The 533949-nt window shown below is 48.5% G+C and overlaps 7 protein-coding genes, 3 long non-coding RNA genes, 2 other non-coding genes and 2 pseudogenes across 21 annotated transcripts; 9 read left to right on the top strand and 5 right to left on the bottom strand.

The window, feature by feature from the left end:
- Nucleotides 1-16716: 16716 nt before the first annotated feature.
- Nucleotides 16717-64035, bottom strand: DPP9 (dipeptidyl peptidase 9). Of its 3 annotated transcripts, XM_077121076.1 has the most exons (22): nt 63890-64035; nt 62991-63043; nt 61149-61237; nt 56632-56885; nt 49602-49714; nt 47291-47464; nt 47039-47207; nt 46013-46126; nt 43685-43813; nt 42686-42747; nt 41318-41418; nt 39057-39234; nt 38603-38765; nt 33699-33778; nt 27905-28057; nt 27193-27328; nt 24730-24875; nt 23605-23751; nt 21666-21818; nt 20916-21058; nt 19648-19759; nt 16717-17874 (listed from the first exon to the last, which is right to left on the bottom strand). In XM_077121076.1, exons 3-22 carry the CDS (start codon nt 61202-61204, stop codon nt 17782-17784), a joined length of 2676 nt encoding a protein of 891 aa, XP_076977191.1. In that variant the 5' UTR covers nt 61205-61237; nt 62991-63043; nt 63890-64035; the 3' UTR covers nt 16717-17781. The 3 variants fall into 3 exon arrangements, with proteins under 3 accessions (XP_076977191.1, XP_076977192.1, XP_076977193.1); XM_077121077.1 differs by lacking the exons at nt 16717-17874; nt 19648-19759 and adding an exon at nt 21403-21537 and having other exon boundaries at nt 20949-21058; XM_077121078.1 differs by lacking the exons at nt 16717-17874; nt 19648-19759 and adding an exon at nt 21403-21534 and having other exon boundaries at nt 20949-21058.
- A 251-nt stretch (nt 64036-64286) lies between these two features.
- TRNAG-UCC (transfer RNA glycine (anticodon UCC)) lies at nt 64287-64358 on the top strand. The gene has a single exon. It is a non-coding gene; the product is annotated as a tRNA-Gly (tRNA).
- Nucleotides 64359-64503: 145 nt separating this feature from the next.
- Nucleotides 64504-64576, bottom strand: TRNAV-CAC (transfer RNA valine (anticodon CAC)). Its single transcript has one exon. It is a non-coding gene; the product is annotated as a tRNA-Val (tRNA).
- An 8681-nt stretch (nt 64577-73257) lies between these two features.
- On the top strand, nt 73258-75626 carry LOC143649603 (U2 small nuclear ribonucleoprotein B''-like; annotated as a pseudogene).
- A 28240-nt stretch (nt 75627-103866) lies between these two features.
- On the top strand, nt 103867-115794 carry LOC143649602 (uncharacterized). The gene is made up of 4 exons (XR_013159132.1): nt 103867-103937; nt 114677-114884; nt 114974-115066; nt 115338-115794. It is a non-coding gene; the product is annotated as an uncharacterized LOC143649602 (long non-coding RNA).
- Nucleotides 115795-150261: 34467 nt separating this feature from the next.
- FEM1A (fem-1 homolog A) lies at nt 150262-154236 on the top strand. Its single transcript, XM_077121075.1, has one exon. It carries the CDS (start codon nt 150636-150638, stop codon nt 152643-152645), a length of 2010 nt encoding a protein of 669 aa, XP_076977190.1. The 5' UTR covers nt 150262-150635; the 3' UTR covers nt 152646-154236.
- A 10771-nt stretch (nt 154237-165007) lies between these two features.
- Nucleotides 165008-187817, bottom strand: TICAM1 (TIR domain containing adaptor molecule 1). Its single transcript, XM_077119535.1, has 2 exons — nt 187713-187817; nt 165008-167569 (listed from the first exon to the last, which is right to left on the bottom strand). The coding sequence occupies exon 2, from the start codon at nt 167451-167453 to the stop codon at nt 165375-165377; it is 2079 nt and encodes a 692-aa protein (XP_076975650.1). The 5' UTR covers nt 167454-167569; nt 187713-187817; the 3' UTR covers nt 165008-165374.
- A 10478-nt stretch (nt 187818-198295) lies between these two features.
- Nucleotides 198296-230520, bottom strand: PLIN3 (perilipin 3). Of its 3 annotated transcripts, XM_077121074.1 has the most exons (9): nt 230370-230519; nt 226619-226713; nt 219184-219382; nt 218858-218940; nt 213606-213891; nt 202620-202819; nt 201829-201954; nt 198801-199057; nt 198296-198480 (listed from the first exon to the last, which is right to left on the bottom strand). In XM_077121074.1, the coding sequence occupies exons 2-9, from the start codon at nt 226682-226684 to the stop codon at nt 198456-198458; spliced, it is 1242 nt and encodes a 413-aa protein (XP_076977189.1). In that variant the 5' UTR covers nt 226685-226713; nt 230370-230519; the 3' UTR covers nt 198296-198455. The 3 variants fall into 3 exon arrangements, with proteins under 3 accessions (XP_076977189.1, XP_076977188.1, XP_076977186.1); XM_077121073.1 differs by having other exon boundaries at nt 198296-199054; nt 230370-230520; XM_077121071.1 differs by having other exon boundaries at nt 198296-199057; nt 230370-230517.
- Nucleotides 229765-242502, top strand: LOC143650361 (uncharacterized). Its single transcript, XR_013159536.1, has 3 exons — nt 229765-230011; nt 237376-237429; nt 240700-242502. It is a non-coding gene; the product is annotated as an uncharacterized LOC143650361 (long non-coding RNA).
- A 3218-nt stretch (nt 242503-245720) lies between these two features.
- Nucleotides 245721-257715, bottom strand: ARRDC5 (arrestin domain containing 5). Its single transcript, XM_077121070.1, has 3 exons — nt 257369-257715; nt 255486-255691; nt 245721-246294 (listed from the first exon to the last, which is right to left on the bottom strand). Exons 1-3 carry the CDS (start codon nt 257619-257621, stop codon nt 245749-245751), a joined length of 1005 nt encoding a protein of 334 aa, XP_076977185.1. The 5' UTR covers nt 257622-257715; the 3' UTR covers nt 245721-245748.
- Nucleotides 257716-257728: 13 nt separating this feature from the next.
- Nucleotides 257729-258423, top strand: LOC143650359 (uncharacterized). Of its 2 annotated transcripts, none has more exons than XR_013159534.1 (3): nt 257729-257768; nt 257868-257978; nt 258231-258423. It is a non-coding gene; the product is annotated as an uncharacterized LOC143650359 (long non-coding RNA). The 2 variants fall into 2 exon arrangements; XR_013159535.1 differs by having other exon boundaries at nt 257868-258120.
- A 2515-nt stretch (nt 258424-260938) lies between these two features.
- UHRF1 (ubiquitin like with PHD and ring finger domains 1) lies at nt 260939-310174 on the top strand. 5 transcript variants are annotated; one of them, XM_077121069.1, is made up of 17 exons: nt 260939-260961; nt 262257-262418; nt 271404-271664; nt 273289-273449; nt 274830-275045; nt 297811-297911; nt 298011-298197; nt 299585-299708; nt 299803-299910; nt 301091-301195; nt 301459-301565; nt 303037-303199; nt 303419-303556; nt 305174-305309; nt 305390-305547; nt 307333-307431; nt 309687-310174. In XM_077121069.1, the coding sequence occupies exons 2-17, from the start codon at nt 262266-262268 to the stop codon at nt 309831-309833; spliced, it is 2364 nt and encodes a 787-aa protein (XP_076977184.1). In that variant the 5' UTR covers nt 260939-260961; nt 262257-262265; the 3' UTR covers nt 309834-310174. The 5 variants fall into 5 exon arrangements, with proteins under 5 accessions (XP_076977184.1, XP_076977180.1, XP_076977181.1 ...); XM_077121065.1 differs by lacking the exon at nt 260939-260961 and adding an exon at nt 261320-261413; XM_077121066.1 differs by lacking the exon at nt 260939-260961 and adding an exon at nt 261490-261627.
- A 6074-nt stretch (nt 310175-316248) lies between these two features.
- KDM4B (lysine demethylase 4B) lies at nt 316249-489132 on the top strand. The gene is given in 23 exon segments (XM_077121063.1): nt 316249-316322; nt 376646-376809; nt 384642-384817; nt 385705-385819; nt 388528-388721; nt 411792-411841; nt 416218-416321; nt 421244-421381; nt 447129-447325; nt 452770-452871; nt 453156-453331; nt 461566-462008; nt 462271-462391; nt 465401-465579; nt 468268-468493; nt 470741-470817; nt 470983-471038; nt 471242-471350; nt 476608-476893; nt 476896-477065; nt 477502-477621; nt 482465-482557; nt 483175-489132. Coding segments are annotated over 22 exon segments (3504 nt in total). The 5' UTR covers nt 316249-316322; nt 376646-376668; the 3' UTR covers nt 483406-489132.
- A 5927-nt stretch (nt 489133-495059) lies between these two features.
- On the top strand, nt 495060-498018 carry LOC143649158 (zinc finger protein ZXDC pseudogene; annotated as a pseudogene).
- Nucleotides 498019-533949: the final 35931 nt, after the last annotated feature.

Genomic DNA, 533949 nt, shown 5'->3' with positions numbered 1-533949 from the left:
TGATGAAGTTCAGAGTTTCTCTGTCAAGTGAGAAGGCAAATGGGGAACACAGGGTTTCTCTCGCGGCTGAAAGGGCACGTGGCGAACACAGCATTATCTGCTAGCTTTCTCTCCTGGCTTCCTGTTTCATGAAACTCCTTGGGAGGCATTTTCCTTCTTCATCTCCTTCTTCATCTCTCTGCTTCTTGTGGCTGTGTAGTTCTGTTCTGTTCTGAAATCTCCAGTTTTCTCTCTTGTTATTCTCTTTTATATGATTCCAGTAAACTAATCAAGACCCACCTGAAGAAGTGGAGACACGCCTCCACCTAATCCAGTTTAACAACCACTCTTGATTGAGTCCTATCTCCATAGAGATGATCTAATTACAGTTTCAAACATACAGTACTGAATAGGAATTGAAAGAAACAGCTGGCTTCACAAAATGGGATTAGGATTACCACATGGTTTTTCTAGGGTACGTACATCCTTTCAAACCGACACCGTAGTCATACGATCATTATCAGAGATCAAGCCAGTTGGCTTACAGTTCAGCAATTTCAGATATTTCCTTCTGGCTATTGATACTAGGAAGTAAAAAGAAATATATATATAAGGATTCAGTAGTCATAATTGTTAATTCCTAACTTCTCAGAACAGTGGACCCAGAAGACACCACGTTATTCCAGTGATTAAAGTCATGTCAGTACTAAGGAAGTGACAGCTTCATGGGATTCTTGCAAAAAATGCATAACTTCAGTCTAATTGTGAACAACTATCAGACAAACCCAAATGGCAGGACATTCCACAAAATAAAAGAGCAGGACTCTTCAAAAGTCATGAAGACAAGGACTGAGAAACCATCATAGATTGAAAAGATAAGAAAACTAAATGGACGTGGTCTCTCCGACTGGATGCCAGATCCAGAAAAGGATATTAATGGGAGAGCTGGTGAAGCCTTTATAAGGTCTGTAGATCAGTTAATAGGATTGTGTTGATGTTAATTTTCTCAGTTCACTAGCTGGATTTGGACTATGGTTCCAGAAGGTGTGAATATTAGGGGAAGCTGGGTGAAAGGTGTTGGGGACTTGGCTATTTCTACCATTTTTCTGTGAGTCTAAAATTATTAAAAAGAAAAAAGGTAAGAAGAAATGAATTCCTACTTCAAGGAAGGATTAAATGAGAGAATGAGAGAATGCAGCATTGGCCCAAGAAAAGATCCCTAAATCCTAGCTATGACTGCCTCTAGACCTCAGATTGTTGTAGTTTCCTAGCTGCGAAAACAGATCCCATACAATGGGATGGTTTAAACAGCAGGGATTTATTGGCTCATGGTTTTGTGGCTAGGAGAAGTCCAAGATCGAGGTATCAGCATGGTGATGCTTTCTCCCCAAGGACTGTGGCAATCCTTGGTCCTTGGCTTTTCCATCATGTGGTGATACACATGGTTACATCTTCTTTCTCTTCCAGTCCCATTGACTTGCAGCTCTTGGCTACTCCCCACAACTTCTTTCTCCATCTGACTTTCACTCTATTTATAAAGTTCTCCAATAATCTGGATTAAAATCGGTGCTGCTTTAAAAGATCATGTACCCTAGAAAAGCCATGTTTTAATCCCAATCAACCTTGTGGGAGCAACCGTTTAGCTTAATCCCTATTCAATACTGTAGGTTGGAAACTTGATTTGGTTATCTCCACAGAGATGTGACTCACTCAGATGTGGGGATGAACTTTTGAATAGGGGGAGATGTGAGTCTTGATTGCATTTCTGGAATCATTTAAAAGAGGAAGCGTTTTGGAGAAAGTTTGAGAATGACGAGAGCAGAAGAGACGCAAGAACTACAGAGTCCACCAGCCAGCGACCTCCAGAGATGAAGGAGAATGCCCCTGGAGGAGCTTCATGAAGCAAGAGGCCTGGAGAGGAAGACAGCAGATGTCACCATGTTCGCCATGTGCCTTTCCAGTAGAGAGAGAAACCCTGAACCTCATCGGCCTTCTTGAACGGAGATATCTTTCCCTGGATGCCTTAATTTGGACATTTTTATAGACTTGCTTTAATTGGGACATTTTCTCAGCCTTAGAACTGTAAGCTAGCAACTTATTAAGTTCCCCTTTCTAAAAGCCATCCCGTTTCTGGTATAGTGCATTCTGGCAGCTAGCAAACTAGAACAAAGTCCAACCTGATTCAGTGGGGCCCACTCAGTAACATCTTGAAGAGATCTTGCTTTCAGTAGGTCCACATCCATCAGAATGCAAACCAAGACCAAGAACATGCCCGAAGTGGGGAACACAGTTCATTCCACATCAGACAATGATGATCTCAATTAAGAAATCCCAGCTTTCATCACAGCAGCATCCACAATAGCCAAAAGGTGGAAACAACCTGTTCTGGTTTGCTAGCTGCCAGAATGCAACACACCGGAGACAGATTGGCTTTTAATAAAAGGGGATTTATTTTGTTGGTTCTTCAGAGGAAAGGCAGCTAACTTTCCACTGAGGTTCTTTCTTATGTGGAAGGCACAGGATGGTCTCTGCTGGTCTTCTCTCTAGGCCCCTGGGTTCCAACAACTTTCCCCGGGGTGACTTCTTTCTCCATCTCCAAAGGCCTGGGCTGAGCTGCAAGTGCTGAGATGAGGAATGCCGAGCTGCTTAGCTATGCTACGTTGATCTCTCATTTAAGCACCAGCCAATTAAGTCAAATGTCACTCATTGCAGCAGACACGCCTCCTAGCCGACTGCAGATGTAATTAGCAACAGATGAGGTTCACGTACCATTGGCTTATGTCTGCAGCAACAAGACTAGGTATGCTCACCTGGCCAAGTTGACAACTGAATCTAACAAACACACAACCCATATGTCCATTAGCAGATGAATGGGTAAATGGAATGTGGTGTGTGTGTATATATATGTATATATGATGTATATTATATATGTATATATAATGCATATTATATATAATGGAATATATATTTTGTGTAATGGCATATTTTCATCCTTAAGCAGGAATGAACTGCTGAGACATGCTACAACATAGATGAACCCTAAAGATATCATGTTGAGTGAAATAAATCAGACACAAAGTGACAGCTATTGTTTCATTCCACTTATATGAAATAGCTAGAATATGCAAATGTGAAGAGACTGAAAGTAGAATACAGGTTACCAGGGCTGGGGAGAGAGGGAAATGGGGAGTTAATGCATAATGGGTGTTAGGTTTCTGTTTGGGATGATAGGAAAGTTCCGGTAATGGATGGTGGTAAAGTGTAATGAACGTGGTGAATGTGATAAAATCCCACTGAATGACATGTTTAGGAGCAGTTGAGATGGAAACAGTATATGTCATATATATATATCCAAAATTAAAAAAAAAAAAAGCAAGTCTTTACCTATAGATTTTTTTAAAATCACAAATTGCTCCAAGTTTCAAGACAGCACAGATTGGCCTCATGTCAAGGCTTAAGCTGGTTTTCCTAAAGTCTGACTAGGAAGCGAGAGAATGTCTTAGGAAACAAACTCCTAAACTGAGCTGTATGGCACCCTGAGAACTCAAATCACCCTGCATGCCCCACTGGGCCTCCCACCCACCTGGACGGTTACAGCCCACATTGACTCTTCTTGGCAACTGAAGCCCATCCTAAATTGGGATACCTGCCAGTATTAAGAAATTTCTTCCTTCTTATGCCTGCTTACTCTGGACCCAACAGACAAAAGTTGGCTCCAGAAATTAGAGGCTTGCCACTCTCTTCCTTGGCTGCTTTTGCCAGGCTATTCAACCTGGCCCCATCGATGTGTCTCTCCTTCTCTCTTCCAACATGTTTGACCTTCAACCTGTCAGCAGGAAGAACTCCATGAGTGTGGGCCAGGCTTCTGTGACTTAACAAGGTATTCCAAGTATGAGTGGTTTGAGTTTTATTTGGCTTCTTTTTTTTTCAGAGAGACTTTGTCTTTTGTTTTTCCCTTTTGCCTAAAAAAAAAAAAAAAAATCACACCAAAGGAATTAAAAGAAAATAGACCATCATTCAAAAGATGCTTCTTTCTAACTCACCGCCCTCCCCCTGTCTACGTGGGACATGACTCCCAGGGGTGTGGACCTTCCTGGCAACATGGGACAGAGATCCTAGAATGAGCTGAGACTCAGCACCAAGAGATTGAGAAAAACCCTAGAATGAGCTGAGACTCAGCATCAAGGGATTGAGAAAATGTTCTCGACCAAAAGGGGGAAGAGTGAAATGAGACCAAGTGTCAATGGCTGAGAGATTCCAAACAGAGTCGAGAGGTTATCCTGGAGGTTCTTCTTATGCGTTAAGTAGATATCACCTTGTTGTTCAAGATGTAGTGGAGAGGCTGAAGGGAACTGCCTGAAAATGTAGAGCTGTGTTCCAGTAGCCATGTTTCTTGAAGATGATTGTTTAATGATAGAGCTTTCACCATGTGACTGTGTGATTGTGAAAACCTTGTGTCTGATGCTCCTTTTATCTACCTTATCAACAGACAAGTAGAACATAAGGAATAAAAATAAATAATAGGGGGAACAAATGCTAAAATAAATTTAGTTGGAAATGCTAGTGATCAATGAAAGGGAGGGATAAGGGATATGGTATGTATAATTTTTTTTCTGTTTTCATTTTATTTCTTTTTTTGAATAGATGCACATGTTCCAAGAAATGATCATGATGATGAATATGAAACTATGTGATGCTATTGTGAATTACTGACTATATATGTAGAACAGAATGATCAGAAGTTAAGAATGTTTGTGTTTGTTTGGTGTTTTTTTGTAATTAAAAAAAAAAGATGCTGCTTTCTAATCATGACATGCAATCTGACAACCCTAAAGGAAATGATTTGATAACACAGACTGTCACAGGCTCCTACCCTTTAGACAAGATACCGTAGATGGGGTGCGGGTTGGATGTGGAAGCCAAAGGGTGGCGTGAAGGAGTTTGGGGGTATGTGTGCAATGATGGAACACCTATATATCTTCATTGTGGTTATAGGAACTTATTACAGGGGATAAAATGGGATAGAATTATACACACACACAGACGAACGCATGCATGTTAAAAGTGGTTTTATCCGAAGAAGATCTGGAATCTACTCACTTGTGGCGTACCTATGTCAATTTCCAGGTTTCGACAATGGACTGTAGTTTTGTAAGATGCTAACGCTGGGGAACCCGAGAGAAGGCTACATGAGCCTTTTTGTCTATTTTTGTAATCTTCTTTGTGTCCATAAAATAACCTAAACATGTTTGACAGGCACACGACAAACCAGGATCACACCTGCAGCCGATTTGTCAGTGGGCTCGTGTCTCTATTGTATGCGTGCTTTCACATTAAGGAAGAGAGGAAAACTCCCAATAGACAAATTATTAAGAAAATGAACAGGTTCCTCCAACTGGTGGAAGAAAACAGTGGCAGAGAAGACAAAAGGCACATGTGGCAGCCTCGGATGAAATGCTTCAATCGGCCAACTCTAAAGGAGAACCTCTTCCACTGGACATTGATTGGTCTTTTTGCAGTTGTCTATTGTCCATCCATTTCCCTACCTGTTGGCACCCCAGTTTCTCTTAGAGGAATTCCCACTTGCAGCCTTGGTAGGAGGGTGATTCCCATTGGCCCGTTCCACTAAAACCCCCCTCCCCAGCCCTGCCTGGTTGTCAGGGGGGCAGGAATGAGGCTGGAACTTTCCGCCAATGGATGCTATCTTTTTTTTTTTTTTTACAATGTGCATAGCATTCTTTTTTTTTTTTATTAACGGAAAGAAAAAAAAAAAGAAATTACCACAACATTTAGAAATCATACCGTTCTACATATGCACTCAGTAATTCTTAACATCATCACATAGATGCATGATCATCGTTTCTTAGTACATTTGCATCGGTTTAGAGGAACTAGCAACACAACATAAAAAGGTATAAAATGTTAATATAAAGAAAAGAAATAAAAGTAGTAATAATAGTAAAAAACAACAACAACAAACAAACAAACAAACAAGCAAACAAAAACAAAAAAAACCCTATAGCTCAGATGCAGCTTCATTCAGTGTTTTAACATGATTACTTTACAATTAGGTATTATTGTGCTGTCCATTTTTGAGTTTTTGTATCTAGTCCTGTTGCACAGTCTGTATCCCTTCAGCTTCAATTACCCATTGTCTTACCCTGTTTCTAACTCCTGCTGAACTCTGTTACCAATGACATATTTCAAGTTTATTCTCGAATGTCCGTTCACATCAGTGGGACCATACAGTATTTGTCCTTTAGTTTTTGGCTGGATTCACTCAGCATAATATTCTCTAGGTCCATCCATGTTATTACATGCTTCATAAGTTTATCTTGTCTTAAAGCTGCATAATATTCCATCGTATGTATATACCACAGTTTGTTTAGCCATTCTTCTGTTGATGGACATTTTGGCTGTTTCCATCTCTTTGCAATTGTAAATAACGCTGCTATAAACATTGGTGTGCAAATGTCCGTTTGTGTCTTTGCCCTTAAGTCCTTTGAGTAGATACCTAGCAATGGTATTGCTGGGTCGTATGGCAATTCTATATTCAGCTTTTTGAGGAACCGCCAAACTGCCTTCCACAGTGGTTGCACCCTTTGACATTCCCACCAACAGTGGATAAGTGTGCCTCTTTCTCTGCATCCTCTCCAGCACTTGTCATTTTCTGTTTTGTTGATAATAGCCATTCTGGTGGGTGTGAGATGATATCTCATTGTGGTTTTGATTTGCATTTCTCTAATGGCCAGGGACATTGAGCATCTCTTCATGTGCCTCTTGGCCATCCGTATTTCTTCTTCTGGTAGGTGTCTGTTTAAGTCTTTTTCCCATTTTGTAATTGGGTTGGCTGTCTTTTTGTTGTTGAGTTGAACAATCTCCTTATAAATTCTGGATACTAGACCTTTATCTGATATGTCGTTTCCAAATATTGACTCCCATTGTGTAGGCTGTCTTTCTACTTTCTTGATGAAGTTCTTTGATGCACAAAAGTGTTTAATTTTGAGGAGCTCCCATTTATTTATTTCTTTCTTCAGTGCTCTTGCTTTAGGTTTAAGGTCCATAAAACCGCCACCAGTTGTAAGATTCGTAAGATATCTCCCTACATTTTCCTCTAACTGTTTTATGGTCTTAGACCTAATGTTTAGATCTTTGATCCATTTTGAGTTAATTTTTGTATAAGGTGTGAGATACGGGTCTTCTTTCATTCTTTTACTTATGGATATCCAGTTCTCTAGGCACCATTTATTGAAGAGACTGTTCTGTCCCAGGTGAGTTGGCTTGACTGCCTTATCAAAGATCAAATGTCCATAGATGAGAGGGTCTATATCTGAGCACTCTATTTGATTCCATTGGTCGATATATCTATCTTTATGCCAATACCATGCTGTTTTGACCACTGTGGCTTCATAATATGCCTTAAAGTCCAGCATCGCTAGACCTCCAGCTTCGTTTTTTTCCCTCAAGATGTTTTTAGCAATTCGGGGCAACCTGCCCTTCCAGATAAATTTGCTTATTGGTTTTTCTAATTCTGAAAAATAAGTTGTTGGGATTTTGATTGGTATTGCATTGAATCTGTAGATGAGTTTAGGTAGGATTGACATCTTAATTATATTTAGTCTTCCAATCCATGAACACGGTATGCCCTTCCATCTATTTAGGTCTTCTGTGATTTCTTTTAGCAGTTTTTTGTAGTTTTCTTTATATAGGTTTTTTGTCTCTTTGGTTAAATTTATTCCTAGGTATTTTATTCTTTTAGTTGCGATTGTAAATGGGATTCGTTTCTTGATTTCCGCCTCAGTTTGTTCATTACTAGTGTATAGAAAAGCTACAGATTTTTGAATGTTGATCTTGTAGCCTGCTACTTTGCTGTACTCATTTATTAGCTCTAGTAATTTTGTTGTGGATTTTTCTGGGTTTTCTACGTATAGTATCATATCGTCTGCAAACAGTGATAGTTTTACTTCTTCCTTTCCAATTTTGATGCCTTGTATTTCTTTTTCTTGCCTAATTGCTCTGGCTAGAACTTCCAACACAATGTTGAATAATAGTGGTGATAGTGGACATCCTTGTCTTGTTCCTGATCTTAGGGGGAAAGTTTTCAATTTTTCCCCATTGAGGATGATATTAGCTGTGGGTTTTTCATATATTCCCTCTATCATTTTAAGAAAGTTCCCTTGTATTCCTCTCTTTTGAAGTGTTTTCAGCAGGAAAGGATGTTGAATCTTGTCAAATGCCTTCTCTGCATCAATTGAGATGATCATGTGATTTTTCTGCTTTGATTTGTTGATATGGTGTATTACATTAATTGATTTTCTTATGTTGAACCATCCTTGCATACCTGGGATGAATCCTACTTGGTCATGATGTATAATTCTTTTAATGTGTTGTTGGATACGATTTGCTAGAATTTTATTGAGGATTTTTGCATCTATATTCATTAGAGAGTATAGTTTTCTTTTTTTGTAATATCTTTGCCTGGTTTTGGTAAGAGGGTGTTGTTGGCTTCGTAAAATGAATTAGGTAGTTTTCCCTCCACTTTGATTTTTTTGAAGAGTTTGAGGAGAGTTGGTACTAATTCTTTCTGGAATGTTTGATAGAATTCAGATGTGAAGCCGTCTGGTCCTGGACTTTTCTTTTTAGGAAGCTTTTGAATGACTAATTCAATTTCTTTACTTGTGATTGGTTTGTTGAAGTCATCTATTCTTCTTGAGTCAAAGTTGGTTGTTCATGTCTTTCCAGGAACCCGTCCATTTCATCTAAATTGTTGTATTTATTAGCGTAAAGTTGTTCATAGTGTCCTGTTATTACCTCCTTTATTTCTGTGAGGTCAGTAGTTATGTCTTCTCTTCCATTTCTGATCTTATTTATTTGCATCCTCTCTCTTCTTCTTTTTGTCAATCTTGCTAAGGGCCCATCAATCTTATTGATTTTCTCATAGAACCAACTTCTGGTCTTATTGATTTTCTCTATTGTTTTCATGTTTTCAATTTCATTTATTTCTGCTCTAATCTTTGTTATTTCTTTCCTTTTGTTTGCTTTGGGATTAGTTTGCTGTTCTTTCTCCAGTTCTTCCAAGTGGACAGTTAATTCCTGCATTTTTGCCTTTTCTTCTTTTCCGATATAGGCATTTAGGGCAATAAATTTCCCTCTTAGCACTGCCTTTGCTGCGTCCCATAAGTTTTGATATATTGTGCTTTCATTTTCATTTGCCTCGAGGTATTTACTAATTTCTCTTGCAATTTTTTCTTTGACCCAGTCGTTGTTTAAGAGTGTGTTGTTGAGCCTCCATGTATTTGTGAATTTTCTGGCACTCCGCCTATTATTGATTTCCAACTTCATTCCTTTATGATCTGAGAAAGTGTTGTGTATGATTTCAATCTTTTTAAATTTGTTAAGACTTGCTTTGTGACCCAGCATATGGTCTATCTTTGAGAATGATCCATGAGCACTTGAGAAAAAGGTGTATCCTGCTGTCGTGGGATGTAATGTCCTATAAATGTCTGTTAAGTCTAGCTCATTTATAGTAATATTCATATTCTCTATTTCTTTATTGATCCTCTGTCTAGATGTTCTTTCCATTGATGAGAGTGGTGAATTGAAGTCTCCAACTATTGTGGTATATGTGTCTATTTCCCTTTTCAGTGTTTGCAGTGTATTCCTCATGTATTTTGGGGCATTCTGGTTCGGTGTGTAAATATTTATGATTGTTATGTCTTCTTGTTTAATTGTTCCTTTTATTAGTAGATAGTGTCCTTCTTTGTCTCTTTTAACTGTTTTACATTTGAAGTCTAATTTGTTGGATATTAGTATAGCTACTCCTGCTCTTTTCTGGTTGTTATTTGCATGAAATATCTTTTCCCAACCTCTCACTTTCAACCTATATTTATCTTTGGGTCTAAGATGTGTTTCCTGTAGACAGCATATAGAAGGATCCTGTTTTTTAATCCATTCTGCCAGTCTATGTCTTTTGATTGGGGAATTCAGTCCATTAACATTTAGAGTTATTACTGTTTGGATAATATTTTCCTCTACCATTTTGCCTTTTGTATTATATATATCATATCTGACTTTCCTTCTTTCTACACTTTTCTCCATGCCTCTCTCTTCTGTCTTTTTGTATCTGACTCTAGTGCTTCCTTTAGTATTTCTTGCAGAGCTGGTCTCTTGGTCACAAATTCTCTCAGTGACTTTTTGTCTGAGAATGTTTTAATTTCTCCCTCATTTTTGAAGGACAATTTTGCTGGATATAGGAGTCTTGGCTGGCAGTTTTTCTCTTTTAGTAACTTAAATATATCATCCCACTGTCTTCTAGCTTCCATGGTTTCTGCTGAGAAATTTACACATAGTCTTATTGGGTTTCCCTTGTATGTGATGGATTGCTTCTCTCTCGCTGCTTTCAAGATCCTCTCTTTCTCTTTGACCTCTGACATTCTAACTAGTAAGTGTCTTGGGGAACACCTATTTGTGTCTAATCTCTTTGGGGTGCGCTGCACTTCTTGGATCTGTAATTTTAGGTCTTTCATAAGAGTTGGGAAATTTTCAGTGATAATTTCTTCCATTAGTTTTTCTCCTCCTTTTCCCTTCTCTTCTCCTTCTGGGACACCCACTACACGTATATTTGTACGGTTCACATTGTCTTTGAGTTCCCTGATACCTTGTTCAAATTTTTCCATTCTTTTCCGGATAGTTTCTGTTTCTTTTTGGAATTCAGATGTTTCATCCTCCAAATCACTAATTCTATCTTCTGTCTCTTTAAATCTGTCATTGTAGGTATCCATTGTTTTTTCCATCTTTTCTACTTTATCTTTCACTTCCATAAGTTCTGTGATTTGTTTTTTCAGTTTTTCTATTTCTTCTTTATGTTCAGCCCATGTCTTCTTCATGTCCTCCCTCAATTTATCAATTTCGTTTTTGAAGAGGTTTTCCATTTCTGTTTGTATATTCAGCATTAGTTGTTTCAGCTCCTGTATCTCATTTGAACTATTGGTTTGTTCGTTTGACTGGGCCATATGTTCAATTTTCTAAGCGTGATCCGTTATCTTCTGCTGGAGTCTGGGCATTTAGTCAGATTCCCCTGGGTGTTCGACCCCACAGGTTGAAAGATTTTTCTGTGCAATCTCTGGGTTCTGTTTTTCTTATCCTGCCCAGTAGGTGGCGCTCGTGGCACACGTTTGTCTACGGGATCCACCAGTGAAAGTTGCTGTGGGTCCTTTAACTCTGGAAAATTCTCGCCGTAGGGGAGGTTCAGCAGCCGAAGCGTCTTGGAAGAGTGCCAGCCGGCCTGGGGTTCCGAATGCGGGGAGGGTCGCCGGCCGCCGCATCACGGGAGAGCGTCCGGCCGAATTAGCTAGTCGGCCTGGGGCGCCAAGCGTGGCGGGAGGGCGCCAGCTGTCGCAGCCTGGGAGAGTGCACTGTTCCCAGCCGGACGGGGGAGTCACGTGTTTGGAAGGGATCCCCTGGTCACTGTTCTCCGCAGTCTGGGGATTTCCGACCCAACTCTCTCAGTTGGTCCGGGGGGCCTCGCGTGGTGGGGGCACCAGCCGCCGCGGCCTAAGGGGACCGCCTGTCCAATTCTACCAGCTGGCCTGGGAAGGTGGAAGGGAGGGACTCCGGTCACTTGCCGTTCCACCCAGGAAAGCCCGTGCCCCTTGGTGATCTCACCGGAGCTGGTTCTCCCAGATAGTCAGCTGTTCCAGGATGGGGTATGCCGTCCCTTTGATTTCCCTCGTGGCTCCGGGAGCTGCTCTGTATTATCTCCACTCCCCCAGTAGCTGTTCTGGAGGAGGAAAGGTGAGGGTGGCAAGGCTGTCGATGCTGGTGGCGGAGGGGCCGGCGGACAAAAGAGGGGAGAGGAGGGCGGGCGGGTCCACTGCTGGGCGCGCGGCGGGCCGGCGGACAAAAGAGAGCGATGGATGCTATCTTGTGGCAAATTGAATGTCAGCTGAGTGAGGCAGGGAGAGAAGAATTTGCTGCCTGGTTCAGCTGCCAAGCTTCCTGGGGAAGCCCCAGAACTCTCTTTCCCATGGGTATCCTGAAATATCTGACCCTATTACCCAGAGCCAAATTCCGTGGCTTGCCAATTCTGATCGGCCTTCACTCCAAGACATTCTTCTAATTCCCAACAGGCTGACTTAAAACATTCATTTTGAAGACCAATTTGGGTTTGTTAGATGCAGGGCTTAAGTATTTTATTCAGCCAATATAAGAATCACTTTTGTATAATTAGTGAGGCATCCATTCTTGTTCTGATTCAGCCACTTTGAAAATCTGCCTTGGACATGGCCTTGGGACCCTGGCTGGGCTTCCTTACTAGTACGACATATTGAGATCTGCAACATATATTGATATGCAGTGTATGACCAGGGACTAATTTCCTTCATATATAAAGAGCATCTACAAATCAATATGACCAATAGGTCAAAAGTAAGGTGAGCAAAGAATATGGACAAGTGATTAAAAGAAACTAGGTGTCTTCTAAAACTTGGAAATATACTGTGATGGTTAGGTTCTGGTGTCAACTTGGCCAAATGCTTATGTCCAGTTGTCTTGTCAGGCAAGCACTGGCCTGACAATTGCTGTAAGGACATTTCAAGGCCCGTTGATCAAATCATCAGTCAGTTGATTGCATCTGTGGCTGATTACATCTGCAATCAACTAAGGCATGTCTCCCACAACTAATAATTCAATCAAGCTGGAGGCTTTTAAGGAAGAAGACTCTTTCATTGCTTCTTCAGCCAGAGAGCCTCTCCTGTGAAGTTTGTTCAGACCCTCATCAGAGCCTCCAGCTTCACAGCCTGTCCTGTGGATTTTGGACTCTTCCATTCCCATGGTTGCATGAGACACCTTTATACATCTTATATGTACAGATCTCTCCTGCTGGTTCTGTTTCTCTAGAGAATGCTAACACAGATACTTAACCTCACACGTAAGAGAAATGTGGGTTCAAATTATGGGGAGATGCCACATTTCACCCATAAGGTTGGCAAAGATAAAAAATGTCTGGTAGCACGCACTATATGGTGAAGCAATGGAGAGACAGGCACACTTCTCCCCTCTAGGTGGGTTTTCTGCAATGGGCCCTACTTTCTGGAGGCCATTTTGGCAGTAATCAAAACTGAGAGTGAATAGAAGAATCAAAATCTATGAATCTATAAACTAAACATACCTAAAGCACAAGGCTATTTATTGCAGCATCATTTATAACAAATGTTGGCCAAAATCTGGCCAGCTGCCTGGCCTTATAAATAAAGCTTTATTGGCACACAGCTGCACTCCTTCATTTGCATATTATCTGTGGCTGCTCTTGTGCTGTGAGGACAGAGCTGAGTAGGTGCCACAGACCACCCAGCTCACAAAACCTAAAATATTTACTGTCTGGACCTTTAAAGAAAATGTTTGCTGACCCCTAATTTATACCAACAAAAAGTCCAAAGTCACCTACGTGTCCATTGACAGGGGACTGGTGAATGAAGCTAAGGTAAATTTACACAGGGGAATAGAATGCAGGTATTAAAAATAAATTAAGACTAGAGCAGTAATGGGGTACAATTACCAAATGCACTTCTTGGAAAATCAAGGTACAGATGACTATATATAGGTATCCATCCACCTGTGTGTGTATATATCTGTTCCTGAAAGGATGAGCAAAAGCCTGGAGTGGAGGTAGGTTACCTCTGCTGAGGGAGAGCGTTTTCCCCTCTACTGTCTATCCTTTTGTACATCCTTTTGTTCTTTTTGAACTATCCTTTGGTATCTTTTTCTTTTTTTAGTGTTAGAATTTTTTAAACTTTTTTTTACTTTAAGCAAACAAACAATACACTTAAAACCACCAAAAATGGATATCTTAGTTGGCTTAACCCTAAGCATATTTAAATAAAATATCCATATAAACATCATAAACCCTGTGTTTGCACAGTAAGTTTCATAAGCCGATTTACAACTAAGGCAACAGGGGAAAAATCTGCATATTCAGATAGCAAAGTTCTTAAATTCTAAGTATTAAGAACCAACTTAAATACCATTTGATCAGCTGTCAAAGCTGTGAATGTTCTCAGAATAGCAAGTAGAAAGTTCTTACAAATATCTGCATTGCTATAGTATTGATCTATGTTACTAAACGTTTTCCTTATTTCAGGAAAATATGATGCTTTTGTATCTTTTTTTTTTTTTTTACGTGGGCAGGCACCAGGAATCAAACCTGGGTCCTCTGGCATGGCAGGCGAGCATTCTTGCCTGCTGAGCCACCATGGCCCTGTATCTTTTTTATATACTCTTTTTTTTAGTTAAAAAAAATAAGAAGGGTGGGCCACAGTGGCTCAGCAGGCAAGAATGCTCGCCTGCCATGCCAGAGGACCCGGGTTTGATTCCTGGTGCCTGCCCACGAAAAAATAATAATAATAATAATAAGAAGAAGAAGAAAACAGGGGCCTAGATTATAAACTCTTATAGCAGTCACATTTAGTCCAGAGCGGTAATTGTTATTTCTGGGTTTTGAGAGGCAGTTTTATATATGTATAATCTTGTATTTAGAGATAAGAATGAAGCCGAGCAGGTCGGGATTAAGGTAATTCAGAATACAGGGGTAAGGAAGACATTATATTTTAGAAGCTTATCTACTCTTTGAGACCAAAGGAAGAAAGGTTTATTTTGTCCAGAACCTAAATTTTCTGTAGCACATAATCTAACTCAACGTGTCTAGACAGATAATTTAAACAATCCAAACACAGAGAACCCAGAATAAGAGTGAGAGCTGTTAAGCTTGTACAGCTTAATGTAATGCCTGGAGACATCCCAGAGTATACTAAGCAGATAATAAAGAAGTATTGGCAAAGTCCCTTGAGGGATGGGAGAAAAAATATGGAACTATTAAACTTTACCACCAGGGAAACCCCTGAAGTATCAAATATTTGACTCCTGTGTCAAACATTTAGAACATCCAAATCAATAGGCCAAGCCCTTAATCCTGAGGCTTGCTCTTGTGAAATGTATTATGTAGTGAAGAAGCTTAGTCTACTTATAGTTATGCCTAAGAGTTACTTCTGGAGGACCTCTTTTGTTGCTCAGATGTGGCCTCTCTCTCTATAAGCCCAACTCTGCAAGTGAAACATTGCCCTCCCCCCTACGTGGGACATGACATTAAGGGGTGAAAGTCTCCCTGGTGGCATGGGAGATGACTCCCAGGGATGAGCCCATCCCTGACACTATGGGATCAAATCAACAATGCCATCCTGACCAAAAGGGGGAAAAGAAGAGTAACAAATAAAGTATCAGCATCTGAGAGAGTTCAAATAGAGTCCAGAGGCTACTTTGGAGGGCACTCTTAGGCAAGCTTCATTTAGACATTGGTATCTATCATAGCTGCCAAACCCCAACCAAAACCATTCCTGCCAATTCTAAAGAACACCTAGGGTATTATTTATATATGAAGGTTCCAGGCACTAGGGTAACTTTCCAGAAACCTACAACTTCCAGAAGGGTCTCTGGATCAAGTCTGAAATGCAGAGGGGCCAGCCTCTCCAGAATAGTTCCATCGCCCTACCCTATATTATCAACAGCCACTTCCAACATGAAAAGGTTAGAATGAACATAGCCCAAATACCCCTAAAGAGTGGGAGAAAGGTCAAAGGTGATGGTGGATTTATACAGAGAAGGTAGGGTTTAACAAATGAGTATGACTGCTGAATCATTATGTTGATATTTCTTTTAGTCTCCAGTATCTTACAGCAGCTAGAAGTAAAAACCTAAAATTGTAGAATTGTAACCAATACCAAACTCTGAAATCTGTTCTACAACTAATTGTTGTGATGTGCTTTGAAATTTATTGCTTTTTTGTATGTATGTTATTTTGCACAAAAAAAGAAAAAAAGGCGATTGTGATGATAAAAAAAATATTTATTCCTTCTAGCCTCCTATATTCTGGAGCAGCTAGAAAGAAAAATCTGAGAGGATGGTATGGTAGCCCATGACAAACTTGTAACTATATTGAAGAGTACTTTGAAAACTGTTGTTTTCTATCTTTGCTTTGAATGTTATGTTACACAATAAAAAAAGTCGATTGTGATGATAAATGCACAGCTGTATGATGAAAAACATTAACGCAATCATGCACTGCATTAAAGACTAAAGAAATCAAAATCTTAAAAAACAAAACGAAACAAAAAAATCTGAAAAACAAAACAAAGCATGCTTTCCCAAGGACCGAGAGAGCAAATGGCACAGGAGTTTCGTCCACCCCCGCTGGTAGAGACGCAGGACTGCAGGTAAGCATTGGCTGTGCAGTTGTTAGTTGCCCCTGTTGCCCAGCTGGCTGGGGCAGATCAGCAGGAAGAGGGGTGTGCCTAGTCCTGCCCCCCTCCGCCCACAGCCGGCATCTTGCCAGGGAAGCTCGTGGTGTTGCTCTGGGGAAGCCCTGGGCCCCTAAATGACACCCCCCTTGGCCCACCTGCAGTAGCGCTGAGGGCCCTGGGGTGTCAGTCTAAGGGACATCTCCCTGCAGGGCCAGGGTGGCCCCACCCAGCGCCAGGGGCCTCGGCCAGCGCCAGGGGCCTCGGCCACCCCCCCCAAGGCCCCCTCCCACTCAGCGGACCCGGGACCAGCCCCAAGGAGCTCAGGCAGGGGTGAGCGTTTCCATCTGGAATTGTTTAATGAGTCTACTTCTTACACGCATAATTATAAAAGAATAAGAATTGACAAAAATATTTTCTTTCCATAATATGCAGAGGTGGTTTGTTTCTGTTTTTTTTTTTTCTTTTCTTTTTTTTTTTTAATTGCCCCGGCCCTGGCAGAACCCTTGGCGGGGAGGGGAGGAGAGGGGCAGCAGGACCCTGAGGTGGGGGGGTGGTGGGGGTGCTTCCAACTCTCAGCCTCAGAACCCCACTTTGTAGGGGCTGGGCTGGGGAGGGGGCAGGTAGCCACTGACCAGCAGAGAACTGAAGCTTGGTGGGTTTCAGTGCCAGCCCGAGGGTACAGAGCGGCAGGGGTGACATCCTTGTGGATGTCACCTCGAGACATCCTTGCAGCCTCCCAGGAGCCCCCAGCATGGCCCAGACCCCCCCCAGGCAGGCTTCAGGGGCAGCGGGGCTCACCAGGGGCTAGGTTGAACCCCAGTGCTTGGCAGCAGGCCCCCACTCTGGATTTCGGCATCCCTTGCTTTTTGTCTTTTAAATAGTTATGAAAAAATGTGCCCCCCACCAAATTAAAAAAAAAAAAAAAAAGGAAAAAACCACAAAGAAGAGGTGGGGGGAGGCAATGGCATGCTTCTGGCTGGGGCTGGCGGCTGTCCGGGCGGTGTCGGGAGCCCCAAGGCAGAGGATGCTGCAGCTGGCTGGGGGCCAGGAGGACAGCACTGGGGGGGGCGAGAGGGGCCTGTCTAGTTCCCCCCAAATCTCTTCCAGCCCTGGTGGCCCCGGCCCTGAATTCTCTGAGGCCCAGTGGGGCTCCGATCCCCTCTTCCCATAGAAGTCACCAGTAGACAGGGGACAGGAGGGAACGGGCTGGGGAGATGCCTGGTGGAAATGGGCCGCCACCTCTCCATCCTGGTGCTGAAGTGGCAGCAGGCGAAAAACCAGGAGCATTACAAAAATAATCAAAGGCATTCAGTTGGCAGAGGTGAGCGGCTCCTGGCAGGGAAGAGGGGTGGGTTTCCAGCGTGGGGGGCGGGAGGACACGCGGCACCAGGGTCTCAGGGACCACCCGGTCTCTCCCGCCAGCTTCCCCTGGTGGCGGTGGCGGTGGCGCCACTTGTGCTCTGAACGTGAAGGCTCTGGGCGGGCGGGCTGCGGCTGGGCCCCGAGGCCGGGCTCAGAGGTTCTCCTGTAGAAAGTGCAGCAGTGTGATCTCGTAGTGCTCGCCGGACTCGGGACAGCGGATGCTGTGTCTCTCGTTGGGGTAGATCTGGGTGGAGAGAGAAGGCAGCACTAGAGGCACCGAGGGACCCTGCCCCATCGCATGCCCAAACCTTAGGGTTCCTTCTCTCCTTCGGGCTTAGAACATCCCTGCCACCCCATCAGGAGGTATGCCCCGACACCCTCCTCCTGGGGGGCGGTGAGAAGGAAGGAGTCCACACTCCGAGGGGACCAACCTTGGTCTGAATCCCACTTCTGCCACCAACTTGCTGCGTGACTCGGGGCCACTGACAACCTCTGACAGCAGCCCCCATGTTGCAAATGGGGTTCAGTAAGATACCATTTATAGCGTGCTGAGCACTCATATCCGTGAGACTAAAACAACGGTACTGCCTGTTTCCCACCACCTCTGCTAAGGCCAGCTGTCCTTCCAAAGGGTGTGTCAGGCCCATCTCGGCACCGGGAGAAGAGGCTTCATGCCTCACGGACATTTGCTGCCCTCATCCAGAGCCGGCCGTCTGCAGCACATGCCAGGCTCCCAGCCTCCAGAATGGCCTCCTTTCAGCCTTGTGAAGTTTTCTAGGCTACTTTCCTTGCTTTGGGGAACAGGGACATGCTGGTGTCAAGGGCCACGTCCACGGACCCACCCAGTCCCCTGAGACCCGGCCAGGCTGCCACCCACCAGGTGGACAGTGACAGGACACATGCCTCTCCTCTGACATTGCACGAGGTCTCCTGAGGTCCCCCAACAGCTCTCCACTATCTCCTGGGGGGCTGGGGGACAGGTGTGAAACCTGCTCCAGCCACATCCAAAGAGGCCTGTGTCATGCTGGAGTCAGAGGTGGCAGGGTCAGGCTGTCTCTTCCTTGCCTGTTCCTGCCAGTGAGATGGGCTTCTGGACCATCCCTCTCTCCAGGCCCGCGGCCACCACCCAGCCCATCACCCTGAGACACACCCCCACCCCACCCCTGCCATGGCTGATTCTTTTACAGACAGGGAAGTGAGGCCCGCCCACAGCCACAGGGAGTGGCTTGGAGTGAAGGAGTTGGAGCTGAAGGGGGCTGGCAAGTGGAGCGAGCTCTGGAGGCGACATGGCCGGGGGTGGGGGGGAGGTATGTGACAGCTGCCAAGTGGGTCCCACTCAAGTTCTTCACCCCCTCAAGGGAACTCCTCCTCCCACCTGCCCCATCCAGGCAGCACCACTGGGCCTGCCCAACTACTCAAAGGCTGGATCCCAGCCTAGCCCTGTCCCTCCTGCTCCGTGACCCTTGGTTTCCCCTTCTGCTAAAGGCAACTCGGTGCTCCCCTGAGGACAGCTGAGCATTTGGATGCAACAATGAATAAACAGACCCGTTCTGTAGCCAGAGCACCCCCCACCCCAATTAAGGCACCGCCCCTCACCACCTAGGCCCCGCCCCCTCATTGCTGCTTGCCCCAGCCAACCTAGCCTGGGCCCTGAGTTTCCCTCTCCCATGCCTTCCCTCTGCCTGGCATCATCCATCCGGCTCCCCTGAGTCTAATTCCATCTTTAGGTGTCTGTCTCACATGGCCTCCTCTGGGAATTCTTCTCTGACCCCTATTAGGGGCTCTCAGCACCCTGTGCCCTTCCATCAAGGCAAACTTCTCGGTCTAAGACGTGCCTTGTGCTGGTCCCATTACGGTGGGAATGTCTGCTCCGCCCGCCGGACGGGGAGCAGGGGCTGGGCCTGCACCACGCGCCACAGAGATCCTGGCGCTGAGGGTAGTGTGGGGTGAAGGACTGCTCACCCTATGTGTTGAATAAAGGACCCATTAGGGCTCCAGAGGCATCCGGCACACCCACCTGGAGTTGGTAAGGTTTTCCTGCTCGAATCAGCTGGGAGACAAGGAAGTTGGTGTGGAAAAAGTGCACGTTTTCATCCAGGAAGCCATGGAGGATGAGCAGGCGGTTGGGCCTGGAAGACAGGGTGGGGGCAGGGGTCTGAGGCCAGGAGTCCCTGGGCAGGGACGGGATATGGTGCTTGGGTGGGTGCCTGCCTGCCTGCCTGCCTGCCACCTTCTCCTGCCCTGAATCCATGGTGCAGGGCTCGGCCTGCCGCCCCAGTTCTCAGGGGCTCGGCATGTCCTCCCTGCCCCAGCAGGGCAGTGAGGGCAGAAGAAATGGCTCGGCAGTGGACAAAGGCAGGGCCCTGGCGCAGAGGCCTGGGGCCCGGGTGGCAGGCCCCGGGGACTCTGCTGCCATGAAAGGAGGGAGGGGTGTGTAGGCGTGGGTGCCTGGGTGCCTGCCTAGGGAACGGTGCCCAAGCTACAGGGAACCTTCTAGAATGGCACTGTGACGAAGGGAATGTTTCAGATCTGAATTGTACAATGTCATCACCCGCCACATGTGGCTCTTGAGCACTTGAAACGGGCCAGAAAGCGGCCGAGGAGCTGCATTTCCTCTTTTGGTTCATTTTAATTAAATGAATGTAAATGGCCAGTAATTCCTGAATTGGACCCGGCAGGTCTTGACTGGAAGTGTTCAACCCCTAGGGAGAACCTCGGAGGAGCCTGGATGGCAGTCCAGGCCAAAGAAAGCAGAATGCTTGGGAGGGGGAGCAGGCCATATTTTAAATACTTTTAGTGATTCCAGTGCGTAGCCTGGGTAGAGAGGGGTGAAAATAAAGTAGGTGGAGGGACGCCAGAAACCAGCAACATTTCCTTTCAACCAGAGAAAGCACTGAACACAAAAGGCAGGAAATGGGACATCTGAGCTTGGATAGCCCAGGTGCTGGGAACGTGTCAGGACCCAGGACACTGAGCCTGCTCGGGTTCAGGACACCAGACGGAAGAGGCCTGCCTTGTGCTCTTCCGGGGCTGACTCGTGAAAAGTGCTTTAGGGAGTGAGGGAGGCCTGCCTGTGATACAAGCGGCAACTGGTTATTTGCCTGTTTGTTGGGGCAAAGAGGGGCCTCCTGGGCCCGCAGGCTGGTGGGAGGGGGGCTGTGGGGCCCACAGAGGGGGAGGCAAGGAGGCAGGGTCCACCCGGGTCAGGGGAGCTCAGTATGGGTGGAGGGGGGTGGGTCGCGGAGGGGCAACTGAGGTAGGCCTGAGGGTCTGGGGGAGCCTTACTCGTTGGGAAGCTTCTCCACATGCAGGGCCACCGAGCCTGCCTCGTAGCCATGCTGGTTGTTCTCAGGGACATCCATGTAGCGTTCAGTGTACCCCGTGTCGTAGGCCATCCAGACTGTGACTGGGGCGCCCGCAATGGCCACCTGAGGATGCAGAGACAGGGCAGAGAGAGAGAAAGAGAGAGAGAGAGATGCATCAGGTCCTGGGAGCTGGCGCTTGGCCGGCCGACCCGGGGCCTCCCCTGAAGATTGGGGACCATCATGCACGTGGAGGGGTGGTGGGGGGTCCCTCAGAGCCTGTCTCCCAGAGGGTGGTGCTGCCTGAGGACAGGGGAGCTGCACGAGCGCCTACGGCCCGCCGCTGCCGGGCCCTTCCTGGCCCCCTGCCTCCTCCTCCTCCTCTTCGCAGTCGCCGCCCCGTGGGGCCCTTGGACAGTGCCGGCCAGCCGGGGGCCCCTCCCCCGACGCCTCTTCACACCATGCCCCACCTCTGCCCATCCGAGGCGGGGGTCCCGGGCTCAGCCTCCCACCGAGAGCTGCTGGCGGGGTTTTGTGCAGCTGGACGCAGTCCTGGGATCAGTAGTGGCGGGCAATGAGAAGGGGGGCTGGTCCCCGCGGGGCTGCTGCGGGGAGAAACAGCCACGTGGCAAGGCTCCTGCCGAGGTGCCTCCCCCAGGGGGACGGGCTCCGAGTGGCATGGGGAGCCGGACGGATGGGCAGGGGCGGGGCTGGGGCCCAGGGCAGGACCCACCTTGAACACCTGGGGCTTGTGGATCAGCCCCATCAGTGAGAGGAAGCCCCCGTAGGACCAGCCATGAATGGCAACGCGGCTCAAGTCGATGAAGCCGTACTTCTCGGCCACAAACTGTAAACCCTCCACCTGGTCCTCGATCTCCACCTGGCCCTGGGAGACAAGGTCGGCACCTGTCAGTGGCCTTCTTCCCTTCCCTGGCCCTGGTCCTGCTGCTCTTGCAGGGAGTCTTCTCCCTCTTCCATCAAAAGCAGTTCTCTGGAAGCTCCCCGTCTGGCTCTCCTGCTTTCTGGGGAGGTGTGGAGCCTGGCACTTGCTGAGGCTCAATAAACAGCTGGCACCATCTCCACTATCATCACCACCACCATCATCACCACCATCGTCATCACCACCACCACGGCTATCGTCACCATCATCACCTCCATCACAGCCATCATCACCACCTCCATCACCATCACAACCATTATCACCACCTCCTTCACCATCATCACCATCATCCCCATCATCACCTCCATCACCACCACCATCATGACCATCATCACCATCTCTACCATCATCACCTTGATCACCATCATGACCAACATCACCTCCATCACTACCACCATCACGACCATCACCACCACCTCCACCACCACCACCATCACGACCATCATCACCTCCATCACCACCACCATCAGACCATTTCACCACCTCCACCATCACCCCCTCCATCACCATCACGACCATCATCACCACCTCTATCACCATCATGACCAACATCACCTCCATCACCACCACCATCACGACCATCATCACCACCTCCACCACCACCACTATCACAACCATCATCACCTCCTCCATCACGACCATCATCACCACCTCCACCACCACCACCATCATGACCATCATCACCTCCTCCTCCATCATCACCTCTATCACCTCTATCACGACCACCATCACGACCATTTCACCACCTCCACCATCACCACCTCCATCACCATCACAACCATTTCACCACCTCCACCATCATCACCTCCATCACCATCAAGACCATTATCACCACCTCCACCATCATCACCATCACGACCATCATCACCTCCATCTTCATCATCGCCTCCATTATCATCATCACCATCACAACCATCATCACCACCTCCATCTTCATCACTGCCTCCATTATCATCATCATCACCATCACGACCATTATCACCACCTCCAGCATCATCACCAACATTACTACTTCCTACACCACCATTATCACCAGTACCACCACCATTATCACCTCCATCATCACCACCATCACCAACGCCACCAATACTGTCATCCAACCATCATCAGTCACCACCATTGTCATCACCATCACCACCCTCATCACTGATATCATCTTCATCACTGCCATCATTGTCACCACTATCATGCCACTATCACCACCTCCATCACCACCATCACCATCGCAACCTCCGCCACCACCATCACCACGGTCACCACTTCCATTACTACCATCATCACTGTCATCGTCTCCATCACCTCATCGTCACTATCACACTTCTATCTCCACAATGGTTATCACCACCATCATCATTCACTACTACTTATTGGCCATGTATCTCTGCTCTCCCCCCAGCCTTGGGCTCTTATCCCCTTCAAGGTTTCCTGTCAACCTTGCTGGCACTGGAGAATCTGGATGAGTCTCAGTGACAACTTCTCCCTCTCCCTGTGCTCCAGGGCCAGGGGGGATGTAGATATGCTGCCCCACGGGCACAGCCCAGAGCTAAGCAGCAACGTGGGATGTCTCTCCTGGTTTCCAAAAGGCTACCCACATACACCTGTGGTATCCTAGCCAGGACTGTACCTCCGAGGGTGGTATTCCCAGAGCCACTTGTGAACCCCAAGCCCACCTAACCCAGGGCTCCTTTCACAACACAGGAAGGGGACAGACGCAACTCGGAAGTGAAGTTACCATTTGATTTTTCAGGGCCCCTTCGAATCGAAGGCCCCGCTGACATGAGCCCCTGCCGTCAATCACCACCACAGCATAGCCCAGAGATGCCAGTGTGTTGAGCCGCAAGTACTTGATGCCTTTGAAGGAGTTATTCACAAGCTGCACCTGAGGAGGGAAGACATGCTGGGAGAGGTGGGGTACTGAGTGCAATCCATCTCCTCTCCAGCAGACTCCAGGCAGGATGGGCAGAGGGCGACCTCTGGCCTGATTAAAGCATCCGGATTTCATCGTTAGGGCTATGGATGGCCCAGATGGGTTCTGGGATCAGGGGGAGTGAACTCTACTGGGGCCCTCTGCTTGGGAGAAAGGCCCAGCTCAGGCTCCCTCTTCCTCATTCTCCCTCTTTTGTACCATTCCGTTCTCTTTAAAAAGGAAAAAAAAAAAGAGCACCAAACTCTGGTGGGGTGGGAGGCCAGGGGTGGTGGGCAGTTGTTTACTCTGAGCAGCCAGACTTCTCCCAGGGTCTTCCCTTTGGCCTGACATTGGGCCCGGATCATTCTCTGCATGTGGGGATGCTCTGAGCATTGTGGACTGTGTGGCAACATTCCAACCCCCACTCACTCACTTGAAGCCAGCAGCACTACCTCCCCTCCCTCCAAGTGGTCACAGCCAGAAGTGTCTCCAGACACTGCCCCATATCCCCTGGGGGCAGAATCCCCAGTAGTTGAGAACCACTGCCTTAGAAGGAGTCCATCTGCCAATCCGCTGGCCTGGCCTGCTCCTTCTAGGAGGATGCGGCCCAAGGCCCCATCTGCCCCTTTAGCTGGTGAACAAGGTCCTGGCCCTGGCTGGGAGCTGGCTGGAAGGGAGTGAGTGTTGGTCACTGCTGGGGTTGGGACATGTAACACAGATGGACCCATGGGAGTCAGGGAGTCTTTACAGAGAGACGAAGGAGTGGGTAGGCAGGAAAGGGTGGGATGTGTGCCAAGGCACGCAACCAAGGGGCCCTGAGACTCTCAGATGCTCGGACATGGAGGGTGGCGGAGTGGGGTGGGGTGCTGGGTGGCAGGCAGGGTCCAAGTCTAGTGTGTGTGGGGGTGGGGGGGTGGGGAGGGCGGGCTGAGAAGCAGGGCCGGCACCCACCTGGGGGCCTCCGTAGACAAAGAGGACCGTGGGGTGCTTCTTTCCTGGCTGCACAGCATGCGGCTTGTAGATCATGCCATAGAGCTGCACGTCGGACCGCGTGTGGAAGTGGAAGATTTCTGGGGGCACGTAGTCAGGGGGGCAGCCTGCAGGGGAAGACAGAGCACTGTAGACCCACAGGCCAGACAGGGCTGAGGTGGGCCGCGGTGGGGGGACATGTCGACTGATGCCTGCACTCTGCTGCCTCGCCCCAAGCCTTGGGGGGTTTTGGGGATGGACTTGTGCCCCCGACAAAAGACGTGCTCAAGTCCTAACCACAGGCCCGGTGGGTGGGGACCCGCTGGAGAAGAGGATCTTGGAAGATGCCTTGATCTGGTAAGGTGTGGGCATGCTGGAGAAAAGGGCCATTAGAGATCCTGTGTGGATGAGGCCATTGGGGCGGACCCTGGTCTGAAAGACTTATGAAGAGAGGAAATCTGGGCATAGCCAGAAGTCAAAAGCCAGACAAGGAAAAAGAGAGAGGGAACACGCACCTCGGGGCAGGGGGACAGGGATGCCGCCAGGGACCCCCAAGACCGCAGCAACCCAGGGCCAGTATCAGGAGCCCCTGATGCCACGCTTCTGGCCTCACAAACTGTGAGGCAAGAAATTTCCTGCTGGTTAAGCCGACCAATGTGGGGTACTTGCAAACTGAGGCAAGGGTCAACAGGAAGCTCCCATCTTATACCCATCTGTTATGTAAACTATTGGAAAATTGGAAGCATTTTCCAATAGTTTACATAACAGATTCCTTGGGCCAGAAATGATTCAGGAGAGGAACAAACTCAGACCTCAGTCCAGCGTGGGAACTTGCCCGGGTGGACGCGGGTGAAGACACAGGCGGGTCCCACAGCTGGCCTTTCGAGCACAGACTTTCCCGGTGAGCAAGCAGTGACCCCCCTCAACCTCTCTTCAGTCTTTCTGGGAACCCTGAGAAGGACTCATTTTGGCCTGAAGCAGCACCCTAACATGTGTTGATGCCCTACAGAGATGGTGACGCCTACTGGGACTTAATGAATAGTTCATCTTTCATTTTCTCACTGCTGTCACTGATTTTTATGGCTACCTGTATCTTTGCAGAGTAACGATGGATTTCCGTCACAACAGTGGGGCAGTATTTCTTTAAGGTGAGTTTACTTAGGTCAATAGTGCCGATTTAAAAGAAAGGGGACGACAGGAAAACAGGTCAGAGCTCAGCAAACATTCTCTGTAGAGGGCCGGATGGTAAATATTTTTGGTTTTACGGGCAGAGGGTCAGTGGAACAACTACCCCATGTGCAGGCAGCCATGGCAACCTGTCACTGACTAGCGGTGGCTGGATTTGCTGACTCTGCTTTAGGGGTCCTCAAACAGGGCTCAGGTTGGGGGTTTCCAGAATACTGCAAAGGACCATGCTCTGGGCTATGGAGCCCCAGGCCCTCCTCCCTGCAAACCCAACACATGGCGTCAGGACACTGCTTTATGGGGGACCCCGGCTAGGCCCTTCCCTGCCTCACCCTCGCTCACCCCATCTGTAAAATTAGGGCACCAATTCCCGGTGGCCTCACTGGTGAGGTCAGGAGGGACGCAGCCACCGGACAGGGGAGACAACATTTTATCTCTTTCTCTTCCCACAGGTAATGGGACGTTAAAATGCCTTCTAGCCCACCACACACCCCGTGAATGCCAGACATTCCTATTGTCCAGCACTGTCTGGAAATCCAGGGGTGGTCAGGAAAGGCGACCCCATCTACTGAGTGATTCCCAGGTGCCAGACGCAGTGCTAAGTGCCTACTTTCCATTCTGCACACTCCTGCTGTACCATGTCACTGATAAGCAAACACCGAAGGGCGAGGAACTGCTGGGTCCAAGCTCCCATAGCCTCTCATGGAGCCAGAGTTCAAACCTGGGGTCACCTGGGCAGAACCCTGCCCCCCTCTTTGCCAAAACAAGCTGATGCCTCCCGTTGCCCTGAGGCCCTGCTCATGACGCCTGTGCTCTTTCCACAAGCAGAGGCTTTGGGACACAGGCCAGGTTCTCCGGGAGATGGCAGTCTCAGGGCCCAAAGATGCCTGAGCCCTGGGGTACTTGCCGGCCTGCCCTGCCAGTGGGCACTGGTGTCCCCATCTCTGTAGCTACCTCCCTTTTAGGAGCCACTCTCCCCAGCAGCTGGAGAGCTTTCTGAAGGCATGGACTGTGTCTGCACGTGACTCTTGCTCCCATTGCTGTCCTCTGCTGGGCAGTTGCGCCTGAGCTGTGATCTGCCCTGCATGGTCCAGCCCTCTCCTGAAGCTCACGACTCAGACTCCCGGGAGTGGGTGAGACCCCGAGACGGTCAGGCCAGTGGTGAGGCTGCAGGATGAGCTCTCAGGGGCTCCTAGGAGGAGCTGAAGGGGGGGCGGGCTCAGCAAAGGGCACCCAGGACGGTCCCAGGCAGTCACTCACTGGCCGCCTCCATCATGCTGGCCCAGAAGCGGGGCTGTTTGTGCAGGGGGTCATCGTCAGGGCCGCTCAGCTTGTAGACGTGGACGCAGGGCGGTGTGCTCACACTGCTGTAGTGGCTGACGAACATGTCGAAGTTCTGTGGGGAGCAGCAGGGGGCACTGAGCACCGTGGGGGGCCAGGTGGCTCGCCCCCTCCACTGGCAACGGGGAGGAATCCACCTCCACCCCCCACCCCTGCACACTCTCCCACCATCTGCGAATCCTCATCAACCACTTGCTATGTTTCTCTGTGCTCATGCACTGAAACCACAGAATGTGACTCACACGAGGGGTACCATGACCATCGGCCCTACTTTGCAAATAAGGAAACTGAGGCTGGGAGAAGGCTGTTCGTTCCCTGGCCACAAGTGACTGCTGGAGCCAGAGCCTGAGTCTTGGATGCTGATCTTTCACCCATTCTACCAGTTCCACAGCCAGGCAGCTGCTACCCAGCACAGGCCCCTTTCCCCACTCGCCTGCGGGTCTAGAACCCATGCCCCAGAGACCGAGGGCCGGGCCCACAGCGCACGAAGAGGCAGCACTGGGCAGCTGGCCAGGCTCCAGGTAGTCTTGCTGCTGACCCTGAGGTCTCGTGGACATGTGCTCCCTCCCCTCCCCTCGCTGGGAGGGTAGGACAGCCCACTGCCGTGCAGCTGCGGGAGCTAGGGGCCCACCTGGCTCATGGAGCAGCTGTGGGAGAAGCCGGGCGTGGTGAGGCGCACGATCTCCCCGGCAGCTGCGTAGCTGACCACGTAGAGGTGGTGCTCCAGGGGCGTGTCCTTGGTGCCCTGGAAGTACACCAGCTTCGTCTCCTCATTCACCCAGATCTGCAAGAAGAACGGGCACCCCTTGTCACATTCCCAGACTTGGCTCCCGGCGCCACGTGCACTTCCCTGGCCATATGCAGAGCAGGAGTGCTCCTGGGGTCGGGGCAGTGAGGCCCCCCTTCTCTGAGACCGTCTCCCTCCCTGCCCCTACCCCAGGATGGGCCCAAGGGGCTTCCTGGCACAGTGAGGGGCCCTGTCTGAAGGATGTGAAGGGCAGGAGGGGCCGTTTCTCCCCCACGTGGCTCCAACTGACTGGAGAACTGTCTCTGAGGGAGGTGCTGGTTTGACCCCATGGCTAAAGGCAGACCCTGAGTTGGCCGCGCTGACCCCAGGGCTCGGGAGGGGTTTGGATCCAAAATGCCCACCCAGCAACTCCCGCAGTGCCTGAGTCGGAGGGACGTGTGATGCCCGATGGCCCCATGGGGGTCAGTCCATCCTCTGACCCAGGCTCTCAGGGGTTAATAGGTAACTTGCCCTGCCCCCTTTTTTTCTGGGGGACCCACTTAAGCCCTGGTGTGGCTCTCGGGTGACACCATCAGGAGCAGCAGGAAGAGTTCCTTGTGCTGGGGGTGGCCCAGGACCTGCCAATAGGTGATCGCTTTTCCTCAGTGTGTGCTAGGAGAGCTGTGCCTGGTGGTCTGCCCGGGAAGTAACTGAGGGGAGAGGAGTCCTCAGGATCAAGGACTGTGTGGAAGGGAGGGCTCTGCCCAGCGCCCAGGGCCGAGGGGCCAGGTGGGAGCAGCTGGAGATCTGGGAAGTCCCTGCACAGTACGAGGGAACCGAGGGCAAGGGCAAGGCAGCCTGCTGGGGGAGCAGGGCGGGGTGCAACTCAGGAAGGACAGATGGACAGGCAGGAGGGCACAGTATGACTGCGACCCTCCTTGCAAGGGCAGAGGCTCTAACCTGGGCTGTGACTCTTCCTGAGCCCCCCTGGCATCCCCGAGAACTTGCCGGTAATGACACACTGGCAGGTGTGCCGAAGGGGATGGCTGGCAGGGGCAGGAGCAGCAGAGAGCCCCAGGGCAGGGGGTGCAGAGAAGGCACGAGCACCCCTTCTGACTTTAGTCCGAGAGGGCTGTTGTTGGCAACCAGCAGGACACCTCACCTGTAGCTCGGGAATTCTTTCTCGGAATCTTTGCCTGGCAAAGCCCAGCCACCACCATGGCCTCAACCCTGAGACCCAGCCTGCATTCTGCATCGCAACTGTTCCCCAAGAACGGGGGAGTGGGGGATGAGTGCAGTTTTGCTAGTCAAACCACAAGAAACAAGCACTGAGCCCTCACCTTCAGACTCACCCCTATGAAACTTATTCCTGCAAAAGAGAAGCTAAAACTTTCCAGAATCCTACAACCTCCGGATAGGTCCCTGGACCAGATAAGCCCTAAAACCTAGAGGGTCCAGCCACTCTAGAACATCAGACATTTCCATCCCCCTACCCCATATTAGTGACAGACTCTTCCAACATGAAAAAGTTAGAATGGCCATAGCCCAAACACCCCTAAAGAGAGGGATGGAAAGATCAAAGGTGATGGTGGAGTTTTACAGAGAAGATAGGATTTAACAAATGAATATGAATGTCAAATCATTAAATTGATAACTCTTTTGGTTTCCAGTATCTTAGAGAAGCTAGAAGTAAAAACCTAAAATTGTGGAATTGTAACCCATGTCAAACTCTGAAACCTGTTCTACAACTAATTGTGATACATGTTTTGAAATTTATTGTTTTTTGTATATATGTTACTTTTCACAAAAAAGAAAAAAGTCGATTGTGATGATAAAAAATATTCAAGCCCTCTAGCTTCCTATATTCTGGAGCAGCTAGAAGAAAAATCTGAGAGGATCGTATGGTAGCCCATGACAAACTCTGGGATCTGTCCTGTAACTGCTTTATGAAGAGTACTTTGAAATCTATTGCTTTTTACTTTCTTTGCTTTGTACATATGTTATACTATAAAATAAAAAAGTATATATATAAAAAAAGAGAGTGAGAGAGAGAGAGAGAAGCTAAGCCTACCCATTACATATGATTATGCCTAAGAATCACTGCCCCCCAGAAAACCTCTTTTGTTGCTCAGATGTGGCCTCTCTAAGTCAACTTCAGCAGGTGAACTCACTGTCTTTCCCCTTACATGGGACATGACTCCCTTATGTGGGACAGGATTCCAAGGACAAGCTGGGACCTGGCATCATGGGACTGAGAAAGCCTTCTTGACCAAAAGGGGGAAGAGAGAAATGAGATAAAATAAAGTTTCAGTGGCTGAGAGATTTCAAACAGAGTAAAAGTTATCCTGAAGTTATTCTTTTGCATTTTATAGATATCGGTGCATTGGGGGGGCTAGAGGGAAGTACCTGAAACTGTTGAACTGTGTTCCAATAGCCTTGGTTCTTGAAGATGGCTGTGAAACTACAGAGCTTTAAAATGTGACCATGTGATTGTGTGATTGTGAAAACTTTGTGTTTGATGCTTCCTTTATCCAGGGTATGGACAGATGAGTAAAAAAAATAAGAATAATAAATAATGGGGGTGGGTTAAGGGGTAAAAAATAATTGGGTAGACATAATAGTGGTCAATGAGAGAGGAGGTTAAGGGGTATGGGATGTATGCGCTTTTTCTTTTTTCTTTTTATTTCTTTTTCTGGAGTGATGCAAATGTTCTAAAAATGATCATGATGGTGAATACAAAACTATGTGATGATACTGTGAGCCACTGATGTGTATACTTTGGATGGACTGCATGCTGCATGAAGATATTTCAATTTAAAAAAAAAAAAGACATGCAAACACCTACACCCACAAAGGGGCAAAGATTCTTGGGGAAAGGGCGAGGAGACGAGCTCGTGTGCAGCCACCTTCCAGAACCAACTTTTCGGGGCCAATTGGCAATATGCGGGCAAAACACTTCTAAAAGGAAGTACCCTTTGTCCAGCTAACTAAGCTCCTGGGAATTTCTCTGAGGAAGTCATCCAAGAGGCACCCAAACTGCACAAGCAAAGACTCTCAGAGCATTCCATTATACTTCAGAATGGTAACTTAAATGTCCAAAAATAGGGGTTGGTTACATAATGGCGGCACAATTCTCTGTGGCTGTATAAACTGTATCTTCAAAGCAACCCACAAACCCCTAAAATAAAGCAGCACTGTTTTCCTGTGAGCTGTGTCAAGAGGAAGGAAGATTCACAGCAGACACCTCCATGGAGGGGAAGAGGTTGCTGAGCGTGGGGGAGGCCAGCTTTAGTCTTACCCAGAACAATTCCTTTTGCAGCACACACCCTGAAGTTTCATTGTTACCAGACTTTCTAAATGGAGGTTTTCTAGAAATAGCGGATGTCACTGGCAGCTCCATGTGGTTATGTGCTGGTTCTGTCCTAACCAAGAGGAGCGAGAGGCCCCTCCCAGCTCCTTCCAGGCAGGGACCCTCCAGAGCCTCGGGGCCTTCCTGGGAACACCCCAAAAGGCAGGGGTGGGGTAGGGCTGGGGACGGGAGCTTACACCCCAGTGAGGTCTGGCTCAAAGGTGAACGGGATTGCATGGCCCTGGAGGGGACATTCGAGCCCACCCTTTCTCATTTTTGATTTTTAAAATTAAAGACATACAAATGGTGAAACATTCAAACAATAGAGGAACCAGTTATGCCGGGGTTCGTGGGCAGCCTGGACCCAAGGCTGACAGAGTGCCCAGGCTCTCACCTGGGGGTGACTCTGTTCCCCAGGGGCCACAGGCAGTGGCTAGGAACAGTGGGGAGGGGAGCTCCTGGCAGCGGGTTGGGGGAGCCCAGAGAGGCTGCTCAATGCCTCCCAGCCCACCTCCAGCCAGCAAGGATGACCCACTGGTGTGTTGTCAAGAAAACTGAGGCTGAGATGCCCTGATAGAAAGAGGAAGGGCCAGAGCTCTCTGACGCCCCCTCCTGGCAGAGGAGGAAATGCAGTAACAGCTGCCCTGTGAGAGAGGCACAGGGCGGGGCCGAGGGCCCAGGGGTGACGCTGAGGCCCAGACGCAGACACCCCAGAAGGGCCATCCTGAAAGGTTTCTGTCAACGACCTCCTGGCTGCCCCACCTCGCACCCTGAGACATGAAGAGGGGATTTTACTGAAGTGGGAACGTGCTGTGCAGTTTTACGTGCCTCCTTCCTAGCAGCGTGCGGTGAAGCCTTTTGGAGTTAACGGACAGCACGGTTCTACATCACCAGTATTCAGCGACCAGCACTCACTCGAGCGCTGTTTTCTCCCACTGAGAACAACCCTGTGATGCACACTTGTGTACAATATCCAGAAAACACTGCGGTGAACCTGCAGGGCCTGCCTAGAACGGGGGGTGCCGGGCCACGGGAGAAGCACACGGACATCATAACATACGCTGCCTGGGCACTCAGAAAGGCTTAGCCACGCTGCCCCAGCCATGCTGATGGGGTGCCCAGCTCCACTTCTTTTGCCAACTCTGGGCAGGGGGTTCCGTTGGCTCCCCCACCTCAAGACTATAAAAACATTCACCGAGCTCTCTTCTTGCTTGTACAGTTTCATTCTTTATAGCTGAACCTATCTATGAACCAGCAGGATCCATTTTGGCATGCGGCAGGGAGCTGGGAGGTTTGCTCTTAGGGTCGCTCCCTGAACTGTGGACTCTAGAGAAGTGGACTGTGATGAAGACCCTTTGGTGGAGGCAAAGGCTGGGCACATTATGTAGATGCTCTGGGGGTGAGAGGACAGTAGGCCTCTCGACTCCGCAGCTGCGTCTCTTGTTCGAGAACCTCCTGTGGGCTGGGGGCTGGGGGCCTGGAGGTGGGCTGGGTGGGAAGCTGCGTGAACGGCCCCACAAACTTTTGTGTTGGGGGAGAGGATGCTACCAGTGGCAGGAGGGCTCCCTGGATGTCCCAAGGGTTCTTGGAAAGGCAGGGGCCTTGACCTCCATGGGTAAAAGCAGGGGCCAACCAACGGGTGCTCAGAGCAGCCCCTTCTCCATGGGCCTAGGCTGTGGTTTCCAGCCAGATGGAAACCACAGCTCCCTGGGGCCCTGGGTGTGCACCTCAGGGGAGAGCAGGGGAGGGGGCACAGCAGCAGGAGAGGAGCAGCCAGGAGGGGAGAGAAGCCACAGGCACATAGGGTTTGGATTGGAGTAGGAGGGTGTGTGCGAGCAGGAGTGTGTGCAGGTGTGAGTGTGTGAATGTGGGTGCCGATGTGTGTGTGTGAGTGTGAGCATGTACATGTGTGTAAGGGTTGCCATTGCACGTGCATATAATAACATATGAGTGTGCATGGGAGCACAAGGATATATATGAGCATGTGTGCATGTGAGGGTGTGTCAGTGTGTGAGACTGCGCACGGGTAAGAGCAACTGTGTAAATGTCTCTGAGTATGAGCATGCGTGTATGTGTGTGCACACACGATGGTGTCAGTGTGCATATGTGTGTAAAAGTATAATTTGTGTGCACAGGTGAGCGTATGCGTGCATGTGAGTACGCATGGGGGTGGGTCAACGTGTCGTGAGATCATGCATGTGTGTGTTAGTGCAAATGTGACTGAGTGCGTGAGCATCTGTGCACACATGTGATGGTGTATCTGCATGTATGAGTATATGAGCATGGGCATGTGTGAGCGAGCGTGCGCGCGCGTGCAGGGGCAGTGGGGGTGCCAGGAGACTCTGGTACCTTGGAGCCGTGCCTTGCCAAAACCTCCCATTCACCGCTGGTCAGAGCGATCTCCTCCTTAATGGGGCATTTAAATTCATCTGGAAGTAAGGAAAGGAAAAGAGGTGAAGGGGAAACTCGGGACTGTGCTGTGTGGACCCAGGGGCTCTGAGGCCAAATTCCATCCGGGCTAACGCCGGGATATTGAGCCACCCCGATGGCCAGTGCAGATGCCCACGTGGCCAGGCAGGTAATAGGAGGGAGGGCGGCAGGGTCCAGAATACGAGACTGTGGGACCCAGCCACGCTAGGTGGCCATGGAATGGCTCAAGGGGCTGCAGAGGTGGTTCGGGTCGTGGGACGGTGGGCCCAGTGTTTTCCAAGAAAAACCAGGGATCTGGATTTTTAATGCAATTTCCCAGTTTTAGAACTCTGCGTGTCTGCGTGGCACATGGCCAGGAAACCAGCACTGCTGAACTCTGGCCCTGCAATCTCGGGACGCACTGGGGTTTTGGAAAATCGGAAAAACAAGCTTTGATGAAACCCTTTGGTCGGAGGCAAAAGCTCAGTGGCATTTTCACCTTCCTTGGAGATTTCGCCGGGGAAATAATACAGGACATCTGCTGCCCCAGATTGGGAGTTTTTAAGACAGTTTATGGATGGTGGCTACATTTTCTCTTGCATCCTTTCGGGTCTAAAGCCAACTACCCGAAACACAGGGACAAATTTCCTGGGCAATAATCAAACAGGATGGGTAGACAGGAACTTCTCCAGGTGTAGGGAAGTCACCGTGGTACAAGGTGTGGCCTTGGGTGGAAGAGGTGCCCCTGGTCCCTACAGCCACAGCTTGCCCTGGCTTCCCTCTCTGGGTCAAGAGCCTACACAAAAGGCAGGGAGAGGGCCAACTCGGAGCTCTTTAAAACTATGCCAGCCGCCTGCCAGGCCCCTGGAGGCAGAGGTGTGGGAGGGGGAATTGATGACAACACAGCTGGAGCTGGCGCTCACGGACTAGCCTGCCCTCCACTGGGTCCCTAGGCCTGAGGCCGGCCTGTCCCCCTAGGTTCTCCTGCCTCCCCTAGGCCACTGCTCAGTCCTCTGGCCTCCAAATCAGCTCCGACCTCCTTGCTCCCCCTTCCCAGAGCCTCCTAGAGCTCCCTCTGGATCCAGATGGGAGCTCGTGCCCAGAGGGATCTGCCGAGCACACCTCCCGGCCCTTTCTTGTGCAACTCTTCTCCAGTGAGAAAGCCCCATTTTATCTCAACACTTCCCTGTGCCAGGGCGTGACTGTCCCTCACTCCTCTACCCCACCCATCTTCCAGGCTCCACCTAAATATGACCACTTCTGGAAGCTTCCAGAAGCTTCCTGACCTGTCTCCTGTTTCCACAGCTACCTGCGGCCTCACCTTCTCCTCTGTTTAATCACCGTCTGCTGAGTGCAGGGACCTCCATCGTGGAGTGAGTGCGAGGGGCAGGGCTGGACCAGGCGTGGAGAACGCACAGCCCTGGCAGGTGGCTCTGGGGGCATAAGCCAGCCTGCGGGGCACATGAAGCCCTGGGAAGTCCTGGAAAACCTGCGCTCCGGCTAAAGTGCAGCTGCTGCACGTGCCAGTTGGTGACCACCAGGCAAACACAAGCCTGGGGCTGTCAGGCCGACCCGTGTTCCAAACAGAGGCAGAATTGAGGATTTTAAAGAGAAATTTCCCTGAGTTAGGCAGGGACAGCTAACTTCAACAGACGGACAAACTGAAAATACCCAAAGCCAATGAGTCAAACAAAGCCTGCCTGTGAGATGGGCTCTGCCAGCGAGGAGCAGCTGCCAGGGAACCTGAGCAGCTAAGACAACGCCCTAGCCAGTGGGCTCACCTTTGTCCCCTCAGCTGCTGTGACACAGCTTGTTTCCTGAAACTCTTTCTCCTTGGCTCCCAGCCTCTGGCCACCACCCTCCCTGGGGGGACTGTGGTTCCCCTCAGTCTCATGGGTGCCCCCGTCACAGAGGGCGATCCAGCCAGCCCATTCATGACCCTGGGCAGACCTGCTCTAACCCTGGAGGCATCCCACTTGGCTCTCAGACCACATCTCTTCTCTCTCCAGCTCTCCAACCTCACTCCCGAGGCTGAGATGCCCCCTGTCTGCCAGTAACGCCCATGTTCTCTGCCAGTGTACTCTGCGCTCTTCTGAGTTCAACAACCTGCCCATGTGACGTTTCCACCACCCAGCATCTCAACTCAGACGTGTCCAAAACCAAACACTGGATCTTTCTCTCCCAAACCTGTCTCTCCAAGAGTCTTACCATTTTGCATCAGATCTCTGGAAACTTTTGGGGCAGCCCTGCCTCTTATCTCTCTCGGACCCCACTTCTAAGCCACCAGCAAATCATGTCAGCTCTGCTGTGGGCATACCCAGAGCCTGACACACGTCTCCTGCCATCACCCCAGCGGCCATCCCTCTCCTTACCTCTCTGTCTACGCTCCATGTGGCTGCCAGAGAATTCATTTTAAATCCTTCCCACCTCCTTCGTGGTGAAAGCCCATGTCCTTCCCACAGCCCACAGCCCACAGGGTCCTGTGTGACTACCCCTGTGGCCTCCTTGCCCTCCCAGCTCCAGCAAAACCAGGCCTGGCCCTGCTGCAGGGCCTTTGCACAGGTTATTCCTTTGACTGGCTCGCCCTTTCCCTAGACACCTGTGTGGCTCCTTCCATCACTGTGCCCAGGTGTCTGCTCACCAGCATCTCATCCTGACAGCGTTCCCCTCACCCCATCTAGAAAGAAGGACCCTCCCTCTCATACCCCTCAGCCGGCTTGCTCATCACCCGCAATGATCATTGCTGTTTTGGGCTTATTTTCTGTCTCCTTCACTAGAATGTCCCTCAAGGACAGGAATGCTTTCTTTTTTTTTTCTATACTTCTATCTCCAGCACCTAGAACAGGGGTTGGCAACTTCTTCTAGAAAGGGTTAGGCTATAAGTATTTTTAGCTTTGTGGGCTAGACTGGCTCTGTCCTGACTACTCCACTCTGCTGTTATACACAAAAGCCACCACAGACAATACATAAATGGACATGCACATGGCCACGTACCAACACAACTTTTACAAAAATAGGAGGTGAGAATTCTGCCACTGAGCCACCGTCGCACCGCCCATTGGAGCTGAAGGAATACAGACTGTGCAATGGGACTGATTGAAAAAATTCAGAAATGGATAGCATAATACTACCTAACTGTCATATGAATTATAGAGGGAAGAGAGCTGGGGGCACAAATGAAGCCAGAAGAAAAGATAGAAGATAAAGACTGAGATGGTATAATCTAGGAATATCTGAAGTGTACAATGATAGTGACTAAATGTACAAATTAAAAATGTTTTTGCATGAGGAAGAACAAAGGAATGTCAATATTGCAGGGTGTTGAAAATAGATAGTAATCCATATTTTAAAACCTTAACTTATGTGTGAAACTAAAGCAAAAACTGTTTATTTTGTACAAAATTTATATTTTGACTAGTACATCTCCTAATATAACTTACATGGACAGTTTAATTGAACACCATAACCACATGGACTCTTGAGTAGGGCATGAGATTTTGTAGGTTTGTCCAGAGTGATGCTCTGATAAATCCCAGAGTGATTTGAACAGTGAATAAAAAAAGTATTTGCAAAGTCCCCTTGGGGAAATGGTGAGAAAGGGGGAAAATTCAAATTCCGCATTTGCAGAAGGCCTGATATTTCCGCAAGCAGTGGGGACAAACAAATCAATAGGCTGAGCCCCCTCAATCTTGGGGTCTGTTCATATGAAACTTATCCCTGCAAAGGATAGGCTAAGTCTACTTAAAATAAGGCCTAAGAGTCACCCCCAGAGAACTTCTTTTGTTGCTCAGATACAGCCTCTTTCTAAGCCAACACAGCAAGCAAACTCACCACTCTCCCCCTATCTACGTGGGACATGACTCCCAGGGGTGTGGACCTTCCTAGCAATGTGGGACAGAAATCCTAGAATGAGCTGAGACTCAGCATCAAGGGATTGAGAAAACCTTCTCGACCAAAAGGGGGAAGAGTGAAATGAGACAAAATAAAGTGTCAGTGGCTGAGAGATTTCAAATAGAGTCGAGAGGTTATCCTGGAGGTTATTCTTATGCATTATACAGACATCCCCTTTATAGTTTAAGGTGTTTTAGAGAGTCTAGAGGAAAGTGCCTGAAACTGTAGAGCTGTTTTCCAGTAGCCATGTTTCTTTAAGATGACCGTACCATGATAATAGTTTTTGCAAAGTGACCATGTTGACTGTGAAAACCTTGTTCTGATGCTCCTTTTGTCTACGGTATGGACAGATGAGTAAAAAATATGGATTAAAATTAAATAAATAATAGGGGGAACAAATGTTAAAATAAATTGGGTAGAGGGAAATACTAGTGGTCAATGAGAGGGAGGGGTAAGGAGTATGGCATGTATGAGTTTTTTTCTTTTTTTCTTTTTATTTCTTTTCCTGGAGTGACATAAATGTTCTGAGAAATGATCGTGGTGATGAGTACACAACTATGTGATGACATTGTGAGCCACTGATTGTATACCGAGTATGGAATGTTCATTTGTTAAGAATGTTCATGGTGTATGTTGATTGGTTTTATTAATAAAAATAGATGTTAAAAAAAAAAACAAAAAAAGGAGGTGGCCCGGATTTGGCCCTGGGACCATAGTTTGCTGACCCCTGACCTACAAAAGGGCCTGGCACATAGTGGGCATTTGATAAATACTGTTGATGGGATAAATGCGTCATCAGCCATTTACAGCCCCTACCAGGTTATGATTGCTAGCAAGCAAGGCTGGTTTCTTACTCCTTGGTGCCCCCTCGCCCATGGGTGTGCCTGGTAGGGGTGGGCTGGAGCAGTGAATAAAAACGGTCCCCAGGACAACAAACGACTAACTGTCCTCACCCTCTCCGGGGCTGAAGGGCTCCGCCCAGTCATAGTCGCTCTGCTTCAGAACTGCGGTGACCCTGTACAGGTGGCAGAAGCCCGTCTTGCACTCGTTGGCTCGGAGGAAGCAGAGCTCCTCTTCTCCCTCTGATTGGGGGAAGGGATAGAAGATGTCATGAACCTGGGCAAGGTAGAAGAGAGAACACACGTCAGAAGGTGGGGGGGCCCCATACCACCAGGCTGTGCCCTGTCGAGGAAGATGGGGGGTCCTCAGCTAGGCGGGCACAGACGGAGGCCAGAGGCCAGCCCCTGTGGGCTGCCCTCACCCAGGCCAGCGGCTCTCAGCTCTCAGCCTGCATCTCCGCCCAGGGGCCCCTAGGCCTGCTGCGGGCCTGCTGCCCAGTGGGGAATCTGGGGGTGGGGTAGGAGATGTGGGGGGCAGGGGGGTTGGCTCAGACCCTCCCGCCCTTACATTGATCCACACGTCGGTGGCCTCCTCATACACCACGTGCGGCTGCGTGCTCCTGGGGACAGCTCTGGCAAAGGCCACCCGCTGCTCCTCACTCTCGGTGGCCGGGATGAACAGGGCTGGGGGCAGGAGGACGAGCTGGAGCCGCTGCTGAGGCCGGTCCAAGAACATGGCCCAGGCACTGAAAGGGAGAGGTGGGGAGGAGGCTGGCCCCCTGCGTGCCCTCAGCACCCACCCCCAGGGCAGCACCTTTTTCTCCAAACCTACTCGGAGTCAGAACTGGTCTTTTTTATTTCCGGACTCTGCCTACACTTGACTGAGTAAGCTGCCAAGGGCCACAGGATGGTTTACCTGACTCTGATCTGAGTATTCTGCAAATGTTATCCACTGCTGATCTTACTGCTGCATTTCACAAATGTCTTAATTTCTGCCACATCCTTGGCCTCCAGGGCTACCGTTAATTTCAAATTTTTTGTTTAATGGGCAATACTTTTAGCTTTATTTTAAAAGGAAATGTAGCACAAAGGGAGAGCCAGCACCTCAACATAAAGAGAGCATGTTGGCTACCGAAGCCATCGAGCCAGAAACCTGGGCTCTCTCTGTTAAAAACGGAGGCCAGCAAGGGGCTGGAGCAGCAGTGGGCAACCTCTATCAAGGGTGGTGGTGTCTCTAGCAACTACTCACTTGTGTTTCTGTAGCATGAAAACCATCACAGATAATTTGTAAGTGGCTGTGAGCCAATAAAAAATTTACTTATGGGTGCTGAAATGTGAATTTCATATCATTTTCAAGTGCAATGAAATATAACCCTTCTCTTGATTCCCCCTTGTCCCCCATCCCAATCATTTAAAATTTGTAAAAACCACCCTCAGCTTGTGGGCCATCCAAAAGCAGGAAGCACTGGGGAAATGCAAAGCAAACCCACAATGAGATACCATGTCACACCCATTAGTACAGTGATTACCGGAAATAAAACTAAAATAAGTGTCAGCTAGGACACAGAGAACTAGGAACTCCTGCACATTGCTGACGGGGATGTAAAATGGTACAGCCACTGTGGAAAACAGTTGGGGAGTTCTGCAGAAAGTTAAACATACAACTATATGTTTATATAAACATATAACATATGACTTGGCAATTCCTAGGTATATACCCAAAAGAACTGAGAGCAGGGACTCAGGCAGATGTTTGAATGCCATCATTCATCACAATATTATTTATAATAGCCAAAAGGTGGAAGCAACCCAAGTGCCCATCAAAAGATGAATGGAGGGTGGGCCACGGTGGCTCAGCAGGCAAGAATGTTTGCCTGTCATGCCAGAGGACACGGGTTCGATTCCCGGTGCCTGCCCATGTTCAAAAAAAAAAAAAAAGAATGGATAATGGAATATTATGCAGCCGTCAAAATGAATGAGGGTCTGATACATGCTGTAACATGGATAAACTTGGATGACATCACATTGAGTGAAAGAATACAGATACAAGAGGAAAAATAAAAGGAAAAAACATAGATGAAACGTTTAGAACAGGTAAATTCACATAGATAGGATGTAGATTAGAGGTTACCAGGGGCTAGGGTGGGGGCAAGGAACAGGGAATTATTGATAAATGGGTAGACAGTTTCTAACCAGGTTGACTGAAGTGTTTTGCTCACAGAAGTGGGTGAAAGCAGCACAACCTTCTGAATGTAATTAACGAAACTGAATTGAACACATCAAAGTGGTTAAAATGGGAAATTTTATGTTGTATTTATGTCATAATAAAAATTTTAAGATCAGAAGCAAGCAGGCAGTGGCTGGATTTAGCCCACAGACGACTGTATGGGCTCTGGTTCAGATGGGTATTAATGAGGTTTTTCTCCTTGACACAAGCCGAGGGGCTGGAAAGTGACGGAGAAGGGGATGCCTTTATCTTGTGAGTCAGTGCTTCTTACAATGGGGAGCCTGGTGTCACTTGAAATTGCTCTCTGGATGTTTGCACACCAGTTTGCAAAATACTGTCAAAACTCCAGTGGGACCAAAACCAGGACTTCAAAAAAATCTATTTGTTGTACTCTGGCTGCAGCTTGGAAGAAAACTTCGGAAACAAGGGGAGGCCATTTCTACTTGGGCTGACACCAGCCTTGGCACTGGTACCACGAAGAGAAAATATCCGAACAAACGAACGGCAGGGAAGGCAGGAAGGCAGGGAGGTGGTGGTGGGGCTGTCCGGGTCTGAGGGCCCCACTGTGAAAGAGTCGGGTCGCCCCGAACAGAAACACTTACTATTTGCCATCCCGGGTCCACCCGGCCCTGGCGATGTACTCCACCTTCGGGAACAGTGAGCTGAAAGGCTGCACCAGCTCCTTCTCGCACGCTGAGACGATCTAAAGCAAAACCAGACCTGGGTCACACTGCCGTCTGCAAAGACAGCTATGCAATAGGGGCAAGACCCGGCCTCGAGCCTCCGTGGAGACGACGTGACGACACGAGGGGCCCAAAGGAAGACACGGAGGAAGGGCGTCACGGAGTCTGACGTGTGCCTGCATCAATACCAGCGTGTGCCCTAGCTGCCCGGTTCGTGACCCCGCAAGTCTGAGAGGCGGAGGAACTACCTAAAATACTACAATGGACACATCTACATGGGGCTCGGCAGAGCCAGGAAGGTGAGATAGTCACTGATGGTGGATCTGTGTACAATCTGCCAGAATGTTCTGGAAAGAGTGAAGGGGGTGGTGGTGTGCCGTGCCTAAAACAAAACTGCAAATGAACCCGAGATCTCCCCCTCTGACGTGCGGTCTTCCCACACCTACGAGGACATGTGTGGGATCTGTGTAGTTCCCCGGTGTGACCTGGCCAAACTTGGTGAGATCCTAAGTTTTGTGAGAGGGGCAGTTTCTCGATAACTAGCACTAAGCCAGGAGACAGGGCACAGGGGAGAGGAGGAGCCCACAAAGCCACGGCTCTGACAGCCATGCTGAGGAGGGCAGGGCCTGAGCGGGACCTCTGAGCGGGACCCCTGCCCGGGGCTCGCTTCGGGAGGGATGCCTTGAGCTTTGGCGCCGTGATGCCTTTGCTGCCTGTCACCTCCTCCGGGCTGGGAGGACCTGAGCAGCGGTTCACGAGGTGGACGGGGCCCCTGGGCTGGGCGCTGTTTGACCACCGTCAGATCACGTGAGGTGACAGAAGAGAGCCACGACTGCTGAAGGGTCCAGGAAAATGCCACATGGGGACCTGCCCAAGATGCTGCAGCAGGGTAATTTCCCTGCTCCGGGGGCTGCTGGGCTGGGGCCTGGGTTGCTCTGTGGAGCCCTCTGTTCCGGAAGCTCAGACCTGCCAATGCCACCCTCCTGAGGAAGCCAGGAAACACCCCGCTGCTTCTACCCTGGTGGGGGGCTGCAGCTTGAGGCACTTCGTTTCTTGCTCGTACCTCAGTACCACTCTAGGGGGCAGATATGGTGGCGGCCAGCCCAGAGCCCAGGTCTTCAAGAAGAACCTGTGATGCTTGGATCGCTGGGCCTCACGACCGACCTGCCCTGGAAAGGACAGAACTGCCTGCTGACCCCACCTAAGTGTCTACTCAAATCCTGGAGCACACCCAGGGCCCAACCCCTTCATCCTGTAGCTTCTCTGGGATGCGCTGGGCCCTCTTACCTTGCCCTGACTGTCCGTCTGAAATTCAGCCAGTTTCAAGGCAATCTTGGGATTCTTGCTACCTAGAAAAAGGGAAAGTGTGGTGAGGGCCTCCCAGGGCTGGTCTGGCCTGGGGCTGGGGCTGGTCTGGCCTGGGGCCAAGACTGTAGGTGTCGCCCATGGAAAGACAACAGCATCAGCGGAAGTGGGGAGCGGGTGTCCAAAGGTCTGTCTGTAGGCCAGCTGCCCTCTCTGGCATGAGCAGGAAGTCTGTCAGGTAGTTTTGGACTTTGGAGCTTATTTCTGACATTAACAGGACAGATGCTGTGCCGGGGTGGGGAAGGGAGGTCGTGGGGCACAGACACGGGGAAGACACAGCCCCTGCCCTCGGAGGGCCAGATGCTGACCGCAGACACAATCAGAGCACTTAGCCGTGCTAAGAGGCGGCCCCTGTCCCAAGCCAGGTGAGGGCTCGAGTGGGCTGGGTGGGGACGGCCGGACAACCGTTTCCCAGGGGTTTGACTTGCATGCACCATGGGCCTGTTCAGTTCCCCGGGGTTCAGCAGATGACAGCCCGGGTCGAATCCCACCTGCCTCCTTCACCTATAACAGTTCTCATGCTCAGAAGGGTTTTTACCTTTTTAAATGGCTTACAAAGAAAATCAAAAGAAAAATGCAATTACGCTGCTTTGGAAAAATTCTGTGCAATTCTAACGTCCACGCCCTTGCTTGGGTTTTGTTGGCCTGTGGCCCGGCCAGGCATTCACGTATTGGTGGTGGCTGCTTTCGTGCTGCAACGGTTGGATCGGGAAGCTGGGACAGAGACTGGTCTGCAAAGCTGAGAACAGGTGCTCTCTGGCCCTGTACAGGGGCAGTTTGCTGACTCACATGAGGAGGGTCAGCGAGCAGGGAGAAGGAGGGGTCTCGGGGGTGTGTTATAAACTTAAGAAGGAAAGGAACCTTCCAGGGGTTCACGACCACACCCCAAGGCCCCTGGACCCCTGGCCTGGGCTGACCCACCTGTCCGGGGATAACGATACGAGTCCGTCTTCCTCTCCTCTAGGACTGGAGACGGGACGTGAATGACCTCCACCTCGGACTCGTCCACCTCCTCGTACAGGATCCGCAGTGTCTTCAGGCCTTCGGAACCTTGGGGACGGGGTGGGGGGAGCCACTGAGCCCACGCAGGGGACCACTGGGGACACAGGGCAGCCACTAAAGCTGGAAGCCAGCCTCTGTCAAACGCTAGGCCTTGGCGGGGGGCACAGGGGCCTGTGCTCTGTTGTGTAAGTAACATGGTAACAAGAACGGCGCAATTCCCAGCACCAGATGGCTCGGCTGGTGGCTACAGGATCCAAGGAGAAGGACTGCGTGGAAATCATGCAGGCCAGTGGCTGAGAAACGAGCTGGCAGACAGCAAGGAAGTCATAGCCCTCCCTTCCTCATTGTGCCCTTTCCTTCCTCTACCTCAGTTGCTGAGAAGGCCAGGCCCACCCTTCCCACACCCTCCAGTACACTGCCCCACAGGCTGACCAGCGGGTGTCTGGGAGGAAGTGGCCGCACACTAAAGCAGCCTGCGGGTAGGACCTTGTGTGCCTACGCCACAGATGGCAGGCCAGGGTGGGGAGCCTGCACAACGGGCCTGAGATCCTGCCGCTTGGAAGGAGCGGTGCAGGCATTCTAGCTCAGCTCTATGACTGGACATAAAGGATTCTGCAGCCCTTAGGGTTTGTCCTCCAGGAAGGCTCTTCTCGGGCAGCCGGGGTCTGAGAACAGGGCTGTGCCCCCTGCAAACTGGCACGGAGGCGGCCCGTGGTATACGTTCCAGGGGAGGGTTTAACAGAAGTGGTGAGCACCTGGCCGCCACAGCATTCAGGCAACATGGTCAAAGGCTTTGGGGCCACTTACACACCAGAGGCCAGAGTTGGGGCCTTGGGTGGCATCCAAGGCCAGGGTTCTCACCCGGGGGTAGTTCTGCCCCGGGGACACTGGGCATAGTCTGGAGATACCTGTGGGTGTCAGAGGGAGGGGGGTGTGCCTGGTCTCCCTCCAGCAGGCAGAGACCAGGGACACTGCTGCTCATCACCCAATAAGGCACACCCCACCCGAGAATGACCAAGACCCCTGTGCCAGGAATGCGGAGATGCGGAGACCCTGCCCTGGGCCCCGCCTCGTTTTACAAAGCAGGAAACTGAGGAAAGAAGGGAGAGGAGGCTGCCTGATGGGGCTGGGGTCTCTGCTGGGGCAGCCCACCTGCTCTCCTAAGAGCTGCAGGAAGGCAACGGCACCAATTCGTTGGCAACCTCCTGGGTATGGAAGTGGCCCTGCCTTTCCACTTATGGGAGAAATAAAAGCTTATCTTCTCCAATCAGTTTCAGTGAAAGGCAAGTTGATCTAAAGGCAAATAGTGGAGCAGGGACGAGGGGGCACACCTGGTCTGGGTTGCTATGGTCTCTCTTCAGAAATCCAGACATGCTAATGCCACGGAGCCCGTCCACTGGCAGCAGAGACTTGGCCCTGACCCCGCCCCCCGCAGGGGAGCCCTGGCCCGGAAGTGTGGAAACCCCGAGGTCACACCAGGCCATCCCGGCAGAGGTGCCTCCTGGGCAATGACTCCCCTGTGCTTACAAGGCTGACTCTGGTCGCCTGCATATGGAGGGAATCAGACACCCCCTTCCTATGCGGACAGAACCAGGGAGATGGGAAGGACCCGCTGGTCTCACTTATTTCAGAACAGGCTGGCTATAACCTTTAAGTTTCAAGATGCAGGTAACTTCAATTCAGGTCTCCTATAGTGGGGAATCTTCTCCGCAGCAGGGTTTCTCGGCCTCAGCTCTACTGACACAGGGGCTGGAGAATTCTCTGGGACAGGGGCTATCCCGGGCATTGTAGGGTATTGAGCAGCATCCTTGGGCTCCACCCGTGAGATGCCAGGGGCACTTTCCCCCACCCAGCTGTGATGATCAAAAACTTCTCCGGACAATGCCAAACATGCCCCCCCCACTCCCCCCGCCCCAGAGGCCAGGTGCCCCAGGTGAGAACCGCTGACACACTACCAGACGTCACCACAATATGCAAAGATGCTCATTATAGGATTGTTTATAACACCTAAGCAAAACCTAAACTCAATATTGGAAACAACCAGTGCTGGGAGTCGTGGAACTAGTTAAATAAATGAAGGTCCGTCCGTGCCACAGGGGTGTCAACAATCGTCAGAGCTCTCTACGGGCTGATGGTAAAAGATGTAGGTCCATTTTAAGTGAAAAAAGCAAACAGCAGAAAAACATGAGAGGGCGACTGAAAAGACATGGGCGCAGAAGCGTTTCTGGAAAATGCGGAAGCCCCTACCTTCCCAGGAGGCTGTGGGACACCACCAGTAACCAGTGAACCGGTCGAATTCCTCCTGGATGACAAAGGTGGCTACACCGGCAGACTTGGGGTCCTCTAGGACGTTGGACAAACCTGGAGAGAGAGGAAAGATGGGCAGTGCTCTAACCGGGGCAGAAGCCGGGAGCTCTGTGGGAGAGCACAGAAGAGATGGAGGAGTCCCGAGGCTCCTTTACAGCAGGGCCTCTCCACTCCTGCCCCGTTGGGTGTTTGGGGCCAGAACGCCCCTGGGGGTGGGGGTACGTCCTTGCACCATCAGAGGTTGAGCAGCACCTGTGGTGTCCACTCCATTCGATGCCAGTAACACCCACCCCTAGCTGCGGCAACCAAAAACGTCTCTGGATTTTGCAAGGTATTCCCTGGACGCACCCAACTGAGCACTGGTGCTGACAGACGGGGCTGGGGCTAGGGAGCCGGAGTGGGGAGACAGGGGTCTATGACCCAATGGTTGACATCCAAAGGAGGATGAGGCCATCATGGGCGGGCAAGAGTGGGCAGGAAATGATGAATATGCAACTATGTGATGATATTAAGAATTACTGATTGTACATGTAGAATGGAATGATTTCTAAATGTTTTGTTAATTTTTTTTAATTAATAAAAAAAAAAGAGTGGGCAGGAGACCCCAGAGAGCAGATGTGATTGGAAGGTGGCAGGGCGGAGGCAAAGAGGCAGCAGGGAGGGTGTGTGGTCAGTGGAGGGGCCTGATGAGCAGGCGGCAGAAGGAGGGCCAGATCATGCAGAGGAAAACGCCACGCCAGGCAGGGAAAGCCACTGCCACCCTAAGAGGGCACCAGAGGTCTGCGCATGGAGGCGTGGCATGGGGAGAGCAGGGCCAGGAAGACTCCTGGCAATGGGGGGCTAGACGCTGGATTGGTGGCTCCGGCAAAACCCACCACACCAGGGCGGGGGTTGGAGGCGCAGGTCCCGGTCCCTCCGTCCCTCCCAGCCACGGAGGGACCCGTGGTGCCCTCTGCCAGCCCTCACCTCTGTGGCAGAAAGTCAGCCGTCTCTCCTCACCCGTCTCCAGGCTGGCCACCCACAGGTCATTGTTATTGATGAAGGAGAAGAAGGCCGGGTCAGCAGGGCAGATTTTGGGGTCCATCCGAGGGCCTGAACACTGGGTCTTGATTTCCAGCGGCTTCATGGGGGACACCTGAGGACACGGGCCTAGCTCAGGGAGAAAGCCCCGGGCACCGCCCCTGCCCGCCCCCACTCCCGGTTGGGGCTCCAGCGCACCATGAACCCGTTCTTGCCGCCGTCGCGGCAATGGAAGAGGCTGTTGCTGGCCTGGAAGAGGAAGAGGCCACTCTCGCTGTGGAAGTCATAGGAGGTGATGCCGAAGACGCCCAGGCGCTTGCGCTCCCGCAGGAGCTCCTCCTCCCGCGAGTAGACCCCGTGGTGCGGCGTGGCCTGGGGACACACGGGTGTCGGCGGTTACAGGGCCCTGCTCGTCCCCCCTCCCCCAGCCTGGGGATTCTTGGGGGGCTCTGACTCTGGTCCACAGCAGAGGGAGCTGCTGAGGGGCAGGGCCATCCTGAGCTGGGCCAGGAAGCTGGCGGGGCGGGGGGGAGAGTTCCCTGCACCTGGAGGCCCTGGGGTGCTGTGATAATGGCTGGATCGGCCATCCAAGGATGGTGGGCAACAAGGGTGCCAGGGCCCGCACAGAGGCTGCCTTCACCCCCTCCCTCCCCTGGGCTTTCCTGTGGCCCAAGCAGCGGACAAATCAAAGTCTTTCCCTAAGGCCAACACTGGTCCTGGGGCAGGAGTCTTCTGTCCCCCAGCAAAAGAAACACGGCTGGAGCCTTCTTCCCTGGTCCCAACGTGAATCCTCAGCCCAGCCACCTGCCCTGCCAGGCCACCCCCTCCCACACACTACCCCTTCCCGCCAGGAGCAGTCATTCCAGACCCAGGAGCAGTCATTCCAGACCCAGACAGCGGGCTGCCAAACACTCCTGATCCCTGCACAGGTTGGGGAGGGGGGAGCGGGTGCAAACCCGAGGGGGGCCAGGGAGGTAGATTACTGGGTTTGCATATGGCTTGTCAGAGCAGAACTCGGAACCTGGGTGAAGGCCCCAAGAAGTGCTGCCAAGAAGAAAGACACTTGAAAAGAACTGAGCCATTACAGAAGCGGATCTTCTCATTCACAGTAAGTATACGTGGAAGCACGAAGGGTTCAAGGAGCACGACGCCTACAAACTACTCTTATGTGTTCAGAAAAAGATGGAGAGGCAGAGATGGGTGGATGGAAGGCAGGAAGGATGGATGGACAGATGTACAGACAGATGGATAGAGATGACGGATGAATGGATGGAGGGACAGGATGGCAGAAAGACAAAATTGTAAAAGGCAAATGGGACAAAATGTTAAAATCGGTGGATCTGGGTATCTGGGTGGGTGAGTTGGGATGTTAGAGTACTCCCTACGGGTTTCGGGTTAGTTTTGCAGTTGTCCTCTGAGTTGAAATGATTTTTACATAAAAAGTTTAAGGAAAAAAAAAAGCGGCACCAAAACTAAAAGTCCACCCACACTGTGATGAAAGTTACTGGCTTTCATCACAGTGTGATGAAAGGGACAGGCGAGGGCAAGAATCAGAGTTACCGGATTGGCCTGGAGAAATTCCGTGCCCCTTGTGACTCTGACACTGTTAAATTACTTTTACAACCAAAATATGCCCATTTTTACAAAGGACACTATTGGTGTATATGAAAAACAACGAAAAGACGGTAAGCTTTATGACAATGTTAAATCTCCTTTGATAACTACACTTAAGGTGGTTACACAAATGAGTATCTTTGTTCTGAGGAAATGTACAGGGCAGCTATTATGTGTTCAAGGAGCATGACACAAACAACCTATACTCAGAGTTCAGAAAGTATAGGTGAATAGACAGATAAATGATTGATAGACCTACAGACAGATAAGAGAGACAAAATGATACAGCAAATGTAGTAAAATGTTAAAAGCTGGTAGAAATGAGTATCTGGGGAGGGAATACGGTGGTGTTCTCTGTATGGGTTTTGTATTATTTTGCAACTGTCCTGTAAGTTTGAAATTATTTTAAAATAAAAGGTTTACAAAAAAATATACAACTAATCTGATGGCAAATGCTCTCTAACCTTCCCCCTGCCCCAGTATCTGCTCTCCAGGAGAGAGCAAGCTTTGGATGACATTAATTATTAGCCAGTCTCCATAAAAGGGCCTTAACTCAAGTTAATTCCAAATCTTTAGCAATGCATTTCAAAGGAACAGATGCTTTTGATAAGAGTTCCTATCAGAAACCTAAACTCTGCAGCTTGAGCGCAAATGGGAGGGAGGAGGGGGCATGACTGTGGCCCAGGAACCCCGAGCTCTAGCCTTCTCTCTGCTCTGCGGCCCCTCAAGGGCCACATCCTAAGGGACGTCGCGTACAGCCTGACCAAGAGGCCCCGGGCCTAACCTGCCTTGTTCACAGCAGCAGGGCCCCGGCCAAGGCTTCTGAATGGAGTGAAACCCCAGTGGGAGCCCACGGGGTACAGCTCACAGGCCTGCCTGGACTGGCATGGCTCACCTGAAAATGATCCAGCATCTGCTTCCATGACAGGAGCAGCAGAGCCTCTTTCCGAACCTTCTTGGGAATCTCAGAGTAGAGGAGAGAATTCTCACGGCTACCATAAGGCATCCCTATGGAGAGAACAGAGAAACCCAGCACAGCTCATGAGGGGCCTCGCCCAGGATAGGGAGAGGGTGTCGGGCGGCAGCTGGGTCCGCGGCCCCGGCTCCCCGGCAGTTTGGCTGAGCTGGTTCTCCCCATCTCATCGTTCCCCAAGTTACTGGTGACACATCCCTTTCCAGCCCGGTTTCCGACCCTGGGTTTAAATACACCAGCAACGGGGTTTTTCACCTCTGGGCTACTTGTGCTATAGACCAGGCCCTACAATACTGAAGAAATATCACAGATGAGAACAGAAAAAGAGCAGTGGGTGATAGCCAACTCAGGTAAAGAGCAGTTCTTGAATGTTCTTCTCTACTCGATGCTTTTGCAAAGGGCATGAAGGTAATTTAGGACTAGGGCAGGGGCAAAAGTGATGAAAAGGGACTGTGAAATACGCATCTGATCCAGGATTTCTCAATCTTGACAGGGCTGAGACTTGGGGCCAGATCATTCTCTGGCAGGGGCTGTCCTGGGCAATGGACAGGGTTAAGCCGTCTCCCTGGCCTCCACCCACTCAATGCCAGCAGCACCCTGCCCCCAATCATGATAACCAAGTCTCCAGACACTGCCAAGTGTCTGGGGGTGGGGGTGGGGCAGAATCACCTGAGAACCACTGACTTAATCTAACCCTACCTATGACAGTGATAATAGGATCTACACAGTCAGGACCTTCAATATATTAAATTATCACCACATTTCAACAGGAGGTTGCACAAGTTCCCACATTCTTATAGCTCTGAATTTGGGATCGGTCCTACGACCAAATGTGCAGTCATTTTTATTTCTTGGTGGCCAAAATGACGGTGTATTTTACCAACAATGCCCGACTTGGATCTGGGGGATGAATGCATTGTGGTTATTAATAAAGCGTCTGCAGAACTGGGATGATTCTCTCTGCACAACAAGGTGGGAGACCAAGGAAGTGCTTCCAGGCTGGAACCGCACTGTAGCTTGCATGCCGATGTGCGATCTGAAGGTGAGGCTGGCCAATGATGGTTTACTGAGAACACAATTCTCTCTTCCCTCTTGATCCTATTTCCATCCTAAGTTTCTCAAGGAGGGAGGCTCAGTGCGGTGCTGTTATCTTTTCAAGACCTCCTCACACACAATGGCAGAACAGGGTGGCCCCAAGCCCGGGATGAAGAGATGAACAATGTCTGTCTGTTCATATTCTTTTTATAGGTCGCTTCTTCTCAGAGCAAGTGGCCTGGGTTTTCCATTTTTAATAAAGCTTTGGTTGTGACGCATCATTAGCAAAAGAGAACAGATTGGAAGAAATACACTAAGTTAACAGGTTTCCTTTTAAGAAGGGCTTAAGAAAAACGTGGAGTAAATTTAGAGTGGTGCAAGTGGGAAGGGATAATTTCATTTGCCTTGTCTTCATACTCGCTGATCCCTTCTTCTGCCTGTTCAAATCTGCTATTGAATTCATCTAATGGGTTTTTCATTTCAATTATTGTACTTTGCAGCTCCAAAATTTCTGTTTGGTTCCCTTTCTTTTTTCACACGGGCAGGCACCAGGAATTGAACCCAGGTCTCCAGAATGGCAGGCGGCAATTCTGCCTGCTGAGCTACCGTCGTACTGCCCTTGGTTCCTTTTTATTATTTATATCTCTTCATTTTGTTCAGACGTTTTCCTAATTCCTTTTAGTTCTTTGTATACAGATTTCTTCAGCTCACGTCACATATTTGAGACAGCTGATTTAAAGTCTTTGACTAACAGTTCTAATGTATGAGCTTCCTCAGGGATGGTTTCTAGTAAATTCTTTTTTTCTAGTGAATGGGCCATACTTTCCTGTGTCTTTGACATTTTTTGTTGCAAGCTGGACATTCTGAGTATTATGCTGTAAAAACTCTGGAAATCTAGTTCTCCCACATCTCTGAAATTGCTATTTGCTGCTGCTGTTATTCAGGGTGGGAGCTGTCAGTCTGTGACTTTTCTAAACTATTTTTGCCCCCATCCAGGGAATGGAAAGAGAAAAGAGAAAAGTAGAAATAGGTGTCGCTCTGAAGGGCTCTGTTCTAGTTTGCTAACTGCTGGAATGAACACACCAGAGACGGACTGGCTTTTTAAAAAAGGGGGATTTATTTTGTTAGTTCTTCAGAAGAAAGGCAGCTAACTTTCCACTGAAGTTCTTTCTTACGTGGGAAGGCACAGGATGGTCTCTGCTGGCCTTCTCTCCAGGCCTCTGGTTTCCAACAACTTTCTGGGGGTGACTTCTTTCTGCATCTCCAAAGGCCTGGGCTGAACTGTGGGTGCTAAGATGAGGAATGTCGAGGTGCCTGGGCTGTGCTACATTGCACTCTCTCATTTAAGCACCAGCCAATTAAGTCAAACATCCTTCATTGCAGCAGGCACGCCTCCTAACCGACTGCAGATGTAATCAGCAACAGATGGGGTTCACGTACCATTGGCTCATGTCCGCAGCAACAGAACTAGGTGCACTCACCTGGCCAAGTGACACCTGAATCTCACTACCACAGGCTGCTATGCCACTTCTGCCTGACATGGGTGGCCACCTCAGAGCCAAACCCCAGCGATCGGGAGGAGCTGGTCAAAAGCAGCAGTCAGCAGCCAGACCACACACGTCTTGCTTTTGGAGGCTTAGGTCCTTACAGCCCACCCTGGGCCCAGCAGGCTGCAGCAGGAGCCCGAGCTGTGGTCTCCACGGCTGCCTGCCCTCCAGCTGGGGGCTGGGGACTCAAAGCTGCTGCACAAAGGTGTGATTCACTGATAGTTAATGGCCTTTTCCTCGTGCTCTTCCTGTATGCTGCACAGTGTTCCACCAGACTCCACAGTTTTTAAACAGTTGATTCAGGCAGTTACTATCTTTCAATAGCTGGTTTTGGTGGAGGGACCGATTCCTGCAGCTTCTACTCCATCATCTTCCCATAATCCTCCTCACATGGTGTTTTTTTGGGCAGTGATGAAAATCTTCTAAGACAGAGTATGGTGATGGCTATATAATACTAAAATCTAATATATGAAAGACACTGCTGAGTGAGTTTCTGGGATATGAATTATATCTCAAAAAGAAAGAAGCAGACGGCAACGTGGAAGGCTGAGAGGGAGCAGGCGGTAGTTGTGCTGTCTTCTCTGGGACTGCCCCTGTCCACAGGGACTCCCTGGAAAAGCCAGCATGTCCCAAACAGGAAGTCAAAGGAGCAGCCTTGCCAGGGACGCTGGAGCCATCTTCCCTGTCATGCGGACTGATAAGCGATCACACCTGCTGGCGTGGCCGGCACTCCCTGGATGAGTGGTGCTGACAGTGAGGATGACAGGGGCGCGGCGGGGCGGAGACGCCGAGGGCAGCAATGAATCCTGCCCTCGCGGTTGTGCCCCTGCCTCACCAGGGCTGCCGCGCCCCTGCTTTAGGGAAACGTGGACCCAGCCTCCAGCACGCACGCATGTACACACACACACACACACACAGCTGTGGCCTGTGACCCAGCCACAAAAGCGGCTGGTGACTCAGGCCTGAGCAAACACTGTTTTTAATCACTGTACACTGCAACCCAGGCTGGGTTAGAACGTCCCCTGGAGCTTGGGCAGGATGCAGGCAGGGAAGAGTCTTTGCTTTCCTTTCTGAGGGCCTCCTCGAACTGCCAGGGGACTCAGGAGAGGCCTGTGGAGGGAGAGGGCAGGATACAGTGCAGGGGAGAGGTAGATGGAGGGAGTTTCCTGGCATTTTGGTGGATAGGTGCCAACACTTCCCCTTCTTCGCCCGATTCAGTCTGCATCAGGTTCCTTCACTCACACTGTGGAGCTAGCCCAGGAATTAGCTCACCATGCCTCCTACGGCACATGACCCTCCAACCAAGGAGGCAGGTTCCTGGAACAAGCAGCTGGGGCCCTGGAGGGAAGAGGGGACAGTCGCATCCTTGGAGCAGCAGGCTGGGTGGTCCTCAGAACTCCCCTTCAGTTCCACTGGCAAATGCCCAGTAGGTGCCAGCATCACCCTGCAGATCCAAAGGCTACCAATACGTGTTGTAAATCCTCAGGGACTGTGGTGAGGCCTCCCCCAGAACTTGGGTGTGAAATGGCACCAGGACCATCCCTGGGGTGTTGAGTGACACAGACTGGATCGATTCAAGGGACTAATGTCACCCCGAAAGAGACAGAATGGCTGGTGGGCTGGGCTCTGGAGAGGTTTCAGGCTCTCTACTCATCCGCACCCACGGTCCCTGACCCCTTCTCCCTGGGGTACGCCCTCAGCAGCCTGCTATGCACCTCAAGGACATACACACGGGCCACAGATATCTGGACGAGGAGCAGACATCTACCCAATGTGGAGCCAATCCAATTCCGTCTCCTAGACACAGAGAGCTGATTTGTTGCTGTCAGTGGCTGGAACCCAAGACATATCCCTCTGGAGCTGTAGGGCGGTGGAGGAAGGCAGGCACACAGTGTGGACGAGGAGAGGTGAGAATGCATGCAGCGCAGCTGCCCGAGTTTGCTTCCAGGTTCCCAGGGGCTACTTCAGGAGGTCCGGCTGGACTTCCAGCTCTCGGGCTCCAGAGAACCCCTCTATATTGTTACTTTGAGGTGCCCTTTGTGGTAGGCCCAGGTTCCTTTCAGCAACATTGCCACCAGCTGATAATGGCCTTTTCCTATATGCAATGCCAGGTACTTTGCTCTGGAATCTGTGAATCTGTTACCTTATGTGGCAAAACAGAACCTTGCAGAGGGGATGAGGTTAAGGGTCTCAAGAAGGAGGGGGTATCTGGAATATCTAGGAGGACCCTAAATGCCACCACAATGGTCCTTATGGGAGGGAGGCAGGGGTCAATTTGATGCAGACAGAAGAGGCGGCAGCAACACGGCCACAGAGGGATGCGCCACCAGCCAAGGACTGCAAGCTGCTACTGAAGCTGGAAGAGGCAAAGAAGAGATTCTTCCCTAGAGCCCCCAGAGGGATCATGGACGCCTCAACACCCTGACTTTGGCCCAGTGAAACTGATTTCTGGCCTCAGAACTGTGAGAGAAATGCCTGTTTTTCCTAAGCGGTCCTGGGTGTGGTAATTTGTCAGGGCAGCCACAGGACTCACAGAAGCACCCTGCCTGGAACTGCAACTTGTGAGCACGTGGCCTGAGACAATGTGTCAGGAGAAGGGGGCTGGGCAGCCGCAGAGCCTTGGAAGCAGAGAGAGGAGGCAGGTCAACCAATCACTGGTGAGGAGGCTTGGCAGCCAGACAGGGACACTTCTAGGCCTGACAAGCCAAGCGCTCTCTTGGGCACGTAAAACTGGAAGTCTTTCCAGTACTGATTTCTTTGAGGGCAGAACTGGCAGACATTTTCCATAAAGGGCCAGAGAGGAAACGTTTTTGGCTTTGTGGGTCAGACGGCCCCCTTCACAACCCAAAAGCAGCTGTACACAACACAGGAAGCAGATGGGCATGACTGCGCTCCGGCAAAGCTTCATTTCTGAAACCAGACAGCCACCATTTCTGGGCCCCTGTTCTAGACCATTCCTCTTTCTATCTCTGGGCTTGCCGTCAGGCTGTCTGACATCCACACAGGTCTGTGTTGTGAGGAGCATGTGTGGCTCCCGTGAGCAGAGGACGGTCTCCTGGCATCTGTGGGTACGTTTACTGCAGGGACCAGCCATGAGTGACAGACCCAGGATGATCATGGCAGAGGACAGCTTTTACTCATTCAAAGACTGAGGGCTTCCTGAGTGTAGGCTTTACTCCAATAGCCTTTTAGACAAGCATCCTGGCCTGGAGATCATTTCTAGTGCTGCCCCTTCTGCTTTGGCAGCATCCTCACCCAGAAGGCCTCAGAGGACTCTGGGTAATACCTAGATGCATTTTTTTTTTTTTATGTGCGTGGTCCGGGAACTGAACTCGGGTCTCCTGCATGGAAGGTGAGCATTCTACCACTGAACCACCTGTGCACCCGAGGCATTTTTTAACTGTTACAACTTTGAGGGGGATGGACAGACAGGGGCTGCTACTGGCACCAAGTGGGCAGTGGCCAGGGATGCTGCTCAGTGTCCTACAAAGCCAGGACAGACCCGGCCACAAAGAATGATCCAGCCTGCATGTCAAGTGTTCAGAGGCTGCAAATCCTTGCCTGGGGTCCATGACCTTGGCTGCTTTCAAAGGAATGTCCCTGGCTGACTCCTGCAGGGGGCTGCTCCTTCCTGCTCGGGTAGGCCTTCGGGCAGAGGTCACCACCGAGTCACCTGCCAGGTAGTGACTGTCAGCCTGCTCGGAGCAGGGCGCTGGTCCAGCTGCCAAGGGTGTGAAAGTGACTGATCTGACCCATGACCCAAAGCAATTGCAGTCCAACAGAGACACTAGCCCATTATACAGAAAGTGCCATTTGCAAGGTGCACAGACGGAGGAGGCAAGGAACAAATCATCCTAGCATCTGGAGCGGGGACAGCAGGCATGTAACATGCCACCCTCAGTGGTGAGCCCATGGCAGGTGCAGTGGTGCAGACAAGGCTCCTTTCCTCGAGCTTCTGGATCTTTCCAACCCATTGCTCCAAGGCGAGCCACTACCAGAGTTACTGAGAGCTCCCACCCTTAACCCTGAAGCCCAGGTCTCTTTTTCACAAATCCCACCCCGCTGGGACCAGGTGGCTTGGAAGTGACTCAGTGACTGGCCTGGAGACAAGCTCAGGGACTAGATTCACGGGACCGGCCTGGACCACAGGACCAACTGTAACTCCGACAGGGCAAAGTTGCAAAGCTAATCCTCACACCTGTCCCCCTCGGGGAACCCTTCCTGCCTCCTTCAAGCTTGCCCCAGATCATCCTTGTCAACAGGGAAGTGGCCTGGCTTTGCTCAGGATGGACCCTCTGACGTTCTGGAGCAGCTGCCCAGCAGACAGCCTGTCTTGGGAACAGCGCCCAGCCAGGGGAACCCCGGCTCACCCAGGTAGTAGAGGCGGTGGGAGTGGGGGCCGGACTCGTCCGTCTTCTGCACGAACTGGAAGTCGTGGGGGGCCTTGTTGACGATCAGGCCTGAGTACTTGCGGCTACCATGGATGATGCTGCGCAGCCCGTCCCATGAGCGCTTCTGCACCTGGAAGCGGGGGGCCGGGTCCTCCATGTCGACCGCATTGCTCCGGTCGGGTGCTGGGCTTGCACTGGCCATCCTGGTCGCCCCCTCGGAATTCAGCGGGAAGCTGCAAGAAGGGACAAGTGGGAAGAAGGTGAGCCGGGAGAGGCGTGTCTGTGTCGCACGTGGAAGCTGCCCCTCCGTCGGACACTTGACATCTTTCGGATACGTGCCAAACCCGTCAACTGCCGGGCTCCCTGGCTCCGTCCCCTAAATATCTCTAAACTCTCTCAGCTTCCCTCCAACCCCACTGACCCTCCAGAGTCTGAGTCACTGTCACCTCTCTCCTGAATGCCTTCCATCACCCCCTAAGTGGAATTCCCATACCTACCGCAAATCTGCACCCCATCACTTAAAACTTGCCTCAGTTTTCCACGGCGACTTGGACAGAACCAAAGGCCTCATCGCCAGCTGCAAGGCTTGTCCAACCCCCTGGATCACTGGACCCTACGCGTGCTCACGATCATGCAGGGCAAACTCCTGTCCACCCCGGGGCTTTTGTGCCTGCTGTCCCTGCCGCCTGGAACGCACTTTTCCTTCTCTTTGCTTCAATAACTCCTAAGCGGAGCTCGGCTTAAATCAAGGTTAGTTTCCCAAAAGCTTCCATAACCATCTATACTGAAGTCGGCCTCTCTACTCACCTGGCATGTGCCTCCCAGTTCTCCCTTCCTTCGGGCGATCTGCCACAATGGGTCCTCACTTAATGCCTGCCCCCAGCCCCCAGCTATGTCCCCCGGACCTCACAGGGCCTCTGACATACTGGACAGCAGGCCACAAGCAGCTGCAGAGTGAACCCCTCGCCCTGGGCCTGCCAGGAGACATGCGTGCTCACGGAACAAAGGCCGGGGCAGGAGGGGAGGGATTAGAACCCAGGCCTTGTGTCTGTGCCGTTGGCTGGCTGCTGAGCAGGGAGACACTGTGGTGATTCAGTGAAGGAGCGCCGAGCCACAGGGACTCAACAAGTCAGGGCAAGAAGAGGAAGAGACACTCGACCCCTGGCCCTTCCCACTCCCTCCCCCAGCGTGAAGCAGCAGCCGCTACTGCTGGGCTGTCCCCCGCTCTTCCCCAACCGCATCGCTTAGCACACTTCTTGACTATTCTGGACTGGCCAGGTAAATATTTGTTCTAAGGAAATCTAAATATGGCCCCGGTGACCCGATTCCGGAAGAGCACCAGTGGCCAAGCAGGCGAAGAAGTTAGGGAAGCAAAGGTAAGCTGGGATATGGGTACAAGGATAGTCTACCATGCAGGAGTCCCTAGGTTCAATTCCCAGCCCATGCACTTCCCCAAAATAACAACAACAAAACAACGTTAAAAAAAAAATTTCAACAAATGGTGCTGCAATCACAGGATAGTCACATGGGAAAAAGAATGAAATGTGACCCCCACCAAACAGCATACAAACCTCTATGGACACTGAATGATGGAAGCCACAGGCTGTTCTTGGCCCTGGGCTTAGACTTCATGTTCCCTGGGATTAATGGCTTTGCTCACAGAAGTCCAAGCTCACTCGCAAGAAGTAGGATTTAACTACTTGTCCACCCACGGAACAGGACAGCATGGAGGCCATGGGTTCTAAAGTCATGGACAGCAGAACCGGGCTACCCAATCTCCAAAAGACTCTGCCCCTTGTGGACAAGGAACCCCCATAAGGCAGCCCCCACAGGACAAGGGACACAGGCCTACTTCAAGAGGCAAGGGGAAAAGGAGACCCCAGAACACAGCTACGTGCCTTTAAAACAAATCGGACTCAAGCGAGCATCGTGTGCCTTGGACCTTGTGGTGACCCATGAGGTCTGAACACCCCAGGTATAGGTGGGGAGACCGAGGCTGAGTGGCAGAAGGGCTCATCCCCAGGCAGAGCCTCCCACTGAGACCTCTAGGATGAGCCAGGGAAAGACGACCCCAGGACAACAGCTGGGCCCACTGAGTGGCCGCACTGGGGAAGAAGCCCTGGTGGAGCCCCAGAGCACATCCCCCGCTGCCCTCCTGACACCTGTGTCCCACCAGAGGGCCCCAGAAGGTCATGGAACATTTCAGGCGGGGAAAGTGAGGCCTGCCCAGCAGGACCCATCAAAGACCCAGGCCAGGGAACATCAGAGCTTCCGGGGCTCCAGCTATCAAAAGAGACCAAGTCCAGGGAGGAAAAGTGACAGGCTAAGGGCCCCCCACAGACTACATGGCCTGCGGCAGAGCCAAGGTTTGACCCCCCGGGGTGGTGAGGAGCCACAGATGGTGCTAAAGAGAAGGCCAAGCCCAGCAGCGGCTGAGTGATCAGGAACCCACAGGACCTGAAGCACTGCTGGCAACAAGCCCAGAAAACCCAGCCGAGCTCACTCCTGGGAGCTGCCAAACCTCCCCCTCCTGGAAACTTCAGCACCCCAATTCAAACCCTGCTTGCAATAGGGGGAAACAACAACATTATTCCCCAAACTCCCCAATGGGACATCACAAGCAAAAACCTGGGAGGGTCCCTGACAACACCAGTAGCCTCTTTCACAAGCAAATGACCATGAACTTATCTTGCCTCTGATCGCCACAGATAGCCCAAGGAGCAAAAATGCAATCCAGGAGGTGAGAAATGAAGTGAAACATCAGGAGATCCTTCTCGATGTGATCAGACCTCCAAGCCAGCTGGGCTAAGCTCGGTGAGGCTTCCTGGCCCAGGCTCCCGGCTGCCCTCCCACCCAGAAGCAGAGTCTTGCCCGCCGGGGCTGGGAAGAGGGGCAGGTGACTGAGACGTGGCTCTCAAGGAGCGAGTCGACGATGAGCCGTTTCCCAACCCAGCGCCAATGCCAGGCTGGGAGTTCCCTGTCCAAGTTTACACAGCTGGGGAAATGCAAGCAGATTCCAAGCCCCTTGACTCAAGTCCACCCTCACTCTTCTGACATGGGGGAGGAGGCCTTCGAAGCCCGTGGTGTCCCTGACAAACAGCCCCACATCTCTCCTTAAGGCTAGCTTGGGACTCTGGGACCTCTGTCAGGCGCCTCACGAGTGGGGACCCTCACCTTCCCCTGAACAACCATCAAGAGATCCCAGCCAGGGCAGGCCACGGTGGCTTAGCAGGCAATGCTCGTCTGCAATGCCAGAGGACCAGGGTTCGACTCCCGGTGCCTGCCCATGTAAAAAAAAAAAAGAGATCCCAGCCGGGTTTGCAGGGAGGGAAGCAGAGGGGGACCAAGAGTGTGCCGTGGATTCTGAGTATTGACTGTGACTCTGAGAGTACAGTCCAACCACAGAGCAACGATAAGGAAGGAAGGAAGGTGGACACTCGGCGGATGCCCAGCACGCACTGGGCCAGGGCGCCCACCACTCTGCGGAGGAAGCAAATACCTCAAAGTAGCCCGGGGCGGCTGGTCCGGATAGGGCCCTGGGGCTGAGTCCCGGCTAGCGGGGTTCCCCAGGGAAACAGCAGCACCCCGCCTGGCCCTGGTACCCACCTGGACCTTTACATTGAGTCAGCTCACGGCCTGTGCCCACACAGCACCTTGCGCAGAGGTGAGACTGTGCTCACCTCCGGCAGCAGCCCACCTGACATGTTTACACATGGGACACTGAGACCCAGGAGACCACCTCTTTTCAGACCGGGCATCTGGGAACCGCTGAACTTCATACCACCCCTGTTTCTCAGAACTTCTCTTCAATCCCCTTCTTACCTCCCCCAGCTCTTGTTTTCTCACAGAGCAAACGACCCAGAGTATGAGGGCACTGATACTGAGCTAAGTCTGTCCAGTTCAGGAACAGCAGTGGTCTTCTCCTCCCAAGCCAGGCCTGGCCATCTGGGTTGATAAGAGTTTTGCATTGCATTACATTTGGGGGGCTATGAGATCAGCCCCATTTGGGAGAATGGAAAACAGGCTCAGAGAGGTTGAATGGCCTCGCTGATGTCCCACAGCAAAGTCTGCTAGATCCCAAAACCCATGTCCTGGCTGCTAGGCCAGGGCTCTCTGCCCCCAGGGGACACAGAGTCATGTCTGGAGACATCTTGGTTGTCACCAATGGACACAACTGTCAAGGCTCAGGGCAGGGGGGAGGAGATGCAATGGGCATCTACAGGGCGGAGGCCTGGGACACGGCTCAACACCTTCCAATGCACAGGGGGACTCCCACTGCATAGAACGTTCCAGCCCCAAATGGTCCTCGTGCTGAGGTGAGACCCTGCACAGGGCTGTGCTGCTGCTTCATGCAAAACAGCCAGAAGGGAGCGAGGGGGACTGCAGTGAGGGGGCAGAGAAGGTGCTCCCCCAAGATTGAAGACTCTGCTGGAAACGCAGGAACCTTTGCGGCATTGCCCCAAATCAGAGCTCTGGTTCCGAGGCGTGCTTCTTACCTTCTCCAACTTCCTGTGTTCTTGTTGTCCAGGCGTAACTTCTTAACTTTCCGCATTAACCACTCGGCTGGCTTCGAGAGGGTGGGAGCCTGCAGTGAGATGAGAGACTGCGTGGCCACAACTCTCTGGGGCCAGGAGCACGCACTCTAAGCCATGGGGGTGCCCCGATGCCAAGGGCCTTCTGACGAAGCAGATGGTTCAGGCCCTGCCCTGAAATGTGAGAGGGTGCAGGGCATTTGCCAAAAACTGGCATCTTTTCCTCCAGACGGCTCTCCCAAGGTGAAAAGGCCCTGAGCCGACAGGAGTTTCAAATGACTCCAGGGATGCCATGTGCAGGGTTCTTGCCAGAAGCAGAATCATCCCCAATTCCTCACCATAGCCAGGTCCCTGACAGCCTTCCTGACCTGACCTCCGACCCTCTACCCTTGACCACTGACCTCCGGTCACAATGGCCTCTCCCTTCCACATGCCAGCATATCCCACCTCAGAGCCTGGGCATCTATCAGTCTCTTTCATTGCTTTTGGTATCATTTGTGCCTTCCTATCCTTTGGGTCCCCAAATCACATTTTCCAAGGTCTTCCCTGGATACCTAACCCACAGACACTACCTCGCCACTCCCATCCCAATACCCCATTGCTCCAGGACTGGAGTTCCCCATCGGGGGCGATTCTGCACCACCCCCCCACCCCCACCATGGGATATTGGGCAGTGTCTGGAGACATTTTTGGTTCTCATGACTGGGGGGGGGGGGGGGGTGCTCCCAGCATTGAGTGGGGGGAGCCCAGGGAGGCTGCATAACCCCTTCCATTGCCCAGTACAGCGCCACTCCAGAGAATTACCTGGCCCCAAAAGTCAATGTACCAAGGGAGAGAAACTCTGCATTAATTAATTGGGACAAAAACTGAATTCTATTCCTAGTTCACACTATACACCAGAGTAGGTGTCTGATAGGTTAGAAAATATAAATTAGGGCAATCCCCCAGCTTCTGGTCCTCTTTGCCCTACCCCCTACTCAGTTAGTACATTTAAACATGTGAAGCTTTCTAGAACGTCAGTAGCTAGGATGATTATGGGATGTAGCGCCTCTTATGGGGGAAGGGAGGGTCAGTGGACTCCCCTAACCCAGAGGCTCTCAATCAGAAGCAATTCTGCCATACAGGAGACTGCAGAGTTGTCTGGAGACATTTTTGATCATTACAATAGGGGAAGGGGGGAGCTCCTGGCATCTGATAGGTAGAGCCCAGGGACTCTGCTCAACACCCTCCAGTGCCCAGGATGGCCCCCACCCCAGAGAATAATCTGGTCCCAAGTGCCATCGGCTCCGAGGCAGAGAGATCCTACTCCCTGTGAGTGAGCATTCCATGCTGGAACGTCAGCCCCATGGGAGCAGGGCTGGCATCTGTCCTGTCCCCGCTGAATTCCCTGAGCCCAGAATTATGCCTGGCACACAGGAAGTGCTCACTAAACCTTCTGGGTGGAATGAATGAGTCAACGTCCTCCCTTGCACGCAATCTAAAGCCATAGGGACCGTGGCTTAGTTGACAGCCAACCACCTTCTCGACAAGCCAGATCCCGTGACAGGGCAGCTGTCCAGGTGCTTAAAGACAAAGCAGCACACTTCTGGCCACAGGACAGAAATCATGATGGAAGAGGGGAGGCAAAATGTAACCATGAAGTAGCACTCCAGCAAGCGACAGAAAGCTGCAGCCACTGCAATGGGCAGCACCTCCAGAGCCATAGAAAAGCATTTTCTGTTGGGTTCTCTGTCCCAGGGCAGGCAAATGAATCCCACCAGCCCACATCCCAGCCTTTTTAGGCTGCCCAACACCAGCTCAACTGACCTTCTAAATGGTCCAAGTAGCTTCCATTTCAGCTGTAGGAGTGAGACACCGACCTTGATGGAATAAAAGTGTTGTTAACACAGTGCTTGGAGGAACTGACTAACCAACGGCTCTCTTTCCACTTGGGAGTGGCAAACTGTCAGACCTAATTCTCTCTCCCTGGACACACCACAGCTAACACCTCACAGCCCTGCAGTGCAGTCCTTACAAGTCTGAGCTGCACACTGGAAAAAAACCTTTCCACGAGACCGGAATCCCCCAGGATCCAAGCAGGAACTATGGGGGGGGAGGGAGGGATGACCACAGCCCCCACCTCTGGGACTTTACTCCTAGCTCCTTAAAAGCATGTTTCTTATTGGGCCGGAGGCAAGCAACTTCCTCACAGCTGGCCTGTGACAGGGGAGGGGTCCTGGGTGATCAAAGGGAAAAGGCCACTGGTGAGGGTTCAGCTGCACCACTCAGGGCGGGCCTAAGCCTGGGTGGGAAAAAGATGGGCGTCTGGACAGGCCTGGGAAAGGGAAGCTGAGAGTTGGGGCTGGACCTTACAGGAAAGGTTACTAATCACAGAGATGGCCTCTGCTCTCACACATCGTGTATGTGGCTGAACGGAGAGAGGGGCAGGTGGGGCCCTCAGGCAGCAGAGAAAGGGGAGGCGGTCACCGGCTTTAGCTGGAAGAGGGTCAATCCTCCAACGGGCCAAAGCAAGGTAGGTGGCTGGCAGCCTGGCTTGAGCAGCAACGGGATAGGGTGGGGATCGGGGTCGAGCTGGGGTGAGGAGAGGCTGAGAAGTGGCCAAGGACGGGAGGCCGAGCCCTGGGGGCTGGAAGGCTTAGGGGACCGGTCAATGGCGGGTCCTGGGTGGGAGCCCAAGTGGGACGGGGTGGGCGGGCGCTGCTCACCAACGCGCGGGGCGGCGACCGGGCTGGGCAGGGCGTCCGGGGCCGGTGGCGCCTCAGGCTCGCGGCTCCATGCCCCGGACTGCGGCCCCGGAAGTGGCGGGCGCGGGGGACAGCGGCGGCAGCGGACACTGGGGACCCAGCGGCTCCGGCCCCTTTGACCCGGAAGTCGACCTACCGAGGAGGCGGCCTGGGATTGGCCACCGCTCGGGCGGCACCAAAGCACCCGCGGTGCTGGGGGTGGTGGGGGACTCGAGCCGGCCCTCGCCAGCAGCGTGGAACATCCCACGAGATGCGTCTTCCGGTGCGGGAGGGAGACACCCCCACGCAACTTGGTATAACCTGGTCGAACCAGTGACACTCCTAGGAAAGTAGACAGGCAAGCTATCACTGTCGTGGAGCGTTGGTGGTATAGTGGTTAGCATAGCTGCCTTCCAAGCAGTTGACCCGGGTTCGATTCCCGGCCAACGCAAGAAAGGGACTTATTTTGCAGCAGCTCGCTGAAACTATTATTCCAAATAAAAGCATGAAGCAGAATTCATCTGCAAGTTTTTTCTGAAACAATTTTGAAGTGGGAAGTAAGTTAGGGGTGGAAGGTAAGACTGAAAACTGACAGTTGTTTCCGCCCGGGATCGAACCGGGGACCTTTCGCGTGTGAGGCGAACGTGATAACCGCTACACCACAGAAACCTACGCATGTCGGCATTTTTTGATGCTCTTGTAGAAAGAAAAACATGTTTCACTTGCTTACTTTGTAGTCTGTGATATAAATAGTATTGCTGGCGATCATTCCAGCTCATTTCCATCCTTCCTGAATGCCCAGAAGGAAAATGAACAAGAAAAGATCCGATAAACACACCCACCTTTGTTACTTTATCATCAATAACTCTCTATCTAAACAGCTCAAGACAAAAATTTGCCCAGCAACCCACGCTTAATCAAGCCATTGGTTCAGTTCTTAGAGAGAAGCTACGTTTAAGAGTCCCTTAAGTCTGTTTCTATATGTTTTCCATTTTGCTTCATTCCAAACCACTTTCCAAGAGAACTTTCTAAAAAAAGATTTTTATGTATTTTTTGCACATGAGGTGCAAGAAAATCGGAAAGGGAAAAAAAAGTCAGAAAAATAGAAAGAAGAGAATTTCAATGGCTTTTCGTCTCATCACCGGGAGATACTTTGTTAGCATTTAGAACCAGTCAGTTTCTCTTTAAAGACAGTAGAAGGAGAGGGGGGCAGGAGAGGAGAAAGAAAGTAGGAGGAATGAAAGGGTCAAACTGCTTTGGTGATGGACTGGGTTTGCAACATAAATAAGACGTCAGCAGCAGCAGTGATCCTTCCAGATGACGAAATGTATGGGGAAGTGGACAATTTGTGACTTACTGAGTTAGAGGTGCCTTTGAGACAAAAAAAAAAAAAAATCAAGTCCTGGCCATAGAGGGGTCAGAATTGTTGAAAGACAGTTGCTTGTCATTACTTGGGGTAGTTATGCAAACCCTGAGTTGGTGAATACTGAACACTTGCTCCCAGGGAGAAATACAGGGATACTTCCTGCAAGCCTCACCATGGAACGATCTAGAAGCAACTTTGCTTTATGTGGATTACTGTTTAAAGCTACTTTATATATTTAGCTTCCTCCTTAAATTTTCAAACAGTGGTTCCCCCGGCAGATCCTTGTTTCACCAGCCTTTGAGAGGCTGCTGCGTTGTAACACCATCTGGAAACAGTATCATCACCTTCTGAACATTTAGAGCAGCATTTAAACAAAGTCTCTGAACATATAAGTAAGCAAATTTAATCATAAATCACAGGGGGCCAGGTTATGGGAGCGCATTAAATAAGGTGTGGATGCATTCACGCTGAACTCACACCCAGTGGCACCAACACTCACATCCAACGGAAGCTCCTCTAACACACTCATTTTCTCTCCAAGGACCATCGGAGCCCTCTCACACTTATGAACACTAGACAGCACTTTGGCACAACTCTGGGGGACCATTTTAAACAGCAAAACCAGCCACAAAAAGCACAGAAATGCAAAAATAAGAGCATGGCACTCAGATTGCACAAAGGGCACTCGCCGACAGCCTGAGAACTGGGACAGAAAGGCAGGGCATAGCCTGATTCAACCTCAAATGGGAACGAGGTCATTGTGTGACTCAATTTTTTTTTGCACTTCTGTTCGCATCCACGAATGACCACGAATCTGTGAATCATGTGGACCGACAGTGCAAATATAAATCATCAGAGACCATGGTTGAACCTCTGGGGGGAAGATGAGATTGCCCGAGGAGGAGTGCAGAGTGTGAGACAAGAAGCGATTCGTAAAAGAAAACAAAACCTGAGCCTTAAAGAGCACCAAGGTAGAAGGATGCGTCTGCAAAGTAGAAAGAGAACTGGACACAGAGAGATAGGAGGAGGACCCGGAGAATGTCTTCTTAAAGACAGGAGAAGGGAAGGGGTCAGCAGGGCCAAGGACTGCTGAGAAGTTGGTAAAATAATTGAAAACTTACCAGTTTCAGTTAGGTTTGGAAAAAATGGCAGCCACTGGTAACAGCTGTGAGCATTTTTTATTTGCTTTGTTTTTTAATTTATTTTATTTATTAAGCGTACCAACATACAGACACAAACATTCTTACCATATGACCATTCCATTCTACATATATAAACAGTAATTCACAATATCATCACATAGTTGTATATTCATCATCATGATCATTTCTTAGAACATTTGCATCAATTCAGAAAAAGCAATAAAAAGAAAACAGAAAAAATTCATACATACAAGACCCCTTACCCCTCCCTTTCATTGATCAATAGCGTTTCAATCTACTAAATTTATTTTAACATTTGTTCCCCCTATTATTTATTTATTTTTAATCCATATGTTTTACGCATCTGTCCATAACGTAGATAAAAGGAGCATCAGACAGCTCTGTCATTATACAATCATCTTCAAGAAACATGGCTACTGGAACACAGCTCTACATTTTCAGGCAGTTCCCTCCAGCCTCTCCATTACATCTTGACTAACAAGGTGATATCTATTTAATGCATAAGAATAACCTCCAGGATAACCTCTCAACTCTGTTTGGAATCTCTCAGCCATTGACACTTTATTTTGTCTCATTTCTCTCTTCCCCCTTTTGGTTGAGAAGGTTTTCTGTGAGCGTTGTTTTGGAGGAACAACTAGAGCAGAAAAAAGGTTCAGAGAAGGTTGAAGCAATGAAGGGATTCACCTTGGAGAGAGGGAGGCAGAGCCATTGCGTAAAGAACTGCAATTAATTAACTGATTCCCTCTTACTGGACATTTAAGTTACTCCAGTTCTTCACTGTCTGTACAGAGCTGCTCTGGACAGCAATGTTGCTACATTTAGGACACAGTGTTGCCCTATTTGTCTGCTTCTCTTAACAACAAGACTCCTTGAACAAGTGCTCTCCATCCTTGGTCTTGAATTCCCCTTCCCTCAGTCTCTCTTGAGTTAGGGTGACCGTGCCCTAGGGTTTGGCTGGGACAGCCCAGCATATGCTCCCTTTTGTGCTCCCTCTTGCACTCACTACCTCAGTCCCGTATCCTCCCCAGCCCCCTGCCTGTGTCTGACCCGGGCTGGTTTTTTCTTCCCCCTGGGAGTACCGTCTTCACTTGGAACCCCACTTCCCAGCTTCCCTCCCTCCTCCCTGGTGACCCCTCCTTAGCCTCCCTCTTCTCTCTGTTGTCAGAGAAGCTGGGTTCTCGGATCTCATCGCTCCTCCACCCACACCCCTCCAGATGGCCTCATCCATTCTTGGGCTTTCAACCCCATCTTGTGCAATGTTGACACCCATGAACCTGTCTTCCCTATCTCAGCACCCACAAACTCAGGGCCAATCGGTTCTTTCAATGGCTTATTAGTCATGGAAGCAACCCCCTTTGTAGATTTTTATACTTTTTCCCCCTCTGTCTCCCCCACTGTGCTGTGAGATTCACAAGGACAGGATTTTTTCCTTCCTATTATTTGTTTACTTGTGGTTGTTTTTAATACATTTTGCTCATCCCAGTGTCTCTAGGGGCTCAGTAGACATTAGCTGAGATTGTGAACAAGAAGGGGAGAAAATGCTTGGAGAGGGAGAGGTATGTGTGGTCTTCCTGGTGGAGGAGGAGAATCTGGGAGGACTTGTCACCTTCCTCTGTGAGCCCTGTCAAAGCCTTTAAAGCTCACTTATGGGGAAGAGAGGTCTGGTCCCCCCACTCCTTTAAAATGGTCTCTTGGACCTCTCAAACCCACACGGGTTTGTGACAGTGCTGTGTAACATCCAGCAAGTCGCTTTCCCTCTCTGAGCCTGTTTTGTCATCCTGGGGTTGGGAAGATGTTTGCAGAGAGGGTGGGGATTGGAGGATGGTGCGGGGGGGGGCAGTTGGGTGTTGGGGTAGGAGTTACCACCTCGGAGAGCTGCCTGGGCCCTAAGGGACCATAAGACCATTTTACCATTAGGTGTCAGCAGGAGCACAGCTGGGCATCACCAGCTGCCCCCAAAGCCCCAAGCTCCCTTTCCCCCTCCCCATCAGCTCCTCTCTGGGCCCTAAGCCTCAGCCCTAACGTCAGACCACGCCCCTCCCTCCATACATCTCTGTGTTTGCAGAGGTGCCCCTGCCCCAAACAGGCCTTCTCAGTGGGCAGGGCTGGTGGACCTGGGTCTAGCCATTCCAGGAACCTCCAGCAAGGATACGAGGAAGAAAGAGGAAAAGGGAAGAAAAGTGCAAAATCACATAGGGATCCCAGTCTGGGAAAATTTTCTTGCAAATACTGGCTGCGTCAGATCCCTTTTTATGTCCGAGAATAACATGCATGGAATAAAGGGACTAGGTGCCAGACATCTAAGGAAATGTCACATTTGGAACTCATTTACTCTCCCCCCCCCCAACCTCGTTGCTATGCCATCCCCCTTTTACGGGGCAGTAGACCAGGCACAGAGAAGTTTAGCGGCTTGCCCAAGGCCACACAGCTTCTAAGTAGCGAAAAGAGGATTTGAACCCAGGAGGTTTGACTCCAAAATTTATGCTCTTAAACTGTGAAACTAAACTGCCATCTATGAAGATAAAATTCAAGGTAATACTGTTGGGTAAATGCACAGACTATCCCTGCAAATAATTTATGAAATGGGAAGCAGGGTGGTTAGTGGTGGCCTTTGGATGGGGACCTGGGGTCCGGGAGGGATTTTGCACTCATACAGGTGTGTGCATGTGTGGTAAAATCTATGAAATATACACTTAGCCATTTTAAGCATATTTTTCTTAAACTTTTTATTTTGAAATCCTTTCAAATGTGCAGGACAGTTGCAAAAATAATGCAAATTCCATACAGAGAACTCTGGCAGAGCTCCCACCCAGATACCCAGATCCACCAATTTAAATGTTTTGTTACATTTGCTATATTATTCTATCTGTCCATCCATCCATCCATCCTTCTATGTACCTGTTTTGTAAATCTTTAAGAGTAGCTTGCGTACATCATGCTGCATAAATTCATAATACTTCCAGGCACATTTCCTAAGAACAAGGAAATGAATTTATGTAACCACCTGGAGTGCAGTTATCAAGTTCAAGAAATTTAACATTGATCTAAAGCTTACAGTCTATATTCCGATTTTTTCATGTGAGCCAATAATATTCCTTCAGCCTTTCCTCTTTCACTATTTAAATCCAGTACAGGATCATGTTTTGCATTTCATTGTCATTGTCTCTTTAGTTGCTTTTTCATTTTAACCATTTTTAAGTGTAGAATTCATCAGCATTAATTACATTTACAAAGTTGTGCAACCAGAATCTCTATACTTCTTAAGCAATAAGCGCCCCCTTTCCCCTCACCCTCGTCACCTCTAAACTCCAATCTGCTTTCTATCTCTATGAATTTGCCCTTTCTATATATTTCACGTTAAGGAAATCTCTGAGCATCATGTCTTCAAGGCTCACCCATGCTGTCACGTATATTAGGACGTCGCTTTTTTTCCCCTCTTTTTCGCATGGCCAGGCACTGGGAATCGAACCCCTGTCTCTGGCTTGACAGGCAAGAACTCTGCCACTGAGCCACCATGGTCTCACTTCTTTTTTTATGGCTGAATAACATCCCATTGCATGGATGGACCACATTTTGTTTATCCATTATCCGCTGATGGACACTTGGCTTGTTTCCACCTTCTGGCTATTGTGGATTTACTCATATACTTTTTTTTTTTTTAACATTTGTTCCCCCTATTATTTATTTTTATTCCATATGTTCCACTCATCTGTTGACAAGGTAGATAAAAGGAGCATCAGACACAAGGTTTTCACAATCACACAGTCACATTGTGAAAGCTATATCATTATCCAATCATCATCAAGAAACATGGCTACTGGAACACAGCTCTACATTTTCAGGCAGTTCCCTCCAGCCTCTCCATTACATCTTGAATAACAAGGTGATATCTACTTAATGCGTAAGAATAACCTCCAGGATAACCTTTCGACTCTGTTTGGAATCTCTCAGTCATTGACACTTTGTCTCATTTCACTCTTCTCCCTTTCGGTCGAGAAGGTTTTCTCAATCCCGTGATGCTGGGTCTCAGCTCATTCTAAGATTTCTGTCTCACGTTGCCAGGAAGGTCCACACCCCTGGGAGTCATGTCCCACCTAGACAGGGGGAGGGTGGTGAGTTTGCTTGTTGTGTTGGCTGGAGGATTTGCTTATATGCTTTTATACAAGTCGAACTTTTCATCTATTTCAAACGTGCACATAAATATGTGGGGCAATAGATTTGTTGCTTTCATACTAAAACCTCTTTTCTTTTTTTTTTTTTTTGTATTTTTTTTTATTAATTAAAAAAAGAATTAACAAAACAATTAGAAATCATTCCAATCTACATGTACAATCAGTAATTCTTAATAACATCACATAGTTGCATATTCATCATTTCTTAGTACATTTGCATCGATTTAGAAAAAGAAATAAAAAGACAACAGAATAAGAATTAAAACAATAATAGAAAGAAAAAAAAAACAAAAACAAAAAACCTATACCTCACATGCAGCTTCATTCAGTGTTTTAACATAATTGCATTACAATTGGGTAGTATTGTGCTGTCCATTTCTGAGTTTTTATATCCAGTCCCGTTGTACAGTCTGTATCCCTTCATCTCCAATTATCCCTTCTTTTTTTTTTTTTTTAATTAACGGAAAAAAAGAAATTAACCCAACATTTAGAGATCATACCATTCTACACATGCAATCATTAATTCTTAACATCATCACATAGATGCATGATCATCATTTCTTAGTACATTTGCATTGGTTTAGAAGAACTAGCAACATAACCGAAAAAGATATAGAATGTTAATATAGAGAAAAAAATAAAAGTAATAATAGTAAAATCAAAACAAAACAAAACAAAACAAAACAAAAACCTATAGCTCAGATGCAGCTTCATTCAGTGTTTTAACATGATTACTTTACAATTAGGTATTATTGTGCTGTCCATTTTTGAGTTTTTGTATCTAGTCCTGTTGCACAGTCTGTATCCCTTCAGCTTCAATTACCCATTGTCTTACCCTGTTTAAAACCTCTTTTCTTCTACAACTGGTTTAAATAAAGAATGGCACCTTGTTTATGGTGGAATCCGGAGCATAAAAATTAGCATGCTTGGACTTGGGATCAACAAATACCTTCTTGGCCAAAAAGGGGGAAAAGAAGTGAGGTGAAATAAGGCGTCAGTGACTGAGAGATCAAATGGAGTCAAGAGGCTATTCTGGAGGCTGCTGTTATGCAAGCTTCTTGCATAAGAAAAATCTGAGATAGTTTCATTGTGGCCGTGAAAAATTCTGGGGTCTGTTCAGTAACTACTTCTTGACTTGGGCTTTGAAAAATATTCCTTCTTTCTTTCTTTTTTTTGTACATATGTTATATTTTATAATAAAAAATGTTTTTTTAAAAAATAAGCATGCTTGGGAAATCGCTAGGAGAAAAAGATATAAGAAACTCTCGAGGAGGGGGGGGGTCGTGGTGGCTCAGCAGGCAGAGTTCTCACCTGCCATGCGGGAAACTCAGGTTCGATTTCCAGTGCCTGCCCATGCAAAGAAAAAAACAACAAAAAAACAAAACAAGTGTGGGCAACGGTGGCTCAGCCGCTAAGAATGCTTGCCTGCCATGCCCGAGGACCCGGGTTCGATTCCCGGTGCCTGCCCATGTTAAAAAAAAAAAACTGGCAAGGATAGTAATGATGGGTGAGTGAGAGCCCTGTTGAATATTGTACCCCCTTTTGTATTGAATTTTGATGAACCAGATGTTCATTTTATAATTAAAGCTCATTAAAAATTACAAGAATAGATAGCGTTTGTTTCAAACCATTTTAAAACGGTAAGTCATTTCTTATGTAATTGACATCCTCCATGAACTGTAATGACATATTATCAATTAAAAATGAATTAATCATGCAGGAGACACAGGTTTGATTCCCGGACCATGCACCCCCCCCAAAAAAAAATAATGAATTAAGAAAATCATGATAATCAACACAGAAAAGGTGCCAGGTATTGATCCGGCTGATTAATCCCTACCTTATAATAACTCTCAGATGTTGGGACTCTCATTATGCCCATTTTACAGGTGGACAAACTGAGACTCAGAGAGTTTAGCTTGTTCTAGGAGCCATGCACTGGGGAGAAAAGGAGAGAGAGGGAGGGAGGAAGAGAAAGAGAGAGAGCAAGGACTTTCATAAACAATCTCACTTACCAGCCCCCTGCAAAAGTGCTGTTGCAACTAAGAGGAATTCTTGCTACTGACAAGTCCTTTTTTTTTTAAATGACTTGTTCCCTCAGTGTCATAACCACAGGAAACATATCTATCCTCAAGTTCACAACGGCAATTCTTTGATTGATTAGCCTCGGAGGTTCACGGAAGCTGGCAACTCCCCCATTCCACTGAATCTTTGCCATTGTCATTGATTTATCAAATGATCCTTTTTTTGTCTGCAGCCCACACTGGCACCACCTCCTACCAGCACCACGACTCGTGCCATTTGGAGCCCCTAAATTCTGCCACCTACAATCCTAACACGAGCTAACATTTATTACAGAACTCCTGAGCACTGGGTAAGCTTATAACACATCTCTACCTCCCAGACACCCATTTTACAGATGGGGAGATTGGGGCCCAGAGAGGTGAAGTCGCACATTCGGCCAGGGGGAGGGGGTGTGCAGGGGTGATTTTAACCCTGGCAGTCTGATTCCAGAGGGCACATCCCACTCTTTCCACAGTCAATGGAGTGCCTATAAATACAGAAATGGCCTTCCCTACCAAAACATGATGACAGGGCCTGCACGAGACTGCGCAGGCCTCAGGTTATTGGGACAAGTTAAACAAAAACATGGATATCAGACCCAATCATACAATTTATATCAACACCATGAATGACAAAATTAAAAAAGAAGAATTGGTGGAGCTTAGGCTGAACGTTATTGAGTCCCGATTTTCTTACCAATAAATGGGCCAATGCAACAACAACAAAAAGAATTGAAGGGATCCCTGTATGCGCTGTTTCTCAGGTTGGCCATATGGTAAATAGCGTAGCTTTAAAGATTATGAACTTGAGGGGGTAGGCCTTCATTATATTTGAGGAACTGGGTTCGTGCACAAATGCCTTGAGCCAGTTACAAGGATTTCCATGCTATGGAAAACCAATGTGAATCCAGCACGCAAAAACACATTGATATAATATCTACAAAGGATAGTTCAAGCCTACTTAAAATTAGGCTTAAGAGTCACCCCCAAGAGAGCCTCTTTTGTTGCTTAGATGTGGCCCCTCTCTCCAGCCAACACAACAAGCAATCTCACCACCCTCCCCCTGTCTACGTGGGACATGACTCCCAGGGGTGTGGACCTTCCTGGCAACGTGGGACAGAAATCCTAGAATGAGCTGAGACTTAGCATCAAGGGATTGAGAAAACCTTCTCGACCGAAAAGGGGAAGAGTAAAATGAGACAAAGTGTCCATGGCTGAGAGATTCCAAACAGAGTCGAGAGGTTATCCTGGAGGTTATTCTTACGCATTAAGTAGATATCACCTTGTTATTCAAGATATAGTGGAGAGGCTGGAGGGAACTGCCTGAAAATGTAGAGCTGTGTTCCAGTAGCCATGTTTCTTGAAGATGATTATATAATGATATAGCTTTCACAATGTGACTATGTGATTGTGAAAACCTTGTGTCTGATGTTCCTTTCACCTACCTTGTCAACAGATGAGTAGAACATACGGAATAAAAATAAATAACAGGGGGAACAAATGTTAAAATAAATTTAGTTTGAAATGGTAGTGATCAGTGAAAGCGAGGGGTAAGGGGTATGGTATGTATAAATTTTTTTCCTGTTGTCTTTTTATTTCTTTTTCTGAATAGATGCAAATGTTCCAAGAAATGATCACGATGATGAACATGCAACTATGTGATGACATTGTGAATTACTGATTATATATGTAGAACAGAATGATCAAAATAGGAATGTTTGCAGCTGCTTTGTGTCTTTTGGTATTTAAAAAAATAAACAAATAAAAAAACCCCACACTGATATAATATCTAAAATGCGTGGCACGTTCACTGACAAGGAAAAGAAAAAAGCGCCCCCTCCAAAAAAAAACCTGGTCTGGGAACAGAAAATTCAACCATAACACCAAATCTTCACATTCCTGATGATCCTCCAAACTATATTTTATTCCTTAATAACCCACCAGAAGAGACAAACGAGATGATGTTATCCATGCTATTTCATCACTTCCCTGATTTTAAGGGAGCTCGTTTGGTACTTGGAAGACATGACATTGCTTTGGTTGAATTTGAAAACGATAGGCAGGTTGATGCTGCCAGAGATGCGTTACAAGGATTTACAATCACACCATGACAAACCCTGGGACCTGTCCTGTAACTGCCTGTTGAAGAGTGCTTTGAAAACTATTGCTTTTTTCTTTCTTTGCTTTGTATATTTGTTATACTATACAATAAAAAAGCTTTTAAGAAATGATGAATGGAAAGACTGGTACTGAAAGAAACATCTGAAAGGAAGATCTAAATATAAATAAATTTCTTTGAAAATTTTACTAGATCTTCTAAGAAACTAATGAAAAAGTTGAGGCTATATTTAGTACGATCTTTCAAGTAATGCTGGTCAAAGTCCAGAAAGGAAAACAATTATTCAAGCACGATGTCTTTAGTTTTCCACGAAACCTAAGTGTCCAAGTCAGCAGAAGAAAGTTCTAGACCTTCGGAAGTGTGACTAATGCTCTAATAAAAATGATAAATCGTATAAAATAAATAGATTAATTAGTTAATTAATTGAGTCATACCTGAAGTATATATTGACTTTTTGTTTCTTTGACAGTACCCAGATTGAGCATATATAACTCACCCTGAGAGATCAAATAGTTAATCAAGATAATGGTAGCTTAACTAAGCGGCTGGCAGTGAAGATAGAGAGACTGGATGGATCTGAGTGCAATTTGGGAAGGTACATTGACAAGATTCAGTGACGAATTGACCAGGGCGTCAGACTCACCGATAACCCTAAACTCCAGATTTGCACATCTGAATGAATGAAAACAAACAAAAATCACACCATCCGATGCCATGAAGATCACCTACACCAAGAAATAACATCGGGACAGTCTTCTTTGAAAGGCTCGTGGTATTTCTAACGTTTGTTTTGATAACGTTTTGGTCCGGCCATTTTTAATAGTTAAGGACAGGACACAGTGAAAGCAAAATATTTGTGAAGCACTGGGAAATAATCCAGTCTTTCTTTAGCCTTGATGAGCTGTGGAATACCAAAGCCTTAATTTTATACAATAAACTTTCATTTGTATTAAAAAAAAAAAAGTTGATGACCACGTGGCTTCCTCCCCGCCCCCAGCTCCAAATCGTGGCGTCCCAAGGATTGCAGATACATCTCAGAAGGTACAGGAGGGGACCATTGAAGGGGAGGTGCATGAACAAAGCGAGACACACACACACACACACACACACACACACACACCTTTTGCTCTGCACCTCCGACACCTCAAGGCCACTTCCAATTGTTCATGGATATTCTTAGCACTTTGCAACCAAACCACCACCTATCCTGAAGGCTAAACGTGGGAAGAGATGGGCCCTCTGAGGGGGGAAGTGAAGGAAGAAAGTGAGGCCTCTCTACTTACCCCACACCCCTACATCTCTTCCCCACACACAGAACCTGCTGGAATTTCCCCAGCACTGGGTTTTTCTCTCTCAGTCTCTCTTGGGTGGTGTGGTAAGGGCGCCTTTGCTGTGTGACCTTGGGCAGGTGGCTGTCCCTCTCGGAACTTCTACTTCCTCATCTGTAAAAGAGGAATAATAACATTAGTACTATGTCATAGGGGGTATTGAGAGGATTTTAAAGGGTATGTGTGTGGAATGCACACCAATATTCATAGCGGCATGATTGACAACAGCCAAAAGGTGGAAACAAGTGTCCATTGACAGATGAATGCATGAACGAAATGTGGTCCATTCAGGCAGTGGGATATTATTCAGTCACAAAGAGGAATGAAGTTCTAATACATGCGAAAACATGGATGAACCTTGAAATTCTTATGCTATGTGAAATAAACCAGACACTAAATGGACAAATACAAATATTAAATGATTCCATTTATATGCAATGTCCAAAATAGGTAAATTCATAGGGACAGAAAGCAGATTGAAGGTTGTTTAGTTTGCTAAATGCTGCCAGAATGCAATATGCTAGAAATGGAGCAGCTTTTAAAAAAGGAATTCCTCTCTAAGCATCTATGGGCCATCACTTAGCCCTTCCAGGACACAACTCTGCATGCTGGCTTGCTTAGCATCTCATGGGAAGGCACATGGTGACATCTGCTGGGCTCTGTATCTCCAAACATCTGTGTCCAGGCATTTGCTCTCTGTCGGCATTCCAAGCATCTCCAAATATCTGCGTCTCTGTCGGCTCTGAGACTCTCTCCAAAATGTTCCTACTTTTAAAGGACTCCAGTAAACTAATCAAGACCCACCTTGAATGGGTGGGGTCACATCTGCATCTACAATCGGGTGTGCCACATCTCCATGGAGACAATCTAATCAAAGTTTCCACCCCTCAATGTTGAATTAGGATCAAAAGAAACATGGTTACCCCTACAAGATTGGATCAGGAAAAAGGATATGGCTTTTCTGGAGTACATAACAGCTTCAAACTAGCACAGAGTTTGTCAGAGGCTGGAGAATCAGGGTAGGTAGAGAATGGGGAAGCATTGTCTCTGTTCTCTTTTCTGTTTGGAGTGATGAGAAAGTTTGGTTCATGGATGATGGTGACAATGGCAAGACACCGAATGTAATTGATGCCATTGGATTGTACACTTAAAAACAACAGTTAAAATGGCCAATTTCACGTTACATTAATGTTACTCAATTTTTTTAATGGAAGTGAAAAAAAAAAAGGAATGGGGCTAATTCCAGGGCGTTTTCACTCATAACAGGAATTTTATGACAACTGTTGGTTTGGCTGTGAGGTCTCTCCAGTAGGGACCTGTTCTAGTCTGCTAGCTGCCGGAATACAACACACCAGAGACGGATTGGCTTTTAATAAAAGGAATTTATTTTGTTAGTTCTTCAGAGGAAAGGCAGCTAACTTTCCACTGAGGTTCTTTCTTACGTGGGAAGGCTCAGGATGATCTCTGCTGGCCTTCTCTCCAGGCCCCTGGGTTCCGACAACTTACTTTCCCTGGGGTGATTCCTTTCTGCATCTCCAAAGGCCTGGGCTGAGCTGCGAGTGCTGAGACGAGGAATGCCGAGCTGCTTGGGCTGTGCTACGTTGAGCTCTCTCATTTAAGCACCAGCCAATTAAGTCAAACATCATTCATTGCAGCAGGCACGCCTCCTAGCCGACTGCAGATGTAATCAGCAACAAATGAGGTTCACATACCATTGGCTCATGTTCACAACAACAGAACTAGGTGGCTTCACCTGGCCAAGTTGACAACTAAATCTAACTACCAGAAGGGATCTGAGATGGTGGGATGGTAGCCCATGACAAACTCTGGGATCTGTTCTGTAACTACTTGTTGAAGTGTGCTTTGAAAAATGATTGCTTTTTTCTTTCTTTGCTTTGTGTATGTAAAATATGTTATATTTTACAATGAAAAACTTTTTCAAAGTGATGGGACCAAACAATGAAGGTTTGTCTGCTTTATTTTGTGCACAGTATTTCTCAATTGAAAATAAAAGAAGGTAAAGTCGAAGGTCTCTCTGGCTGCTGTGTGGAAAAAAGGGGTCACAAGGAGGAAGCAGGAACAGGTGACACTCAAATCCGATGTCCCTGCCTTGCTGTGCTACTCTGAGCCACCATCCTTAGCTCAGCCCAGGATAGAGAAGGTCTCAGCGGCCACAATGCCCAGGCTTCTGGAGCTGCAGAGCCTCTTTGATGAGAATTGAATAATGTCGATGTCTTATCACTTTGACCTTAATGAGGAGGCTTTGAAGAACTTCACCCTATACTTTCTTCATCGAGTTCCCAAGGAGAGGGAGCCTGCTGAGAAACTTATGGAGCTGCAGAACTAACAATGTGGCATATCTTCCTTCCTGCAGGAAACCGAGAAGCCAGGATGCAATGACCGGGAAAGTGGGCTGAATGCAACAGGGTGAGCCTGACACTTAGAAAAAAAGGCTGAATCTGGCACTACTAGAATGGCACAAAGTGGCCACTGGCAGAAATGCCCCCCGCTTGTTTGACGTCATTATCTGAATGAGCAGGTGAGGTCCACCAATTTTTGGGTGCCCAAGACAAGGACCCTGGAATCTAGCTTGGAAGAGTGTCTCTTTGACAAGCACCCTTAGAAAACAGCTATGACAGAAGCTCAGCATTAGGCTGGCTTCCAGGGTCACCGTGGGGCACTGTATGTAAAAGTGTATACCTTTACCCTTTCTAGATGTTGCTTCGACATCCACCAAGTGGTAGCATTCCTTCAAATTAAATAATTTTCTACCCAATTCCCCACCCTCCCGAAACACCGTGAGATACCACTTCACACCCTCTAGGATGGCTATAATTTTTTTAAGAAGGAAAATAACAAGTGTGGGTGAGGATGTGGAGAAATAAGAACTCTCGGACATTGCTGATGGGAATGAAAAATGGTGCAGCCGCTGTGGCAAAACAGCTTGGTGGCTCCTCAGAAAGTTAAACATGAAATTACTATATGACCTAGAAACCCCACTTCTAGGTGTATACCCAAAGAATTTAAAGCAAGGACTTGGATAAATACCTATACACCAATTGTTTTAGTTTGTTAAAGCTGCCAGAAATGCAATCTACCAGACATGGGTTGACTTTTATAAAGGGAATTTATTAACTTACAAGTTTATCATTCTAGGGTTATAAAAATGTCCAAACTAAGGCGTCCAGATACAGATACCTTGACTCAAGAAAGCGCCGATGATGTTCGGAGTTTCTCTGACATCTGGGAAGGCACGTGGCTGGCATCTGCTGGTCCTTTGGCTTCTGATTTCAAACGGCTTCCCCGGGGGTGTTTTCTTTCTACATCTCCAAATGTCTCTCTCTGTTGGCTCTGAGCTTTTTCCCAAATGGTTCCCTCTTAAAGGACTCCAGTAAGTGGATTAAGACCCACCTTGAATGTGTGGAGATAAACCTCCATGGACACCATTTAATGAAAAAGATCCCACCTTACAATAAATCTGTCCCAACAAGATTGGATTAGGAAAAGGAGCATGGATCTTCTGGGGTACACAACAGCCTCAAAATAGCACACTGATTTGCATCGTAGCATTATTCACAACTGCCAAAAGGTGAAAGCAACCCAAGTGCCCCTCAACAGAGAAATGGAGAAACAAAATGTCGTCCATCAATATACAATGGGATGTTATTCAGTGGTAGAAAGGAATGCAGTTGTAATACATGTTGCAATATGGATGAGACTTGAAGACATATGGGTGCAGAATTTCTGCTTGAGGTGATGGAAAGGTTTTGGTAATGGATGGTGGTGACAGTCATATCATGAATGGAATTAACACCACTGATTGTGTACTTAGAAATAGCCAAAAATATTCTGTTGTTGTTACTGTTACTGGTTTTTTTTTTTAATTGATCATCTGTCAGAGGAAAACTCGATCACATTTTTTATGCCAAAAATTAACAAAAGAGGTAAGTCAGGAAAACCATCGCTGCAGAGGTGGGACTGAAATTTTGCAACTGGAGCAACTGGCCATTTTTTTCTTTGCAGTTGAAGTTTCACATTCTGAAAGAGAAGGTGACAGCTCTTGGTCTCATCCTTATAGAAATTCTATTGCCCTGTTGTCCGTGAATTTCAGTGATCACAACAGCAGCTGGGCTGTTTTTGTTTTGTTTTCTCAATTTTTATTTTGAAGTAATTTCAAACTTACAGAACAGTTGCAAAAATGATACAAACCCCATACCAAGCGTTCTAGTTTGCTAGCTGCCGGAATGCAATATACCAGAAAAGAAATGGCTTTTTAAAAAGGGAAATTTAATGAGTTGCTAGTTTACAGTTCTAAGGCTGAGATAATGTCCCAATTAAAGCAAGTCTATAGAAATGTCCAATCAAAGGTATCCAGGGAAAGATACCCTGGTTCAAGAAGGCTGATGAAGTTCAGGGTTTCTCTCTCATCCGAGAGAAACACAGTTATGGTTTCTCTCTCAACTGGAAGGGCACATGGTGAACATGGCGTCATATGCTAGCTTTCTCCCCTGGCTTCCTGTTTTATGAAGCTCCCCAGGAGGCATCTTCCTTCTTCATCTCCATAGCGCTGGCTGATGGACTCTGCTTCGTTGTGCTGCAGCATTCTCTTACTCTCTCTGAATCTCTCATTCTCCAAAATGTGTCCTCTTTTATAGGACTCCAGTAAACTTATCAAGACCCACCCAAATGGGTGGAGACATATCGTCACCTAATCCAGTTTAACAACCACTCTTGATTAAATCACACCTCCAGGGAGATGATCTGATTATAGTTTCTAACATACATTATTGAATAGGGATTATTCTACCTTTATGAAATGGGATTTTGATTAAAACATGGCTTTTCTCGGGTCCATACATCCTTTCAAACCAGCACACCAAGAAACTCAACATAGCCCCACCGATGTACCCTTCCCCCCATAGCCAGATTCACCAGTTTTAACATTTTGAGCGCTGGATTTTAAATACTACTCGGAAGGGGCTAAACTGGCTTTGGGAACTTTTTCTCTTGCTCCTGCTGAAGGGATCTGAAAAACTCTCCAAAAATGGGTTGCTTTTAAGGGTGAAAATTAAAATAATAATAATAATAATAAAACAAGGCACAGAGCAGCGTGTAGGTAGCCTTATGTTTTAGGTAACCAGGAAAAGGGTAAGGATACGTCTTCCTAATAATGAAAGAAAAAGTGCTTACCTTTGGGGGAGTTTGAAGGATTGGAATTGAGCAAATGGAGACATTGCTGAGTCTTTTATGTCTCCTTATCTCTCTCTCTCTCCCTCTCTCTCTCTCTCTCTCTCTCTCTCTCTCTCTCTCTCTCTCTCTCTCTCCATAGCTATCTAGCTATCTGTCAGTTTTAATTGTGGCATAATATACATCACATAAAAATCATTTCACCCATTTTTAAGTGGACAGCTCTTTGACATTAAGTATATTGACAAGAGTGGGGAACTTGCACCACAACCAATTTCCAGACGATTTCCATCGTTGCAAACCTAAAAGTCGTACTCATTTAGCAAAAATTCCCCATTCCCCCGCCCCTTCCACCCTTGGTAACCGCTATTCTGCTTTCTGTCTGTATGGATTTGCTTATTGTAAGTATTTTGCAAAAGAGAAATCAAACCGTTTCTGTCCTTTTGTGTCTGGCTTATTTCACTCAAAATGCTGGCTTCCGGGACGTTTTAATATTTTGTATTTATATATAATTTTATATTATACTTACTTAAATTATGCTTTTATATAATTCTCTCTATATAAATACACGCACACACACCAGGGGGCCCTTTCTTATCTTCTCGTTCTTGTGTTGCTTCTCTACATAAGCCAAACACACAGAAAATGACGACATAGAAGCAAAGGGAAAGAAAAGTCACACGGTCCCTTTTTATTTCAGTCCTTTCTTGCCCATCGCTGAGCTAAGAGCAGAGGGTGTTGGTAGAAGCTACTCAAAGCCAGAAGTAGAATAAAAACAAAAGCGTTTGTTTTGTGCGGCATTTCGGCTGTTCCAGTAAGAACTAAATCCATCTGGAATAAAGGAGCTACGAAATTACGAATGGTGCAGTTTTGGCGATTCTGCAAACAGATGCTATGCTCTCACCTTGGTTTTTCGAGCCGGCATTGCCAAATATAGAGATGGATGGTAAAATTCGTGCTAATAATGTAAACTTTTCCTCATTCTTTATTTAGAGCAACGTTGAAGAGCAAACAGAGGGACAGCACGAGAAATTGCGAGAGAGTTTTGCAGAGGCAAGGGAAAAAAGCAGCATATTTTGGCACATTTTCCTGTTCCCTGAACTAGGGACCCCACGTTTTCATTTGTGCATTGTATCTGGTTCCAGGTTTAGGGTTGGAGAACTTTCTCTGTGAGACTTTTTTGCAAAAAGAGAGTAATCTCTAGAACTTGATTGTCTCACTAGCCAGCAGTCAGTGTCCATATCCTTCTATATTTCTTAGGGTCAATTGCGGGAATCTCCAAATAATAACTAAACAGTAATGACCCCCATTCCTTGAGAACCTACTATATGCCAGGTCCCCTACCAACCGCCTTACGTGTGTGCTGTTCTTTTGTCCAGACCACTTTATTAAGATGCTCCCATGCTATAAAGTTCATCCGCTTAAAGTGTATCATTCAGTGTTTTTTTAGTATATTCGAAGAGCTCTGCAAACATCACCATTATCTAAGTTTCGAACATTTCCATCATCCCCCAAAGAAGCTGGTACCCATTAGCAGCCCGTCTTCATGCTCCCCTGTTCCCAGCCAAATAACCACTGATAACGCTCTCTGTGGCCTCTGCTCAGGACATTTCATATCAATGGAATCATATAATATGTGTCCTTTTGTGTCTGGCTTCTTTTACCTGGCACATTGTCTTCAGGGTTTGTTCATATTGCAGCATGTATCAGAGCTTCATTCCTCTTCGTGGGAGAATAATATTCAATCACGTACATATGCCACAGTTTGTGTGTCCATTCATCAATTGACGGACATTTGGGTTGTCGGCTTATTATGAAAAATGCTGCTATGAATGTTTGTTTACAAGTTTTCGTTTGGCCGTACGTTTTCTTTCCTCTCGGTAGACATCTACCTATGAGTAAAATTGCGGCATCATGGAAAATCTATTTAACTTTTTCCGGAAACTGCCAAACTGCTTTTCCTCGGCAACTGCACCATTTTATATTTCCTCCAGCAGTGTAGCAGGGTTCCAGCCGCTCTCCGTCTTCACTGACCTGTCTGTTTTCATCTAACCTTCCTAATGGGTGAGAACTGGCATCTCCTTCTGTGGTTTTGATTTGTCTTTGTCTGATGGCAAATGGTGTAAACCATCTTTTCCTGTGCTTATTGGCCGTGTGTCTATCTTCTTTGCAGAAATGTCTATTCGAACCTTTGCTTTTAAATTCTTGGTTCTCTTAATTGTTCCTTTAGCCCTTTTAATGTTCACGAACCCCCTTCCAGAGGAAGGACTCTTACTCACCCTTTTCAAAAGAAGAAACTGAGGTTCAGAGAGGGGGGAATGCCTTGCCCAAGATCATAGAACAAGAAAAAGTTGCAACCAACACTGAAAGGCAGGTCAGTCTGACCCTAGAGATCTAGAAGGAACACCCTCCGTTCAGCCTCCGTGGGGCTCAGGTGAAGTTCCGATGCTCCTGAGAAGGGACGGAGGGGCCTCGATGCCAGGCCACACAAAGGGCAGGCTCTCGAGGGTCCTTGAGCAAAATGAAAAGCCAGCTGCGCGGAGTCCAGGAGAGACCAAGGCTCATCTTCAATCCGGGTCTCTCCCCAGATCCGCCACCCCCCTCCCCCACCCAGTTCACACCCCTGCTGGGTCCACACCGGCAGACGTACTGGGGAAGGTGCACACGCAAACACCCTGGAACACACACGCACACCCCCAGGCAAACACAGACACACGTGCTAAACTTCTGCCTCTCAGAAGGCACCCACCCCCCACCCCCTGCCTCCTCCTTGTTCAGCGCCCTCACCAGACATGTGTGTGTGTGTGTGTGTGTGTGTGTGTGTGCATATGACAGAAAGTCCCAAGTAAATGACGGCCACTGCGGTGGGACAGAGAAATGGAGAGACAGCCAAACACAAGCAGGCACAGAGTGATAGAGGGGGCCGGAAGGCTTGGTCTGTCCTAGGGCAACTTCTCAAAACAGACCCATGAGATAAGCATGCTGTGACTGCATTTTCCAGAAGAGAAGGTTGAGGCTCTGTGAAGCCAAGGGGCACCCAGTTATCCGGGGGTGCAGCTGAGATCCCGTTGGGCAACTGGGGTGAAGGTCTGGAGATCTCGGGGCTCCCCATGTGTTTTACCAAAGGGTGGGGGTGGGGGCTCCTGTGTCTCCGTTTCCCAGCTGCTCAAACAGGTGACATGCAATGGGATGACCTGAACACTGGGGCGTCATTGGCTCATGGTTCTGAGGCTAGGAGAAGTCCAAACTGGAAGTGACAGCAGGGATCTGCTTTGTTTCCCAAGACTGGTTGTCTGGGGGCAGCTGCCGGAGAACCTCGGTGCTTGGCTTTTCCATCACGTGGCGATGCACATAGCAGCCTCTTCCCCTTTCTCTTCTGGATTCCGTTGAACATCCGGCTTCTGGCTGCTTCCCATGGCTTCTCTTTTTTGGGGGGGTCCAGTTTCCTTTGCTTCTAAGCGCTTCAGCCATATTGCTGAGGGTGTTAAAATCCAGCCATTAACTAAAACATCTTCAGAGTCCTATTTACAAATGGGTGCACATGCCAAGGGACCCGGGGATGGGACCTGAACGTGCCTTTTTTGGGGATGTGTGTGATTCAAACCCCCCCCCAATGCTGGATGGGTGGGGGGAGTCTCTTGGAGGAAAGGAATGAAGGGAGCCCCCTCTCTCTGGCTAGTTCAATAAGCTTGGCCCACTCTCTCTCTCTCTCTTTCTCTTTGGCTATTTAAGTGGTTTCCTATTAAAATCCAGACTACCAGCTCCTCTAGAAAAAAAAAAGATCGGATTTCGTTTTCCTGCCCAGTAACACCCGGCCTCAAGCCAGGACTGGTGAGGGTGCAAACGGGGTGGCGTGTGCTGTGCACAACTGTGTGTGTGTCCATTTATGCGCATGCCCGCATGTCTGCAAATCTGTGTGTGTGCATTGCGCCCAGTGGACGTGGGTGTGATGGGGGCATTTTCATCATAGGAAGCTGTAGCTAGCACCCACGCCTTATCACAGGTGCATTTGCAACCTGTAAGTTGTTTTTGGTAACTGTGGGCGAGAGCGTTTATCCATTTCGAGGACGCGTGTGCTTTTTGATTCTCTGCAACCGTGTGCGGTGCGTGAAGCACGGTTTGCTAGCAGGCTGTGTTTGTGTGATTGCTGACCCTGAGTGGTAACGGGGATATGCCAGTGGGGGGAGGGGGCTGGCCTGTTTCCGGGGTGCCCCCCCAAACTGGGTGCATTTCCCAGGACAATCGGAGGCCTGATGAGCTCCCCAAATGAAGATGCTTTCTCTCCCACCCTTGCCTTCCCTTCCCTTCTCCTCCCTCCCCATTTCCTTCTGTCTCCCCCCTTCACTTCCTTCTTCTTTCTCCCATCCTCCTCCTCTCCCCCATTTCTCTGCCCCTGTCCCTGCACAGTCTAGGGAAGGCAGATGCAGCGTGGGAGAAGTGGCCGCGGGCAGCCATCAGCGCCAATAGGCTTAAGTGGCCCATTTCCTGGGCCCCCTCAGAAGAGGCTATTAGGTCTGCACCCCCGCCCCTGCCCTGGCGTCCTGGTAACCACGCGCGCGTGTGTGTGTGTGTGTGTGTGTGTCTGTGTGTGTGTGTCTGTGTGTGTGTGTGTGTATGTGGTACCCTCAGACTCACTGGCTGCATTTCCTCCTGTTTGCACTTAAAGATGATGGGTCAGGGAGCCTGGAGTTGGGGGTGTGCAGGGGAGACAGTGGGCCAGAGCAGACAGAAAACAGAAGGAGGGTTGCATAGAGACAGAAAGGTGAAGGCAGGGTGAAAGAGAAAGACAGAGAGACAAAGAGAGCCAGAGTTGCAGAGAAAGACAGAAACAGTGACACGGGGCAACAGAGTCAGAGAGGTAAAAGGGGACAGAGGGATAGAGGCAGAAATGAGGAGAGACAGAAAACCAGGCAAGGAGGGAAATCAGACAGAAGGGATGTTTAAAAGATAGAGTTAATCAGAGGAAGGCAGGCAGGAAAAGAATGGGGCGCACACAGATGCACTGAGACAGGAGCCAGGAGGTACCTGAAAAAGAAAAGGAGAAAGCAGGGGGAAGGGTGAGACAGACAGAAAGAGACACACACAGTGGGAGAGAGGATGGGGAGAGCAAAATAGAGAAGGGAGAGAGAGACAGAAAGACAGAGAGATGCATAGACAGAAATAGAAATCAGAGACAGAGAGAAAGAGAGAGGCACAGAGAAAGAGAAAAAAACAGTAGAGTCAGGAAGAGACTGTGATAGAGAACAGAAGGAGGTAGGGGGAAGAGACAGTGACAAAGAAAGGAAAAGAGAAAGGAAAGAGAGAGAGAGAGAAACAGAGAGTCAGAGAGAGACACACATATATAAATAAACAGACACAGAGACAGAAACAAGAGACAGAGAAAGAGGGAGGGAAAAGAGACAGAGAAAGAGAGAGAGAAACACAAAGTCAGAAAAAGAGACAGAGACAGACGGAAGACAGAGTACAGACAAACACAAATCAGAGGCAGAGACAGCAGGAAAAGAAAAGGCGAGGGAGAGAGAGAGAGAAACAGAGAGACGCAGAAAGAAAGCAAGAGAAAAAGATACTCCGAGAGAAAGACAGGGAAATCGAGAGAGAGAAAGAAAAGGAGACGGAGAGGATTAAAAAAAAAAAAAAAAAAAAGCAAGCAGGCAACTATAAACAGAGAAAGAGTTCACGGCTGGCGTACAGAAATGTGCCAACAGACCTCAAGGTGAGATGGAGAGTGCGCGAGAGAAAAGACACAACCGAGGGACTGAAAGATGAGGGGATTTTCCCCAGGAAGTGGGGTGGCAGAGGGGATCCAATTCCAGACGTGGGCTCCCTGGCTTCCCAGACTCTCTGGAGGGCAGTTTGGCAATAAAATCAGCAGTGACTTAGTATCGTGTTCCTGCTCTGTCCAGACACTTGCTAAGCTCTTCCTGCCCTTTATTTTATTTTTTTTTCTGGCACCAGAGTTTAGAACTTTTAATTTGTCCCAAAGTCATTGAAGCAAAATGCCCCTTACTTTAACTTCTTTCTCTAACTTAATGCATCAAACTTCTCCTGTGTGCCAGGGCAGCGAACAACTTTAGAAACTTCCTGCCCTGGCAGAGCTGACAGCAGGGAAGAAGGAACAGGAATTCCATGCATAGCTTGCAAATAATCACCGACAGCGGGTACAGTTGTTCAGCCAGGGAGCTCAAAATCATCCCCATCCTCAAAACGTGACACATGGAGTTACCATAGCACTCAACAATTCCGCTCCTAGGACTGTGCCCAAGAGAAAGGAAAACACACATCCACACAAAGATTTGTACATGAGTGTTTGTTTGGCATGATTCACCATAACCCCAAAGTGGAAACCGCCCAAATATCCATCAACAGTTGAATAGATAAACAAACACTGGTCTATCCATGCAACGGAATAGTATATTATTCAGTCATAAAAAGGAAAGAAGTTTTGGGTGGGCCATGGTGGCTCAGCAGGCAGAGTTCTCAACTGCCATGCCAGAGACCTGGGTTCGATTCCTGGTGCCTGCCCATGTGAAAAAAAAGGAATGAAATCCTGATACATGTGACAATGTGCATTAACCTTGAAAATGTGCTGCTGAGTGAAAGAAAGCAGACACAAAAGACCATGTACTGGGTGATTCCACAAACATGAAATGTCTAGAATAGGCAAATCCATAGAGATAGAAAGCAGATTACTGGTTGCCCAGGGGCTGGGAGAAGATAGGGGATGGGGATGGGCTGCTAATGGGTGTGAATGATGAAATATTCTCCAATTGATACTGATGATGGTTGCAGAGCTGTGGATATACTAAAAATACACTTTGACCCACCAGAATGGCCATTATCAACAAAACAGAAAATGACAAGTGCTGGAGAGGATGTGGAGAAAGAGGCACACTTATCCACTGTTGGTGGGAATGTCAAATGGTGCAACCACTGTGGAAGGCAGTTTGGCGGTTCCTCAAAAAACTGAATATAGAATTGCCATACGACCCAGCAATACCATTGCTAGGTATCTACTCAAAGGACTTAAGGGCAAAGACACAAACGGACATTTGCACACCAATGTTTATAGCAGCGTTATTTACAATTGCAAAGAGATGGAAACAGCCAAAATGTCCATCAACAGATGAGTGGCTAAACAAACTGTGGTATATACATACGATGGAATATTATGCAGCTTTAAGACAGAATAAACTTATGAAGCATGTAATAACATGGATGGACCTAGAGAACATTGTGCTGAGTGAGTCTAGCCAAAAACTAAAGGACAAATACTGTATGGTCCCACTGATGTGAACCGACATTAGAGAATAAATTTGGAATATGTCCTTGGTAACAGAGACCATCAGGAGGTAGAAATAGGGTAAGATAATGGGTAATTGGAGCTGAAGGGATACAGACTGTGCAACAGGACTAGATACAAAAACTCAGAAATGGACAGCACAATACTACCTAATTGTAATGTAATTATGTTAAAACACTGAATGAAGCTGCATCTGAGGTATAGTGTTTTTTTTAATTTTTAATTTTTATTTTTTTCTCTATATTATCGTTTTATTTCTTTTTCTGTTGTCTTTCTATTTCTTTTTCTAAATCGATGCAAATGTACTAAGAAATGATGAATATGCATCTATGTGATGATATTAAGAATTACTGATTGTATATGTAGAATGGAATGATTTCTAAATGCTGTGTTAGTTAATTTTTTTAATTAATAAAAAAAATACACTTTGAAGAGGTGAAAAGGTATGGTATGTGACTTATGTCTCATTAGAGCTGCTGTTTCTGTTTTAAGCATCCCCAGAGTCAAGTTGGAACTCATGAGAGTTTTCCAGACACCAGGTCCTCCAGCAGCCCCTGCAATGAGGGTTTTGGGGAAGGTCTTCCATGGGGGAGCCAGGACCCCCCACCCCACCCCGGGAGGGGAGTGGGGCAGCGAGGAAGCATTCTCTGTGGGCAGAACGTGCCTCAGTGTTCTTTCCCGAGAGGCAAGGAAGTGGGGGATATTTAGCCACCCATTCTCATGTCTCCCTGGTTAAGAGTCACGCTTGGCCATTAACTCCACCACCTGACCTGAGTACCTTCAAGTGGCAAAATGCAAGAAACCATAGATACGCAGGGAAACCAACAGCAGGAGGTATCTGTGGTGGGATGGAGGATATAAGTACAGTACCAACAGTGCCAAAAAAATATATTAGAGACTTGGGAATCACAAGGCTTTTCCTTCAAAGTCTATTCATAAAAATAAATTGATTAATTAATAAATAGAATGCTTGCTTTTCATGCAGGAGACCTGGGTTTGATTCCCGGACCATGCACCCTACCCCACCCCGAAAAAAAACTATCTGTGTGCTAAAATCAGTGGGCAAAGTTATGTTGGAAATGGGAAAACTACAGAAATCATTGTCTCTAGCAAAATCCACAGATGGATGCTGAAATTGGTGGGCTAGAGCCTAAAACCTAGTGTTCAATAAAGATTCGTTGAATGAATTAATGAACCGAGAGTGCAAAACTTCCCAGAGCACATGTACAATTGTAAAAAAAGAGAAAGTCCTTTATCTTTGTAACTGCAGACCATCCGAAGCAAACTCGTCTACCTCTGAAAATAGAAAATTTATCACCATCCCCCATCGGCTATTTTGAACTCTTAATGAATTTTAAGAGAAAGAAACTCTTCTGTAAATCTATCCAGACTCATTTTGGGAATCTGTTCGTGTTTCATTTTCAGTAGAAATGGAGAAAACTGGTCCAAATTTGCCTTAATAATATTAATAGACAGCAGGGAACAACAACAGAAAAAACTCAGCTGGCAAAGATTCAAGGAGAAACAAGATAGCCACAGTGTTTCAATGTCTTTCCCCCAAGATACATATTAGTTACAAAGAGAAAAGTAGTTACTTTCCAGTGGAGCTACCAGGATTGTGCCAGGTGACCAAACAATCAAAGTCAAGTCCATTGGAGATGAAACATATTGATATTGTGTGCCTTATGAAATTATGCTCTGAGAATGACACAGCACCATCTCCAATTATGATGCACAATCTCCATCTAATTATGCATAAACATCACACAAACCTACAATAAGGGTCATTCTACAAAACACCTGACCAGTTGTGGCAGATTGATTTATGTTCCTCAGAGAAAAATATATTCTTAATTTTAATCCCATGCCGTATATGTGAACCCATTGCAAATAGGATCTTCTGAAGATGCCATTTTTTTTTTTTTAGTTAAGGTGTGGCTTCACCTTAAAAAAAGAAATATACATCCAGTCAAGCCTTGATGAGTTATTGGTTATAAGACATATCTGACTTTCAGAGATGTTAAAAAAAATGCACAGCTCAGCATCAATGAAATATGGTTTTATTACCTCCATTTTACACCCTCGTTGTGGGCTGGCAGGGAGACGAAACCCATTAGATGAAGGACTGGGGGGAAGGGCAGCTATCCTGCTGATCCCGCAACTAGCCAGATGGAAAGTCTTTCCAGGATGGAAGGGGACACATCAAGTGAGAGAAGGGAATAGCGGTAGGCTCAAAAATGACAAGGCTGTATTGGAGCTGTATATAACACCCCCAACTCCTAATTAGCCATTGGTTAAATCATTGGAAACCAAATATTTCCAGTTCTTCTCTGTGATGTGTGCTAGAACTTCACTTTCCTGACCCTGATGAAATCAGATGAGGCTGTGTGATTTGCTTTGGTCAATTACATATGAGCTGCAGTGACATGTGATCTTCCCAGGTGGAAGCTTTAATATCTAGGGCACAAGTTGCTACATTTTTTCTTACCCTTGGCTACAGCGGCCACCAAAGTTTGAGATGATGGTTGTTCCATCAGCCAGGATCCTAGATGAGCACACGTAGAGGCCTCAGCCAACCAACCCCCATGGAGGGGTAACACAAAGAACAACTACATCTTGGGGTTTTGAACCACTGAGATGTGGGGAATGTTTATTACTGCAGCATAACCTTAGCTTTCTCTGATTGATGCAAACTTGGATGCTAAAATCTCATTGCTTCCAGCACAGACACTAGCAAAGATTCTGCATTACCTGTCTGATACATTATGCCAAAACTGAAGATACCTCTACATCTGGGGCAATATGGATAATTTTGCATCCTAAGACCCCTGGCAACGTCAACCACTGTCTGCTCTTCATCCAGAAATTCAAAGACAGATTTGAAGGCTGATTTGAAGATGACTTTGAAAAAGTCATCATCAATCATCCACCACTGTGTCCCCTACATGTCTGTACATTGTTACCAGAAAGGAATTCTCTGACCCCCACATACTGCCATGAATACTGTCGCCTTTGAAAGTGGACACAACATCACATTCCTGTTTTTCTCTCCAGTCTTTCTCTGACATTTGAAGACTCTGCCCTTGACTGATCTTGCTGGATGACTCATTTTTGATTGCTGTTCTATTTGCAATCCTGCACACAGAGAAATTTTCTCCCATTCCCTCCCACACCTTTCTCCTCTCTGCCCTCACCATGGCCACCAGCAGGAAAAGATTCTCATCTGCCATTAGTGTGTACAATCCTGGGCAAGTCCTTCTGCCTCTTCTGAACTCAGTTTACCTCACTGGGGTTCATAAAAGTTTTTCTGAAGGCTATTCTGGCTCAGCTATTCCACATGGGGCCCAGCATTATTGCTTTCTGCTTTGTTTGAGCTGGGAACCTGGCCTCAGAGAATGCTTTTCCTTATACTGCATGAAAATCCATCCATGCAGACTTCACCTTCTCTAACCACATCGGTTAGGATGCTTTGGGTCACACATGACAGAAAGCCTGTCTTGAACAGGTTCAACTGGTCAACAGCAACAAAAAATGTGGGTGCCGTTGTTCATATGAAACTTAACCCCACAAAGGATAGGTCAAGCCTACTTAAAATTAGGTCTAAGAGTCACCCCCAAGAGAACCTCTTTGGTTGCTCAGATGTGACCTCTCTCTCCAGCCAACACAATAAGCAAACTCACCACCCTCCCCCTGTCTACGTGGGACATGACTCCCAGGGGTGTGGACCTTCCTGGCAACATGGGACAGAGATCCTAGAATGAGCTGAGACCCAGCATCAAGGAATTGAGAAAACCTTCTCGACCAAAAGGGGGAAGACTGAAATGAGACAAAGTATCAATGGCTGTGAGATTCCAAACAGAGTGGAGAGGTTATCCTGGAGGTTATTCTTACACATGAAGTAGATATCACCTTGTTATTCAAGACGTAAGGGAGAGGCTGGAGGGAACTGCCTGAAAATGTAGAGCTGTGTTCCAGTAGCCATGTTTCTTGAGGATGATTGAATAATGATACAGCTGTCACAATGTGTCTGTGTGATTGTGAAAACCTTGTATCTGATGCCCCTTTTGTCTGCCTTGTCAACAGACGAGTAGAACATGTGGACTGAGGGTGAATGGTCGGGGGAAGAAATGTCGGAGTGAATTTGGTTTGAGGTGCTGGTGGTTGGTGGAGGGAGGGGTGGGGGGGTGTGGTGTGTGTGGATTTTTTTTTTTCTGTTTTCATTTTGTTTCTTTTTCTGAGTGGATGCAAATGTTCCAAGAAATGATCATGATGATGAATACGCAACTATGTGATGATATTGCGAGTTACTGATTATATATGTCGAACGGAATGATCAAAATAGGAATGTTTGCGTTTGTTTGGTGTTTTTGGTATTTAAAAAAAATTAAATTAAAAAGTTAAAAAAAAAATTTTTTTTTAATGTGGCTGCCCGTGCCCTGCCTTTCAATGCTCAGGTCCTCTGCTGACATCACCATCACCATTGCACCTGCTCAGAACTACAGCACGGATGTGGCAGAAAGGCTGCCTGCGTCTCGGATGTTGCACGACTGAATCCTGTTAAAAGAACTGAGTTCACATCCAGAACTTAGCTGCAAGAGATTCTGGGAACTATCCTTTCTAGCCTTCTAGTCGGATCAGTACAGCCAAATGTGGTGGAAGGAATAGATGCCAGACAGATCATCCCCTATACTCCTCTCCCAACCTCTGGTAAACTCCTTCTCAGGTCTAGTTAGCTAGAGTAGTTTGATTTCTATTGCTTGAAACAAAGGACCCTGATGGATCATGCCAAGCATTTGATCAATTCACCTGATGATTAGGCAGAGATTTGCAGACACTGACCGGTCTTTCGAACTTGCTTGCAGTAATTTGTTTCTAAGGATGACTACAGGAATTTCTCCCAGCCTTATTCTCATATACCGTTTCCCTCATCCAGAGATGGAGTAGACTTCTCTTCCCTTGAACATGGCCTGGCCACCTGGCTTGCTTTGACAAATAGATGGCATTTGTGCTTTCTGGGATCAAGGCTCAAGAAGCCTTGTAGCTTTTGGTTCTGCCTACTTTGGAAGTGAGCCACTATGCAAAGAAGCTTAGGTTAGACTGCTGAATGGCAAGGCAGCATGTAGAGTGAAGGGGGTTCCTGCCTTCCAATTAGCCCACCAAGGCTCCAGATATGTGGGTCCAGCCATCTTGGGCCTTTGGGTCCAGCCAAGTCATCAGTTTGATGCAGCTGCGTAAATGAGCCCAAGCAAAACTAGCAGAACCACCCAGCCAACCCATAGAATGGTGACAAAAAACCCATAGGGTGTTTTGTCACGCAGTAATAGATAGCTGATACATACTGACCACTTGAGAGCATGCCACTAGATGGGCCAGTGAATCAAATGCACCTTTTAAGCATATAGGCAAGGATTCAATAGAAGCAGCAGATGCTAAAACAGTTGGATTTGTTGCCTAATTTTGTTGAGCTGTTTACTCAGTCGGCTATTGGGATCCCTTGACTCTGGGTATGTTTGTGATGCTTTTAACCAGTAGAGTCTGGTAGAAGTGAAGCTTTGTGACTGCTGAGATTAATCCGTAAGAGGTCAGCAGCTACCTCCTCCCTGGAACACTAGATTTTAGCGCACTAAGACACTCTGTAAGAAGTCTGACTACACTGAGGCCACCATGCCACAAGGAGGCTTAAGCCGCATGAGGAACCTAGAGGAACGTGCTCTGATTGGTAGCCCTTGCTTAGCCTAGCCTTTAAGTCTTCCCAGCAGCAGCCCCAGAGAGACAAAGCATCTCCTTTGCACCCGTCCCAAATTTCTGACTCACTGAGTCCATGCTCCTAATGAATAGTTATTGTCTTATATGACTAAGATTGGGGTCATTTGTTACACCGCAATAGCAATAACTGACGTCTCAATATATTCAAGGACTAGCAAGGAATCTCGAGTGTCTGGAGTAGCATGAGGGATGGGGAGAGCAGGAGAAGACTTAGATTTGGGATGCAGATAAATGTAGGGGAAAGCGAGGAGTGTAGGACAAAGCTCCCTGCCCGCTGGCCTCCCCATTTCAGGGACGGCCCACCAGGCTTGGTGTTAATCCCTGGGCATACAGTAGGTGCCCAACAAAGACTTGTTGAAGGAATGCATGGTCTGTCCCTAAATGTGGTGCATCTGGACATCTCTTTGGGGACGTCTCAGACAAATGTCCTTGTCATTATCGCTACTGGCACCTTGCAACCCTGCCCCTAACCTCCTGCCAGGTCCTGACTCATCCCTCCCCTTCTCATCTATTCTCCCCATTTCTGGTTATGTTTTGGCCTCTTCTGCTTCTCTCTGGAGATAGTTTCCTCTTTACCGCCTGATATCTTCCATTCTCTCCCTATGTCTCTGTCTTTCTGGGTATTCCATCTTGACTGTCTCTCTCCCTTCCTGAATCATTCTTCCTACATGTCTCTGCAACTTTCCTTGGCACTGGATCGCTCCCCTCCCCCACATCCCTTTAAGCCTGGGACCCTGGAGTGTGAGTTTGGGGAGCACCCCCACCCCCACCCCCACCCCCTGTGGCGGCAGGTGGTCAGACAACCTGACACCCCCTGGGGATTAGCTGCTCTGCCCCTCACTCCCCCAGCCGCCCCAAGGGATTTGGTGCTGCTGATTCTTCCACTCTACCTTGATTAAATTTCCTCACGCTCACTTGTGAAGTCCCACGCGTTGGCTGAGGGGGCTGGCTCTTGTGTTCCATTCTGTGCATCCCCAGACCCCTCCCGGATCACCCAACCGGCACATGCATTATAACAAGGGCAGACCCCGCCCCCACTCCCGGATGCACGTCTGAGCTGCACAGCCCACACCCCCACTCAGACCTCCCAACATACACACAGACCCCCAGTTTCCATTACCTGGCAAATTGGGGGTCATCCATCCATGTTCCCAGTTAAAATCTTCTAAAAGATCATTTTGTGGGGAGGGGGATCGCTTAGATATTTTTTCCATTGTGTCCTGCTTGTTTTGAGGAGATAACCATGTTTGAAACTCATGGGATTTTTTTGCCCTCATGCCCAGAATTTTAAAAAAAATCTTTTATTTTTGAAATAATTATAGATTCAACAGGAAGTTGCAAAAATAGTACAGACAGTACTGCCCTTTATGCAGCTTCCCCCAGTAGTAACACCTCCCCCAACTACAAGATGTTGTCCAAACCAGGTAATCAGTGTGGGACACTGCTGCTAATCAGACTGGAGGCCCCTGTTTCCAGGTTGTTACTTTATGCCCTCTCTCTTTCACAAACATGCAAGTATGTGTATGCATGCACACGAACCTCACACGCATGCATACAGGGTTACACCCCTGCATGCAAGCACTCACACAGCACTGCACACACACACACACACACACAGATACAAGCAGACCGAAGCAACTTCACAAATGTGCACACACGGTCACACGTGCGCACAGCCAATCTCATAAGGACACGCCCAGACACACGTGCGGCCCGTCACATGTTCACATGCAGCTGCGAACACTTCTGTACAAGGGCACAGGCATTCCATGTTCCCCAGACACTAACACACCCACACCCTTGCACGCCTGCACGCTCAAAGTTGCATGCACATTTCATGTCCACGCAGCCCTAAGAACCTACCCCTATGTGGGCACACAACTGCTCACATGGACCCAAATGCGTGTTTGACACGTGCACCTTCACTCATATAGATGTGCAATCGCACCTTCCAATGTATTTCTCCTTCTCCCCACCTCTTCTATAAGGAGAGCAAAAAGCACCCACACACACATGTGCACACACACACACACGTGCACACACATGCACACGTGCACACACGCACACGCGCACACTCTCTGCCTTGCCCATACAGTCACCTGTGCTGGAAAAATCCACGCAGCAAATTATTATGAATGTCATCACCACCCCCCGTCCCCCAAGTGGTGCCGGTCATCGTGATCTCCGGAGGACGTCGCTGCATTTGCCAGTTTCTCTCCCTCTCTCCCTCTGAGTGCTTGAAGAAAGCATTTGCCGCTCTGGTTTTAAGTTTTCTCTGGCATTGGATTTAATGAGCATAAGAAAAGCATTCAAAGCTCTAGAAGGAGGGAGAAACGAGGCTGTACACGCCAAGGCCTGCAACTGTAACCTTTCAGATTCCTCCAAGGCAGAGACCTTAGTGGCAGGAGGACGTGGTGGGGGAGGGGGGCTCAGGGGTAACTCATCAGCCCCCCCCACACACACACACACAAAGCAGGCGAGCTGGCCAGGAAGACAGACTGCCCTCTCGGCAGCACCTGTGATATCCAATGTTCTCACCCCAGCCCAGCCTCTCACCCACTTCTGATCTGACCTCACAGCCCCTCTAGCCACCCCCCATCAAGGCATACAAAGCCAAACTTGTGATCCTTCCCCTTTGAGCCTGGCCTCATCCAGCCTCCCCAGCACCCATCCTGCTCTCCAAACCCCACCGCTAAACCAACTGCTTAGTCCCAGCCCACACTGCTGCTCCCAGAACCAGCAGCCTCCAACGCATCTCCAGGACTGGCATCCCTCACTCAGCTGTGATCCAGGCCAGCCTGGCTGCAGCCTCAGGACCTTTGCACATGCTAAGCCTGCTTCCAGGAATACACTTTCCTCTCTGCGTCCCTTGGTTGTACCAATTCAGCCAATTCAGCCTTCAGTCTTTTCTCTTCACGTCCTTCTTTAATCTACAAAAATTTCATTTTCAAATTGATAATGCCATTATCAATGCCTTGCAGTTATAGGCAGCAAATTTTTAATTAAAAGATATTTTTCAGATGAGCACATTTGCTGATATGCCCATCGTGCCTTCAACAACCTATCTTAAGGAAATAAATGTGCATGTGGGCAAAGATTTAGCTCCACAGAGCTCTGTCGCAAATTTGTTTTAGCCCTAAACTGTAAACAACATAAATATCAAACAATGGGGCCTTTGTTACTCAAACCACGGGACAGCTGTATAACGTAGAAGGGAATTTCCAGGCTCAAAAGATGTTTCCCATCTATTGAATGCAATGACATGTTGAATGATTCCATTTTTGTAAATGTAAGGATTATGTGGACACAGAAACATTGGGGAAAAGTCACTTAAAAATGTTAATGGTGATTCCCTGTGCATGCAGATGGTCACGGGTGATTTTCGTTTTCTTTGTTGTTTTCCTCTAGTTTTCAGTGACCTGTGGGGAACAAGTACTGACGTAATAGGAAAGAGCCAATGAATAAAAATCTTTTGGAGACGTGGGATGACTGTAGCAGCAAATGGCTATGTGTTCAGATGATTCACAGCTCAGAGCCTTTTCCATTAGTGTCGGTGTTAATCAGGGTTTCTCCACCTTAGCATGATTGACATTTTGGGTGGAATGATTCTTTGTCACGGGGGTGGGGGAGGGGTGGGAAGGGGGGCGGGGTGTTTATTGTCGTGTGCATTGTAGAATCAGCCTCTCTGGTCTCTACCCACCAGATATTAGTAGCACCCCCCTCTCCCAGGTATGACAATAAAAAAATGTCTCCAGATATGGCCAAATGTCCCTTGGGGAGCACAATCCCCCTGGTTAAGACCACAGCCACTGCAACCCCACAGGACACCCACCCACCCAGACTCCCTCTGTTCCTTGGGTTCCTGAACTACTTGTCACAGGTGAGCTGGGAAACGGGTTCTTTAATACCTGCCACAGGTGTGCTGGGAAAATGATCCCTGAACTACCTGCCACAGGTAAGCTGGGAAAAGGGTCCTGAAATACCTGCCACAGATGAGCCGGGAAACAGGTCCCTGAACTGCCTGCCACAGGTGAGCTGGGAAACTTTAAGGGACATGAGTAGCAGAGGGATTATCTGGCTCAGTCTTCATTTGCAAGACCCCATCTCCCAAGGCCCCTCACCTGCCTGGAGCCTTGCAGCAGCTGCCCGGAGCTGAAACCTGAGTCCCTGTTCTCACGGCCAGCGACAGAGGCTGGAGGCAGGGGTGGACAGAGTCCCAGAGACACTGCGGGCAAGCTAGGAGCTGGACTCTGGAGGCCAAGGGGGTGGTCTGAATGCGCCTGTGGTCATCTTACACTTATGGAACCAGAGACCTGGTCCTTCAAAGTTGCGAAGGACGACGGTATTAGACTCCCTGGCGTTGATCAAACATTAGTCACAGAAACATGGAGGTTTGATCTCCAAATGGGGGGGCTGCATGAATCACTGTCATGCCTGCAAGTCCTGTTTCCTAGATTAGTGGTTCTTACCTGGGAGCGGTTTTAGCCCTCCTGGGGACATTCGGCTATGTCTGGAGATATCCGTGCTTGTCACAGCTTAGAAGATGCACCTGTCATCTGCTGGGTACTCAACATCCGAGAATCACAGGACAGCCCCCACCCCATCCTCAAAGGAAAATCCATCCCCAGATGTCAATCATGCTGAGGTTGGAAATCCTGAACTAGATTCACAAAACAAAATTGTCAGCACTGACTTTATTTTTTGTGCATTTAGTGCTTACCATTCTCTCCACGTGTTGTCCCACTGATGTCTCGCAATTCTCTTAAGGGGTAAAGAATGTGAGATGAACGAACTGAGACCGAGAGAGGGTCACACCGTGAGCGAGTGGTGGACCTGAGATGCACAGCCTCTGACGACTAAGGCTGAACTGCAGATCACAAAGCATCAATGAATCCCTTCCCTGAGATGGTTTTAATTTATGGCTAGGAAGGCGGGAGAGGAATCCCTTGTCCTATTCATCGCTATAACCCCAGCACCTGGTATACAGTAGGTGCTCAATAAATGTTTGTTGAATGAATGAAAGAAATGAGAGAGTCTTAGGATATTAATTATAAGGAAGCAATCAGACAGACCCAAATCAAAAAAAAAAAAACCTATAAAACAACTGGCCTGGTATATATACAATGGAATAATATACATATGATGGAATATCATGCAGCAGTAAGATGAAATGACATCCTGAAGCACATGATAAGATGGATGAGCCTTGAAGACATAATGCTGAGCGAAATAAGCCAGACACAAAAGAAGAGATACTGTATGACTCCGCTTTTTGATCACGGTAAAGGTGAAATCAGTGGCTTATAATACAGAATATAGGGGACCTAGAAATACACGGAAGCTAGAGATAAGTGAACTGTTAGGTAATGAGGTTGAACTTAAATGTAAGGAAATAGAAGTGAAGGCGGTTCATTAGTGGGTCTATAAGTAATATTACCATACTGAAGGTGATCCATGTGTCCCACTGACTCACACTACAAACATAAATAAGTCCTTGCATGAAAAAGGAAAAAAAGCCACAACTGACCTGTTCTCAAATGTCATGGAAGACACAGAAAGTCTGAGAACTGTTCAGACATGAATGATGAAAGCAACCTGTGAGCCTGATCAGAGCCCAGTCTGGAAAAGAAAAGAGATCTGAAGGGCACTGTCGGGACAGCTGGCAAAATCTGAATATGGATTGTATATTGGATAGTGACATGGAATCAATGCTAAATTTCATGCATGTAATCACTGTACACTGACTATGTAAGAGAACAGCCTTGCTCTTAGAAGGGAACTTGTTTAACTGGTTCAGTAACGATAACGAAATAAAAAGCTTAAAGACAATAGATGGAAGGCTACTTAGCAATAAAAAGGAACAAACTTGTGATACATATAACTAGGGGGAATCTCAAGGGTTTATTTTGAAATAATTTCAAACATACAGCAGAGTTGCAAAATCATACAAAATCCACACAGAGAACTCCAACATACTGTTCCCCAGATACCCAGATCCACCAACTTTTAGAAAAAAAGTAGTGGTTGCTAGTTGCTAAAGGGGAAGCACGGGCAGGAGGTAGAGCTACAAAAGGGCCTTGGGGACTCTTGTGGAGACAGAAATGTTCTGTATCTAGACCGTAACAATGTCATTTTCCTGGTTATGATATTGCACTCTAGTTTTGCAAGATGTTATCACTGGGAGAACCTGGGAAAAGGGTACATGGGCTCTCTTTCTTATTTTTTACAACTGCTTGTAAATGTAGGAATTATTTCAAAATCGAAAGCTACTAGTACAGTCATCACAGTGTTCTCTCACCCACCACAACAAAGCCACCACCCAAATGCAAAATGTTCATAATGGGGGTGGGTGTACAGGAACTCTGTATTTCCTGCTTGATCTTTCTGCAAACAGACAACTTCTCTAATTTTTTAAAAAAGAAAGGAAAATAGAAAGCTTGCAAGATGTTTAAGGACAAATACATAATAGTAATGAAAAATTTGGGGGGTGCTTACTATGTCTGAAGCACCGTATTAAGCAGTTTAGACATATTAAAGAAAAAATTCATTCTCACAGCAACCTGTCAGGTGGGTTCTGTAGCCAGGTCCCTTTTACAGAGAAATAAAAAGTGAGTTTCCAAGACAAAAACAGAATCGTTTGATCAGAGGGAAAGCATATCAGAATCTCTTATAAATGCCTGATCACGGTAATAAGTCATAAAGGTATTTGTTATCTGATCACTGTCACTCTTGAGTATTGACTTTCTGATATCTGGCACTGTTAATTATTCCTTTTTTTAACTTTTATGTTGAAAGACTTTCAAACCTTCAGGACAGTTAGAAAAACAATACAAACCCCATAGAGAGAGAACTCCAACATACCTCTCCCTCCCCCAGAAAACCAGAAACAGACCTTTTCAACATTTTGCCACATTTGCCATATATTCTATCTATCTCTCCATCTATCTGTCTGTCCGTCTATTTATCGGTTCACTTCCTGGACATCTGAGTGAAGATTGCATACATCATGCTCCTTGAACACTTAATACTGCTAAGTGCATCTCCTAAGAACAAGAATATTCACTTATGTAACCACCTTAAGTGCAGTTATCCAGCTCAAGTGATTGAACACTGCTATAAACCTGACAGTCTATATTCCAGTTTTTTTTTTCTGAACATCCCCATAATGCCTCTTTTGATGTTTTCTCCTCCCTTATTAGATCCCATCCAGGATCACATATTGCATTGAATTATCATTGTCTCTTTGGTTGCTTCTATGTTAGCTCTTTCCATCTTCGCTTTATTCTGAAGGGGCAGATGCTCTTTAACAGCCTGTTTTACAGATGAACAAACTGAGGCATGCCCTTTGACCTGAGGGCCATAGGGAGCCATGGACGGTGTTATAGCAGGAGAGGAACATGGTCAGCTTTGCATTTCATCTGGATATGAGGCTCGGCTCATCCCACCTCATCCCTTTGCCTGGGTTCCTGGGTCACCACCATCAGAGGATTGGGAGAGCTTGAGGGCTGACAGGACTCCGATTTACCACTGGAGAACACCACCTTCTACTGTGCTTGGTCTTAGGCAGCCTGTCAATACACTTGCCCTGCCCGGACATGGGGCAGGCTCATGACACTGAGCCAAAGGCGGCATTTCCACAGGACCCTGCTACCCTAGTGGGGAGAGGAGAAGAAGGGAAAACGCCTTTCTGGGAGTCCACCACCAGCTCCCCCAAGGGCACAGTCATTGGCTTCTTCTCCCCACACTCCCAGGATCTTTCTGGGTCCTGCCCAAGTCATATTTTCAGCTGACCCTTTGAGCCTGTGAACAGGCCAAACTTTCCACTCAGGCTCTCTCATGTGGCTTCTGTAGCTGACAACCACAGTACTTGAACTGGGATTCTACTCCAATGAGCCTGTACATTTTAGTTTTTCTCTTGAAAATTATGGGGCTTTTCACCCCATCACCCTCTGGGCTTTCTCCGCCCTTCACCAGCCCTGACTCTATCCTCTTCCCCAAATATTTGGTGTGAATCTGTGGCTCCCATTCCACGGCCATCAGAATCCTCCCCCCCACTCCCCGCACCTGATACAAAATGCACCCAACTCTGCTCCTTTGCACCTGTATCAGCTTCTAGGACAACTGGAAAAACCACACATCCGGACAGACTGGAATCTCCACCAAGCCAGAAAGAACTTGTGGGAGCCCCTCTCAGTCTCTCTGGGAGTTTGCTGTCAATCTGACCTCCAAATACAAGCTGGCTCCCACCTCCTTTGCTCTTTGTTCTCTGCCCCAATTACAATTCCACCAAATTATCACATGGTGGGCTCCTTCTTACCCTTCAAGTCTCAGCCTCAATGTCACTACCTTCTTCAGAAAATCTTTCCTTGACCACCCCCAAAACCCAAGTATTTCCCCCTCTCCTAAGTCACTCACTCTTGACTGCACCAGAACTGACTCGTTTCCAATGAATACAATACAGCAAGAGTGATGGGACATCACCTCCATGTTTAGATTACAAAAGACTGTGATTTCCATCTTGCCGGCAGATTCGATTGTCTCCTTGCCACGAGGCTGGAAGGCTTGTGTGGCAAAGAACTGAGAGTGGCGTCCGGCCAACAGCCAGTGTTGAACTGAGTGTGGCTGGAAGCAGATCCTTCCCTGATCAATTCCTCAGGGGAGACCTCAGCCATGGCCAAAATCTTGATTGCAATCTGGGAATGAATCTGAAGCAGAGAACCCAGCTAATCCACACCTGGATTCCCGACCCAGGGAAACAGTGAGACGATCCATATTGCTGATTGAAGCTGCTAAGTTCTGGGGTAATTTGTCACACAGCAACAAATAACAAATATGCTATTGCTATGATTAGAGGAAGTGTTATAAAGTGAGTAAGTATGTAGGTTTAGCAGACATTCTTGGAGGGTGGGGTCCCTACCTCCCAGCTGGGTGCTTGGCCCACTCTGAGCCTCAGTTTCTTCATCTGTAAAATGGGAATCATAACAGTATCAAGAGGATGAAACACAAGGTCAAGTACTCAGTCCAGGCCCTGAGAGTTGGTACTGGACAGGCAAAGGGTCAGTTGTGATGAAGGAGGATGATTTGGAGGGGGGAAGGGGTGCTGAGCCTTCCCACCCCTGGTCACAGAAGCTGAGCATCCTGGAGTTTCCTCCACTGACTGTTTGTTAGTGCAAGATCTGTCTGTGTCCCATCTGTCCTTTAGCAATCCCCCCTGTGCAACCCCGGGAGACCCTGACGGGTGGCCTGTCTGCCTTTGCAGATTGTTGCGTGGGGAGGAAGTGGGGAGGGCCGCAGGCCTCGAGTGGGTGGAGGGCTGGGCGGCCCGGGCCTGAAAGGAGCTGGGGGAGGGATGCAGCGCCCGCCCCGCTCCCCCGCTCCCCCTCTCCCCCCTCCCTGCCTCCCCGCTGAGTCCCGAGACCCTCAGCGCAGCCACTTCTCCCTGGCACTTGGCGGAGACCACGCGCGCGGCGGCCGTTGCCGGGGCAACGCCGGGATGCCCAGCAACAAGTCCGCGGCGCGGGTCACGTGCCTGGCGTGGACCAATCCGAGGGCCCGCCCGAAAACAGGTCAGCCTGGGCCAAAGTCCGCCTCCCTCCTCCCTCCCTCCTCCTCCCCCCTCCCTCTCTGGGAGCTCGGAGCTAATTACCGTAATTGCGGTGGGAGAGCTCCCGGGTGCGCGGGAGCAGGGGCAGGGGGCTGGGCAGGCTTCGCGGGGCTGAGCCGGGAGGTCAGGAAAGTAGGACCCTCTCTCTCCCAGCAGCCTCGCCGCGGCCTCCACTCTCTCCATCAAAGCGCTCATTAAATGCCTACTGTATGCACCCCCAGAATGGGGACAGGGTGGAACTGCTTACTGTGGGGGTGAGGAACCCTAGACTCCAGCTTGGGTAAATCTGGTTTAGGAGGTGCAGGGAACATGTGTTTAACTCCTGCTGTGTTGGATTAAGCTCCCCATTCCACTGGATCTAAATTTCCTCTTGTAACCCTTGAAGGGGTGGTGTATAAAATGCCTTGGGCAGACACGGTTCATATCCCAGCTCTGTCATTGACCTCTGTGCCTCTCTAGGTGAGATCCTTAACTTGTCTGAGCCCAATTCCTCATCAGTTTAAAAAAAAAAACAAAACAGCAAAACAGGAAGAACCTAATATTTATTTCTGGGACCCATGAAGTCTTTACTCAGAGAATGTATGTGAAGTATACAGTAAGCACCCAATAAGCAACAGCTAACCATCATCATAGCCCCAGCTCACAGCTCTGAGAGCTTCATGTGCCACACAATGCCTCTGAAGCTCAGTTTTTTTCCACAGATAGAAAGAAGTTGTTGGTTAAGGGGGTCAGGTAGAATTGGCTGCTGTTCGGCCTTGTTTCTTTGCATGGAGTTTTCTTAAAATAAGCCCAAGTTGGGGGGATTTTATGAGAAAGGCCCCTGCAGTCATGTGAGTTGTTCTTTCCTGGACAGGCTGATCTTGTCCATCCCTTCCAGTTCTTTGCTTTGTTAATCAACAAACTTTAATTGAGCACCTACTGTGTTCCAGGTCCCCAGCCTCGCTGGGGAGAACCCAGGCTCCAGGGCCACCTAAACCATGACCCATCTGACCTTCTTTCCATTTCTCGAGTGGGTTCCCACCTCTGGGCCTTTGCACTGGCTGTTCCCTCTGCCTGGAAGGCTCCTCCATCCCCACCGCACCCCCCATTTGCACATGACTGGGTCTTTCTCACCCCACCTGTTTTACACAAATGTCACATCACAGCTTGGCTCAACCACCAGGGCTGTCAAGATTTCTGTTCCTATGTCTCCCCCCACCCCCACCAGGAAGGGCAGTTGAAGAGGGAAGGCTGTACTTGGAATTTTTAGAATACATGGTGCTGAGGTTCTTTGGAAAGCTGAGAAAGGAGGACATGGCCTTCCAGGGCTATCGAGGAAACCAAGTCTGCAGGGAGGTCCTGGGGCTCATCTTCTCTCGTGCATCAGAGCTTCCTTCCTTAACTCGGCAGCTCCAGAGCCTGGAGGCTGGTCCTACCCAGGGCACGCCGAGCATGGCTAAGAGTAAAACTCTGGCTCCAAAACAGCAGCTCCCCCACTTCTTGCTGTGTGAACTTGGTCAAGTGACTCAACCTCTCTGTGCCTGCTTCCCCCCTCTGGGAAATGGGGATAATGTCACCAAGCTTGGGAAATTAGTGGGAGGATGAGATGAAGGAGAGAGAACTGGCAACTAGTAGGTGTTCATTAATTAGCAGGTGGCATTTATATTTAAACAGAAAGGGGGGTTATTAGAAGGCTCTTGTGAAGGCCACAGAACCAACAACAAAGCTAGAACATTTATTTTGGAAACAGACAGGAGAGAAATGCCACTGGGGAGAGCAGCAGCATTGGGGTGTGGAGGGAAGTTCTGCTACCCTCTTTCCTGGTGACCATGAGTCCTTCCCTTTCCCTCTTCATCTTTCAAACAGGAAGTAACCTCCACGCTGTGTGTGTGTGTGTGTGTGTGTGTGTGTGTGTGTGATTTGAGCAGATAAACTGGGAAGGTCCTAGAAGGTTCTGGAAGGCTTGGATCTGGTACCCACAGCATCATCCACAAGTATTTATCAGAGTCCAATGTTTGTGGAACATCATGCTGGGTGCTATAGAGTTGCAAGGAAATCTGTTAAAGGTAGGAAAGCCCTCTGGGCCTCTTACTTGCTGTGTGAGCTAGTATAAGTTGATTTCCCTCTCTGGGCTTCAGAGGCTCTGTAAAAGGAAGATCTCTTTGCAGATCCCTGCTCCTTGCTCCCTGGGTGTCCTGGGGGAAATGTCACCACCTTCCTGAGCCTCCATCTCCTCATCCGAAAAATGGGGTTCAGTAATTGTGCAGCAGGGGTGCTTAAAAAAATGAGATCATTCATTCATTCAATAACTCTTCAATGGGCATTCCAATCATCTATCACACTCGTTGTCATCTGTCAGCACCAACATCAGCAGCAGCCATGAAACCTTGTGCAAAATAGATGCTCATTAAATACTAACTCAGATTATCACCATCATCTCAAGACTTCCATTGCAAGGCTCTCTCCTCTCCCTTTGGGTCTGAAGGATTAGGGTGCCTGGCGTTTGGGGCAATTCCCATTCAGGGGGCGGGGGACCGAGTCCTTCATTAGGGATTCTCCAGTGGCCTCCACTGGAGAGGGCAACCTGTGGGTGGTCCTGTTTGCCTGCTCTGCCCCTTCTGGGTAAATGCTTCCAGTAATCTCCCCCAGCCTGGGTTTGAGGGTCAGGTTTCGGGGCCCCAAGCAGATGTTATCCAGAATAGCCCTGTTTCCTTAATCCTCAGGGCTCGGAAACCTGTCCTTAGAGGAAAGAACAACAGGCCTGCTGAGGCCGCCATCTGTGCAGTCTCGATTAGTAAATGCTCGTGAGGACAGCAGGAGAGAGGTCTCTATAGTAACGACTGAGGAAGGGGCTGTGTGAGTGTGTGTGTGTGTGAGTGAGTGTGTGTGTGTGTACCAGGCATGGGACAGAGAGGGCACATTGCCTGAGACCCTTATTCCCAGATTTTTTTTTACCCTGCACTGATGGGTTGTTGATTAATACTCTCGCTGGCTTATTTTCCCTGGAGATAATTAGCTACTGTTCCTACCTGGAGACTGACAGGGACGTTTTCTAAAGAGAATCATTCACTTATGCCCACCTGGGACCTGTCTTTCCCCTGGGACACAGGCAAATGTGGCAGATACTGGCGATCCAGAGGGAGAAAGAAATTGATTAAAGGAACCCCTCTATGCAACTGAAGTTCCCCAACCAGACAACAAGGGCAGAGCCCAAACAGTGAGGGTCTGGTACACAGTCAGTGATTAATAAACGCCAGCTATGACTATTCCTGAGTAGGGAGTGGAGTCGCTGAGCCTCCTAAGGAGCCAGTGTTTGTAAGAGCCAGTCACCATCTCTGTTCAGATGAGCCAGTCAGACTCAAAGCCAGACAAGAACTCTACAGCCAAGAAGAATTGAGTCCAAAGGAGCCAAGTCCAAACACTCCTCCTGGCCTTTGCACATGCTGTTCTCCCTGCCAGGAACATGTGCCCTGGTGACTTCACCTTGCTCAATCCTCCTCATCGTTTGGTCTCAGTTGAGATGGCACCTCCTATGGGAAGCCTTCCCTGATTTACCCTTCCTTTGCCCAGGTCACCTCTGGATTCTCATAGTGGCCTGTGGTTCCTGTTTCATACCTTTGTCACTCCAAGATATAATTGCCCGGGAGCAATTGCAACTGAACTTTTATCAAAGATTATGTCTTATGATCCTAAAAGAATTCTTAAGTTGAAAAAGAGCAAGACTTACAAAGTGTGTATAGAATGCTACCTTATATATTTTTAAAGGGGGGAGAAGATGCTACACACTTAGGAGATGGTTTTTTAAAAAACGGACAATACCAAGTGCTGACAAGGATATGGCACAATGGAGCTCTAATCCTCTGCTTGTGGGAATGCAAAATGGTGCAGCCACTTTGGGGAAGTGTTGGACATTATAAAACTATAAAGTTAAGACCACATGTACCATTTGACTGGGCTACCCCACTCTGAGGTATTTACCCTAGAGAAACGAAAATGTTTAGTTCACACACAGACCTGTACGTGAATATTTATAACAGCTTTCTTTATAATTTGGAAGTTAGCCAGTGCCCTGAACTGGAGAATGGTTAAACAAACTGTTGATCAGTCATATAATTGAATACTTTTCAGCAATAAAAAAAAATTAACTCCTTATGCACTCAACAGGGTGGATGAGTCTCACAGGTAATATGCTAAGTGAAAGGAACCAAATACGAAAGACCCCCCACTCCATGATTCCATTTATATAACATTCTGGAAAGGTCAAAAACTATAGGGATAAGGAACATATCAGTAGTTATCAAGGATTAGAGGGATTGGGGAAGAGGAGAGATGAAAAAAAAGACCCAAGGGAACTCTTTTCTGGGGCTGGGGTGGCACTGTTCTGTCTTAATTATAGTGATAGACACTTGATTATATGACCCCTAAATTATACTCGGTATACCTGACTCTACAACAAATATTTAAGAAATGATAAAAAGGTGGGGTGGAGGGGGGCAGTGCATGAGCTTAAATACGCAGTTAATACCTCCAGAAGGGGACAGAGAAAGGAGGGGATAATTAGCAAGGGGCTGAGACCTTAAAGTTGGCAGATTGCAGTCCCCATTCCACTTCCAATACCCGCCACTTCCTGTGGCCCCTTCCCCTTTCTGGGTCTCTGCTGCCAGATCTGTAAACTGGTACTGCCAGATCTGCTCTGCAGCCTAGAAGATTTGGCAGGAGAACCCAAACATCCGGAGCGTGGAGGAGGCTTTCTCTGCTCTCTGTGAGGTACGAAGAAAGAACCCCGGAGGGAGGCAGCGTGGGGGCAGCAGTGAGGGGTACGAATGTGGGAAGTTCAAATCCCAGCTCTGCCCCTTGCTTTCCGGGTTGCCTTGAGCAAGCTTTGTAGCTTCTCTATGCCTCAGTTTCCTCAACTGCAAAATGGAGACAGGAATGGTAGATTTTTTTCTTGACGTTGCCTGGAGGCTTTAGTAAGACTGAGCATTTAAAGTGGTTCCCACAGAGCTTGGCAAAAACGAAAGCTCAATGAGGAAGAGAAGGAAAAGTGGGCAGGTTTTCCTGTATGGACTCAGGAACTGCCCTCGGACCCTGAACTAATTAATGGGACACTGCCACCTCTGATTTTATCTCCAGTTCCCTCCACCTTAGCACATCTCCAATGCACCCATTCTCTCCTCTCCCTGCAAGACCTTTCCATGAACTGTTCCTTCCACCCAACACTCACCCCCTAAATATTCCTATTGCATGCCTCATTCTCCAGGTCTCATCTCAAATGACCTCAAACCAAGGAGCCCCCTAAAGCAGATGTCCCCCTAACCAGCTAGTTACAATCTACCCACATGTGTGAGCTACTGCCTTTTTTTTTTTTTTGCAAAAAAAATTTTTATAGGCATACGTCCATGCCCGTTCATTTACGTACACTCTAAGTTTGTCTTTGAATCTACAAGGGTAGAGTTCAGGAGCTGCGTCAGAGACTGTTGGCCAGCAAACCTGGAAAGGTTTACTCTCTAACCTTTTTCAGAAAAAGTTGACCCACCCCTGTTCTACCACAACTCTCTAGGCTTTATTTTCTCCCCAGCAGTCATCATGAAGTGATCTCGTTCATGTGTTTGTTTACTTGTTTAGTGAGTCTTCTGTGCTAAACAGAAAGCAAAAGCCACATCGAGTTGGTTCCCTTCTGTCTTCCCAGGGCCTGGCACGTGGCAAGCATTGAAAAAAAAATGTTGTGGAATGAATGAATTTATAAATACAGGCACAGTGAGTAGCATGAGGCTGTCCGTGTCCTCCAAGAACATTGGAGTGGGAAAGGGCTTCAGAATCATCTAAACACATTCTTACTGTGAAAAGGGGGGCCAGATGCTGTGTATACAAATGGAAGTGCAGGGGCCATTGTTCACTCACTCCCACACACTTTCACACACACGTGTGCACACTGTCATAGAAGATACAGAATGTGTCAAATCTCAGGGTTGTAGGGAGAGTCCAGGGCTGTAGGAGTCCTTTTATACTACAAAATCCTCCTCTCCACAGAAGAGAGGGGAAGCACAGGACAGCTAAATACAATGCATGGTTCTGAATGGGATCCAGAATTGGGAAAAAAGTGCTATAAAGCATAGCACTGATACACTTGTTGAAACTAGCATGCGGACTGTGGATCTGACAGAAGAGGTCTCACAGTTTTAACTCTTTGATTGCACTCATTGGATGACAGTTACATAGGAGAAAGTTCTTGAACTTGGGGGACGCATGCTGAATATTTAGGAATAAAGGAAGCAGTGTATATGCAACTTATTCTTTTTTTCCCCAACTTTTTATTTTGAACATTTAAAAACCTCAACTTACCTTGGGGGAATGGTGAGAAAGGGGAAAATTCAATTTCCCCAAGTGGAGAATTCTTGATATTCTCACAAGCAGGGGAGATAACCAAAGCAATAGGCTAAGCCCCCAGTCTTGGGGGTTGTTCATATGAAACTTAATCCTGCAAAGGATTGGCCAAGACTACTTAAAATTAGGCCTAAGAGTCACCCCCAAGAGAACCTCTCTTGTTGCTCAGATGTGGCCTCTCTCTCCAGCCAACACAACAAGCAAACTCACCACCCTCCCCCTGTCTACATGGGACATGACTCTCAGGGGTGTGGGCCTTCCTGGCAACATGGCACAGAAATCCTAGAATGAGCTGAGACTCAGCATCAAAGGATTGAGAAAACCTTTTCGACCAAAAGGGGGAAGAGAGAAATGAGACAAAATAAAATGTCAATGGCTGAGAGATTCCAGAGTTGAGAGGTTATCCTGGAGGTTATTCTTACGCATTAAGTAGATATCACCTTTTTAGTTAAGGCGAAATAGAGAGGCTGGAGGGAACTGCCTGAAAATGTAGAGCTGTGTTCTAGTAGCCATGTTTTTTTTAAGATGATTGTATAATGATATAGCTTTCACAATGTGACTGTGTGATTGTGAAAACCTTGTGTCTGATGCTTCTTTTATCTACTTTATGGACAGATGAATAAAACATAAGGATTAAAAATAAATAAATAATAGAGGGAACAAATGTTAAAATGAATTTAGTAGATTGAAATTCTAGTGATCAATGAAAGGGGCGGGTAAAAGGTAGAGCATGTATGGATTTTTTTCTGTTTTCTTTTTATTTTTTTTTCTGAATTGATGCAAATGTTCTAAGAAATGATCATGATGATGAATATACAGCTATGTGATGATGAAAAGAATGTTCATATTGTATGTTGACTGGCTTTATTAATAAAAATTTTAAAAATTAAAAATTAAAAGAAAAGAAAGTTGGTTAAATAAAGTAATCCCAACTTAAAAAAAAAACCTCAACTTATTCTTAAATGATTGGGAGAAAGAGAAAGGTAGACAGAGACAGAGAGACAGATATATGTAGAATGAAACAAAGATTTGCTTACATGGCAAATGTTAATGATGAGTGGATGACACTACATAAAGTTGGCATGGTAGTTCATTGCTATTGTCTTGCTTCTTTTATGTTTAAAAAACATTTTAAGAGTTTTTTTTAATGAAGGGTGCAAACAAACACACAAACAACTTCCAGGCAGCATTTCTGTGTCTTCCTGTTCTCCCTGACAAAGCCTGCTCCCTCTTTGGAACCACGAAGCTAGAGCTGGCCTCAAAGTGAGAGACAAACTGGAGGAGTCAAAAGCAAAAAAATGTTTATTTGGTACAAAATTTATATTTTGACTAGTGCATTTCCTAATATAACTTATGTAGACAGCTTGATTGAACACCATAAGTACATGGAACCTTGAGTAGGACACTAGATTTTGTTGGTTTGTCCAGAGTGATGCCCCAATAAATCCCAGAGTGATTTGAACAGTGAATAAAAAAGTATTTGCAAAGTCCCTTTTGGGGAATGATGAGAAAGGGGGAAAATTCAACTGCCCCAAGTTGAATTCTTGATATTCTCACAAGCAGTGTGGACAACCAAAGCTATAGGCTGAGCCCCCAGTCTTGAGGTTTGTTCATATGAAACTTAACCCCACAAAGGATAGGTCAAGCCTACTTAAAATTAGGCCTAAGAGTCACCCCCAAGAGAATCTCACTCGTTGCTCAGATGTGGCCTCTCTCTTCAGCCAACACAACAAGCAAACTCACCACCCTCCCCTGTCTACGTGGGACATGACTCCCAGGGGTGTGGACCTTCCTGGCAACGTGGGACAGAAATCCTGGAATGAGCTGGACTCAGCATCAGGGGATTGAGAAAACCCCTAGAATGAGCTGAGACTCAGCATCAAGGAATTGAGAAAACCTTCTCGACCAAGAGGAGGAAGAGTGAAATGAGACAAAGTGTCAATGGCTGAGAGATTCCAAACAGAGTCGAGAGGTTATCATGGACGTTATTCTTATGCATTAAGTAGATATCACCTTGTTATCCAAGATGTAATGGAGAGGCTGGAGGGAACTGCCTGGAGGTGTGTTCCAGTAGCCATGTTTCTTGAAGACGAATGTATAATGTTATAGCTTTCACAATGTGACTGTGTGATTGTGAAAACCTTGTGTCTGATGCTCCTTTTACCTACCTTATCAACAGATGAGTAGAACATATGGAATAAAAATAAATAATAGGGGGAACAAATGTAAAAATAAATTTAGTTTGAAATGCTAGCGATCAATGAAAAGGAGGGGTAAGGGGTACTGTATATATGAATTTTTTCTGTTTTCTTTTTATTTCTTTTTCTGAATAGATGCAAATGTTCCAAAAAAATGATCATGATGATGAATATGCAACTACGTGATGATATTGTGAATTACTGATTATATATGTAGAATGGAATGATCAAAAGTTAAGAATGTTTGTGTTTGGTGTTTTTTGGTATTTAAAAAATTAATTAATTAAAAAAGAAAAAAGATGGAGGAGTCAATCAGAAGAGTGATTCGGATGAGTTCGCTCCAGGGACACACTTGACAGTGAATCTGTGGAGCACATGCTTTGTGTACTATGCATGTGTGTGACTATGTCCAACTACTATCCACAGGTTGGACTCAACTTTTCCCTTGTTAATGAAGTCAATCCTCGTGCCCTGGTTTGATTCTGTTATATATCCCAGAAAAGCTATGTTCTTTTCCTAATCCAATCTTTTCCTAATTATTTAGGGTAGATACCTTTGATTAGATTGTTTCCATGGAGACACGACCTGCCCAATTGTGAGCGGGACCTTTTGATTAGGTGGTCTCCATGGAGCTGTGTCTCCACCCATTCAAGGTGAGTCTTAATCTTCTTACTGGAGTCCTTTAAGAGGGAACCATTTTGGAGAAGCATCAAAGCCGACATAGACAGAGACCTTTGGAGATGCAGACAGAAAATGCCCCGGGGAAACTGTTTGAAACCAGAAGCCTAAGGACCAACAGATACCAGCCATGTGCCTTCTCAGCTGAGAAAGTTGTTCCAGATACCATCAGCCTTTTTTGAATCAAGGTCTCTTTCTCTGGATGCCTTGATTGGACATTTTTATGGTCTTAAAACTATGAACTTGTAACTAAATAAATTCCCTTAGTAAAAGCTGACCCATTTCTACTATATTGCATTCTGGCAGCATTAGCAAACTAAAACACTTTGATTTGAGCAGTTTTGTTCACAAACTCAGGCTGCCTTACTTGGATGTCCTGACTCTGTGGAAAAGCTGCAAGGGAACTCACTTGTGAGCTCCAATGCCGTGAAATGAGCAGCCCCATCAGAAAACTATCAGACAGGGAAAGGCGCAAGCTAAAACATAAATCCCTGTATTGTCAAACATACCACAGTTGAATATACTTATTTTTTCATGTCCTCACCCTCCCTAAAGGCAAGATTGATTACTCAATTCATGGACAGGTCCTCAGTGCCTAATACTATAAAAGTTTGTCAAGAAAATGAATGTAAGGAATGTTCTCAGGAAATAATAATAGTTACATTATTGGAAAACTTACCATAACCAGACCTTACTTCTAGTGTCATGCTAGGCTGCGGTGGAAAAATTTAAAAATCAGTAATGCTGATATGTCTTTATTTTTTATTTTGGTTCATCGTGGATTTGGGGCATTAATTTTGGTCTCTTAAAATATTGCAGTAAAATATTATTTTTCTGGCTTACTGAGTTTTGTGTGTGTGTGCCCCCTTATAATTTTTGTGTGTACCTGATGCGAGTGTTTCGCTTGTCTCACTGTAAACCCAATCCGGACTATTTCCATCGTGTCATTAACTCCTCATCAACGATGCTCTGAGAAGATACTACTGGTATCTCCATTGCACAGTTGAGGAAACCGAGACATGAGAAGTTTCCCGAATTCCCGCAGCCGGGAGGAGGAAAACCTGGATTTGAACCCAGGTCTGCTTCTTTTTGTTTTGTTTTGTTTCACTTTGGCTCAAAATCGGTCCAGTAAAGCACGACGAGAAACTGAGTTGTGAATTGGGCTTTGAGCTCCATCTCTGCCTGAAGTCTCTTCCCAGGCTTCAATTTCCGTGGACCTCCGTTTCCTACCTGGAACTGGATTTAAATATTCTAGAGGTTCCCGGTTTCCCAGCACAGCTTTTTCTCCCCTGGCCCAGAGATAGTGCACACCGGAGGATGGGGATAAGCAGGTCCTAGCCGGGACCATGAGTGCACTGAGAGTTCAGAGAGCAAGGACGGGGTTTGGACTGGTGGGGGGCCCCGGGAACCGCAGTGAGTGACCCCTCTCTCTTCTGAAACCCCCTAACCCCATTTTGGGCAGATGCCAGACTTTTATTATGAAGCCGAGGCCACAACCTATGAGGTAATCTTTGGAGCTGCATTCCGAGGCGGAGTCCCATTGGCCTGTTGGCGAAGCCCCTCCTAGGGTTCCCAGCGCCCCGCCTTCCACGAAGCCCATTAAAGCGCGCGTCCTCGCCTCGGCAGCCACCAGGCACCTGCGTCTCCCCACACCACTGGAAGCAGGTGAGGTACGCAGGGGAAGGGCCGCAGTCGCGAGGGGTGGGGGGGATGGGTGGTCGGAAGGACCCGGGATCCCGAGGATGGGGCTGATTTGCAGGTCAACGCATGAGCATTTTCCCGTAGAGGGACAGAGACTGCGAAGTTTGGTGGTTTGGAAAGCCGAGACCCGATCGGGCTGTCTTCCTGGGAGGTGAGTTCTGGGGTCGTGCCACTGAGGAGGGATCAAGTATACGTTGGAAATGAGCCCTCTCCGTGTCTCCCCACTTGCAATTCTGAAGCGCCCCGGGACGAGGATCAGGGGAGAGGAAAGAAATGATTCTTGGTTTCCCCAAGAGTCAGAGGAGCAGAGAACGGAATGGGGGATGGGGAGGGACGGGGTGGGGGCGCGGGGAAGAGGGAGGCAAGTCAAGTTCCCTTCAGCACCGAGGCTGCGGACAGTGAGATATTGCGATTAATTTCAGAATCGAGGCCTCGGACAGCTCCTCACGGGGCCCGGAAGGCGTCCACGCTCTGTTTCAGCACCGCAGCTCGGGACAGCTCCGGAAACCGATTTCGTTTCAGCACCACGAGGCCGGACAGCTCCCCTGGTCCGCAAGAGCACCTGAACGCTGATTTGGGGGCAGGGGGCGGCTTGGGGTGGGGAAGAGGGTGTCACGGGGTTCCTGACGCGTCTGGAGACCTACCCCGCATTTGATGGAGATTTTGACGAATTGTTTTCCAGATAAGCAGACAAGATGAAACTGACAGATATAAATAAGTCCGTAATACCTTTAGGTCCGTAATTCCCCGCGGGTAAGATGGCTAGTTGGTAAACTGTGGGGGGAAGGGGTGCCCGCCAAGATGACATTTTGCGCCTTTTCCAGACTCCTCTGAGAAGTACAGTGCCAAGCATTCTGCCTACATTATATCATGCCACCTTCAACCCTAGAACATGTGTGTTCTTATGACCAGGTGACAACTGAGGAAACTGAGGTCCAGAAAGAGAAAGGGAAATCACTGGCCCAAGGGCAATGATATTTCTGACATTCCTGGGTGGGGGTTGAAACCTTGGAGATCAGCCTGCTCAGGTGAGGGGGATGGGTTGGGCCGGGGATCTCTGACATGGAGGAAAGTGTGGCAATGAAAACCGAACCAGTTGTGGTCTAGTGCTGTGTGGAAGACTAGTGATTTTGTTGTTCTAATGTACTATGACAACAAATCACAGCCGGCCTCACAGCGTGGACTCCTGTCGACACGCACCTCAAAAAGGAAAAGCCAGTGTGGGGGGATGGGGGGTCCAAGAGCAATCACTTCCACGCATTGGGTGGGCTGGCCATCTCCACTGGACGAGGGTATGGACAGGGAGGAAATAAAGCAGGTGCATGGACATACAGCCATGCACCAAATATGATGTTGGCCATATCACGCATCACTTGTATGACCCCATAGGACTGGAGATACAAAATCTCCAACTCTAAAGCCAAGGGTCTTAACCAACGGAACCTGGAGCCCCCCCTAAATAAGGGTTCTGAGGGGACTGTACAATAAAAAGTCCAAGAAACGATTCCTCACTCCCAACCAGTTCCATGGACTGGTCACAGGTCAAGTGTGCACTTGTGCCTGGCAAGTAAGCTGTGCCCTAATTGAGGCTCACACCAATTCTCTGTGAGAAGTTTTCTTTCATGAAGGGGAACTTTTCCTTATTGCCTCATCTTCCCTCCCTCGCAATATCAAGTCTGTTATATATTCTCATAGACCAGGGGTGTTTCCCTCTGGCATTTAGGCAATTTTTTATATGTTATCTCTACCTGTCTGGCTCCTCTGTTACACCGAGTTCCATGAGGGCACTATCTGAATATGTATTTTCAGTGCTGTGTCTGCAATGACAGTCCAGGGCCTGGCACACAGCAGGCACTCAACAGATGTTTGTTGAATCAATAAAGTCACCAAATAATAAACCAATACATAAATTAAAAAGTTGATGGTTTCACACACATGAAGACCCCTTTTCTCCTTGGTCTCCCCCACAGATACACCTTAGGGTGGTGGTTGCTGCAAGTGTCTATTGGGGAGTATAATTAAATTTGTGGATATTCAATGGCCAACCAGCCACCTAATAGCCCCCAGGAGAAAAACAGACTTGTTTAATTAACAATTACAAGGCATTGATTCCTCATTAGCTCTGGCAATCCTGGTCTCCCTCCTCAGGCTCATTTCAAGACAAATGGAATCTTCCTCTCTGCTGGGAGTACTGCCTCAATGGGTCCATTAACAAGCAGAGACACTTAAATACCAGAAGCACTTCATGAACAGGTTGGGGAGAGAGAAGTTCAACATCTGGGTGAAGGCTAATTGTGGGAGATTTTCTGGTGTGTTTAGAACCATCCTCTGGGAATGAGAGAATGTTCAGAAAAGAAAAGGCAGCCAGACATTGCCTCTGGGACTCCAATTTGTAAGAGCAGGTTCTGCCCTAGGATTTCTACAAATGTCTCTCCCTGAGTGTCCCTCAAGCACCCTGATTCAATAGTGTCAAGTTGACACCCAATCCACCCAACCCTGTCTTGCCCCTCCCCCCATGAACCCACCAACCTGGGAACCCCATGACATTCCAGGGACCCTTCCCTCCTCAACCAATGTATAGTCTCTGAGGCAAGTCATTTGGTTCAAACCCATTGCCCGCATCAATACCAGATTGCATTTGTGTTCTGCCCTGCAAGCAGCTTCTCCACCCCCACCCCACGCAAGTTCATTCCACATGCAGTCAGAGAGGTCTTTCTATAAAACAAACCTGAACACGCCTCTCCCTTGCCTTCACTCCCCATCCCCAGCAAACACACACAAAGCTGCACATTGCCTGGATGATAAAATTCAAATATGTTCACACAACCTACGTGATCTTCCCTTCCCTGCTGAGAGTTATTTCCTATCATTTTCCCGCCAGCTACACTCCACCACTAACCCAGCCAAGGCCACCTATTGCTTTGATTTTCCAACTTTAGTGTGAGGATGATTACTCCCAGAAAGTCATAGAGAATACAGATTCCCAGGGCCCTCCCAGTTTCAATAGGTCAGAAAGGAACAGGATGAGGCATCTCCATTTTGACAAGTTTTCCCACTGACTCTTATACAAAGGACGCTTCCTTTAATTAAAAATCAACCACCCACCTTTTTTATTTCTCTCAAAGACCCCTGTGCAGGGGATTCAGCTCATCACGCCAGTTTCATTCTTTGGACCACACATGCCCAGCTCAGTGCTGCCACCCAATAAATATTCAGTTGAAATGTAAATGCTTGCATTTGAGTCACTTTCATCAGACATGGAAACATGTAAATATGAGACATCATCCTCAGAAGGTAAATGGGCACAGCAACCAGTTAAGCATTTCTTCCTGGCCACCTCCAAGGGCCCAGCTTGCAGCTGCTCAAGGGTTGCAGAAACTGAAAAGGAGATCCATTCTTACTCTCTTAATCCTTGCTGCTCTGGTTGATTAACTGGATAGAGGAATCAATTAAATCTTATTTCCTGCTGGTGTCTTGTTGGGGTAGATGAGCTATGTTCCCTTCTACCCCAAGACAATTAATAGGATTTTCTTTTCAAAAACCTGTGCTCACTGGGACAATACAGCTGGATTGAATGTGAAGACCCCCCAATATCTCAACCTTGACCCAAATGAATTCAAGGGGAAATCCTTAAACCAAGAGCATTTCCCCCATAATACTGGCTTATGGCACTCAGTTTCTGATTTCAGGTTTGTGCAAAAGGATAAGATGAAGAAAAACATGGAGGAAGAGATGACAGAGAAAATAAAAGTCTATCCTTTAAGTATGTGATTGAGGTTTCATCAGTCTATTTGTAAAGACAATAAGCCAGTGCACTCTACTAGACTTTTATGATCTGAATCATCTGTACCCAGGATGTATTAAACTGAATGCACCTGGTGTAATCTCATAGGTAAATGGGTGCCTTCTCCTCAATCTTCCAGACCACAAGTATCTTATGCAGACATCTCCTTAGATCCAACTCTAGAAACCTCTTCTTCCCTTGCTCCCCCAGAATGTGTTGGGTACCCAGAACTGATGATATAGCCAACTGAGCTATCTTATTACATTTGCTCAGTGTCAAGTTATCTTAATTTTGGACTCTATGAAAGCAGAGTCTGAGACTAGGACCGGGGTGTGTGTCATTTATGTGGAACTGGATCCCAGAAAGCAGGAGTGAGGGAAACAGAAGAACGAGGACAGTAATGAAAGAAAGACAATATACAGAAATATAATCTACTTTCTCCCTTTGACCCAGAAATCCCATGTCTAGACTTATGTACAAGAGAAATGAGTTCCTATGTACACAAACAGATTTTTATAACAGCACCTATAACAATTTTAGTCATAATTGTCAAAAAAAAACTTGCTGAGCAAAAGAAGCTGGATACAAAGAGTACATACTATTATTATGAGTCCTTTAATGATATTCAAAAGAGGCAAAACTAATTGGGTGACTGAAGTCAGAACTGGGTGTGTCAGGAATGGGAGACGGGAGGAATCACGTGGGTGGGGAACTGTCCGAGGTTCTGAACTGTGGTCTGTCTCGGTTAAAGTGGTAGCTATATGGGTGTATATTCTTGTCAAAACTCATTGATTTGTACACTTAAGGTCTATGCACTTTACTATGTGAAAAGCACAATTCGATTTTTTAAGTTAAAAAATTAAACACAGGGGGTGGATGTGCAAGTGTGGTTCAGTGGTAGAATTCTTGCCTGGATTCGATTCCTGGTCTGTGCACTTCCCAAAAAACAAACAAAGAAGTAAAATAAACAAACAAAAATTCAACAAGTGATTCTGCAATAATGGGATGCTCACATAGAAACGTAATGAAACGTGACCCAGTCATACAGCATACACACAAAAAATGTAAATGCAGGTGTGTTCCGCCACTGGTTTGGTGTTCCATGATGGTGGTGGCTGACCTCCTTCTATATTATTGCTTTCCCACTCATACCTCATCAAATCACCCATGTGATCCAATATGGCGCACCAAATATTGGAATATAGTCTTTGCTTTGGGAGGGCTGATGAGCTTAACTAAAAATTGAGAGTTCTGGATCTATGAGAGAGAATGAAGGAGCTGCTATTACTGGCAATTAGCAATCTCTGTTACAGATACATCACAAAACAGTTGGAAATACATTGCTCACATTTTCCAAACCAGTTTCCACATGAGACTCCCTGTCAGTCTGTATCTCCAGAACCAATATTTCAAAGTAGAGTTGTAAGGTTCTGAAGAGGGAAAACATATGAATGGGCAACAAGGCAGACCTGGTGGGCAGAACTACTTATCCAAGACCCCAAAGCTATGGCAGCTGCCTCAAGATCCTGGAGAGATAGACAAGGACAGAAAGCATGAAGCAGAGAATCTAGTCCATAAAGAATGAAACCTAGTTCCAAAGGCTAAATGTATCTGTGGGAAGGTGAAATGACAAGTTATCCACTTAGGTAACATTATAGTAATGAGATATCTCAGAAGTTCATAGGGAGCATAAAAAAATCTTGTCCTTGATCAGCTACAAGGGTTGAAATTAGCCTAGAATATGCTTCAGTAAAAAATAAAAAGTTTTCAATGGCTTAAAACCAATAGTTTACTTTGTGATCTTCCTACATGCCCATGCCCACAGTGGGTTAGCAGGGGCTCTGCTCATTTTTGTCACTCAGGGTCCCAGGTGGATGGGCAACCACTATGTTGAATGTTGCTGAGAGGAGAACTTGGAAGTTCTATTGGCAATTAGCACCTCAATCCACAAGTGCCGTGTGCTACTTGCCTCACGACTCTTTGGCCAGAGCTGATCACATGACCCCATCTAGCCACGTGGAGTTTGGGTTGCGTGATCCCACCATGTGCCCAGAAAGGAAGGAGCTGGAAATACTTGGTGACAAACAGTAAAGATTGCCACAATAATGCTTATTGTGCCCATGCACATTACCCTGTAATGTATCATTTTCCGTATCTTATGGATGAGTCCATGGGAGCGAGTCTTCTTTCTTAAGGACGAACGGGTCTCCCATTAGGAAAACTGGCTCCAAAGTCATATAGGTGATATACAGACAGACATCTACAAATTCTAACCCTGTGGCATCCCTCCTGGGTTAACCTTGCCTTGGAAAGAGAGAAATCACCTTCTAATATTGCCAGAATTTTGCCACCTATGACTCTTCACAGCTGGACAGCTCAAGTCAAGCCATGTCCTTACTCACTGGTAGGACATAGGATGCAAATTCCAATTCTTCCCTATAAAACTTATCCCTGCCAAGGATAGGCTATGCCTGATTAAAATTATGCCTAAGAGTCACCCCCAGAGAATCTCTGTTTGTTACTCAGATGTGGCCTCTTTCTAAGCCAACACGGCAAGTGAACTCACTGCCCTCCCCATCCCCTCTATGTGGGACATGACTCCCAGGGATGTAACCCCCCCCAACCCCCGGCAACGTGGAACAGAAATCCTGGGATAAGCTGGAACTTGGCATCAAGGGATCGAGAAAATCTTCTTGGCCAAAAGGGGGAAGAGAGAAATAAGACAAAATAAAGTTTCAGTGGCTGAGAGATTTCAGAGTCAAGAGGTTATCCTGGAGGTTATTCTTGCACATTATGTAGATATCCCCTTTTTAGTTTAAGGTGTTTTAAAGTGGTTAGAGGGAAATACCTGAAACTGTAGAACTGTGTTGCAGTAGCCATGTTTCTTGAGGATGATTGTATAACAATATAGCTATTACAATGTAACTGTGTGATTGTGAAAACTTTGTGTCTCATGCTCCTTTTATCTATGGTATGGACAAATGAGTAAAAATATGAATAAAAAATAAACAAATAATAGGGGGAACAAAGGGTAAAATAAATTGAGTAAATTGAAATACTAGTGGTCAATGAAAGGGAGTGGTGAGGGGTATCGCTATATATGAGTTTTTTCTCTTTACTTTTTTTTCTGAAGAGATGCAGGTCTTCAAAAAAATGATCATGGTGATGAATACACAACTATGTGATGATATTGTGAGCCATTGATTGCATCCCATGTATAGAACGTTTGCATGTCAAGAATGTACATTTGTTTGGTTTGTACAATACAAATATATGTATATTTAATTCCAATTGTTCTCACATATTTGGGAGTCAAATAACTTTGTTTAATTTTTAAACAAAATAACTTTGTTAAGAATTGAGAGCTGGAAATATGGTGCTTTACTATGAGTTTACCAGCCAATATTAACTGAATACTTGGCCTATGCAAGATGTTGACTCTTTCTTCATTTGTTTTCTCTTTTTCAATTGAGATAAAATTCTCATAACAAAAGTTTCTGTTTTAATCATTTTTTTACATGGGCAGGCACCGGGAATCGAACCTGGGTCCTCTGGCATGGCAGGCAAGCATCCTTGCCTGCTGAGCCACCGTGGCCCACCTGGTTTTAATCATTTTTAAAGTGACAATTCAGTGGCCTTTAGTACATTCACAATGTTATGGAACTGTCTAGCTCTATCTAGTTCCAGAACTTTCTCATCACCCCAAAAGGAAACCCATACCTATTAGCAACACTCCTCAATCCTCTACTCCTTGGAAACTACCAGTCTGTCTTCTGTCTCTACGAATTTGCTTATTCTGGATATTTCATATCCTGCTGTAATAGGTTAGATACTATTAAACCTATTACAGAAAAGAAAACTGAGGCCTAGAGAGGTAAAGCAAATTACCCAAGGTCACACAGCTGTTGGGGGGCGGGGATGGCAAAGCCAGGATTTAAATGCTGGCAATATGCAGCCAGAATCCGTGTGTTTAACTGCTTCCCTCCCCTTCTGTCATAGCTGTGTACTCAGACATGCTGTGTTGATGACGTCTTGCCCTGCCATTTTCACGAGTTATCTGCCCAAATATGGAGGAAATCAGGGGCTTTGGGCTTGCTGTGGTTACACAGCGAGTCATCTACAGCTGGGGCTGAGGCTCGACTTCCAGCTCGAGGGGCCGGGCTCTTCATCTGAGGGGTGGTGAGGGTGTCAGCCCAAGTCCCAGCTTTGGAAACCCTGCGTGTCCTCTCCAGTGCCTGCCTGGCTCCCAGGGTATGTTCTGGTGGATTGTACTTTGAGGGGGTGGGATAAGGTAGGAAAACAGAACTTCAGTGCTGCATCCTTGAGGTCAGATCCAGTGTTTTGTCTTCTTCTCAGCTCTAATGCTGGTTCCCTCCTAGCGAGGGTACAGATCCGCCAAGAGAGCGTCAATTACACCCTGTCCCTTAATGGGTCCTTCAAAAGACAGCGGCTTGGGTTTCCATGACAACAGGCAGGCAGCATCAGAAGGAGATGGCTGAGAGGCCTCCCCCAATCCAAACCTGGCTCTAGATTCTGTCCCCCTCTGTCCCCGCCATTCCTGTCCCTGGGAACCTAGCCCTTGCCCAGCCCAGCCCTGACCCACATCCTCGGACACACCCAACTCTCCCTTCTCTTTGCCTGCCTGATTCCAAGCTACTGAAGTGAGGAAGGGATGGACAGACACGTGCTGGAAACCCCTTCAAAGCCAGGCAAAGGACACAGGGCACAGGGCACATGGATTGGGTGTCCCATGAACGTCCACCCTTCCACCCCGAGCTCTCCCAGTCATGTGTTTAGCCAGCAGAGGGAGGGGAGAGAGGTTCATACCTCTTGACATGCATAGGAGATGGAAGTTGCTGTTTTTTTTAAATCAGGACTGGACTGGGCTAATTTTTTTTTTTTTTAGTGCTAGACTATTTTTTTTTTTGAGCATTTTATAGTTTACAGAGAAATTGAGCAGGAAATACAGAGAGTTTCCACATATTCCCTAATCCATCTCTCCCCCTTCCCAATTTCCTCGGTTAGTTACAGCTTGCATTAGTGTGGTACATTTGTTGCAGTTGATGAAACAATATTGAAACGCTAATATTAACTGAAGTCCACAGTTCACGTGAGGGGCTCACTCCTTTTGTTGTACGGTTCTACGGGTTTTGACAAATGCATAATTTCATGTGTCCAACCCTGCCCTACAAATATCTTTTGCCCCAATTTTTCACATCTCTTTCCCTTCCCCCAGCTCCCGATAACCAGTAATCTTTTTACTGCCTTTATACTTATGCTTTTCCAGAATGTCATAGAGCTGGAATCCTACCATACACAGCCTTTTCAGACTGGCTTCTTTTAGGTAGCAAGGTGAATGCGAGGTTCTTTTCATGGCTTAATAACTCATTTCTTTTTTTTAAATTAATTTCTAACCTTTTTTATTGTATAGTATAACAAATACACAAAGCAAAAAAATTAAAAAGCAATCGTTTTCAAAGCACTCTTCAACAAATGGTTACAGGACAGATCCCAGAGTGTGTCATGGGCTACCATACAATCCTCTCATATTTTTCCTTCTAGTTGCTCCAGTATATAGGAGGCTAGAGGGCTCAAATACTTTTTTTTATCATCACAATCAACTTTTTTTCCTTCTTCTTTTTGTGAAAAATATCATATATACAAAAAAGCTTTATTTCAAAGCACAGCACCACAATTAGTTGTAGAACATATTTCAGACTTTGACATGGGTTACAATTTCACAATTTTAGGTTTTTACTTCTAGCTGCTCTAAAATACTGGAGACTAAAAGAGATATCAATTTAATGATTCAGCATTCATATTCATTTGTTAAATCCTATCTTCTATGTATAACTCCACCATTATCTTTGATCTTCCCACACCTCTCTTTAGGGTTGTTTGGGCTACAGCAATTCTAACTTTTTCATGTTGGAAGGGGCTGTCAGTAATATGGGGTAGGGAGATGGAACTAGCTGATGTTCTGGAGAGGCTGAGCCCTCTAGGTTTCAGGACTTATCTGCTCCAGGGACCCATCTGGAGATTGCAGGTTTCTGAAAAGTTACACTAGTGCCTGGAACCCTTGTGGAATCTTATATATTGCCCTGGGTGTTCTTTAGGATTGGCTGGAATGGTCCTGGTTGGGTGTTGGTAGGTTATGATAGGTAGCAAAGTCTACCTGAAGCTTGCATAAGAGCAACCTCCAGAGTAGCCTCTCGACTCTATTTGAACTCTCTCTGCCACTGATACTTTAATAATTATACTTCTTTTCCCCATTTTGGTCAGGATGTAGTTGTTGATCTCACGGTGCCAGGTCTGGATTCATCCCTGGGAGTCATCTCCCATGTCGCCAGGGAGACTTTCACCCCTGGATGTCATGTCCCATGTAAGCAGGAAAGCAATGATTTCACTTGCAGAGTTGGGCTTAGAGAGAGTAAGGCCACATCTGAGCAACAGCAGAGGTCCTCCAGAAGTAACTCTTAGGCATGCCTACAGGTAGGCTAAGCTTCTCCTCTACCAACATAAGCTTCACAAGAGTAAGCCTCATGCTCAAGGGCATGGACTATAGATTTGGGTGTCCCTAAAGTTTGATACAGTATCAGGGGATTCCCTGATGGTAAGGTTTAAAAGTTCCATAGTCTTTCTCCCTCCCTCAGTGGACTTTGCCAATACTTTTTGATTATCTGCTTAATATACTCTAGGATGTTTCCTGGCATCACAACAATCTATACAGGATTAAAGGACCTCTTTCTTATTCTGTGCTTCCTGTGTTTCAATTGTTCAAAAGAGCTATACAGATAGGTTGAACTAGATTATGCACTACAGATAATTTCAGTTCCAGATCAAATAAACCTTTCTTCTATTGGTCTCAAAGATCATGTGTGGCTCTAAAATATAAACACTGTCTTCCTTACCCTTATATTCTAAATTACTTTAACCCCAATCTGTTCAGCTTCGTTCTTATCTCTAAATATCAGGTTATAGATATAAAACAGCCTCTTAAAATCCAGAAATAATAATCACCACTCCGAACTTAATGTGTCTGCTCTAAAAGCTTAATAGAGGCCCCTGTTTTCTTATAAGCATTTTCTGAAGGTGATCATACCATTATTGTTCTTTTGTCTCTGGCTTATTTTGTCTCACCAAATGTCCCACGGGTTCATTCACATCGTCGCATGCTTCACGACTTCGTTCATTTTTGTAGCAGCACAACCTTCGTTCATAAGTATACACCATCGTTCACCAATCTACTTCTCCGTAATAACTCATTTCTTTTTAATGCTGAATAATATTTCATTATACAGAGGTACCACAGTTCGTTATTCATTTACCAATGGGAGGGCATTTGCCAAGCTTTGGAAATTTTGAGTAAAGCTGCTATAAATATTCATGTGCAGGTTTTTGTGTGGCATTTAAAAAATATTTTTATAGATGACTCTTCACATAGATACATTCCATACATGGTGTACAATCCATGGCTTACGATATCATCACATAGTTGTGTATTCATCACCATGATCATTTTTTAGAACATTTGCATCACTCCGGTAAAAGAAATAAAAAGAAAAAACTCATACATCCCATACCCCTTACCCTCCTTCTCATTGACCACTAGTATTTCCATCGACCCAATTTATTTTACTCCTTATACCCCTTATTTATTTATTTATTTTACTCATCTTTTTGTCCATACTGATAAAAGGAGCATCAGACACAAGGTTTTCACAAGCACACAGTCACATTATGAAAGCTTTACCATTATACAATCATCTTCAAGAAACAAGGCTACTGGAACACAGCTCTACAGTTTCAGGTACTTCCCTCCAGCCACTCCAATATTGTGTGGCATTTTTAAACTCCTCTGTGTAAATACCTAGGAGCGTGTTTGCTGGATTATATGGTGAGGCTATGCTGAGCTTGGTAAGAATCTGACTGTCTTCTGGGCTAGCTTTTTAACTGATGGTGACAGGCAAGTTTGACATTTGTTCCTAATACCAGAAAAATGAGAACTGGATGGGAATAGCTGGAGAAAAATAAATCTTTATTTTGTCTTATCTGGCTCAGACTCAGTGACAAACAAGCTGCCAAGGAAAGAGTGTATGGAAAGTTTGCAAATGTTTCTGGCTTCCAGGGAAAAACAGCTATACAGAATATTATTTGGGGAATGGAAAGAATTGTAATCTGGAATGTGAATTAGATGATAGTTCTTACTGAAGTTAAATGTTTTAAAATGTTTTGATTTTGATCATTGTACAATAAAAGAATGTCCATGTGTGATTGTGAAAACCTTGTGTCTGATGCTCCTTTTATCTACCTTATCAACAGACGAGTAAAACATATGGAATAAAGATGAATAATAGGGGGAACAAATGTTAAAATAAATTTAGATTGAAATGCTGGTGATCAGAGAGGGGGAGGGGGGAGGGGTATGGTATGCATGAATTTTTTTCTGTTGTCTTTTTTATTTCTTTTTCTGAATAGATGCAAATGTTCCAAGAAATGATCATGATGATGAATATGCAAGTATGTGATGATATTGTGAATTACTGATTATATATGTAGAATGGAATGATCAAAATAGGAATGTTTGCGTTTATTTGGTATTTTTTGGTATTTAAATAAATAAAATTAAATTAAAATTTAAAAAAGTGTTTGCCGTTGGTGTTTTTTTGGTATTTAAAAAAATTTTTTAATTTAAAAAAAAAGAATGTCCATGTTCTTGAGAAATTCCTACTGAAGTAAAAAAAAAAAATGCCCTTATACCTGTACCATAGACAGAAATGAACTAAAAATGGATCAGAAACCTAAATGCAAAAGCTAAAACTTTACAACTTCTAGAAGAAAGCATAGAAGAAAATCTTCTGTGGCAAATATTTCTTATAAATAACACTAAAAATACCAACCATTGAAAAAAAAATGGATAAAGTGGGTTTCATCAAAATTGAGGATTTCTACTCTTAGGAAATTGCAACCTGGGAGAAGATAGTTGCAAATCTCATCTGTGATAAAGGACTTGTATAAAGAATATATAAAAAAACTGTAGGAATGTAACGTTAAGAAAGCAAATTTAATGGGCGGGCCATGGTGGCTCAGCAGGCAGGAATGCTTGCCGGCGATGCCAGAGGACCCGGGTTCAATTCCCGGTGCCTGCCCTTGTTAAAAAAAAAAAGAAGAAAAAAAGAAAAAAAAAAGAAAGCAAATAACACATTCTTTAATGAGCAAAAGAATTCAACGTGAGCTTCACCAAAGAAGGTATCCAAAAAAGAAGCCCATTAGATATGCTCAGCATCATGGTATCAGGGAAATGAAAACGAATACCATAATGTGATACCCACACAGTTCTTAAAACGTCTAAAATTTCAAAAAGATTGCTTTCTCCGCCGGCCCGCCATGCGGCGCCCACGCCCCGCAGCAGCCGACCCGCCTGCCCTCCTTCTCCCCCCTCTTCCCCCTCCTGCTCTGGTGGCTCTCCAACCACCACGGTGCCCTCTTCCGCCTTCACCGGCTCCTCCGCCACCAGCCTCGACAGCCTTGCCGCCCTCACCTTTCCTCCTCCAGAACAGCTACTGGGGGAGTGGAGACAATACAGAGCAGCTCCCGGAGCCACGACGGAGATCAAAGGGACAGCGTACCCCATCCTGGAACGGCTGACTGTCTGGGAGAACCAGCTCCGGTGAGAACACCGAGGGACGCGGGCTTTCCTGGGCAGGACAGCAAGCGGCCCGAGTCCCTCCCTTCCTCCTTCCCAGGCCAGCTGCCAGAACTGGGCAGGCGGTCCCCTCAGGCCGTGGCGGCTGGCGTCCCCACCACGCGAGGCCCCCCGGACAAACTGAAAGAGTTGGGTCAGAAATCCCCAGACTGCGGAGAATGGTGACCAGGGGGTCCCTTCCAAACATGTGACTCCCCGGTCCGCCTGGGAACAGTGCACTCTCCCGGGCTGCGACAGCTGGCGCCCTTCCACCACGCTTGGCGCCCTGGGCCGACTAGGAAATTTGGTCGGGCGCTCTCACGTGCTGCGGCGGCCGGTGACCCTCCCCGCGTTCAGATCCACGGGCCGGCTGGCACTCTTTCAAGACGCTTCGGCTGCCAAACCTCCCCTAAGGCGAGAGTTTTCCAGAGTTAAAGGATCCACAGCAACTTTTATTGGTGGATCCCGTAGACAAACGTGTGCCACGAGCGCCACCTACTGGGCAGGATAAGAAAAACAGAACCCAGAGATTTCACAGAAAAATCTTACAACCTGTGGGGTCCAACACTCAGGGAAATCTGACTAAATGCCCAGACGCCAGCAGAAGATAATGGATCACGCTCAGAAAATTGAAAATATGGCCCAGTCAAAGGAACAAACCAATAGTACAAATGAGATACAGGAGCTGAAACAACTAATGCTGAATATACGAACAGAAATGGAAAACCTCTTCAAAAACGAAATCGATAAATTGAGGGAGGACATGAAGAAGACATGGGCTGAACATAAAGAAGAAATAGAAAAACTGAAAAAGCAAATCACAGAGCTTATGGAAGTGAAGGATAAAGTAGAAAAGATGGAAAAAACAATGGATACCTACAATGATAGATTTAAGAGACAGAAGATAGAATTAGTGATTTGGAGGATATGACATCTGAATTTCAAAAAGAAACAGAAACTATCCAGAAAAGAATGGAAAAATTCGAACAGGGTATCAGGGAACTCAAGGACAATATGAACCGCACAAATATACGTGTAGTGGGTGTCCCAGAAGGAGAAGAGAAGGGAAAAGGAGGAGAAAAACTAATGGAAGAAATTATCACTGAAAATTTCCCAACTCTTATGAAAGACCTAAAATTACAGATCCAAGAAGTGCAGCGCACCCCAAAGAGATTAGACACAAATAGGCGTTCCCCAAGACACTTACTAGTTAGAATGTCAGAGGTCAAAGAGAAAGAGAGGATCTTGAAAGCAGCGAGAGAGAAGCAATCCATCACATACAAGGGAAACCCAATAAGACTATGTGTAGATTTCTCAGCAGAAACCATGGAAGCTAGAAGACAGTGGGATGATATATTTAAGTTACTAAAAGAGAAAAACTGCCAACCAAGACTCCTATATCCAGCAAAATTGTCCTTCAAAAATGAGGGAGAAATTAAAACATTCTCAGACAAAAAGTCACTGAGAGAATTTGTGACCAAGAGACCAGCTCTGCAAGAAATACTAAAGGGAGCACTAGAGTCAGATACAAAAAGACAGAAGAGAGAGATATGGAGAAGAGTGTAGAAAGAAGGAAAGTCAGATATGATATATATAATACAAAAGACAAAATGGTAGAGGAAAATATTATCCAAACAGTAATAACTCTAAATGTTAATGGACTGAATTCCCCAATCAAAAGACACAGACTGGCAGAATGGATTAAAAAACAGGATCCTTCTATATGCTGTCTACAGGAAACACATCTTAGACCCAAAGATAAATATAGGTTGAAAGTGAAAGGTTGGGAAAAGATATTTCATGCAAATAACAACCAGAAAAGAGCAGGAGTAGCTATACTAATATCCAACAAATTAGACTTCAAATGTAAAACAGTTAAAAGAGACAAAGAAGGACACTATCTACTAATAAAAGGAACAATTAAACAAGAAGACATAACAATCATAAATATTTATGCACCGAACCAGAATGCCCCAAAATACGTGAGGAATACACTGCAAACACTGAAAAGGGAAATAGACACATATACCATAATAGTTGGAGACTTCAATTCACCACTCTCATCAATGGACAGAACATCTAGACAGAGGATCAATAAAGAAATAGAGAATCTGAATATTACTATAAATGAGCTAGACTTAACAGACATCTATAGGACATTACATCCCACAACAGCAGGATACACCTTTTTTTCAAGTGCTCATGGATCATTCTCAAAGATAGACCATATGCTGGGTCACAAAGCAAGTCTTAACAAATTTAAAAAGATTGAAATCATACACAACACTTTCTCAGATCATAAAGGAATGAAGTTGGAAATCAATAATAGGCGGAGTGCCAGAAAATTCACAAATATATGGAGGCTCAACAACACACTCTTAAACAACAAGTGGGTCAAAGAAGAAATTGCAAGAGAAATTAGTAAATACCTAGAGGCGAATGAAAATGAAAACACAACATATCAAAACTTATGGGACGCAGCAAAGGCAGAGCTAAGAGGGAAATTTATTGCCCTAAATGCCTTTATCAGAAAAGAAGAAAAGGCAAAAATGCAGGAATTAACTGTCCACTTGGAAGAACTGGAGAAAGAACAGCAAACTAATCCCAAAGCAAACAAAAGGAAAGAAATAACAAAGATTAGAGCAGAAATAAATGAAATTGAAAACATGAAAACAATAGAGAAAATCAATAAGACCAGAAGTTGGTTCTATGAGAAAATCAATAAGATTGATGGGCCCTTATCAAGATTGACAAAAAGAAGAAGAGAGAGGATGCAAATAAATAAGATCAGAAATGGAAGAGGAGACATAACTACTGACCTCACAGAAATAAAGGAGGTAATAACAGGATACTATGAACAACTTTACGCTAATAAATACAACAATTTAGATGAAATGGACAGGTTCCTGGAAAGACATGAACAACCAACTTTGACTCAAGAAGAAATAGATGACCTCAACAACCCAATCACAAGTAAAGAGATTGAATTAGTCATTCAAAAGCTCCCTAAAAAGAAAAGTCCAGGACCAGACGGCTTCACATGTGAATTCTATCAAACATTCCAGAAGGAATTAGTACCAACTCTCCTCAAACTCTTCAAAATAATCGAAGTGGAGGGAAAACTACCTAATTCATTCTATGAAACCAACATCACCCTCATACCAAAACCAGGCAAAGATATTACAAAAAAAGAAAACTACAGACCAATCTCTCTAATGAATATAGATGCAAAAATCTTCAATAAAATTCTAGCAAATCGTATCCAACAACACATTAAAAGAATTATACATCATGACCAAGTAGGATTCATCCCAGGTATGCAAGGATGGTTCAACATAAGAAAATCAATTAATGTAATACACCACATCAACAAATCAAAGCAGAAAAATCACATGATCATCTCAATTGATGCAGAGAAGGCATTTGACAAGATTCAACATCCTTTCCTGTTGAAAACACTTCAAAAGATAGGAATACAAGGGAACTTCCTTAAAATGATAGAGGGAATATATGAAAAACCCACAGCTAATATCATCCTCAATGGGGAAAAATTGAAAACTTTCCCCCTAAGATCAGGAACAAGACAAGGATGTCCACTATCACCACTATTATTCAACATCGTGTTGGAGGTTCTAGCCAGAGCAATTAGACAAGAAAAAGAAATATAAGGCATCAAAATTGGAAAGGAAGAAGTAAAACTATCACTGTTTGCAGACGATATGATACTATACGTCGAAAATCCGGAAAAATCCACAACAAAACTACTAGAGCTAATAAATGAGTACAGCAAAGTAGCAGGTTACAAGATCAACATTCAAAAATCTGTAGCATTTCTATACACTAGTAATGAACAAGCTGAGGGGGAAATCAAGAAACGAATCCCATTTACAATTGCAACTAAAAGAATAAAATACCTAGGAATAAATTTAACCAAAGAGACAAAAAACCTATATAAAGAAAACTACAAAAAACTCTAAAAGAAATCACAGAAGACCTAAATAGATGGAAGGGCATACCGTGTTCATGGATTGGAAGACTAAATATAATTAAGATGTCAATCCTACCTAAACTGATCTACAGATTCAATACTATACCAATCAAAATCCCAACAACTTATTTTTCAGAAATAGAAAAACCAATAAGCAAATTTATCTGGAAGGGCAGGGTACCCCGAATTGCTAAAAACATCTTGAGGAAAAAAAACGAAACTGGAGGTCTCGCGATGCCGGACTTTAAGGCATATTATGAAGCCACAGTGGTCAAAACAGCATGGTATTGGCATAAAGATAGATATATCGACCAATGGAATCGAATAGAGTGCTCAGATATAGACCCTCTCATCTATGGACATTTGATCTTTGATAAGGCAGTCAAGCCAACTCACCTGGGACAGAACAGTCTCTTCAATAAATGGTGCCTAGAGAACTGGATATCCATATGCAAAAGAATGAAAGAAGACCCACATCTCACACCTTATACAAAAGTTAACTCAAAATGGATCAAAGATCTAAACATTAGGTCTAAGACCATAAAACAGTTAGAGGAAAATGTAGGGAGATATCTTATGAATCTTACAACTGGAGGTGGTTTTATGGACCTTAAACCTAAAGCAAGAGCACTGAAGAAATAAATAAATAAATGGGAGCTCCTCAAAATTAAACACTTTTGTGCATCAAAGAACTTCATCAAGAAAGTAGAAAGACAGCCTACACAATGGGAGATAATATTTGGAAATGACATATCAGATAAAGGTCTAGTATCCAGAATATATAAAGAGATTGTTCAACTCAACAACAAAAAGACAGCCAACCCAATTACAAAATGGGAAAAAGACTTGAACAGACACCTACCAGAAGAGGAAATACAGATGGCCAAGAAGCACATGAAGAAATGCTCAATGTCCCTGGCCATTAGAGAAATGCAAATCAAAACCACAATGAGATATCATCTCACACCCACCAGAATGGCCATTATCAACAAAACAGAAAATGACAAGTGCTGGAGAGGATGCGGAGAAAGAGGCACACTTATCCACTGTTGGTGGGAATGTCAAAGGGTGCAACCACTGTGGAAGGCAGTTTGGCGGTTCCTCAAAAAGCTGAATATAGAATTGCCATACGACCCAGCAATACCATTGCTAGGTATCTACTCAAAGGACTTAAGGGCAAAGACACAAACGGACATTTGCACACCAATGTTTATAGCAGCATTATTTACAATTGCAAAGAGATGGAAACAGCCAAAATGTCCATCAACAGAAGAATGGCTAAATAAACTGTGGTATATACATACGATGGAATATTATGCAGCTTTAAGACAAGATAAACTTATGAAGCATGTAATAACATGGATGGACCTAGAGAATATTATGCTGAGTGAGTCCAGCCAAAAACTAAAGAACAAGTACTGTATGGTCCCACTGATGTGAACGGACATTCGAGAATAAACTTGAAATATGTCATTGATAACAGAGTCCAGCAGGAGTTAGAAACAGGGTAAGATAATGGGTAATTGGAGCGGAAGGGATACAGACTGTGCAACAGGACTAGATACAAAAACTCAAAAATGGACAGCACAATAATACCTAATTGTAAAGTAATCATGTTAAAACACTGAATGAAGCTGCATCTGAGCTATAGGGTTTTTTGTTGTTGTTTTTTACTATTATTACTACTTTTATTTCTTTTCTCTATATTAACATTTTATATCTTTTTCTGTTGTGTTGCTAGTTCCTCTAAACCAATGCAAATGTACTAAGAAACGATGATCATGCATCTATGTGATGATGTTAAGAATTACTGAGTGCATATGTAGAACGGTATGATTTCTAAATGTTGTGTTAATTTCTTTTTTTTTTCTTTTTTTCTTTCTTTCCGTTAATAAAAAATAAATTTAAAAAAATTTCAAAAAGATTGACCGTGTCAAGGGTTGGAGAGGATGGGAAGAAATTGGAGCTCTGATGAACTGCTGGTGAGAAGGTAAAATGGTGCAACCACTTCTTAAATGGTAAAACACGCACACCTGCCAGGTGAACCAGCCATTCCACTCCTAAGTATTTACCTAAGAGAAATGAAAGCAAATGCCCGTACAAAGACTGGCATGGGGATGTTCAGATCCGCTTTATGTGGCACAGGTAAAATCTGGATATAACTCACATTTCCATCAACCGGAGAATGCATCTGTGCGATGGAATTCTACTCAGCAATGAAAAGGGATGAAGTATCACTGCATATACGATGATAGGGATCAGTCCCATAAAAATGATTCTGCATGAAAACAGCCAGACCCAAAGTACGGACTGTGCGATTTCAATTATGTAAAATTCTAGAAAATGCTAAGGAATCTATAGTGAGGGAAAGCGGTTCTGTGATTGCCTGGGGGCAGTAGGTCACCTGGCTGTTGGGAAGGAGGAAACTTTGGGAGATGGCTTTTGTTCATTATTTATATTGCACTGAGGGTTTCATGGGTGTCTAAAAGATGTCAAAACTTATCAAACTCACTGCAAATGCGTATAGTTTATTGTATATCGATTACACCTCAAGAAAGCTGGGTTTTTTTTATTATCACAGTCATTAAAAAGTTTCTGTCTTGCTTATGGACATAAGAAGGCATACAGCCTTCTATTCAATAAGATTTTTGTTACTGGTTAAAGGAGGATCACCTCTTAAGGCTCTCAACAACAACAAAAAGGAAAAGAGAAACAAAGAAATTGTCATTGGCTGCCACCATGGCAAAACATTTCTAGTTGAGCAAGCAGTGAGTAGAGGTTCTCCATTCAGCTCTACCATGGAATGCAGTCTGTCTCTCCCTCCGAACTTCACATCTGGGGTGTCTTTACATTTCAGACTTGTGAAATAAAAAAGAAAGATACATCACTGTAGATAATTGAGAAACTAGTATGGATAATATCCCTTTTTAGACTTAGCAATGTCTTCTCTTGAGGGAATAATTAAGAGGAATTTATTGAAACATATTTTTACAGCCTTTTAAAAACTTTTTTTAAATCGTGATTAAATATACATAACATAATCATTTTAACCATTTTTAAGTGAAAATTCTATGACATTAAGTACAATAACAATATTCTGTAACTTTTACCACAATCTATTCCCAGAAGATTTTCATGATCCCAAATAGAGAGTAATTCCCCATCCACCCCTCCCCCCACCCCTGGCAACCACTGTTCTGCCTTCTGTCTCTATGTATTTACTTATTGGAAGTATTTCATATAAGAGAAAGCATACCACTTTTGTCCTTTTGCATCTGGCTTATTTCACTCAACATAATGTCTTCAAGTTTCCTCCATGTTGTAGCATGGGCCAGCACTTAATTTTGAAATATACTTTTGATTGTGGGTTGTTTCGGTTTCCTAAAGCTGCCAGAATGCAATATACCAGAAAAGCGTTGACTTTTACAACGAGGATTTATTCGTTTGCAGATTTATAGTTCTAAGGCCATGAAAATGTCCCAAGTAAGGCATCAACAGAGTGATACCTTCTCTGAAGAAAGGCTGCTGGCATCCAGGTTTCCCCTGTTAGATGCAAGGCACACGGCTGGCATCTGCTGAGCCTTTGCTCCTGGGTTTTGTTGCTTTCAGCTCCTGGTTTCAGTGGCTGTTTCAGCTTCCACAAGTCCTCTCTTAGCATTTATGGAGCTTTACTCTCTTTTCAGGAGCTTTTTCTCCACGCCGTCTGCAAACTTCTCTGGGTGTTTCCCTCTGAACTTTCTGGGTGTTTTCTGTCTTTCGTCCTCATAAAAGACTTCAGGAAGGGATTAAGACCTACCTTGATTTGGGTGAGTCACATCTTAATTGAAACAACCTAATCAAAAGGTCCCACCCACAGTAGGTCTGCACCCACAGGAATGGATTAAAGGACATGGCCTCAAGCCCTTGATCTTGAAGCTTGCTCTTGTGAAACGTATGTATGTAGCAGAGAAGCTTAGTTGACCTACATGTATGCCTAAGAGTTACTTCTGGAGGACCTCTTTCGTTGCTCAGATGTGGCCTCTCTTCCTCTAAGCCCAACTCTGCAAGTGAAATCATTGCCCTCCCCTCTACAGGGAACATGACATCCGGGGGTGAGGTCTCCCTGGCAGCATGGGAGATGACTCCCAGGGATGAGTCTGGCCCTGGCACTGTGGGATCAACAATGCCATCCTGACAGAAAGGAGGAAAAGAAGTGTAACAAATAAGGTATCAGCGGCTGAGAGAGTTCAGATAGAGTTGCGAGACTACTCTGGAGGTCACTCTCATGCAAGCTTCAGTTAGACATTGCTACCTATCATAGCTTGCCAAACCCCAACCAAAACCATTCCTGCCAATCCTAAAGAATGTCTAGAGCATCTTATAAGATTCTATAAAGGTTCCACACACTAGCGTAACTTTCCAAAATCTACAACCTCCAACTGGGTCCCTGGACCAGATAAGTCCTGAAATGCAGCGGGCCCAGCCTCTCCAGAACAACTAGTTCCGTCCCCCTACCCCATATTATCAACAGCCCCTTCCAACATGAAAAAACTAGAATGAGCATAGCCCAAATACCCCTAAAGAATGGGGAAAAGATCAAAGGTGATGGTGGAGTTATGCAGGGAAGGTCGGGTTTTAAAAACGAATATGAGTGCTGACTCATTATACTGATATTTCTTTTAATCTCCAGTACCTTAGTGCGCCTAGAAATAAAATCTAAAAGTGTGGAATTTTAACCCATACCAAACTCTGAAATCTGTTCTACAACCAAGTTGTTGCAATGTACTTTGAAATTTATTGCTTTTATGTATATATGTTATTTAAAGAGAGGGAGGATTATCACAGAGAAGATAAGATTTAACAAATGAGCATGACTGCTGAATTATTATATTGATATTTCTGTTGGTCTCCAGTGTCTTGGAACAGCTAGAAGAAAAAATGAAAAATCCTGGAACTGTAACCCATACCAAACTTTAAAATCTGTTCTATAACTAATTGTTAAAATGTACTTGGAAATTTATCGCTTTTTTGTATTTATGTTATACTTCACAATTAAATTTTTTTTTAAATAAAAAGAGCACGGCCTTTTCTGGGGTACATAACAGCTTCAAGCAAACACATGTCTATCCCTTTTAGCTCTGAATCTCACATTCATTATATTATAAAGATAACCAAATTGTTTCATTTATTTCAGTTTGTTTTTTTTTAAAATAGAGGGATTCCTCTCACCTTTGGTGAAGAATACCCCTATACCTCTCTCTCTCCAGTTGGCAGGTGAACTCACTGTCCTCCCTTCTACATGGGACATGACTCCCAGGGGTGCAAATCTCCCTGACAACGTGGGACAGAACTCCTGGGGATGAGCTGGGACCCAGCTGCATGGGATTGAGGAAGACTTCTTGATCAAAATGGGGAAGAGAAATTAAAGAAAATAAAGTTGTCAGTGGCTGAGAGATTTCAAAACAGAGTCAAGAGGTTATCCTGGAGGTGATTCTTATGCATGTATAGATATTCCCTTTTTAGCTTATATGTATTGAAGTGGGTGGAGGGGAGAGCGTGCAACTGTCGACCTGTGTTCCAGTAGCCTTGATTCTTGAAGACGACTGTAGAACGATGTAGCTTTTACAATGTGACTGTGTGATTGTGAAAACCTTGTGTCTGATGCTCCTTTTATCCAGGGTATGGACAATTGAGTAAAAATAAATAAATAAATAAATAATAATGGGGGATAAGGGGCAAAAAAAAATTGGGTAGATTGCAATAGTAGTGGTCAATGAGAGGGAGGGGTAAGGGGTATGGTATGTATAAGTTTTTTCTTTTTTCTTTTCATTTCTTTTTCTGGAGTGATGCAAAGTTTCTAAAAATGATCAAGGTGATGAATACACAATTATGTGATGATATTGTGAGTCACTGATTGAATACTTTGTATGGACTATATGGTACCTGAAGATATCTTAATTATATATATATATATATATATATGTATGTATGTATTTGTGTATGTATATAATTAAAATATAAAGGAATTCCCCTACTATGCTCTCTTATAGGTGTGGGGGAGAGCCAATGAAGTACCGAAGTGCTGCCCCTGCCCCAATGTCCACCCCCTGTGTCTTTACTCATGCCCCCTCCTTCCTTTTAGGCGTGAGGTGGTGGAATTGCCAAGATATTGACCTTCTCCCCATTGAGAAGCAGAGCCTAATTCCCTTCCCCTTGAAAGTGGGCCAAATATAATGCATCAGGAGTGATTTTGGAGACTTCTAAAGCTGTGTGGTAAGAGATTATCCAGCCACTGGAATCTGTCCTGTAATTACTTGTTGAAGAGTGCTTTGAAAACTATTGCTTTTTATCTTTCTTTGCTTTGTATATATGTCATATTATACAATTAAGAAAGTAAAAAAAAAAAGAGGGAGAGAGAGAGAGAGATTATCCAGCCAAACATGGTATCTTGTGGGATGTTTGCTCTCAGAACCCAGTCTCCACGTTGGGGAGATGCTCAGGCCATTGGGGACAGGCTCCAGTTGGGTTCCAGTAGATGGTCCTTTGCAATGAATCCAGCCCCAGCTTCCCTCTGACCCCATGACAAATGCCTGGTGAGAATAGCTGACCTAAGCCTACTCTGAGAATCAAGACAGGTCATGAGAATGGGTTGTTGTTTATGACGTTGTGGTAGATTGAATTATGCTCCCAAAATAGGATATCTGAGGATGTTATTTTTAGTTAAGGTGTGGCCATCCGAATCCGGGTGGGTCTTGATCTGTATTATTGGGTGTAGGGTACTTTGGAGCTGTAGGTTCCCCAGAAAAGCGTGTTCTTAAACTTAATCCATTCCTAAGGGTTTGAACCCATTGAAGTAGGACCTTTTGATAAGGTTACTTCATCAAAGTTTGGCCAAACCCAATCAGGATGGTACTGGAGTCCTTTATAAGCAGAGTGAAATACAGACACACAGAGAGAGAATGTCATGGAAGCAAGAAGCTGAAGGTCAATAGAACCTGGAAGAGAAGGAAGAGGCCAGAAGAGGCCACCATGTGCCCTGCCATGTGACAGAGAAGCCCAAGACCAAGGATAACCAACAGTCAGCTTCAAATGCCAGTCTCTGGGAAGAGAGCATCACCATGATGAGCTTTGATTTTGTACTTTCCACTGCAAAACTGGGAGCCAATACTTTCCCATTGTTTAAACCAACTCATTGCATGTTGCTTTAGCAATGAAGAAACAAAAACACTGAGCCTTATAAAGAGAACTCAGAAGTTGTAGAAGCCAGAAGAGTGAGAACATTGCCCTGTTAAAGGAAAACCAAGGAACCCCAAGCATTGCAGCTACTAGCATCAGAACACATCTCTGGGGAGAACGCAAGCCTTGGTGATATCTTCATTTTGGACTTCTAGCCTCAAAACCATGGGTCCATAAATTCCTATTGTTACATCAAAGCCATTTTCTGGTATTTGCAGGTCTGGTATTTGGCCCACTTTCAAGGGGAAGGGAATTAGGCTCCACTTCTCAATGGGGAGAATGTCAATATCTTGGCAATTCCACCACCTTGTGCCTAAAAGGTAGGAGGGGACATGAGTAAAGACCTAGCCACTAAACCAAACAGCCACTAAACTTGGTGGTTTATGAAGCAGAATTTGATAGCAGGAGCCATCTGGGAAACTGCTTTCTCCATTCTCCCTGAAAAATGCATGCCCATTCTTTAAGCTTTGCCATGAAGCCGCTCCTGGCATCCTTGTTTCCTCCCCAGCCTGGTATAATCTCTTTCTCCCCTCGGCTCTCAGAATGCTGACCACACAGCTTCAAAGTCCCTGACCACACAAGACTCATGGCTCCTTGCTACCAGGATCTGTCTAACTCACTGCTATATCCTAACCCTGCATTTGGTGGGCACTTAAAATGTAAATAAATGCTTCTGAATAAACGACTGAATGAAAGACACATACCTAATCTCCAGGCTAAATAATAAAAAATATAACTAGTCCTTTCAGAGGAAAAGAGATACTTTGAGATGGTTTCTTAGAAATTAAAAACAAGGCACAATTTCTCAATGAACAGGAAGTTCTGTAAAAAGGAAGCAGACGTGGTAAACAAACTCTTGGGGGATCTTGTTAGTAATTATGGAAACACAAATTAAAGTCACACGCTGCTTCAAATACTATTGCTGCATCACAAACTGTTCCAAAAGGTACAGGCTTAAAACAATAATCATATTCTCATATTTCATGGATTCTACATTAGGGCAGGGCTCAGCAGGAAGGTTCTTATGTTATCCGTGGGTCATGTCAGCTGGGGTTGCCTGGTGGGATTCTCTCGATGGCTGGTCTGGGAAGGTGCAAGACAGTTTCATCCTTGTTTAGGGATGAATGGAAGGTGGGGCTCAGCTGGGGCAGTGGTCTTGGGGTTGTTGGACTTCTTACATGGTGGCTGGCTTCCCCCCAGGGCCAGCACCCCCAAAAGAATCAGAAGGAAACTGGTGACCTTTTATGTCCCAGTCTCAGCAAATACTGCATCAAGTCTGACATTCTCTATGGGTCTAGGAAGTCACGTACCTGCTCATATTTAAGTGGAGGTGACATGGACCACATCTCCCAATGGTAATAAGGTCATGGAATTGGGTGGCCATATTTTAAAAGTGCCACAAACACCGACTAAAGTAGAAAGAAAAGAGACAAGTGATAAAACTCAATGCCAGCAAGGCTGCCTGGAGGGAAAGCAGGATAATCCATGAGGACTGGATGTGGTACAAACTGGAACCAGTCTTTAGGGTTTCTTCACTAGTTTCCAATGATAACTCCTTCTCTGTCTCTGCCTGCAAAGTCTACGCACGCTGTTCTTGAGGACAGGGATAGAAAGATTATTTTGCTTCTCCTCTTGAATGCAGGAGCTCTGAAAACTCTGCAAAGCTGACTCAAGCCAGCTCTGTTCTGGTACGAGGAAGTATTCAGGGTCATTCCAGAAAGAACCAAAAGTGTCCTCTGCTCTCAGAGCCTTCCCAGAATTATCTTGAAGCCTTGGGGTTAGAGGCAAGAAGCTGGAGTGCTCTCAGAAACTCACCAGCTTCTTTTCTGTTCTCTGTCTCCAATTTATATTATCCTCTATCAACCAAGGAAACTTCTGTAGCTGAACTGAGCAGGGAAGACTGACAACTGCAGGTATTTTCATGAAGGGTGTAAGGTAGGAATCTAATACTATTTTTCTGACGTGAAAATAGTCCTGGTGCAATTCATTGAAAAGTCTTCCTTTACTCCTTTTACTTTCAGGGTCCAAACCAAAGTCCCACAAACCTTTAAATTTGAGATGCTAAGGCGCTGTTCTCCCTGCCACACACACAAACATACCTGGTGTTTCTGTCTAAAATAACAAATACCCTGATTAGTTAGGTTGCTTCAATCTCAGATCTCTATAAGTTGTTCTCAAATGCATCTTCTTAGGCAGTGTGCAATTGGTGGAAAGAAATGAACTTGGGGTTGGGGGATATCAAGTGAGAGAAGACCCAATCAGTATCAACAGGTTTCCAGTGGCTTCAAAAGTAATCTGATTCTATTTTCCGTGCACTCAGGGACAGTGTAGAAGTGACCTGCGAGAGAGGATGCAAATAAATAAGATAAAAAAATGGAAGAGGAGACATAACCACTGATGAAAGTCTCCCTGGCAAAGTGGGACATGACTCCCAGGGATGAGCCTGGCCCTGGCACCGTGGGATCAACATTGCCTTCCTGACCAAAGAGGGGCAAGAAATGAAAGAAAATAAGGTATTAGTGGCTGAGAGAGTTTAAATTGATTCAAGAAGCTATTCTGGAGGTTATGCTTATGCAAGCTTCAGCTAGACATTGCTACTTACCATTGTTTGTCAACTCCTAACTGAAACCATTCCTGTCAACTCTAAAGAACACCCAAGGCTCTCTCTGAGATTCTACCAAAGTTTCACACAGTGTGATTACTTTCCAGAAACCTACAATCTCCAGATGGGTTCCTAGGCCAGATAAGTTCTGAAACCCAGAGGGCCCAGCCTCTCCAGAACATCAACTAGTTCCGTTACCATATCCCGTATTATCAACACTCCTTTCTCGAATGAAAAAATTAGAATGGTCAGAGCCCAAATGCCCTTAAAGACTGGGTGAAGGGTCAAAGGAGAAGGACAAGTTATAACAGAGAAGACAGGAATTAACAAATAAATATAATTGCTGTTTCACGGTATTGATATTTCTTTTAGACTTCAGTGTCTTGGAGCAGCTAGAAGGAAAAACCTGAAATTGTGGAACTGTCACCCGTACCAAACTCTGAAATCTGTTCTATAACTTCTCATCACAATGCATTTGAGATGTATTGATTTTTGTATAGATGTTATATTTCACAATAAAAAAAGTAAAAAAAGAAAAAGAAAAAAACTCCTGCTTGTCAAAGGGAGCAGTTTCAAAAGAGAAGCTAAGCCTGCTGATGATACCTAAGAGTCACTCCCCTCCCATCCAGAATGTCTTTTCTTGCTCAGATATGGCCTTTCTCTCTCTAAGCCAACTGGGCAGGTGAACTCACGGCCCTCCCCACCACATGAGACATGACCCCCAGGGGTGTAAATCTCCCTGGCAATGTGGGACATGACTTCCGGGAATGAGCTGGGACCTGGCATCACGTGATTGAGAAAGCCTTCTTGACCAAAAGCGGGAAGAGAAATGAAACAAAATAAAGTTTCACTGATTGAGAGATTTCAAACAGAATCAAGAGATCAGAGTGGAGGTGATTCCTCTGCAGTATACAGATACCCCTTTTCAGTTTTGGGGGTATTGGAGTAGCTAGAGGGAAATACTTGAAACTGTTGACTGCAATCCAACAGCCTGGATTCTTGAAAATGATTGAACAACTATAGCGCTTTCCAGGTGTGACTGTGTGATTGTGAAAACTTTGTGACTGACACTCCCTTTGTCCAGTGTATGGACAGATGGGTAAGGGAAAAAAAAGCAAAAAATAAATAAATGAATGAATGATAGGGGGAGAGGTGGACGGGATGTTTTGGGTGTCCTTTTTTACTTTTATTCTTTTCTTTTGAGTAATAAAAACGTTCAAAAATCGATTGTGAAGATTAATGCACAGTTATGTGATGCTATTGGGAGCCAGTTATTGCAAAATTTGAATGATTATATGGTATGTGGATATATAATATATCTCAATAAAATTGCATTTAAAAAAAAGGGAACATTTTTCCTGAGTCCTGCTACAAGCCAGGCACATGTCATCTCACCCCAGTCTCCCTATTATAGAATACTCATGAGCCATAGACATGGGCAGTTGTCATCAAAACTGCCATGATGATGATGGTTAAAACCTATAACTGCAAAAGAGTAGACAAAAAAAAAAGTAAATGGACAAAAAAAACCCTATAACTGCCACTAAGGTGAAAAGGTGTCCAACCTTACTCATAAAAGGAGAAATATAAATTAAACTGCACCGGGTGCTGGCAGAGCTGCGGGAAAGAGCACTCCCATCTGCTGGTGGGCAGACAAATCTGTCTTGTCCCCTTCCTGCCCTCCCCTTCTCCCTCTCTCCCCCTCACTTCCTTCCTCCAGCCACCCAGGCCTCCTCACTGTTCAGCCAACATGCCAGGTCCAGTCCAGCCTCAGGGCCTTTGCACAGGCTGTGCCTCTGCCTGGAACACTTCCCCCAGGCCACCCCCCCCCAAGCTCCCGCCTTCACCTTCTCCCCACCCCACCCTGTTCCCTCCATACTGATCTCTGGCTGCTCCCCAAATATGCCAGGCCCAGTCCTGCCTCAGGGCCTTTGCAAGCCATCCCTCTGCCTTTCCCAGATCTCCACACATTTCTCTCTCTCTTTACTTAAATGACACGTCCCCAACAGGTCTTCCCGGCTGCCCTTTCTCAAATTTAACCTTCCCTCTTTTCCTTAGCCATTTTTACCACCTGCTCTTTTTCTTTTTTCTTCAATTTTTAAAATTCATTCTTTACTAAAAAAAAACATAACAACCAACAAACACAAACATTCTTAACATATGATCATTTAGTTCTACATATATAAACAATAATTCACAATATCCTCACATAGTTGCATATTCATCATCATGATCATTTCTTAGAACATTTGCATTGATTCAGAAAAAGAAATAAAAAGACAACAAATAAATTCATGCATACCATACCCCTTACCCCTCCCTTTCATTGATAACTAGCATTTCAATCTAAATTTATTTTATCATTTGTTCCCCCTATTATTTATTTTTATTCTGTATGTTTTACTCGTCTGTTGATAAGGTAGATAAAAGGAGCACCAGACACAAGGTTTTCACAATCACACAGTCATACCGTGAAAGCTATATCATTATACAATCATCTTCAAGAAACGTGACTACTGGAACACAGCTCTACATTTTACCACCCGCTGTACTTTTGATTTTATATTTCCTTATTTATTGAATTTATTGCCAGCCTCCCCCACTAACTCATCGGAGTCCCGAGTGAAAGGACTTGTGTCTGTTTGGCTCCCCGCTTTTATCCCAGCGCCATAAATATACGCATGGAATGAATGAACGTGAATCTTCGCCGCTGTCACCTTGGGCGCCTAGTCCATTATTTTCTCTATTTCATGAGTGTTTAAAACACATTTTTAATTTAATTTTAATTTTAATTAAATTTTAATTTTAAATGTAAAAAAAATTAAAAATGTCAGCGCCCTGCGATGAACGCCCTGGGTGGCGGGGAGAGGGCTGGGCGCGATGTGAGGGACAGATGGTCTCTCTATCCACAGGTGCGCCCGGAGCCCGCACACAGGTGGCCGGGCCGTGGCTGCGCATTTGGCTCCGTTTAAGCCGCGCAGGCTGGGGGGTGGGGGGGTGATGGGGGGATGGGGGGTCGGCCCTGCAGCTAAGGACCCCCTCACCCCCAGCAGGACGCGCCTGGCCTGCAGCCCTGGACGTGCTGGCTTTTGCGGGGCCCCGGGGCGCGGTAGGAGCCGAGCGGGGACTCGGGGAGACGTGTCCGGAGAACTGACACCCAAGTGGCAGAAGGGGGTTGGGCTGGGGGAGGGCGGGTGTCGCAAAGGCCTGGATGACAGTCACGACCAAATAGCAGCAGCCCCTCCACGCACACGCACACACACGCGTGCACACGCACGCACACACGCATACACGCACACATTCACACTGCATCTCCACGTGCTGTTCCCTCCCCCTCAGGCCTGCAAGGGCTTAAGAAAGCAATCAAAAGGCACGAGGAGAGGGTGGGAGAGACCGGGAAGGAACTTCGACATTGGCCTGGGGCTGAGGAGTGTTGGGGCTGAAATGTGCTTCCGGGGGTGACTTTTTAAATCGAGCCATGAGTCATTAGTGTGTGCCTACTGTATACCGGGCACCGGGGACGCTGTGAGCACGCTGGGGGATAGCCTTGCCTTAGCCACAGGAACACCCATTCTTGGCTGGTGGGAATGCAAGATGGCTCAGCCCCTTGGGAAGGCAGTCTGGCAGCTTCTTACAAAGCTAGCCATTGTCCTACCATATGATCCCACCAGGGTGCTCTCCCAAGTTTATCTGAGTTGATGTCCGCAGGGAAACCTGCACACAGGGAGGTTTATAGCAGTCTTATTCCTACTTGCCTAAACTTGGAAGCAACTCTCACATCCTTCAACAGGTGAGTAGAATACGCTGGGATATTATTCAGTGATAAAAAGGAAAGGAGGCATCAGTGGAAACTTAAATGCATCTTGTTCAGTGAAAGGAAAAGCCAGCCTGAAAAGGCTACATATTGTAGGATTCCAACTCCATGGCATTCTGGAAAAAGCTATGGAGTCAGGAAAAAAAAAAAAAAAGCACCTGTTGCCGGGGATTTTGGGGTTGGGAGTTTGGAAAGAGACGAATGGGGGAGCCTGGGGAGTTTTTAGTGCAGTGAAACTCTTCTATAAGGTACCCCAGTGCATGAGAGAGTGGGATAAATGGCATGGGATGTAAGAGTTTTTTCTTTTTATTTCTTTTTCTGTTCTAGAAATTGTTACCAAAAAAAATGATTATGGTGATGAATCACAAGATGTGATGATATTGTGAGTCATCGATTGTATACCATGTAACAATATATGTACTGTATGTGTGTGAAGATTTCTCAATGAAAGTATTAAAAAAAAGAAAAGAGATACCCCAATGCTGGATATAGGACACGATGCGTTTGGCAGAACCCAGAGAGCTGTGCAAAGGGAAGAGTGGAGGCTCATGTCAAATATGGGCTTTCACTCATGATAATATATCAGTATTTGTCCATCTTATGTATTTGTTGTAACAAGTGGACCACACTAATGCGAGGTGTTGATAACAGGGAACCCCTTTATAGTGCTGGGGGTGGGGGGCAGGGGGGAAGATGAGAATTGTCTGTACTTTCTGCTCAATTTTTCTGTAAACATAAAACTGCTCTAAAAACAAAGTTTATTACTTATCTTGTAAAAATCCGGTCTCCATGGAGCTGACATTGTAGGAGGGGGACCAGAAATAAACATCATGGATATGTAAAAGTAGATGGTAGATTAAAAGTGATAAGTGCTATGGGAAAAAAACAGAGCGAATGAGGGGACCCCCCCAATCGAGAACGCGATGACTCCCACTCATTAAATGGTGTGTACTCGGCAGGGGTTGAAATGGGAATATTTACGTATGTATGTTTCCATAAACTGCAAGAAAAAGAAAAATAAAAGAGCAACTAAACAACTAAAGAGACAGTGACAATTAAGTGCAATACAGGATGCCGGACTGGGTCTAATGAAGGAAGCTGGCAAAGGAGGAGGAAAGGCTCAAAGGGGTATTATTGGGACATATGAAAAAAATTGGAACGTGTGAAAGTCTTTGAACTTGATAATTGCACTTAAGGTGTTTACATAAGTGAATATCCCTGTTCTTAGGAAGTTCATGCACAAGTATTCTTTCCACTCTCAAGCATAATGGATAGATACATAGATTGATATGGCAAATGTGGCCAAAGTTTACAATTGGTGAATCTGGGAATCTGGTGGGGAAGGGGTGTGTTGGAGCTCTCTGTATGGGGTTTGTATTATTTTTATAACTGTACTATAAGTTTGAAAGCATTTTCCAAAAGGTAAACACAAAACAAAACAAAACAGAGTAAGATAAGTAAGTAAGGGGAGGGGGTGAGGGACCCCCTGCTTTATAGTGCTTGCCCATTTCCGTGGTGTAAATACTCCCACCATGGATGGATTGGATAAACTTGTGCATTGGAACACACTCCTGTAGTATTTCCACTGAGCAGATAAAATAGATGTAAGTGGCCTCAAGAACAAAGAGACTGGTAGTGTGCCTTAAAATAATTAGGAGGTAATGAGTTTTGAGTATTTATCCTTTGTTTTTGTATGATTTGTTGCCTCCTGTCTGCACATGGTACTTTTCCATCATGGCTGGGCTTAACAACTGGTTGGCAAAAATCCTGCAAATGAACCTTGGGTTCCTGTAAACTGGTTCCAGGCTGAGCACAGACCAGAGGGGAGGGTGCAGGTCGAGATGAAATTAGAACTGTTTCACACAAGCCTCCACAGCAGAGCAGGGCTGGGGAAACTGTCACACGGAGGTAAGAAGAGGACAGGTCACCAAACTCTCTGTTTCCATTGCCACATCTTCCGGAGGATTCCTTATGGTAAGTGCTAGGTGGGAGGGGCTGTGGTTAGAATGTCCTCGCCGGATCACTCCACAAATATTTGTTGAGCATTCCACTTCCCTCTGCATGGTCAATGAGTCTAAGTCATAAGCTCCTCTGATTTGCAGGATCCCTCCCCCCAAAATCCCCCCAGCATTGTGCCCTATCAGTTATCCCCCAATCCCATCTGAACTTGAGCTGCTTCCTCCTACTGGTTCTCTCCCCTCATATTGTGCCAGCTATGACTATGTGCCAATCGTCCTATCAGAAAACCCCAAATAACAGGGGATTAAAGAAGATAGAAGCTACGACGTGGATGAACAGTGAAAACATTTTACTGAGTGGGGGGTGGCGGTGGTGAGCTCTGCATTTCTTCTTTAACTGCACGGTCACTGGTGGGTTTATTAACTTGCAGCCAAAAGCACCCTTTCTGACATAAAAGGCAAAGGGGACCCTGGAGGCTTGTAGACCAAATCCTTCTCTCTGCCCTGGGAAAACCAAAAGGGATAACGAAATTCAGTTCACCTGCACAGACCCTCCTTACAGGATATGAAATGCTATGTGAAGGGTTCCTCAAAAATCCATAAACCAACCGTGCCATGCCCCAGTTTAAAACCCCCCAACGGGCTCCTATTCACTCAAATAAGAGCAGGGAAGCTCATGGGTTTAACAACTGGTTGGCAAAAATCCTGCAAATGGAACCCTGGGCCCCTGTAATCTGGTTTCAGGGTTGAGCATAGACCAGATTTTTTAAAAATAAAAATCCAAAGCCCTCACGCAACCCCCTAAACCAAACTTTCCTCTCTGCCCCCTCTCCCACCATCCTTCCTTCCTTCTCTCCCCTTTGCTGTTGCTAGAATGTGTCTGTTTCCGCCTCACTTTCTATTCCTTCTCAGAACATTCTTCTCTTTGAACTTCACGTTCAAGTCTCATTCATTTGTCACTTTGTCAGAGGCCACCTTTGCTGACCTCCCCCCTATAGTAGCCCCCCGTGTGACATGACACATTCATCGTGTCACCCTATTCTAGTTCCTTTCAGCCCTCATCCCATCCTGAGATATTGTCTTTATTTTCCCACCTAAATGTCAGTTTCTTGGCAGCAGGGACTATTCGTGGTTGAGCATATAGTAGCATATATTAGGTACTCTGTAAATCATGTTGCATGAATATTTTGGCACTGCTGGAGCGAGCCCCAGGGTGGTGGCATGGCAGGAGAAATGGAGCCGGAGAGGACACCCAGGGAGGGCCAGGGGTCAGAAAAACATCTCAGAGGGTCCAACATCTCAGCTCAGACCCCAAGGATGCCCAAGAGTTAGCCAAGGGATGAAGATATGGAACAGTGTTCCAGGCAGAGGGAACAGCACCTACGAAGCCCAGGAGGTGTGAGAGAGCACCTGACGTTTCTTGAACAATCCCAGCTTGGCAACATCCTTCAGCTTTCCAATGACTCGCGGAAACTCCGGGGAAGGCAGGAGCAGCAGCAAGCGGAGGCTGGAGAGTCCCAGGATTAAGAGTCTGAGGTGGGTGGTGGGGCCGTCCTGGGCTCAGGGGCAGTTGTCGGGATCCCCATGTTCCGAAGGGCCCCGCCCTTGGTGTATTGCTCTGCTGTCTCTGTTGTGGATTTTTAAATAATTTTCGGACAAGGCCGTTTCCCCTGTTTCCTTTTCATTTTGACCTAGGCCCTGCAAGTACTGTAGCTGGTCCTGCCTGCGTGCAAATCCCCACCCTGTCTTGTGCCCTTGGGCAGGAGACAAATCCTGGGAGCCCCCACCATAGAGGTTTTGCACACTCCGATGGTGGAAAAGTCAGGGGACCAAGAGACTTTGGCAGATGAGTCCGGACTTCGCATGACGGCGAGGGATGGGGAGTTAAACTTTTAGTAGGTTATTAATGAATGACTAAACAAATGAAAGAGGGTGTGAATGAATGAAAGAATGAATGAATGGGTGAGGGAATGAGACGTGAGGAGCGCTGGAAACTGACACTTAGAGGCCACCCGCCCTCCCTGCTCCCCCCACGCCCCCCACCCAACCCAGCCTTTCCGCCTCTCCCGAGCGCCCCCTGCCGGTGCGCTGTACAGCCAGTCCGAGCCCGAATCAGACTCGCTCGGCCGGCGCCACTTCGCCGTCGCTCCTGATTGGCTCCGAGTCACCCAAGAGGCTTTCTGGGAAATGTAGTCCCTTGGCCCGCGACTGCTTTCCCTATTGGCCCAGGCGCAGTGACAGCGACAGGAAGTACGTAATCAAATTTCCCCCTGGTCCCCCCCACTAGGAAGGGGTAGCATTGCATGACGGGAATTATAGTTCTCGGGGCGATGGCTTACCCCGCAATCGGCTATGAGTGGAACGACAATTCCCACCATGCGTCACGTCCAAGGCTCGCTGCGGTCGGGTCCGCGGTCTTCTAGGACAGGTAGTCTTGCGCGCTCCCCTTTCCTTCTCTGTCGTAGGGAGTGGGCCGGCGCCCAGGACTTCATTTCCCTGCGCACTCTCGTACGGCAACGACGCCAGGCCGCGGCAGCCATTTTGTTCCGCCCAAGGAGGCCCTTAAAATGGCGTCGGGGGAGACGGTGAAGGTTGCCGCTTGCCCGTCCGGGCTCTAGTCCGCCGTCTCCCCCGTCCCCCGCGGCCGGCCCATGGCCTGGCGGAGGCCCGGACCATGGACCTCCGTACCGCCGTGTACAACGCCGCCCGCGACGGCAAACTACAGCTGCTCCAGAAGCTGCTGAACGGCCGGAGCCGGGAGGAGTTGGAGGAGCTGACGGGCGAGGTGGCCGGCGGGGGAACGCCGCTGCTCATCGCCGCCCGCCACGGCCACCTGGATGTGGTGGAGTACCTGGTGGACAGGTGCGGCGCGAGTGTGGAGGCCGGCGGGTCGGTGCGCTTCGATGGCGAGACCATCGAGGGGGCGCCGCCGCTGTGGGCCGCCTCCGCCGCCGGCCACCTGGACGTGGTGCGGAGCCTGCTGCGCCGCGGGGCCTCGGTGAACCGCACCACGCGCACCAACTCGACGCCGCTGCGCGCCGCCTGCTTCGACGGGCACCTCGAAGTCGTGCGTTACCTGGTGGGCGAGCACCAGGCCGACCTGGAGGTCGCCAACCGGCACGGGCACACGTGCCTCATGATCTCCTGTTATAAGGGCCACCGCGAGATCGCCCGCTACCTGCTGGAGCAGGGTGCCCAGGTGAACCGGCGCAGCGCTAAGGGCAACACGGCCCTGCATGACTGCGCCGAGTCCGGCAGCCTGGAGATCCTGCAGCTGCTGCTGGGTTGCAACGCCCGCATGGAACGCGACGGCTACGGCATGACCCCGCTCCTAGCGGCCAGTGTCACCGGCCACACCAATATCGTGGAGTACCTCATCCAGGAGCAACCTGGACAGGAGCAGGCCGCTGGGGAAGAGGCACAGCCAGGGCTCTCCCGGGAGGACACTTCCTCCAGTCGCGGATGCCCGAAGCCACTGGGGGCCCGCTGCTCAAAGTCTTCCCCAGAGGAACCACCTAACGGCGAATCTTACGAAAGCTGCTGCCCCACTAGCCGGGAAGCTGCAGTGGAGGCCTTGGAATTGCTGGGCGCCACGTATGTGGATAAGAAGCGCGATCTGCTGGGAGCCCTCAAACACTGGAGACGGGCCATGGAGTTGCGCCACCAGGGGGGTGAGTATTTGCCCAAGCCGGAGCCCCAGCAGCTGGTCCTGGCCTACGACTATTCCCGAGAGGTGAACACCGCGGAGGAGCTGGAAGCGCTCATCACCGACCCCGACGAGATGCGGATGCAGGCCCTGCTGATCCGGGAACGAATCCTGGGCCCCTCCCATCCAGACACTTCCTACTACATCCGCTACCGGGGGGCCGTGTACGCAGACTCGGGCAATTTTGAGCGCTGCATCCGCTTGTGGAAATATGCCCTGGACATGCAACAGAACAGCCTGGAGCCTCTGAGTCCCATGACGGCCAGCAGTTTCCTCTCCTTTGCCGAACTCTTCTCTTACGTGCTGCAGGACCGGGCGGTGAAGGGCAGCCTGGGCACGCAGATCGGCTTCACGGATCTCATGGGGGTGCTCAGTAAAGGGGTCCGAGAGGTGGAGCGGGCCCTGCAGCTCCCCAAGGAACCGGGGGACTCCTCCCAGTTCACCAAGGCCCTGGCCATCATCCTCCATCTGCTGTACCTGTTGGAGAAAGTGGAATGTACCCCTGCTCAGGAGCACCTCAAGCACCAGACCGTCTACCGGCTGCTCAAGTGCGCCCCCCGCGGCAAGAACGGCTTCACCCCTTTGCACATGGCCGTGGACAAGGACACCACCAACGTGGGCCGCTACCCGGTGGGCAGATTCCCCTCCCTCCAGGTGGTCAAGGTGCTCCTCAGCTGCGGGGCCGACCCCGACAGCAGGGACTTTGACAACAACACCCCGCTGCACATAGCAGCCCAGAACGACTGCCCGGCCATCATGAACGCCCTGATCGAAGCCGGGGCCCACATGGACGCCACCAACGCCTTCAAGAAGACGGCCTATGAGCTGCTGGACGAGAAGCTGCTGGCCAAGAGCTCGGTCCAGCCCTTCAACTACGTGACCCTCCAGTGCCTTGCCGCCCGAGCCCTGGACAAGAACAAGATTCCCTACAAGGGCTTCATCCCGGAAGAGCTGGAGGCGTTCATCGAACTGCACTGACCTGCCCAGAGGGTCGTTCCCCTCTTGTTCTGAGAAGCAGGGGGGAGCGGGAGCGTATTTGTAGCACTAAACAGGAAGGGGCTCTCCTGTGCTTTGCATCCCTTTTACTTCTTCAGAGAGAGGAAAGGAATCAGCAGGCTGTCGGTACCAGAAGCATCGGGATTGTGTACTGGGGGGGAAGAACTGTCTTTTTCCAGGAGCCGACCCATCCGTACACAATCGGGGAAAGACACCAGCCCTTCCCCACATCCTCTGCCTCAGTTTCCAAGGCCTTCACCTTCCTGCCTAGAAGCAGAGGGATCGAAGCCATTGCCTGTCTTCCCCTCTAGGAACAAAGGAAGAAGTTGAGAATTGAGTCCGGCTCTCTCTGCCCCACGGGTGGCTGGATAAATCCAGCTGTCGCATGAAGTGTTAGGATTCCCAGGGTCGAAAGCATGGATCTCAAGAAGCAAGGCCACCTCTCATTTCCTGCAGCGCCGTCATACCCTCCTCCTGTGTTGCCGTAGTCTTGAAGCAGGCTGTGGGGGCTCTCTGAGGAGGACAGCCTGCCTGCCCCTTAGATAGCTTGCGGTTGGTTTGGTGTCTTGTTTATTTAGCAGGTGGGCAGGTTACAAGAGCCACGCAGGGAGTCCTGAGATTTTGCTGCTGTTTTTTAAGAATTTTGCTTGTTGTGCCTGGAGTGGCTGAGGCAGTCCAGAAGTGAGCTTTGTTTTGTGAATAATTTGGCAAGCAAGGTAAAAGGCCCGTAAAAACTGGAGCAACTGTCTGTTTTTTGAAAACTTCACTCTTGGGTCTTTTTCTCAGGCCTCCCAATTTCCTTTCTCATTAGAGATCTCTTTCCAAGCAAAGGTCAGGTCAGGTGCCGAGGGAGCCAGCCCAGTGACCATTTTCCACCCAGCAAGAGATACTGTGGTGTGTGGGGGTTTTGTTTTTTCCCGGTCTCTGAATTTAAACCCCAGGCCACTTCAGCTTTGCAAGCCCACATGCAGCATCGAGGGCTGTGTCTACCCAAAGTGGCTGTAGACACTTTTCAGCTGCTCAGAGAACCTGAATCCAGGTCCTCCTGAGAAAAGCCCCGGGGCAGCATTAATCCAATGAAGCAACTAGATGAGACAGGAAAATGGCCGGGATAAGTTGTCTGTTAAGGCTTGTACAAAAATCTCAATTAACTGTCACTCAGGATGCAGTTGCGGTCAGTGCAAGGGAACCTGTCACAACAAGATTTTCCTTGGGTGTGGTCCTCCCTATGCCAAGCGGGCAACAGACGCCAGTTCTGTCCGGGGAAGAGTCGGTAGCAGAAGGTGGAAGCAGCTCAGGGGAAAGGTCAAGTTTGGGGAGAGCAGAGTCCCCACACCACTCCGCTGTGGTAGCCACAGACAGGTGGCAGCGGCTAAGCGGGAAACCCGGTCTCCTTTGAATTTGCAGTGATTAGTTAGCACATGGTTTTATTTACAAGCCAAGATCTTCGCTTCCATCAAGGCAGAAACAGTAGTTACTAAATCCCTTCCAGAGCACAGGATCAAGAGACAAGACCGTTTAAGTTCTGAGTCTTGGCACTGATATTTAAATCATTAAAAAGCAGATACTTGAAGAGACTTTCCTGGCGATTCTTTGGTGTGGGTAGGTTGGGGGAGAGGGTGGGAAGAGGCTGCTACGGTGCACATGTGTGTGTAAAAGTCCCCAGCATTGGTGCAAGTGAAAGAGGAGCATGAGGGCCACTGTTTTGTATACTGGGGCTTTGTGAGTGATGTATTGCTACTAAGGAAAAAAGTGTAAACCACTGGGAGCCCAAACCCCCATGTTGGGGTAGGGTCGCCATGATAAAGAGTGGTTCCTCCGTCTTTGAAAGGCTAGGAAGGGTTAAGGGTCACGAAGGTCCCCTGAAGGCCCGGCAGAGGCAGAGAGGTCCATGGCTCTGGCTTTGGCCTGGTGAGCCTGACTTTGAATAAGTCCCATTGATAGAGCCATTAGGACCGAAAAGGTCTCCCCAGGAACCGGATGGATTTCCAAGAGCCGGGTTAACTTCCTTTTCCCTAAGTGCTCTCTCCCTTACAAGTATGAACACGGAAATTGGGGAATTCTGCTTTCTTCCAAATCCCTGCCACAAGGCACTGTCGATTCAACACCCATGGGCTCAGGAATTGATTCAGCGGGTATGTTCTGAGCTCCCTCGTCAGCAATAAGTGCTTGAGCTGCTCTTACCCGAGGTCCAAGTAGCCCCTCCTGTCGCATCATGAGAGGGGAAGGGTCTCCCCACTGGGACATTCCACAGCCAGGGGTGCTGTTGGGTGGTGAGTTGCCTGCACCTCCTGGTTTTGTGTGTCTGCCTTTGGATTTCTCTTGGTGCCGTACAACCCTTAACAGACAAAACCTTCTCAGTGATAGAATGAACACACTGTTGCATGAAAAGGTGGGTTTTGCATCAGCAGGTGATAGACAAATCTCCAGGGACACTTTCCTCAGGTATGTCCTGTAGGTCAGGCACCGTTCTGGGTGCTTCTGTGTTTAATGCTGACGACAGCTGTATTATTATTTCTATTTTACAAGCCGGGGGAATTGAGGCTGTTAACAGCTATTACAAGACTTGTCAAGAGGACATAGAGGACCTCAGGAAAGAACTGAGATTCGAACCCAGGTCTCTGGCTCCATACCTCGTGCTATCCCAGGGGAGTTTGGAGAACTATTAAATGTGAGCGCGTCTCAAACAGCAGAAGCCTGGGTTCCCTTTTCCCTACTACTTGGGCGCCTTCCAGTCCATGGAGCAAATGGCCCCCTTTGGAGATTTTCTTAAAGCAAAACACCGATGAGCTTCAGGTGAGGGTTGATCCAGCAGCTCAGAGCTGTTACCAATAACCTGGTTGACTTGTTCCCGGAGGACTGTCTCCTCAGGGTGCCCCAGGCTGGCAGCCAGCACAATGGAACACTCCACTTCTCTTGCTCCCACCCAGCAAGAGAAAGGAGGCTGTTTCTCCCAGCCTTCCCCCAAAACATCCTGAGATTCACCCTGATTGGATTTGCTTGGGTCACACGTCCATCCCTGAACCCATCGTGGTAGCCCAGCAGCATGCTGTGCAGATGGGCTTCACCTGGGTCACCTTTGCAAGGTAGTGGGGGTGGGAGGGCCCACTTCTCCAGGACAGCTTGGGAGCCAAATGAAATGGGGGTTGATCTAAAATGAGGGGCTGGATGCTGTGGAGGCAGCAGAGAAATCCACAATGGTGAAGTCATTCTCTGCCATTTATCCATAAGAAAAGCTCAGAGGGGCCGAGCAGGCTTCCTGAGGCCACAAAGCCAGGACAATGTCCCTGGCTGTTTTCAGGTGAGGAAGATGAGGCTGGGAAGGGGACGGGGTGCGCTCAGGCTTGTTCTGCCAAGGAGCATCTGGCGTCAAGGCTGGAACCAGCTTTGAGGGTGCCCCAAACCCAGCAGCCCACCCCCATCTAAGTCACAACCAGCCCTGCGTCACCCTCTCCCCATTCAGTTACTTGCCTCCTTGGGCATAGCCTTTTTTCCCCCGTCAGACCAAGAACTGTGCGGGGGTCTGTCTAAGTCACTGCTGGTTACCCCCAGGGTCCGACACCCACTGGATGCTCCATGGGTGCCAACTAAAGCGCCATGTGGCACTCTTCCTGCCTCAGGACATGCGTCCTCTGACCTCTGGGGTGAGAGGGGCGCAGGCCGCGCCTTGGTTGCCCTGGCGGATGCTGAGCTCCTCTAAAGCCACCACCCCCATGAGATTCCAGCACTGTCATCCGAGCTATGCCCGCAGGGAGCGGTGTGTCCCAGCCCGAGGTTAAAGATAGCTCAGCCGGGAATCCCATCCTGGGCCCAGAAGGCAGACTTGGGGACGCGGGCTGCGAGGTGTCTCTACGTCCCAACAGGAAGGTAGGGTGGATGTTGGATTCCTGCAGGGAGATCCAGTTTGGACTGGGAAAAACAAAGGGTGGTTGGTTCCACCAGGAGCTGAACAACCAGTGGTTTCTGCAAGGCCTGGCCTGCACGGTGGGGGCGGGGGGGCTCCGCCCCTCGTGATAGTGGGGGTAGAAATGTTCTCCCCACTGGTGCCAGCAGCTGTTTCTCATAAATCGCAGACGAGACACTGAATCTCGGCGTCAAACGGGACATTTGAGCCCGCCCTCCCTCTCCTGCCCCGTGCCTTAATTTCCTCCGTTAAAACCTTTTAAGCTCTGAATTTGAACAAAGCCACCTCCTCTCTGAGACCTTCCCAGATCATCTGAAGTAGTGCCCCTGCCATTCCCTTCCATGCCCCCCACCATGTATTTCCTTTTTAGCCCTTGTGTCCTTAATCCCCAGGGTTAATCATTTTAATCATTTGCTTCCTTGTTTGTTGTGTCCCTCTTCTCTAGGTCAGCTCCACAAGTTTTCCTGGTGTGTCCACAGTAGATGCTCATGAAATGTTTATTGAATGAATGAATGAATGAATGAATCCACTTACTCGGCTTGTTGATAAAAGAGGAAGGAAGCCCGTGTTGGCTGGGGCAGAGGAGTGAGGGGGAAAGCGGGAGAGGGGAGGGCAGGGAGGAGATGGGGCAGGTCAGGCATGGCCTCCTGAACGATGAGAGATCTGGATTTTATTCTTAGGAGAGCAGTGGGGAGGCTGTTAGCAACAAGGGCCCAGGCCGAGCAGTATTGTGGGATGGATGGAAGTGGAAGAATTTCAGATACACTCTTCAGGTAGAGCTGGCAAGCTTAGTGGTGATTTGGAGGTGGAGATATACACCAGAGGAGGCAAGGAGATCTAGGCCAGTGCCAGAAGGTGGATAATCAGGCTGTTTAATGGGCTGAGGGAGGATGGCGCAGTGCTCTGGATGTGAGGTGCCCCTAGGACCTCACGGGAAGCCCCATGAAGGCAGGGACCATATACCCAGTGCCTAGGAGGATGCCTGGCATGTGGTGGGTGTTTAGGTACTCGTTGCCTGACAGGTAACAGGTGAGTACAGCAGGTGGTGGGCGTCCGTGACTCAGCTTCAGTCAAAGACAAAATGACGAAGCAAGAAAGAAAATATTTTTGAGCTGAGTGATAAAACAACATGAAACCTGGGGGATGTAGTTAAAGCAGTGCTTAGAGGGACATTCATAGCCTGAAACGTTTATACTAGCAAAGAAGAAATACTGAAGATAATTACAGAAGGCAAGGCAAACTGCAGCCCATGGGCCAGATGCAGCCTTATTTCTCAAAAAGTTTTATTGGATCACAGCCATGCTCCTTCATTTGTGTATTTCTTGTGGCTGTCCTTTGAGCACAGTGGCAGAACTGAGTAATTGTGACGAAGCCCATATGGTCCACAAATATTCACTATTTAGCCTTTCAGAAGAAGCTGACCCCACCTCTCATCTAATGTTTCACCTTGAGATGCTAGAAAAAGTGTAAATGAACACAAAGAAATAATAAAGTTAAGAGCAGAAATGAAAGAAACAGAAACAAATGATAGAGAAAAATCAATGATACCAAAACTGATTCTTTAAAAATTTCACTGAGATTGAACAAAACCTATCAGGGGTTGGATTTGCCAGCTGCCATCTTGCAATCCCTTTAATTTATTGTAATTTGCTTGTTCAGAGAACCCTTGAAAAGGGAGGCCAGTGCTCACTGGGCAGTGTGGGTTATGGATAGTTGGTCATTTCCCTTCCCTGAATCCTCAGTTTTCTCATCTGTAAACTGGGGTAATCATAGCACCTACCCACTAGTCTTGCAGGAAGGATTAGATGAGTTCATGCACAAAAACATCCAGGTGCATAATATGTGCTCAGCAGAGCTACTGCAGTTATAGAGCACCTACTGTTTGAACACTTGTGCTTACGTATCCTACAGGGATGGACTTTTAATATGTTTAAGCCATTGAAGCATTTATTCAATGTGTCTCGAAACAAAGCATAACTAGCCACTCCACCCCGTGAATTTAGAGACATTAATGCAGAAGGTGACCCACGTTTAGAAAGAAAAACAAGTTGATTTACTTTCAGCCAAGTTGATTTACTTTTGGCATCTTTTTGTTGCAGTGTAATTCAAGTACAATAAAAAGTTTACCATCCAAATTCAGCAGTTTTAGTACATTTACAAGGTTGTGCTACCATCACCACTATCGAATTCTGGAAATGAAAAAAAAAGTATGAGTTGATATAAAGAAAAAGATGAACTGAAATAAGTTGTAGAAAACAAATTAAGTAAATAGGTGCAAATTGCCAGCAAATTTCATAAGGACAGACCAGGGGAAGACGAAGTTTAGGAAACCGCAGGACATACATGGACTTGCAGGCCCCGCAAAGGGTGGGGACAGACTGAGACCACACAGCAGCAAGTGGGGACGCAGCCCGCCATGCCACTCCCCACCCCCAGCCAGGGCACAGGTGCCAACCAAACACAAGGGGAAAGGACAGGTTCAGAAAGGGTCAGGAACCTGGGGAAGGACTGGGCCAGCTCCGCTGAGAGATCTCAGGCAGCTCGTTTCCTTGGGAAGAAAACATTTTAAAAACTTCTTAAGAGATTGAAAAACCAGGGCTATAAAAAAGGCGGTGGCCACTGAACAGGTTAAAAACTAAAGGCCCCTGCCCAGGGGCAATCGCGATGGCGCTTGTGCTGTGAGCTCAGGGAAGGGTTGTGATTTGCTGTGTGACCTGAGGCAGATACTTGCTGTCTCTGGGCTTCGGACCGGACTGTGAACAACAGGATGGACTGAGCCACTTACAGAGACCCTGCTTTCATGCCCCAGGAATGTGCCTTGGATGCCTCACCTGCCTCACCCTTATCCCTGGCCCTGCAGTCTCTTTCTGCACCTCGGGAAGTGACACTGCCTCTCTGAGCCTCGGTTTTCCCGTCTGCAAAACGGAGAGACTAGAACAGTGGTGAGCCAACAATTGGGCGAGGCGAGGCGATGCAAAATGCCTAGTGCCAGGCCCAGGAGACAGTTGGGACGGCGCTGCGGGGGGCGGGGGTACATAATTACAGGACCCCGATTATTCCCATTGTGATTTCCGGAGGCTGAGGTCGTAAGAGGGGAGAGGGGGCTGTTGACATGGCTTGGAACTTGGCTTACTAAAGGGGTCCCTGCCCCACTGGAGCCCCCGAGGAGCAGAGCCGGGAAGCAGGCACCCCCTCCCTAACGCAGGGCGCAGGCAAAACCGCTGTCCGGCCGCGCCCCCTGGTGGCGCTCTCGGTTCATCGCCGCGAGACAGGGCCCCCACATTGAACTCCAGCCCGCCTGGAGTAACTTTTCCTCTCTTGACTTCCCCTCCAAGAAACTCTGTCTTCCCTCTAGGAACCCTCCCTGAACCCCCGCGGTGCCCTCTGCCCCCCTCACCCCATACAGCCCTGACCATTCCCTGTTGTGACCACCTGGTCACGTGTCTGTGAGCCCTGTGGGTGGGTGGGGGAGGGACGAGGCCCCACAACCTTTGGATTTGGCAACAGGAAGTCTCCGGTGACCTTGACCAGAGCAGTTTCTGCGGAATGGTTGGGAAGGGGAGGGGGTGGGAGAGTCTGATGGGGTTGGGAGGAGGGTGTCCCAGAGAATGAGTGTCCTGGAGAATTTTTGTAAATTGCATTCTACAGCAAACCCTCCGTGAAAAAAAAACAAAAAAAAACGCCTCACCCTGGCCCCTCTGGGGTGCTGGGGTGGCTCCTGCCTTCCAAAAGGAGGCTCATGTGCCTGGGCGGAGGGGCTGGGCAGGACCTCCAGAAAGCCCTACTTCACTGAAAGTCCTTGGGCCTCCCTGGGCCTGCTGGGGCTTGGGTCCCGCTGGCTTTGGGCTCTGGTGTCCAGGGGGACTCGTGGAAAACAGCCAGGTGCTTCTGGAAGAAACAGAACGAACAGGAGCCTCGCTCACTGGCCACCAGCCCTTCCTGTGAGCCTGTCACAGCACCTCGGGTGGCACTCCTCCACAGCCACGTATGGTGAAGCCAGATGGTCTTTTAAAATAAAAGTAGAATTTCTGGTATTTTCTTGAGACTCTCAAAAGATTGCCTGGCCCCCCTCCAAGGCGCCCTGTTCCTCTAGCTATAAGATTCTGAAGGTAGTTAGAACCTTCAGACTTTGTGGAAACTGAATGGTGTGGAATACAATGCAGCCACCAAAAAGGATGAAGGTGGGCTTTTGTACCAAACAGGGTAGCAGGTGCTCTGGAGAATGTGATGAGGTGGGAATAAGAATACAAATTCCCATTATATGTATTATTAGAACCCCAGCTCTGCTGCTTTCCAGCTGTGACCTTGGCCATGTTGCTTAACTTCTCTGAACCTCAATTTCCTCATCTATCAAATGGGAATAGCAAAAATCCTTTTCTTAAGAATGTTGTGGGCGGGCCGCGGTGGCTCAGCGGGCAAAGTGCTTGCCTGCCATGCCGGAGGACCTCGGTTCGATTCCCGGCCCCAGCCCATGTAAAAAACAAACAAACAAACAAAATACAATAAAACAAGAAAATGTTTAAAGATGTTTCCCTTCCTTCCTTCCATCCTTCCTTCCTTCTCTCTGTCTTTCCTTCCCTTCCTTCCTCTCTCTAAAAAAAAAAAAAAAAAAAAAAATGTTGTAAGGAGTAACTATGAAGCTCTTAGAAGAGTCCTTGTCCTACAGTAAGCGCTTTCTAAATGTCTGCACTTATGATTATTATTTTATGCATAAAATAACAGCAAAGTGGTGGAGGTATCCAGTGGATGTGATTTTCAATGAGTTTTAAATGGGTCCTTCAGGAAGCCCCCATTGAGAAGGTGACATTTGAGCAAAGACCTGAGTGAGGTGAGGGAGTGAGCGGTGGAGGTGTCTGAGGGAAAAGCATTCCAGGCAGAGGGAACAGCCTGTGCAAAGGCCCTGAGGCAGATGGTGCCTGGCATATTGGAGGAGCAGGGAGGAGGTCCACGTGGCTGGAGCTCGAGGGAACCCCAGGGAGAGCGGGAGGAGGGGAGGGCAGGGAGGGGACGTGGCAGGGCATGCAGGGCCTGTGGGCCGCGTGAGGACTTGGGCTTTTTCCCTGCGGGAGGTGGGAACCATGGAGGGCTGTGGGCTGAGGAGGGACGGTCCTGACTCGGGGGCTCACGGGCGCCCTCTGGCTGCTGCAGGGAGAACAGACTGTGGAGGGCAGGACAGAAACAGGTCACACTGGTGTCTGGGAAGAACCAGGTAACTGGGGACACAGGACCTTTGTCTCTGTTCCTCTTTGGTGCCTTTAGACTCCTGAAGCAGGTGAAAATTATTCAGAAAATACTTTTAAATATGCATAGGTACGTTTTGAGACAACCAGTTCTGGAGATACAGAAGATTTACAACTCAGACTTCCCAGCCCCACCCCCTTCTGGCTCGAGTGGGGGCACGGGGGGAGGGGCAAGCCCTCCAACCCTCTTTTGGCAGCGCACGTCCTGTGTGACCTAGGGCAGAGCACTACCCTCTCTGGGCCCAGAGAGCAGGAGGAGACCATGTGTAAAATACCTAAAAATCTCAGAAAAACATGATCCCAAGCAGGGACTGGTGGTAGGAGATTTGACCTCTGAAAATGAATCATCTCTTACTTATTCACGAGTCACACTTTTTAAAGAGGGGGAAATTCCACCTCCTTTCCCCACCCCCTTGTTTTTCCCTTTTTCCTTAAGGTTATTTTGCTCAGTGGGACAAGGAACTTCACGAGAAAACGTCCGGAAGCCCAGGCAGGGCTGAGCTGGTGAAGGCCACCAGGGGGCGCTGGGGCAACATGACTCATGGCTGAGCCCCTAACTAGAGAGGGAATTGGGGTTACCCTGCACTACTCATTCTCTCTCCTCTAGGCCTTTGCCCATGACACACCAACTTCTTCCTGGCCAATGCATCAGGTCTCGGCTTGCTTCCTCCTTCCAGAAGTTTCCCTTGAACCCACCCCACCCCACCCCACAACCTATGCTGTCCAAGGTCCCCCTTTGGGGACTCCCACAGTGCCCTGTCCTTCCCCAACTCAGCCAAGTATCACCCTGCACTGTACCGCGAGCCCGAGTGGACGGGCTGGGTTTGTTTTGGTTACCCCTGAGTTGGCACGGTGTACCCAGCACAGGGCCCGGTGTACAATTGGAGCTCAATAAATGTTGACAGAGTAAATGGGTGAATGAATCATCTCCTCTACCGTTGAGCTCCACAAGGGCAGGGAACAGGTCTGTGTCTCTGGTGCCCAGTGTAGTATCTGCATACAGCAGATGCGCAATAATTGTTAGCCCCTCCCCCCATACATGTATTGAGCACCTACTGTGTGCTATCAAAGGACCAAAACAGACCCGTCCCTCACCTTCTTGGGGTGGGTGGAGCATGAGAGAGAAGCCACAGATGAACAAATAATGGCATGAACCAAGAATATTTCAGAGACTAGAAAAACGGAGGCAATGATTTAATAGCCGCACAGTTCCTTAGCACAGCCGGGCTTACTTGGGCCAGGTGAAGGTATGCAGGCAGAATATGTCCTGGATGGCTCATTTCTCTCTACCTCTGCCTGGCCTAGCCCCCTTCCCTGCTCACTTGGACCATGCTTGGTCTCCCTGATCCTGCCCTCTTCCCCCACTATCTGTCCTTCCTGCACCCACCAGAGTCAGGGCACGTCCCTTCTCTGCCTACAGCCCTCCATGACTCCCACCTTCTTTGGGGTAAAAGCCGAAATCCTCCCCATGGTCCCCCAGGCCCTGCATGCCCTGCCCTGCCCCCTCCCTGCCCTGTCCCCTCCTCCTGTTCTCCCCCTCGCTCCCTCTTCTCCAGCCACATGGGCCTCCTTGCTGCTCTTCCAATGCGCTAGGCAGGATCTGCCTCAGGGCCTTTGCACAGGCTTTTCCAGCGACCTGGAATATTTCCCCCCAGTTGTTCCTTCTCTTCCTCCAGGTCTTGGCTGCAAGGCCACCTCCTCCAAGCGGTCCTCCCTGACCATCCAGCTGAAGTCTTTCCTCCTGAGATTCTTCCCATCATCTCTTCCTGGTTATTCCTTCAGAATCGTCTGCACTTTCTGAAACTCCCTTGCTTCCTTATCTGATGACTTGCTTACTGCTCCCACCACCCCCCACTCCGCCCCCAACTGAAAATAAGACCAAGAGACAGATCCCATCTGCCTTTGCCCCACCGCTGCCTCTTTCCCTGCCCTCCCGGTACCTGGAACAATTCTGGCATACAGCAGGCGCTCAATACACATTGGTCAAATGAACAAAATGGTCATTTCACTACAACTGTCCAGCATGTGTAACTGGCTCTTGCTTCAATGGTTTCCACACCCTCCCCTCCCTCCCGGCCCACCCCACCCCACCCCACCCCACCCAGGAATCTAATCTCAGAGAACTTTGTCCCCAGAGGTTTCACTTCTGGGAGACTGTCAGAGAGGTCTGAGACAGGGACTAAAATAGCAGGCCGGACGTGACTGCTTGGGTGACTCATGCCGGGCCCGCCCTCCACTGGCTACGGCAGATGAAGAAAGGGCAAGCAGGGCCGATGTTCAAATCCAGCTCAGCGGCCTCAAACCCGCCCCTCCTGACCTCTCCTTCATGCTTATTTGACCTCTCTTGGAAAGTCAGCTGCTTCCTTTGTGCTCACCCTGCTTCCAACATGGGTGACTCTGGGCGCTGGAATTTGCCCTTTTGGGCCTTGGTTTCCCCATATGTAAAATGGACATGATAATATGAGCTTCTACCTCAAGGAGTCCTTTGGGGGAATTCAAATGAGTTTATATACTTAAGGCATCAAGAATGGATAAACGAGGCGGTGTGATGGTAGCTCAGTGGCAGATTTCTTGCCTGCCATGCCAGAGACCCGGGTTTGATTCCCGGTGCCTCCCCATGCCCCCCCCCCCAAAAGAATGGATAAATGTTAACTCTACTCTTATTTCCCAAACTCCAGAAAAGACCTATCCCTTCCATGCAGGGAAATGCACACTTTGTGAGTACGGGCGCTGTACTTGCTGTTTGTGTGTGATCACCCGAGATCTGTTGAGGACCTGAAACACTGGTGGGATAATACCAATTCTCAAATGTGCCAACAGGCTCAGATAGGTCAAGGCACTTGGCCAAGGTCACACAGCAGGGTAGGAACCCTGTCTTGGTGATGGGCTTTCAAAGGCTCTTCTCCATCGAGGCACAACCCAAACGAAAAGAGTTGTGTCGGAAATAGAGTTTGTTCTCTCCACCTGCTCTGAAATTAGAACTGACATTAAGAGCGGCACGTGGCCGACCGGAGCCAAGACTACATTTCCCAGGCTCCCTTGCAGCGGGAGGGCGGGCCGCGTGGCTACATTCCGGCCAATGGGCTGAGAGCAGCGCCGTGCACGACTTCCAGCTCGGGCCTTTCAAGAGGAAGGGCGCGTTTCTGTTCCCTTTTCGGGAACAGTGGCACGTTTTTAGAACAAAGATAGTGGGACAGAGCTCGAGGGCGCTGAAGCAGCAGTCCCCAGCAGTCAATAAATATTTATTATAATTAAAAGGCCGTGTCAATATGACCCGGCCGACTTCTTACCACCATCATCCCTTAAAAGACACCCTCAGCCCCACAAAGCGAGAGAATTTGTGAACCCCACATCCAATTCTGATCATCCTGAAGGCAGGAAGCTCTCGGCCCCCAGATGGCACTTTTCCTGAGAGCCGAAGGCCTCCGCGGAGCTGTCCTGAAGGTAGCAGGTGGCCCCACCTCCCACTGTGCCCCAGGCTGGGTGGCAGCCTGGGGGGGGGGTGTCTCGGGGTCCTGCCCAGAGCCCCCCGCGGGGGGTCCACTCGTGCCCACCGCTCAGTCTGGATCATTCTGCCTCTCGCGTCTTGTCCTCGGGGGCCTGCGGCCCTTGCTGACCCCACATATGGTTGTTCAGCCCCAGCTGGACCATCTGGGCGTGGTGGATGATGAGGGGCTGCACCCCAGGGCTGACAGGGGGCCCAGGGGAGGCGGGCTGGAAGGCCGGGGTCGAAGGGGAGGCCGGTGGTGGGGTGCCAGCCAGCCACGGGGGCAGGGGGGGCTGAGGGCAGCCTGGCCAGGCCGGGAAGGGCAGCTGGGGTCCCCAAGATCTCTGGCCTCCAAAGGGCCCTTGTGCCCCCGAGGATACTGGAGTCTCAAATGACATCTGCGCCCGGAAAGCGACCTGTAGCTTCTCCATCTGCCCCTGCCAGCCCAGGTAGCTCTGGGAGTAGGCCGAGTAGGCCGCGTTCATCTCTGCGGCCCACTGACCCTCACCCTCCAGGAGCTGGCTCTGCTCCCGCACTGCCCGGGCCTTCTGCTCCCTCTCCCAGTTGGCCCTCCGCACCCGCAGCTTCTGGGGCTTGAAGGTGTTGGCCACCCTCCTGGGGAAGATGGGAGAGTGTTCGTCCAAGATCACCAAGCCGGTCAGCAGGCCAGATGTGCTGGGGCTGAGCCGTTCCATGGAGCTCTCTAGGGGCAGGAAGGGGATGACGGAGTCTTGCCAGCCGGGCCGGGTGAGGCTGCCCATGAGGGCCTGGCTGAGCTGGTGCAGGCACAGCCGGCAGTCGAAATTGGCGGTGAGCAGCAAGATGACAAAGGCCGAGTGGTCCAGGGCGTCCCGCAGGCAGCGCAGCTCGCTGCGCCCGGGCACTTGGAAGTCCTCACAGAAGGTGGCTCCGTCGGGCACGCCCAGGGCCTCGAGCCTTTCTCGGACCCGCAGCACGATATGCTCGTCCGCCTGGGCGTGGAGGATCACGAAGTTATAGAATTTCTGCTCCCACGGCTCCAGCTGGGGGTAAGGAGGATACCAGGAGGAGGAGGAGGAGGAGGAGGAGGAGGAGGAAGAGGAGGAGGAGGAGGAGGAGGAGGAGGAGGAGGCGGGGGGAGCCGAGTAAAGGGGTGATGGAACAGGAGAGGGAGGGGGGACTTTGGGTACCGAGGGGGCAGGTGGGCTTGGCGATGCGCTCCGGGCAGCAGTGTCTTCTACAGAAACTGGGAGCTCTGTGTGGATTTGGGGGGGACAAGGGTTTTGGGGGGGTTCTGGAGCGGGTGACGGAAGAGCGTTAGGGGCCTCGGACACCTCTGTGCACTCCACCGGGCAGTGGGAGCCGGTTTCGGGGTGGGCAGAGGGGGCGGGGAGGCCAGCAGGGCTTGGATATGGGGTCGCGGCAGGGAGGCTGGGGACGGGAGCTTGGGACCCCGCCGTCTCTGGGGAGTAGGGCCAGGTCATCTCCTCCGGCACCGGTTTTGCGAGGGTCTCCTCGCAGAGCTTGCTGGGCGCGCGCGGGGTGCGGTGCTGGGAGAGGAAGCGCAAGGTGGGCGACCGGCTGATCTCCAGGTTGCTGATCAGGGAGGACGGGGTGCCCGTGGACCGTAGGGAGCACCCTTGGCTCCACCCCTCGATGGGCTGGGGGAGGCTCTGGGTTGCCGAGGATGGCGGGGGGAACACCATTTCGGAGCGGAGGGGCTGGAAGTCCCCCGGGGCCCCCCCGCAGCGCTCCCGGGCCTCCACCTGGAGCTGCGCCAGCCGAGGGTCATTCCGCGCGCTCAGGACGCGGAGGGCGGTCTGGTAGGCCTGGCCCCGCAGAGACGGCGGGCACAGCTTCTCCTCGGCGAGCAGGTGGTACAGTTGGGCCACGGTCCAGGACACGTCCCAGGGCTCGTCGAGGGTCTCGGTGCCGCCCGCGCCCGCCCACCGGTGCGCCACGAACTGGGCCACCGCGTCAGTCCGCAGCGCCTCCAGGGAGACGCGGGCCTCGGTCTCCTGGCCCAGCTTCAGGAGCACCATTGCGTGCAGCAGCTGTGCTCCTGGGCAGGCCGGGCGCAGGGTCTTCAGCTTGTGCTTCAGGTACAAGAGCTTGTCGCGGCTGGCTGCACCTAGCACGTCGAAGGCTCCTGAAAGTGATGGGCCTGGATCGGAGGCCATGGGTACTGCGGCCACGTGGCGGGAGATGCACTGAGTAGCCCAGACATGTTCTGCACTGCCCTGGCATCCTCAACCGGCTCACCATCCTAGGTGCCGGTGGCGAGATCCCAGCAGACCTGCGGGAGCAGGGAACACGCAGTTAGGGCTGGAAACTAAGTAGCAATGGGAGGCAGCCCGGACCTCACCCCCACCCCACAGCCCTACATCCAGTCTGCCTGCCCACGATTTGTCATCTCCCCCAGCCTCAGTTCCCTCCTCTGCAAAGTGAGAATGCTGACACTTATCTGGAGTTCACGTGCACAAATGAACTCATTTGCTTTGCACAACTGCCCAAAGAGGTAGATATGCTTGGGGTAGTGTGCTGGTTTGAAAGGATGTATGTACCCTAAAAAAGCCATGTTTTAATCCTAACCCCTTTTTGTGATGGCAGCCGTTCCTTCTAATCCCTATTCAGCCCTGTATGCTTGAAACTTTAATTAGATCATCTCCCTGGAGATGTGATTCAATCGAGAGTGGTTGTTAAACTGGATTAGGTGGAGATGTGTCTCCACCCATTCTAGGTGGGTCTTGATTACTTGACTGGAATCCTATAAAAGGGAGATTCAGAGAGAGCAGAGAATGACAGAGCCACGAGAAAGCCACAACAGAGAGCAATAAGGGAGAAGGCCATGAAATTCTGAGAGAGCAGAGAACACTGCAGCACCAGGAACCAGTGACATTTGGAGATAAATAAGGAAAACGCCTCCCGGGGAGCTGGAGAAGAAACTAAACAGATGACTCTGTGTTCACCATGTGCTGAGAAACCCTGACCATATTCGCCACATGCCTTTCCACTTGAGAGAGGAACCCTGAACTTCATCAGCCTTCTTGAATCAAGGTATCTTTCCCTGGTTGCCTTAGATTGGACATTTCAATAGACTTGCGTTAATTGGGACATTTCCATGGCCTAAAAACTATTAACATACAACTTACTAAATTCCCGTTTTTAAATACCATTCTGTTTCTGGTATATTGCATCCTGGCAGCTACTAGACTAGAATAGGTGGTTTGGAGCTCTGTGGATCCCAGAAAAATATGGTCTTATCTAATCCGTTACCGTGGATGTGAGCCTCTTTTAAGCAGGACCTTTTGTTGAGGACGCTACTTCAGTTAAGTTGTGGCCCAACTCTTTCAGGATTCTGTAACTGAAGTCCTTTATAAACAGGATGAATAGTGAGAGACAGCGCAAGCCACAGGAAGCAAGAAGTTGAAAACCCAGAAGAGAAGGAAGAGAATAGAAGATGCCACCATATGCCTTGCCATATGGCAGAAGAGCCAAGGGTCACAGGCAGCCAATCTTTGGGAAGAAAGCATCGCCATGATTTGGATATTTTTCACCTCAAAACCATGTGCGAATAAATTCCCATGGTTTAACCCAGTCTGTTTCATGGTATTTGCTCTAAGCAGCCTGGAAAACTAAAACGGCACTATTATTTCCCTATTTATAGATGAAGAGAATGAGGCTCAGAGAGGTCAGTTCACTTGCCCAAAGCCATGCAGCTTGTGAGTGGGATCTGAACCCTGGTAGTCTGGTTTAAGAATCTATGTCTAACCACAAGGTGATACCGCCCCTGAGAACAGTAATGACAGTTACTTTACAGCCTTGTTTCCGGGAATCAAGTTGTGTTAACACATGGAAAGTTCTGAACCCCATGACTGGAAACCAGGGGTGCTCAATATATGTAGCTAGGGTGACAGGAGGCTTCTGAGATTATCCCCATTCCCCCCCACATCCTGTGCCAGCAGTGGTCTGCCTGGTTGATAGAGTATGGCAGAAACGATGGGCTGTTGATTCTAACATTAGATAATAAAAGACACTGTCCATGCTGCCATCTTGTCCTCCCCTGCCCCACTCTTTCCAGGAAAGCCATGTCATGGGGAGTCCTCTAGAGAGGCCCCTGTGATGAAGAACAGAGGTCTCCAGCCCATAGCCACATGAGGGAGTGCCCCCTGGATCAAATTCTCCAGCCTCGGTCAAGCTTCAGATGATGGAGCTGTAGACAACAGCTTGATTGCAACTTCAAGAGGGACCCCGAGCTGGAACCATCCAGCAAAACCATCGCCAGGCCTCAGAAATTGTGCAGGATGGTGGATTGGTGTTTTAAGCCTACTACATTCTGGGATCATTTGTTACGCAGCCATAGCTAACTGGTGCAGCTAGCATTTTTCATCTTATGAGCCCGCCATGATTAAGTGCCGGCTCTGTTGCCTCAGAGTGCTGCTGAGCCATTTGGAACTTATTATCTTTTCTTTAAAAAAAAAAAAAGGCAGGCTCAGGGGCAATGGGGATGTGCTGGTTTGAAGCTGTTATATACCCCCAGAAAAGGCCATGTTCTGCTAATCCACCCCTGAGGAGCAGACCTTTTGTGGGTGGGACCTTTTGATTAGGTTAAGATGTGACTCAGCCCGTTCACGGTGGGTCTTAATCACTTGCTGGAGTCCTTTATGAGAGGATAAAAGGCAGAGAAGTTTGGAGAGAGCACACACAGACAAAGCTTTGAGAGAAACGCCCCAGAGATGCTAAGAGAGAACTCACAGACACTCAGAGAGAAAGCCACAGGAATCAGAAGCTGAAAACAATGGAACACGGGAGAGAAGGACCAACAGGTGCTGGCCATATGCCTCCCCATGTGATGGAAGTGTCCCAGATGCCGGCAGCTTTTCTTCAGAGGTGGTATCTTCCTCTTGATGCCTTAATTTGGACATTTTCATGGCCTTAGAACTGTAAATTTGTTAACTAATAAATCCCCATTGTTAAAAGCCAATCCATTCCTGGTATATCACGTTCTGGCAGCTTTAGGAAACTGAAATGGGGAGCTAATGCATAAGGGATATAGGGTTTCTGTTTGGGGAGATGGGACAATATTAGCAATGAAGGGTAAAGGGGTAGGGAAATATTGCAGCTGTGATGAATCCCACTGAATGACGTGCTCAGGGGGTGGGGGGCTGAGATGGGAAAGTTTCTGTTGTATATATGTTCCCATAATTAAGGAAAAAAAACTTAAAAAGCAACTAAAGAGTGATTGTGAAAACCTTGTGTCTGATGCTCCTTTTATCTACCTTTTCGACAGACAAGTAAAACATACGGATTAAAAATAAATAAATAGGGGGAACAGATGTTAAAATAGATTTAGTAGATTGAAACACTAGTGATCAATTGAAGGGGGGGTAAAGGGTATGGTATGAATTTTTTTCAGTTTTCTTTTTATTTCTTTTTCTGAATTAATGCAAATGTTTTAAGAAATGATCATGATGAATATACAACTATGGGATGATATTGTGAGTTACTGATTATATATCAAGAATGGAATGATCATATGGTAAGAATGTTTGTGTTTGCGTGTTGGTATATTTAATAAATAAAATTTTTAAAAAAGGAGAGGAAGGAGTTATGGCTGAGAGGATGGGATTTAGGAAATAAGTATGACTGTTGAATCATTATATTGATATTTCTTTTAGTTTCCAGTGTTTTAGAGCAGCTAGAAGGAAAAACCTGAAATTGTGGAACTGTAACCCATACCACACTTTGAAATCTGTTCCATAATTACTTGTTACAATGTACTTTGAATTTTTTTGCTTTTTTTCTATAATGTTATATTTCACAATAAAAAATGTTAAAAAAAAAAAAAGCAACTAAAGGGACAATGACAATTAAATGCAACACATGATCCTGGATGGGATCTAGCAAAGAAGAAAAAGCTCAAATAAGACATTATTGGGACATATGAAAAAATTGGAGTATAAATTGTAAGCTTTATATCAATGTTTACATTTTTTAACTTGATAACTGCATTTTAAGGTGGTTACATAAGTGACTATCCATGTACTTAGGAAATGTGCCTGGAAACGTTTGAGTATGATGTGTTTGGAAAATGGATTGATAAATAGATGTATGGACAGAAAGAAAGACAGATTAGTGGATGGATGTATGGATGGATAGATAGATAGATGAGATAGGTGATAGATGGATGGATAGATAAATAGAAAGGATGATATGACAAATGTGGCAAAATGTTAAAATTGGTGAATCTGGGTATGGAATATGTTGGAGTTCTCCAGATGGGGATTGTGTTCTTTTTATAACTGTAAGTTTGTAAGTATTTCAAAATAAAATATTATGGGGGAAAAAAAAGCAAAGCTGAGGCTTTTTGCATATGCTGTTCCCTCTGTGCTGCCCTTTCCCTGACTTCTGCTAGGGTGACCCAAATCTCATCATTCCCGTCAGCTTCAACACCACCACCCCAGGGAGCCTGCCAGGGCCACCCAGTTCCCAATCCTTGTCCGTCACTATCAACTGACCCTGTTCACCGGCCCCCCAACAGAATCTTGCTCCCCTGTGAACTCTTTTTTGTGCATTAAAGTTTCCATATATACCATCAGCTTCCCCAATGGACTGTGGAGTGTCGGTGGGTGGGGTCTAAAATTCTCCTGTTCATTGCCAAATCGCTGAATCAGAGAATGAATGAATGAATGAGTCCAGTGATGTTATGGAGGAGGAAATGGGGGCCCTTTTGCTTCCCAAGGGCACGCAGCTAGGACACTGGGGAGGGGACCCCAAATCCCATCACTGAAGGCACCACCTCCTCAAAACTTATCATAGTCAGATTTGAGAAAAACACAAATCCTTAGGTCCATTTTGGGGGCCGGACCTAATGCTGGTCTAAGACTTACTACCTGGCCCAGGCACCCACGATGAGACCCAACAACCTGGGACACTGAGTTTCACCAGGCAGTATCTGCACACTTCCTTTCTTTTCTTTTCATAGCTTAAACATTTTTAAATTATTTTTTAAAAACATTTTTATTGTGAAATATAACATACATGCAGAAAAGTGATAAATTTCAAAGTACAGTTTAACAAGTGGTTATAGAGCAAATGTCAAAGTATCATATGGGTTGCATTACAGTTCAACAATTTCAGGTATTTCCTTCTGGCTGTCCTAATACACTAGACACTAAAAAGAAATATCGATATAATGAGTCATCTCATTTGTTAAATCCTAACTTCTTGGTTACACCTCCTGCCTCTCATTTCATCATGCTCTCGAACTTTAGGGATGTTTGGGCTTTGAGCATTCTAAGTACTTCATGCTGAAAAGGGGTGTCGAAGTTATCGGGTAGGGGGATGCAACTGGCAGATGCTCTTGGAGAGACTGGTGCCTCTGAGTTTAAGGGCTTATGTGGCATGGGGTCAACATAAGGTTTTAAGTTTCTGAAAAAAAATAAACCTAATACTTACCACTTTTAGAGTCTCAGATAGAGCTGTGGGTATCCTCTAGGGTTTACAGGAATACTGTTGGTTGGGACTTGGCATACTGTGGTGATTTGCAATATCTGGCTGAAGTTTGCATAACAGTAACCTCCAGAGTAGCCTCTTGACTCTATTTGAAGTCTCTTAACCACAGATACCTTACTTTGTTTCATCTGTTTTCCCCCTTTTGGTTAAGAAGGACTTTTCAATCAAACGATGCCAGGGCTAGGCTCAGCCCTGGAAGTCATGACCCACACTGCCAGGGAGATTTTCACTCCTGGAAGTTCTGAGGACATCCTTGATTGTCACATCTGGTGGGCACAGGTCAGGGACACTTCTCAACAGCCCACAAAGCTCAAGTCGCCCCCCCCCCCATGGCAGAGAATGATTCAGCTGCAAAGTTACAGCACTGAGATGGAGAGACTTCATCCAAGAGCAACCCCCTTTGCTCTTTTACCAACCCCCCTTGCTGACAAGTCATAGACCTCACGGTATAAATGATTCAGGATTTTTGAGAAAATTCGTGTAAGTGGGGCCAAGGCCAAAGGTCTCAGGAAGGTCAGAGAGCACATGACCGGGGGTCAGTGGCAGGGGACAGAGGTGCAGGAGGACGTAACTCAGCAGAGGCTGGGAGAGGAGCACATACGGGGCCCTGGAGGGGAAGCGAGCGGCTGTTTGAGTGCTTTGAGAAATGGAAGCCACCCTACGTGATGAAATGCTGATGGGGGGGAAACAGCAGAACAGGGGAAGTTGATATTGATGGAAAAGGAAAGGAAATCCATAAAATAATAGCTACTCTATAGCAGACAGCTGTAAAACAGCCTGGCACTTCCTCAAAAGGTTAAATATACACTCATCATATGATTCAGCCACTCCACCTCTGGGCATATAGTCAAGAGAAATGAAAACATGCGTCCACAGAAAAATCACATGCATGAGTGTTCATAGCAGCATTAGTCACAGTAGCCAGAAAGTGGAAACACCCAAATGTCCGTCCACAGATGACTGGATTAACCAACGGTGGCCCATCCATAGGATGGACTATTACTCAGCCATGAGAAGGAGTGAAGTTCCGATTCATGCCACATTCAACACGGATGAACCTTGAAAATATCAGGCTATGTCAAAGAAGCCAGTCACAAAAGAGCACATATTGCACAATCCCATTTATATGAAATGTCCAAGTGGAAAGTGGATTCATGTTTGCCAAAAATTGAGAGAGAATGAGGAGTGGCCGCTAATGGGTGTGGGGTTTCTTTTGGGGGTGATTCCCAGACTCTATTGTAATTATGTGTGGCCATGAGTCTAGCCAATGGGGGGGGGGGCAGCAAAAGGAAGTTTGTGTACAACTTCCAGCAAGTGTTCTTAAAGGTTGGGGATATGCCCCCTTTCACCCTTTCCATTTTCCTGCTGGCTGGGAAGTGAATGTGATGGCTGGAGCTGTGGCAGCCATCTTGAACCATGAAATGACAGTGGGAATGGAGTCCCGGTGCCGAGCAATAGATAGAAGGCAGATAGAAGGAACTTGAGTTGCTGATACCACCGTGACTCACCTGATATCACAGTGACTCAGGTGAACACAACTGTAAGTGACAAGGCTGGGGTCACTGAAAGGATTCATCTGACTGCTTAATTTTAATCTACCGGTTGCAGCTAAAGAGTCACTTCCTCCAGGAAGCCTATCCTAATGTATGCTCATTTCCCTTATTCTCCCTATCATGGGTACTTAGCATCTCTTCCCTACTGAGTGTCTGGAGAACTGGGCCTGTGTCCCCACCCCCTGCATCCCTATCTCCAAGCACAGAATTGGTACAGGCTAGATCAGATGTCCAGTGTGGCTGCCTTCAGGGGCCAGGCACGTAGCATCCATCTACCCATCTATCCATGCACCCGTCCATCCATGCACCATCCATTCCGTAAATACTTATCAAATGTTTACTTTATGGCAGGCACTCCTGGTGTTATAGCAGTGGACAGGAGAGACAAAAATCTCTGCCCTCCTGGAAATGACATTCTGGTAGAAGAGACAGGAGACAGACAATTAACAAATACATGGGTAAAATGTACACAATTAACAAATACACAGGTAAAATGTACAGTGTAGAGGATGCTAACAAATGCCACAGGGAACCTAGAGCAGTGAAGGGGGATCAAGAATGCTGAGATTTTTTTTGGGGGGGGGAGGGGAGTGTTCTTAGTTTTAAACAATGTGGTCCAAAAAGACATCAGTGAGAAAGAGCCACCTAACCAGGAAAGTGAGACAGTGATCCATGGGGATACCTGAGGGAAAAGCAATTCAGGCAGAGAGAGAGGCTAGTGCAAAGGCCCTGAGGCAGGACTGGGCCTGGCCTGTTGGCAGGCTTGTGAGGCTGGAATGGAGGGAGCAAGAGGAAGAGTAAGAGGAGGGGAGGGGAAGAAGGGGATAGAGCAAGACTGCAGAGCCTGGTGAGCTGTGGAGAGGACTTGGGCTTTTCCCCCGAGGAAGGTGGGAGCCATGGAGGGTTGTGGGCAGAGGAGGGACAGGCCCTGATCTGGTGCTCACAGGTGCCCTCTAGTGGCTGTGGGGAGGACAGACTATGGGAGGTGAGTGTGGGAGCCAGGAAGTGAGAAGGCAGAGGAAGGGCAGGAACTGAGCCACCCTGGACCTATGTGAGCTCAGGGGCTGTGACTCAGCTCTCACCAATTGTGGTCAGGAGGGAAAACAGGCTCAACTGGGCCACAGAGGCAAATTTTTTTAAGAGAAGCCCTGTGCTGGTTTGAAATGATGTATGTACCCTAGAAAACCCATATTTTAATCCTAATCCCATTTTGTAAGGGCAGCTGTTTTCTTCTAATCCCTACTCAGCATTGTATGCTTGAAACTGTAATTAGATCATCTCCCTGTAGATGAGATTTAATCAAGAGTGGTTGTTAAACTGGATTAGGTCGAGGCATGTCTCCACCCATTTGGGCGGGTTTCTGTAGTCCAATAAAAGAGGAAACATTTTGGAGAATGGGAGATTCAGAAAAAGCAGAGCAGAACGACATAGCCACAAGAAGCAGAGTTCATCAGCCAGCGACCTTTGGAGATGAAAAAGGAAAATGCCACCCAGAGAGCTTCATGAAACAGGAAGCCAGGAGAGAAAGCTAGCAGATGACACTGTGTTCGCCACATGTCTTTCCAAATGACAGAGAAACCCTGACCATGTTCACCATGTGCCTTTCCAGATGAGAGAGAAACTGACTGTGTTCGCCATGTGCCTTCTCACTTGTGAGAGAAACCCTGAACTTCATCGGCCTTCTTGAACCAAGGTATCTCTCCCTGGATGCCTTAGATTGGACACTTCTATACACTTGTTTTAATTGGAACATTTTCTCGGCCTTAGAACTGTAAACTAGCAACTTATTAAATTCCCCTTTTTAAAAGTCATTCTGTTTCTGGTATATTGTATTCCAGCAGCTAGCAAACTAGAATAAGCCCCAAATCCAGATTTTCAAGAATAACTAGTTTTCACAAGGTAACAATTAAATCAAGTGTTTTTTAAGACACTTTGTAAAGCTTAAAAAAAAATGTGTGATCCCTGGAGTAAAGACTCAAAACATATTTGTTGAAGAATAAATAAATGAAGTGTGTGAGAGGAAGGCATTCAGATATAGCATTCATTTGTTCATTCATTGATTCATTTAAGAAGTAATTTTTGGCAACAGGTGCCATTGAACATACAGGAAACTAAGAAGAAACAAAACGGGAATAGTCCCTTACCTCTGGGAGCTCACAGTCTAGAGAGTGAAAGAGCTGACCTTGACTGAGGACTCACAATATACCATACGGGTCTCCCATTGTTCCTCAAACTCACCAGGCAGCACCCTGACTCAGGGCCTTTGCATGGTCTGTTCCCTCCGCCAGAATGCTTTTCCCCCAGCTATGCCCACAGGTGGCTCCCAACCGTCCTTAGGGGTTTTGGTCAAGCCTGCTGTTATCACACTGCGAACAGTTGCTTACGTCAGGGAGGGGCCACAAAGTCCGGCCCTCCACCTGTTTGTGTAAATAAAGTTTTATTGGTACACAGCCAAACCCATTCATTTATATAGGGCCTGTGACTGCTTTCACACTATGATAGCAGAACGGAGTAACCGAGACAGGGCCCACCTGGCCTGCCAAACCGAAAATCTCTGGGTTATGAGAAAGGAACTATGATTTTTGTTTTCGTTTCATTCTATAGGGGATCAAAATTGGCTAAGATCACGCAGCTTGCCAACGGCAGGATGGCTACTTGGTATAAAACCTCATGTTTGAAACCACCTGCCCACATGCCTGTCTCCCCAGCCCTGTACAATTCCTATGGGGCTTAACTGGTGGACACTCCCTCTCAGGCCCAATGCTGTGCACTAGAACTTTCCGTGATGACAGATGTGTTCTCTGCTTCTGCTGTCCAGTGCGGTGACTCCCCCATCATACGTGGCTACCTAGCGCTTGAAATGTGGCCACTGAAGCACAGGAGAAAACTGGAATTATTTATTTTACTCGAATTTAAATTACTGAAATTTAAACATAAATGCTGAAGCAGTGTTAAAAAAAAATTTTTTTTTTCCCATTAAACACAACTTTGTTCTTTGGGGAGAACCACAATTCAACTTTCACTTAAAGGGAAATTTAAGGTCTGAATTGAGATGTAATGTGGATGTGAAATACATACCAGATTTCAAAGAAATTAGGATGAAAAGAGAATGTAAAACACCCCATGCATAATTTCTACATTGATTATACGTTGGATTTATTGGGTTCGCTGAGATTTAGTATTTAAGTTAATTTCACCTGTTTTTTTTTTTTCCTTTTGTTAATGTGATACACACATCACATGCTATTTCTGAATGGTGCAGGTTGAGGAACTTCCATCTGGTGATGTTGGAGTTATTGTCATTTTTTATTTTTGGATTTTTTATTTATTTATTTATTGTCATTTTTGACATAAGAAATGGAGAACAGGAGAGGTTAAGTAAGTAGCTCAGAATCACCCAGTTCATAAAGGGTGAACTAGATTTGAACCCAGGCTGCTGAGTCCAGAATCCATGAAACCTGTGGTCTCCAAAATGAACTGCCACCGATTCTGGCTTACAAGGACTTGGTACACGGCCTGAGCAATTACATTATCAAGTTTCAATTGCACTAGCCCCCACGAAACTGGCATGTGGACTCTTGTGGCAAAAAGGAGGTGGATGACGCTGCCAGTAATGCAGATACAAGGAAGCAATAAACAGAAAGGCAAAGTGACTAGCTTCTCTTATCTCTGGTGCCCAGCTAGCTGCCAGCCACACGATGAGATAAAAGCAATGATGATCTCATGTTCAGGTTGGGCCACAAGTTGGCAAGACATTTTAAATAATGAAGACAAATATTTGAAATATGGCCCAATATTATCCACAGTGGTAATATCCCTCAGATACTACAACAATTACACTTCAAAAATATTTGAAACAGACATCGAATTTATTGATTGCCTATGAGTAGGAAAACACATTGGTAAAGAAAAGAGACCCTGCATATAAATATAATACTAGCTAGTTACAATTTGACCAAGAAGATCCACCTGTACATATTCAGTTCCCTATCACTCTATCAAAGAGGTGCCGAGGCAAATGTGACATTCTTTGAGTTTAGTGCAGATAGTGTGTTGGGTTTTGTTACATGAATCAGTAAACAAGAGTCAGTCCAGCGTGTTAAGCAACATAATGTACTGTGAATCAAGACTACATACTCTATTTTAGACACTACTCCAAAAAAAACCAAGACATTTTGAGTTATTAAAAAGTATGCATCCTAATTAGTGACAACCCTTCCAAGATGAAAAAGTTAGAATGGGCATAGCCCAAATACCCCTAAAGAGTGGGAGAAACAGATGTGGCCTCTCTCTCCAGCAAACACAACAAGCAAACTCACCACCCTCCCCCTGTCTACGTGGGACATGACTCCCAGGGGTGTGGACCTTCCTGGCAACATGGGACAGAAATCCTAGAATGAGCTGAGACCCAGCATCAAGGGATTGAGAAAAACCTTCTCGACTGAAAGGGGGAGAGTGAAATGAGACAAAATGAAGTGTCAATGACTGAGAGATTCCAAACAGAGTCGAGCGGTTATCCTGGAGGTTATTCTTATGCATTAAGTAGATACCACCTTGTTAGTGAAGATGTAGTGGAGAGGCTGGAGGGAACTGCCTGAAAATGTGGAGCTGTGCTCCAGTAGCCATGTTTCTTGAGGATGATTGAATAATGATAGAGCTTTCACAATGTGATTGTGAAAACCTTGTGTCTGATGCTCCTTTCATCTACCTTGTTAAAAGACAAGTAAAACATATGGAATAAAAATAATAGGGGGAACAAATGTTAAAATAAATTTAGATTGAAATGCTAGTGATCAATGAAAGGGAGGGGTAAGGGGTATGGTATGTACGAATTGTTTTCTGTTTTCTTTTTATTTCTTTTTCTGAATAGAAGTAAATGTTCCAAGAAATGATCATGATGATGAATATGCAACTACGTGATGATATTGTGAATTACTGATTATACATGTAGAACGGAATGATCAAAAGTTAAGAATGTTTGTTTGTTTGGTGTGTTTTGGTATTTTTAAAAAAATTTAAAAATTACTAATAAAAAAAGGAGCGGGAGAAAGATCAAAGCTGATGAAGTCATACAGAGAAGGTAGGTTTAACAAACAAGTACAACTGCTGAATCATTATATTGATATTTCTTTGAGTCTCCAGTATCTTAGAGCAGCTAGAAGTAAAAACCTAAAATTGTAGAACCATAACCCAGACCAAACTCTGAAATCTGCTCTACAACTAATTGTTGCGATGTGCTTTCAAAGTTATTGCTTTTTTTGTATATATGTTATTTTTCACAAAAAAGAAAAAAAGTGATGCTAGAAATACATATATTCCTTCTAGCCTCCAATGTTCTGGAGCAGCTAGAAGGAAAAATCTGAGAAGATGGTATGGTAGCCCATGACAAACTCTGGGATCTGTCCTGTAACTACTTGTTGAAGAGTGCTTTGAAAACTAGTGCTTTTTTCTTTCTTTGCTTTGTGTACATATCATATTATACAATTTAAAAAGTTTAAAAAAAGTATGCATCCTAAAAAAAGAAGAGAAAGCAAACATCTTTACAATACTGTTTCTGTGTGTGCATGGGATGGGGATGGGTGAGAGACCCTTGCTAAAGGTGTTCCTTTAATTACCTTCAACATTTGTACCTGATATTCTGATTGTTTCATTAAGATGACAAACTGCTATAATGTTTGTGCCTGGACTGGCTTCTGTCCTTATATGATATGACCCCAAAAGTTTAAAAGGGACCAATGGACACTGGCTGCATGTATTTAAAGAGTAAAGAGGGGAATACTAAAAGTTGCATTTCTTATTGAAAGCCTACATCTTAGAAGAGCTTTGAAACTGTAACTTCAAAATTTAGAAGTGCATTCCATGCAATTTAATAAATATCCTTAGGTTTCAAAGTGCTAACCAAGAATGAGTTTTCCTGGTGGTTACCAAATTAAAAACAAAAACACTTTTTCTGGAGATATTATCTGCCTATCTTCTGGGACTACTAAAGTTATATTCAACAATTTATTTCTATAACTTTAGTTCAGTTGTGCCATAAATTAATTTTGACAAACATTATTTAAATTCTCAAAGCATATGTGAATACCACTAACACTATAGACAGTAAATCTTCAAGAGATTTACAACAAGAAATTGAATGCTCCAAATTTCTGTTCTTTAAAACAGAAAACATGCATAATATGGGTTTACCCAGCAAGAACACTGAAATGACATTATGAAAATATCACATTAAATATACTTGCTACAGAATTTTGGGGGAAAAAAAATCTGCATCATGAAAATACTTTTTTTTTTGCATTTTTTGGGGGGTATGGGTTATTGGAAATTAATCAGGACAGAAAATATCTGAAACACAAAACCTTACTTAATAAAAGCACTGTAGTTTATTTTGGTGTGACCATCTATTCCTCATAAACTCCAAATACTTCTTTCTCTCTTGAAGGTTACAGTTGTAAATCTACACTCTTGGTTCGATTTGGTATAAACTTAGGTATTTCCTCATTGCTGTGTTATTGTGTATAATACTCATCTCTTTGCCAAAATTAGATTTGATATTACCGATGGTCCTTTTGCATTTAGAATTGTTTTGTTTTCACCATATACCTCTTAATATAAGAAAATGGACTTGTGTTCCTTCCATCTTTTGGAAGAATGTTGACATATTTTAAATCAATGCTGTTAATACAGTAGCAAGCAGTGTGATTATGCTAATCATTAAATGTTTTACTTGTTACATGTATATTTTGTTGTATATATCAACTTAAAGCGTGTGACTTCCCAACTGTTAAGGTATTAAGAGATGCTGGCTCAGAGTTGAGGAAAAACTACTTTTTAGAAACTACTTATTTAACAAATAAATTAAGCTTTTTTATGTAAAAAAACCAAGATACCACCAGAGAAGCAAATTACAAACCAATACTTCTTATGAATATAGATGCAAAAATCCTTAGCAAAATACTTGCAAACCAAACTCCACACCACATTAAAAGAATTATATATACCATGATCAAGTGGGATTTATCCCAGCTATGGAAGGGTGGATCACATTAAGAAAATAAATTAATATAATACACCACATTAACAGAAAAAAGAGAAAGAAAACACATGATCATCTCAAATGATACAGAAAAGGTATTTGAAAAAATACAATACCAGTACTACTTCTTGATAAAAACACTTAGAAAACTCAAAATAGAAGGAAACTTCCTCAACACAATAAGGGGCATATATGAAAAGCTCACCACTAACATCCTACTCAATAGTGAAAGACTGAAAGCTTTTTCCTAAGATCAGGAACAAGACAAGGATGTCCACTATTGCCACTTTGTTTACATTGTACTAGAAGTTCTGGCCAGAGCAATTAGGCAAGAAAAATAAAAGACTGCCAAATTGGAAAGGAAGAAGTAAAACTTTCCCTATTTGCAGATGTCATGATGCCATATACAGAAAATCCTGAAAAATCCACAATGAAGCTCCTAGAGTTAATAAATGAATTTAGCAAAGTGGCTGGGTACAAGATCAACCCCACAACTCAGTAGTGTTTCTTTATACCAGCAATGAACAATTAGAAGAAGAAATCCAAAATAAAATTCCATTTACAATAGTAACTAAAAAAAAAAAAATCAATTATCTAGGAATAAGTCTAACCGAAGATGTAAATGATTTGTACACAGAAAACTACAGCACACTGCTAAGATAAATCAGAGAAGACATAAATAAATGGAAGGACACTCTATGTTCATGAATTGGAAAGCTAAATATCGTTAACTTGTCAATTCTCCCTAAAACATTTAACACAATCCCAATAAAAAAATCCAACACCCCTCTCTGCAGAAATGGAAAAGTCAGTCATCAAATTTATATGGAAGAGTACGAGGCCCTGAATAGCTAGAGCTCTCTTGAAAAAGAAGATTGGAGTTGGAGAATTCGCACTTCCGGTCTTAAAACTTATTACAAAAGCATGATACTGGCACAAGATCAGACATAAAGACCAATGGAATAGAACTGAGAACTCAGAAATCAACACTCATATTTACAGCCAGCTGGTTTGTGACAAGGGAGGAGAGACCACACAACTGGGAAAGGACAGTCTCTTCAACAAGTGGTGCCGAAAAAACTGGATCTCCATTTGCACAAAGAAAAGCAGGACTCCCAGTTCATACCACATACAAAAAATCAACTCAAAACAGGTCAAATATCTAAATACATCAACCAGAACTATCACACTCCTAGAAGAAAACGTAGGGAAGCATCTTCAGGACCTCGTCTTAGGCAATAGTTTCTTAAACTTTATACCCAAAGCACAAGCAACAAAAGAAAAAAAATAGATAAATGGGATCTCATCAAAATTAAAAAGTTCTGTGCCTCAGAGGACTTATCACAAAAGTAAAATGACAACCTACACAATGAGAGAACACAGTTGGAAATCACATATCCTATAAAGGTTTGATATTCTGAATATATAAAGAAATCTTTCAACTCATCAAAAAGACAAATGACCCAACTTAAAAAAACAGCCCAAAGTTTTGACTCTTCTCATTCCAGAGAAGATATGGAATGGCCAAAAAGCACAGAACAGATGCTCAACATCATTAGCCATTAGGGAAATGCAAATCAAGACCACAATGAGATACCATTTCACACTCACTAGAACGACTATGTATTTAAAAAAAAAATAGCAAATTACAAGTGTTGGCGAGATGTGGTGGAACAGAAACACTCCTTCATTGCTGGTGGGAATGTAAAATGCGGCAGCCAATGTGGAAGATGGTTTGACAGATCTTCAGAAGGTTAGGTATAGAATTACCATATGACCCAGCAATCCCACTACTAGTCCAAAAGAACTGAAAGCAGGGGTTCAAACCAATATTTGCACACCAATGTACATTGTAGCATTATTCACAACTGCCAAAAGGTGGAAGCAATCCAAGTGACCATCAACAGATGAAGAAACAAAATGTGGTCTATGCTGCAATGGAATATTATACAGCAGTGAGAAGGAATGAAGCCCTGATATATGCCATAACATGGATGAAACTTGAAGATCTTATGTTGAGTGAAATAAACCAGACACAAAAGGACAAATACTGTATGATCTCACTGATTCAAAATAATAGATCAAGCAAATTCATGGAGTCAGAATCTGGAGTACAAGTTACCAGGGAATGGGGTGGGATAGGGAATAGGGAGTTAAGGCTTAAAATGTAGAGTTTCTATTTGAGAGGATAAGAAAGTTTTGGTAATGGATGGTGGTGATGGTAGCACAACACTGAACATGAATTCATAGCACTGAAATACATATTTAAATGTGGTTAAAAGGGGGGAAAGTTTAGGTTTTATGTATGTTCCCAGAAAAAAATTTTTTTTTTAATACATGGAACTGCACAACGCAGTGAAGCCTAAATTAAACCACGGATTATTGCTAATTGTCCAAATAGAAAAATTGCTTTCATCAATTGTAACAAAGGTACCACATCAGTGAAAGGGGGTTTATAATAGGGTGGTATACGGGCATCCTGTGTTTTATATACGATTGTTCTGCAAACACACCACTTCTCTTAAAAACAAACAATAGCTCTGCCGTTCTGGATCATGTTGATTAAAAAAAAAATCAGCAATCGAGCCACACAGGGCCCACCCTTCCATGTGCAACTGGCAAGAGCTGAGTTGCTCTCTCTCCTGGTTGGTTTTCCTGCGTTTCTCCAAGACAGGAGAGAGCAATGTGCTTGGGAGACAGTGTGCTGGGGTTCAAGTCCCGGCTCTGTGAGTCTGGACAAGCCACGTACCCATGGGTGCCTCAGTCTCTTCATCTGCAAAATGGGTACAAAACTAAGCCCTGCTTCTTAGTGTTAAATGCATCGACACGTGCAGAAACTGTGGAAAAGCAATGCCTGGCACACAGGAGGGCTGTCTGAGCACAATTGAGTGTGACTGCTGCCTGTTCCCTGGAGAAACTGGAGTTAGAGACCCTCATAGTAAAGGCTTGAAGATTTCTGTGGAAAATCCAATGTCAGGCTCAGAATCCACCAGCCAAGACGGCTCTTACCCCATTCCTGACCAATACCCAATGGCAGAGATTAGAGATTTCCTTCTAGCTCTCTCCGCCCGCCAGCCTGAACTCAGCCCTGCCCTGGGGTCTGCACCAGCTTCGCCATCCCACCTCTGCCCGTGTCATCTGTTCACTTCCATTGACCCTGCCCAGCTGCCACCGCCACCTTCCGGAAACCCAGCCTTCCACCTGTGCCACCCTCAGTGGCCGGCAGGACAAAGTCCACTCCACACCCTGGAGAGGGGGCAGCAGGTTGGGTGAAAAAAAAAAAAAAGCCACAGGGGGTGGCGGCTGCCGCTCTGCCACCTACCAGCTGGGTCCTGTCCCTCAGCCTCAGTTTCTTCGTTTGTGAAATGAGCTGTGCAAATGGCCTTCGATGATGAACATGGGACTTATGTGAAGATTCCACGTAAAAAAAAGGGCTAAAGAATTTAGAACGAAGCAAGCAACCAGCATGAAGCAAGAGCCACCATAATAAGATAAAATGTAATAATCAATAGGGGCAAAATTTACTTTTCTCTCTTCTTTTTTTTTCTCTTTAATTTAACCACATCTGGAACAAGCTCATTTCCTTCTCTCTTATCTCTCTCTTCTCATCCACCTATATACATTTTCTTACGGGTTCTTCATTCATCAAGCGAATATTTATCTAACACCCTATGTACCAAGGACCACTCTAGATGATCCAGTGGATTACGACGGGAGAGTCTCCTGCCCTCTCAGAGTTCACGAGAAAATAGCCCAGAATCATCTCAGAGATGAAGGTCTGCAGGAGGCTGGTGACTTAGGGACAGAGGTCACAGAGGATGGTGAACCAGCAGGGGCCTCCAGGAGGAGGGGACATTTGAACTGAGACCCGAAGGAGGTGAGGGAGCCAGGGTATGATCTGGGGGAACAGCTTTCCAGGCAGCCGAACAGCCTGTGCAAAGGCCCTGAGGCTGGCATGTGCCTGGTGTGCTGAAGGAGCGAGGAGGCCCGTGTAGCCAGAGCAGAGAGAGCAAGTGAGGAGAGTGGGAGTAGGGGATGGGGCAGGACGTGTAGGGCCTGGTGGGTCCCGGGGAGGACTTAGGCTTTTCCCCCCCCGAGGGAGGTGGAAGCCATGGAGGGCTGTGGGCAGAGGAGAGCTGAGACCTGCCTCTGAGGCTCACAGCGCCCTCTGGCTGCGGCAGAGAGGCCCAGAGCAGGAGTGACTACACTTCCAGAGTGTGTGTGTGTGTGTGTGTGTGAATAACGATGGAAAGGGTGAGAAGGATGCCTGGGATTCTGGCATGAACACCTGAGGTATGGAGGGTGTGGGAGGAACTGGTTTAGGGTCAGGAGTGAGAAATCAAGGGTTGTTTTAGGAATGATTCCTCTGATTAAGTGCTTGCTTTAGGCCCTGTAAAACCTGCTCCCGTCCCCCCCCTGTCCTCACCTCCTCCCATTCTCCCCCTGGCTCATTCTGTTTCAGCCATGCTGTTCCTTAAACACAGCAAGCATGGTCCTGCCACAGGGCCTTTGCACTGCCAGGTCTCGCAACCTGCATAGTTTTTGCAGCTGGTCTCTGCTCAAATGTCACCTCCCCAGCAAGGCCAGCCTTGACCACCCTGCTTAAAGCTGTGCGCCGCTCCCCAACACTCTCTGCTTTCCTTTTTTCCTTCAATTTCTCACCACCTGACCCTCCATGAATTTTATTGACTCATGAAGTTGAATATCCATCCTTACTTACTCACAGGAGGGAACGTCCAGGGCAGGACAAGCCTAATCATGGCTGAATCTACATTGCCTGGCACACAGCAGGTGTCTAATAAATACTGATGGACTAAATAAATTAATGAATGGGCAGAGCAGTGCCTGGCACACAACAAGCACTCCATAAATGCTCCCTGTTTCTGAATCCTTCCTCCCAGACAAGCCCCTGAGTCTTGTCTACTCCTGCCAGGAAGAGCTTGTGGGAGAAATCCAATGGACCTATATTGGCTCATTAAGAAAGGTTACCAGAAGACATGGAAGGTAAAGCCCAGGCAATAAGCATTTACTGAGCGCCTATTATGTAAATGAGCACCTATTATGTGCCAGTATGTGAAGCAAATGACAACCCTATGAAGTAGGACAATCAATGCCCTTTTTCACAGATGCCCAAAGAAGGTAAAAAGAGACTTGCCCAAGGTCACACAGGTGGGAAAGCAGGGGTGGGAGAGGCCCAGGGGGTGGGGAGAGCAGGGGTGGGAGAGAAAGGATCTAAACCAGGCGCTCTAGATGCCCCCCCCCCCCGCAGCTGTGGGACCCTCAACCCCACCAATGTGGAAGGGGAAGAAGTTAAAGCCTCCCATTAGTCAGTGCTCTGCTTCACCCTTCACAGCTTCTACATTTTTTCTTTGCCATCCTGACCACACGCTCTAGGCTGGCACTGAGACTGTCCCTACTGGGTGCCCGGCACACTGAACTCCCTGCGCGCAGCAGGTGGCTCCATAAGTGTTCATCAAAGAATGAATGAATGTCCCTTATTCAGAAGAGAAAACTGAGGCCCAGACAGGGTCAGGAGTTTGCCCCCCACCCCCAAGGCTGGACACGGACCCCTGGCCCTCCTCCAGCTTGCATTGGTCACTCAGCTGCCTCCCACCCACCCCCAAAACCCTGCCTCAGCCACGGGGGGGTGGGGGGAACTGCGTCCCGTGCTGACGGCGGGCTCTGGAGCAAAACAGGGGGGCCCCCGAGCGGTGCGGCCTGGGCGAGCCTGGGCGCGTTCGGATTTGCAAAGGCTCCCGGGTTCCCTCGGGAAGGGCTCGAGGCGGGTGGCTCCAGGTTTCCGAAGGCGGGGTCTCAGTGGGAGGGTGCGGTTCCAGGAACCCCGGGGAGCAGTGGGGATGGGGGGCTGAGGGGAACGTCTCTCTGGGGGGCGGGGGGGCGGGTGAGAGGAACCCACGGTCGAGAAAGCTCTGACAGCAGCAGGAGGAGCGCGGAACTTTTGGGGAAGAAATCGAAAACTTTGGCGAGGAATGGGAAGCTCCGCGGCGTAATCGAAACCGTCGGGGGGGGGGGGAAATCTAAGGTTCGACGGGGGAGATGCGGGGCTTGGGGGTGCGGGTGGGTGGGAATCTGGGGTGTTGGGCCCGGGAGGCAGTTGGCGGGGAAATCAGGGGATGCTGGGGACGGCGGCTGGAGCGCTGCGGGGTGGGGTGGGGGTGGGGGTGTCTCCGAACACGCGGCGTGGGGACTCCGGGAGCTCCAGGAGGGGTCTCCAGGCGACCGGGTCCCTGCAAGCCTGCCTGGCTGATCGCATCCCCCCCCCTCCCCCATCCCTCCACCACTTCCCAGCCAGCGCTCGCGTCTTCCCCACCTACCGCGCATCCCCGGGAGCCGGCGAGCCGCGCGCTCCAGGCCTCGGGCCGGGCTTGTGGCGACAGTGCCAGGAGGTGGCGGTGCGCGGAGGGCGCCCGGAGGCTCCACCCCGCGCGGTGCCCGCCCCTTCCGCGCCCCGGGGCAGAGGGAGGAAGCGGGCGGCGCTGAGATCACGCCCGCGGGGTCCTGCCCATCCCGAAAGACACCCCCCAATCCACCCCCACCCCAGTCCCCGAGAACGCCCCGCGCCCCTCGTCCGGCTGCCGCTTTCGGCCGGTTTGCGCACCCACTGTGCGTCCGGCGCTGGGGACCCCGCAGGGAACCGGCCCAGGGGAGCCCACGGTCTACAAGAAATGGCTACAGTCTACAAATCAGATCACCTTTAGTTAGTGAGAAGTTCCTTCCAGGTAGTAAAGCCAGGAGGGTGGGGGTGGGTGGGGAGCGGGGTGGGGGGGAAGAGAATCGGTGGGGAGTGGCTACCCTGAACTGAGAGGAGGCCACCTCGCGAGAGGTTTGGGGTGACGATGAGGTTGGAGGAGGGGCGACATTTGCATATCCTGCAAACCCTTTTTTTTAAGTTTTTAAATTATGGAACATATGTACAAAGCAAAGAAGGGAAAAAGCAGCAATTTTCAAAGCACGCCTCAACAAGTAGCTGCAGAGCAGATCCCGCAGTTTGAATGGGCTCCCATTCCACCACCTCACGTTTTTTTCCTTCTAGCTGCTCCAAAACACTAGAGGCTAGAAGGAATATTAATAGAGTGGTTGAGCAGCCATGCTTGTTTGTAAATCCCGTTTTCTCTCTTATGCCTTACCTGCTCCTTCTCCTTTCATCCTTCTCCCATTCTGTAGGGATTGTTTTATGCAATGCAGGGTCTGGCTTTTCCATGTTGAGAAGGGGTGGCCACACTAAAGGACAGGGGGATGGAATTAACTGATAATCCTGGAGAGGCGGGTCTCTCTGAGCAAACCCCCCTTTTTTTTAATTGACAGGAGTGCTAACCTTTTGGGGACCCTGGACTCAGACAAATCTAAGGGCCCACGACCCTTTTCAGGGAACCCATGAAAATATTTTCATTTTCCTTTGAACCCATTTCAAATGTTTTCAAATCAGGAAGAAAAGAGATGAAGGCAATCTGGCCGGGGTTATATTTGTCTTCATACCAGCAAATTGTAAAATACAACTTACTAGTTGTTTCTTTTATTATTATTTTTTTAATAGAGGGAGGGACCCAAGAAGACTAAAGTGCCTCGGGGCACAGCTTTGAGAGACATCTCCCTTTTGCAGTCTGGGGAAGTTCTAAGCCCCTTCTCAAAAATAACAATTGCGGGTGCATTAAAAAAAAAACAAAAACATGAAGTTGCAGGGAATTCCATTATATTGAGAGAGATTTAACAAACTATTTTTAAAAACCAACTTAATGCTGTACTTTTATATTTTTTACCATATTAAGTAACAAGGACTTAAAACTACTGTGAATTTTGTGGTTGGGACGCCTCTAAGTGGTTTTTTTCCAGATCTGCAGTAATGCAATCTGATATGAAATTTTATTTGTGGTTTCTACTGGGAACAGTCACATGCTCTGTCCCCACTTTGCTCTGTTGCCTTCATTCACAATTAAGGAACTGGTAAATATCAGAGCTGGTGAAAACACAGATGATTTTCTTTTGCCTATCAGAGTTCATGGACACCTGAATTCTGTCATCGGGGTCCCCCAAGAGGTGGGTGGACCCCAGGCTGAATTTCACCTGTAAGTCTCCAGAGGCAGGTGCAGATGGTAAATTCCCAAAGCGCCCCTTAGTGGCGGTCTCGAGTAAGGGGGGAAATTTTATTGAACACCTACTGTGTATGGGTACTGAATTTACCAGCCCATCCCTCAAGATCATTTCTACCACCCATTTTATTTTTTCATTCATTCATTTCTTAAAAAAAATATTGTGAGAAATAACATATACACAAAAAAACTGTAAATTTCAAAGTACATTGTGACAACCAGTTGTAGAACAGATTTCAGAATTCGGTATGGGTTACAATTCCACAATTTTAGTTTTTTTCCTTCTAGCTGCTCCAAGACCCTGGAAACTAAAAGAAATATCAATATAATGACTCAGCAGTCATATTCATTTGTTAAATTCTACCATCTCTGTATAACTCCACCATCACCTTTAGTCTTTCTCCCACTCTTTAGGGGTATTTGGGCTATGGCCATTCTAACTTTTTCACGTTGGCAAGGGCTGTTGATAATATGGGATGGGGGATGGAACGAGTTGATGTTCTGGAGAGGCTGGGCCCCTATGGGTTTCAGGACTTATCTGGCCTAGAAACCCATCTGGAGATTGTAGGTTTCTGGAAAGTTATCTTAGTGCATGGAACCTTTGTAGAATCTCAGATAGAGTCCTCAGTCTGCCACCTGTCTTTGGAGCAGTGAATAAGGTACCTGTCAAAACACATTTGGGGGTCATTTCATTGGTGATGGTGACCTTTTAATGGGTGAGAAAACTGAGGCTCAGAGAAAGTTGAGCCTGGGGAAACCTGGGCTGCAGACAGATAAATCTGAACACCTGCAGATAGATACAATTCCCCCCTTCCTTTCTTTGATGAAAGAAATAAAACATGCCACTTGGGTCCAATTCCCTTGCCACAGAATCCCCCCATTCCACTCCTCCCTGTCGCTTGGGTTCTACCTTCCAGGACTAAGCCTAGCACCCATCCATTCTGTTTTTCACTTCTGCACATGTGTTTACATAAACTGGATATTTTGTATTCTTTGGTCTGGGTTTAGCTGTTGTGCTTTTTTTTTTTTGAGGTGAGGTTGAGTTTTAACTCACATAGAGCAGAGCTCGGCAAACTGTTTTCTGTAGAGGGCCAGGTGGTAAGTATTTTCAGCATTACAGGCCAAATGACCGCTATTGGGAAGCTCAGCTCTGCCTTTGTGGCGAAAAGCAGGCGTGGTGGTATGTAAATGAATGGGCGTGGCCCTGTGCCGATAAAAGCGTATTTATAAAAGTAGGACTTGGCACTGCAGGATTACACTTGATGAAATATCCTGACTAGACAGGAAGTAGATTAGAGGTTACCAGGGGCTGCGGGGGTGGGGGATGGGGGCCAGGGGGGCGCAGGAATGGAGAGTTATTGCCTAAGGGGTGCAGAGTTTCTGTTTGGGGGGAATGAAAAAGTTTTGGTAATGTATAGCAGTGATGGTTGCACAACATTGTGAGGTAAATGAATGTCACTGGACTGTACATTTTAAAATGGGGAAATTTTATTCACATATAATAGATGAAACCACAATACATTAAAAAAAAAAAGCAATGAAACTAATAATAGAGGTATTCTGGATTCTGAGTCTTTGAGTTTGCTTGTTCTAATTAGTTCCTATCAGTAAGATCATACGATACGCGTCGTTTTGCATCTGGCTTATTTCATGCAGACGCTGGCTTCAAGATTCATCCCTGTTGTCACATGGGTCAGGAAGTAGCCTCACTCTTTTTCTGAGGTCCACAGTCTTTTTAAGCACAGCTGTGTCACAAATTTATTGAATCCCCTATTGCTGGACACTTTGGTTGCTTCCACCATGCCCCTAACATCATGTTTAAAGTGGTGGGGATTCTGTCTGGGTTCAGTTCTTTGCTCAGCCACTAACTAGCAAGGCGGGATTGAGGGCAAACTCTGCCTGAGTTGTGCCTCAGTTTCCCTTCCCTGTGTAGTGGAGATGATAATAGCACCCATCTGGTGAGGTTGGTGAAAGGATTAGATGACAATCTACGGGCAGTTTTGGCTCAAACACAAATGTTTCTCTGGGGCAGCCACGGAGAAGGGGAAACTTCTCTGACAAGGGGAAGACACATTCTCATTCTTACTAAATGCCACTAGATTGTTCTCCAAATTAACAGCCCTACTTTTCCTCCCACTGGCAGTGAAGAAGAGGGCTTGCTTCCCCAACGTCACCACGCATTAACTTTTTCTATCTTAATTTGTGTTGAAGTTTAATTCGTGAACACTGTAATATTGAACTGTGACATGGACGACTTGATGAGTTTTACTAAAGGTATGCTCTCCTTATAACCAACATGTAGATTGAGGGTAGATAATTTCCAGCCCCTGGAATGCTCCCTTGTGTCATTTCTTTGTCAGTAACCACCCCCATCCCCCACCATGGAACTTCTATTTTGGTCTCTAACATTGTGGTTTGATTTCACCTATTTTTCAGCTTTGTCTAAATGACATCACAGGCTATGGATTCTTTTATGTCTCACTTCTTTCACTCAACCCTATACCTATGAGATTTATCCCTAGGGTTTCAAGTGATCAGTAATTTGTCCTTTTTCACTGTTGCATAATACTGTACTCTGTGAAGCCACACAATGGACTTATCCATTCCCCAGTTGATGGTCACTTGGGTTGTTTGCACTTTGGGGTTAATAGTGAGTAACCACGGACATTTCTGTGTGAGTCTTTGCATGGATTCATGCCTGTGTTTAGTCTGGGATATTAGGTTATGGGTGAAACATCACAGTTTGCTTTTTCTTAAAATTGTACGGTAACACACACACACACACACACACACACACCACACAAAAATATATAACATAAAATTTGCCATTTTAACCAGCTTGGAGTGTACAATTCAGTGGTCTTAATTATAGTCACGATATTGTGCTGCCGTCATCACCGTCCAATAGCAGAACTTTTTCATCACCCCGGAACAGAAACTCTGCACCCATTGGGCAATAACTTCCCATTTCTCTCGCTCCCCCCCGGTAACTTTGAATCTACTTTCTGTTTCTATGAATTGGTCTATTCTGGACATTTCATATCAATGGAATTATACAATATTCTTCCTTTGGTATCTGGCTGCTTGTGCTCAACACAATGTTTTCAAGGTTCACGTATCAGGACCTCGTTCCTTTTTTAGGACGGAAGGACATTCCGCTGTCTGGGTGGACCGCGTTGTTTCTCCATTCATCCACTGGTGAACACTGGGGCTGTCTCTGTCTCTAGGCGACTGTGAAGGGTTCTGCAATGAACATTGCTGCACATGTGGTGCTTTGTAAATGAGGATCTGTCCGTTCCCGCCCACCCTGCCTCTGCTTGTGAGAAGATGCAGTTCAGTCCTGTGCATGCGACTTTCTTAGGAGAGAGGGGCTTTGGAGATGTGATTAGTTAAATTGAGATCACACTGAATTTGGGTGGACCCGAATCTGATATCTGTGTCCTTATAAGAAGGAGGAGAGGAGAGGCAGACAGACAGATGCAAAGCCAGAAGCTGACCACGTTGACGACAGAGGCCAGGGATCCAAGTGATGTGGCCGCAAGCCAAGGAAACAAGGACCGCTGGCAACCCCAGAAGCCAGGAGAAAGGCGCGGCACAGATTGCCCCCTGCAGACTGCAGAGGGAGCCCAGCCCTCCCCACACCTCGATAAATGTCAGTTTTTTCAAACCATTGGCTTGGTGCTTTGTTACCATAGCGCTAGGGACCTAAGATGGGAATCAGGTATTTGTTGCCCTGATCCGCCCTTTTAATCCACCTCTGAAGACGTGACCACAACCAATGAGATACATGACGGCCTTTAAATACTGGTTGAAATAGTTCAGTCAAAGCGATGAGATGCGATGGGACGATGGGATTGGGGAGTACAGCCTGGTGGCCTCAGGCAAGGGTCTGCAAATGTTTTCAGAAAAGAGCCAGAGAGTAAATATTTTGGGCTTTTGTAGGCCACATATAGTCTCTCTTGCATATTTTTATTCATTTTAACACCCTAAATAGCTCAGGGGCCATACAAATAAAGGCCTCGGACAGGGTTTGGCCCAAGGGCCATTGTTTGCCGACTCCACGTCTAAAGCATTTTAGCGCAGTGCCTGGGCCATAATGAGTACCAATTAATTAAGCCTCCAGAGGTGGGTTTTCTGTTGCAGCTCATTTTGAATTGGCAGTTGCATATTGTTTTTTCTTTTATTGCCCCCCCTCCCCAAAGTTGGACCAGCCCCATCATCTTTATCAGCCACTCTGTCTAATGTGGGAAATGCATTCAGAACAGTGAAAATTGGAGTACTGAAGGTGATAGCCACATTACATTGAATGCTTATGTGCCAGCAGAGCGCCATATCCTCCAGACCACAGAGATCCTCCTTACACCTACTTCACAGAAGAAGAGCCTGAGGTTCAGAGAAGCAACTGGCCAAGTCCCATGGAAAGCGGCAGAGCTGCGATAATTTAGCTCAGTGCTGAATTCAAGTCTGAAATGTCTTTATTTTACTGTTTAATGACATGGATGAGGATAAAACTCAGGAAAATAAATCATTTTCCTTCAGAATTTTGAAGGCTTGCTGTATCAAGTTTTAGTTTCTAACATTCTTCTTGAGACATCTGAAGCCATGCTGATCATTTGTATGAATGCTGCATTTTTCTTTCTGGAAATTGGTAAAAAAAAATTGGTACCTAGTGCTTTGACATTCTTTATTCTGGGTATTTGGTGAACTCTGGAAACACATGCTTATCAGATTGGGGAAATTTTCTTGATTTATTTCTTTGAGGATAGTCTTCCCTCCATCCATCTTTTGAAAAAATATATTTTTAAGAGTCCTGTTATTATTATTAATGAGAGAAGTTGTAGGTTTACTGAAAAATCATGTAAAAAATACAGCAGTTTCATATACCCCTCTATATTGCTGACACTTTGCATAAAGGAGGTACCTTTGTTACAACTGGTGAAAGAGTATTGAAATAGAACTATTAACTATATCCCATAGTTTGCATTAGGTGCATTTCCTACTCTATTATTAACCCCTTGTATTAGTGTCATACATTTGTTATAATTCATGAAAGAACATATTATACTTGTACTATTAATCCCAGCCCCTCGTTCACCTCAGGAGTCACTGTGTTCCAGTCCCATGTTTTATCTTCTTTCATTCTAGTAACATACACAATCCAGAACCTTCCCTTTCAATCACATGTATACATGGGTCGGCATTGTTAATTACATTCACAGTGACATACTACCATCTCCACCATCCATTTCCAAACCTCTACAGTCAACCTAAATAGATTCTGTACAAACTAAGCATCAGCTCCCCATTTTATACCCCTGATACTCCCCCTGGTAACTTTTATTCTAGATTCTAACTCTTTGAGTTCGCTTATTATAATTAGCTCCATATCAGTGAGCTCATATGATATTTGTCTTTTGGTTTCTGGCTTATTTCATTGAACATAGTGTCTTGAAGGTTCATCCACGTTATTGCATGCATCAGGATACCATCCTTTCTTATAGCTGAATAATGTTCCATTGTGTACAGATACGTTTTGTACACCTGATGGATATTTGAGTGGCTTCCATCTCTTAGCGATTGGGAATAATGCCACTGTGAACATTGGTGTGCAAATGTCTGCGTCCCTGCTTTCAATTCTCCTGGGTATATACACCTATAGGAGCATGACTGCCAGGTCATACGGGAATTTTTATTTTTCCAAAATGGTATCTCATTGTGGGTTTGCTTTGCATTTCCCCAGTCCGCTGCCTGCTTTTGAATGGCCCACAAACTAGGGGTGGTTTTTACCATTTTAAATTATTGGGATGGGGGGCAGGGGGGAATCAAGAGAAGGATTATATTTCATTGCACGCGAAAATTATATGAAATTCACATTTGAGCACCCATAAGTGAATTTTTTCTTTTTCTTTTCTTTCTTTCTTTTTTTTTTCTGCATGGGCATGCACCGGGAATTGAACCCGGGTCTTTGGCACAGCAGGCGAGAACTCTTGCCTCCTGAGCCACCATGGCCTGCCCCATAAGTAAATTTTTTATCGGCACACAGCCACTTATGTGTTATCCGTGATGGTTTTCAATTTGACTTGCTTCACCCCAATATCTGGCAAACTAAACGCTTGGGCTTCATGGAAAAAAAAAAAGAATCTCACTCTTCTCCTTACAAAGACAGGGGATTTTCATAGGGCTGCAAATATATGTGCGTATTTTGTCATTGTTGGGAAGCAAAGAAAAGCCTACCATCCTTCATCCTGCAGAAGAGGAATTAATACAGAAAATAAGTCTGGATGCTACCTGTGACAAATAAACAGTCTTCTGTTTATGCCCCAGTTGGCTTCATGACTGTAAGATAATATGTGCTTAGAACTGTTGAGTCTGTGGTCATTTGTTACACAGCAGTAGCTAACTGATATGCCCTGTTTTGCAGATTGGAGTGATGAGGGCATGAAGAGGGGAAGCCAGTCGGCTAAGCTCATCCAGCAAGGTGGGGTGCAGAGATGAGAAACTGGACTTGTCACCCTAGTCCTCATGGGTCCTGGAAATCCCAATCACACCACTTACTGAGAGGCCTTGAGTAAATTATTTGACCTCAATCTGCCTCAGCTTCCCTATCAATAAAAATGGGGAGATTAGTGGCACACATCTCAAAGGTTTGAGATGAGGACTGAGCTAGCACCCACCAAGGGCTTAAAACAGCCCCCTGGCTCACAGTGGTACCTAATAAGAGTTTAGCATCATTAGATGCAAAAAGATATTTAGTCCCTGCCAGATGCATTAGGGGAACCTCAGTGACTCAGGTAAGCAAAAGGCAGGAAAACAGTACTGGAGATATAATCAGCTAACTCATGGTCTTCAATCCAGGGCAATTTTGATGCCCAGGGGACACTGGACAATGCCTGGAGACATTTCAATTTATCACAACTACAGGCATCTAGTGGGGAGAGGCCAGGGAAGCTGCTTAACATCCTACAATGCCCAGGATGGCCTCCACAGCAAAGAACTCTCCAGCCCCAGATGTCCATAGTGCCCAGATGGAGAAACACTTAGATAATTAAAGTGTTGGGCTCTTTAAATACACCAGCTCACTTTGTACTGTGTGGTTTGCACTGCGATGCCAAATCACAAATGATGATACTGAGGGTCAGAAAGGCAAAGGCCCTTGCCCAAGGTCCACCACGGAGCCCAGTCAGCACCACTGCACTAGAACTGAGGAACAGGGAGTGCCCAATGTATGTGAATGTAAAATAAATATAATGAGCACAAATTCACACCCTGATGGATGTGGCTTAAAGCAAAGGCTGTAAGGAAGTGAGTTCATTTACTGACTGCGCATCTCCATGTCTTCATCTGTAAAATGGGGATAGTACTTTTCTTGTGAGGTTAAGAGAATTGAAAGGGTTTATCTATCTGTAAAGTGATTAGAACAGTCCCTTGGCCATGGTGGGTAGGAGGAGAATGTGTAAATCACAAAGATGGCAGATTTTTGTGGCAGAGTTTTGGGGAGCTCTTGGCTGGATTCTGTCCAGGGACAATCTTGAAATTCACAGCCTGAAGTGCAATTTCCTATTGCCGCTATAACAGACTGCCACATACACAGTAGCTGAAAATGACGCACATCTCTTATCTCACAGATCTGGAGGTCAGAGTCCAAAATGGGCTCTCGCGGGGCTAAAGTCAAGGCATCAGGAAGGCTGGTTCCTTCTGGAAGCTTCAGGGAAGACTGTTCATTTTGCCTTTTCCGGCTTCTATAGGCCGCCCACATTCCTGGTCTCGTGGTCCCATCCCCCCGTCTCGAAGCCAGCAGCGCAGCATCTTCCAAGCTCTTTGCTTCTGACCCTCGGCTTCCACCATCACATCTTCTCTGACTCTGACCCTCCCGCCACCTCTCATAACAGACATCATGATGGCATCGACTCTCCTCCCGCCCCAGATAATCCAGGACAATCTCCCCACTTTCAGGGTCCTTCCCTTTAATCCTACCTGCAGTCTCTTTTGCCACACGCGGTACCCTGTTCCCAGGGACTCGGACGTGGGCATCTTTGGGGGGCCATCAGCCTGCCACCCCCACTGTCCCCCGAGACGCCGAGGAATTTCGCTTCCACCAGGCACCCGCTGATGCCGAGCCGGGTGCCTGGCCCCAGCACCAGGATGCAGGCCCTCACCCCCTGCTCTTCTCAGCGGCGACCGAGCCCAGAGTGGAGACTTGGAGGCCAGGCCACTGCACTGTGAGTGCAGGTTCTGGGTTGAATGTGCCCCACAAGAGGCTACGTGGAAGTCCTCACCCCCCAGCACCTTAGAATATGGCCCTATTTGGAAAGAGGGTTGTTACAGATGGAACGAGTTAGGATAAGGTGAGCCTTAATGCAAAGCCTGGGGAGAGACGATGTGGACAGACGCACAGAGGGGAGAGGGTGGAGGAGGCAGAGGCTGGGGAGGGGGGTGCACCTGCATGCAGAGAAGCACCAAGGGCTGCTGGAAGCAGCCGGAAGGTAGGAAGAGGACAGGGCGCGTTTTCCCCTGACGTCTTCAGTGGGAGTACCTCGATTTTGGATTTCTGGCCTGCGGAACCAGGAAAGAATAGGTTTCCAGATTTCTGGTGCCTTAAGCCATCCAGTTTGTGGGGGCTTTTCTAGGGCAGCCCTGGAAAACTAGGACGGCACATCTCTGACAACTGGGCGGGGCCCTGTCCAAGGCCATTCCCCCCTCACTCACCCTCAGCAAAGGGAGAAGGGCCACACAAACCCCAGAAAGGCCAGGCTGCCGGAACAAACATGCGCACACCACACAGACACACACACCACACAAACACACACATCTTTTGCTTAGCTGAAAGATTTATTAAGGCAATGTTGGAAACATCCAGCACTCGGCCGAGGCTCGCCAGGTAGGCATCAGCTTCCATCTGCTCTAGAATGCTTCTTTGCAGCCTCCCCTGGCCTGGGAGGTCCAGTTCTCGGACCAGAAATCCGGGACCCCTTAGAGCTTAAGGCTGAGGGTGGAGCTGTGGTGTAGAAAAGGAAGTGGAGAATAAGAACCAGAACTGTGTGGTTTCTTTTAAATTTTTGGTATCTGGAACCCTCACCCTGATTAGCAATAGAGAGAAGAAGCTCGGAACATCTCCAAGGTCAGAGAGGATGTAGGGTGGGGGAGCTGGCTCATGACTGAGTTTCCTGAGTTAGGAGTTCATCCCTAATGAGCTGCCGGCGGGGAGGGGTTGAACAAACAGCCCCCTACTTCTTCTCTTCTGGGGCTTTCTCGACGACCCCAGGGGCGAAGGGTCCCACGAGCCACGTGACGACTGGGGTGTTCTGAGCCACGTACTCGACCATCTCGTCGAGGGCCTGGCGGGCCTTGGCGATTTGCTCACGGCTCTGTGTCACGACGGCGCCGGACAGGTCCTGGAAGGAGTGGATGCCTGTAAAGGTGGCCTGGAGGCCCTCCACCTGGCCGCGGGCCTGCTGGGCCTTGTCCCTGACGTGGGTGGGCAGGCCCTGGATGCTGGAGGCCAGCGAGGCGCAGGTGGCCTGCAGCTGCTTGGTGACATCACGGAACACGGTCAGCGTCTGGGACTCAGCCTGCTGGGGAGGGAGAGGTGTCATCAGGACCGGCCGGCCTGGGGTAAAACCAGAGCCATGGGACACAAAAGAGGGATTTTCCCACTCGCTGGCCTTCACCAGAGCCTTCCCAAGGGCGAGAATGTCTTGCATGGTCGTTGGTGAGGAATAACAGCTCTTGGATTTTGGAACCGGGCAAATCTATACTAGCCACGCTGAAAAAAATGGGCCGAGACCTTTCTCCAAAGGAGATATATACAAGTGGCTGACAGCATGGGAAAAGGGGGTCATCGGCATCATTTAGCCATCAGGGAAATGCAAGTCAAAACCACAGGGAGATATTCAGTCCTATCTGCCTGGCTACAGTGAAAAAGATGGGTAACGCTAAGTGTTGGCGAGGATGGGGGAAACTGGAACAGTCAGACAGTGCTGCTGGGAATGGAAAAGGAGGCAGCTGCTTTGGGGAAGAGTCTGCAAGCTCCTCAAAAGATGAAATGTTTAGTTTCCACTGCTAAGAATCTGCTCGGGGGAAGTAGAAACACACATCCATGCTAAAACTTGGACACAGTGTTATTCACAACTGCTGAGAGGTGGAAGCAACCCAAGTGAATATCAATGGATAGATGGGTAAACCAAATGTGGTCTAGCCTCCCATGGGGGTATTATTTGGCCATAAAAAGGAACGAGGAGGGTGCACAGGTGACACGGTGGTAAAATGTTTGCCTTCCAGGTGGGAGACCCAGATTCCATTCTAGGACCATGCACCCCCGCCCCCCAAAAAAATGGAAATGAGGTTCTGACAAGTGCGCCAATGATGATGAACCTTGGAAACATGATGCTGAGTGAAAGAAGCTAGTCACCAAGGACCACAGAATATACGGAATGGTTTACTGGGCCAGGGGTGGGGCGGGGCAGGGAGTGAAACCTAATGGGTTCCAGGTTTCTGTTTGAGGATGATGAAAATGTTCAAAACGGATTGTGGTGAAGGGAGCACAACCTTGTGAGTGCACTAGAAAGCACTGAATTGTACAATTTAAATGGGTGAGTGCTATGGTACGTGAATCATATCTCAATAAAGCTGTGATCAAGGAAGGAAAGGAACAGGAATAAAGAAAGGAAAGAGGGAGGGAGGGAAGTTGGGCATCTATATCTCAATAAAACTATTTTTTTAAAAAAAGGGGGGGAATGGAAAGAAAAAAGAAAGCACTGGTCAGACAGAGGAGGTCAGATAGAACTTTCTAGGTGGAAATAGTAAGTGGTCAGGTGAGAACACAGATTAGATCAGCTCCCTGAAAATTCCCCTGACCAGGGAGAGAGAAAGAGCAGGCCAAGAGGTAAGACTTCACCCCTGCCAGCTGACAGCTCCGGACTTAAACCTGGGCGACAAGGAAGCAGCCACATGGCAGTGTGAATATCTCCGTTGTTCTGCATGGGGCTGAGGAAGGGTAGTTTGGGAGGAAATGATTTTAAATGACCAGGTCTATACACCAAACAGTTTTGCCTTTATAAAGACTATTCAAAATATCTTATAAATATCACTTTTGTCGCCCTTATTCTGCGCTTTACATATCAACTCCTTTTTCTTGGATTGAGATACACTTCACACTTTTAAGAACACAATTTGGTGGGTGTTGACACATTCACAGCGTCGGGCAAATGTCACCACTATCTAACTCCAGAACATTTTTGTCATCCCAAAAAGAAACCCTGGATCTGTGAGTACTCACTCCCCATTTCCCCTCCTGCCCCCCACCCCTGGCAACTACCAATCTTACTTTCTCTCTCAAGGGATTTGCTTGCCTATTCTGGACATTTCTTATCAAGGGAGTCATATACAGTTTGTCCTCTTGTGTCTGACTTCTTTCACCTAGCAGCACGCAGGCTCACCCAGGTCAGAGCATGTATTGGCACTCCATTCCTTTTTCAGGACCAAATAATATTCCACCGCCATGGATGGAGCAGATTTTGTCTACCCACGCAACAGGTGGTGGACATTTGGGTTGTTTCCATGTTTTGGTGATTATTTCCATGTCTCCAATGCAGCTATGAACCCTTGTGTACAAGTTTAATTCACTTAATCTTGCCAACCCTACAGAAGGGCTTATATCGCATGTACAGGTAGACAAACCAAGGCCCAGAAAGGCTAAGCTGAGAAGCGATACAGTTAGTTCAAACCCAAGATTCAGGAAGTAACATTCTGGAATGAGGCATGAGAGCTGCAGAAAATGCTGATTTAAGATTAATGTAAAGGGTGGAACAACGGTGGCTCAGTGGCAGAATTCTCGCCTGCCATGCCAGAGACCTGGGTTTGATTCCCGGTGCCTGCCCATGTTAAAAAAAAAAAAAGAGAGAGATTAAATGTGTGATAGTACAGGTGACAAAAGTTGTCAGAACCCAACTGAGAGGCCAATGCTTGGGACAGACTGGAGGGAACCAAAGAGGGTTTCTCAGAAGTTATTTCAAGGACTCAGCGTTGAGAGTATGGAGGTTTCAATGGGACCATGGGAAGAAGAAAAGGAGGGTTCAAAATCCAGGGTAAACAAGACAAAATGGCTTGGGATTTAGCAGCTTGGGGACATCACAATCTCCCTAATTCACACCATTATGAGGCGTCCCGTGGTTCAGAAGCAACAAGCACACCCAAGAGTGGAAATCAAGACAGGCTTCCTGGAAGTGTCCTCAAGTCCCAAAGGCGGTTAACAGGAATGAGGCTGGGGAAAATGCTCCAGGCAGGTGGGCCCAGCAAGCAGAGGCACGGAGAGAGAATTTGGCATCCCCACACCCCCAGAAAGTACCTCCGGCTTGGCTGGGTCATCCTCGGTCCCCCTGAGCTGCTTCTGGTTCCAGCTAAGCCACATCTGGTGCAGCTTCTCCTGACCCTCCACTAGTTTCTGATCTACTCCCTGCTTGACAGCTTCCATCTGGAGCAGAAGAGAGAGCAGCACAAGAAAAGAGGAATCAGTCAGCAGAGATTCCAGGCATCTACGCATATCCCAAGAGAGGCAGCATTTCAGGGGGAGGCTGGGAAGTCCTTTTATCTGACTTTGGTTAACACAGGGGAAGCAGGGATGGAAGCTGTTCTCCAACAAGATTTCCACTGCTATGTGTTTAAAAAGGCTCAGTGGGCTCTGGTTTAATCAGCAACTTGCCTGTGCCCTGGGTGGGAGTTGCAGAGGCGGCTGTAAATTCTCTGCAGCTCCTCCCATCAAGGGGTAGAGTCTATTTCTCTGCCCTTGTAGGTGGGCTGGACCAGGCGACTTGTTATTGTCAATGGAACAAGAAACTCAGACCCAGATTTAAAGTTCCACTGAGGCTAGTGCATTCTCTGGGTGCTCCTGGAACCCTGAGACCCCTGCAGATGAGCCTAAGCTGGCCTGTTGGAGAAGATCACGGGGGGACAGAGACACCCAGCCACCAGCCAGCCCAACCAACCACCAGCCAGTCATGTCCCATGAGTGAGCCCTGGCAATCCAGCCAAGTCATGATAAACACACTGTCACCGTTTCAATCCGGCAAAGTTCAGCCTTGCACAGGGAGCAATGGCCGATACATAACACCCTCTCCTCATCCCACAACAGGGCCTCACCAGGCTCAGCCCCTGGGACAGCTGCAACAGAGCTTCCTGGGCCTTCTGCTTGGTAAGCTGCAGCTTCCCCAGCGAGTGCTCGTAGGCATGCTGCCGCAGCCTTGAAGACAGCGAGCCCAGCCGGACAAAGTAGCTCTGCTCCTGCCGCTGCCGCTGCACGGATGCAATGTCGAAGCCTTCCACGGACGCAGCGATGTTGGCTGCAGGGAGGAGGGAGAAAAACCACTGTGAGGGGTGGGACAGAAGCAGGGCAACTCAGGCTTCTGGGGAACCCACTGCAGCTGGACTCGGACTCTGCAATCACATGACACAAGGAGAGACTCTTTGCTTGTGCTGCTTACAAGCTGTGAGGTCTTGGGCAAAGAATGTCCTTTTCCCCAACTGCAAAACAGGGATGTTTAATAGAAACAAAACCTCATGAGATGAAGAGGGCTTAGATTAGAGCAAGGATCTGCAAATGATGGCCCATTGTTATGGAAGATATCCTATGAGGGTGCCATCATCATCCCATTTTACAGACAAGGAAACTGAGGCTCAGAGAGGTGAAGCGACGTGCCCAAGATCACACAGCAAGGAAGTGGCAGGGCAGGATTTGAACTCAGGCTGCCCCATCCCATGTTCTTAACCATGCATGGTACTTGACTGGAGAAGTCTGAGCCACCCAAAAATCATTTCAATGGCTGTCAAGGAAAAAGCAGAACCATCTGGTCCAGAAGTAACAAGACAGGAGGACAGAAAATGGCTGGTAGTGATATATGTTATGCTGTTCCCGTTAAATGTTTTAGTTAGCTACAAGTTTGAGCTTTGTAAGTAACCAGACATGGGTTCAAATCCAGCCCATAACTATCTCACTGGCTTTGTGATACCCTAGGACAGGGGATCAGTAAATTACAGCCAGATGCTGTCTCTTTCTGTAAACAAATTTTTGCTAGCATACAGCCATGTTATTTATGGATGCTTCTGCACTGAGTAGTTACAAACTGTCCAGCCCTCGAAGCTGAAAATACTATTTGGCCCTTTAAGAAAATGTTTGCTGTCCCCTGGACTGCAGGGAAGTGATTTTACCCAAAAAGCCTCAATTTTCTCTTCTGTCCAACCACTCCACCCAGAGATGCCTGAAAGGTGATACTTCAGATTCCTTTGCAGCCAGGAAGGTATGCAAACAAATGTTTAGCTATTTTTATTATCTATTTATGGCAACTTTCCACTTACAACAGTGATAAAGTTTCCTTTCTAAGATAATCTGGAAAAGTCTATTTAAAGAAGAGTATCGAACAGCACAGGGGGATGAGAATACGTGACCGAGATAAAGAAAAAGATGGAACAGGAGAGGAATCCTGAAGATGCAATGAGAACTCAATTTTAGTCACATTTCTGGGTGACTCCTCTGGGTCAGACACCATTCTATAAAGAACTGGCAGCGGGGAATAAAGCAACAAAACCCCACGTGCAGCCATCTACACAGCCAAAGGAAATCTTCGGTAAGGGGAATTCAGGTGTTTAGATAAAAAATTATGAAATTCTGGAATTCTCCTATGCAGGGGGGTTAGCAAGCTTATTTCAGGATATGGAACCGGGCAGTCAATATTTTAGGTTTTGTGGGCCAGGCAGACTCTGCGGCAACAACTCAGCTCTGCTGTTGGAGCAAAAGCAAGCCACAGACAAGATGTAAGCGAGCAGGTGTGGCCGTGTCATGATACAATTTTATTTACAAAACCAGCTGGTGGGCCAGATTTGGCCTGCTGGACTGTAGAGGCTGATGAAGTTGGCAGGGAGAAGGCTGTCATGGAAGAATCATTTCAAAGTGACATTAAAAAAATGGAACACACACAACACACGCAAAAACAACCAAGCAGGTGTCTGCCACAATTAAAAAAAAAAAAAGCCCCCAGTCTTAGGGTTCATTCATATGAAACTTAACCCCACAAAGGATAGGTCAAGCCTACTTAAAATTAGGCCTAAGAGTCACCCCCAGGAGAACCTCTTTTGTTGCTCAGATGTGGCTTCTGTCTGCAGCCAACACAACAAGCAAACTTACCGCCCTCCCCCCGTCTACATGGGACATGACTCCCAGGGGTGTGGATCTTCCTGGCATTGTGGGACAGAAATCCTAGAATGAGCTGGGACTCAGCATCAAGGGATTGAGAAAACCTTCTCGACCAAAAGGGGGAAGAGTGAAATGAGACGAAATTAAAGTGTCAATGGCTGAGAGAGTCCAAACAGAGTTGAGAGGTTATTCTGGAGGTTATTCTTATGCATTATATAGATATCACCTGTTTGGTTAAGGTATAATGGAGAGGCTGGAGGGAACTGCCTGAAAACGTAGAGCTGTGTTCCAGTAGCCATGTTTCTTGAAGATGATTGTATAATGATAAAGCTTTCACAATGTGACTGTGTGATTGTGAAAACCTTGTGTCTGATGCTTCTTTTATCTACGTTATCAACAGACGAGTAGAACATATGGAATAAAACTAAATAATAAGGGGAACAAATGTTAAAATAAATTCAGTTTGAAATGCTAGTGATCAATGAAAGCAAGGGGTAAGGGGTATGGCATGTATAAATTTTTTTTCTTTTTTCATTTTATTTCTTTTTCTGAATAGATGCAAATGTTTCAAGAAATGGTTATGATGATGAATATGCAACTATGTGATGATATTGTGAATTACTGATTATATATGTAGAACGGAATGATCAAAAGTTATGAATATTTGCGTTTGGTGTTTTTGGTATTTAAAAAAAAAAGGACAGAGTATAAAGATGAAATACATGATTCCAGACGGGAGCTGATCCTGGAGGAGAAAAGGGTCAAAGGAACATTATGGGGACATATGAAAGAAGTGTCTGGCCCCCAAGCTCCAGACCATACCTAGTTCTAACATGTCACTGCACAAGCCCACCACAGCCATGCCAGGCCCCACTAACAGTGTTCCTACAAACCCTAAAAAATATCAAAGGCTCCATCTGAGCATCTATAAACATTTCCCTAAGTTTATTTTTCAGAAACCTAAAACCTCCAGATGGTTCCTAAGCCAGATAAGTACTAAAACCCAGAGGGCCCAGCCTCTCCAAGAACATCTACCAGTTCCATCCCTCCACCCCATATTGCTGACACCCCCTTTTCAACACAAAAAAAGTTCAGAACGGGCCTAGCCCCATTATCCCTGAAGACTGGGAGAAGGCTCAAAGGAGGAGGAGGAGTTATAACAGAGAAGACGGGATTTAACAAGTGAATAGGACTGCTGAATAGTGAACGCTGATATTTCTTTTAGTCTCCAGTGTCTCAGAAGAAAACACTTGGGGTTGTGGACTGAAACCCCTGCCATACTCTGAAATTTGTTCTACAACTACTTGTTAAAATGTCCTTTGAAACTTACTGCTTTTTTGTATGTATATTTTGCAATTAAAAAAAAGTAAAAAAAAAAAAAAAAAAGGTCTACCACATCTTTATTCATTGTTGGGGACTGCAACCTGCCGCTTAAAAGAGAGGTTCAAGACTGAACCCCGAGTGTTTGGTGTGTGAACTTATTTGTACGCAGTACTTTGAAGATGTTAGCATTTGATAAGAGTTGGACTCATTTGTGAAGGGGACCTTCGAAGATGCTATGTAGATGAGGCCAACCTGAATCAGGGTGAGAGCTCCTATGCAGAGTCCTTAAAAGCACAGGAAATCAAGATGCAGCAACTCAGCAGGAGCCAGAAGTCAGGAGACCCCAGAGAATGAGCCCAACTGCTCCCTGAAGGGGGTGGGCAGAGCTGCCAGCCAAGAAACCCCGAGGATGGTGGCACTCTAGCACCAGGACACAACCAGCTCTGAGACCCAGAGGTTGGACATCTCGCCTCTGAAACTGTGAGTCAATAAATTGCTATTGTATTCGCCAACCTATTGTGTGGCATTTGTCCTAGCAAGGGGCACCCTTTATCCTCTGTGCTGAGGTGCAGAGTAATTTCATCCTCAGTGGATGGATATTGGGGGCCAGCTGAGAACTTGGCCAGTGCAGAGCTAGCAGAGCTGTGCCCTGCCGTGGCTGCCATCCCTGACCTACTTGCCTCAAGACTGGACTCCCAGCAGACCCCACTTCCCCTGCTGTCTGCGGAGGCTGACCCCAAGAACTGAATCTTCCTTGGATTCAGCACTGCTGTAGTTGATTTGTTTCTGCACCCAGAAAAAGACATGTCCGAGTCCTAGTTCCTGGAACCTGTAAATCCAGTCTTACTTGGAAAATAGGGTCTTTGCAGGTGTCGTTAGTTAAGACAAAGTCACTAGGGTGGGCTCCGGACCCAGTGTGACCTGGTGTCCTCATAAGAAGAGGGAAGCTGTATGCAGACACGCAGGCAGAGAGAGAAGATGGTCTGTGAAGATGGAAGCAGATGCTGGAACAGCGACGCCAAAAAGCCAAGGGACAACCAGGGCTTCCAGAAGCTGGAAAGGCAAAGGATGATTTCCCCTAGGGCCCTGCCAACACCTTGATGTTAAGACTCTTAACCTTCAGAACTGTGAGAGAATGAATTTTTGTTGTTCCAAACCCTCCCAGTTTGTGGTACCTTGCTCCAGCAGCCCGAGCAGAATTTGGGGAACACAAGGGAATGGCTCACCCAAGTCCCTTCCCTCACAGGGCTCCGAGTTTGTTGGAAGAACCTGGAAATGACAACCAAGCTTTGCAAAGAGAGAGAACAAAGGACATAGGGTATGCTGAAGCCACACGCTCTGGCACTCAAGAATGCCAGATCTTTCCGGAACGTTGCACCTCACCGGAAAGCAAGGAACTTCTGAGGACTCCCCAAGAACGTCGTGGGGACTCTAGAGCCAACAGGGAGGGGCTGCCACTGGCCAAAAAGTGGGACAAATGGGATGACAATCAAATAAATGTAACGGACTGGAACAGGTCATGTTGATACAAATATACAAACGTGAAATCTCGGTTTCACTGAGGATAACTTGTCATTGTGAATGCAATGACTACTTTCATGGATGAGAGACTTGAAAATGGGTGCAAAGGGAAATTTTATGTTGTATATATGTTACCACAATAAAAATAAAAAGACCCGGGCGGGCAAAGGTGACTCAGTGGCAGAATTCTTGTCTGCCATGCCAGGGACCCAGGTTTGATTCCCGGAGCCTGCCTATGTAAAAAATAAAGATCACTGGCCAAGATGGTGGCTTAGGGAGGTGTGGGATTTAGTTTGTCCTCCAGGGCAGCTAGTAAATAGCCAGGAACAGTACAGAACAACTGCTGGGGCCACGTCAGTGACCGGACACACAGCGTACCCCATTCTGGACCAGCTGGACCGGCTGCGAGCCCCCCCAGAACTGTGAGTTCCCCAAGTTGCAGCAGCCAGCACCTCTCCCCACAGGCTGCTTCCCTGAGGGGAAAGGAAAGAGACTTTACCAACAGCAGGGGCTGAGTCCAACCAAACGCCAATTTGGGAATTAATTTACAAATTTTGTCTACCAAAATAGGTCCCCAGCTCAGCTGAACCTTGAGTAAAAGCTGAGGTTGCTGATTTTTACCCCAGAGCAGAGGGGGCAGGGCTGAGGGAAAAAAAAAAAATTAAAAAACCCAGAGGTTTTTTGGATCAGACAACATAAAATACTTGAAAGGGTCTGGGCCCTGAAGGAAAGGAGGGGGCACAAAGGACCTGGAGATACAAAGAGCAATGTGCCAACTTATGCTCTTGATTGGCAAACCCGAGGAACGGGGGTCCTGCTCTGAAAAGGATTTTTTTTCTTTTCTTTTTTGTGACTGTGTTTCTATGGCTTGATTGATCTTTGGATACAGCTGCACGGCTTCTCAGGCTCCAACTGTCCCAGCCAAGGGCAGAATTAAGCTTGTCTGAGAGCTTGTCTGGAGGCTGGGCCTTCCCCAGGAGAGGGGTGGGGCCCAGCTCAGGTGGAATCCCTCCCTCAAGGAATTCAGACCCCAGGGCCTGGAAAACTGAAGTGATTAAAGCCAGCTACAACCTCTCCTCTGTCTCCACCACGGCCCCAGCAGGGAGAGTCTGCTGAAGTTAAAAGTACCGCATCTTCTTCTGCTGGTGGGACCTGCAGGCAGATAAGTGCCACATACCAGGCAGGATAGGAAAAACACAGAGTCCAGAGGCTTCATAGGAAAGCCTTTCAACCTGCTGGGTCTCACCCTCAGGGAAAACTGACACAGGTGACTCTTTCTTCCTGAAAAGTGGCCAGTATGGTCTGGGAAAATTTGACGGGGGTCTATAATACCTAAGTAAACTCTCCTAAGGGAAAAACAAAAGACACCATACACGTAGGGCAAGAAACAAGAAAACAAGAACTGAAAAATTCTGATCTGTTAAACAAAACCTTGCAAGCTAGACGTCTAGAATAAGATGAACTGAATGTCAAAGAATAGACAGACAACGAATCCATCCAGCAAGAAAATCCTAGGTAAAAAAAGTGAAAACAATCTCCAGAATAAACTAATTAAGGAGATTAAATGCCTGGACACCAGCAAAAAATAATAAATCACACTAGGAAAACTGAAGATATGGCCCAGTCAAGGGAACAAACCAACAATTCAAATGAGATAAAGGAATTGAAACAATTAATTCAGAATGTTCGAACAGACATGGAAAATCTCATCAAAAATCCAATCAATAAATTGAGGGAGGATATAAAGAAGGCAAGGAAGGAACAAACAAAAAGAAGAAATCAAAACTCTGGAAAAACAAATCATGGAACTTATGGGAATGAAAGGCACAGCAGAAGAGATGAAAAAAAACAATGGAAGCCTACAATGTTAGATTTCAACAGGCAGAAGACAGGATTAGTGAACTAGAGAATGGGACATCTGAAATTCGACAAGCAACAGAAAATATAGGGAAAAGAATGGAAAAACATGAGCAAGACTCAGGGAATTGAATGACAATATGAAGCACACGAATACATGTGTTGTGGGTGTCCCAGAAAGAGAAGAGAAGGGAAAAGGAGGAGAAAAACTAACGGAGGAAATTATCACTGAAAATTTCCCAACTCTTATGAAAGACTTAAAATTACAGATCCAAGAAGTGAGGTATACACCAAAGAGAATAGATTCAAATAGACATACTCCAAGACATTTACTAATCAGAATGTTGGAGGTCAAAGAGAAAGAGAGAATTTTGAAAGCAGCAAGAGAAAAGCAATCCATCACATACAAGGGAAGCCCAATAAGACTATGCGTAGATTTCTCAGCAGAAACCATGCAGGCGAGAAGACAGTGGGATGATATATTTAAACTACTGAGAGAGAAAAACTGCAAACCAAGAATTCTATATCCAGCAAAATTATCCTTTAAAAATGAGGGGGAAATTAACACATTTTCAGACAAAAAAATCCTAAGAGATTTTGTGACCAAGAGACTGGCTCTGCAAGAAATACTAAAGGGAGCACTAGAGACAGATGCAAAAAGACAGGAGAGAGAGGTCTGGAGAAGAGTGTAGAAATGAAAATCATTAGTAAAAGTAAAAAGAAGAAAACTTAAATATGATATATAAAATCCAAAAGGCAAAATGGTAGAAGAAAGTACTGCCCTTACAGTAAAAACACTAAATGTTAATGGATTAAACTCCCCAATTAAAAGACACAGCCTGGCAGAATGGATTAAAAAACAGGACCCATCTATATGCTGTCTACAGGAAACGCATCTTAGACCCAAGGATAAACAGAGGTTGAAAGTGAAAGGTTGGGAAAAGATATTCCATGCAAACAACAATCAGAAAAGAGCAGGAGTACCTATGCTAATATCCAACAAATTAGACTTCAAATGCAAAACAATGAAAAGAGACAAAGAAGGACACTATGTATTAATAAAAGGAATAATTCAACAAGAAGACGTAACAATCATAAATATTTATGCACCGAGCCAGAGTGCTCCAAAATATATGAGGCAAACACTGAAAAGAGAAACAGACACCTCTACCATAATAGTTGGGGTCTTCAATTCCCCACTCTCATCAATGGACAGAACATCTAGACAGAGGATCAATAAAGAAACAGAGAATTTGAATAATACAATAAACAAACTAGACTTAACAGACATTTACAGAACATTACACTCCACAACAGCAGGATACACCTTTTTCTCAAGTGCTCATGGATCATTCTCAAGGATAGACCACATGCTGGGTCACAAAGCAAGTTTCAATGAATTTAAAAAGACTGAAATCATACAAAACACTTTCTCCGATCATAAAGGAATGAAGTTGGAAATCAATAAAAGGCAGAGTGCCAGAAAATTCACAAATATGTGGAGGGTCAACAACACACTCTTAAACAACCAGTGGGTCAAGGAAGAAATTACAAGAGAAATCAGTAAATATCTCAAGGCAAATGAAAATTTAAACACAACATATCAAAATTTATGGGATGCAGCAAAGGCAGTGCTAAGAGGGAAATTTATTGCCCTAAATGCCTATATCAAAAAAGAAGAAAGAGCAAAAATCGAGGAATTAACTGTCCAATTGGAAGAACTAGAGAAAGAACAGCAAACTAACTGCAAAGTAGGCAAAAGGAAAGAAATAACGAAGATTAGAGCAGAAGTAAATGAAACTGAGAACATGAAAACAATCGAGAAAAATCAACAAAACCAGAAGTTGGTTCTATGAGAAAATCAATAAAATTGATGAACCCTTAGTTGAGGTTGACAAAAAGAAGAAGAGAGGGGATGCAAATAAATAAGATCAGAAACAGAAGAGGAGACATAACAACTGACCCCACAGAGATAAAAGAAGTAATAAGAGGATACTATGAACAACTTTATGCTAATAAACCAGACAATGTAAATGAAATGGACAACTTCCTAGAAAGGCATGAACAACCAACATTGACTTGAGAAGAAACAGACTTCAACAAACCAATCACAAGTAAAGAAATTGAATCAGTCATTAAGAAGCTCCCCAAAAAGAAAACTCCAGGACCTAATAGCTTCACATGTGAATTCTACCAAACATTCCAGAAAGAATTAGTACCAATCCTGCTCAAACTCTTCAAAAAAACTGAAGAGGAGGGAAAGCTACCTAACTCATTCTACAAAGCCAACATCACCCTCATACCAAAGCCAAAGACACTACAAAAAAAGAAAATTACACACCAAATCCTAGAATGATCTGGGACTCAGCATCAAGGGATTGAGAAAACCTTGTCGACCAAAAGGGGGAAGAGTGAAATGAGACAAAATAAAGTGTCAATGGCTGAGAGATTCCCAACCGAGTCGAGAGGTTATCCTGGAGGTTACTCTCACGCATTAAGTACATATCACCTTGTTAGTCAAGACGTAGTGGAGAGGCTGGAGGGAACTGCCTGAAAATGTAGAGCTGTGTTCCAGTAGCCATGTTTCTTGAGGATGATTGTGTAATGATATAGCTTTCACAGTGTGACTGTGTGATTGTGAAAACCTTGTGTCTGATGCTCCTTTTATCTACCTTATGGACAGATGAGTGAAACATATGGATTAAAAATACATAAATATTAGGGGGAACAAGTGTTAAAATAAATTTAGTAGATTGAAATGCTAGTGGCCAATGAAAGGGAGGGGTAAGGGGTATAGAAAACATAGGGGAAACAAAAGCTACAATATATTGGGTAGATGTAAACACTGGCAATAAAAGAAAGGGAGTTGTAAGGGGTATGATATGTACGAGTTTTTTTCTTTTTTCTTTTTATTTCTTTTTCTGAATTGGTGCAAATGTTCTAAAAAATGATCATGGGGATGAATATACAAGTATGTGATGATATTGTGAGTTATTGATTATATACCAAGAATGGAATGATCATATGGTAAGAATGTTCACATTTGTATGTTGTTATATTTAAATTAATAATAAATAAATAAATAAATAAAAAGACCCACAATAATAATAAAAATGGAAATTTTATGGCGCATATATGTACAACACAAAGAGGGAACCCTAATGTAAATTTTGGGTAATAATTACTATAATCATAATGATACTGGTTCATGAATTGTAACAAATTACAACTTGTTACGACTGTAACAAATGCAAAATGTGTGTGGGAATTCTCTGCTTGATTTTTCTGTACACCTACAGCTGCTCTGAAAAAAATAAACATAAAATAAATTCAGCTATTGTGTAACAGGTACAGGGTTGGGGTCAACAAAACACCCTGGCAATGGCTTCACCATACTGTGGTTACTTTTAATGCTAATAAAGCGTACGCTTACAAATGGTTAAGATGGGCCAATTTTGTGCTTGTTTATATGTTACCGCAATTAAAAGAAAACCACAAAACTCATTAGAGACCTTTGGAAGATACCTGTGAACCAGCTCATAATGCCAAAATAAATGAAGGGGGGAAAGTTGGGTATTTACGTACTTTTCCTCTACGAAGTGTGCCTAGGGGTAAGTTTCTCCAAGGAAGATTGCTAACAGAGGGAGAAATGACACTTAGAAGAGCGACAACCTGCAAGCCAATGAGAGAGGTGGGTGATGGGGAGAATGAGAGTCACATTTGCACCTCCACTGCCTAACCCTCTCGGCTCATGCTCCCCAAGACTGGTGGGCAGGCCCCCCCCCATGATGTCTGGCTTAACATTCGGCCCTCGTGGGTCCTCATTGCCGGCTGCTGAGGGGGTATTAGAGGCCCTGAGTATGTGGCAAGCCCTGGCCATGTAAGCAGAGGCGGCTGTTTCTTTGACATGGGGCCGAGACCCACCAGTAAGAGCCACCGAGATGAAAGGAAGTGGTTAGACCCCAAGTAGGTCTGGCAGCTTGGGTCTCAAAGGTTTCATCCTCTGGTGTGGCTCTCTCTGCATTCCTGCTCCTTTCCCAGGTCCAGGTTGTGACAGGGCTGGACTCTACCATGGTCCCCAGCTCCCACCCTCGCCCCCCACCCACGGCGTGTCCCCCAGCCCCCACCCCACCACCGCAGCAGCCAGGGCCAGAGTCAGGGCCCATCCCTCCTCTGCCCACAGCCCTCCAGGGCTCCCCAGGGTGGGACATTGGCCGGGGGGAGGGGGCCGCACTCACCCAGCTCCTCGTTCGTCATCGGCAGGTGGTTGTCAGCCCACTCCTCCGACTTGCCCAGCACTGTGTCCACCCCACTCAGGACGAGCTGCCCCATGCGGGAGCCCACGACAGAGTGGACACCACCCGTCACCACTGACTTGGTCATGTCGACGCCGCTCTGCACGGCGCCCCGGGTCACATCCACCGCCTCCGCCATGCGGGTGGCCACGCTGTCCTTGGCGCTGCACGCCAGCTCCCGGGCACCCGACACCGTGGACGCCACCAGCTCCCTGGTGTCCGCCAAGACCTACGAGACCAGCTGGCATCAGCCTCCCCGCCTTCCCCCCCCAGCCCTGCTACCCAATCCTCCCGCACGCCCCAACCTCCAGCCAGGAGGAAGTTGGGGGGGGGGTCCCAGAGAGCACATATCATGTCGGGGTGCTCTTGAGAGCCAGGCGGGGTCCGAGGCCACAGCGAGAACAGGGCTTGGCTCCAGCATTGAGCATGTGTGACTGTCAAAGGGACGCCCATCCCGGGGAAGTGACCACTCCAAGTACCTACTGGGACTCATCACGCTGGGCTGGACACACAAACCCGGAGGCCAATTTACGCACAATTTTAATAATATCCTCCCATCAACTGCGGCCAAGTGACCGTGCCAGTGCAAGATGTTGTTAACAGAATGATAGGGCGATGTATGGGAATTCTGTATTTTCCTGCAAACCTACAACTTCTCTCATGATGGTAATAATTTAAACATTACCCAAGTGGAGTGCAGGGATTTTTAGTGCCGTATGATTGCTCTGTATGATACTCTAATGGCTGGTATGTAGCATTATGCGTTTGTCAAAACTCATAGAACAGTGCACAGCACAGAAGGGACCTTCCTGGAAACTATGGGCTTTAGTTAATAATAGTAATCGGTTGACTGGGCCCACCTATAGGCATGCCTAGGAGTTACTTATGGAGGACCTCTTTTGTTGCTCAGATATGGCCTCACTCTCTCTAAGCCCAACTCTGCAAGGAAATCACTGCCCACCCCACCATGTGGGACATGACATTCAGGGGTGAAAGTCTCCCTGGTGACGTGGGACAGAGCCTGGCCCTGGCATCGTGGGGTCGAAAATGCCTACCGGACCAAAGAGGGGAAAAGAAATGTAACAAATAAGGTATCAGTGGCTGAGAGAGATCAAATAGAGTCGAGAGGCTACTCTGAAGGTCACTCTTAAGCAAGCATCAGCTAGGTAGTGCTAACACCATAGTTTGTGAAACCCCAACCAAAACCATTCCTGCCAACTCTAAAGAACACCTAGGGCTTTATCAGAGATTCTACAAAGGTTTCATGCACTATGATTACTTTCCAGAAACCTATAAACTCCAGATGGATTCCTAGGCCAGATAAATCCTGAATCCAGATGGGCCAGTCTCTCCAGAACATCATCTAGTTTCATCCCCCCATCCCGTATTATCGACAGCCCCTCCCAACATGAAAAAGAATGGGCATAGCCCAAATGCCCCTAAAGAGTGGGAGAAAGAGCAAAGGAGAAGGAGGAGTTATAACAGAGAAGATAGGATATAACAAATAAGTATGACTGCTGAATTATTATATTGATATTTCTTTTACCCTCCAGCATCCTGGAGCAGCTAGAAGGAAAAACATAAAATTGTGGGCCTGTAACCCACACCAAACTCTGAAATCTGTTCTATAACTACTTGTTACAATATACTTTGAAATCTACTGCTTTTTTGTATATGTTTTATTTCACAATAAAAAATTTTTAAGTTTAAAAAATAGATAATAAAAGTGATAATGACTTGATACTGAGGCATCGGTTTTAACAAAGGCATCACTTAATGCGAGAAAATAACGACACTCTAGGGATGGGGATAGGATATATAGAAATTCTTTGCATGTTCTGTGCAATCTGTTCATGAACCTAAAACTGCTCCCCAAAAAAGGTCCATTACAAGATTAAAAGAATCATAACGCTGGCTGGACATATACCCCATATGTTAATTAAGTCCCTTAGCACTGTGGCTCTCAACTGGGGGTAACTTCGCCCCCCCAGGGGGACATGTACCAACAGCTGGAGATGTTTTGGGGTGTCACTGCCGGGGGGTGGGGTGCTCCTAGCATTGAGTGAGTGGAAGCCAGGGATGCTGCAAAACACCCCACAATGCACAGGGTGCCCCCCCACCACAGGGAATGACCATAGAGCCGAAGTGGGAAACCCTGCACTTGAGAGTGAGCTCCTCAAAGCTAAACTAATACAAAAAGGACATTCTGCAGACGGGCAAACTACCCAACACTCGGCCTTGGTTGAACTAACTTCCCACTCACAGTCTCAGCCAACTGAAACTCCTAATTGTGAAAGGGGCAAGAGGCCCCAAAATAAGGGAATGTTTTGTGCTCTTTATTCTGGGCACCTGTATTAAGCTGTTAGATACCAATGCTTGATACTAAGGCTACTCTGCAACTTTGGGTGATAAACTGGCTCAAAGGCCCAAAATGGAGGTAGCATCCCTGTGCTCCCCCAGGAGAAGGCAAAGTCCAGAGAGGCTCTGCAGCCTGTCTGAGGTTGCCCCGCAGCTAAGTGACAGAAGGGGGATTTGAATGTGGTATTTTAACTCCACTGCCCCTAGCCTTGTCTGGTTAATGGATAAGTATGGGGTCAACTACTCTCTCTACAAAGGCTTGGAAGGTGAATAGGTTCAGCTTTGCAGATCAGGCAGTCTCAGATGCAACTACACAACTCTGCCGTGGTGGTGTGAAAGTAGCCAGAGATAAAGATGAAAGTGAACTGGGCTTGACCGTGAGCCTATAAAACTTATTTAAAAAAACAGGCAAGGGCCAGATTCCACAGGTCACAGTTTAGGGAGCCCTGGAATAAACAGCTTTACCCTGAATCCTTTGAGAAGGAGAGTCCCCAGAATATAGGAAATACTCCTGGTCCTGGGCCAGTGCCTGCTATTTTATTTATTTATTTTATTTTTTGCATGGGCAGGCACCGGGAATCGAACCTGGGTCTCTGGCATGACAGGAGAGAGCTCAGCCAGCTGAGCCACCGTGGCCCCGCCCAGTGCCTGCTATTTTAGAATCTAAGTTCATGTACAGGTTTCTCCGAAAACCAAACCTGGCCTCACTCCTCTCTTTCGTGCCAGCATCCCTCTGAATACCCAGCCATCTCGTATCCACAGGAATTAGTCCTTTTTCTTTTTGAGGGGTGGGTGGTTGCAGTTGTCGGGGCTCAACATCAGCACTAAACTAACTGCGGCCAGTGGGACTACCCAGCTCACGCTGGCCCAGATTCGAATCCCAGCTCTAGAGGGAGGGATTCGAGGGGAAGACAAAAATCTCAACGGGGTACAGAGCCAAGAGCTGGGGACGAGTGCTCGGGCCGGCCACTCTGTTGGGTGACCTTGGAAAGCTGTACCCTGAGCTCATCCTATCTATAAATGGAAAGAATGCTTGCCTCGTGTCTCATCTGCAGGGATGGGGAGAGAACACAGGTGCCCAGGCCTTGGGTGGTGGCTCACGGGTGATGTTTCTCCTTTTTTCCATGAGCTCAGCAGTTTCCAGCCTCCAGCCAACCCCAAGCTGGGGGCCCTTGCTGGGGTTCCAGTCCTACTCTCCAGGTCCCCGGCTGAGACCATTTCTGCACAAATGGGATGGGGCCAAACCCTGAGGATGAAATGTATCCAATGGATGCAGCATTTATATCACAGTTCCTGGTACACAGTAGGGACTTAATGGCCAGTACGTGAATAAGCCACCAACAGGGCGTATTCGGTGGGGGCTGGCTTGTCCCACCGAAGCAACTATTCTGGAAGCAATTATTTCTGGTGGGAGAAAACTCAGTTCCAAGCGTAAGCCTCTGGAGCACGGGCTCCCAGGCGAGAGGAAAAATTAAATACACAAATACTACATAAGCACCTATTATGTGGCAAGACGCCGGACGCCGGGCTCTATGACAAAGCAACTAAACAGCCGGTTTGGTTCCTGATGGAGCTGACATACAGCTGTGGGAGAGAGACACGAAGCAGTGAAGTAGGCTGCTAGCTGACATGTTTGTCTTTGTCTTTAAATGATGTAATGTGTACATGAATGTTCCTACAGCATGATACACGATAGTGAAAAAGCAGGAAACCACCAAAACATCCCTCAGCTGTGGAAGACATCAACAAGATGGGGTCTAGCCATACGATGGGATATTATTCAGCCGTGAAGGGAATGAAGTTCTGATGCTACAACAATGTGGCTGAACCTAGGACAGCCCATGTTGAGTGGAATAACCCAGTTACAAAAGGGCACATACTGCCTCATTCTGCTGATATGAAAAGTGTCCAGAACAGACCCATCTACGGAAAAAGGAAGGCTTTGCTGGACTTTGGGATGTGACAGCTAAGGGGTGTGGGGTTTCTTTCCGGGGTGATGAAAATGTTCTAAAATTAATTATGGTGATGGGGGCACAAACCTGTGGCTATAAAAGTCGCTAAACTGTAGACTCTATTTGGGTAAATCGGATGGTATGTGAATTATATCTCATAAAGCTGCTAAGCTAAAACAACAACAACAACAACAAAAAACAACCTGTGTGCTAGAGCTGCACTGTCCAATATAGGAGAGTCCCAGCCACGGCCTGAGGACCCAAGAGCCACACGTACTTGGGGGCTACCATAAGACGGTGCTGACACAGACCATCAAGCATCATTCCAAAAAGTTCTACTGCACACTGCTGAGCTGGAAGGACCTTCCTTCTTTGGGAAGGGAAGGCGTGTGGTGCAAGCAGACCTGAAAGGCTGGTCCTCAAAGAAGGGATAGTAAGTGCAAAGATCCTGAGGTAGGACAGGGAACTGGCAGGTGCATTATATTTCATTCTTACAGCTCCCCACTATGAAAGTTTGCTGAAGGCAAGGAGCCTGTTTCTAGCACCCTCTGTCCTCAGGATGGAAACTGTATCTGGTGCACATGGGCTAAGATGTTACTGGACAACGATGAGGGAGGCTGGTACAGCCGGTGTGAAAAAAGTGAGGTGGGTGATGAGGTAGGGACAGATGGCAGGTGCGGGGTGCCCCAGGTGCAGGGCGTGTGTTTAGCGGATTCCTCTGGCTGCCAGCAGAGGGTAGTTTTGGGGTGTGGGCGCACAGGAAAGGCACCTGAAAGGAAGCTGTCCCCACATCTCCACCAACAAAACGGGGAGTAGCAGACTCCACGATCTGCCTCTCGGCTAGGTCCCCGGGGTGGGAGGGCCCTCTGGGCGAGTGCCCCTTACCTGCTCTCTCGGCTTCTGGAGGACGGGCAGGTTCTCCTCCAGCTTGTCCAGCCCCTTGTGGGCGTATTCGCTGGCTGAGGCAACTGCAGGGGACGATGGGACAGTCAGAAATGCGATGGCTGCTGCCCCATTCCCGCCCCCACAGAGCGCACACATCACTGGAGAGGGGTGCCCCGGAATCGAGTCGGCCAAGGCTGGTTTGGGGACCAGGCGGGGCGGGGGGTGGGGGTGGTTAGGGCAGACCCCCCCCCCCTTCCTGTCCTACCAAGTGCCAAGATAGCTGGAGGGTGGCGGTGGAGGTGGGGTCCCGATCTTGGGGCACTCACTCTGGGGCTCCAGCTTGGAGAGGATGGGCTGTGCCCCACTGACGGCGGCTGCCGTGAGTGTCCTCACGCCCTTCTCGGCCGCGGTGCAGACAGTCTTGATGTGGGGGTGACTCTCCTTGGTGGAGGCGTACGCGGCTGCCACCATGTCGCACGTGGAGCTGACCAAGGGCAAGTTGGCCACACGCTCCACCACGCCGGGCTGGGGACAGGAAGAGAAGATGCTTGGAAGGGGGGAAGGGAATTACATGGAACCTTGGGTAGGGCTGCTCAGCCCGAACCCCCCCACCCCTGCTTCCAGGAGACTGCCGCAACCAGGAATTTCAGTTCTCTTGCCCCCATTCGGAGTCTCGTTCGTGTGAATGTGATCTTAACATCTGCTGCCCACCGGAAAGTGACACCAGACAAGCTCCACCCTTCCTACCCCAGAGCCAACAACAGCCCTAGGGCCCAGTTGCATTCATCGCCCCTTCTTCTGTTACTATTTCTTCTACCAGCGTTGAGAGGCAACCCACATACTATAAAACTTGCCCTAGTACGGACATTTGCACACCAATGTTTACAGCAGCATAATTTACAATTGCCAAGAGATGGAAACAGCCCAAATGTCCATCAACAGAGGAGTGGCTCAACAACCTGTGGTATGTATATATACAATGGAATATTATGCAGCTGTAAGAAAGAATAAAGTTTTGAAGTATGTAACAACATGGATAGACCTTAAGGACATTATGCTGAGTGAGATTAGCCAGAAACAAAAGGACAAATACTGTATGGTCTCACTGATATGAACTGACATTAATGAATGAACTTGGAGAATTTCAGTTAAGAACAGAGACAAACGGGAGATAGAAATAAGGTAGATATTGGGTAACTGGAACTGAAGGGATATAGATTGTGCAACAGGACTGACTGTAAAAACTCAGAAATGGACAGCACAATTCTACCTAACTGTAATACAACTATATTAAAACACTGAATGAGGCTGAATGTGAGAATGATAGAGGGAGAAGGGCTGGGGGCACAAAGGAAATCAGAAGGAAAGATAGATGATATAGACTGAGATGGTTTAATATAGGAATGCCTAGAGTGTATAGTGATAGTGTCTAAATGTACAAATTTAAAAATGCTTTTGCATGAGGAAGAACAAAGGAATGTCAACACGACAGGGTGCTGAAAACAGATGGTAATTAATATTTTAACTTATGTGTGAGACTAAAGCAAAAAATGTTTATTTGGTACAAATTTATATTTTGACTAATGCAGTTCCTAATATAACTTAGTGGACAGCTTAACTGTACACCATAAGTACATGGAACCTTGAGTAGGGCATGAGGTTTTGTAGGTTTGTCCAGAGTGATGCCCCGATAAATCCCAGAGTGATTTGGACAGTGAATAAAAAAGTATTTGCAAAGTCTCCTTTGGGGAATGGTGAGAAAGGGGGAAAATTTAACTTCCCCAAGTTGAATTCTTGATATTCTCACAAGCAGTGGGGACAACCAAAGCAATTGGCCGAGCCCTCAATCTTGGGGTTTGTTCACATGAAACTTAACCCCACAAAGAATAAGTCTACTTAAAATTTAGGTCTAAGAGTCACTCCCAAGAGAGCCTCTTTTTTGCTCAGATGTGGCCTCTCTCTCTAGCCAACATGACCAGCAGTCTCAGCACCCTCCCCCTCTCTGCAAGGGACATGACTCCCAGGGGTGTGGACCTTCCTGGCAACGTGGGACAGAGATCCTGGAATGAGCTGAGAATCAGCATCAAGGGATTGAGAAAAACCCTAGAATGAGCTGAGAATTAACATCAAGGGATTGAGAGAACCTTTCGACCAAAGGGGGAAGAGTGAAATGAGACTAAGTGTCAATGGCTGAGAGATTCCAGAGTCGAGAGGTTATCCTGGAGGTTATTCTTATGCATTAAGTAGATATCACCTTGTTGTTCAAGATGTAGTGAAGAGGCTGGAGGGAACTGCCTGAAAATGTAGAGCTGTGTTCCAGTAGCCATGTTTCTTGATGATGATTGAACAATGATATAGCTTTCACAATGAGACTCAGTGAATGTGAAAACCTTGTATCTGATGCTCCTTTTAGCTACTATATCAACAGAAGAGTAGAACATATGGAATAAAAAATAAATAATAGGGGGAACAAATGTTAAAATAAATTTAGTTTGAAATGCTAGTGGTAAATGAAAGTGAGGGGTAAGGGGTTGGTATGTATAATCTTTTTTTTCTCTTTTATCGTTTTCTTTCTTTTTCTGTTGTCTTTTTATTTCTTTTTCTAAATCGATGCAAATGTTCTAAGAAATGATGACTATGCAACTATGTGATGATATTAAGAATCACTGATTATATATGTAGAATGGAATGGTATCTTAATGTTTTGTTAATTTTTTTTAAATAACAAAAAAAAAGTTAAAAAAAAAAATTAGTCCTAAGAGTCACCCCCAAGAGAACCTCTTTTGTTGCTCAGATGTGGCCTCTCTCTCCAGCCAACACAACAAGCAAACTCACCGCCCTTCCCCCGTCTACTGGGACATGACTCCCAGGGGTGTGGACCTTCCTGGCAACATGGGACAGCAATCCTAGAATGAGCTGAGACTCAGCATCAAGGGATTGAGAAAACCTTCTCAAGTGAAAGGAGGAAGAAAGAAATGAGACTAAGTGTCAGTGGCTGAGAGATTTCAAATAGAGTCGCGAGGTTATCCTGGAGGTTATTCTTACACATTAAATAGATATCACCTTTTTAGTTAAGGTGTAATGGAGAGGCTGGAGGGAACTGCCTGAAAATGCAGAGCTGTGTTCCAGGAGCCGTATTTCTTGAAGATGATTGTATAATGATATAGCTTTCACAATGTGACTGTGCAATTGTGAAAACCTTGTGTCTGATGCTCCTTTTATCTACTTTTTTGACAGACCCAGTAAAACATACTGATTAAAAATAAATAAATAATAGGGGGACCAAATGTTTAAATAAATTGAGTAGACTGAAATGCTAGGGATCAATGAAAGGGAGGGGTAAGGGGTATGGTATGTATGAATTTTTTTCTGTTTTCTTTTTATTTCTTTTTCTGAATTGATACAAATGTTCTAAGAAATGATCATGATGATGAATATTCAACTATGTGATGATATTGTGAATTACTGATTATATACGTAAAATGGAATGATCATATGGTAAGAATGTTATGTTTAAAAAGATTTAAAAATTAATAATAAAAAAAAACACTTGGCCTTGTAACGTGGGCAGATAGGAGGGTTTTAGTATATTCACAGAGCTGTGCAACCACCGCCATTGATTTTAGAACATTCTTGCCCCCGTATCAGAACAAAAAAACATCACTGGATGCCTTAGGGGTCCCTCCCCATTACCCTTTGTGCTGGTTTGAATCTGTTGTGTACCCCAGAAAAGCCAAGTTCTTTAATCTTCATTCGGTATTGTTGGGTGGGAGCTTTTTGATTGTTTCCATGGAGATGTGACCCACCCAATTGTGGGTGGTAACTTTTGATTAGGTGGTTTCCATGGAGATGTGTCTCCACCCTTTCAAGGTGGGGTTTCTTACCAAAGCCCTTTAAGAAAGGACAATTTTGGAAAAAAGCTTTAGAGCCAACAGAGGTCACATAGCCAGAGATCTTTGGAGATGCAGAAAGAAAACGCCTCCAGAGAAGCCTTATCAAATGAGGAGAGAAAGCTTGCAGATGTTGCCACGTGCCCTCCCAGCTGAGAGAAAAACCCTGAACTTCATCGTTTCTTATCTTTTCCTCGGTGCCTCTATTTGGACATTTTTGAGGCCTGAGAACTGTAAACTTGCAACTTAGTAAATCCCCCTTTGGAAGAGCCTTCCTTGTCTGGTATATCGTATTCCAGCAGCCTGCCAATTAGAACAGCCCCCTTCCCCCAGGTCCTAGGTGACCACTCATCTACTTTCAATCTCTACAGATTTGCCTATTCTGGAAGTTTCCAATGAACAGAATTGGGCAGCATGTGGTCTTTGGTGTCTTGCAGCCTTCACTGAGTTTCTATTTCAAGTTCATCCCATTGTCACATGTATCAGGTCTTCACTCCTTTTTGTGGCTGAACTCCACTCCAACACCTCCTCATTTCATCAATAAAGTTTTATCGGTGCACAGCCATCCCGCTTATGTATCGTGTATGTATGTGTGGCAGTTAGATTCAGTTGTCAACTTGGCCAGGTGAAGGCACCTAGTTCTATTGCTGTGGACATGAGCCAATGGTACGTGAACCTCATCTGTTGCTCTACATCTGCAGTCGGCTAGGAGGCGTGTCTGCTGCAATGAATGACGTTTGACTTAATTGGCTGGTGCTTAAATGAGAGAGCTCAAGGTAGCACAGCCCAAGCAGCTCAGCATTCCTCATCTCAGCACTCGCAGCTCAGCCCAGGCCTTTGGAGATGCAGAAAGAAATCACCCCGGGGAAAGTTGTTGGAACCCAGAGGCCTGGAGAGAAGGCCAGCAGAGATCACCCTGAGCCTTCCCATGTAAGAGAGAACCTCAGGTGAAAGTTAGCTGCCTTTCCTCTGAAGAACTAATGAAATAAATCTCCTTTTATTAAAAGCCAGTCCGTTCCTGGTGTGTTGCATCCTGGCAGCTAGCAAACTAGAACAATATGCTTTTGTGCCACAGCAGTAGATGTGAGCAGCTGTGACACAGACTGTGGGACCCAGAAAGCTGAAAATATGAACTCTCTGGTTCTTGACAGAGAAAGCTTGCTGACCCCTGACTTGACACCAAACACAGCATAAGATGGTGCTATCAGTTCAACCTGGGCAGGTGATTTTTACTTCTCTGGCCTCCCCTCCCCTGTTCTTCCCAGGGTGAGAGGATTACAAGGTTGTCTGAATTCAGCTCAGTCCAGCAGCCAGACACACAGATTCTCAATGCTTCATGCCTAGAAGATGTCCCTGTCACAGCTTCAATTTCTCCTGTCTGTCGATACAGGGTATGGTCCAACAGGTGCTAAGGAAGATGCGGATTCATTTGGGAGCTGCCCCAGAGCCAAACCCCTGCCCTTTCCCTGGACGAGCCACTGCCTTTCTGGGCCTCTTTCTTCCCATCCGTAAAATGGGAACGTCATTCCTGGCACAAGGGGGCTGTGAAGTTCAAGTTTGTGAAGTCACTGGCAGAACAATCAGCTCTCAGGCACCATTCCAAGGACTTCGGGTGTTGACTTCATGTGTCACCAGTCCTAAGAGACTCCTTATTCCAATTTTACAGAAAGGGAAACCGAGGCACACGTTCACTACCTAACTCACCGGAGGTCACAGAACCAGCAAGAGGCCTGAAAGCAGGTCGTTTCACCACAAGCCTTGTATGGTCTCTCCAGAAATTAATCACAAATTGACCATAAAACCTCCCCACCCCTCACCCCACCACCAGTTCTACTCACAGGAATCTACCCTAGAGGCAGGAAAGCACATCTACATGAAAAGTTCACAGCAACATTATTCATAATAGAGAAGAAGTGGAAACAGCCCACTCGCCCATCAGTAGATGTTGGCTATCCATACTCTGGAATATTCTTCAGCCACTTAAAGGAATGCAGTCTGGCACTCTTCAAAAAGTTTAACATAAAATTACGGTATGACCTGGCAATTTCACTTCTAGGTATCTACCTCCAAAAGACAAACAATAGGGACTCAAATGAATACTTGTGTGCCACATTTACCACGGCGTTACTCCTGAGAGCCAGAGGTGGAAGCAACCTGAGCGTCTACCGGTAGATGAAAGGATAAAAAAAATGCTGTTGCAACAGAATATCATTCAGCCTCAAAAAAAAAGTTCTGATATAAGCTGCAACATGGATGAACCTTGAACACATTACACTAAATTAAAGAAGTCAGTTAAAAAATATTCTGATTCCAAATAGGTAAATCCATAGAGACAAAGAAAGAAGGTCAGTGGTTGCCAGAGGCTGAGTACAAAGTTTCTTTTGAGGGAAGATGCAAAACTATTCTAAAAGTGTATGGAGGGTGCGCTGGTTTGGATTTGTTATAGACCCCAGAAAAGGCCGTGTTCTTTTAATCCATTTCTGTGGGTGCAGACCTGTTGTAGGTGGGACCTGTTCGTTAGGTTATTTCCATGTGACCCAGCCAATTCAAGGTGGGTCTTAATCCCATACTTGGGTCCTTCATGAGGCTAAAGGTCAGATTAAGCCCAAGAGAGCGTAGAAAGAAAAGCTCTGGAGATGCAAGCAAGGATCCCAGGAGCTGAAAGAGCCACTGAAGCCAGAACCTGAAAGCAGCAAAACCCAGAAGCGAAAGATCAGCAGACGCTGTCCTCGTGCCTTGCTATGTGAAAACCTGATGGAGGAACCCCAGATGCCAGCGGCCTGACTTCAGAGAAGGTATCATCCCGCTAATGTCTTCATTGGGATATCTGCATGGCCTCAGAACTGTAAATCTGTAAACGAATACATCCCCACTGGTAAAAGCCAGTCCGTTTCTGGCACGTTGCATTTTGGCTGCTTTAGCAAACCCAAACAGTGGGGACGGTTTCACAATGCAGAATATACTAAAAATCGTTGAATGGCATACTTTGAAAGGTATGTGACATACTTATCAATAATTTTGTTTTTGTTTTGTTTTATAAGAGAAGTTGTGGGTTCAGGGAACAATCATGCATAAAATACAAGATTTCCATATTTCACCCTATTATTTATACCTTACATTGGTATGGTGACTTTGTTACAATTAATGAGAGCACATTGTTATAACTGGACGATTAACTTTGATCTGTGGTTTAACTTGGGGTTCACTCGTTGCATTGTGCAGTTCCAGGGATCTTATTAAAGAATTTTTATTCTAGTACCAGGTATACAACCTAAATGTTCTCCCTTTTAACCACATTCAAATATATAATTCAGTGCTGGTAATTATGTTCACGAGGTCGTGCTACTGTCACCAAAACGTTTCCATTGTCCTAAATACAGACTCTGTACCTGTTTTTTTTTTTTGCATGTGCAAGCACTGGGAATCACACCCCGGTCTCTGGCACTGCAAGAGAATTCTGCCACTAGGCCACTGTCACACCACCTGAGACTCTGCACCTTTTAAGCCTTAACTAAAGCTGTAATTTTAAAGGTCCCTTTTCTTTTTTTAAAACTGGGGAGTGGAGGGAGGGCATGGGAATTGGCTTCCTGGAAGGAAGACCCCCAGCAAGAAGCTTCAGAGAGAGAGATGCTTTGGCTCCAGGGAGATGGGCAGTTTCAGAGTCCTGCCCCCCATTCCTCCCTTCCCCTCAAAGCCTCTGGTTGTCCCAGTTTCTCTGCAGAGGTCCAGACCACCAGGTACTGGTTTGTCCAACGGCTAGTTGTCTCCCATCCACTCACAAAGGGACCCCAGGCTCCCCGGTGCTGCGGGGAGAGCCCCATGGTGCAGGCAGCGCGGGGTGGAACTGCCCCAGCCCCCCTCTGTTTCTCACCTGCTGCACGGGTTCCCCTGAGGCCACCGGGGTGCTGCCTGTATCTTCCTTTTCGTTGGTAGACATGATTCCAGCAGCAGGCAGGCAGGCAGGCACTGTCATCAGAGGAAACAGTCAAGCTGGGAGCTGGGGAGCAGAGGGCGGGGCTCACAGCCACCCTCAGACACCCACTTCTTGGAGCCTGACCTCTCAAAGGTTAACATGTACAAAGGTTACTAGGGGATCTTGATAGAAAAACAGGTGATCGTTTAGGAGGTGCGGGGTGGGGCCTGAGACTCTGTATTTCATGGGACCACACATCCTGAGTGGGGGCAAGGTCTGGGGGCAGCCCTGGCAGGAACCCCCTGTATCAATACTCTGGGGAGAATAGTATGGGGGTAAAACCTCTGTGGAGAAGGCACAGCTGAGCCACCCAATGGCTATTACCAAAAAAATGGAAATTACCAGGTATTGGGCGAGGATGGGGAGAAAGAGCAACCCTCATGCGCCGGGGATGTGAAATGCGGCAGCCACCATGGAAAACAGTGTGGGGGGTTCTCAGAAAGATACAGAATTAGCACATGACCCAGCAATCCCACTTCTGCTACAGACCCAAAAGAATTGAAAGCAGGGACATTGACAGATTATTTGTATCCAGTGTTCATCAGAGCATGATTCACAAGTGCCAAAGGGCGGAAGCAACCCAAGGGTCCATGGACAGGTGAATGGAGAAACACAATGTATCCATCTAGACAATGGAATATTAATTCAGCACTAAAAAGGAATGGCATTCTGATTCATGCTACAAGACCGAAGAACTCTGAAGACATTGTATTGAGTGAAATAAACCAGGCACAAAAGGACATTGTATAATCTCACTGATACGAAATACCTAGAAAAAGCTGATACGGAGTATGCTGGTTTGGAACTGTTATGTACCCCAGAAATGACTGTGCTCTTTTAATTCACTTTTAATTCACTCCTGCAGGGCAGACCCATTGTGGGTGCGACCTTTTGATGATATTGTTTCCATGGAGATGTGACCCACCCAATTCAAGGTGGGTTTTAATCCTTTTATTGGAGTCCTCTATGAAGAGAATAAAAACAGAAAACACAGAGAGACAGAGATAGAGAGCACAGAGATGAAACCAAGTGAAGGACACAGAAAGAGAGAAATGTCCTGGAGATGCTAAGAGAAGACAGGCAGGACAACAGAGAGTTCAGACAGGGGTCCCCAGAGAAGCAAGCAAGGACACATGGACCCTGGGAATGAACGACCAGCAGATGCCTTCCGATGTGACACAGGAACCCCAGATGCCATCAGCCTTTCTTTAGAGAACATATCTTGTCAGTATGTTAAATTGGACATTTCCATGGCCTTAGAATTGTAACTTGTAGCTTAATAAATCCCCACTGAAAAAGCCAACCCATTTCTGGTATATCGTATTCCAGCAGCTTTAGCAAACCGAAACACATGGAGATTGGGGGGGGGGGGTGTGTAAAAATACACCACTGCCTCCGCAGGAGGGCAAATTGCCAGTAATTGCCAAATTTCCCTTTGACCCAGAAAGCTCACTTCAGGGAAGTTTTCACACTTGTATTGCCACCTGGGCAGAGGTGTGTATGCCAGCAGAAATAATCCCAAAGTCCAACCAAAGGGGACTGGAGAAAAGAGGTAAGAGCAGAGATTACAAGGCAGTAGTAAGAGCCAAAGGTGTTAACTAGGCTATATATATATATAAATATATATATATATATTTTTACTTGCATCTGCTGAGAATTTTTAAGGAGACACAGGACACTCTTAACAGTGGAAACCCTTCTGGGATGAGGACCAGAGAGCTGGTAGCAGGGGTGGAAAGGAGGCTTCTGACTTTTGAGCTAGCTGGATGATAATATCTACTTGAACGAAGTTGAGCTTTTTAAGTCAAGTTAGAGACACGGTGCCTGGACACGCCTGCAGATTAATAAAGACTCAGAGACGGGGAGGTGGGTCAAGGGAGGTTCCCCAAGTGAATCTAAGCCACACTGTAGCAGGTTGAGAGGGCAGCCACAAGTGTGCCCCACTGTCCTGGCCAGGTAAGATGAAGTGGGAACCTCATCGTTTGGACTAGATTCTTGGAGCAAAGCCAGAAGTTCCAGCTCTGCCTGGGCTGGCCTGAGTTGTCACGGACTTCTTCTATTCTGGACTCAGAGCCCTCATTTACAAAATGGCGAGAACAGTAGCATCGCAGAAAGGTTGGTCCCCTGGTGATTCTGGTGTGAAAGCATCTCCAACCAGGGGAAAGGGAGGCCCAACTTTGCTCCACTGCCCCCCCGCCTCCCAACAGAACCCAGAAAAATGACATTCCAAGAAAGCCAGTTGGAATCCTTGCTTTGCAGCAGGATCTGCCTTGGGAAAGCACAACCCTGGAAGCCTCGCCTGGGCCATCTGTAAAATGGAGTAACTTCGTAGCTCTGAGGCCTTGCACACGTGATAGCCTGGTATACAGGTGGTACACAATAAACAGAACCACTGCATTCCACTCTGGCTCCCAGGTACAAAGCGGTGAAGCCAGCCAAGAATGAGCTTCTTATTTGTTACGAAATTTGTTCTTCCACTCCCCTATACCCCCAGTTAGGAAGTTGGTCACCTGAGTTCGGTTGGGGCAGGTGCCAGGTGTACAGCCCAGCCCTGGCCTGACCTCCTTGGGCTGCTTGGATCTCGGGCAGCTCGGACACTTGTCCTTCCTCTCAGTCCCTCTGTTCACCATCCCGCCGGCCTCCCTGGAACCCGTTCACATCCTAGGGGCCATCACCCAGTTCACATCCTAGGGGCCGGTGACCCCCCTGCAGTTGACCCTAGCTGCCATAAGTGCTTGGCTGGAGCGGAAGGGACTCCCCCTCCCCCCAAGCCCAGTCCCCTGAGTCCCCACCAAGTCCACTTTCTCATCTCAGAAATTCAGAGCAGCCCAGAGATGCCCCCTGCCCAGGGTCACACAGCAGTCTGGCTTCTGGCAGGATGGACTAAAACCCAACTTCAGGACGTTCCCCCGTCCCCGGCTCCAGGCCCACACCTCAGCCCCGGCAGGGGCCCCAAGGCCGGCGGCGACCCAGGGGCAGGGTGCTCACAGGATGTTTTGTGCAATCCCGCAGCCACACCCACTCAGAGAAGGGGTGGGACCGGCCCAAGACATGGCCGGTGTGGGCTGCGGGCTCAGAAGTTGGGGGTAAGAAGTTCCCAAGGCAGCAAAACCATTAGCGGCGGGGAAGGGGGGTGGCTTTCCTAGGCAGAGGGGCTGCCCCACCCCCAGCTCCGAGACCCCCGAGGGGAGGGAGGTCTCTGAAGACTCAGGGAGAACATAATTCCTATTGCAGGAGGGGTTGGGACGGGAAGGAAGCCCGCATACCGCCTCGGCAAAGCAAGCACACTTTGTAAGTACAGCTGAGAGAGTATCTGGTTTGGGGTGGGGGATGGGGGACCTAAGCCCCCCACCCACCAACCGCGTCATACTGACTCTTCTGAGGGTTCTCTCCGCCCCCCCAAAGTCCCAAAAACTGAGAGGCGAGAGGCGAAAAACCTGAGCCTGTGACAGATGTTGAATTTGGGGGTAAGGGGGTTGGGGCAGGGAAGGTGACTGTCCCTGAGGGCTCGAGACCCCTCCCCAGGCCGCAGAGACTCTAGCGAAGCCCCAGGAGGGCCGCCCCCCGCCCCTTCGTCCCCTGGGGCGCCCCCCAAGACTGCGTGGACCCCCGGCTCTTGCCCCAGCCGCGCCCCACACCCGTCACTCACCGCAATCAACGGGGCGTCCCGGGAGCGTACCCCGCGTCTCCAACGGCAGGTCTGAAACCGCCTGGGGGCGGCTGGGGGCGGGCTTTTATTCTGCGGGAGGGGGCGGAGTCCCGGAGTGACGGGCCGGAGAGCCTATCCGATCGGGAGGCTGCTCCCCTCCCAACCCTCCCCCCCCCCCCCGCCGCCTGGCCACGCCTCCACCCGCCCCTGCTGGTCCCGGGAAGTTGTAGGCACGTGTGAAGTCGGCACCGCCCCTCGACTCGTGACCCCGCCAGGGGACGCCCCCGGGCTCGAGCGAGTGGAAATAAACCGGACCCAGACTCTTATCCCCGCTGCCCACGTGTGTGGGGCACCTTCTGCCTTTGCCTACTACATCGCGACTCACCCAACAAGTGGTGTTCCTTTATTATTCCCATTTTACACATGAGAAAACCGAGGCCCAGAGAGGGTCAGCCCAGGGACACAGGCTCTCTGACTCCTGGATGAAGCCCTCCCTGAATCATTTCCCACGTGGAATTTTTTTTTTCCCCAAAAGATTCTTTGTCCTTTTGCCCCATAAACCAAAGTTCCAAATTCAGAAGGTAATTGCCTCTGCTAAGAGAGGGGCAGCATGCCATGCCAGGATGGAGCAGATCCACAGGAATTCCAAATTGTAGAATTGTCCTGCCTCTTAGACGACTCTTGGGCCAGATAAAACCTGATTTTGGGGTGTATCCAGCCTTGGGGCCACTAGTTTGCAACTTTTGCTAAATTGTGTGGATAGAGGTGGGGACTTGTGAAATCTCTAGAAAGAACATAGAAAAAAAAATCATGCATTGGTGACTAACTGCATTTTCTATTTTTTAAGTTTTTTATTGTGGTAACATATTTAACACAAAATTTCCCGTTCTAACCATTTTTCAAGCATACGTTTCAACAGCGTTATTGTTCTACCATCACCACCATCCATTACCAAAATGTTTCCATCACCCCAAACAGAATCCCTGCACCCCTTAAACAACTCCACACCCCCACCCAAAACCCCACCCCTGGCCCTTGGTAACTTTTAGTGTACTTTCTGTCTCTATGATTTGCTTATTCTAGATGTTTCCTTTAAGTGGAATCATGCAATATTTGTCCTTTTGTGTCTGGTTTATTTCACTCAACATGACGTCTTCAAGTTGTAGCATGTATCAGAACTTCATTCTTTTTCATGGCTGAGATAAATGCAGTTTTCTGAGCGCTGGGCAATAGAATGTACTGCGATGTTAGGAATGTTCTAGAATTCTGTGCCATCCAACGAGCCCTCCCCCCCCCCCCCCCCCCCCGGCCCCGTGTCTGTGACTCAGTGAAGAACTGACTGTTTAAATATAAACACATTTAGCTGGTGGCTTCTGCATTGCACAACACAGTTCTAAAGGGTCTATCCGATTCTCAATTGGGTGTGAGACCCCAAAATGATGAAAACATTCAACTGTAAGAAATTTTTAAAAAATCACAACTTTCGCTACTGGCCTTATCTTCCTACTCATTCAGTCATTCAAAAATACTTGTTGAGCTCCTACTGTATGCCAGGCTCAGAAGTGAACAAAACAGACGAAATCTCAATTTGTTGGGGCTTAATGTCCAGTAAGGGAGACAGACAGACAATCAAGAAAATAAATGAGTGGAACCTATAATAATGCAGGTGGAGAAACTGCATTTTTTTAATAGGGTGGTCAGGGGAGACCTTTCTGAGAGACATTTGGGCACAGAATTGAGGGAGGTGGGGGAGGGATCTGGGAGAAAGTGTTCCTGGAAGCTGGCACAGCCAGTGCAAACGCTCTGTGGCAGGACCTTCCCTGGTGAACTGGAGGAGCAAGCAGGAGGCTGGCATGGCTGGAGTGGAGTGAGGGAAGGGAACAGTGAAGGGAAGTGGAGGCCAGAGAGGTGAAGTGACTTGTCCGAGGTCCCACAGATTCCAAGGTCAATGTGCCTGGTGGCCTTTAGCTTCAAGGGACCTCCAGTGCGGCCAAAGGGATGGTTCCCAATTAGGATTTGGGAGATAAAGGCCTGGTGATTTTGCCCCCATGTCTTCTGAGCTGTAGGGCCTGGTAGCAGGAAGACTTCAAATAGAGGTGGGGAGACGGCACACCCAGCAGGGGGCACCAGGTGAGCAAGGACAGGGAGGGAGGCCCAAGATGAAGGGATCAGCTCCCTTACTTCCCTGGCTTGCAGGCTGCCCTCCACCCCCAGTCAAAAGCAGCCAAGGGCCTTTCCACTGCGCATGTGCTGCAAGTGTGGCTGGGGGAGGGGAAGGAAAGGTTGGCCTTTGGCTCGTTCTGTCGCCTGGGACACTCCCCTCTTTCTACCTCTACCACCTCCTCCTGCAGGAAGTCTTCCCTGCCTGCCTGCCACTCAGACAGAGGCCTATCTCCCACCCTGGGACACAAAATACAGGCTGTCTAGCCAAATTTGAATTCCGGGTCAACAGTTGATCATTTTGTAGTATAAAGTATGTCTCAAGACATAGAGCGATTCATTGTTGAGTCGAAGTATAATGGAACTCGGCAACTTGTTTTATTTTCTTTTTGCTAAATCTGACAACCATTTCCCAAACGCACGTCCGTTTCTCTGCTCCAGCCTCGTTCTTATGGAAGGCCCTGTTACCACTCCTCCCTGCCTCCCACAGCCCCGGAATGTGAAGAAGTGGCTGCTGTTTTCTAAGCTATTTCCTTAACAGTATTCAGAAGCCCAGTCCGCCCTAATTTCTGAATGAGGAAACCAATGCTCAGAGAGGCCAAGTAACTTGCCAGGCATCACACAGCTATAAATTGGTGGTCACGGGATTTGAATACTGCATTGTCTGTCTTCAGTTCTCTTCCTCCTCTCCCCCCACCCCCACCATCCACCTCCTTTTTAGTAGGAGGGCTCTGAAAACACTGTAGTTGTTCTTTTCCATTGAAAGGGGGTTGGGGGGGGCTGGGAGGAGGCAGGCCAGTGTCTTGCCCCAAGGTGACACTGCTCCTCCCCAGGGTCTCATCTCTCTGCCTTCTGGCAGTCCATCTATCTGCCCACTTATCAAGCATATCATATTATATATGAGCCAGGCCAAGCCTTCCTGAGAGGACACAGCCATTAACTGGATATTTAGTCATCCGATAAGCAATTATTGAGCACCTACTGTATGCCAGGTCCTTGGTGGGTAACCCCAAGGCCCAGTCCCAACCCCGGCCTTTGCATTCCACTGGGGAGGGAGGTGTGGGACCTTAAGATTTTTGTGAGTCCTTGGCACTTTATGTTCCCTGTGCCCCGTGGGAAAAAAAATCGATTTTATGACTGCATGGGTATAAAGACAAAGAATGATCAAGGCTGGCTTCATTAGTATGTATTTATTAGTGTTATGGTCATTTGTTTTTCTGATTTTTTTTTGAGAGAGAAAGCTATCTTTTTATTGAATCTTTGGGGGAGGACAGGGGTACAGGACGGAGTGAGGGTGCAGGGGTGGAGGGTATTCTGAATTTAAGAGAAATGAAAATTAAGACATTTCTGTGGGGCCCCTAAAAGTGTCATGGGTTCCCAGGCCTGATGGATATGTTGGCTCTGGGAATGAAGGGGATGAAATAAAGGGGGATTGGGGCCATGGTGAAGGGTACACAGGCACAGTGGAGCTCAGAGGAGACACCGGACCTAAGTGGGAGAGAAGGAGTGGTCCTGGAAGGCTTCCAGGAGGAGGTGATGTGTCAGCAAAGACCTGAAAGGTGAATGGGGGTCAACAGCAGAGAGGTGTTCCTGACAGAGGGAAGAGAGGCTGCAAAGATATAGAGTGAGGCTGGATAATAGAATGTCAGATGGGGAGCTAGACAGATTAGCAGGGGCAGTTTAAGAGCTTTTTCAGGGCATTGATGAGCAATGGCAAGTTCTAGAACAGAAGCGCAAGGTCAGGTTGGAGCATTTGAAAGATCTCTCAGGCTGCCCTGTGGATAAAGGTTTAGAGGGGACCAGACAGACAATAAGGAACCTGGAGAAGGAAAATGAACCCACCTGCTTCAGCTAAGTATTGACGACAAGGAAAGACATGGAAAGAGGGTAGGAAGTCATTCCCGGCATAGAGAAGTTTATTCATTCAGGAAGTATTTATTAAGCACCTTCTGTGTACCCGACTGGGAATATGTCAGTGAGCCTGGGTTCGTGGAGTGGCATCCTGGTGGGGGTAGAGGGACCAATGTACAAAACTCACAATGATCTGTGAATCATGTATTCAAAGGAGAGTCAAGATATGGAGAAAAATACAGCAGGAAAGGACGATGGGAAGGGGGTCAGTTTGCAATTTTAGATAGCATGGGCAGGGGAGAGACTTCACTGGGAGGTCACAGTTAAGCAGAGACCTGAAGGAGACAAGGGGTGAACTGCATGGCTGTCTGAGGACTGTGCTCCCGGCAGCTGGAACAGCCCATGCAAAGGCCCTGAGGCAGATCCGCGCATGGCTTCTTGGTGCAACAGCCAGGAGGCCCTTGTGGCTGGAGCTGAAGGAGCAAGTGGGAGAGTGGGAGGAGGGGAGGGCAGGGAGGGGACGGGGCAAGTCTTATCCTATAGGAGGTGGGAACCCTGAAGAGGTGTGATTAGAGGAGGAAAGGGACCTGCCTACTTAGGTTTAGGCCATGGCCCATACCCTGAGGTCTGAGAGAGAGTGAAATCAGAGTTTATTCCAGTGACCAAAGGAGAGGGGGGCTTGGGGTCCCGAAGTCTGATGGAACCCTACTGGGGAAGCGGCCTAAATGACAGGTGGAGGCTTTTAGCATTTATCCAGGGAGCTGTGGGGAGCAGTGTTGGATTCAGAACAGGGGAGGGTCTTGCTCAAGTCTCTGGGGGAGAAAGGGGGTGGAGCAGGTGAGATACAGGAAGGGCAGCATGGAGGACGGACTGTGGGAGAAAAATAGTGCGTCTGCAGGAGGCAATGTAGGAGGATGGAAGAGAGACTCGGGAGGGGAGAGTGGACAGGTCAAGGTTTGGGAAGTGAGACAGTTTTGGGCCTTTGGCTTGGGCCTGAGGAGCAGAGAGGGAAAACAGAACAACCCCTGAGTCAGGGACTCTGCAAGGGAGTAGATTTTAGGGGTCATGTGTGAGCTCAGTTTTGTCTCTCGGCAAGATTTATCAAAGAAAAATACAGGACACCCACTACCCACTGAAATGAATTTCCGACAAGCAATGAGCCTTTTTTTTTTTAAAGATAATTATGTTCCAAATATTGCACAGGACATATTTACTCTAAAAAAATTATTTGCTTCACTTCCCTGCCCATGGTTCCAGCCGGTGGTTGGACAGGCTGACCGGCTGGGGCCCAGTGGCCAGCAGGCAAGTTTTTGTCTCAGCCCCGGCCTGCTTCGCCGCGGGAAGCCGGGGGGTCTTTTAACATGCAGGCCCTGGCCCGTCCCCGCCCCCAGGCCCTCAGTGGCGCCAGCTGCCCGCTGCGCCCTGTGAGCGATGGCGGCTGGGGGGAGGGGAGCAGCGCTGAGGCCCACTGAGACCCGCTGTCTCCTCGTCCGGTCCCTCCCTGGCAGGGCCACTGGATGCCCACCCCCTCATCCTCACCCCTGCAGTCCTGGCCCGATGCCCGAGGTAACTGCCGGCTGGGCGCTGGGTCCACGTGGCCTCTGGGGTGGCCCGTCCTGCTGGGAGCCCCTCCCGTGAGGTTCTGCGGGCAGAGCGGGCAAATGTCCCTGGGGGAATGGGGCGGGAAGACAGAGGCTTAACCGGAGTGGAAAAGCAGAAGCCCTTGGGCCTCTGCACCTCCATATCTGCAGCTGTAAGCCACCCCCACCCCCACCCCCAGAAGCCCCCCTCCACCCCCTTGTCCAGGGCAGCCAGGCTGGGTGGCTCAGGGCCCAGGCCCCCTGAGTGCCAGCTGCCAGGAGGTGGCAGTCACGCTGGCGGCAAGAAAACACGCCGTTCTTGGCTTTCCTGGCTGCCTCTTTGTTCCCCCGGGGGAGGTGGGGGGCTGTTGTCCAGGCAACCATGGCACCCCCCAAAAAAAAGTATAAACAGACACTCGAGGTGACACTTGGAGCCACCTCCAATGTGGGGGTGCAGGTCCCCCCAGCCACCAGGGTGGCCAAGCCTCCTCGGGGTTCACAGTTCCTGAGCAGTGGGGTGGGGGAAGGGTGTCAAGGGGGAGTGTCTGGTCACCTCCGTGGGAGTGGAATGCTGGAGGGGGCAGCCGTTGTGGGTGGAGGTTCCCTGCAGAGCGGGTGCCACCGTGGTTGCAGCTGCTGGGTGGGTAAAGCATGTCCTGCGTCCCTCGCGTCCCCCCCAGTGGGAGGCTGCAGCTGGCGCCAGAGGCCAGGGAGGTTATTTTGGGGGTGGAGGCGAGGCAGGGCGTCAGGTGCCTCCGCTGGGGGCAGGAAGTGGGGCGGCCCCAGCAGCGTTCCCGTTGGCCCACCTGGTGTAGTGGGAACAGCCGATCGCCCCACAGGAAGCAGCCCCTCCCCTCCCAACACCCATCTGTGCCACTCTCTGAGTCTGGGGTCTCTGGGGGGGTGGGGGTGGGGGGCGAGGCAACCAGCAGAGGGTGCTGCAGCCACCTCTGGGGCTGCAGCATGGGACAGAGATTTCCAGAACAGTCCACCTGGGGAGTGCTTAGTGAGCGCTTATTCAGACTAAAGCTGCAGTCTTCGGGAGGGAGGCCTTTGGGGTTGAAACCCCCATTTTACAGATGGGGAAACTGAGGCTCAGAAATGGAAGAGACTAGCCAACAGCACACGACAGACAGCAGAGCTGGGACTCTCCCCCTTAGCAATTGCTATCAGACTCATGAAGACGGGATTCCAGCTTTCTAATATCCAGGGGCTGCTCTGTCTCCGTCCCCAGATGACATGGGGCGACTGTCTGGGGGCATGTTCGGTTGTCACTCCTGGCATCGAGTGGGTGGAGGCTGGCTCAACACCCTTCTGTGTCCAGGATGCCCCCAGCCACAGAGAATTGTCCAAAGTTCAACAGTGCCAAGGAGAAGAGATTCTATTCTAGATGATGTGCCATTTCTGTTTTACAGATGAGGTGACAGAGGCCTGGGGAGACTTCATCTCTGATTCCGGAGCCTTCCCAGGTACCTACCGCCCCTGGCTGCTCCCATATCGTTGTTTTGCACTAAGGGAAACTGAGGCCCAAGCAGAGAGGACATATGCATTAATATTCAAACCCAAGCCCTAGGCTCCAGCCCCTGGGCTCCTATGGGTCTGTAGAGCCCCCTCGTCACAGAACAAACGTGCAGAAATGATATAGTGTTTAGAATCTGGGCTCAGTCACTCACTACACAGGGGACCCTCGAGGGACCCCAGCTGGTGTTCGCCACAGGCTTGGCAAGGATGCATTCTGTCCAGCAGGTTTCAGAGGGAGCACAGCCTTGCCCACATCTTGATTTTGGATTTCCAGCCTCCTGAACTGAGAGACAATAAAGGCCTATTGTTTGAAGTGCCCCCAGCTTGTGGTGCTTGCTACAGTAGCCCAAGGAAACTCAGACATGCATGGGTTATGGGAGGATTTAATGACACAATACACGGAAGGAGCTTAGTGTGCCAGGTATGCAGCCAGTGCCTATAAAGGTTGCATGATACTATTTTTATTATTCCCTGAGCACCTGTTCACATGTTAGGCTTTTACCTGTTCAAGCATGCTCAGCCTTGGAGTAAGAGGCTCTTGTAGACCCATTTTGCAGATGAACATAAGCAGAGATATTATCACTTGCTCAGGGAACCACACAGCTCAGAGGTGCAGCCTGCTCTCAGAAGTCCAGAAGAAAAGAGGATGAGGCCGGACAGACAAACATTGGCGGGGGACCAGCCACCTTCTGGGGACTGTGGATATATATTCAAAGAAGAGGTACAGAGGCCAGGCTGTCAGCCCCGGGCCGGGACCACCCAGCCACGCTGTTCTCAAATTCCTGAAATGGTGAAATAGTAAATGTTTGACACTTTAAGCCATGATGTTCTGGGGTAACTTGTTATGCAGCAATAGCTAACTAATATAGGAGGAGGGTGAGAAAGAGAAGTGTTAAGGATGACTCTGGGGCGAATTGAGAAATGATGGTATGAAGCGCCCTAAACACATAGTAGAGAATTAACACCCAAGAATGGTTCTAATATTTCTTGCCAGCCAAATTCCAGTGACACTGAGACCTGTGAGCATAAGCCTCACTGTTCTCCAAGCCTCCTCTCCTTCTCTCTTTTTTCCTGTCTCCAAAATTGCCAATTAAATTCCCCATCCAAAATTCAGGGAGTCCACAGTGGTTAAAACCACAGGTTTTAGAGCTGGCAGAACAGGTTTTGAGTCCCATCTCTGCAGCATGTTTGCCGTATGACATCAGACAGATAGATGCACCTCTCTGAGCTTCAGTCCCTTGGGCATTGGGAGCTGCCCACAGGGAATTGTCATGTGGATTAGAAGAGATGAAGCAGGTTCGTCAGGCCTAGAGTTCAGTGTCTAAGAAATGTGAGCTAGGATTGCAATTTTTATTATTAAATCAACAAACCTCTCTTAATTGCCTGCTGTGTGCCAGGCACTATGTGAGAGGCTGATCAAAGAATGAAATGAAGCACCCAACCTCAGAAATTCATGGTCCAGGACTGGGCTGTCTCTGTATGATAGCCACCGAGAATTGTGAAATGTGGCTGGTCTGAATTGAGATAACACAGCTCATTCCAAAGATTTACTAAAACAACCACCACCACAACACAGTAAATAATAATGGAAACCATCTTATTAATCACACATTATTAATTTAAAAATACTAATTCCATGTTGAGGTGATATCTTGAGTATGTGGGGTTAAATAAAAAATAAATTATAAATATAGCTCATTTTGTCTGTTCTGTTTTACTTTGACTAATGTGACCACCAGAAAGTTTTAGATGACATAGGTGACTTGCACGATAGTTCTATCAGACAGTGCTGGCTTGGAGGAAGACAGACATTCATGAAGAAATTCCACAAAGAAAATGTGCAGATGCATTTGTGATGAGTAGGAGAGATATGTGGTGCCATGTCAAGGAAACTCAGGGACGGCTTCTCCGAGAAAGCAATGTTTGAACTAAGACATGAAGGATTTGGGGGAGTTATTTAGAAGAAGGGAGTGAAAAATGTCCCAGGCAGAGGGAACCCAGCCTGTGTGAAGGCGTGGCAGTGGGAGAGAATGTGAAAAGAACAAAGGGGAACCGAAAGGAGGCCAGTGTAGCTGAAGGCCAGCTGAAGCCAAAGAGGTGTAATCACAAGTGCATTTTGAAAAGTTCCTCAAAGCATCATCTCTCAATTCAGCTTCATGATACCTCTCTTTCTTGCATCTTCCCTATATCGGTCAGCTATTGCTACATAACAAATTACCCCAGAGCTTAGTGGCTTGAAACAATACCTGGCCGCTAGTGGAAGAGTGGACCAAAGAAGGCAGGAATGGATGCCAGGAGGTGGTTATTGCCATACTGCGAGCAAGCATTGATGGTGGGACTGGAGAGAAGTGGATGAGTTTAATGTATCTTTAGGAAGTTAAATGCACAGGACTTGGTGTGGTGGCACAGGGAGAAAGAAAGGTCAGTGATGACCCTCAGGCGGGTCCTTCACTGAGATGAGAAGCAGGTGAAGGTAAAGATGGAGGAAGATGAGATGGCAAGTTCAGTTGTGGCCACATTGAGTTCATGTCCCCCAAATGTCTGAGGGTCTCCTAGAAATGTACCTACTGGTGTGAACAGAGCAGATTAGATGTTCCCAACTGGGGTTGATTCTGCCGCCCAGAGAAGACATTTGGCAAAATCTGGAGATATCTTTGGTTGTCACTAGTGGGGAGGAAGTGGTCTGACATCTATGTCAGAAGCCAGGAGTGCTGCTTGTCATCCTACAACACCCCGATAAATGCCGCACCCTAGATGTCAGCAGTGCCCATGGAGAGAATCCCTGGGGCTAGATAATTTCCAATTTCAACCAGGGGCGCTTATCAGTCAAGGTTTATTTCTTGCTTATGCAAGAGGCCAGGGAAGATAGAGTTTCCTGGGCAGCTGTCCTCCAAACAGTGATCCAGGCTGAGGGATCCAAGTTCTGTCCATTTCCACGCTCTTGAGTGGAAAGAGAAAGAGAGCAAGTCTCCTTCAGAAAGTTTAAGGCCAGCCCGGAAGTGACATCATCTTCCTCTAACATCCCATTGGCCAGAACTCAGTCACATGGCCGTACCGAACTGCAAGGGACGCTGGAAAATGTAGTCCAGCCGCATCCCGGGAGAAAAACGGGAATGGTTTGATAAAACGTTAGCCGCTGGTGCCATGTTATAGCTGTTCTCATAGCAGATTCCTGGCCATATTTCGGCTCCTGTGATTTCTCTCTATTCTATCCACAGGGTAATAGAATGGAAGCAATAGGGTGGAGTCCAGTGGAGTCCATTGTCCTTAGCCTGGTGTTTCCAGATTTCAAAATAATGTGCAGGCAGTGGGATATGGTGTCTGCGAGATTCGGCCTCGAGGGTGTTCACATTTCGGGAGCGTGAGAGGCGTGGCTAGAAGGTTTCCCGGAAAAGGAGCTTGACATGTGACTTTGATGAAAAGCAGAAGCCAAAATCCCAGATCTGAGAAAGGAATGGCCAATGAGTCTTCCTGGAAGAGGAGGCATTGACACTGTGACATTGATGAAAAGCAGAAGCCAAAATTCCAGATCCAAGAAGGAGCAGTCGGAGAGTTGGGAGGAGAGTGAGAAATGTGTCTTGTTGGGAGAGTCAAGGGAAGAGGAAGTTTTAGGGAGGAGGAAATGGCCAGCCCTAGGCAGTACTGCAGAGAAATTAGAAAGCTGGCAGGGTCTTCGAGCAGGGAAAGCTCTTCCTGGGAGAACAATGCAGATAGTGAATGTAGTAGAAGTCACAGGATTCAAAATTCACTTTGCAACCACCAGTATAATGGCTGATCCAAGCAAGGAGTATCATGGATGCAAAAACTACTGGGTGAAAGTTGCCAGAGACAAGATGACTGCACAATCCAAAATATCCTCCCGGTAGATTATCTATCAATTTCAAAGGGGAAAAGGCATCTTTGCCATCTGACTGACCTCTTAAGGATGAGAACAAACCAACACCACCCCTCCTGATGAGATGCTCTGAGAAGAATACAACGTTACTTTTGAGACCAGGCTGTCAACAATGCAAAACCTGAATTGGCTCCTGAGATGTCAGCAAATCTGGAATGTGGGGCCTTCTCCAACACAGCTGGTCTGATTGCTTGAAAAACATCCTTCATGAAATGCACAAAAAAGGCAGGGAGACTGCTTTAAGTTACCAAAGAGACTAATGAAATATTATAAGAACATACAACCTGTGATCCCAGATTGGGTCCTGGATTTCTTGTCCCTCCCCCCCAAACACACGCACACAGTCATCAAAGATATCTTGGGACAGTGGCAAAACTTTAACTTGAACTCTATGTGAAATTATAGTATTGAATCAGTTAAATCCCTGAAAGTGATGATAATTTTGTGGTTAATTAGGAGAGGTTCCTGGTTTTAGGCTCAGCAGTGAAGTGCTAAACCTAGAGGTGAAGCATGAGGATATTGCAACTTCTTTCAGCTCATTTGGGGGAGAGAGAAAGTGGAAAAAGAAAAGCCAATAAGTTCACTGGTGAATTAGGTGGAAGATACACATGTTCATATATCACTCAACTTGTCTATAGGATTTGAATTTTTCCAAATAAACCTTTAAGAGAGTAAGGCTGACGATGGTGACTTGCAGGTTACTGGGTTGGGGGAGGGGCTCAATTATTGGAGAAGCCAGGCTGGAGGTTTCACCCCAAGTGAGAAGGAAACAAATAATAAAAATCGTAATTGGTATTTGGCGAACACCTGTCTCCTAAGCACATTTTACATACTAGCTCTTTTAGTCTTCTCCAAATCCTAGGGGTGAATACGATGGTCATTTCCAGTTTTATAGTTGGGGAAACTGAGGCACAGAGAAGGGATACCACTTGTCCTAAACCAGAGATATTTGTCATCTTCCCCACTCCCAGGCTCATGATACCCCACCTCCAAGGGGCATAGCCGGAAGGCTTCCTGGAGGAGGCATACTGCTGCTTGAAGAAGAGAAGCCCACATTCACAAACAAGCCCTTCTGGACCTAGTTCAGGGTACAGACTTGCCCTGCCGAGCCTTGAGGCTGCTTAGACTGAGGCCAAGCATGTTAAAAACGTCCTGCCACCCCCCCGACAAAAAGCCTTTTTTTTTTTTTGCATGGTCAGGCACCAGGAAATGAACCCAGGTCTCCCACATGGCAGGCAAGAACTCTGCCTGCTGAGTCAATATGGCCCGCCCAAAAAGTATTTTTGTGAGTTTCTGGGAAGCAGAGGCTGCAGTGGGATGCCAGCCCTGAGGTTGGACCCTCTTGTCCACTGCAGAGGGAAAGTGACGTACCCAGGTCAACAGGCACTCATTCCAGCAGTGACCGCCTCCAGGAGCCAGGCCCCACACCATGACCTGCTTTTGCAGAGTAGCCCTAAAAGCAAACCTAAAAGGGGTGGGGGGGCCTGGGCCAGGCCTCTGCCAGCACCACCCTCCAAAAAATGAATTAGGAAAGACAGGAAATCTGTTCATTCTATCCCCTCCACACTCACTCCTCAAATGAAAACTGCATGGGGTGAAGTGGAGTTCTCTGGCTGTTGGCAAGGTTTCTGGAATGCCATTCAGGTGCGATGTCTTCAGGCCTCAAGGTTCTAGGAAGCTCCTCTGGGGCCTGCAATGGGGCTAGACCTGGGATGCAGTGGGTGCCAGTAAGATGCAGCCTGCAGGTGGCTGAAGAAATAGTTCCGAGTCGTTATCCAAAAAGATACATTCTGGGCCTATTCCTTCATTCCCGACCTTGCCTGGCCTTGCAGGCCAAGGCCAGCTGTTTGGACTTCATGTCAAGTGCTGTGGGGACAGGATGGAGGGTTTTAAGACCAGGAGTGACTGAGTCTGGTTTGTGTCGAAACAAGAATATTCTGGTTGAGAGTGATCTGAACAAGGAATAAAAAAGTATTTGCAAAGTCCCCTTTGGGGAATGGTGAGAAAGGGGGGGAATTCAACTTCTGCAGGTTGAATCCTTGATTTTCTCACAAGCAGTGTTGACAACCAAAGCTATAGGCCCCCAGTCTTGGGGTTTGTTCATATGAAACTTAACCCCACAAAGGATAGGTCAAGTCTATTTAAAATTTAGGCCTAAGAGTCACCCTCAAAGGAACCTCTTTTGTTGCTCAGATGTGGCCTCTCTCTCCAGCCAACACAACAAGCAAACTCACCATCCTCCCCCTGTCTACGTGGGACATGACTCCCAGGGGTGTGGACCTTCCTGGCAATGTGGGACAGAAATCCTGGAATGAGCTGAGACTCAGCATCAAGGGATTGAGAAAACCTTCTTGACCAAAAGGGGGAAGAGTGAAATGAGACGAAATTAAAGTGTCAACGGTTGAGAGATTCCAAACAGAGTTGAGAGGTTATCCTGGAAGTTATTCTTACACGTTAAATAGATATCACCTTTTTAGTCAAGATGTAGTGGAAAGGCTGGAGGGAACTGCCTGAAAATGTGGAGCTGTGTTCCAGTAGCCATGTTTCTTGAAGATGATTGTCTAATGATGTAGCTTTCGCAATGTGATTGTGTGATTGTGAAAATCTTGTGTCTGATGCTCCTTTTATTTACCTTATCGACAGATGAGTAAAACATATGGAATAAAGATGAATAACAGGGGGAACAAATGTTAAAATAAATTTAGATTGAAATGCTGGTGATCCGTGAGGGGGAGGGGTGGGGGAATGGTATGTATGAAATTTTTTCTGTTTTCTTTTTATTTCTTTTTCTGAATAGATGCAAATGTTCCAAGAAATGATCATGATAATGAATATGCAACTATGTGATGATATTGCGAATTACTGATTATATACATAGAATGGAATGATCAAAAGTTATGAATATTTGCGTTTGTTTGGTGGGTTTTGGTACTTTTTAAAAAATTTAAAAATTAATTTAAAGGAGAGGCTGGAGGGAACTGCCTGAAAATGTGGAGCCGTGTTCCAGTAGCCATGTTTCTAGATGATGATTGAATAATGATATAGCTTTCACAATGAGACTCTGTAAATGTGAAAACCTTGTGTCTGATGCTCCTTTTAGCTACTATATCAACAGAAGAGTAGAACATATGGAATAAAAAATAAATAATAGGGGGAACAAATGTTAAAATAAATTTAGTTTGAAATGCTAGTGGTAAATGAAAGTGAGGGGTAAGGGGTATGGTATGTATAATCTTTTTTTTCTCTGTTATCGTTTTCTTTTTCTGTTGTCTTTTTATTTCTTTTTCTAAATCGATGCAAATGTTCTAAGAAATGATGAATATGCAACTATGTGATGATATTAAGAATTACTGATTGTATATGTAGAATGGAATGATATCTTAATGTTTTGTTTGTTAATTTAAGTAATAAAAAAAGTTAAAAAAATTAATTTAAAAAAAAACAAGAAAACACAAAAAAGAGTCTTCTGGTTGTCCCGTGAACAGAAATCGCCAGATTTAAAGAAAAACATCGGAATGCCCAGTTTCAAATAATGATTTTTTCCCCATAAGTATATCCTAAATATTGCATGGGATATACTTACACTAAAAAAAAAGTATTCATTTAGAAATTCAAAGGTAACCAGGTGTCCTGGATTTTTCACTTGCTAAATCTGGCAGTCGTATTTGGGGAGGACAGAATGTAGGGGATGCGGGCAGGGGCTGGGACTAGGGAGGAGGTGATTTACCTGGTCCAGGTGAGCCAGGATGAAGGTCAGCCCCAGGCAAAGGCAGAGGAGATGCTGATGCATCGGGCTTGGGGTGGGTCATGCTGGCCCTTTGTGGGGAGGACTTGGACTTTTACCCTGAGTAGGTGGGAGCCCTGGAGGGCTATAGGCAGAGGACACACTTGACCTGACTTAGTGAGAGGTCAAAAAACCCAGCTTTGGGGCTCAACGACAACCTGCCCTCCACCCCCAACAAGTAACCCCGGGTCAGAGGTTTCTGGCATTGGAGGGTTGAATAATCCTGCATAGTGGGGGTCTGTCCTCTGCACTGGGGGATGTGGGATAACATTCCTGGGCTCTACCCACCTCTCCACCAAAGCAAAGCAAGCAGACGCTGCCACCACTGCCCCCTGGCAGCTTCTGCCTGCAGGATCTCCTCTCCTCCGTCCCCATCAGCGAGAACCTCTGCTCTAGGTATTGTAAGTGGCCAGCAAGGAGGGCCCAGAGTAAACAAGGGACGAGCTGAGCCTTCCCGTCACTGGGACAATGTCTTTTGGGATGGGAGGGCCAGGTCGGCCGCAGACCACCCAGGCTGCACTCACCCGACCTCTGTCCAATGAGCCAGACAAGAGGGCGGCTGGCGGAGTCTGATAAAGCTTTTAATATTTAGAAGTTCGGGACACTTAACTCTGGCGATTCGGGCACGGGGTGGCACTCCCCATCCAGCAGCTGGCCTCCGGCCGAGTCCACAGGGGCACTCGCGGTGACAATGATGGGGACCCTGGCCTTGATGGTGGTCAGGGACCAGGGCAGGTGGACGGTGACGACCAGCTCGTACCGCGTCTTCATGAGCTCGCCGTCCCGCGCTCCGCCGCTCACCGCGATCACGGGGGGCAGGTGGAAGGTGCTGACGATTTTGGTGGCATTGAAGGGCGCGATGTGGGTGTTGGCCTCCTGGCGCAGCAGCTCGCTGCTCTCCGCCCGCGTCCGCCGCTCCTCCTTGGGCGTGAAGCCCTCATACTGCACGTGGGCGTACAGGGCGAAGACCACTGTCTTCAGGCACTTGCCGGTCTGGTTGTTGATCTCCGTCGTGAAAATGACCCTCTCTCCGGGCCGGAAGACATTCTTTTCCATGTGGATTTGCAAGCAGATGGTGCCCTGGCTGCAACAGTTGTAGGAAATCTTCTTCTCGGTCTCCACGAACAGGGGCTTCTAGAAGAGAGGAGGGGAGGGTGACAAAGAGCGGTGAGGGATCTGCCCACAAGATCCTCTCACTCACCTGAAGGTCCACCATGCTGGCACCTCTGAGGCTCTGGGGCTTTGGGGATTCTCCTGCCAAGACTGAAGGGACAATGACCATTAAATGGAGTAGGTGATCCTGGATTGGGTCTTGAGTATGGAAGAGAAAAGACCCAGAAAAATGTCATTGGGACAGCTGAGAAAACTGGAATGCAGACTATAAGCTTTTGGTCAACATGAAATTTCTTGAACTTGGTCATTGTACTTAAGGTGGTTACATAAGCGAATATCCTTCTTCTTTTGGAAATGTACCTCCATCTCCCATACTTTGGAAGTATTATGTGTTCAGGGAGCATGATGTGTGCACCCTACACTTGAAGTATACACGGATAGATAGAAATGGATGGGTGGCTGGATGGAGATGGATGGATAGATATAGATGATGGTAAGCTGGTGGAGAGATGGAGAGATAGAAATGATGGGTGGATGGCTGGAGATGGATGGATAGATACAGATGATGGTGAGCTGGTGTAGAGATGGAGAGATACAAATGATGGGTGGATGGATGGAAATGGATGGATAGATACAGATGATGGTGAACTGATGCAGAGATGGAGAGCTACAAATGGATAGGTGGATGGCTGCAGATGCATGGATAGATGTTGACAGATGATGAATGAATGGGGAGATTTATATCTAGATTGATAGATAGGTAGATAGGTAAATAGATGGATAGATAGAGAAGGATGATGGATGGAGAGTTGGGGAGAGAGGGAATGTGGCAAAGAGTTAAAAATTTGTAAATCTGGGTATCTGAGTAGAGGGTACACTGGAGTTCTCTGTATTGATTCTTTGCTCCTGCAACTACCTTTTACCTTTGAAATTATTTCAAAATAAAAAAAGTTGAAAGAAAAAAAAGGGACCAAGACAGTCTGATTCATGGGCGGGGGGGGGGGGGGGTGTTCAACCAAAAGCCTGGAGCCATCTCCCAGTTTCCTTTATTCCAGGCAGTTACCAGTCTGAGGATTTTTTTTGTTTTTTTAAAATATTTTTATTGAGAAATCTTCATACACATACATTCCATCCACAGTATACAATCAGTGACTCACAAAATCATCACATAGTTGTATATTCATCATCATGGTCATTTTTAAAAATATTTGCATCACTCCAGAAAAAGAACTAAAAAGAAAAGGAAAAAACTCGTATATACCAGACAGCTCACCCCTCCCTTTCATTGACCACTAGTATTTTCATCTACCCAATTTATTTTACCCTTTGTCCCTCCATTAGTTATTTATTTTTTATCCATAAATTTTTTTACTCATCTGTCCATACCCTGATAAAAGTAGCATCAGACCCAATTTTCACAATCACACAGTCAACAATCGTCTTCAAGAAACAAGGCTACTGGAACACAGCTTTACACTTTCTGGTACTTCCTTTCAGCCACTCCAATACACCATAAACTAAGAAGGGATATCTGTATAATGCATAAGAATAACCTCCAGGATAACATCTCGACTCTATTTGAAATCTCTCAGCCACTGAGACTTTATTTTGTCTCATTTCTCTCTGCCCCTGTTCGGTCAAGAAGCCTTTCTCAATCCCTTGATGCCGGATCTTGGCTCATCTTAGGATTTCTGTCCCATGTTGCCAGGGAGGTTTACACCCCTGGGAGTCATGTCCCACGTAGGAGGGAGGGCAGTGAGTTCACCTACTGAGTTGGCTTGGAGAGAGAGAAAGAGAGAGAGAGGCCACATTTGAGCAACAGAAGTTCTCTGGGGGTGATTCTCAGATATAATTTTAAGTAGACTTAGCCTATCCTTACAGGAATAAGTTTCATAGGGGCGAACCCCAAGATGGAGGGCTCGGCCTATTAATTTGGCTGTCCCCACTGCTTGTGAGAATAGTAGAAATTCACCAGATGGGGAAGTTGAACATTTTTTTCTTTCTCCTCATTCCCCCAAGGGGACTTTTCAAATACGCCTTTATTCACTGTCCAAATTACTCTGGAATATTTCGGGACATCACACTAACCTGGACAAACCAACAAAATCTCAGTGCCCTATTCAAGATTCCATGTCCTTATGGTGTCCAACTAAACTGACCGGAGCATGGGTTTTTTAATCTGCAAAATAGCCCTAAGAAATCAATTAGACAGACCCTGGCTTCGTTTCCCACCTCCTTTATTCTCTTGCTGTATGACTAGGGAAAGTAGCTTGACTTCTCTGAACCTTGTTTTTTGGCAAAACAGGAAATATCTTAAACAGTCGAAGCCCAAGGCTGGAATTTACCCAAATATTTCAGACTTTAGGGTTGGGCATGGGGACTGTGGGCTTTTGAAAACTGTAGAATTGACCTTATATGATATATTTAAAGAATGCCTTAAAATGCAGTGCTAGAGCAATACACAACTGCTAGATTGCAAATAAAGTCGTATCTGTGTTATATTTAATGCATGGTTTGGGTAATGTTTTATTTTTTATTTGTGGATATAACATTCTAAAAGATCTGACATAACCTGGGGTTGGACGGGACTTGCTGATGTAAAGATTTTGGAATTCCTTGCTTCCCACTTTTGATGGCTTCCTGTGTCTCCTTCAAGAGGAATCTGATACCTTGACAAGTGTTGTAAAAGTATACTTTTACAAGTTGCCGCATCCCCTTTGGTCTAACTCAAGCGTACCAAAAAAGAATAGGAGATTAGAATAGCAAATACAGCAAGTGGGAGCCAGCTTGTATCAGTTTGCAAGAATTGGTCATAAGCATTTTTTTCCCTATTCCCCCCAACTTCTCAGGTAGGTAGCTTAAAATTGGCCAGGGTGGAAGTATTTACACCATGGAAATTGGCAAACACCACAAATCAGGGTTGTCCCAACCCTGTCACCCAATTTCCACTCTGTTTTGAATCACTTAACTAGTTCACCCCGCCATGTCTCTATCTGATTTATCAAAGTTTACAATTAAACTCTATTTTCTGTTTACATCAGAGTTGAAGTCCCTTTTTCCCACCCACCTTTCCTGAGGGAAAATATGGTGTTTATCATTTATTTATGCATTTTTAACTTTAAACAGTTATTATGAAATACAACACAGGTCGGGAAAACTTCACAAAACAAACATAAAAGTTAATACATCATTATAAGGTCGACTCTCTTGTAAACGCCACTTAAGTCATGGAAGTTTCTTCTCAGCCCCCTGGTGAACCTCAGCGCATTCCCAGCTCCAGAGTGCAACCATCCCATATTGAACATGGTCAATTCCTTGTTCCTACACATTTTATTTTCTTGCTACATATATGCATGTGTGTAAACAAGATATATATTATTTCATGAAAAAGCAAAAAAAGCAAACCATGAAAAGCATGAGCCTCACCGTACCTTACTACAGTTTAAGAAATAAACGGCCTACCAATATGGCTGAAATCTCCTGGGTTCTCTGTACCCTGCTTTACCCTTCCTGGGCATGTGTCCTCTGAATGGGGTGTTTTTGTCATTCCCGGGCGCATCTTGATGTTATTTAGGAACACAACTATTTGCAGAAGAAGCATATAGTATCACTTTGCATATTTGATACTTTGAAGAAATGGTATCAAGCTGCTTGTGATTTCTAGCAAAATGCCTTTCTTGCTCAACATTAGATGTTTGCAAGTCATTCAAGTCGCTGCCTGTCGTTCTGACTCATGTGTTCTCACAATGGTGATCGAATGCATTGCAAAATAATTCATTTGTCCTTCCATCCCCCTTCTCCACCATGAAAGACATTCTTGTAGCTTCATGTGTTTGATATCATACAATTGCTTAAAAAAAAAAGAGCATCCTGAAGACAGCATTCTTGGTTATGTGCGAAAGCTGTTCGAGGGCAGGGGCGGGCAAACTCTTAGCGTAAGAGCCAGATCATAAATGTTTTAGGGTTTGGAGGTTGCTTGTAGTTCTCTCTCCTGTTCCTACTCAGCCTTCCCTTCTTTTTATTCCTCTCTACTTTTCCCTTCCTCTCTTCCTTCTCCTATTTCTCCTCCTTCTCCTCCTTTTTCTTCCTTTCTTCTCCTCCTTTTTGTTCACTACTGCTCACAGTAAAATATAGATTTTTTTTAATTTTTAAATTAAATTAAAAAAATATGACAAGAAAGAAACACAAACATTCTTAACATATGATCATTCCGTTCTACATATATAATCAGTAATTCATAATATCATCACATAGTTGCATATTCATCATCATGATCATTTCTTAGAACATTTGCATCAATTCAGAAAAAGAAATAAAAAGACAACAGAAAAAAAATTCATACATATTATACCCCTTTCATTGATCACTAGCATTTCAATCTAAGCTTATAAAATATAGATTTAAATACTGACACAAAAACACTTATACCTATATTTACACTGACATCTATGAAAGAGAATTAAGTTTCATGAAATAATACTCATGCTTACTTTGTGCCTGATGATATTTCCTACTCTATTCACTTATTTTTTGCTTTAAAATTAAAAAAAAATATTTACTCTATTCATTTAAAAGTGTTGGTTGCAACCCTCTGAATGAATACTCTATTCATTCTCTTCTTTCATTTTAAAAGAGTTGGTGGCAACTCCCTTGCCAAATTTATTATTTCTTTATTATTATTATTATTTTTAGGTGCATGATCCGGGAATAAAACACAGGTCTCCCGCATGGAAGCCAAGCATTCTACCACTGAACCACCCATGTACCCTTCCAAATTTTTTTTGGCATGGGCAGGCACCGGGAATCGAACCCAGGGTCTCTGGCATGGCAGGTGAGAACTCTGCCTGCTGTGCCACCATGGCCCGCCCTAAACCAAATTTATTTTTTGGTAATTTTTATTCTGTTCTGCTTCTTCTAATTTTTTTTTTTCCATTTAAAAAAGTTGAGTGCAGCGCACCAAACTGCCTTTATTCTGATGTTTTCTAGTCTAGCCTTCTCTTTCATTTTATAAAAATATGCCGGGAACGCGCTAAATAGATTTTCAACTCACAATGAGTCACAACCTGTGGTTTGAAAGTCACTGACACTTCCCTGCACCCAGTCTGATTTCTTTCCTCTTTGGAAAGTTGGACCAACCCCTGACCCTGTGACCTCGCCTCCCACACCTTCCCTCTGGCTCCCATGTGGCCTCTCTTCAGCTTTCCTACGCTTCCCCTCCTCCTGAGGGCTGATGGCAGGCAATTTCTTTTTAAATCCCTCTAGTCTTATCCGAAAATTCCTCACATTTGTTAGGACCCCTCAAGTGCTAAGGCATGGCCCAGCTGCCCTAACTCAAGAGCAGGCCCTCCTCCGTTCAGCCCTGGTCCTGAAGAAAGTACCAGTGGTGACCCAGTGGGGTCCCTGTGCCAGGCCAGATGGGGTGGCCGACCCCCCCGCCCCAAGAAAGTTGGGGTACATATCCGACTATGCTCAGTTCTTGGCTTTGGAGCTCTTTGGAACCCTGTATCCCTTTGGTATATAAGAGACATTAGGAAGATTCATTCATTTCAATCCGTTCATTCAAATTCATTGCATACATTCAAAATTCATTCATTCATTCATTCACTCATTCATTCATGCATTCAGATTTAGCATCCAATATCAAGGAAAACCCACAGGAGCGAAGACCAGCTGAAATCCCTGTCCTGGTGGGGGAGACGGAGCATAAAGATAATACGTTTGAAAATGAACCAGTTATAAGCAACAAGGCTGAGTGATACGAAAGGGGGGGATGGGAAAAGAGAATTCGGGGAGGTCTCCCTTAGGGTTGATGGCTAGGAAGGGCCTCTGGGAAAAGCTAGTCTCCCAAATGGCACTTACTGTTTGAACAGGCGATGAGTCATATTTTTCAAAAATTTAAAACTACCAGGCTTGGCAGGGATGTGATGAAATCAGAATCCTCCTACATTGCTGGTGGGCAAGTCAGCTGGTGCAGCCGCTCTTGGAAAACAGCCTGGCAGTTTCTCAAAATGTTTAAACGTGGAGTTACTCTACGACCCAGCAATTCCACTCCTGCGTATAAACCCAAGGGACAAGAAAACACCAGTCCACGCAAAATCTTGCATTTCTTCATTGCAGCATTCTTCACAATTGTCGAAAGGTGGATGGACGGATAAAACTGGAATATTATTTAGGAGTACAATGAAACAAAGTACTCATCCACATTACAGCATGAATGAACCTCAAAAACACGATGCCGAGTGAAAGAAGCCGGCCACAAAGGACCCATCGATATAAAATGTCCAGATCAGGCAAATTCACAGAAACAGAAAGTGGGCTATTAGAGCTGGAGGGCTGGGGGGAAAGGAGATTGACTAGCTAATGGGGTACAGGGTGTCCTTTGGGGAAAAATGTTCTAAATCTGATGGTGGTGATGGTTGCACAGTTCTTTTGCATATACTAGAAGCCACTGAATTGAACAGTTTAAATGGATGAATTGTCTGGGGCATAAATCACTATCTCAAAAAAGCTGTTAAAAAAAAAAGATTGGAGGGGGAAAGTTTCATGCCTCCCGGTTCCCAGCTCCCCTCCCAGGAGGCTGCCTCTGTTGCCAGTTTTTGGTGTCTCCTTGCCAGACGTTTGTTACACCTGCAAGGAAGTCTTGTGGCTTTTTTTTTTTCTTTCTTTACCACCAACGGTGGTATCGTTATACATGCTGTTCTGAATTTTTCTGTATTCACTCAGTATGATATCTCAGGGATCCTGACCTGAAGACCTGCTTCATTCTTCTCTTTTCCTTTTTTTTTTTATAGCCATAGAATGTTCCTTTGACTGGTGCTTCTACTTTCTTGAAAAATCCCCTTTGCAATGGATGTTTAGGCTGTAGCCAGGTGTTGGGCTTTTTTTTGCCGCTACAAACGGGGCTGCAAGGGGTAATGTCACGTGAGAGATTATGTTCAGGAGAAATTTCTAGAAGGGAGGTGACTGGGGCAAAATGCATGTTCCTTTTTAGTTTTGATAGTTGTGGCTAAATTGTCCCCCTAGGCGGTGTGTGTGTGTGTGTGTGTGTGTGTGTATGTGTGTGTGTAGCACTTTATATGCCTAGAGCAATAGAGGAGAGTGAAGACGTGGCTTCTGAGCCAAGATCTGAAGGACAAGGAGGAAAGATGGGGGTGTGCCAGGCAGAGGCCCAGCCTGTGCAAAGGCCCTGAGGCTCGGTATTGGAACAGTGAGCAGGTCCGTGTGGCTGGAGTGGAGAAAGGGTTGGGGATAGAGGGAGACAGGGAGAGAGGAAGGGCTGGAGCAGGTTGTCCAGGGCCCTGTGGCCTGCAGGGAGGACTTGGGGTTTTCCCCAAGGCCGGTGGGAGCCATGGAGGGCTGTGGGCAGAGGAGGGACGGGACCTGACTCAGGTGTTCCCAGGCATCCTCTGAGCACTGTGGGAAAACGGAGTGAATGTGGGGAGAATCATCTTCCTCCTGGTGCCGTCTCCATCGTCTTTCCCCTGGACCAAGTACTAGCACCTGTCCTGGTCCCCTGACCCCTGCCCTCACCACACATAGTCTGTCCTTCCAGCAGTGGCTCGAGTGAGTCCGATTGTGACCCTCCTCCTCCCATAGTCCTCTGTGGCTCCCACTTCACCCGTCAATAAAAGCCCAAGTTCTCCCTGTGGTCTACGAGGTGCCGCAAGACCTGCCCCGGCCCGTCCCTGCCCCAGGGTCTTTGCACTGGCCATTCCCTCTGCCTGGAACACCATCCCTGAGCTCTCCCCGTGGCTTTTCCATTCTCTGCTAAAATGCCACCATCTCAGAGAAGCCTCCCTTGACCAGTCTGGTTAAAAAAAAAAGCAAAACAAAACTGCGTAATTAAAGAAAAAACACACACTGTTTTCATTACTCTCAACCCTTAGCTGTGATAATAATATAGCCCTTACCAGTTACGGGGCACATCTTTAGTGTGGACCTTGAGCTAGAGCTAAGGGCTTGCAGAGTATAAGCTTCGGGCCAGGGAAGTGTCACTGTTACCCCATTGTGCACATTAGGACACTGGAGCCTTTGCAAAGTGTTGATAGTCACCCAAGGCCACATGGCTATTGAAGGGTCCAGGGGTGGAGCACTCAAGTCCGGTCTGACCTGACGCCTGAGTTCTGTCCCGTTGCCTGAGTTCTCCCCACCCCCCACGGCCTCTGCACTCTGGCTTAGCTTTGAAAAGAAGCTTAGAGAGGGGATGTATGGCCCGAGGCCCAAAGTCTGCTGATCTGAGAGCTGGTCCACCCCACCAAACATCATCCCCAGAGGTGGGCCAGGCTGGGGGGTGATTGTGCCACTACACAGAAAACATCGCAATGGTGGTCAAGATTGAAGGAGCATGTGCCCTCCCAGTCCCGGAACTGCAGTAAGTCCACTCGCCGGTCTTTCGACGACCTAAGAGGCGGGTACTATCTCTGTGCCCATTTGACAGATGGGGAAACAGAGGCACAGAGAGGCAACTTCCCTTGCAGCCGGGAGAGGGGGGAGCCAGGATTTAAACCTGTGCCTTGGGAGCTAGAACAACAGCCTCATTGGCCACCAAACTCTGCTGCCAAGAGTCCCCCAGGGAGATGAAGTAACCTTGGCCAGTGTCACGTCCCCTGCCCTGACTTCCGTATCTGCACGTGGTCGCCCATTGCATGGATGCAAGACAGCCCTTCCCTCCCCTAGGGCTGAGACCCCTGCCCCCATTCCCTGGCTCCTGCGGGGGCATCATAGCCATTGTTTGAGGGTCCAGGTTTCCTGGAAAGCTTGGGGGAGTCCAGGTTGCTCTCTCACCGAGAGAATCATAGTGGGTTTTCCTCTCAAACTTGGCTTTCTGTAGACTTTCTCCCACTCGGAGCTAGTCAACATTTGCAGCAGGATAAGTCTGTTTTGGGGGACCACCCTGTGCATCGTAGGGTGTTGAGCAGTGTCCCTGGCCTCTACCCCCAAGATACCAGAAGCACCCCACCAGGCATGACGCCCACAAATGTCCCCAGACATCACCCATTGTTTCCTGGGGAGCACAGAATCAGCCCCAGCTGAGACCCCACTGCCTTGGTCCCGCCTTGGTTTCTGACTCACCTTCCGTGAAATAGCTGAGCCTGGGGAGACGCCAACACCTTCCCCGGTTGGTCCTTCCTCTGTCCCCTGCCCATCGGCCTCCCCTGTTCTACTGGGGACTTTGAGGATATCCCCTTCCTCCAGCCCAGCCCCACTGGTACCTGAAATGCATTTTCTTCGTGGAAGTCTGAAGTCCCTTGAATCATTAGGTAGATCCTCTGCTTTGCTAAAATTTGCTCCCGACCCATGCAAGAAGCTTGTAGGAAGTAGAAGATGTGGCCAGTTTTGCTGGCGAACGTAGAAGGAAGCCTGGGAGGTAAGTTGAAATGGAAGTCAAAGGTGTGGCTCCCTGCACTTAACCAATTATCTGCAAGCAAAACATACCGAGGCCATCAGAAAGTTCTAGAATCCTTTCTTCCTTCCTTCCCCTTTCTTTCTTCATCTTTTCCTTTATTTATTGTCTTGGTGGGGAGTTGGGTTACTTGTTTGGCCTTTCTGTAACCCTTCTGTATCTGAGTGAGGCTGAGCCTCTCCTTTGAGAGAACCCTTGGCATGTAGATATTACATAAATGCTAGGCTAGGCGCCGTGGCTGGGGTGGTCACCCCAAACCGTTGACATGGACTGGCTTAGCACACCCCAGTTCTGGGCCTGAGAAAGTTGAGGGATTGAGTTGGGATTCAGGCATGCATTCATTCCACAGGTACATGTTAAACACCTGCTGTGCTAAATGTGGGTTAAGGCAGTGTTTTACAGCACTGAGCAGGGCAGATAAAACTCCCTACCTTCATGGAGCTGGATCTGTGGTGTTGGTATACAGTAGGTGCTTAATATTTGTTGAATGAGTGACAAGCAAGGAAGGGCCCTCCAAGACCACCCCCATTTCTATGACATCCACCCCCCGCTGGCCCCTTTCTAGTTTCTTTCTTGCATTTTTCTGAAACCCTCTCATTTGATTGTGAGTTTTTTGTCCTGTCTCCTGCCACCCCCACCAGATGCCAATCTCTAAGACACTGACTGGGGAGCAGTTTTTTTTTTTGTCCATTACTGCATCCCCAGAACCTGGCATGCTGTTTGTGCACAGTAGATGTGCAATAAATGTTAAGTAAATGAATGAAACCATCACTTTGGGTTGATGCTTTTGAGGAGAAATTAAGTTATCTGGAAATATCAAAGGGTGGTACCTAATGCTGGGAGTGGAGTGGGGGGGGTATATGTTTTGGCAGTAGTTGAAACAATGAACACTCGCTGAGCACTTATTGTATATCCGACTCAATTTTAAGCCCTCTGTATGCCATTAAATCATTCAGTCCTCAAAACAATCTTATGAAGTAGGATTTAAAAAAAATTGTTCCCATTTTACAGAATGGTTAACTGGGGCACAGGGAAGTGACATAATTGCCAAATATTAGGGTCCTGCATGTTGCCACTTGTCCCCCAGATATCTGCCTGGCTGATGACCATATATCACTCTGATATGTGCGCAGGTCACTTCCTCGGACAACTATATCTAAAATAAAATTGTCACCCAAGTGCCGACCAAACCTGCTTGACTGCCAAGTATCTGGAAACATCCCCATAAACATGGTTTGGAAAGGACAGACTTCCTGAATGGCTAAGGCACATGATGCTTGAGTGAAGTCTGGAAAGCTTTCCCCAACTCTTCTGCTATCAACCTCTTTCCCCCTGACCACAGGCCCCCCTTATTTCATCTCCTTGGGAGGAAGATTTACCTATAAAATAACAAGATGGGTTTCTATGAGCCTCCCAAAAGACAATCGGTTGGACTAAGTGTAGCATTTTCCAAGGGGACTACTTTGAGCCATCATTTTGAATATCTGAGTTCTTTCAGCTTCTTATGAAAGCCAGTCTTATTATTTTCATGTTTCAAGTTCCTGATTGTCATTGTTTGACATGGCTTCCCTCCTAGGAAAAGATCAAGATTCTGTCCATTTCTGATATCCCTGTGGGTTTGTTGATCGACTAACAGACGTGTTTACCTTCCAGGCCCAGGTTCTTATTATGGCTAGGTTTGGCTGTCCTTACCCTCCACTGGAAACGTCTTTGTCTTATGCACGTAGTCTGCCTTGTTGTTGCAAATAACATCTCTGCTGTAATCGCGGGACGCCCCAGTTTCTTCATTCCATTCGACGTAACCCCTTCCCACGAGCTCCACCTTCACTATGGGGTCCACCAGCGTGCTTTTCAGGGTTAGAATCACCTGCCCTTTTATGCTGGAGCCGGCCAGGTAGACCGCATCCTTGGGCAGCACTAATTCGATCGACTTCACCACAGACATGTGGGGTTGGGGTGGTAGAGAAACATCCTCCCCCCATCCCCGCCTCTGAGATTCCCGGTACCTTGGCCGCGGTGAGGTCACCCGTCTGTGACGTCACTCCAGCCAGGGTTCCAGGAAGGGAGACCCCCCAAGGGGCCAGGAACGGAGGCAAGGCTGCCATCTGGGCTGGGGGTGGGGGTCTGTTTTGGGACCTCATGGTCTTTCAGTGGTTCGTGAAATGATAGCCTGACCGTTTTCTTTTTCTAGGATATAACAATGACAACAATAAAACCCAACAATTCTGTCTCGTATGGAATGCCTATCACTGTGCCGGGGGGTTGGGGGCCACTTGGACAATTCCCTAACCATCCCATTGAGGTGGGTACCATCAGCTGCATTTACAGATGACGAACAAGAGGCACAGGCAATGAGCCCAGAGGTATTTTCTCCCTATGTGATAGTCCCCATGTGGTATGTGACCCTCTTGGAATTCACACATTGATTTTGGGTCATAACCAAGGTAATCATTTTTATTTTAATGGCTCTATATGAATACTAATCTATATTAGGAAAAAAAAGGAGATAAATATCGCCAGAACAAGGAACCTGATTTGGTCTGTATATGCGCAGGGCAACATGTCAACTTGACCAATGACAGCTGTCACAGAGCACCATCTTTCCAAGTTCCTGGCATTTCTCTTTATGCCTGCATCTCCCTCATTCGATGGTCCAGAGCGGTGCCTCGTCTTACAAAGCTCTGTGACCACCAGTGTCTGCCACCAGGGCCTGACTCAGAGAAGGGGGTTCAATAAAAGTTTGTTGAATGACTAAATTACCTCCGACAGTGTGTCATTTTGCAAAAGGGACACCGAGATCTTTGCACCCTGGCAGTTATTCCTGGTGCCTGATGGACCTTTGCCTAGTGGGAGGGACAGGAAACCTGAAGAAGCACCAGGAAGTTTGTCCACTCTCAAGCTCTGGCAGCCCTCATTCATTGTCTTTGCTGTATCTTGCTGTTTCTGTGGACAACTTCTCGCTTCTTTCTGGCATAATCTTTTATATTTTTTATTAATTATTAACTCAAGCAACCCCTCTGAAGCTCATGCTTCCAACTTTCTCAAAATGATGAAAGAAGCAGGGCCTTTCATTTCCACCCCTTAGTCTTTTCAGCAGGGAAATCCAGATATCTCTCTCTGCATTACTTAACTTTAAATTCCCAGAGAGCCTGGGCTGGGCTCTCCTGCCCCAAGTTTACCAGAAGAATGATATTTCCTCTTTCAGCCCCATTGAGTTAGTGCAACAAAGGTACAAACAGATGACATGCCCTCACCAGGGTTCCTGGTGGGTTCCTGTGGCAGCTGTTTTCGATTTGGAAGATTGCACCTTCTCGACCAACTCGGGTAGGGCTGCTTGATATCCTGCCCACATCTGTGATGTGGCACAGGTGATGACTGAGGGTCCAGAAATATGTTCGGTAGCACCAACTGAGTCATGAAGTTGGAGAAAATAAACAGCTGCACCTGGATTTTGCAGTGTTGGGGTGTACTGGTTTCCCAGGGCCGTTATATGACAAATCACTACAAATCCCAGAAGTTTGAACTGGGTCTTCCAGGATCAAAGTCAAGGGGTTAGCTGGACTGAGTCCCTCATGGGAGTTCTGGGGGGAGATTAGTTTCCTTGCCTTTTCCAGTTCCTCGGGGCTGCCCATGTTCCTTGTCTTGTGGCCGCATCATTGCAATGTCTGCTTTCACCATCAGCTCTCCTTCTCTGATCCTCCTGGTCCTTTTTAGGACTCATGATTACATTGGACCCACCTGGAAGATCCAGCCTACTGTTCCCACTTTGAGATACTGAACTTAATGACACCTGCAGAGTCCCTTTTGCCACGTCAGGTACCATATTCGAAGGTTCCAGGGACATCGATCTGGCTGTCTTGTTGGGTGGTGGGGGTGGGTATTCTGTCTTGGGAGAAGTAAGACTGGAAGCACAAGTGCCAAGCTGGAAGCTTCCTTGGCACAGGGCCAGAGGCATCTTGTGCCAAAGGTTAAGTCAGAGCTCCTTGCTTTCCTGCTTCCACCCTTCCCGTGCTGCCCACAGCTCTCAGGGGAAAGATGGACGTCCTCCTGGTGGTTGGCGAGAGAGCTTAGATGGACACCCCTCGGACAGCATCCCCTCCTGCTTTCCCTTTGGCTCGGCCCTCTCCAGCTGCTACTCCAGCACCTCTAAGCCTTCTCTGGCCTCGGAACTTGTCCTTCCCTCCTTGTCTTAGCTCAAATGTCACCTACTAGGAGAGACCACCTCATTCACCCTAAGCAGAACGTCCTGCCCCCCTCCCTTTCCCCACACATGTGGATGCTGGTCACTCCCTGGCCATTTGCCTGTCTCCGTAGCTCCAAGTATTATCTGACATTGCCTGATTTATTCACTGGGACAAGAATCTACCCTTTTTGGAGAACACAGACAAAGCCTCCCTTAGAGCGCTTGGGCCTCCTGCCCCCCCAGTTCTGAGCACCCAGTCTGGCAAAGCGCAGGTGCCCACTATGGTCACTGTGTGCCCGCCAGAGCTGGCCAGTGTGAGCAGAGTGGAGGGGGCAGGGCCACCCTGCTGCCTGGACAGCCGGAGAAGGCGGGAAAACGAGGCGGGAAAACCCAGCAAACAAGCTCTGCGGGTGGGTAGGGTGGGGAGTGCTGGCACGCCCTGATGCAAGTTAGTGGGGCTGGGGACCATCGGGAAGGCCATTGGGGTATCCAGGGTCTCGTCCGGGGGCGCCCCCAACATTGCCCAGCTGTATTTAGGCATTGATTCCGGCCTTGCTTGCCCTTCTGGTCCCTGAGAGCACAGGGAGGTGGGGGAAGTGCGGGAACCGAATGAAGAGGCCAGGGGGTCTCTACCCTGGGGGGTGGGTGCCTGTCCTGGGAGTTCTGAGGGGTACTGAGAGCTCCTGGGGGGCACGAGTGGGGGGGTTCCAGGTCCCGCCACCAGGCCCCGTTGCACACTGGGCGCGCCCAGCAGAGCGTGCAGGGCTGGGCGGGGCTGGGGCCCGCTGAGCGGAGGGGGGGGCTGCACAGAGGCGGGGGCGCCCCCCACCCCCTTTCTTGCTTCCCGCCATTGCGGCGTCCAATCACCAGGCAGGCGCCCGCCCTCGGCGCGGCCTCCCGTGGCCCCGCAACTCCCAAACGCCGAGTTTTCGCGGGAAAAAAATCAGAGCAGCTGGCAGCGCGGCGGGCAGCGGTGGCCGACCGGGCGCTCCGGGTCGCACGCAAGTCCGCGCGGGGTCCGGGCCACGCACGCGGCTCCATCGCTATCACCCAGCCGGGCCAGGCGCGCAGGCAGGCGAGCGGATCGGGGGCGACCGGCCAGGTGAGCGGCAGGGCGGGTCGGGGTGCCAGCCTGGCCCGGTGGTACCGGGGGCACCGGGTGCGGGGACTCTGCAAAAGTTTCCCAGGAGCTACCTGGGACGCGCGGCCAGCACCGAGCGCGGAGGCTACCCTGCCCTCGGCCCCTGGGATCGGGACCGTCCCCGTCGCCAGTCCCTGGGAATCGCCCCCGGGCATCCTGGCCCCGGGGCGGGGGCGAGCGGGACACCGCGACCGCCCCCAAGAGCCCAGCGGGGGTCGCGCGGGCCGGGCGGGGGGAGGGCCGGGCGAGTCGCGGGGGAGAATGTCAGGCTCCGCGCCTGCGCGCGGGGCTCCCCGGGATTCAATTGTCGCGCCCGAGCCCGATTTCGCGCGCCCTTAGTTCCCCGGGCGCTCCTGGACCAATGGAGAGCGGGCGGGGCGGAGCGGCCCGGCACGGTGGAACCAATGGGCGAGGTGGGCCAAGTGAAGGGGGCGGGACTCGGCGAACGGGGCCCCTCGGCCGGTCCCGGTGGTGGGGGTGGGCGTGGGCTCGCTAGCGCTGCCCGCGCTGTCTGGAGGGCGGGCAGGAGGGGCCGCCGGGACCGGGGGTCGGGGGCCGGGACTCGGGGAGCGCGAGCCGGCGCCGGGGAACCCGTTAGTGCGTCCCGGCAGCGGCCGCCGGGCCGAGGTGAGTCGCGGCGCGTGCTGGGGCGGCCCGGACGGGGCGCCCGGTTGCCATGGCCACCGCGGGGCCGGCTGCGTCGCGCACGCGCGGGGGGCGGCAGGAGAGGACGGTGCGGAGGGGTCCCGGGGCTCGCGGACCACGGGTGGGGTCCCCCTTACCTTCCCGGTCACACTTCATAGAGTTCCCCGGGGACTTCTGAAGTTCTGGGCCGCGCTGGACTTTTGGGATTCCCTTGACCGCAAATAGTAATCCAAAGAATGAATGAAGGCACGAACTTGGCCACTCACTGTTCCTCCGCGCGCCCTTGGCTGGGTCCCACTCTAGACGTTGGTGTTTTCTTCTGTGAGAGAGGCGGGTGGGTTGGACTTGGAGCGGGGGTTCCGCGATCCCTTTTGCCTTCCCCTAAATACCCCTTCATTCTCCATCCTCAGCCCCTTGCCAGTCCACAAACGCACTCAAGAATTCCTTCATTTAAGCTGCCAGGTCTAGCGGTCTTTGGGGAACGATTGTGGTTGGGAGGGCGTCCTGGGCGTTTCCCAGTGATTCGCCTTCGGGACCAAAGCGACCATGGCCCTAGGATGGCCCGCGCGTAGCGGAACTGATGGTCCTCCCCACCTCTCCCCGCCACCCAGCGCACCACAATGTGGATCCAGGTTCGCACTATGGACGGCAAGGAAGCCCACTCGGTGGACTCGCTGTCCAGGCTGACCAAGGTCGAAGAGTTGAGGCGGAAAATCCAGGAGCTGTTCGGCGTGGAGCCCGGCTTGCAGCGGCTCTTCTACAGGGGCAAGCAGGTAAACCCGCTTTTGTTCTCCCCTGGCCTCAGCCGCCACCAGCCGCCACGTTCTCCCCCCCTCGTCCGGTCTGCCTCGCAGCACCCGGAAGGAGAAGTCCACAGGAACCTCAGATGCCTGGGCGAGGAACAAAGGCTGGGCCTTCCGATTGCCGGCCCAGGCCAACAGCTGGCACTGGAATCTGTGGGCCTTGGGCTTTTAAACTCCTTTTGTTTTTACAGACCTCGCCAGGAAATAATTTCTAGAGAAAGGAGTCGGAGGCGGCTAACAGTGCTGATGAATTTAGAGGAAGGGCCTAGAATTGTCACGCCTGATGGGTCAGAAAGGGCCAAGAATTTTCTTGGAAGCACTCAGTGTTGGTCCATGGCCTGGGCCTAGAGATAGCATCAGACTTCAGGGGCTCTGCTTCTTAGAAATTTGGAGGAGGCGATTACAAATCTGGAGATGGTGCTTGCAGAACAGCAGTTTCCGCCACCTTGGCTCTGGTTTCCCAGTGAGCTGCTTGTGAATCGGCGCGTGTCGTGAGCTCTGCGCTGGCTCTGCTAGGCATCTTGATCCCTTTTCTTTCCTCTCTCCCTAGGTTCTTGTAACGTTTAAAATGGCCACCCTTGCTTGAACAGCTACTCTCCACTTGGGACGCTTTTGCCTAGTAGCGCCCGACGCTCTCCCTTGGTGCCGGTGTCCCTGAGCTAGTGGGATTTCCTGGGTGAAGTGAGGTGGTATGGGAGAAAGCGTTGGTCCCGTCTGCTAGGGCCATCTTGAAATCAGATGGACTGAAGGGACAGGGGCGTGGACTCTAGCTTAAAAGTAGTCCGTTGGGCTGTGTACACCCTACTTTTGTTGTGGCAGTTTGAACTGGGTACTGCTGCCACCTGGTGTCTAGATTGCAAAACATGTGCTCCGAGCTCTGCCAGGGTTCTTTTTTGGGGGGGTGGGGGTACGTGGTGGGAGGATCTTATGTGCTTTCTTGAAATGAGACGTGATGATTAATTTCTGGAACTCATGGCGCCCTAGGAGACCGTCCTGTAAGAGTTGTGATGACTTAGATGTCTTGAGAATTTGAGCGAGCCCGCCCTGCTTGGGGAGGTTAGCCGGATCCCGCAAGCCACGTGGCCTGTGGATTCTGCTTGTTCGGATGGTAGTAGCCGCTTGAGGAGAGGGAGGGCTGTGAGCAAACTCCGTGGGTGCTCTCTTCCTCCTTCCTCTACCGATGGTGACTCATTTCTGTGCCATCTAATTTGATTTTTCTCTGCCACTCTATTTATTTGTTCATTCAGAGGGGCCTTCCCTTTACAAATAGTTATCGAAAATCTCCTGCAAGTGCTTGTACCCAAGTCCCCTCCAATGGAAGGCAGCGAACATTTTTGGGTTCCTGCTGTGTGCCTGTCAGTGTTTGCATTTTTACATTTCCTTTTCCCTCGAATTTTGATTATGAATAATTTCAAGCATGCAAAGAAGTTAAAAGAACCGTGGACACTTAAAAGACCCACTATCTAGGTTTTTTTGCTGTCGACATTTTTGCTTAATTTGCTCTATCACTTCGCTCTCTTTCTACCCTTGCCTCTGTTTCTCTCTCCGTCCATCTGCCTTATTAATTGGGGGTATGTTTCAAAGTAAGTTGCAGACACCACCCAGTCCGTGTCACCCCTAAATGCTTCACTTACCGAGCATTTACTAGAATTCTGTATTGGTTAATAGCATCGTGGGTTTTTTTTGGAGATAAAATTTATATATAGCAAGATACACACATCTTAAGCGGACCATTTGAAGAGTTCTGACAACTATCTACGTGTGTGTAACCCAAACCCCCATCACTCTTCATTTGTAATATATTATTTCACCCGTACAAAAATAATCGTCACGACTGTGTAAGTTGCAAAGCAGGAAAATAACCCAGGCATGGCTGTGTGCATTAGACGTGTACGTCATAATCCGTCAGGATGTCGGGATGGGGACGCCTGCTCGCTGCCACAGGGGCAGCAGTTGGCTCTGACCTAGAGGAGAGCTGAGATTTGAACTCTAGACTCCAGCTTCTGAGACTGAGCTCTCTCCCACCCTGCATTTCTCCTAGTAGTGTAAATTTGTAGAGTGATAAAAAGACCCATGTTCTTGTGTAACTGATAAAACTGCCCAGTCCTTCCTTCCCCACGCGGCAGCTTCATGAGGCCACATCGCCCCACTCTGTGAGGAATGTGTAGTTGTTTCGTTTTTCCGGATAAGGAAACCACGCTTCAGAGCTGATGCAATTTCCCCAAGGTTGCACAGCTTGTAGGTGTCAGGGTCACAAAGAAGCCGGGACGGAGACTGGAGAGTGGGGTAGGGGAAATGCACAGAATAATTGCTTTGCAGCAGACTGCCTAAACAGTAGATGTAAAACAGCCGACTTCCAGCAGGCAGGAGTGAGGCTGTTGTTTTTATAGAATGTTCTAGAAAGTGTCCACAATCTCTTTTATTTTTTATTTTTAAGTAACACTGCCCAGCAGCGTGAAGTCAGATGAGAATATAAGAGAAACACAATTGAGTCTCCCTTCAGGATGCGGAAAGGTTTCGCAGCATCTTCAGTTGATGGGGTTGGCGCTTTTGTTGCCTGGTCTGTGGAAATGCAGTGAGTGGGTGGGGGAAGGGCCTTTGGGCGGCAAGCCCAGCCTGGGCGAAGGCGGGAGGCATCTGGCCCCTTTTTTGGGGGACTGCCCATAAAAATAACAATGGCTGTCATCCGTGGTGCGCCTTTAACACTCCCAGGTACGATGCCTTTAACACTCCCAGGTACGATGCTTTGTGCTTTACGTGGTCTTCTCAAGTGTGTGTCATTTACTCACTTTTCAAATGGGGCCAAGTGTGAATTCTGTGAGGACTTCAGGGAGGGGCTTCAGATAAGCTCAGCTCAGAGTTTCCCACCTCGGCACTGTTGACATTTGTGGCCGTCTTGGGCACTGTGGGGTGTCGAGCAGCACAGCATCCCTGACCCTTGACCACTTGATGCCAGGAGCATCCCCGCCCTGCATTTGTGACAACTCAGAATGCCTGTCGGCATTGCCCCATGCCCCACTGCGTTGGGGTGGTGCTGGGGTGTGTGTGTCGTGGGGGGGCTGGCAGATTCATCCGCAGTTTACTTTAGAAAATGGTGAAACCAGCCACATCTGCTTCAAAGGCTGCATTCAGAGCCTCGAAACAGTGGCCTTAGTAGAAAGGCCTTGCAAGCGTTCGCTGTGTCACAGGGTGACACCAAATGGCCCCGCTGGACTGGTCTTTTCTGATGCTGCCCCTATTTCCCTGGAGCGGGGAAGGGGCGAGGTGGCAAATCTGACGGCCTCCCAGAGACCTGTCCTGCAGGCTATGGGAAGGGGGAGTTCCCCCCACCAGGGTCCCCGCACTGTGACCCTCTGTCCCCAGGAGAGATCCCAGCCAGAGGGCCGGTCAGCCAACATTCCATAAAGTGCCCGACAGTACATATTTGTGGCTTTGCAGGCCACGGGGTCTGTGTCGGGGTCACTCAGGTCTGCCGTGGTACGCAGTTCCTACGTGGATGGGTGTGGCTGTGTGCCAATAAAACTTTAATTACTACAACAGGGGTGGGCCTTCATTGGCCAGTTACACCTCAGGACTGCACGCCAGGCTCCCATTGGCTAGTCCAGGTTCCACTTTCAGGAACAGAGCGACTGTGGAATGTTCTCCAATGGCGGTCTAGTGCTTTGTGTTGTGAGTTGCTTTCTAGGGCTAAGGCTTTCGAACCTTGACATGCTTCTAAATGGTTAAAGACCTCAAAGAGCTCTTGTTGATGTGGCTTATCTCTATGCATTTGAAGTTAAAGCTGAGAAGAAAGGAAAAGGTGGGAACACACATAAGGCATTCCTCTAAGCAGCAGAACAGTGATTCCCAGAGCTTCTGAGGACTCCACCCTGCCCTCCGGAGATGACAAGAGTGACAAAGCCCATGATGTCTTGGTTTTACTGTGACTCTAGCGTTGACCTTGCTGACTCCCCCAAGTGCTACTCTAGGACCTGTCCTCCGCTGCAGCCCCGCCGGGTCCAAAGGCAGATGCATGGCCTGTGCGCTGGGGTGTGAAACTGTGGGCTGTGTTTGTCCTTGCGCTTATCCTCGATGTCCCGTCCACCCTGCTTCCCCCTGTGGAGAAGTCACGTCCCCTCTACCCTCTCCTTTTTATCTTTTTTTTTTTTAGTGGAGGTGAAATTCACATAACCTAAAATTAACCATATTTAAGTGTACAGTGTGCGGTCAGTGGCATCTAGTCCGTTTACCTTGTCATACGGCCAACAGCTCTGTCTAGTTCCAGAACATTCCATCACCCCAAAAGAGAGAGACCCTGTACCCATCATTGGTCCCACCCCATGCCCTCCCTCCTGGCCCCTGGCAACCACCGATCCACTCTCTGACTCTGGATTTACCTCTTCTGGGCATTTCGTGTAAATGGAATCAGATAATACGTGGCCTTTTGAGAGTGGCTTCTTTCATTTAATAGAATGTTTTTGATGTTCTTTCCTGCTGTAGCGTGTGTCCAAACTTCATTCCTTTTCATGGCCAGGTGGAACTCCCTTATTTTGTTTCTCCATTCATCTGTCAATGGGCACGTGGGTTATTTGCACCTTCTGGCTGTCGTGAATAATGCTGCTAACAACAGATGTGTACCTGCCCTAGCTTTGCTTTCTTTCCTTTTTTTTTTTTTTTTAATATTATTTTGAAATAATTTCAAATTCACAGGAAAGTTGCAAAAATAATACAAAACCTATACAGAGAACTCAAAGTAGCCCCCACTCAGATACCCAGATCTACCAGCTTTTAACATTTTGCCACATTTGCTATATCATTTTTCCTTCCTTCCTTCCTTCCACCCACCCAATCCATCCATCCACTCATCCATCCATCTCCTTTTCTGTTTTCTAAACCTTTGAGTAGGTTGTTTACATACATCGTGTTCCTTGAACCCTTAGGAAATACTTCCAGGTTCATTTTCTAAGAATGAAAATATTCACTTACCTAACCTTCTTCAATGCAGTTCTTAAGTTCACGTCTGCCCCCACTTTTGATGTTATCCCCTTCCTGCCGTGCTTGGGATCCTGCACCAGCTGTTTTCTTCTCCCATCTGTCTGTCTGTCTGTCATCTTGCCTGAATCTCAGGCTGCTTCGGACGCCCGCAGCTAGCCCAGCTAGCCCGTCTCCTTCCAAAGGTATTCGGTGCATATCCTAACATATCTGTGCATGCACGCTTTTAAAGAAAGCATAGGTGCCAACATTCTGTAAATTTTTCATACTCTTCTTTCGCCCCAAGTGTTTCATTTACTGTCTTCTTGGTGATAGTTCCCTGAGAGCAACCTGGCTTCCTTTTTCGTGGAATAGCTTCACGGGGAGCCTTTTGTCTGGGTGCACCATAATTTATTTAAGAAGTTTAATATCGCTGGGACTTTAGATTGTTGTTTCTTGGGGTTTTATGAGCTAGTAATTGCAAGGTTTCAATGAGTATCCCTGCATGTATGTCTTTATGCATATGTGCATGTGACTGAGTACAGGCACAGGATAAATTCCTAGGGGTGGGGTTGTTGAGACAAAGTGTAGGTGTGTTTTTTAAAATTTTTCCCCCCTACATACAGTCAGCCAGTTTTATTATCATTATTAGCCAGGATTATTCAAATAGTAAGGTTTTTTTTTTTTTCTAGTTTTGATTTGCCAAAGAAAAACTCCCAGGTAATTTTTGAACACTGAGCTGAGTGCTAAAGCATGATGCAAAGGAGACTAGCTTTCAGAACAAAATATGGAGATGGTGATATTTTCATTCATAGTATGTGGCAGTTGACCAGGTTGATTAGGTACAGGTAAGTCAGTTTTGATTTCAAAAACAATTTGTTTTTGTCAATTGAACCACAATGTTCCTCTTTTTTACAACTTATTTCAGGGTATAAAGCTTTAGGATGGCCCTGTAATTCCATGTAATCTCTTCTATTTTTTGTTTTTATTAGAGAAGTTGTAGGTTTACAGAAAAATCATGCATCAAATACAAAGTTTTCCATATAATACCTTATTGTTGTAATATATAATATATAATATGTATTATTTTACATATATTAAAACGTATAGTACATATACATGGTAAATGGAAAACATAATGTAAAATGGTAATGCATAATATATAATGTAATCTCACAGTAGTGTGGTACATTTATTATAATAAATGAGAGAACATTTTTATAATTGTATGCATTTTAAACTTCGGGTATTTATTTTTACCCTGTTCCCTGCCAACCCATGTAAGGCATGCTAGGTGGGTTTTAGATGAAGCTGTTTACTGTGCGTGATGGTAGAACTTGGGTTTAGGATGCCACAGATAGATGTCCCTTGATAGGAGATTCAGCTTTGCCAGGTTCAGTTGTACGAGATTAAAAGACTCGTCATGATGGACGTCTGAAATCGTTTCAGTCATTCAACAAGAATAAAGAGGACAGGGTGAGGGATGTCCATGTACCGTCACCCACCTTCAGTCACGAGCAGCTATGGCCGGTCTTGTTTGTTGTTTCCCCACCCGCTTGCTTCCACCGTACTGGATTATTTTGAAGCTAGACAGTATCAAATCTGGGGGAGATTTTGATGTGGCCAGGCCATACAGCAAGTTCAGCAACTTGGAAACAATTGATCTTTTGCTGACAGTGTCCTGGAACCACAGTCTGTTAATTCTAAACTTCATATCTGACTAGTGCCCCCCACCCTCCCATATATTTGCAAGACAGCGGGGTGGAGGCACGCAGTCCTAATGAAGGTAGGAATTCCAGTTGACTGATAGTGAAAATTCCCATCTGACAGATGCAGTTAAGGTTATATGCCACCCTTTCCCCCTTCGTATCGGCTGCTGTGACAATTGAGTCCTGCCTGGAGCCCCTGTCAGGCCTCCTGGTTGCCCAGCACCCTGGCCACTTCAGGCTACACCGTTGGCTTCACTGTGGCCCTTTCCCCTCCCCGCTTCAGCTCCAGATCCAGTTGGTCCTACCTTCCCTCTCAGCTCTGTCGCCACCAGCTGCCCTGCCCTGGCCTCACTGCCCTGGGACTCGGCCTCTGCCCGAGTACACTTTGGAAAACAGAAATCCAGCCATGTGCATCTTCCTGACCTCGGCTCTCCCCATGGTGGCCCCTCTGTCGTCCACGTTGCTTGGAGGAACCGAGTGCCCTACCTGGACCCCTGGCCGTCCCATCCCGCCCTTCAGGGCCCCTTTTGAGTGCCAGCCTGCGCTTCCTGCATCCCCATCTCAACGTGGTGGCTTCTGCACTTGACCACCTCTTTTCTGAGCTCTTGCGTCATTTCCTAGACACGGCATTTGGGAGATTTGGCCTCCTGGACGCATGTAACCATCCTGGGTGGTCGTACAGTATTTTGTAGGAATGAGGGTGGCTTGCTCATTCCTTCTGGCAGAGAGGTGGATTGCTCAATGTCCTGCTTGCAGGTAACAACGCCACAACCTCTGTTCATGTGTCCCTTTCCCACGTGTGTGCATCTCTAGCTCTGTGGTTCCCAGCTGGGGGCACCTCTGTCCCCAGGATATGCTAGACAAGGACCAGAGACATCGGTGGCTGTCACAGCTGGTTGGAGTGTGCTGCTGACATCAGTCTGGGGTGGGGGGGATGGAGGGTGCTCAGGATGGCCCTTGCCACAGAGAATAAAAGTCTGGCCCCCTTGTCAGCTGAGTTGGGAGGCTGGCGGGGCATGTTCCCCGCAAGGTGTGAGCAGTCTTGGATGACCACAGAGCATCTGACTTCTTTCTTTTCCTCTTAACAAACAGGAAAAAAAAAAGTGTAAAAAACATCACTGCAAAGGATTGGACCCTGGACTTGGCTTTGGCTCTGACCCCAGGTGCTGTTTGCATATTAATAGCTGTTAATCCCTGTTGCCTTCCGGCCTTTGCAGCTTGTGGAGAAGGCTGGAAAAGATGGAAATTTTTCCCTCTGCTGTCTTCCTTTTCCTTAGGGTCCAGGTTCTCATCAGGACGATCCTGCCTGTCCCTTCCCTGGAGGCATTGGCTGTCTGGAGGCGTGTTTGGGTTGTCACAGCTGGTGGCTGGAGCCCAGGGATGCTGCTCAGTGTCCTACAGTGGCCAGAGGCCCCCACCCCAGAGGATAACCCGGCCCCACATGTCCATCGTGGTGGAGACAGCCTGCCATAGGCTCACCCAGAGAGTAAAAACATACTTAAGGGCCTCTTCTGGGTGTTGGTGGAGTTCCATGGGGCAGTTTCTAATAAAAGATAGCTCCTTGGCTTTCGGTGCCCTTGGGGTGCAACTTAGGTGACCAACTCCTTCCAGCTCCCGCTGGTCCAGGCACCCGGGAGCAGATTAGCTAGGAGGTTCATGGTCCACGAGGGCTAGCGCTGATTAGGTCAAGGACTTAACGGGAGAGTGTGGTTAGTGGGTCAGAGGAGCCATCTGGGCTGGGAGAAGCCTTAGAAAGTGAATGTGGGGTGGGTGCGCCGTCCCCTTCAGCTGGTACAGAGCAGGGATTCTCAGCCTTGGCAGTATGGACATTTGGGGCTGGATCATCCTGGGCCCTGGGTGGTGCTGAGCAGTCCCTGGGCTCCCCCTTCTTGATGCCAGGGGCACCTCCCACCCCCAAGTTGTGACAACCCAAAATATTCCCAGACGCAGTTACGTGTCTCCCTGGGGAGAAACTGCCTCTGATTGAGAACCAGTGATAGAGGTTAAACACGTTTACTTGAAAAGAAATTGTAAACCACAAAATATGAAGAACCTTCCCCTCTGAAGCCCCAACCATATGGGAGTCACGAAGGGTCTGGGGATGTCCCTGGGGGTGCTGAGGGTGAGTGGGCACGTCCCGGGGGTGCGCTGGGTGTGCTGGGCTCCTGTGAGCCGGTGTAGACGGCATGGTGCTGGTTGCATTCTGCACGGCAGTGTTTCTGGGGCCTGATCCCGCCGGCAGGTGCTCTGCAACATTGGGTGGGCGGGTGACCTTTTCTCTCGACTCTCTCTGCAGATGGAAGACGGCCATACGCTCTTTGACTACGACGTCCGCCTGAATGACACTATCCAGCTCCTGGTCCGGCAGAGCCTGGTGCTGCCGCCCAGCAGCAGGGAGAAGGACTCTGAGCTCTCGGACACGGACTCCGGCTGCTGCCTGGGCCAGAGCGAGTCAGACAAGTCCTCCAACAACGGTGAGGTGGCCTTGGAGACTGACGGGAAGGCGGGCTCAGCGGACGAAGACTCGTGGGACGAAACGGAGCTGGGACTGTACAAGGTGAGGCCCCTGGCAGCAGGTGGGGGCCGACTTTCCCTGCCCATCTGGTCTCTGCGCACCCAGGGCCCACAGGGAGCACGCCCACTCGCTCTGCCATCCTCGGCCAGCCCCACCATAGCTCTTGAGTGAGTGCCAGCTCCCATGCTATCTCTGGGCCTGGTTACCTTAGTCCTGCAGTGAAAATCGCCGAGTCATTTCTAGAAAGTTCCTTGGAGTAATCAGACAGTACTCCAGGGATTCCTTTTTTTTATTGAGGTGGAATCCACATAACACAGACTTTGCCATTTTAAAGTGAACCGTCCGTGGGATTTAGTCCATTCACTGTGTTATGCAACCACCATCTCCATTTAGGTCCAGAAAATTTCATCTCCCCAGAAGGAAACCCCAGGCCCCATCTAGGCAATCACTCCCCATCCCCCTTCTCCTGCCCCTCACAACCATCTACTTTCTGTGGAATTCTGTGGATTTGACTCTTCAGGGTATTTCGTAGAAGTGGAAGCACACACTGGCCTTTTGTATCTGGCTCATTCGACTTAGCATCCCCGTGGATCAAATTTCGTTCCTTTTCGTGGCTAAATAATGCCCCTTTGCATGGATGGACCACATTCTTATTCTCCACTCACCAGCTCATGGGTCTCTGGTTGTTCCCACCTTTTGGCAGTTGTGAATCGTGTGCATTTGTGTACCCGTTTTTGCTGGTCTGTAGGGGGGTTCCTTGGAAAACAGCTCTGTGTTGGAGGCCTGGTCTGTAGACATCTCCTTTGGCCTTTATAGAGGCTGTAAAATTTTGGAATCAGGGCGTTTTACATAAAGATCTGGATTTCTGTTGTGGTGGAGCCAAGCAGCAGTCAGTCTGTTTATATGACTCCGCTTCCCCACAATCCTTGCTGAGCCTGCCTCACTCTTGAACACTTGGGAATGTCTGGAGACGTCATTGGTTGCCATGACTTGGGGGCAGGAGAGAGTTGGGTCAGTTTCCTATTCTCTCAGTTCTAGAGGCTAGAACCCTGAAACCAGGGGCAGGCAGGGCCATGCTGCCTCTGAAGCCTCCAGATGAGAATGCTTTCCTGCTTCTGCCAGCTTCTGGCAGTGGCTGGCCATCCTTGCCATTCCTTGGCTTGGAGACATGTCCCTCCAGTCTCTGTCTCTGTTGTCACATGGCCTTCTTCCCTCTGTATCTGCTGTGTCTTTGTGTCTCTTTTCTAAAAAGACACCAGTCATTGGATTTTAGGGCCCACCCTACTCCGGTATGACCTGATCTTAAATAGTCAAATCTACGGGGATCCTGATTCCAAAGCAGGGTCACGTTCTGAGGTACTGGAAGGTTAAGATTCCAAAATATCCTTTTGGGGGGCACTTTAACCCCTTATAGAGAGGGTATTCCTGGCGTTGAGTGGATGGAGGCCAGGGATTCTGCTGGTCACCCTGCAATGCATGAATGCTCCCCCTCCAGAGAACAGTCCAGCCCCCAGTGTCAAGAGTGCCGTGGTGGGAAACCCCGAAACCCTGAAACCCTGAGCTCTGAACACCAAAGACCTAAGGGCCAGAGTGGCCCTTGTCAGTTCTTCTGATCTGATGACCCTTCCCTGGGTGGGGAGGAAAGAGCCTTCTTGTTCCATCTCAGGTCAATGAATATGTGGACGCTCGGGATACAAACATGGGTGCCTGGTTCGAGGCGCAGGTCGTCAGAGTGACCAGAAAGGGGCCTTCCCGGGACGAGCCTGGCAGCTCCAGCTCTAGCCCAACCCTGGAAGACGATGTCATTTATCATGTGAAGTATGACGAGTGAGTGTCACTTTGGGCGGGCCTGGGGTTTTTGAACATTTTTGGTGAATGCCATTGGCTTTGTGAATTCAGGCCTGGAATTCAACACTGTCTTGGGAATGAAATTGGGATCTGAGAGGACCCATCCCTTGTGCTCTCAAAAAACCCACTGGGCCACCCTCCCCCGTGAGGAGCATCAAGGGGGCCCAAAGCCAGATGACAGCTCTGTCCTGATTATCTAGTCTGAGTCATGGCCCCCACCCTGATTTTCCTGTTTTATCTGTGTGATTTATTACTACACGAAACCCCTTTATTTATTTGTTGTCTCTCTCCCCAGTTGGAATGTGAAGTTCCATTCCCCTACAAGTAATTTTTTTTTTATTGAGCATCTGCTTTGTCCCAGTCCTGCCAGCCAAGCACAGGGGATACACATAGGTGAATACAGAGGGCTGACATACCTGCCTGCCTAGAGCTGACATTCCTGGGGGTGGAGGGGCCCTCGTGGGTTCCTGCCAGGTCCCTCTACTTCCTAGAGCCATGGCCTGGCTCACACAAAGCTTAACTCTTTAAACAGATGTTGGAGTGGTCAGAGGAGAGAATCCCAGTAATTGAAGGATTCATTCCCATCCAATGGGCTGGCAGTTAGCAAACCTTTTTGAGGCTTGCAGGCCAACTCCAACCTGCAGCCCATTTTTGTAAATAAAGCTTTATTGGGACACATTAATGCTCAGTTTTCAACATATTCAATGGCTGCTTCTGGCTACCAGCAGGAAACTTGAGTAGTTGCCACAGAGCCCTTCCTGCTCATAAAGCTGGAAATATTTTCCATTTGGCCCTTTATGGCAAAAATTTAATGAGCCCTGATTCTGATGGGTTCTAGGGATAACAGTGAGCCCTAGGCCATATTGTTAATTAGAATAGATTTGGGATTGCCCCTCACCGGTGAGGCTTAACCTCGTTCCTGGTAGAAGGCATTTATCTTAGCCCTATTACTTTCTGCCCTTTTGTGAGGGGCGGAGGGGGGGTGCTGATGGAATATTCCTGTATATCTAGAATAGCGACTTCCCATTGCAGTCTAATATCCGGGGCCTTGCACGTACATAAAACCATTTATGTCCTTCTACAAAAACGTTTAAAAATCTCTTTCAGTATGTATGAATTGAAAAAAGTTAAAATCTCTTCCCTCCCAAATTTCCTCCCGTTGCTAGGGGTGCACCTTCTATTTACCATGCATTTTTGATGCCAGCAGAGAACGGGGTCGGGGAAGGGGTGGTGTCCCATTGTGATGAGAACCATCCCAAACCGGGTGGTGTGCACAGCGCTTCCCAGCCTGGAGGGAAGCCGGGTCTCACGGTGACCGGGGACCGTCGGTCACGGGCTGTGGTGGGATTTTCCCCGCAGCTACCCGGAGAACGGAGTGGTCCAGATGGGCTCCAGGGACGTCCGCGCCCGCGCCCGCACCATCCTCAAGTGGCAGGAGCTGGAGGTGGGCCAGGTGGTCATGCTCAACTACAACCCTGACAACCCCAAGGAGCGGGGCTTCTGGTATGACGCAGAGATCCTGCGCAAGCGGGAGACCAGGACCATGCGGGAGCTCTACGTCAATGTCATGCTGGGGTGAGTGTGCCCCGCGCGCGCCAGCGCCCTCGCGTGGCCGGGTCTAGGCGCCGTCCTCGATCCGGGTCCTCGGGCCTCCGCCTTCCCCCTCTGGTGGCGGCTTTAAGCTTGTGGAGCAGGCAGTGCATGCAGACGGGGTCGCATTCAGGAGGCGCTGCCGGACGCGAGCTCGCCGCCCGAGCCGCACAGAGGCCAGTCCTGTGCCATCGGGATGCCAAGCAATGAGAAAAGATGCTCATTGTGAGGTTGGCGGGCCTGGGACTGCAGGCAGGGCTCAGATCTGTCTTTGCTGTGAGAGTGGAGGGCGATGGTATGGGAATGGGAGGTGCGGACAGAGGTGGGGAGGAATGACTTGGCAGTCGTCCAGTTGGTTAATTCTCAAGCTGGCCACAGGCAGGAATGTGGATTTTAGGCCAGATCTTCCTTATGAAGGGCATCTTGCATTTGATTTGCTTGCTAAGTCTCCTTGTCTCCTCTCCTTTTCCTCCCCCTATCACACTTGTCCTTCTGGAAGTGGTCAGCTCATATCTGGCCTCTCTGGACTTCCTCCTGCCTTTTGGCCTAGGGATGAATGAGCGCAGCCCCCTCCCTATGCGACCTTCTGGCCCCTCGAATTTCCCTGTCCAGGTGCTGCTCTGGCTCTTGCCGCTAGCTGCTTGGCTCGGCTCTTGACAGGGCAGTGCCAGGGGAGTGAGGCCATGGGGGGCGTAGCTTCTAGGCAGAGAGGTCACAGTGTGAGACATGGTGAAGATGCCTGTGGGGGTACAGAGACCCCTAGCTGCAGCCTGTTCCAGTAACACCTCCCACTGCCGTGGTGCTGTATTTAGTACATATTACTTACTGAGTAGTGTATATGACCTGTCATGTACATTATTTACCAAGGGCCCATCTGCAGGCCAAGACCTCTTCTAGGCATAAGATGAGAGCAGGGTTTCTCTGCCTCGGCACTGGATATTTGGGACTGGATAATCAGATGTCAGGACGGGCTGTCCTGGGCACTGGAGGGTGTTGACAGCAGCCCGGGCTTCCCCCAACCTGATGCCAGGAGCACCCTCTAGTGGCGACAACCCAAAATGTCCCCGGGGCAGAATCGGCCCTGGTTGGGAGCCATTGGGTTGTAGCTGTGAAGGAAACGAAGGTACTGCCCCATGGGGCAATGAGGCCACTCGGCAGTGGACAAATAAGTAATGTACTGCAGTGTTGGGTGCTATGAAAAAAACTAAAGCCAGAGAGCAGGCGAGAGAATGATGGGGTGTGTGGCCGGAGGAGGTTAGGAAGAGCCTGTCTTAGGAGGTGGCATTAGAACAGAGGCCTGAAGGAGGTGGGAGAGTGAACTGCATGAATACGTGCCCCTGTGTCGCAAGCAGAGGCATAGCAGGCACAGGGCCCTGGGGCAGGAGCATTCCTGGTGGATTGTGGCATAGCACAGAGGCCAGTGGCTGCAGTGGAGGGAGGAAAGGGGGAGAGAGGGAGGGAGACAAGGCTACGGAAGCCTCCTGGGATCTTTTAGGGCATGGCCAGGACGTGGGAAGGAGTCGAATTTCTCTCTGTTCTGGGCAGCCAGGGGGCGTGATGCAATTTGACCTAGGATTAGAAATCATTTTGCTGCCAGTCCGGGGATGGGCCGTAGGAGGCCCCGCCTCAGTGATGTCCCCGACATCGTCCCTGACCCCTGACGGACTGCGGATAGGGACCCACAGAGTCCCGGAGCACCCCTCGGGGGGCCGCACACCCCAGCCTGGGCTCTCAGGAGGCTGCCTGCCGGCCCCTCCTGGGTGGGTGAGAACTGAGGTGCAGAGCCTCCCCCTGCTTGGTTAGGGCCTGACTGGTGAATGCCCAGGGCTCCAGGACTCGCCCCCTGAAGCTGCCCCTGCCACCTCCCCCCTCCACCCCTGCAGATCCCCAGCCTCCATGTACTACCTGGGAACAGATGACACCGGGCGTCAGGCCTCCCGTAGAGGCCCAAGTAGTCAATACCTTGGGTTTTGCAGTCCACACGGCCTCTGTCGAGCCTGCTCAGCCAGGCCCTCATGGGAAAGACAGTCTGTGACTGAGAGGGTGCTGCTGTGTGCCAATAAAACTTTATTTATTAAAACCAGCAGATTTCTGTCCTCAGTACTCTAAACACACGCACAGGACCCCGATGCACTCCTATGAAATGAGCAAGTGACATCGCATTCAGGCTGTTTAAAAGACCTCAAAGCCACAGCACAAAACTCTGAAATCACAACCTCACATGGGAGCTCGCTTCCAGCTCTTTGGCCCAAAGATAGAAATGGGGGGGGTGGCGCTTCATCTTCCCATTCAGTTCAGCTGCGTTGCCTTCACCATGCATTGAGGAGGAAGCATTTAGCAACAGGATGGCGGAAACAGTCTGTATTCAGTGACCCTAATGACCAAGAACCGGTACAGTGGCTTCCAACGCAGAATATTTCTGACCACTATGCCTCAGACTGACTTATTTTGTCCAAAGCACACGTGGAGCACAGATGAAACAGCCCTTTTTGCTAAAACCTAGACCCCCAGGTTTCCACTTGGATACACTTAAGGCAGAACATGGGAAGCAGGCTTGATCAGGGGTCATAAGGGAGAGATTCATTTTGCATTTGTACCACTTGTGGAGTGACTTTGGGGAAGTCTTTGCCTTGACATGGGCATTGGCTTCTCTGACTTCAGCAGGGGGCTGGCCAGGGTCTGGGGTCTCCAGTGCAGATGCTTACAGGAGGCTGGCAAGGACAGGGGTAATGAGACTGCATGCGCCATTCAGACAGGTGGCTGCTGCTCGTTCTGGCTTACTGGTGCTGGACAGGACTGTCAGCCTGAAATTACTGGGCTTTCAATTTCTGAAAGAAGCGGACAATCTGGATTATTCTACAAAACCAGATTATTAAATGTTGGTGATTAGTTTGGATTAAAATAAAAACAAATGTTATAGGGGCTAAACAGGATCCGCTGGTGAGATGGCTGCAGAGCATGCCTGCCACCTGTAGCAACCTGACTTAGAAGATCTTGGGTGCTTTCCAGTCTTCACTCAAGGGCTTTCCTAGCCTGTGACGATAGGTTGAATCGAGAAGCTCCCTGGTTAGCTGCTGTGTGGTTGTATCATTCATTCTGGCAGTGTCAGGAGAGGAAACTGAAGGGTTTGGAGTCCAGCAAGCTGGGTTTCTAATCTTCCTAGTTCTGTGACTGTGACCAGCTCACATCTCAGTTTTGCCTCCATAAAATGGGAACAGTGGCAGTTAAATATGGTATTGGAGAGCTCAAAATGAGATAGTTCATGCAAACACGTAGCCCAGGGCCTGACACCTAGTGACCTTGTGATAAGTGTTAGTGATTGCATCATATTAGTCAGCTAGTGCTGCGTAACAAGTCACCACAAACTCATAAATCAACACCATTTAGTATCTTGCCATTTCTATGGGTTTGGAGTCTGGGCTGGGCCCTCTGCTTAGAGTCACCTGGGGCTGCAGCCAGGTGGCAGAGCTATGGTCTCATCTGAGGCTCCAGGAGGGAAGAATCTGCTTCTAAGCTTGCACAGTTGTTGGCATAATTCGCTTCTTTGTGGTTGAAGGATTGAGGGTTTCGGGTTTTTGCTTAATTCCTAGAGAGCACCGATAGTTCCTCCACAGGTGAGCTTGCCCAACATTGCTGCTTGCTTCATCAAGCCAGCAAGGAGGGTCTCTAGCAGGTCTGCTAGCACAGCAGGGACTTGTATAACCTACCTATTCAAGGGAGTGACAGCCCATCATCTTTGCGACTTGTTGAGTGTTTTATTGGTTGAGATGTGTATTGCATATAACGATGGGAATTGTAAAAGTGTGTGAGTTTCAGGAGGCTGAGGGCAAGGGGGGCCCGCTTAGGTTCTTAGACTCTATCTGCCACGGTCATTACAGCGAAGAGCTAGTACGGCCCCTCCTACATCTGGGCACTAGGCGTAGCTATTACCAGGGCGAGAGAGGCCTTGGGAGCCAAGCATTGAGCCAGAGACAGTGTGGAGAGAAGGAAGAACACCTGTCTTTTACTGCTTTAAATAACTAATAAGCTCACTTGGTTCAGGATTTAAAAGGAATCTGAGGGGATTCAGTGAAACACAAATCTCCTTCCTAGCCCTGTCTTAACCCCTCGATTCCCCTTTTTAGTAGAAGAAAACTGCTTTCCTAATGCCTTATAGACCGTGACACGCAACGGTAGTGTGGCAGAAAAATACGGCTGCTTTTCTCGCTCCTCCACCTGGTGTTGCTGGGACCTTCTTTCTTTTCATCTGTCCACATCTCCTGCATCCTTCTGAGGTGACACAGGTAGGAAAGGGGGTGGGTCCAGGGATCAAGCAGCCTTGCAACTTGCAAGGCGCAGCTGCCCTTTGCTCTATTTGAGGAGCAGTTACCACCCACCCCATGGGAAGGTCATGGGGATCCAGGAAGATTGTGGGAGGGGAGCCCTGAGCTGGGCCACCCACCATGAGCTCACGCCCAGGGCCGGTCCTCGTTAGCATTGTTTTACTTTTTAGCTGAATCAGGCATTGTGCAAGATGCCCTGTGATAAGGAGGGCTGGACACTGGTCCCTCTGGAGGTTACTGGCGAGGGAGATGGGCCTAAAGATGAAGGACAGTAGGATGCTAGGAGTGGCCGCCACAGTGGCTGAGGGGCTCCCTGGCTGGGGAGGCTCAGAAAGGTGGCCATGTCCCAGTCCCAGTTCCAATGCCATTAGCTGCCATTGATTCATTCATTTCATTAAACTTTATCGGACCATCATTAGAGATTTAGGTGTGTAAGAAACCAGACCCAGAAACTCTACGCTCCTTACCCTGTTTCCCCCAAAGGGTAATGTCTTGCAAAACTAGTCAGTGTCACAGCCAGGAACTTGACATCTCCCTCCCCATGAGTGTCCATCCTGTTGCCCTTTTATCACCATGGCCACCCTCTTTGCCCACCTGTTCTGGGCTCAGGCAGCCACTAATCTCATCTTGATCTATGTCACTTTGTCATTACAACAACATTAGATAAAAGGAGTCATCCCATCTGTGGCCTTCTAGATGGGCTTTACCAGTGAGCGTAATTCCCTGGAGAGTCATCCAGGGTAGTTCATCCCTTTTAATTGCTGGGTTGCTTTCTATAGTTCGTTAGTAACCAGTCGCCCATTTAAGGACATTGGGGTTGTTTCCGGTTTTTGGCTGTTTCAAAGTCATGGTGACTACTCTTTCATGGACAGGTTTTCCTGTGAACGTAAGTTTTCATCTCCCTCAAATAAACACCCAGGAGCGCAGTGGCTGGATTGTATTGTAAGCACGTGTTTAGTTTTATAAGAAACTGCCACATGGCTTTCCATAGTGATTTGTACCACTCTGCATTCCCACCAGCAGTGCCTGAGAGCTCCGATTTCCCCGCATCCTTGCCAGTATTTGGTGGTGTCAGTTTTTAATCTGTGGCGTTCTGGCAGTGTGTGGCTGTCTCTCACTGTGGTTTTGATTTGCATTTCCCTGACGGCTGATGATGTTGAGAAGCTTGTCCTGTGCTCGTTGGCCATCCAGGTATCTTAGGTGAAATATCTGCCCGAGCCTGCCTGTGTTCCAAGTGGGTCATTTGGATTTGGGGCTGTTGAGTTTTGAGTCTTTATATAGTCTTGATACTAGTCTTTTGTCAGAAAATATGCGTTGCAAATATGTGCTCCCAGTTTGCAGCATATCTTTTCATCATCTTCCCAAGATCTTTGGCCGAGCAAAAATGTTTATTTTAATGAAGTTCGGTTTATAAGTTTTTCCTGTCATGGATCGTGCTTGTTTGCTAGAGGCAAATCTCTTCTAGTGTTCCTTTGTCTGAAAATGCCTTTTCCTCTTTGTTTCTGAAGGATAGTTTCGCTGGATATAGATGTGAATTTGTCTCCTCAATTTTTAAATTTTTTATTTGTTTTATTGTGAAGAATGACATATATACAGAAAAGCAATAAATTTCAAAGCACACCACAACAATTAGTTATAAAACAGAGTTCAGAGTTTGGCCCTTCCTACATCTGGGCACTAGGCCTGGGTGACAGTTCCACAATTTAGGTTTTTTCTTCTGGCTGCTCCAAGGCACTGGAAATTAAAAGAAATATTAGTATAATGATTTAGGAGTCATACTCATTTGCTAAATCCTATCTTTTCTTTTTTAACTCCACCTTCTCCTTTGATCTTTTAAAAAAATTATTTATTTCTTCATTGATACATATTCACATACCATGTAATCATCCGAAGTGTACAATCAGTAGTTCTCAATGTCATCATATAGCTGTGCATTTGAAATCACAATGGACTTTTTTTTCCTTTTTGTGAAAAGTCACATATACAAAAAAGCAATAAATTTCAAAACGCATTTCAACGATTAGTTGTAGAACAGATTTCAGAGTTTGGTATGGGTTACAATTCCAGAATTTTAGGTTTTTACTTCCAGCTGCTCTAAGATACTAGAGGCTAAAAGAAATATCACTATAATGATTCAGCACTCATCCTCATTTGTTAAACCTGACCTTCTCTGTATAACTCCACCATCACCTTGGAGCTTTCACGTTGGAAGGGGCTTGTTGATAATATGGAATAAGGGGATGGAACTAGTTGATGTTCTGGAAGAGCTGACCTGTCTGCATTTAAAGACTTATCTGGTTCAGGGACCCATCTGGTGGTTGTAGGTTTTGAAGAGTTACCCTAGTGCATGGAATCTTTGTGGAATCTAGGTGTTCTTTGGCAGGAATGTTCTTTAGGTTTAGCAAGTTATGATAGGTAGCTAACTGAAGTGTGTGTAAGAGTGACCTCCAAAGTAGCCTCTCGACTCTATTTGAACTCTCTCAGCTATGGATACCTTGTTATACTTCTTTTTCCCCTTTTGGTCAGGATGGCATTGTTGATCCCATGGTACCAGGGCAGGCTTATCCCTGAGAGTCATCTCCCACGCTGCCAGGGAGTCTTTTACCCCTGGATGTCATGTGCCATCTAGGGGGGAACCTCCCTTTAACTCTTGTTCCCCCCACCCCCCATTATTTACCCTTGATGTTGCTGTGATACTGTTGATGTTTTCCTGTTAAACATGGCTCATTGCATGCAATAGCAGTTTTCCCCCATACCCTGAACTTATATACTGTTTGTGTAAGATTCATACCTTTGCAGTAGTTCATGCAAGAACTTATTTCTATTTGAAGTGTTAATCAGTGAGACACATAGTCTATACAACCCCCTTTAATCATGTTCACCTTCAGCATGGTAATATTACTTAAAGACCCACTAGTGAACCATCTTCACTTCTACCTATTCCCCTACATTTAAGTTCAACCTCATTAGCTAACCATTCGCCCATCTCTAGCTTCTGTGTATCTCTAGGTCCCCTATATTCTGTATATGGTCATAAAATCATAAAAGTGGAATCATACAGATTGTCGTTTTGTGTCTGGCTTATTTCACTCAACATTATGTCCTCAAGGCTCATCCATCTTGTCATGTGCTTCAACACTTCATTTTGTCTTACAGCTGCACAATATTCCATTTAATGTATATACCACATTTTGTTAAGCCATTCCTCTGTTGATGGACACCTGGATTGTTTCCTTTTTTTTTTTTTTTTTTTGGTGATTGTGAATAATGCTGTGTGTGATGAACGTCAGTGTGCAAATGTCAGTTTATGTCACTGCTTTCAGTTCTTCTGGGTATATACTGAGTACTGGTTTTGCTGGGTCATAGGGCAACTCAATATTCAGTTTCCTAAGGAGCCGCCAAATTGTCTTCCATAGCAGCTGTACCATTTATACATTTCCACAGCAGTGCATAAGTGTCCCACTTTATCCATATCTTCTCCAACATTTGTGGTTTCCTGTTTGTTTAACAGTAGCCATTCTTATAGATTTGAGATGGTATCTCATTGTAGTCTTGATCTGCATTTCCCTTATAGCTAATAAAAATGAGCAACTCTTCATGTGCTTTTTTACCATCTGTATTTGTTCTTCAGTAAAATGCCTATTCATATCTTTAGCCCATTTTATAATAGGTTGTTCGTTCTTTTACTGTTGAGTTGTATGATTTCTCTATGTATACAGGGTATCAAACTTTTATCCTGTGTTTGATTTCCAAGTATTTTCTCCCATTGAGTTGGCGGCCTCTTCATCTTTTTTTCTTATTTTTATTAATTAAAAAAACTAACAAAACATTTAGAAAACATTCCATTCTACATATACAATCAGTAATTCTTAATATCATCACATAGTTGCATATTCATCATTTCTTAGTACATTTGCATCGATTTAGAAAAAGAAATAAAAAGACAACAGAATAAGAAATAAAACAATAATAGAGAGAAAAAACCAAACAAACAAAAAAACAAACAAAAACGTACATCTCACATGCAGCTTCATTCAATGTTTTAACATAATTACATTACAATTAGGTAGTATTGTGCTGTCCATTTCTGAGTTTTTGTATCCAGTCCTGTTGCACAGTCTGTATCCCTTCAGCTCCAATTACCCATTATCTTACCTATTTCTATGTCCTGATGGTCTCTGTTACCAATGACGTATTCCAAGTTTATTCACTAATGTCGGTTCATATCAGTGAGACCATACAGTATTTGTCCTTTAGTTTTTGGCTAGTCTCACTCAGCATAATGTTCTCTAGGTCCATCCATCTTATTACATGCTTCATAAGTTTATTCTGTCTTAGAGCTGCATAATATTCCATCGTATGTATATACCACAGTTTGTTTAGCCACTCGTCTGTTGATGGACATTTTGGCTGTTTCCATCTCTTTGCAATTGTAAATAATGCTGCTATAAACATTGGTGTGCAAATGTCCGTTTGTGTCTTTGCCCTTAAGTCCTCTGAGTAGATACCTAGCAATGGTATTGCTGGGTCGTATGGCAATTCTATATTCAGCTTTTTGAGGAACCGCCAAACTGCCTTCCACAATGGTTGCACCATTTGACATTCCCACCAACAGTGGATAAGTGTGCCTCTTTCTCCACATCCTCTCCAGCACTTGTCATTTTTTGTTTTGTTGATAAATGGCCATTCTGGTGGGTGTGAGATGATATCTCATTGTGGTTTTGATTTGCATTTCTCTAATGGCCAGGGACATTGAGCATCTCTTCATGTGCCTTTTGGCCATTTGTATTTCCTCTTCTGAGAACTGTCTGCTCAAGTCTTTTTCCCATTTTGTAATTGGGTTGGCTGTCTTTTTGTTGTTGAGTTGAACAATCTCTTTATAAATTCTGGATACTAGACCTTTATCTGATATGTCATTTCCAAATATTGTCTCCCATTGTGTAGGCTGTCTTTTTACTTTCTTGATAAAGTTCTTTGATGCACAGAAGTGTTTAATTTTGAGGAGCACCCATTTATTTATTTCTTTCTTCAGTGCTCTTGCTTTAGGTGTAAGGTCCATAAAACCGCCTCCAATTGTAAGTTTCATAAGATAACTCCCAACATTTTGCTCTAACTGTTTTATGGTCTTAGACCTAATGTTTAGATCTTTGATCCATTTTGAGTTAACTTTTGTATAGGGTGTGAGATACGGGTCCTCTTTCATTCTTTTGCATATGGATATCCAGTTCTCTAGGCACCATTTATTGAAGAGACTGTTCTGTCCCAGGTGAGTTGGCTTGACTGCCTTATCAAAGATCAAATGTCCATAGATGAGAGGGTCTATATCTGAGCACTCTATTCGATTCCATTGGTCGATATATCTATCTTTATGCCAATACCATACTGTTTTGACCACTGTGGCTTCATAATATGCCTTAAAGTCAGGCAGCGCAAGACCTCCAGCTTCGTTTTTTTTCCTCAAGATGTTTTTAGCAATTCGGGGCACCCTGCCCTTCCAGATAAATTTGCTTATTGGTTTTTCTATTTCTGAAAAATAAGTTGTTGGGATTTTGATTGGTATTGCATTGAATCTGTAAATCAATTTAGGTAGGATTGACATCTTAACTATATTTAGTCTTCCAATCCATGAACACGGTATGCCCTTCCATCTATTTAGGTCTTCTATGATTTCTTTTAACAGTTTTTTGTAGTTTTCTTTATATATGTTTTTTGTTTCTTTAGTTAAATTTATTCCTAGGTATTTCATTCTTTTAGTTGCAATTGTAAATGGGATTCGTTTCTTGATTTCCCCCTCAGCTTGTTCATTACTAGTGTATAGAAATGCTACAGAGTTTTGAATGTTGATCTTGTAACCTGCTACTTTGCTGTACTCATTTATTAGCTCTAGTAGTTTTGTTGTGGATTTTTCCGGGTTTTCGACGTATAGTATCATATCGTCTGCAAACAGTGATAGTTTTACTTCTTCCTTTCCAATTTTGATGCCTTGTATTTCTTTTTTCTTGTCTAATTGCTCTGGCTAGAACCTCCAACACGATGTTGAATAATAGTGGTGATAATGGACATCCTTGTCTTGTTCCTGATCTTAGGGGGAAAGTTTTCAATTTTTCCCCATTGAGGATGATATTAGCTGTGGGTTTTTCATATATTCCCTCTATCATTTTAAGGAAGTTCCCTTGTATTCCTATCTTTTGAAGTGTTTTCAACAGGAAAGGATGTTGAATCTTGTCAAATGCCTTCTCTGCATCAATTGAGATGGTCATGTGATTTTTCTTTGATTTGTTGATATGGTGTATTACATTAATTGATTTTCTTATGTTGAACCATCCTTGCATACCTGGGATGAATCCTACTTGGTCATGATGTATAATTCTTTTAATGTGTTGCTGGATTCGATTTGCTAGAATTTTGTTGAGGATTTTCGCATCTATATTCATTAGAGAGATTGGTCTGTAGTTTTCTTTTTTTGTAATATCTTTGCCTGGTTTTGGTATGAGGGTGATGTTGGCTTCATAGAATGAATTAGGTAGTTTTCCCTCCACTTCGATTTTTTTGAAGAGTTTGAGCAGGGTTGGTACTAATTCTTTCTGGAATGTTTGGTAGAATTCACAGGTGAAGCCGCCTGGTCCTGGACTTTTCGTTTTGGGAAGCTTTTGAATGACTGATTCAATTTCTTTACTTGTGATTGGTTTGTTGAGGTCATCTATTTCTTCTTGAGTCAAAGTTGGTTGTTCATTTCATCTACATTGTTGTATTATTAGCATAAAGTTGTTCACTGTATCCTGTTATTACCTCCTTTATTTCTGTGGGGTCAGTGGTTATGTCTCCTCTTCCATTTCTGATCTTATTTATTTGTGTCCTCTCTCTTCTTTTTTTTTTTTTTTTTTTGTCAATCTTGCTAAGGGCCCATCAATCTTATTGATTTTCTCATAGAACCAACTTCTGGTCTTATTGATTTTCTCTATTGTTTTCATGTTCTCAATTTCATTTATTTCTGCTCTAATCTTTGTTATTTCTTTCCTTTTGCTTGCTTTGGGATTAGTTTGCTGTTCTTTCTCCAGTTCTTCCAAGTGGACAGTTAATTCCCAAATTTTTGCCCTTCTTTTTTGATACAGGCATTTAGGGCAATAAATTTCCTTCTTAGCACTGCCTTTGCTGCGTCCCATAGGTTTTGATATGTTTTGTTTTCATTTTCATTCGCCTCGAGATATTTACTAATTTCTCTTGTAATTTCTTCCTTGACCCACTGGTTGTTTAAGAGTGTGTTGTTGAGCCTCCACGTATTTGTGAGTTTTCTGGCATTCTGTCTATTATTGATTTCCAACTTCATTCCTTTATGATCTGAGAAAGTGTTGTGTATGATTTCAATCTTTTTAAATTTGTTGAGACTTGCTTTGTGACCTAGGATATGGTCTATCTTTGAGAATGATCCATGAGCACTTGAGAAAAAGGTGTATCCTGCTGTCGTGAGGTGTAATGTCCTATAAATGTCTGTTAAGTCTAGCTCATTTATTGTAATATTCAAATTCTCTATTTCTTTATTGATCCTCTGTCTAGATGTTCTATCCATTGATGAGAGTGGTGAATTGAAGTCTCCAACTATTATGGTATATGTGTCTATTTCCCTTTTCAGTATTTGCAGTGTATTCCTCACGTATTTTGGGGCATTCTGGTTCGGTGCATAAATATTTATGATTGTTATGTCTTCTTGTTGAATTGTTCCTTTTATTAGTAGATAGTATCCTTCTTTGTCTCTTTTAAGTGTTTTACATTTGAGGTCTAATTTTTTGGATATTAGTATAGCCACTCCTGCTCTTTTCTGGTTGTTATTTGCATGAAATATCTTTTCCCAACCTTTCACTTTCAACCTATGTTTATCCTTGGGTCTAAGATGTGTTTCCTGTAGACAGCATATAGAAGGATCCTGTTTTTTAATCCATTCTGCCAGTCTATGTCTTTTGATTGGGGAATTCAGTCCATTAACATTTACTGTTATTACTGTTTGGATAATACTTTCCTCTACCATTTTGCCTTTTGTATTTTATATATCATATCTAATTTTCCTTCTTTCTACACCCTTCTCCACACCTCTCTCTTCTGCCTTTTCGTATCTGTCTCTATTGCTCCCTTTAGTATTTCTTGCAGAGCTGGTCTCTTGGTCACAAATTTTCTCAGTGACTTTTTGTCTGAAAATGTTTTAATTTCTCCCTCATTTTTGAAGGACAATTTTGCTGGATATAGAAGTCTTGGTTGGCAGTTTTTCTGTTTTAGTAATTTAAATATATCATCCCACTGTCTTTTTGCCTCCATGGTTTCTGCTGAGAAATCTACACATAGTCTTATTGGGTTTCCCTTGTATGTGATGGATTGTTTTTCTCTTGCTGCTTTCAAGATCCTCTCTTTCTCTTTGACCTCTGACATTCTGACTAGTAAGTGTCTTGGAGAACACCTATTTGGATCTATTCTCTTTGGGGTGAGCTGCACTTCTTGGATCTGTAGTTTTAGTTCTTTCATAAGAGTTGGGAAATTTTCAGTGATAATTTCTTCCATTAGTTTCCCTCCTCCTTTTCCCTTCTCTTCTCCTTCTGGGACACCCACAACACGTATATTTGTGCGCTTCATATTATCATTCAATTCCCTGAGCCCCTGCTCAAATTTTCCCATTCTTTTCCCTATAGTTTCTGTTTCTTTTTGGATTTCAGATGTTCCATCCTCCTGTTCACTAATTCTAACCTCTGTCTCTTGAAATCTACCATTGTAGGTTTCCATTGTTTTTTTCATCTCTTCTACTGTATCTTTCATTCCCATAAGTTCTGTGATTTGTTTTTTCAGACTTTCCATTTCTTCTTTTTGTTCATCCCTTGCCTTCTTCATGTCCTCCCTCAATTTATTGATTTGTTTTTTGAAGAGGTTTTCCATTTCTGTTCATATATTCAGAATTAGTTGTCTCAGCTCCTGTATCTCATTTGAACTATTGGTTTCTTCTTTTGACTGGGCCATATCTTCAATTTTCCTGGTGTGATTTGTTATTTTTTGCTGGCGTCTGGACATTTAATTACCTTAATTAGTTTATTCTGGAGATTGCGTTCTTATCTTGCCCAGTATGTAGCGCTTGTCTGTCTGCGGGTCCCACCAGCAAAATATGTTGTGGCTCCTTTAACTTTGGAAGGCTCTCCCTGCTGGGGGCGTGGTGGAGACAGAGGAAAGGTTGCAGGCTGGTTTTAATGGCTTCAAATTGTGAAGCCCTGGGATCTGAATTCCTTGAGAGAGGGATTCCATCTGAGCTGCGTTTCACCCCTCCCGTGGGGAAGTTTCAAGCGGTAGACAGCCCTGAAAGCAGCCTGTTTTTGTGCCCGGGGCAGTTGCAGCCTGTGCAATCCCGGCGCCGAGTCCAGATGCAACCAAGCCTCTGCAGAAACAGCCCCAGAATGCTCCGCTTCGTCCCCTTTCCTCCCTTTCAGTCAGTCCAATAGGCGACTTCCGCCTTGATCAGTTTCACCTGAGTTGGGGGCCCACTTCTAGCAGTCAGAATTTGTTAATGCCACTATTGGTGTTTGGTTGGACCCAGTCCCTGCCACTGTTGGAGACTCTTTCCTTTCCCTCCGGGAAGCTGCCTGTGGGGGAGGGGCGCTGACCACCGGCTGCCGTGGGGAGCCTGCTGCTCCGAGACCCGCAGCTGGTCCCGAGACCCGCAGCTGGTCCCGAGACCCGCAGCTGGTCTGGGAAGCCGCCTGGGGGGGAGGGGCGCCAGTTGCCGGCCACCGCGGCGTGGGAAACTCGCTTTTCTGAGACTCACAGCCAGTCCGGGAAGCCGCCTGTGAGGGAGGGGCGCCGGCCACCGGCTTCTGCGGCTTGGGAAAGTGCGCGCAGCTCGGGAAACTCACTGTTGTGGAGTCTTGCAGCTGGTCCAGCTGGTCCAGACTGGGGTACGCTGTGTGTCTGGTTTCTGTCGTGGCTCCGGGAGCTGTTCTGTACTGTTTCTGGTTATTTAGTCCCTCTTCATCTTTTTGACAAAGTCTTTTGAGGCACAAAAGCATTTGAGTTTGAGGGATTCCCATTTTATCTATTCTTTCTTTTGTTGCTTGTTCTTCAGATGTAAAGTTTAGGAAGCTACTTCCTATTACTAGGTCTTGAAAATGTTTCCCCACATTTTCTTCTAGGAGCTTTATGGTACTGGTTCCTGTATTTAGTTAGGTGTTTGATCCACTTTGAGTTAATTTTTGTATAAGGCATAAGTTAAGGGTCCTCTTTTGTTCTTTTGGCTATTGTTATCCAGTTCTCCCATGCCCATTTATTGAAAAGACTATTTGTCCCAGTCAGTGGATTTGGGAGATCTGGATAGATCTTTGCTGAAGATCAGTTGACTATAGAGTTGGTGGTCTATTTCTGTGCTCTTTATTCGGTTTCATTGGTCAATGCTTCTGCCTTTTTGCCAGTACCATGCTGTTTTCACCACTTTGGCTTTATAATAAGTTTTAAAATCAGGAAATGTTAATCATCCCACTTCGTTCTTTTTAAGGATGCTTTTAGCTACTCAGGTTCTCTTTCTCTTCCAGATGAATTTGGTAACTAGCTTTTCCAAGTCTTCGAAGTAGGTTGTTGGGATTTGGATTGGTACTGTGTTGAATCTTTAGATCAGTTTGGGTAGAATTGACATCTTAATTACATTTAACCTTCCTATCCATGAACAGGGAATGTCTTTCCACCTATTTAGATCTTCTTTGATTTCTTTTAGCAATGTTATGTAGTTTTCTGTGTACAAGTCTTTTACATCCCTAGATAAGTTCATTCCTAGATATGTGTTTCTTTTAGTTGCTATTTTGAATAGATTTTTTTTTCCTTAATTGACTCCTCAGGTCATTGCTTGTGTCTAGAAACATTCATGATTTTTGCACGTTAATTTTATATCCCACCACCTTGCTGAATTTTTTAGCTCAGGTAACTTTGTTGTAGATTTCTCAGAATTTTCCAAGTGTAGTATCGTGTCATCTGCAAATAATGAAAATTTTACTTCTTCCTTTCCAATTTGGATGCCCTTTTTAAAAAAAAATTTGTTTTCATTGTAAAATAATAACATACACACAAAGCAAAGAAAGAAAAAAAGCAGTAATTTTCAAAGCACACTTCAACAAGTAGTGCAGAATGGATCCCAAAGTTTGTCATGGGCTACCATTCAGTCTTCTCAGATTTTTCCTTCTAGCTGCTCCAAAACACTGGAGGCTAGAAGGAATATTAATATAGTGATTCAGCAGTCATACTCATTTGTTAAATCCTATTTTCTTTATTATACCTCCTCCTTTTTCCAATCTGTAGGGATCTTTGGACAATGCCTGTTCTGACTTTTTCATATTGAGAAGTGGTATCCAAAATAAAGGACGGGGATGTAATTAATTGATAATCCTGGAGAGTCTAGCCCCTCTGAGATTCGGGATTTAAACTAGGAACCCTCCAGGAATTGTATGTTCCAGGAAGGCAAACCTAGTCCATGAAACCTTCCTAGAGGTTCAGTTCGAGCCCTAGGCGCTTTTAAGAGTCAACAGGAGTAATGTTGATTGGGGTTTAGCAAACCATGGCAATTAGCAATTTCTAACTGAAGCTTGCGTAAGAGCAGTCTCAGTGTGGATGGCTTTTATTTCTTTTTCCTGCCTGATTGCTCTAGCTAGAACTTCTAGTACAAGGTTGAATAATAGTCGTGACTGAGGGCATCCTTGTCTTGTTCACCATCTTAGGGGGAAAGCTTTCAGTCTCTCTCCATTGAGTATGATGCTGGCTATGGGTTTGTCATATATGTCCTTTATCACATTAAGAAAGTTACCTTTGACAAATACTGTATGGTCCCACTGATGTGAACAGACATTCGAGAATAAATTTGGAATATGTCATTGGTAACAGAGTCCAGCAGGAGGTAGAAACAGGGTAAGATAATGGGCAATTGGAGTTGAAGGGATACAGACTGTGCAACAGGACTAGATACAAAAACTCAAAAATGGACAGCACAATAATACCTAATTGTAAAGTAATCTTGTTAAAACACTGAATGAAGCTGCATCTGAGCTATTGGTATTTGTTTTGTTTTGTTTTGTTTTGTTTTGACTTTACTATTATTACTTTTATTTTTGTCTCTATATTAACATTCTATATCTTTTTCGGTTATGTTGCTAGTTCTTCTAAACCGATGCAAATGTACTAAGAAATGATGATCATGCATCTATGTGATGATGTTAAGAATTACTGATTGCATATGTAGAATGGTATGATTTCTAAATGTTGGGTTAATTTCTTTTTTTCCGTTAATTAAAAAAAAAGAGAAGGGGTAATTGGAGCTGAAGGGATACAGACTGTACAACGGGACTGGATATAAAAACTCAGAAATGGACAGCACAATACTACCCAATTGTAATGCAATTATGTTAAAACACTGAATGAAGCTGCATGAGGTATAGGTTTTTTTTTTTTTCTTTCTATTAATGTTTTAATTCTTATTCTGTTGTCTTTTTATTTCTTTTTCTAAATCGATGCAAATGTACTAAGAAATGATGAATATGCAACTATGTGATGTTATTAAGAATTACTGATTGTACATGTAGAATGGAATGATTTCTAATTGTTTTGTTAATTCTTTTTTTAATTAATAAAAAAAACTATAAAAAAAAAAGAAAGTTACCTTTGATTCCTGCCTCTTGAAGTGTTTTTATGAGAAAAGGATGTTGAATTTTGTCGAAGCTTTTTCAGCATCAATTGAGATGATCATGAGATATTTTTCCCTTTTGATTTGTTAATGTGCTGTATTACATTAATTGATTTTCTTGTGTTGAATCATCCTTGCATTCCTGGTATAAACCTCACTTGGTCGTGGTGTATAATTCTCTCTCTCTCTTTTTTGCATGGCGAGGCACTGGGATTTGAACCTGGGTCTCCAGCATGGTAGGCGAGAACTCTGCCTGCTGAGCCACCATAGCCTGCCCAGTGTATAATTCTTTCAACTGTTGTTGGATTTGATTTGCTAGTATTTTGTTAAGAAATTTTGTATTTATATTTATTAGGGAGATTTGCCTGTAGTTTTCCTTTCTGATAGCATCTTTACCCAGTTTTAGTATTAAAGTGATGTTAGCTTCATAAAATGAGTTCGGTAGTATTCCTTTTTCCTTAAGTTTTTGGAAAAGTTTGATCAGGGTTGGTATTAGTTCTTTTTGGAATGTTTGATAAAATACCCCTGTGAAGCCATCTGACTCTGGACTTTTCTTTGCAGGAAGATTTTTGATGACTGAATCTCTCTACTTGTGATTGATTTGTTGAGATCTTCTATTTCTTGTTGAGTCAATGTAGCTTATTGTGTGTTTCCAGAAATTTGTCCAAATCATCTAAATTGTCTTGTATGTTGGTGTATAGTTGTTCATAGTATCCTGTTATGATTTATTTCTTCAGGGTCTGTTGTAACGACCCCCCCCCCCCATTTCTGATTTTGTTTATTTGCATTCTTTTTTTGTCAGCTTTGATAGTGGTCCATCAATTTTACTGATTTTCTCAAAGAACCAACTTTTGGTTTTGTTAATTCTTTCTGTTGTTCTTTTGTTCTCCCATTCATGTAACTCTGCTTTAATCTCTGATATTTCTTTTCTTCTGTTTGCTTTGGTGTTAATTTGCTGTTCTTTCTCAAATTCCTCCAGGTGAGCAGTTAAGTCCTCGATTTTTGCTTTCTTATTTTTAATATAGGCATTTAGGGCAATCAGTTTCCATCTTAGCACAGCCTTTACTGCATCCCTTAAGTTCTGATATGTTGTATACTCAACTATGTTATCTCCACATAGCTAGTGATTTGTCTAGCGATTTCTTCTTTGACCCACTGGTGTTTTGTTTTTTTTTAATTTTTAAAACATAACAACATACAAACACAAATGTTCTTGCCATATGATAATTCCATTCTTATTCTTCAGATTTTACTTTTCAGATCTATATATTCTTTCCTCTTTCTCTTTTTATCCTTTAAGTTGCCCTTACTGGTAATCCTCAATTCTGTGCCCTCCTCCAGACCTCCCTCTCCTATCTTTTTGTTTTTTTCAGCTGGCAGAACTCCCTTGAGTATTTCTTGTAGGGCTGGTCTCTTGTTGACTTAGTCTCTCAGGATTTGTTTGCTTGTGAAAATTTTAATCTCTCCCTCAGTTTTAAAGGACAGTGTGGCTGGGTACAGAATTCTTGGCTGAAAGTGTCTCTCTTTCAGGTTCTTAAATATGTCATACACCGCCTTCTTGCCTCCGTAGTGCCAGCTGAGTAGATTGAACTCAGTCTTATGTGATTTCCCTCATATGTAGTAGATTGTTTTACTCTTGCTACTTTCAGGATTTTCTGCTTTTCTTCAGTATTTGACAGATTGGTTAGTATGTGTCTTGGGAAAGGCCTTTTTAGATTTGTTTTATTTGGAATTCCTTGGGCTTCTTTGATTTGCATATTTGTCCTTTATAAGGGTGAGGAAGTTTTCCCCCATTATATTCTCAACTCATCTTCCTGGCCCTATACTCTTCTCCCTCTGGGACACTGATGATTCTTATATTTGTGCACTTTGTTTTGTCTATCATTTCCCTGAGATCCAATTCAGATTTTTCTATATTGTTTGCCATTTCTCATTTGTGTGTTTGATATCAGTTGTCTTGTCCTCTAGTTCACTTATTTTTTCTTCTGCCTCTTCAAATCTGCTGTTGTCTCTAGTATATTTTTTATTTGGTTTTGCAGTATCTTTAATCGCTGTTATCTATTTTTCTATTTATTCTTTCAAATTATCTTTATGCTCTTCTTTATATCATTAACCATCCTATTGGTTATATTTAGTAGAGTTTTATGAACATCTTTGATGAGTTGTTCCAATGTCTGTGTCTCCTCTGGTGTTTTAATTTGGTCATTAGCTTGGGCTATATCTGTCTGCATCATGATATGCTTAGTGTATTCTGTTGCCTCGAGGCATGTAAATATCTTGATAGGTTTACCATAGCATAAAGCTTTGTATTTGTAGGATGGAGGTGGGACACAAGTGCGGTGACGGGTTGTGATGCAGGTCTAGGCATGGGTTGGGGACTCTGTGTGCCTGTGAGCATGGGGTGCGGGTGCTATGTTGCAGATTTGCAGTGCAGGGGTGGGGGCCGTGGGGGCGGGGGCAGCTCAGGCAGGACTTGGAGTACAGGAGGAGCAGGGTGCATCATAGGGGACACTGAAGTAGGGTGTGGCAGGAGGCAGATGGGAGTCTGTGTGGATGCATGGGGGCTAGTGCATAGGCAGGATATGGGTAGGTGTGTGGAACAGTGGGTGTCATGGGTATCAGGGTGTGGGGTACCGGGCACAGAAGTTGGGGCACAGGGAGGGCAGGGCGCGGTGTGTCCTTGGGCAGGGGGAGGGGTCTAGGGGGCCAGGATGTGGATGCTCACATGTGTAGGGGCAGGGCACAGATCAGGGGGTGTTGCGGGATGTGGGTAAGCGGTGGGTAATGTTGGGTGGGATGTGCAGGTGCAGGTGGTCGGGGGCTATGTAGCACTGACGTGCATGTGAGCATCTGCCAGTTGTGGGAGCAGGGCACTTGTGCCTGGGTGTGGGGCAAGGGATTGGGGTACAGGGCTCGGTGCACGATGTATGGGCGCCTGGCGGGGAGGATGTTACTGGGCCCTAGCGTGTATGGATGTTTGGGGTGCGGAGCCCAGGGGCAGCGGGCTGGGCCTCTGCCTGTGTGGTCTGGGGCCCGGTGTGGCCCGGAGGTGCAGGTCTGTGCTTGGCGGGGCCCTGATATGTGCATGCGCACAACTCAGGGGCAGTGGGCTGGGGTTCCGCTTGCGTGGTCTGGGGCCGGGTGGTGCCCAAATGTGCAGGTCAATGCTTGGCCGGAGCTGGGGAGCGTGGCCAGGGGTATGCGCATGCGCAGAGCTGGGGGTGGGGGCATCGTGCTTGTGCGACTGTATGGGATGAGGGAGGGTGTGGTCTGAGCATGAAGGTGGGTGCCCACAGTCTGGATGTGCAGGCGACTGCCTGCAGGGGGCAGGAAGGCAGTTGTGGGAGTCAAGGTGCTGGGTGCGGGTTTGCAGCTCGGGAAAGGCGGGGCAAGACTGCACCTGCGCATAAGAGGTGGGTTGGGCTGGGGCAGGCGCATGCGGAAAACGCGGTGGGGGGGGGGGACGGAGTGGGGGATGGGTCATGGTGGGGTCGTGTGTGGGGAGCTGGGGCGCTTGGAGAGGGGTGGTGGGGGTGGTTGGGGTGGGTGATGGTGTTCAGGTTCCCGGAGTGTGGGGCTGTCGCAGGCTGGGGACGGTGTGCGTGCGTGTAGCCTGCTCAAGAAATCTGGCTTGGCTTAATTCCTTGTGTCTTCTCCCTGCCGTGCACTCATGTGGGCTCTGGGCTTTGTTTCCGCCCATTACACTCTTTGCACTAGCTTGTCTGTCTCTGCTTGTTTGCTCATTTATGTGCATAAACGCATACATAAATTAAGAGAGTGTTTCTTTTCTTTTTTTTTTTTTTTGTGGGTGTCAGTAACATCAGTTGTCAAGAACTTGCCTTTCTTCTGATGCAGTATGTCTAGGGAAGTTTTGCTTCTACGTTGTTCATTTTTACTGCCACAAAGTGTTCCATAATTGGCGGCTACCCTGCTCTACTTCCTAATCCCCTGCCAGTGGACTCTTAGATTATTTCCCAGTTTTCCATACTGAAAGCAGATCTATAGAGCTCTCTTTCTTCCTGGGCATGTGAATGCATATTTCTCCAAGGCAGACTCCAAGAAATGGAGTCCAACGATGGGGTTTTTAAATTTCACCAGGGAACCCCAAGGTACTCCTGTGAGGGCTGCTGCTGATTGACCTGTGTAGGGCACGAGGAGGGCCCGTCTCCCAGCCCTGTTCCATTAGCTCCTTACCTTGTTCCTTTAAATTGCCATCCATAGGGAGGGGCATTTACCTGATGATCAGAAACTTGGTTTCTATTCACTTGCTCCTCGGCCATTTATTTGTATCCCCTCCTCAGTGAAGTGCCTTTGCCTGCCTTTCTGGCAGGTTGGTTGCTTGTTTCTTATTGATCTTAGGAGGTTTCTAATATGTTCTGATTGTTAGTGCTTTTCACCAGGCAACGTGTTGCAGATATTTTCTCCATGTCTCTTAACCTTGTTTAGGAGTTTCTTGGAGGGAAGGGGGTGGAGACTTTATTTTGTAGCTTATTTTTACTTTTGATCATGCGAAAAGTCAAACGCACAAAAATAGAGAAAAGAGTGTGCTGAACCTGTAAGACCCTGCTTAATTTCATCCTTAGGAAGTCATGGCCCATCAAGTTTCATCCTGACTCTCCATCCGCATTCTATCAAAATAGCTCCCAGGCAGCAATCAGTTTTTCTTTAAATATTTTAGACTTTATTACCAAAGGAGGGACTCTTTTAAAAATGTAATTTTTAATAATGTAATTATAGTGCCATTATCATCACCTAAAAATTAACACTAATTTCCTAATAATTCCTGTTCAGTTGTAGTTCAGTGATTCAATCATCTCTATTTTTTTTATTTTGTTTTTAAAGTAGTTGTTTGATCAGATCCATAGATTGCAATTGGTTGGTCTGTCTTTTAAGGCTCTTTTATCCTTCCATCCCCTTTTCTTTTTCCTTCAACTGATTTGTCAAAGACACCTGGCCCTGTGTCCCAGAGGTTCTGCTGTTTGCGTCTCCTTGGGTCATTTCCTGGGTCCTTTGTCCCCTGGGCTTCCCACAAACTGGGGGATAGGTCTAGATTTGCACTGTCTCGTTTGTGAGTCATCTATGGCTATCGGTTCCTTGAAATGCAGCTGGTCTGAATGGAGATAAATATGTCTAGGACTACTTTGAAGGTAAAAGAATGTAAAATAGCTCATTAGTTTTTATTAAATACTTGCCGTGTGCTGACACGATAACATTTTGGGTATACAGAGTTATGTAAAGCATTTAAGTTACTTTCACCTGTTTTTATTTTTTTTTACTGTGCATAGCAGCACATTTAAAATAATTGTGTGACTCATGTCTCCTGTTGGATGGTGCTGATCTGAATATCAGGTTGATTGTTGGGAGCATTTTAATTTATAGGAATTTTTATATTTTGACATAGTACAATTGATCATACTTCACCGTTATGGTTTTGGCATGTTGGATCTGATTGCATATGACTTTCCCTACTAAAGGTTGAAACTTACTCTCGCAAATGCACCGCATAGTGAAATTCTGGTTTGTGTTGCTTTTGTCTCATAGAGGATTTTAATCAGCAAGAGGAGTTGTTAAGCTTTATACCTGAGGCCCTACATAGCCACTTCTCTGATATCATTAGAGTAAGTGCTGGTGAAAAGCTTGTTAGGTGGCAAGATCTGCCAGCACGCCTCCACAGAATAGCAGCCAGCTGTTCTGGCTAATGTCGTGGAGCAGCCAGCACATTCTAATGGCTCATCTCTCCCAGGGATGATTCCATCAATGATTGTCGGATCACCTTCGTGGACGAAGTTTTCAAGATTGAACGCCCGGGGGAAGGGAGCCCTGTGGTTGAAAACCCACTGAGAAGTGAGTGTGGATCCAGTCTGCTGGTCTTTTCCACGGAGGGCATGGGTGGTGGTGGCTGGGAGCTGGCTGGCCCCCGCTGACCTGACCTTGTGTGTGTAGGGAAGAGCGGGCCATCCTGCAAGCACTGCAGGGATGACGAGAGCAAGGCCTGCAGGCTCTGCGCCTGCCACCTGTGCGGGGGCAAGCAGGACCCTGACAAGCAGCTCATGTGTGACGAGTGTGACATGGCCTTCCACATTTACTGCCTCTGCCCGCCTCTCAGCAGCATCCCCAACGAGGACGAGTGGTGAGTGGACACCTCACCTGCCTGGGGGAAGAGGGGAGGGAGGAGGGGATGGTGTTGGGGCCAGATCCTAGAGGCCTGAGGGGACAGTCATCAAAGAGGGGGCTTGGGACTCTTCTTGTACAGGACCTGGGGCTCCAGGTACCTGCAGGCAGGGCAGTCAGATCTCCTGAGGGTGGGTGGCAGAGGGTGTGATTCTCAGTTTCTCCCAGAGATCAGGGCTCTGCACCACAGCTTTGGTGCTTGTGTAATGCTTGCTGACGTGGACATTCCTGGCTGCAGCTCTTAGGGGCTGTGATGTCTGCACCCCAGCCCCCACCATGGAGATGGGGAAAGCGAGCCCCCAGCAGCGAGAAGGCACTCACTGGGTTTCTCCTGCCTTTCCCACGTCGCGGTTGGGCGGATGCTCACCATTGGGAGGAGCCCTGGAATTCTAAGCAGGAAAGGGGCAAGATTCTGCCTTTCCCCGGACTATCTAGAATGTTCTAGATCTTCTCTGACCTGGTCCCCACCTGCTGCATGTGGCCACCAAACACTCAGATATGGCCAGCTTGACCGAGGAGCTGGTTTTTTACCCCCCAATCTTTTTTTTTTTTCATTTATTTACTTATTCATTAAACATAACCACATACAAACACAAACATTCTTACCAAATGATCATTCCGTTCTTGATATATAATCAGTAACTCACAATATCATCACATAGATGTATATTCATCATCATAATTTCTTAGAACATTTTTGTCAATTCAGGAAAAGAAATATAAGGAAAAAAGAAAAAAATTCACACATACCATACCCTTTCCCCCTCCCCTTCATTGACCACTAGCATTTCTGTCTACTAAATTTATTTTAACATTTGTTCCCCCTATTTTTTAAATTTTATTCCATATGTTTTACTTGTCTGGCGATAATAAGGTAGATAAAAGAAGCATCAGACACAAGATTTTCACAATGACACAGTCATGTTGTGAAAGCTATATTATTCAGTCATCATCAAGAAACATGGCTACTGGAACACAGCTCTACATTTTTAGGCAGGTCCCTCTAGCCTCTCCATTACACCTTAACTAAAAAGGAGATATCTGTTTAGTGCGTAAGAATAATCTCCAGTATAACCTCTCAACTCTGGAATCTCTCAGCCACTGACACTTTATTTTGTCTCATTTTGCTCTTCCCCCTTTTGGTCGAGAAGGTTTTCTCAATCCCTTGATGCTGAGTCCCAGGAGCTGAGTTTCTTATTTTAACAAATCTAAATTTGGTTATAAGGAGCTGCAGGTGGCTAGTGGCCCATTTTGGGGTGAGGCAGAGGGAGATGGTGCAGGGCTGGGAGGCCGCGGAAGGCTGCAGGCACGTGTTCCCCCAGGGGCTAACCTTCCAGGGCTCTCAGGTACTGTCCCGAGTGTCGGAATGATGCCAGCGAGGTGGTGCTGGCCGGAGAGAAGCTGAAGGAGAGTAAGAAGAAAGCCAAGATGGCCTCGGCCACGTCGTCCTCACAGCGCGACTGGGGCAAGGTGAGCAGGCCGCCGGTGCCCGCGTCCGTGTACTCTCCTCCTGCTCCTCTCCTGCTCATGCCGGTGTTGGCGTCTCTGTTTCTGGAATGGACAGGGCATGGCGTGCGTGGGGCGTACCAAGGAGTGCACCATTGTGCCGTCCAATCACTACGGACCTATCCCAGGCATCCCTGTGGGCACCATGTGGCGGTTCCGAGTGCAGGTACTGTGGTGTCCACCATCCTGGGGCAGGCCTGGGGCTGGCTCATCCCTGTGGCTCTGGCAGGGCAGGGACCGGCTCTGAGTAGGGTTAAGTGCCTGACTCCTTGGAGGCTGGGGGGAGGATACCCAGGAGTTCCCGTTCCAGCAGAGAGGGGCCTTGGGCTGACATGGTCACAGGCTGTGGTGGGAATAGCCCTGCCTTTTGAGCTCCTGGTGCTGGGGACTTATGCCAAGGTGGGTCTGGCCCCTCGACACTGTCCACCTTCTAGTCCAGAGTCTCCTCAGGGTGGGGGTGGGGCTGTCTTGGGTACTGGGGGATGTTGAACAGCCTCCCTGGGCTACCCCCACCCAATGCCAGAAACGCCCCAAAGTCGTGACAGCCACAGATGTCTCCAGACGTTACCCATTGTCCCCTAGGGGACAGAATTGCCCCGGGGTAAGACCCTCTGAGCCAGGGCAATGAGACAGCGTCCACATTAAAAGTGCCAGAGCCCTGGGGCCTACTGTGTCTTGTTCTCAGCAACCCGCCCAGGCCCTGTTCCTGCCGACCAGGGCACTCAAATCTTTATTGTGGAGTGAGTGGCAGACAGAACCTGGATCTGCCCAGGGAATGGCGGCTTCTATCATCATCTCACTTTATTATTATTTTCCAGCATATTCATTTTGAGTTCATTTCAGACTTAGAAGACAGTTGCAGAAATAATACAGAACCCATACAGAGAACTTGAACATTCTCATCCTGCACCCAGGGCTCAGATCCTCCAAATTTTAACATTTTGTCACATCCTTCTTTCTGTCTGTCTGTGTCTACCTTTCCATCTGTTTATCGATTTTCTAATCATTTGTAAGTTGTATCCATCATACTCCTTGAACACTTAATACTTACAACTCATCGTCTTACTTTAAATGAATCCCACAAGGCTGTTGGTGGCCTGTTTTCCAGACAGAAAGGGCCCCAGCTTGAGCGGTCAGGTCACCCTGGGGCCCAAGGTGGGGCCCCCTCGGGGGGTTGCTCAGACACTTTCCACTTTGGGGAGAGCTCTCATGACAGGTGTGGTGTGGTGGCATGTGAGGACCGTGCATTTATTTCAAACACTGCTGGCTTGGGAATGGGGAGAGGTTGCTTTTCTCTGACAGTTTTTTCCAGAAGGCGTCACTTAACCCCCGGGGGCATTTTGCAGGTCAGCGAATCTGGAGTGCACCGGCCTCACGTGGCTGGCATCCATGGCCGGAGCAACGATGGGGCCTACTCCCTGGTCCTAGCCGGGGGCTACGAGGACGACGTGGTCAGTGGCAGGGGGCCCTTTCTGTGTCTCTCCTGTCTCTGTGTGTGTCGCTGTGTTTCTGTCTGTTTATGTGTTTCTGTGTCCATGTTCCTGTAGTGTGTGTCGATGTCTCTGTGTGTCTGTCCGTGTTTGTGTCTCTGTCTGTGTATGTCTGTGCGAATGTCTGTCTGCCTGTGTGTCTGTGAGCCTGTCTTCAGTGGACACTCACAGGTAAAAACCCCACCTGCTTAAAGTGATCGTCCATCTCTTTTTACCTGTTTCAGGACCACGGGAACTTTTTCACATATACAGGCAGTGGTGGTCGGGATCTTTCTGGCAACAAGCGAACTGCTGAACAGTCTTGTGATCAGAAACTCACCAATACCAACAGGTTTGTGGGAAACGGTGTTCTCGTTTCCTCACAGGGGGCTTCTGCCGTGTGCCGTGGAGGTGGTGGGTTCCCTCTATGATGCCTCCTCCAGGTAGTTCAACCCTTAGACGGCATGGTGGAACATAGCAATGCTGGACATTTGGTTCTTCCTTTCTCTCCTGGCTAAAGACTTGTGTGTGAGTACTTCAGATGATTAAAGCCAATTTTTTCTGTAAAGGATCAGATAGTAAATACTTGTGACTTTCTAGGCTGTATGGTTTCCATTGAACAACTCACTTCTGCCCTTTATTCGCAGAAGCAGCCGGGGACCATGTATAAATGGATGGATGAGGCTGTTTGCCAATAAAACTTTGTTTGTAAAAATAGGTGGTGGGCTGGAGTTTGCTGATCCCTGGATTTAAGTTAGCTGGCAAAAATTTTCAGACTGCAGGGTGTGGAAAGACTTTTTAACCATAAAAAGCATTATAAAGCACCAAGGGAAAGACAGGGCTATGGAGACCCAGATACTTTAAATTATATCAGTTAATCTTGTAAATAAAATTAAAAGGCAGATGACTATTTGGCGAAAAAGTTCGTAACAAACTTCAGCTGGGATGGTCACATGATCAGTAAGAAACTCTCCAATAGGGAATAAAACAACAAAGGGCATGGAAATAACTCACAAAAGAAGTACAAACAGCTAACCACCATGAATTGTTCAATTTTGCTATTTAAAGAAATATTAATTTTAAGTACTAGTGAGATACCATTTATTTCCTTTACAAAAAAATTTAAAATGCTGAGAAATGCCAGGAAAGAGACCGATATTCCACCACTGATAGATGTAGCGCTTGGAACCACCTTCTGGAAAGGTCTTTGACCTTATATGGAAAGTGTCTTAAAAATGTACTTAGCCTTGAGCCTATAATTCCACTTTGAAAAACCTGTTTTGCACATGATGGGGAGGTGAGCATTGTACATGCAGTCCTGTTTGTCATTCCAATACCTAAGGAGCAAACTGTTGGTGATGAAACCTCCAGAATAGAAAAGGGTAAACCATTGCACGAGGCTGGAATGGAATATTTGCATTTCCATGGCTCTTGAAAAATCACATTTTCATGTTAAGTTTCTAACCTTGAGCACCCATGCGATCTGCATGTAAAGAAGTTAGATTCTACTGAAGGAGTCTCAGACTTACATGAAATATGCATGCTGTATTGAATAAAAACGGTCAAACCAAAAAAAAATCACATTTTCAGGAGATATTTAATGATGTGGGGAAATGAATTCTCATAATAAAACATGAAGTGATAAAATCTGGACCCAAAACCGAAATTCCAGTTAAAACAAAACAAAACAGGAAACACGTGCGCTCGCGCTGAGAACAGCTGCGTGGCCTGCGTGTCCCTCGGGGAGGCCCTTAGGGGGATAGACCCGCAGGTGTGTGTATCCCGGGCAGCGCAGCCCTCACCCGGCCCCGCTGTCCCCGCAGGGCCTTGGCTTTGAACTGCAGCGCCCCCATCAACGACCGCGACGGGGCCGAGGCCAAGGACTGGCGGGCGGGGAAGCCGGTGCGTGTGGTCCGCAACGTCAAGGGCGGCAAGCATAGCAAGTACGCGCCCGCCGAGGGCAACCGCTATGACGGCATCTACAAGGTGAGCCGAGCCGCACACCGGCCCCCCAGGGCCGTCCCGTCCTCTCCGCCGGGAGGGGCCTCACTGACTCCTCCAGCCAGCCCCCCCCCCAGGGGGCCATCCCGTCCCCTCTGCCCGGGACCCTCCGCCCCACGGGGCCTTACTGGCCCCTCCCGCCAACCCCCTCCGCCCGGGACCCCTCGCCATGCGGGGCCGCAGTGACCCCTCCCGCCCCCGCAGGTGGTGCGGTACTGGCCGGAGAAAGGCAAGTCCGGCTTCCTGGTGTGGCGCTACCTCCTGCGCAGAGACGACGAGGAGCCGGGGCCTTGGACAAAGGAAGGGAAGGACCGCATCAAGAGGCTCGGGCTGACCATGCAGGTGTGTGTCCAGGTGGGACCCTCCCGAGCCACCCGCGGGCACAACGTTCCAGGCTGTGCTGCTGTGAGCGTCCTCCTCCTTGACGGTTACTGGATCATACCAGGAGCGGGCCCCAGGGCTGGGGCCCACGTGGCTGCCCCCTTGGGGTCTGTGTGACCCTGAGTGAGGTGGAGGCTCTGGAGTGGTGGCACCTTGATTTAAGGGCTGTCGCCAGTGGGCTGTGGAAAGGAACTGATGAGCTTTACTTTCTTGCATGTCATCATCTTAACCTCGGGAGCCAGAGGTACTTATCCTGTTGATTGGTAGAGGAGTTCGCTTCAAATTGATTTGAAGTCTTGTCTTGGCTCTTGCTTGTCTTCTTCCCTCTTGGACCATCACCTCCTATAGCCACCAAAAAAGCAGAAACAAACCAGGGAAACTGATAGAATGTGGGCAGGAGCAGGGGCAAAGGTGAGGGGGGACAACCCCCTGCCCTGAACCACATCTTGAAAGCAATGGAATCTTCCATGGGTTTATCCAGCAAGGAGTGCAGCTCTTTTTTCACTATAATTATGGTGTTTTCTGTTCATTACACAAGTTGCTTTGCAGCAAATGAATGAGTGTGGGACTATTTAAGGAATCTTAATTACTGTTGAGAATTCGATGGTGCCTACCCCCTGGGGGGGTCACACAGGGCTGCCTTTTGAATATAATGTCTGTGCAACAGGGAATTTCAGAAGCCGAGGAGATGGGAGGAAAAAGAATGATAGGGGAGCGGCAACTTTTGGTGGGGATAGGGTTGTTAATTATGACTTAAGTTTTCATTGAAACTTAACATTTCTAAAGAAGGTTGGAGATTCTTTGACGGAACATTGGACTGTCTAATCTGATTGTCGGTGTCTTGGAAGTGGGGCAATAATCAAATAATGCTGCCTAGGACGTCTGGGAGCCCAAGAATCATTGAAATCAGGGGTCGGCAAATTCAAATCCGCAGGCCACCACAGCTTACTGCCTGTTTATAAATAAAGTTTTATTGGCACAAGACCGCGCCCATTCATTGCCATACTGTCTGGGACTGCTTTTGCTACAACCAGCAGAGTCAGGTCACCGTGACAGAAAGCAAATGACCCATAAAGCTGAAAATATTTACTCTTCGGCCTTCTCCAGAGAAAGTTTGCCGACCCCTGATCTGAATAATAAAAAGAATAAGAATATTTCAATTGCTGGATATGAAGCTTAACACTCTGTGTCTTATGTCATTGCAATACTCAGTAACCTCCATCCTACCAGCTCGATGCTGTTAGGGCCCTCAGTATTAATGGTAATTGTCATTACCCAGGCTCAGCTACTGCCTGCGGCTCCGCAGTTAAGTAAGCCGAGACCTCTTAGTGGCTGAGCTTGGAGCGGGCAGCTGGGTCTCAGGGGCCTCAGGTGGGTGGGAGGGCTCTAAGCCTGTGGGGTAGGAGCTGGGGCGGTGTGGGATTGAGGTGAGGATTGAGGGTGGGAGTGAGTGAGCAGGGCAGGTGGGCTTGGAAACCCAGACCTGGGGCTGGGGATAGGTGGCAGGCGGGGGGCAATCCTGGGATCCTGGCGGGGTGTCCCCCACCTGCCTCTCACAGCCATTTCTTCTACTGATAGTATCCGGAAGGCTATTTGGAAGCCCTGGCCAACAAGGAGAAGGAGAAGGAGAACAGCAAGAAGGAGGACGAGGAGGAGGAGGGGGGCTTCACGTCTCCCAGGAAGGGCAAGGGCAAGAAGAAGAGAAAGTCGGCAGGTGGGCGTCTGCGCGGGCACCGCTGTCTGCAGCCAGACTCGAGTGGTGCGAGTGCTCACACCCGGTCTGCTCTGTCCCAGGGGATGGCGAGACCAGCACTGGGTCTGTGCGTGGGACCCCCAAGAAAACGAAGGTGGAGCCCTACAGCCTCACTGCGCAGCAGCACAGCCTCATCCGGGAGGACAGTAGCAATGCCAGGCTGTGGAGTGAGATCCTCAAGTCGCTCAAGGACGGGCCGGTGAGCAGGGGGCAGCTGTGCGTCACGTCCTTGACCTTCTTGCCCCTTGCCTGTTGGGTCACTGCAAGTAGGGGACTTGCCAGCCTCTGGTAGCTGCTTCCTCTTGGGCTATTCTTGGTGCAGACTTTGCTCAGCTCCCTGTGGCTGCTCAGCCTGAAACCCAGTCCCTCCCTACAGCCTGTTGGTCCTCATTACAGCCCTTGAACTCTTCCTATAGCTGCTGAACTCTCCCTGAGGCCCCTAGACCTTCTCTGTGGCCCTGAAACCCTCCTGTGGCCCTTGAACCCTCCCTACAGCCCCCATGAAACTTCCCTGTGGCCCCTGGTCACTCCATATCACCCCGATGGCTCCCTGCAGCCCCCAAACCCTCTCTGTGCCCTCCATATCGCTCCCTGGTGGCCCCTGAGCCCTCTCTGCCACTCCCAGTCACTCCCTCTGGTCCCTAAACCTTCTCTGTGCTCTCCTGATTGTTCCCTGTGGCCCCCAAACCCTCTCTGTGGTCCCCCTGATCACTCCCTGTAGCCCTCGAACCCTCTCTGTGGCCCCTGAACCTCTCTCTGGCCCCCGGTCACTCCCTGCAGCCCCTGAACCCTCTCTGTGCTCCCTCCTATCCCTTCACTCCCTGCATCTTCCGAACCCTCTCTGTAGTCCCCTGGCCCTGTGCTGTCCATCTTCCTTGTTCCTCTGGCATCTGCTCCTACTGGACACTTGTTCCTGGTCACTCCATCGTGTCCCTTGCCTTTTGCTGTCCCCTCTGCCTGGAATCCCTCTCCCTATAGTCCTTCTGGATCAGTTGTTTGCCTCCTGTAGGAGTTTCTGTTCTCATGTTAACAAAGGACCAAACTTAATAGCTGAAAATAGTACATACTTATTATCCCACAGTTCTGGAAATCAGGAGTCAAAAATGAGTCTTGGGGCTAAAATCAGCACAGGGTTCGTTCCTGGATGCTCTCACGCAGAGTCTGGTCCTTGCTGTCTCCAGCTTCCAGGTGCTGCCCAGGGTCTTGGGCTCGTGGCCACATGGCATTCATCTCGCCTCCGTGGTCCCAGGGCCTGTGCTAGTGTGGTCAGGTCCCCTCTGCCCCTCTTGGAAGTCCTGGGGATGACACTGGGTCCCTTTCCATCCCCGATAATCTGGGGCAGTCTCCCTTTCTCAGGGTCCGTCACTTAGTCCCATCTTTGTCAAGTCCCTTTTGCCATGTGTGGGAACATTCACAGGTCCCAGGATAGGGACCTGGACATCTTGGGGAGCCGTCTTTGGCGGGGGGCTCTCCCCAGCCTGCTGCATTCCAGCAGCCCCTGCCTACCTTTCGTGCCTCCCTCCTTTGTGGCCTCCAGAACTTACTCCCAGCTGTGATATGTCTGTTTTTACTTGTTTGTCTTCCTTCTTCCCTCCCTTAACTTCAGGCTGCCACAGGACAGAGGTTTTTAGGTTTTAATCTCTGCTGGGCCCCAGCCCCCCAATGGTACTTTTAGCTTATCTCTGTATTGAGTGAATTGAGAGCTGCACCTAGAGAGCCTGTCTTAAAAATAACTGCATCAGGACTCTGAAGCCTGGGGTCCTCTTGCTGCAGACAGCTTGGTCCCACCGGGTCCTGTGCGGCCCCTTCCTCACACTGGGACTTGAGCAAGACTTGTCTCTCCCAGGCCCCCATTTCCCCATTGCAGAATGTGACAGCTCCCACCTCGGGGAGGGGGTACGGGGGGAAGGCCTCCACTCAGGGCCATGAGCAACTGTGGCCTGCAGGGACTGGCCTGGTTTCACGGAGCTCCCTCGTGTTTCAGCGATTCCTGAGTGCCGTGGAAGAGATGTTCCAGTGCATTTGCTGCCAGGAGGTGGTGTTCAGGCCCGTCACCACTGTGTGTCAGCACAACGTGTGCAAGGTGAGAGTCAGGACCCCAACGTGGGCCTGAGACGAGGGCCGGGCCCCGTGCCTGCACTCCTTCCACCAGCGTCTCATCCTGTGCTGTCTAGTCTCATTGGCCTTCTGGCTGGTCTTCTAATAGTTCACTGCCTGAATACCTCCCTCCCTCCCTGTCCCCAAAATGTTCTCTCCTAGCCTGCACTCTGCAGGGAAGATGAGGGACATCTAGTGATGTGGGTTGGGATGGGGAGGCAGGTCTTGCTGTCACCTAAAGAGTTGGGAAGGAGGGCTTCCTGGAGTAAGTGGCATTAATCTGATGTCTGCAGAGAGCTCTAGAGAGGGTGGGGCTGCATCCCAAGGTGGCATATGTAGAAGCTTGGAGTGAGGGGTAGGCCATTCTGACTGGCTGGAACCCACTGTGGACATGGGTGCTCGGGAGGCTGACCAAGTGGGAAACTTCAGAGTCAGGCCAGTGGTCAGGGTCTTGGGAGGAAATCCATATGACCAGATGGGGTGGTTTTTGAAAAGGAGATTAGAAGGGGCTGACTCTGAGCCAGGACAGGTTTGTTCCACCTTGGCTCTGCTGCTACTTGGGGCTGGATGCTTCTTCGTTGTGGGGATTGTCCTGGGCCCTGGGAGGTGTTGAGCAGCCTCTCTGGGCTCTCTACCCATTTGGTGCCAGAGACAGCCCCACCCCAAAGTGTCCCTGGACACTGCTGAGTATCCCCTGGGGACAGTCACCCAGATGGGGAGAGGGAGAGCTGGTTTCAGTGTGGTGTCTTTGGGTCAGAGCTGGTCAGTAGAAAGTTTTGACCAGTGAGGTCGACAGGTGTTAGGACCTTCGTCCCCCATCTCCTGCTCTCTCTGGCCTCTGATCTGGTGCTGGCTTTGCCTTCTGCCTCAACCCCAGATCTGCTTTCAGACCAGGGAAGGGAGCCTGAGGATATGAGATTGGACCATCAGGGGCAGGCCCTGCCCTTTCCCACCCCCGAGCAGAGTCCTGGAGAGAGGCCGAGGGGGCGGCTTTGGGGGCATGGCCAAACTTTGCCCTACCTCCTCTGGGTAGTTTTGTTGCCAAGATTGAATCCAGGGCAGGGGCCTGCTGTTGTGTGAAGTGGGTACCGAGTGGGTCAGCCTGATGGTTGGGCAGGGGCTGTTTTGGGTGGGCTTTCAGGCCAGGGCTGCCTACAAAGCACCCGTCAACAGGAAGCTTCCTTGGCATTTCGGAGCCCAGCATCTGGGGACAGTCTGTCTCTTTGCTTCTTAGGGGGGCCCTCGGAGTGGGGGTGCTGCTGGGGTGCTCAGGGGTCCATGTGTCTGTCCTGGCAACCACTTGGGAGGGGCTTTGGGAAGACCAGTGTGGGTGTTCCACACTGCTGGTCCAGAAACTCAGCAGTGTCAGGCAGAAAGAACTCTGTTTTTCTGGACTCAAGACTATTAGCCTTCATGTCTGAAAATAATGCAGGAGTCTTTTTTTAAAAAGAACAAAAGCCATAGCCTTCATGAGCTACCCAGTGGGCTTTGGTGTCAGCAGCCCTTTCCATTGTGGGACGTTCCTTCTCTCCCCCTGGTTACCTGGGCCAGGTGTGTGCATACCTGTGGAAGTGCGTTTTGAGTGGCCATCAGGGGATGTGACCTTCCTGTCTCTCTGATGGGGAAGTTGGCCTTGCATTTCTGCCTTCCCCCATTCCCTGACCAGCTCTCCTTCCCCAGGTGTCTTCAGAGGAGTTTGGACCTAGAGTTGTAACTTGGGGTCAGGCCTGGTCCTTTTCTTCCCTCCTTTCCTCCTTTTCCCCATCACCACGTTTATTGAGCATCTGCTGAGCAGCAGGCAGGATGCTTGGCCTTGGGAGGGTGAACAGGACACAGCCCTGGGGACATCTGACCTATTCCCCACACACATATTGGCATACAAGACATTCCAGAGGGCCTGAGCTGCTACGGAGAAAACAAACCCGGTGAGGCCATTGGACCGGCTGGGTGGGGCTGCATTGCTACTCCCAGCCAGTCTGGGGAGGCCCCTCGAGGGAGGTGACTTTAGTTGAGGTGCAGGGGAAACTGGGATGAGTGGGGGAGCCTCTTGAGGGACCCTGGGGTGGCCCATCTGGGAGTGAGTGGCAATAAGTGGCCTGAATTGAGAGTGGATGCTAGGAGGGGCCTGTGGGCCTGTGAGACATCTGGGTAACCACCAGCAGACCCATGGTAGATGGGGGGGGGCATGAGGGACCCCCGCTGGCACAGACAAGCCCCTCACTTGCCTACTTTTTCTGGCAGGATTGCCTGGACAGATCCTTCCGGGCCCAGGTGTTCAGTTGCCCGGCCTGCCGCTATGACCTCAGCAGGAACTACGCCATGCAGGTGAACCAGCCCCTGCAGACCATTCTCAATCAGCTCTTCCCTGGCTACGGCAATGGCCGGTGATCCCCAAGCACTTCTCGCCACGCGTCCTGCTAAAACCCCGATGCGTCCGACTGGGTTTGGGCCCTTATTTTTGTCTTTAATGGGCTTAACTTAAACATGTAGTTGCCGCCACTCCCTAAAAAGGCTTGTCTTCCTTTTTTTTTTTAATCTATAAATTTTCAGGAATTTATGTGTTACAGCTTAAAAAAAAAGAAGTTGGACTTCTCAGTGTTGTGTGTGCATGTGTGAGTGCGTGTGTGTGTGCATGTGTTTTAAATATAAAGCCTGCTCAGCAAAAAAGTTAAAAAAAAAAAAATGGAATTACAAGCTTCTCTCCGTGAAGGCTGCTTAACGCTCCTGACCCAGGTCAAATCCTCAGAAATTCCTGCCACCGAGCAGGGCGGCGGTGGTTCGGCCTTCTAGAACAATCTCTGAAAGGCCCACGGGTTTGGCCCCGAAGGTTGAAGCAAGCGCATCTTCCGGACAGCACTCTCTCGTCCCAAATCCAGCAGGACGGTTCCTCACAGCAGATCCGGGTGTGGACCACCCGTTCCCCAAGAAGCAGCCGTGACTGCCATAGAAAGGAAAAGAGGCGAAAACACCCTCACTCAGCCCAATGTGGACACACATCTAAAAGCCAGCCCCCGTCAATTTGCGTTCACATTTTTAACATCCAGGTGAAAAGTCCTGTGCCTTTGTCCGCAGAGCTGGGGCCCTACACAGACTACCTCAGCTGGCCTGGTCTCTGCCCGGGGCTTAGATGCTGTCTCTTCTGGAGCACACAAAGCCATATTCAAGTGCCTTTGGTTCTTTTGTTGTTGTTGTTGTTTTTTCAAAGATAGGGCTCCTTTTCTTTTTTTTTTTTTTAGCACTGAAAAGTTTGAAACTGCCAACCAGATTCTAGAACTGACCGACCTGTTCTTCGTAGTGCTGGGCGGGCGTTTGGGGGATGCTTTGAACCTCACCGATCTTCGAAATGGAATCTCCAACACAGCAGCAATTGGAAACTACCAAGAGGGGTTTTTCTTTTTTTTGAATAAACACTTTTTCTACATGAAATTTTTTTGTAGTTACTGTATATGTACCGAGAAAAATATAACTTAGGGTGTATTTGTGTGTGTGTGTGTATGTGTGTGTCTGTGTTTGGTAATGTTTGGAATGGTTTGTTAATTTTTCTCATTTTACCAAAGTTTGCAGCTTATACCTCAACAGAACAGGGATATTTTAAGTCACACAACTGCAGACAAACTGGAGCAATGTTGTTTAAAGGTTTTTGTGTTTTTTTTTTATTTTTGTGGTCCTTATTAGGTTGTTAATGTATTAGGGGGAAAACTACAGCAAAATCTCGTGTAGGCTTTTAAAAAAAAATGTTCAGGTTTTATCCAGAGTTTAGATTCTCAGAATAAATCTTTTATAGATGCATTTGACTGTGTCTTGTCTTCCTTGTAAATTGATTGCTTTGTAGTTAACTGTGAACTTCTGAACTTACTTCACTCACAAAACCCCGGGAGGCAAGCTAGACAGATAGCATCTCTCCCACTTTACAGATGAGCAAACTGAAACCTCAGAGATAAAAATGGCCTTCTTACTGCCAGCTCAGGAGGTCTGGCCCTTCCCTGGTGCTTTTTCCTTTACGGTTTGAGGCAAACTGTAGCTTTCAGAGTCAAATCTGGTCCACAGCCTGTTTTTTTTGCCAAATAAAGTTTTATTGGAACACTGCCACGCCCATTTGTTTACAGATTGTCCACGACTGTTTTCACAATGCAACCAAGAAACGGAATAGTGCAACAGAAACCATCTGACTCACAAAACTGAACATATTCACTCTAGACCTTTACGAAGTTTGCTGGCCCCTGCCCAGTAGAACTTTCAGAAATGACGGAAATGTCCTCTCTGTTGCCCATATGGTCACCACCAAATGGTCACCCGAGGCTGCTGAGCCCCTGAGAGATGGCAAGCGCAAGTAAGGAACTCAAAATTTCAAATTAAATGTAAGGAGCGGCATGTAGCTAGGAGCTGCTGTGTTAGAGCAGGTTTCAAACCTGGCCACATAATAAACACTGTCAAGGCCTTAGAGAAAGCAAAAGCCTCTGCCTTTCTGAAATGGGACCGAGTGAGAATAAAACCACAGACAGGCCTGTGACCTGTCAGAGTCTGGGGGGTATGCAGGACCGAGGCAGGGTTGTCCACCCCGCCATTCTACTCTTCCTTGCAATCCAGGCTTTCCCTCCCACTGCCTTTAACTGGGTGCTGAGAGACATCGGAATGCAAAAAACTCTGAACTCAGAGAGGGGTTCCCCCTGTCAGAGTGGTGGTGGTGGGGCTCTTGTGCCTTCCAGCACTGGGCCAGGGAATTGGTGCCCTTAAGTCTCATCTGAGATGGGCACTAGTTTTCCTGTAGTCATCTGAGGAAACTGAGGCAGGAGCTTCCCCCTCCAGACCCCATCTCTCGCCTTGAGTGGTTGTCACCAGCCAGACTCACTTTGAGACACCAGTATTTGACCCTGGGGGGAGTGTGTGTGTGTGTGTGTGTGCCTTGACTGTTGGTGGGAATTTGGCACATCCCAGGTGACCAGCCTGACAATCTGAAAGCTGTTTCAGAAGCCAAGCATGGGGCAAATTTAAAGTGGACTTCTGGAATGGAAATGTTGCTAAATTCCAGAGATGAGGCTATTTCAACCTTTTGCCTGCACCTTTTACTGATGGTATTTGTAGTTCTTACTGTGGCTAAGTAATGATATGGGCAGATTTGTCTTAAAAAAAAAAGGCTGCAACTTTTGGTTCTTAAAACAAGACAAGTTTGAGTGTGAAATAAAAGATGCCCAGTTATAAGGAGTGGGGGAAACTTCCTAAGATACCCCATTCTTTCAGACCAGGCTCTCTACAGTGGTAGAATACCACCAAACTGGGTTTGTTGTAGATAAGCTTTTCCAATGTTTCTCTAAGATAGAATGATGGTATTTAAACGAAAATAAGAAAACATCGAGAAGTGTGTTCCTTAAACAACTGCAGAAATAACCACAGCACTGGGCAAATTTCTTTCCCGTTTGACTTCTTTCTAGGGGAAGGATCTTTTTAAAAATACATAGCAGCTTTATTGAGGTACAATTCACCCATTTGAAGTGTACAATTTAAAAAATTTATTCAGAGTCGTGCAACCATTGCCACTGTCTAATTTCAGAACATTTTCATCACCCAAAAAGAAGCCTGGTATGCATCAGTGGTAATTCCCTATTCCTTCTTCCCCAGTCCCTGGCAACTACTAATCTGCTTTCTGTCTCTGGATTTGCCCATTCTGGACATTTCACATAAAAGAATCATAATATGTGGCCTTTTGTGTCTGGCTTCTTTCACTGAGCATACCATTTTCAAGTTTTATCCATGTTGTAGCTTGTCTCATTATTTCATTCCTTTGTACAGCTGAATAATATTCCACTGTGCAGATATACCACATTTTGTTTATCCACCTTGTTGGCTTTTTGATTTAAAACTTTTTTCCTTCCCTCCTCCTGCCTGAGGATATAAAATTAATATATGAACCCTCTAGAGAGTTTGGAAGCTTAATGTCTGAAAAGCGAAATAATCCTGGCACCCAGAAGGTTATGATTATGATGTACCTTGAGACTTTATTGGTATATGTGTTTATCAGGTGATTACCATGTGCTGACACTATTTTTAAACCTTAAAACAACTCTGGTGTATGGTCGACTTACAGCCAGTTTGCAGGTGAAACTGAAGCAGAGAGAGGTTAGGTGATTTGCCCAGGAATACGGCAGAGACAAGGCACGTATATATTTATAGATGCTTTTCCATATATATATATATTTTAAATTAATTTCAAGGAACAAAATTAGGATAGCAGTTGCATATTGCCACTTTGTGCCCTGTATTCAATTAAACACTTTGAGTAGTTACTCTGTCTAAAATCTTGACTTTGAAGAGTTATTCTGTTTAAAACCTTGGCAAACAAACACATGTGAGCAGAATCTTGTTATACCCATATTTGCCTGTGTGTGTCCAGAGATGTGGAACATAATATCTTTTATGTATCTAGCACAATGTATTCAGGGTAAAATGGTGTGTCACAATCCCTCCCCCAAATGAACTGTTTAAATACAGGCGGAGCTAAGTTTCCATCCATCTTGATTTTTAAGGCAGCAGCAGGCACATCCCTATGTGGCAAGAGGAGCTTTGTAAAGCACTAGACATTTCTTGGTGCCATTCCTTGTCCAACAGAGAAGGTGAAGGACGGGTAGGAGTCAGAAATTGGGCACGGGCTCAGAGAGGGGTCCTCAGGGGTCCCAAGGGTGATTGTAGAGGGTTTCCCTGCCCTGCTTAGGGGAAGAGATCCCCAAGAACGTTTCTGATCCCAGCCCTCCAAGAAGTTTGCATCTGTCTGCCAAGGCCTGAAGAAAACAAGGACAATCAGGTGAGTATTTTTCCCCAAGTTAATTTGTCTATTTAAAAATTCTGAAAGTGTGCCCTTGTTATTTCTGCATATGATACTTTTCTTTTTGCATATGGTACTTTTTAAATTGACAGTGATTGCTTTTTTCTAATACTTTATTATGAAAACTTCTAAAGGTAGAAAAGTTGCAAGAATTGTATAGTGACCACACACCATCTAGAGTCTGCAATTGTTAATGTTAAATTTCATCACGTCATAGGCGACCTTAAAAAATGTCTCCACAAGCAAAATAAAATTGACAACCTATTTCGGCCCTTCAATTAAAAAAAAAAGAGTCTGATAAATCCAAATATCTGGAATTACCTGTTTTACAGGATAAATCTGGACATAGGAAAAAAGGCTTGCGGGGGAAGGGGGGGGAAGCTGTTCATTATTGAATTTTTGACAAGGTATTACCACCATCAAATTCCATTTCTGTCTTCCCATTTGGACAGGGGGTGCCTTGGGGGCAGCAACTATTTCCTGTTTTTAAAATTAAAATTTAACTACATGAGTACATGAACAAGGGGACCTTTAAAACATCGCGGGACAGATTCAAGTCCCCTCTAACTTTTATTTATTTATTTTTTAATCAACTAGGATCTCTTTTTCCCCTCTCCAAAGATGAAATTAATTTTCTTGATTCGGGGTGGCCTTTTTTTCCTGTGCTTCCACACACATTTGAACTCTTAGAAACCGCACGATGTTGCTGGCTTGTGCATGTTTGTTTCCAACAGGCATTATCTTAGTTGATACAAAATTCTAGAATAACCCACAGCTTGCTCAACAACATATCCAGGAGGCCATCCTACGACGGTACATATAGATAGTCTGAAATTGCTACATAGTAAAGCACTCCGGGGTACGATGCGCCATAAATTATTTCTCTAAGCCCCTAGGTTCCAGCAAGACACTGGAAAACAATTGCACACGGTGCTGCAGCAAGCATTGTCGGGCTGAGCGAGCCCCAGGGTGGTTCCCTGGGTAGAAAAACTCAAGGAAGGACTGCAGGGTTATCTGGCAGGTACACTTAAAATGCTATTAGGAAGCGTCCAGTGCCTCAAAGAGGCCCATCGGATCCGGGAAACTGAGGCCCGGAGACTTCATCAGCTGGAGGTCAACCTCAACGAGGCGTGGGGCCCAGCTGAGCTTTGAAACCTGGTTGCAAAGCTCTGAAGTCCTCGCCTCCCAGAAGTTTTAGGGAACTCGGGGGCGGGCACCTAACTATCCCAGGGGCCTGGCCCTTTGCAAAGGTCTGCTGATTGTGATGGAAATGACCTCGCCTGGGAGGCCCGGAGCGGCTCTTCCTCAGTTCTCTGCTGTCCTCTTTTGCAAAACGACTCGCACCGAGAGCTGTTTGTCCCAGCTCGGGATTCTGCTAATTGGGGCAACGCTGCGCCCAGGTTCCGGATCCCGGTCTCGGACCCCTACTACGCGCAGTCCCCGGCGGGTACCGATGTTGTGCTGAGTCTCACGTACTCAGCAGTCGCCCGATAGCCAGGGCGAGTGGGAAGTGATTGGCACCTCTCCCAGCCAGTCCCGCGCCTCGGGCTGACCCCGCAGCCAATCCTTGCAGTCCCCCGTGCGGTCGTGGGGCCGTCCCAGAGGCAACCTTGTCAATCCGAGGCCCAGCGGCCGTCGGATTGGCCGTGATCTTCTTGGCTGGCGTGCTGCACTTCCAATGAGACCGGAGCCGGTCAGTGGGCACGTGGGAGGGCGCCGGCGTGTCCGTTCCCTCCAGCCAATGGGGACGCGAGGCCGGCGCCGGCGCCCGCCCAATCGAGGTACGCGGCGGGCGGGCCGCCCGTTGTTGATGGGCCCGGCGGAGGGGAGGGGCGGAGCTGTCAGCAACGGCCAATGAGCAGGCGGGCGTGGGCTCGCCGGCCAATGGCAGCCGGGGCGGAGCGGGCGCCCGGCCTCATAAGCCCCGCCCGGGGCGCTCGCGGAGGGCTCGGCCGCCAGCGACTGAGCGGGGTCCGGCCCGAGCGGGGCCTGGGGGTGCGACGCTGAGGGCGGGGGAGCGCGCGCCGCAGCTCGGGACCGGGCCGCGCGCGCCGCCTCAGGTGAGCCCGCCGGGGAGGCCTCCCTGGCCGCGACCGAGCGCGGGCCCCGCCATCGCCGCCGCCACCGCCGTCGTCGCCGCCGTCGCCGCCGCCCCCGCGGCCCGGAGCTGCGGGCCTGCCGGGGACTCGAGGCCCAGGCCTCGGGCGCGGCCTGCTCGGCCCGCGGCTGCCGCGCTTTGTCCCGGCCCGCGAGGCGGTTGGGGGCGTTAACCGCCCGGCCCGGGGCGCCGGCGGGGCCTGCGGACGGCGGGGGGCGGCGGACCGGACAATGGCGGGGCGCCGGGGTGCGCGCGGGGGCGGGCGGCGGGGGCGCCCCTGCCTGGGTCGGGGGCGCGCGGGGGGCTGGGCTCGGACGGCCCCGGCCCGCCCCGCACAAAAGATGACAGCGTGGGTGGCCCCGGCGCGGCCCTCCCCGGGCCCTGCTTCTTTATTATTCAAAACAATCCTTGTAGTAATAATAATAATAATAATAACAATAATAATAATAATAAAAGCTCGCAGGCCCCTGGCGAAAACGCGCCTGCATTTCTTGTCGTCTGGGCCCCGCGGGGACCCAGTGGGCACCTCCCCCGACGTGGACACCCAGTGGTGCCCCCGGAACCGCCACCATTGCCCCCCACCCCCTCCCCAGTCGCTGCTTCCAAACTTGCCCTGCCCCCCTCGGTCTCCCGGAGCCTCCCTCCCCCTAATCAGCGCACAATCTGGATTTAAAAAAAAGAAAATGTGGCTGCTTGCTTGTGCAACCGCAGCCTCAAGACAGGGCCCCCCGGCCCTCCCCCTGACAGCCCGTCGCGGGCTCTGTCGAAATAAATTGTGGAGTTGCTCCCGCGGCGACCCCTGGTGCTGTCCCATCCCGCGCCCCCCCCAGGGAGGTGGGGGGCGGGGAGCGGGGGAGGGAGTCACTCCGAAGGGGGGATGTACTTGATCTGGGATTTTCAAGGGGCCTGGCTCTGTGCTTGGTGGGTGTAATGACATAGGCCCAGTGGGGTCGTCTGTCCACTGGACACGGTAGAAGGTTTTGCAGGGAATTTTTCTTTTTTTTCCTGATGAATTTAATCCTGTTTTTGTGTTTGCGGGATGTGGGAGGGAAGGTGTGGACTGTTTTTTGGTAGGCCCCCATCTGTTGGGCCGGGGCAGATGCTTTTTGTTTTAATAATTCAGGTGCATCTGGGGAACTGTTTGGAGAGTTACGAAACTAGTGGGAAGGTAGTTCTGCCCCGTGGAGCCCAACGGTCGCGTAATATGTAAAAAGTGTGTCTCTTTCTATGTGTTTCTGGCAATGGCATGGAGGCAGCAAGCTCCTTTGGAGGCACTGGCTGCCGGCGGTGGCTTGGCTTCTGAGGCTACTGGGGTGCGTTGTAGGGATTGGTGCCTTACCCTGCTGCCACAGCTGTTTGTCTGACTGCCCCAGGCTGGAGCCGAGGACCTAGCGCGGCACTAGCCTTGAAACGGGCGCCTTTGATTTTACCGTGGCTATGCAAGAGCTGACGACGCCCCTAATTCTCAGGAAATCGCTTCCTTTGAAGGTTTCAGGAGGGTCTGTCAGCCAAATAGGGCAGCCTTTTTCTGCCGGAGCAATGGGCAGCCTCTCCCGTCTTTGCTATTTGCTTTTTGAAACCCGGGGCAGAGCGTAAAGTCGGAGAGTCAACTGTTGATGCTAGGAGCAGAGAATTTCTCAAACTTGCTAGCCCCCTTTCCGCGTTCCTGATTGGACAGTTGGCAGATGTTGGTGAGTCCACTGCGTGCTGGGGGTACCGTGACCCAGGTCACTGCCGGGGAGGGAGGAGGTAGTGGAGGTGGTGGAAATGGCAGTTGCACAGATGCCACAGAGTGTCATGGGTGCTTTGCATGGAGGGTGTACATATCAGGCATCGTGCATGCATGTGTGTGTGTGTGTGTATGTGCGCGTGCACACATGCACTGCTGTAGTTTTCAAGATTTGAAATATGTACAGTCTTAGTTGATTTTCTGGTGTGTTCTCATCCTTTTCCCTTTGGGGAGTGGGCTGCTAAGGAGTTGTTAAACGAAGGGGCTGAGAGGTCTGTCTGATCAGTTGTTCACCGGTCAACGCCCCGCCCAGTCTTTGTTGTACTTTTCTGTCATATTGAAAAGACCCTTCCTCCTCTCCTTCTGTTCCTCAGCCTCCATCCCACCCTCCAGGCGCTCTCTGGGGTGGTCACGCTGCCTGGTGACCGTGTGTCTCACCCTGGCTGCTCCGCTTGCACTCCGATTCCTCATTTCTCTGCCCCTCCCTCCTGTTGGCGTCTTGCCCTTGCCCAGCTGTGCCCCGCCCCCACCTCGGGATGGCACCGTGGATCCCTGGGGAGCCCATCTGCTTCCTGACACCTGAGAACCAACATTGGGGCCATTCATTTGTCCTACCTGGGGACCTTGGTTTTTGAACCTCGAGAGAGTTTGGGGGCAGTTCTTGGCTTCAGGGACTTGCTAATGAGGGAAGGGAGAGATGTGAGTCCTGGATGCGGCTAGCTTGAAGATGGTGTGACCCAGTAGGGAGAGGGCAGGCGATGAGGGACTGATGCCGGGACAAGTGAGCATTGACGGTGGCTTTCTTCCAAGGACCCGGAAGCGTAGTGCCTGGGTTCTGAGCTACAAGAGCTTGGGCCAATCACTGGCTCAGCAGCCCTGTTTGCTCAGGAACAGGCACTAAACTTTCCCAGGCCCACTTGAGGAGGGCAGGAAGACAGAGGAACTGCAGACAGAAGGCCCCCCACCCCATGAATGCTCCGCACACCTGTGGTGGCCCACTTTGATGGTGACCCCAGTGGTGCAGACCCCTACATGGAAAGACTGGTGCCCACCTGGACTCCTGGCCTGGCCTCCAAGCTCCTGCCCCTTGGCTGGCTCATGGGGCCCTTGGAACCACAGTGCCTCCCCTTTTCCTCCCTGCCCCACCCTCGGGTACTCCAATTTCTGGCTTGGGAAGCTGGGTAGCAGAGGAGACCGCTGGAACATGGACTCCACTGTGACCTGGTGCTCCCCATGATGTCCTGGGTTTCTGTCCCCACCCTCCCTATGTACCTTTGGAGTCTAGTGACCTGGATTCAAATTCCTCCTCTAGGGCTGGGCCTGCCCCTACCTGGGCCTTGCTGGCCTCGACTCTGAAATGGATACAATGACAGCGGCGCCTCCCTGGGAGTGCACATCCAAGCCAGGTGGCTCTGGGAGCTCAGGCCTTCTCGGCCTCTGCCAGGGGCCGTCCACCTCTGCCCCGTCTGCATTCAGGCCCAGGCCATTCTCTGGGGTGGAATGGATGCCATCCTGTGCCTTGTTGGGTGTTGGGCAACATCCCTCACCTTCTCCCACTCCCCTCTTTCAGTCCTCTCTCAATGCTTCCAGGCATTGCCCAATGTCCCCCGGGGGGTGGTGGGGGTGATGGTGGCACCAGATAGTCCCCTGTTGAGAACTTGAGATGACAGCCCTGCACTGCCTAATCCTCTGCCATGCCCTTTCATCTGCCTGAAGTTCTCAGGTCCTTTTGTCCCCTTCTTCATCAGACTGTACGCTGTGGCAGGGTCCCTGCCCCTTCTGAGGCTTCTGCTCTTTCCCCAGTGCCCCTTGGCCATGCCCACTGTACTTCCCAGGCTGCGGAGTCCACCCCAGGGAGGAAAGGAGCTTACTTGCAAGCGTGCCCGTACCCCGTCCTCCCCAACTCCTGCCCTGGTCCTGGTCCTCCTGGGTGAATCTGGACCTCTGAGCTCCTGCAGGCCCCCCTCCCAGCTTCCTTCCCCCACACCCCACACCCCCACACCCTTACCATCCCTGTACCCCACCCCATCAAATTACTCAGTGGTTTTCTTGAAGTCAACTTGAAGAGGATTCCTTTATTATCATTGTTCATCTTGGCCTCTTCCTGACCACCAGGGTCTGTGGACTAGTGGGGCTGTTGATGTGCTGGTGGCAGGTACTTTTATGAAGACGCGTTGCAGTGAGTGACTTTAGTAGATTCAAAAAGCAAAAGTTTGCATCACCTCAAATACCAGGGTGAGTGGATGGATGAGTTGTTGTTTTTTTTTTTTTTTTTTTTTGGGGGGGGGAGAATGATATTTGATTTAAGAGTTTGTTTCCTGCTGGATTTGACCTGTGTGGGAGCCCCTTGTTGGGTAAATCAGGCATCCCAACTAGGCTGCTGGTTTTTACTCCTGCTCCCTGAAGAAGCTTTTAAAAACACTGAAAATGGCCTTCCCCTGCTCAGAGCCTTCCAACGGCTTCCTGTTGCCCTTGGCAAGAGCTCTGGACCCCCTTCCTGTGGCCTGCCTGATATGCTTTTTGTGCCCCTCTCCTGACTTTCTTCCCTGCCATTTCTGATCCTCTTCTGCTGCCCCATGCATGCTTCTGTTCAATCATAACCATCTCCTTGACTACCTGCCTGCTTCCACCTCAGGGCCTTTGCACTTGCTGTCCTGCTGCTGCTGGAATGTATGTCCCTCAGGCCTGTACCTGAGCAGCCGGCTGTTTGTTCTTCACATCTCAGCTCAGAGAAGCCCTACTGACCACGTGGGCTAAAGCGGCCCGTCTGGTCACCTCTCTCCCCATCCTAGTTTTCTTTGATACTTTGCCGCCTTTATGAACTCTACCAGAAGTTTACATATTTATTGTCTGTCTCATCCACTAGGCCAGTGGCTTTTTCTGTAAAGGGCCAAAAGGAGAAATACTTTGGGCTCTTTGGCCAGACAGTCTCAGTCCTGCTACTCCACTGTACTGTTAAAACATGAAAGCAGCCACAGTGCTTGTATGTGGGTGGGCATGCCTGTAGGTTCAATAAAACTTAATTTATAGACACTGAAATTTGAATTTTGTATAATTTCCGTGTCATAAAATATTTTTCTTCTCTTGATTCTTCCCCCATCCCCCACTCCCCAACTACTTAAAAATGTCAAAACCATTCTTGGTATATGGGCCCTACAAAGACAGAGTGTGGGCTGGGTGTAGTCTGCTGACCCCTACAGTAGGGTGTAAAGGGCCGTGATTCAGAGCTGGGGCAGCACGTGTATGCCCAGCGCCCAGGTCAATTTCTGGCTCATGGTGGTTATTCAGTAAACATTTGTTGAATGAATGAATTTCCATCTTTCCTCCTTCAAAGCATTTAGAATTCTGCTCCAGGCTTCAAAAAATAAGTTGTGCATCGTGTGGAGTGAAATTAAAACTGCAGGGAATATAAGATAATGCTGTGCCTAAACCCAGCCAAACAACGTCATGGTAAAGGGAAAAAAAAAAGACAGACGTATGCAAGGAAAAGCATTTGGAAAGTCTGACCATTTTTTTCCCGTGGAGTTATGTGTCCCCTTTTTGTTTGACCTCACAGACAGCTGGCGAGGAGTGTATGTGGCCTGGAGAGTTTGTTTTGACCTGAACATAGCTGAGTGTTTAACGGAAGAAAATATTTCCCAATCATTTTGTTTTGTAAGCACCTGAAGCATCTCTCTTTACCCGCATCAGGGACCCGATCGGAAGTGCCTCTGTGGCCCTGAGAGGGTGGTCTGTGCAGACGCCTCACTGTCTGCATAGAAAAACTCTGGAGGGAGGTAGCTTTTGTGGATATTAAAATCCAGCTTTGCAGGAAAGGGGGGTGGAGGGAGGGGACAAGCCACAGGAAGATGGCCGTGGGACTGTCAGCCTGGGATGGGGGTGGCAGGACGCGTGGCAGCCTCTCATTGGCCTTCTGCTGACGTGACTTTGGGGAAGGAAGACTGGCTTGCAGAGGGCTTTCCCAGGCCAGCATCCACCAGGAGGGCTTCAGCCTGTCTCTTAGTTTTGGTCCTGACCCAGGAACATTCTGACTTGTCAAAAAAGCACACGGTTAATTTACAGGCTTGTTTTCTCTCGTCAGTGGAAATAAACAGTCTGGAGAAGGTTGCTCGGTATATCTTGGCTTTTAAAAGTTGCGTATCTTTTTTCTTTTCTTTTCTCTCTCTTCTTGTATTAAACCACCTCACCGATCTTGATGAACGTGGGGGGATTGATAAGAATTTCCTATGAAGCCATCTTTGCGAGCTGCTGCTGTTTCTGTCTGATCTCTCCTTGCCCCCTGGGCAGGGGCTGTGGCTTTGGGCGGTGGGTGGTAAGTGCACAAAGTTTTCCTGTAACTCAACTGCTATTTTCTGGGGAGAATGCCTTGATCCTCTTTGTTCAGTGGACAAAGAATAAAGATCAGAGAACAAACTGCTGATAGCTGCTGCACCCTGAGTGAATCTCTGGGTTCCTAGCACAACAATAACTAATTTAGGACTTGGCGCTGTTTGCCGGTAACTGATCACAGTTAATGTTTTTTGTTTGCGCTTGCGTGGCAAGCCTTCCAGATTTTACCCTCAGTGTGTACTTCCTTTCTAGCTCGGACCCGAGTCATGGCTGGCACCTTCTGGACAGGTAGGGGTGGAGGTGGCCCTGCTGTCATGGTGTGGGGGTGGTCCCAGTGTGGAAACCTGACATCTGGGGTGTCTCTGGGGAGAGGACGTGGCGAGAAGTGATTCATGTAAGATGAGCTGGCAGTAGGCTCAGAATTGGGCTTTGTGCAAGAAGAAGTAAGAGATGAGTCCCAGGGGTCTCCTTTGACCAGAGGGCCGACTTGGAGCCGCCAGCAAGTGTGGAGAGGTGCCCCTGGCAGGGAGAAGTGGGGGGGTGCTCCAAACCACAAATAGATGGAAGCAGGCTGTGTGCTCAGTCAGAGGTTGGCACCCCAGCATATCCAGGTGGTCTGGGAGCTGGCAGGCCAGGTACCCACCTGGGACACCCCCTGACTGGATGGGTTGGGCCCGTGGTGAGCGAGGCACTGCAGGACTGGAGAGACTCCCCACTTTTGCCGCTGGCCCAGGGGCTACTGCTGCCTTCTTCAGCTTCTTGTTCTTTCCATACACTTCCTCTTTGAAAATCTCATCCACGAAGCAGGGTTGGCTCTCGGTAGCGTGGGCTCCAATCTTAGAGCCATGTGGCCGCATGGATCTGATTATGTTGGTCACGAGTCAAGAACGAGAAGTGCCGAGTCTCTCGCTGGCGATGAGTAAAGCCCCTGGAATTTAAAATCGCGATTCGCCACTTTACTCCAGCTCCTTCCGTCCTTAGCAAGCGTAGGGAGTAGGTAGAGAAAAAGTAGTTTTCCTGACTGTTTAAGACAGCCAGGTGTCTGGTTTCTCTGACCTCTGTGCTGAGGTTAAGGAAAGCCACAGAGCTTTCTCACTTTAGCCCTCTTCCTAGCTTGTTGTCACCAAAGGCAGATCAGTCCCCGAAGCTGAGCTGTAGCCTGGACAGGGGCTTCATTTGTTGGAGAAACTGGCTGCCCTGCACCTCTGGTCCCCTCTGCCTGGCCCTGCAGAGGAGAGGGAAGGTGAATAGGGTGTCCGCTGCCCCCTGTGCAAGCTTGCTAACGCCATGTCTTCTGAGGCTGGACACGACCCTGCTAACGGTGCTAGCTGCTGGCAGGGCCCAGGGTGACCCTGCATGGAGGCTGGCAGCCATGGGGAGTTTGGGCAGAGTGGCCTGGAGTGAGGTGGTAGGCAGCCTTCACCAAGGCCACAGCCATGTGGTCAGCTCACCCAGGCTCTCTTTCTCTGGGCTAGGGCACCACATCCAGACTTGAAGCCTTCTTGCCCAGAAGAGAGTGGCTCATGTTCTGATATGGGCCAGACCTGGGTCGCATTGCCGAGCCCTTTCGGGCTTGTCTGAGTGTGTTGTCTTCACATACCTAAGTGCAGTGATCATGGTTGAGTCTAAGTGTGGGCAGGGGCCCCTGGGTCACGTGCCCAGCCACGTGCACAGCTCTCTAGTCCACTGGGGCTCCTGGTCCCATGGTGGAAGGCGAGGGGGCAGGGTTAAGAAGAGCGGTGCAGCTGCAGATCGCCCTGACCCGGACGTGCACCCAAGGATCTGAGAATTAGTTGGGGGTGTGGGACAGACCAAAGCCATCCACGTCCCAGTAACAGCCGCCTGTCTGCTGCTCAATGACTGGCTCTGGGTGCTTACCCGGTCCTGGACTTTCTAGGACAGTCCCCTTTGAAATATGTCTTTTCTTAAGATGTCATTCACCGTCTATAAAATGTACCCATTCCAAGTGTATAATCTGTTGGTTTTTAGTATCTTCACAGAGTTGTGTGTGTAACCGTCACGTGATCTAATTCCAGAACTTTTCCATCACCTCAAACAAAAACCCCCATACCCATTAGCAACCTGTCCCCATTATCTCCATTTCCTCTACAGCCCCTGGCAACCACTGATCTGCTTTCTGTCTCTGTGGGTTTGACTCTTCTGCACATTTCATATCAGTGGAATCGTGCAATATGTGGCCTTTTGCATCTGGTTTCTTTTACTGTGCGTCATGATTTCAGGGTTCATCCATGTTGTAGCAAGGATCAAACCCTTATTCCTTTTTCGGGCTGAATGCTAACATGCAGAGGGATCCTGTTTTGTTCAGTGCTCATCAAGTGGTGGGCATTTAGGTTGTTGGTACGTTTCCCCAAACCATCTTAGAGTTCCAGATACCCCACCGTTGCAACTTGCAAATCGGGTACCCAGCCTGTTCCCCTGGGGCAGAGGCAGCCCAGGGCTCCTCTGTCAGGTGGAAGAGTCAGGGGAGGTCTGGCCTAAGGTGAAATTTTCCCAGACGACAACAGGAGGTGCTCAGTGCCCTGCAACTGCTCAGCCCCTTGGCTCCATGTGGTCTCTGATGAGTCCCAGTCCCTCACCTCACCCTACCTACCCCCTTTCTCCCTCCCTCCTTCCTCTTCCCCCACTGAACTGGGCAGTACCTGGGTCCCACGCGTGTGCCCTGCCCAGTGGGTCCCCTGCAGGTACCTCTCGGCTGGCTGGGCTCTGTTCCTCTGCTCTGGGACAGTGTGGCCTCAACTGACCATAACTTTTGGCTTGTCCCTTCCCTGTGTCATGCTGGTTCACCTCCCAAGGGCAGGATGGACCCTCCCTGCCTGCCAGGCAGACAACCACAGCCCTTACTTGAGAGGGACATCCTGTTACCTTGCCCCATTGCTGTATCATACTTGCTGTCCTGGCTGGCCCGTACTGTGTCCGAGCTGTGAGCTATCTCCTTGAGAGCTGTATGTAGCTTCTAGGAACCCACCTGCACCCATCTTTCTGAGACCCCTCTGGCATTTACTGGCCTGCTGGTTTGCATGTGAGCCGCTTACTTCCCTTTCCTGGTTCAGGGCCTTCTCCAGCCTTGACGGGGTTGGAACTGTCTGCTGAGAGGCGGGGCCTCCAGTCCTGAGCATCCTGTTCCCCTATAGTGTTCAGTAAGGAGACTTCCCTGGACTTGGTGAAGTCGGGCCAGCCACCCCAAGGGAGGCGGGGCTCAAGGAGGAGTAGCAGCTGTGGGCTGACCCCAGGGCGGGGCCAGAGGGTGGGAAGGGGAAGGCAGGCTCTGTTTTTCCTTGTCTGTAAGTTGAGGTTTGAAATCAGAGTATCTAAACTCACTTTCTATCCCAGAATCGCAAGTGGTTTTTCTGGTACCCTTCCAAATTTGCTGTGTAGAAACAACTGAAGGTATTAGAAAGCACATTGAAAATGCGGTTTTTTGTTTCCCTTGGAGCTTCTTTATTTTAATGGGCAGGTGGGAGGGTTTGATGGACCAGGAAGCAGGGGCAGGTGTTCCTGTGGGAGGCAGGATGGAGGTGGGGTTGGAGCCCAGAGCAGAACTCTGAGTCCTTCTGGCATGTTCCATACACACCGTCAGGTTTCTATACCAGTGAACATGCATTTTATTGTCAAGTGACTTATCTGGAGAGCCACATCCTTGCGTGAATGGAGATGCTCAACCCTTCGGGAGGACCTAGGGAGACGGTGTGGGCTTTGAAACCTGCCCCTCACAGGGTGGGAAGGATTTGGTGAGGCTTTGGGCCCCAGCCGTCCGCAGGCACAGGCATCCGATGGCCAAAACCACCGTGGCAGGGGGTGCCAGCTGCTGCACCAAGGAGTTCATAACCTACCTGGGGGTTCCTGTCCTGCTCCGTGAAACCTGGGGTCTCCCTATATTAATGAACTTGGGCTTTAACCAAAACAGGGTAGGCAGTATGAGAATGAGCCAGCTCCCTGTGGCTGTTGTCCTAACAAGCTTCCTAGAGGGACATCCATCATAAAAATATTTATCCTCCTGGTATAAAAATTGGCAATTACAGCACAGCAAAACAAAACGGTAAAGGCCGCTTCTAGTTCCTAGTGAGCATCTGAGGTGGCTTAGTCAGTGTGGGTGTTGCTGAGGGTCCTTCTGGGGGCTCCTGGGCCCAGGCTCTATCGGGGCTGATGGGTGCCCTCCTTGCTGAGGGACTGGTGTGGTTGGGGAGGCAAAGACTGCCACCTGGTGGAGGGTGATGCAGCAGGTACATGAAGATGGGCTCAGGATCCCTGCACACAGGCTGGGGTGACCCCGAGTGTGGTCAGGAGTGAGTCAGGAGTGAAGGAGTGGGCGCTGGTAAGTGACCTGGGCCCAGCAGTGTGCAAGGCAGGAGGCGGGGGTGAGAGGCGAGAGGGCTGGGCCTCAGGTGCATGATGGGTAACAGGCCAGCGCCAACCTGAGCCTTCGAGACCCCCCGGCATCTGCCTTTAGCACCTGGCTGAGAACCTCTGTCCTCTAGACCAGTGGTTTTATCCTGAGCCATGGCTGGGACTCCAGGGGACATGGCCTGGACACAGCTGCAACGTGGGGAGGTCAGCCCAGCAAGGGCTTATGTCTCCAGAAACTGCCCAGAATCCTCAGCTCTGTGGGTATTTTTCTCTCGGCGATTTCCAAGTTTTTTCCTTGGCCCCAAGCCACTGCCCAGTTCCAATCTGGAGTGGGAGGAGAAGAGAGGCTAGTTGGAAAGAGCTGCTCTGCCCACCCTAGTTGGTTCCCTAAATGCTGAGACTACCCCATGGGTATTGTGAGACTTGGCCAATGGCTCCCATGGCCGAGGGGTCCTGTGGTACCCTACCATGTGCCGGGAGCCCCTAGCGGTCCATGAGCCTCCTGGGCCTCGCCATGGGGACCAGTGTGACAGCAGCCATGTCCAGCAGCAGCGCTTGACTGGGGTCTGGAGCCAGAAGTAAGACTTGAGCTCCTGAACCTGTCACCGCCACTGACATGGGACAGATATACAGCTTCTCTGGGCCTCAGTTTCCCCATGAATTTCCCTTGCTCGATGTTGGTGAGGAGTCAGTGGGGTGATGTACGTTAACCAAATGCTTGGCATGGGGTCCTCAGCCCTGGCTGCCAGATGGTTGGTTACCTCTGCCAGCACCAACAGTGCAGAGGAAATGAGGGCACAGCCTATGCCTGGAGAAGGGTTTGGGAGGGTTTGGCCTTAAAAATTTCCGTATCTGCTGTGCCCTGTGCAGTGCTGAGAGTTGGCGTAGAGCTGCTGGGCCCTCTGGGCTGAAGCCGTGGAGTGATTGGCAAGTGGAATGGTACAGGCCTTCTTCAGCGGGCTGGTCCTGGGAGGCCTCTCCTCCGAGAGAGTCCCGAAGTGCCAGCTGTGGGGAGAGTGGACTGTGTGCAGGCCTGAGGCAGGAAGGAGCTTGGCCTGTTTGAGTATCAAGAAGGGGTCCAGGTGGCCAGAATGGAGTGTGGTGGGCTAGTGGGAAGGCAGCAGGCCTGGAGGTCTGCAGGGGCTGGTCCTAGTGGCCAGTGGCATAGGACCATGCTAAAAGCTGTGCAGCATATCTTTTTTTTTTAATTTTTAAATTTTATTTTTTTAAATACCAAAGAAACGCCAAACACAAACATTCCTATTTTGATCATTCATTCTACATATATAATCAGTAATTCACAGTATCATCACATAATTGCATATTCATCATTGTGATCATCTCTCGGAACATTTGCATCTATTCAGAAAAAGAAATAAAATGAAAACAGAAAAAAAGTTTATACATACCATACCCCTTATCCCTCCCTTTCATTGATCACTAGCATTTCAAATTAAATTTATTTTAACATTTATTCCCCCGTTATTTATTTTTATTCCATATGTTCCACTCGTCTGTTGGCAAGGCAGATAAAAGGAGCATCAGACACAAGGTTTTCATAATCACACAGTCCCATTGTGAGAGCTATATCATTGTACAATCACCTTCAAGAAGCATGGCTACTGGAACACAGCTCTACGTTTTCAGGCATATCTTTTTTTTTTTTTTTTAACTGTAAAACAATGTCATGTTTATTTACTTTTGTGTTGATAAATGTATTTATTTTTCATTAAAATATATTTGCTAACATGTAGTTTATTACTGTCATTTTAAATTAATGAATAAATCATTTCTAAATTTCTCACATTAAATTTGTAATATAGATATAAACCACATAAACAAAAGATCTTTGAGTGCTACAATTTCTGAAACCAAGTTTGAGGACCACTGCCTTCTTTTTCTCTCTTCCCTCTCTTCTCTTACTCCTCTCCTTCTCCTTCACCTCCTCTTCCTCTTTTTTTAATACAAGGTTCTGAAGATGCTTCCCGTTTCCCTACATTTCCTTCTAGGATTTGTATAGAAAAATCTGGTTCTCATATGTAGGTCTTTGATCCATTTTGAGTTGATTTTTATATATGGTGTGAGGTAGATGTCCCCCTTCACTCTTTTGCATATGGACAAGTCTTCCCAGCACCATTTGTTTGAGTCTGTTCCTTCCCAATAGAGTGGACTTGGCATCCTTTTTAAAAATCAGTTGGCCATAGATATGAAGGCTTATTTCTGAACTCTTAATTCAATTCCGTTGGTCCATACGTCTGTCCTTGGATATTCTGTGCTGTTTGATTACTGTGGCTTTGTAATACGTTTTAAGATTAGGATATATGAGTCCTCCATTTTTGTTCTTTTTCACGATGGTGTTGGCTGTTGGGGGCTCCTTATTCTTCCATTTAAATTTGATGATTGGCTTTTCCAATTCTGTAAGGAAGGGCTATTGGAGTTTTGATTGGGTTTGCATTGAATCTGTTAACTGCTTTGGGCAGATTTAACTTCTTGACTATATGTAGTCTTCAATCCAGTAGCAAGGTATGTCTTTCCATATATTTAGGCCTTCTTTGATTTCTTTTAGCAGTGTTTTGTAGTTTTGTGTGTATAAATTCTTTAAATCCATGGTTAAATTTACCCCCTAGATAATTGATTCTTTTAGTTGCTATTGTAAATAGAATTGTTTCTTCATTTCCTTTTCAGAGCATTCATTACTATTGTATAGTAACACTACTGATTTTTGCATGTTGATCATGAACCCTGCCACATTGCTAAATTTTTTTATTAGCTCTAGTAGCTTTGTTGTAGGTTTCTTTGCATTTTCTGTATGTATGTACGATCTTGTCACCTGCAAATAAGGAAAGTTTTACTTTTTTCTTTCAAATTTGGATACACTTGTGCTGGTTTGAAATTGTTGTGTACCCCAGAAACACCATGTTCTTTTTTTTTTAATTTTATTAATTTTATTTTTTTTTATTAATTAACGGAAAAAAAGAAATTAACCCAACATTTAGAAATCATACCATTCTACATATGCAATCAGTAATTCTTAACATCATCACATAGATGCATGATCATCGTTTCTTAGTACATTTGCATCGGTTTAGAAGAACTAGCAACACAACAGAAAAAGATATAGAATGTTAATATAGAGAAAAAAAATTAAAGTAATAATAGTAAAAAAAAAAAACCTATAGCTCAGATGCAGCTTCATTCAGTGTTTTAACATGATTACTTTACGATTAGGTATTATTGTGCTGTCCATTTTTGAGTTTTTGTATCTAGTCCTGTTGCACAGTCTGTATCCCTTCAGCTTCAATTAACCATTATCTTACCCTGTTTCTAACTCCTGCTGGACTCTGTTACCAATGACATATTCCAAGTTTATTCTCGAATGTCGGTTCACATCAGTGGGACCATACAGTATTTGTCCTTTAGTTTTTGGCTAGACTCACTCAGCATAATGTTCTCTAGGACCATCCATGTTATTACATGCTTCATAAGTTTATTCTGTCTTAAAGCTGTATAATATTCCATCGTATGTATATACCACAGTTTGTTTAGCCACTCTTCTGTTGATGAACATTTTGGCTGTTTCCATCTCTTTGCAATTGTAAATAACGCTGCTATAAACATTGGTGTGCAAATGTCCATTTGTGTCTTTGCCCTTAAGTCCTTTGAGTAGATACCCAGCAATGGTATTGCTGGGTCGTATAGCAATTCTATATTCAGCTTTTTGAGGAAACGCCAAACTGCCTTCCACAGTGGTTGCACCATTTGACATTCCCACCAACAGTGGATAAGTGTGCCTCTTTCTCCACATCCTCTCCAGCACTTGTCATTTTCTGTTTTGTTGATAATGGCCATTCTGGTGGGTGTGAGATGATATCTCATTGTGGTTTTGATTTGCATTTCTCTAATGGCCAGGGACATTGAGCATCTCTTCATGTGCCTTTTGGCCATTTGTATTTCCTCTTCTGAGAGGTGTCTGTTCAAGTCTTTTTCCCATTTTGTAATTGGGTTGGCTGTCTTTTTGTTGTTGAGTTGAACAATCTCTTTATAAATTCTGGATACTAGACCTTTATCTGATATGTCATTTCCAAATATTGTCTCCCATTGTGTAGGCTGTCTTTCTACTTTCTTGATGAAGTTCTTTGATGCACAAAAGTGTTTAATTTTGAGGAGCTCCCATTTATTTATTTCCTTCTTCAGTGCTCTTGCTTTAGGTTTAAGGTCCATAAAACCGCCTCCAATTGTAAGTTTCATAAGATAACTCCCAACATTTTGCTCTGTTTTATGGTCTTAGACCTAATGTTTAGATCTTTGATCCATTTTGAGTTAACTTTTGTATAGGGTGTGAGATATGGGTCTTCTTTCATTCTTTTGCATATGAATATCCAGTTCTCTAGGCACCATTTATTGAAGAGACTGTTCTGTCCCAGGTGAGTTGGCTTGACTGCCTTATCAAAGATCAAATGTCCATAGATGAGAGGGTCTATATCTGAGCACTCTATTCGATTCCATTGGTCGATATATCTATCTTTATGCCAATACCATTCTGTTTGACCACTGTGGCTTCATAATATGCCTTAAAGTCCGGCATCGCTAGACCTCCAGCTTCGTTTTTTTTCCTCAAGATGTTTTTAGCAATTCGGGGCACCCTGCCCTTCCAGATAAATTTGCTTATTGGTTTTTCTATTTCTGAAAAATAAGTTGTTGGGATTTTGATTGGTATTGCATTGAATCTGTAAATCAATTTAGGTAGGATTGACATCTTAACTATATTTAGTCTTCCAATCCATGAACACGGTATGCCCTTCCATCTATTTAGGTCTTCTGTGATTTCTTTTAACAGTTTTTTGTAGTTTTCTTTATATAGCTTTTTTTGTCTCTTTAGTTAAATTTATTCTTAGGTATTTTATTCTTTTAGTTGCAATTGTAAATGGGATTCGTTTCTTGATTTCCCCCTGTTTTTTTAATCCATTCTGCCAATCTATGTCTTTTGATTGGGGAATTCAGTCCATTAACATTTAGTGTTATTACTGTTTGGATAGTATTTTCCTCTACCATTTTGGCTTTTGTATTATATATATCATATCTGACTTTCCTTCTTTCTACACTCTTCTCCATACCTCTCTCTTCTGTCTTTTCGTATCTGACTCTAGTGCTCCCTTTAGTATTTCTTGCAGAGCTGGTCTCTTGGTCACAAATTCTCTCAGTGACTTTTTGTCTGAGAATGTTTTAATTTCTCCCTCATTTTTGAAGGACAATTTTGCTGGATATAGGAGTCTTGGTTGGCAGTTTTTATCTTTTAGTAATTTAAATATATCATCCCACTGTCTTCTACCTTCCATGGTTTCTGCTGAGAAATCTACACATAGTCTTATTGGGTTTCCCTTGTATGTGATGGATTGTTTTTCTCTTGCTGCTTTCAAGATCTTCTCTTTCTCTTTGACCTCTGACATTCTGACTAAGTGTCTTGGAGAACGCCTATTTGGATCTATTCTCTTTGGGGTGCGCTGCACTTCTTGGATCTGTAGTTTTAGGTCTTTCATAAGAGTTGGGAAATTTTCAGTGATAATTTCTTGCATTAGTTTTTCTCCTCCTTTTCCCTTCTCTTCTCCTTCTGGGACACCCACAACACGTATATTTGTGCGGTTCATATTGTCCTTGAGTTCCCTGATACCCTGTTCAAATTTTTCCATTCTTTTCCCGATAGTTTCTGTTTCTTTTTGGAATTCAGATGTGCCATCCTCCAAATCACTAATTCTATCTTCTGTCTCTTTAAATCTATCATTGTAGGTATCCATTGTTTTTTCCATCTTTTTTACTTTATCCTTCGCTTCCATAAGTTCTGTGATTTTTTTTTTCAGTTTTTCTATTTCTTCTTTTTGTTCAGCCGATGTCTTCTTCATGTCCTCCCTCAATTTATCGATTTGGTTTTTGAAGAGGTTTTCCATTTCTGTTCGTATATTCAGCATTAGTTGTTTCAGCTCCTGTATCTCATTTGAACTATTGGTTTGTTCCTTTGACTGGGCCATATTTTCAATTTTCTGAGCGTGATCCGTTATCTTCTGCTGGCGTCTGGGCATTTAGTCAGATTTCCCTGGGTGTTGGACCCAACAGGTTGAAAGATTTTTCTGTGAAATCTCTGGGTTCTGTTTTTCTTATCCTGCCCAGTAGGTGGTGCTCGTGGCACACATTTGTCTGCGGGTCCCACCAGTAAAAGGTGCTGTGAGTCCTTTAACTTTGGAAAACTCTCGCTGTGGGGGAGGTTCGCCAGCCGAAGTGGCTTGGAGGAGTGCCAGCCGGCCCGGGGGTCCGAACGTGGGGAGGGTCGCCGGCCGCCGCAGCCCGGGAGAGCGCCCGTCCAAATTTCCTAGTCGACCTGGGGCGCCAAGCGTGGCGGGAGGGCGCCAGCCGCTGCGGCCTGGGAGAGTGCACCATTCCCAGCTGGACCGGGGAGTCACGTGTTTGGAAGGGACCCCTCCGGTCACCGTTCCTCGCGGCCTGAGGATTTCCAATCCAATTCTCTCAGTTGGTCCGGGGGGCTGCGCGTGGTGGGGGCGCCAGCCGCCGTGGCTTGAGGGGACCGCCTGTCCAATTCTGCCAGCTGGCCCAGGAAGGAGGGAGGGGAGGGACTCCGGCCACTTGCCGCCCTGCCCGGGAAAGCCCACGCCCCTCGGCGATCTCACCGGAGCAGGTTCTCCCAGCCAGTCAGCCATTCCAGGATGGGGTACGCTGTCGTTTTGATCTCTGTTGTGGCTCCGGGAGCTGTTCTGTATCATTTCTACTCCCCTAGTAGCTGTTCTGAGGTGGCCGCCGCCATCTCGCGTCGCCTAAGATGCTCCCGAGGTCCGGCATCCATCCCCAAAACCATGTTCTTTAATCCTGATTTAATGTTGTATGGCGGGATCTTTTTTATTAAACTGTTTCCATGGAGATTTGACCCACCCACTTGTGGGTGGGATCTTTTGAGTAGTGGTTTCCATGGTGATGTGACCCTGCCCATTCAAGGTGGTCTTAATCCACTTACTGGGATCCTTTAAGAGGAAACCATAATGGAAAAAGCTCAGAGCCAACACAGACAGAGATATTTGGACATGCAGAAAGAAAACTCTCCAAGGGAAGCTTTTTGAAACCAGAAGCCAGAGGACCATCAGACACCAGCCACACTCCTTCCCAGATTGGCTTTTCTTGAGTCAAGGTGTCTTTCTGTGGTTGTGTGGAGCATATCTTAAAAGCCCCTCTGGTGACTCCAGGAGAAGAAGCAGGAGACCTGTTAGGAAAGTCCACTCATTGTCCAGGTGAACTGATGATGGGGCTGGAGAGAAGGTGGCATAGGCTGAGGTCTGAGGAGGATAGGACCCAGGATGGGCTCTGGAGGCCGACCTGACTGTGCTCGCTAGTGGACTGGATGTGAGGTCGGGACAGCTGTGTGACCTGGGGCAGGTCCCTCCACCTTTTTGAGCCTCAGCTTTCTTACTGGTGGCCAAGTGAGAGGAGGGTGCCTCCCTGTGGGGTTACAGCGAGTGGGAATGCAGTAACATATGTCAGGTGAAGGGTGCTGTGCTCCTTGAGTGCTGGTCAGGGGGCAGGTCTGATGCTCTGCCCTGCTGCCTTCTCTGGCTTGGGGCCGGAGGTGCATGGAGAGAATGGGGAGTACGGGTTCCAGCACCTTCCGGCACAGCCTTAGGTGCTGGTCCTGCTGATTGTCAGCTTTTCTTTCCTCCAGGTTCCGTCCCTTAATCTTCTCTTTCAGAAACAATCAGGGCCCCTGGGGTCAGAGCTTTCATTATACCTGGAAATAGGGACTTGGAAAGGGGGAGACCTTATGCAGAAGCCAGGGCTAGGAAGGATTCGTGAAAACCACCTGCCTTAGGAGCACTTGCCCCTGGAATGAGGGGTTTGGGGGTGGGTCAGCTCTAGGCGGGCATGCTGCCTTGAGAGCAGGAGAACTGGTGAGGAGGAAATGGATTATGTGGAGAAGCCACATCCTGGTACCTGGCAGAGAGCTGATTTTAGAGGTCAGGTGTCCTAGACAAATCTAAAATGTTTTTAAAGCCATCCTTGTTAATGTTGGCGTTTGGGGAATGCGATGTCTAATTTAAGATCCGTGTTATAAAAACTCTTGGCTAGCTTCTGGTTATCGCTCTGGCTTGTTTTTTTTTTTTTTTTAATTAAGTTATTAATTAAAAAAAATTTAACAAATGAACTAAATCAACATATATATTCAGTAATTCACAAAATCCTCACTTAGTTCTGGCTGGTGTTTTGTGGAGTATATTGACAGGATGGCCTGTGATTCGGTGGTGGAACGTTTTAAAGAATATTCATAAACCTGGATGGAGGAAGACCTCATTAGGGCCCACCACTGTGTTTCCTCCCTATGTCTTTTTTTTTTTTCTACTGTGTTGTCTTGCATTTTTTTACAATTTTTATTTTGGAAAATTTGACATGTACAGAAGTAGAAAGATTAGGGTGATGAACCCCATGTACATATCCAAGCCGGTGTGCCCATCCGTATCTCTATCGTGGTGAAATCATCCATGTTCACTTTTTAAACTTTTTCCTTTGAAAGAATTATAGATTCCCAAGGAGCTGGAAAAATAGTGCCAGGAGATCCCATGTGGTGTAGTCTTTACCCAGCCTCCCTCAGTGGTAACATTTTACCTAACCATAATTCATAGTCAGGACAGGAAATCGATATGATAGCATCAAGTAATTCAACTGACATGCACTCAGCATTCAGCTGGCACCTACTCATGTTTGTGGCATATCTTTGCAACATTTTATCACCACCTCTATAGTTCGTGTATCCATTTGCCACATCATGATACATTCACAACTATTCTGCTTCCCTCTTGCTCCCCTCATGTAGTCCTCCCTCACCCCCAACTCCTGCTGACCATGGGTCTGCCCTCCATCTCTATAATTTTGTTATGTTGAGAATGTCATGTATGGAATCATTACAGTATATACCCTTTGGGGTTGGCTTTTTATACTTAAGGTTCATTCAAATTGTTGTGTGGACTAACAGTTGATTCCTTTTTATTGCTGAGTAGTATTCCACCTGAGTGTTATTTCACTTTTTGTTTGTTTCTGGTAGAAGTTGTAGTGATATTCCATCTTTTATTTCTTCATTTAGCACTTTGAGTATTCTCTTTTTTTTTTTCCCCTTTGGTCTGTTTGCTTAAAGGTTTGTGAATTTTGTTGGTCTTTTCCAAAAAACCAACTTCTGGTTCTCAGTTGATTTGGATTTCTACTGATTTTTCTCTTTTGTTTTCTGTCCTCTATTTCATGAATTTCCACCGTGATCTTTATTGTTTCCTTCCTTTATGTTCACCTTAGATTTATTTTGCTCTTCTTTTCCAAGTGTGTTAAGGTGGAAAGTTAGGTTATGGGTTTGAGATGGTTTTCTTTAAAAAAAAAAAAAGTATTTACAGCTATAATTTCTCCTCCAAGTATTGGAGACTGAAACTCGTGGTCTGTAGTGTAATTTTCGTTCCTCTCAAAGTAGCTTCTAATTTCCCTTATAATTCCTTCTGTGCCCCATTGGTTATTTAATGGGGCAAATACCCCTTTTTTTGCCCGTGTACTTCCACATATTTCCTGAGTTACTTTCATTGTGGTGAGAGAACCTACTTTGCATGATTCAAATTCTTTTAAATTTAGTGTGGCTTGTTTTATAGCCTAGCATATGGTCTGTCCTGGAGAATATTCCATGTGCTCAGAGAAGAATATGTATTTTGCTGTTTTAGGGTAGAATGTTCTGTAGATCTCTGTTAGGTTTAGTTGGGGTATAGAGTTGTTCAAGTCTTCTGTGTCCTTGTTGATCTTCCGCCTGGTATTGTGTCCATTTTTGAACGTGGTATAATGATGTTTCCAACGATTGTTGAATTGCTTATTTTCCCCTTATTTCTGTCATGTTTTGCTTCATGTATTCTGGGACTCTGTTGCTAGGTGCTTATATGTTTATAATTTTAATATCTTTCTGATGGGTTGATCCTTTTATCCTTATAAAATGTCCCTCTTTATCTCTAACGACATTTTTTTAAAAGTTGATTTTGTTTGGTGTTAGAATACCCACTCTAGCTTTCTCATGGTTGCTGTTCTGTATGATATATTTTCCCCCTCCTATTATTTTCAGTTTGTTTGTATTTTTGAATGAAAGGTATTTCTCCCATAGTTGAATCTTGTTTTTTTATACAGTTTGTTTCTGCCTTTTGTTGAGTTGTTTAATCTGTTCACATATAATCTTATTTTGGACGTAGATTTATGTCTCCCATTTTACTTTTTGATTTCTGTATGTTTCATGTCTTATTTGTTCTTCCATTCTTCCTTTACTATTTTATTTTGCATTAAGTGAATATTTTTCAATGTAACGTTTTAATTCCCTTAATCATTTTTCATGGGTACTAATGTGTTTGTTGTGCCTGATCGAGCCCTTTATCTGCTTTGTCTTGCTTGCCCCATTCCTCCTTGCTTTCAGCTTTCGGCGTAATTGACATGTAAGAGCCTTTTCAGGACCAGGTTATCCTAAGGCTCTGCTGTCACAGGAGTAGGATGTTTGATTACTTCTGTGGTTTCGGTTCCTTTCCCCTTCCTGCCCCGTTTGAGCTGACCGGCTTGTGGCCCCAACGTGCCACCGGTTGTGCATCTGGGTCACCGTGTCACGCCCACGTGGAGGCAGGTCTTTAGGTGCTAAGCAGAACTCAGTACAGGAAAGCCCCACATAGACTGAGAGACAAATTTAGTGAAGGCCAGCGAGGTGGTGGGGTGTTTTGGTGGTGAGGTTGTGACTTGGCTGCTGGCGGTGGCCCTTACCATGAGAGCCTAACTCGGCTTTAAAAGAAAATATTTATTTTTATCTATGGAAAAATATATATAATGTAAAAATCATTTTAACAATTTTAAGGAAGCAATTCTTTAACATTAAATACATTGTCAATACTATGTAACTGCAAATTATCTATTTACAGATTATTTTCATCACCATAAGCCAAAACTCATACTCATGTAATAAAAACTCCCCATTACCATCTGACTGTTACTGTTCTGCTTTTAGTCTCTGAATTTGCTTACTGTAAATTTTTTTTGTTTTGTTTTTTTTGCTTGGGCAGGTACTGGGAATGTAAGTATTTTTATATAGGAGAACTCATATAATATTTGTCCTTTTGTGTCTGGCTTATTTCACTCAGCATGATGTCTTCAAGGTTTATCCATGTTGTGACATGTTCAGTGCTTCACTTTTTACAGCTGAATAATATTCCATTGTCTGGATGGGCCATATTTTGCTTATCCATTTATCTGTCAAAAGGTGTTGCGTCCACCTTTTGGCTATTGAGAATAACGCTGCAGTGAGCATTGGTGTATAAATATTTGAGTTCCTGCTTTCATTATCTTTTGCGTCTGTACCTGGGAGTGGAATTGCTGGGTTGTACTTAGGTCTATGTTTAATTTTCTGAGGACCTAAGGTACGAGAGCTCCCATTTCTCCTTGCCAACACTTTTCTTTTCAGTGTTTTTAAAGAAGTAGTAGCCATCCTAGTGGGTGTCATGTGATATCTCATTGTAGTTTTAATTTTTATTTCTCTAATGGCTGATGACGTTGAACATGTTTTCATATACTTTGTGGCCATTTGCATATCTTTGGAGAAATATCTTCAAATCCTTGGCCTGTATTTTGGGTTGTTTGGCTTTTTGTTGTTGAGCTGTAGGAGTTCTTTAAATATACTGACTATTAAACCCTTATCAGATTTATGGTTCCAAATATTTTTTTCCAGTCTGTAAATTGTCATTTCACTTCCTTGCAAAGTCCTTTGATGCACAAAAGTTTTTTATCTTGATGGAGTCCCATTTATTTTTTCTTTTGTTTCTTGTACTTTTAGTGTAAAATCTAAAAATCCATTGCTTAGTATAAGGTACTGAAGATGTTTCCTATGTTTCCTTATAAGAGTCTGTAGTATTAATTGTTATATTTAGGTTATTGATCCATTTTGAATTAACTTTTGTATATGTTGAGAGGTAGGGGTCTACATTCATTGTTTTGCTTGTGCATTTTCATTTGTCCCAGCACCATTTATTGAAGAGACTGTTCTTTCCCTATACATGTCCTTGTCATCCTTCTTGCAAATCAGCTAGCCTTAGATGTATGGGTTTATCCCTGTACTCTCTATTTTGTTTCATTGGTCTGTATCTCTGTGTTTTAGTTACTGTAGCTTTGTAGTAAGTTTTGAAATCAAGACATGTGAGTCCTCAAACTTTGTTTTTTCTCAAGATTGTTTTACTTATGTGGGGGCCACTTGCAGTTCCATCTGAATTTGAGGGTTGGCTTTTCCATGTTTGTAGAAAAGGCTGCTGGGATTTTATAGGGATTGCATTGTATATCACTTTAGGCAGAATTGACATCTTAACAGTATTTAGTCTTCCAGTCCATGAATATGGGATGTCTTTACATTTATTTAGTTCTTCTTAATTTCTTTCAGTAATGTTTTGTAGTTTTCAGTGTGTGGGTATTCACCTCCTTGGTTAAATTTATCCCTGTCTTATTTTGCTTGTTTTTAGATGCTTTGAAATTATTTTCTTGATTTCCTTTGCAGATTGTTTAGTCTTGGTATATAGGAACTCAACTTCTGTGTGTTTTATAGTTATCCTGCAACTATTTATTTACTGTTCAGTTTCTTATGGAGTCTTTAGAGTTTTCTTTCTGTAGAAAATATCTATAAAAAATAGTGATAATTTGTCTTCTTTTCACCTTGGGTGCCTTTTATTTCTTTCTCTTGCCTGATGTTCTGGCTAGACCTTTGAATATAATGTTGAGTAACAGTGGTGACAGGGGGCATCTTTGTCTTGTTCCTGATCTTAAGGGAAAGCTTTCAGTCTTTCAACATTTGAGTATATTTGCTGTTTTTTTTCTGTAAATGTCCTTTATTATGTTGAGAAAGTTCCCGTTTGTTCCTAGTTTTCAGTATGTTTTATCATGAAAATATGTTGGATTTTATTGAGTGCCTTTTTGCATCAATTTGGATGATGTGTTTTTTTCTCCTTCATTCTATTAATGTGGCATATTACATTGATTTGCTTATGATGAACTATCCTTGCATTCCTAGAGTAAATCCCACTTAGTCATGGTTTATAATTGCTTTGATTCACTCTTGAATTTGTTAGGGTTTTTTTGTTTTGTTGAGTCTCTATTGTTTTTCTATTCTCTGTTTCATTTATCTCGGCTCTAATCTTTAGTATTTCCTTTCTTCAACTAGCTGTGGGTTTAGTTTGTTCTTCTTATTCTAATTGCTTTAGGTGTGAAGCTAGGTTATTATTAATTTGTGATATTTTTTCTATTTTAATATAGGCATTTAGAGCTTTAAATTTCCCATTAAGCACTGCCTTGGCTGCATCCCGTAAGTTTGCACATGTCATGTTTTTGTTTATATTCATCTCAAGATATTTTCTAATTTCTCTTGTGAATTCTTCTTTCATCCATTGGTTATTTAATAGTGTGTTGTTTAATTTTCACGTATTTGTAAGTTTTCCAGTTTTCCTCTGATTTCTAGCTTTATACTGTTGTTGTCTGAGAAGATCCTCTGTTATGATTTCAGTATTTTTACATTTATTAAGATTTGATTTGTGGCTTGAGAAGAATGTATATTCTGCTTGTATTGGGTAGAGTGTTCTGTATATGTCTATTAGGTCTAATTGGCTAATAGTGTTCAAGTGCTCCATTTCCTTATTGATTTCTGCTTAAATGTTCTGTCAGTTATTACAAGTGATGTACTGAAGTCTCCAACTGTTACTGTAGAACTATTTTTCCTTTCATTTCTGTCAATTTTGGCTTCATATATTTTGGAGCTCTGTTGTGAAGTACATATTTATTTATTTATTTATTTATTTTTACGTGGGCAGGCACCGGGAATTGAACCCGTGTCCTCTGGCATGGCAGGCAAGCATTCTTGCCTGCTGAGCCACCGTGGCCCGCCCTATATTTATTTATATAATCATTATACCTTCTTGCTAGACTGAACATTTTATCAATATATAATATCCTTCTTCATCTCTTGTAACCTAAAAGCTGTTTTATGTGAGAGTAATATCGTCATTCTGATTCTCTTTCAATTACTGTTTACACGGACTATTGCTTTCTACCCTTTGACATTCAACCTTTTGTGTCTTTGTACCTAAAATAAGTCTTGTAGGTAGCATAGAGATGGATCGTGCTTTTTCATCCAATATGCCAATCTCTCCATTTCAATGGGGGAATTTAATTCATTGACGATCAAGGTAATAACTCTCAGTTATTCTTCCCAAGAAAGAATATTCTTCTGCCATTTAACTATTTGTTTTCTCTATGTCTTGTATGTTTTTTGTTCCCCAATTACTCTGTTACTGCCTTTCTTCCGTTTAGTTTTTTTTTTTGTAGTGTACCATTTTGATTTTCTTCTTTCCTTTTGTGCTGGTTTGAATTGATGTATGGATCCTAGAAAAGCCATGTTTTAATCAAAATCCCATTTCGTAAACACTGAATAATCCCTATTCAATACTATATGTTTGAATCTGTAATTAGATAATCTCCCTGGAGCTGTGATTTAATCAAGAGTAGTTGTTAAACTGGATTAGGTGATGACATGTCTCTACCCATTTGGGTGAGTCTTGATAAGTTTCTGGAGTCCTATAAAAGAGGAAACATTTTGGAGAATAAAAGCAATTCAGAGAGAGCAGAGCAGAACGACATAGCCATGAAAAGCAGAGTTTGCCAGCTAGCGACCTCTGGAGATGAAGAAGGAAAACGCCTCCCGGGGAGCTTCATGAAACAGGAAGCCAGGAGAGAAAGCTAGCAGATGGCACCGTGTTCACAATGTGCCTTTCCAGATGAGAGAGAAACTCTGTGTTCACCATGTGCCTTCTCACTTGGGAGAGAGACCCTGAACTTCATTGGCCTTCTTGAACCAAGGTATCTTTCCCTGGATGCCTTAAATTGGACATTTCTATAGACTTGTTTAATTGGGATGTCTTCTCAGCCTTAGAACTGTAAACTTGTAACTTATTAAATTCCGCCCCCCCCCCCTCTTTTTTCACTTTTTTTATTTTTTTGCTTGGGCAGACACCGGAAATTGAACCTGGGTCTCTGGCATGGCAGGTGAGAAACCTGCCTGCTGAGCCACTGTGATCCGCCCATAAATTCCCCTTTTTAAAAGCCATTGCATTTCTGGTATATTGCATTCTGGCAGCTAGCAAACTAGAATACCTTTTCTCTATGTTTTTTAGTTATTTTCTTAGCAGTTACCTCTGCAAATATAGTGAACATCTTAGACTACTAAACCACCTAGTTTGATTAGTATTAACCTAGTTTCAGTAGAATATAAACTCTCTACAGTTATATTTCTCTGTCCCTCCTCCCTTATATTGCTAATTGTCTCAGAGTACATCTTATGCATTGTCTCTGTAGTAATATAGATTGATAATGTTATTTTATACTTTTGCCTATTAAGTACTTTAGAGGGGGAAGAACAGTTGCAAACCGAAAGTACAGTAATACAGTACAGAAATTTATATCTACCTATGTACTTAACCTTACCAGTGTTCTTTTTTTTTTTCTTGTGGTTTTGAGTTAACTAATGTCCTATCGTTTCAGCCTAAAGGACTCTTTAGCATCTTTTGTAAGGCAGGATTTCTGGTAATGAATTCTTTCAGCTTTTGTTCATCTGTAAATGTCTTAATTTTTCTTTTATTTTTGAAAGATTATTTTGCCACATTTAGAATTCTTCGTTGACAGTTCTTTTTTTTCTTTTTTTAAGGACTTTTAGAAATCCTCTACCGTTAATCTTCTTGGGTACCCTTTGTATGTGACAGGTCACTCCTCTTGCTGCTTTCAAAGTCCTCTCTTTGTCTTTGGTTTTTGACCATTTTGCTATACTGTGTCTTGGTAGAGATCTTGCTTCGAGTTCATTGAGTTTCATTGATGTATATATTCATGTCTTTGATCAAATTTGGAAAGTTTTAACCATTATTTTTTCAAATACTGTTTTTCTGTCCCTTTCTCTCTCTCAACACATAACAACAGTTATGTGTTGTTGGGATGCTTGATGGTGTCCCCTGCTCCTTTAGGCCCTGACCACTTTTCTTCTTATTTTTTTCTTCCTGTTCCTCACATTGGATAATTTCCATATGTATATTTAACATGGTTGATTTAAAGTCTTTGGCCAGTAGTTCAGCTGTATACATTTCGTTGTGGATGTTTTCTGGTAAATTCTTTTTTTTTCCCCTGTGAATGTGCCATATTTTCCTGTTTCTTTGAGTGTTTTGTAATTTTTTTGTTGATAACTTGAAAATTTTGAGTATTGTGTTATAACTGTCAAAATCTGGTTCTCCCTCACCTCTGGAATTGCTGAGTTTTTTGATTGTTGTTGTTATTGAGGGGTGCAGTTGTCAATTTGTAACTTTCCTAAACTAGTTTTTCTCTCAAAAGGGGAATGGAAAGTGTCACAAGGAGGAAAAATATGTAGGTCTTTCTTCTTTAAGAATTCTCCGCCTTTTTTCTCTGAGAGGGGTTTGGAACAATGGCACTCTCAGAGACTGCCCCTCTGGCCTTCGGAAGTAGCTGATCTGAGACAGTGGATTAGCACGCTGTAGCAGGGTCCTGGGTGTAGGCATGGGGTGGTGGCCACTGCCCGGAGATGAAAGTCACCAGCTTTACCCCAAGTTACCAGCATCCCTCCTGTCCTTTGCTGGAAGCTGCCCAGTGTCCACCAGGCCACAAAATTCCCCGGTAGTTGATTCAGACAGTTCCTGCCAGTTCAATAATTGTTTTAGTGAGGGGACTGGTTCCTGGAGCTTCCTACTCTGACATCTTGCCACAACCCTTTCTTGGTATTTTAACAAAATTTATTTATTTATTTATTATTTTTTGGTAGTGGAGGAGCTTCTTCTTTTTTAAATGTAATTTTATTGAGATATATTCACATACCATTCCAGTCCATCCAAAGTATACAATCTATGGTTCACAGTATCATCATATAGTTGGACATTCATCACCGTGATCATTTTTAGAAAATTTACACTACTCCAGAAAAAGAAATGAGAAAAAGGAGCATCCCCTGCCCTTTTCCCCACTCTCTTATTGACTGCTAGTATTGTACTCTGCCCGATTTCAAGACCTGGGGACTCTGCCCGATTTCAAGAACAGAACAGAAATACATACATCAGTGGAACAGAACGGAACATCCAAAGTAGATCCATACAAACATGGGCAGCCAACATTTTTTTTCTTCTTCTTTTTGCTATATAGTTTTACAGTCATTATCAAAGACCAGTTCTACTGTATTACAGTTCAACAACTTTAGGTATTTCCTTCTGGCTATTCTAAAACACCAGACACTAAAGAGAAATATCTATATAATGAATCAGTAGTTCTGATTTGTTATACTCTATTTCTCAGGTGCACCTCCTCCCTCTCATTCGGTCTTCCTTTCAGTCTTCAGGGAAAAACAGATTTGCTAAGGAAAACTTTTTGGAGACTTAGTGTCTAGAGCACTCCTTGGATTTTCAGGAATGCTTTTGATTAGGGCTTGGCATACTGTGATAGAAAATAGTATTTATTGAGTTAGAATCATATACCACATAATTTATTCTTTTAAAGTGTCCAATTCAATGTTTCTAGTATATTCACAGTCAACACCACTATCTAATTCCAGATCAGCCTCATCACCTAGCAGAAAAAATCCTGTACCATCTGCAATCACTTCGCATTCCTGTGCCCATTTCGACAATCACTAATCTCCTTTTTTTCTCTGGATTTGCAGATTCTGGGCATTTCATATCAAAGGAAACATACAATATGTGGCCTTTTGTGTCTGGCTTCTCTCACTGAGTGTCATGCTTTTGTGGCTCATCCATACTGTAGTGTGCATCAGAGCATCACTCCTTTTTATTGCTGAATGGTACTCCATTGCATGGACAGACCATGTTTGGTTTGCCATTCTTCACTTGATACACAGTGGGGTTATCTCCATTCACAGCTGTTGTGAGTGATGCTGTCACACTCACGCCTTTGTATGGTTTCATCCATTTTGGGTAGATACCCAGGAGTGAAATCACTGAGTCACATGGTCTTTCTTTAGCACTGTAAGGAACTGCTGAATTTTTCCCAAAGTGGCTGCACCATTTTACAATCTTGCCAGGGACATGTGAGGACTCCCCCTGGGCTTGGTGGTTTTAATTGGAATGAGCTCAGGGTTAGGGTTACTGTCATCTTCCCAGTGATAGTTCAGTCCCAGAAAGGCAGCCTGCTTTTGTCCACCCAGATGGCCCTGGTGGTGAGCTGCTTGGGGGCTGGGACCCCTGTGTGTCCTGGGCACAGTGCTTCAGGTGGGCTTTTTCTCAGTGCTGTTTGGTTTTGTGAAAGTTATATGTAAATATTGTCATTAAGGGCAGAAAATTCTGTGTGGATTACAAGCTTTCCCCAATCCTGCTTCGTTGTAGGTGTTTTGGTGAGGTTCTCGTAGTCAGCTTGTGTGTAGACTCAGATCTTTCTGTTTCAGTGACTGAATGGTCCTTTTTTTCCATATGATGTTTGTGCTTTACTTAACCCTTCTCCTATTGCACGCTTGGAGCATTTGTGTTTTCTCCCTTAGTGCTGCAGGGAGCACCCTTGCCAGCCCCTTCTCAAGGTGGACTTCCATGAAGGAGGTTTCTCAGAGGTTATGCACCCTTTATGCTTGGAAACATGATGCTCAGCTGTCCCCAGAAAGGTCCTGAAATTGACGCTCCTGCTTGTGAGACTGGAGGCGCTCATTGGCTAGTGACAGCCCCATGTTTCCCCTGTCCTTTAATCTGCCATACCATTGGCACTTCTTTTCTTTGACTACTTGTTAAATTGAAACCTCATCTTTTTTCTTGCTGAATTATAGGATTTCTCAGCCTCAGTACCATTGATATCTTGGGGCTGGATCATTCTCAGGTGGGAGCCGTCCTGGGTAACATAGGATGTTTTGCAGCATCCTTGGCGTCTACCCTCTCAGTGCCAGTACCACCCTGCCCCCCATGTTGTGACCAAGAAAAACACCTCCAGACATTGCCGACTGCCCCCCGGGGAGCAAAATCATCACTGCTTTATAAGAACCCTTTCTGCATTCAGGCTGTTAACACTCTGTCGTGTTATAAACATTTTATTCATTTTTTTCTCTCAGTTTCTCATTTATTTTTCACTTTTATTTTGGATGTGTTGTTACATAGACTGCTTTAAAGGTAAATATTGCTAAATTTGTCATTCCCTTCAAGGCTTCTGGTTTTGTGTTCAGCTTGGAGAAATCTTCCCTACACTATGATACAGAAATACTGGCCCATTTTTTTGCTCTGTGATTTCTAGTTAAAGACCTGCGTCCTGGTAGCAGTGAGGTAGGAGACTGGAAGCATCCAGTCTCACCAGCAGGATGGCATAGTGATGAGGGCACAAAGCTAGAGCTGGCCTTCTTGGGTTTTGCTCCTGACTGCCCTTCCCCAAGCCCTGGGCTCTTGAACCAATCACCATACTCCTCTGTGCCTCAGTTTCCTCGCCTGTGAAATGGGCTGTTATAGCAGTACCTGCTTCCTTGGGTTGTCAAGACCTTCAAGCATGCCCGGGACCTCCAGCAGTGTCCGCTCGTAGCATTAACTGCCCTTGTCATCAGCCCTTTCTTTCTTAATAGTTGTCTCTAATCCGAGTGAAGTCTTGGAGGGAAGCCCCAGAGTAGACTCTAGAAGGACCCTGTGTCCAGGGAGGTCAGAGCACTTGTCCAGGGTCCCCAGCGCTGTGAGGGTAGAGTGTGGTCCCCTCTGGACATGAATCTCTGGTTTACCTTCCTTGCTCTTACCCATGCCTTTCACAGACATCCATGCTTCAGCTTGATTGCAAGATTACAAGGCACATCTGCAGGTAAAGAGAAAAGAGCATTTCTTAAATGATTATGGTTTTTAAATGTTAATTGTGGAACATCCAAGACCTATAAACGTGCATAAAGAATGGACTGGTTTTCGAGTGTCTGCCAAGGCCGTCTTTTGGCAGGGTGGGGGGATGCCTAAGGGCCCATGGGTGCCGGTGCCCACACTTCTCCCTGTACAGCTCCAGCTCCTTCCCAGGGACTGGCAGTCTCCATCCTTTCTCCTTGTCTGGTCTGCAAGGTTCCAAAGGCCAGTGCCAGGAAGCCAAGCTACTGTTCCTCCAAGACTTTCTGGGTTGAGGCCCAAGTGCTTCCTTTTTGTTTTTATTTCATAAATTTTTTTTGACTTAATTTTAGATTTACAAAAAAGCCATAAGAATAGTACAAAGAATGTCCAGAAACCTTTCACCCAGATTCCCCAAGTGTTAACATTCTTCTGCATTTGCTTTCTTCTTTTTTCTCTTCTCTCTCATTCTTTTTATACAATCTTTCCTAAACTCTTTCAGTTGATTACCCAGAAATACTTCAGTGTGTATTTTCTCAAAGCAAGGAGTTCTCTTATCAAATGGTCAAAACCAGGAAATTAGCATTGGTATACTCCTGTTGTCTAATCTGCAGACTGTATTCTGATTTTGCAGTCAAGCCCTTACATAGCAAAAGAAAATTCCAGATCATGTATTGTTTCTACTTGTCATGTCTCTTCAGTTTCTTTTAACCTGTAACAGTGCCTGAGTCTGTCTTTCTTTGGTTCTCAGGACTTTGACATTTTGAGGAGCACAAGCCAGTTATTCTGTAGACTGCCCTCTGGTGTGAGCTTGTCAGCTTTTTCCTCATCATCAGTTTCAGGTTCTAGGCTTTTGTCAGTAGCATCATAGCTGTGTCCTTCTCCACGTGTCCTGCCAGGAGTCCCTTCTGTCGATTGGAACCATCACTGTTAATGTTCATTTCCAACATTTGGTAAAAGTGCTGTCCTCTGGGTTTTGCTGCCATCACGTTACTGACCTCCCCTTTGTAATGAATGTGTATCTCGTGGGGAGGTACTTGGAGGCTGTGGAAACACCCAGTTATGCCTCAGACTTTTATTGCCAGTTTTAGCATCCAATGTTGATTCTTGCCAAGTGGCGATTTCCTTATTCTGTCATTCCATCTACTTTTATTAGTTGACTTTCTCCTGTAAGGAACAGCTGTCTCTTCTCTCCTGTTTGTTTATGTATGTCAGTGTGGACTGCTCTGTTCAACAGGTTATAATCCATTGCTCTCATTAGGGTTGCTCAGATTGTCTGAGATCCTTGTCTGGAGGGAGCTCCTCAAGCTGGCTCCTGTGTCCTTTGGACACATACCCATGATTCTCTGAGCATGTCCTTAGCTTCTGGCACAGAGCTGTACCAGGCTTTCCCTATACTTTCCCTTCTTCCAACCTAGCCTTGACCACTTTTCCAGTGAGTACTTTCTCTTGTGACATACCTGTGCCCCACAGGTTGGTTTCTGTGTATCACAGAATGATGCCACTGCATCCTGCGTTTGTGAGCCACAGTCCCTCCACCAGGACTGAGGCACTGCTTGCTGCTGTCAGCCCCCCACCCCACCCCATTTCCATTGCTCACCTGGCACCGGTGAGACTCGTGAGCGACCTGAGGCTAACTGGAGGGAAAGATCAAGTTGAGACTTGAGCTGTGGTTGCCTGGTCTGGGTGTTAGGGAACTGTGGTCCCTGGGGCTGGCTCTTGTTCCTTGGATGATGGGTCTGTGGCAAGACTCTGGTCTGGAAACAGCAGAGACCCTTCAGACAGGGTGGGATTTAGTGTATGCTCGCACACAGACCTCTGATAGGTTATTATTATTTTGGCTTCTAGCCATAACTACTTATTATTATTGTTTATTGATATAATTTGCATGCCTGAATATTCATCTTTTAAAGTGTACAATCTGTGGTTTTTAGTGTACTCAGAGTTCTCCAACCATCACCACCGTCTAATTCGAGCATGTGTTCATTACCCCAAAGACAAACCCTCATCCATTAGCTGCCCCTCCCTCCCCAGCCCCTGGTACCACTACTCAATTTCCTGTCTCTTTGGCATTGCCTATCGTGAGCATTTCATATAAGTGGAATTGTACAATATTTTGTGTCTGGATCCTTTTTCATTTTGCATGTGTTCAAGCCTCTTTTATGCTGTGGCACATATCAGAGCTTCATTCCTTTCAGTGGCCAAGGAATAGTCCTTGTGTGGACAGACCACATCCTTATGCATTCCTGAGTCAGTGAATATTGGGTCAGTTTCCCCTTTTGGTGATAGTGAAGAGTGCTGTCGTGAATGTCCCTGTGAAAGTTTCTGCGTGGACCATGTTTTCATTCAGTCTTGTCTATGCCAAGAAGTGGAATTGTTGGATCAGATGATAACTCTCAAAGAAGTTTAACTTTTGGATGCACCACCAGGTTGCTTTCCAGAGCAACTGCAGCCTTGTACGTGAAGCTCCAATTTCTCCATGTCCTCGCCATCACTTGTTGTTACTGTCTTTTGACTCCTGGTGAGTCTGAGGGTGGCTTCTCTTTGCATGTGTTTCCTTGATGGCCTGTGAGGTTAGAGCAGCTTTTCATGTGCTTGTTGCGCCTTTGTGTATCTTCTTGGAGGGAAATGTCTGTTCAATTCTTTTGCCTATTTGTAAATTAGGTATTTTTCTTTCTGTTGTGGAGTTGTAAGAGATTTTTTTGTATTCTGCTACTAAGTCTGTTATCAGATACCAGATTCACAAATACCTTTTCCTGTTCTGTGGTTTGACTTTTTTCATTTTCTTGATGATGTCCTTTGAAGCACAAAATCCAGTTTATCTATTTTTTCTTTTATTCCTTTGATGTTGTATCTAGAAATCATTGCCTGATCCAAGATCACGTAGATTTACTCCTATGTTTTCTTTTAAGAATGAGTTAGTAGCTTTAACTCTTACATTTAGGTTGTGATCCATTTTGAGTTATTTTTTGCATATGAGGTGAGGTCCAAATTCATTCTTTTGCATGTGGTTTTCCAGTTGTCCCACCACCATTTGTTGAAGAGACTGTTCTTTCCCACCGAGTGAACTTGGTCCCCTTGTCAAAAGTTACGGGCCATGGATGTGTGGATTTACCTCTGGGCTTTCAAATCTGTCCCACTGACCCACCGGTGATCCTTATTCCACCACCGCCACCCCACTGCAGCTTTGCCACCTGAGTCGCTTTATATCTGGTCTTAGGTGGTTCTGCCTTTGTCCATGGGGGCACTCAGGTCAGTTCATTGGGCTAGTTGGGCTTTAGCACGGTGTCCTCAGGTGGATTTTGGTACTGGCATGGATAAAGGTGGATTTGGTGAAATATTTATAAATAAGAGACTCTTTTTCCAATATGCGGAGGTTGGTGAAAAAGCCAATTTTTCAGTTCTTTCAAATGGGAAGAATCTGAAACTTGCTTTCCGCAGGTCAGGTCTTGAAGCAGCCTTGAAACTGGATTGCTATGTGGTTTCAGCTTGCGTTTTCTGTTCTGATGGATTTGGAACTCCCAGCCAGTCCTCTCTTCTTCCGGCCTCCAGCCAGAACCTGCTGTGCACTGAGCTTCAGATGAGAGAACAGGGTTTTTTGTTGTTGTTGTTGTTATATTTTTTTTACTTAATTTTTATTTTGAAATAATTTTAGACTGATTGAAAACTTACGAAGGTGGTACAAACAGTTCCTATGTCCCCTCCCTTCCGCCATGTTGTTAGCATCTTACATAAGCCCAGAATGATTCAGGCTCAGAAAACAACAAAGTCAATAAGAATATTTCCTAAACCATGGACTTTATTGGGATTTCACCAGTTGCCACACTGAGGTTCCTTTTCTAGTCCAGTAAAACACCCAAGATCTCATATGACTTTTTTTCCCCATTTTTAAACAGTTTTATTAGCATATCATACAATCCAATCTAAGTAAAAAAATCAGTGGTTCTTGGTATAAACACATAGCCATGCCACCACCTATAGGAAGATATTTCCTTTTCTTCCACAAAGAATCCCATACCCCTCCCCCATATCCCCTGCTTGTTGACATTTAGTTTTGGCAAAATGTCTTTGTTACATTCAGTGGTAGGGTATTACAATATTTCTGTTAACTGTAGACCTAGCTTGCATTAATTGTATTTTTTCCTGTATACTGTTCCATTTTCAACACCTTGCAATGTTGATATTCATGTGTTCTCCCTCATGTAAAAACATTCTTAAATTTGTACGTTTAATTACCATCATTGTCCACTCTAGGCATTCTTAAGTTACACCGTCTCAGTCTTTATCCTCTATCTTTCCTTCTGGTATCGTATGTGCCCCCAGCCCTTCTACTTCAACAGTACTCATAATTCAGCTTCATTTGGTGTACTTATATTGTTCTGCTCCAATCAGATAATATTGTACTATCCATTTCTGAATTTTTACAATCAGTCCTGCTGCACATTCTATACTCCTTCAGCATCAAATGCCCAATCTCTACCTTCTTTCTGTTTCCTGGTAACCTGTGTTCTTAACTTTAACTCTCAAAGTTCACTCATTTTAATGTTCGTTCGTATTAATGTGACCATACAGTATCTGTCCTTTTGTTTCTGGCTAATTTCACTCAGCATCATATCCTCCAGGTTCATCCACATTATTACATGCTTCATAATTCATGAGTTTATTCTGTCTTACAGCTGCATAATGTTCCAGGGTATACATATACCACAGCTTGTTGGCCACTTGTCCATTGATGGATATCTGGGCTGTTTCCATCTCTTGGCAATTGTCAATAATGCTGCTATAAACATCAGTGTGCAAATGTCTGTTTGTGCCCTTACCTTCAGTTCCTTTGAATAGATACCTAGTAATGGGAGTGCTGGATCATATGGGGATTCTCTACTTGGCTTCCTGAGGAACTTCCAAACTGCCTTCTAGAGTGGTTGCACCATTTGACGTTCCCACCAGCAATGGATAAGTGTGCCTCTTTCTCCACATCTTCTCCAGCTCTTCTCGTTTTGTTTTTTTTGGATAATGGTCATTCTGCTGGGTGTGAGATATCTCGTTGTGGTTTTGATTTGCATTTCCCTAATAGCCAGTGAAATTGAGCATCTTTTTTTATACCTTTTAACCATTTGTATTTCCTCTTCTGAAAAATGTTTGTTCAGGTCTTTTGCCCTTTTTTAAAAAAAAAATTATTAATAAAACCAATCAACATACAACATGAACATTCTTAATGTATGAACATTCCATACTTGTTGTGCAATCAGTGGCTCACAATACCATTACACAGTTGTGTATTCATCCCATGATCATTTCTCAGAACATTTACATCACTCCAGAAAAAGAAATAAAAAGAAAAAAAAACTCATACATGCCATACGCCTTACCTCTCCCTCTCATTGACTGCTAGTATTTCCCTCTACCCAGTTTATTTTAACATTTGTTCCTCCGATTATTTATGTATTTTTAATCCATATGTTTTACTCATCTGTCCATACCATAGATAAAAGGAGCATCAGAACAAGGTTTTCATAATCACACAGTCACTTTGTGAAACTGTATCATTATACAATCATCTTAAAGAAACATGGCTACTGGAACATAGCTCTTCAGTTTCAGGTACTCCCCTCTAGCCTCTCTAATACACCTTAAACTAAAAAGGAATTATCTGTATAATGCATAAGAATAACCTCCAGGATAACCTCTCGACTCTATTTGAAATCTCTCAGCCACTGGCCACTGACACTTAATTTTGTCTCATTTCTCTCTTCCCTCTTTCAGTTGAGAAGGTTTTCTCAATCCCTTGATGCTGAGTCCCAACTCATTCTAGGATTTCTATCCCACATTGCCAGGGAGTTTTATACCCACGTAGAGAAGGGGAGGACAATGAGTTTGCTTGCCGTGTTGATTGAGAGATAAGCCACATCTGATTTTGCCCATTTTTAAATTGGGTTGTTTGCCTTTTTGTTGTTGAGTTGTGGATTCTCTATATATTCTGGATATTAAACTTTTATCTCATATATGGTTTCCAAATATTGTCTTCCATTGCTTAGACTGCCTTTTTACTTTCTTGACAAAATTCTTTGATGCACAGAAGTGTTTAATTTTGAGGAGAGCCCATTTATTTATTTCTTTTTTCATTGCTTGTGCTTTGGGTGTAAGGTCTAGGAAATTACCTCCTATCACAAGCTTTATAAGTTATTTCCCTGCATTTTCTCCTAAAAGTTTTATGATCTTAGCTTGAATGTTTAGGTCTTTGATCCATTTTGAGTTAATTTTTGTGAACTATGGATCCTCTTTCATTCTTTTGCTTATGAATATCCAGTTCTCTGAACACCCTTTGTTTTTGAAGAGGCTACTCTGTCCCCGTTGGTTTGGTTTGACTGCCTTATCAAAGATCAGTTGTCCACAGATGAGAGGCCCACATGACATTTTTTTGTCCCATCCCTGTGGTCTCCAATCTGGGACAGTTCCTGTTTTTCCTGGTCTTTCACAGCCCTGACACTTTGAAGAGTGTGGATCAGGAGTTCTGTAGATTGTCCCCCCATTTACATTGGTCTGAAGTTGTCTCACAAGTAGCCTGAGGCCGTGCACAGTCGGGAAAGACCCCACAGAGGCAGCTGTCCCAGTAGGAGGCCCGCAGGGTGGCTGTGGTCATCCCTGGTGATGCTGACCTTGACCACATGGTTATGGTGGTGCTGGCCAGGTTTCTCCATCCTAAAGTTACTGCTTTTGCCTTGGGAGGAATACTTTGAGACTTGGCAGAGACCCAGTTTCTCCTCAGACTTTTGCCCACAGATTTTAGCACCCATCTGTTGATCTTACCTGTGGCAGTTATTGCTGTGGTAGCCTAATGGTGATTCTGTATTTCCCCTTTTCCTTCTCCAGTTCTTAACTGGGATTCTCCTTTATTTATTCATTTATTAAATTATGTACTTTGATTCAGTAAAGACTTACGTGTATTTACTTCATTCTGTGGCATGTGATCCAGACTAGTGTTACTTTTTTACTCCTTCGGTCCTTGCTTTGGTCCTCGGCAGCCCCTTCAGTTTGGTCTGGGTATTCTTTCTTCATGCCTGCATCCCTTTGGAGTATTTCCTGCCTCTCTGGCCCTGTAAGAGCCTCCAGGCTCATCTTGGCTACCCACCTGCTCCAACCCTAGAATTCACCACTTCTTCCAGGAGCCTTGGTTCTTTAGATCAGAAAATGATATTTAGAAACCATGGTCTGGGCACTGGGTGTGCTCAGTGTTCCTGGGGGTCCCTGCTTCTTGGCCCTTTCTGCATCCTAACCCATGTATGTGTGCATGGCCATATTTATCTCTGCAATGATCTGTTGTGAATTTATTATATATAATGTGTATATTTAAAGGACATGAGATCACACTGACAGGGAGAGTGTTCAAGTTGGCGGGTCATTCTGAAGCTTTCAGTGGCCTCCCCTGACTATGGAGTCCCCTGCAGAGGGGGCTTTTGGGCTGAAGGCTTGGGTGAAAGGCAGGAAATGTATCCTTTTCAAGCCACTTGGGGCTAGTGGCTGGGGAGGAGGTGGCAGGATTGGGCACTGAGTCACCCTGGATCAGGGAACAGAGCATTCAGGTGGGCAGATCCCTTCCTTTCTGTGCCCTCTGCAGGACAGAGACAAGGTCAGTGTTGTCTGGTGTTAGCTGAGCCCCTAACCCTACCTACTCTGGGTGCCTGAGGTGGACAGAGCCCAGAGGCCGAGAGCTAGTAAGGCCAGGAGGCCCAGGCCCAGTTCACCCCCACCCCAGGGAGAGGAGGCTGAGCCTTTGGGCTCCCCAGAGAGGCCATCTCCTGGGGGTACTTCCCACTGCCTGGCTGCAGTGCAGCTGTTCTGCACCCTTCCTGTTTGTGGTCTCTGCCCCTGCCCCCCACCTTGGTGTCTTTTGCAGAGGGACCGGGCAGTAAACCCAGTGCCACCTGAGCTTCAGAGGGTCTATGGGGCTCGGTGTTGGCCTGCTGAGAATAACAGCTGACGGGTAGTCAGCTTGCACCTTTGAAAAGGTGTTTGTTTGATGCCTTGGGTCTTGAGCACAGGTTCCTAGGATTCTGCCACTAGACCCCCTCCTGGCTTCTATTATTAGTGGCCCAGATTTCCCTGGAACCTATAGCTAGGTCAGCGGGCTGGGCCTGGTGACAGGAGGCAGTCATACTCAACCTGCCTGGGTCTTTTTTTTTTTTTTTTTTAAATTAATAAACTATTATTCTAGAACAGTTTCAGATTTACAGAGAAATTGAACAGACTATAGAGTTCCCATTACCCCTACCCAGTTTCCCTTATTAACTTTTTACACCAGAATGATACGTATGTTACAGTTATTGAACCAATATTGATACATTATTATTAATTAAAGCCCCTATTTGATTCAGATTTCACCGGTTTTTCCCTGGGGTCCTTTCTCTGTCTCAGGGCCCCAGCAGGGTCACACTGGCATTTACACGTTTCCTGAGGCTCCTCTGGGCTGTGGCAGCTGCTCAGACTTTCCTTGTGTTTGTTGCCTGGACTGTCATGAGGGGAGCTGGAGAAGTATTGTGTGGGAGGCCCCAGTATTGGGGCTTGTGGGTGTTTTCTCATGGTTTGACTGGGGTCGTGGGTTCTTGGGTGGAAGACCCTGGGGAAGAGCGCCTTTCCTGGCACATCATCCCAGCAGGACTCAATCTGGCGTTTGCTGGACTCTCCTCAGGAAAGTGACTCACCCCTCTTTCTGTCATGGCCTCTGAAAGGAGGTTTCCATGCACAGCCTTCACTGGAGGAGCCGCCTGGGCCTTGTCATTCTTTGCCCCCGCAATGCCCCTGGCCTCAGCATCCCCGAGCCTCCAGAGGTCAGCCAGTGGGGGTGGAGACAGTGGTGGAGATGGGCTCTCCCAGCCTCATGGCCCTGGTGGACATGTGTCAGGATGGGCAGAGGCCTTTGGGCCCATGTCGTTGCCTGAGAACTGAGACTGGACCTCAGTCCAGAGTCTCTAGCCTCCCGGCTCGGGGGTCAGTGCCTTCAGACCCTGGAGGGCTGAAGCAGAGGGAGCTACGGCCTTGATGGCCCAGCAGGCAGTGGGCAGCAGTGGGACTGGGCTCTGTCCAGTTGAAAACCACAGGCCCTGCTGCTTCTCTGCCTGCCAGGCCATACACTGGCAGGGGTGGCCTGTTATCAGTGGGGAGACAGCCATGCAAAGGGAAGAGCACAGTGCCATGGGAGACAGGTGGTCTGTCTCTAAATGGCTGAAAGATAACAGACAGGCATTTGACAGGAGAGGCCTGTGCAGTCAGTGGAAACGAGAAAAGATGCTTATCCTCTTTCTTCATAGCTGGGAAATGCCCACCAAAGCCACAGCCTTCATTTCCTTTGGCAGCTGCAACAGATCATCACAGACTCGGTGGCGGGAAACAACCCAAAGTGCCACCTCATCTTTCAGAGGTCAGAAATCCAAAGCAGCTCTAGGGTCTGGAGTCCAGGCATTGGTGGGGCCTTATTCCTCCTGGAGGCTTTTGGTGAGAACCTGTTCTCAGTGTTTTCCAGCTTCTTAGGGCCGTCTGCATTCCTGGGCTCTTGACCCCTTCCTCCGACCTGAAGCCAGCAGCATAGCATCTCCCAGTCTTTCTCTGACCCTCCTTCTTCCATCATAGGACCCTCGTGGTGACAAGGGTCCACCTGAATAATCTAGGAACACCTCCCCATCTAATTTCTTCCCATCTGCAAAGTCCTTTTTGTCATGGAAGGTGCTGTACCCTCAGGCCCTGGGGATTAGGAGTGGACATCTTTGGGGATCAAAGCTACCCAGGAGGTCCCAGAGAGATCAGACCCCTGGATGCCAGGTGCTGCAGGTCTTGGGGCGTTGGCTGTCTCTTAGGTCGAAGAAAGAGGCATGTAGCCCGTGGCCCTGAAATGCCGCAGCTGGGTAGTTTCTTCTCCCCAGGAGTTGTGAGTCATTAAAAGATAAAATCAGTGAAGGGGTGGTATCCAGCAATTTAAAACAACAGATTAGAATAAAATTGAAACTACATTACATATTGTGAGGGTATTGGTGAAATTCGTGTTATATGAAATCCCAGTGAATTGTAACAAGCATGCAGTAGGGCCTTGGAGGGCCACACTCCCTGCTCGTGGGGTTGGGCTGCCGAGGGCACATGTGACTAATGTCTAGGGGAGGAGTTGGGATCAGCTGGGCAGGAAAGGAAGCAGTAGGCAGCTTGAACTGAGGCACTGCATGCGGGAAGACACAGAAGCCAGCTAGGGCCCAGGAGACTGAGCGGCCTTAGTTAAGTGAGGTTGTTGCAGGGGAGCAGGGAGGGCCGGCCGGCTTGGAGGTGATTCTCATTCCCAGCTGGTTAAAGGCGGTGGCAGCCACATGCACCATTCAGAGTTTGGTGCTGCATCCATTCAGCAAGTGCATGAGAGCCTCCTTCTCTGCTCGGGACTGACCCCTCTCTGCCTAGGGCAGCATTTGCACTACGACTTCCTTTTGAAAATCTCATAGTAGCTTGTCTTAAGGTTTCTAGATGTTTCTGTGGTTTAATTTGTTCACTGAGGCTCTTGCTTCCTCAGCAACTAGTTTTTTGCCTTTTTTTTTTTTTTTAAAAAACATTGTTATTGTGCAGTATAACATATATACAAAGAAAAGAAAGAAAAAGCAATAATTTTCAAAGCATACTTCAACAAGTAGTTATGGAACAGGTCCCAGAGTTTGTCATGGACTGCTGTTCCACTATTTCAGATCTTTCCTTCTGGCCGCTCCAAAACATTGGAGGCTAGAAGAAATATCAGTGTAGTGGCTCAGCAGCCATACTCCTTTGTTAAATCATCTTTTCTCTGTTATACCTCCTCCTCCTTTGAGCCTTCTCCCAATCTATAGGGATATTTAGGCAGTTCCTATTCTGACTTTTTCACATTGAGAAGGGGTGTCAACACTTAAGGATGGGGAGTGTAATTTGTAGATAATCTCAGACAGGCTGGTCCCTTTGAGTTTCAGGATTTATCTGGCCTAGGAACCCTCTGGAAATTTTAGGTTCCAGGAAAGCAGACTTAATGCATGAAACTTTTTTTTTTAATTGTCAGATCTTCATACACATACAGTCCATACATTGTGTAGAATCAGTGGCTCACAATATCATCAAATAGTTGTGTATTCATCACCATAATAATTTTTAGAACATTTACATCATTCCAGAAAAAGAAAAACTGATATATCCGATACCTCTTACCGCTGCCTCTCATTGACCACTGGTATTTCAACCTACCTAATTTATTTTACCCCTTATTCCCTTCATTATTTATTTTTTATCTGTATTTCTTTACTCATCTGTCCATACCCTGGTTATAAGGAGCATCAGAGACAAGGTTTTCACAGTCACAGTCACCTTGTGTTCTACTTTGCTAGCTGCTGGCATGCAATATACCAGAAATGGGATGGCTTTTAAAAAGTGGGATTTAATAAGTTGCTGGTTTACAGTTCTAAGGCCAAGAGAATGTCCCAATTAAAGCAAGTCTATAAAAATGTCCAAACTAGGGCATCCAGGGAAAGATACTTTGGTTCCAGAAAGCTGATGACATTTCAGCATTTTTCTCTCAATTAGTAAGTCATATGGTAGACATGGCAACAGTCTGCTAGCTTTCTCTTCCAGTCTTGTTTCATGAAGCTCCTCCAGGGGCTTTCTCCTTCTTCATCTCCAAAGTTTGCCAGGTGGTGACTTCTTGTGGCTATGTCATTCTGAAGCTTTCTCCAAAAATACTTCCTCTTTTATAGGATTCCAGTAAACCGGTCAAGACCCACCTGGAATGGGTGGAGATACATCTCCACCTAATCAAGTTTAATACCCACACTTGATTGAGTCACATCTCCATGGAGATAATCTAATTCAAGTTTCCAAAATACAGTACTGAATAGGGATTAAAAGAAATGCCTGCCTTTACAAAATGGAATTAGGATTAAAACATGGCTTTTCTAGGGTACATAAATCCTTTCAAAACAGCACACCTTGTAAAAGCTATATAGTTATACAATCCTCTTAAAAGGTTAAGGCTACAACTAAAAGGTTAAGGCTACAACAGTTTCAGGTACTTCCCTCTAGCTACTCTAATACACCATAAACTATAAAAGGGCTGGCTATATAATGCATAAGAATAACTCCAGGATGATCTCTCAGCTCTGTTTGAAATCTCTCAGCCACTGCAACTTTTATTTTGTCTCATGTCTCTCTTCCCCCTTTTGGTCAAGAAGACTTTCTCGAGCCCATGATGCCAGGTCCAGGCTCATCTGTGGGAGTCATGTCCCATGTAGGGGGGAGGGCAGTGAGCCACCTGCTGACTTGGCTTAGAGAGAGAGGCCACATCTGAGCAACAAAAGAGGTTCTCTGGGGGTGACTCTTAGGCATAGTTTTAAGTAGGCTTAGCTTATCCTTTGCAGGAATAAGTTTCATAGGGGCAAGCCCCAAGATTGAGGGTGCAGCCTATTAAATTGGTTGTCCCTAATGCTTGTGAGAATATCAAGAATTCACCAGGTGGGGAAATTCAATATTTCCTCTTTTCTCCCCAGTTCCCCCAAGGGGACTTTGCAAATACTTTTTTATTCTCTGCCCAAATTATCTGGGATGTGTCAGGGTGTCACACTAACCTGTACAAGTCCACAAAGCCTCATTCCCTATTCAAAATTCTATGTGGTTATGGTATTCAAATAAACTGACCTTACAAATTAGTGTGCTACCAAAAATACAAATTTTACACCAAATAAACATCTCTCCCTTTGTCTCACACAGAAGTTGAAGTTTTTAAAATATGGAACATACCATTTTTTACCCTGTACAGAATAGTCTCTTTTCCCATTAGGTCTCTCTTAGGCACTGATGCCTAATATTATTACACTTCCCCTTTTGGTCAGGAAGGCGTTGTTGATCCCACAACGCCAGGGCCAGACTCATCCCCTGGGAGTCACACCCCATATTGTCAGGGAGACTTATCCCTGATTGTCATGTCCCATGTAGGGGGAGGGTAATGATTGTCCTTGAGGAGTAGGACTTATCAGCCCCTGGTTTTTAGGAGTTTAACTTAACCTGATTGTTACTGGAAGACTTGAATGGGTAACGGGCTTTTGGTTATGGAGTCTCAGGTTCTTGAAAAAGGGGAGCAAGTGTCTGGAGATGTCTGAATGGAGGCAAGTGTTCTTAAGCCACCTGCAACTGTCAATTGAAATTCAGCCTGCAATCACCATAGTTAATCGTGCTTTTGTGTTGCACGTTCTAGGTACCATCCCAGTTGTTGGAGGTGCCTAACAGAAGCCCTAGCAAGTTACCAGAGCATCTCTCATCCAGTAACCTCAGCTCTCCAAAATATACCCAAGAACCTTGAAGTAAGTAAACTTGACCCCTGGCCCTCAGGTGACTAAAACCCAGGACTAATCACCACGGCCTCTGCCCAGGGTGGCCTATCAGCCTGCCGCAGTCGGCAGTGACCTGTCTGCATCTGAGTCCTAGGATGTCTAGGGTTGTGATGTCTTCCGAAGAGTCTTGGCCTTCTAGGGTGTGGCCCTGCTGGGGTATCCTTTGCAAAGTCTGTATAGTCTGTGTTCATGCTCTTGGCTCTTCAGCATCTGAAGGCTTGTCCCCTGCTTCTAGAAACCCTGAACCACCACCACCCCCACCCCACCCATGCATTTCGGTTCACTAGGCTGCCCTGGGATGCACCATCCTGTTATGCAGATTGGACTCCAGGGCCACTGCTCCTGGGCTTACCTGGCCTGTTCTTACACCCCATTCATCGCAGTTCCTATGGGGGTTGGGGTTGGGGTGGTCTCCAACAATGGAATGTGACTTTAGAAATGCTTTTGAAAGAATTCTGTGGCCTGGCTGCTTCTGGGTTTCGACCACAGGATATTTACCTTCTATGTAATTACCTAACAAACTGGAGACTGGGGTGAAACCAGAGGTGATCTCTGATTTTGGCCCAAGGTGATCACTTATAAGAAGCAGCAGGATAATACTTGACTTGCCTCTTGCTTCACACCCACAGATGGGGTTGGGGGACTGGGTAGGAGGGGTATTGAGTGCAGCAGAAGCAGTCTGCACAATTCTAATGCCCTGAGAAAAGGTGGCCTCAGCGTTCCTCTCAGGTTTTTCAGCCCTCTGCTGGTCCTGAATGATGGTGGCACCCGGTCAAGGCTGTGTGGACATGAACTGGGACCTTGGTGTCCGTGCGGTTGCCTTCTCTGCCCTGCCCTGATTCAGGAATACAGGGAGGTGTAGGGAGTGGAGCTCGGCATCCTCTAGAAAGGGTGCAGTCAAGGTTTTGTTCCTTAAAGCGGTAGGCTTCACGTGTCTGGGTCAGGTCCTCAGCCTACGGCCAGCAGGGCACACCTGGCCTGCTTTTTGTTTGTGTACATAAAGTTTTACCAGGACACGGCCATGCTGTATGTTTATGTGTGGTCTCTGGTGGCTTTCATCCTCGAAGGGCAGATGGTTGTGGCAGAAAATTCTTGGCCTGTTAGCTGGAAATCTTTGCTATCTGGTCCTTTACAGGAAAAGTTTGTTGCGCCTTGGTGTAAATTAAGTTCTTACAGGATGGGCTAAATGGATGGGACCCTCTCTGGCTTGGTTTGGAAATTGTCAGTTCTGACCCTGCCTCCTAACACCTTGCTTTTATATGCTGAAAGCTCATGCTTTGTTACAAAACAGTCCATTCTTTAAAACCCAGTTATCCTACTCTTATATTTTACTCTTTCCCAAATCAACGCGGCACATACTAAATGCTTGGATCCACTTTTTCAGTGGGCCTTCATCAGGATACTGAGGCTGTCACCAGTTCCCAACTCCTTCTGACAACCCATTGACTATGTGAAGGAACTGAGCTCAAGGTAGAAAGCGTTAGAATGTGCCGTGAGGTGGGGAGACAGGTGATTGGGGTGTGGGAGCAGAGCTGAGTGGCACTCCTGTCCTGCATGGGCTACCTGTGGCTTGGCAGGGCCCCAAAGAAGGGGCCTTTTATTTGTTTAAAAATCAGTTTAATTTTTATTGAGATATAATTTGCACTCCTTAATATTCACCCTATTAAGTGCACAATTCAGTTGCACTTAGTCTATTCCCAGAGTTGTGCAACCTTCCCCACTATCTAATTCCAGGACATCACCCCAAAAGAACCTGGTACCCATCCCTATTTCTGTTCTCCATGGCCCCTGGCAATCACCAGTTTACTCACTGGGGATTTGCCTAATCTTGACATGTCACACAAATGAAATGGCTTAATATGCCATCTTTTGTGTCTGGTTTCTTTCAGTGAGCGTCGTGTTTTTGAGGTTCATCCATGTTGGGTCATGTATCAGTTTTGTTCCTTTTTGTGACTCAGCAATATTCCAGGGTGGATACACGACATTTTACTTTTCCGTTCACCAGCTGAGGGACATTTGTGTGGCTCCCAGTTTTTGGCTATTGAGAATAATACTGCTGTGAATATGTGTGTACAGGTTATTACAGGTTTTCACGTTGATGCTTGTTTTTATGTTTTTGGGTCAACAGCCCAGAATGAAATTGCTGAGTGCTGTGGCCCCTCCAATCTTCATACTGAGAAGCTGCTGCATCCTTCCCTGCAGTGTGTCCTCCACTGAGCATTGCCACCTGCCTGTGTGAGGGTTGCCTTTGACCTTGAAGAAGTGTCTGAGAGCAGTCACCTGCTCTCCCTGTTCCCGTTTTGGAGCCAGGTCTTGGTTTAGGTCTGAGCAGCTGAGCTTACAGCCGAAGGGGAAGCCAGGCTGCTGCGGGAAGCCAGGCTGCTGCAAGCAGCCCTTGCAGGAGGTCAGCCAGGAGTTGGTTTCTTTTCCAGGCTTCTTTCTGTCACCTCTGGCTGTTGTTTATTCATTTAGTTTTTCAATTGTAAGGATTATTTCCTTCTATATATCATTGGTTCTCTTTCTGCAGGTCTAGTAGCTCTGCCCTGCACTGGAAAAAAACACATACAAAATACCCATTTTTAGAGCAGTGCAGTGGTGGCTCAGTGGCAGAATTCTCACCTGCCATGCTGGAGACCTGGGTTCAATTCCCAGTGCATGCCCATGCAGGAAAAAAAATACCCATTTTTCTATCTGTACATACACTTAGGGGCTATTTAGGTTCTGATAGAAAAACATCTCCAGGTTGTGGGTGCTGTATCATGCTGTGACCTTGTTTTGGTTTCTTACACTGCTTAAAGGAAATACCATGAAATGCATTCTGTTAAACAATGGGAATTTACTAGTTTACAGATTGAGGCTGGAAAAGTGCTCAAATTAAGACATTATCAAGGCGATGCTTTCCTCCCAAAGAGTGCTGCTGGAGATCCTGGGCACTCTGCCACATGGCCAGACATATGGCGGCATCTGCTAGTCTCCATTGCTTTCAGCTCCTTGCTTCTCTCTCTCTATATATGTATATTTACTCTTTACTCCATTTATAAAGGACTTCACTAATAAGATTAAATCCTATTCTGAAGGAGGTGGGCCAGACCTTAACCTGATGTTGCTTCATCAAAAGATCCTACTTATAATGGATTTATACCCACAGGAATTAATTAGACTTAAGAACACATTTTTTTGGTGGTACATACAGCTTCAAACTGCCACATTCTCCCTCTGAGCAGGTCTTTTTACATGCAGAATATATCAGTTATTCCATTACAATATCCCAAAAACCTTAAGTCATTTCAGTAGCAATACTAAGTACAAAGTCTCATCAAAATTGGTTATAGGGGTGGTCTGTCCTGGGGCACAATTCCCGTGTGTCTGTGGACCTGTGAAACCTAGTGAACTTGTTAACTGCTTCCACAATATGAAGGAGGGATGGGCATTAGATAAGCATTGTCATTCCAGAAGGGAGAAATTGGAAGGAAATGGCTCAGGGTTCCAAACAATTCTGAAACCCTGCCGGGTATAATCCATTAAATTTCAATGTCTGAGAGTCATCTGTGGAAAGATGTTGTGTCCTCCTGGCCTGATAGAACGGTAGCCCCACGCTTTCCAAGTGCTTGTGCAGTCACCATGTTCTCCCTAAACACTGGGGTGAAGGCTCCAACCTCTGAGAAAATGGGGGTGGCAGCCAGACTCTCCCCAGTCCTTGGGGAATAGGTTCCAACCTCTGAGAACCCTGGAGTGGTAGTACCCTTCCTGAACAATAAAGTGGAAGGCCTGCCCTCTCCAGGCTCGGGACGGATTCACCCTAGTATACACGGGGTAGGCCTGCTCTCTTGGCCTGAGAATGCCTTTGGTCCGGATTCCAGCTTCCCTGGTTCCGCCCTTGGAGTGATTTTTCCTGCAGTCTGTCCCTTTAGCCCATACTGGCAGTGGTTTTATTCATACAGCTCTCTCAGAATATTTACTGGTTTTGCATGTAATACACTGGGGTCCAAACTATCCTATGGTAGGACTTTCCGCAGATCCTCCCTGGATACCTGCAACTCCAGTCCTGACTCACACCAATGAGGCTGGCTGGACCCGTGTTCAGTTCAACCCTCGCGTGGGGCACTGTTCCCTGGGGACTTGCTTTCTGGAAGCTTAGAATTTTCTAAACCATCAGTTTCTACTTTCTTTGTGCCCAGCAGTTCAGTTCTCAGCATATCCCTTCAAAGTAGTCTAGGCCTTTTCTATCAGGCACCTCACAGTCCTAGCCTGTACTCATTCCAAAGCTGTTTCCACATTTATGGTATTTGCTAGAGCAGCACCCCACTCCAGGTACCAAACTCTGTTTTACTTTCCTAGGCTGCTCCAGGCAAATACTATGGCATAAGTTGGCTTAAGCAATGGGAATTTATTAGCTAACGGTTTTGAGGCTGAGAAAATGTCCAAATCCAGGCCTCATTAAGGTGATGCTTTCTTTTTCCCAGAGCCCATCTTCCCATAATCCTTGGCTCTTCTGCCACATGGCAAATTACATGGTGGTGTCTGCTGGTCTCCCCCTTCTCTTCCAGGTTTCGTTGCTCTCAGCTTCTTGCTTCTCTCTTTCTATACTTTCACTTCATTTATAAAGGACTTGACTAGTAGGATTAAGTCCCATCCCGAATGAGTTGGGCCACAACTTAACTGAAGTAACCTCATCAAAAGGTGCTGCTTGTAAAGGGTCCACACCCACAGTAATGGATTAAGTTTAAGAACATGTTTTTCTGGGGGTACTTACAGCTGCAGCCACCATGGACCTCAGACCCTGGGGTACCAGCACCCATTCTGACACCAGTGCCGCTTGGGGCACTTCCTTCTGGAGTGCTGTGGCAAGAAGAGCATTTTTTAAAGTTCTGAATGGTTAAAAGAGAAACTGAAGAGGAAGAGGAAAATATGCTACAAGCACAAGTCTTTAAACTAAGAGACTTGACAAAACATTTTTTGCTTGCTTTCATGTTTTTTTAAATTTAAAAACTTTTTTTTATTGTGGTATAACTTATGCCCCATGTAGCCCAATGTACTATCAGTGGTGTTCATTACCATCACATGTTGTGCTGCTGTTACCAAAACTTACCCGTCACTCCACCTCCATCTGCTCTTGGCAGTTCCCCAAACCGCAGGGGGAAATGTGATTGTCCATCCGGTTTCTCTTCTGCACTTTGGGGGTGCCTCTGAGCCAGCCTGGCCCCTTGAACGTCACAGATTGAGGTGGCGACTTGTACCGTATCACTCGTCATGGCTTTAAACCACATGCCTTGCTCGTTCAGCGAAGGACAGGTTTTGAGGCCAGGTGCTCTGCAGTCTGGGGTGTCATTGGAAAATGTTGCTTTAATCTTCCTGGTCCTGCAGGAGTGACATGCTCATGGGGATTGGAGCCAAGGTGAGCGTGGGGAACGGCTTGGGGGTCCCCGAGAGGGGGGATGCATAGCTGTCGAGTGGATGGAGGGTGCAGATGGGTACTCGAGCTGGTCCAGAAGGCAGAGCCCAGGGGCAGTGAACATGGCCTGTTCCATCCCAGATCTTCGCAGTGCTTGTCCAGAAGGCCCAGGCCTGTTTCTGGGGAAATGACAAGGCCTGAAGGTCCCGATCCCACAGCGCCCCCTGGCGGAGCCCTGTCTGCAGAGCTGCCTCTGAGCAGGTGAGGGCAGAGCAGGGTGGGGGCCCTGCCTCTTGCTGCTTGTCCTCCTGTCCTCTGTGCTTCCTGCTCAGGAAGCTGCGGGAGAGCTGTACAGCTCCATCCCATTTCTGATTCTGTAGAAACCACGCTTTTGTCTGGTGTATGGATAGGTAAATGGGCTTGTCTTGCTCAGGACACATCATGCAATGGTGGTCTCTGGTTCATGGGCTTAGAGGGGTGCATTGGGTTTTGCTTATTGACATCACATGTTTTTCACATGGCTGCTTGTGGTAGATGGTATAATGAGCCCCCATCCCCATCATGATCCCTGGGGCCTGTGCCTTTGCTCCCTTCCATGGCTGATGGGACCCAGGGAAGAGTCTGGAGGTAGGAGATGACCCAGTGCCCTGTCATCACAGTGGTCCTTATATGGTGTGGCAGAGGGGAGAAGATGTAGGGGCAGAAACAGAAAATAGAAATAAGGGAAGAAGCTGCACTGCTGGCTTTGAAGATGGAGGAGGGACCTGAACCCAGGCACATGGGTGCCTCTAGGAGCTGGAAGAGGTGAGAAACACATTGTCCCCTGGAGTCTCCAGAAGGAAGCAGCCCTGTTGGCAGCATGGTACCAGCCTGGAAGGCCTGTAGAATTGGAGGACAACACATCAGGTTGTTCTGAGATGCTAAAAGAGTAGTGATTCCTTCCAGCAGCCCAGGACACTCTCAGAGAAACAAACTCCTGTGTCTCTAAAACCCACTGCCCCTGTGCCCCCGCCCAGCACCCTGCAGCTTGGGTAAGGTTGGCTGCCTTGCACCACAAACTCTAACGGAGCCTTCAACCCTTCGGCCCCATTCAGGTGAAGAATGGGACCCAGCCATGCCTTTCCTTCCATCTGCCCGCCTCTAGACCCAGGTCAGCCTCTGCAGGCCTGGCAGGGATGGGGCCACAACTCTAAGCCCCCAGCCCAGGAGCTGGCATGGGTTCCTCCTTGAGGAGACATTTGATGGTCCCAGCCCAGGTCTCCTGGTGGAAGCAGCTTAACCGAAAGAAGCTCTCCAAACCCTAACAAGGAAGAGAACCATCCTTCTCTCTCCCCTACTCATTTTAAGGTCTAAGCTCAGCTAGTTATATACACTAAAAGCCATGTGACTACATACTTTAAATGGACAAAATGTGTGGTAGGTGAACAATTTCTTGATAAAGCTGTCAGTGAAAATACAAAGAGTGGCGGCCATTTCTTAGGGCACACTGCATCTCAAGTTAGGCCCATCTCCATGGCTGTTCAGCTATTCAACCTGACCCAGCTGTCTTGGGGAGCCCCTCTTTACCCCCAGGAGAAGAAAGAGCAGGTCAGCCCAAGATAGGGTGATGGGAGGGGAACAGGTCCCTAGCAACCTGGGGTCTTGCCTTGTTGTCTCTGGACGTGGAATTCATGCCACAGGCCTGGTATTCGTTGGGCAGGGCTGGTCAGGGCCATCCTCCAGGACATGCCAGGAGAGTGGAAGTCCACTAGGGCCCCTTTACGTCCCCTCCCATGGCTGCCCCGGGCTCAGCCACTTCTCACCCATCCAGAGCCCTGCCCTGGGATGGACCCTTCCTGGAGTCCCTGATGGGCCACAAAAGGGTCCACTTGGAGGAAGGTGGGCTGGGTCTCAGGAGCAACCAGAGGAGCGATGAGAAAGACCCGAGAGCCTCCCTTCAGCCAGGAACTAGCCCTTGGCTGCTACGCTGTCCACCTGTCTGTCTGTGCTAGAACCGGAATTCAGAAGGGACACCCTTTTACAGACAAAGGCAGTCTGATTTCTTGACTTAGCACCGAGGACCATAGGAGTTCACGAATTCTCTGGGGGACATCCCTTCAGCCATTGAGTGAGCAAAATCAGCAACTTGAAGGTTTTGATAAAAATGAATTCAACATGTTGGAAATTGTCTTCTCTGAAAATGTATAAACTTATAATAAAAAGAAAATTTAAACACAAGAAACACATCATTGTTGAAAAGTGTTGGGGGCAAAAGCATCCTGGATCTGGGCAGGAGCCTTTCTGCCGGTCCTGAGGGGTTCTCTCTCCCTCACCTCTTCCAGCCCGGCCGCCGTCTTTCACCCGCTGGTCCTTCGAGGGTGTGGCCATCAGGTGAGGTCCCCAAATGCCCCAGCAAAACCCAGGCAGCCCCGAGTCCCAGGTTAGCCCGGTTCCCAATAGGGAAGTGACAGAGGAGTCTCCAAGTGAGATCAGGCTTGGAGGAGTCATTAATCCTTCACCATGCTCTTACCTCAGGAGTGGGCAGAGCCCCTCTGAGTCCCCACCACCTGGTGTGTGGCTCAGGAATTGAGTGTTGTGTCCCCTGAGCAGTTCTGAAAAGCTCCCTGAGCAAAACTTGAAGCTGGGATTCCCTCGCACCTGGTCTCATTTGTACAGAGGAAAGAGAAAAGCCTGGCTTCTGCGACACACATGTGCTCAGCTGCAGAACATTCTTCACTTCATCTTGCTCGACTGGGAGCCCCAACGGCACACTGGGCTCTCTGCGAGAGGTAGCATGACCCCTGACTCTTGGCACCCGGCAGGCAGAGACACAGGTGGCATGAACACCCACAGCCCTGTGCTGTGCCCCCATCCCCACCCCCAATGCTGGGCTTCAAAAACCCTTACCCAGCCTTCTTCCCTGCACTTCTGGTGCCTGGTGAGTTTCTGTGCTTGTTTGAATTCCTAAGAGCTGGCCTTCCTAGTGGCAGGCAGATGTGGATGGATGGGTCATGGGGTATGGAAATACACTGACAAGTGCAGCAGTGTGCAGCCCGGAGCAGGCCTGTGAAAGATGGGGCTCTGGGGGAGCCCCAGACAGGAGCGCTTCTTGGAGGATGCTGAACCCAGCCCGCTGGACCCTGTGGCACTGGCTGGACTGAAAAAAGGCTGTGTGAAGAATGAAAAGGCGGAGGCCCAAGGCAGAAATGCAGGAGGCCAAGGCTGGAGGGGCACCTGAGAAAGTCAAGTTCATTGGGCCAGGAGGAAGACGAGCTTGGAGGGTACACCAGGGCATGAGCACCAGGCCGTTGTCTAGCCGAAAATTTACCTGACAGATGCACAGAGGCCAAAAGGCAGAACCTAAATCTGTGTCTGAGCACCTTTGTTCTGCCAGCCACAATCTCCTTATCCAAATCACCCTCCCTCCCCACCTTTCCTGCCTCTTCCTCCCCTGCTCCCCTCACCTCGCCTGCTCCCCGCCTCCCCTGCCCCTTCTGTTTCCCCTGTCCGCCTCCCCACCTCCTCTCCTCTGGCTTTTGGGGAATCCCTGACCATGCTTTCAGCTGCTATTGAGGACAGAATCCTGAGAATTGGCTGAGTCCTCCCACTCGCCAAGTTTCCTGTGGCTCTACCTGGTCTCCCAGCTTCCCCTTTTCCTTCTTCAGGCAGGACAGGCTGCAGAATTCCCAGGGCCCTGGTCGCAATGAAGCTGTGAAACTTGTTCAGGCATTATTATGAATTTCACAATAGTGAGGACAGAGCATGATGATGAGTGTGGGGCCCTGCTGCCCAGCAGCCTACTCTGCACAGCTAGAGGGAACTTTCCAGGACTGAAAATCAGATCATGGCTCTTTGCTCAGAATGACCCAGTGGCTTCCCTTCAAACTCAGCCAAAGGCCAGCTCTTGCCTTGGCCCTGCCACCTAGCCCGTTGCTGCCTCATACCTCCTGCCACCCCTGAGCCCTTGTGCTTAACAGCTCTGCCTGTCTTGGAAGCAGACATTTCCCTTTCGGGGTGTTGTTTGCTTGCTGCCTCCCCAGCAGGGCCCCTCCTGGCTCTCAGGCCTACAATCTGCCTGGCCCCTGGTTGGTACCTGTGCCTGTCAGCACAGGGGACATTCTAAGGAATGACACTCAGGCAGGTGTCCTGGCTTGGTGCTGCCCGTGGCATGGTCCATGAGGGGTGGGTGCCTGGGGCACAAGGTGGCTGCATGCCAGCTTTGGTTTTTTTTGTTTGTTTGTTTGTTTTTTGTTTTTTAAATTAAAAAAAAAAATTACAGGAAACACAAACATTCTTAATATGTGATCATTCCATTCTGCATATATAATCAGTAATTCACAATATCATCACATAGTTGCATAGTCATCATCATGATAATTTTTTAGAACATTTGTATTAATTCAGAAAAAAATAAAAAGACAACAGAAAAATAAAACGAAAACAGAAAAAAAAAACCATACACACTATACCCCTTACTCCTCCCTTTCATTGATCACTAGCATTTCAAACTAAATTTATTTTAACATTTGTTCCCCCTATTATTTATTTTTATTCCATATGTTCTATTCATCTGTTGACAAGGTAGATAAAAGGAGCCTAAGACACAAGGTTTTCACAATCACACAGTCACATTGTGACAGCTAAACCATTATACAATCATTATTAAGAAACATGGCTACTGGAACACAGCTCTACATTTTCAGGCAGTTCCCTCCAGCCTCTCCATTACATCTTGACTAACAAGGTGATATCTACTTAATGCATAAGAATAACCTCCAGGATAACCTCTCGACTCTGTTTGGAATCTCTCAGCCAGTGACACTTTGTCTCATTTCACTCTTCCCCCTTTTGGTCGAGAGGATTTTCTCAGTCCCTTGATGCTGGGTCTCAGGTCATTCTAGGGTTTTTCTTAATCCCTCGATGCTGAATCCCAGCTCATTCTCGGATTTCTGTCCCCCGTTGCCACGGAGGTCCACACCCCTGGGAGTCATGTCCCATGTAGACAGGGGGAGGGTGGTGAGTTTGCTTGTTGTGTTGGTTGGAGAGAGAGGCCACATCTGAGCAACAAAAGAGGTTCTCTTGGGGGTGACTCTTAGGCCTAATTTTAAGTAGGCTTGACCTATTTTGGGGTTAAGTTTCATATCAACAAACTCCAAGACTGGGAGTTCAGCCTATAGCTTTGGTTGTCCCCACTGCTTGTGAGAATATCAAGAATTCAACTTGGGGAGGTTGAATTTTCCCCTGTTCTCACTATTCCCCAAAGGGAACTTTGCAAATACTTTTCTGCTCACTGATCAAATCACTCTGGGATTCATCGGGGCATCACTCTGGACAAACCAACAAAATCTCATGTCCTACCCAAGGTTCCATGTACTTATGTCGTTCAACCAAGCTATCTACATAAGTTATATTAGGAAATGCACTAGTCAAAATATAAATTTTGTACCAAATAAACATTTTTTGCTCTAGTCTCACATGTAAGTTGAAATTTTAAAATATTAATTACCATCTATTTTCAGCACCCTGCAGTAATGACATTCCTTTGTTCTTCCTCATGCAAAAACCTTTTTTTAAATTTGTACCTTTAGTCACTGTCATTATACACTCTAGGCAATCCTAGATTATACCGTCTCAATCTTTATCGTCTTTCTTTCTGATTTCATTTTTGCCCCCAGCCCTCCTCCCTCTATCATTCTCACATTCAGCCTCATTCAGTGTTTTAATATAATTGTATTACAATTAGGTAGTATTGTGCTGTCCATTTCTGAGTTTTTGTATCCAGTCCTGTCACACAGTCTGTATCCCTTCAGCTCCAATCACCCAATATCTTACCCTATTTCCATCTCCTGATGGTCTCTGTTACCAACGAAATTCTCCAAGTTCATTCACCAATGTCAGTTCACATCAGTGAGACCATACAGTATTTGTCCTTTTGTTTCTGGCTAATCTCACTCAGCATAATGTCCGTAGGTCCATCCATGTTGTTACATACTTCATAACTTTATTCTGTCTTACAGCTGCATAATATTCCATCGTATGTATATACCACAGTTTGTTTAGCCACCTGTCTGTTGATGGACATTTTGGCTGTTTCCATCTCTTGGAAATTGTAAATAATACTGCTATAACATTGGTGTGCAAATGTCCGTTTGTGTCCTTGCCCTCATGTCCTTTGAGTAGAGACAGCATATAGATGGGTCCTGTTCCCTAATCCATTCTGCCAGTCCATGTCCCCTGATTGGGAAGCTTAATCCATCAACATCAGTGTTATTACTGCCCGGGCAGTACCCTCCTCTTCCATTTTGCCTTTTGGCTTTTATATGTCCTTCTAATTTTCCTTCTTTTTACCTTTGCTCCTACTCTTCCTTTCTACACTCTTCTCCACACCTCTCTCTTCTGCCTTCGTATCTGTCTCTAGTGCGCCCTTTAGTATTTCTTGCAGAGGTGGTCTCTTGGTCACAAATTCTCTCAGTGATTTTTTGTCTGACAATGTTTTAATTTCTCCCTCATTTTTGAAGGACAATTTTGCTGGGTGTAGAATTCTTGGTTGGCAGTTTTAATAATTTAAATATATCATCCCACTGTCTTCTCGCCTCCATGGTTTCTACTGAGAAATCTACACATAATCTTATCGGGCTCCCCTTGTATGTGATGGATTGCTTTTCTCTTGCTGCTTTCAAGATTCTCTCTTTCTCTTTGACCTCTGACATATTCATTAGTAAATGTCTTGGAGTACTTCTATTTGGATTTATTCTCTTTGGGGTACACTGTACTTCTTGGATCTATAATTTTAAGTCTTTCATAAGAGTTGGGAAATTTTCAGTGATAATTTCCTCCATTAATTTTTCTCCTCCTTTTCCCTTCTCTTCTCCTTCTGGGAGACCCACAACACGTGTATTTGTGCGCTTCATATTGTCCTTCAATTTCCTGAGTCCCTGCTCATATTTCTCCATTTTTTCCCCTATGGTTTCGGTTTCCTGTTGGATTTTAGATGTTCTGTCCTTCAGTTCATTAATCCTGTGTTCTGTCTCTCGAAATCTACCATTGTAGGTTTCCACTGTTTGTTTTTTTAATCTCCTCTACTGTGCCTTTCATTCCCATAAGTTCTGTGATTTGTTTTTTCAGACTTTCGATTTCTTCTTTTTGTTCATTCCTTACCTTCTTTATATCCTTCCTCAATTCATTGATTTGGTTTTTGATGAGGTTTTCCATATCTGTTCGTATATTCTGAATTAATTGTTTCAGCTCCTGTAGCTCATTCGAATTGTTGGTTTGTTCCTTTGACTGGGCCACATCTTCAATTTTTCTAGTGTGATTTATTATTTTTTGCTGGTGTCTAGGCATTTAATTACCTTAATTAGTTATTCTGGAGATTGCTTTCACTTCTTTTACCTAGGGTTTTCTTACTGGATGAATTTGTTGTCTATCTTTTCTTTGACATTCAGTTCAGCTTTATCTAGTCCTCTAGCTTAGGTTTCGTTTAACAGAGGAGAATTTTTCAGTTCTTGTTTTCTTGTTTCTTGCCCTGCTTGTATGGTGCCTTCCCCCACCCACCCACCCACCCTTAGGAGGGTCTGCTTAGGTATTATAGGCTGCAGCCAGATTTTCCCAGACCAAACTGGCCTCCTATCAGGAGGAAAGATTCACCTGCATTGGTTTTCCCTGAGGATGAGACCCAGCAGGTTGAAAGACTTTCCTGTGAAGTCTCTGGACTCTGTTTTTCATATCCTGCCCAATATGTAGCACTTGTCTGCCTGCAGGTCCCACCAGCATAAGATGATGTGGCACCTTTAACTTTGGTGGACTCTCCCTGCTGGGGGTGTGGTGGAGACGGAGGAGAGGTTGTAGGCTGGTTTTAATGGCTTCAAATTACCAAGTCCTGGGGTCTGAATTCCTTGAGGGAGGGATTCCACCTGAGTTGGGCTTTGCCCCTCCCCTGGGGAAGGCATAGGCTCTGGACAAGCCCTCAAACAAGCTTGTTTCTGCCTATGCCTGGGGCATTTGCAGCCTGAGAAGTCCTCCCGCTGAATCCAAAGGCAGTCAAGCCTTTGTAGAAACACAGCCACAAAAACCTCTGCTTCCTTTTTGTTTTCTTTTTCAGTCAGCCTTGCCCCCTCGGCTCTGGGGCAAAAAGGAGCGACCTCAGCTTTGACCAGGTTCACCTGAGCTGGGGGCCTATTTCTAGTAGTCAGAACTTGTTAATTAATTCCACAATTGGCGTTTAGTTGGGCTTATCCCCTGCTGCTGGTAAAGTCCCTTTCCTTTCCCCTCTGGGAAGCAGCCTGTGGGGTGGGGGAGGGACACCAGCTGCCGTGGCTTGGGGAACTCATGGTTCTGGGGGGGCTCGCAGCCGGTCCAGCTGGTCCAGACTGGGGTGCGCTGTGTGTCTGGTCACTGACATGGCCCAGGAGCTGTTCTGTACTGTTTCTGGTTATTTAGTAGTTTTTCTGGAGGATGAACTAAAATGCGCACATTGTTAAGCCACCATCTTGGCCCGGAAGAGCTTTGTTGTTTTGAAATTGAGTTTTTATCATGAGCATTAGAACTTTGGTAAAATTCTGTTAGCGTGGCCTGGAAATTAAGCCCTAGTTAAAAGTACAGTCCCCTCCTTGCCCCTGCCCCAGTATGCTCCATTCTGCCCTGTGGGACTGACTGCCAGACACAGGTTTGCTAGAGCCTCCTGTAGCGGTGCCTTGATTGTCATGGAATTTTCCGTAGAATGGGGCAGGCTGGGGAAAAGGGGCTATGGGCTGGCATGGGAAAGAAGCCAGGGGGGTACACCTGGCTGCCCCTCGCCCCCCTGTGAGCAGGAACCCAGCAGAGAGGTGCCTTGAGGGTGGGAGCACCTGACAGAAGCTCGTGGGCTCCATGGGAAGGCCAGGCCTTGGGTGGGGCACATGGAGGAAAGTCGTGCCTCGCAGGCGGATGTTGACCTTGGCCACATTTGCTCTTCTATATTTATGCTCCTGCATACTTTTTGCTAGAGGATCTCAGTGAATTGCAGATGTCACGGTCCTGTGTACCCCCAGGTAATTCAGCAAGGCCCTAAGAAGGGTCTCTTAGCCTCTTTTAGTTGAGAAAAACCCTGTATGTATGTGGAAGTGAGGAAGTTCTCTTGGACTTGCCCTCCCTTTCTCTCTCTTTCCTTTTTTCCTTCTTTCTCTTTCTTTTTTGATAACAGGTTTATTGAGGTATAGTTTATACCATAAAATTTACCTATTTTAAATGCACAGTTCGTTGGCTTCCATTATATCCACAGATGTGTGTAGCCATCACTGTAGTCAACTTTAGAACATTTTTTGTCATGGAGCCCTTATATGTCAACCATAAGCAGAACCCAATTAAAACATGAGCCAAAGCAGATCTAGTGAGGGCTAACAAACAGCACATGAAAAGATGTCAGTCATGAGCCGTTAGAGAAACACAGAACACAACTACAATGAACTGCCATGCCACACCCACTGGGACGGACTCAATACTGACAAACTCTGCCTGCCCCATGGCTGCCTCCTTAACCATTAGCTCAGCGTGCAATTACACTGCTGTATGCATGGTTATTGGATAAGGGCCCTGAGCTCCGTGAGGACAGAGATGGTGTCCTGTCTGTGGCTATGCCCTGAGGATGTGCCACAAGGCTGTATCTGGGGTTAGGGTTTTAGGGGAGAGGCCAGGTGGGACGAGGGGCCCTGTGGGGATGTGGATTCCCAGGGCTAGCAGGAGTTGCAGTGTGGGATTCAGGAACCTGGCGCTGGCTGCGGTGAGGTGCTGGCTGGGAAGGTGTGGTGGCCTGGGGACCCAGAGGCAGGCAGGGGAGGGTTCTGTGCAGCAAGGAGCCTGAGCTCCCCCTACCCCAACTCATCCTCACAGGTGGGCAACCTGGCTGCAGCAAGACCCTCTCTCTGGTGCTCTGACAGCCCCTGTCCCTCTGTTAGCACGTGTCCCTGGCTGTGTCTTCACCGTAGTGTCCTGTGATCCTACCCCACAGCCAGCCCACGCTGGCCACAGTGGCCCTGGTCTTCCCGCACAGACCCTACTTGACGCTGCCCCTGAGTACAAGGCTTCCTGGCTTTTTCTGGCTGGGAGCAGAGGGCGGCTCTGGGCTCGGAGTGGGGACCTTTGTGCCCAGCTCAGTGGGAGAGGGGTGGGGATATCAGCCGAGGTTTAGAGTCGTGCCCTGGCCCAGCCACGGGGGTGTGGACTCACAAAGGCAGGGGCTGGCCTGGCATCCCAAGGGCTTTCCTTCAACCTGATTGGAGGACTGGGCAAGCCCGGGGCCCTTGGGGCACTCCTTGCCCCCCTGAGACTCCTGCTGGCTAGTTGCCAGGCGTCTGCTGCCCCCTAGCACCCACTGCAGGGAGCGCCTCAGGGCTCCCGTTGCTTTCCCACTCCCCAGGCTGTTCCAGGTTCTTCTGTGCAGTGGTGTTCTGGCCTTTTCTGAACCCTAGAGGGCCTCTGTGGTCTCTCCATCTTCGGTTTGGAGAATTTGAGCTGCCAGGGGGACCCTCTGCCCTGGGGTGGGCATGGGGTGCTGCCAGCCAAGCCTCTGGTCTCTAGCCAGGAGGGAGCCCACGGGGCTGCGCCTTCTCCCTAATGGCGGCCTGACTCCTGCTACTCTTGGGGTTCCTTCAGGCTGGTGGTAATTGAGCACTCTCCTCGTGGGGGGCTTCTCTCCCAGCCCTGCCTGCCCTCGCCTGGGCCACCAGCCTGCGTTTGGCTTGGACCTCCCGGCCAAGACCTCCCGGCCAGCAGTGGGCCAGGCTTGCCTGGGGCAGGGTGGCTCTGCCCACCTGCTCACAGCCCAGGAAGACGGACCCACCGCCCGGCCCACCAACCCCATGGCCTCACTTGCCTCCAAGGCCCCATCCTGCGCTTCCCTCTCTGGCTGCTACCTGGCTTGGGAAGCCTTGTGTGGAGTGGAGACCGTGCCATTGAGGAATGGAGCTCCTGATAAGAAAGCTTTTTATATCTGAGGGCGTCTCGTTTAAACTCAGCGCCCGGGCTTCCCGCGGCACATCAGCTTTTAACACGAGGCTGCTAGTCTTTAACTAGTTGAAATCATCATCTTGGCGCCTTGTGTGCCATGAGGAGAAATGGAGGTGGCTTCCAGCTCCCTGTCTAGCCTCCTGGGGTCTCCGTGATGCTGCATGTGTTTTTGGCATATTCCAAGGGGAAGAGCAGAGTGCCCGGAGGCCTTGCTCACCATCTCTTGTCTTTCCTCCTCAGGTGAGCACTCTGCAGCTGCAGCCATGGGGTCCGAGGACCATGGTGCCCAGAATCCGAGCTGTAAAATCATGACGTTCCGCCCAACCATGGAAGAATTTAAGGACTTCAACAAATACGTGGCCTACATTGAGTCGCAGGGGGCCCACCGAGCAGGCCTGGCCAAGGTGGGTGAGCTTGGGGACCCAGCCTGGCTTAGCTTGGCACTAACTTCTGCCATATTCTCTCTGGCATGCACTGGGTTCTAGGGTGCAGTGGTGATGGGAAGGCCTTGGTTTTGCGTGTGTTTCCCTCCCTGAACACTTGCCTTTTTGAGGTGGTCATGTTTCTTCATGTGACAAAGTAAATTCCATGTGACAGGATGAGGGTCAGGTAAGCCCCTCTACTTCTGTCCCCCATCCCCCAGCTCCTCAGCTGAGAACCAGCCACCTCTACCCCCTTTCAGTCGAGAAGGTTTTCTCAATCCCTTGAGTCTCAGCTCAATGATGCTGAGTCTCAGCTCATTCTAGGATTTCTGTCCCACGTTGCCAGGAAGATCCACACCCCTAGGAGTCATGTCCCATGTAGACGGGGGAGGGTGAGAGTTTGCTTGTTGTGTTGCTTCATCTGAGCAATGAAAGAGGTTTTCTTGGGGGTGACTCTTAGGCCTAATTTTAAGTAGGCTTTGACCTATCCTTTCTGGGGTTAAGTTTCATATGAACAAACCCCAAGTTTGGGGGTCAGCCTATTGCTTTGGTTGTCCCCACTGCCTATGAGAATATCAAGAATTCTCCACTTGGGAAAGTTGAATTTTCCCCCTTTTTCACCATTCGCCCAAGGGGACTTTGCAAATACTTTTTTATTCACCGTCCAAATCACTCTGGGATTTATCGGGGCATCACTCTGGACAAACCAACAAAATCTCATGTCCTACCCAAGGTTCCATGTATTAGTGGTGTTCAACCAAGCTATCTACATAAGTTATATTAGGAAATGCACTAGTCAAAATATAAATTTTGTACCAAATAAACATTTTTGCTTTAGTCTCACACATAAGTTAAGATTTTAAAATGTTAATTTCTATCTGTTTTCAACACCCTGCAGTAATGACATTCCTCATAAGGTTGTTTTATTGTAACTTCCTGAGTAACTGCTGAACTAACTTCCACAGTGGCTGCTCCTTTTTGCACCCCACCGGCAGTGTAGGAGGGTTCCCATTTTCTACATCCTTGCCAACACTTGTTCTTTTCTGTTTTTTTTTTTTTGAGTCATCTTAGTGGGTGCAAAGTGGGGTCTCATTGTAGTTTTATTATAATTTGCATTCTCTAATGGGTAATGATGTTGAGTATCTTTTAATATACTTATTAACCTTTGGAATATCTTCACTGGAGAAATGTCTGTGCAAATCCTTGGTCCATTTATTAATTGGGTTGTCATTTTGTTGTTGAATTGTAGCAGTTCTTTGTATATTTTGGATATTAAACCTTTATTAGTTATGTGGTTTCTAGATACTTTGTTCCGTTGTGTAGTTTGTTGTCTTTTCACTTTCTTGATGTCTTTTGATGCACAAAAGTTTTTAATTTTGATGAAGACCATTTTATCTATTGTGTTTTTTTGTTTGTGCTTTTGGTATAAAACCTAAAAATCCATTGCCTACTACAAGGTTCTGCAGATATTTCCCTGTTTTCTTTTAAGAGTTTGATAGTATTAGCTCTTATATTTAGGTCACTGATCCATTTTAAATTAGTTTTTGTATATGGTGAGAGGTAGGGGTCCACATTCACTCATATTGGCATGTGAATTTCTAGTTGTCCCAGGACCATTTGTGGAAGACTCTTCTTTCCCTATGTGTGTACATGCCACCCTTCTCAAAATTCAGCTGGCCATAGGTATGTGTATTACCCCTGGACTCTCAATTCTACTTCATTGGTCCATGTGTCTGTCCTTATGCCAGTACCACACTGTGATAATTCCTGTAGTTTTGTAGTTCTCGTTTACTTTTAAATATAAATGGTAGCATATCATTTATATTAAATAAGTTAAAACATTTAACTTTTTTGGAGACAGATCATGCAATCTGTGTCTTTCTTTGTGTTTATGTGAATATGTGTGTGTGTGTGAGTGTGGGTGTGAGTTGCCCATCTGATAATTTAGAAAATCAGTCCTATTTGTGTTGGGTTTCTCTAGCCGTTTCCTGTGTGACTATCAATTTTCTAAGATACCTACATCTCTTATTTAGACCAAACTTTTCTATAATGGTTATATGTTAAGTATTTTTGGCTGTGCAGGCCAGCAGCTACAGAACTCTGCATTGAAGCACAAATGTAGCCAGAGATGACACCCGGACATGCATAGGCGTGACTGTGCACCAGTAAAACTTTATTTATGGTACTGAAATATGGATTTTATATTATTTTACTTGTAATGAAATACCATTCTTTTGATTTTGTCCCACTGTATGAAAATCTAAAAAATAATTCCAGCAGGTGGCAGACTGGATCTGGCTGTAGGCTGTAGTTTGTTGACCGAGTTGACAATATGCGTTCCCTCCCTGGAATGAGGGACTTAGTGCCTCACACTTCCTCCCACCTTCTGCTATCCCCCCACTGCCCAGTTTTGGTTGAGTTTGGAATGCAAATAAATTCTTCTCGTTGTCTTCATACCTTTAATAATAAGCTAACATTGTTACTCATTGATTTGTGAGCTTTAAAAGATTTGACACAAATCGATAGGCTGAGCCCTCGATCTTGGGGTTTGTCCCTATGAAACTTATTCCTGCAGAGGATAGGCTAAGCCTACTTAAAATGAGGTCTACGAGTCACCTCCAGAGAACCTCTTGTTGCTCAGATGTGGCCTTTCTTTCTAAGCCAGCTCAGCAGGTGAACTCACTGACCTCCCTTCTACATGGGACATGACTCCCAGGGGTGTAAATTTCCCTGGCAATGTGGGACAGAAAACCCGGGATAAGCCAGGACCCAGCATCAAGAGATTGAGAAAGCCTTCTTGACCAAAGTGGGGAGGAGAGAAATGAGACAAAATAAAGTTTCAGTGGCTGAGAGATTTTAAACAAAGTTGAGAGATTATCCTAGAGGCTATTCTTATACATTATATAGTACAGTATATTAGTTTATGATATATTGGAGTAGCTAGAGGGAAGTACCTGAAACTGTTGAGCTGTGTTCCAATAGTCTAGATTCTTGAAGACGATTGTATAAAGATGCATTTACAGTGTAACTGTGTGATTGTGAAAACTTTGTGTCTGATGTTCCTCTTATCCAGGGTATGGACAGATGAGTAAAAAATATGGATTAAAAAAATAAATAATTAATGGGGGAACAAAGGGTAAAATAAATTGGGCAGATGGAAACATTAGTGGTCAATGAAAGGGAGGGGTAAGGTGTATGGTATGTATGAGTTTTTTCTTTTTATTTCTTTTTCTGGAGTGATGCAAATGCTCTAAAAAACGATCATAGTAATGAATACACAGCTATGTGATGATATTGTGAGCCATCGATCGTATGTATGCCATGTGTAGAATGCATGTATGTGAAGATTTCACAATAAAAAAAAAAAAAGATGAGGACAGCAGCATGCTTCCAATATTTTTTTTTCTCCCTCTCCCCTCCTGATTTTTGTTAATTTATACCATGACAATGTGGAAATAATAGAAGATTTTTATCTGGGTCTGGAACTATAGCTGCCACTGCCTTTTTAGCGTCCAGTCGCTATGTAAGTGGCTTTAGCACTGGCTGTGAGCTTTTAGGCCATCTTTTCCAGCCGTTTCTTAGTTGACTGATGTGGGTCATCTCGAGGGAGGGCTCTGCAAGCACTGTGCCTTGAGTTCCAAAGCATCTGTCTGAGGCTTTTCTAGCTGGCTGACCTGCCAGCTGGTATAAGTTACCTGGTTACGCTTTCCACCCTGGGGACCTGGCTGCCCCTGCTGCCCCTGCTCCAGTTCCCTTGAGGGGGGCAGGAGGAGCATTCTGAGGCCAGCCAGAGTTCTCTTTCCCACCCTGGGTGCCCGAGGTGGAGTACAGGAGTGTTCTTCCTTTTTCTTGAAGTTTGATTAGGCTGTATCTTCTCTCCGTTGACCTATTTTCTTTTCCCCCAACATGCAGCTGGTCTTTTCCATTTTTGGATTCGAGTCCTCCTTCATGTCAGGAAAGTTGTAACGAATTAGCACCTTGGACTCTGTTCTCTTCTTCAGAGCCACCTCTAAGAATCGCCTGTCACCCTTTCCCAGCCTTTTTACCTCCTTGTGTTTCTCTCTCTTGCCTGTCTGCAGCTTCCAGGCCCAGCTGCAGTTTCCTCAGCTGTTTCCAGCACTTTCTGTCCTCCATGCGGTGTTCTTGGCGCAGCCTTATTCCCTCTGTCTGGGGTGACTGGCTCTTCTCTTTCACTTCCTTACCTTTACTTTGCTCCTTCTCCTCTCCTTTTTTTTTGTCCTTTTACTTCCTTTGGTCTTGAATAACTCAATTTAGTAAACCAAAGTATTTAACCTTAGAAAAGTCTTTCATTCCTTTTATTAAAAGAAATTTTTTTAGAGCAGTTGTAGGTTTACAGAAAAATCATGCAGAATGCTTCCCTTTTAATCTTCACTCTCTCAGGTCGTCTCTGTTGAGCCCAGATGTCTCTGAGCTTTTTATTCAAATGGACCAGTTTTTTGCCAATTCATTTGAATTGACAGGAAGCCATTTGGACCAGATAGTTTTGTAAGGCCAATGTATTTATTTATTTTTTGTTTGTTTTTTATTTCTTGCAAGGCCAGTATTTTTGAGCACTAGATTTTCCCTCTTCCTTTTGTCTTACATATTCCTTTCTTCTCTTTTTAAGAGACATTTATTTGCTGTTCTGCCTTTGCCAATAACTTGGCTTTAGATGCAGGAAATCCTTTCTAAAATGCATTGGCCGGAGGGAAGGAGTGGGGGGAGGCGGGGCCCCCATATTCTGGGTGGAAGTGGGGGGAGCAGCTGAGAGCGGGGAGATCTTGGCAAAGGCAGTCACTCACGTATACGTGTGTACGCATGCACACTTTCACCCGTCCTGCGCAGGTGGTGGGTTGTTGCCTGTGGTCCTCGGGTGGCCTCCCTCTGAGGACACATGGGCTCAGGGAAGAAGCGGCTGCCCTGGACTTCCCTGTGTCGTCCCAAGAGGGGCCCTGGGTCCTGCCAGTCTCTTAGATGGGTCGGCCGTGAGCGCCCCTTCCGGACGCTTACATGTGCATGCCGAGTGTGTGTGGGTGCTCTGGTCCCTGGGCATGCTCTCTGGAGAGGCACCGCGGGAGCCGGGTGGTGCAGGGCTGGGACAGTGAGATCCTGGAGCAGGGCTGAGCAGCTTCCGGGGGCCTGTTCCAGCTGGTTCCAGCCAGTTCCTGCTGGTTGCAGCCGCTTGCAGGCTCCACAGTGTCGGGGGCATGGCTGGAGCACAGGGCCCCCCGTGGCCCCGCCCAAAGGCTCAGGTGCACCTGGAGCTCAGGGCTCCTGGACCCAGGCCGCCCACTGACTCCCAACAGAATGGCTTTGGGACAGGGCAGCTGGGGTGGGGGATGGCTCCTCATTTCCCACCCTCTTGAAAGATTCCCCCTCCTTCCGCCCCAGCTTTTCCTCTTGGCTTTTGTTTGGCTTCCCTCTAGGTGCCCACCTCAGTCTCTCTGGAGGGGTGGGTGGTCTTTCAGTTCTTCCTGGGCTGCTCTCCCTCTGGGCCACTGAGGAAGCTTCGTTTAGGTGGGCCAGGCCCTGGTGGGGGGGCCGTGGGAATGCTCCAGGCAGCCCGGGCAGGCTGAGTACAGGGAGACATGGTCTCAGGGTCTCTGTCAGCTCACCATATCTGCAGCAGCTTCAGGGCACTGGGCCCCACCCATTTCCCACATCCCGAGGGACTTTTCCTGAGGCTTCCTGTCCAGACTGGATGTAAGTAGGCCTTGCGTTCCTGCTGTCTTTCCAGAAGCTGCTTTTTATAAAGTAGGAGTGCCGTTCACACATGTGCACACCAGGCAGCAGGAGGGCGCTTGGAAGTGCCCGTCCTTGGCTTACAGACGCCTTTCCTAGAACAGCGCCCACAAGGGAGGGAGCAAGTTCACCCAGCAGTCACATGCCCGCTGATGAGTGGGAAACTTGAGGGTGAAGTGTTTTTATCCTTTTAGCAGATGGGGACTAAGGACGTATTTTCCCTGATAAAGTGGAAGTAGGTGACTTCATTAGTCCTCTTTGGTGTGGGTGTGTTGCCGGCTTCTAGCTGTACCTGCAGGAGGAAAGCCATGCTCTTTGGAGAGGCAGTGTTAACTGCATAATTAGAAGGCAGCTCAGGTTCACAGAACCATAATCATCTGGTGGATTTCACTCTAGTAATATCTTGTGTCTTGGGGGCAAAGGCTTTTTTATTATTATTTTTATATCTTTGTCTTTTCAGTCTTGAGCGTTTTAGTTTATCACCCAACTCTTAGGTTTTCTCACTTGAAATATTTTAAAAGCTGTAGACTTTGGTGCTTGGCACCTGCTTGTTGGGGCCTTTGATAGATGTAAAAGGGGTGATAGAGAACGTTTCAGAAAAAGCCTGGCTCTTGATTGGATGATCACATCCCCTGGGAGGCAACTGTCTCCATTTAGCTTTCTCTCCCCTCAGAACTGTGGACAGTCAAGGCTTGATCGTTCTTTGGGGCTGGGCCATCCCGGGCACTGAGGGGTACTAAGTAGCATCCCTGGGCTCCCCCAGCTTGATGCCAGCAGTATGCCCCTCCTAAAGTTGTGACAACCAAAAATGTCTCCAGACCTCGCTTGGTGGCCCCTGGGGGCAGAAGGACCCCAGGTGAGACTCACTGACAATTTCTATTCATATTGTCCTCCTTGCTGTTATTTTTGGTAAATAAACCAGCAGCTACTACACATGTGTGGAGGCAGCACCTTTCTGTTGGTAACAGACAACTCTGTATTTGCGTTGCCAAGCAAAACATTTTCTTATACTGATGTGATAGCGGAACCCATGGGGATAGTAACTTGTAGTTTAGCTGTTCCGAAGCTGTCAGTGAAATTAGGCATAAATACACTATTCTTGCCTCATCGACCCTGAGCTGGATGAGGTCTACCCACAATTCTTGGCTGTTGGACCAAAAATGGACTGACTTAGTTCCTTCACCTGGGCTGTACCCCGGAAGAAGACTTGAGGCTCACAAACCACCCTTTTCCCCAGATGGGGTTGACCAGCTCATGTTGGCCCTGTGGGCCTGCATGGAAGTGCATCCCTTGCCCAACAGCTTGTAGCTCACGCCTGCCTGGAGGAGATAAATGAGGAGGGTGCTGAGGCTAGCCAGCTTAGTAGGCAGGAGCGTGGCTTTGAGGGCCACCGTCCTCCTGGCTGTCTCCTTCGTGGCCATCCGAGCTGGCCTGGAAGCTTCCGAGACTGGGCCCTGTCACGTCTGCCCAGCATATTGGGAGCACTTTGCCTGAGTTGGGTCCAGGGTTAGGCAACAGGGCTGTGGGGAAGGCCTGACCCCTGCTCTTCCTGGGACCTTGGGCATGCCTAAATGTTGGTTCACCGCCACTTCCCAGTGGGTGCCCTTGGGCATAGTCTGTGGCCTGTCTGTGCCTCAGTTTCCCGAGCTGTCAAACATGAACTACACCATACTTTCTGCACAGCTGCATGTGGGCTGTTAGAGGGCAGGGTGGCCTGTAGGGCACACGACATAGGCTGGGGCCTTGGGACCCCTGAGCTCTGTGCCACCAATGCATATGAGGCACCTCCCATGTCTTTTCCACAGGTGCTGTGCCCACTTCCCACCCCAGGTTCAGCGGTGGACTGGCAGCTCTTGGAGGAAGGCACAGCCCTGATGGCTGGGGCCATGTCTGGGCATGGGCTGGCACTTACAAAGAAACAAATACGGGTTCTTGGGCATGGCTCCAGGTTGGGTCTGGGAGGCATCCCAGGCTTTGCTGCTGAGCCCTTGGGGAGGGCCATCTAGGGACTCCTGCTGGGGAAGTGGCGGCTGGTATAGGGAGGGGTCTTGAGCCTCTTTCTGCCCTGGCAGATCATCCCCCCAAAGGAATGGAAGCCACGGCAGACGTACGACGACATTGATGACGTGGTCATTCCGGCCCCCATCCAGCAGGTGGTGACGGGGCAGTCGGGCCTCTTCACGCAGTACAACATCCAGAAGAAGGCCATGACTGTTGGGGAGTACCGGCGCCTGGCCAACAGCGAGAAGTATGCGGTGGGCAAGGAGAGGGCCGAGGAGAGGGCCGAGGCGGGGCCTTCTGTGTGTGGGCGGGGCCTTAGGTGAATGGGAGGGTCCAGGACTGGGGTGGGGCAGGAGTGGGCCTTAGGTGTGTGAGAGGGGCCCAGGGCTGGGGCTACGGCAGGCCTAGGGGGCTGCAGTTCTGCCCAGCTGTCTGAGTGGCTCCCTGCCACCCAGATAGCCCTTCCTCCCTTCTAGGCTCAGATCCCACCCAGTTTTCCCAGGGGGAAATGGGGCTCAGGTGGCAGGTGATCATCTCCTCACCTGCCTCATCTCTGTGCCCAGGGATTCCCAGCCTGGAGTCCTCACCTTGTCCCCCAGCCCTTGTGCCTTTCCTGAATGCCCTGCCCCCATCCTCTGCAACCTCTCCATGTCTCTGTTTCCAGGCTCCTGTCTCAACAGGTGATGCACTTGTTGGTATGCGCTATTAGAGTCACTGTGTTTTCTTTCATGTCCAATGGTATCCCTGGCCACCCTCCCTGTCTGGAATCATTTGGGCATCTCCACCTGTCCCTCAGGCTTGAACAGAAGCCTGACACACTTGCCCAGAGCCCTCCACCCTACCACTGTGCCAGGTACCCTGTGAGTGCTCTCAGTGTCCACAGAACCAGGGACACTCTCAGTCCTTCCACCTGTTCTAGCCCCACCAGGTAGAAGGAGGAGGAGTGGGGAATGTCCCAAGTAGGGGCTCTGGACTGGAAGCGCCCCCCGCAGTACTCCCAAGTGGAAGACTAGGTCTTGCCTGTGTTCCCAGGGCCCTTTCCCATCGGTCTGGTGGTGGGAAGGCGTGTGGTTTGAGCACAGCCTTGCATCCTGTACTTCACAGCCACCTCTCACCGCCCCGTCCTCCCACCAGGTATTGCACCCCACGCCACCAGGACTTTGATGACTTGGAACGCAAATACTGGAAGAACCTCACCTTCGTCTCTCCGATTTACGGGGCTGACATCAGCGGCTCGTTGTATGATGATGTAAGTGCCAAGGGATCTGAGGAGGATCTGGGGAATAGAAAGGCACAGGATACCCTTGCTAATGGCGAAGGGGAAGGGTTACGGACGGGGCTTTGTCCTGAGGAGGGCAAGTTAAAATTCTCCAGAAAGGCTGTCGTGGCTTTGCATTTTGGTTTTAATCTCAGCTGTGTGCCCAGTCTTGTAGTGAACAAGGAGCTGTTTTCTGTGGTATTAGTAGCCCTGTATAAAGCAGTTTTTAAAATACGACACTGTTTTCCCTGGGGCTTCTCTTCCTTCTTGGTTATTCAAATACTTTACTTACAAACTTCTGTCGCTCCATCCTCCTGAACTCCAGGGAACCCAAGTCCTTGGCCTACCTAGTAGCCATTGGCTTAAATTCACCAGGCCCTTTCTTGGACTGGGAGGGGCCCTAGGCTCCTCAACACTGGCTGGTCCCAGAGCCAGAGACTGACCTTGACTCAGAGGCCCTGGGGAGGTTCATGTGGGACCTGCATTGTGGCTTGAATAATGCCGCTATTATTATATGAATAAGGCTGCTGTGACCCTTGGTGTAGAAGTTTGTGTGTGGATGTATGTCTTCAGTTCTCTTGGGAAGACACCTAGGAGTAGAATTCTTGGATCCAATGGTAACTCTCTGTTCAGCTTTTTGAGAAATTGCCAGACCATTTTTTCCAAAGTGGCTGTACCATTTTACGTCCCTACAAGCAGTGTGTGAGTGTACTGATTTCTCCACATCCTTATCAGCACTTTTGATTCGAACCATCCCAGTGTGTGTGTGTGTGTGTGTGTGACGTGGCACCTCACTGTGGTTTTGATTTGCGTCTCCCTTAAGGCTGATGATGTTGAGCATCTTGTCCTGTGCTTATTGGCTATTTGTATATCTTCTCTGGAGAAACTTCTATTCAGATCCTTTGCTCATGTTTAAAATGGGTTGTCTTTTTATTATTGAGTTGTAGGAGTTCTTTATACATTCTAGATACTGTCTAAGAATCCTTTGCCAAATCCAAGGTTGTGAAGATTACCTCTCATGTTTCCTTCTAGCAATGTTATAGCTTGGGCTCTTACATTTAATGGTCCATTTTGAGTTGATTTTTTTCTGCGGGTTGAGGTCGAGGCCAACCACAGCCTTCTGCGTGCGGCTCTCCTTGCGTCCCACTGCCGTCTGTTAAGGAGACTCCTTTACCCACTGAATGGTCTTGGCACTAGGTGGGATCCTGCATTATTGTTTTTAAATAAAATTTCAGAATCAAGGCCTAGTCCAGTGAGATCCTTCATGTCCTGTTGGTGCTGGGATGGGCCCCGAGGGAATTGTGCGGCTGTGTGCAGCCACAGCAAGGCCGAGGCCAAGGAGCACAGCCTGCCCCAGGCTCCACAGGAAGGTCCTGGCTTTGCTGTGACGGCTTTGCCTTGCTGCCCTAGTGTAGCACTTTCATCTTGCAGAGGGGGAAACTGAGGCCTGGAGCCGAGAAACCATTTGCCCAGGTTGCAGGATGAATGAATTGGTACCCTGTCCAGAGTAGGCCCCGGGTACCCCATTCTGGTCTCTGATGTGTGTGCCATGTTGTGAATGTGTGGTCTGGGCAGCAAGGAGGTTTGGGCTGGGCATTAGGCTGGGGGGCAGACCCTTTATGGTATCCTTGACCCTGACCTTGGGTAGTGTTGCCTCGAGGGAACTAGGGCTTCCCTTCTTGTCACGAAGGGCTGATGACTGTCGCCCTCCCCCTGGGTCCTGGGCTCTTGCCAGGGCACAGCTTGCTCTTAAAGTGTCCCTGCTGGTCCTGTCACATCCAGGGGTCTCTCAAGCTGGATTGGGAGGTGTCATGGATGGTGGTTTGGGGATGGAAAGGCCACTGAAGTTCCTGAGAGTATTTGGGCTCCTGTTCGGAATGTCAGCAGGCTTTGTGGGTTCTCTAGGGCCTGGCAGTTGATTAGTGTGAGCTTTCTGAGCTCTCCTGACAAGATGGGTTTGTTTGCCTGTGGCATTAAGAATAGATGAGGCTGGCCGGTACAGCCTCTGTCGTTGTTTGCCTGGTCTCTGGTGGACAGCTCTGGGTGGGACGTCATTGAGCCCAGCTCTGTGACTGCCACTTGGGTTCACCCCCTTTGGCAACCATCCTCCTTCTCCATGTCATTGACTCAGAGACATGTTAATTATTCATGAGCAAACAGCAGAGTTTGCAGCAAGACTTTCCTGACACGTGCTTAATACACAAATCAACTTGGAATCCAGAGAAAGTTCTGCCCTCCTGCTGAGCGCAAGGCTGGCCAGTTGTGGGAGGCTGAGCTGGCAGGTAGCCCTTGAGAGGAGGGGTCTGGAGGGTGCGAGCATTCGCTGGTAGATTTCAAGCACAGGGGCCTGGGCCAGCATCTGAGAGGGCAGGTCTAGGGTTCACTTCTTTGGAGTGTCAGCTGGCACCACGGATCTCAAGGGTGATGAGATGCAGCCTCTGGTCCTTCCAGTGTGGCGGGGGTGAGGCTGGGGCTGGCTGGGGCTGGCTGGGGCTGGCTGCTGACTGTGTGCTGACTGTGTACTGACTGTGCGCTGTGTGCTGACTGTGTGCTGTGTGCTGACTGTGCACTGACTGTGCTGTATGCTGGCTGTGCGCTGGCTGTGCACTGACTGTGTGCTGACTGTGTGCTGGCTGTGCGCTGGCTGTGTGTTGACTATGTGCTGACTGTGTGCTGACCGGTGCCTGCTGTGCCCACAGGACGTGGCCCAGTGGAACATCGGGAACCTGCGGAGCATCCTGGACATGGTGGAGCGGGAGTGTGGCACCGTCATCGAGGGAGTCAACACCCCCTACCTGTACTTCGGCATGTGGAAGACGACCTTCGCCTGGCACACTGAGGACATGGACCTGTACAGCATCAACTACCTGCACTTTGGGGAGCCCAAGTCATGGTGAGTGCCGCTGAGGGCTGGCCACAAGGGCCATGGCATGGCCCAGGGACCCTGGGAGCCCCAGGCAGGGTCACCTCCTGCCTGAACTCCAAGGCCCGTACTGAAGCCACAGGGCCCTGGCAGCTCAAGATGTACTGTCCCAGCCCCACTGGCTGCTGGGGCAGACCTAGTCTCCCCAGCAGGTGTGAGGATGAGGGGATAGCTGCTGCTCTGCATTGGCCCAGGATAAGCTGGGCTGGAAGGTGTTTGCTGTTGAAACACTGGGACCAACACTTAACGGGGCTGGGACCAACATGTCTTACAAGTGACTCCCTAGCGTCTGGGTTTGAGTTTGGAAAACCAGGAAACCCGTGTGCATGGGTGGCCCCATATGTCCCCATCTGGCTAGGTGGCACTGCTCTCCACCTCGCAGAGGTATTTCCTGTTGAGATGGGACTGTCCGGGTATTGTGCAGAAAGGGTTCGGCCAGCTTGTCCTGACGTAGGATGTGCCTGACACCAGCATAGTCACCTTCTGCGACTCCCTGCCTGCACTCCTCAGCGCCACCCAGGCCTTGCTTCCCCTCCCTTGATGAGGCCAGGACCCCATGGGGGGCCCAGGTTCAGACCTGTGGGGACCCGGCTGCTCCTCCACTGTGCGGCCCTGGCGACCCTGAATCCCCTCTACATGAGTGAGGTGTTGTGTGCCCCTTCCCGGGCCCTCCCAGGCCTCCTGCTTGCCAGCTGCCAGCAGTCTGTATCTCCCCGGGCAGATGGGAGGTCACTGGCTGCCAGGGCAGGCTGGTTGCCAGACGCGTGGGGGATCCTCTCCCTGGGCTCCCTACAGTGTGTGTGTGTGTGTCAGCAGGGCCTGGGTGGGCCTCTGGGCACAACTTCTCCAAGGGCCACAAGGTGGCACTGCTGTCCTTCCTGTCGCCCGCCCTGCATCTCTCTTCCACTGCCGCGGAAATTCCGCAGGCCCTTTCATCTTTTTTATAGACTCCTTGACCCCAGCAGTTATTATCCCAGAGGCTGCTCCTAGAATAGTGGCGAGGAGAGTAAAGCTCTGCCTGGGGTAGGCTTGCTCTGCTGTGCTCAGCCTTGGCTTGGGGTCTGGACCCGCTAGAGAAGGCAAGGGGGGATGCCACCCTTTCCTTCAGAAAAGAGGGATGTTCTGCTGAGTGCTGGTCACGCTTTCAGGTGAGGCCCTGCCCAAGGTCCTCACCTTGTTTGGGATGACCTTGTTCTGATTTGAGGTACAGTGTGGGCAGAGGGGCCCCCAGGATGGCACGGTTTTGGGGAGCCTCTCTGAGGATGAGGATGAGGGGCTGCCCTGCAGTTCAGAGGAAAGGGCTGGGGGTGTGTGTGGTCCCTGCTGCTTAGTGGAGCACCGTCTGCAGCATGAGAGCACAGCGGCTCCTGTGAAGTGATGGGATGGGGGAGCCATGGTTGGGTGGGGGCTGAAGGCGAAGGCAAGAAGCTGGCACCTTGGTTCTCCACATTTGCCTGGCATCTATGGAGATCCTCTTCCACTCTCCGCTGCCTCCTCCAACCCCAGGACGCAGCCCCTGGGACAGCTTCTAGCACCTCTGCCTGCCCTGCTGGCTGTGTTCCTTTGGGGGAGTCTGGGGCTCCCCCTGCATGTTGGGAGCAGGGTTCAGCCTTCCTGCCCCCACTGGCACCTCTTCCCCACAACCCAATCTCAGAGAAAGCTCAGGGGAAACAGCCAGCAGGGCCAGCTTTGAATATAGAGACAGTTCCTTTGGGGAAGGAAAGTTCTGGAAAGGCTCCTTGACCTTGGTCCAGGCTTTTGATGTGAAGGGTTGGAACTTGCATGGTGGGGGCCCACGACCAACTATGGCTTCTCAAGGTGCCACTGGGCAGGATCTACCTGCAAGGGCCTTGCTCCCCAGGCCCAGCCAAGCCAGCTCCTCTGCAGTTCCCCTGCTCTGGGGACCCTTCCTGCCCTCTCCCCAGGAGAGTAGGCACCCATCCAGCCAGCACATCACATTCACTGGGTGTGCTGGTTTCAAATTGTGTGCCCCAGAAAAGCCACGTTTTCTTAATCTTGATTCAACATTGAAGGGTGGAACCTTTGATTAGGCTGTCTTCATGGAGTTGTGACCCCCTCACGTGTGGGTGTGGCCTTTTGATTAGTTGGAGATGCCACTCCGTCCTTTCAGGGTTGGTCTTAATTAGTTTACTGTAGTCTTAAATAGTGTAGATGCAGACTGAGAACATAAATGCAGACTGAGAAATTCAGGAGCCTGGAAGATGCCAGGAGGTGAGAGCCGAGAGAAGCTAGACAGGAATCAGAGCCCAGCAGATGTCGCCATGTGCCTTCCCATGAGATGCTAAGCAAGCCAGAGCCTTGGGAGAGTGAAGGGAAACTGAGAGATGAAATCCAGAGTTTGCTCCAGAGCAGCTAAGTAAGGGTCCACAGATGTTTAAAGAGAAAGCCATGGGAATCAGAAGCAGCAAAACTGGGAACAAGGACCAGCAGACTCTAGCTACATGCCTTCCCATGTGCTAGAAGAAACCCCAGATCAGAATAAGTCTTTCTTGAGTAAAGGTATCCTCTTGTTGAAGCCTTAATTTGGGCATTTTCACAGCCTTAGAACTGTAAACTTGTAATTTAATAAATTGCTCTTATAAAAGCTGATCTCTTTTTGGTATATTGCGTTCTGGCAGCTTTAGCAAAGTGAAATAGATTTTGCGGAGAGGAGGAGTAAGTGTGGCCACAGAGGCAGAGATGAGAGTGAAGCGTCCACAACCCAAGATTTCTGACTGCCCCCAGAAGCTGGAACAGTCTCTGTAGAGCAGGAAACCAAGTCTGAGAAGTGGGATGCACTTGAGTGGTTTCCTGCCCAGGACTCCACCTGTAGTCCCTGGGGGATTGGAGTCACCAAGCTTTTTCATCATTCACACCTTGGCTGTGCCTTCCGCAAGGAGAGAATCTAGTCAGTTAGATTTATTCCGGTTGAAAGTTTTAAAGGAGAGGAGAGAATTTTCATTTCTTCAGCCAGCCAGCCTCTCCTGTAGAGTTTGTTGAGGAACTTCTTCGGAGTTGCCAGCCTTACGGCCTGCCCTACAAACTTTGGGCTCTCGCATCCCCACAGTTGTGTGAGACACTTTTATAAATCTCAGTCTCATATTTACAGATGTCTTCTGTGGTTCTGTTTTTCTAGATAAACCTGATGAACACACTGGGTTTCTGGGGGTCGTCATCTCTGCACTGTGCCATGGGCCTCATGAGGCCTGACATGGAATGACAGGGAGCTGGAAGCTGGGCTGAACATGAGTGTCCCATGAACTACACCCCAGCCCTGGGCCTGGACCTCCCTCAGGAACTGCCTTAGGAGGAGAGGGAGCTGCCCGACTTCTCACCCCTGGCTCAGGGCTCAGGAAACCTTCCAGAATGTGCAGTTGAGCTCAGCCGGGACCCACCCAGACGGTGCACCCTGCCGCCTTCTTGGGTCCTCAGAGCTGGGGATCTCTTGGGCAGAGTCTCTTCAACCATGGCTCTCTGCCCATGTCTGGCCCCTAAGTATACTGAGCCTCTGTGCTATGGCAGCTTAATTGCCACTGTTCCAGAGCATTTCTGTAGTGTTTTTTTTAAAAGCACTGACGTACTCAGGTTTACAGCATCTTAGGAAGCCTTTCTGGGTCTGTTGCTACTTTGGTAGTGTGATTTGTGTGTCAAAGTGACGTGAACAGTCTGGTGTCGATTAAAGCAGAGAAATTTGCTTCGAAAGGCCAGCATTATGTGGCGCTCTCAGGCAGCCAGGCTAAGAATATCTGAAGCATTTGATGCTTCAAAATCTCTTTTGGCATGGGGATTTAAAATAGACCTGGCACTTCAAGCTCACTCCGCCCAGCCTTCCTGCTGCCTGCTGGGTCAGTGAGGACTTAGATTGGAGGCAGGGGTAATGGGGGGTGGGGCAGGGCCATTTCCAACCGACCCCTGATTTGCGGGCTCCCTTTGCACAACAGGCCTGGGGCTCAGTGTCTGAAGGTCTGTCCCTCCTTGCCACCATTAGACCAACCATGACACACCCTCCTGGGACCTCTGCAGGAAGGAGCTGGGTAGGGAGGGGCTGGCTGGTGCTGCCATCACCATGCCTGGCCAGGGCCTGCTCCCTCCCACCCCCTGAAATAGATCCTTGTCCCGCTGCTGTGGAGGGCCTTTTCCAGGCTCTACTGAGTCCCAGCCCCTGACTATGTGGGCACCGTGCCCTCATGACCCTGGCACCCCTTCCCTGTTCCTTCCACATGCCCACTTAGGAGAGAGTTCTGGTCAGGGGATGGTGAAGGCCCTCTGGTGGGCCCTGTCCTGAGAAGCAGAGCAGAGTGGCTATGCCCTTCCTAGGCTGGCCTCCAAGAGGTGTGGGCATGCTGGCCCTCAGGGCACCAGGATGTGGCCATTCGTACTCTGTCCCTGCCCCCGGGGTGGGAGAAGCTGGGCAGTGAGAAGGGGTCCCTGGCCATGCTGGGCTGGTGGAAGCTCTACAGCCATCAGAACTGATGATGGCTATGCAGGCCAGGGCTCTGCAGTCCCTTTTTCAGTCTTGGTATTTTTAACATGTCAAGAGAAAGATGCTCCAGCACAAGTAAGCCCTCTGCAGGGAGGCAACTGTGAAGCATCACATGCCCCCCCCCCCCCCACCATGAATCCTCCTGTTCCCCTGGCTGGAGCCATCTCCTCACTAGGAGGGTCAGTGCTGCGAGGGGCAGGTGCAGCACCCCATTCTGGAGGAGAAGCCCCCATAGAGCTGTGGGGCATGTGCTGGAGACCATACCCTTCTGGAGGGGGGCCCATAGAGTCCCCTGGGACAGCCAGACTGTCCTGCCCCAACCCTGCATGTGCACTGTACCCTTTTTCCTGGCATGGGTTGTCCAAACGCTTGTCTCTTTTGCTGTTTTCCCATGGCTGCTCCTTCCCCTCTGCCCTTCTGTCCCTGCTTTACCATGCCTTAGAACAATCTTCCGAGTTATGGGGTGTCAGTGTTCCTTAGAGGGGAGGCAGGGGAGAAAGTCTCGCTGACCATGCTTCCAGCCTTCCAGGGCTGCTGTGAAGGGTGTAGAACCCCCTCTCTCATGAGCCCCCCAGAGCCTTCTAATCGCTGCCAGCCGAGAGAATGCGGACAGGGTAGCAGAAGCCCCGTGGAGCTCGTCAGAAGGTTGGCTCCCACCTTGCCCAAATAAGAAAACGTGAGGTGAGCTCAGCCTGATAAGCAGGGAGAATTTTCCTTTATGATTCAGCCATACCTAGATTTTTTTCTTTGGCATTTTCACTCGGGGGAGTTTCACAGGAGGAGACGAGTGTTTTTCTTTATGCTGCCAGGGAAACCTGACTTGCAGAGGGCACAGGCGTCGCTCTCTTGTGCTCAGTGTCTCTGTAGGGTTGTGTGTGCATGTATATGTGTGCATATGTGGGTCTGGGTGTGTCTGCATACTTGGAATGCATGCTCCTGGTGGTGAGGTGTGAGGAAGGAGGAACCATATGTGTAGATGCCATATGTGTAGGGTGCCCTCCACCCTCCCGTGCCGCCTGCCCTGAGGCTACAGGATGATGGGCCTGTTGCCCTGGGGGCAAAGCAGACTATTCCTGGTGGAGTGGAGGCCACTGGGCTGCTTCTTGCCCCTGGCCTGCCTACCTGGCCCTCGGGACTTGTCTGCAGGCCCACAGAGGCGAGGGCACCAGGCAGGCTGCAGTAGCATCCTGTCCCCTTCTCCTGCAGGCATCGAGTGATAAGGGACCTACCCTACCTTCCCTACCCCTCCATCTATCTTGCAAAGCCACCCCCACCCCCACCCCCACCCCGACCCGGCCCAGGCCCTGTCTGGTTTGTGAGACCTGCCCCTCTACTAGGCAGCTCCCAGGCCTCTGACACTACCCCCCAACCCCTCACTGGGCAGTCAGCTGGAGAAGACTCCCCCAGGATGGCAGGAGGGGCTCAGAGTTCATCTTATCAGCACGCTGGGACCATTGTCAGCTGTCTCTTCCCTCAGCCCCCACCCTAAGCTAAGGCAGCAGAAATGCATCCATAAGAGCTTTGGAAGAGTCTGCTGAGAGCAGTGATCACTGAGTGGGGAGAACTTAGAGAGACCCATTCATTTAAAAACGAAACAGATAAATAGGATGGCAGGGTTGTCACTTGAGGCTCCTTGTGCGAGTGCGTGTGACTCTGCTTCCCCCGCGGAGTGCTCTGGGCCCTGGAGCCCTGTTCTGGCTGAGGCTACCGCCTGACCTGTGCCCAGTCAGCAGAGCAGTGTTGTGATGGGGTGAGGAAGCCCTCTCTGTGGAAGGAGGAAAAACCCACTCCTCTCCCAAAAGCCCAGAGCATCCCACCCAGGCATGGGCTTCCAAAAGCAGCAAGCAGGCATGCTTCCTCCTGAGCCAGCTAGGGCCCAGCTTCTCGGCCAGTGGGTCATGTGTCTGGACATCTGTTGCCATATTGTGGGGTGCTTCGGGGTGATGTGCTTCTCTGCTGATGTCTGGCTGCTGAGCTGCCCTCACTTGGGGCCACTGGTGCTCATGTGGCCAGATACTCTGCTGCTGTCGGCGTTAGAACTGAGTGTCTGAGTCCACTGCCTCCTTTGAGTGTGAGTGCATGTGTGCACATGCGTGTGTGTGTGCATGGTATGTGTGTTAGGGCAGCCAACACAATTATTCCGGGTAAGCCAGGATGCTTTTCCCCTTGTGTGTGTGTGTATGTGTGTGTATGTACTTGCGTACGTGCGTGTGTGCTGGAGATGAAAGGGCCTCTGATCATATGGGCAATGTGTGAGGGAATCTGACTCCCCAGGGTCCCCAGCCTGGGACTCTGTGGGCGACAGAGGCCTGGGGTTCTGTGAGGTGTGACTGAGGATGACCTGTGCTCAGCCATCGGTGACATGGGTGGGCTTTTGTCTCTAGCTGGGTTTGCAACCATTCTGCTTCTGAGCCTGGCATCACTGTGCTGCACAACCTTGGCATAAGTGGTTTACTGCCCCAGCAGTGGGGCCTGAGCACACGGGAATATAGGGGAAGGACAACCATATTGTCCCTGCCACCATCCCCCTCCCAGGCCCTCCTGACGGAGCCCTGGCCTCACTCCTGTCAGAAGTGCTCTGCTGTCCTTGCCGCTGCCAGCCTGGGCTTGCTGCTTGTCAAGATCACCCAGGAAATCTGAAACCAAAAGCTGGCTTTGGCATTGGAGAAATTAACTCCTGATGCCGGAAAGACTTTGGAGTCTCCAGTGGGAGCATCAAGTGTCATCAGTGTCACTGAGTGAATTAAGACCACAGCAGGTATAAGAGTGGCCATTTTGGAGAGTTTTGTGCATGTGCTATGGCACAGTTTGGAGTCCCAGCCTCTCCCATTGATCTGATTGGCCTTTGGAGCTCTAACAGCCAGATTCTGCCCCAGGGCAGGCAAAGTCTTGAATTGTGTAGCCTGAGAACCTGGGCCTATTGTCCCCAAGGACAGGATAGGGGGTGCCTTTGGGTCCAAGTGGCTGAGGACAGCAGGGCGAGTGCCTCCCCTCTTGGTGGGACCTATGCTTCAGGCTGGCTCCTCGCCTCCCACAGTTTTCTTGGGGGCAGACACAGTTGGGAGAACGAAAGTGATCTTAGCACCTAGCGGTCCAGAGGAAGGTCGGCCTTCTCTAGGGCAGTCTCACCATGTGTTAGCCTCCAAGGCCAATAACACTGAGCTGGGCAGGGGGGGGACGTCTTCTGATACTTAGGATGGTTGATTACCCTTGAGATCCTGGACTGCTGCTGTCACTGCCACAGATGAATTTGGGGACTGGGCTTTATGGTGAGCAGAGGTGGGGACACTCCTGACAGAGGCTCTGTGAAGGTGCCCTGGGCACTTACAGGCTGCTCCTTCCATCCTTCGGTTTTTGTTTTGTGCTTATATAGTTCATCCACTTTTTTCATGGTGTATTCTTCCTTTAAATTGCTTTTTTTTTGTTTTTTACAACTGTTTTAGATTTACAGAAAAATTGAGAATAGAGTTTTTCATGTAATCCACATCCCATTTCTCCTGTTGTTGACATCTTTAGTGTGACCTGCTCATTCCAGTTGATGAACCGATACTGTTGTGGTAAACTAAAGTCCATGCTGCAGTCAGACTCCCCTAGTTTTTCCCTGGGGTCCTTTCTCTGTCCCAGGGCCCCACCAGGGTCACACTGGCATTTACACGTCTCCTGAGGCTCCTCTGGGCTGTGGCAGCTGCTCAAACTTTCCTTGTGTTTGTTGTCTAGACGGTTTTGAGGGAAGCACATCAAGTGTTGTGTAGGAGGCCCCAGGCTCATGGTTGTTTTCTCGTGGTTCATCGGGGATCGTGGGGTTTTGGGTGAAGACCCTGGGGGAGAGCGCCTTTCCCAGCACATCGTCCCAGCAGTACTCAGCCCTGCTGAGGTGGGCCTGCGCACTAGCTGTGGGTGACCACCTCCCTTTCTGTATTTTACTCTTTGGAAGTGTACTCTTATGTTTTTCTTTTTTAATTTATATTTGATGGTGATAGCACATCTATAATATAAAATTAGCCACTTTAACCATTTGTAAATCAACCCATCAGTGGCATCACTGACATTTGCCTGGTTTTGCTGTCACTGCCACCATCCATCCCCAATTGTTTTCATTCCCCCCAGACAGAAACTCTGTGCCTATAAAGTAGTGACCCTCTTTCCCTGTTCCCCAGCCCTCGATAACCTCTATACCTACTTTGTGAGTTTGTTTATTCTCCTCTTCTTTTAGATGAAGCATTTATTAGTTGACAGAACAGCCTGATGCTCCATGTCCAGATTGAACAGATGTGATTCTGTCATGCTTTTGTCAGATAGTCTTGGCTTCTCTCTTTCCTCTAGGTGGTACATGGCCTCTTTTTCTCTCATCACATAACATGACCATCGACCTCGTGGCTCAACCCTACCAGCTCCTGGATCTGTAGGCCTGTCGTCCAGGCGTGAGTTGGCTGGGCCTTATTGCTGGGCTGTATTCCCTCCTGGAGGCTCCAGAAAAGAGTCCACTTTCCAACTCATCCAGGCCTTTGGCTGAATTCAGTCCCTTGTGATTGTAGGACTTGGGGTCCCTGGTTGTTCACTGGTTGCTGGCTAGGGGCCACCTTCAGACCCAGCATTGAAGAGTCTCCCTCTCTATGAGTCCCTCTCACCCTTGGGATCTCAGAAAGGGCCCTCTCCCTTTACAGCCTTGCCTGGTTAGGTCAGGCCCACCCAGGACCATCTGTCTCTCCATCTGGTAAAAACCCTTCACGGCACTGAACACTGTGAGGAGGCGGGGCAACACAAAAAGCCAGAATTCCAGGGCTGCCATGGAATTCCACCTATCCCAGTGCATTCATGTTCCCTTTCTGCAAACGGTTTTTAATTGTGAAATACAACAATGTAGAGAAAATTGCATAAAATACATACACATGGGGTTAATCAAACAGCTCTAAGGAGCTGACCTCTATGTCACCCCCATGAGGTCAGGAGAAATATCTTTGTCCCAGGCCCCCTTCTCTTTGCTGTCCCTCAACCCTACCCAGAGGAGACGATTGTCCTCCTGACGTTTTCTATGTCTGTTCCGTGGCTTCTCTTTCCGGTTTTACCCTGTGTATCTGCCTCCCTAGGCAGCTTGGGTGAGTGCTGGCTGCACCTGAACATCACGTGAATGGGCTAACCCATACCTTGTGTTTCTGCTCCTCAGTGTGTTTGTAAGTTTCGCTCCATCCTGTGTGGTGATGGATGATTTTCATCGTATGGCTGGACCTCAATGTCTTTATCCACCTTCCTGTTGATGGACGTTTGGACTGCTGCCAGTCTCCCTGCCCCCTGTTAGTATAGGAGATGCATTTTGATCATGAGTCTTGCTGCAAGTAATGGCAGTGGTGGCCATTGTTGGTGCGGCTGCCACCTGACCCCACATCGCTCTCACTTAGAGAGGAGGCAGTGGAGACCGAGGGGCCGGGCTGGGGCCGAGACTGTCTGGCCCCAAGCCCACCCTCCTCACCGTGGCTCCATCTGCCTCTTCGAGCATTGTTCGGAGGCACCAGTTCTGGGGGCATATGGCCAGGGTGGCTGCTCAGCCTCAGGGCATAGCTGTATCCCGTCAGCTGAGAGGCCCCAAATTTGAATGTGGGGAGAGAACCCTGTTCCTACCACATCCTAAAATCCTCAGTCAGAGGAAGCCCAGCTTCCTCTGTGGAGACAGAGGAGATGAGGCTAGAAGGCAGGGACCAGACCGACAGGGCCTTGTCCTCTCCCATATGTGCTTCTAGACCACGTAGGGCTAGGGCAGGGGTGACTGGACCTTCCGGCAGGAAGTTAGTTAGCCCTTGGTACTTGTCAGGTGAGGCCCGGCTCTGATGCTGACTACCACTCCCTGTCTGTCTGCCACGTGCAGCCACGGCATCGCTGGCCTGATACCCAGCCCGCTGGCTCAGTCTGGCAGGAGCAGATGGCTCTTCATTTGGAGCCTTTTGTTCCAAGTGGGCATTTTAGGTCTGGAATGGCCGCAGGGTTTTTTTTGTGTGTGTTTTTTTAATTTTTGAATATTTATTCCATTAAAAAAATTCTTATTGATTAATCGTCACACGCATGGTGTACAATCAGTGGCTCACAGTATCATCACATAGTTGTGTATTCATCACCGCGATCATTTTTAGAACATTTGCAACGCTCCAGGAAAAGAAAAGAGAAAAAAAAGAAAAAACTCATCCATCCTATACCCCTTACCCCTCCCTCTCATTGACCACTAGAAGTTCCATCTACCCAATTTATTTTATCCTTTGTTCCCTCTGTTATTTATTTATTTTGTAATTCAAATTTTTTACTCATCTGTCCATACCCTGCGTAAGAGGAGCATCAGACACAAGGTTTTCACAATCTCATGGTCACATTGTAAATGTATCTTTATACAATTATCTTCAAGAATCTAGGCTACTGGAATGCAGCTCAAAAGTTTCAGGTACTTCAACCACTCTAATACACCATAAGCTAAAAAGGGGTAACTATATAATGCATAAGGAAACCTCCAGGATAACCTCTCAGCTTTGTTTGAAATCTCTCAACCACTGAAACCTTATTTTGTCTCATTTTTCTCTTCCCCCTTTTGGTCAAGAAGGCTTTCTCAGTTTCTTAATGCCAGGTCCTGGCTCATCCCAGGCTTTTTGTCCCACCTTGCCAGGGAGATTTGTACCCCTGGGAGTCATATCCCAGGTAGGGGAGAGGGCAGTGAGCTCACCTGCTGAGTTGATTTAGAGAGAAAGGCCACATCTGAGCAACAAAAGGGGTTCTCTGGGGGGGATTCTTAGGCCTAATTTTAAGTAGGCTTAGCCTATCCTTTGCAGGGATAAGTTTCATAGGAGCAAACCCCAAGATCCAAGGCTCAGCCTATTGAATTCAGTGTCCCCACTGCTTGTGAGAATATCAGAAATTCTCCAAATCCTTTCTCTCCAGTCCCCCGAGGGGACTTTGCAAGGACTTCTTTATTTATTGCCCAGATTACTCTGGGTTATATTGGGGGCATCACACTAAACTGTTCAAACCAACAAGATCTCACACCCTATTCACTGTACTTATGGTGTTCAACTGCAGTGACCATACAAGTTAAATTAGGAAATGCAAAATTTATATTTTGGATAGTGCACTGAATAAATATGTTTCCCTTTGGTCTCAACCAGAAGTGGAAGTTTTAAAATATGGACGATATTGGAGGGACATAAGTAGCGTAGTGGTAGAGTTCTTGCCCACCATGCTGGAGACCCAGACCTGGCACTTGCCAAAAACAAACAAACAAACAAACAAAAAAGCCTCCTTAAAATATGAACGATGTCATCTCCTTTACCCTGTACTCTGATTTACCTTAGTCCTATCCAGATCAGCGTCATTCATATCACTACTCGAAGTCTGATTACTTCTTCAGTTTTTTAAAAAGTTCCTATACAGGATAGTGCTGACTTTCATAGCTTCAGAGCTCTTAACTCTGAGTCTCACGTGTCTCTTAAATGCCCAAAGTGTCTGGGAATAAACAGGTTATAAGCAAGCAGCTCAGCTTCTCAGAATTTAAAAGTAGCAGTTACACCTCCTGAATACATGTGGCTGCTGTAAGAGCTTACGATCTAGGACCCTTTACAGTGAGCCCCAACCCGATGCTCCATGTTCTCAACTTCACTTCACCGAATTTTTATATCATAGTTAGCCCATATGATTGAGGCATGATAATATTTGTCTTTTTGTTCCTGATATTTCATTCAACATGCAGTCCTTAAGGTTCGTGCACCCAGTTGCAGGCCTCACAACATCATTCCTTCTTGTGGCTGCTCAGTAGTCCATTGTATGTGCACACCACAGTTCCCTCTTCCATTGTGGATGGGGAACACTTCAGTTGTAAATACCAGTGTGTAAATGTCCCTTCCTGTCACCACACTCAGTTCCTCCAGGCATATACTGAGCAGCAGTTTCAGGATCACGGGGCAACCCCACCTCTAGCCTCCAGTGGAACCACTGCACCACCCTCCAAAGGCTGCACCTCTCGTTTTCCCTGCTCACAGTGAATAGGTTTATATTCCTCTCCACATTTTCTCTAGCACTTGTTTCTGCAGGGTTTTTGTTTTTGTTGCTGCAGGGTTTTTGCTTGAGGGAGGCCAGCTCTAAATGAGTAGCTGGGGTCCTTTTCTGCCCAGCACTTGGAGAAAGTGTGACTTCCTCTGTCTGAGACTTCGTCCCTGGACATTGAGGCCCATTTGCAGGATGTCTCCTTGGCTGGGTTTGCATTGGAGTTCATCTGTGGTAGGGGGTGTCTGCCTGCAGGGACTCCCCTGTAGAAGATGAGGCCAGGCCTCCTTGGGGGCCAGCCCCCAGCCTCCCTGCCACTGGCCACAAGCCTCAGAGAATTTGGTTCTGTTTCTGGTTTCCACACCCTTGCTCATATTTACAGGGTTGCCATCGGCAGGTTTCAGCTCCCCATAAGGGAGGTTTCTGTAAATTTGTGAGCACAGAGGGAGTCTTAGTTGTCTTTGCTGAAAAATTTGGATGAGAATGTACTTCCTACCTTTTGTGTTGGATCGGCAACAGGAGGCAGGAGACCTTGAAGCCCTCTGATGCGACAGGGCAGCACGGTGCTGCCCCCCCGGAGGTGGAACTGTAGGCCAGTGAGGACAGGAGCCTAATGGCCCTCGTTTAGCAGCTTCCCTGCTGAGGTCCAGGCTGTCTGCTTACTCTGACCTGATTGTGAGTGAGCTGAGCGGACTTAACCTGTGCGTGACCGTATGTGAGTGTATGTGAGCATGCCCTCACCAAGCACCTGCCCAGAGACTCCTTGGGTAGCTGTGGTCTGTACACCGGTGTATTGGCAATCGACCCCAGCCCACCCCACATGGCCTACCTCAGAGCTGGGTGCAGCCCGTGGCTGGTCCCCCCGTGCTCCCTGGGGCCTTGGTTGCTGACATGCACCCCAGGAAGTTTCAAGGCCTGCATTTTTGCAGGCATGCACGAGTTAGAAGCATGATCAGGATAAATGTAAACATCGAGGAGAAGGTAAAAAATAATTTAATTAGAGCTACCCCAAATCAAAGGGCACTGCCCTCAGCCCCACTGAGGGACCCAGAGGCTGCTAGGACAGGGCACCGGGTACTGCTTCCTGGGAGCCCCTACATGTCCTGGTTCCTGGGGGAGGGTACATTTGGCCCCTGGGCCTGGTGTGGGTGACAGATGGGAGCTGCCAACCTTCCACAGAGCCTGACTTTCTTCATCCTCCCCCATTCTGCGCCCCCATCCCTTCTTCCTCCTCTCCCCTTGTCTCCCCCTCAGCTCCCACCCTCTGGCTACCTCCCAGCCCTCCCTCCAGGCCAAGTCCGTGATTCCGGGTGCTGGTGTGTATTGGGGGTAGCGTCAGTCTGGCTCCTTCCTCCCGCCTCAGACGAGGGGGCCCCATCCTTCCTACTCTGGCAGCCCTTCATATGCTCTTGTACTCACGAAGGCCCTGACCTTATTCTTTTTAACAGAAGTAAATTGGGGTGGGGAGGGATGTTCACCCTGGGTACAAAGAATGCTGGAGGGAGGGCTTGGCGTGGGGCCACTGCCTCTATTTTATGAGCTGCAGCTCAGGCCAGTTTACCAGGGGGAATTTGAGGCTGATTGTAAATGGCATTGCACTTTTATCAGTGCGGCCTCCAACAAATTGGTCTCCTTAGTGCTGGGAGCGTAACACCCGTATCCGCCTCTGCCTCTAGACACTTGTTTGGCTCCTGCTTTTCAAAGCGTCACCTGTACAGGAAAATCCACATTAAAAACAAGCACACATGAGAGTTTGCATTTTTGGTCATGTCATATGGTAAAAAGAATTCATGGGCCTAAAATAAGCCGGTCTGGCGATGGGATGTCTCTAGGTCAGCGTGTACTCACGGGTTCAACATCACCTGCCTTGTCAAGTCTGTTCCTTTATTGAAGCAGGCCGATAGCACACGCTCTCAGCTCCTGGACCCGCAGTGGCGCCTGTGGGTACAACCCGGCCCTGGCCCCGTGGGGAGGTGCCACCCATGCTGCAGGCCCAGCCATGGATCCTGTGGGCCAGCCTTGGTGCCCTAGCCTGCCCAGTACCTTTTCCTCTCCCACCTGCAAGACCAGTTAATTTGGTATCTCACAGGCAGTAACTCCTATCTGAGGCCCCAGCTTTCTCTGAGCAGACACTCCCAGAACTGTTATCTTGTGTGTTTCAATAAAAGTGTCATTATCTGAAATCATTGACACTGTTGGTGTGAGATACCAAATTCTACCATCTATTGTCCTGTAAAATGATCCATTTGTGATAAAGCCCTGGCGGCTCAATAAGGTTCCTGCCTGGGAACAAGTAGCCCTGGTCCTCAGCAGATCCTTTCTTGTGAGTATGTATTTGTATTCCTGTAAAAAGGGACCCAGTGCTTGGGACAAATGAGGGAGGGGGCTCCTCCTGGGGCCAGGGACCTTGGAAGTAAAAGTGGCATTTTCCCACTAGAATGGAGTAGGGGCCCATCCATGTTGGACAATTTCAGGTGCTTTCCCAGGGGAAGGCCCCACGCAGCCCAGATTGAGCCCCTTTTGGCAGCAGTGGTCAAGCCCCAGGTGGACAGGAAATGGCCTGCTGGGGCCTGGGTAGAGCCAGATGCGTCCTCAGTTCTCTGGGGTGTGTCTCACTGGGCTGGAAAGGGTTTCCCGCCTCCCCTCCACCTCCAGCACGTCCTTTGCAAGCTCCCGCTGGTGGCGCACAAGGCTGGTGACAGCTCTTCTCCCCTCCCAGTGGGCCCGGCCCCCAGCAACTGTCTCTTTGCCTTGGCCTTTGGACCTATCCCTTGTATTTCCAGGGTCAGCTGGGCTAGCCTACTGTGTGTGTGTGTGTTTAAATGGTTCAGCCCTGTCCTCCTGGTGTCATCATCACCAGCATTTCCCTTCATTACCCATTATGCCATGGCCACCCCGTAACCCTGACATAACAGCCTTGTTCCTCTCGTGTTCTGGAATTTGTCAAGGAGTGGGTCAAGGTTATGGTGCCTCACGGTGTCCTCACTGCCTTCTCACTTCACTGGAGGATTCAGCTCAGACACATGGCACCTTCTGACGTGTGCTTGTTGCCCCCTTCTTCTCTCATCCCCGTTCCGCTGTTGCTGGGTGTGTTGAGCCACTGCATGGCCTGTTGGTGTCACATAGATGGGCCTTGGCTTTCCTGGACCAGAGACTGTGATTTTGGCAGTGGCAGGCGCACTGCTGGAGTCCCATTTGCCCTTCTTTGCAGTGTGAGAATCCTCCTTCTAGACCCAGAAAAGGGGCACAGTGGATTTTGTAGGACACTGTGTGTTGTGTGTTCTTTCTGGCAGAGAGGAAACCTGTTTTTCTTCCACCACGTTGTTGGACTTTGTTTAATTCTGTGGCTTACCGGTTGGTTCTCTTAGTTTTCCAAAGTGGAAGATGATGTTATTTTAGAAGAGTGTCTGTCCTTCCACTCCAGTTGTAGTCCCTTTTTACAGGAATACAAATACAGCACTCTTCTGTCTTCCTCTTGGCCTGTGCTCTCAGCACCTGCTGACCAGGGAGGCAGCGAGGGCAGTGGGCTCGTTCCTGCTTCCCTGGGAACACCTCTGTCACCTCACTGTTAAGTTGGACGGAAGACTCCCAGCAGATGCCCTTTATCGAGTTAAGGAAGTCCCCTCCGAGTCTTAGAGGGCTCAGAATTTTTATTTGGAAGGGTTTAGAGTTTCAAATAGAATGTTGTTTGTTGAACTGTCTTTACTACCCTGGAGCTAAACCCTTCTACATCTAATTTACTAAGATTTCATTGTTCCCCTTTGCAGCTCTGTTTCTATGTGAGACCAGTTTATCCTTTCCATGTGCCCCCAGGTCCTGTATTGGGATTGGGTTCCTGATTCAGTCATTCCTTCAAAAATGTGCAGATTCATAGGTGGGCTGGGTGACGCAGGTCTTCCCACCACATGTTCAGGGCACTGTCCTTCAGTGTGAGGGCTTGGAGTGCTCTCGGTCAACCATCTGGGTGTGAGGCCTTTTGCAGGGGATCCTCCATGCCCTGATCTCTTCTGGATGTCTCATTTGTCTGAGGCACTCTTCCTAGGCAGGGCTCACAGTGACCTGGTGGACCTCTTGGGCTCCATCGCCCCACAGCTGTGTGTGAGCCAAGTGCATCAGTGGCACAGAGCTCAGCACCCAGGACAGGGACCCTGGTCACCAATCCTCCTCTCCTCAGTGCTGAAACGTTGTTGTGATGGCTTCCTCGAGGTGGAGTTTACTTATGTAACACAAAGTCTTGGATGTTGCAGCAGGTGGAGTTGATGTGGCTTGTCTCCACAGTCATCAAATAGGGGTGTTGATTGTGATTCTGTCTCTCCAGGCCTTTCTGCTCCACATTTCTGAGGGGCTGAGCAGAGAAGACAGCTCAGAGATGCCCTGGTTATCAGAAGCTGGGGGCTCGTGGGATGGCCTGGGGCCATGACCCGGGTGATGCTGGGCCGTCGTGGGGCCGTGACCTGGGGGTGCTGGGGGCTCGTGGGGAAGTGCACCGTGCACCCGGGTTCTTCTGCTTGGCTTCCCCAGACCGTAGGGCCATGTGGCACACGCAGCCTGCTGACATGTGTTCAGAGAGGCTGTGGGCTGTTTGCTGTGATGGGGCATGTGCGAGGCTCACTGTGCTGAAGCCTGTCGCACGGGGTGTGGAGGAGCCTCTGGCTTGCTTTGCCATGGGTTCTTGCTTGTCACACAGTCGCAGGCCCTTCCACTGTGGCATCTGCAGACTTCCCCTCCTTGTTTCTATTTTCGTAATTATAGAGTGTTAAGCAGCGAGGGGCCTGTTGCCTGGACCTTGTGCAGACACTGTGAAATTAACTTTCTTAGCCTCCACCACAAGTTGGACTGAACTGACATTTCCAGAGGGCTCCCGGCTGAAGCCCCTGCTCCTGGCACTTGGTCCTCGGCAGGGAGGAAGGGCAGGGGAGATGAGCTTTCTGGTTCTCAACACTTAATTGCCATGACCGGCTTGCTGGGGAAGGCTGTCATTCTGGGTGGTGGAAGAGAGTCCATATACATACCAGCCTCGCTGGCAGAAAGCCGCCCTGGTCCTGGGGGAAGATGTCAATGTTATGGTGTCACGTCTCGCAGGTCCCCAAGCCACAGGCAGGGATGGAATGAGACAGGCCAAGGCACAGCTCTGGCCAGAGTCCAGGCAGTCAGGACATCGGAGGTGCAAGTTTGGGAGCCTTGCCTCCAACAAGCCTCTTTTTCCTGGCAGAAGCAGGGAGAGGGGGCCCAGGAGTGACCTCATTACTCAAGAGAGGCTGTCCTCTGCAGGACACCCAACAGATGCTTAATGGGCCTTGCAGTCAGGCACCCAGCAGGCCATGGGAGTGAGAGGCTGCTGGGCCCCAAGACATTGCCTGGTTATCTCATCCCAAGGACTCATCCCCGCCTGCAGGACCCTGCCTCAGGCAGCCACCTCCTCACACCCCACCCGAGCCTATGAGGCTTTGCTACCTCAGTATCCGCTGAATCACCAGGGTGCTAGGAGGGTTGGCCTGGCAGATGGGGTGCAGCTACAGGGATGCGTGCCTGTGGGTCCTGTCCCAGCCAGCATGCGCACACCAGCCCCCAGCATCGAGGGGCTCCTTTTACAGGAGCTGGACCATGGGCAGCCATGGGCCAGAGAGCACTGCAGACAGCCCTGGGAATCCACTCTGGGTCTGGGTGAGGGCTTGCGGCCTGACGCCCTATTGCTTGTCGTCACCACTGAAGGCATTGGCCAGGTTCCTGCTCTCAGGACAGTCCGTGTTCCTCTTCCTGACACACTCATTTAATTTTTAACTCACAAGGCATTTGTTTATTTATTTTTCATTGTTCTTGATAATAATTCTAAGCCATTAGAGGGGAAAATTATATTCAAAAATGCTGTTTCACACTTTATTTGTTTGATGATTTAGAGTGCTAGAAAATAGCACATTTGCTGGCTTTTATAGTCTGATAATTATTCACATCCATCAAGCCATTCCGAGGGAATAAACAAAACACCAAGAAAATTACACTATTAATAGCGTCCTCCACAGCAGGCAGGAAGGCACATCCCCAGGCCGGTGTCCTGGTAGAATGGACGTGGCTGGCCAAAGGCGAGCCGCCCGCTGCCAAGAGTGAATGCGTGTTGTTTTCCATCGCCCACTCTGCCTCGGTCACACATCTGCTTGGCTGATGAGCCACCCCTCCAGCCCACCTCCATGGCCGCCATGTCGTCAGCCCACCCCATACCACAGCCCTTCCCTTTCTTCTTTGTGAGCCCACAGACTCAGTCTTGGACTGCACAGGTGGGAAGCTTCTAGCAGCTTGATGGGGCCATGCGTGGTGTTTCTGGGACAGCCCCTCCTGCTGGCAGCAGCTTCCTGGCCTAATGTCCTGCCCTCGGCCTCGTTGTGAGAACAGGTGTGTTGGGCCGAGGGCTGCCCCTCTTCTGTGTCTAGGCTGCCCTATTCTAGTCATCGTCCTCCAATACAGAGCCAATTCTCTAGCGTGTCTCGTGTGACGTGCCTTATACACAGTTGCTCCCTGCTTCTGGCCCGGGTCCTGTTTGGGGCCCAGTCCTCCACGCTGGCCCCTGGGATGGGTTTGCAGATTTCTAATTTTATCTTTCATGGCTGGGAGTAATGAGGAAGGTTCAGTGGGGAAGCTCGCTATTTGAATTATCTTTAGGTGTAAAAGAAGAAGCCTGGAAAGGTGAGGAGTGGCGTATCCTCTCCCCAGGCCTGGGCCCATCCTGTTGACTCCAAACCCCGGGGTGCCACTCCCTTCTTGAATGCGTGTCTTTGGAACCTTCTGCTTAGCCGCACCTGTGTTACAGCCAGAAGCACCTTTCTCTTTGATCTTTGGAACCATCGAGCTGTGGGCCTGCAAGTTTCTTAAACTGTGAAGTGACTTTCCACTGCCCTGCCCCCACAACTAGACTGTGAGCTGGGGCTTTCCCTTCCCGTGTGCTTCCCGCATTACACTTAACCTAAAAACATTTCGTTTCTCGCCGAACTTCTTATGCTTGCAGATGATGGCCTTTCCCAAAAGGCTGGAAAACAGTTCCAGCAGTTGCCTCTCTTGGCCTTCCAGGCAATTCCCCGACATAAGCCCAGAGTGGAGGAGCCAGTTGGCCCTACTGCAGCTCTGCAGCAGCTCTGCAGCAGCCCCTGGGCTGGGACGGTGGGCATGAGTCCCAGGGAGCCTGAATTTTCGTGACTTGCTCATTTAGCATCTTTTGTAAAGCATTTAAAACAGAGAGAAAGCTGCATAAGCCACGAGGAATGGCTTGGGAAATGTGGAACTACAGGCATGGGGCAGGGAGATGCTGTGGCATCAGGTTCCCAGGAACGAACCCTGTAGCTGTTCCTGATTCGGCCCTCTGAGGTCCGTGGTCTCTTCTGCCTTCCACAGACTCACCAAGCATTCTGCATTTGTTCTTCCCAGGTCATTTCATTGGACACCTCCAGATTTTACCCCCGTTCCTTGTGTACCAGCTTCCTTACCGTCCGTACCCCTGCTGCTCCTGAGAGTGAGCTAGGAGCAGGGGCAAGCAGGCCTAGGCCTTGGGGGATGTGCTAGATGATGCGGGTTTGCGAAGAAGATAGTTCTCAGGAGAGGCGAGACAGAAACCTAGAGGACAAAAGGGACAGTGGGGGTGGAAGAGGTTCTGAGTGGAGCTGAGATGCAGCCTGTGCTGGGGTGCTGCTGTGCTGGAAGCCTCTGGAGGTGACCTGGAGGGAAGAGAGAGGCTGGGGGCAAAGGCCCCCGAAGTCACCTGAGGGTACTTTGCTACCCTCCGTCCATCTCTGCAAAGCAGACCCCAGGGTGAAAGTTGAGCATGTGTCCACTATGTCCAGGAGGAGACCACCTGCAGCTGCGGGCGGGCACAGTGGATTGACTTCAGCCGTGAATTTTGACCTTGTGGTGAGGGCCAAGCTCCTAAGGAGAGGGACAAGCTGCTTCCCTCTGCTGATGGCCAGTAAAATCTACTGTTTTACAGCCTAGGGAAATCGTGTGCTAATAGGCAGACAGATGCTCTGCCCTGCCTCAAGGTTTAGTGAACAGGCGTTTGCAAGCGAAAATCACTGCTGTTTCTCTCTTTCTTTCTTTCTTTCTTTTTTTCCCAGAGCTGACCCAGGCAGGAGCTGTTAGATGTGCCACCAGGAAACCGCCAGTGCAAGGCTGGCTCAGCTTGCTGGCTTCATGCCGGCTGGGGCTGGGATGAAGATCACGGCCAAGCCCTTTGGGTGGCTGGGGGCCCAAGGGTTGGGCCCGTGAAGGCTTGGGTGGCTGTGGCTCCCTGCCTCTGCCCCCTCCTCTGCCACAGAGCAAGTTTCTGCAGTGTTTTTGTCCTCACTGTTAGTCAAGGGCTGCCTTGGCTTCTGTGGGGAGCCTCTGTGTGGAGAGGAGGCTCCTTGGCAGCCCTACAAAGCGCATCCTGGCCTGTTCCGATACAGGCCCACGTGGTGGTGGGAGCAGCTGCCCAGTGCCCACCCAGGAGCTTTGTCATCTCTCCAAGGTGGCTCTTCCAGCCTCTCCACCCAGCGTCCTGCTTCTGTAGTTCCCGATAACGGAAGAAACACCTTCCAACGTTTTAAACTTTTAACACCCACCAGATTCAATTAATCTTATCTTTACAACTCCCAATTACAGGCAGTAATTAAGTGAAAGCAGCATTGTAGACAGAGGATGCTGCATAATTCACTACAGCCTCACTACAGCCTTGGAGCCACACGCTGGTGGCGCTGCGGCCCCGTGTCTGTGCCCAGAAGGAGCGGATGTTTCACTTCCCTGCTTAGGGGGAGACGGTTATCCCACAAAGGTGCTTTGGGTTAGGATTAATTTTCATCGTCTTTATGTGGATGATAGGAAGCCATTTAAAAACGAATAACCTTTATTTTGTCCAGACAGAAAATTCTCTGATTATGACAGAGCTGAAGTTGCCTAGGTCGCTCCATCACTGACACCGGCGCCTACCCTGGAGCTAAGTGTTTTCATCCCATTAGCTTAGAGACCACAAGGTGTTTGCTACATCACCTCCTTCCTCCCTTCTATTTTATTTAGAAAAATGTGAACCTGTTGGTGGGAATGAGCTTTAACCGGCTCCAGCTTCTGGGCGTCCTTTCCTCTTCCAGTTCTCTCTCTGCCCTTGCCTCCAGTCCCATGAGGGCTGAGGGGAGTGGCCGTGCTCCCCGGTCTCACTTCCAGTTCTGTGCCTTCTAGACGCGAGATGTTGGCCACTCTGATTCTAGATCAGGGTTGCCCCTCGGCAGTGCTAAGTTGTGGGCCCAGCTCATTCTCAGGGCACTGTCCTGAGACAGTCAGGTAGCGTCCCTGGGTCCCACCCCCTCTCCAGTTGTGAACCATCATAAATGTCCCCACACATTGCCTGATATCCGACCTCCTGACATCCTAGGGGGCTGTACACATTTAAATGCACAAACTGAGTGAAGAGGGAGAGGAAGCTGGGAGAGTCACCCTGGTTTGTACCTTGTAACCCATTGGGAATTTCTTCCGGTGCCTGATATAAGCAGCGCTCAAATTCAGTTATTCCAAATTATTCACGCAGGGTTTCCCACCTCGGCACTGTTAACATTGGGGCTGAATGATTCTGGTGGGGGCGTCCTGGGCCCCCCTAGTCAGTGTTGAGTGGCCTTCCTGAGCACCCCCTTTTCCAGCTGTGACACCCACTAGTGTCTCTAGTCATGGCCGGTATCCCCTGGGGGTGGAGCCGCCGGCTGAGGGCCCCTTGCCTGCTCTGTGATGTTCAGTATCCAGGCCCCAGGTCAGCTTGCCTCCCAATGGAAACAGAAGTTTCTTCTGAAGTCCTCGGGTTGGGCAGGGTAGTTCACCACCTGCTGGCCTGGGAGCGGCATTTGATTTCTGCGGCTGGTGCTCTTCCTGGGGGGTGGGGCTGTCAGACCCCCGTGGAAGTACCAGCCACATGGGGCTATGTCCCAGGTATTAGCAGGGTGCCTCTTGCTTTGTCTACTGGCAGGTTTTCACCGCACATCCTGTTGGTTTATGCAGAGCCGCAGTCATCGTTCAAACGTAGAATGTGTGCAGATAAACTTACCAAGTGGGTGACAATTGGGATTTTTCTCATTCTTGAAGCTTCTTTTCCCTGTTGGCTGCTGTGCTAGGGAAGCCGGTGGGCAGGCTCTGAGAGGGGGGTTCAGCAGGGGTAGGGGGCTCCTCTCAGCTCTGGACTCGGGGTTGGTTGGGTGCACAGCCTCCCGCCTCCCAGTTCCAATCCGGGGCTTTTTACTTTACTTTAATTTTTTTTTCTGCTTTTTGAACCTGAAATTCAGTGCTGCTGAATGGAGAATTCTGTAGCGCTCTGCAAATGCCCCCCTAAGCCTTGAGTGGGTGGCCCTACCACCCCCCTTCCCTTGTTCCTTCACTGCCTTAGGGCACATCTCCCTGACCCCACCATGCTTCCTTGGGGGTGATTTGTGTGTGTTGGGGGTTGGGCGTGTCTCCGAGGGCCAGGCCCAGTACCCCCTCCACGGGGCACCCCATGTATGAAGGCCCAGCACCCAATGTGGCCTCTGACCACTTCCCTTCTCCCACAGGTACGCCATCCCGCCGGAGCACGGCAAGCGCCTGGAGCGACTGGCCATCGGTAGGTGTCTGCGCCCGAGGGGATGGGGCACCGCTGGCACAGTGCACACCGGGGGGCTGCCTCCCAGGCAGAGGGGCTCAACTGAGCTGGGCAGGGGTGGGAATTGAGCTGCAGCCATCCTTCCTGGGCTTTGCTGTTTGTTTTGGGCGAGTTCCTACCTTATTCTCCATGCCCTGCCTCTCATGATTAGGTCTATGGGTCATCATGTGTGAGCTCTGCCCAGAAAGCCTTTGCTCTTTGTGCTCTTATTTTCTAGCGTCATAGAGGGATGCTGGCTGTGTTTATGTGTTGCGGGGAGGCTGTGCGCATTCTTTCGGTCCCCTCGTGCCCTTTCTGATCCTTAGATGCCTCTGCTTAGTTTAGAACATGAGGCAGTTCTGTTGAAACATCCCTTACCTGGGTTGAGCACCTGGAGGAGGGTCCCACAAGGCCAGTGACTCTTTATTTTGCTGAAAGTGACTAACTTGGTGTTGCCTTGGCAAATCTGCCGAGCAGGCCCATTGTAGCCCAGGCTGAGTCCAGCAGGAACCACTGGCCCACGTGCTTGCATTGAGAACTTCTGTTGGGCCTCCGGGGGCTGAAGGAACACATGAGAGGTGACCCAGAAGAAGGCATGGACTGCCTGGGATAATGGTAGTCTTCTGGTTGCAGAAGACTCAGCAACTCAGGAGCGTGCCAGAACCCTGGGGTGGTCTGACACCCCCTACCACTTTAATCTGAGGGCCTCAGTGAGGGGCGTGGGGTCACTGCACAGGCTCCCCTGCCCCATTCTCTGCTCTTGGTTCTGGTGGAATCTGCCAGGTTCTATGCCATCAGATGGCTTGAGAGTGGCTGCAAGGCCTTCTCCCTCTCCCCCGTCCACTCCTGAGCCAGCCTCCACCATGCAGGTGAGGGGAGGGGAGAGGATGCAGCGGCGGGGGCTCTGCACACCCAGGTGCTGCTCAGGTGCCCACCCTCCTGTTGGCAGCAGTGTGGAATAGAAGTGGGGTCTGTGGGGGCAGGCCCCCCTCCCCTCGGCCACAGGATCCCTGGAGCGCTGCTCAGTGTTGACGAAGGCCATCCTCCGTCCCCCACTCACTCCCTGCCCAGAGGAAGCTTGCCACTCATTCTTTCTGCCTTCTCTGACTTGTTAGTTTTGTATGTGGGGACTACCATTCTATCAGGGACGGTGGCTCTCCCTTCCTGAAGGCCGTTTTCTGAGAGTTGTATGTGTCTACTCGGCAGACATTTACTAAGTGTGAGCACACGGCCCTAAGAACAGGCAGAAGTGGGGCACACTCCTGGCCCAGCCCACCTCCTCCCCACGCCCCCACCCCCGGTCCAGATGGATAGTCGGGTGTTGTTATTAGAAACGTAGACCCTGTTTGTGTGGAAAGGGCCAAGCTCTAGTACCAGGGAATGTCCTTCTCGTCATAGAAATTCTGCAGGTACATACACCCTGAAAGCAGAGTTCTATTTCACTTATTAAATAAAGCTCTAGAATAAAGCTGAAATTTCTACTGATTAAAAAAAAAAAGGTATATTCTCCCATCGTACCAGTTTTCTGTGGCCTTTCTAATTACTGCAGTTTAGTCGCCTAAAAAACACGCATTTATTCTCTTGCAGTTTGGGGGCCACACGTCTAGAGTGAACCTTAAAGGGCTAATGTCCGACTTAGGGAGCCTGGAGGCTCCAGTGCAGAGTCTGGTCCTTGTCGTTTCCAGCTTCCAGGAGCTGCCCAGGGTCCTGGGCTCGTGGCCGCATGGCATTCATCTCGCCTCCGGGGTCCCAGGGCCTCCGCTAGTGTGGTCAGGGCCCCTCTTCCCCTCTTGGAAAGGGCATTGGGCCCTCTTAGCAACCCCCCTCCTCCCCCCAGTTATCCAGGGGCAGTCTCTCCTCAGGGCCCTTAACTAAGCCCATTTGTGTAGTCCTCTGGTCGCATGAGGAAACGTTCAGGGGTCTGGGGGAACATAACTCAGCTGATGCCACCCTAAAGCCGTGGAAGAATAAAATGGTGTAGCCACTAGGCACATGCTCTGGTGACCCAATGGCATCTTTCTTGCCCATGGTTCCCCAGCGGGCCCCGTCCTGGCCATCCCTATTCCCAGAACAGGTGAGCAAAGCTGCGCACAGGGGCTCCTAGGGACACTGCCATCTCCCTGGCGCGCACCCGCCCTTCCCTGCCACCGGGTCCTCGCGCCCCATTGTTTCTGAGCCCAGGCCTAGGGCGCTGGCTTGCCCTCCAGGTGTGCAGCACACTCAGTGGTGGGGCCTGGGGACGGTGAGTGAGCAGTAGGGCCATGGGAGGCCAGGCCATTGCCTCCTGGGACATCTGGGCTTGTCAGGTCCGTTCTCAAGGGTGGAGCCGCTGCCCAGAACTCGGGGCAGCCAGGTGGTTACCATGGGGATGGGTCAGGGATGGCTGCAGGCTGGGAAGGCTGCAGAGCCTGGGAGCGAGGGAGGGGGCGTAGGTCCAGGGAGCACCAGTCGGTGGCTTCCCAAGTGTCTCTTCCAAATTTGTGGGAACAGACATGTCGTGGACTTGCCTATGGAGAGTAGGGGAGGAGTTTGTGATTAATGTGGAAAATGAATAGCTGTGCTCTAAATGGCTCTCTGGGAGAGTTGTGGGGCCCATGGAGAGCACGTTAATGTGCTAGCGTGTTTTCGGTGCTAATCACTTAAACGTGTGCCTTTATTAGAGCTTTAATGAGAGCCACTTAAACGGCGCATTAAAAAGAGGAACTGCGGCGCGGCCAGCGGCCGGGTGGCAGGCAGCCGTAATTCTAATTGAAATGCTTTTAGTGTGGAGAAGTTGCTGGATTCAGGCATCCCTTGCACTTTCCAGAACCTTGCCTCTGTGTCCTTGCCGCTGGGCGCTTCTGGCCTGGGAGGCGCTTTCGCCCCACTGTTCCCGCGTGGACACGTGTGTGTGGGTCTGTGTGCTGCACTACAGGTGTGTGTGCATACATACACTCTTTCCCCACGGTGGGCTGGATTTAATCAGTACCCACAGAGGGATTCCACTAGCCTTGAGACTGGGCTGGGGGTGGGCCTCCTGAAGGGTCTGGGGGCCAACAATCCTCTGGGTCCCTCTGGAGCACCCTTGCTGCCAATGGGGCATACCTGTGTACTAAATCTGCACGATGTCTGTTCCTTAGGATCACCTCGTGGCATCACAGACATGGGCTGGCCCAGAACACATTGTACCTGGTGCCGTGAAGAGGAGGCTCAGCTCTTTCCCCCTTGGCTTCTGGCTTTCTAACTGCCTTCTTGCTTCCTGCTGGTTGTTAGGGGCAGAGCAGGAGGCTGAGAGGGTGCATCTTCCCGGCCTCACCAAGTCTTCAGCCACCTCCATGCCCCTGTCCCCAGGCATCTGGAGCTGGTTCCTGGAGGGGGGGGCTTGCCCTGGCTTTCTTGGACGCTTGGTCTGCCACGAGCTGGCCAGAGTCCTCACATGCCTCCCTGGCCAGTGCACCTGCTGCGTTGGGGACAGCGTTTCCCTCCCGAGCCTGGTCGCGGCCCTTCATGTCCCAGAGGTGGAGGGTAGGGGACCCACTGGGCCACGGTCAGGAAATGGCAGGACTTCCTCTTCTTTAGCTGGGCAGCAGCGTATCTGTTGCTGACTTGAACTTCAGCCAGCAAGTGGTTGGGAAGCGTCTCAGCAATGTGTTAATGGAAGGCGTTAGAGGGGTAGAGCAGATGGTCTGATTCCTGCCTTTGACAGACGTAATGTCACATCAGTTCCTTCCCTAGCATATTGTGAGAATGGAGTCCCATGAACCGGGGTCCTGATGTGGACCCAGATTGCCTTGTTGTGTGAAATGGAGGGTCAGGAGCACAAGCTCCGAACGCAGGCCCAGGGTGGCCCCGTTGTGCTGTGCCAGGGCCACAGGTACAGCAGCCAGATGCCCCATAGCTCCAGGTTCTCGCCTGTCCAATGGCACTGGGACCCCCATGGGGCTGAGAAAGCACATGGTGCCTGTGAAGTGTGCTGAGAGCTGGCCCTGGCCTGGCTTCCCTCAGGGGCTTCTTCCTCTCCATTGTGGCTTCTTCCCAGACATCTTGGATTCTGGGCATATGGACATCACACACTGCCCACTGTTGACAACTCATCTTTCCTCCCTGGGCTGGGCCCATGCATTGATGAAGGGGATGCTGGGGCCGCGGCCACCCCTTTGGTCTGCCTCTCTGCATAGCCTCCACCCCTCCACTGGGGCCATGCGTGTTGGACCATGCACCTTGCCTTTCCAGAAGACACGGCCCCTGTGGGGACGAGGCACCGGGGCTGCTGTGCTCACTCCTGGGGAGGAAAAGGGGCTCCCCGGAGATGGGCTCGTGGCAATGCCAGTCCCGTGGCGGTGGCTCATGTGGTTGATTCTGTGTCTTCTCTGCCCTAGGGTTCTTCCCTGGGAGCTCGCAGGGCTGCGACGCTTTCCTGAGGCACAAGATGACGCTCATCTCGCCCATCATCCTCAAGAAGTATGGGATCCCCTTCAGCCGGGTGCGTACGGGGCTGTGTGTGTGCAGGGGCCCCTTCAGCCGGCTGTGTGTACAGGGCCCCCTTCAGCTGGGTGTGTGTACAAGGCCTGAGGTGATCGAGACCCCCCTTCAGCCGCCAGTGGACTGACAGCACCCCAGGAAACAGGTTCTTTACTCTGCATAAGGTTCTAGAACACTGGCAAGCCCAGGGTGGGACATACCAGCTTAGCACTTAACCTCCAGCTTTTCTTAGGAGAGGGAGGAGTGTGGGTGGGGGAGGGAAGCCTCTGGCGCTGGCAGTGTCTGGACTTCCCCAGGAGTGGCCCATCCTGGACTCCGGATACATGCCCTTAACCTTTGGCCTCAGGTGGCCAGCTCAGGGCCAGGTGGGCTGTGCTGCCCCCTTGCAGCTCGCATTGAACATCCTTTGAGAGAAGGATACCTGTTTAGAAATGAAACACCTGGCTCTCCTGCAGTGTGAAGACTGAACTTCAGGTTACTGCTCTGACCCGACTCTGCCCATCCTCGTGCCAGGCTGTGAGGGGTGAGATCTAGAGCATGGGAATCAGACTTGCAAGTAAACATGCTGTCCTTGCAGTGGGATGGGTCTGGGGTGGGGCACTGGGCAGCGGGCAGAGTATGGAGCCCCAGCCTTTGTCCGGGTTCCCCAGGATGTCCCTGGCAACTGGGTCAACTGACACATTGGCTGAAAACCCTGAGCGCTGAGCATCTCCTGACAGACGTCACGGGGGCAGTTGGGCTCAGGAAGTTCGTCCACTCCTGGGAGCCCCTTCCCGTGGGCCGTATCCCTGCAGACGGATTTCCTTCAACCTAAGTAGACCCCATTGTGGGTGGGCAGTAGTGTCCAGGCCTGCGTCTCTACCCCCTACCAGTCCAAGCAGGCTGGAGCTGTCTTCAGGCCACAGTAATGAGGGCAGGGAGGGAAGAGGAGAGCCCTCCCGGGAACCCAGTTCCAGACAGTTTGCGAAGAAGAGCGATTTATCAGGTTCAGGGCTAAGTTCTGTGATGAGATCCCACACTCCTCGCCCTTGCCGAAGAGTGACAATGAGTTGGAAATTGCTTCTGACATTTTGATCAAACTGCCTGCACCGTGAGTATGGCTTTGGGCTTTGCGTTCTCTGTCTGGGCCTGAAACTGGGAGCCGACTCCCACCCATCACTTGCGTTCATCAGAGAGCAGAATACTTTGCCCTGAGAAATGTAGGTTTCCGTTGCTTTTTCTTTTTTACCCCCCTTCTTCCCTGTCTTCTGGGTTGAACATCACTTGTCACCAGGAAAATCACAAAGACAGATCTCAGCTTCATGCACCTCAGAGAGAAGTACTTGCTCTCTGGTTGGCAAGTTGAAAACTTTCTCCAAAGCAAGTGGCTCCTGCAAGGCGGATGCCATTGACAGAATCGGCTCCTGGCCCTTTCTCCCAGGCCGTACCCCCAACCATAGCCCTTGACAGCTTCAGGCTTGAGATGAATGTCCTGTTTGGAGAGCAGTGTGAATCCCTCATCTGAATTCCTGGCAGCCTTCAAACAAGCAGCTCCCCACACTCCATTTATAAATCTCTGTAATGGTATTTACTTCTAGAAGAAAAATCAGATCAATAGCAGAGCTTTTTAATAATTAACAGTGTGTACTTCTGTAATCTGGCGTCAACTTCGTCATTTATTCCACGAGAGCCTGCTGTGGAAGCTGAGTTCCGGGCTTTCTCCATGACTGGCGTCTGGGGCTGGTGTGCCTTCACTACTTATTACTCCACCATGTGCCCTATCCATCATCCCAAGCTCTTTCTCATTTATTGTCGGAAAGATGCTGACAGCAATGACATGGAGGACACGTGCTGTGGGCTTGAAATGAAGACGCCGGGCTGTTGACTTCCTGACAGGAGCATAATCTTCCCACTGTCTTGGTGGAGTGCATCTTCTGGGGAGGCCTTGCTCTCTGCAGGGCTCGAGGTGAGGGCGAGTTAGCCCTGTGGTCCTGGCTGGAGCGTCCCTACTAGAGGCTCTTCCCCTGGCGTCACAGACCTGCACACCCCACAGAGGCTTCCAGCACACGCGCCATGAGTGCTCCCGGGCTGCACTCTGGGCCCAGGGCTCCCTCTTGCCTGCAGGTGGCACTGACTCGTTTGCTTTCAGTCCTGGTGTGCGCCGTGATGGAAGTGCAGGCGCACCTTGGTGCTAGAAGAAGAATGAGGTAGGGTTTTCCAAGGTAGCTCAAATTGAATAAGGAAATTAGTAATTGTACTTTAAAGGAAACCTTCAAGCCTTAATTCCGTTTGTCTCCTGTGTCAAGAAGCTCTGAGTCTCGCAGGTATAAGTGGGGCTGCTCAGTCCTGACTGAGGATGTAGCCTTTTCCCCTTGGCCTTGGAGGCGGCCTGAGTGGCAGCTGGCTAGAGCCAGCAGGAGCCTTTAGGACACATGCGACTTTCTCCCCACCCCCATCTTCTACAGGGTGCATCGTTTTGCCACACGCAGTTGTCACTTGGGAAGGGATTTAAAAATATAACTTAATGCGCACTGACTTTCCTTGATTGGTACAATTAATTATTTGAAAAGAAAAATATCTTCATGTTCTTAAGGGACTGGCTTTCCTCCAAGCTATGTCAGTTTTGATTGATTTTTGACTCTGTGGCTGGTTTCTCAAGTCTCCCTTCCCATCTCCTGCCTCCCACTCTCCCCCCTGCCAGGGTTTTGACTTCTTGTTGGTTATTTAAATGAATGCAATGATTTCTCCTCATCTGCCTGTGGGAATAAGTAAGACTTAGCAGCCTGAGAACTCCTCCAAAGCAACAGTAAAAAGATAAACAGCTCAATAAATAGGAGCAAAAGACTCAAATAGACACTTTACAAAAGGAAATGTACGAATGAACCAACCTGATGTGCTGCCCGACACGTGTAGATGCCAGGGAAACACAGAATCATGAGGAGGTACTGCTGCACACCCACAAGAATAGGCAGACCTGAGAAACCCCTACCAGATTGCCAGGGCAAGTGCCAAATGATACACTCACCTTGGAACACCAGGCAGCTGTTTCTTCGACTTATGAACGTATACCTACCCTACGACCTGCCCAGGTCACTTTGAGGTGAAGTTAGTCCAGAAAGATGAAAATATGTGGCCAGTGAAAGACGTGCACACAAATATCCACTGCAGATTTAGCCATAAGAGCCAAAACCTGGAAGGAGCCCAGGTGTCCAGCAGCAGGAGAACGGATAAACAAATGGTGAGATAGCTATGACACTGAGTACCATATAGCCACACAAAGGCACAAACTACCGATGTGCACAGCTGCATGCATGAGTCTCTGAAGTGTGCTGGGCGAGATAAGCCAGACAAGGCACTTTCTGTAGGAGTCCACTTGTGTGGAATGCAAGGAAGAGACATAATCTGCAGGGAAAGGAAGCACATCAGTGCAGGGAGGAATGGGGGTATGTCGGGCAGGGGGCAGGGGGCCAGGGGTGACCTTCTGGGGGATGTAAGTGTTCTCTTCCTGGTTAAGCTGCCCATGAATCTTAGAATGCATTGGCTTAAATCCCTTTGCTCTGTGGGTTTTACCCTCTGTTAAATAAAGAAAAGGAGGTTCTCATCTCACTTCAGAGAGCCACTTCATCCACGAGCCTCAGTTCTCACGTCTGCAAACTGAGCCAGCACCTCATGAGGTAGGTGGGAGGATAGAGACATCTCGCCGACTATGAGCTCTGTCCACGTCCTGGGCATGGCGAATGGAGACCATTACTGTTGTCCGTCTTACTGAGCAATCGTCTTTTTAAGAAAATTTTAAGCTTTATTTGGAAGTAACTTCAAACTTACGACAAATGTTGGCAAAATAAAATGAGAACTCCAGTATACTCTCCACTCCAACCCACTTACCTAGATTTATCAACTTTTAATGTTTAACAGCCACGTTAGAAATGCTGTGTTGCTGGGTCAGCAGTCAGTAGCAGAGAAACAGTGGGGAGAGGGGGCCAGCATGCTCATCTGAAGCATCCCCTGCCTGGATGGGACAGGGTGCCCAAGGGATGACCCCCTCACAGCCTTTTCCTCCAGACCTCAGGGGTCTTTCCTGCAGGACGTGGGGTATCACTGTGGGGCCCCCACCTCAGCCCCTCACTCCCCAACCCCCTCAGGAACCAGTCTGATCGTTGAAATGCTCTGAATTGGATCGAGAAGTATCAGATCGTTCTACAAAGTTCTGACCTGTGGCATTGTGGCCTTCCAATGTGCCGATGTGTTTTTCAGTCTATGTGACTCCATTTAGAAGGACCCACTTCTTGGGATATCACTGAAAGATTCTGGGTGATGATGATGAAATGGCCAATGTCATCTCCTGGGAGTGTTTTATGCCGCTGATCGTCCCTTTCTTGTGTAAAGATGGCACAGTGTGCTGGGTGTGCTCCCAGCTTATTCTGTGGAAGCTCCGCAACTGCCACCAGTATTGCCTGCCCCTGCGCCATACCTCCATCTGTCCTGAAACAACTCCCAGTGCATGCAAGGCACAAGGCAGCTCCCTCCAAAGCAGGGCACATCCCCCTTCCCCAGTCCTTCACTTGCAGTATTAGGCTCACGGAGTACCTAGAATCGTAGAATTCAGAGGGGCTTTATGTCTGTGTCTCCCCCATATGTAGGATGCTAAATGGATTTGCCCCTGGGGGCGGCAGAGTTGCTGACCTGTTGTCTTTGCTAAGTTGGGAATTGGGCTGGTGCCTCCGGAGCATCCTGACACTTCCTGGCACTCTGCTGGCCTGTGGAGTTGGGGCTCCTTGGTGTTCAGTCGGAGTCCCTGAGCCACACCCTCTGCCAGACTCGTCCACGGGCCCCAGCCTGTCCCTGTCCTGTTCAGGAGTTGCTTCCGGTGGCTGAGCCAAGCACTGACTCCCGTTTGTCTTGACCTTGAGCCTTGTCCTCACATGTCGGCCTTTTACTCCTCAGATCACACAGGAGGCCGGGGAATTTATGATCACGTTTCCTTACGGCTACCATGCCGGATTCAATCACGGATTCAACTGTGCAGAGTCCACCAACTTTGCCACCCTGCGGTGGATCGACTACGGCAAAGTGGCCACCCAGGTGAGTGTTCAGGGCCAGGCCTGCCTTCCCTACCTGCTACCGCAGGTTAGCCTCCGCCTGGCACCAGGCCCTCCATCATGCCTGTTTCCTGAACCCTCTGTGAACTCATTGTCTGAGCGTTGCCCCCTTGAGGTGCGGGGAGGGGATGGGGAGGGGCGGGGAGGGTTCAGAGGCACGTGGCGGCCTGAGACCAGTCTCTGCACACCCTGTTCCCCACTGCCCTGAGTTGTAGCTACACCAGGCCTTCTGGGATAGACCCCCCTCCTCGGCTGGCAGCCCCCCTCCTGGCTGACCATGGAAGTATTCCAGATTGTCTGTGGGTCCCGAGGCCTGTGGGGGGAGGCCCTGCTGAGTGCCACTAAGGGTGTGAAAGCCACACAGCCTTCAAGCGTCCAATGTGGCCTCTCTCTGCCTATCACCCTGTCCGGGCTTTTCCTTAGCATGCCACCCAAACAGGGTCCCCGGATGTCTTAGCTACCCCTGTCTTTAATGACTCCAGGCCCTTTGCTGACTTACTAGGCGGTCCCTTGAGGTTCCTGAAAGGAGACTCACTTAATTTTTCCCAGTAACTTGTCATTCCTGGTCCCTAAGGATCTAGTATTACCTAAGAAATTTGAATCTGATCTGAGTGCTTGTTCTGAAATCCCTTCAACTACATATGCACCCATCGTTGTAGTTTTCTTGACAGTTTAGGGGGCAGTGGGGGTGGGGAATCCCACACACAGCCGCAGGGCTGGGGCCCAGGCCCACAACTGGCCCTCTACCATGTCTGGTCTGCCCTGTGCTCCACTGAGGGTCGAGGTGGCTTTGTAGGTTCAGGAGACCCCAAGGCTTTCTCACAAAGGTGGGGGAGGAAGGCTGCAAGGAGGTGCTGAGGGGGGGAAGGCTGTGAGCGCCTCCACTGCTTGGTGTGGTCTCTGGGGGGTCTCTGGGGTTGTGGCGAACGTCTCGACTGCATTTGGCCCTTCTGTCTCCTTTGCAAGGATGCCTGGTCACTTGCCGTCACTCACCGGAGGTTTATTCCGGTGCTACCCCCTCCAGCTGGGCCTGGGGCCGTGTGACAGTGGGCGCTCCCTGCTCCCCTGGGTGGGGCCTCCTGAGGAGCCGCTCCCAGAAGGGGGTCAAGGATCAGAGCAGACTGTGCACGTTTGCGTGGGTTTGTTTTTCAGCTAGGTGAGGAAGGGGCTGGTGCAGGGCCCAGATCCTCATTCTTTCATCCAGGAATGTTTGCGAAAATACGTCTCAGACCGCACTGTCCAGTGCTGAGGCCCCTGGCCGCACACGGCCTTCACAGGCTTAAGATGTGGCTGGATTGAATCAAATGCACAATGAATTTCCAGGATATGATATGTGACAGAGAATATAAAATATCTCACAGTGGTCTGTTTATGTTGCTTAGGGAGATGTACAAGTCATGTGACTGTAGTGGCTTAAATCAAATATATTACTAAAATGAATTTCAACTGTTTCTTCTTATTTTTAATGACTAATAGAAAAATTTAAATTGTACAAGTGGCTTGTATTATCTTTCTCCCAGGCAGCATGGGACTGGGTGAATTGGCTGACTTTTATCCTCCTAGCTCTTTTGTTTTTCTAGCTTCTCTGTCTCAGTGCATTTTAAAAAGAACAAAAAAATGGGCCTTGTGGCCCAGCAGACTCCAGAGGCACTGCAGGGATTTAAAGGTGCCGGGTGTTTTGCACTTAAAATATAGCAGTGGGGATTGTCTTGAGTGGAGACACTGGGCTGAGCCCAAAGAGAAATAGTCGAAGCATCGCATTTGCCCTTTCTGATCTAAAGAAGTAATCAAATATTCCAGGGCTCTGGCTTCTCTGAAAGGGTTGTGGATTTCGTTTGTTTGTGTTACTGCAGCAACCCCTTGGGTGAGAAATTCGAACCAGATGGAAGCCTGGAATTATCATTCCAGCGCTCCTGGGCTATGGCAGTGCCGCCCGGTAAGCCCTGGGCCTGGGTCTTGTTCTTTTAGGTGCCGTCAGAGCTGGAGTCGCAGCGGGCCAGCAGGCACTGCCCAGATATTAAAAGCAATCTTGGGTTCAGCCATGTGTTCACAAACAAGTGACATTTGGGAAGCACAGTCCTAGATTGAGCTTCCACACTTACATTGTCTGGCAGCATAGCGTGAAATTACTGAACAAGTGGTGTGCAGTGCTCCAAGGAAGCCAGGGGTTCGAGATGGGTGCCATGGCCCTGTGGCACCCCTGCCTGCTCAGGCCTGGCCAACACCGCCAGGAGGCCCCAGGCTTGGCCTAAAGGGGCCCTGAGCCAGTGCGTCTCCAGGGCAGCCAGCAGTGCTCCCTCACAGGTCTCAGGGCCAGAACAGGATGGCCACTCCCTGCTTTCCCAGTTTGCGGCTTCTCTAACCAGTCCAGGCTGGAGGGGGCTGTTAGTGTGCCTCACCTACTGATAAACAGCAGGGAGTTGTTGGGAGACTTCTCCAGATTGTTATCCTCTAAGTACAGACGTTTCTTCTCCTTGGAGCTGACACTCTATCCCCGTCTGGCCCACATCCATGTTTGGGGCCAGTTTCTTCTCACGTATCCTTCAGGGGGTGAGCAGGGAGGAGAATTTACACTTTCCAGGCCTTAGGGACATATTTTTACCTTCTCCAGGTTCCTGGGAATCTCTCGATGCCCGTCCCCCCATTGTCCTTTTTTGTCATGCTACCTCTGCTCAGGAGCTAAGGAATTAAAAGCCAATCTCTTGCCTGGCCCAGGTGAATTTCAGGAATTTGTGCATTTTCTTCTAGAGCAGGCTTGACAAACCCTGGCCTGTGGGCCAGATCTGGCAGGATGACAGTTCTATAGGACTGTGAACTAAGAATGGGCTTTACATTTTTAAATAGTCAGGAAATAAAAACCAAAAGAAGGATAGGTGAGATGAGAATTACATGATGTTCACACTTCAGTGTCTGTGAATAAAGGTTTACTGGAACACAGCTTCACCCGCTCGCTGCCTCATGTCTGTGGCTGGTTTTGCCCTGCACCAGCTGAGCTTGGGTAATCGCAGCAGGGGCCTGTGGAGGCTAAGACCCTCACCATTTGGCCCTTATAGGAGAAGCCTGTGCTCCCTGGCCATGGTGGCCGCTGGCCTTTTCCGCCAGCCCTGGCTTGGTCTGCTCAGGGGCTGTGTAGCCGCAGGGCTCCCTGGGGCAACAGTTACTTCCTTTGACCCCCACCTTGGGCCTCTGGCAAGCAGGTGCTCGGCCCAACCCCTCGCTGTCTTAACCCAGAGTTAACACCCTGCCCCCGAGTTTCAGGACAGGCCCACGAAGGCGCCAATGGCTGTGGCCACCCAGCAGGCCAGCCGCAATGCTACATACTCACTGCCCCCACAGAGAAGCCCCGAACCTGCCTGCCTGGGGTTCAGGCCCAGTCCCCAGGCCCTGTTGGCCTCACCAGACCAGTGGTCTCAAGGCTCTTCCGGGCCACAAAACCCCAGGAGGGATGACCAGGAAAATCCGCTTTCCCTGCAGCGTGAGGAACAAAAGCATCACCTCTCCCCAGGCCCCTGGGTGGGGCTCCACCCAGCCCACCATGTGAGGAGGCAGCGTCAAGCTCCCTGCTCCCCTGCCCTTGCCACAGGTGCCCACCTGAGCTGGCAGCCGGGCATGGCCCAGGCTGGTGTTGGCACCCAGACATGGCAGTGTATCACCAGCTTATCAGCAGAATGCTAAACTGCTGTTTTGTGGCCATCGTCATGTAGGGAGGGGGCATTTACTCTTGTGGAATGTTTTCCTTTCCGAACCACTCTGCCAACATTACCCTTGGTACCCATCTGTGCGGTGGGCAGGCACTGCCTCTGTGGAGTGGGAATGTGAGGGTGGTGACGGGCTCCTCTGCCTATAGCACCTCCCCCCGGGCCTGTCCCCACCCTGAACTGCAGGCCTCGAGGCTAGTGACCTTTGGACAACCTTGAATTTTCTCATCCACTAAAGGGGGATGCTCGTTCTTAGAACTGTCTTAGAGCTTGAGTTAAATGAAAAGAGTTCCTGTGTCCTGGCCATTGTGTGTGTTTGGCAGGTGCCCAAGTCCCTCTGGGATGTGGTTCTTGGTTCTAACCCAGGGTTTCCCACCTCAGTGCTGCTGGCATTGGGACTGGGTCATTCCTGGGGTGTGCTGTAGGTGTGGAGCAGCCTCTGGCCCCCACCCCCTCAAGCCGCAGCATCCTCATGCCCCAGGTGTGATCCAGAGAGGCCCTAGACATGGCCCGGCATAGCCTTGTGCCAGGCAAGACCCTCCAGTGTGGTCGAACGCTCCCACTTAGTGTTTTTCTGTTTTGGGGGTCGGGCTTATTTGGGCAGCTCTAGCATCTGGACTCTGTGGGAAGGAGGCTCGTGAGCTTAGGTTTGCAGCTCTTAGGAGATGCCTACCTGAGGACCCTGTTCCCCAGGCATTGTGTTTGGAAATGCCAGTCTTTGTGCTCCGTTTTTTTCATTTAAAGTCACTTTTATTCTGCTGCTGCCAACGGCCTGGGGGTTTGAAGTTTCTGAAGCACCACAGATCTGCAGATGCTTTGCAAAGCCTTGTCAGCCAGCCTTGCTCCTGAAGCCCTGCCCGCTCCTCTTCACGGGAAGCCGGGCTGATCCAGGACTGTGGAAATAGGGCTCTGCAAGGCAGCCACCATTCTGCTCTCAGGAACTGAGGGTTCCCACTCACCCTGGGCAGGAAGGAGCCTCATTCCTTGTGTTTGCTGTAAGTCCGAGCAGGGCCCAAGCACCTACTCTGTGGGGAAGGCGAAAGGAGACCCCTCCTCATGGGACAGAGCAGCAGATGGTAATTGGCTTCTGGGTGCGGGGCTGACCAGGCAGCAGGCAAGAGCTGCAGCTCTGCCCCAGGATGCGCGGTTTCCTTTCTTTCCTCTGGGCTGAGGGTCCATTGGCCCAGTGTACCCAGATCCAGCGCTCAGCAGCTCCTGTGAAAATCCACCCTAATTCAAGGGATGGTGGGAGGACAGATGCCACCCACTACTTTGTACCTCCTCTGCCGCGGCTGGACCATGTGGGGCTGCACCGCTACAGCACTGTGATGAGAACCCACACTCTCCCAGCCCCCAGATTCAGAACGGGGTGCCAAACGGGCCCCATCCAGAGCGGGGATCAATGGAGGGAAATTGCCCCCACCCTCTGCATCAGTGGCAGTAAAACGCAAGGTCATCTAACATAATTCATCAAAGCCCAAGCTGTTGGCCCATAGGCCTGAGGTGAGGAACCTGCACATCAGGGCCAAGCAGAGACCACTGGGGTCCTGGGGAGGGGGGCCCTGGGGCTATGAGAGGTGGGTGGGGTCACCCCAGGAGGAGGCACTGATCACAGGGACAGGCTGAGTGGGGAGTTCTACCTCCTCCTGCCAGCTTCACCCACCAGCAGTAAGTAGTAGGCAGGCACAGTACAGGGCATGCAGTGTGGGGATTCAGAGAGGAAGGCCAGCCCAGAGAAGGGGAAATGGATCTTTCAAAACATACCACCACTCACCCAAAGAAATGAAGCTCTGGTCCACGCTGCAATATGGATGAACCTTGAGGACACGATGTTTAGGGTCCTGAAAGGCCAGATACTGTTTGATGTCACTGGTATGAAATTTTCAGAATAGGCAAATCCTTAGAAACTGGAAGTGGATTAGAGGTTACCAGGGGCCAGGGGAGTGGGCAGCAGGGAATGACGCCTGACGGGTCTGGGATTTCTTTTGGAGGTGGTAAAATGTTCTAAAACTGATGTGGTGCTAGCTGTACGGCTCTGTGAATATACTGCAACCACTGAATTGTATACTTTAAGTGGGTCAGTTGTATGGTGTGTGCATTATATTCCATCAAGCTGTTAAAGTCCTATCACCCAGGTCAACTCTGAACAGATGGAGAAGGATACTCCAGTGGAAAAATGGGCAAAAGGCACACTCACACAGCTCACAGAAGATCACCACTGAGGTTTCAGAGTCGATGCTCACTGAACAAAGACCTACTGTGTGCTTTTGAGAGATCCCAGGTAACCTCAAATGGCCCCGTCCCTAGACTGACAGCAGACTGCAAATTGTGGTCCCCCCGCCACACACACACATGTGAGGGGCTGTGAGATCTTCCTCCAGGGGCCAGAGCCTGGGCAGGACTGTGAGTGCATCCCCTGCAGCCCCACAGCTGTGCTTCAGGGACGCACTGCCCTCTTAAATACATTACTTTTGTTTTAATCACTTATTTTTAGTTGTGGCAGAATATATGTAGCCTAAAAGTCATCTTAACCATTTTAAGTGAACAATTCTTTGAGTTTCATTACATTGACAAGACTGTGGAACTTTCACCACTATTTCCTGATTATTGTCATCATCTCAAGCCAAAGTTACACTCATTTAGCAGTAACTCCCTATTGCCCACTCCCGCCACCCCTGGTTGCTGTTATTCTTCTTTCTGTCTGTGAATTTGCTAATTCCAAGTATTTCATATAAGAGAAATCATACATACAGTGTTTGTGCTTTTGTAACTGATTTCTTTCATTCAGCGTAGCAACTTCAAGGTTCATCCATGTTGCAGCGTGCACCAGCACATCACTTCTTTTTCCAGCTGAATATTCCATTTGTCTGGATGGACCACATTTTGTTTATCCATTCATCCGTTGAAGGACACTTGGGTTGCTTCTATCTTTTGGCTATTGTGAATGATGCTGTGACAAACATCAGCATACAGGTATCTGTTCAAGTCCCTGCTTTGGGGTATACACCTAGGAGTGGCATTGCTGGGACAAACAGTAATTCTATGTTAAACTTTCTGAGGAATTGCCGGACTGTTTTCCATGGTAGCTAAACCATTCCCACAAGCTATGTAGAGGGTTCCAATTTGTCTATATCCTTGCCAACACTGGTTCTTTTCAGTTTTTAAATAAAAGCCATTCTAGTGGGAGTGAAGTGGTATGTCATTGTAGTTTTAATTTGCAGTTTTTTAATAGATAATGATGTTGAGCTTCTTTTAATATACGTACTGGCTATTGGAATATTTTCTTTGGAGAAATGTCTTTTCAGATCCTTGGCCCGTTTTTAAATTGGGTTGTTTGTCTTTTTGTTGTTGAGTTGTAGGAGTTCTTTATATATTCTAGATATTACATCTTTATCAGAGATATGGCTTCCAAATATTTTCTCTCATTCTGTGAATTGTCTTTTCACTTCCTTGATAATGTCCTTTGATGTACAAGAGCTTTTAATTTTAATAATGTCTGTTTTATGTTTTTTTTCCTTTTGTTTAGCTCCTGGTTTTGGTGTAAAATCTAGAAGTTCCTTACCTACTACAGAGTCCTAAAGATATGTCCCTGTGTTTCCTTGTAAGAGTGTTATAGCATTAGCTCTTATTTATTTTTAAGTCATTGATCCATTTTAAATTAATTTTTGTGTGTGGTAAGAGGTAAGGGGTCCACATGTTGATTTCCAGTTGTCCCAGCAGCATTTGTGGAAGAGTCTCTTCTTTCCACATTGTGTGTACATGGCTCACTTGTCAAAGTAAATTGGCTTAGAGGTATGTAGAGCTCTTTCTGGGCTCTCAGTTCTGTTCCAGCTGTCTGTATGTTTATCCTTACGTGGTACCACACTATTTTCATTACTGCAACGTTATAGTTAGTTTTGAAATCAGAAAGTATGAGCTCTCCAACTTTGTTCTTTTCAACATTGTCTGGCTATTCAGGCCCCCTCCCTGCCGCAACTCCATATAAATTTGAGGAGCAGATTTTCCATTTCTGCAAAAAAGGCTGCTGGAATTTTGGTAGGGATTACATTGACTTTGTAGATTGCTTTAAGCAGTATTGATATCTTAACAACATAAAGTCTTCCAATCCATGAACATGGGATGTCTTCCCATTTATATAGGCTTTCTTTCATTTCTTCCAGCAACATGTTGTGGGTTTCAGTATACAAGTCTTTTGCCTCCTTGGTTAGATGTATTCCTAGATATTTTATTGTAAATGGAATTGTTTCCTCGATTTCCTTTTCAGGTTGTTCATTACTGCGGTATAGAAACCCGGCTAATTTCTGGGTGTTTATCTTGTGTGCTGGTTTAGTTCTTGGAGCAGCCCCTTTTCTTGATTTATAGTATTTCTTAGGTGGCAACATTTTTTCTCTCTCAGGCTTCGCAGATACCCTTCCCTGAGGGTTTCCTTACTTTGGGCCTCATGACTTAGCGAGGACTGAGATGGAAATGGAGATGGGTCACTTTGGGAAGGAAGCTGGACCCAGGACACCTGCACCCTTTCTTCCTCTGAGCCTTTCCCTGAAGTTCTGGAAGGCCCCTCTGCCAGGGCCTGTCTCTCCCAGCTTTGTGCTCCTCCTGGGCTTGCAGGGTGGCCTGGGTGGGTATGGGCCTGGCAGAGGCAAGCAGGAGGGGGCTGCGCGATGGACGAGCACTGAAGTAGCTTGGTCCCTGCTTACATGGGCAGGCCTTGCAGGGGGATTGCTGACAGGGAGATCAAAGGCGTGCTCCTATTTTACTTGGAAATAAGAAAATGTGCACGCATATCCTTTTTAGGTCTGAACTTGAATTTGTCTTATGAGATGGGACATGATGTTAGATTAGCCTGACCTGTGCCCCAGCTTGGTCCCCTGTGGGTGGCACCGAGTAAAGCAAGTCTCACTGCACACGAGGGGGTGCCTTTGTGCTTATGGGATCACTGGTTTCCCTGACTCCCCTGCTAGGCACAAGAGTTGACAGTGGATTAAACAGAGCGGGAGATATTTAAAGCCCATTTAAACGGCCCGGAGCCTGGGTACACTTAACTGGGTTTCCACCAGCCTCTCCATGCTGCCTGCTGAGCATCCGCCTCCCTGGGGAAATCTCCAGCTCTTGAGAGGCACTGGAGCAGGAAGGGCTCTGCCCAGTTTCCATTGCTGCTTGGGGAGCGGGGGCGTGGTCTAGACACCCCAGGACGCCCTGTTTTGGAGATGGCCAACTTGGTACCTGCTGTGCCTCCCTCCCCGCAATCCCAGCCTGGTATACATTGAGCTTATAATTACTGTAAAATGTGAATCAAATTGTTGTTGCTGTTTCTCAGAACTGTTTGTTCCTTCTGCTGGCTAATGATGCCGCCTGCTCTGGGTGATTAACCAGAAGCCCACGGGGAGGTGGCAGAAGGGGGCAGGGCAGAGGGACAGAAGGGGAGAGGGAAGGGAGGAGGGCTGGAGCAGAAGCGTTGGAGCCCAGACCTGCTGACCGACCCCCGGCTGGAGGTGCAGGCCCGCCTGCTGCCTTTCCCTCCCTGCCTTGCTGACCCCGATTTATGGCATCACTGGGCCGGTTGTGCTGGGTTTCTAGTAAATTGCCATGTGAAATGTGTTTTCCCTTTGGCTCTGTCTCCCGGATCTTCCTGGTCACTCTGCTCCTGGTTGGTGATTTCAAACTTTTTCCTACGTGTGAGTGCAGAATGTTTTCAAGGTGCACAGCAGCCCAGGCTGGGGTCCAGAGCCAGGCCCTCCAGGAGCAGAGTCATCCATCCCAGGCAAGAACCCCAGTCCCATGGAGGTGTCTTCACTGGGCGCATTGTTCCCTCTCCTCCTCATCCCTTCCAGGACCCCTAAACTACATCTCCCTTGGATTCTGTTACCAGGTAAACAGATGTTCATGTATGGCCCAAAGGATAGTTTGTTTAACAATTTTTAAAATTTTTATTGATAAAACAAAACAACATACAAACATGAATATTCCCAACATATGAACATTCCATACTTGGTACGCGATCAGTGACTCACAGTGTCATCACATAGGTATATTCATCACTGTGATCATTTTTTAGAACGCTTGCATCACTCCAGAAAAAGAAATAAAAAGAAAAAAGAAGAAACCCATACATAGCATACCCCTTACCCCTCCCTCTCATTGACCACTAGTATTTCCTCTACCCAATTTATTTTAACATTTGTTCACCCTATTATTTATTTTTAATCCATATTTTTTACTCATCTATCCATACCATAGATAAAAGGAGCATCAGACACAAGGTTTTCACAATCACATAGTCACATTGCTAAAGCTGTATCATTATACAATCATCTAAAAAATCAGGACTATAGAACACAGCGCTAAAGTTTCAGGTGCTTCCCTCTAGCCTTTCTAATACACCTTAAACTAAGAAGAGGATATCTGTATAATGTGTTAAGAATAACCTCCAGGATAACCTCTCAAGTCTGTTTGAAATCTCTAAGCACTAGAGATTTGACCCTTTTTTTTGTCTTATTTCTCTCTTCCCCCTTTTGGTCGAGAAGGTTTTCTCAATCACTTAATGCTGAGTCCCAGAGCTCCTTCTAGGATTTCTGTCCCATGTTGCCAGGAAGGTCCACACCCCTGGGAGTCATGCCCCAGGTGGAGAGGGGGAGGGCAGTGAGTTTGCTTGTCATGTTGGCTGAGAGAGAGAGGCCACATCTGAGCAACAAAAGAGGTTCTCTAGAGGTGACTCTCGGGCCTAATTTTAAGTAGGCTTAGCATAGAAAGGATGGGATTTAAGTCCTTTCTAGACTCAGGGTGTGCGGTGGAGGTCGAGAGCCATGACAAACAAAGCAATGCTGGCCTCTCCTGCTGCATGCTATGTGTGAAGAGGTCTGAGTGGGCTGCCACATGCCACCCAGCCGCAGGGAAAGGTAAGGTTGTGGGTCTCAGGAAGGGCTTGTGGCCCCCAGGGTGTGATGGCAATGGTGCCCAGAAAAGCAGGAGGGAAAAGGGAGTTTAACTGATTCTCACTCAGAACAGCTGCCTGGGCAGTGGGCTAAGGGATGGGGTCCTTGCTTTCTTCTCTCTGGCCCCTGCCTCCACACTGGGCTCCCTGACAGCCCAAGGAGGCTGGCACCATGTCTACAGCCACATTGTGGAGAACAGTGGCCAAGTCTGCACCCCCCACTGCCTCGATGGACCCCTGGCCCTTGGGCCAGGCTGTGACTCTTTTGAGCTCAGGGATGCCGTACAGCAGAGCCTGGGAGCACAGACCAGGCACAGGGTTCCCACTTCTCATGCTCTGCAGTGGGGTGCAAGGCAGCCTCTGTGTGCCTCAGATTCCCTCGTACAGTGGGGCTAATGGTGGTCTCACCCCATGGGGCTGTCAGATATGCTGTGAAAACCTTGCTGTTATTACATGGTCATCGTTATCATCCTCTGACTGGCTGGGCCAGGGATTTTTGCTGGGCAGTTGCTCCATGGGAAGGGGACACTAGTGAGCCCTGAGTCATCAACCAGCAGAGAGTCTGTCCTAATCTGCCAGCTGCACCTTGGCTCCTCCAGGACAGAGTGCAGGAGGAGTAGGGGCACATGGACCACCTACTTAAGTCACCAGAGAGCTGGCCAGGCCTATAAAAGTTGGGGAGAGGTATGTACACTGGGGTCTGAGTGGCACTTGCCTCTGCAGCCTGAGGGTGGTCGGAGCAGCCTCATTGTCCATCAGGGGTTACAGGAGCAATGAGACGCAGTCCCTCTGTTCATTGGGGTGGGGTCTCAGCCTTCTGAAGGAATGCAGTGCTGGACACCACCTCCTCCCATGTGGGTGGCTGTCAGAGATATCACGTTGAGGAAAAGGAGCCAGACACAGAAGGACAGCTATTATTGACGCCACTGATATGACATGTCCAAGATAGGCTCAGCCCCAGGGACAGGAAGCAGGGGCTGGGGCGAGGGGGCAGGAAGGCAGCTGCTGGTGGGCATGGGCTTTTATTTCAGGGGTCGTGGACATGTTTTGGAACTCGATAGATACAGTGGTCAACAGTGTTGTGAATGTACTAGTCACTGCTGAATTGCTCACTTTAAAATAGTTGGTTTTGCATTAGGCGCACTTATCTTTAAGACGTTATTTTTTCAAGAACATAGGGAGCAGAGCCATGCGCAGCTGTGGCGGCCCACGACCTTGCCGCCCCGGGTGGTGGGTGAGCCGTGGGACGCAGCTCGCGCTGCTGGAGGGCCGCCTCGTGGCCAAGGACCGAGGGAGCCCTTGGAAACCTTCGCCTAATTGTCTTGTTTATGAAGTGCCACGGAGGGTTTCCAGTGGGTTTCCTAATGAACTGGTTTGTTATTGAGTCTCTTGCTGCAGCGCCCTTAATTACATCAGAAACAGGGGGTCTGTGCGTCCTTCCAGTGACTTCTCTGACCCGGCCTCTGTCAGTGGCCGGGGGGCGGGGTGCCTTGTGCCGGGCTTCCACCTCGTGCTCTGGAATAGGACGTTTTGTTAGTCATGGTTCTCTAGAGAAACAGAACCAACAGCAGAGGTCTGTAAATAGGAGATTTAAGCAGCCACGGGAATGGAAGAGTCCAAAATCCATAGGGCAGGCTGTGAAGCTGGTGGCAGCTCTGATGAAGGGTCTAGACGGACTCCACAGGAGAGGCCTGCTGGCTAAAGAAGCAGTGAGAGGGTCTCTCTTCTTCCTTAAAAGTCTTAAAGAAAAGAGGGGTGGTAGGGTGGGTCAGGAAAAGAAATAGAAGTGTCTTTCAAGCCAATTACCTCACCCTTCCATTGCTGTTTCATCTGGTGAAACAGGATTAGTCGCTCCAGAAAGAGGAGTGAGGGCTGTTTCCTCAGGGAAGGTGGTTACAGGGTTAGCAAGGCGGTGAAGGGTTAATCCCATTAGGTGAAGGTTCAGTGACAGTCTCCTCTGAAGAGATTGGAGGCTGAGAAGTTGTTTCCTCCAGGCAGCCCATTACAGATCTGTCTAGCAAAGGCTCAGCAGATTCCAGGGATCCTGTCTCCCCATCACCATCATTATCAAGCCATTTATCATCATCCCATGGTTCAGGATCCCATTCTTTTCCAGTCAAAGACTTACTTTAACAGCAGATGCCCTGCAAGATTGAGATTTTAGTTTATGTTGTAAATCTGCTACCCACACAATGAGGCTTTGTGTCTAGTTTTCAGAGATGGCAAGTCTCTAACCACAGGAAATAAGAATTTCTTTCAGGGCACACATGGAAACTGTTACATCATTCATTTGGCACTGAAGTTTCAAATTTGAAGCCTTCAGCTCATCCCTTTCCCCTCATCATTGTATCCAGTGTATCTAATGACAACCAGCCAACATCATTATACCTCTCAATTCCACAAAATTCCTTAAAGGTGTCAAAAACATTATCACCCAGAGCCTTACCCTGTATAACCGTACAATTAGCAGAATCTAATGGTAATATTTTGAGTGCCAACTAACCCCATGGATTGTCAGTGCCATCTTGAATATTGGAAACAGAATCATTAATGCTTGAGCCTAGTCAGTTCTGTTTCTCAAGAACCATCCATGGTAACCAGGTGTGTTAGGGTTCTCTAGAGAGACAGAACCAACAGGAGAGACCTGTAAATAGGAGACTTATAAAGGTTTCTCATGCACTTGTGGGAATGGAAGAGTCCAAAATCCGTAGGGCAGGCTGTGAAGCTGGGAGATCCCATGAAGAGTCTGTAAGAACACAGGAGAGGCTTGCTGGATGAAGAAGGTGTGAAAGAGTTTCTCTTTCCCTTAAAAGCCTTTGACTGATCGGATTATCTCATTGTAGGCAACGTGCCTTAGTTGAGCACATATGTAATCAGCTGCAGGTGCAGTCAATGGACTGATGATTTAATACATCAGCCTTCCAGTTTATCAACCAGCCACAAAATATCCTTGCAGCAATGGTCAGACCAGTGCTTGCCTAACCAGACAACTGGGCATAATCACTTGGCCAAGTTGAAACAAGAATCTAACCATCACAGATGCCCTGTGAACCGACAGCCCCGGTGCACTGGGTGCCCACCCCCAGCAGACTGCAGCTGATACAGCGCATTGGTATCTTACCTTGGCCTACTGCGCTGCAGCAGTTACTGTGCAGGAGAGGTTGAGAGGGGTCGGGTGATGGAGAAGGAGGCCACATATAGTCTCTGATCCTGGGGGAGCCATAGCAGATCCACGTGGAAGGGCTGGGCTTCTACTTGGTGGCCAGAGAGGGTTTCCTGGAGGAAGGAGTTTGAGCTGGTACTGGGAGGGCAACCTGGGGAGAACTGAGGGAAAAGCATTCCAGTCCAGGAAACAGAACTCAAAGCTCCTGAGTCCTTTTGACGCTGAGCAGAGAACCAGGAGTTCAGATTTTTGTTGCATGTGTGGAGGGAGGTCCTGGGACATTTTAGCCAGGAGGTGACATTTGTCGTCCCTCTGGCTTCCCTATGAGAATGGATGGTGGGTGGGGCAGAGGATGGAGTAGGGAGCCCTCGGGGTAGATGGAGGTGGGGGCCTGGATGAATGGTGGCCATGGGGTCAGGAAGAAGGGACAGGTTTGGCCCGTGGTTTAGGGAAGGTGCCCGTGGGATTTCAGAGTAGGACACATATGGAGAGGGGAGGACGGGTGTGACCCCTGGTTTTTGGCCGAAGCCATTGAGCCAGTGGTGGCACCATTCACAGAGCAGACAAGGGCACGGAGGAACGCGCAGGGCCACAATAAGATACGGTGCTTTGACACTGCGCTGCCCAGGACACGTGGTGATTTAGACATTAATTAGTGAACGTTACATAAAATGGAAGCTTCTGCTCCTCATCTGTCTGCCCAATTTCAAGTGCTCACTGATAGCCACGTGGGCCAGTGGTCACTGTCTGGGCTGGTGCAGACAGGGAACGTTCCAGTCGAGATGGAATGTTCCATTGGGCAGTGTCATGGCCAGCTGATGGGAGGGGAGGGCGTTGAGGCTTGGACTTCAGCAGGGGGAAGTGAGGCCTGAATTGCTCCCCAGGCAACTGCAGGACAGGCTGCTTGTGGGGTCTCCACCCTTCCCCCCACCCCGTTCCATCTCCTCCCATACCCAGCAGAGCAGGCCTGAGCTGCCTGTTGGTCCCTAACAGCTGGCTCCTTTAATGCCTGCTCTGGGTCAGCTTTGCCCTCAGTATTATGTCCGCTTCCCAGGGCCTGGGCGGTGGTCTGTGCTGCCATGTCAGCGGCAAGTCCAGAGGTCCCTGTGTTCAGATGCCGTTTGGGTTGATGATTTCACTGAAACACAGTTAATAATTTTCTTTTCAGGGCAGCTTCTGCATCTCTTCTCTCACTTTCCTATTTTAGATGAGAAATTCTGATAGCTGGTCAGTCTTTAAAAAAGAGGTGACCTGACTCAAGCTCCATGCAGTTTAAATTGGAGAACATGGCAAATAAGACCCCAAAGGCTCCTGGGCATCCTGGCCTTGGTGTTTTAGCTCAAGCTGTGCTGGTCGTTTCAGGAGCTGCCTGCTTCTCCTGAGGCTACCTGGAACAGCCACCATGGCTGCAGGGAGCAGCTGGTGGCTCTAGCATTCCTTCCGATTGCATTTGGTCCTTGTGACACCTGTCCTGGCTGCTCACCACCTTTACCTGAGCTCCAGCTGTGAGGACTGGAATGCTGGGCTGTGCCTGCACAATCAGTCAGGGTGTGTGGGGGGGCCATTGGGGAGTGTCAGAACCTGCCTGTGAGGGTCCAGGGGATGTGGGGTGTGGCATGGGCGCCAGGCTGCTGTCACCCTCCTCACCTGGAACAGACTTCTGACCTGGGAGCCTTGGGTGCTGGGGGATGTTCACAGTCCTGGTGCCCCACAGATGCAGGATTGAGGGGTGCTTGCATGTGCGCACACATTCCCCTAGAACCTGGTTTCCACAGGGCCCCAGCCTGCAAAGAGCAAGGAACCACACACCCCAGCCTCTGGAAGGCAGCAGGGGCACATCTGCGTGCCCTGTACCCCTCAAGACCCAACGAGGACAGGATGCCCTTCCACGCTGCACAGGGGCTGCTGAGATGGCCATTCCATGGGGAGGGAGCTCTCTGGGGGCAGTACATGACACCTTTTGAAACCCACACATGAATTTTTCCTCCCCAGGCCCATCCCTACCCTGACTTTGGCGACATAGACTGGTCCCACCGTAACGCATCTGGAATCCCCAGATGCCAGCCTGTCACCCAGGGGGAGGTGAGGACTGAAATGCACCTGATGTGGATTGGCAAGTTAGAACTTCAGTTTTCAAATATGTAGTAAAAGATTGGAAATCCCCCAAAATGCTTGCACACCCGAAGGACTACCCAGGAATACACTACAGCTGTGTGAGAGAACACAGTGGCGCCTTTGTTTCTGATTCTGCAGCATTTTCCAAAATACATCCTGGGAAAAAGGCAAGGTGTAAAATGGTCAGTTCAGGCCTGTTACTCCTAGAAAAAGGCAGGAGCATCTGTTGTTGGCTGGTACGAGCAGAGGGTAGCCCTGTCCCAAGGCGCAAGGAGGTGGCAGCACCCACTGCCTCTGGGAGAACAGGGTGTGAGAGAACAATTGCTGCCTTTCCTTTGACCCCTAAGTGTTGTTGTTTTTTTTTACCACAGGAAGGAGCAAGTTTTCCTCCAAGTCTTAAGCTGTGTCTGTGTTTGCCTTGGGTTCTCCAACAGGAGCCAGTGGTGTGTGGCGAGCAAACCCCCAGGTCTGGAGGTTCTAGTGTTTTGGGGTCCTCAATGTCAGCTGCGATTTGTCAAGCTCTGCAGAAGATCTTGGCATTTTTGTTCTCCACAGAGACCCCCAAGCCTGGGGAAGTGGCACCGAACTCCAGGAAAGAGGCCTTGACAAGGGCCCTGGCCAGGGAGGTCATCTGCAGGCAGGTGCTCGGGGTGGTGGGGTCTCTGCAGCCTTATTAACCAGCCACACCCTCCTCCCACCCAGCTCTGTCCTGAGGTGTCCTGAGGTCTCTGTCATCCCCAGGTGGGGGCTGTGGGCCCAGTGCGCAAGAGGCTGCACTTGGTGCAGACCCCAGTGTGGGAGGTGGTGGGCGGTGCCCAGGAAGCTGCGGGGGCATGGTGGAGTAGCCTCAGAGGGCTCACACTCAGCAGAAGCTGCAGGAACAGATGCAAGGCTGGGCGGATGGGGAGAGTTTTCCTTCTGTGACAAAATGTTAAGGCAAGGTCTGGCATTCAGCATGTTCTTTATTTTATTTTTTTATTACACTTTACAAAAGCACACCAGGGTATGTGATTTCAGTCACTTTATGTGGGGTTCTTAGGTCTCATCAAGAGTAATTTCACAGAGCAGTGGATTGGGAACTCAGACACCAAGAACCAGTCTTGGTGCCTCTTCTACCTTCCAGATTCCTGGGTGGGGCAGTGGGGGTGGGGAGGGGGCTCCTACTCTGCGATCAGAAAAGCTCTAGTGTGGATTCCGTCCTGCTGGGGCTGGGCTGGGCTCCCTGCCAGGATTAAACAACCTGGACAGCGCCAGGTGGTCGCCCTCTTTCCTGAGATATCTTGTGACAAGTTCCTTGCATGCTGCTCTCTTCTCGTCTCTGCAGGTAGAACACACTCAGTCCCCAAGGGAAAAACAGGTTGGATATCTGAGCATTTGGGTTAACGCTTTATTTACACTTGGCAAAAAATGCTTACAGAGGAGAACCTGGACCCGGTGGGATAAAATCCACCACCAGTAGTGGCTGGATCATGCTGGGAAATGATGGGGAATGTGTGTGGGTGTATGTGTTGTGTGTTGGATTGCAGGCAGCTGGATAGCCCGTTTCCTTCTTTTTTCCCTATGCTGCCCACATTTTGAGAGGACACATCTTTCAGGATCTTCTTGAGAGGTAACAGGCAGTAATTTTCTGAGATCGTTTGTATCTGAAAATATCTAGGGAATGTTGGGTTTTGTATCCTTTTGCAGCTGATCTGTAAGATTGAAATGATTTAAAGTAAAAAGTTTAAGAGAAAATATATCTAGGGACTAAAAAGGGGCAGAAATGTTAACAACCACCCACCACAACGCGGTAGAAAGGTGGAGTGACAAGGCCGAGGAGGCCTCCTGGAATGCATCGCCACAGCTGCCCTTGCATGGCGGCTTGGCCGGGGATGGCAGTGTGCGGGCGAGGTTGCTTCCCGCCAAGCCTGGGGGCCTGGCTTAGCCGTAACCCTCATCCCGCATCACCAGTAAAGAATCGGACCCTGCTGCTCCCTGCCCTGCGCAGTGAGACTGGTTTCTCTCGCTTCTGGAACCTTTCTGGGTCCTGTGTCCAGAGCGTTCCCAAGTCCCCCAGCAGCGTACCTGGTGGGGTCTGTTCGTGAGCTGCTCAGTGCACTTGTTAGCCCTTTCAGTCTGCTGGAGGCTCAGGCCGCGGGGGGTGTCTTCGCCAGTCTCGTCAGTGACTCCCTCTCAGGTCGCTCTTCTCTCCACTTCAGACCCCTGTCACTTGCGTGTTGGAGTCTCAGATTTGGGGCTTGAATTTGTCGGACTTGCCTCCCATTTTCCGCGTTGTCTTTTTGACCTCTTCTGTAGGAGAGTTCCTCACCGTTATCATTCAGCCTTTCTGTCTTGAAGGTTTTGTTTTTAATAGGCAGGTTTCATGATTTAATTTCTTCTTAGTTTTTGAGGATGTTGATGATAGTTTAAATTATTTTGGAAAATGTCTCTTCTGTCCTCCATTTCTTTCCAGTCATGTCTTTCAGTTTATTTTGGTCTCCCTGCTCATAGTAGAGGCATTGCCTCAGTTGTCCAACCCTGGGTCCTCGTGAAATTATTTTGAGGGTGAAAATGATGGGGCCTGATGGGTCTGGGGGGCACTTCCAGGTGCAGGATGGCCTTTCCCTTTGAACCTTTACTGTAGAGTGAACTTGGGGGCTATAGTTGGGAGAGCCCCAACATCAGCGTGTTGTCTTTACACCTTTCCTCTCAGGCCAGCCCGATCATGCAGGGAATTGCTTTCCAGTCCCCAGCCTGCCTGGTTCTAGAAGCGGGCGACATCCTCCATCATGTCTGGCATCCCCAGGCCTGAACCCCCTCATCTTAGCCTCTCCAGAAGATGAGCCCCCAACTTTTGCTGGAAGGTGATGGGGCAGGCAGCTGCCAGGGTGAGGGCTGGAGGCCTTGGCGTCCCCTCCAACAGCTCTCACCCCAGACCTCCACAGGTCACCCAGTCCAGCCCTGGAGGACACTGGGAGGGTGCTGGTGATGGGGGTAGGGGTGGGGGGTGGCGGCTATTGGCCGAAATCTTGACTTGTTCGGCAGTGCCAGCCCTGGGACTTTGATTTCCTTGGGAGGCCTGAGCCCCTGACCCCCCTGCCCCACCCTGTCTGCCTCTTGCTCATACCAATACTGCGTTCCCAGTGTCTCCTTCTTAATCCCCTGTCCTTGTTGGGGTGTCTTCTGAAAAGCTCCTTTACTGTGAAGAAAAGCCTTCAACAGGCTGCACCGTAGGTCCAGGGACCTTGAGCAGAGATGTTTCCTTGTTTTTATAGCATTTATTTTACTTGTTTTTACAGTGTGGCCATTCTGGCAGACAGCGAGGGTGTGGTAAGGACCTTCACAGGGCTTTCCAGAGAGGTGGAGGGCAACGTCGCCTAAACGAGTGGGCTGTGTGAGCTGGTTAGGAGGAGGGTGTGGGAGCAGGGCCCACATCAGGGATTGGCCAGGGACATGGGACCTGGGACAGGGATAGGATGGTCTCCAGGCCCTGCTCCCAGGTTCAGACAGCTCTTTTCCTCAGGGTGGGGACAGGAGGCTCTTGTGGTGGCTCACGACTCCATAGCAAGAAGGCCACCTGCTCTTTCACCTGGCTGCCCACTGAGAGCAGTGCTTCTCACTACCCCACTACCTGGGGGCCCCACAGCCCTGAGGGTGGCTACCATTCCATCCTAGATCTGTGGACATGGCGCCAATCCGGCCAGGCGAGGGCATGCCTTTTTCTGTATCCGTGCCACTGTCACCTTCTGAGCATTCCTGGGCCCACGATGCCAGTCACTCTCTCCTGTCCAAGGCCTCGCTGGACAGAGACCCAGGAGTGACCATGAAGCACTTTGCAGAGAGAGTGCCACAGGTGCAGAAGCTGCCCCCACCACCACCAAGGGCCCCTGGGCCTTCACAGTGAGTCCTTTGAATAGGTTAAATTTATTTCCATCTAAAGTTCTAGAGATCAGAGGTGGTGCAGAAGCTGGCATTTCCTATAAGAGCCTGCCTGCTACTGTCCCAGCCCCTGTCATGTGTATTTTGTGCATTCTTGGGTCTGAGGGAATCAGCTTTGTCTGGGGCTGCCCTTGTCGGCTTTGGCTGGGCAGACCTTGGTTATTGTCCTCCAGTGGTTGGAGTCCCCAGAGAGGAGATGTTCATGGGTGAAAAAGGAAACGTTAGTGCACTGCCCATCCTGGCCGACCATGTGTGACCTGTGTACTGTGTTGATACTGTGTCTGCTAGCCTTTGTGGGCTGTGAGAGGTGCCACAAGCTGAGGCCCCTGGGAGCCGAGCATCCCTTCAAGCCCCATTCCCCTGCTCCCTGGGCACCACTGGTACCCTTGTCCAGGAGGGCACACAGAGAGTCACCCACATACCTGATCCCATCAGTGTTCTGATTTTTATACTTTGGAATGAAGAAATCAGTTTGTCTTTGCTTTGGATCCTGCTCCATGAGTACAGAGGCAAAACATGGCCCTCCCTATGTCCTCATTTTCCTGTAATCTTGATGGCAGTTTCTGGGCAACCATGTCCTGAAAATTGGACTGTTTGATATGTCAGTCTTCCAGCACGGGAGTAACAGCCTCATGGCTCCCGGGCTTTGTGGTTCAGCTTCCGGGTGCCGAGGCAAGCAAGAGGTAGAGGTTCTTAGGTCGGATCCCTTACTCCAGCAGCTGCACGTCTTGTCATTTGTTGAGCCTCTGGCTGTGAGCATGGTGGCCTTGTTATGGGTGACAGGAGTGGATCCACCAGCAACTCACAGAAGGGCCACATTGCGGGCACTATGTGTGACCAGACAAGGGCAGAGGGAAGGGGGCTAGGGCAGCTGGGGTTTCTGCCACGCAAGGCTCAGCCTCGTGATCCAGCCGCCTTCCATCCTGCCCTGGGCCTGGAGGGGAAGCTGCCCCACCTCGTTGTGGCATGGGGCCTTGTGCAGATTTGAGGTGGCCTGGCTGACATGGAGTTGTGGACATCCAGGCCTGCTCCTGATGGGGCCCCGTGATATGAGGGTGACCAGGATGTGGGTGCAAAGTATGCTTCGTCCCCCAAGATGCTTCCCTGATTCAGAAGCTTCCAGTAACCGCTGAACAGGTAGAGTGGAGGCTGGCCCCGTCATTGGTCAACTGGCTGGGCCTAAGAAGCTGAAGCCTCTGCTCCAGCCACAGGGCAGGACATGGCATGGCATGGCCAGAACACCAGGGCAGCCAAGGGAGAGTCGGGGAGGAAGGCACACAGTGGGTGCTCATGTAGCCAGTGCTCCTTCCTCGCAGTTGTGTGTCGTGGTCCTCTCTGCATGCCCAGGGTGTGCTGCCGTTTGTGTGTGTTGGTTCTGCTTCCCAATGGCAGAGGCCCTCCTTCTACAGCAAAACTGCAAGAATTCATACTCATTTGTTCAGATTGGATGACAGTTCAGACTGAGTTATGTGCCCATTTTTGAGCTAAAAGTTTGAAACCATCTTGCTCTGGGGTTTTATGGTTATAATTGCAAAATCTAAGATCAGTGCCTTTTTGTTTATTTTTAAGCACCCCAAACCTTGGGGAATTAAAAACCCTTAAAACATGCTTTAAACTCTGAATCAGACAATTCCAATATTTTAAAGGGTCTTTTTTTGCTCCAGAACTCTGTGGTATAATGGAGTCAATTGGGGAACATCATTTTTGTCATTTAGACCTCATTTATGTGTCCCTTACCTCCTAAGAGATGTTCTTGCTTTGGGGTGTAACATGTTGAAACTGAAATCTGTGGGAAAATGGACACCCCACCCACCACTGCCACTAGAGACAGGAAAAAGAAAACCTGTCTCCCACCACAGGTCCTGGCATGGTAATGAGGGTACATGTAGGATGGATTCCCAAGATGCCATTTCAGGGACCCATATTCTTCTGTGCTTCTGTTGATGAGCGTCTGGGTTCAGGAGAGAGAAATGTAGGGTATTCACAGCCAGAGCGTGCTTGGGGCTGTGGAGCTGGCGCGGCTCTACCAGGTAGGCCACCTCCTGGCCCTGGGCAGCAGGGAACACCTGGGACTGTCCCTCCTGTGCCCTGGGAGCCGTGTGCTGGCCCCTGAGCCCTGTCCAGGGAAAGCGCAGCAGGACCCAGCCTTGCCAAGGATTTGGACCTCGTCAGTCCCAGGGCCTGCGTCCTGGATGTGGGGGCTGGTGGTGGGCCCTGCGTGGCAGCCTGCTCAACACAAAGTGGAGGGTTTTCACACCAGCATGTCTGTACTTGTTCACATGCCCCATTGGGATGAGCCCCCAGGTCCCTAGACTACCAGTTACGCAGTAAAGATCACTGTGTGACTTAGTTCAGCAGTCAGCAAGCATTGTCTGTGCAGGACCAATGAGTGACTGTCTCAGCTTTGCCCCCAGCCAGCCTCTCTCCATTGCTCAGCTCGCAGTGGGACAGCCTTGGCTGGCAGCGCATGCCTGGGCTTGGCTATGACCCTGTAAGTTTATTTACAAAAACAGAGGATGGGCCATCGGGCTCATGCTGTTATTTGCTAGTCCCTGACTTGAATGGTCCGATCAACGCGGAGATTTAGAGATACAAGTGGCACCAAGAGCATTTAATCCCAGTCAGGAGAGCCCCGGCTGGCATCTGGATGGGCAAGCTTGCCTTTTTCTCAGGATCGTGTCTCACACCTGGGGCCTCGCTGTACTTTCCGCTGTGCGCTCTGTAATTCCTCAGATCACAGCTATGTCAGGAGAGCATTTCTATCATTCAGATGATCCTCAGAGCCAAATTTTACCAGCAGCATGCTGTGCCCTCAGGCAACTCTGCCATTTGTTCTACCGGTCTGTGGGTCCTGAATAGTGTGGTTAGAGGGGCTTTTTTTGGTGGTGGGAGTGGGGTGGGGTAATATATTTCTCTCCTGGTAACAAAGCAGAGACCCTGCTTTTGTCTGGGTTCTTCCTTCCTTTGGTAGCTCCGAGGAAGGGGGAGGCAGAGGAGCACATTTGCCTGAAGCCTGAAAGGAGCTGCATTCTGCATTCTGTCTGAGGCTCTTGAGAGTGGCATGATTCTTCTGGAACATTCTCCCCACCTGTCAGTGGGTGTTAGCTCATCCCTGGTCTTGCTGGTCTCACTGGTAGCTCTGGGGTGAGGGGAGCAAGGCAGGACGGCTACCCTCAGATCTCTGGGACCCGTTTCTTCCTTCAGGGGAATTGGCAGGGGATGGAGCAGTTGCTTTTCTCTCTACCAGCAGAGACTTTGGACAGTTTGCATTGTGCAGGGTGCTACAAGTGCCCTGATGAACACTCAGCTGAGTGAGTAAAGCATGGCAGGCAGTGCTGTCGAGAGCTCTTTGACACACTCTCAGGCATCTGGGAAAAGCTTCTGCCCACAAGTGTTGGGGGCAGGGGGAGGGCAAGGGATGCCCCCAGCTCTCCACCTAACCCAGGGCTGACCCAGGGACACGACAAGAACCCAGTGCTAGGCTTCCCCCGACCCCAAGGGGCTGGGGGCACCAGGATGGTGGGCAGAGAGCCAGCGGCAGATGGGCTCCCAGGGATGGGAGACTGACCCTGGAGGCAGGCCAGGCCCAGGCTGGGACTCTCGTGCCCACAGCTTGTCTCGGTGCCAAGCGCTGCCTTAGAACCCAGGTGCTCTTCTCTCTGCTCCTTCCCCTGCCCTTGCTGGCCGCCTATTGCCTAGCTCTCAGATTACCAGCTTTCTTGCCTCCAGCTAGAGAAGAGCTGAGCGGGCTGGGCTGCCTCCCTCTGGGCTCCGGCCTCATTACTCAGTCGTGCTTGGAGCTCTGTGGAGCGGGGGAGGGCCCAGCACTCGATTCCGGCCACCCCAGCGCTGGTACACAGGGCCCCGGGGCATGCTCATACCTGCAGGGGGCCACTCAGACCTCCTTCTCCCCTGACGTGTGCCTGATTTCCTCCTTCAGAAACTAATGATATGGCCAGGCTCCCCTTCAAGAGCGCATTCCCTGCTGACAGGGAGTGCTAAGTTGGGGAGCAGGAATTGAGAGCAGTCAGAAGTATTAACTTCAGTTACTCCAGCCTATCCCCATGAAAACATGGGCGCCAAAGGTTTGGGGGCTAGGGGGGTGCAGTAGGAGTGGGGAGGACAGAGTCTGGGGCCTAGTTAATGAAAACTAAGAGTGTGATTTCGTGCTGACCTAGTTCCCCTGCCCTGGCTGGGTGTGGCGGTGGGGAGGGTGGAGGAGTGTGGGGGTGAGCAGAGTTCAGTGCGGCCTGGGGAGGAAAGTGTTTTAAGGGGAGACCAGCTCTGTTCACCAGCCTTGGCAGCTTTCTCTCCAGGCTGGTGGTGGCGTGCCTGTGGCACCTGCCCCCCCCCCACCCCCCACACAGTTACTCGGCTTATGGGGGTGACTGGGGGCAAAATAAATCCATGAGGCCCCCAGGCCCTGCTTCCCTCTGGAGACCCATCCTACACACACACACACACACCCATCCGACACACACACAACATACACCAGAACCTGCCAGGAGATGCCAGTGTGAAATTCTGGGCCATTGGGGTGTGAGGGAGAGGGGTGGGGACGGGGATAGGTGGGATGGGCCACTCCCTCCAGGTAGGCAGTATCGTCCCTGGGGTGAGGGGGCACAGCTGGGCTCCAGGCACAGGACGATGTCACCAAGCGTGTCCTCCATGCGCACACACAGGTGCTTTCCTTAATCGCTTAAGGAAAAGCAAGCACAAAGCCACTCGGTACAAATCCCTTAAGCCAATGTTGATGGGGATGCCAGGGGGCCGTGGCCCTGCCAGGAATTTGAGACACGGGCACCATCTGTGCTCTCGCCACTCTGCAGCCAGATTATACCTCCAGCATCTCTATCCTGTACAATTTTTCATTAGATGAATTGGGCTTGCCGGAAATCATTTGTTGGTAAATATTCCCACCCACTCGGTGTAGTCGAGTTAGCACCATCCCCAGTCAGTGCTCCGAAATCCAGCACCTCGCGCCGTGCTGGGACAGGACGGGGGGGTGCGGCTGGGGTGGGGGACAGTTGCTGGAGCTGCAGGCACAGGATGCTTTTCTCAGCCTCTTCTACCCCTCACCCCAGCAGTTGCAAATTTGGTTTCCTAAGTGACTCAGTGTTTCCATCAACGGGCATCTGGAAGGGCTCATCAGGGCACTTAGGGAAGCCCTTTCCTTTCTGCTTCCCTCAGGAGAGATGTCCAGAGAGAGTGGCGGTGAGCGTAAGGTGGCTGTAAGAGGAGAGTTGTGTGTTTAAGACCAGTGTGTTTCCCACCGCCATCTAGAGCACAGTCTCTCCTGCCTACACCTGTTTACTGGCTGGGAGGGAGGGCTGATGGGCTCTGAGTGGGCACCTGGAGGTGAGGTGGCAGGAGTTGCAGTCTAGAGGGTCCCCACCATGGGCAGTCTCCTGAGGGGCTCTCAGGTTAGCCTTGGTCCTGGGTTGGGCAAAGGAGACTGGGCTGTGGTATCTCAACGGTTGTCACTCTTTCAAGGGGCCGTGAGACCCCCACCTGTCCCTAAGCCTCTGCACAGCCTCTGGTGGCCCCCCGAGGAGACTCTTCCTTCAGGAGGCCATCCCACTCCCAGGCCTGCCTCCTCCTCTAGAGTCGAGGCCAGGGGTAACAAACAACAGCCCACAGGCCCAATTAGCCCACCGTCTGTGTTTGTAAATCAAGTTTTATTGACCCACGGCCGTGTCCCTGTGTGGATGCCTTGTCAGCAGCTGCTTTCACACTTCGAGAGCAGGGCTGATGGGTTGGACATGTGGCCCACCCAGCCGGAAATGGCTACTTTCTAGCCCTTTAACACCCGAATGGATGTTACAGCGTGGGAAAGGCCTGGCTGCGGGAAGGGGACGTGGGAGCCACCCTGGGCTCAGCGGGCCTGTCCCCGTGCCCCTCGCAGTGCACCTGCCGCAAGGACATGGTGAAGATCTCCATGGACGTCTTCGTGCGCATCCTGCAGCCCGAGCGCTACGAGCTGTGGAAGCAGGGCAAGGATCTCACGGCGCTGGACCACACGCGGCCCACGGCCCTGAGCAGCCCCGAGCTGAGCAGCTGGAGCGCCTCCCGTGCTGCGCTCAAGGCCCGGCTCCTCCGCAGGTGAGTGGGGGCTGGAGGGACAGGACTCTGCCCGGCTGGGCAGCCCCATCCTCTTGCGCTCCCTCGTCCTCTTGCACTCCCTCTCTCACCTCTTCTTTCTCTCCTGTTTCTGAGGCAGTGTCCCAAGTCTCCGCCCCTCACATCAACTTCCCGGGCCCTTCCTAGGCCATTTTGTCCCCTGCCTGTCTACCGCACAATTCCCTCGTTGTTGGAAAACTTGCCCAGTTGTCCCCAGCAATCCTTCTCAGTCCATCTGCTGAGCTCCCAGAGCATGAGAGCCTTGCTATCTGCCATGCTGGGACCATTCGGACTCTGGATTGGCTCCAAGAGGTGGTAGGCCCTGTGCCAGGGCTCTTGGACACAGGCAGGCCCAACTCCTCAGACTTTGTGGACCTCCTCTCCTTGCCCACGGAGACCCCTTCCCTTCCCCTCCCCTCCAGAAAAGCGTGATTGTTGCCTTGCAGCCCCTCCAGAGTGGCAGAGGGCAAAACGGCCTGTGGGTAGAGGTCTGGGCTGATGAGGACCCCATCTTGGCTCCCTTGGCCTCTGTGTGCACCTCAGTCTCTGTTTCCTTCCTCTTTCTGGAAAGCATCTGGGTTTTCAGGCGTTCAAAGCTTCACATGAATATAGTCTCCTTCCCAGTGCCTAGGGAAGATTCTGCATGTCCTCACTGATCCCCGAGTGTGAGCTCGGAGCAGGAGGGATGGCCAAGGCCAGGGGCTGCAAATTTCTTCTACAAGGGTCAGAGGTGTTTTCAGGTTTGTGGACCAGACTGACACAGCCTTTCAACTCTGCTGGCACAGAGGCAGATGGGTAAGGCTGTGTCCCAATGATACTTAAATTTTGGACACTGACCTGTGCTTCCATACCATTTTCACCTACCACAATAAATTATTCTTCTCTTTAGTTTTCTCAACCATTGAAAATGATAAAAACCATCCAGAGCTGGAGGACTTGTGCTAAAACAGGCAGCAGCGGCTCTGGCCCGTGTGCCATGGTTTGCCAACCACTGCATTGAGGGGCTTCCCCTTTGCTCTGTGCAGATGGTTCCACTTTGCTCTCCAGCCACGCAGCCGCTTTGGTCTTTATCCTGTCCTGGCTGATGGCCGGCAGTGCCGCCCAGGGCCTCGCAGCGTGTGGAGGAGGGATGTGGGCTGATGGGTGAGGGGTAGGTGCTGGTTTGGCCAAAATATTTCTATGGCTGTCTCTCTCGGACAGCACCCACACACACCCACACACATATACCACGCTGCAGAATCGTGTTTGGAGCTCAGGTCTTCCTGTGACAGATGATCCTGTCCAGTCCAGAACCTTCTCCCCAGACTGAGCCACCCTCAGTTTTGACACATCCCTTTGAGTTCCTATACCTGGGCCTTCTTGGCCTCACCCATGTCCATTTCCCTACCCCATGGCTCACCTCTCTGGGTATTGTGTCAGCTTCCACGTATCCCCACATCCATTGCTGACAGCCACCAGCAGGTGAGCTTTGCTTTTCTGATTTCTTTGTTGTCTTTTAAGTTATTATTCTCCTGCCTGTTCCTCATGAAAAGCCACTTCTCTGTGGGGCTTATTTGCAGCCACTACTGCTAGGGAGCTGAGTTGCTCCCAGCCCCCGCCCCAGCCTGGTGTTTGCCTGATGGTTAACTGATCGGGCTCAAGTGAATTGGTTAACAGAGTGGATTATCGATAAACAAAGCACCACATTCCAGGATAGGAGTGGGGTTAATGTTTGTCCAGGGAGCTGCGGGCAGGAGAGGCGGACCCAGCACCTGCTGCCCTTGCTCTCCCCTTCTCTTGACAGCACCTTCTTTCAGCAAAGGAAGGAGACACACCAGGATGTGTCCCCGTACCCCTGTACCCCTTCCTTGCTGTCCCCACCTTCCATGCATCACGCCCTGTTCCGTTCTGGGGTGTCCTTACCTGTCCCCCTCCCTCCCTGCTTTCCTGGGGAGTTGGAATGCTCCAGTAATGGGGCTGAATAAAATAATATCTCAAGGATATAAATTTCTTTAAAGTCTCTAATATGTAAAATAAGGCTGAGCCTCCCCCCCCCCCCATTAAGTAATTGAAAAGGGTGCTTTTCTCTGGAAAGGCTGGTGAGTGACTCACGTTTAAAAGCCTGAGATTGATGCCATTCTCCCCTCCACCTGGGTGCAGACGGGTCTCAGAAGTGCCTTCCCAGGTTCCTCTTGCCGGGCTGGGGGCCCCTGTGTTGGGCTCGCCCTTCTCCTGGCCCCGTGGCAGCAGAGAGCTTATTTCTGGAGGCAGACACAACAGCTCTGGCTCTGCTCCCCTGGACTGGAGTCTCTCAACCTGGCTGCTGCTGATGTTGGGGCTGGAATGTTCTCTGGGCTCGGGGCCTTCCTGGGCATTTGGGGAGGTGGTGGACTCCCCCAGCTCATGCGGCTATAGATGTCCTCCTGACGTCGCCACCAGGGAGGTGGTACTGGGGTTCGGTGCCGCCTGCTTGCCCTCCCTCTCCTGATGCCCCCTAAAGGCCCTCGCCTCCAGCTTTGGGGTGCTGTGGTTTTTCCCTGGCCCTGTGTGGGGCCCCGCCTTCCTACCAGGTGTAACCAAGCCGCCCCAACGACATCTCACCCCATAGCTCTACCCCAGGTGTTTGAGTCTCCATGAGTTTGTTTTCTGTAACTGAGTCGGCTCAGGTGAGCTGACCTCCCCTTCGTTAGAGCTGTTTGTGTTTGCCTGCATGGGAAACAGGACATGGGATGGGATCTTTCTCTCCTTCCTGGCGTCTCCTGGCTGTTGGGGACTCTGGCGCAGGGACAGCGTCTTTGCTTCCTGGTCCTCGTGCTCCCCACAGTGCTTCTCCATATACTGGGTTTCCAACCAGAGCTTGGGAGGCGCTGCTGCTGACTACTGGGCCTGCCAGACGTGCGTCCTGCCGCGTCGCCTGCCTTGCAGAACACCTGAGCTTCTTCCATCTGCATGGCCCATGTGGAGAAACAGATGCGATGGGTTTCTTTACCTGGCTTGTCCTCCCACCCTGGGAGCTGCGCCTTTTAAGCCCCGTGGGAAGCCACCCCTGCCATCAGCTAAGTGTGGACCCCGGCAGTCTTTTGGAAATGGGCAGATAACACCCAACCCCATCTGTCCCACCCTATTCCACAGATTCCTGCCGAGCCCACTTGGGGCCTACTACTGTGTCCTGGGGTGAGCTGCAGCCCCTGCTTGACCCAGGGCCTGTGCCGGATCCTGCCACACCTCTGACCCCACTTCCACCAGGTCACCACCGTCCTGCTGAATTTCTGGCCCCTTTCCCCAGATGGCTCCAGGTGGGCAGGAGCTGGCCCTGAATGACCATGTGGCTCCCAACCGCTCCTGCTCCCTGCAGAGCTCACTCAGTGCTGCTGTCCCTGTTTCCCAAGTTTCTGTAGGGTTAGAAGCCTTTTAAAGATGCAAATGAGCATGGCTTTGGGGGTGGTAAGTGCCAGGAGGAAAGCGGAAGTGCTGGGAGCACAGCAGGCTCAGCCTCAGGAGAGCTCTCCATCTCCTTCTGAACCAGCAGCCTCGGCAGCCCAGTTCCCCTCTGGAGGAGGTGAGAGGTTCTGGGCAGACAGTCCATCCTATAGGAACCACTACCCCTGTCCTGGGGAGCTAGTGGGTGGTGTGTTCTCCACACATACCCATGCCCCTCCATGACAGGGCTGGGAACCTCTGAGCCCAGGTCAGGGCTGCGAAGGAAGCCTCCACACTGCCTCTCCTGTCCTCTAGAGTGAAGGGACACCTGCTTCCAATTTTCAAGTATGAGTATGGTCATTTGTACTTGGTCCCAGCCATGGGTTTATATAAATTAACTGGGGTGACTTCCTGTTAAGCCTGGCAGATAAAGTGCACATTTATCTCCACTCTCTCCTTAAAATGCTCTGGAAAAGAGCAGCAAATGACAGGAATGGGAATGGCAGCTGTGGGGAGGAGCATGGTGGCCAGTTCAGGCCGGGGTGAGATGGACCCAAGATGGGCAAGTTGCAGGGCTGAGGAGCCTAAGGCATCTGCAGTACCTGAGGCCAGGCAAGTCTGGCCAGCCAAGGACATTTTGGAATGGGGTGGGAATTCATCCTTTTCTGGGGGCCAGGAAGTAGATGATGCTGAAAGCCGGCTGCTCTCAGGTGTGAGCTCAAGGCTTTGTGCTCTGAGCCCAATATGTATGATGCTGCATGTGCCAGGTGAGTGGAGGCTTCTAAACCCATCCAAATAGACCCTGTGTCCAGAGTCTTCGGGAGCCCTGCTATGGGAGAGCATCCCAGGGAGGCAGGGCCTGCCCTGGACCCTGAGACTCTGGCTTCTGTGTCCCCTGCATGTACCCCCTCAATTCCCATGGCTCAATAGGTGTCTCTTCTGCCCTGGCCCTTCTCCTGACTGGGCCCTGCCTCCCCCAAGCCCTTGCCCCACACCCCATGTGATGCCCCATGTGCTGTCTCATGCCTTCCTTGTTATATTGTGCTCTCTGCCCCCCACCCTGCTTTTCACAATTGGTCATCCAGTGGCTTTCTCTGGACACCAAGGCAGGCATCCTGGACTAAGGGCTAAGAGCAGCCACCAGTTAAGGGCCGTCCCTAGGGGAGAAGGGAGGAGAGCTGCTTCCAGGAGCTGGGCAGATGGTGAAAAGAAGAGCTTGGCAATGTGTGAGCATGAAGAAGCCTAAAAGAAGAAGGAAACTGGGTGGCTGCTTAGGGGCAGAAAGCAGCCATGCCTGGAGCTGCTGTGCCACCTCGGCAGGGCAGAAACCAGAACCCTGGCCTGGAAGCTCCGGGGGTCTCCCCAGCCCAGGCAGTCACATGGCCCTGCCGGGTTCGGGTAGACTGTGTGGATTGGCCCCAGCCTCTCTGGTGCTCCTCAGGGGCTCAGCCCGAGGTTTGCCTGGGGACCAAGAGCGCATGCAGGCCCCTCTCTCTGAGATGCTGATGTCATGGCCCTTCTGTGTCTATAAAGCGTTTAACTCACTTTCAGGGTGGGGGGGAAGGTCAGTGGGGACCATCCACCAGCTCCCAGGGACTGCCAAGAGCACTCGGGGAACTGGCAGTTTGGGAGCCACACACACCCTCCTGTCAATCAAAAAGCAGCTCCTGTTGTTGGTCGGAAGAGGGCTCCAGGCTTCCCGGCCCCTGGAATCAGAATGGGGGTCCTGACTACTCGCCACACACTCTCTCTGGCTCTGCTGCTTTTCTTCCTTCCCTTTTGCTCCCCGCCTCCAGTACCCCTCTGTCACACTTTTTCACACTAGGGTGTGCAGGACTTACGTTGGGACCGTCCAGTGGGGTGGCCCTGCCATTTCCCTGGCCTGATTCCACACCACTGTGCTGAGACTGGGGAGTCGGGGGTGCCTGCCTGTCACCAGCGAGGGCGGAGGGCTGCCGGTCCCCTAGGAGCAGCCTGGGGACGGGGTTGAGCCCAGAGGAAAAATACCTTGAAATTTACCTTTCTAGACAAATTAGTCTGAAAGAAAGCAGACACTGGAAAAAGGCTGAGGAGGAGAGAAAACCAAATCTAGAAAGGAAGAAAGAGCAGACCAAAAAGCCGGGGCTGTCGTAAGTCGATTCCTTGTTCTATTTGTTGTCCAGGCGTTGTTCACACACCACTGTCTCCATCCTCCACCACCCCATCCCAGCTAGTGCCTTCTCTGCCCCTTCCCCATGTCAGTCTCCCTCTGTCATGACCGTCAGGGCCCCATGCTCAGCCCCACACCCAGAAACAGCTGTACCATGTCCTTCCCTCCCCACCTGCCTCTGCTGCCTCTGGGGGGCTTCACCCTGCTGGTTGGAGCACATGGACCAAGGGTCTGCTCCCTTTATTTTTTTGCTCCCTTCTCCAGGTCTCACCGGAAACGGAGCCAGCCCAAGAAGCCCAAACCAGAAGACTCAAAGACCCTGGGTGAAGGCGTAGCTGTGGTGGGCCCTCTGGAGGAGGCTGCACTGGAGGCTGACCCGGATGATGATGATGAGGAGGAGCTGCTAGCACCTCAGGGCCGGGAGGCAGAGGGTGCCGAAGGTCAGTCCCGGGGCCGGTGGCCGGGGGGGAGACCAGTGCCAGTTCCTCCCCAACACTAAGTCCGTGTCTACGGAGAGCCCACGTTTCCTGAGCCGCAGTGTCCCTGACCTTTTAGGAATCAGATTTATATGCTTTCTTCACAGTTTGGGATATTTTGTAAAAACATACCTTATCTGGTGGAGGCTGTGAAAATCCTTTCCTCTCCAGAAAAGAGCAGAGTGGGTTGTCAGCCCCTTCTTAAACAAGGGTGGCTGGCTGGTGTGGCCCAGGCATGGGGCTAGGCCTGCCTGCATGGGATCAGCTACCCTGCCCCCCACAGGAGAAGGCAGACGTGATGGGGAGCTGGGTATTCTGGGGGCTGGGGGCTCCCCCTCTCTCCCAGGCACCATGGACCATGCACTTGCCATCTCCTGGGGCGGCAGAATAAGACCATGGTATGGCTTATTTCTTCCCGAATGAAGCCAGGGCTCTCCGTGATGTGGTGCAGCCCGGCCAGGAGAAAGAGCCTGGGCCTCCGGCCGTGTGAGCTGTGTGACCCATTTCGAATAGGGAACGTGCCCCCATGAATGCTTTCCAGGTCCTCCTCGCCCATGTTTTGCAGTACCATCTTTCCTTTTTCAAGATCACCCTCCCATTTCCTGATCTGCAGCCTCAGCCTTTCTGGCGTTTTGCTCACTAGTGACCTCCCCCTGCTTATTAGGGATGGAGCCACCTCCCAGCCTTGGGCTCCACTGGCAGCAACAGCTGGGCCCAGGTTAGGGGTGCCTGTGTTTCACCAGAGGGTTCTGCTTGGTTCCTCAAACTTCCTTCCTTGTGGACAGCTCTTGGCATTTCTCAGCCCAGATGACTCCATTTTACTCAGGTTGTAAGGTCATGGGATGCCCCCTTTCTGGTCAGGGTGAAGGGGCATCTGAGGGGTGCCGTTGTGAAATGCAACTCTGCTCCTGCCACCAACTTGCAAGTCCTTTCCACCTGCCCTGTGGCCGCCGCAGTATAGCAGGAGCAGTGAACACCTGTTTTGCCCACCCAGCTACACCCGCAGGGCTGGAAGAGAGGGCACTGATGCCAAGGGGCCCCGGCTAGGGTGTGCCCAACTCCCAGAAGTAGGCAGGAGAGCATCCTGAGCATACCTCGTGGAGCAGGGGACAGTTGAGCTGGGCCTGGTGGAGGGGAGAGAGGTGGAGAGGCTGTGCATGCCGGCCTGGCCTCTGAAAGCCCATTGCCAGCAGCAGCCTAGTGCGGGCACAGCTCCATCGGGGCCGGGGGTGAGGGGGGATCTCGGTCCTTCCAGCCCAGCCCAGGTATGTCCAGCTAACCTGGAAAGACAAAACACGCAATATGCTGCAGCATGCTGGCAGAAGAGCAAAAGTGGCGTTTTCTGTGTGTAGACCCGGCTGCCAATGCAGAAAAAGCGAACAAGCCTGTCTAGCAGAGTTGCCGGTTAGCAGCATGGTAGTGACAAGCCAAGTTCCATTTCTCAAATGCAGACTGTTAACAGAAAATGGGATTTCTAAAGATGCCATTTATAATAATAGCAACCTGAAGTAGTGTACTTTGGAAGAAGCCGAACAAAAATGTAAGGCCTTTATGGAGAAGACTTGGACCTTTATCAGCCAACATGTAAGAGCTTTCTCTGCAGATTGCTGCGCTGTGCCATGGGGTGACTTGCTTCCCCCTCTGGATTCAGAGCAGTTGGGATGCCTGCAGGGATTTTGGCTGCTGACGAGGCTCTGACAAGCTGTCCTTAAGGAAGCTTACGTGGAGGAAGAGAGAGCTAGGGGGACTGGGGGCTGCCCCTCCAGACACCTCACCTGGTCATCAGATGCGCAGGACCAGAGCCAGGATGGACCAAGCGAGGGTCCCCGACGCGGGCCGAGAAGGGGCCCTGCCTCACACTCTACACATGTGAGCTCTCAGAGGTGGCTCTGGCAAAGGACCACAGACTCGGGTGACTTCAAACAGCACACATTTATCCTCTTACAGCCCTTGAGGTCGGAGGTCCAACACAGGTCTCACGGGACCACGGTCAAGGCTCCAGGGAGAACCTGTTTCCATGCTGCCCTTTTCCAGCTTCTAAAAGGCCACCTGCATCCCTGTGCTAGGTGGTCCAGCATCCCTCTGATCACAGCTTCTATCACCATGACCTTTCTCTGACTCTGATCCCCTCCTCCATCCTGGAGGACCCTGTCCTGGTGCCGGGCCCCCCTGGACAGTCCTGGAGAAGCTCTCATTTCAAGCCTCATCCCAGCTGCAGGGCCCCTTTGCCATGTAAGGGAGTGTAGTCACAGGCCTCGGGGATTAGGGTGGGGAGCCAATGGTCTGCTGACCATGTGGCTTAAAGATTTATGTTTGAAAATCAAAACTTTAAAGCCTCTAAAAGGCTAAGTAGAAAAAATAGCTTTGTGACCCCAAGCTAGGGAAGGACTTCTTTAGAAAACACAGCCATAAAGAAAAAGATTGTTGGATGTGATTATTATCCAGTAAAGAACTACCACTTATCAAAAGATGAACGTTCAGAAGACAAGAAGACAGTGGACAGGTGGAAAAGTTTTCACAGCCTCTGGAACTAACTGGGAACATGCAAAGACCTCCTCAAAACCAATGAGAAAGCAGGCCCAGTGGTGACTTGCAGTGTGCAAAGTCAAAAGCCCAGTGGGAGGCGGACACGACTCTGTCCTCCCCAGTCGGTGGAGAACTGAGCCAGAGACTCTGCCCTGGCACCCCGGGCCTTCTGCTGCCAGAGTGGGTGGACCTCGTCTTGCAGGTGTGGCACTCACCTGGCAGCTCCCCTCTGCGGCTGGTGTCCTGGGGAAGCTTGTCTGCTGCATCCCAAGGCAGACCAAGAGCAGGAATGGTGACAAATGAACCAACAAAGCGCAACAACCCAATGTTTCTGGTGGGAAAATGGGCAAATAGAGGGTGGCCCACTGGCACTCTGGTCTGTGGTAGAGGAAGGAGCAACACTGTCTGTATCCCAGTGGGACAGGTTGACAGAACAGGCTGCAGGGCGTTCTCACACTCGGGTCATGCCAGGCCAGATAGCAGGACAGGCTGAGGCAGAGCCAGGGGCCCCAGGGAGGGGCCATGACAGGCGCACACAGCTAGCCCCTGAACCGAGATTCCTACCTAGACCCCGGGATGTAAGAAGGCCTGGGCAAGGTGGCAGAGCTGGGTTGTGCCACGTGAATGGGTCCTTTGAGGCGGGGTCTGGCACTGTTCACATTGGATTCTGGGGGCCATGGTCCCTGGCAAGGTTTGGTGAGACAGTGAGTGGCTGGCTGGGGTACTGACCCAAGGGGCCGGTGGCCCTGCCCCCAACCCATCCCATGGCTGTCTTCCCACCTGCAGTCACGATGACGCCACAGCCTAGCGTGGACCTCTTAGGGGATTCAGCACTTCAGGCCCCGGTCGTGTACGCGTGTTAGCAGCAGCTTTCTCCCACGAGGCCCCGGTTTCCTCTTTCCAAGCGTGCTGCTGCCTAAATGGGAGGTTCCTGTTGCCTGGAACATAACTCAGGCTTGCTGTGGGCACCAGATGCAAGGTGTGCAGGTGCCCCCTCCCCAGCAGCCTCAGTTGGAAAGAACTCCCACTGACAGCCGGCCAGGCCTTCACGGATCCACACGCCCAGTGGAACCGCACAGACCGCCACTTGGGTGTGCCTTGGTGCGCTTTTCCCAGGTCTAGCTTCCATCAGCTTCTCCAAGAAGAGTTCAGGTCGCTGCAGGCTGCATGCTTGCGGGCCCCATCCACGCCGGCCCCTTAGATGGCTGTGCCTACGTGAGGAGTGTATGGAGCCCCTGGAGGGCACCCACCTCTGGCAAGGGCTGGCTGTGGCTCCCTGACCCAGGAGCCCACCCCCATTCCGGGAGAGAGACTCATTCCTAAAGAGAGGGAACAAGGAGGGGAGGAAGTTCCTGGAACACTGGGCCTTCAGAGGAGGCATGGTCCCTTTGGGCCTTTGAGTGGCTGCCATGGTCTGAGAGCCCCAGCTGCTCCTCTGTCTATCCCTTGAGCCTTGGGAAGGAAGAGCTATCTGTCTCAGGAAAGCATCGAGTAAACAAACTCTCACTGTTAGGGTTGTGGCAGCCAAGACAACGTCCCCAGGCAAGTCAGTGATTTCAAAGTACTTTCTCTTTCCTGTTGTCCTTTAATTTCCACTTAACACTCCTGAAAGCTCTTAGTGTCATGTAATGTTTAGGGGCCTTAGCAAGATGCTGTTTTGTTCTTTGTTTTCAGGATGCAGCTTAGCCTCAAAAGGGAAAATGTGACCCCTCCCACCTGCTCCCTGACAGTATTTTGATGCTGGGGAGGGGCAGAGAGGGCCAGGGCTCTGTATGTGGGACAGGACAGGTAATGGCTGTCAGCATCTGAGGAGGAAAGTGAGCAGGGGTTTGGGGCTAGCTGAGAGGATTCAGGGCCTCATGAGATAGAGTGCTGTTCTCCTGCCCCATTCCAGCTGCTGGAGTGTCTGGAAAGATCTGCTCCCCTGTCATCCAACCATGTGTCCAGTACCCTCTCCAGACCCACCCACTCCACTGTGGGGCCCAAGCAGAGGGTGAGAAAGGCACCTGACCACTTGGGGTCCCTGCTTTGCAGGGACAGTGGCAGTGCCTTCTGATTGACCTGCCGGCATGTGCTGAGCCCTCCTAAGGGAGCCCACCAGCACTTGCCTGGAGGTACAGCCCTGTTTGTAGCTCAGAAGACGGAGGGTTGGACAGAGCAGGACTGAAGCCCTGCAGGGCTGGTCGGAACATATGGTCCCATGTGGCATCCTAACTCCATGCCCCCAGTGTGGCCTTTCAGGAAGTTTCTGTGTCTGCAGGGTGCTTGTGACCGGCCCTAGGGAAAGGGACAGCTTATGGCACCAGGAGAGAGGAGTGCTGGGCTGGGACCGGCTGGCCGAGAAGCCACGCATGAGCAGAACTGTAGGTTAAACTCAGGGTGTCTGTCCTGTTGGCCCCCCAGCCACCCCTGCAGGGCAGACTTTGGGGTGCTAGTGGGAGGACTCACTGGACAGGACTGTTTCAAGAGGGGACACCAGAGGCATAGAATCCCTTATCCAACCATGGCTTCATGGCCACCGCTCGCAGCCCTGGGAACGGGAGAAAGGAAGGCAGTGGTTGTTTATGGCACGGGAACTGGCTGGGTGTGCATGGTGTTCCGGGACCATGTCTGCACTGTGCTCTAAGGCTGCCCTTCCTGCCGCAGAGAAGGTGCCAGGTTCAGCAAGCAGGCCAGATGGTCAGACCTCTGCCCTAGAGAAGGTATCTGTTCACCTGCCGAGCATGCCTAGGGAAGGCAGGAGACCCCTGTGCTGGCCCAGTCTTTGCAGCGCTCACCCCTCACCCTTCCGGGTGAGTTCTGAGGCCCCTGCAGGGTGAGGAAACACTGGGGTCCCCAGCAGGGTAGAGTGGAGCTCCCACACCAAGGATCGGGCCCAGAGTACCGAGATGGCCATGGGTCTATTCTCCTTGCGTCCGTCCTGTCTGGCCTCAGTCTCCTGAAAGAACTGTTTGGAGTTCGCCAGCCCCTGACTTTACGGACCAGAAGGCTACAGAAGCCCAGAAGGAGGAGGAAGGAGGGAGGGTCTTGTGGTTTTTTTCCTTGTTAATTTGGAAATCAAGAGAGTTGTGCTCTTGCTCTAGCAGTTTGGAATATCTAGTGTTTTTATTAGTGTTACCACCATATGAGGACAATGTGCTATCTGTGGCCCAAAGTATGCCCCTACTTTGTCTAAAGTTGCATGGTCCTTCTTGGAGACAAAGCGAGGCGTGTGCCAGCGAGGTGCTGGGATGGTGGGATCTCCAGAGGGGCAGCGGAGGGCATGGGCATCCTAGAACACTTTAGAACATTTTAAATGCTGTGCAAATGTTTCTGGAATCCCCCTGTCCTGGATTCTGCGTCCACAGACTCCAGCTGAGACCCTCCCGGGCGGACCCTGCAGGCAACATGTCCACTGGACAGAGCCTCCCTGCCTTTGCATGGCTGGTGTGGCTGGGGGTGGCCTGGGCCCTGTACCTTGTCAAGAGCCCAGAGAAAAACCCAGAATTGCCTTGCTAGCTGGGGAGAACATCCATTAAATTTCCATTTGATATGTTAGTGCTGTTGTGAAGGAAGGCATGCTGGGTTTCCTTAGAGAGACAAAGCTGTTGATCTGCAAGTGGCAGGACAGCGGCCTTCGAGTGGCAGGGGCTGTGCTTGTGGACAAGTCGAGTCGGGCTCACCTGGGCCGCACCTCTAGCAGCCTGGTCCGGCTGGTCCGCCCGCCATCTCCAGGCCCTGTGCCTGCTGCCTGGCTGCCGTGGGATTTTCTGTGTCTGGCTGTGCTTGGGGCAGGGGCACCTCAGCAAATATTCATTGCTGAAGCCCCTTCCCCAAGTCTCTGCTCCCTGGCCTGGCCCGCAGAGAGGAGCCAACCTTTTGTTGGGGAGCCATCCAGCTCCCGTATCTGCAGAGGAGAAACAGTTTCTTCCCAGGCACAACAAGGGCTGGCAGCTGGTTGCCTTCAGCCATTATTTACTCTCCTTTCAAATGACTGTTCATGAGTGGCTGGCCGCGGGTGGGCAGAGGCCAGCAGGCACGGGCAGCACGGAGGCTGCTTTAGTGAGGGAAGGGTCCCAGTTGGCGCCCTCCAGCATACCCCACTTACACTCAGCTCCAGCCGGTGGGGGTGTGTGGGGGGTGGGGACCCACAGCCCTATGTTTGCCAGCGGCACCGTGCACTGTCCCGGCTGCCAGCACGAGGCTGCAGCATGGTGGCAGAGGCCAGGGCAGGGGGCTCCTGGGCAGCTCAGCTCCTGGGTCCGCATGGCTGCAAGCCGGTGATGGAGCCCCATCCTCAGGAGCTGCATGGTTAGCACTGGTCCCGGCTGCTCCCAGCACCTCTGGCTGCTGGACAAGGGGAACATGCGGACAGGTTTTCATAGGAAGAGGGAAACGTGGATGCCGCGTTTGAGACTAAACTAATTAAGTTCCACGTTGTCGCCACCTTAACGTAAAGAAAAACATTCCTGTTCACTTTATTTTTCTTTATATTCCTACCTCTTTGGGAAAGGCTGTGACATGTGGCCATGGGCATTCCCTGAAGGCTCTAACAGGACCAGCTTGCCCCTGTGCTGGGACACGGCCCTTTCTAGCTCTGGGAGTCCTGCCTCCTGGGAACCTCTTGCCAGGACGGTTGGTCACCCCAGCCAGGAGCCACTGCTGCTCCTATTGTGTCCTCCTAAACCCCTGGGAACTCAGAGGCACATGGGGGAGGGCTGAGCTGGGATCCTCCTTCTGATGGAGCGAGTGAGTGGCTCCCGAAGGTGCCGCCTGCCTTGGCTCGTGGCCTCTCCCTCCCTGCTGCACTGCAGCACCTCTCACCTCCCCTCGTCCCTCACCCTCTAGCCTCAGTCAGGAAGGACCCTGAGGGGCCCCCAGGGACTCTGGGGTAGTGTCCTGCCTTAGGGCGCCCCTAGGGCTCCCCTGTGGAGCCTCTTGCCATGTCAGGAAACATATTCACCGGCCCCTGAGGTTAGGACACGGGCCTCTTGGGGACGAGTTCTTCCCCCCACAGCTTCCAGTCTCATTTCTACTTGATGCTCTGCAGGCCCATTGTGGCCTTACCTACCTCCCAGTACGCCCTACAGGGCAGAAGGGATCCCAGGCCTGCATCCCCCAGGCTTATTTGACACTCATGTAACTGCTTTGTTTGAGCTTTGTTCTTTGAGATTTTGTTTTTTAAAAAATTCTGCAAGTTGTCTATGTGAATTGTAGAAATAAAATTTAGAGTGTGAAAAAAAAAAAAACTTTGGCCAGCCCTTGCCTCTCCCACCATACCACCTTGGGTCCCGTCCACCAGGCAGGAGTCCTGGGCACAGAGGCGTCTTTTCTGTCACTTGCCTTCCTCCCAGGCACTGACCTAGAAGGGGCTCCAGATCTGTCTTTGTGAAGGCTCGCACAAGCCCGCATCCAGACGAGGATGCAGAGGCTCCGGGACTGAGGTCCGGCTCCGCCCCCATCTCCCCTGGCCCCAAGCCTGCATTCTCACAGCAGCTGGGTGGGGTCCCTGTACCCCAAAGAGGCCCAGACCACCCCAGGCCCTGAGGGCATGGCATCCTTGCAGTCTGCAGGATTCCGAGTCTTGAGGCCCCAGGGTGTGACTCCCACTGTGCCCCTGTGTGGGTTCAAGGGCCCCCACCATGCACGCTGCAGCCTAGAGCTGGGCCTTCTGACACCCTCTCTCCCCACAGAGGACGGGCGGGGCAGGCCGCGGCCAGCCAAGGCCAGGAGCGACCGCAAGAAGAAGAGCCACAGCCCCTTCCACCCGCACCTGCCCCTCTCACCCCAGCCGCCAACCTTGCCACCGCCTCTGCCCGCCCAGTTCCCCACCGAGGAGGCCCTGCCACCCCCGCGGGAGCCCCCTGTGCTGGCCCCGGCCCCCACCACCCAGGAGAGCCTCAACGTGGTGCCTCCTGGGGGCCCTGGTGATGAGGGTGAGGCCAAACAGCGACCTATCATCCCCATGCTGTACGTGGTGCCGCGGGCACATGCCGCGGCCTTGGACAAGGACCGCGGGGCCCGCCAGCCAGGCCCCAGCTGGCAGGAGCAGACCGCTCCCATGGAGCTGACCACACAGGAGGAGGAGAGAGCTGGACGCGCAGATGCTAAGGCCCGGTCTGGCAGCGAGGTGCAGGTAGAGGGCTGCTGGGGGGTGGGGTGGGGAGGGCGGGGGTGCAGGTGCGCTCAGGCACTGGGGGGCTTTTGCACACGCTTACCTGGGCCTTCTCCCCTGAAATGGGTGTGTCGTGTGGTTTTAGAAAAGAGAAGCCCTGCAGCCCCTGCCCACACCCCACACACGGCACCCTGTGGCAAGGGGGAGCTAAGGAAGCTTGCTCCTGACCTGACCCCACTCGGTCTCAGCCTGGCTGTCATGGTGCTTTTGTCTCGTGTTGCAGGCACTGGCAACATTTTCAAAATTAAAGATGGAGATCAAGAAAAGCCGGCGCCACCCTCTGGGCAAACCGCCTACCCGGTCCCCGCTGTCAGTGGTCAAACAGGAGGCCTCCAGCGACGAGGGTGAGCTGGGGGTCAGAGGGTACAGGTACCCTGGTTCTCCCTCCCTCCCCCAGTTCTATTCCCCCCGCCTTTACCTCCCCCTGCCCTTACCTCCTCATCCCCCCATGGTCTTCCCTATGTGGGTTCTGTTCTCCTCAGGTGGGGGCCACTGGCTCCCCTCCGTCTCCAACCTAGTGCCCTGCTCATGGGGGCCCTTTACCCCTGTACTGCAGCAACATCACCACCACCCCCACCCTCCCCGTAGGCCCCATCCCAGCCTCTCACCCCATCTCCTTCCAGCCTGGTCCTCTTTCAGCCTCCTTCCTGTGGTTTGGGACTTTGCTACCTGCCCCATCCCTGTTCTCCCCCTCTCCTCCCTTACCCAGGGTCAGCCTCTGGGTACCCTTCCAGGCTGGCCCCACCTTAGATGTCCCCTCCACCCCCACTCCAGCCTCCTGGTCTTCACAGGCTCTTCCTGGGCTATAGACTTCCCGAAAGTCCCCCCCGCCCCCACCCGATCCACTGTAGGCTCAGAGCCTGAGGTGTCCAGTGTGGCCAGAACAGCAGCTCCCCTGGCCTGGACTCCCACCCCTGCCCCACTCGGCACACAGGGCCACAGTGCGAATTCCCTTTCTGTCACTGGGTGTCATCTGGAAAACAGGCCCTGCTGGCCCCTAGGAGGCCTGTTGGGAAGCTTCATTTGTGTTGTAGTACCCACGAAATGCTCGGCCCAATGCCTGGCTTGCAGCACAGAGACAGGTGGCAGAGGCCAGGGTCGTGTCACTGTAGCTGTAGTTTCGGCCCGCCATGCCCATCCGTCTCCACTTGCACTCTCTGCCATCCCTCTGCATCCACTGACCCTAAAAGCCTGGGCTTAAAGCCCTTGCAGCTGCCCCAAGGGGAGAATGGAAGCAAACAGTGCTTATCCTGTGGGCATGGAGGAGAAGCTGGGTTCCAGGTGCCAGTGCCCCCTGGGCAGGTGATGGGTGTTAGCAGCTACACTGGTGCTCTGTCCACCCAGCCAGGCTGCCCATTGTGGGTACTGACACAAGGCCTGGGGTCTAGACCCTTGGTGGGGACACCACTTCCTTGCAGCTGATCACAGCCACTGGGGCCAAGACTGAGGCCCGGCACATAGGCCCAGGTGACAGGGGCTCTGACTCAGCTTTCAGCAGAGAGGCTTCTGGGCGAAACTTCCACTAAACCACTTTGTCATTTTCTGCTTCAGCCTTCAACTTAAGATGCACCTAGAATTAGAGCACCGTTGCGTGGCGTCTTCCGTTCTGAGTCTTACTTGAAGGCCAGGGAATGGTGTTCTAGAAGCCCTGGGGGTTAAGGAGCATGCTTCCAGGCATGGGAGCAGCCACACGAGGGTCTGGGCAGACACTTGGTGGTGTGGGGGAGGGTATCCCCACCTTGCAGATGGGATGGCTGCTGCTGGGTCTGCCCTTTCCAGAAAATGCTTTCAGGACTGCATGTGAGCTGGCAGTCTATGCCCCCTCCCCATGTGCCCTCTTGGTGATGAACTGGGGTCGCCGGAGCATTCTCTTATTAGACTGATGTGGTCCCAGATCTCAGTGCCCCTTCTTGGGTCCTTTTGGCCATCCCTGGGGGTCCTCCCTCTTCCTAGGGAGTATGGACTCCTGCCCCAAGGGCCTCTCAGAAGATCTGTGGTGACTTCCTCTCCTTGTTCCTCATGGTGAGGGTTGGGCAGGGCAGAGGCCCGAGCCAGGACTCCAGGCTCCCTGCCAGCTCGGTCTAGCTGCTTTAGAAGGTTGGAGCCTCAGCAGTAGGCACACCCCACCTTAGGAGTAGGGCAGGCCCCCAAGGGAGTTCTGAAGCCCCCCAGCTGTGGCCAGATAGCTCTGCGTCCACTGGAGATGCAGAAATGTGCTGTCAGGAAGTAAAGCCTGGGCTGTTGGTGGGAGGACAGCCCAGGGGGAGTGGGAGGCAGGGGGTGCTTTCTCAACTGCGCGGGCAGGTGTGGCACCCAGTTACCTGCCTCTGCACAGCTGTGAGGTGCTGCAGCTTCGTCTGCAACTCTCCACCCGCCAGGCCCTCGGTGCTGCCGCTGGTCTCCCATCTCCCCCACCCTCCTCGAGCTCTGTCAAGTCCGGGGAGTCCTTGCCAACCCCACTGCAACCACATGCCCCCTGGGGGCTGACCTAGGGCTCCTGATGTGAGAAAGAGATGGGTCAGACAGTGCAGCATATCTGTGCCTCCACTCAGTCACTGCCTGACCAGCTCAGCATTCCCCCTTCCAATCCCCCAGACCTTAGCACTGAGGCAGGAGGTGTGCACTCTGTGGCCCGTGGCCTGCAGGACCCGGGAGGGGGCAGCTCCATGTGGGACAGGACATGGATACAGAGGTAGAGCCGTGGGGAACTGGGCTGGGTGCCCTAGCCTCAGTCCTCCCACTGCCAGATGCTGAGCATCTGCAGCAGGCCAGGCCTGGGGAGGCCCTGGTGTGCTCATGGATGCGTCCCTGCCTCCTCATGGGACCCAGCCAGCTCCCCAGCAGTGTGTGGCCAGAAGCGGGGCAAGTGCTGAGGTGCAGGGCCTGGCTGGGTGGCCTCTTGCAGATGCCATAGGGTCTGCTAAAGTTGAGGCCACGAGACATGTAGGCGCAGGGCATGGCAGGAGAAGGGTCAGCAGTGTCCACCCAAGGAGGCAGAGGAGGGCTGGGAGCCTACAGGAGAGGCAGCGGCCGGGATGGAGAGGGAGAAAGGTTGGTCCCACAGGGCAGAGTCGGGGGGGAGGGGAGGGGAGGTATGAGGGGGAGAGAATAGGAAGGGAGGATGGTCTCTTGGACGGTCAGTGCTGAGTCTCAGGGTAAGGGCAGGGGAGACACGGGGTGAGACTTGGGCTTTAAATGGGGTGCAGTGGGCTGCTGTGACTGCACACAGGGTGCAGCCGTTGCCCTCACTCTCTCGGTTGGGTCAGGTCGCTCCTAAGCTGACAGACAGATGGACATGTGGCAGCCACACTGATGTTTCTCCCCCTCTTTACCCCACCCCGCTCCTCTTCCAGAAGCGTTCCTGTTCTCCGGGGAGGAGGATGTAAGTGACCCTGAGGCCCTGAAGTCCTTACTGTCCCTCCAGTGGAAGAATAAACCGGCCAACTTCCCGGCCGAGAGGAAATTCAACGCGGCAGCTGCACTGGCAGAACCCTTCTGTGCCGTCTGCACCCTTTTCTACCCCTACAGCCAGGTGAGGGCCCCGGTGCCAAGGCTAGCCTGTGACCAGGAACTCAGTGGGTCTGGGGATCTCTGGGGCAGGTGGGATCTGCTTAGGCGCTTGGGGCTTCCTTCGCTTGTCCCCCAGGCAGGGAAGTAGTCCTGTGTCCCCGCTCCTGTTGGGGGTGGTGGCTGGGGACGAGGAGGTTGCCTGCAGGCATGTGGGGTTTGCTCAGCCTGGTGAAGGCTAGCCAGTTTCAAAGCTGTGTGGGAACAACTTAGCAGCAGGCATTGCTACAGGCACGAGTGAGGCGGGGGCCGTCAAGTAGCGGGGAGGGCATGTGCCTGGCAGGGAGTGGCCTGTGGGGAGGCCTTGGCCTGCCCTGGGGGACCAGAGCAGGTCTGCTGGGGGACAAGCTGCACCTTCACGTGGGGGCTGAGGGGGCAAGAGGCCCTCCTGGCAGAGAGGGCTACCTGGGGGTCAGTGATGGGGTTTCGGGATCGAGTGTCAAGTCTGCAGTGGGAGCCAGGGCTGGGGTGAAGTTCCCCCACAGGCCTGAAGGGGTGCTGAGGCCCAGAGCAGCCCAGCTGACCTCCGCTGCCTGTGTTGGCACCAGCTCTAGGCCTGCTTTGAGCCCACAGTCCCAATGTCAGTCATCCTGAACCTGGTATTTCTTCCAGATCAATGTCCTTTTTGGTTTGGACACCCAGGCCACCAGCTGCTGCCGATGTTTCCTCTTAATTTTTTTTTTTTAATATTTTTATTGCGTTATCTTTATGTACCGTACTGTCATCCAAAGTATACAACCAGTGACTTGCAATATCCTCTCTCTTAATTTCTGGAATCCTTCCTGCCTCCAGCCCCTGCCTGCTTTCTAGTCCCTTCCTCATTGCCCCAGGCCTGTGCCCGCCCCCTTCCTATTGGTGTCTTACTGCAGCCAGGGCTGTGCATACACAGCTGCAGCCCTGCCAGAGCCCTCCATCACCCATAGGAAGAGGGCACCCCGCACAGCTACGTACTCTATTCCCCACCCATAGCAGCACCATCCTGCCCCCCACAGGGTCTCCCCCACCCACCACAGCCACTGCCTTGCTTGACTGGTTTGGGTTCATTCTTTAAATTAGCTCAGTTGCCATCTCTTTGTGAAAGCCTTCCCTGTCTGCTGGTTCTGGTGCTCCCCCTTCACAGCCCCTCCCCCATTCCTACCCTTGCTCAGTCCCCACCGTGTTTGTCAGCCTCTGGAGGGCAGGACCTTTGCATGCCCTGCTATGGCCCCAGCCGGCTGCCTGGCCCCCTGCCATGTTGGCTGAATTGCCCTGGGGGGAGCCTCAGATGAGGCTCACAGCTGCCTGGCCTGCGGTATCTGAACAGAATTTACTGTTCTGGCCATTGAAACAAATAGGGTGCAATATCTGCATGTCCCCCATGAGCACGTTTCTTCCTTTGTGTTGCCGGAGAGGCTGCTGGGAGTCAGTGTCCTGGGAACTCCCGTTTCAGATGCAAATCTTCTTAACTACAGTTGCTAAGGAAACATTCCTGACTGAATTTAATCACGTACACCCAAGCACACATGGCAAATGGGCCACACAGAATAGCCGGCTTCCAGGTTCTGGAACCCTAAGCTACCAGCATGCCTGCATCTGGATTTGGGCGGCACTGGTTCTCTGGCCCCCATTTGTCCATGAGAGCTGCCGGATATTTCTGGATGTTTCTACCCATTTGGAAATTAAAGCTGTTTGCAACTCTAGGGGAAGCAGCTCAGAGGCAGTGATACAGGTAGCTTCTTCATCCTGAAGTGCTCGGGGTGTGGGTTCCAGACCCTGAGCCCCCCCAGGTGGGACATCATCCCTTGAGCACAGGGGGCCTGGCGTCAGTGCTGGACTACACCACCCACCTCCCTCCCTAGGTCTGTGCCATGGTCCTCACACATACCAGGCAAGGCCTCCCTGGCCTCGGGAGGGCTCCCAGGGTGCCGGGGGAAGGCTGGGCCAAATCTGCCTGGGTTCTGGTGCCATGGGCACTGTCATCACTGTCCGTTCACTCTGAGGACAGAACCATCATAGGGTACACTTGGAGGTAGAGTGAGGAAGAAACTAAGTACAGAGGTGACAGAATGTCAGGGGAGGGTCAGGATGAGAAAGACAGCCAGGCAAAAGGCTGGAGAGCTGAGTGCTCCTCCAGGCTGTGCCCATCAGAGGCCCTGAGGCTGGCCAGTGCCTGGTATGCTTGAGGACCCCCCAGAGGGCCCGTGGGGCTGGAGGGAGGGAGTGGAGAGGGATGGAGACAGGCCCAGCCTGGTGGGATCGTAAGTGGGAAGGAGCTGGGGGAGGGCTTCAGAGGTGTCCAAGGGATCTGAACATGTTTGGGGAGGATGTTTTTGATACCTAGAGCAGGGATCGTGGGACTGGGAGTCGGCAGTGAGTGCCAGGGACATTGGGGCAGCCTGTCAAATGAAAAGTGCTAGGGTGGTGGCCATGGACGGAGAAAAGTGGATGCAGGGTGTGTTTGGAGAAAACCACAGACATTCTGGAAGGCCGGGTGAGGACTGGGAAGAAGGGCAAGAGTCAAGGATGACTGCAATTCCTGGCCTGGGCTTTGGCCGACACATTTAAACGTCCCCCCTATGACGTGGGAGCTGGGGGTCTCGAGTTCACACCCCAGGGAAGGTCTCCTGTCCAAGCCCTGAGAGCCTGCCTGAAGGACCCCCTTGCTGTCCCTTAGTCCCTACAGACCGACAAGGAGGCGCCCCAGGTTACGCTCGGGGAGAGCTCCTCAGCTGCCGCGCAGCTTTCCAGAAGTGGCCGGAAAACGAGGCCACTGATCCCTGAAATGTGCTTCACCTCCAGCGGCGAGAACACGGAGCCGCTTCCCGCCAACTCCCACATTGGTGACGACGGGACCAGCCTCCTCATCACCTGCGCCAAGTGCTGCCTGCAGGTCCATGCCAGTGAGTGTGGGGGCGGGGGAGCGGGGCTGGCACTTGGTCTGGAGGGAAGATGAGGCCCAGGTGATCTGTTTCCTGAAAGGGGCTCTGGTGTTCTTGGGAGACGGAAGGCGGCTCCTGGGAAGTAGGGTGGCCTCCCTTATTTTTTTCTCTGGCCGGGGGCTACCTTATGGTACTCAGCAGTCCCTTCCCTCTGCACTGTTGTTTGGGGTCTGTTACAGGTCTTGGTATCACCAGCCACATCTCAGGAGAGACATTCTGTGGTTCCCCACAATTTCCAGTGTCTCCCCCTTTCCAGTAATGGGGTCAGAGGGTTTGAGGAGTGCAGATGAGAGCAGGGATACCCACCCTGTGGTCAGGGTAGCCCAGTCACTGAGGAGGAAGGCCCAGCTGCTCTGCTGCACTTGGGGAGCTGGAGCAGGCTCTGCCAGCCCAAGGGGACAAAGCGCATGGGGACAGAGTCACCCGCTGCAGCCGGGTATCCCGGAGGGTGGCAGGCCCCTGCTCCTGTGATGCCGCAGCACGCCTTTCTCACCCTGATGTGACGGTTCCACCCCAGCCTCCACAAGCCGCCTCCCTGACCATAGTGAGAAACTGTTTCAGCCCAGGGGCACTGAAACTTACCCCATGTCTGTCCGGACACTTGTCTCCACTTCAAATCTCTCTTATTTTGCCAAACAGTGACACAGGCGGTTTCAGGCCTCCCCCTGACCAGGGAGGTCCATCTCGGACCCCTCTCAGGCTTCCAGGCCAACCTCCCTCCGGGTAGTTCTACCGAGTCCTGCCCTCCCCTCCCCAACTTGGGAGGCAGCAGAAGAGCTGCTGCCAGGTGCCCGAGACTTCTGAACTGTGCGACTGGGCAGAAGTTTGGAATTGGTGGTTAGGGTGGTTAGAGAGTCTGATTTAAGCTCTGCTCTTGGTGACAGTCCTCCCCTGGGCCCTGAAGGCTGGCCCACAGCCACAGATAGGTGGGCGGATGCCCCTTCCTCAGGTTGAGGGGGTGGGAGCTGAGCACAAGATTGAACTGCCAGAAGCAGGAAGAAAGCTTTTTGGAGACATTTAATTCCATGTGCCCCTTTGCCCAGTGAACGTGGCTGTAGATCTTTGTCCGGTTTCCTCCCCCTCACCCTGACACCTGGCCTGTGCATTAATTCTGTCCTGGCTGGGAGCCCGTTGGCTCTGCCTTGCTGTGTCTGGGTTAGAGCTGTGCCCCTGGGCTCCCCAGGAGGAAGGGCAGCTGGGCCCCTGGGGCCTGATCCAAATCACCCACGCTGCTGCCCTGGCAGCGCTGTCCTGGCCTCGGCCTCCCACTCCTGGGCTCAGGCCGTGAGGCAGGTACAGGGGCCTGATACCAGCCAGTAAGCGAGGCCAGACACCCGCCTTTGACCTTGGGAGGCAGGAGCTCACACCCACGCTGATGGTGAGGTGCCTTTGGGTCACCACCTTGTTCACAGCAGGTGTCCCCTTGGCTGAGTACAAGCGTGTACCTTGAGAAGTGGCTTTAAAGGAGAGCTGGAGTCCTCACGTCCCCCAGGAGGCTGGCCTTCCCCAGCCGAAACCTCAGCTGAGTGTACCCAGCACTGTGTCTCTGGGGGGACAGAGCAGTCCCGTCTCACTCTGTGATTTCCACGGGGACTCTTGTCCCGGGGACATGCCATGTGGCCTGGCAGGGGCAGCTCCACATTACAGGACATTTAGAAACCCGGCTGGTCCATGCCCTCACTTGGTGGTGACAGGCCTCTCAGGGAACCTGTGTGGTGTTGCTAGGTGGTGACCTGGAGCCAGGCAGAGCACCTCAGGGCTGGGGGGGCCTGGAGCATGGTTGTTGCTCACGTGGCCCTGCTCACACCCCCAGCCCACGCGGCTCTGCTGCTCCCGGAGGATAGTCATAAGGCCCCTTCACGCCTTCCAGACTGCCACTTTACCGGCTTTCTGCCTGCTCGCCCGGGCCAAGTTCCTCTGAGGCTAGAGAGAGCCATTGCCTGCTGGGTCTTTCTGGGAGTAGTTGTTCTAGGGGAGGGGACCACGAGGGGCCGGCCCAGGCTGGGCGGGGGCGGGGGGATCGTTTGGTGCCCTCCTGGCAGTGGCAGCCCAAACAAGCCGGCCCGGCCACAAGGTGCAGACTGCCCCGCTGTGCCCAGTGACCTGGATTGAGCAGTGTGGATGAGGAGGGCTGGCACCCTGAGGACCACTGTCGCCTTTTGGAAGTTCCTGCTGCTGCCCATGCCTCACCTGCTCTGCCCCCTGCAGGTTGCTATGGCATCCGCCCCGAACTGGTCAACGAGGGCTGGACGTGCTCCCGGTGCATGGCACATGCCTGGACTGCGGTAATGTGTCCCGCGGCAAGTGGGGGGTTCTAAGCTCTAGGCTTGGCACCTTCACTTCTCCAGGGTGGGGGTTGGCCCTCGTGGGCTCCAGCCCATCCCACAGGGGTGGGGGTGCTGGTGGTGCAGCAGGCAGAGTCCCTCACCATGCCCACCTGGTCCCTGCAGGAATGCTGCGTATGCAATCTCCGGGGAGGGGCGCTGCAGATGACGACTGACAGGAGGTGGGTGAGGCCCTGAGCTGGGCAGGCATCCGTGGGTGCCAGACCTGGGCTCTGTCTAGTCTGACGGCGAGAATGGGTGGGAACCACCAGCCCCCATGAGGGACCATGCCTTGGAGTGCCCACCCTTCTGCTGCTCCACTCCCTGCGCCTCGAGTGCTCCCAAGAGGCCTGGTACACCTGTGACCCGTGACCCCCACCCCCAGGTGGATCCACATCATCTGTGCCATCGCGCTCCCCGAGGTGCGGTTCCTGAACGTTGTCGAGCGTCACCCCGTGGACATCAGCGCCATCCCTGAGCAGCGGTGGAAACTGGTAAGCCCCGAGGTGGCCAGGCCATCTGGCCACTCGCTCCCTTCTCTGTGTTTGTGGCCTGAACGGGGCACTGGGTCCCTGCTGTGGGCCAGGCACTTGACAGTGCATTTGAGGGGGGACCCTCCCTGGCCACCCAGAGCCCTGGGAGGGGCAGCAGTTCCTCACCTCGGCTCTGAAGTGCCTGAGTCTTCCTCCAAATTCCATGTTTCTGCACGGATAGGGGGAGACCTGCAAGGAAGCCAAACTGAACCAGAGTCCATTTAGGGCAGGTCCATTTCGTTTTTGAGCAGATGCACAGGGGGTCCCCACACTTCTGTGCGAACAGATGTGGCTGTACGTGCAACTCTACCTTCCTCTTTGCATTTGGCTGCTCGGTACTTGGGCCAAGCCCACGGTGCAGGGAAGCCCGCGGAGTGCTTCCAGGCAGTCCTGGACTGCCCGCGCCACAATCCCCCAGCTGTGAAGTGGGGAGGCAGCCCCTCCCTTGCCATGAGCCTCCGCGCCTGCCTTGTCACCCTCATCATGCTGGGCAGCATCCTCATTTGGCAGGCAGGGCCCTTGGGGCTCACAGGGGAGGAGCTGCCCACCCCACCCCATGTAAGCACGACCCATGGCTACCCGTGGCCTTTTTTTATGGCAGCACATGTATAGCACAACGTTTCCCATCCTACCCATTTTTAATTAAGTACATAATTCTGTGGCATTAATTACATTCCCAGTGTTGTGCTACCACCAACACCTCCTTTCCCCAAACTTTCTATCTCCCCAAAAGCTAACTCTGTGCCCACGCAGCAGTCATTCCCTGTTCCCCTCCCCCAGCCCCTGGCAGCCACCAGTCTGCTTTCTCTATTTATCCATTCTGGACATTTCATGTAAATGAAGTCATATAATACTTGTCCTCTTGTGTCTGGCTTCTTTCCTTCGACATGATGTCTTCAAGGCTCACCCGGGTTGTGGCACAAATCAGCACTTCCCATTCCTTTTTTTTTTGGCATGGGCAGGCCCCGGGAATCAAACCCGGGTCTCTGGCATGGCGGGTGAGAATTCTGCCCCTGAGCCACTGTGGCACTACCCCTTCCTGTTTAAGTTTGAATAAATAGTTCATTGTCTGGATAGACCACATTTTGTGGATCCGTTTATCTGCTGATAGAGATTTGGGTTTGTTTCTTCCTTGTGGCTATTGTGTATCATGCTTCCATGGACATTTGTGTACAAGTTTTTGTTTGAGTTCCTGCTCTTAGTACTTTGGGATCTGTACCTATGAGTGGAATTGCCAGGTCATGGTGTAATTCTGCGTTCAACTTTCTGAGGAGTCCCCCAACTGTTGTCCACAGTGGCTGTACCAGTTTTCATTCCCACAGGCAATGCAGGAGGGTTCTGATTTCTCCATGCCCTCACCAGCACATATTCTTTTCAGTTTTGTAGTTTTGCTTTTTAAAATACAGTCTACCGTAGTGGGTGTGAGGTGGTATCTTATTGTGGTTTTGAGTTGCATTTCCCTAATGGATAATGATGTTGGGCATCTTTGCCTGTGCTTCTTGGCTATTTGCATATCTTCTTTGGAGAAATTTCTATTCAAATCTTTTTGTTGTTGAATTGTAAGAGTTCCTTATACATTCTGAATGTTAAACTGTCACCACATATATGATTTGCAAGTGCTTTCTTCCTTTTGTGGATTTTCTTTTCACTTTCTTGATAATACCTTTGATGTACAAAAGTTTTAAATTTTGATAGAGTCCAGTTTATCTATCTGTTGCTTTACTGCTTGTCTTTTGGGTTTCACATCTAAGAAGCCATTGCCAAAAAACCTAAGTCATGAAAATTTCCCCTAGTGTTTTCTCTTAAAGAATTTTTGCAGTTGTAGCTATTAAATGTAGGTCCTTGATCCATTTTGAGTGAATCTTTGTATGGCATGAAGAGGAGTCCAACTTCAGTCTTTTGCATGTGGATAACCTGTTGTCTCACCCCGTTTGTTGAAGATACTGTTCTTTCCCCATCGTTATGTACTTGGCATGTTTGTCATTTACCATAGATCTGTAGGTTTATCTCTGGACTCAGTTCTATTCCATTATTATAAGACAGATGATCTAGACCATTCTATTGGTTTATAGCATCTATCCTCTGCCAGTACCATCCTGTTTTAATTCTGTCGCTCTGTAGTAAATTTTAAAATTAGGAAGTATGTGTGCCCAAATTTGTTCTTCTTTTTCAAGATTGGGCTTTTTGGGCCCGATTGCAGTTCCATAAGAATTTGAGGATCGGCTTTTCCGCTTCTGCAGAAAAGGCTGCTGGGATTTTGATAGGGGATTAGGCATTGTTGACATCTTAGCGATATTAAGTCTTCCAATCTTTGACATGAGATGTCTTTCCATTTATTTAGGTCTTCTTTAATTTCTGTTGCATGAAAATTTTTCAGCTCCTTGTTAAGTTTATTCCTAGGTATTTTATTATTTTAGATGCTGTTGTAAATGAAATTGTTTTCCCTTCACATTGCTCATTGCCAGTGGATGGAAAAACAACTGAACTTTGCATGTTGATCTCATATCCTGCAACCTCGCCAAATTCACTTACTAGGTCTAGTATCTTTCTTGTGGTTTCTTTGGGATTTGTTATATATAGAGGATTATATCCGTAGGACAGTTTTACTACTTCCTTTCCAATTTGGATACCTTTTTTTTCCTTGCCTAATTTCTCTGGCTAGAACTTCCAAAATATTGTTCAATAGCTGTGGTAATAGAGGGCAGCCTTGTCCGAGTCTTGCTTTTAGGGAGAGAGCCTTCAGTCTTTCACTATTGAGTATGATGGTGGCTGTGGGGCCTTTTATCATGTTGGAGAAGTTGTCTTTTATTCCTAGTTTTCTGAGTGTCTTTATCCTCAAAGAAGGTGGGACTACCTCTCCCTTTGTTCCCCTGTAGCCCAAGGCACTGGGGTCTTCCCCACGCCTGCCTATAAGCCTGCCTATAAACAGCACGCAGCTGGTCCTTAAAATCAGAGACCAGGGCTTGGTCTGGCCCAGCTAGGGAGACGAAGAGCAAGGCGTGGGCTCTGGGCTCAGACTCCCGTGTGTTAGGGACAGGTGGCCTGGCTGGGTTTCGTCACCCTCAAGGGACGTTGTAGACAGTGGCTCTGATTGGGAGCCTCAGGCCATGTGGCATGTGTGCCCAGCATCAGGTCTAGCTAGGGCCGCTGGGAGCATCCCGGGTAGTGTGCTCTGCGTGCTTTTATTTCCCAGCTGCCCAGGGCAGTTCTGGGCTGAGGACTCTCTAGCTTTTAGCGGTGCATGGGTAGACTGGCCTGGACATGAGCAGACAGCCCCAATGTGTGGGCAGCAAGCCTGACGGGGCCGGATGGCGTGGGGGTGCCCAGCCTTTGCCAAGCACAGGGGCCAGCAGCTGAGGACTCGGCTAGCACATGTAGGCACGAAGGCCTCGTTATTCAGACAGAGTGACGGCAGCACAGTGATAAATCCTCCCTCCCGGCACTTTATGGATCATCCGACATTTCCAGCTTGCAGCCTCTTCATTACCAGCCCTCGTAACCACGAATTAAAAATCCTTTTACACAAGCCTCACTTGTACTGCTTAATGGAGCCATACAAGGAAGAGAGTGGTTAACTCCTGCTTACCCAATGCCCACCACCTTCCTGTGACAACAGGGCAGTCACCCTTGACCAGCCAGCAGCCTCTGGGGCCCTGGGTGCCAGCTCTGGTTGCCAGGGAATCCTGGTGACTTGGGTTTGGCCCTTTCCTGAGCCCAGTTTAGCCTCCCTATTGGACCAGGGTTGCAGAGCAGAATTCTCACCCCCCAGACTAGAATGGTTCCTGGTGGCCAGTGGGAGCAGGCTGGAAGCTTCCTGGAGGAAGAGCAAGGCCAAGGATTGGGGGAGGAACTCAGGATGGGGGCTCAGCTCCAGGGCCCAGATGCAGTGGGGGTCAGGTGGCCTGATGAGCTTTGCCTGTTGTGCTATCCCTGCTTTGGCCTCCAGGCCCACAGGAAGAGCAGACCGAGGACGCGGTGCTATGGGGTACTGTAGATAGTAGCCAGGTGGCAGCTGTCACCTGCAGAGCAGGCTCTTGGCCCTGCACAATTCAGGCCACCGTGAGAGGAGACTGAGCTGGAAACGGAAGACCCAGGCAGCAGACCTGGGGGTTAGACCAGGTCCCACCAAGGCCGATAGGCCACCCCTCACATACCTGGACTGAGCAGGCCCCCTGGGGGTCTGAAGCAGCCTGTTCTTTCTGAGCCCCCTGCCCCCAGCTCTCTCCTCGGTTTTTCTGTTGGTGGGGGGCGTTGTGTGGACCAGCTCCAGCAGCCCCGGCCCTAGAGGGTTAAAGTGGCCTCTCAGCGCCGTATCAGGCATGTTGTAGATCAGGACTCGTCCCTGCCGTGCACGAATTAGGTATTGGCAGCTTAATAATGAGATCTCATTGCCATCGATCGGCATGGCCCACGCTCCTGCAGCTCCCTTGCCGTGGCGCTTATCTGGCTTTTGAACACGGTTTATAGAGCGGTGAAGGCCTTGTTTGATAAATGCTCCAAGGGCCAGGCTGCTTGCAGGGCCTGAGCCTGAGCGAGGATGGGCAGCGAGGGGCAGTGCAAGGGTGGGGGGGCGCACTTGCCTGCACCTGTGCCTCAGGAGGCCCTTGGAAGGGCCTTTTAATGTTTTTTTAGATTTAAGTTGCATGACCTAAAATCCACCACTTGGACCGTTTTAAAAGGAGCAGCTCAGTGGCATCCAGTCCATCACAGATGGTGGCAGCCACCACTTCTAATTCCAGAACATGCCATCACCCCAAAAGGAGGCCCTGTGCCCCTCCCTCTCCCAGGCCCTGGCAGCCACAAGTCTCCTTTCTGCCTCTATGGATTTGCCTGTTGTGGACATTTCTTATCAATGGGATCTTAGAACAGGTGTCCTTTAGTGTCTGGCTTCTCTCACCTGGCATGAGGTTTTCAGGGTTCGTCCATTTCACTGCATGAATCAGTTCTTCGTCCTTTTTTAGAGCTGGGGCTATGCCAGCGTGTGGTTCTGTGGTGCCTGCTTCAGGCAGATTCACAGAGGAGCCCACAAGGGGCCTCTGGGTTTCCTGGGGGCTCTGGCCTGGATGGTTTGGGAGGCATTGGTCCTGGTGAAGACCCCGTGCCCAGGGCATACCAGGTGCCTCTGAGGAGGCCCTTCCAAGGAGACGGTCTTAAAGCAGGGGTGGCGGCCGGGGCGGGAGGTGTAGCCGTGCTCCATTCCCTCCCCCGTGCCCCGCAGAAGTGCGTGTACTGCCGGAAGCGGATGAAGAAGGTGGCAGGAGCCTGCATCCAGTGCTCCTATGAGCACTGCGCCACGTCCTTCCATGTGACCTGCGCCCACGCCGCTGGCGTGCTCATGGAGCCCGACGACTGGCCCTACGTCGTTTCCATCACCTGTTCCAAGCACACGACGGGGGGCCACGCCGTGAGTGCCTGCCCTGCGCTTCCCTTCCCTGCCGTCCCTCTCCTTGCCCCTCCCACGCTCCCCAGGCCCTCCACCGGTCCTCGATGGCCTCTGCCCTACCCTCCCAGGTCCAGTTCCTGCGGGCCGTGTCCCTGGGCCAGACGGTCATCACCAAGAACCGCAATGGGCTTTACTACCGCTGCCGTGTCATCGGCACCACCACCCAGACCTTCTATGAAGTGAACTTCGACGATGGATCTTACAGTGACAACGTGTATCCTGAGAGCATCACTGTGAGCTCCAGGGGCAGCTGGAAGGAGGTGGGGACAACCCTTAGTCATCAGGGAGGCTCCCGGGACCAGCTGGCCTGCCCAGGCCTCAGGCTCCCCATGAGGACAGAGCAGAGCACACTGACATCTTCATCCCCCTCAAGCTCCCAGCAGAGGAAGCCGTCCCCAGGCTGGGGCAGCCAGGCACCCTCAGGCTTGTTTGTTTTCGCAGCTTGTCTTGTGATGTCAGGCAGAGAATGTCACTTGCCCCCTTGCTGCTGCAAAAATCCTAAACACTGCTTCTCTCGAATGGAAGCCTTCTTGTACTTCCAGAAGGAGGCAAGCCCAGCACAGGGGCAGGTTCAGACATGGCCTGCAGGGATGGTGCGGGTGGCCGGCTCTCTGCGTGGTGCCCTGGGAAGGGCCCAGCCTCACCTCTCCCATGGTCTTCTGTCTACAGAGCAGAGACTGTGTCCGGCTGGGACCCCCTCCTGCGGGGGAGCTCGTGGAGCTCCGGTGGACTGATGGCAACACTTACAAAGCCAAGTTTATTTCCTCTGTGACCAGCCACATCTACCAGGTAAGAAGGCAGGACCCATCTGCGACCCCACCACTTTCCCCAGGCTGGGACAGGGCACGGTGCTTCCCGGCTGGGGTGGGTTGAGGTTGCAGTGCCTGCAGCCCAAGGCGCCGTGAGAGCCGAAGACTTTGCTAGCCTTCCTAATTGAGAAGGCCAGGGCAGTTGCTAAACCAGAGCAGACCTCCATTTGTTTGATATTTTCCCCTTTAGAGATGTCCTCCTGGTTTTCTTTTTTAATAATAATAGGGGTTATGGATTTCTCCCTGTGATTGTGGAATTCATAGTTGCTAGGTAGAGGACCTATTTTAAAATGTGAAATGTTAGCAGAAAAGTCACCAGATTCCAGCTACCAACAACGGTTGCTGTGGGCCTTTGATGTCTTGCTCTCTCCTGTTCTCTTTGCATGCATCTGACATGAGCATATTCTGCCACACTTTTTTATCTCGTCCCTTTTTCTCTCACTGCCCTGGTTTAGTGAGCGGGGAGCAGAGGCTGAGGACTGGGGAAGCCCTACAGCCAATGGGCTGAGCTCTTCCTGCCTTCCCCCGGGCCTCCCTCCCGCCACAGCATGTCTGGAGGCGGCTACCCCCCTAAGCCCCCGGGCTTCTGGAGACATCTGAGTTCATCCCTCTTGGCAGGCGTGAAGAAGGAAGCAGGCGACCCCACAGACAGGCCCCAAGGCTGTGACGGGAGCAGTGCCCTGTCTTCCCAGAGGCCTAAGATGGCCCAGCAGGCAGAACGCCCCAATCCCGCCAGCGTCCTCGGGCCCCTTCCCCGTCCGTGGCTGCACCGCACACCTGGGATCTGATGGCCTGGGGCTTGTGGGGAAGGGGTGCGTGTGGGCAACCCCAGCCACAGAGAAGCCACAGTAACCATCTCGGCTAGGGCCCTGCTCAGGTGGGGGGTCCTCGCAGCCTTTCGCAGTTCAGCAGCCCTCGCTGAGACCCGCAGCAGAGTTGAATTGCTCCCCCTGAGCACATCAGGAGGCAGTGGAAGCAGAAGGGACTCAAGAGGAGAAAAATGTCAGTTGGGTAGCAAATCTCTGCATTGAGAAATTTCAATCGGTCAAGGGGCTTGGGGGCTAGAAGGACGAGTGCCCAGGGCAGATTTTTGGCTGTAGGATTTGTAATTGACTGTCTCCCTCACCCATCTGCAGCTGACACTGCCACCCTGTAATCCAGTAGGTCCCCTGCCTTCCTCACCCCCTGCCCCATGTCGGGCTCAAGGATACTGCTCCTGCCTTAGGGAGGCTGGGTGCTGCCAGCTCTGGGAATTGGGACTGATGAGGATTTAGGACCAACTCTGGGGCAGCCCTGCCTGATGGGGGCGCCAGGGGACAAGTGGCCCCAGTGGGACCAGCCCGCCATAGTGGCTCCCCAGCTAAGCTCCCAGCGGGCTTCTGGGGCGTCTTGGTGGTGTGGGTAGCAGAGTCTATTCCCTTGACCCACTGTAGGCCCCGGAGCCTCAGCGGCAAGTTGGAACCAAGGCTCTCACTGACCACAGATCCTTGCCGCCGGGTGCCAGCGAGGCTGAACGCTTGCCCCTTTCCCTGTCGCCAGCCTCTGTCTCTCTGTGAGAGAAGAGATGCGCACCACAGGCCACTGGGCCAGTGCTCCGGAATTGTCCAGTAGGACAACCCTCTGCCCAGTCGGAAAGTCCAGTTGGAAACCTCCAGGTGGAAAACAGCCCGACTAAAGGAAGGAACAGGAAGCAGCAGGAAAGGTGGTGCCTGTCCTGAGAGACTGACCTCCTGAGGGGCTTTACGACCCCGTGACACTCAGTGGAGGGAGGTGGCAGGCAGCCCCTTAAGGGAAGCCCCTGGGGGATGGCCACACTGGGGTCTCCAGAAGGGGGTGGGCAGCTTCATTTCAGGAGTCAGCCAGGCACTCGCTGAGGTCCCTCTCTTCTTCATAAACCTGTGAAAATGATAGAAACGGGCTCAGAAATACAGAGCCGGGCTTGAAAAGGACAAAGGACGCACTTGGTGGCTCTCAGATGGTGGCAGCCCATTCCTAAAAGAAACAAAGAAGCAGCTGACAGCCCTGGCTGGGGAGCTGGACACTGCACCTTCAGACGTTCCCTAGAGAATTCCCTCTGGACCCGAGGAAGCCTGGGACAGGAGAGCTCCGCCCCAATGAGAGAGAGCTGGTGGCCGCTGGTCTCCAGCACCCCGGAGCTAAGGTCATCCCACATTGCAGAGTGCCTCAGTGGATCCGGGAGCCACAGCCCTTAGAGGCAGATTACACAGTCCATCACAGTGATCACAAAGGGAGCCGCTTAGAGCTTTTGGAAATGAAAACTGTAGCAGTTGGTTGTGAAATGCCTGCAGGGCAGTGGCTGGATCTCTGCCTGCAGAGACCCAGGGGACAGCATTGGCTTTGAGGCTGTGGAGGCAGCCCTAGTGCTGGCCATGCCTCCCACCAGCCAACCCAGGCCCAGGAGTAGGCCCGCTGACCAGCGTGCTGGGATGGTGCAGGTGCAGGTGATGGGGGTTCCCTGGAGGACCCTTCCCTCACAACCCTGATGTCCAGAGGACCACATGACAAGCTGCTCTCAGGAGCCCCAGGGTCCCCAGGGGCCAGGGCCACGAGATTCCCACAAGCTGGAGCTTCAAGAGCCCGTCCCAAGTTTCTGGCACCCTCCATGCCCATTCCAGCTAAAAGCAACCTCCTCAAAATGCTTTTGAAAGATGCTGCACAAGATGCTGCTATCAGAGGAAGCTGGGCGAAGGGCCGGGGCCTCACTCTGGACTCCTTCTTAGAGCTGCACTCCACCCTGATCTTGGAATTAGAGGTTGAAGAAGACGCCACAGGACGAGCCTGCCCCTGCGAGACTGTTGGTGGCAGGTCCCACAGAGAGAAAGCATTTGAACTGTTGATGCTCCACGTTTCCCCATGTGATTTGACTGCAGGATTATTTGCCAGGGCACCTCCAGAAGCCCACGCAAATCAGGCAGAGTAATCAGCCCTCCTTCCTTCTTGCTGAGTTTTTGTTCTTTCTCCAGAGAATCTAGAGTGCATCTCCCAGTCTTTTTGACCTAGAAACCTGCACTAGTTTCATCAACTTAACTTTTTCCTCCTGGTGAGCCTGCTTCTCTGATGTGTAGCCAAGAGAAGCCTCGGACAGGATGGAGTCCACTCCCCAGGCAGCAGGCACTGCCCAGCTTCCCAGCTGTGGCGGGGACGGCTCCGCCCACCAGGAGGCGCTCCTGAGGCGAGCGCTCTAAACCGGGGCTGCCTGCACCTTTGCCCAGGTCCTGGCTGCCGCCCTGCTCTGGTCCTAGTAGGTGCAGTGAGGCCTCAGCCTTCCCAGTTGGCGTGGCTCACTCTTGAGGGAGGTGAGGGTTCAGACCGGGGAACTGGGAAGAGATGTTTTCCTTTGGGGTTGGCAAGTGAGATTGAAGGGGCCAGGCAGGGAGCAGGCCAGGCCCAGTGCCTTGGATCCCCTGTCACCCCCAGGCTCCTCCAAATGGGGCAACCCAGTGGACAAGCACCCGCAGTCACTTCTGCCCTGCAGCCAGGCTGAGTGGCCAGCTGCCTCCTGGGCCTCCAGAGAAGTGCTCCCAGACACACAGTCACATCTGGTAGTCCAGGGCCCCTTGGGGCCTCCTCTCTCTCCAGCACCCGGGACCTCCCGGAGTCCGAGCTGCAGGCCTGGAACCTGGACCATCAGCTTCTCCGAAGCTTCTGAAGGGCTAGGCCGCGTCTGTCCCGCAGGGGAAAGGGCAGCAGGTCCTGGTTAGTCCTCAGCCCCTGCCCATGTCCATCTGAGGCCCCTCACCCCTGTGTCCTGCCAGGAGGAGCTTCAGGCCATAGCTTGCCACCAGGCTCCTCTGCCCTGCAATCACCCCAAATCTCTGGCTGGGCCGCCCCCAGAGGTGACCACAGGGCTGTAGCCGGGCCTCCCGCGCTCCAAGAGCAAGGTGGGGACAGGCGACGTCGGCAGCGGCACTGTTGCCCTCTGGCCCTGCCACACTTCTGTGCCATCTGAGCTCTGAATGAGGTACACCCCTTGTCACTTTTGTGTTGTTTGAATTCTTTTAAGTCAAAAGAAATCTTATAGAGTCTGAAGCTCCCACTCCCCCAGGTTCTGTCCAGGCCTGACTGCAGAGCCTTTCCTGGGCTCTTGCAAACATGTACCCGTCGCTTCTGTGAGCCATTGCGTGGCAGGGCCCCTGCAGCTTGCCACTTCTGCTTCAAGTCAGCCCGTCCCCAGTGGCCCCTGTGCACTAATTGCAGGCAGATGTCAGGCATAGAGCCTCTCCCCTGGGGCTTGCCCACATCTTGGCCCCTGTTCCCTCCCTCTGTCCCCTCACTTTAGGCCTGAGTTGGGGACTTTCCCACCCCTTTGTACCGGGCAGTAACTTCTAGGACATCTTTGATGACCTCTAAGTCACCTTGAGTTGTGATTCCTTGAAGCTTCGAGCACTGATCCTTTTTAATAACCTGCCATGTAGCTTTTCTGTTCTCACTAATTTGTACCAGAATGACAAGCTCTGAGAGAGAGGTTGGGAGTAAGGCCCAGCTCGGCCCCACCTCCTCACATCCCTGAGGAGACACAGGCACTGGGGCAAGGAGTGGGTTTTGGAGGCATGAGCACTTTGGTTTCCCTGCTGCCCTGAGCTGAGGGAGCAAGACCCGGAGCACTTTCCTGGGGTGTGGTGGGGGGCTGTGCATGGTGGGGGTCATACCCCCCTAACTGCATCTGCTGTCTCCCCTCCCATTTGTACCCTGTGGGAGTGGGGCAGGGGCGGGTGGACAGTGATTGCCTGGTGGGCGGGCTGGGACGGGAAGCCTGGCGTGGCCTGGGCTTTGGCCTCCTGAGGACAGCATCCCCTCTGCAGGTGGAGTTTGAGGACGGGTCCCAGCTGACGGTGAAGCGTGGCGACATTTACACCCTGGAGGAGGAGCTCCCTAAGAGAGTCAGGTCGCGGCTGGTGAGTTCCCCCTGGATTCCCTCTGTGTCCTGGCTGGGGGCGGGGCTCGGCCCCAGCCCCTCCCCCCGTCCAGCTGCCCCACCCCCCACCCCCAATCTCAGGTGCCTATTCAGGTGGCAGCAAGCCTGGAGGGGAGCTGTCCTTTCCCTTCCATGAGACTCTGGAGAGGAGGAGGAATGCATTGCAGAAGCCCTGTGAGCCCCCCAGCACTGGTGGCGCCCTGGCCTTAGCGAGCTCGGTGGCTGGTGCTCCCTTCTGGGGCAACAGTGGGCCCTGGAGGCTAGGACAGGGCGGCTGGCTTCTCCAGTGCCGCTGAGGACCCTTTCTTGAGCCGCAGCCCTGGGAGCACTGTCCACGCGGCCTGGGTGATGGGCTGCTCTTTGTGCCCCGCTGACCGTCCCACAACCTCTGCCCTGTACCCAGCCCAGAACGTTGGGGTGGCCCTTCCCAGGGAAGCCAGGGACTGGGTGCTATGGGGCTCCACCCCGCCTGCCGGGAGGAGGCAGAGCCCAGCCCGCGGCTGTGTCTGCTCACGGGGTGCCTTAGCTGAGGGTTGGCGGCCCCGGGGTTCCCCAACCTAGCCCCTCCCCGCTGATCCGCGCCCCGCTTTCCCACAGTCGGTCAGCACCGGGGCGCCACAGGAGAATGTGTTCCTGGGCGAGGAGGCAAAGGCGGCCAAGCGCCCGCGGGTGGGCACGCTGCGTGCAGCCCAGGACTTGGGGCGCGGCGCGGACCACGCGGCCTTCATGGAGAGCCTCCTGCAGGTCCCCGGCCGCCCCGGGCCCCGTCCCAGTGCGGCCCCCGGGCCTGAGGATGGTGGCCGCGGCCCCAGCGGCTGCTCGCTGTGAATCCCGCCTCGCCTTGCCCGTCCTTGACGCGTGGAGTCCCGGACTCGGAGCAGGGCCCCAGGCAGGGCCGTGGGGCAGGCCGCCCGCCCAGCTCCTCCGATTTTTAGACCATGTAAAGCTCTCTCCTGGAGAAGGTGCTACTGCATTGCCTACTGAGCAACCTTTGGGATTGTGACTTCTGTACATAAAAAATCACCTTTGTGAAGTTCTTTCTATAAATACATATTGTTAAAAAAAAAAAAAAAAGCAAGAAAAAAAGGAAAACAAAAGGAAAAAGTCCCCAAAGTTGTTTTCTAGATTTGTGGCTTTAAAAATATACATACACATGACACACACACCCACACACTGAAATGTTCTCAGAACCGAGATACACTAAGGGAGATAAAAGCATCTCGCTGTTTCTGATTGTTTTTGTTTTGAAATACTGTTTGCATACTGGGCGGGCAGGGAAGGGTGTGGAAGCTGGGCGCCTCGGCAGCTGGAGGTGATGCTGCAGCGGTAGCAAGACCCAGCGCTTCCCCGCAGGAGGCCGGGCAGGATACCCCAGTTCTAGGGTGAGCAGCCCCATCGCCCAGGCACAGTCAGGCTTTGTTTTTGCCTGGGCTTTTGGAAAGTCCAGGGCCTGTCCCCTCCTGCACCCAAGGGCAAGAGGCCAGCAGCTCCCTTGGTGGCCGGGGCCGGCAGGAGCCTCCACCCTGGCAGCTTGTCCCCTGGCCAGTTCCGGCTTTGCTGCTTCCCCTGGTGAGACTCAATCCCCAGTGGGAACCGCAGGCCTGGGCGGGGTTCCTGCTGCACGAGGGGCCCCAGCACCCATGAGGCTGCCCACTGACAAGCGGGGCCCAGCCAGCCCCTTTGGGGGTCCGTGCTTGGACATGGCCTGGCCTCTACTGGTCGGTCCCGGTGTGTCGGGGGGCTGTCATATACCCCCCAGGCTGGCCCCCACTTCCCGCGGCACAAGTCCCGTACATGTCTGTGTGTCTGAGAGGAAGAGGAGGTCACTGCTTGCAGCTGGAAGGAAGCCGTCTCCTGAAGGAGGTGCAGCTTGAATATATGAGGGAGGAGAAGGAGACTTGATGGTCTGGTGGGGGGCAGGCGGGAGGCATGCCCAGGTCAGCAACCCCCGCCTGCGGCCCTTCCCCAGGGAGCAACTGAAAGGACGGTGTACTTACATAAAAAATTGAAAAGAATCTTCTCACTGTTGCTAGGCCAGAGAGAACTATTTAAGAAAAATGGGTGAATGTAAGCCAGTGGCGGCGCGGGCCTGTCCTTGGTGGGGGGCGGGGGGGGGCAGCGATGCACGGATATGGGTGGGGGCGGGAGGTTTTCGGGGGTCAGCTGAATGTGGGGGCCTCCCTCTGCATGCCCAGCCCCGCCCATGGGCCGATCCTGTGTTCATATGTAGTTTGAAAATGCTATTTATATTGTAAAGAGAAGGAGCCCCTTGTGGAGGCCCGGGGGCTTCTCCCTGGACTGCCCCTTCCCGCGTGGGCTCCAGTGGGGCTGTGCTCTTGGGCCACCGAGCAGCAAGCGGGAAAGGCACCTTTTCCCCAGAAAATGGATCTGTGTCTTACTATGTGCAAAAGAAAGAAAAGAAGAGTCCACCCTGATCCCTCCTTCCCCGAGATTAAGGATGCAATGTATTTTTTGCCTAATTTCCCTGCCTCTAGGTTCCTAATGAATTAAAGGCTCTTAAGCACTGCGGAGTCACAGCCCCGGTGTGGTCGGAAGTGTCTTCATTTCGGAGCCGGGAGTAGAGACGGGTCTATTTGCCGCCAGGGGGAGTGGGTGAAGAACAGGGTGGGGGGAACTTGCATTTCCTTGTCAGGGCTGGACAGAGGCTGGGGCCTCCTGGGGAGCTTTGCTGCAGAGCTGTGTCTGCAGGCTGTGTCCACTTCAGGGCTAGAGGTGGCCAGGCCCCGGCCCATGGTGTGGCAAGGTCCCCAAGGCCCTGGAAGGGGCGCCGAAGCAGCACGTCCCCTCTGGCAGCACGTCCCCTCTGCCACAGCCTGGAGGCCTTATCCTTGGCCAGGGACCAGCAGCAGCCCTCTCCCACTCGCCCCAGCCCTGAGCCCGTTCCTCATCTGGGCTGGGGAGTGTCATGTGAGGTGGACTTCCTGGCCCCAGGATCAGGCTGGGACCAGGGACCATTCAGCACATGTCCCCTGCTCAGCAACGACCAGGGGTACGTGCTGTGTGCCAGGTCCTGTGGCCCCCACCCTAGGGAGTAGAGGAGGGCCAGAGAATAATTGAAAGTGCACAGAGAGTGCTGAGCAGGGGTGTGGTTGCAGGCTTTTTTATTTTTTGTTTTTTTGTTTTTTTGCATGGGCAAGCTCCGGGAAACAATCCAGGTCTCCAGCAAGGTAGGCGAGAACTCTGCCACTGAGCCACCGTGGCCTTCCCAGTGGTTGCAATTCTAATCTGGGTGGTCACGGCAGGCCTTTCTAGGGAGGTGATAATTTGCACAAAGACCTGAAGGAGGCGAGAGCATGAGCCACAGGGACCGTGTGGAGAGAAGAGAGTTCCAGGCAGAAAGAATAACCCATGCAAAGGCCCTGGGGCAGGACTGGGCCTGCCGTGTTGGAGGAACTGTGGCTGGAACAGAGGTGGAGAACAGAATGAGGTGAGGACAAGGAGGGAACCGGGCAGGTCGTGCAGGGCCTGGGGAGACCTAGGGAGGACTTGGGTATTTACTCTGAGGGAAGGTGGGAGCCATGGAGAGCTGTGGGCAGAGGAGGGACGGGCCCTCGCTCAGGGGCTCCCAGGTACCTCCCTCCTGGCTGCTGTGGGAAGGACAAACCAGAGTGGAGTGGCAAGGGTGGGAGCTGGGGGGCCAGGGCTGGTCTAGATGTGGTAAGATATGGGCCGACTTGGGGTGAAGTCGAAGGCAGAGCTGACGGGATTTGTTGACAGATTAGTTCAGAGCCCGAGCCAAGAGGAGGACGGGGACATGGAGGTCAGAGTCAAAGTTATTGCCTGAGCACCTGGGAAGACGGCGCCGCCAGAACTGGGTGGGCAAGCCAGGGGGAGTTGGGTCAGCAGCTCAGAACGCGGCACCACCCACCCATGCCCACCCACAAGAAGATGCCAAGGGACAGCCAGAGAGATGGTTTGGGGGCCAGGGGCGGGGCCCACTGGGGCTGGACACGGAGGAGCTGTCAGTGTAGAGCTGATGTATTTAAAGCTATGAGGAGGTCCAGGCCACAGTGGCTGAGTGAAGAAGGCAGAGAGCAGGGACCCAGGACTCAGCCCTGTGCAAAGACAGCGGGAGGGGGACTTGGGAGAATCCACAGAAGAGCTTGGGCAGGCCCCGCCAGGAGAGTGGGGTCCCACAGGGGCTCCTGGGGGGGGCAGCATATATTCCTGGATAGCGGGGGTGGGGGGCACGTTTATCTCTGTGCCTCGGAGTGTCCTCTGCAGAGAGGGACCCTTTGCTTTCCTCGCGGGGTGCTCGTGTCCTCACCTGGGCTTTCCTTGAATCCGGTGAGTCCCATGAAGGCAGGATCGTGGGCCCACGATGGTTTTAGTAGAAATTGAACTTCGTGCCCTGGTGCATCCATGTCCCTGGTGAGAGGCGCTGAGTGCCGCCAGCAGCTGCTTCCCAACAAAGATGATGTCTCTCTTCTCTCCCAGAGTCACAAAAGCTGCACACACACTCACACGCCCGGGTAAGGTGACCCTTGGTGGCTCTAACAAGCAGAGGCTGCGGCCTCCAAGCCTCCCAGGCCTGGCAGCCAGTCCTAGGGGTGCAGCCGCGGTCAGCAACACCATCCCCCTGGGGCACCAGCAGGTGGCTGATGTGGGCGCACCTTGTTCTCTGTAATGCCAAATAACGGCACCAATTTGGTACAGGCCATGTCCTGCGGCAGGGCCAGGACACCACTGGAGGAAGGGGTCACAGCCCCCACATGTTCATCCGTGCAGAGCTGATGCACGGAGCCAGGGGTGGGGGTGGGGCTTGTGTTTCGGCTCCACGGGCTTGTGTTTTGGCTCCAGCTCAGCACTGGCATTTCATTTATTCGGGCAGCAAGTAATTTCTGCACAACTGCCATGTCCGGGCCCTGGGGAGAGAACCGAGAAACAGACATGCATGGTCACTCCCCCCTTGGAGATCAAATCCAGGGGGGAAAGTGAATAACAACTACATAAAGGTTGATAAATGCAGCTTCCACAGGTTCCCCAAAACACAAGAATGGGGGCAGAGGTGGAGGGGTGGCAGCTTGGGATGAGGATCTGTTGAACAGGATGGCAAGGAGACTCTTCCAAGGAGGTGACATTTAAACAGATGCAGTCCCTTGAGGGACAAGGCATCAGACTCGGCTGTGGGTACGTCATGTTGAGTCATGTCCTTCTAGAGCAAGGGACAGCAGCCCACAGTCCACAGACAAAATCTGACCCACGGGCTGTGTTTGTAAATAAAGTTTTATTGGCACACGGGCTGCTCTCATTTGCTGGCGTATCATCGATGGTGGCTTTTGCACTACAGCAGCCGACCTGAGTTGTAACAGAGGCCCTGTGGGTTGCGAAACCAGAAATGTTTAGTACCTAGCCGTTTATGGGAGAAATTTGCTAATCGTTGACCTGGAGTGGGAGGTGGCAGCCTCCACACCTTCTCTGCCCCTATGACAAAATTGTTTTCCGGTGGAGTCATCACCACCTTGTCCAGACTTGCCTTGCCTCTCAAAGGCTCCTAGTTAGCCAGTTCACTGGCCTCTAGCACCAGCACCCAAAGGGCATGAAGGCAAGAGAAGCCTCTGCCAGGGAACTCTCTGTCCATCCGTTCCCCCATCCACCCATCCACTCATCCATCCATCCATCCACCCACCCACTCATCCATCCATCCATCCATCCGTCTCACCCATCCACCCATCCATCCACCCATCCATCCATCCATCCATCCATCCACCCATCTGTTCTAGTTTGCTAACTGCCAGAATGCAATATACCAGAAATAGAATGGCTTTTAAAAAGAGGAATTTAATAAGTTGCTGGTTTTACAGTTCTGAGGTGGAGAAAATGTCCCAATTAAAGCAAGTCTCTAGAAATGTCCAATCAAAGACATCCAGGGAAAGATACCTTGGTTCAAGAAGGCAGATGACATTCAGGGTCTCTCTTTCAAGTGAGAAGACACATGGTGAACACAGTCATGGTTTCTCTCTGATCTGGAAGGGCACATGGTGAACACAGCGTCATCTGCTAGCTTTCTCTCCTGGCTTCCTGTTTCGTGAAGCTCCCTGAGAGGCGTTTACCTTCTGCATCTCCAAAGCTCTGGCTCGTGGACTCGCTGCTTCATGGTGCTGCAGCATTCTCTGCTCTCTCTGAATTTCCTTCATCCTCCAAAATATTTCCTCTTTTATAGGACTCCAGAAACTTATCAAGATCCACCCACCCAAATGGGTGGAGACATGTTGCCACCTAAAACAGCTTAACAACCACTTTTGATTAAATCACATCTCCAGGGAGATAATCTGATGACAGTTTCAAACATACAGTAATAGGGATTATTCTGCCTTTATGAAATGGGGTTTTGATTAAAACGTGGCTTTTCCAGGGTCCATACATCCTTTCAAACCAGCACACCATCCACTCATCCATCCATCCCTCCATCTGTCCACTCATCCGCCCACCCCTCTCTCTATTGGGGTGGGAAGGCAGATTTGCCCTCCAGGCCTCAGAGCCACCTCCACTTATCCCACTACTTGCTCGGTATAGGGACCAAACACATGGTATCATCCTCCCCGCCCCCCCCCCCCCCATGGTTAGTGCCTCTCTCAGCCTCCTTGGGACAGATCAGGGCAGACCAGCAGACCTCGGCTTTCTCTCTTCTCTGCACTCTGTGATTCTGGCTCCACTCCCTTCGTCACGACTCAGGGCCTTTATGGCAGGGTTTTCAGCTTAGCTCCTGGCCCCACTACCCGGCACCCACCTCCGTCCTCTTTGTTGCCAGCCACCTGCCCTCTCCCCCCACACCAAGTGCTTTGCCTTCCAAACGCTCTGCCTTCCAAGTGCTCTCCTCCAGCCCTTCCCCAGCTCCCCCTCCCTGGTGAGACTGCTGGGGGCCTGGAATCAGGGCCCTGTAACCATCAAAGTGAGACGTCCCCCTCCCCCAATTCCAACCCCAGCCCCCCAAGGCCCCCCCAGGTCTCTAAAGCAGGTGCAGAGAGCCAGCTCTGCTCTGGGATGGGGACCATGCCTTGGAGTCCCAGTGCCTGCTCCAGGGAGTTTTATTTATGGATTAAATTTACTTAGCACTTTTGCTCCATTAATGGAGAAAATAAGAATTATTTGCTGCCACGGGCAGCCAGAGGGATGATACAGGGCAGCCGGTGGAGTCCCAAGGGCCAGGAAGACGGAGCATCTCAGGGCAGTGGGAGCCTCTGCAGCAAAACATCCATCCCTGCCTGAGATGCATCAACAGCTGCGGCGACGAGGACAAATGGTCCCTGTCCCTGGAGCTTCCAGAGGGTGGAAGAAGTGACACCGGAGCCAAGACTGCCTCCCCGCTCTCCCTCCCAGCAGCCCCTTTAAATATGAAACACGAGTGCAGATGCAGACACCAAGGTGAATTCTGAAAACACTTCGGTGGCACTGTTCCCTTCCAAGTGACCCTCTGGTCCCTGCACATTTATTACCCTGATGCCCCCCCTTGTCCCTATCACATTTTGGGGGACAGAGGCGGGAGAGAGGAAGGCAGCAGGGGAAAGCGTGGGCCTTCTCTGCATGCCCCACATGGTGTCTGAGCCTCAGCCCTGCTCAGGGACACCAAGGGGGTGTTGGCCCATGTGGGGGTGGTGCAATGTTGGGTGTCCAGCCTCTGGAAGTCCACGGTGAGCCCCCAGATGGGTCCTCAGACAAAAGGAGTAGAAACTCAAGCAGCAGGGAGCAGTGGGTCACGGGACTTGTGGGCTGTTGGCCCAGACCTGCCCCTGCCTGAAGCCACCCGTGGCTCCTCAGTGCCCTGGCCTGGCTTCCATCTCCTCTCCTGTCAGTGTGGCCAGCTGCACCCACACTCTGGGGACCTGCCTGCAGTGCTGCTGCCCCCTACTCTCCTTCCCCTCCCCAGGCCGTGGAACAAGGTGTGAGGGACGGGCTCAAAGGGGTTCCCAGTTAGCAGGATGCTCGGCTGAGTCTCTCCTCACCCACTCACCTCACCTGCTGGCTGAGGCTCAGCTGGGCCGGTTGTGCTGCAGGGCGGGGGCAGCGGGGAGCTCCTCCGGGAGGGTACGAATGTGGGGATCTGGGAACAGGCTCAGTCTCAGGACATTTGCATTCCGGAGCTGCATGGTTGTCCTGGTTGGTCAGCTCATTGCTAGCACGCCCCAAGGAGGGTTTCCCGGGAATATGGGAGAAACTGGGACCATGACCTGTTTGAGTTTCCCCATTGCTAAAACAAACACTGTGCAATGGGTTGGCTTCGCAACAGCTGTTTATTGGTTGCTGGTTTCAGAGGCTGGGAGGCTGGCTCCCTCCCTGCATGGTCTCTTCCCACTGGCCAGCAGTCTTTGGGGCTCCTTGGCTCTCCCATCACGTGACAATGCACATGGTGGCGTCTTCTCTGCTCTTCTGGGTTGCATTGGCTTCTGTCTTCTGGCCACTCTCATGGCACCACTGTCAGGTTTCCAGAAAGAAGATTAAGACTTGGCTTCATTCGGTCAGGCCACACCTTCACTGAAGTAACCTCCTCAGTAGCTTCACCCCCCAGGAAATGTGTGAAGATGCAGAGCTCGTTTCTCTGAAAGCTTCCACATTCTTCCATGGCTCCTTCCTCCTTGGAATTTTTTTTTTTACTCTGTTTTTAAATATATAATATAACATATATACAAAGCAAAGAAAGAAAAAAGCAATAGTTTTCAAAGCACTGTTCAACAAGCAGTTACAGGACAGATCCCAGAGTTTGTCATGGGCTACCATCCCACCATCTCAGATTTTTCCTTCTAGCTGCTCCAGAACATTGGAGATTAGAAGGAATAAATATTTTTTAATCATCACAGTCAACTTTTTTTCCTTTTTATGAAAAATAACATATATACCAAAAAGCAATAAATTTCAAGGAGCATCGCAACAATTAGTTGTAGAACAGATTTCAGAGTTTGAAATGGGTTACATTTCCACGGTTTTAGGTTTTTACTTCTAGCTGCTCTAAGATACTGGAGACTAAAAGAAATATCAATATAATGTTTCAGCAATCATACTCATTTTTTAAACCCTACCTTCTCTGTATAACTCCACTGTCACCTTTAATCTTTCTCCTACTCTTTAGGGATATTTGGACTATGACCATTCTAACTTTTTCTTATTGGAAGGGTCTGTCACTAATATGGGGTAGGGAGATGGAATTGTCTGATGTTCTGGAAAGGCTGGGCTAGGTTTCAGGACTTCTCTGGACCAGTGATCCATCTGGAGGTTGTAGGTTTCTGGAAAGTTACTCTAGTGCCTGGAACCCTTGTGGAATCTTATATATTGCCCTAGGTGTTCTTTAGGATTGGCTGAAATAGTTTTGGTTGGGGTCTTCCTTGGAATTTGAGACATAATTTTGATGGAAGCCTTGCGACCGCCTCTGTCCCCTCCCACCTCCTTCTGGACATCTGTGTAGTTTCCTGTGGTTGCCATAACAAATACCACAAAACAGGTGGCTTCCGACAACGCAAATGTATTGTCTCCTGGCACTGGGGGCCAGAAGTCTGAGGTCAAGGTGTCAGCAGGGCCATGCTTCCTCCAGAGCCTCTAGGGCAGAAACTTCCTTGCCTCTTGCAGTTTCTGGTGGCCCAGCATTCCTTCACTTGTGGATGCATCGCTCCAGCCTCTGCTTCCACCTTCACGTGGACATGAATGGATATTGTTAGGCTGAAAACAAAAATATCTATACATGAACACTGTACTGTAGTGAGAAAAGCTGGTTCTCACAGGTTAGCAATTTTGTAACTGCCTTCTGTGAATGCTGAGGCTTAATAAATGAGTGAATAAATTGTAGATAATGGGAGTTCGGTTTCTTCCTGTCAGGGAATGAAGTTACAAATAAGTAAAGGGTGGGAGGAGGGGGCTAGAATGAACCTAGAGCTGTGTTGGGATCAGAAACACTGTATTAATTCATGTTTTTTAATATGCATAGATCATAGATAGACAACAGATGAATAAATAGATGATCAATGGATAGATGGATGGATGGATAGAGATGAAGGTGGATGGATGGATGGGTGGGTGGATGGATGGATGGATGGATGGATGGATGGATGGTAGGTGGATGGGTGGATAGATGGGTGGGTGGATGGATGGGTGGATGGATGTGTGGGTGGATGGGTGGATGGATGGATGGATGGATGGGTGGATGAGTGGATGGGTGGGTTGATGGATGTGTGGGTGGATGGGTGGATGGATGGACAGATAGGTAGGTGGATGTATGTATGGATGGATAGGTGAGTGGATGGGTGAATGGATAGATGGATGGATGGACAGGTAGGTGGGTGGACGGGTGGATGTGTGGATGGGTAAATAGAGATAGATAAATATCAACATGTGTGTCTATGAATATAGTGATGCCCTAGTGGCAATGGGCACACCCAATACCAAGATCTTGGTTTCTAAATACCATTCTCTACAAAAAGAAACCAGGGCTCCTGAGAGAAAGAGCTGCTTTTAGGTCTAGGGCAGAGAAAACATAAGAGAGACCTGGATCATCTTGTGGTGCCAGAAAGTAATGAAATGCTCACAGAAAAACAAATAAAACTGATAGGACCAATACTGAAGCCACTCCCAATGGCCAAAGCTGGAACAATCCAACAAAATAAATGGTGGTTTTGGATTGTAATTTTTTTTTTTTTTGTATGCCGTATGTCAGGGTCACATTTCATTATTTTTTCCATGTGATTATTCCATTACTGCAGCACCATTTGTTGAATTTTTGTTTGGTTGGTTAGTTTTTGTTTGTTTGTTTTCTGGGAAGTGCATGGACTGGGAATTGAACCAGGGTCTCCCGCATGGCAGGCAAAAATCCTACCACTAAACTACCCTTGCACCCCCGGCTTAATCATGTATAGAATAAAATAAATAGCCAAGCTGCTATGCACAAGTAAATGAGGGAGGAGGGACGCTCTTTCTTAGAGAAGAATTCCAGTTAATAAGTGTAGATAGTAAGAGAGGAAGGAGAATGTCCTATTTACATTCAGTCACTCAGCAAACACTGATTGACAGCTGGTGCTGTTGTGGAAGCTTAGGACACAACAGGGAGAAAACTGACCAAAAATTCCCCATCCAAGGGGGTTCACATCCTCCCAGGGGAAACAGACAGGGTAGAAACCAAAGTATGGAGCAAGTTAGAATGTGGTCATAGCAATGTGAAAAAAGAAAAAGTAAGGGGCGTTGGAGGCTGGGGTTAAGAGTACAATTTTATATAGGATGGTGGGGGTCTTACTGAGAAGGTGACATTTGAACAGTGACCTGAAGGAATTGAGGGAGTAGGTCAGGTGTACCTCTGCATAGAAAGTTCCAGGTAGAGGGAGCAGCCAGTGCAAAGGCCCTGAGGTAGGACTGTGTCTGGTATGTTGGAGGAAGAGGAAGGAGGCCCGTGTGGCTGGAGCAGGAGGAGTGAGGAGGGGAGAGTGGGAGGCGGGGGGGGGGGGGGGCCGGGAGGGGACCGGGCAGGATGTGCAGGGCCTGGTGAGCTGCAGGGAGGACGTGGGCTTTTACCTGGAGAGAGATGGGAGCCATGGAAGGCTGTGGGCAGAGGGGGGAGATGACCTGAGTCAGTGTTCACAGGCGCCCCCTGGCTGCAGCCAGGGGAGCAGCGTGATAGAATATGGGGAGTGGGGGACATGAGGGTGGAAGCCAGGAACCAGGATGGGGCAGAGAAGGGAAGGAGAAGGGTGAAACCAATGAAGGAGATAGAAAAGAAGCTAGGAGGGAGGAGGAGAAATCCAAGCCATGACAGGATTGCCCACGTGGTTCACATTTGCTGAGAGATCAAAAGGACAAAGGAGCAAGAAGGGACCTATGGACTTGGCAGCATGGAAGTCACCACTGACCCCAGCAGGGGCAGTTTGGGTGGGGAGCTGGGGGCATGAATGCCTGGTTGAAGGGGGAGGGCCATATTTTTTATACACAGAGCTGCCTTGTTTCATTAAAAGTAATCTCCCATTGCATGCACAGACTGTGCTTTTTTAAAGGAATCCCCTATTGCTGGACACTGCGGTTACTTCCACCGTTTCCCAGCTATAAACAAAACTACAGTGAAGTCAGCTTCTTTGCTCACACAGCTGCATGTCCTCTAGAATAAATTTCTAAAAGAGGAATCGTAGGGTACAAGCATCTGTAATTTTTATTTTCATCCAAGCAGCCAGTTCACCCCCAAAATAGCTTGTGCCTCCCCCAGTGCCCGTTACCTCACATTCTCCCTGATTTGGGCTGTTACCCAACTATGTGATCTTCATCTATTTAGTAGGTGGAAATAGTTACCTGGTCATGGTTTAAATACTCATTTCTTTTCTAATGTGTGAGATTGCCGGAACTGCCTTTGAAATATATTATTTAAAATATTCCATGATGGCCATTTTCCATCACTGAATGGGCTGATGTGATGTTTACACTTTCGCTGTGTTTTATCATCCAGCTCAGTGTCAGTGGCTGAGCCCCGGGCCAGAGAAAATTAAACATAGAATTACCAGATGACCCAGGCTACTCCTTCTCTTACATTTGATCTCTGCCACATTAGGAAAAACAAACCCATCATTTCTGAGTATCGAAAGCAGTGGCAAGTGGCTGGTGGCTCGCTGGCAGCTGAAACTGAGACCCAGGAATTGCGGAGACACGTCTCACCAAAAATTCTTCCTGTGTCCCCCGGGCGCCGTCGGCTGCTGCTGCTACGGGGCGCCGAAGATGGCGGGTCCGGGCCGCGGCGCAAGGAGGCCCTGGCGGCCCCCGAACTGGGCCCGCCGCCCGTGGAGGACGGCGGCGCCGGCGACTCCTTCGTGGTGCTCCAGGAAGTAGCGCGCGGCGCCCCCAGCGAGGCCCCCGGGCGGCGGGAGGCCGAGCCCGGTCCTGGGCCGGCGCGGGGCGGGCGCACTGGGAGTCCCGCGGGTCGCCCTGGGCCCCGAGCGCGGGCCCAGGCGGGCTGGGCTACCGCTGTCCCGAGCCGCAGTGCGCGCAGACCTTCGCCAAGAAGCACCAACTCAAGGTGCACCTGCTGACGCACGGCGGCAGCCAGGGTCGGCGGCCCTTTAAGTGCCCCCTGGACGGCTGCGGCTGGGCCTTCACCACCACAAGCTCAAGAGGCACCTGCAGTCGCACGACAAGCTGCGGCCCTTCAGCTGCCCCGTGGGCGGCTGCGGCAAGTTTACCACCGTCTACAATCTCAAGGCGCATATGAAGGGCCACGAACAGAACCTGTTCAAGTGCGAGGTGTGCGCGGAGCGCTTCCCCACGCACGCCAAGCTCAGTTCCCATCAGCGCAGCCACTTCGAGCCCGAAAGGCCTTACAAGTGTGATTTTCCTGGTTGCGAGAAGACATTTATCACAGTGAGTGCTCTGTTTTCCCATAATCGAGCTCATTTCAGGGAACAAGAACTCTTTTCTTGCTCCTTTCCTGGATGCAGCAAACAATAGGACAAAGCCTGCCTACTGAAGATTCACCTGAGAAGTCATACAGGTGAAAGACCTTTTACTTGTGACTCTGACAGCTGTGGCTGGACCTTCACCAGCATGTCCAAACTCTTAAGGCACAAGAGGAAACATGATGATGACCGGAGATTCACCTGCTCTGTGGAAGGTTGTGGGAAATCATTCACTAGAGCAGAGCATTTGAAAGGCCACAGCATCACCCACCTGGGCACAAAATCATTCGAGTGTCCTGTGGAAGGATGCTGTGCTAGATTCTCCGCTCGTAGTAGTCTGTACATTCACTCTAAGAAACACCTTCATGATGTGGATGCTACGAAGAGCCGTTGCCCTGTCTCCAGCTGTAACAGACTCTTCACATCCAAGCACAGCATGAAGACTCACGTGGTCAAGCAGCACAACCTGCGCCAAGATCTTCTAACACAGCTAGAAGCTACAAGCTCTCTTACGCCCAGCAGTGAACTTACCAGCCCAGGGCAAAGTGAGCTCAATAACATAGACCTAGTATCTCTCTTTTCTCACGCATCCGGTAATAGTAGTAGTTCGGCAGGTGCATCAGACATGGCATTGGTGAACTCTGGAATCCTGACTATTGATGTAACTTCTGTGAACTCTTCTCTGGGAGGGAGTGTCCCTGTTAATAGTAACTCTTTGGGGCAGATGGACCCACTGGTGTTGGTCGCCAACAGTGACCTTCCTCCAAGTCTGGATAGCCCCCTTGTTCTTGGGACAACGGCTGCGGTTCTTCAGCAGAACAACTTAAATATCGATGATGTGCAGACTGTAAGTGCAGAAGCATTAGGTTGTCTGGTATCTCTACTGGCAAAGAACTTGAGTCAAGATCCACAGGCTTTGACTTCTGGCAGTAATTTAGCATTGAACCTAAGCACACTGACCCCTTCAAGCAGCCCCCGTGGAAACAGCAATGTCCCAGAACTGCTGACTCCAGTCAAAGTGGAACAGAACTTGACTCCTGGCTCCGATGTTGGGCAGCAGGAAGGAAACAAAGTGGTGACCCAGTTTGTGTTCTCCAGTCTAGCAGAAAACTACAATACTCAGAAAGATACAGATCTCAGTACAGTGACCGGCAACCTCTATTTGCTTTGTGACCTTGGGCATCCTCGCTTCTCTGAGTACAAATGGTGTTTGGTGAATGGGTTACAGGAAAGTGGGGGCTCAGCAAGAACTGATTACCGAGCCATTCAACTAGTCAAGGAAAAAAAGCAGAAAGGAACTGAGAACAATTCAGGATCCTCAGGGTCTACTCAGAGAAAAATAAAAGGTGGCAAAGTCAGCCCTCCTCACTTCCATGCAAGCCAGAGCCGTTGGTTGTGTGGGAATCTTGTGGTGCCCAGCGGAAGCCTGCCAGTCCCAGATCCAGCAGCCGGGGCACAGTGTGTTCACATCCAGTTCCTGCAGGACGATCCCTCTGGTGAAGGAGTCTTGCTGTTTGCAGCCAGTTCATCGCCTTCCACAGTCCATCCCTTCTTCACCGTTGACGTGCCCGTCTACACCCTCCAGGTCTGGATGCCTCACAGCTCTTTATTTTTATTATTAAAACTATGAAGCTTCGCAGCTTTATGAGGGCTTTGACTATAGGAGGTTAGTTCCCGAGGTAGACCTCACTGTGAGACTTGAGTGGTTTCCATGGATATTTGGTGCTTTAGGAAAAAAGGTGGGTAGATGACAATGGTCTAGCTCAGATTTGCTTGTGGCGTAGCTCATACTTGGCAACAAGGAAAATCTCATATAATCTTGGACTAGTTTTACTTCAAAATTCTACATACTTTCTCCTTTGGGAAGTAGGTAGGCCAATTTTTAATTTACTTGTTTGCTTAAGTGGTTAATAAGAACAGGTGGCAGTGGGTAATTCAGATCTCGATATAAAATAATAGAAGTATGTAGCTTAACTAATGTCTAGCAATATGGTTTACATAGATATACATTAATCTATGTTATTTAATAAATGCATTATTAAATCCACACCGTCATTTTAGTTCTGTCACATTCAAATTGGGCAATTTAGTGTTTTTCTTAACATCAAAGTAAGAATGTTTGTGTTTGTGTATTAGTATGTTGACTTAAAAAAAAAAAAGTAACTATCGAATAGGGGGTTGGGAAGAGGCAGAGAAGTGGGTGCTCAGACTGTATGGGGCCAGCAACGTCTGTTCCACTTTGGCAAGACTCTATTGCTAAGAAATGAAGTGGTGTGCATACGGCCAAAGGAGGCTCAGTGCAGCGTCAAGTCTGATGGTGAAAAGTAGAGACTCATCTTCTGATAAGAGAAGACGGATTCGCTGAGTTACATGTAGCCATGAGGTTGGCATCCTGTTTGGCCACTAGAAATGATGTAGATAAAAACCTCATAACTTGAAAAGCTGTTTACTACATATGAAGCAGGAAAAAAGTGTGACGAAATAAAGAAGCATCTTAGTTTTTTGCAAAAAGAAAAAAAAAAAATTCTTCCTGTGGTTCTCCTTCTCCAGGTTGGAAAGTTGGACCTTCCCACTTGAGGAGGCAGCCAACAGACCCCTCCCCTTGACTTTGTGTTCATTTGGCAAAGAACCACACATTTGCGTCTGCTGAAGCCTTCAGATGTTGTTTCAGAATATGTCTCCTAAAGACACGTCAGTTCCTTTCACCAACACGAGAAGAAACGCATACATCAGCAAAGGTTCAGATTCTTGGTGATGGAACCATTTGTGCAAAAGCTCCGTTTTCTTAAGAAACCTCCATTTGCCCTCAGGGTGAGGAATGCCAGTCCTGAAGTGATGGCTTCAAGTTGTTCAAGCGATTGGACATACCCCAGGTCACTCCCACAAGCAGCTGAATGGGCTTAGGGGGCGTTATCAAAGTCACCAAGCAATGTCACCATGAAACTCGTGTTTTAAAAACTCGTGTCTCCGGCGATGCAACGGTGGCTCCGTGGCAGAATTCTCGCCTGCCATGCCGGAGACCTGGGTTCTATTCCCAGTGCCTGCCCATGCTACAAAAAGAAATAATTCAAACAAACAAACAGAAAAACCTCATGTCTCATGCAAGTGGAAAATAGGTGGGCAGTTCCTCAGAAAATTAAACATAGAATTACCAAATGCCCCGGCAATCCCGCTGCTAGGTACGGAGCCAAGAGAATTGAAAGCAGGGACTCGGACAGATGTTTACCCATCTGTCTGTGGACTAATGATTGGATACACAAAATATGGTTCCTCCAGACAATGGAATATCATTCAGCTGTTAAAAGAAGTGACGTGGTGGTATGACAACGTGGCTGAAACTTGAGGATGCTGTGTACAGTGAAAGAAGCCAGACCCAAAAGGATAAATATGGAGTGATCAAGCAAACTTATCGAGGCAGAAAGCAGAATAGCAGTTACCAGGGGTGGCGGGAATGGGGAATGAGAAGTTATTGCTAAATGAGTGTGAGTTTTGGTTTAGGATGGTGAAAATAGTCTGGAAATAGTGGTGAAAGTTCCACAGTCTTGTCCATATGCTTAATGTCAAAGGATTGCCTGCTGAAAATGGTTAACATGATTTTTAGGTTATGTGTATTTTGCCACAGTTAAAGAGAAGTGAATTAAAACAAACATGAAAAATAAAAAACAGGCAACCAGCCTATGGACCGTAGTTTGCCTATCTGAAGTTTTAAAATATTGCATTCAAATAGTATTTATCTTGAAAAAATTTAAATGAATTAATTAAAAAAATAATTTGTGTGAGTTCCTTTCCCAGGACCATCAGCATCCTTTGCTGGGCACGAGACAAAATCTGGTCCCCACTCCCCAGATTTTCCCACAGCTGAAGAGGTAGACATGAGGGAGCCATTTCATCATTTTTATTTCCTTCATTGCTGGGGCCAGATGTGGAGGCAAATAGCTGGCACTGCCTGTTCTTGGTGATTAAACTATATACATCCTGGAGTTCACTAGTGACCTTATTTTGGGGTAGCAACTGCCTCTCCTTGTTGTCCCCAAAGCAGGGGTCCCCTCAGTATTAGCCTTCCCTAGGCTCCACTGTGATTCACAGAACAATGCTTAACTAGAAGACCATCTTCCTTTGTAGAGAGAGTTCTCCCTAGTTAAATAGTGCAGGTGCTGTTGGCAGAGAAGCCCAACAAATGACCCCAATTCCTTCTTCCTTCTCCCCTTCTCCCCCTCTCTTATAGCTATGTGTAGTTATGTGATAGGAATCTGGGCAATAAGACAGGCTTATCCAGGCAAGTTTTCTATTTCCTCATGAAAGGGACAGTCAGGGATGGTGCTGTTCCTTCCTTATTTCTCCCACCTGGAATGTGGATGTGATGGCTGGAGCCACAGCAGCTATTTTATACTCACAAGAGGAAAGTCATGAGAATTGCAAGGATAATGTCCCTGACATTGATTATTCATCCAATTGCCCGTGAAAATCCCTGATGTGCAGTGGTGTAAAAACTCCCACTATGGCCCATTTCAGGCTGCCAACATGGTATCACTGGATGTGGAATTGGAAAGAGCTATACAGTAGCACATCGTTGTATAATATTTTCACCAAACATTTATGATAAAGACATAAGTAACCTCAAGAGCATGGGTAATAGTAAAACAAGGTGAAATACTTAGCAAGTTCTGTTTCAAATTATTCATTGCCTTTGTTTTTTTAAGGAGCAGTTTTATTGAGATATATTCACATGCCATACAGTTTATCCAAAGTGTACAATCAATAGCTTTTAGTATCATCACAGGGTTGTGCATTCATCATCACAATATATTTTAGAACATTTTCATTACTCCAAAAAGAAAAACCCCATACTTCTTAGCAGTCACCTCTCAACCCCTCTATTCCTCCCCAGCCCCACCGAAGTATTAATCTAATTCTGTTGCTATACATCTATCTATATTTACTTTTTACATAAATGGAATCATACAATATGTAGTACCTTTTGTCTGGTTTCTTTTACTTAGCATAATGTAATTTTTAATCGTAAATTTTTTTAGAAAAATGAAACAATGCCCACCACCTCCCAATGAGGCTATCCCCCCAAAAGGGTTTTTGTTTGGCTTGAAGATGAAGCTATCCATGGGTCTGCATGGGATATGTGATGTATTAATTAAATTACTTTATAGACAGTGGTTTTTAAATATGTACATGTAACTTATAGTGTGATAGCTCTACATTATGGACACCTGCCTCTGTCTGGGTCAACCCAGCATGTTTGGCGTGGCAGCCTCTCTGTCCGTCCCAAGGGCCATTGGGCCACCAAACTGTTGCTTGAAATATTATTTCCAACATCCTCCCATCAATTTCCAAAATTCTCCTGCAAAGGGAGGGGAGGGAGGGAAATGGGGAGTCAGTGCTGAGTGGCTGTGCTGAGTTTCTCTTTGGGGTGAAGGGATAGGTTGAGTGACATCGCCCAACAAAAAACACACTCTTAATTTTAATCTTCATTTTGGTGGCCATGATCCCGTTTATAAGTAGCTTTTGAAGACATTATTTTTAGTTGAGGGGTAGCCCGACTGAATCAGGGTGACCTTAATTCTTATTAATGGAGGCCTTTATTTTATTTTTTTAAAACTTTTTATTGACAAGTCTTCACCCATATACGGTCCATATGTGATGTACAATCAGTGGCTCACGATAGCCTCACATCGTTGTGTATTCTTCACCATGATCATTTTTAGAACATTTGCATCACTGCAGAAAAAAAAAAGAAAAAAAAGAACTCATACACCCCATACCCCTCACCCTTCCTTCTCATTGCCCACTAGTATTTCATCTACCCAATTTGTTTTACCCCTTATTCCCCCTATTATTTATTCATTTTATCCATATTTTTCACTCATCTGTCCACACCCTGGATGAAAGGAGAATCAGACACAAGGTTTTTCACAATCACACAGTCATATTGTAAAAGTTGTATCATTATACAATCGTCTTTAGAGAAACGAGGCTTCTAGAACACAGCTCAACAGTTTCAGGTACTTGCCTCCAGCCACTCCAATGCCCCATAAACTAAAAAGGGATATCTATGCAATGTGTAAGAATAGCCTCCAGGATAACCTCTCGACTCTGAAATCTCTCAGCCACTGACATTTTATTTTGTCTCATTTCTCTCTTCCCCCTTTTGGTCGAGAAGGTTTTCTCGCAGGCTCTTAATGCCAGGTCCTGGCTCATCCCAGGCTTTTTGTCCCATGTTGCCAGGGAGATTTAAACCCCTGGGAGTCATGTCCCATGTAGGGGGGAGGGCAGTGAGTTCACCAGCTGAGTTGACTTAGAGAGAAAGGCCACTTCTGAGCAACAAAAGAGGTTCTCTGGGGGTGACTCTTAGGTATAATTGTAAGTAGGCTTAGCTTCTCCTTTGCAGGAATAAGTTTCATAAGGACAAGCCCCAAGGTCGACAGATCAGCCAATTGATCTAGCTGTCTCCACTGCTTGCGAGAATATCAGACATTCCCCAGGTGGGGAGGTTGACTATTTCCTCCTTTCTCCCAGTTCCCCAAGGGGACTTGGCAAATACTTTTTTATTCTCTGCCCCAATTACTCTGGGATGTATCGGGGCATCACACTAACTTGGACAAACCAACAAGATCTCATGCCCTATTCAAGATTAATGGAGGGCGTTATAAGCAGAAACATTTCAGACGGAGAGTTCAGAGAGAGGCAGGAGGAGAGCAAAGAGCTGGCCGGTGACGGAGGCAGAGGCAAAGCCAGGGAACCCAGGGACCATGACTTCAGGGCTGGAGTGACTCAGGCTCTGCGAGACAGTCCCACTCACGCCATGATTTGGGACCACTGGCCTCTGAAAACGAATCCGCGCTGTAAATGCCGCTCATCGCGTGGCGTTTCTCATGGCACCCCTGACTAACTCAGACGGGTGATGAGACGGACTTGGGAATGGATGGCAGTGACGGTGACACAAAATTGGGAATGCAATTAACACCACGAGGCTGCACTCACGAACGTGGATAAAATGGGAAATATTGCGATGTGAAAAGTTAATGAAAAAATTCACCCGAATTTTAATGACACCCAACACTTGGAACTGAGAAGTCAGTCTCCAGTGGTCACCCCTCGATGCTTTGGCCTGGGTGTCTAAGGTATTCCATCAGGTGATTCTACGAGCGTCCCAATCCCGGGGCGTTTCAGAACAGGGTCTCCCCTAAACAGTGCCATGGCTCAAAATAAAGATCCTGGGCTAGTGGCCAGATTTATCAGAGGTTCTGGAGGTGATTCTAGGATGATGCTATCTCTTTTGAACTTTCTACTTTCTTTTTGTGAGGGGGGAGGGGGGTGGCAAAGAAAGGTTGAGGCACTGCCGGCTTTGGGTGTTGTGGTAGTTATATTCAGTTGTCAACTTGGCCAGGTGAGAGAGCGCAATGTAGCACAGCCCAAGCAGCTCAGCATACCTCATCTCAGCACTCGCACCTCAGCCCAGGCCTTTGGAGATGCAGAAAGAAATCACCCCAGGGAACGTTGTTGGAACCTAGAGGCCTGGAGAGAAGGCCAGCAGAGACCATCCTGTGCCTTCTTCCCACGTAAGAAAGAACCTCAGTTGAAAGTTAGCTGCCTTTCCTCTGAAGAACTATACATTAACTAAATAAATCCCCTTTTATTAAAAGCCAGTCCATCTCTGGTGTGTTGCATTCTGGCAGCTAGCAAACTAGAACAGGGGTGCAGCCCCAGCAGGCCACGGCCCAGGGTACTGGGCTTGGTTTGATTTCCTGCTGTCACTGTCTGGAAATTGTTCACAATGCTTGAACAAAGAGCCCTGGGGTTTCGCTTTGTCCCTTGATTCAAGAAGCAAATGGCAAGTAATTCCCCTTCTCCTGTGCACAACCCTTTGTGGTTTGTGCTTTTGCATTCACGTTTCATCAGAGCCTGGCAGGGACCCTCTGAGGTGGTTTCGTGTGCCTCAATATACGGAGGGACACGCCCACGTGAGGGAGGTATAGGTGTTTGCCCAAGACTTCAACAGGCTTCTTGTTCATTCTGCAGCCCACAAGCACTTACTCCTGCTGAGCTGTGGCTTGGCTGACCCAGAGGTGACATACATGGGGTCTGTCTCTCATCCTTCCCTCCCTCCCTTTCTGTCACTCTCTCCTTCTCTTTCTCTCTCTCTCTGTGCATCTCTCTCTCCTCTCTCTGACTCTCTCTGTCTCCCTCCCTCTCTTTCGGTGTTTCTCTTTGTCTTTGTCTCTTTCTTCATTTCTGACTTTCTCCTTTCCCTCTTCCCAGTTGAGCCTTCAGATAAGACCGCAGCCCGGCTGCCCTCTTGATGATGGGCTGTGGGAAACCCTGATGCAGATGACCCCACTGAGCTGGACCCCGATTCCTGACCCACCTTCCCTGTCCGTCTTCCTCATTCTACACCCTCTGTCCATCTCTCCACGCATGTGTGCCCATGTGCAATCACAGCTTCATGCATGTTAAGCATTGCATGCTTATATAATGTTTCCTTCTCTCCTCTACATGTGGCAAAGAGGCCCTGAGGTGGCCTCCAGTGACCCTGCCCCCTGGAATCCATGCCTTCGTGCGACCCTGTCCCTGTGAGTGTGCATGGGGGCCTGTGACTTGCTTCTCATGAATGGAACACAGCTGAGGTGATGGGACAGCACGTCTGTGATGACGTCGCATCACATGATAATGTCCACTTCACTAGCAGGCTCCATCAGCTGCCATGGTGGGGGCCATTTGGCAAGGACTGTGAGTGGACTGTGCAAAAGAGCCCGTGAGGAGGTCTGTAACCTTGGACGCCATCCTTCCCCAGTCAAGCCTTCGGAGGAGACCACGGCCCGGCTGCCATCTTGATGATGGGCTGTGGGAAACCCTGATGCAGATGGCCCCGCTGCACTGGGCTCAGATTCTTGACCCACAGGAACTGTGTGGAGAAAAAAAGTGTATTTCTTTTAACTTTTTAATTGTATAATATATACATATATACAAAGCAAAAAAAGCAAAAAGCAATAGTTTTCAATGCACTCTTCAGCAAGTAGTTACAGGACAGATCCCAGAGTTTGTCATGGGTTACCATTCCACCATCTCATATTTTCCTTCTAGCTGCTTCAGAATATAGGAGGCTAGAAGGAATAAATATTTTTTGATCACAACAATAGAATTTTTTTCCTTTTTTTGTGAAAAATAGCATATATACAAAAAAGCAATACATTTCAAAGCACAGCACAACAATTAGTTGTAGGACAGATTTCAGAGTTTGGTATGGGTTACAACTCTGTAATTTTAGGTTTTTACTTCTAGCTGCTCTAAGATACTGGAGACTAAAAGAAATATCAATAAAATGATTCAGTAATCATACGCATTTGTTAAACCCTTTTAAATGCCTTCTCTATGTAACTCCACCATCACCTTTGATCTTTCTCCCACTCTTTAGGGGTATTTGGGTTATGCTCATTCTAACTTTTCATGTTGGAAGGGGCTGTCGATAATGAGGGGTACAGGGATGGAATTAGGCGATGCTCTGGAGAGGCTGGGACCTTTAGGTTTCAGGACTTATCTGGTCCAGGGACCTGTATGTGTTATTTTAAGCTGCTATGTGAGGGTAATTGTTACATAGCAACAGATAACTAATACACTATATAACATTTTCTTCATAAAATGAGGCTTGTTTGGGTGTGTCCATTTTTTTGTGAACTGCTCTCAATTTGATACTGTGGACTTTTTTTCTTATCATTAAACATATCTGCTCCACATTTTAATGTCTAATATTTAAAAAATTATTATTATTAGAAGCATAATTCAGATAGCATCCAATGAACCTGTCTTAAGTTGGGTTGTTTGATAAGTCTGACAAACACATACCTTGAGACAGCACTGGAAAGATTCTTTTCTTTTTTTCTTTAAATGTTTAATTTTGAAAGAATTCCAAAATTATTTCAAAACCTCCAAAAGAAGATATAGAACATTCCCTTGTGCTCCTTTCCTGTCAATTCAGCATGCTCAAAGACAACCACTCACCTGTGTTGTGTCACTATGGATTAGTGCTGTCTGGTCTAGAATGTCAAAAGAAATGTGATCATAGAGATGTAGCCATGTGCTTGGCTTCTTTCTCTCAGCATGCTGCATTTGAGATTCATCCATGTTTTTGAGCATTTCACTAGTTCATTCCTTTTTCACTACTGTGTAGTATTCCATCACGTGGGTGGACCACAGCTTATTCACGCATTTATCGATTGATGGAACTTTGGCCATGGCAAGCAAAAGATATGTGCACTTATCCCTGTTTCTGACTCTTTGTGGATAGCTGTACGATATTTTATCCCTGATCTCTATTTTTTTCATTCTAGGAATTGGCTCTTAGAATCATGGGGGCTGGAAAGTTCAAATTCTGGGGGGCAGGCCGTATACTGGAAATTCTGATGGGATTGATGTTGAAGTCTTGAATACAAATCCTTTGACCTGGAAACTTAAAGAGGAGTGGAGGCTCCAGTCTTGAGGCAGAATTCCTTCTTCTTCCCCAAACCTCAATTCTTTGCATTTAAGACCTCCAACCAATTGCATGAGACCCGCCTTCATGATGAAGGAGAATCTCCTTTGCTCAGAGTCAGCCTGATCATAGAGGCTTACCCTCCTACAACGTACCTCCACAGAAACATCAAGGCCAGTGTTTGACCAAACAACTGGACATTAACCTGGCCAAGTTGACACATAAAAATTCACCATCACAATGCAGAGGGCCCAGCCTTTCCAGAACATCAACTAGTTCCATTCCCCTACCCCATATTATCGATAGCCCCTTCCAACAGGAAAAGGTTAGAATGGACATAGCCCAAATACTCTAAAGAGTGGGAGAAAGATCAAAGGATTAGGAGGAATTATATCAGAAAAGGTAGGGTTTAACAAACAAATATGAATGCTGAATCACTATACTGATATTTCTTTCAGTCTCCAGTACCTTAGGCAGCTAGAAGTACAAACCTAAAATTGTGGAATTGCAACGCATTCCAAACTCTGAGATCTATTCTACAACTAATTGTTCTGATGTACTTTGAAATTTTTTGCTTTTTCGTATACACCTTATTTTTCACAAAAAAGGAGGAGGAGTGTGCTGGTTTGAAATGATGTATGTACCCTAGAAATGCCATGTTTTAATCCTCATCCCATTTTGTAAAGGCAGCCATTTCTTCTAATCCCTCTTCAGAATTGTATGTTTGAAACTGTAATTAGATCATCTCCCTGGAGATGTGAATTAATCAAGAGTGGTTGTTAACCTGGATTAACTGGAGGCATGTCTCCACCCATTTGGGTGGGTCTTGATTAGTTTCTGAAGTTCTATAAAAAAAGAAACATCTTGGAGAATGAGAGCGATTCAGAGAGAGCAGAGCAGAACGACATAGCCACGAGAAGCAGAGTCCATCAGCCAATGCTTTGGAGATGAAGAAGGAAAACACCTCCCGGGGAGCTTCATGAAACAGGAAGCCAGGAGAGAAAGCTAGCAGATGATGCCGTGTTCGCCATGTGCCCTTCCAGATGAGAGAGAAACCCTGACTGTGTTCGCCATGTGCCTTCTCACTTGAGAGAGAAACCCTGAACTTCATCGGCCTTCTTGAATCAAGGTATCTTTCCCTGGATGCCTTTGATTGGACATTTCTATAGATTTGCTTTAACTGGGGCATTTAATTGGGATATTTCCATGGCCTTAGAACTGTAAACTAGCAATTTATTAAATTCCGCTTTTAAAAAGCCAATATTAAAGAATAAAATATTGTATTCCGGCAGCTAGCAAACTAGAACAAGGAGTATAACTGAAAAGAAAGGATTTAACAAATGAGTATGACTGCAGAATCAATATACTGATATTTCTGTTGTTCTCCAATGTCTTGGAGCAGCTAGAAGAAAAAATGAAAAATCATGGAACTGTAACCCACACCCAAACTTTAAAATCTGTTCTATAACTACTGGTTAAAATGTACTTGGAAATTTATTGCTTTTTTGTATATATATTTCACAATAAAAAATGCTTTGAAAAATTCACCATCACAGAGGGGTGTGGCAGGAGGCAATGGGGGCAGGTCCCTGAAGCCAACAGGGAGGGTATTGGGTTTTGTTTATTTTGTCCCAAAAGCACTGGGCAGTGCTGGGAAGATTTTTACCTTAAACTTTTTATTTATTTTGAAATAATTCCAAATTTACAGGACAGTTGCAAAAATAATACAACCAGAGAGAGAACTCCAATGTCCCCTGCCCCCAAGATACCCAGCTCCACCAATTTTACATTTTGCCATATTTGCCATTTCTCTCTTTCTTTTTCTCTATCATGTATATCTATGTATCCATTCATCCATCCATCCATTCACCCATCCACCCACCCATCCATCCATCCATCCATCCATCCATCCACCCATCCACCCATCCACCCATCCACCCATCCATCCACCCATCCATCCACCCATCCATCCATCCATCCACCCACCCATCCACCCACCCACCCATCCATCCATCCATCCATCCACCCATCCATCCACCCACCCACCCACCCATCCACCCATCCATCCATCCATCCACCCACCCATCCACCCACCCACCCATCCATCCATCCATCCATCCACCCACCCACCCATCCACCCATCCATCCATCCATCCACCCACCCATCCACCCACCCACCCATCCATCCATCCATCCATCCATTCACCCATCCACCCACCCACCCATCCACTCATCCATCCATCCATCCATCCATCCACCCACCCATCCATCCATCCATCCATCCATTCACCCATCCACCCATCCACCCACCCATCCACCCATCCATCCACCCATCCATCCACCCATCCACCCATCCATCCACCCACCCACCCACCCATCCACCCATCCACCCATCCACCCATCCACCCATCCATCCATCCATCCATCCATCCATCCATCCATCCATCCACCCATCCACATTCCCGTCCAACTATACATCCGTCCGTTCATCCATCCACAGTCCCGTCCATCCATTCATTCATCCGTCCACCCATCCATCCATCCATCCATCCAACAGTCTTTCTCTCTCATTTGTCTGGCTATCTATCATCTATCTATCTTATCCATCTATCTGTCTATCTATGTAATCTAATCTAGCCAGCCATCTTCTCTTTCTCTCTCATTCGTTCATCCATCTGTCCATCCATCCTTCTTATATTTCTCTCATTTGTCTGTCTATCTAGCTATCATTTATCCATCAATTTTCTAACCATTTGGGAGTAGGTTGTAGACATCATGCTCCCCAAACACTTAATACTTCATTTATATTTCCCGAGAACAGTGATCATTATTCACGTAGCCACATTGACTGCAGTTATCAAGTTCAAAAACTTGAACAAAAAGCTTTCAGCCCATATTCCAATTTCTTTATCTCTGTCCTAAAAATGTCCCCTTGGGCCTTTTCTCCTCCCTTGTTCGATCTTGTCCAGGGTCAAGTGTTGCATTTACTTGTCTCTGTGTCTTTCGTTGCTGCCGGGAGGATTCTGAGCAGGGAAACATTCAAATCAGTCCAGCATTTTTGTGGGGACGGGAGTGAAAATCAGGACCCACTGGGACCCTCGGGGTTGGAAGAGAAGGGGCAGGGAGATGGAAGCAGCAGGGCTGATGGAGGGGGCTGGGACAGGCCCTCGAACCCCAGCCTCAGCCCAAACAAGCACTGCCGTCACCAGGGCCTCTGCCATCTGATGAAAGAATCTGTTTGTAACAGCTGCCTCCTGACAAGCATCATAAAGCATATTAATGAGGCCATTATTACTTCCTAATTAAAAGCTAATAAGTAAGAGTTAATTGCCTTTAAAAGATGGAGCAAGGCTGGGTTGGGATTTATCTGTTTTTCCTTTCCTTGCCTGGATAGGCTGGTATCCTAGAACTAATTAATTGAATCAAATCTTACAGAAAACTAATAATCTCTCCATGCCATTTGGGACCGGCGAATTAAAAGGTGTTTGCCGAGCGGTCGGGCGATTTTATTCCAAAGTGATCCGTGTCCTTCTGTTCCTGAAGGAGGCAAGGCTGGGAGTTTACAGGGCTGCTTCGTCCGCTCCTTCTTTGCTGATCCTTGGCTGGTTGTAGGCTAAGTCCTGACTGAGTTTTGAGTTCAGGCAGTTCAGAGAGGATCAGATTACAGCACGAATGCATTTCATTCAGTTATCTCCATTGTCACCACTACCACCATCAGCCTCATAATTACTATTGTTTCTGTTTCCATTATTATAGCTTTTTACTGTGAAATAGCTTAAGGCTCATAGGAAATTGCTCGCACACATACACAAAAGCAGAGCTCCTGTATACACTTTACCCGCCCCACCCAAGGCTGATCGTGTGTATAACTTGCCCATTGGCAAGAACATGCAATTAACATAGGTACTTTATTTGGATTTCACCAGTCATCTTTTGAAAGGTTTTTAATGTGTATATATATATATATATATATATATATATATATATATATATATATATATATATTTTAATTGAGTTATTATTTCCGTACTGTGAAAGTCACCCATGTGTACCAATTCAGTGGTTTTTGATATATTCACAAAGGTTTGCAACCATCCCCTCTACCTGATTCCAAAATATTAACATCCTCCTCCCCGAAAAAGAAGTCCCATACCCATTTGCAGCCACTTCCCATCCTCCCCCGAACTCCTGGCAACCACTAATCTTTTTTCTGTCTCTATGGATGTAGACATTTCCTATCAACAGAACCATGCAATACCAGTCCTTTTGTGTCTGGCTTCTTCCATTGGCGCCCTGTTTTCAGGGTCCATTCGCACGGCAATGTGTATTACAGCTTCATTCCTTTTTTCTGGCTGAGTAATATTCCATGAAAAGGACAGACCACATTGTGTTTGTCCTTTTGTCTGTTGATGGTCATTTGGGTTGTTTTCACTTCGGGGTAATTGTAAATAATGTTGCAGTGAACACTAGGGTATAGCTATTTGCTTGAGTCCCTGCTTTCAGTTCTATTGGGTTTATACCTAGGAGCGGAATTGCTGGTTCAAATGGTAATTGCCAAACGGTTTTCCATAGCAGCTGCATTATTTTGCACATCCACCAGGAATGCTGGAGGGTTCCAATTTCTCCATGTCCTCTCTAGAACTTACTTTCCATTTTAAAAAATATTATATCCATCCTAGTGTGTATGAAATAGTATCTCATTGTGGTTTTGATTTGCATTTCCTAATGGCTAATGATGTTGAGCATCTTTTCTCATACTCATTGGCCATAAGTAACTCTCCTTTGAAGAAACGTTCAAGTCGTTTGCCCATGTTTCAATTGGGTTGTTTGTCTTTCTGATGTTGAGTTGTAAGTTTTAAAAATATATTCTGGATATTAAACCTTCATAAGATATAGGACGGGCAAATAGTTTCTCCCAATCTGAGGTTGTCTTTTCACTTTCTCAGTAATATCTTTTGAAGCACAAATTATTTTGATTTTAATGATGTCCCATTCACATATTTTCTCTTTTGTTGCTTGTGTGTTAGCTGGCATATCTGAACATCTATTGCCAAATCCAGGACCATAAGCATTTACATTTATGTTTTCTTCTATGAGTTTTATAGTTTTAGCTCTTATTCAGGTCATCAACCCATTTGAGTTCATTTTTGCATATGGTTTGAGGTAGAGATTATTCTTTTTCATGTAGACATCCATTTGTTGAAGAGACTGTTCTTTCCCCACAAAATGGATTGTCACTCTCATTGAAAATCAACTGGCCGCAGATGTGTGGGTTCATTTGCGAACTCTAAATTCTATCTCGTTCATGTATATAGTTAATGTTATGCCAAGGTCACACTGTTTTGCTTATAGTAGCTTTGTAGTAAGTTTTTAAATCAAGAAATAATAGAAGTAAGAGTTTGCCAGCTTGGCTCTTCCTTTTCAAGTTGGTTTTGGTTATTCTGGGTCCCTTAAAATTCCATATGAATTTTAGGATGTTTTCCACTTCTCAAAAAAAAAAAACACTGTTGGGATTTTGATAGAGATGGCTTTGATTCTTTATTTCACTTAGGTAATACTGTCATCTTAGCAACATTCCAACCCATGAACATGTGCTATCTTTCCATGGTTGTAACTTTTTCCATTCTTAAACTTTTTTTTGGAAATCATTTCAGATTTACAAGACAGTTAAAAAATAATCCAAAACCCATAAAGAGAACTCCAACATAGCCCCCCTCTCTTTTACCCAAATCCACCAATTTTCATATTTGGCCACATTTGCCATATCATACGTTTTTATAAACGGTTAAAAAAATCAAAAGAAGAATATTTCATGACACATCAAACTTAGATGAAATGCACATTTCTGTGACACAAATTGCATTTTACTGATACATAGCCTTGCCTGCTCCCTTACATTTTGCCTGCAACAGCTTTTACACTTTAAGAGCAATGTTGGGTAGTTGGAACAGAGACAATGAGACTTGGTGAACCAAAAACATTTATGATCTGTCTCTTTACAGAAAATGTTTGCAGATCTTTATGGAAAAGGCTGATTTGCAGATTAGCAGAAGTGTCAGTATTGTGCCCGGCTTCTTCTGCTCGCACCTCAACCTTTTGAATGGCTGCACAGTATTCCACTGTATGGAAAGTACCACAGTTGGTTTAACCGATCCCCTATTGATGGACATTTAGGTTGCTTCCAAGTTTTGGCCATTACTCCATTGCTGCCGTATTCTTCTGTATGCACTTCCTGCTTCCAGCTTGTAGTTCTCTAGTTAGATTCAGTTATCCACTTGGCCAGGTGAAGGTACCTAGTTCTGTTGCTGTGGACATGAGCCAATGGTACATGAACCTCATCTGTTGCTGATTACATCTGTAGTCGGCTAGGAGGCGTACCTGCTGCAATAAATGACATTTGACTTAATTGGCTGGTGCTTAAATGAGAGATCGCAATGTAGCACAGCCGGAGCAGCTCGGCATTCCTCATGTCAGCACTTACAGCTCAGCCCAGAAGATGCAGAAACGAATCACCTTGGGGAAAGTTGTTGGAACCCAGAGGCCTGGAGAGAAAGCCAGCAGAGATCACCCTGAGCCTTCCCATGTAAGAAAGAACCTCAGTTGAAAGTTAGCTGCCTTTCCTCTGAAGAACTAACAAAATAAATCCCCTTTTATTAAAAGCCAATCCATCTCTGGTGTGTTGCATTCCAGCAGCTAGCAAACTAGAACACTAGGGGAGAACCAGAGGGGAACATGTCATATGGATGCACATTAAACGTTTTGTCACTGCCCTAATAGCATTGGGGGAATATATGATTCCCTGTGGCCTCTATACCACAGGCACATAAACGTAGTGGCTTTAAACAAACATATCTTTGTTCTCTTACAGCTCTGGGGGTCAGAAGTCCTAAATAGGTCTCATGGGGCTAAAATCAAGACGTTGACAGCCATACTCCTTCTGGAGGTTCTAGGGGGACAGTCTATGTTTTGTTCTTTTCCAGCCTCCAGGGGATGCCTGCATTCCTTGGCTGGGGGCCCCTATCTCCATCCTCGAAAATGGCAGTGGAGCATCTTCCAATCTGTCTCTTTCTCTGCTTCAGTCATCACATCTCCTCTGGCTCTGCTCTTCCTCCTCCATCACAGGACCCCTGTGATGACATTGCCCCCCAACCCCCATAGCTCAGGAGACCATCTCCATTTCAAGGTCCTAAACCTCATCGCATCTGCAGGTCCCTTTTGCCATGTGAGGTGCTATACTTATAGGTTCTGGGGATTGAGAAATGGACAACTTGAGGACGTTATTCTACTAACCGTGGGGTTGGGGAGGGGGTTAGTTGATTCACCTGATTTTATTTAACAAACACGTACCTTAACCCATGAACTACTATAAACACTTCCTACATAGAGCGGCTCATTCAATCCCACAAATAACTATGTCACCAGGAACTACTAGCAATCCCCCTTGCAGAGATGAGGCAGTTGAGGCTCAGAGAAGTTAAGAGCTGTGCCCAAGGTCACACAGCTAATGCCCTTCCCCTCTGCTCACACTTGATAATATTCGAACTTTCAATTTTAGGCCAGACACCCCAAATCAAGGGCCGTGCTCTCTCCAAATACCCCAGGGAAGACTTCTTCCTTTCCTCTTGCAGCTTCTGGTGGCTCTCGTCATCTCTTGGTTTGTCCCAGTCTCTGCCTCTGTAATCCCCATGGCTGCCTCCTCCCCATGCATCTTTTCCCTGTGTCCAAATTTCCCTCCTCTCATAAGGCTGGGAGTCTGAAATCCAGGTCAGGGATGGCCACGCTTCCATGGAAACTACAGAAGGATCCTTCCCTGCCTCTTCCAGCTTTTGGTGGGCCGTGGCTTATAGTTGCAGCCCTTCAACTGCTGCCTGTTTTTTCAGATGCCTGTCTCTCCAGCTCTTTGTCTGTCCTGTCCTCTTCTCATAAAGACCCCAGTCATTGAATTAGCATCCACCCTGATGCAGGCTGACCGCACAGCAGCTTGCTGCCATCTGCAAAATCCTATTTCCAAACACGGTCGCATTCCCAGGTATGGGGCTTAGGACTTGAACACACCTTCTTGAGTACACAGTGACTCACAACTGGGCTTTGGAGGATGCGAAGGGGTACTCTAGGAGATGGGGGCCAACCGGTGCAGAGATGCTGTGATACAGGTGAGCAAGGCAAGACCAGGTGAGAGGAGTTCAAAGGTGTCAGGAGATGCCGCTGGGTCTTGAATGGCATGACCAGAGGAAATCACAGAACTGGCAGTGCCCCGCCATCACTCCATACCCTTCTGTGGCTCCCAACGGTCCCTGAGATAAAGTCCAAACGACTGGGAACATATCTTACAAGTTCCTTCAACATCTTCCACCTGATGGCCCCTATTTCCCCCACTCCCCACATTTATACTCCAGGCAGAACCATGCCTAAGCTCCCAAACTCGCCACTTCAGAGCTTCTGCCCTTGTTCCTTCCACCTGGGGCAACGGATCACCACCCCCCTTCTTTTCCTCCCTGTTTCCCTCCAGTTTATCCTTTAGCTCTCAACTTGGATGCCACCTCCTCCAGGAAGCCTTCCCTGATCTTACTGTACTATGTCCCCATCTCCCCACAAGCCCTGGTGGCTAAGGATAGGTGGTGCGACGGCTTCTACCCCCGCCCTGGGGTATATTTTTAAATGAGTGTGTGAGAGCAGTCTGAAATTGTAAGAGGATTCAGAGAGAGAGAGAGGTGGATTGAAAACCAGAGAGGGCTTGACTGTGCGTGATAGGGGGAGGTGTTTTAATTTCCTTGGCTGCTCAAGCGAATACCATGACATGGGTCAGGCTAAACAATGGGAATTTATTAGCCAATCTCTTTGAGGCTAAAAGAAAGTCTGAATCAAAGCGTCATCAAGGTGATGCTTTCCTCCCGCAGACCAGTGACCCCAGGACCTTGGCTTGTCACCTGGCAAGGCACATGGCAGCCTCTTCTGGCCTCTCCTTTCTCTTCCAGGTTCTGTTGATGTTCAGTTCCTAGCTGCTCCCTCTGTGACTGTCTCTGTGAATTTCATTCTCTTATAAAGGACTCCAGTAATAGGATTATGTCCCAACCTGACTGGGCTGGGCCACACCTTAACTGAAGTCACCTCATCAAAAGGTCCCCTTTACAGTGGGTCCACACCCATAGAACTGGAATAAGTTTAAGAACATGTTTTTCTGGGGTGTACGCAGCTCCAAACCGCCATAAAAGTGCATCAAGCAGATGGTTCAGCCTGGGCTAAGGCATGGAGGTGGAACTTTCTGGAGTGGGTTGGAGCAGTAGCAGGGCTGGCCTTCTGTCCACCCCGGATCTGGCCCTTGTGGAGCTGGTGGTGATGCCTGCATTGGACGCTCCGGTCACGTCGTCCCGATTACACGGTGCATCTGGACATCACAGCCGCCTGCCAGCACGGGCCGGAGTGCAGCAAGAACAATTAGCAAATGACGGATGGTGCTTCAGCTCACCCTGTTGTTGGTAAGGTCAATTGTTTAAGTAAGACTTCTCGGGGGTCAGAGACACGTGCATGAGGCAGCTTTTCCGGAGCCTTCTTCCCGCGAGCTCCACACGGCTCCCCCCTGGTGCAGATAAGCTGCCTTGCTTTTGTCGCCAGGGATATCTGGAGACTCCTAGAAAAGTGCTCAGTCTCTGTCTGGGCCATTGTTGCCGGGAAGATATGCCACTCTACAAGACCATAGAACTCAGGCCTTTGGAAACAAAACACACCTTTTGTTTGTTTGTTTTGCTTGCTTGTTTGCTTTGGGGGGGGAAATGCATGGACCAGGAATCGAACCCAGGTCTCCCGCAAGGCAGGCGAGAATTCTACCATCAAACGACCCTCGCACCCCCCCCCCGCATCTTTTGTTTTGAAATGATTATTGATTCATAGGAAATTGCAAAGATAGCACAGATAAGACTACGTACCCATCACCCAGCTTCCCCCTCACCCAGTGGTACATCTTGATAGAACTCTGGGAAAACAGCTAAACCGGAAAATTCGCATGGATAGAATGTATTCTGTTCCACGCCATTGTAACGAGTCTGTAAATTCCTGTAACCACTGCTGCCATGAAGACACAGAAATGATCCCCCATTCCACAGACCTCCCCTGTGCCACCCCTTGGGGGTCACTCAGCCCCCCCCACCCACCTCCTCAGTGCCCTTAATGTCAGGCAGCCACTGCTCTCGTCTCCATCGCTATAATTTTGCTATTTCCAGAATGTTCTATAAAGGGAGTCCCACACGGTTACATTTTTTTTTAATTAATTTTTAAATTTTCTTTTTAGATCCCCCCCCAAAATCAAACAAACGCAAACATTCGTAACTTTTGATCATTCCATTCTACATATATAATCAGTAATTCACAGTATCATCACATAGTTGCATATTCAGCATCATGATCATTTCTTGGAATATTTCCATCTATTCAGAAAAAGAAATAAAAAGAAAACAGAAAAAAAATTCATACATACCATACCCCCACCCCTCCCCCTCACCAATCACCAGCATTTCTCTCTAAATTTATTTTAGCATTTGTTCCCCCTATTATTTATTTTTATTCCATATGTTCTACTTGTCTGTTGACAAGGAAGATAAAAGGGGCATCAGACACAAGGTTTTCACAATCACACAGTCACATTGTGAAAGCTACACCATTATACAATCATCATCAAGAAACATGGCTACTGGAACACAGCTCTACATTTTCAGGCAGTTCCCTCCAGCCTCTCCCTTACATCTGGACCAACAAGGTGATATCTACTTAATGCGTAAGAATAACCTCCAGGATAACCTCTCGACTCAGTTTGGAATCTTTCAGCCATTGACACTTTATTTTGTCTCATTTCACTCTTTCCCCTTTTGGTCCAGAAGGTTTTCTCAATCCCTTAATGCTGAGTCTCAGCTCATTCTGGGATTTCTGCCCCATGTTGCCAGGAAGGTTACACAGTTACATTTCGAGGTCAGCACTTTTTATCACCCACCACATGGCGTCACGCGTGAGATACAGCCTCCTTGTTCCTATCAAGTCTTTGTTCCTTTTTACCGCCAAGTAGCTTTCCATGTAGGGACTGGCCAGCTTTGCTCAACCACTCACCCATAGAAGGGCATTTGGGCTTTGTTTCCCCTTTGGGGGCTGTTATGAAGAAAGCCGCTAAGCCATTCGTGTGCAGGGTTTTGTGTGGATCGTACAGGAAGCGTTTTGTTTTTCGAGACACTGCCAAAGGATTTTGCAGAGCGACTGCACCATTTTACATCGACCCCCCAACCCCCAGCGAGCTATGAAAGATCCATTTTCTCCTGATTCTGTTCTTTTCTATTTCTATCGGGCTTGTCCTAGAAGCCCTGTATCTCAGGCTCTGTAGAAGGCTTCCTGGGTGACAATAGTGTTTGCTAGCCTGCAAAAATTCAGATTTCACCTTTTTTTTTAAAACCTGCATTCATTTCTGTGAGTGTGTGTAGCTCTATGCAACTTTATCCCAAGCACGGAGATTTGTGTAATCATCATTACAATTGTTCTAGTTTGTTAGCTGCCAGAATGCAACACACTAGAGACGGGTTGGCTTTCAATAAAAGGGGATTTATTTAGTTAACATATAGTTCTTCAGAGGAAAGGCAGCTAACTTTCTACTGAGGTTCTTTCTTACGTGGGAAGCACAGGATGGTCTCTGCTGGCCTTCTCTCCAGGCCTCTGGGTTCCAACAACTTCCCCCAGGGTGATTTCTTTCTGCATCTCCAAAGGCCTGGGCTGAGCTGCGAGTGCTGAGATGAGGAATGCTGAGCTGCATGGGCTGTGTTACCTTGAGTCTCTCATTTAAGCACCAGCCAATTAAATCAAACATCATTCATGTCAGCAGGCACGCCTCCTAGCCAACTGTAGATGTAATCAGCAACAGATGAGGTTCACGTGCCATCGGCTCATGTCCACAGCAACAGAACTAGGCACCTTCACCTGGCCAAGTTGACACCTGAACCTAACTACCACAACAATCAAAAGACAAAATTCTTTCACCACTGTGGAGAGCCTTCCTTTGTGCGTCTCCTTTTTTTGGTCACAATCCTTGTGAAACCACTAATCTCTTCTCCAGCTCCATAGTTTTGCCAATTCTACAATATTATACAGATGAAATCAATTTGTAGCCTTTGAGATGGTTTCTTTTCACTCTGCATAATGGTGTTGTGCTCCATCCCAATCGCTGCATGTCTTGATAGTCTGTTCTTTTTCACTGCTGAGTAATATTCTAGGGATGCGTGTGTCCGCTTATTCAACCACTCCACCGCTGAAGGATGTCCAACTTCTAGTATCGTGCTATTATGACTAAAGCTGTTATGAACATTTGCGTACAGATTTTTGCATGAACCTACATTTTCATTTCTCTGGAATAAATGCCCAGGGGACCACTTTCTGAGTCATAGGATAGTTACAAGTGCAGTTTTTTTTGAGAGTTTTTGAGTTTGTTTTCAAGAGTGACCATTTTTACATTCCAACAGGCAATGTCTTGGGAATCCATTTCCCTGTGTCCTCCCCAGCATTTGGTGTCATCACACTTTTTTTACTTTAGCAGTTCTCTTACGCAGGTCGTGGCATCTCAATGTGATGGTGGTGTGGTTTTTTTTTAACTTTTTTTATTGTGTGATATAACATATATACAAAACAAAGAAAGAAAAAAAGCAATAAATTTCAAAGCATTCTTCAGCAAGTAGTTACAGAACAGAGTCAGAGTTTGTCATGGGCTACATTCTACCATCTCAGATTTTTCCTTTTAGCTGCTCCAGAACACTAGAGGCTAGAAGAAAAGTTTTGTTTATTGTCACAATCGACTTTTTCATTTCTCTTTTGTGAAAAATAACTTATATACATAAAAGCAATAAATTTCAAACACATCACCACAATTAGTTATAGAACAGATTTCAGAGTTTGGTATGGGTTACAATTCCACAACTTTAGGTTTTTATTTCTTGCTGTTCTAAGATACTGGAGACTTAAAGAATATCAATTTAATGATTCAGCAATCATATTCATTTGTTAAACCCCACCTTCTCTGTATAGCGCCACCATCACCTTTGACCTTTCCACCCCTCTCTGTAGGGGTGTTTGGGCTATGGCCATCCTAACTTTTTCACGTTGGAAGGAGCTGTCAATCATGTGGGGTAGGGAGATGGAACAGCTGATGTTCTGGAGAGGCTGGGCCCTCTGCATTTCAGGACTTATCTGGTCCAGGGATCCATCTGGAGGTTGTAGCTCATCGTGGTTTTGATTTGCATTTCCCTGATGCATCACAATTCTGAGCATCTTTTCCTTGACCACCCAATTTTTCTCTTTTAAAAAAAAAATTATTGCAGCTTATTGTAAAGAGCGCCTGGCTTCAGGGTAACATTTTGATTACACTTGTGCCTGTGCCTACAGTGTGATTGCACTCTGGGTCAAGACAAACAGGTCTGGTCCCTGCAGACCCCTCAGTTTCTCTCCCCCTACGCAGACAGCCGCTGATCTGATATTAGCCAATGTGCTCAGCAGAATAAAACTCTCCCCAACATGTCCATGTCCTAATTCCCATTTCAAGATACTTTAATTGCCTCCTATGCCCCCGCTTAGTGACGTTGGGATTCCCGCCCTAGGGTTATAGGGCTGGCCAAGCCCAGGATGCCCTGATTTGGATAGGTAAGATTGACACCCACTCACTAAAGCAAAAAATGTACAAAATTTATATTTTGACTAGTGCATTTCCTAATATAACTTATGCAGATAGCTTGATTGAACACCATAAGTACATGGAACCTTGAGTAGGACATGAGATTTTATTGGTTTGTCCAGAGTGATGCCCCAATAAATCCCAGAGTGATTCGATTAGTGAATGGAAAAGTATTTGCAAAGTTTCCTTCGGGGAATGGTGAGAACAGGGGAAAATTCAACTTCCCCAAGTTGAATTCTTGATATTCTCACAAGCAGTGTGGACAACCAAAGCTATAGGTTGAGCCCCCAGTCTTGGGGTTTGTTCATATGAAACTTAACCCCACAAAGAATAGACTAAGCCTACTTAAAGTTAGGCCTAAAGTCACCCCCAAGAGAGCCTCTTTTGTTGCTCAGATGTGGCCTCTCTCTCCAGCCAACACAACAAGCAAACTCACCACCCTCCCCCTGTCTACATGGGACATGACTCCCAGGGGTGTGGACCTTCCTGGCAACATGGGACAGAAATCCTAGAATGAGCTGAGACTCAGCATCAAGGGATTGAGAAAACCTTCTCAACCAAAGGGGGAAGAGAGAAATGAGACAAAAATAAAGTGTCAGTGGTTGAGAGATTCCAAACAGAGTCGAGAGGTTATCCTGGAGGTTATTCTTACGCATTAAGTAGATATCATCTTGTTATTCAAGATGTAACGGAGAGGCTGGAGGGAAGTGCCTGAAAACGTAGAGCTGTGTTCCAGTAGCCATGTCTCTTGAAGATGATTGTATAATGATATAGCTTTCACAGTGTAACTGTGTGATTGTGAAAGCCTTGTGTCTGATGCTCCTTTTATCTACCTTGTCAACAGACGAGTAGAACATATGAATAAAAATAAATAATAGGGGGAACAAATGTTAAAATAAATTTAGTTTGAAATGCTAGTGATCAGTGAAAGCAAGGGGTATGGTATGTATAATCTTTTTTTTTTCTGTTTTTGTTTTATTTCTTTTTCTGTTGTCTTTTTATTTCTTTTTCTGAATGGATGCAAATGTGCTAAGAAATGATGAATATGCAACTATGTGATGCTATTGTGAATTGCTGTTATACATGTAGAAGGAATGATCGTATGTTAATGTTTTTGTTCGTTTGTTGTTAAATTTTTTTTAATTAAAAAATAAATTAATTAAAAAAGAAAAGATTGACACCCTCTCATAGTCACAGGTCCCCACTGCCTGGGGATCAGAGGACACTGCCTGCCACCCGTGGCCACCCCAGGGCTGCACGCGAAGAACCAGGGGCCGTGGGAAGCTGGCTGTGTAGGAACAAGGGGGCGAGGTGGCCTCTGGCTCTGGTGGGACGGTGACACTGGCTTGTGTAACCAATCCCGCAGGTCGACAGGGAACTGAAGCCCTCTGTTCTGGAAAAGCAGGAAGTCCACGGGGTCCCAGTGGCAAGGAGGGCTCAAGACAGGTAACGCAGGAGCAGAGGGGGGGGGTCGGGCCATCTGAGGTTCTGCAGGAGATTGACGCTGAATATAATATTGGGCCTTAATTGTAGGCTTCCCACCACCCAAGGCAAAGGGGAGTTAAGATGGCTAATCTGCCAACTTTTTAATTTTGTTCACGTTTTTTATTGCGAAACATAACATATATACAAACAAGAGAAAGAAAAAGCAATGACTTCCAAAATATACTTCAACAAGTAGTTACAGAACAAATCCCAGAGTTTATCATGGGTTACCATTCCACTTTTTCAGATTTTTCCTTCTAGCTGCTCCAAAAGACTGAAGGCTAGAAGAAATTTTCTTTTCCTTCTTTTTGTGAAAAATAACAAAAAAGCAATAAGTTTCAAAGTACATCATGACAATTAGTTGCAGAACAGGTTTCAGAGTTTGGTATGGGTTACAATTCCACAGTTTAGGTTTTTACTTCTAGCTGCTCTAAGATATTGGAAACTAAAAGACATATCAATATAATGACTCAGCACTCATACTCCTTTGTTAAACCCCACCTTCTCTTTATAACTCCACCATCACCGTTAATCTTTCTCCCACTCTTTAGGGGTATTTGGGCTATGCCCATTCTAACTTTTTCATGTTGGAAGGGGTTGCCAATAATATGGGGTAGGGTGATGGAACTAGCTGATGTTCTGGAGAGGCTGGGCCCTCTGCATTTCAGGACTTATCTGGCCCAGGGACCCATCTGGAGGTTGCAGGTTTCTGGAAAGTTACTCTACTGCATGGAACCTTCGTAGAATCTTGTATATTGCCTGAGGTGTTCTTTAGGATTGGCAGGGATGGTTTTGGTTGGGGGTTGGCAGCTACGATAGGTAGCAGTGTCTAACTAAAGCTTGCCTAAGAGTGACCTCCAGAGTAGCCTCTCGACTCTATTTGAATTCTCTTTGCCACTGATACCTTATTAGTTATACTTCTTTTCCCCTTTTTGATCAGGATGGAATTGTTGATCCCATGGTGCCAGGGCCAGATTCATCCCTGGGGGTCATGTCCCACTCAGCCAACTTTAAAATAGAGAGAGTTCCTGGATTATTTGAGTCCCAGTAGAGTCACAAACAGCCTCAAAAGGGGAAGAGGGAGGCAGAGAGAGAGTCATGTGATGCATGAAGGACTCGACCCATCACTACTGGCTTTGAAGATGGAGGAAATTACAAACAATTTAAAATGAACAGATCGTTTACTCTTAGACAAAACCGGATCCTTCCCTAGAACGTCCAGAAAAGAATACAACCTTGACGACACTTTGCTTTTAGCCCATCAGGAATTTCTGACTTCCAAACTGTTGGAGGATAAATTTGTGTGGTCATAAACCACAACGTTGGTGGTGGTTTATTGCAGAAGTAATAAGAAATTAATTCAGTCGCTGGAGATCAGTCTGTTCTGTTCCTGAGCTTTAAGGTAAACGTGATCATAGAAAACATGGATTTTCGCATCTGTTCTAGTTTGCTAGCTGCTGGAATACAACACACCAGAGACCGATTAGCTTTTAATAAAAGGGGATTTATATTATTAGCTCTTCAGAGGAAAGGCAGCTAACTTTCATCTGAGGTTCTTTCTTACATGTGAAGGCACAGGGTGATCTCTGCTGGCGTTCTCTCCAGGCCTCTGGGTTCCAACAACTTTTCCCGGGGTGATTTCTTTCTGCATCTCCAAAGGCAGCACTGGACTGAGCTGCAAGTGCTGAGATGAGGTATGCTGAGCTGCTTGGGCTGTGCTATGCTGAGTCTCTCATTTAAGCACCAGCCAATTAAGTCAAATGTCAGTCATTGCAGCAGGCACGCCTCCTAGCCAACTGCAGATGTAATGAGCAACAGATGAGGTTCACATACCATTGGCTCATGTCCACAGCAACAGAACTAGGTACCTTCACCTGGCCAAGTGGACACCTGACCCTAACTACCACAGCATCTGGCCTCTGTTCTTTAGCACAATGTTTTTGAAATTCATTTGGGCTCTATTGGTAATTCCTTTTTACTGCTGGGTCATGTTCTATCTTTTGGATGGATCTCAGTTTACCACTTTGGATGGTTAAACATTTGGGTTGTTTTCAATTTTCCAGTGTTGGGTAATTATGTATAAGGCAACTATAAATATTTGTAGGCAGTTTTTATGTGTATGTGTGAACATAAGTTTTCATTTCTCTTGGGTATAGGATGCCAGCCAGTCCTAGCTAAGTAAATATTCAACTTTATTGCGATCTGGCAGATGTTTTCCAGAGTGGTTGTACCCCATTTTCCATCCCCATCCTCAGTGTATGGGAGTTTCAGTTTGTCTCACACCCTTGTCAACACTTGATGTTGTCAGTTTTTAAAATTTTAGACGTTTTACAGCAACCCTTTCCAGGACGGTTGCAATTAGCTATACTACCTACATTTAACCTAATTAAAGTGAAAAATTCACTTCCTCATTTGCATTGACCATATTTCAAGAACACGGGGGCCCCTTGAGGACATTTCCTTTGGCAGAAAGTTCTACTGGACAGAGCTGTCCCCATTGGCGTGAAGAGGTATTTTGTTATGAGTTTAATTTTCATTTCTCAGTTTCATTTTGTAGGCTCCCCTTTTCTTTAATTCATTCAGAGTTGGATTCTGTTGCTGTCATGGCCAGGTTCATGTGTCAACTTGGCCAGGGGGTGATACCCGCTTGTCTGGTTGGGCAAGTGCTGGCCTGTCTGTTGCTATGAGGACATTTCATGGACTTAAATCATGATCACGTCAGCTGCATCCGCAGCTGATTCCATTTGTCATCAGCCAAGGGGAGTGTCTTCTGCAATGAGTGATGCTTAATCTGATCACTGGAAGTCTTTTAAGGAGGGTTCAGAAGAGACAGGCTCCATTCCTGCTTCAGCCAGCGAGCCTCTCCTGTGGAGTTCATTCAGACCCTCCATCGGAATCACCAGCTTCACAGTCAGCCCTGTGGGTTTTGGACTCTTCCATCCCCACGGTTGTCCAGCCAGCTTCTCCTGAGCATTCATTGAGGACCTTCATTGGAGCTGCCAGCTTGCAGCCTGCCCTACAGACCTTGGACTCTACATTCCCACAGTTACATGAGACACTTCTATAAATTTTATATCTACAGATATCTCCTGCTGATTCTGTTTCTTTAGAGGACTCTAGCTAACACAGCTCCTCAATAAAAATATATATTTTTTAATTTCAAAGAAAAGGAAAATAATTTCACCACTAAGGTGAATGAACCCAGTTGAGTACAGGCATAATGTCACAATGTCTTTTATGGTTAAGACCTAAAACGTGTGCATAACAAAATATCTTCAAATTACAAATTTAGATTTTGTAATTGGAATTCAAAAGATGGGTTGGGTCTGTCATTCCCCAACTCTTACTTACGAGTCCACGGCTATTACACAGGACTTAAGGGTGGTCGCTTCCCAACTAAAAGGGGGAAGAGAGAAATGAGACAAAACAAAGGGTCAATGGCTGAGAGACTCCAAACAGAGTTGAGAGGTTATCCTGGAGGTTATTCTTATGCACTGAGTAGATATCACCTTGTTATCCAAGATGTAATGGAGAGGCTGGAGGGAACTGCTTGAAAATGTAGAGCTGTGTTCAGTAGCCATGTTTCTTGAAGATGATTGTATAATGATATAGCTTTCACAGTGTGACTGTGTGATCGTGAAAACCTTGTGTCTGATACTCTTTTTATCTACAGTATCAACAGACAAGTAAAACATATGGATTAAAAATAAATAAATAATAGGGGGAACAAATGTTAAAAAAATTGGGTAGAGGGTCGGGTAAAAGATATGGTATGTATGAGTTTTTTTTTTTTCTTTTTATTTCTTTTTCTGGAGTGATGTAAATGTTCTGAGAAATGATCATGGTGATGAATATACAACTATGTGATGATACTGTAAGCCACTGATTGCACAAGTATGGAATGTTCATACATTAAGAATGTTCGTGTTGTATGTTGATTGATTTTATTAATAAAAATTTAAAAAAAAGAATGGTCGCTTCCACTGTTTGTGAATATATACATGCAGTTAATTCTCAGCACCCAAGTGACAGCAATACATTTATCTTCTCTGTGATGGATTCAGTACTAAAATTTGAGAATCTTTACCAGGACAAAAATTTTAAGAATCATAGAACTGTACATAAACAGTGAACCCTAATGCATACTACGAACTACGATTAATAGCATAATTTTAATAATATTGTTTTATCAGCTGTAACAGAGGTACTGCACTAATGCAAAGTGCTAATAATGGGGAAAACTGGGAATCTTTCTGCATGATTTTTCTGTATACCTATAACTTCTCTATTTAAAAAAAAAAAAAAAGAAGGCGGGGGACCCTAGCTGACAGAGTTTCCCACGAGACTCTGGAGTTACTTATTCTCTCCATCAAGTCTTCATAGGACACAGGCTGTGGACCCACAGATGGCTACAACGTGGAGGAGACAGAGAAAACTTGTCCTTCTAAACCTTGGGCACAGCCCCTCTTCCCTTCCGAATGAGACCCCTTCTCTTTCGCCAACCCCGTCTCCAGTCCCTCCACCACTTCTTTCATCCCTCTCAAATATTTTTCAAATACAGCGACTTCTCTCCATCCCACCACTCTCTGGGAACTGCCCCTTATTTAGTTCCCAGCTCCCACCTCCTCCAGAAATGAGCAACTCTGGTCTCTCCTGGAAAAACTTTCCCCACCCAACAGCTGTGCAATCTTTCAAAAACACGCAGTGATCCTATTTCTCTGTTAGAATATCGCCTTCGAAATGGTAAGGATCGCACACAGCTTTTATCACTGCTGCATGCCAAGCACCTGAAACAGAGCCTGGCACATGGTCCGTGCTCAATTAATATTTGTCGAATGAACAAATGAATGAATGGAATGGAATGGATTACAACCTTTACAAAAGAGATTGCAGGTGGCTCACCCAATAGCCTTGGTCCCTCTCTTCTTAAGTTACAGGTCCCAGTTTCATCTGGGGTGCCAAGGCATCAGTTAAAAGGCTACATTTCCCAGTTGCCTTTGCAACCAGTGGTTATCTTGTGACTGTATTTTGGCCAAGGAGATGCCAGCAGAAGTTTTGTGTGGGATTTCTGGGAAGGTTTTCTTTTTTTAAATTTATTTATTAATTTAAAAAATTTAACGAAGGCAATAAAACATTAACATATATAATCAGCAATTCACAATATCACCACTTAGTTGCATATTCATCATTTCTTAGAACATTTGCATCCATTCACAAAAAGAAATGAGAAGACAATAGAAAAAGAAATAAAATGAAAACAGAAGAAAAACAAAAAAGATTATACCTACCATACCCCTTACCCCTCGCTTTCACTGATCAGTAGTATTTCAAACTAAATTTATTTTAACATTTGTTCCCCCTATTATTTATTTTTATTCCATATGTTCTACTCGTCTGTTGATAAAGTAGATAAAAGGAGCATCAGACACAAGGTTTTCACAATCACACAGTCACACTGTGAAAGCTATATCATTATACAATCATCATCAAGAAACATGGTTACTGGAACACAGCTCTACATTTTCAGCCAGTTCCCTCCAGCCTCTCCATTACATCTTTTTTTTTTTTTTTTTTTTTTTTTTTTTTTTTAAAGGAAAGACAGAGAGAAGGAAGGAAGGATAGAAGGAAGGAAGGAAGGAAGAAAGGGAAACATTTTTAAACATTTTCTTGTTTTATTGTATTCTGTTTCTCCGTTTTTGTTACATGGGCTGGGGCCGGGAATCGAACCGAGGTCCTCCGGCATAGCAGGCAAGCACTTTGCCCGCTGAGCCACCGCGGCCCGCCCTCTCCATTACATCTTGTATAACAAGATGATATCTACTTAATGCATAAGAATAACCTCCAGGATAACCTCTCGACTCTGTTTGGAATCTCTCAGCCGTTGACACTTTATTTTGTCTCATTTCACTCTTCCCCCTTTTGGTCAAGAAGGTTTTCTCAATCCTTTGATGCTAAATCTCAGCTCATTCTAGGGTTTTTCTCAATCCCTTGAAGCTGAGTCTCAGCTCATTCTAGGATTTCTGTCCCACATTGCCAGGAAGGTCCACACCCCTGGGAGTCATGTCCCACGTAGACAAGGGGAGGGTGGTGAGTTTGCTTGTTGTGTTGGCTGGAGAGAGAGGCCACATCTGAGCAACAGAAGAGGCTCTCTTGGGGGTGACTCGTAGGCCTAAATTTTAAGTAGACTTGACCTATCCTTTGTGGGGTTAAGTTTCATATGAACAAACCCCAAGACTGGGGGCTCAGCCTATAGCTGTGTGGCTGTCCACACTGCTTGTGAGAATATCAAGAGTTCAACATGGGGAAGTTGCATTTCTCCCCGTTCTCACCATTCCCCGAAGGGGACTTTGCAAATACTTTTCCACTCACTCGCAGCTCATTCTTTATAGATGCTTTAGGGTTAGTCTTCCCCATGCCTGCTCCAGCAAGGAAGAAAATCCAACCTTCCTGGATCTGGTGTCCCCAGCCCGATACAGCAGGGGCTCACTGTCTGGGTAGGGGAGCATGGCCTGGATCACGTGGTACCACCCTCCTGGCATCCTTCCAGCTGCTTCCGCTGGCCTCCTGGGGACCCTCTTGACTCCCCCTACCCCCACCCCAGGACTCCTGTAATTGAAAGCAAATGTTCCCTCTAGAAGTTTACCATATCTGCGTTCATCTTCTGTGCAGGCTAATTTTATTAAAGTTCCCCAAAGAGAGACTTGTAAATTCATTAGCACATATCTTGGACCAGACCCTCCTTTACACCGGGTAAAAAAAGATTAGAAGTCATCTGGGCCCGATGATAATGAAACAGAAGATGCTCCAACATAATTCTTAATTAAACCGTAATGAGATAAGAAGTTGTCGCCGGCCCGTGGGCCTGTCTGGATTCGCCCTATTCCCATCCTCACTTTGTGATTGATCATTCGCCTCCCTGAAAGACGTAATTAGTTTTTTTCTTCCCTCTTAAAAAAAAAAAATCCCAAACATTATTTGGATTATAAAAAAATTAAAAAAAAAACGGGCCACAATTGAGGGTTGTTTTTATCCTGGTGAAACATTGACTTCAATTAAGAAAAAAAGAAAATGTAGGAGGCTGAACGGTGTGGGAGGGCAAGATAAGAAACTGGAGGGTGGGGCTGGGGGGTGCTGTACCTGGCCCGGTGACTTAGCCTCTGCCCTGGCTAAAGCTCCCACCAGGAATCCCTCCCTCTTCTCAGCCAATGGGGAAGATTTCCTCGAACCCCTGCCTCCCTCCAAGCCTCGTAGCTGATGCTGATTGGAGGCGAGAGCTGAATTGTGGTAGGCTCTGAGAGCTATCTGCTGTGGAGTAGTTTTGGGGATTCAGATCTCTTGGGATTTTATGTTTTAGGTGGCCTGTGACAGAAACCACGCCGGGTGGTCGAAGGGGAGGGGACTTAGTGGTGGGATTTGAAGGGGGATTTACAGGATGGAAAATGGGGGCCTGAGGGCTCAATGCAGCTGTTGGCACCGAGGCTGGGCTGTTTGACATCCAGCATTCCCCCTCGCCTTATGTCACTTGCCCAGGTTTCAGAGCACCAGGAGAGGGTCCCCAGGAGCCCTGGCATGGGGTTGGGTTGCAGGGCGCCAGGACTTTGATTGAAAGACAACATCATAAGACCCGCAAAGCTTCAGGCAGCTAGGATGTCCCTGAAACAGAAACTGGGGTGAAGGGGGTAATCGGGTCCCAAACGCCGACTGCTTGCTTTGGTTCTGCTTGAAGAGGAGGGTGAGGTCGACAGCTTCCCCAGCCAGGACTTCCCATGGCTCCTGGGCTTCCAGCCGGTCACTCTGCCACAGTGACAACAGCAATCGAAACCACAAACATCTACTTCGCCCCTTCCGTGCAGCCGGCACTGTGATTGACTACGGTATCGCTTGCTGCATAACAAGTCTCCCCAAACTTTGCAGCTTGAAGCAAACACTTAGCATCTCACACTTCGTGTGAGTGTGAGATGCTAAGCCGGGTCCTTCTCTTCCAGGGCCTCTTGCCAGTCTGGACTTGTGGGGTCGGCCAGTTCTGGGGTCTCATATGAAGACTCAGCTGGGGCAGGGCTCGGTTCCTTGAGGATAATTCACGAGGACATCTGTTCTTTGCTGCGTGGAACCTTCCATAGGGCAGTTTGCTTCATCAGAGTGAGCAACGGAGAGGGTAAAGGTCCAGAGAGATGGGGGCTGCAGCCTTTTGCAGCCTAATCTCAGAAGTGATGGTCCTGGAGTTTTGCCATATTCTATTGATCAGAAGCGAGCCACAAGTCTTGCCCACACTTATGGGGAGGGGATTTCCCACCAGGATATGTTCAGCCAGGGGCAGGGATCCTGGGGGTCTGTATCAGAAGCTGCCAGCCATTGGCTCTTTTTGCCTCTATTGTTCACTCCTGTGTCCCCACACTTGCGGGTTTCCTTGGTATACAGTAGGCATTTAATAAATGCTTGTCATTTCAGTAAGTGGCCATAGGCTTCTGGATTCATTCATTCATTTGTTCATTCATTCATTTGCTTAGTCAATGGGTATTTATTGAGCAACTACTGTTCCCTGCCCTTGGAAATCTTACAGTCCAGCAGAGGGAAACCCACATTATGCAAACAACAAGACATCAAAACTGTGACTGAAGCTGAGATAGGACAAGGACACATGAGGGTGTTTTAAAGGGATGGCCTGACCTCATCTGAGATGGGGTGGGGGCATCCACAAAGACTTCCCAGAAGTCATTTGGGCTGCCATCTGAAGGATGGGTCAGAAATACGGTAGCTGTATGGGGTGGCAGGACACTGTTGTTAGCCACAAGAGGGTATATCGTGGGAGGCTCCCAAAGGATTTTTTTCTTGCTATGTTTTCATTGAGATATAATTTACCTACCATAAGATGCACCATTTTATCATGTATGACCCAACGGTTTTCATTATACAGACATAGCTGTGTGTCATGGTCAGGTTCATGTGTCAACTTGGCCAAGTGATGGTACCTGTTTGTCTGGTTGGGCAAGTGCTGGCCTGTCTGTTGCAATGAGAACATTTCATAGAATTAAATCATGATCACGTCAGCCACATCCACAGCTGATTCCATTTGTAATCAGCCAAGGGGCATGTCTTCTGCAATGAGTGATACTTAATCTAATCACTGAAAGCCTTTTAAGGAGGATTCGGAAGATTCCCACTTTGGCTGGTGAGCCTCTCCTGTGGAGTTCGTCCAGACCCACCATCAGAATCATCGGCTTCACAGCCTGTCCTGAGGATTTTGGACTCTGCATTTCCACGGTCACGTGAGACACTTCTATAAATTTTATATTTGCAAGTATTCCCCATTGATTCTCTTTCTCTAGAGAACCTTAACTAATACAGCTTGGTACCAGGAGTGGTTCTTAAGAAACAGAATCTTAAAAATGGGTGTTTATGAATGATTTTCTACTCTGACTGGACTCAAAGGCACAAAGGACTCTGATTCCCATAATCAGAATGACACTCCCAATCCATGGAGTGAGTTGGCAAAAGAGATAGTCAAAATATCACCATTCGATTCTCCTAATGCTTTGCTTGTACAAAACCAGGCTCTGGTGGATAATGTTTTTGACACCTTTACAGAGTTTTGTGGAAATAAGAGGTATCGAGATGTTGGCTGGTTGTTAGATACACTGGCTACATTAAAGAGTGAAAGGGATGGGCTTAAGGCTTCAAACGAGAAGCTTAAGCACTGCCTGACAGATGTTGAAGTTTCTGTGAGTATCCTGAAGGAAAATCTTATTTCCTATAGCCATAGACTTGAGATTTCTGAAAATCAGACTCAGAATCTTATTGTTAGAGTACAACTTTACAACGTAAACTGAAATCTCAGTCTTGCATGGTGTCTGCCTTTAAAGTGAGGGCATTGATTGGAAAGGAGTGGGACCCTGAAAAATGGGATGGTAACATGGATTGATAATGGTGTTGGGGGTGAGGTTGAAACCCTAGGCCATGTTGAGTCTTCTCTAGATAACCCTGTCATAGTCTGCCCTGAGGACATAGCCACCCCACCTCCAGCCTGCCTTGAGGAGTTGGCCACCCAACCTCCGCCTGAAGGGATTAGCCCTACAGTGATTAATCCTGTTTCACCAGATGAAACTGCAAATGAAGGCCCTGAAGCAAATGCTTGGAAGATATTTCTAATTCTTTTCATGACCCACCCCCACCACCCCTCATTTCTTCTAGACCTATAACTAGACTAAAGTCCCAACTAGCCCCTAAAGGTGAGGTACAAAGTATCACAAATGAGGAGGTGTTATACTCCAAAAGAACTGTGTGAGTTTTCCAATGTATATAGACAGAAATCAAGGGAATATGTGTGGCAATAGATTTTAAGGGTGTGGGATAATGGTGGGAGGAATATAAGGCTGGATCAGGCTGCTACAAATTTATACTGTTAATCTTCCTCCAAGTCTTCCCCAAGGAGACCGACGGCCTTTTACCAGGGTAACTGTGCACTGGGGAAAAGGAAATGATCAGATATTTCGGGGATTATTAGACACTGGTTCAGAAGTGACATTAATTCCAGGGGACCCAAAACGTCACTCTGGACCACCAGTCAGAGTGGGGGCTTATGGAGGCCAGGTGATCAATGGAGTTTTAGCTCAGGTCCGTCTCACAGTGGGTCCAGTGGGCCCCCGGACCCATCCTGTAGTTATTTCCCCAGTTCCAGAATGCATAATTGGTATAGACATACTGAGCAACTGGCAGAATCCCCACATTTACTCTATCTCATGCAGTGAGGGCTATTATGGTTGGAAAGGCCAAGTGGAAGCCACTAGAACTGCCCCTACCTAGCAAAATAGTAAATCAGAAGCAATGCCAGATTCCAGGAGGGATTGAAGAGATTACTGCCACTCTTAATGACTTGAAGGATGCAGGGGTGGTGATTCCCCCCACATCCCCATTCAACTCTCCTATTTGGCCTATGCAGAAAACAGATGGTTCTTGGAGAATGACAGTGGATTATCGTAAGCTCAACCAGGTGGTAACTCCAATTGCAGCTGCTGTTCCAGATGTGGTATCATTGGTTGAGCAAATCAATACATCCCCTGGTACCTGGTATGCAGCTACTGATCTGGCAAATGCTTTTTTCTCAACAACTATTAGTAAGAACCACCAGAAACAGTTGCTTTCAGCTGGCAAGGTCAGCAATATACTTTCACTGTCCTACCTCGGGAATATATCAATTCTCTAGCCCTATGTCATAATCTTGTCCGCAGGGAACTTGATCATTTCCCTCTCCCACAAGACATCACACTGGTCCATTATATTGATGATATCATGTTGATTGGACCTAGTGAGCAAGAAGTAGCAACTACTCTAGACTTACTGGTAAGGCATTTGCGTGTCAGAAGATGGGAGATAAATCCAACAAAAATACAGGGGCCTTCCACCTCAGTGAAATTTCTGGGTGTCCAGTGGTGTGGGGCATATTGAGATATCCCTTCTAAGGTGAAGGATAAGTTGCTGCATCTGGCCCCTCCTACGACCAAAAAAGAGGCACAACGCCTAGTTGGTGTTCTAGTTTGCTAGCTGCAGGAATGCAATATACCATAAACGGAATGGCTTTTAAAAAGGGGAATTTAATAAGCTGCTAGTTTACAGTTCTAAAGCCGAGAAAATGTCCCAATTAAAACAAGTCTATAGAAATGTCCAGTCAAAGGCATCCGGGGAAAGATACCTTGGTTCAAGAAGGCCAACAACATTCAATGTTTCTCTCTCAGCTGGAAGGGCACACGGCGAACATGGTGGTGTCTACTGGCTTTCTCGTGGCTCTACCAAAAAAAGGGACTCTCTCCAAAATGTTTCCTCTTTTAAAGGATTCCAGCAAGCAACTCCACCTCCAGTGGATGGAGACACACCTCCATGGAAATCATCTAATCAGAAGTTACCACCTACAATTGGGTGGGTCACATCTTCATGGAAACAATCAAAATACTCCCACCCAGCAATATTGAATGAGGATCAAAGGGCATGGCTTTTCTGGGGTCCACCACAGATTCAGACCGGCATAGTTTGTCTCTTTGGATTTTGGCGGCAACATATTCCTCATCTGGGTGTGCTACTCAGGCCCATTTATCGAGGGACCAGAAAAGCTGCTAATTTTGAGTGGGGACCTGAACAAGAGGAGGCTCTGCGACAGGTCCAGGCTGCTGTACAAGCTGCTCTGACACTTGGGCCGTATGATCCAGCAGATCCAATGGTGCTGGAAGTGTCAGTGGCAAATAGAGATGCTGTCTGGAGCCTTTGGCAGGCCCCTATAGGAGAATCACAATGCAAACCCTTAGGATTTTGGAGTAAAACCTTACCATCCTCTGCAAATTACTTTCCTTTTGAAAAACAGCCTT

This window comes from Tamandua tetradactyla, chromosome 11 (genome assembly GCF_023851605.1).
Source record: "Tamandua tetradactyla isolate mTamTet1 chromosome 11, mTamTet1.pri, whole genome shotgun sequence".
NCBI lineage: Eukaryota > Metazoa > Chordata > Mammalia > Pilosa > Myrmecophagidae > Tamandua > Tamandua tetradactyla.
The sequence above is the reverse complement of the archived record's forward strand: the minus strand, read 5'-3'. Positions and strand labels throughout refer to the sequence as shown.

What these genes read in the sequence shown, in the direction of transcription:
- FEM1A (XM_077121075.1), top strand. Translation starts at nt 150,636, where the DNA reads ATGGACCTCCGTACCGCCGTGTACAACGCCGCCCGCGACGGCAAACTA.
- ARRDC5 (XM_077121070.1), bottom strand. Translation starts at nt 257,621, where the DNA reads ATGTCTGTGGTGAAGTCGATCGAATTAGTGCTGCCCAAGGATGCGGTC. An exon ending in AAAGACGTTTCCAGTGGAGG is followed by an intron (nt 255,692 to 257,368) that starts GTAAGGACAGCC and finishes TTTTGCTTGCAG; the next exon opens with ATAATTGGTTAAGTGCAGGG. An exon ending in ACGAAGAAAATGCATTTCAG is followed by an intron (nt 246,295 to 255,485) that starts GTACCAGTGGGG and finishes CCTCTCTTCTAG; the next exon opens with AAGCCCCTGTTCGTGGAGAC.
- UHRF1 (XM_077121065.1), top strand. An exon ending in CGGAGCTGGGACTGTACAAG is followed by an intron (nt 271,665 to 273,288) that starts GTGAGGCCCCTG and finishes GTTCCATCTCAG; the next exon opens with GTCAATGAATATGTGGACGC. An exon ending in GAAGAAGAGAAAGTCGGCAG is followed by an intron (nt 305,310 to 305,389) that starts GTGGGCGTCTGC and finishes GCTCTGTCCCAG; the next exon opens with GGGATGGCGAGACCAGCACT.
- PLIN3 (XM_077121071.1), bottom strand. Translation starts at nt 226,684, where the DNA reads ATGTCTACCAACGAAAAGGAAGATACAGGCAGCACCCCGGTGGCCTCA. An exon ending in GATGACGAACGAGGAGCTGG is followed by an intron (nt 202,820 to 213,605) that starts GTGAGTGCGGCC and finishes TCCTCCCTGCAG; the next exon opens with CCAACATCGCTGCGTCCGTG. An exon ending in TGTCCCAGGGGCTGAGCCTG is followed by an intron (nt 201,955 to 202,619) that starts GTGAGGCCCTGT and finishes CTTCTGCTCCAG; the next exon opens with ATGGAAGCTGTCAAGCAGGG.
- TICAM1 (XM_077119535.1), bottom strand. Translation starts at nt 167,453, where the DNA reads ATGGCCTCCGATCCAGGCCCATCACTTTCAGGAGCCTTCGACGTGCTA.
- DPP9 (XM_077121076.1), bottom strand. Translation starts at nt 61,204, where the DNA reads ATGCGGAAAGTTAAGAAGTTACGCCTGGACAACAAGAACACAGGAAGT. An exon ending in AGACGGACAGTCAGGGCAAG is followed by an intron (nt 41,419 to 42,685) that starts GTAAGAGGGCCC and finishes GTTTTGCTTTAG; the next exon opens with ATCGTCTCAGCGTGCGAGAA. An exon ending in ACAGCTGCTCCATGAGCCAG is followed by an intron (nt 27,329 to 27,904) that starts GTGGGCCCCTAG and finishes TGCTCCCCACAG; the next exon opens with AACTTCGACATGTTCGTCAG.